Source organism: Ambystoma mexicanum, chromosome 4q, assembly GCF_040938575.1.
Source record: "Ambystoma mexicanum isolate Mex_15411 chromosome 4q, UKY_AmexF1_1, whole genome shotgun sequence".
Lineage (NCBI taxonomy): Eukaryota > Metazoa > Chordata > Amphibia > Caudata > Ambystomatidae > Ambystoma > Ambystoma mexicanum.
In genome coordinates, this window is record NC_090928.1 from 1,177,033,787 (window position 1) to 1,177,610,502 (window position 576,716).

The window sequence follows — 576,716 nt, forward strand, 5'->3', positions numbered from 1 at the left end:
ATTGTAGAGCTGGCAAGGGCTTGAAGAGCACGCGTTCACGGGAGTCATGGAATTTGGAAGTATTGACATTGATAGGTTATTTATAACGCGCTTAATTCCCAGAGGTTTCTAAGCCCAGACCTGGGGATCGAACCTGTGTTGCTCTATGTCGTCTTGCTTCCAAGGCGAGCACGTTGCCCCAGAGCTATCCTCCCGAGTATGGTGTTCAACATGAGATGGGTACCGAGTCGTTGATCAAGGATCTGCTCTGCCAATTGGTAGTATCCTGGCTACGGTAAGTGGAGAGCAAGAACCATTCCATGGTAAGACAGTGCACCAGTGGTTCGTTCTAGTGAAAGTGTTGGTGCACATCTCTTTTACACCAGAGAACATATCAGAAGAAAGCCAAAGTCTTCAATTTGGTGGGATTGGGGACTGTGAATACAGGTGCAGATTGCATCTATCAAGACCTGGGAGCTTGAAATGTTGCATTATCTTAAGAATGTGTTTTCAACCAACTTTATTGAGCTATGGATAAGAAGGAAGGGAAAAACAAAAACAATTATGCAGGGCTGGTGCAGGCGATCTCACCTGGAGAGGGTTGATCACGCCCTCCGGCTGGCCCGTAAACCATGCTATTAGAAATTCAATAACCATGTTGCCGCCGTTGAGTCCACAATTGTTGCTGAGAAGTTACAATATATTGACTTCTGGACAGTACATGAAATTATATATTGACAATTTTAAAGTAAGAAAAGACGTCCAGATAATGTGTAGTGTAGGGTGGCAATGCTTTCATGCCAGGCAATGCGAAGAAACGTGCAGTAATCTTATTCTTGAGTTCCCTCTGGAAATGTGCAGAAGATGATTCTGTATCAGGAAGTAGTGGGTGATGCCGTAGCTAAGGTTGGCACTGTTGTGGGAACTCCTGTGGTCCTCCAGGCTTTCTCTTGGGCTTGTGCCCGTCCATCCGGTGAACTCCTCGGTGCAGAAACAGTCCACGACACCATCACTGGAAGCAGTATTGTTTCATAACCCCATTGATTAGTTGCATCCAGAGTTTCAGTCCTTGAGTGCTAAGGGTGAAGTGACACACGTCGTGTCTTGAAGCTTGGCCTGCACAGCATGCCACACTCTCAGAACCATTCTTTGGAGGCTTCCCCTGGGCGGTGTGATGCTTGTGGGCGTTCTAGAGGTCATTCCCAGGCAGATGCACTTGGTTGTGTAGGATTTTGAAAATTGAATTGAAGAAGGCATTCCGCAAACTCAACTGGCTCCTGTCACATGAGTCTCCATTTTGAGTTCTTTTTGAAAAGCTCTACCTATTATCTCTATGTATTTTTCGACGGAGCGGTCTACAGGACCTTTACTGTTTCTTAGGTTCCCGTTTCCATCCTTTTTCTGTTGCAGACAGAGGACCAGGTCAACTCCATGAGCAAGTGGATAACCTTTGTGTCCCCTAGAGGTCATGCAGTGGATGGCGAGTCTACGCACACTGGTAGACTCTCTCTCTCTCTCTCTCTCTCCCTCTCTCTCTCTCTCTCTCTCTATCTTCATATATCGTGCATGTTTTATGTCTACTTCATGCAGATGTAGTGCTTGTATAATTTAAATATTGGAAAAAGTGGGGGCGTAATCACTGGAATATTTCGAGCACCTTCAAATGTCGGCTCTTAACCATTGCCTGCCTGTGAATATGCAATTGTCATCTTTCCTAAGAGCCTTTGAAGCCTTTCTATATTCCAGGAATTATTCGATACCGACCCCAAAGGGCCTTCTTGACCACAGAATATGCCTGGGTTCAGCCAGGCAGGAATCCCGGATGCGGGCCCCTGCTCTAGTCGTGAAAGACGCTTTCCGGCACTGGAGAGGTCTTACAGGCCTTTCCCATGCATGCACCAGGGGAGAGAGGCTTCAGGGGCTGCCTATGACAGAGCACACCACTGAAAAGCTGGATCAATTCTTCTCACGGAAAATATCCCTTATCAGAGGACGTATCCCTTCTTCGTCTGGGACACGTCATTGCCCTAAGGCTGAGGTGAGTCTTTTCTGGTGTGAGTCTAAAGAGGGTGGGCTCATGGATCTCCTGCAAAGAGCCAAGGGCGAAGGACACTTAGGGCCTCATTACATGGTAGGCGGAGGACCAAGGTGCTATTAGCACCTTGGTCTATGCCGGTAAAATACCGGCACCGCCTTGGTGGAAAGGGGAATTACCGCCCTATTCCAAGGTTGGCAGGGCGGTAATTCCCCCTTCCCCCATTGCCCTTCCCCATTCCCATTTTTGCCCCATAGGGCTCTATGGGAATGGGGAAGGCGCTAATTACGGTGCCGCAAATTGCGGTACCGTAATTAGCACCCTGGTCCCTTTGCGGGTTGGTTTCTAACGCCTGCTAAACAGCAGGCGTTAAAGTACCTAGCCGCAAAGGGACCTCGTAGTAAGGCGGTAAGGGTTAACGGTCACCGGTACCCTTACCGCCTTCCGTGTAATGAGGCCCTTAATCTCACTGCCCAAAAAAATGTCATTTTGATCTGTATGACTTCAATAACTATAGTCCAGTGACATTGTTCATTTTCTGCATCTCTGACCACCTGAACATCGTTTTGCAAGTACAAGGTTCAGACTGTCAATCTATCTGGTCTTTGGCTCAGCTGCAACCTCTCGCAGCTGTGACCATTCAGATCCTCTGGGCTGCTCATGTGTGCTATGGAAAGGTATGCCTGTGGTCTGGTGTTGCTGATTATCTGATGGATTTCAGCACAATGTACCAGGGAGATCAGATAGATTGAGTGAGGGCTTGACTCAAATGGGGTCCCAGGTTCCCTCCTGGTTCATGTCCTTTCATATTGGTTGTTAACTGCTAGAGTGAATGGCGAACGGTGAGTTTGCCTGTCGGTGTACCCCAGGGGTCTGTTCTGTTGTCCACTTTGTTCAATCTTCACATAGAGATGTGAGGATGGCGCAATGGATGTGCATCACATTCATCTACTATGAGAATACCTCCATTGGATGGAAGGATAGAGGGCTTCTCACTTTGAGAAACGCAACCCTTCCAAAATATAGTTGGCCACATTAAGGGTTCGGTGGCAAGGGGACAAATGGCACGAGTAATCTGCGCACTAACTGCTGCAGAATTACCACTCATGGTAAATGTCCCAAATTCCCCATTACATCCTACGTGCTTCACAAAGGAGGGCCAAGGCCACTGTTAACCCACTCATAATCCCAGGATTCATCCGCAGGACCGAGTGGTGGTAATGGTGAACAAGTTTGAAGGTAATTATGATGGAATAACCGCCAAACTAATAATGAGGCACAGTATCTTTTATTTGGTCTTTGGGCACAGGACCCACCATATTCCCTTGGTAGAATGAGCTGCTCCCTTTGGAAATTTGCTTTTACCTTGTATCTTTCCATTTCCCTCACATTGCACACCAAAGCTCTATTAAAATCTTCATACTTTCAACTGTCTGCTCACAAATCCTTAAAACATTTTGTTTCTTCTGCTGATTTATTTTTAATTAGATCAGTCTTTGGTCCTCTCTAGGACCCATGACACTAGAAATGTTCTTCTTTCTGGTCTCCTGAGACCTCACCCACTCCTATGTGTGCCACGACGTAGCTAGATTGCTTCCAGGCACATCCCTCCTCTCTGAAGCAGTGGCTGCAGGGCTTACCATACTGATCATAGGAGCCTTTAAAAGTGATTGTGCAGGTCTTGAAGTTACTATATCTACGGTAACCCCCTTTTTCATGAATGTCATATACAGGCCTGGTTATCTCATTGATCACCATAATCCTCATTCATTCTATCAAAGCTCACCGCGGGCAGATTTTAATCCTAATCTCATTTCAAATTTCTTTTTTATTCACATTGTTTCACATCTTTTCTGGGACAGGAAATAGGAGTTGGACACCTAACCAATTGTTTGACATTAGCACATTTACTCAATTTGGATTCGGCATGCCACTCTAACTCATTCCCTCTTTTGCATTTAGCTTATTGTGTGTGACACTGATCGGTTAATTAATAGGGAACTCATTCTTGAGTTTTTGTGGTGGTTGTCCATTTAAATCACAGCACTATGTGTTACCGTTACCGTTTTTTGACTGCTAATCTCTCTTTTCCCCATTTCCCCTCTCCTGTCCTTTTTCGGGACGCTTGGTTCCACAATATTCTGTTCTGGATATGATACTCACCATCACCATTGGTAATGCATTTTTACATTTGTTATTAATTACTATTTTTTGTTCTCTTGTGTTTCTTCTGTTGTATTTGGCCCTTTATCCATGATTTGGGTGTGATGTAAACATGTGTTTTCCATTCCAATTTGTTGGGTGGACGGCTTTTGTACCTAATTTATGGGGAATATTTGATTTGCTTTCCATCCATGTTTTCTGTTTTCCTTTTATGTTATGCTTTAGGTGTTTCTGATCAACCAATACACAGTTTTGCCTTGAAAAGGACCCGATGTTGGGTCGAAACACGTGTCGGCAGACCTGCTCAAAATGTACAGAGTTTTTTGTGGGGATCTGTCTTGGTACAACCGCTTCTGTTGGCGACCTTAGATTAAAAAACGAAGGCTTTTCAGCCGTGTCGCATCTGTGTGGCAATTGTTGGAGGAACCAATCCCCTACCTCCTTGGTTAAATAACAGATCAGAATGGTCTTCCACTCAAAGATTGCGCCACACGTAAATTCTTTCAAAAACACCAGGAATAAAGGGCTTTTGTGTTTTTGAAAGAATTTACGTGTGGCGCAATCTTTGAGTGGCAGACCATTCTGATCTGTTCAAAATGTACTTTACCATAAATAATGTTTTTTTAAACCAATGTCTTTGTGGCTTTGACATTCTGTCTGAAAAATACCTATTGCAAAATCACTTCAACCATACTTAGGTTTGCAATATTTGTTTCCCTTTCAAACCACGCCAAAAGCAGCGCACCTAGAATGAGGAGTCACTCCCCCCTTCTTAATATCATATAAAATAGATATTACGAGACCGAATGACTGAAGAGCCACTCAGAAACAATACAGAGTGTGTTAAACTACGTGAGAATATATGGAGATACCTCGTCCATCATCTTAATGCTGTGGAAAGCTAAATCTGGTTCACCCATAAATGGGAAGGCAATGTACCATCCAGGTTCAACCCCTGTTTCTTTATGTATAACGTTATATGTCAAAAGGAGAAAAAGCCATAATGAGATCAAAGTTGGTTGGTATCTAAAAACCACTGGGGAGGTCATTATCTGCTACAGAATGACTCATCGCAAAAATGATATCTAATGGTATATGGTACCCCAGTTGGACAAATGCGGGTACCATATGAGTTAACATAGATACATTGGTATCTATGTTAAATCAGGTTCTGTGAGAAATTACCTCTTATATGAGAGCGAAGTAGAAGTACAGATGGTGCTCGCAATTCTGATCCCGGCATAAACTTGTGGTACTGTCATAGTTCCTGGAACCTGTTTAAAAGTGACAAACTAATCAGGAACAAGTAGAGAAAACAAGGACGAATTAGTGCTGGGAAAGCGATGACTACGAAGGATCATCATGTGAGTATTCCTTCTGTAATTGGTCATTTCCCATGGTTAACGGATCGACACAAGTAATTAAACAAGCTCGGGGCTCAAAAAGTACCTCATGTTAACGAATCCCAGGGATACAGCAGTGGTACCTTCAGCGGGTGTCTGGCGGCATCAAAAAGCGCTTCAAGTGTAGATAACGAGAGGCTCACAGGACAGGTGGAATCTATAATAAAATTCGAATAGTGGAGATTGTATTTAATAGAGAAGAATAGATATCGGCTCAAGTAAGATGGCGTTTGCAATTATCTTACCTTCTTGGTAGATTCAAGATGTTTACCCTCTAGCACTGCATTCTGAGTAAGAGTCACCTAGGAGACAGTGGACGCGCCGAATGCATGGCTCCATTTTAGTAAGGTGTTCAAATAGTTGAAACAGAAAGGGGACTACGCTGTATTGAGAACAGCAGAAACAGAAAGGGGACTACGCTGTGTTGAGAACAGCGTAGCTCCATCTTGAAAGGGTATGTCATCTAAATATGGTTAGCTGAAATTCTCACAAGCCATTAAGTCCCTGATAAATATAGTGTTGCATGATGATAGGTGCTCGGGGAGTGACTCGCTGGGGACGCTGACATGATGCCTATATTCTAAGGGATTCTTGGGCGCTATGGCGAACATGGGTATCCAATGGTAATGGTGATGAACCATACGGGTATCACCATAAAAGGACACTTGATTATAAAAGGAAGATGCAAAATTGAAAACAGCGGCCCTTAATGTGTTCAAGGACACAACTCAAACAAATTGTTGGGAAATGGAAATGGACTCAATGGCTAGTGTCCAAACTACATGACATGCTGCATGTGCTCCAAGATCAATGTAAATTATACTTCACAAACAATACATAATTATACTCAAATGGTGTTGCTATCCTTTATACATTCAACATCGGCATGGGTACATATCTATACAATTGTAATGTAAGCACATTTTGCAGCATGATGTCATTCCAACCTCATTGTTTTGCTGTCGTTAGGGCATTAATTGTAAGTATACATGCTCAATTGTTCCAACAGAATTATTCTGATGTCGTAAGGGCATTGATTGTCAACATAAATATCCAATCATAGTCGAAAGATACCTAATAATGGAGATACACATCACAAAGATGGCAATGTCATCAGAAAGTAGAGGCTATTTAAGCAGCACAAAAACAATTGTTAATGTCTATATACAGGAGTGCATTACATCAACAATTTCCATAGAAATTAGATATGCCTCCCAAGAATTACATTACATTGTCAAGGTGTATATTCTGTAATGGGGCTCAAAATTGAACAGAAGGTAGGTCGAGATAATTTGTATTCATTGTGATCGAAAATAGAGGCAACTCTCATATTAAACAAAGGATAAGATTGTAATGAGCATGTAAGTAGTTCTTAACTCAATGTGAATAACATCATCACAAATTACAGATTCCAAGTTACCTCTTATAGGAAACAATTCAGAGAGAATTCCTCATTTAAACCATGTGGTTGAAGTGTGTCAAGGGTATGTATCCAGTATTTTTCACGTTGTGGTAGGAGTGCTTGATAATTGTCACCTCTCTGTAGCTGTTTAACCACTTCCACCACTTGGAATTTAATTTGCGCGATGGTACGTTGCTGTTCGATAAAGTGTCTGGCTACCGGAGATCGCATGTTCTTATATCAGATTGTGGATTTGTGTTCTGACCATCTGTCTTTCACTGGTCTTGTGGTTTGGCCAATGTATAGTTTACCACTGTCATGATCTCTGCTTCCAAAAGGTCAGGGTTTTCCCAACTCCCTTGGAAGCAGATCCATAACCCAGGTTCCGAGTGCCAACCAGTCCCAATTGGGACCTTTTGGACCCAGTCCTGGCGCCAGTGGCACCAGGCTCATAAATATGCCCAGTCCCAGCGCTGGAAGCGCCGGGCTCATAATGCTTGGGTGGACTTACCTGCAGCAGACCATGCTGCTTACTTGCCTGCCAGTTGAGCCTCTGATCCTCTTCTGTTTGGAACTACTTTTCCTGTTGGGTGGGGCAGGAGCCACTCCCTAGATTCAGAACACTGGAACTCTTCTGGAAAGCAGGAACTCTTTTCTTACCTAGGCGTGGCTGTGGAAGGAGACACCTAAGCACTACAGGAGGCTATTTAAACCACACCCGATGGATGAATCTTGCTTTGCGTTATTCTGCATCCTCTGCAGCAGAACGCTCATCGTGTCTTCTGCATCTGATCCTGGGCCTAAGGAAAAAGGCTTACCATCCTGAATCCAGTCTTCAGCAACACCTATAAAGACAAGAAAGAACAGGTTAGCATTACGGTCTTCAGTGACAGCTCTTCACTTACCTGGTCCATCGTCTGTCACCAACGCCTCGCCTGCTTTCCGGCATCTGAAAGACAAAGGCTTACCTACTCTTCGTGTGCTCCGGAGGTCTTCACACTGCATTCCGGCATCTGAAAGACAAAAGCATACCAACTCTTCGCACGCTCCGGAGGCCTTCGGCGCTGCATCCCGCATCTGAAAGACAAAACAAGGTGCGTTTAAAGACATTGGGGAACTTTAATACTCACGTGCCATTACTCCTTTCCACATCTAACCCAGTGGGTATTCCGGCACCCTGCAGCCTCTCCGAACTTGTACCTGCAAAATAAAAAGACAGTTAGAGCGCATCGTGAAGCAGGCAACAAGCGCTTACTTACGTGCTTCCAGGCGCTTCTATTCATCACACGGGCTCCATCTTCAACTCACTTCAGCCCGTCATCCGCCATCGCCGGAACCCTGCAAAACAAGAAACATCATTACTAAAGACTTTAAAGACATTAGAATTACTCGAAACTTACCGTTCGTGCAGTAAACGACGGACAGCAGTCCTCTGAAGTCAAGAGGCCTGCTCCCCTTATCCAGTGAAGAAACTGGTTACAGCACCCTGCCCCGAGGCAGATGGAGAGCACGGCGTTCACTTACCTAAGGTGAGAGCGTTAACCTTTGGGGTTCTACAGGAGAAGAGAAAGGGAAGAAGAGAGAGACATTCAATAACCCAGTTCCTTAATCCCATATTTTCTATCTGCAGACATCTTACCCTTCGAGTCAGACATACAGTGCACAGAGGTCCAGCCCAAAGAGCCAGCCGTGTGTTACACATCACCTTTGAAGATACGGTATACGCCCAGTCAAGACCGGCGCCTCTACCGGAATCAGGTGAGCATTACAACCACATGGACATTTTATCGGATATATTACGACGGCAAAGAGGCAGATGGCAAAATCCTTGATCTTATATTTCTTATACAAGATATATTTTCTACAGTTTTTGGAAGATATACTGTATCTCCCTTGATTATGTTAGTGCAATTAATGCAATTCAAACAAGGTAAAGTTCCCTTTTTTCTTGTTCTCAAGAGGAGTTGTTTGTCCTTTGCTGGTCGTTCTGCCCATACGAGTTTGTCCTTCAAATTGCCTCCCGTCTTGAAGGCCATCATGGGCCCCTTGGGGAATAATCGCAAGAGATTAGTGTCATTGTGCAATATGGTCCAATGTTTTCTCATTGTTCTGCTAATTTGAAAACTCTGTCTAGAGTACTTAGAGATGTATAGTAATGGTATACTCTTCTCCTTCTTTTTTGGAGTATGAAGTTGTTCCCTCATAAATGTAGCAGATCTTTCAAGGGCTTCACCTGTAACTGCTTCTGGGTAACCTCTAAAACCAAAACGTTCAACCAGAGTGGAACATTCTGAGTCAAGGCCCGTTGGGTCCGAGATAATTCTTCTGAGCCTCAACATTTGGCTAAATGGAAGACTCTTCAGCACTGATTTCGGATGGAAACTGGAGAAGTGTAATACGTTGTTCACAACTTTTGGTTTATGGTAAACCGTTGTGGCAATGTTTCCATTTTTGATTTCTAGACTCACGTCTAAAAAGTGTAGAAATGGTTCTCCTATCTCCATGGGGAATTTGGTTGTGCTGTGCACTGAATTTAGATATTCCAGGAAAAGGTCTAGTTCATCTCTTGTACCGCACCAGATGCCAAAGATGTCATCTATAAACCGTTTCCAAATTAGAATTCTCGATGACCAGAATGGGTTGTCAAGTACATAATCCTTTTCAAATTTGTACATGTAGGTGTTAGCATATACAGGGGCCATGGCTGACCCCATTGATGTTCCAGATGACTGCACGTAGTACTTGCACAAAAAACGGAAGTAGCTGTTATACAGTATTATTTCCAATAATTCGATAACAAATTCCTTTTTACGTCTTATGTCCGAATGTTTCAAAACAACCAGAGCATGGCACATATACCTTCAGTGTGTGGGATGGAAGTGTACAAACTGCACACATACATACTGAAGAGAAGACAGCTTGTATCTAAGGCAGTAATCTCCTGAAGGCAGGTCAAAAATCGGTGGTGTTCTTTAAGTATGTAGAGATTTTCTGAATTAAAGGTTGTAGTAACCGATCCACATAAATAGCAAGAGGGTCGAACACACTGTCCGTGCCTGCTACCTTTGTTCTTAAAGGAGGATTCTTGTTATCCTTGTGGACCTTTGGCAGGCCATAAAAGATGGGTGTGAGTGGGTGTTTGTTACTAAGGAACTGACTGGTTTTTTCACTAATCCAGTCATTTTCAAATGCATGTTCAACAGCTTTGTCGATCATTGTTTTGATTCTTGGTAATGGATCATTATCCAATTTGGTGTAGGTGACAGAATCGTTCAGCAATTCTAGACATTTCTGTGTACAATATGCTGTATCCATGACCACAATGGTACTGCCCTTGTTGGCCGGTTTAATTGTGTGTTCCTCATCCTTTGCCAATGACTTCACATGTTCCAGCTGGCTGTTTTTGATGTTAACAGGAGAGGATCTCCAGTAGTCTATTCTTTGAAATTTTGAAAATAGTGTTGATGAAATTGAGCCTTTTCAGTACAATTTTAGGAGGAAATTGAAGAAAGGGTATTTGTGGCGCACTGCGAAATCTGGAGAAATTACCAACAAACCCGTCTACCCTATCACCACTCAGTCAGGTGGAATTATTGCCAGGTTATGAGAGGGGTAGTGGCAGTATTTTAGAGAATTGACCACATTTGGTAATTCCACCTGCTATGGGAAATCCGCTGTGGTGGAGGATTTATTGGAGGCAACTGCTTTGCTTCATCGTCAATCTTGGAATTTGGAAGTGTGCTGAAAGTGGCAGTAAATTTGGTACCACCAAAAAAAAGTTGCAGTAATGGATTTACTGGCATGTCTGAAATTCACAAACAAAGTCGTAATAAAGCCCATTTCATTTTATAACAGTTCTGATGGGAAACACAAGTTCCGGTAGTCTTGGCCCAACCCATTCAGCCAGGCACACCTTGTATGCGCTCATCTCAGCTGACATCTCCCTCTCTAACCCTCTCATTACTTCTCTCTCCTGGTCATGCCATGCTCTCCTCTCCTCCTATATGGAGCTCTTGGAATCTTGGACTACGCGTCTGCCTGCGCTGAGACTCTCCTTCTCTGTCATTTGACTGATGAAACGAGTGTCAGTAGCTGCTTTTGCTGCCTCCTTCACCCCCCTCCCCAATCCTGCTATTGACTCTCACACTGACTCAGCCCTTTCTAACATTCACCTCTCCATCTCCTACACCCTTGACATCCTTGCCCCTGCCATGAGGATCTGCATGAAGCCTACTTCTAAGTGCAAAAGTTGGGATGATTCCGATCAAGCCACACTGAAACGCAAGTGCAGGGTTGTGGAACGGAAGTGATTGGCTTCTAGCCCATCCTCTGACAAACTGGACTGTTGCCTGCTACAAAGGCAATTAAGACTTTCCATCCATTCCAAGAAGCGTGTTCACAACCAAGCCTGCATCTCTAGGGCCACAAACAACACGGCTGAACTTTTCAAAATCTGTAAGGAACTTGACAATCCTACTGTAGTCTCCACTTCTCCTCTTCCTTCCCAGGCCCTCTGAACATCTTTGGCCTCCAACTTCACAACCAAAACTCAGAACATCTTTTCCTCTCTCTCTTCCACTCCACTGCCCGCTCCAACTGCTCGCAGGCCTCCCTTGGCCCCTCTCTCTCTCCTCCCCATACTCACCTCCTTCTCACCCATAGCACCAGATGAGGTCACCAAGTTTGCTCTATGAAAGTCTCCACCAAACAGGTGCTTCCCTGCTCCTTTAGAACCATAAAGGACAACATTGCCTCTCTCGCTCCTTCCTTGGTTGAGTTCTGTAACCTCTCCTTTGCCACTGGGACCTTCCCATCACCCCTCAAGCACTCCCTTGTGCACCCCCTCCTAATAAAACTAATCTGCGGAACCCTCCAGACCAGCTAACTTGGGTAAACCCTTGGAGAAGTTGGTAATTTCCCAACTAATTTATCACACTGATCCATGACCAACAGTCTGGCTTCAGAGCTACGAGAGGCATGGACACTGCTCTGTTACGCTCACCTGGTATCCACAGGGATGCCACCCAGCCGGGTTACTCGCTGGTATGCTCACAGCTTTGCCCTGATGTGGTCTGCGGGTAAGGTTCTGCCTGAAAATACAGGAGGACTGTGTTCAAGACTGACCGACTGGGGTAAGTATCCTCCCTCAACCCCCATACGATTTCAGTCTCTCTGGTGCCCTCTCCTCACCTTGTGGTAGAATTAGGCGTGCTCTCTATCCTGCCTTCTTTGCAGGGGCGCGTTGTCTTTCATGGGCGCGTGCGGTCCAGTTACTTCACTGGCGCCAGCCCGTTTGATATTGTTCAGGTAGGTCTTATTGCTGTTCTTTAGTTTTGTTGCTATCCTGCATGCCTTTCTTTGTTTAAAATGTCTTTTTTCGCCCTTCGGTATGTGGAGCTTCAGCGCTGTGAACTGGCTTTGTTGAGCCCTGCTGGTAAATGATGGTGCATTAAGAGTGCTATGATGCGGTAATTAAGCCCTATGCGCAGCGCTGCAAAGTCTTTCCTTTGCTAACCTGTGTTTTCCTTCCTTGTAGGTCGCAGTGTTCTTCAGCGTGAGTGGAATGTCCGGAGTGTAGATTAGGTGGTAAATCTAGTTTCACGGCTGCTGGGTTGATAATTCCCTTAATGGTATAGGGTCCTAAGAATCTGGGATGAAAGGTCCGGGTTCCCTTGATGGGTACGAATTTAGCGGCTAACCAAACTTTGTCTCCTACTTGATAATCAGGGGCCTTTTTCCGGTGTTGGTCGGCGAATCTCTTTTGTTTTTCTTTGGCATGCATAAGGTGTTCCTTTGCCCCTTTGAAAGCCTGAGTAATGGTTGTGTGTAGAGTCTTTACCGCTGGCATTTCCAAGCTCGCTGGAAGGTCTAGTTCAGAGGTACGTGGATGTCTGCCATAAAGGGTACAGAAGGGCGTTTGTCCCGTGCTTGAATGCAAATAATTATTATATGCATATTTGGCTATCCATAGTAGGTCTTTCCAATTCCTTTGTTCGTGGTGCATCATGCACCGTAAATATTGCTTGAGTGTCTGATTGGTTCTCTCGGTTTGACCGTCCGTTTGGGGATGGTGACTGGTAGATAGCTGAACGTCGATCTGCACCATTGCACAACATTTTTTCCAGAAGTTTGAAACAAACTGGCTGCCTCGATCAGAGACCAGAACCGAAGGGAAGCCATGTAGCTTAACCACGCCCTCCAGGAACACTTTTGCTAAAGTGGCTGTGTCGGGGAGGTTGTTGAGAGGAATAAAATGGGCCATCTTCGATAATAAGTCCACAACTACAAGGATGGTGTTGAACCCTTGGCCTGGAGGTAGATCAGTGATGAAGTCAAGGGAAAGAGTGTGCCATGGAACTGGAGGAATGTCCAATAGTTGTAGGAGACCAGATGGTTTTTGTTTCTGTGATTTATTTTGTGCGCAGACACCGCAGGACTGAATATACTGAATGATGTCCTTACGCCAGGTAGGCCACCAAAAGTTCTCTTTCACCTTAGCTAGGGTTTTGGCGATCGCAGGATGCCCTTCGATCAGTGAATCACGATAGTATGAAATAATATGCTGTTGTAATTCCTTCTTGGGTACATATAGGCGATCCCTAAAAAAGGGTAGATGGTCCTTGATGGTATATTGTTCTCCTTGAGTTTGCCATGCGAGGTAGACATCAGGATTCATTGTCCTTTGGATTTCTTTTCGTAGTTCTGCTTGTGTTAAGGCTGTCGTGATACCCAAGAGTTTGTCTTCAGGTATAAAAGGTACTGGGTCTGGAGTTGTATATACTATTTCATCTATGGCCATGCGAGATAAGGCATCCGCCTTTCCGTTTCTGACTCCTGGTCAAAATATGATTACATATTCATATTTGGTGAAGAAAAGGGCCCACCGTAATTGGCATGAGGACTGGGCCTTGGCTGTTTTGAGATATTGCAGGTTTTGGTGGTCTGTGATGACTGTAATGGTGTGCCTGGCCCCCAAAAGGTAGTGCCTCCAGGCTTTAAAGGCGTATTTGATAGCCAGGAGTTCCATGTCTGTGATGGCATAATTAATCTCTGGAGGTGAGAACTTTTTCGACCAGAAGGCCACAGGATGTAGCTGGCCGGTTTCCGGGTCTCTCTGTGAAAGGACAGCCCTCATTGCGAGACTGGACGCATCAGTTCCAACGACATAAGGGATGTCTGGAGGAGGCTGTTGCATGATTGGAGCGGAGGTAAACCTGTGTTAAAGTTCCTGAAAGGCTTCTTCTGCTTCTTCGGTCCAAGCAAACTTTTTATTGTTTTTTCGTAATAGTACTGTGATTGGGTGCACAAAGTCTGGGATGAACTGGCGGTAGAAGTTCACAAAGCCCAGCATGCTTTGTACCCCTTTCAGAGAGGTCGGTGAAGGCCATTTCAGAATGGCATCTACCTTGTGCTCGTCCATTCTGATGCCTCCTGGAGTAAGGATAAAACCAAGAAATTTTACTTCGGTGATGTGAAAAAAACATTTTTCAAGCTTTGCAAACAAGCGATGTTGATAGAGCTTGGTGAGGACTGAACGAACATGCCTGACATGATCTTGCTCCGAGGCTGAGTATACTAAGATGTCGTCTATGTACACTAACGCGCACACATCAATTAACTCCCTTAAGACGTCATTCATGAAATATTGGAATGCCGCAGGAGCGTTGCATAACCCGAAGGGCATGACTTGATATTCAAACAAGCCGTACTTAGTACGGAAGGTGGTTTTCCATTCATCTCCTTTTCTGACTCGGACCAGATGGTACGCTCCTCGAAGGTCCAATTTGGTATAAATCTGGGCATCTTTAACTTGGTGTAGAATCTCAGGGATAAGTGGCAAGGGGTAGCGATTCTTCACGGTGATCTGGTTCAATGCGCAGTAGTCAATACAGGTTCTCAAGTGTCATTCCTTTTTCGGTACGAAGAACAAAGGACTGACTGCGGGGGACTTCGAAGGACGGATAAATCTGTTTGCAAGGTACTGGTCTAAATAGGATTTCAAATGAAGGTTTTCTGGTTCTGTGAGAGTGTAGATCCTACCGCAAGGGATTTGTGCACCAGGAACAAGGTCGATCTGACAGTAATAGGGCCTGTGCAGCGGCAATGTATTAGCTTGGTCCTTTCAGAAAACATCCTGGAAATCATGGTATTCACTTGGCAAGGTATTAGTTGCTCCCAGGGTTAATACTGTCACTCCGGGAGTCATGGGGATACAACAGACGTCAGGTTTCTCCACTTGGTAATAGCAGGAAGAGGAGCAGTCACCGGGGAAGGTTAATTTTCGTGCCCGCCAGTCTATCAAAGGGTTGTGAGCAACCAACCATGGCATCCCTAGTATTAGCCTGAAGTGAGGTGCCTTGATGAGATCGAATGAAATAGACTCCCGATGTCCATCCTGGCACAGCAAGGTTACCCTGGCTGTGCACTGGGTTACTGGTCCGGAAGCGATTTCTGTCCCATCCACGGTGGTTACCTTGGGCCTCATTACAACTCAGGCGGTAAGGGTTTTACGGCGGCGTAAACAGCGCCGACCCTTACCGCCTGAGTACGAGGTCCCTTAGCGCCATGGAGGTTTTAACACCTGCTTTTAGCAGGTGTTAAAATCCATGGCGCTAAGGGACCATGGAGTTAATTACGCCACCGTAATTTACGGTGGTGTAATTAACGCCTTCCCCACTCCCATTATGCCCTATGGGGCAAAATGGGAATGGGGAAGGGTAAATGGGAAAATGGGGATTTACCGCCCCGCCAAGGTCGGAATGGGGCGGTAAATCCGCCAACCACCATGGCGTAAACGTAGTTTACGCCATGATGGTAAAGTCACGGCCCAGGCGGTAATTTACCGCCTGGGTCGTAATGAGGCCCCTTGTCCTTAGTTGGCTTAGAACACAAAGGAAGCCCCATCTCTGCTGCCAGTTCTTGATCAATATAATTTCCAACTGCTCCGCTATCGATGTATGCTTCAACGGCATGCATTCTTGACAACTGTTGGTGGTTAATTAAGATCAGTGGTATTGCAAAGTGCAAGGTCAGTAACTCTTTCTTCTCACTCGACAAACTGACCTCTACGTTTTTCGAGCTTGGTAGTTTTCCGATTCCTTAGCTTCATCCTTCTCTGTGGCCCCGACTGTTCTTCTTGGGGGTTTTACTGGACAGTCCTTCAGGAAATGTCCTGGTTTCCCACAATATAAACAAAGCTGTTGTCTTCTTTTGTCCCGCTCTTGTTTTGTTAATGGAGGCTGCATCCCTCCATGCATGGGTTCTACAGAGTTTTCAGTACACGCACTGTCCGAGGGTCTGACTTAGACCGGTCTGCCTTTCGGTCCTGCAACCGGTGGTCTAGCTGCACGACCAGATTTATGAATTCTGCACAGTCTCTGGGTGGATCAACCACCTGGGCTAAGACATCCTTTAATTCGCCTCGTAAGCCTCGATGGAATAACCTGGCTCTTTTGTTTTCTGGCCACCTAGCTTCGGCAACCAGTCTGTTTAAGGTAGCAATGTACGTTGACAAGTCCTGATTCTCCTATCAGAGGGACAAGAGTTCATTGTCTACTGCTTGTTCCTGGGTATGGCGAGCAAAACGTATTTCCATTTCTCTCTGGAACCCCCCAAAGTCATGTAATAGAGGATCGTCATGGGTTACCAACGGCACCGACCAATCTGCTGCACTACTACTCAGGTATGATAAAACAAAAGCTACCCAAGCTTGGCCGTTTGGAAATGCTCCAGGCCTACAAAGAAAATGAAGGCTGCACTGATTGATGAATGCCGCATACTTCCGTGGGTCGCCTGAGAACCTTTCTGGTGGTGCCAGGGGCACTGTTCCAGGTAACGTGATCTGTACCGGAGTGGGTGGTATGGCGGGGTTTTGCATCATTGGATGCTTCCAGGTAGAGGCGCCTGTCCTGCCTGTGATTCCAAGTATTGCCTGCTAATCTCTTCAGTGCGTTCTTTGGTCACTATTAGGTCTCTCCGGAGGGCATTAGTCTCTTGTCGGGCAGAATGAACATCAGCACGAAGCTCACCTAGTAATTGGGCCAATTGGTCCATTTCTGATGTCTCCATGGTGCCCAGGTGGATTTGTTATGGTAGGCTTTGCGTTCTGTTACGCTCGCCTGGTATCCACAGGGACGCCACCCAGCCGGGTTACTCGCTGGTATGCTTCTCAGCTTTGCCCTGATGTGGTCTGCAGGGAAGGTTCTGTCTGAAAATACAGGAGGACTGTGTTCAAGACAGACCGACTGAGGTAAGTATCCTCCCTCCACCCCTGTATGATTTCAGTGTTTCTGGCGCCCTCTACTTACCTTGTGGTAGAATTAGGCGTGATTTCCATCCTGCCTTCTTTGCAGGGGCGCATTGTCGTTCATGGGCGAGTGCGGTCCAGTTACTTCACTGATGCCGGCCCGTTTGATATTGTTCAGGTAGGTCTTATTGCTGTTCTTTAGTTTTGTTGCTATCCTGCATGCAATTCTTGCTTTAAAATGTCTCTTTTTTCTCCCTTAGGTATACGGAGCTTCAGCGCGGCGAACTGGCTTGGTTGTGCCCCGCTGGTAAATTATGGCGCATTAAGAGCACTATGATGCGGTAATTAAGCGCTATGCGCAGCACTGTGAAGTCGTGCCTTTGCTAACCTGTGTTTTCCTTTCTTGTAGGTCACGGTGTTCTTCAGCTTGAGTGGAATGTCCGGAGTGGTGCCAGCCGAGAGGCAACCGGCCAGGTAAGCCTTTTGATCAGTTCGTAATTTGTAAATGTCTCTACTGCTTTCTTTAATGTTGCCTCCTCTTCTTCCTCTTTGAGGTCGTTCTGTCCGGGAGGCGTGCAGATTTGAGGAAGCTGTTCTCAGTAGCTGCGAGTGTTTAAAGATGAAGACTGCTGGTAAGATGCTGCTGCTAATGATGTTCCTTTTGTCTCCTTACAGGTTCTGCTTCTCTGAGGTTCGAGGGAATAGCTGGACACAGTGAGCATCACGTTGCAAGCTGCAAAGTAACACGAAGCGTGTTGTCTTGCTCGGGTGTGCTTTAAATAGCCCCAACAAAATAGTCCAGGTAAAGTAGTCCCTAGGCTACCACACCCAAAGCACTAGACCGCATAGCTTGGTTCCTAGGAACCAAGCTATGTGGATGCCTCCATGTTGGCTGACAATACAATAAAGTAGTTCCCAAGCACATTGTTTTTCATGGTGTATGAGCCTGGTGCCATAGGCGCCAGGACTGGCCCCATGAGGGCTTTTGAAGAGGATGCCAGGCTCTAGAGGCCTGAGTCCTTACTCCACCTGGCCAATGGGTTTGCCAGAGGGGGTTTTGGGCGAGGGTCGTGACATGCTCTCCTGACTACCTGTGATGGCGTGCTCTCAAATCTCAACTCCAACTCTCCTTCAATTCTCATCCTTCTCATCCTTCTCCATCTATCCTTTGCATTTGACATGGTCAATCATTCCACCCTCATTAATCGGCTCTGTGATACCTTGGGCATCATGGACTGGGTACTGTATTGGTTGAGCTCCTTCCTTTTGAAATGGCACTCTGAAGTACAACTGGGCCCTTTTCTCTCCTCTACCTCACTCCCCACCTGCGGAGTCCCTCAGGGCTTTATCCTTTCACCGTGACTTTTCAACATTTATCTTGCCCACTTGATCTCCACCTTCTTTCCTCATTTCCAATGTCATGCTGATGACACACAGCTCTCATTTAAGTTTTCCTCCTCTACCTCCTGTCCTTCCTCTCTCATTCCTGATTGTCTGAATGCTATTCATGCTTGGTGTGCTGCTAATGATCTCTGTCTTAATGCCAGAGATCCTTATTATTGGGACTCATGTCCCCTTCTTCCCTTTTACTATCGGGCCACCCTCCTTGGCACCCCTGTCTTCTCCCTGTTGTGTGGCAAAACACTTGGGTGTCATCTTTGACTCCTCTCTTTCCTTCTTACCGCATATCGCCAGCCTTGCCAAGAAGGCCCACTTCAACTTCACCTCATCAGAGGCATTCTCCCTTTCCTCACGTTCCCCCAGAAACTCAATCTCTCCAGAACTCTGGTTCTCTCCAGGCTGCGACAGTCTCTTCCTCAATCTCCCTCCTTACACCCTCTGCTCTCTTCAACCAATCCAGAATAGCACTGCAAGACTTATCCTTGGCCTCATGCCCAGGCTCTGCATCTCTCCAGCCCTAAAATGTCTCCACTGGCTCCCAGCGGCTGCAAGAATCAAATCCAAGACCCTCTGCATCATCCACAAGGCTTTCTGGGGCCTGGGACCTTGCTACTTTCTCTCCCTTAATACCTCTCTGCTACAGTTCTTCGTTCTTCTACCTCTAACTATCTGCAGATCAGACATTTCTCCAAGCAGAGAGTGGCAGTAGATCTCTTTCTACTGCAGGAGCCGCCCTCTGGAATGGCCCCTATTCCCCTCCCCATCTTTAGCCGGTTGTCCTTAAATCCAGGAAGCTTCTCAAGACATATCTTTTCTCCTTCGCCTTCCCTCTCCCTTGCTAACTCCACCTACCGCTGTGACTGGTTCCTGTGTCCCTTATGATTTTTACTGTGGCCAGGCCCTCCTTCAACAAGTCTTCCCCTGCACCCTTTACCAGCACTTGCCTTGGGCTCCCTTCCCTGACAAGCCTACTGAGTCTGGTCCACCCCCGTTATCGCACTAGTCACCCCCCCACCCATGATTCCCATGGCACTTGCCCTCCTGGACTCCCATTAGCACTTGCGCAGCCCTAGGCCCTCTCCTTCCTGCACTTGTCCCTGTCCCCCTTTTCCATCCCTTTGCCCTGATCTCCCCCTTCCCCCTGCACTTCTTGCTACTGCACTTGTATGATCTGAATTTCACAAGGCTTAGCAGAACCGTTATTGTTGATTAATCCTCTGTCCCCTTCCCCCTTATTTGTCTTGTGGTGCCTGGAAACACTTTGCTGTATAGGCGTCTTAGAAGTGTTCAATAAATAAGTTCAGTATTCCAATACTTTAGATTCCAGGATTGCCAGTGTAAAGCCCTCAGGACATTGTGTGCCCTATGCAATCACTAGATGCATGTGCCACACCACTGAAACAGTGAGACTTTCAACTCTTGAATCAATATTGTGGCAGGAGACCATGACACCAGTTTTTAAATAGAGATGTAATGCACTAATTGTTCCTGTGCTAGTTGATGGAAAAACAGCCAGAGTTCCCAGAAAATAAAATACAATAGGAATTGACAATGTATGCAGGATGCTCCCACCTCTTTCTAGGTGACTGCAGATGTGTGTATGAGCGCTGCTGAAATATACCAGGATGCTGTCCTTATGCAAGAGTATTGCTTAAATATTTAAGGGGCATAAGGTGTCAGCCGGGCAGCGGTGATGGTAGAATACCCTATGTTACATACCACTTACTATTTATCTTGTCCTCTCTTATGTTCTGCACTTTCCAATTTCTCCCCCTTCCCATGCACTTTCCCTATGCACTGGGCCTAGTAAGATTGTTGTTTGTTCTCTCCACTGTTCCCCTCCCCTTGCCTGGTCGCGCTCTGAAACACCTGTTTATGAGCGGGATATAAATAAAATATCATATCATAACAAATATTACAGATTGAAACTGAATGTGAAGGTCTGCCAGTATAAACATTGCCATGGCATTTTCAAGGTTGGCAAGCCAGTTTCGATTTGCTCCAATTGATCACATATGTTCAAGTGATTTTCAAAAGTTACATTAATATGATTAACCAAATAAGCACATTGACATTTTAGTTGTTACATTGCCCCAGTAAATTGGCATGCCAGCTCAAAGGTGCTTGTTCCTTCTTTGGCCCACATAAGCATACTGCTATGCTCAATTCTACATGCCATGCCAGTTTCACATTTCCCCAGACATTTCTCATGCCAGTTTGAACAGTGCCATTCCAGTTTTACCCCAGTTAATCACACTGCCATACACATGTCTATACTTTCTCTAGGAAATCGTCCCATATTACTTTCCTATTGCCCCAGAAATGTGCCCATGCAGCTTTCCCCTTGCTCCCAAACAACATCACGTACTAGTTTCGGATGGTACGCTTTATAGTCCTGCCGATTCATTACCTCCAGTACTGCCCTAAGCTACATTGGCCTCAGAATCTTCCCATGCCAGTTTCAAACACCCTTCAGGAAAGCCCCATTCCACAATGCCCCAGAATTGTCCCTTTTATATGGCCCCACTATTGCTCAATGTTTTATTTCCCCAGAACTGCCTGTATAATATTCATGTAATAGTCCACATCATACATGTCCCATGCCACTTTCAAATGACCTCAGTTTTGTCCCATACCAAGTTCGTTGACCACACACCAGCCCAATGCCACATTAACCTCACAATAAGTCACTACTACTTTCATATAGCCCTAAGTGTTGGCCCATGCTCTAGAAACAACACTTACCTTCGTAGGGGATGAATGAACCCCAGTGGCCGATTTAAGGAAGAGTACCATGTAGTCAAGAGTAACAGAGAGAGCCCTATTATTAAATGGGTAAAGCGCTTTTGCCAAAGCACTGCACAAACAAGGAGGTACAAAAATTTAATTCAAAGAAAATAATCATACAGACATGGTAAAGGTATAAGAGGGAGTTAAGGGTCAGAACTAAAGGTCAGAGCTAAGCACAAAGGATTTCAGATGGGAACGGAAAAGATGTAGTGATGGGAAAAGATGTAATTATAATTATAATTCGTTATTTATAATGCACTTAATAGCCAGAGATTTCTAAGAGGACCGAACCTGTGTTGCTCCGCATTGTCTTCTTCCAAGAGGAGCATGTTGCCCCTGAGCTATGCACCAAGTCATGTAAAAAGTAAGGACATTCCAAGCGTAGGGCCCAACAAAGGAAAAGAGGAGACATGAGATTGTGCTCAGGGGGGTTATAATCAAATAGTAGGAACTGGTTGGCAGAATGAAGAGAATTACAGGGCACATGGAATGATAGTAAAGATGTGAGATGGGAGGGGGAGGGGCGGCAGGACCCTGAGTTCTTTTACTAACTATGGCCAGAAAGTGGAGGAGTATGCTATTGGAAAAGAAAAAGCAAGCCACCTATGATTACTAGCTCCAGAGCAAGAGAGGTAGGGAAAGGACGTCCTACACATCCAGAGTAAGGACACTGTCTATTATTTTTCTTTCCGCACACTGACAGCATTCATCGTGAAAGGGCCACTGTTATTATTGCATTGTCCCATGCTTCCTCTTGATCCTCATCCCAAAATCTTCCAAGGCCAATTTGTCAGGAGATCCAACCGCAGTAGAAGACGCCATCCTAATGTGTTTTTCTGTGTTTTTATAGCTTATTTGGCCTAAGTATGCCCAGACATAGAGATAGGACACCCTTCTGTGCTTGCAGTACTTCGTAATCCTAGAATACGTGCAATTTGTGAACAACTATTCCTTCTTGCAATTACCCAACACCAAGGGCCTCATTACACGCATGGCATTAAGGATTTACCAGTACCGGTAAAATACCGGTACTGGTAAATCCTTACCGCCTTACTACGAGGTCCCTTTGCGGGGTGGGGGATTCAACGCCTGCTTTTTGCAGGCGTTAAAATCCAACCCGCAAAGGGACCTCGGAGCTAATTACGGCACCGCAAAATTGCGGTGCCGTGATTAGCGCCTTCCCCATTCCCATAGAGCCCTATGGGGCAGAAATGGGAATGGGGAAGGGCAATGGTGGAAGGGGGATTTACAGCCCCTCCAACCTTGGAATGGGGCGGTAAATCCCCTTTCCACCAAGGCGGTGCCGGTATTTTACCGGCATGAGCCATGGCGCTAATAGCGCCATGGCTCACCGCCTACCGTGTAATGAGGCCCCAAGTTTGCGCTACTTGAATTAATAAAATACTAACACAATAATGCCTTTTCTAGTGCATTTCAGACAGTCACCAAGCATTGTCAAGACTACACAACAGTAAGTGATGGGGAACAGTATTCAAATAATGCTTTTTGTGTCCTGTGTCTTATTTTCATGCAGTACTGTCACCCTCATCTTTGGAGAATGCCATACATTACAAGTGACAGAGCTGTAACCTCTTCTACCACAACCTCAATGGCAGCAGGTGGAAGGACCATTTCATGTGGAAAGGTAAGCACTGTAAGTACAGTAAGGAGAGGTAAATGCATTGCTGATGTAGACATGGGAGGGGTGGATCTCTATCTCAATGATACTGCTCGAGTATCTAATAACATGTGGTACAAGCACATGACTAAAGTGGTAAACAAACCACTGGGGAGAGCTGCTATGTCTGCTCACTAATCCCCTATGCCATGAGTGCTTCCAGAACATTTGTAGCAACTGAAATACCAGCAGCAAGAGCACAATGCCTTATGGAACTGTCAATCTTTACAACCCGAGGACGATTCCAAGGGAGAATGGCAACGTTGAGATGGATGTCTAAGGCAACATTGCCCTATGAATATAGCTATATAAAAACAGTTGACAAGATGGACAATTACTGGAAACAAGACCAGGCTATGCAAAACATAACTGATGGCCTGCAGAGAGGAGCGACAAAATCAATAACACTGAAAGAATTACTATGCTCTAAGAATGGAGCCAAGGAAACAGGAGGAGAACCAGGATGCTGGGAACGACCACAGATGCTTGTTTATGGCCAAGTGTACAAAGCTGAAGGATTGAAGGAGGGAGTCTTGGGTAGCAAGGCACACACACTCCTATGAGTTCCTGTAAACACAGTACAAGAAGAAAATGACAAATGCCTGAAGGAATGGGACTTGAGTGCAAAGTTACTGACTTGGGTGGAGAATGAAGCTGGGCCAATGCCCATAATACCACTGAAAAAGCAGCATTATGTTCCCAGAATGATGATGCAGTAAAGGATGGAAAGGGTGCACGCACACAGAAAAGCATCCAAGCATGAAGGTTGGGATGGCAGTGTTAATGGATCACTATTGGGCGTGTGGGTCTAAGGCATATGAGAAACTGCTCCCCAACTGTGGAGGAGTATGCTCACCAGTACAAATCAACACACCAGCACTAGTAGTGCCTCAAAAAGACATCAAAACAGAAGACTTCCCTAAAATGGACAATGCCAGAAGAAGGAAGAGGTCAGTTGGAGTGAGTAGAGTGAAAAGGGGAGAACTACTTCTCACCAGCATCGGAAGCATTTCTGGACGAAGTGCCACCAGAATGCTGAAATGTTCTTTACGCCAGTAGGCCTAGCTGTACAGACATACACAAATGCAAAATGGCTCCAGATTATGAGATGGGAGCTGATGCAGACAATAACGTGAACTGGAAATGGCTTCAACGTGATAAAAGAAGAGCTCTGAGCAGTAAGGTTGATGGCCCTCCAGAACAGATATATTCTAGACCTTCTCAAAGCAATGGAAGGAGGAGTTTGTGCCAAGATCGGGTCTTCTTGCTGTACATTCATGTCCGCAAACGATGAAGCAAATGTCAAACTCACAGAAGCAGTTACCAGATTGTCGAAAATGCATGCCAAAATGGAGGAGGAAGCAAAAGGTACAGGAAAAGATCAAAGTTGGCTGCCGTACATATTTTCATGTATGCCAACATGGATGGAAGACGGACTAAATGTATTGCTAGGAGCTCTAATATTGGTACTGGTAGCACTATGTGTGATTAAGATCTGCATCACTCAATGCCACAGGACGAAAATGCTTTTTGCTGCAAAGTGAAAACCCAAAACTTGCAACAATAAAATGCAAGCAGGGACTGCTAGTTGAAAAGGAAGGGAAACACCTGCTCGATTTTGGCAGCCACTCAGCAGATTTAGAGACGGCTATACAGTGTACACACCATGCCAGCATCAGACTACGTGGGGGAGGAGAACACCCGAGGAGTAGAGATGAGGTTCGGAAGAGCCAACCAGCTCCTGATGGTCACACGTGCCTGTGCACGTGATACAACTTGTGAACATAAATATAAATAAGATTATATGACTCTGATACTTTATTCAGCTCACAATAGTGATACAAACACCACAATGGCAATGGAAGGTGGGACTCAAGAGAACACATCTGGGGAATTAAAACTGCACCACAAAGACAGCAAAAATAAGAAACGAAGATCAGAAAAATATAATAATGGCAGAGTCACAAGAACATAGGAAAATTGTGCAGTATCATCACTGTGGGGTGCCTCCTTTAGGATTACAATTCATGAATATGTCATGACGTGCCCCCAATAAAGGGAGGCTCTTTTCTGGCATGTGCAGCAGTATGGCGGCAGACTCCATGACCAGCAACTCTGCGTCTGACTCAGTGAGTGTGTGTAAAGTCATAAACTCACGGGCTGGTGTGTCAGGTCTGCGTGAGCATGGATCGCTGTGCTGCGCCTGGGTGATCCTAGGCAACCAGATAAGCCTGTGTGACTGTGGCACTCTCATTTGCTGCATGCCCGAATCCCTGGTCCATCTGGCCTGTGTGATCACAGGTTCACCCTTAAGAAAAATGGGGACAAGATTGCAGTAGCCGGAGCTACTCCATCCCAGAGTGTTTTTTTGCTGTCCTTGCTGGGCACTATCAGCATGGTTTCCCGTGCTACTGGTGCAGCGTCCCTGTGTTTGCAGCACTCGCCTGCAATCCCGCTCACTCTGCCGTTAGCAAGGCTGTGTGCTCTGTGGATGGAGCTGAATGTTTTGCGGAGTGAGGGCGCTCCTCCAGGGATCGTCCCAGGCCAAGCAGACAGTGAATTGTGTATGCTCCATGGTCAGAGCAGGAAAAGGTTTCTGTTCGCTCTGTGATCACAGCTAGTAAAAGCTCCTGGGCCATGGGGCGGCGATTTCGCTGTGCTCTTTGATCAAAGCTGAACAGATGAAACTCCTGCCTACTCAAGGGCTTAGGGAAGGTGAAGTCTGTGTGCTTCCAGTACGGAACTGCACCAAAAAAAACTAAAAAACAAAGGTGCCTTTGGTGTGCTCCGTGACCAGAGCTGGTAAAAGGAAAGAAAAGTGCATGTCATGCCCTTTGTGAACAGAGCAGTATAAAAAGAAAAAAAATGGGAATTGAATGTGCTCTGTGATTAGAGTAAGCTGAAAAAAAGAGAATCTGAGAAGGTGATTCCTGCGCACTCAGGGATCAGAGTTGAAAAGAGGACGGCAGACACTCGGAGCCTGCCAGACCCTTCTGTGTCAGTATATACAGGCACTAGTGGACCTGGGAGGATTGCAGCTCTGCAGTGGAGTGCTTGTGTGCCCTGGGTCCTTGCTGGGTGTTGTCTCCAGTAGGAGGGCTGTGCCAGAACACTCTCCAGGAGGTGCTCCTCATTTACCAAGCCCCAATAGTGAAGAGTGTGTGAAAGGTGTGGTAAAACACACAAGGGCCACAGAATCTGAGGCACGCACCACAACTGCCCCTGTACAGGCATTGACAGCCCTATGTGGTACCTGTACAAGGCAGAGATGCTAGTGGGCGGTTTCTTTCAAGTGGCGCCGCCTAACATACACCCATACAATGCAAGGGAGACGCCCTCACCTGCTTGTTGCTATGGGAGATGCAGACGATGGTGCCCCTGAGGCTGGCAGAGAGCCCCGTCAACTGGGACAACTGGCACCATTAAATGACTTAGATATATCAGGGGCCCATGCAGCCTTGAGCCTCGGTGGACTTCATGGGTCAAAAAACTTGAAATGTATTTTGAGGCTCTCAAAGTCAATGATTATGCAAAACGACATACCATGCTGTACTCTGCAGGCCCAGAGGTCCAAAAGCTGTTTGTGACACTTTGGGCCAGAGATCTCTACTATGCAGCTGCCATTGAGGTACTAAATGAATACTTTATGCCAATGGTCAACCTCGATAATCAGCGTTTCAGGCTGAGGTCGGAAAGACAGAATGAGGGTGAGAGTCTGGATGCATTACATGGGAGGTTGAGGTATCTTGCATTGTCCTGTGCATTGGGAAACATTGAGGAAACTGAAATCAGTAAGCAGGTCATCTTCGCCATTAGCTCCACAGGATTGAGGATACAGGTCCTCAGGGAGCCAGGCATAACGCTGGCTAGAATCCTGGAGATGGGGCGATCTCATGAACGAAGAGGGGGACTTTTGAGCACCGGGAAGGTGTGGCTACGGCACTGGAGCTTACTTCTTTGAGGTTAATGCGTACTAGCAACCCGTTGTAAGAACCCAGTGGGGCAGTGCTCGAATCCCCTGGTGAAACGTTGCAGAGGGCTTGGAGATTCTTACAGAGTTGGCGCTGTACACACCGGCCAGAGAATCAGAAGCTAATCGAAGCATCCACTGCAAAAAGAAGCAGTAACCAGTGCCCCAAGACGCCAAGCATTATGGCCACCCCAGATCAGTGTATATGAAAATAATCAATCCGCCTTTATAAGGACCCCCAAGTGGTTGAAACATGTGTGGGCACCGTAGTAACATTAAATAACAACGGCACAATGCAAGATACAAGTTCTCATGATTTTTTTAAAAATAGAAACATGACAAATGCAATTGAAGCCTTCTATAATATGTGAACCTTGTGTACAGTGTCAACTCCGTAAGAATCTCCAACTTCTCTGATCTCATGAACTGGTAGTGGGGAGAGCATCTGCCATGGACGTGTCCATGCCAGACCGAGAGCACAAGGACCACGGCCCAAACAGTCGGTTGAACAGCTCACGCCAACAGAAGAAGGAGCACCTAAATGGGAAGAAGACGATGAGGATGTTTGGTTCCAGTTCAGTGCCCAGGAGGATGAGCAGGAATTTAACCATCTACCCAGGGGCGAAAACATCCAGCAGAGAACTGGTCACCCAGCCTGGACCACCGGTTAGCTTTACCATAAGTAAAAGAAAAGGGGTAGGGAGAATGTCAATGGGGACGGCATCCCCAAACCTCAAACCGGGTTTGCTCAGGTCCTCAATGTGAGGGGACTTGCCATAACAATGGAGGAAAATGGAGAACAGAACCACCATGACCTGGGTAATGAGAAGATGGAACATTCGGTGGGCAAAGCTCCATCTGGAGGTTGGGTCAAGACTCCACGGGGTGAATCGAGTGATGATCCAGGGATCTTGGATCACCATTTAATTAGAGGACTGTTGTCCCAGATAGTTAGCAGAATGGGTGCTAGGATTTTAATGCATCCTCTGCTGTGATGTTAGTTCACATGTTTTATCTATATGGTTACTGGTCATTTGTTTGTTATGAAAAAGGAGGAGTGTGGTGATGTCCCATTTAAGATTACAGGTTATGACTATGTCATGACGTGCTCCCAATAAAGATAGCCTCTTGCTGGCACGTGCAGCAGTACGGCGGCAGACTCTGTGACCGGCAACTCTGAGTCCGACTCAATGGTTGTATGTAAAGCCCTGTGCTCACGGCTGGTGTGTCCAGTCCATGTGAGCATGGATCACTGTGGTGTGCCTGGGTGATCCAAGGCCACCAGCTAAGCCCTTGAGATCAGAGCACTCTCATTTGCTGTGTGCCCAAAGCCCTGGTTCGGCTGGCCTGTGTGTTCACAGGTCCAGCCACACAACAATCACTACCATTTTCTATCAAATCCAGATATGCCAATGCTCCCCTGACATCAGTGGCTGCACAGTTTCTCTGCATTTATGGAGGCATCAGGCCTACAAGAATGCAGTGAGCAACTGACAGCAGCAATGCTAATACATGCATTGGGAATAGAGAACAAATGTACATGAAGGAGCTCTCAGAAGAGTAAAATAGGATGTGATGGCAAAGGGAACGGACTTAGGATGCATTACACTAATAGGAAAGAGGGAACCCATTGATGACTATATTACGTCATGAAAGAAACTGGCAACACATTGCCACTTTGGAGAGACGCTATTTGTCATGCTGAGAGAATTACTTGTAGTAGGACGTAAAAGTGCAAAAATGCAAAAAAGGATGCTGCACTACAAACATCCTTTTCACATTGTTTCTGTATGTTCTGTCGGTGTTGCACGCTCTCTTCAAGGCTTCTTCTAACAATGGATGTTAGTAGCAACATCCATTGTTAGAAGAAGCCTTGATAGAGACACACAGCGTAGAAGAGAGCGTGCAACACAGACAGAACAAACAGAAACAAAACACAGAGAGAGACATCTTCTGAGGGAACGAAATCAAATGGAAAGCAGGAAAAACCGATAGATCCACCAAAAGTGCAGACATTCACGAAAAGGGAAAGTACAAATACAATCAGAATTCCAGATAGAGGAGGGAATGCTCCATTTGTGGAACGATCAGGTATGCTTCAGATGACAGAGACTGTCCAGAGACAGGTAAGAGGTGGAATGTCGGTAAACTGGACATTTTGTAAGTGTGTTTGGAAGCACCAGAGTAAAACAAATAGAAGTAGAAGACAGCGGGAGCAAAGAGTTGGAAGACGATGAAAAATAGATGCCAATTAGAGTGTGGAGTTTGCAGAGTTTGCAGATGCAGGAAAGGACCAAAGTGAAAGCAAAAAGCAAAACCCCACTGTGAGGTAATGATAGAGGAGACTCTGATGCGCATAATGGCTGACTCAGGGTCAGATATCACCCTGTGAGGTGTTAGTAGACGCGAAGCTGATGTGCATAATGGCTGTTTCACGGTCAGACTTCACCCTGTGAGGTGTTAGTAGACGAGAAGCTGACACGCACAATATGAGGTGTTGGTAGACGAGAAGCTGATGCGCATAATGGCTGACTCGGGGTCAGACATCACCCTGTGCGGTGTTAGTAGACGAGAAGCTTATGCGCATAATAGCTGACTCTGGGAAACACATCATCCTATGAGGTGTTAGTAGACGAGAAGCTGATGCGCATAATGGCTGACTTGTGGTCAGACATCACCCTGTGCGGTGTTAGTAGACGAGAAGCTGATACGCACAATGGCTGACACAGACTCAGGCATGAACCTTATGTAGAAAGATGAAAATAACAAACTAAAAAGAACCAAAGAGAACCCTGGTGGGTACAGAGTTAAGGAAGTAAAGTTCAGAGGACACATCAAAATAGACATTTAGTTGAAGGACAGAAGAATAAAGGATATAGTGCACGTTACAGACAAAAGAGATGCTTTATTTGGATGGTCATACCATGATGAACTGGAAATCAAATTCGACCCTTGGGCGACGGAGCAAGTGATGGCCGTGATAGAGGAAAAAAAGCAAGAACGTATTAGAAAAACAAGCAGAAGCGCGCACAACCTCGATAGGCATGCTTAAGGGGATGTGCAGGACATTCAACTTGGAGTAGGGACTATGCCAGCAAGCATAGAGTTAGACTTGGTCCAGTGACTGCTCGAGAGGAGGAGCAAACCCTGATTGGCAGTCTGCTGGACGGAAAGGGAATTGAAAGCGTGGAAGCCACGTAGCGGCACAGCCCCGCTGTGCTCACAAGAAGCCATTTGTCTACAATTCAGACTAGGGAACTAAACCTAGAAGTTGTAAAGGACCAGAGAGAGCAAGAATGTTCTCGAAAACTAGACATTGTGAGTGACTACCACTAGTTAAAGCTACATCAAAGCTACATCGAAACAGCTGATCTGACAGTTGTCTCATTACGAATATGGCGATGTGGGAAAAAAGTGGCGGTAACGGAATTATAGCCAATTGTCCCGCTCCGCCATTTTACAAGTTTGGCCCTGGAATTACTGCTGCAGTAATTCTGCCGAAATCCCCCATGGAGTTCTATTGAGACTAAACACCACCACCCCCACTTGGAATCCAGTGGTAAATCCACCGGACCAAGTGGCAGTAACGGTAGTTCCATTGGGCAGTATTCAAGCAGATTTACCCCCAGAATACCACACAACTCATAATAAGGCCCCTTGTGACAACCTTCAGCATGTAATCAGTATACAAGGATGCCGTGCCGGCTTTCCTCAGCAGCCTATGTGCTTCAAAGCGTGATGGCACAGACACGTTAAGGTATTAACAAAGTGAATTATTACCAAGATGGCCTACTGCTCACAGAAGAAAAACATGCCGGTGCTCTTGATGAGGCACTGAAGAAGTTAAGGAATATAGATTCTATCTGAAGAAGGAAAGATGTGAAACAGGGAAAAGGGGCTGCTGGAGTTACAGTCTCGGAGGGAGGGATGCAACCCAAGGAGAGCCCCATTCATCCATTGAGCAAGTGCAAGAGCGAAAAAGCAAGGAAAATATCATATGAGTGGAATGGCAGAGCATTATATCAAGTTCCTAATTAAATTCCCTACCAAAACAGCAGGTGTCATGAGTTTGGCAGTAAATTGGAGGTACATCTGCCAAATGACTGCCATATTTGTTTACCATTACGTGTTCTGTGGCGTTACTACTGGATTAAGACTGGTGGTATGGTGGTGTAAATCCCCACAGCTCTATTTTTGGAATCTGCAGGACTCCACAGGGGTCTTTAGTGTATTCACTGTGAGCCTTATTTGCTTGTGGTGAATCTGCGGAGTTTTGGACTTAAAGGTGAGTCCTCCAGTTCAAGGGCAAACTCCGAATTCAGTGGTGCGGTAAAAGCAGCCCTACTGCCAAACAATCTGTGGTAACAAAATGACTGCCACTTTGTTACTGCATTGCTGTACTCATAATGAGGCCCGCTAGGCTTAAGGGGGATGCTAAGAAAAGTAATGGACATCGCTAATCAAAAAGAACCTGCGTTGCACTTGGAGTGTGGCAAGAAGAGCTAAAAACAGACAACACTCTCCAAAGACCAATGGAATTCTCAAAAAAGGGATTGTCAGGAAAAGATCACTCTGTCAAGATCTACAAAACTCCTGGAAGAGATGATCAGAAATACACGTGTAGGAAGGAGTTATCACGACAGGGGAAGTACTGATTCCCCAGCAAGTCTCCGGACAGGGGCTTGAAGGACCTACAGGAATGACTGTAATGAAGAGAAGGATACAAAAAACAGAACTGGTGGCCACACATGGACGCAGATATTGAGAGACAGTTAAGCAATTGTCTGGAGTATAACAAAGAGGATGATTGACTGACGACCAGGCCACCTCCACTTATGAACATGGAGTGGCGGAGCAAATTATCATCTCAAGTCGAAATCAACTTCAGAAGAACTGTGGGTCATATGCTAGAGGATCAATAACACGCTTGGATGATGACACGTCCAATTAAATGGAGCCACACTCGATGAACAAAATCATGATGAAATGACAATTAGGTTTTTTGAAGAAATATTCAGAAGGGAAGGCAGCCCATAATACATATTCATTCAAAAGAAGTTAGGATATTCCTCGGGAAGAATGACATTTAACACCCTCATTGCATCATGGTGAGGGATGTCATTTCACCAAAATACCAAGGGTACTGGAAGTGACATCACATGCCCCTTGACATCTGATGACATCACATTGAGTGATGTCATTTGACCCCATCAGTAATTGACATCACAGAAAGTGAAGGAACACGCCCTTTCACCCCTTGATAAAACAGGAAGTGCCATGACATAGCATTGTTCAAAAGTACACTACTAAAAATATGGTTACGATATCACTATAATGTGATATACGTTTCATACAAGAATGACTCACCATATGTATCATTAATATCAGTGTGTATAGGCCAATATTACCAAATTACTGGGAATGCAAGCAGATGTCCAAGCCAAATGACAATGATGTGTTATTATATAGCACTTACATTTAAGAGCTTTATTTAGAACAAACATACATACAATATCAGCCAACCTGTGTTGGTAACCATTTATCGACCTGAGAAGGTTGAAAGGCTGAGTTGAGCTGTTTAGGAACAGACTAAATCAGTGACTCACCCCCTGAAGTGTGCCTGAAATAAGCCTTTAATGATGCTAGCAATTATTGTATAGAATTCCAGAAAGACAAATTATTTCTTATTCCTATTCTTTCTTATTTAAGGTCACAGCTCAAAGTGTTACACTTGTGGAACACCCTGTTTTTCTGGTAGACCTGAACAAGAAAGCAGCCACTCCAGAAGCAAAGAGCCACATGGCGCTGGCCACAGCACAGGAGCCTACATTTAAAAAAAATGAAAATTCAAACATCTTCTATTTTTTTAGGGATAGCTAGAGAGACATCAGGGGTCGCAGCTGCGATCCCTAATGACCCCCAAATGACATCTGTGATCATGGCCCCAGGCAAAAGTACAGCCAAGAGAACGAACATCATCTGAAGGGCATCATGCAAGCAGTCTTTCGCAGGGAGATAGATTGTGAAGACGTTCACAGTGCAGCACACAGAACCACCCTGAATAGTGCAACAAGGACATCCCAGTTTTTCATGATGCCGAGAAGACATGCAAACACTCGATTATCACCACAACTGTCACCACAATGGAGAGCATCCAAGAACAAAAGACCAGTGTAGAGGAAGAACCAAATACCACTACCAGAAGCTCCGCCCCATGTTGCCTATATGTTGGAACCGGAAATTGCGACACATACAGTACCAGTGAGGATGCCTATACCACAATGAATTCTTGAGACAAGGTATCCATTGAGATGAGAAAATCTTATATGCATTCAAAAAGAAACAAAGTCCCCGAAGAAGTATAATGAATGAGAAAGAGGACTGGTGATGTCACGTGCAACGGAACTGACGCACCCAGAAAAGACAAAATGAAGAAGGGACATAAGCATTCTATAAGATCTGAAGAGAAGGTGTCAAAGATAAGTAACATTTTGGGATCAAAATGGAGATGCTAGTGTGAAGAAACACTGATGAAAATACAAAGTAATTTTACACTTGTACAGATGCTATAACGCAAGTAGACGGAGTAATCCTGAGGCTGGCTATGTAGCGAATAGATTGTGGCGATGTGCCAATGTACATACATAGGAATGTATAGAATGTGAATGTTCCACAATGCACTTCAGCAAGACTTGAACCCTGTGAATGGAAAGGGCTTGAGTGTGGCACAGTTGGAAAATAGCTGATGGGGAAGGAGAATTCAAGAAAGGCATGCTGGCCCAGCACCAGGAGTCGAGGCTACCGTGAGCCTGGTTGTCTGTCAAGAAGCTACATGAATGAGAGAAAGAAACACACTTCTGTTTGAGGTTGAATGGAAAAACACTGAAGGAATCGAGAGTTCATCATTTAATAGTATCATATGTAACAAAGATCTTGAAAACCTGGTCTCCAGTCACATGGTCAGATCAAAATAGACATTGGATCGAGCTACACTGAAACCAGAAGAGAAAAACATGCCACACTCCCTTTTATTCTCAGGTACAGTGAGTGTCTGCAAGGCCAAGTTAAAAGCCTAACTGAATGACAGAACGTAGGAGTGATGATAGATGTTGGGCTAATTGGATGGGGAGGAATGATCAGGCCAACCCTCCCAGCATCTGGGGTAACCAGCTTGCATGCTGCTAGCAAGTGGAATATTCCAGAAGGGTACAAGCGCACCAACCAATTATAGAGGGCCACGTATCAAAGAGCCCTATAGTTTGTGTAACCAATAGAGTGTCGAATATTAGTATGACATGGAAGATGACTTGCACTTGGGATGGGCTTAGTTGTCCACCTGATTTTAGAGACCCAATCACAACCCCTGTCAGTATGGAACATATACTTAGATGTTCCCCTTAAGCCTATCACATCCCCTAGTAGGTTTTCTTAGTTTGCAACGTAGTATGACGTCAATGATGACACGTTTTTAGAATAAGAATGATGTTTTTTATGAAATGCATTGAGATCGTACTGTGCGTCTGTTGATGTCCGTTGTAACTTCCTGTTTCAGATAATTGCGAATAAAGCAGACCCAAGTTTTGCCAACTTCCTGAGTCGGTTTGATGATAGATGTATGAGTAAGTTCTGCAATGCCCATCAATCTTTAAGTATTGCTACCTCATCTTAAAGGGCCCCAGGTCCCAGGGTTCACGTGTAGCAGATGATGGTAAAGATCTGTCGACCCAGTAGGCTTTTAAGTGTCTCGGAATATCGGATGTCCTCGGCCGTTCAGCTGGAGGACTGCAAGGCTTCCTGTGGATAGCAGCCAAAAAGAAGTTCTTGCAAAACATAAAGAGATAGGTGATACGGGACCCTCCTTCACGAAATCCCCTCCTGGTTTGTAGAAGGAGCTGAGCGGACCGAAATGGTGGTCGCTTGAGGAGGAGCTGATCTTGAGGGTCAGGAGCTGAATAGCGAATGGTGAGTAGATTGAGAAAGGTGGCAAAAAATGAATGAGCATTTAGTCGGAAAGTGATAGTGGTAAGAAAGTAATGAAGGGTTGGTGTGGTATTTAGTTAATGACGAAGAACATCACATAGAGGTATATATGACGATGAACATCACAGATTAAGACCATAATCCTACGTTCAAGTAATGGTTAGAAGAAGTTATTTCAAAATCCAATTGGATAAATAGGTGACAAGCGAACACGGTTTGTGTTATGTTGTGACTTTATGTGTGTGTTGTGGGTCTGGTAAAGGAAGGAGATGTGTTATGTAGTGACTGTTTGTGTGATACTGTGAGTCTGTGATGTCACATGGGGTGTTGCTGTGTGAATGATGGAATGTTGATCTGAGGGTTCCATACTGAGCCAGTTTGAGTTCCCCAGCCTGGGTGATGGGGCCAGTGCTGATTATAGGCCATACTCTCATGTATTTATCTTAGTGTAACTGTAACCTAAGTGCTTGGAATAAATCTAAGTTGTATCCCAAGAAATCTTGCAAGTCACACTACAACATTGGCAATGATTTGGTCTTTAAAGAAGAATCTGCTCACAAGAAGAAGCTGAAGTTTGAAGGAGCCTGCTGTGGGGGGTGCAGGAGAGAGGAGGACAAGGCAGAGATCAGCATTGCCCCCACATGACAAGTAAGACCCACCACCCAGGGCTAAGGAAGAGGGAAGGAGGAAGAAAGCCCCATATCCTGAGGGATCAGCCGTCCACTAGCCGGAGGAAGAGCTGGGTCAAGGGGGGCTGAAGAAAGAAGAATGGCCATTGAGGGAAGCTCAGGATGGGAACTAGGCCCTTAAGGTGAAGAGGTCCACAAAACAAAGGGGTCCCTTGAAGTGAGAAGCCAGTTGGAGAAGGGAGTCAGAAGGCTGTTGGAGAAGATGGGGACTGCCATCTCACACGCTGCTCCCTAACTGAAGGGAAACCCCATGGGCAGATTAAATATTGAAGTGTATAAAGGGAACTTTGCCAGTCAGTTTGAGAACATGGCACTGTCATTCCGTTTGCTTAAGTTTCCAAAATGAAAGAAAACACTATGGACTTAACATATGGAAGAGTGACATATGGAAAGGGAAGTTGTCCAAGAGGAGAAATGCGCAGTGTGTTTACATGGGGTAAATGCTCATATCAAGTGCGAGATGTCCCATGGCAGTGTCTCACATAATGGGAAAAATGCAGCTGTGTTGTCTTTAGATCTGCAGTTTTTGCGTATTGTAAAATATAGAACGGGACCAGATTTGCCCTGGAAAAAAAAAGGGCAGAGGTGTTCCCATAAAAATACAGAGATAAAACGAATTGGACATAGTAATGTCGAGAAGTAACGGTCTCTCTCACCGTGTATTTGTGGCAGTTGGAAACAGAGAGCTCCGTTAGGTGCCTGGCTCTGTGCGGCAATTATGACGTCATTGATAGCCTTGGTGTGTTGGCGATCAGGTGAAACCTGAGTGTAGCGTTCGAATGAAGAACTGTTTAGTGGTGAACTCTATGATTGGATGATAATGTGGCGCAGCGCATACGACATAAATTCAGAAGAAAGCACCTGCAGTAACGTCGCAACATGATGCAGAGGTGAATCCAATGAATCATAGGCAGTATCATACGTTTACTGCAGAATGCGACGGCGGCTGTCTGCGGTTACACTGGAAAAATTATACGAGATGCAGGCAGTTGACAAGGTGCAGAACAGGAGGTGTCGTCTACGAGCTGGTATTCTGAAGTCGAAACATAAACAATGGAGTGGAGTACAAGTGCCTGCTTTGCTGATACAAGTGCCTGCTTGGCTGACATTTGGATTTAAAAGTCTCGGAGTTCCTATTCATGAAGAAGGAAGGAAAGTGCTTTAAAGTCAGGAGGCACGGTGTGAAAGCAATGCAGATTCGGCATCAATGAGGATCAGAGACATGGAAGGGAAATTTGGGTAATGTCTCTGAACTTTGGTGTTTCTTCAATCACAGTGAAAAAATTAAATGGTGCAGTTGAAGTTGCATAACGGAAGTGAGGTGAATATGCACAGTATCCCTTCTATGAAGTAAATGCAGGCTAAGGGTGCACATCACCCAGGGACTTTTAGAAAATTAGGAGTTCTGTGACGGCTGTCTGCGGTTACACTGGCAAAATAAGCAGGCAGTTGACAAGGTGCAGAACAGGAGCTGTCGTCTACGAGCTGGTATTCAGAAGTCGAAACATAGACAATGGAGTGGCGTACAAGTGCCTGCTTTGCTGATACAAGTGCCTGCTCGGCTAACATTTGGATTTAAAAGTCTCGGAGTTCCTAGTCATGAAGAAGGAAAGTGTTTTAAAGTCAGGAGGCACGGTGTGAAAGCAATGCAGAGTCTGCATCAATGAGGAGCAGAGACATGGAAGGGAAATGTGGGTAATGTCTCGGAACTTTGGTGTTTCTTCAATCACAGCGAAAAAATTAAATGGTGCAGTTGAAGTTGCATAACGGAAGTGAGGTGAATATGCACAGTATCCTTTCTATGAAGTAAATGCAGGCTAAGGGTTTACATCACCCAGGGACTTTCAGATAATTAGGAGTTCTGTGACGACCTATTTGGTAAAATATTCATGTTTAGCTAAAAGTCACAAGTGTGTGAAGTGCGCCTGCAATGTCTTGAAGGAAGTAGCCTATGTAAGAACGAGCTAGCATAATCACTTTGAGGATTTTCAAGAGTTTAGTTGTTATTGCAACAGGGACTTTACGAGTAAAGTTATGTCAGGGTCAAAAGATGGCCATGGACTTTTAGGACAAACGTATTTGATTTGTGTGTATACTGCAGCCATAACATTGCTTTTAGGAATGTGAAAAGCTAATATGTAATGTGCCTGACTCAATTGAGGTTGGATGTGAATCGGTTGCACAAGGATTGGCATGAGATGTAGTATGAGTCAGGTTGTCACTGCTGAGGTTGTGCCTCTGGTGTGAGTGACACTAAGTAGTAGTGAGAGGTAGTGCCTCTGTTTTGGGTCGCACTAGTTAGCCTCTGATAAGTGTGTCATTAGTGTATTCTGGTTTGGGTTGCACTAGTGGTATTTTAGAGAGGTAGCGCCTCTGATAATTGTGTCATTAGTGTATATTGTGGGAGGTAGTGCCTCCGATGTATGCGTCATGGTAGAAAGAGGTAGCACCTCTGATGAGTATGATGCAAGGGCAGTTGAGGGAGGTAGTGCCTCCAGTATGTGTGGTCAAATTGGTATTTGAGAGAGGTAGCGCCTCTTATGGGCATGTAATTAGTGTATTTGAGGGAGGTAGCACCTTCGATGTTTGTGTCACGATTGAGAGAATTAGAGCCTCTGGTGAGTTTGACGCAAAAGCAGTTGGGGGAGATAGCGCCTCCAGTTTTGTGCAGCACAATTGGGATTCAAGAGAGGTAGCACCTCTAATTAGTGTGTTGGTAGTGGTCCTGAGGGAGGAAGCGACTCCTGTTTGTGAAATACTGTAATGTGGGAAAGGTAGCGCCTTCCCCAGTATGAAATAGAGCTGGATGTTTAGTGGTTGTGTCCCACGTTAGATTAGTGCATGTTTAAAGGAGGTAGCGCCTTCGTTGTTCAGATTTTCTTATATGTTGATGTGCTGAAGCTTGCACTTTTTCAAGAGTGTGGGGTTTGGCATGGCAGACTCTTGTGATACTAAAATCGGGTCATTAGTGGTCAAGTGTCAGGTACGCAGATGGATTAGGGGATGCCTGGCCAGTGTCTCAGAATTCTCTGGAGTATTTGTATATATTGGCTAGTCTGGTTGCACCTGATAGGCTGAGTCAATGGAGTGTCTGAGTGGGTCTGCAGTGTTTGCCATTGTCTTTGGTAATGAGTGAGATGCGTGTTGAGTATGTGTAGTATTGAGTCTGGTCTGGTAAAGGAAGCAGATGTGTTTTGTGGTGACTGTTTATGAGTGTGGGTCTGGTAAAGGAAGGAGATGTGTTATGTTGTGACTTTCTGTGTGTGTTGTGGGTCTGGTATGGGAAGGAGATGTGTTATGTAGTGACTGTCTGTGTGATGCTGTGAGTCTGTGATGTCAAATGGAGTGTTGCTGTGATTGAAGAAACACCAAAGTTCCGAGACATTACCCAAATTTCCCTTCCATGTCTCTGAGGGTTCCATACTGAGGCATTTTGAGCTCCCCTGCCTGGGTGATGGGGCCAGTGCTGATTATAGTCCATACTCTCATGTATTTATCTTAGTGTAACTGTAACTTAAGTGCTTGGAATAAATCTAAGTTGTAACACAAGAAAGCCTGCAAGTCACTTTACATCAGTTTTGCTAATGGAAATAACTTGCACTCCGATTGGGGTATTTTATAGGGGCAAGAATAGCAGCGAGGAGCGCTGAGAAGAGATATATGTTGGGGCCGGCCAGTTTGTTCGTTTGTGTATTGTGTGTATTTTATGTTTTGAGGAAACAATGAGATGTAGAAGAGCGACAAATGATAGATTGTGTTAAGAGGTTGAGAGTAAATTATTTATTTATTTAGTCATTGATGGTATCGACTGAATAGGTAGATTGAAGTAAAGTGAGAAATAGAAGTTTGGAGCGGCAACGATTGGTGCACGCTCATATTTTTCTGAAAAGTATCTCTGTGTAAATAACTAAGTATCGACAGTCGATTGAAACTTGTCACAATGGAGGATGTTACTCACTCATGCTCCTATGCAAACAGCTGCCAAAACACGCACCCAAGCTTAAGCAATATAGTGCAGGTTGGGTTAAGGGCACGGCAGATAAAATGATAATGCCATGGCCACAAGGGGGATCACTAACAAAAGAAGTTTTGCAACATATGACCACATACTTGCACGCTGCATACACGGTAAAGCAATTGTAGAAAAGGTTAGCTAGCCTCAAGCTTTGGAAGATGTATCAGGAGGAACGGGAAGACCCACCTCCTGAAGGCTGGATGATTAACCAGTGTAAAGAGGGGGTTTCAGTGCCTTCTGCTCCCCATACCGCACATGAAGTAAATGGCGATAGTACAAAAGATGAAGGATTGTATCCATTAAAGGAGCTTAATGCAGCGACAGTATACAGTAATCCAATACATGAGCTGTCTCCGTATAGCAATGATGAGAGCCCAGAAAGAACTCCAGAAAAACGTGAATGGCCAAATGTGACCCTAGAAATAGAATGGGAAATTAAGAGATGGAAAGGAGAAAAAGAAAAATCTGACGAGATTGCGCGCATACAGAACGAATGTACGGGAGGTCAGGTACTGCTTAAATTTGATGGGAAGAGCATTGAGTAAGTAAGGCAAGGGGAAGATCAAGACGAGCAAGATAAAAAAGACAGAGAACGACAGAAGCGATTGAAAGAAGACAAATGTAAAAGAAAGAGTAGATAAAACCGAGAAGAGATGTATCAGGAAGAACAGTTAAGAAAGGAAAAAAGAGCAGAAGATATGACAATAGACAAAGAGCAATCGAAGAACAAGATAGGCTAGAAAAGAAGAGAGACGAGGAGGAAGAACAGAAATTAAGGGATAAAAGAATGCAAAAACAAAGGGACAAAGAGGTGTGTACGGCAAATGAAAGGAGAGATGTTCTAAAAACAAGAAGAAAAAGGGTTAGAGAGAAAGCAAGGAAGCAAAGGGTATTTGATGAAAAAATAGAATGAAAGAGAAGACAGTGGGCAAGCAACATTGATCACATTGAAAAAGAGCTAATGGAATCGAATCAAGTCCAGTAGTAGTATGGGAGGACATAAGGTAAACCTAGAGGAGAATTTTCAAGATAGGAAGCATCAGAGACAGAATTGAGAAGGCTTATCAGGAGATGAGGACAAAAAGTTTATCGAGAAACAAAGGGAAATACGATCGATCTGAAAATTGCCCAGTCACGAGGCAAGGAGGGAAGCTTGTTTAGTCTCTATCACAGAGCCTTGTCTTTGGACAGGCTGACTCTAAACAGAGACGAGAATGATGACAGCTATACTAGTTGGGGACAAGATGTGTCAGACGAAGACAGGGAAGCCGTCCACGAGGAGGAGTCTAGTGCATGTGGTTGTGAGGGATGTTTCAAGTCAGATAAGGAAGTAAGGTGGTCAGACTTAGACCAACCTAAAGAAAGGACGCCAGAGTTTATGGCATACCCAGAGTGACCTAAAAGGCAATCTCATAGTGAGAGGGGGGAATCGCAACCATGTGTGAGCAGATTAAGGTCATTACCAGGAAGAAGGCAATCAGGAACCATTGTCCCTACTATGGATAGGCAGACGATGGGAGCAGATTGTGATTTTGAGATTTCACAATTCCCCTTGTTAGAAAAAAGAGGAGCCAGACAGCAGTATATCCCATGGCGCCAGTTGGATAAAGACATTTTAAGATGCAAATTGCCCAGTTTAACGGCAGAGGCGGGGAAAGGGATCTATGAATTGGAAAAAAATGACAGGAGGAAATACTTTAGCTATAGGGGACATTAAGGTTCTTCTAGCAGCTATCCTTGGGGAAAGGGGTGACAACATTTCGACAAGAGCAGGATACTCAGGTGTCACAGCACAGAACACAGTGCATGATGGAACGCCATTTAATAATTGCAGAGCGGCAGTCAGGAAAGCCCTGACAATACAATATCCTGATACGTCAGATATGGGTGCAATTATGGCATGCAAGATGCAGGAAGGCAAAGAACCTCTTTCTTACATTCAGACCGTTTTCAGGAACAATGGTCTTTGGAAACTCGAGAGCCTTGGGGGAAATCAATACCTATATTCTATGAAATTTTGTGTCAGGGATTGCCATAACAGGTACAGATACAGCTCAAGAAGCTGGTGGGTATGGAAGCAAAGCCATGGGCAGAAATACAGCTTACCACTGCGCACCATTTCCAATTGTTGCAGGAGAAAAACCGAAAAAGGGAAGATGCTAGGAAGCTCAAGGAAGCTAAGCTAGTACAGAAAAAACTGTCAACATATGCTATTGACCAGTGGAGAGGGGCAGGGGACACAGCAAGCAGCGGTGGTGCAGAAGGCAAATAATCAATGACAGTCGGCTCAAGGAGGCAACTGATTCATGCAAAGAGACAGGGGAACATGTTTTAGTGGAAGAGGAGGCTTTCAGAATAATCAGAGAATCTTCTAGAATAACCAAGGTAGTTTTTAGTATGTGCAGAATGATAATCAAGGCATCCAGGGAGGGCATATTAGAAGACTTCCTCCTGTGTCTTGGACATGTGGAATGACAGGACATATTGTGCAAACATGTGGGAGCCAAGGGTATGTATAGAATAGGCAATTCTCAAGAGTGGGGACAGCTTATCCTCCAGCATATAGCCCACAAAGTAGGGATGGGCTCGCCCAAGATCAGACAGTGTATCAAGCACAAGTGCCACAAACACAACAGGCTTTGCAACCAGAGCAAGCAACATTGAAACAGCCACAGGGGCAGTCACAGCACGCACCCATGCAGATACAACAGAGTGCAAATACAGGACAGTTATTGACTCCTATAGTAGGGAGTGTCACTGTCGCGGGAGGGAATTCTTTTACAGATACAGGAATAAGCATGTACCCACAATAAGACAGCTCACAGGGTGACTTGATGTCCTCAGTACTATCAGTGACACCGAATCCTCAAGAGGAACCAAGGGTTGATGTTAACATAGAAGGCAAATCTTTTTCTTTTTTAGTAGACACTGGGGCAACTCGCTTATGTATACGAGAGGGAACATGTTTGTTATCAGGAAATGCCATGAGTGCTGAAGGGTTCTCTGGAGCTACATGTAGAGTTCCTTTTTCTGAGAAATTACCAGTCTCTGTAGGAGAGTGTGATATATCTGTTCCATTGTTGTATTCAAAACAGACACCAGTTAATATTCTGGGCCGAGATTTAATGACAAAGCTAAATATGACGATTTCCTTCACTGATGAAGGCATAGTGTGTTCCACGCCAGGAATACATTATTTAAATGTGGGCAAATTTATCATGGCATTTACAAGGCAAATAGCTCTGCGAGGAATGCGGTTAGAGCCAGAAGTTTTTCACTATGGGGTATGCATTTTGTTAACGTGGTTACCCGGTTTAGTGGGCAAGATTATGAGAATCCCTGATGAATTTTTGTCCAGGCCACAGATACCTATGGACGAAGAGGGGGGACAGGTTTTTCACCTGGAATTACAGGCAACCATAGTGTGAGGGGAATTGGCCATGCTCGAAGGATTTGATGACGAGAGCAGGACATGGAGAACATAGGTTGCCATTGGGGAAGGGTACAGATTGACTGATGTCACTGACTAGGATATGTTTAAAGACGACCCGTAAAACGACGAAGTGGTGTTCAAAATGAGCATTACTTATTGGATCAGGATAGAAAAACGAGAGGTCCCACAGTGGATGATGATAGTGCTGCAGCGTGCAGCACATTTTGATGAGGACATGGAAAAAGTGCCAACCTCTTTATGGACTACGGGCCCCTATGATGAAGGCTTGTTGAAGGGGCTGTGAGAAGTCAAGATTAAGTTGAAACCAGGAGCAATTTTACCTCAAGCAAGACAGTATCCTGTGTCTCAAGAGGCAGATGAGGGCATTTTTAGACTATGGGCCTCATTACACGGTAGGCGGTAAGGGTTGACCGGTAGCGGTATTTTACCGGTACCGGTAAACCCTTACCGCCTTACGACAAGGTCCCTTTGCGGGTTGGAGAATTTAACGCCTGCTTTTTGCAGGCGTTAAAAACCAACCCGCAAAGGGACCAGGGAGCTAATTACGGTGCCGCAATTTGCGGTGCCGTAATTAGCACCTTCCCCATTCCCATTATGCCCTATGGGGCAAACATGAGAATGTGGAAGGGCAATGGGGGAAGAGGGAATTACCGCCCCACCAACCTTGGAATAGGGCGGTAATTCCCCTTTCCACCAAGGCGGTGCCGGTATTTTACCAGCATAGACCAAAGTGCTAATAGCACCTTGGTCCACCGCCGTCCGTGTAATGAGGCCCTATATCAGCCATGATGAAACAAGGCATCTATTTGACGTCAGAGTCACCATGTAATACCGCATTGTTTTCAATAAAAAAATCAAAGGGTTGGTCATGGCATTTAATCCAGGACATGAGACCGATTAACCAAATTGTGGAGGCAGAGTTTCCTCTAGTTCCAAATCCTGGAACGATTTTATGCAGTATTCCCCCAGAAGCATGATCTGTCATGGTGATTGACTTGAAAAATGAGCTTTACTCAATCCTGTTGCATAAAGATTCCCAAGATCTTACGTCATTTACGTTCCATCAGACTAAGCTGAAAAGCACACGTTTGTCCCAGGGGTACTGTGAGTCTCCATCGATCTTTAATAGGGTCCTGCAGATGGACCTAAGCAATATTGATTTGCAAAGTGTTGTGCTGTAATATGTAGACAATATTTTAGTGTGTATCACCACAAAGGAAGAGTTCAGACGAGACTCTATTCAGCTAATGTTTATTTTGGCAGACAAAGGATATTAAGTGGATAAGGAAAAATTGCAGTTTTGTTAGGAAGAGGTGTTGTACATAGGTCAGTTGATTTCGCATGAAGGAAAGAAAGTTACACCTGAAAGAGCTGAGGCAATCATTAAAACGTCAAAACCGCACACAATAAAGCAAATGCAGCAGTTTTTGGGACTGTGTAATTATGTCAGAGCATGGATATTTGATTATAGTTCATACACGAGACCCCTTTTGCAGGCTCTGAAGACAGCACAGGTGAATAAGGAAAACATTGATTGGACTGAGGAGATGGAGGAAGGGTTTGATGAACTAACAAAGGCAATTTATACTGCTCCAGTTTTAGGAATTCCCAATTATTCTGAGGAGTTCTTTTTATTTTTGCACAAAAATGGAACAGTCATAATGGAAGTACTCACACAGAGAACCACATTGGGGTAAACATCCTTGGCATATTATAGTGGGATTTTAGACATAGTTATGAGGGGTCACTTTCCTTGCAAACTATTTCTGACAGCAGCTGTGTTCGCTATCGAGAAGTCTGCAAGCAATGTGATGAGCTGTTCCATTACTTTATTTGTTGATCATAATGTGGTTCCTGTTTTGTAGAAACCTAAGGGTACACTTACGTCTCAAAGAGCTTCTGCTTATGAAGTGGTTATATCGAATCCTGTGATCACAATAGTCAGATATAAAATGGTGAATCCTGCCATGTTTGTAGCTGAGCCACTGGTAGCAGATGAGCAAGTGCATGATTTCTCAAACTATGAGGTGTTCTATGACAGGATTCCGAGGGTAAAGGATAATGTTTTAGCAGCTGGGGAGGTTCTCTTTATTGATGGGTCTTTGAAGATTTATCAAACTGATGGAGAAAGGCATTCAGGTTCAGCTGTGGTAAGGCATAGAGCGAACAGGGAATTCGAAGTAGTAGCAAATGCAGGACTTCCATTTAGTTTTTCAGCACAAGCTGCAGAATTGATGGCGCTTATTGTCACGCTCAAAATCACACAGGGGAGGAAGTGACGGCGTACAGTAAGTTTATCTACTCGTTATATGCCGGTTCTATGTCATTTCATCGCGGGATATTTTTTCAGGGGATTTTAGACTGGAGATTTTTCCCCAGAAAATCAGCGAATTTTTAGTTTTTAGGGGTCCCACCTCCAAACCCCCAATCCCTTTTATTTTTTATATGTTCCGAACACCCACAATCCAAATTTGAGTTTTTTTTCATTGAAAAACCTGCAGTAAAAAAAAACACGAAAAAACATACCGCGATGAAAGGACATTTTACCATATGGAACATAAGAATTCCTCCACCTGGTTAGTCTGTGCCATGTGCCTTATTTCAAAAAAAGAGTTTTCAACAATTGTGGTCCAGGTCTATTAATTGTCACAGTGCCCTTCTTACAAAGGAATTAAAGTATCACTATGCCAGTTAATCTATATCAATTAACTTTCCATTGTTCTCTTCAGTAAGGGATTCTTTTCATGCTTGCCTATTTCAAGCTTTCTCCTCAGTAACATTGAGATTTCTTTCTCATGACCAATTCCATCCTTTAAAAACAGGTGTAAACCCCATTGTGTTTTAAAATTTCAGAGCATTATGCTGAATACTCATGAGTAATCAGGATTAATAATGATAGACTTATGCCTTAGTGGATATCTTTTCTAAATCCAGCCATAGAGATGCCATCACCCTGTTAATTAAGCCTGTGGGGTTTGTAGGGATATGAAGACCTCTTTGTCTGTGATCTACTGAGAGATCACAAAGTAAGTGATAGAAAATATATCAGCCTACTCCCTCCCTTTATTAGTCTGTATCTAGTCACAAGAACAGTGACTTACCTATAGGTAGTCATGCACTGTGTCAGATGTTCGTTCCTCACTTGTAAAGATTTTCACAGTCCAAAATGACTGCTTTTTAAAGGTCATCACATTTGTGGGGTGATGACGTGATGACAGTATCACGTTTGTTTACATAGCTATGTCACGCACCCTATTTTAGTACCATGAATACACTGGACTTTTCCTAGGGGTTCTTTCATGGTTGCTCATTGTTGTATCATTAGCTACATATGTTTCAAAAAATTCCAATTAGTTAATTTCTGGTATTTGCAATACTTAACACACTTTTGTAGAACATGGTAGAGTAAACGTGATACAAACTATCAAATAGTTTTAATGATTTCTGTGCTCATGCCTTGGCATCATGGCATTTGCCTGCACAAGTTTCCAAAATTCCAATTTATTCCATATTCACAATCAACAATGAACCTTAGTGGTCATAATCTTAATTGACAAAGATAATTAAAGATTAAATAATTCAATTGCCTTATTCCCTCTGTCTTGATAATATTGCCGTAGCCTATTACAATCTAGTTGTCAGACAAGATCATGGCAACAATCAATGTAGGCCAATGTATTGCCTGTATGCAGACCATCCAGTGTGTTCCCTATTTGCAGTCTACAATGATAGATATTGATATCCTCCATCTCGATTTACACAAAGTAGTATGAAAAATAATCACTCTGTTTATTTCTTACCCAACTTTTCATTGAGTTGTCATATCCCATTAATCACTAGCTTATGGACAATATGCTAGCTGCAATGTATATGCCATATTGGATTAGGTATGGTTAACAATTTCATAAAGACTTCAAACTTTTGTATTGCAGTAATACCAAGTCTCCATCTTACAAAAACGGTGCAAGTTTAAATTCTTCATTCATCCCTTTTGGATCCATTGTGTGTAGTTTGTGGATACAGAACATCTCTCTTTTCGACATAAAATTTAGCAAGTGGTGTTCTAATAGTTTCCAGAATCACAAATTGTAGTTGTGCAATGGCATGTTTCATTGTTGTAAAACGTCTAGCCACTGGGTATTTTCCTTTCTTGTTCGAATGTTGGCTTTATGTTTAGTTATTCATTTTTTTATTTTCTGTGAGGTTTGACCTAGGTTTAATTTCCCACATGGGCAAACAAGTGCATGAATCCAACTCTTTAAATCACATGCCACATAGTCTCTTTTATCTAGATTTAGGTGTCTAATATGATCACCTTTCTGCATGTTGTTACAATGTCCACATGTAGACAGGGGAATGTCCCTTGCTTTGTTTTTGATAAAAATGGTTGGTTGGATTTTTCAGTTTTTGCTGCTTTCACTAGGCTGTATTTTAAATTCCTGACTCTTGTGTAAGCTACCATCGGTGGATTCGGAAAGAGTTTATTGAGTTGAGAATCCAGTTTCGCAATTTTCCAGTTCTTTATTATTAGTCATTTGATTTGATTGCTCTGTCTCAAATATTTCATTGTATGAATCAATTCTGGTGCCTGAGTCTGACTCTTAGGTGCTAGCAGTGTCTCTTTATCCTGAGATTGGCATCTCGTATTAGCTTTGATCAAATTTTCATCTGGGTAACCCCTGTTCTTGAATCTATTTGTTATCTCTTCTAGTTACAAATTCTATGAAAATAAACTGTGTGCATCTGCTCTTCCTTTTGGTAGTGCACTGCAACGTTTTATCCCTGCTGCTGTCTATCCTCTGCACTTGCCTCAGCTCACCCTCCACCACTGGAGGTTGCACTTACCCCTCTTCATAGCACTTCACCTGCTGCTCTCCATGAGCACCACAGCACCTATCCCATACCCCTCTCACTTCTGCACTTGCACATTCTGAACACTCACAAGGCATAGTAGGTTTGTCTTCCTCTCTCCATTGTCTCATCTTATATTGTTGTATTTAATTATTTAACTTTGTATTTCATTGTCCATCATCCTCTTTCCCTTACCTGTTGCCCTGTGGGCACTTTATTTGCTTCCTGTATAAGCACCCAATAAGTGAACAATAAATAAATAAATACATTGAAAAGAGAGGTGGGCGGCTACACACAGAGTAATGCAGATTTAAATATAACACCAATTCTGTTTCTCCGAGTCTGGCTGATCCACAACACTGCAAGCAACTTTGAGCTGTTAGCAATCATTCCACTCTGACAGCTAAAGTGTTTGATGGCCAAACTTGTGTATATGCTTGATATTTACAAAAACTTTATTGTTCAGGTGACTTTTGTTTATATAAAGAAAGATTTAAACAAGGAAACATCTACCAAACCCAGAGTGCTTTAGGTATTTAGTGAGTCAGCCATACAACTTTCATAGACATATATAACAGATATAAAGCTCTCTGGTCATTCTCATCTTCCCAAAATGCTCTTTAATTTGCAAAACAGCCAAAACCTCATTGGTTTTATTGGTGCCACTTCATATTATCTTTGGAGTTCTTTCTAATCAATACACACATACACTGTGTTACTATGTTAAGCAATCAATTTTATATTCAAATACATGACATGCAATTTTTAAATGTTCCAAAAAGTTGGGTTTTTCCTTCCGAAATGCAAAGGTTAAAAATGATGCATCATTTTACAATATAAAACGCACGCCTATGCTTAGGTCAAGCACAGAGGTTCCACAGGTGGCACTAAAATGATGTTCAGAAGCAAGCACTAATTTCCCTCCCCTCCCCCACATTTCAAAGGTCTGTGGCCTCCCAAAATGTGCAAGCATGAAATAGATCATCGAGAAGTTAAAATGGTAACGAGTAAATCTGAATAGACGAGTGCATCAAGAAACCTGTGAAAGGATACCCAAAGTCATAGAAGGGTGAGAACAAAAACTATGTGACAAAGGTACATGCTGTTTCACAGCTGTAAAGGTGTCCCGTAAAGATATCCATTCAGCCATCTTTACAGAAGCTGCACAGTGCTAAGCAAGCAAATGGCATCCCTGCTGGGTTTATCATGTGTCTTTGATGACATTCTGCTGCACGCTCGGCATTACCAGGAAAACCAACTGCAAAGTATGTCGCACAACACATAATTGTGAGCAATCTTTACATGAATTATATTTTAAATACAAGGTAGGACTTTTACTGTGAAACAATCCTTCAAACGACAGCAGGATATCTATGAAAATACACCCAACGATACACCCAAATCTCAAAATGTTCCAATATATTGTACAGTCCAACCAACTTTACAGAGTTAACGCTTTTAAATGACCTTAAACGCAAGCTGGCATGACCCATAGCCTAAACTACACTCACAAAGGTAATTTTGTTCTGGAACGCCTGATCCAAGTTTCAATGTTACTCTTAGAGTGTTGGAGTGTTGGATTGTTTGAACAATTGAACAATTGCACAAACAGCATTGATGTAAACAGTATGTACCACTTGCTACTACGGGGAATGCTGTTGCTTCCCACACATGAATGTTCAGGGTCGCCCTTATCCATTACTCAATCATGAGAATGCACAGCCAAGGATTCCAAGAACCTTCTCCAACTGTCTTTACTCTACTGAGGTATCTATGCCCAGGCTGAGTTTATAAACTTTTCTTGTGATTTTGCTGTATTTTAAAGGTGTTCCAGCCCGAGGGATTGGAGAGACATCAGCTGCAGCAGGTAATTTGCCTTATTTCCATTTTGCCCCCTGGTAAAACCAGAGCTGTAACCATGAGAAGGGGTTGAGTTCATTTTATTTAATTTTTTTTATAAGATGTGTCTGTGCCACTTTAATCTTTTTCAAATATAAACTTTACTATTTGCCAAGACCGGATGTAGAAATGTAGCTATGTTACATTAGTATTACAGACCAGCAAAGGTGCTTCTCATAGTGACATTCAGGCAATTTCTGAGAGAAAATAGATATATGAATTGAAACCAAAATATCTTGTTTCAACATTTACTGACTTGTGTCCAGTTGGCAGACAGCGCATGTTCTTACAACTTCCTCTAAAAGATTGTTTTCAGACTTAACCGATATTCGATGATCAGTCGTACCAATTACCTCTAGTGTACTCAACTGTAGAACACACTGCTTCTCCAAATCTTGGGCAGCAGAGATCTGAAAACAATCTTTCAACTAACTTAACACAGAAGATGACATGCTTGAATTAATAGAGGGGAAGAAATAACTTTCTAATCCCTGCACCTTAAAAACGTCCTTATAATATTATGAAGATAAAATGAGGGATAACGTGGACAGAGTTTGTTGAAATGGTGTAATCTGGTGATGGTGTAGAGTCGGACAGAGGTTGAGTAAAGTAGGGGGGCATGCACTTATTTGGGCTTACGGCAGCAGAAAGTCTAAATATGCCACTGCCCATGTGCTTTTAAGCAGCACTCCTTTTCTGTGAATATGTGTCTATCAGGTGCCCTTAGTTTTAATTCAGCGAAAAAAGAAAAATTACTTTTGCTGTTAACAGCATGATAAATCCCTGGGCACAACAGTTAGACACATTCCACATCTTTCTATATTTATAAAAGTGAACACTTGTGGATTTGTTTCTGGGCTTGTGGCTTGGCAAAGCCTTGTTCCTTTTCCACACTGTTTCACCAACCTGCACCAAATATTGCATAGTTACCTGTTAGAACCCTCCGGACATTACTGGCTACTTAACATTTGGACACCCCAGCCCGGTCCCTTTATTTCAGCAAAAGTCCAAATTTGTGGCTTGGCGAAGCATTGTTCCTTATACAATTCACACTGTTTCACCAATCTGCACCAAATATTGCATAGTTACCTCTTAAGAGGTACTGGTTACATGACATTCAGACACCCCACTCCTTGCCCCGGATTTCAGCAGCTTCACACGAGACGGTTACCTGAAATCGACGAAACATCAATGCAGTCGTAGAAGGACCAGTCCTCAACCTTAGAATGCACATTTTCTGGGACATTTGCACTGCTATGTACCACAACAAACTGCACCACTCCAGGGTGAGGAAACAGGTGGGGAGAGAGCACAGTAGGTCCCAGTCTGCAACACTACACCAACTCTCGCTCCCGCCTGCTGTGGGTATGTCAGCCAGCCACACAGGCCATTTCTCACTGCACATAAGCGAACCAGAAAAGCAACCTATAGGATCATTGATTTTCAAGAATTGATGAGAGTGTTGCCATGTTTGTTCACAGAACCCATTCGGAGAACGTGTACTTTTTGATAGTCCTTTATAAATATCCAATAGCAGGGTATCTGGGGGATGACCCCCCTTAAGTTATGTTATGTTACTTGGCATTTATATAGCACTCTTTATATCATTGGTAGGACATCAAAGCGCTGGTAGGTTGAACGCCCTCGGGAACCGCAGTTCTGGTTAGTAGAGAGAGGTTAGTAGAGAGAGATAGTGTTGAAGGGTGCGGGAGTGCCCCAGATATGTGTGCAGCTGATGTAATTGCCGGATGGTAGCTGCATCCTAGCATTAGGTGTGGTGTTGAAAATATCAGTTGGATGTGTGCAGTCTGGTGGGTGGACACCCAGACTGGGCTTTGACTGTGTTACGCCTGTGCTCGGCTAGCTGCATTTTATTAGGGTGATGAGGTGTTCATGGGGTCGTATTCGTATGTGAACAGCTAGGCCGAATTAATCAGGGGTGTAGCTGTGTTCTAGTTGTATGATGGTGTATAGTAGAGAGTAAGCGTAGAGATGTGATCTGATGGTTATCTTTAAAGTGCCCGGGACCAGGCACGAGAACAGGATGGCAGGGGACACACAAACACAGAGAGAGTGGCTGGGTTTACAGCGACAGGAGGGGGAGATACGGATATTTAGCAACAGCATGGGAAACAGGAAGACAGGGTGCACAGTCATGCACATGTTAACATTTACATTTGCATTTCTGTCTAGATGCAATTCAGGTGAATGTTCACAACTCCAACCAATTGTCGGATAAGCTAACATGTGCATTTCTATCTAGAAGTGAATCAGGCTAATGTTCGCGATTTCATCTAAGTGAGGCACCTGCTTCCATCCAGTCCATCGAGTGTGGGACATACCAACATTCACAGGTCCGTCTAGCTGTGGGACATGCTGGGACATGCTAACATTTGTCTTTCTATCGAGATGCGACTCAGGCCAATGTTCACGATTTCATCCAGGTGTGGCACATGCTACCATTCACAATTCCATATAATTGTGGGACATGTTAACATTCACAATTCTGTCTCGGTGTTGGGACATGCTGGGGCATGCCAACATTCGTAACCCCAGCCAGATGCGACTCAGGCCAACACCCATGATTTCATCAAAGTGTGGGGTATGCTACCATTCACGATTCCATCTAGGTGTGGGACATGCTGGGACATGCCGATATTCGCATTTATATCCAGATGCGACTCAGGGAAATGTACGCAATTTCATCAGTGTGGCCCATGCTAAAATTCACTATTCCATATAGGTGTGGGACATGGTAACAATCATATTTCTATGTAGATGCGACTCAGGGCAATTCTTGTCTGTTTCGGGGACATCTCAATTCAAGTGGCCCCTGCTTGGCCTTAGACCACTGAATGCCTCTGGTTGGCAGGGTTTTACGGGGCCACAAACCAAACTTTGCAAGGATCCTGCATTATGTATGCAATAAATACAGAGGAGCGGGCACTGCAAGCTGGTAATGGCCTTTGGGTCCAAGTTGGAGGTCTGATTAACCCCGGGCAAGAAGCCCCCCTGTGCTCAGGCCATCCATCTTCAGGACCCATAACCATGATGACACCCTTGGAACCGGACTATGAGGCTTTCTTAGAACTCTAGCTGGAACAGTGGAATCCTGGGACCCAGTGAGAAGTCCAGGGTTTCCGGGTAATAATCACCATAGTAACCATGGATCCTGAGGGCAAGACGCTGCCACTCACCCTGGCCCTTCCTCCGATGTTCCGACGTCTTCCCTCTATTCCCCTCCTTACTTGTCGCGGCCCTTTCCTTGTGCCACTTCTTTCTGTTTGTGCCCTCCAACGATGTGCCTCGCCTTGGCACACACCGCTACACAGGAACAAGCAAAAGACTCCTACCCATGCACGGTGGCCATGTTGAAGTGACACTTCGACCCAATGTTTTTCAGGGCCATACTGTGGGCTTCCAGGCTCTTAAACACGTGTATTGCCTAGAGTACCAGGCACTATTGCTTAAATAAAAGTGGCAGCTGGCCAGAGCAGGACACGGTCCCTCTCATTCTCATCCCTGATTAAGGTGTGCCCTGCAGCCCTGAGTTGTGATATAATGTTTTCAAATTAAAAGACTGTGTGGAAAGGTATGACACGAGGGGTGCCGTTTTCTTTAGACATCTTGTGATCGCTCTGTCCAGGGCTAGTTCGCCATAATTTGGCCAACATGTCAGGGATGCTTCAGCCCCCACCAGTCCCCAGCTTAAAGTCTGTGCTGCCCCTGTCTAGGCCACTGCAGAGAATGAGCACACATCCAGCCCTCCTGTGGTTTCTGCAGAATCCGCCCTCAATAACACCACGGGGTGGGAGCGCGCGTGCAATCTTTGTTTACGCTCAGTTATTCTGGTTAGACCGGCAAAAGTATGACAAATATTTCTGGGAAGCTCCTTGAAAGAGAACAAGGCATGCATGGGCTTCCACGAACCACGCTGCCTGAATCCACAGCGGAGCGAGCGATGCCGCTGGCACTCTTCTTATTATGAGAAGGGATCACGCACAGAGCAAAAAACTTCCACTCAATATGGGAATGTGTGCGCTCTGCTCGTGGGCACTGTGGTGGCACAAATCGGATGGAGATAGTGCAGGATACCTCTCGATGCAGGTTGCTGATACATAGGGCCGGTGTGCAAGATTTGCACTGCAGCAAATCAGGAGATGCCCTGAGCATTTGCTCCGGCGAAGGTCCATCTGATGCCCAAAGCTGGGGCAAATCTAGGGCATCTCGGAGATGCTCGTGTGCAAATGCGATTCACAAAGATGTGCTCAAGTGTATCTCAGAGAAGATCCAGGCACTGCCAGATTTGCTCCACTTGCGGGCTTTGGGAATCAGGCATAACGAAGGAGCAAATCCTTTTCTTTTCTTTTTTTATTCAGAATTTTTGGTCTTAATACAATAACATCATTAACAATTCCACCTAACAGCATAAGTGAGAAAGAAGAAGAAAAGACAGAAAAGAAAAGGAAAAAAGAAGAAGGAAGAACAAATCAAAGAAGGAGCAAATCTGAACTGCTCTGGGCATCCCCTGATTTGCTCCAATGCAACTCTTCGAGAATGGAGCCCATTGATTATCTGATGTCAGGTATTGTGTCACCCTCAGGTTCTGTGCGGTTCCAGCTGGGTGTGATTAGGTGGTTGGCAAGAAGCGGCTAGAACTATAGCCATTTTTACAGAGGCACTTTATTAGCAGATACTTTAAGGTAGGTAACAAAGTCTTATTATGTAGTTATTTGCTTACTTTAGTTGCTTATATAATGTTCCCATGCCCTTAAATGGCTACTTTCCGAATGCTGATAGGAGGAAAGGGGAGGGAGGAGGCGTCATGATTGTTACACTAGAATCTTCCATGCCCTTTGGCCTATAGGCACCGGGCAACCAGTGGGCCTCCGGGACACTTCTGAGCTTCAATTCGTCAGGATACAAGTGGTGGGCGAAAGGGAGGGAGTTTTTGGTAGAAATTAGTGGCTTTTACCCCAAACTTTAATATTTTGCATAGTCATACAGTTGTCCAAGGATGACACAGCCATTTCACTAGAGTCTAACAAGACCAATAGTGTTTTCACTGTGCACTTTAAAAAGAACGCAATCCAGCCTTATGAAACATATTTACTGGGTATCAAATAAAGAAGACCTAAAGATTGCATATATGTATAAAATTATTTTAGGATGTTTATGCAATGCAAACGGAGCATGTACACAGTCATTCCTACCCTGAGACCGGTCTAAAAATACATATAGGGAGGAATGGCTAACTATCGACCGATCACCATCACTCCTTTCCTGGGCAAACTCTTGGAAAAGCTATCCATCTCCCAGCTTAATCTACACACTGAATTGGTTGGTTGCCTCCATGACAACCACCCTGGCCTCAGAGCTACCAGAAGCACAGAAACTGCTCTCCTGAAAACTTTGAAGACTTGCTCTCCAATCTTGACTCTAATCTCCCATCTGTCCTCATTCTCCATGATCAATCCTCTGCTTTTGACATGGTCAACCACGCCATCCTGCTCAATCATCTCTGGGACAGCCTCGGTATTACTGATCAGGCCCTGGCCTCCTTTCTCACTGACGACCCTCTCAGGTCCAACTGGTGTCTTTCCTCTCTTTTATCTTTCTCTCTGCTTGTGGTTTTCCCCAGGGGTCTAACCTCTCGCCCTGGCTCTTCAACCACTGCCTGGCACCTCTTGCCCACTGCATCGCTACTTTCTGCTCCCATTTTCAATGTTATGCAGATGACACTCAGCTCTCTTTCAGGCTCCCCTCGGCCACCTCTACTTCTTCTCTCAGACCAGACTGTCTGACCGCAATCCAGAAATGGTGTGCCGCCAATGATCTCTGCCTTAATGCCAGTAAGACTGAGGTTCTCTTCATCGGGAAACCCGCTCACTCCTTTCCGCTCTCTCTCGCTAACCACTGTAGACCCTCTTCCTGCTCCTTCCTATGAGGCTAAGAACCTTGGTATCATCCTCAACTCCACCCACTCCTCGTCTCACATCTCTGACATCTCTAAGAAGTCAAACTATCACCTGGGCCTCCTCAGAGGTATTCTTCCTTTTCTCATTTCCCCCCCAGAAGCTCACTGTCTCCAGAGATCTGGTCCTCTTTTGGCTGGACTATTTCAACAGCCTCTTTCTAAATCTTCCTGCCTCTACTCTTTGACCTTTACAACTTATCCAGAACAGGACTCCAAGACTTTTCCTTGACCTGAAGCCTAGAGATCACATCTCTCCAGCTCTGAAATCTCTTCACCTTGGCTGCAAGGATCAACTTCAGGAACCTCTGCATTGTCCACCAGGCTTTCTGGGGCCTGGGACTGATCTACCTCCAACGTTCTCTTCCAAAACTTCTCCTTCTCGAGCTCTTCGCTCATCCACCTCCAACTCTCTGAGACTCTGGTGCTTCTCCAAGCAGAGAGTTTGGTGCAGATCTATCTCATTGGGTGGGGCCACCTTCTGGAACAGCCTCCCTGCCTCTCTCAAACTTGAGCAGAACCACCTCTGATCCAGAAGCAACTCAAGACCTTCCTTTTTGCTTCCGCTTTCTCTCTTTTTCACGCCTGCAGATGCACCTGACTGCTCTGTGCACTGGTCACCAGGTCACCCTCTGTACTCGGGCCCAGTTGCTCTTGGACTGCCACCAGGCTCCCTGCACTTCAGGGTCTGTATCTGCAACCCTACATTCCCTTCTCTCTGCATTTATGAGCCACCCGCTGGCTGCACTTGTGAGTTAACTGCACTTCCCCCGTCTCCTCCCCTCTGGCAATGACACAAGGCCTAGTAAGATCGTTTTTTGTACTCCATTGTTTCCCCTTCCTCGTCTTGTCATGCCTAGAAACACTTGTGCACAAGTGTGTTATAAATGCCACATCATATCATACCATATAGAATTATATAGAATCTCGGGGTCATCTTTGGCTCTCCAGTTTCCTTCTCTGCACATATCTCTGACGTCTCTAAAAAGTCAAACATCTTACTGCACCTCCTTAGAGGTACTCTGCCTTTCCTCTCCTTCCCTCAGAAGCTCACTGTCTGCCAAGCTCGGGTTCTCTCTAGGTTGGACTGCTGTAACAGCCTCTTTACAAATCTACCTGCCTCCACTCTACACCCTTTACAACTAATCCAGAACAGGACAGCAAGACTTGTCCTTAGCCTCAAACTCTGGGATCGTACCTCTCCAGCTCTGAAATCCATTCATTGGCTCCCTGTGGATGCAATGATTACATTTAAAACCCTCTGCATTGTCCACAAGGCTTTCTGGGGCCTGCGTCCAAAATACCTTCAACTATCCCTCCGTAAATACCTCCCCTCTCGAGCCCTTCTCTCCTCTACTTCTATCTCCCTCAGGGTCAGTCGTTTTTCAAAGAAATGAGCTGGGGGCAGATTTCTGTCTTCTGCTGAGGCCTCCCTCTGGATCAGCCTCCCAGCCACCCTGGAACTTCAGGAGAACCATCTCTGGAAGCACCTCAAGACCTTCCTCTTCACTTCTGCCTTGGCCCCTCTTCTCCCCTGCTGATCTGTTTTTCTCTCTCGGCACCGTGCACCTGGCCACCCTCTGTCCTTCGGACCCAGGTACCTGCTTCACCCTGCCTCCCTCCTGCACTGCCTCCGGGCCAACCCTTACACTGGGATCTGTATCTGTATCCATACAGTCCCCCATTCCTCTTCTGCTCTTATCAGATATACCCTCTCTGACTAATCTTCACTTGCCACTTGCTGGCTACACTACCACTATTCAGTGCCTTTATTTATTTTTTTATTGCACTTTCCACTTCTCCCCCTAACATGCACTTTCCCCCTTTTCCCTTTTCCATGCACTTGCATGTTCTAAATGTCACTGGGCCTAGTAAGATCGTTGTTTTTGTTCTCCCATGTTCCCCTCCCTTTGCTTGGTCGCACTCTGTGTATGAGCGCGATATAAATAAAATATATCATATCCTATCATATCATGGCATATGAGGAGGGATACATAGCCTGTATGTGTTTGGGTATGAGCTCACCCATTGCTGCCCATGGCCTGGTTAATCCCTATTGCCGTTACAACCCATTCCTGCCTCTTCCCGAACCAAAACTCTTCCTCATGGAAACTCTTTGATCTCTCCTTAATGAATCCTTATCATACTTTGCACTCGAAGTACCTGCCAGGTTTTTTTTCAAAGCTGTCTTCTGAGAGTTAATGATTTAATTGGGGTTGTAAACACACTGCAACGTTTTAACAGGCCTGTCTTCAGCCACTCGATTTATAAGCAGTCTTTCTTTTAAGGGCCATTCTTACACACTGGGCATGGGTAGTAGTGGGGTATCTGCAAATAATGCCTGGGGGCCCTCCTACCCACAGCTGTGATAACTTGCCTATAGAAGTTTATAATAAAAAGACACCTGATGTAGTCTTAGGATTTACAATGCAAAAGGGCAGTTGAAAAATTGTAAACATGTTTTTTGGGGCAGAGTTTTTTTTTTAAATCCAAGGACCGCATATCTGATCACAAAATCCAAGTATAATAAGGAAGGGGAAGAGTGAATGAATTCAGTGCAACCTAGGTAAAGGACTTCTGTTAGGGGAAGCCGCTGTGGGGTGCATAAATTGTAATAGGAAAATACATTACCTAATGCAAATTGAATGAGCAATTTCCCTGGTTTTAGTTTTAAGGTTGGTCAGCTTAATGAGTTCCACTGTCTAATTTTATTAATGTCCCAGCATATTAGTAACCCCACTCAAAAGAGGTAAAAGAATGGTGAACCATGTCTGATAATTAAATAGTTTTTTTTTTAAAGGTCTGTTTTTGGGCAACAGTGCACAATTAAAGTGCACCAGCCTTCAATTAGTGAGTGCTAATGATTCTTTATAGCATATGTTGGATACCTTCCGCTCCACCCTGTGACCTCATCCTGTGGCAAACCCTCGATTTAGCAATAGAGAGGATGGTAAAACTACAGATTATCACCAGATAGGTTTACTGGCCTCTACATAGCAAAGCAAAACATGAATTGGCAAAGCCAACAGTTTTGGCTTGCTATGCATACATTGACACATTTCTAGTAGTAAAGCATTATTCAGCTCAGGCCAAATAATTAGACCAACTATTCAGTATTCGGCCTAATAGTAAAAGTATTATTCGGTACACCCCTAATCATATTACATATAAAACATACTTATAATTCTGATTAAGCTGGAAAGGGTTTCCAGAGCCTGCCATCGCAGCGACAGAGAACAAAATAGAAAATGGTGCAGAAGGTGGGGCACACTTACAAGTCACATGGAAAAGAAAACATAGGCGAGAGAATCAGACAGGATTTGAGAATCTTTCCTCTCTAAGCTTTTGGAAAGGGTAGCAGGGAGAGGCTGTCCTGGGAGAGTGCGCCTCATGGACAAAAGAACTATGACAATGAAGATATATGTATGTGAAATGATGTTATACATGTGCCTTGCAAGCTGCACCAAGAATGGAGAATCTTAAGGACCACATGCTCAAGAATAACGCATCACACAAATGCATAGTAAGAGTATTGCAAACCCCAATATAAAGGTAGGTTTACACACTCCTTCTGGGGGTAATGCATCATATGGACATTGTCAACTGCAACACTAAAGTATGTCATGGGCATTACCAGCTGCTGTAATAGTACGCAGCACAGGCAATGCCCACTTTGGCGATTAAGTATCACACGGTTATTGCCAGTTACAACAATATTGTAATGCACAGATATTGCCATCCACAGAACTAGTGCATGGTCACATATTGTTAACTGAAGCAAGAGCTTATTGTCCAGACATGCCAGATACAGTGATACTAATAAATAGCAGAGGCTTTACCAGATGCAAGGACAATACTTTGCAACTGCACTGGAAACTGCATACATAGTGCAATGAACACATATGTAAGATGCATAAAGGATGTATCATCACAGACATTACCAACTGCATCCCTATCCCAGTACATTGGTATTACCAGCTGCAGCAATAATAGCGTTATTTGGTCACTGCCAGATCGTGCAATTATGAAACATCTGTATATATCCATGCCACTTGTGAATCATTCACCCACTCTAGTCAATATACACTGTATGTGAAAAGCAAAATTAAGAATAGCAGAATGCAACAAAAGAAAACACTTGGTGAGGTATGCACGGCTGATATGGAATAACATGAAATCTATGCGCACTGGTGTTGCCAAAAGTGGCAGCATTAAAAACTATAAAAAGCTAGTTTTATTGCAAAAAACGTTTCCCTGAATGCTTCATTTGGTACCTTCAGCAAGATTTGTGCTGCAAACTGCTCCTCTCTTAGAGCTGCCATATCCACCCTGTCATGAGACTACTCCATCGGTGAAGTGACTGGCTGTCACGTGATGGTAACTATGTGTAATGGGAGCTGTGTTTTCTCACTGGTCACTGAGTTTATCTACTGCTCTATGCAGCTTCCAGAGGTCACAACAATGTACATTAGTGATTGAAAATGTCAGTTATTTTTTTTATCAAGGATCGCATTTTGATCTGCAGGCCTCTTATCTCTCTTCCAATGCAGAAATAAAAAGACCACCTTGCTGAAAAAAATCACATACTCCAGTACCAATCACATCCTACTGAAATCACTACCATACAGATTATCCAATCAGGTACTACTTACAGCAGAAAACACTAGACACCCACACCCACAAGCAAGACCATGGATATTTTGAGAGACATTTTAGATCAAAATGAAACTATAGCATGAACTTAGTTATTTCTATTAAAACATTCTTTAAAATATGTAACATAACTTAAAAGCTGTAGTCAATATTTGTAAAAACATCAATCAAGTCAAGTAGCTTTTTAATAACTTGAATTTATGGCGGCTGCCACAATCTCTAAGGATCTCCGAGTTAAATCAATGTAATGGAAAGCTCCAGTTTAACCAGATCTAAAGGGAAAATACCCATGGTGGATACATAATCACCTTATAGCTTACCAAATAATCAGTTCCTCTAAGGAGGCTGATTCGCTAGCTATACAGAAAAAGACACTAATAAAGTTAGAGGACAGCCCAGCTGCATACACTAACAAATGATATCTAAGAGATGGCTTCTAATCAGTATTGGCAGGTAGATCCTCCTTACATTCTAGAGACCTGTCAAAAGATCATCATGAAGTTATGTTGAGTATTATAAAATCAACAAAACTCTCTCAGGAGGACTCGGCTCACAATATATGTTAGATTGCTGCTCATCAATGGAATGGTCAACATAACAATATTTTATGTTTTGTGAGGTCAATCGAACTCTCAGGGGGACCCTGCTCACAATCTGTATAGAGTAGTCGCTCACCATCGGACCTTGTAGCATGGCCCCAATAGAGTCATGTATCTGAAATTGCTTTGAAGAGTGTATACATATGTTAATCAGGGCTAAAGTCGAGGGTACACAAAGGTGGACAGAGTCCACCAACTTTCATGAGAGGGTGGACTCAGCCCCCCCAGCTAAAATGAGAAACATTGAAAGTCTTCCTTGAATTTATGAATTTAAGCCGACCTCAGGAACTGAACGGCAATTGCCAGGTTTGCAGGCACGAACACTTCACCACTGCACTATATAACCTGATGTACAATAACAAACAACTAAAGGTAAAATGTCCCATTTCCGTATTGAATGTTCCAGGGAAACCATTTTTATTGGTTCTTGGAGTTTAAAACATGCACACCTTTTAATGTTTTCAAAAACACCATTAGAAGAAAATATCCTCTCTTGGTTTTGTGTGTGTGTTGATTTTATGAAAGGCAAATGCAATTTGTCCTGTGCAATATGGGTGGTTTTACAAAGCCAATTTAATGAAATGTCCATATTTTACCTTGATATGCTAATTTCTGGCGACATCAGAACCCATGGCATTTGTTGGTGTGTCCCGCCACTTTTATTTTTAGGACTTGACCCCTGATGTTAATGATTTTCTATAAAGTATTACGTCCGACAGGAGTGCAAGTGGGTTACCTGTTGGAAACAACAGGCTTTTTCTATTGTTCATGAATGAATGTCTCCTTAGGCCCTGGGACACCCACCTGCACCTGAAACCTATAGTAGGAATTTGTTTTATTTTAAGGTTTTTTTTTGTCCTTCTTGCAACTGTCACCCTTGTCCCCAGCAATCAACCCCATCAATTTCTGAACATTTTAATAAAAGACGCTTTGATGGAACCTCACTCCCTTCCTCCACTCATGAGTATTGTACAAAATGTCCTAATTTTCCCATTTATGTGTCTCATTCCGATACCCCATCCCTTTCTTGAATAAATATATTGTTTATACTATAAATATTTTCTATACAGTTGTGTGATATATATATATATATATTGATATATATATATATATATATATTACACAGCCACGGTAGTGGCTGTGTAGTTATGGTTAAGTTGCTGTTTCCATAGGAAGAGCGCTTTTTGGGTGGCTTATAACTTCGCTCTTCGAATATATATATATATATATATATATATATATATATATATATATATTCACTGAAAAAACTTGGTCAAAGGGATGTTATGGTTAAGTTGCACTAATAAAAACCTATGAAATTCAATGAAAAAACTTTGTTAAGGGGACGTTATGGTTAAGTTGCACTAATAAAAACCTATAAAATTCAATGAAAACACTTTGTTAAGGGGACGTTATGGTTAAGTTGCACTAATAAAAACCTATGAAATTCACTGAAAAAACTTTGTTAAAGGGACGTTATGGTTAAGTTTCACTAATAATAACCTATGAAATTCAGTAAAAAAACGTTGTTAAAAGGACGTTATGGTCACAATTAAAATTGAAAAACCCCTGAAATTCACCAGTTATGGTAAGCTAAGCAACCATAACTCACGCCACCGCAGTGCACTGCTAAGACTAACACCCAGGACATCAAAGATGACATCACAAATATCATTGATGACATCTATGAACATTTGACTTCATTGCGGACCTTCCGGACACTGCCACATGACCATACGCTGGCGCGCGGCATGATGGCGTGTCCGAGTACCCGTCCGCACTGCACGATAAGATCCATCTTTCGTGGACAGTTCGGAACTGCATTTTCTACTGATCTAGGAACTTTCAACTTCAAAAATTCCCTAGCACACCCCCTACACCTTTTCGTACTCATTATACATTACCAATCTAGTACACATTACATACTTTATCAAAACTGCTTTTATTCTACAAATGGCATCAGTTATTACAATCCCTCCTCCCCAAGAGCCACCACCACCACCAGCTGGAGCAACTTCACAACAAAAATAGCGCAGTACTTTCAAAGACAATGAAGAGGACCAAGAAGATGAGGTAGAGGAAGTGCCTACTTCTACCACCAAGATCGAATCATGGGTGTGCCAGTTTGTTGCTACTGGTGGGAGTGTACCAAAGGCTAAAGCTACCAAAGTGAAACGCACTGAGTGCAATTTTGTACTCAGTCGCAGACTACCTGGGCAGTACTCCTACGGGACCACCTCCATGCGCTGCCACACCAAATCCAATGACCGCAATGTTCTCAGAAAGGTTATTCCTTTCTCAGCAATTTATTTTAAGGTTTTTTAACTCTCAGCAGTAACGTTAGCCATTAATTAGGTTGTGCTCCTCTCTTCTAACTTGTTTAGAGAATAAGTCTGTGCGCCCCATCCCACAGGCAGTCAGCATCAGTGACGGGGTCCTGGTGTACCTTAAAATGGTTATGGGGTCACCAGTCTCATTCTAGGGCTCCCCTGCATGGAGCATTGATTAGCGTTGATGCTCTGAATGCCCCAGTGTGGTGGGGACTGGCGATGGGCCTGTGGCTCTCTTACGGTGCTGTAGTCACCGATTTCGGGTCCTGAGATGTGCTGCCAGCAGCATTGGCATTTGCAGGGATCTTGCACCCAGAGGGGTGTTAGGGCAGGCTCCATGTAGTCCCCTGCGGGTGCACTGGCCTGCGGCGTCCCGCTATAGGAAGAAAAATCCTTTTCCAAGACAGCCAACATGGAAAGAGAAGGCAGGACTCCATACACAGCCCCTCTTCCCTTGCAATGGCAGCCCGCAAAATCCTATGAACATATTACCACAAGCACTTTTTTTCGCTTTCAAACCTATCCTACCTTCGAATAACTTTACCACATAGCCGGTCCCAGGTAGACATAGCCACTTTAACACCATTTTCCGTCCCTAGCGGTCATGGCCAGTAGCCAGATTGTCCGTGTCATAACCTTATGCCATGACCCAGACAATCTGGCTACTGCCCACGGACACAGGCTATACCTCAGTCACCAAAGGTATATGACTATTTTTTGTAACTACATTATTACACTTGTCAAAATATAAAACACGGGCACATTTGCAAAACCATGCTTTAATGTCCTTGCCAGTGCTCCTCACGAGTTTGCTCGAAATCCACCCATGTTTTATTTTTTAAAAAGTGTCAAAATATATGTACATAAAATAGTCATATAACTTAGCCCCCACTCGACAAAATCTATTCAGTCTTTACACGAACATTGAAGGTTTGGTCTATGATCTTTCTCAAAACTTTTGTCCACATTCGTCAAATAGCAAGAAAGTTATAAGCCATCAAAAAATGGTGAGAACCCCCCTCTAATTTAGCCCCCTCTTGAGAAAATACCACCAAACTTTAGAAAACCATTTATATCTAGATCCAAAATCGTTTTGCCGAATGCTGTGCAGATTCGTCAATTGACACCACATTTATATGCCTTTAAAATATTTTGGGACACCCCCTCTAATTTTACCTCCTCTTGACAGAATCCCCAAAACGAAATTGCAAAACCATTCAGGATTAGTTCTAGAATAAAATTGCAAAATTACATGTAGTTTCATTGAGTGGCGCAAAAGTTATAAGCCATCCAAAAACTGCTTTTCCCCAACCCTGTAATGCAGAAATAGGTACAGATGTCCTAGAACATCTGAAGTGTCCGCGAACACCACAGGACTGTCCCAGGACATCCAGAGTGTTCGCGGACTTTCGGGGGGTGAAACAACCTGTTTTTTCGCTTCTTATGGCCATATCCAATCCAATCCTTACCCCCTACACATCCCCAGCGATTGTTTGTCGAGTTTGACAAGTGAAATTCTGTTTTTTAAAAAAAGGTTTTCACTGCGCTGTTCTGGAACCCAAAAAAGACGATTCCCAGATGGCGGGCGTTTCAGGAAAACAGACACATTTCACGTTTTCTCACCGTCCAATCAGTGGCCGCGTCCCGGAGTCCGCGGACCACGCAAAAGTCTGTGAATTTTTCTGGCCAATCGGTGGCCAGTCTGCGGACAGTGTAGCCTATCAGAGGACCGAACAGGGAAGTGAGTCCGCGGACAGGACATAGATATCACTAATTTTTTTGCTTTACGTTTTGGTCATTAGAAAACAAACTACTGGACGGATTTACACCAAATTAACGCTTTCGGGGCCAAGCCGCCGCTCCTGCCGCAAATTTGGTGTAAATCCGTCCAGCGGTTTGGGCTGTAGGTGTGAGCAAAGTTTTTTCCCATTATGTCTATGGGAAAAAAAGACATTTTGGGACCCCCCTGTAACTTTGCCCCCCCTGGACCAAACCTCACCAAACTTTGCAAAATTCAGAGTGGGCTATATACTTTTTTTGCAAAGTTTGGTGAGGATTCGTCCAGGGAGAGCGAAGTTATAAGCCACCCAAAAAGCGCTCTTCCTATGGAAACAGCAACTTAACCATAACTACACAGCCACTACCGTGGCTGTGTAATATATATATATATATATATATCACACAACTGTATACAAAATATTTATAGCATAAACAATATATTTATTCAAGAAAGGGATGGGGTATCGGAATGAGACACATAAATGGGAAAATTAGGACATTTTGTACAATACTCATGAGTGGAGGAAGGGATATATATATATATACACTACAAAAAAAACTTTGTTGAGTGGACGTTATGGTTAAGTTGCCGTACCAAATACCTGTGCACTTCACTACAAAAAAATGTTTGCCCTACCCTTTATGCTTCACATTAAAAACAAAAAAACCCTGACATTCGCCAGTTATGGCAGACTGAGCCCCCTTACTTGCCATCACCACTGTGCACTGCTAACACTAACACCCAGAACATGAAATATGTCATCTCAAATGTCACTGATGACAGGACTGACGGCATTACATGTTTAGCCCCTTTGCTTTTTTTCCCTTCCATATTACATGGACGCGGTAGCGTCCATGTAGTTATGGTTAAGTTGGTATTTCCATAGGAAGAGCACTTTTGGGCGGCTTATAACTTCGCTCCCCCTAGACGAATCCTCACCAAACTTTGCAAAACAAGTATATCTCTGAATTCTTGTGCAAAGTTTGGTGAGGATTCGTCCAGGGGGGGCAAAGTTATAGGGGGGGGGGTCCCAAAACTTTTTTTTCCCCATAGACATAATGGGGAAAAAACCTTGCGCACGCCTACAGCCCAAACTGCTGGACGGATTTACACCAAATTTGCGGCAGGAGCGGGGGCTTGGTCCCGAAAGCGTGCTTTTGCAAATTCGGTGTAAATCCGTCTAGTAGTTTTTTTTTAAATTACCAAAATGTAAGGCAAAAAAATGTGTGATATCTGCGTTCGCTCCACGGACGGACTTCCAGGTTCACTCCGCGGACAGTGCCCTGATTGGCCGAGCGGCTTGTGTGATGTCAGCGGACATGCCACTTGTTCGCTGATTGGACGGCGTGGTGCGTGAAGCGCATCAGATTTTCTGTGGAGCCCGCCATCTTGCATTCGGTGAAACTTGGATTAAAAATTGTATTTAGTGGAGTGTGTTGGTGTGTAAGAGTGTTTGGGGAGGGTGGGGGAGTATGAGATAGGTTCAATGTACTGTTATTTTTATATGCTAGACATTTTTGTTGTGTTCGATTTGTCTGCGGACAACACGGCTGTTCTGAAATGTTCTATATAAACTAAATGGTGGGGTGTTCTGAGGACGGAGTATGTGTCTGTTTTGTTCGCAAGCAAGCTAAAATTGAGCTAAGAACACTTGCAGTGTCCTTAAATGTTCGTACATAAACAAAATGGGGGTGTCCTGAGGACGCTGTCCGTATTGTACTCTGGCAAGTTGAATGTGTTCTAAGAACACCCGCGGTGTCCTGAAATGCTCTGATTACTTACCGGTAGTCTTCATTACTCCTAGTCCTACTCTTCCTCGTCACAGTACTGACGACCCTCCTCACCCTCCCTTCGGGGAAGGTCCCATGCTCCGGCTTGGTAATATGAAACTGAGTGATGTGGGGGAGGAGTTATAGGAATTTAAAGAAATAGAAGAAGGTCCTGTGTCGGAGGCAGGGGCCTCATGAAGTAAGTACTGGGACGAGGAAGAGTGGACGTGGAGGTAATGTTTGCAATTAAACAAAATGGGGGTGTTCTGAGAACGCTGTTCGTATTGTTCGTTGTCAGGTTGAAAGTGTTCTAAGAACCCTCCTTATGTCCGTTGACATTACAATTTCATATTGTCCTTACCCGACTTTTTGTCCACTAAACAAACGATAAATCAGGCTGCTGTGCGTCGACATTATGTGATAATCCTATCACTTGCCCCATCGACCTGGCTGACCTGCTTTTGCGACACTAAATCATATCTCCCGCCCCTAAGCATGACATTATCAAAGCATTCATATTCCCCGTCTCTCTCTGTGACGGTACAGGGTGCATTGCCTAACGCGCCCAGTCGTCTCCAGTCCTACACGACTTTACACAGAACCCGGAAAACAACACAGATCATCTCACAACACAGCGCGCAACAATTCGGAATATGAAACTGTGATTTAAAAGCAAACAGCAAGATTGTACATTTCTTTATTTGACATCAAATGTTTAGAGAATATTCAGCGATTTGCATTTGTCTTTGCTGTCGATCCGCAAAAGTTCATCTTGAGTCACGCGCTGTTCCTTTGCGGTACACAGGGTGTTGGTTTATGATAAAAGAAGCACTATGGTCGCACTAATAATCGGAAGGCTGTTCCAACAACGAGGCATTAGACCACCATAATGGTTGGTATGTTGGTTCTAGTCGCTAGTACCGCGTAAGGCCCAGTCGTCTCCAGTCCTACGCGACTTTACACAGAACCCGGAAAACAACACAGATCATCTCACAACACAGCGCGCCACAATTCTGAATATGAAACTGTGATTTAAAAGCAAACAGCAAGATTGTACATTTCGTAAAGTACTTTTATTTGACATCAAATGTTTAGAGAATATTCAGCGATATGCATTTGTCTTTGCTGTCGATCCGCAAAAGTTCATCTTGAGTCACGCGCTGTTCCTTTGCGGTACACAGGGTGTTTGTTTATGATAAAAGAAGCACTATGGTCGCACTTATAATCGGAAGGCTGTTCCAACGATGAGGCATTAGACCACCATAATGGTTGGTATGTTGCTTCTAGCTGCTAGTACCGCGTAAGGGCATATTGGTCCTTGGCGATTGTCCCATAAAATGGTGAGGGTCATGAAGTTGTTTAGAAGTAGCTGCACCTGGCAGTTAAAAAATCCGTCGGCCGGGGTCTGAAAATCGTGGCATTGACAGTACGGAAGGACATACCTGTTTTAAAAAACATAAATTAGTCTCACCAGCCGATCTTCATTAAAAATATTCATTTTATTTATTAGGACGTGAAACTATTTGCTAGCGAGGATAGTGCAACGGAGTATGTTAACTTATTCCCATTAACCCACCCTCTGTCCTCTGCCTTTTTCAGAGCCCTCCAAGCGACAGGGGACCAATTCGGCGGTGATAGTGCATGGTTGAAAACACTATGCCACATTAAACGAACAAGTACAATTTAACCGGGCTTTAACGCCACGCTATTGTTATTATATTCCGGTAGAAAATAATCTAAAGGGTTACTTACATTATATTGGCATTTTCCATTGTCTAAGTGTAGTGCAGTCCCAAAATACGACTCCGTCTGTGCCAACGATCTTTCTCATAGTGATATAATATATAAAAGTGGTTTCGTTTCAGAAATTTCATCCTTATCGTGTCTTAGGTTTTTGCAACACTCCTTCAAAAGAAGTCTTTCAGCATGATCCCTGTCTGTCAAGGTAAAAAAACAATAGAACCTTATAGTGCGAGTCGTGGGCCTCTCCGGCATGCGAGCTAAAAATGGAAGCAGCTGACCTTCACTGTAAACGACCATAAATTCTTAGTTTGCAACATTCTGTGTACAGCCATCTCTGAGAAATTGCTTTTTACACTCCATCTTTGTATATTGTTTGCGTGCTAATAAAAAAACTTTGTTAAAGGGACGTTATGGTTCCAAGTAAAACCGAAAAACCTCTGAAATTCGCCAGTTATGGTAAGCTAAGCAACCATAACTCGGGCCACCACCGTGCACTGCTAAGACTAACACCCAGGACATCAAAGAAGTCATCACAAATGTCACTGATGACATCACTGATGACATCACATGTGTATGTACTTTTCATGAAATATGTGTACAAGGGATTCTTAGTATAATGTTGCAAAAAAAGTGTCAAGGATCATTGCAATAAATATCATACCCTAATTAGTGCTTTGAACGATGCATTGATATAAATAGCATTCTATTATGGGGTTCTATCTAGTATACTAAGCTACTAATGCAGAAACATAGCATTGTGTGCAGCGTACAAGATGAAGGTATAATATTCATAATGTTAATATGTTGAATAATGAAATGATAATTGTTTTCTTAATAGATTTGTGTGTACTGTGAAATATGTAATAAGTAGCTAATAAAACCCATGTATTACATAATTGCATTACTATAGAGAGAACAGAAAGAGACAAGAACACATACCAATATACATAGGGTAAATAGCAGCTTTGAAACAGAGAAATCATCATTTATTTGCTTGAAAATATTGCTGTCTTTAAAGCTTGTGTCTTCCCCTATGTATATGTTTCATATGATGTGACTGGACTCTAAGGGAATTACTATAAGAACCTACTTGTAGGATACGTCTACAAATAAAATACAATTTTTAGTTTCTGACTGCTACTGAAGAAAACCATGTGGCCTAGATATGTCAGCAAAAGAAAAAAGTGTGAGCAAGAAGAACACTCGCAGTGTCCTGAAATGTTCGAAAATAAACAAAATGGGGGTGTTCTGAGGACGTTCTCTGTATTGTGTGACTGCTTAGCTGTATGCAATGAGGGAATGGCACAGAGAGTGAAGTGGAAATGGTAGAAGGGCTGTCCAAGAGTTACGCGGTCCGCGACACCGCGGCTATCCATGGACAGGGGGTGTGCTACATCCGGGGTTTTCCAGCAAATCCAGCATGGAAAGAAGACTGTAGGGATCAGCCAATCGGATGTTGAGGTTGTGGATTTGTGTTGAAAGAGACTGTGTGTAGTGAAGATGGCAGAAGTGGAGAAAGTCAGGGTGTTGGTGCTCGGAGATATGGTTGTGCATGGTTTACAACAGTATGCTCAATGCAGGCATGTTGCAAAGAATGTTGATGTTAAAGGAGTGGAGGTCGTGTGGATCACTGTGCCTGATTGCAATGTACAGGGAATTGTACAAGTTTGTGAAGATATGGGCAGGATCAACAGTCCCCATGTGGTAGTTTTGCAGTATGGTGCTTTCCGTTTGTCAGTGCCCCTACTTTGTTGGCAGATTTGGAACACTTGGTTCAAGCAGTAATGAACATCCTTCCAAATGCCAAAGTATTTTTTTCTGGATTACTACCTAGGGCAGTATGGGACAATATTTCAGTTTTTTGTCCTCAGCAAAACAATGCTAGGTGTGTAATCAACCGAGGCATGTGTGCCTTCATGCTTAGAGCTGGTATGTTCTTCTGTAATAATGATAATATTGATTCCAGTAATGCTGTTTATTTTAAAGAAGATGGCATTTCCTTATCTTTTATGGGAAATGCCATGCTGTTTTGGAATGTAAGGGTTGCTTTGGAGAAGGTTATGTGAAGATTTTAGGAGTAAAGTAAGAAAAAAAGAAGAAAAAAAATACAAAATAACAGGTGTCTGTCAAGCATCTGCAAAAAACCCAAAAAATACGTCTCTTTTCAGAGCCAACCTCAAAGGAGAAATGGGGCACACTATTTAAATTTACATTCACCACACTCAGATTTTCGATATAGCCACGGACATGGCGGTAGTCCACGGACATCGAAATCACTAGCTAGGGGTTCAGTATGTTCTATGTTACAACCGGCCCGTTGTTAGCTCCCTGGTCCCCTCGCGGGACCCAGTAACAACGCCTGGTTTTACCAGGCGTCCTTACCGGGTCCCGCGAGGGGACCTCGTAATCAGGCGGAATGGGTTTAACGGGTCTGCATCCATTAGCGGCACCCGTTAACCCATTCCGCCAAGATTGTAATGAGGCCCTAAGTCTAGTGGCACTTGCTCTGATTCGTTAATATTGAACTAGGGTTTTTTTGAAAACAAACACATATATATATATATATTCAGTGAAAAACCTTTGTTAAAGGGACGTTATGGTTAAGTTGTGCTACTAAAAACCTATGAAATTCAGTAAAAAAACTTTGTTAAAGGGGCGTTATGGTTAAGTTTCGCTACTAAAAACCTATGAAATTCAGTAAAAAAACTTTGTTAAAGGGACATTATGGTTCAAAGTAAAACTGAAAAACCCCTGAAATTCGGCAGTTATGGTAAGATAAGCAACCATAACTCGCACCACCGTGCACTGCGAAAAACTAACACCCAGGACATCAAAGATGACATCACAAATGTCATTGATGACATCACTGATGACATCACATGTGCATTTACTTTTCATTAAAACACGGGATTCTTATAATGCTGACCAAAACTATCAAGGATCATTGGGATAAATATCATGAGCTAATTAGTGCATTAAGCAATGCATTGATATAAATAGCATTCTATTATGAAGTTCTATCCAGTATACTAAGCTACTCATGCAGAAACATAGGCAGTGTGTGCAGCATACATGATGAAGGTGCCATATTCATAATCTTGCCATGTTGAATAGTGAAATGATAACTGCTTTCTTATTAGAGTTTTGCGTACTGTGAAACATGTAATAAGTAGATAATAAAACCCACTTAATACATAATTATTACAGACAAAACACAAAGAGACAACAACACATACAAATATGAGTATATATAGGGACAACAAAAAAGCAGAAGTAGTAGCAGAAAGAGTTCATAACCTAACTGATTGTCTTTATGCAGAGAGACTATTGCTCTGTTTCAAAGCTGCTACTTACCATATGTATGTGTATCACATGATGTGACTGCACCCAAAGGAAAGGAGAGTGAGTATAATGTATACAAATATGAGCATATACAGGGAAGGTAGAGTAATACAAATACAACTATGAGAAAGTGCTGATAACCCTAATGATTATCTTCATGCACAGAAAGGATTGCTCTCTTTCAAGCCTGTGTCTTCCGCTATGTATATGTTTCATATGATGTGACTTGACCCTAAGTCTACAAATATAGTACATTTTCAATGTTTACTTCCTGACTGTTACTGAAGAAAACTATGTGGCCTAGATATGTCAGTAAAGGGGAAAAAAGGGAGAGCCAGACATGTGATGTCATCAGTGATGTCATCAATGACATTTGTGATGTCATCTTTGATGTCCTGTGTGTTAGTGTTAGCAGTGCACGGTGGCGCGAGTTATGGTTGCTTATCTTACCATAACTGCCGAATTTCAGGGGTTTTTCGGTTTTCCTTTGAACCATAACATCCCTTTAACAAAGTTTTTTCACTGAATTTCATAGGTTTTTAGTAGCGCAACTTAACCATAACGTCCCTTTAACAAAGTTTTTTTACTGATATAAATATGTACATTTGGTAAAAAACTTTGTTAAAGGGACGTTATACTTCACAGTGACACCAAACAACACTGCACATTCCCCCATTATGTTAAGCCTAGCAACCATAACTCGCACCATCTACGTGCATTGCTAAGACTAACACCCAGGACATCAAACATGACTTCACAAATATGAAGAAAAGAAATCCTTTGTCAATATGGCCACCATAGAAAGGGAAAACGGGTGTAGGTTAGAAAGCCTTCTTCGCTTTCCATTGCAGGCTGCAGGAAGCAAAAATGAAATGGTGTGCCCATAATGGGAGCACCACATTTGTGTTCCATGACAAATTTGTGGTTATGAGCAAGATCTTCCCTTCCAGTAAAGACCAGTAGCCACATCCCCGACATTGTGGCCATTTACCATACATAGAAGCTCCCCCTCAGAGACGGAAGCTGTACCGTTGATTTGTTATGTACATGATGACACTTGTTTAAAAAGAGAACACAATCACATGCACAACACAAAGCTTTTCGGTCGTTGTGAATGACCTTTACATACATGTTTTGTACATGTAGTAATTTTTTTTTTTTATAAAAAGGAGTGTAAAAAAAGCAAAGGAGTACTGTACTTAAATTAACATAAAATCCCAAAGAAACTGTGTGATGTGAAGGATAATGATGTCAGAAATACTGGCAGCACCACCATTACCACTCACCTTTCCACATATAATGTCTTAAGTGGAACAAGTTAAAAGGTGTGCAGATATGTGTATTTGGAGGGTGTAGCCATGTATTATTTCACAAACATTTCTGGCCATAGGGCATTTGCGCGACAGAAATTGGCCTGATGGTGACAGAAAATGGCCGGACGGCACTAAAGCATACGAGATGGGCCTGACCCTCCCGCACCCAATGCAAGTGGTGTGCAGTACCTTTCTCAATAATGTTCCTTGACTGCTTAAACAAATGCATCCATATGGATGTACGTGTCGTGATGGAGCAACTATAAAAGAACACATTACGTCCTGCAATGTAGCATATCACATTGTAAAAACAGAGTGTACATTTGTAAAGAAAACACGAACATATAAGAATTAGTACATACGTTTTATTTCACAATAAACTGAGCAAAATCATTGCCCTATGCAATTAGTAAAAATGTTTGGTTTCACAAAGACCTGTGCGAAATCATCGCCCTATTCACATCTCCATAGATGTGGAAAGGTTGTCTCTTTGGGCGACAATGAAAATTTGAAAGGCCACGTTGTTTATTCACACACAGAAAGTAAGCAGTGCTGCCAAAGTAGTCGTTTTCCTCTCACATTGATGTGCAAGACGACGTCAACCGTTCTGATCTACACCAACGGAAAGGATGGAATGTTACTTCTTATGACGACTGAAGCGTTCGGACACAGAGGGCCGGCACGATTATCCCAGTGAATGATGACATTCAGACAACCGGAGATAAACAATTGGAGTTGACGATTGCAAAATGCGTCACTGGGTAGCTGTAATCCGTGACAATGACAATAGGGAAGGAAATATCTGACGGTGAAAATGGGGAAAAAAAGATGTATGAATACGCAAACTTTGGATAAACCAAAGTTATGACACATAATATTTTTATAGAAAATTTAATTCAATAGGACCAAATGCAGTGGGACCCTATGTAAGGCGACAATGTGCAATGTCCATATTAGGGTTAGAAAATGGAACGGCACTGAAAGCTGGAATGTCGTTATTAATAATAAACTTTTGGTTTGGAGGTAGTAGCGCGGTAGAATAGCAAACAAAACGTGTATCACCATGCAGCCTTTCTACAAAACAAAATTTGAAGACATACTTTTTTAATTAAATATTATTATAATTTTGGAAAATGTAGTGGTATCTTACAAACGGCGACAATGTGCAATGTCCATAATGGGCAAAAACATGGCACCGGAACATTACTCTTGTAAAGCATTAGGGAAAAAAAAATGTTTATGTGGGCAAAGTGAAGAAATAACATCAATGTGCCATATAGTTGGCAGACATAGACATACATGATTTGGACGGCCTCCATTGCGTGCGCTGCAGGCAGACAGTAGTGTTTGTGGATCAGTGGCTCTTCGGGAACTAATTTTGCATGGTTGGAGCGAATGTTCCCTCTAATTTTTTTGGGCCGTGTGCGCTAAAGAATAGTTGTGTGCGGGCTGTTTTTCAGTCATGTGCACAACTGAGTGATGCACTGCCAGACCGGGGGTGGTCGGAGGCGGCGTGGAAGCGTGGTGCGGTGCCCCACCAGTGAGCAAGGCTTAGTGATCAGATTCCACAGTGTGCAAGCGGGGAATGCGAATTTGCGGCACAACAAGCTCTACTTCAAGGGACATTTGGGTGCTCTATTCTCCTCCCAAGACTTAAGCTCATCTCAAATTGTGTCCTTATCCACAGTCGTTAAGCATCCTGCCCTGCCATGCCCAGCCAGTATAAAATGTCAGTATATCTTCTGGCGTTTCTCCAAGGACAACTTAAAATAATTCTTCTTTTATACAAATCATTTCTGTCGCTATTGCCACTTTGGGGATGACATCATGGGCTGTAGCTAGGTGGCGCATTGTACAAGAGGGCAGGTTGAGATTCAGCCCTCCCTCACCCCCCGAAATGTTGGGTTATGTTGATGACATTACCTGCCTGACAAACACTACAGACCCTTCGTTCGGCAGGTGGGGCACAGACGAAAAACGGTGCTCGCCGCAGCTGCACAGTTATCAAAGGCTCTGCAAGTACTAATGTAAAGGGTTTCATTGTTAACTTAGCAACCCCATTCGTATGCATACGTTTTTAGGCAATTGATGGGGTTAGTACTTGCATGTCAGGGAAGGGACTGGGAGTGATTAGAAGGGTACTAAGGGGCAGGAGACAGCTCATTCTCACACAGCACTCCTTTACTGTGTGGTTTCAGATGTGTAGGAGAGAGTTAACTGCTAGTAACATTGAAGCTGCACTAGAATAGTCTCTCTCATTAGAATGTGTGAAGAAGTTAGAGGACTCTGGTCCCCAAGTAAGTCTGCTCTCTGACCCCACAATCTATGAAGTTGGCACCTGACCTCTCCCACATTTAAAGGGTTAGACCTCCTCCCACCAACATTTTGACTTAGGTGCACCCCTGCCTCCTTGTAGATCACTATATGCAATAACAGCAGGCCCAGATCCATATTGTCAAATAACTGTGAATGCAAGCAGACGTCCAAGGCCAAATGATAATATGTTATTATATAGCACTTAGGCTTAAGCTCTTTTTTATAGAACAAATATGCATACAATATCACCCAACCTGTGTTGGTAATCATTTATTGACCTCAGAAGGATGAAAGGCTGAGATGGCCTTACTGGGATTCGGACCTTCAGGTCACACACACATCACAGTAGCGAGCGCTCAACCCACTGGCCACTGAGTTATCATATCAGCTGAAGTAAAATGAGCAATTAGTGGACTGGATACCATTAAACTGGTAACTGAGATTTAACAGCAGACCAGTTAAGTTAAACTGGGCTTAGTGCGCTTTACAAATGTCACCCTCACAATAAATAAATAAACCCTGTAATGGGCGCTAGGTTGCACTAGTTGCAAGTCAGCCCACCACCAGCAGGCCAATCCTATGCGCCACCTCAGGGGATTAATTTGGGACATCCGCACAAGTCTGGGGTTAGGCGCCTGTGCACTTGACTTGACCCCTCCAGTGAATGCTGGCCCACGTGAGTGACTTTTTCCTTTTTTCACCAATGCATTAGGGTTGGACCCCTGAGCTGCTCGGGGCTGGCCCTCTTGACTACAGCAAAAGAAACTCTGCTGCAAGACCAGAGGCTCTCTGTGTAAACTAGCTGACTCGCACACTAAACTTTTTCTTTCTTTTACCAATAAATCAGGGGATAGCGCGAACGCAGTCCCCCACTACCAGAAATAATGCAGTTGAGTATCCCGCATTTGGGGCCATCGCAGGGGTCAGCAAATCCGGTGTGCAATGGATAAGCCTGCCTCACCCTGGGACTCGAGATCTGCCTTGGTGATCACAGATGCTCCCCTGCCAGGTAAGTATGAGTTGCGAGCAAGAGGGCAGGGGTTGGGCGGCGGGCCTGTTCTGGAAGCCCCGCTAAGCGATGGTGAGAAGGCCGGACCTGATCCAGCCCCAGCCCTCCCAGAAGCCCTGAGCGTCTGCAGAGCTGCCTGTCCCAGCAGGCAGAGCCCAGCAGAAGAGGGACATTGTAGCACAGTTCATTTCTCCCATCAGACCCTGCTCGGCCCGAGATTTGCATAAATTCGGGCCTGGCTGCCAGCCAGCGGGCCCAGTCGGATAGCGAGCAGGCCCGATGCAGTGGGCCCACTGGCCAGTCGGCCCCAGGCGGTCCATGGCCCTCCTGAGCCGACGGGTCACCCCGCTTAACAAGAGCGTCTCGGGTGGGGTGCCCCCCAGCAGGACACGGCAACGCCGTGAAGTCAAGGCCCGATCATGCCCGATCGGTGTTCGGACAGGGCCGACGGCAGCGGCAGCCGGTAGCCAGTCTCAGCTCCTCCAATCCCCAAGAGCTGGCTGGGCCTTCTTAAGGTTGGAGGGCCTGGGCGCGAAAACAGAGCTCGGGCAGGGCAGGGAGGCTTCAAGATACCGGGGCACCTGATATCATGGGGCGCACATTGGGGGGGGCCGGCCGGGTGATATCCATGGGAAACACACCATAGCGGTTTTTGCCAAACCCATTATACGATGTGACGAGAGTCCTCCTTACCTTGCAGCACAGTGGCAGGCTGGCTGTTGGCTGCTGACTGTGGCCTGGGTCGTCGTCGCCTCGCCTGGTGGTCCTCCTCAGTGTGGCTGTCCTGTGTGTGGGCACTGGGCTGGCGGACTCCAAGTTATCTGGCGGTGACTGGTGACTGCGGTCCACTGGTGCACCCCAATAAATCATGTCCAGCCAGAGCCAGGGCCAGGGTGGGTCAGAGGCCCAATAGCATAGTCAGTCACGTGCATCACGCCTTGATGGACCTGGGCGGGCACAAATTTTCATTGGCTTGTTCTTCTGCGGCGGCACCTCATCCCCCCAGGCACAAGTGGAAGTTGTTTCAACTTTATAAATAAGTGCAAGAACAAATTTGTTGTTACTTCCTTCAAAGTTGAAGCAACTAGTGTGCAATGTCACTGGGCCCCAGCTCAGCCCTGCAGGCAGGCTGCCCCCCCAGGGTTAGGACTCGGAGGGAGGCGGCAGGTGTTACAATTGTTTTAGTGTGTGCAATTGCTTCAGCCTCCTCCCTCCACAGATCAACGTAACCGTTCAACTCGGCTGCCGCCGGCCCGAGCAGAGCACGAGCCGAGCACCACACGGCACCGGCCCCCTGCAGTGGCGGCATGGCCGCCGCTGGCCCGCCCACCATTGTCAATGATGCTGCTTGCTGCACATGCCTCTGCATGCATCATACATTATGATTCTTTTTGAAAACACTTATATGGAGTGCGCTTCTGGCACAAACAGTATTATCACACCAACAAAATAACTTTTTCAGTAGTATTTATTTTTTGCATTGAGATCATGCGATTTCCTTCTTTATGCATTGATACACATCCTTATAATTATTTCCTCTCAGTACATATCCTTATAATTCTTTCCTCTCATTTCCTCTCAGTACACATCCTTATAATTCTTTCCTCTAAAAAAGTGTTTTCCCACGTGAAATACACGTGGTTCATCAGGAGAGATTCTAATTAAGAGAAGAAAATTATACAAAAAGTAAGACAAGATTAACTCTCATAAGAAAGTTACCTTTTCTTGCCTCCGGTCTGCCTCGATCCGCACTGCTTAACTACACAATTTTCTCTTTCTTTTGTACAAACCGCGATCTCGTGATGTATGACGCTGTGACATCAGACGCCACACAGAGACGTCTGGCGGCCATTTTAATTCCATAATTTTACCGGGAGACCTTGATAATTTTTAAGCTTTCCTATTTTTAATTAGTCTTACTTATGAGACCTATATTTTAATGATACCCAGCGTCAAAGGATATATAAAGAGTACGAATAAACAAAGGACTACAGAAAACGAACGAAATCCTAAAGGATAGAGAATCACCTCTTAACAAACAGCTTGACTTTTCTTTGCTCCTCCTTGATACATTCCATATTTTAACCCTGAAACAATACTTAACTTTGGCATACAACTTGTAAGGTCTATGCTACCTCTTCATACATTGCATAATTTAACCATAAAACAATACATGTCTAGACCTAACGAAAGAAGAAAGAAACAAAAATTGAGTGAATATGCTTTAAACTTGGTGCTTTTTCAAAGTCTTATACTTTTCTTTCCAGAATTTGAGTGTAATAGTACATTATAACCAATAAGCCATCTCACTTTCTGAGTTCAAACCAGAATAGCAGCTGTCCAAAGTACATATCCATTTAGCTTCTCTTTTCCTTAATTGTAGCTCTCTATTACCTCCTCTTTCCATTGTGTAAACTCTTTCAATACCTAGAAACGTATTTTCTTTGATGTCAGTTATTTTATGTTCTTGATTGAAGAGTACTGCCATTGGGTATCTCTGGTCCTTATTTTTGATTGCTCTTATATGTTCTTGTAATCTAACCTTTAGTGTTCTGATTGCGCTTCCCACATATCTTTTTTGCATATGCATGTTATTATGTAAATCACATATTTTGTATTGCAATTAATATATTGTTTTATCTTTTGGCATCTTCCATTTGGTAGTCTTATTTCTTTGATTCCATTCTCCATTTGATCGCAAATACCACAATTCCCACAGCTGTGGGTTCATATTGGTGCCGGCACTTTTAGGAATTGACTGAGAACCTCAGGTTTATCTTCTTTGAGATGACTTGGTCTAATTTTTTGCTTTAATGTTGGAGCTCTTCGGTAGATTATCCTTGGTTTGACTTCTATATTCTGTTTGATCGTATCATCACTTTGAAGAATATTCCAATGTTTAGTCAAAAATTTCTTTAGAATGTATGCTTCGCTGTTGTAAGTGGTGATAAAATCTACCTTTGTTTCTTTATTCTTTAACTTTGGTTTATCTTTCAGAAGTTCAGTTCTGGGTATTTTTTCAGCTCTTCTTATAGCTTTTTCTACTTCTTGAGGTTTATTCTTACCACCACACTGAACCGTACAGTTCTTTCTTAGCAAAAATTAAACCAGTAATCACGTGACGCGTGAATAGCAATTGGGAGGAGCCTCAGCCTGCGAGGCTATTTAAAAACGAGAATACACTAGTTGGAAACAACTACAAGCCTGAGGAAGCTTGCGAGTCGAGCGGAACAAGTGGCGTTTTTCCACCCATTGGGGTGAGTGCTGCTTCATGCCTGGTCTGACCAGACATTGTTATGTATGCTTTTTAATGAATATTTCCCCTACTTTTGATAAATAAAGGAACTTTTAAACTCAGTAAATGGTCGTGAGTGCTTGGGCAAAGTTTTGGCTAAAGTTGGAGGTATTGTGTATCCGCCATCCTGCATCCTTTCCTGACATTCTTTTGAATATATATATATATATATATATATATATATATATATATATTTTTTTTTTTTTTTTAAACTCCAATTTTGAGTGCGCAGACAATATGACTCTCCGAGGTGTCCTCTCTCAAAATTGATGTGCCCCCCGACAGGCACGATGTCTGGACATGTTTGGTTTCACATGATGCACTTTTAATTAGTGCACGGACAATGCACCTGTTCTACGCACACCCAGGGCATACACACTGCGATTCCCTCTGATAGGTGTCCAGGGACGGCCACCAGGGTCGCGAACTGCCGCAGATGTCATCATGTGATGCACCAGTGCAGCGTGACGGTGGTGTCTGCGAACAGTGTTTGTGACCACAAACTTTTTAAAACTGCATTTTCTGCCAAAATATGGTGTTAGAAGCTGAAACCTTACCTTTCCACAGCTCCCAGTGCCATTCTTGGTTGATCTGGCATTTCCTTTACAACATTCTAAGGCCTTTTTGCAACTCGATAGTCAGTGGACAGCATGACTGTCCATGGACGGTTCCTCTAAAAGGACCCACCCATTACTTCTCCTCATTCTCAATCTAGCTATCCAGGAGCGAGGACCTGTTATACTGCATTACTGCTTTGCGAATCTGTGGAGACATCATGTCATCTGCAATGACCACTTTTGCTACCCAACCACCCCCACCACCTCAAAAATCTGGAGGGCCTGGACAGGGAATGGGCGTGGAGATACAGATGAGGAAGAAGAGGATGAGGTGAAGGAAGTCCCTATCGCCAATACTCGGACTGAATCCTGGGTGTGGCAATTTTTTACTACCGTTGGCAATGTCCTGAAGGCTTGTGCAAGCAAGGTTCGATGCACTGAGTGGTACTCAGTCACAGGAAACCTGGCTTGTATTGCTACGGGACAACTTCCATGAGGCACCACACCAAATCTAACCACCCGACTGCTCTGAGAAAGGCGATACCTTTCTCAGGTAGGAGTAGGTTCCCTTCTGACAACTCATCATCTTCATCTGTTCCTGTTACCACAAAGGACACTCCTTTGGGACAGAGTATCCCAGCAGCAGCTTCACAGGCCATACAGAAGTCTGTTGACTCTTAGATTTCGAGGGTCAAAGTGCAATATTTGTACTGTGGAGCACCAATCTGTAGGGGGGAGCAGTTTCGGAATGCTTTCAAGGCTGCGGTCATGGAACACAAGAAACACTGCCCCCCACTTTAAATGTAAGGCCCGCCCAACATCTTCCTCTGTCCACCTGCCCCTTCATCCCTGTGGTTGGTGCCCCTTCCTGCCCTTCCCTCCCATACCTTGCCTCACCTGAAAAAAAAGTTAAAATAATTTCAAAACAAAAGAAAACACAAAAAAGGTTTCTTTAGGAGCCACCTTTCACCGTTAAAAAATAGATGTGAGAAAAAAAGTCAAAGGCCCCTATGGAGCCTGCATAGTCCGTGTACAGCATGGTAGTCCATGAACATTAGAAAAATTCCAGGCGTGGGGTGGGAGAGTTGAAATCATAATTGTTCCACGTTCAAAAATGGTGGCTCTTAAAATACTTCTTTTTGTGAATTTGGCTTTAGTTTTTTCTTTTTTCTTTCTGGTTTTACAAACTGAAGTAAGAAACATTTTACTGAATTTAATTATTCCCTCTTATTTTCCCAAAACTGCTTCAATGCATTTTGAATGTTTTCCACACAAATCTGATTATTCACATCAGTTAGATGGACTTCATCTCTCTGAGAAATATTGAAAATATCAAATGTAATGTTCTCATTATGAAACAGTGTCATGCCAACATCTTGCAGAAAAGTACACACAGCTTTATTGACATTGCGCCTCGCCTTTTCCATTTGTGGACCAAACAAACTCGAAAGCGTCCACATCTGTCTCTGGGCAATGCTTGAAAAATTCCTTCAATTTTCCCAATGTCTCCTTCATTGTTAACTGCAATGAAATTCCAGTCACGCACCCCACAATGAACAATAATAATGGCCGGATGTTTGAATTCAATCATATTTGCACAAAATGGGAGCAAGACCACCCACTTCATGCCTCGCACTCCCTACCAGAACACTTCCAATTCAGGGAATCCCAGATTTTCGGCTATTCCACAGTGCTCAGCATACACCTTCAACCAATGGACCTAAGAGTCCCCCAAATCCACACACTCTGCCTTCTGAAAGATATTGCCATGGCCATTTTCAGTCCTCTCACAACTCCTACTATCAAAACTCCTGCTACCCTCTCTTCCTCTACACCACACACAGGAAACCTAAATGGCTGATTCTCCGATGTCCACAGACACCAACGACTGTCTGCGGTCACCGCAGTTCCCTTTCCATGCCAGGCAACCTCAAAAGACCCAAATGTGGCACGTGCCTTCAGTGGACTATCACAGGGTTCACGAACATCGCAGCCACTCAAAGGGGCAAGGGGGACATTAAACACAATTTAAGTTATTTAATCTTTAGTGGTGGCTCTGAAAAGAACATTTTTTTGGTGAGAGGTGGGTCGTTAACAAACACCGTTTTTCCTTTTTTTTCCTTTTATGTACAGTAGTATTGTACACTCTACAATTTTCTTACAGGAACCTTTTCAAAGCATTCGTAAACGGGATAATTGCATTTTGGACATATATGAAATGAAATCCATCTTGACAAAAAAAATTCAGACCTTATATTGTCATCCTCAAAAGCTAACATTCCTGCAGCATATAAAAAAGCAGATACAGCTTTATTGACAAGCTGCCTTGATTCGTGCATTTGTGGACTGAAAAAGGGTGTTGGACATCTCCATGTTTACCTCTGATTTATTGCTGAAAAATAAAATCTTGGCAGCAGGAAACAGTTCCAAAAAACTTGTAAAGATATCCATCAGGACAACTTGCAAATACACTGGCATCACAAACCCCAAACTGACCCCTCCACAATGCACAATTACAATGTCTGGACATTTAAAGTGAACTCTAACAAAATGAAAACAGGCTTGCCCAGTTTAAGCCACAAACGACATGCGACAAAACATTCACTTCTGCCAATCCAATACTTCTAAAGATGCCGTGATTTTCAGCAAACACCTTCAATGACTGAATTGAAGAGTCCCCCAAAATCCACACAGTCTGCATTATCAGTACTCTCACAACTCCTGCAAACAAAACGCTTGCTGCCCCCTCTTACTGAACACCACAACCAGCAAATGTGATTGGCTAATCCCCACGGTCCAATGTTCATGTCAGGCATCCTCAAAACACCTGGTTGTGGCATGTGCTGTTTGTGGATGACCGCAGTGTCCACGGACCCCATAACACAGGTGCAGCCCTTCTACCCTTTTCACTTTCATATTCTCAACACTCCCTCATTGGCTGCTTTCAGAGAGTCACCCATCCATCCACCAATCACATCCAAAACGTCTACACCTAACCCCACCATCTCAGTTCAATAGTTCAGATGTGCACTTGAAATCTCAGAGTACATATCTCCTGTTAATAAACGGCATCTGCATCAAAAACTTGCAACTATCCCCGATTTATATTTCCAGATTCAACAAGATCTGCATCTAACAAAACATAATACAGGCATGCTTATATTTAACAAATAAAACCTTCACTGTTTCCTGTTTCTCAAATAAATATATATATAATTCAGTAAAAATAAATTGTTAAAAGGATGTTATGGTTAAGTTGCGCTACAAAAAACCTTTGAAATTCAGTGAAAAAAACTTTGTTACAGGGACGTTATGGTTCCAAGTAAAACCGAAAAACCCCTGAAATTCATCAGTTATGGTAAGCTAAGCAACCATAACTTGCATCACCAATGTGCACTGCTAAGACTAACACCAGAGGACATCAAAGATGACATCACATGTGCATTAACCTTTTATGATAAGTCTGTACAAGGAATTCTTATTGTAATGTTGATAAAAAAGTGTCAAGGATCATTGGAAAAAATATCATGAGGCACGTAGTGCATTAAGCAATGCATTGATACAAATAGCATTCTATTCTGAAGTTCTTTCCAGTATACGAAGCTACTCATGTAGAAACATAGGCATTGTGTGCAGCATACATGATGGAGGTGCAACATTAATAATCTTGCCATGTCAAATACTAAAATTATAAATGCTTTCTTATCACCGTTTTGCCTACTGTGAAACATTTAATAAGTAGCTAATGAAACCCACTTACTACATAATTGCATTATTGCAAACAAAACACAAGCAGACAACAACACATACAGATATGAGTATATATAAGGAAAATGAAATAAACAAAAAAAACTGCAGTACTACCAGATAATCTTCATAACCTAACTGATTATCTTCATGCACAGAAATGATTGTTCTGTTTCAAAGCTACTACTTCCCTATGTATAACTATCACATAATGTGACTGGACCCTAAGGAAAGTAGTGTGAGTATAATGTATACAAATATGAGCATATCCAGGGAAAGTACAGTAATAAAAAAACAACAGAACTATAAGAAAGTGTTGATAACCTTACTGATCATCTTCATACAAAGAAAGCATTGCTGTCTTCCAAGTCTGTGTTTTCCCCTATGTTTATATGTATTCCCCTACACCCTCAGTGGGCGATCATCCTGAGGCCAATATCCAGCCCCTGATTCCCACAGCATCTCTCAAGGCTGCTCTGATCAACACCAGATCACTCACAGCACACGCACTTGATGTGGCCGACCTCATCACCACTCACAACCTTGACTTCATAGTCGTTACCGAAACCTGGCTCCATGCAGCTTCAGGCCCTCTCCTATCACTAGCGATCCCTGAAGGCTACACTATCATAAGATGTGACGCAATTCCGGCCAATCCAAAGGAGGTGGTGTTGCCTTTATACACAAAAATACCATCAAACTTCGCCTTTCCCCTGCTCTCCAAATCAGTTCAGCTGAATTGCTCACAGGGAAGCTAGCCATCACTCCCAATCAGACTATTACTCTCCACCTCATCTACATACCCCCTGGCCCTCTATCCACATTCGCTGAAGATCTCTCCCACATCCTGGCTGATAATATCAAAACGAAGTCCCAAATTATCGTACTTGGCGACCTCAACGTAGGTTACCAAGACCCTAATGATGCCCCCGTGCACAACATCAACAACCTACTACTTAACTTAGGCTTCACTTATGCCAACACACTCCAAGGGCAGGACTCTCGACTGGATAGCCACCCTAAATTGTGACACCAACATTGTATCCAACCAACCATGTGCATGGACCGACCATCACCTCATCACCTTCAGCATCCCTACTAAAATCATCCATACCACTTCTGATATCGCACCTGCCACTGCCACAAGAAATAAGATCAACATAACCTGCGCCAAATTACTACCACTTATCCTCCCTACCCTTAATGATATCTCCCGTTCATGCTCTGTGCCTACTGTCCTGGTAGACACGTACAATCAGACCATGCTGAAGGCCCTCGACCGCATTGCACCTACCAAACTTTGAAAACCTAAACCACACGCCCACCTCAACTTGTGGTTCATACCACAGTTGAGAACCCTTTGCAAAGAAAAAAGGTGCCTCGAATCACGCTGGAAAAGCAATCAAACTGAAACAAACAAAGCTAGCGTGACTCTAAATTATAAAGAGGCCATATTCCAGGCCAAAAAAAATGAGTATAACAAACATATTGAACAAGCTCAATCAAACACCAAGGAGTTATTTAGAATCTTAAAGGAACTGGAGTCTCCTGCCACTCACCCTGACACTTTCTCCAAAGACAGTACCTGGTGTACTAACATTCAAAAGTCTCTCCTCGGCAAAATCACCACTCTCCTAACTAAAATCAATGACAAAACAAACAGCCTACAGACCAGTCTGCAGCAAATAACCCAGCAGGTCAACACTATCACTAATCTCGATACCCTAAAACCATTCTGCTTCTCACCTTTATCCACTACTGAAGTTGAGCATATCATTAATCAGCTTAAACCCTCTAACTGTCAGGGCGACCTATGTCCTGGCCCTATTATTAAGGAGGCCTCGCATAACCTAGCCCCTTCCATTACCACGCTCATAAATTCATCATTCAGTTCTGGGATTGTCCCTGACAACCTAAAGGATGCCTGGGTCATTCTTCTCCTCAAAAAACCCACCCTGGATGCCAACATACCCACTAACTACAGGCCCATCACCACGGTCTCCTTCCTCCTAAAAATTCTTGATCGCGCAGCATACCTGCAGATCCAAGACTATCTGGAAACCAATAATCTCCTGGGACTGAGACAATCAGGTTTCCGCCCACGGGTTGGTACGGAAACTGCCCTCTTAGATCTTAAAACACAGATCGAAGATTTAAAAGACAAGGGCAAGCTTGCCCTCTTACTTCTTTTAGATCTCTCGGCAGCCTTCGATCTAGTTAATCACCAAATCCTCTGCCGCCACCTTAAAACTGGTGCCCACTTCTCGGATAAAGCCACCGCCTGGATCACCTCCTTCTTGGAAAATAGATCCATGAGAGTCTTTTCCCCTTCTGCCACCGCCGATCCCGCGCTGGTCACCTGCGGGGTTCCACAAGGATTGTGTGTTTCCCCTACACTTTATTATGTGTTTACGAAACCACTCTTTGACATTTTGGACTATCTGGGTGTCACATATACCAACTATGCCGATGACACCCAGATACTCATCCCCATCACAGGTAATCACAAAATTGACACTTTACCTATCAACGCCATTTACCAAGTCATCCAGGCTTGGATGGCGCAGCACAAACTATGTTTGAACGATGAAAAGACGGAGATTCTCATTTTAGGCTCTCACCAACGACTTAGTAAGTTAGATCCGTCTTTCAAATCCTTCACAATTGATGGCAATACCATCAAGGTGGCCAAAGATACAAAAACGCTTGGCATCTATATCAACGCCACCCTATCAATTTCTAGACAAATCAACGCTGTCTCCTCTGCTGCATCTTATACATGCAAGCTTATTACTGCATGTCGCCCATTCCTACCACCAGCCAATTGCACTACATTAGCCAGGGCTCTAGTCTTGTCCTAGATTGACTGTTGCAACACCCTATATCTCGGCACCAACCAATGCAACATCAACAAAGTACAGATTATACAAAACAATGCCATCAGAGCGGCACTAAACATCCCCAGGAACCTCCACATCTCAGACTCCAGTCGGAGCCTCCGTTGGTTATCTACGAAACATAATGTTTTCATTGTGAAAAGAGGACATACCAACATCTCTCAAAAAGGCACAGACAGCCTTGTTAACATTGTGCCTTGCTTTCTCCATTTGTGGACCAAAGAAGAAGAACGCATCCACATTTGTCTCTGAGCAATACGGGGAAAAATTACTCTGGAGTTTGGATACATGTCCATGACTTTCCCAAGTCCTTATTTCATTGAAAATAGCAAAGGGGTTCCAGACACATGTCCTAAACTGTTCCCTCCACAATGAATAATAATAATGTCTGGATGACACTGTGTCACCAAAGTAGCACAAAGAGGTACCAAATCCAGCCACTTCATTCCACGCACTCCATGCCAGTGCACTTCCACATGAGGCAATCCAAGGTGTACAGCCACTCTGCAGCGATCTGCATGCACCTACAACCAATTTATCCACAAATCTCCCAAAATCCAGACAATATGCTTTCTGAAATACATAGCCATAGCTATCTCCTCTCCTCTCAGGGAAAATACTTTTTCTGATAAACTCTCTGCTCACACATCACTCCCAGTAAACCCTATTGACCAATCCCTTGTTGTGCTACTTCTCATTTGCATCCCTCCCAACCTTAAAATCCCTGTATGTAATACTCGCTGTCCGCGGGCAACCACGCTGTCTGCGGACAAATCGAAACATCTGAGGGTGGGGAATGAAAATGTAAATAGTGTGCCCCACGTCCCCTTTGAGGTTGGCTCTGAAAAGAGCCATTTTTTATTTTTGCAGATTTTTTCCGGCTTCTTATTAGGCTTTTTTCAGATTTTATCTGTTACATGACTTCACAACAACTTCCTGATTGAGGTCTGCATATTACCAAGAAATATTGCATGACCAAAATCTGTGAAAGTCAATCCATTACAAGAAAACATTGCACCATCTTCCAAGAGGTTCTCATTTTGGAATGATGACATGCCCACAGAATACATAAAACAAGATATTCCTTCATTAACAAGACATCTTGCTATGTCTTGTTGAGGATTAAATACATTACAAGGCATCCATGCAGTCCAAGGTGGTATATGTGAAAATATTATTTTAGCAGATGGGAACAGGTGCATCAGTTCCTTTAGCAACTACTTCAGTGCACCCAGCAAACTTAAATACATTGCTCCACAATTTTAACACCAGAATATCAGAAGTGTTAAAATAAGCCATATTTCTACAAAGTGTATAAACACCTTGCACCTTTTTCCCTGGCACATCACACCAGGTAGCCTCCACTCCCTGCATTCCAACATTGTCTGAAATGCCACACATGTTTGCATATCACTGCAGATTAGTAATGTAATGATCTCCCACTATCCACACTCTAACTCTGTCCATCTCAGCAACCACAGCCATCTTCACAGCATACAGCAATGAAAAAATGATTACCCTATCTCCCTATGAATGACAACCTCAGACCTGATTGGCTAATTCCCCTAGTCCTATTTCCATGCCAGATATGCAGAGATGCCCTGGATTTGGCACGCCCTGTCTGCGAACAGCCGCAGTGTCCACGGAGTGCGTAACTCTGGGGCAGCCCTTCTACCCTTTCCACTTCACTCTCTGCACCATTCCCTCATTGGTTACTGTTAAGCAGTCACACAACCATCTACCAATCACATCCAAGAACTCTACATCTAACTCCATCATCACAGTTCAGCACTTTAGATGTACTGTGGATCACTCTGAGTACAATTGTGCTGTGATTGCAAAACACCTACAGCAACAACTACTATAAAACTCTCCAAGACTTCAGCTTGCAGATTCATGCACATCCACATACATGAACACAAACTACGGGTATGAATATTTTCTGCACAGTACATGTACAGCTCTTGTATAAATGCATAGAAACAGGGTAACTGCCACTTACCCTGTATAACCTGTAAAAAAGCTTACTGTCATTTCTCCCATCTGCTATGATCAAGTGTCACTTGCAAAGCTGTCTGCTTTCCAAATGTGTGTTTACCCATATTACTAACTGTAATGTGCAAACTGTTATTCTCTTCATTAATTCTGTCATTTGTGTAACCACTGCCACCTATTTATCCACATTTGAACCATAATATTATTTAATGCATTATAGTGCATAGGATGTACATACAATTTCCTTTCTATACATTCTGGATATTTTACATACAATCTATCATTGGAACTTCCTTTAGGAATGATTATAATAGTAATCATACACAACATACACAGCTTTCTAACAAAGTGTCATTTCATGTTAAAAGATGGGAGAAATAACAGTATAATTATGGAAAAAGGCATTCTAGTGTGTTATAAAATTACACGCAGCCAAGATGAGTACATGCATCTTTATGTATGCACACAGATATCCAATATCATTTGAAAGGCTCCCAGCTGACACAACGACACAACACCACTGCCTCTACAACTGTTCTTCCAATCTACACAGCTCTCTCATTCCAGCTGGTTGCCCATTCCATTCTAGATTTCACAACAGCATTCAACAATGCACAGGTGCAGTCATATCTATCACATCATCTACAACTATGTACAGTGTTGTAAAGCAAGATATACAACATCTCCCCCCTTCCCTTCAGTCTGCAACACAAGCACCAGGTCCTTCCTTGCAATCCTTACTTTATTTCAGACTCTCCCATCGCCAAGCACCGCAGAATCACCCAGTACTTTAGTAATCACCTACTGAGTAATAAGGTGCTGACCCCATCAACTCCTTCTGATTTATTTCCGACACCTTCACAAATACATACATTGCATACTTTTCCATACAGTTCCTGCCATTTACACTGTAAAAATAGCAAACAAAGCATACAATTATTTCTTCTATCTCCTAACATCCAATAACACCGCCTTAAGAAGCCAAGTGTGCTCTGAGCGATTACTATTGTACTCATTTCTAAAGCACATTCAACTAACAGATTCTAAATAAAATATACAGAATGCACATAGGCAAAGGAAAGTGCATGTACATGCTATGCAAAGTTATCAGAAAACACTACTACTGCCAAAACAAAGAAATCCATGTTTACTTTAACAACAGTGCTATTAACACACATATTTACTAACTTCTTTCTTTCACAATTGCAGTGAACACCACTCTCCTGAAAAGCAGCAGCGTCTGAAGTACGAATGAGAAATCAAAAGAAACCTACTTTTTCCATCCAAAAAAGTAAGTGCAATACTTCCATAATGTTTTGTTACTCAAACACTGTAGAATTCTAGTATTCTAGAACAAACAATTGTATTTACCCTGCACCATTAGATTCAGTATTAGTGCTTCTCCTCACCAGATCCATACTTTCATGGGTATCTTATGCTGCAGCGTTTGTTGCCAAACACCACAATCTTGACTGCATGGCCTGGCCAAAGCTCTTCATACAGCCTCAACAAAGGAAACAATAAGTACATAATAATTAAACTCACAAACACCGCAACATAACACAGACATGCAAACAAACACCTCACCAATAAATACAGCCCACAATGCCTAGAGTCTTCAATACCAACAATCTGAACACAATCCAACAAACAAACTAACACACATCATCTCACTATCCTATAAACACTATTATACTACTACCAATCAGTACTCACATTTTTGAAAACATATCCCCTAAGCAACCCACATACCACAATCAAAGTGTTTGGTAGCGTTGTAGAGTTATGCTGCAGTGGTTGTGGCCAGGGCCTAGAGTCTTGGGTGCATGGCCTAAGTCCTATGGCCTTCGCCATGCACCCAAGACTCTAGGCCGCGGCCACAACTGCTGCAGCATAACACACCCATAGAAACAAACTCCTACCAAATGACCACAACCCAAAAACATAATACATCCACCTCAAAACTATTCACTTCAATTAACATTCTAAAAAATAATTCCAACCAACGTAGAAACTCTTCAATACATACCCTCTTCCCCCAATACTCTTCTAACGACCCAAAACCAACATCATACTTAAGTAAAATAGCCAGTAGTGCGCCCAGCATGGTGACCGCAGACACCGCGAACACATCACGGCCTTCTCCCACCTAAACAAATACAGCATTTGACCCATCTCTTACTCACCTACCCTCTCAAAGCACTCATACACACCAACACACTCCCAAAATTGGATTTATGCTCACTTCCAGCGCATGTCTGTGCATCCAATATGGCGGGCGCATTGAAACAATTTGACGCACCTCACGCCTCATCCCAGCCAATCAGAGAACACATTGCATGTCCGCGGACATGATTCAAGCCGATAATCTAATCATTGTCCTGTCCGCGGAGCGAACAGAGAAGTGTGTCCGCGGAGCGGACATAGATATCACACATTTTTTTGCCTTACGTTTTGGTCGTTTAAATAAACATTACTGGACGGATTTACACCAAATTAACAAAAGCACTCTTTTGGGACCAAGCCACCGCTCCTGCCGCAAATATGCTGAAAATCCATCCAGCGGTTTGGGCTACAGGCGCAACAGAAATATTTTTGGGTGGCTTATAACTCCTCTCCCCCTGGACTAATCCTCACCAAACTTTGCAAAAAAAGTATATGGGCCACTCTGAATTGTTTTGCATTTTTGCAAAGTTTGGTGATGTTTGGTCCAGGAGGGGAAAAGTTATAGGGGGGGGGGTTCCAAAACGTCATTTTTCCCATAGACTGAATGGGGGAAAACTTTGCGCACGGCTACAGGCCAAACCGCTGGACAGATTTGCACCAAATTTGTGCCAGTGGCAGGGGCTTGGGCGCGAAAGTGTGCTTTTGTAAATTTTGTGACAATCCATTCAGTAGTTCCCTGAAAAACGATCAAAAAGTATGTCTCTAAAAATTAGTGATATCTATGTACGCTCCGTGGTCACACTTCCCTGTTCGCTCCGTGGACAAGATTGCAATTGGCTATTCCATGGCGTGCTGCCCGCGACCATGTTGCGCTTGCACCGATTGGTTGTGGCACAGCGTGAAGTGCATCGTAATCTTTCGATACGGCCACCATGTTTACTTCGTTTTCTGTTGAACGCAAACATCGCCGCTAACATACCTAAACCAAGAAGACACCAATGCACTTGTTGCACTTATGGAACACAGTGATGTCATCAATGATATTTGTGATGTCATCTTTGATGTCCTTGGTGTTAGTCTTAGCAATGCACGTAGATGGTGCGAGTTATGGTTGCTAAGCTTACCATAATGGGGGAATGTGCAGTGTTGTTTGGTGTCACTGTGAAGTATAACATCCCTTTAACAAAGTTTTTTTACCGAATGTACATATATATATATATATATATATGGCAGGGAACAAAAACAAAGGGGCTAAACATGTGATGTCGTCAGTGATGTCATGAGTGACATTTGAGATGACATCTTTCATGTTCTGGGTGTTAGTGTTAGGGTGTTAGCAGTGCACAGTGGTGATGGCAAGTAAGGGGGCTCAGTCTGCCATAACTGGTGAATTTCAGGGATTTTTAGTTTTTAATGTGACGCATAATGGGGAGGGCGAACAGTTTTTTGTAGTGAAGTGCACAGGTTTTTGTTAGGGCAACTTAACCATAACGTACCCTCAACAAAGTTTTTTTTGTAGTGATATATATATAAATATATAGATGTATGTATACACTACATGGCCCGAGGGTAGCGGCCGTGTAGTTATGGTTAGGTTGCTAAACTCATAGGAAGAGCAGGTTTCCGGTGGCTTATAACTTTGCTCCCCTGGAGGGATCCTCATCAAACTTTGCAAAGAAAGTATATGGCCACCTCTGAATTCTTCTGCCAAGTTGGGTAAGGTTTCGTGCAGAGGGAACAAAGTTATAGGGGGGGGACCAACATGTTTTTCTTTCAATAGACTGAATGGGCAGAAACTTTGCGCATGGCTACAGACCGAACGGCTGGACAGATTTGCGCCAAATTTGCGGCAGGAGCGGGGGCTTGGGTCAGAAAGTGTGCTTTTGTGTGATTGGTGGAAATCGGACCAGTACTTTTGGTGCAAAGGACTGAAATGTATATCTCTAAAAATGTGTGATATCTGGGTCCACTCGACAGACCCATTTCCCAATTCACTCCGCGGACCAAAATCTCATGGCCTGCGGTACGCTGTGCTGTCGGCGTACATTGGATGTGGCCGGTGGTTGGCTGGAGGGAAGCGTGCTGTGCGTTAAAGGTTTTGGGATACGCCGCCATGCTGTATTGGAGGAGATTGCGCCGGTGGAAGGTCTGGAAAATATACCGTACGCCAGTGTGCTGGCAGCAAGAAGTTAGGGAAATGGTGGGGGAGTGAGAAGTGGTTCATGTGAGATATGTGAATAGGTGTTAGAACACAGAGGAGTGGCTGCAGTATTTGTGCGTATTGCGCCAAATCGCGGGTACCTAGACAGGCGACTACTTTGTGGGGTGACTGGAGGCAGCTGTCAAACGGCCCAATAGTGTGCGCCGTGACCTGTTTGCACCTACCTCTTTCCGTGGGGAGTGGTGGCAGGTGATTTTCGGAAGATGAGTGATTTGCACATGACATAGGTTGGGTGGGAGCGCGGGTGGCTGTGCTGTGCAGATGGATTGCAGTAGTTGGGTACATGGCAGCATGCATGGGTGCGTGAAGTTGCTGTGTATCTGTTGAAGGGTTAGACTATTGTGTGTATGGCCCAAGGCCGTAGGCCGTAAGGCATGCAGTCAATAGCCTAGGCCTTCAGCACATCCACCGCAGCAATGCATGTCTGACTCTGCATTCGGTAGAGGGTGGTGCTTCCATAGTGTAGGGTGGTGTGTGCAGATAGGTTGTAGCAGGGCCAATGTTGCAAACAGTATGTGGGTAGGTTGGCAGTGACAGAATACTTTGTGAATTGAAGTGGGTACGGCCATAGTATGTGAATGAAAGTGCACAGGGGTGCAGGAGAGAGTAGTTTCTTTCTACATTATGGTTACGGTTCCACTTTTTGGCTGCATACCTCCATGGCGGTGCACAGGTTGGGTAGGAGAGATGGTGGCAGTGGTGTGTATTTGGATTGTCGTACTTGGTGACATGGTGACATGCATGGTGGCATTACGTTGCGGTGGGTGTGTTCAAGTCCTAGACTCTTAGGTGCATGGCCGAAGGCCATAGGCCATAGGCCATGCACTGAAGAGCCTAGGGCTTGAGCACACTCATGGCAGTAATGAATTTGTGACTCTGCAATAGAAGGCCGTAGGCCATGGACTCAAGAGCCTATGGCTTGAGAACACTCACGGCAGTAATGCATTTGTGACTCTGCATCAGTTAGAGGGTGGTGACTTGTACAGAATCGGTGTGGAGCACATTTCAGACACAATAGAGCAGCAGAAGTGAGCTGGCATGTGTGTACATTTGGTTGCGCAGGTGAGGTCACTGTTAGAACATGGTAAAGATTTTCATGTGTGGTTGGAGATGGTGCAGTGAAAAGTCATGCAGTGTGGGCAATGGGTGCAGTGTTTGCATACTGTCAGATGGAAGAGGGTTTGGTTGAAGCGCAGCTTATATGTGCTTGGAAAATGTGCTGTGTGCAGATGGCTTGGAGAAGGGGCAATGTTGTGAACATTTTGTGGTTAGGTTGGCAGTGACGCAATAATTTCGGGGTGCAACTATTAGATGGAGATGAACATGAATGTAGACAGGACAACTGTATTCAGTGGGGGAGCTGCCTAATTCCAGATTACTTAAAAAGCAGGGTCTTTAATGTTCTGCAGGAAGTCAGTGAGTTTTTCTCTAATCTCAGAGCCATGGGAGGTGAGTTCCATAGATTTGCAGCTCTTACTGGGAAGGATCCACCCAGCCCCTTAGATCGTTTGAAGTTTAAACAGTTAATCTGTTCTGTTTCTCCCAAACACAGGGATCTGCGGGGTACATACTGTCAAATGAATAGCTTCAAGTAGAAGTGCGCTATTCAAAAGAGACAACGATGTACGATGGTGCTGGATTTGAAGGCGATGAGCTCCATCACTGCCAACCAATGTAGGTCCCCCCTGTCCGAGGATTTGTGCTTGCCTCTTGGTTTATTCTTAATGATACATACTGTGTGGTTCTGTATTGTATGATATCTAGCAAGGCAGGAGCTGTTTGCCCCTACCAGTTTGCTCTACAAGTCTTTAGAGTTGGGAAAGCCCTCAGTATCTTTAGTTAAGGCTATTAGGTGGCGCTGAAAGTGCTACCTTTAAGCTAAAACTATTGTCATTAAAATAAGAGCTTTGATATAAGAGCTTCAAATAGGGTCTCTAATGCTTTTCAACGTTGATGACATATGAGGATGGATGTGTGTTGTTTGGCTCTGTGTCCACCCATTTAACTCCCATCTCTAAGTCAAATCTTTATGATTTTCCACCCATTCCCACCCAAAACCACACCACGTTTGCACTCTTTCACTGCATTTGAATTGTTTGCTGAATTTGTCAGCAATTTTTACTTCCAACATGGCGGCCGCCATATGTTAATGTTGATAAACATTTATTTGACTTGTTTAATGCTTTAAATAATATTTACTACAGCTTTTAAGTAATGCCAGCAGCTATCTCTGGGTCAGAGTTGGGGGCTATGTTGAGAACAGGTTTATGAAAAAATGACTTTCTTTGCCACAAAAAGCCCCTACTTTGCTGGTTCTAAGTTTCTTTCCTGAAGCCGACCAGATTGACCTTAAACCCATGCTTTGCTGGGTTAGAATCTGGACCTCTCTAAGGTTAGCATTTAGACATTTTTTGCATCTGGAAGGGGCTAAAGGTTGTGTCTGGATGGTTCACGTAAAGCAATTGTTGTATATGTTGGACACTGGATATCTTTGAGATAATACTTTGGATTGTAAGAAGACCTCAAAGGTAGATCTCAAAGCAAACACCAAGATAAAATCTATGGAAAAGCTGAAGATCAAAATGGCTTTACTGAAGAATGCCCCAGATATTTTGCCTGGTAATATGATGGGAAATCTAAAGAGCTGTTTGGAGGAAATTCACCCACCCTATGAACGTTCATTGTTTGTCCGATTGATACTAGGGATATTACACACTTCATGGTATACTCATTCATGGTCATCCTCGAGGTCTGCTCAATGTCCATTTTGTAGATTTGCTGATGAAACATTGATGCATTATATGTAAATTTCTCCTATTTCTTTGGAAGTAAGGCGTTTGTATTGGAAAACGTTATTGATCGACCAACGGGTACAAAGTACTCATGAAGCTATGCAGTTTTGGTGTGGGACCAAGCCTGATTTGCATATGGTCTTTATTCTTTTGTAATGGCTTGGCAGGCAAACAACAATATTATAGAGTGTTGCCCGGAGCAATGGCAGAGGTTAAGATTAATTCTAAACCTTACAGCCATCACCTATTTTGTTTTGCTTTTGTCACCCCGGGTGGGTCCCGTGCCTGCTGGGCCTAGAGACCCAAGCTACTCCTCACTGATGAGGCCCAATGAGGCTGAAACATGTTTGGGGGTGCTTGTGGTATCATGCACAAGGGATGTGACCGAGCAGTTCAGGCTGGACTGCCCCTTTTTGCTGTGAGACCAAGCCTGATTTGCATATGGTCTTTCCTCTTTTGTAATGGCTTGGCAGGCAAAGAATGAGGGTATGGAGGGTTGCCCAGAGCAATGCCAGAGGATAAGATTAATTCTAAACCTTCCAGCCATCAACTCTTTTGTTTTGCTTTAGTCACCCCGAGTGGGACAAGTATGCCCAGATGTGGGTCCTGTGCCTGCTGGGCCTAGAGACCCAAGCTACTACTCACTGAGGAGGCCCAACGAGGCTGAAACATGGTTGGGGATGCTTGTGATCTTGTGCAGAAGTGATGTGACGAAGTAGCTGAGGCTGGACTGCCCCTTTTTGGGGTGGGACCAAGCCTGAATTGCATAAGGTCTTTCCTCTTTTACAATTGCTTGGCAGGCGATGAACAATGGTCTGGAGGGTTGCTCACCTCTTTGTTTTGCTTTAGCCACCCTGAGTGGGACGGATACGCAGTTTTTAATACATTCACTTGATATGAAAGTTTATTTTGCATCTGCAAGGTATGTGCACAAGGCTTGGCTATTAAGGCAGTGGTGCATATGAATTGAGTCAATCTAATAATTAATAATGAACTCATAAAGAGGCTGCAAGCGTGCTCTCCTCAAAAGATGTGACAATATTATATGGTATGATAGTTAATTTATATAGCGCCTTTACACAATGTGTTTCAATAGATAATAATGATATAATTTGTATGTAGCTGTGCTTTTTTATGATGATTCTGTTTTTATTGTAATTAATGAATCTGTTTTTAATCAATATATTTAATTTTATTGTTTTTTTATATAGAGATTGTTAAAATGATTTGTGCTAAAGGTTTTAAACCGAATAAAGGTTTGAAAGTAAAAGGTAATGCCATATATTTTAATGTATTTTGCATTAAAAATAAACAACTTACTGTTATACATCCGTTTTACTGAAAATGTCGCAGAAAATGTCCATGTACTGATGTGTGCATGTAGCTTGGATGTGCAGTTAGTGATGCCATTGGGTCAGCAGTATGTACTTTTTTTGGCAAGGAAGCCATTTTGTTTCCACAATACTTACCATGGCACCTATCATCATATGCTCCAAAATGCTGTGCCCCAAAATGCTCCTGAATATATTCCACAGCGAGTGGTCTGTGTTTCAAAGAGGCTGCAACAAGCGTGAGGGGAGGCTTCTGGTGAAAGCTAATAAGGAGTTGTGTGCGCCATAGGTACAGGGGAGCTGGGGCGCCTTGATGTTTGACCCACCAGCTGAAAATCATGCCTCGTGTCTAACAAAATGAATGTGTGGTTTAAAATGTGTATAGTTATGCTGATGGCTGTGCAGCCAGGTTCGTATTGTCGTGTCAATTCTATATTAACATGGCTGTCCCTCTGACAGGATCATCGCCTTGTTTAGCCCACTTGTCATTTGGACAGACTGCCCATCACTAACACCTTCACCTCCTTGCAGTCACGCACGCACATATGCAGGTGCAGTGAATAGAATTGCCTACCCATTTACTCCCAGTAAACCCCAATCACAGTATCTCCTTTGAGGCTGCCTTGGTGATCTGTGGCTGCTTTGCATTGTCTTCGTTCTTTCCATCCTTTATTGCATGCAGGCGGTACAATGTGCGTTGCATGGCCCATGACACAGATGAGTCTGTGGTTGTGTAATGTTCTGCTGGGTGCCTCTATACAAGGTGAGCTATCTGAGAAGAAGCAGAAAAAGAAGGTTTTACGAGCAGGATAGCTCATTGCAAACATCTCTCTATCTGGAGCTCAAAAGCAAACATCATGCGCTCTAAATAGGAGGGACTTCCGCCTCAATGACAGCCACCACAAAGCCAATGGAATTAAACTTTTAACAAGCACCACCACTATATTCCACGAGGACCTGGCCAAATCCGTCCTACACCTGTTTTCCTTGTTTCTTGCCAGGATGGCGGGGCCATAGCTATACATACAAGCAGTTGCAAAGCCAACAGTTATGGGTTTGTTTGGGTTTGTGTGTTTAGAGGATAGGCATTTGCGGGGCACTGCCATAATGGTACCAACCGCGACATTAGATAGCAACCGCTGGAAAAGGGTGTGAGAACCTGGACATATAATAGCAGTGCCTGGAAAATGACCATCTAATACACACCCAGAAGCCAAAACTATTGGCTTTGTCAATGTTTGTCTGTCTTTGGTATGGACTTGCAGTCCTGAGGGCTGACTAAGAGGGCACTGTCCTCTGTCTCCAGAGGTCTGTGGTCTGGCGTTTTCTTTTTCAAATGGCATTTACAAATATATTGCAGGCTGACATGTATTTTAACAATTGCATTATGTGGTTACCTATGCATCAACAGACATTGCAGGAAAAATTGCACAACATACCAAAGGACTAAAGGACTACGCCTGGAACAGGGTCTGCCAACACAGTAATGCTGCAGTTTGCAACGTGCATGCCTGCAGGGTGGTTAGAAGTCTGTTATTTCATTTGATAGCACTGGAACAAAAGTGCAGCTGGGTTGTCCCCTAGCACCGTAGGAGACTTGCATGACACTGAGGTTTAAAGTATCGACGTGCATTGTGGGTGATGGAGGTCCTAGGCTAATTTTGTGAAAATGTGTGCCATGCAGCTGTCTGCACAGATATATCTACTACCTTTGGAACTACTGCCGGCACATGGATAGATAGGTAGATAGACCTAAACAGCTCCCCCGCGACCACTTCAAACTCCTCCCAGTGTCCTTTGCTGATAGCTCCATTCTTGCAATATCGCTCTCTCCTTCTCTCCCTCTTTCTCTCTCTCTCTCTAAAATGGATGCTTTATACACTGAGCGACAAGGGTCAGAGAATTGCAGGTAAGAGGACGCATTACCTTGTAAATCCAATAATTTACCTAAGTACAATGCTATGAGCTCTGGGTAGCATGGAAAAGAGTTGCCTGGGATATGGGAAATGCAATCCGCTATCTATCCTTTTTAGTTTTGGCTGGTGCTAAAGCGACGCCGAAACAATTGCATGTGAGAAGTGGCAAAAGGATTGTAGGTGTTCTTTGGTTATTTACCCACCCATTGACTGTCCATAGCCATGCTAATCCCCATTGCCATTTCACCCACTTCCTGCCTCTCCCAGCCCATAGCACATCCTCCTGGCTTCTCTTTCACCTGTCTTTATCAAGCCTTCCCATCAAACGTTGAGCTCAAAATGCCTGGCACTGTTTTTTCAAAGCAGTCTTTAATGATTAATTGGAGCTGTAAAAATACTACAGGTGTTATTAAAATGTCTTAACCAGGTTTGCCACCAACCACTCGTTGTATAAGCACTATGTGTGTCCTTCACCAAAGTCTTATTCAAAACAAGCATTGGCAAAGCCAACAGTTTTGACTTCTGTATTAGTATTAGGCACTCGCCAGGCACTGCTATTATATAGACAGGTAACTGCAACATTTTACAGCTGCTACCATCGATGGCCAGTTGCTACCATTACAGCAGTGTCTGGCAAATCCCTTTCCCATGCTGACTCAAAAGCCAAAACTGATGGCACTGCCAATGTTTGTTTTCCTATTGGAGTAGCATTAGCCCAAAACCATTTTCATTGCCGTTAAGGAACATTTGAGAACAAAGTAGATTCGTCCTTAGCTGGAATAGCTACTTAGGTTTATTGTCATTTGTCTCATTGCAGAAATCCTCAATGCGGATTGTTGCATTCCATAAACAACTCAATAGATTCAGATTAAAACATCCTTCAACTTATAGCTCTTTATCGTGCACTCTATTATCAAGCCACGGAACACTCCCCTTCGCCCTCACCCCACACTTCCTCCCTAGCCAACCTATACGTTAACTTCTGTAAGCAGTCAACTCCCATATCGTTGTCTCACGCCCACAAAATGCGTTGTCTTCCATACTTGTCGAAGAAAGGAAGCCATTGTCCCTCTATATTCGATTTTGATCCATCTAGGAGGTGTGTCACAAACTCCATGTCATGAATGGCTCAGATCTTTTGGACCCGTTCCTTCTGCGTTGGGGCCCTCTTTCGTTTCCACAACTGTCCAGACAGCTCAGGGCTACCACCAAGAGGATTCTCACCATGTTTTCCCCTCCCTGCGCCTCCTCTTTCACCTTAAAAGGCATCAACAGGTGGGAGTGTCCTATTGATCTCGTCCATCCCTTTAAAGATAAGAATTCTAGAATTTCTTGGCATTCTTGCAGCTCCACCACATATGTAAAGAATCCCTGTTCGGCCGTCTAAACCACCAACCCCAAGAATCCACCCCTGGGAACATTCTAGCCAATTTAGCTGGCAGGTATTCACACCTATGGAGCGATTTCAGAGCTTGCCTCCTGCATATCGTGTACCACAGCCCCTCTGAGAGGTCTCTCTCGACATCCATTGTCCATTTGTCCTTGGCAACCAACTGGTCTATGGGGTCTGCCAGGAGCAATTCTTTATATAGCCCTGCTATTAGGCCCCTTGTACCTGTGTTCTGAAGCAACCTCTTCTCAAACGCAGTCAGCTCGCTCTGCAAATATTCTCCCCATCTGCTATCCGTGAGAACTCCTTTAAATAAATCAAAACACTGAGAGCCGACCTATCTGCAGGCAGTCCTGCAGTCTTTCCAAGGACATAAATCTTCGTCCCTCACAAAATTTCCCGCTCTACTGAGACCGGCTTCATACCAGAGCTGGAATTGGAGAGGTTCTGCCATCCAGTTTCTTAGTGGGGGGCCATATACAACTAAGGGGAGAGACGGGGGCAACCATGTTGTGAGCCACTGCATACCTCCACACTCTCTCCATATTGACCAGAACACTGCCAGGACTCGGTGTAGTGCCACTCTTTTGGGAATTCCACTTTGGGGGACCCAGAACCACTTCGCCAACATGACCGGGTCCATCACCACATTGTCCATGTCTACCCCTTGCTTTCTGGAGGTAAGGCTGAGGTGTTCTACCATCATCCGTAATTGTGCTGACTTGTAGTACAGCTCCAAGTCTGGGAATCTGATCCCTCCCTCTCCACTTGGCCTAACCAAGATGTTATAGGCTAACCAGGGTCTAGCGCCGCCCCCACAGAAACTTTACCAGGGCACTTTTAACTTCGATGAGTCCACCAGTGGTAGCATTTGAAACAGGAAGATAAATATTGGAAGGATCCTCATTTTTATACAGTTGAGTCTCTCTATCCACAAGAGAGTCAGCCTTTCCCACCACTGTAAATCCAACTTTATTCTTTCCCACAGTGGCAGAAAGTTGATATTAAACATCCTGGAGAAATCTCTCGAGATCCAGCCCCCCAGGTATTTAAACCCCTCATCCTGCAACTGGAATGGAAAACTGTCAACATATTCCCTGACCTCCGGCTCCACGTTATCCACCGGGAATGTCAATGACTTTCCATTATCTATCCTGAACCCTGACAGATCTACATACCGAGATAACCCCTGTAGCAGTCGCAACATGGCTTCCCTAGGGCCTGTTACATACAGCAACAAAGCAAATAGGCTCAATGTGTACTCCTGACCTCCCATTCTATCTCCTCTAATCCCCTGTTCTGCCCTCACCCCCGCTGCCCAAGACTCCATGACCAATACATACAAGAGTGGCAAGAGGGGGCACCCTTGGTGTGTACCTTCTTGTAGCTGAAACCTCAGAGACTCCCCCTCATTTACCACCACCCTAGCCTCTGGCATGGAGTAGAGAGCTGCAAACCATCCCATACTTGGGCCCCCTGCCAATTGTCCGGAGAACCTTTCTCATAATGGTCTAGATCACCCTGTTGAAAGCATTTTCAGTGTCCCTCCTCTCTCACCATGGCCGGCGCGGTCAGTATATGTATTATTTCCATAAATTGTCTGAGGCCTGCCTATTGCAAATGAACTCAGTCTGGTCTTGGTGAATCAAACCTGGGAGGAAATGTTCGAGCCTGGAGGCTAGCACTTATGCAAACAACTTGGCTTCTACATTAAGCAGTGAATGGGCCTGGAGGCCGAGCTCTGAGTATGGTTGCTTCCTTCCCTGGGTATTACCACAGTGAGTGCCTCTATGAAGATTGCTGGTATATCATTCAAGCCACAAATCGCATTATATACTTGAGCCAGGGGTCCCGCCAATACATCCTGGAACTGCTTATAAAAGCCTGAGGTGTAGCCATCTTCCCCTGGGGCTTTCCTGGGGTTTAGGTGTCCTATAGCCCTTATAACTTCCACTCCTTTTATTTCAGCTTCGAGCACACTTCTCTCTAATACCGTCAATTTGGAAAGGGGCAGCCCCTCCAAGTAGTTCCTAATTGTGGCCTTGTCCGCTACTGTCTTCTGATCATACAGGTCAGCATAATAATCTGCAAAGCAGTTCGGCATTCCCGCCCCAACTAGGTTCTTGCGGGCATCTCTGACCTGTTCCGCCCTCTTTTCCATCTTGCCTTGCCTTGTTAGCCAACATCGTCCCCACTCGATCCCCCGTTTTATAGTATCTCTGCTTTGTATACTTCAATTTGTTTACCTTCTCAACTATCAACAGCAAATGTAGTTCCTGACTCTTATCCCTTATTATGGCTATTATATCATCTCCTCCCCTTCTTTACTAGCCAATCGTGCTCTCAGTCCCTTAATATCGTCCCTTAATCAGGCTTCTATCTGTCCTTGCTCTCTTGTCTTTCACGCCCCCTTCGCAATGAGAAGTCTCCTCGCCATAGTTTGGCTGCCTCTTACACTTGTTTCTGGTGAACCTCCCCTGTGTCATTAATTTCAAAGCAAGGGAGGAGCTCTTTACCCATAAACTCTTTAAAAACTGGTTCACTAAGGAGGACATTATACCTCCATCTCAGAGAGCCTTTCCTGTGCGTCTCTAGAAGCCATCTTACCGTGACCATTTTATGGTCCGACCAGGTAACAGTTTCTGCCACTGAGTCTGTGGTCATCTGGGCTTGTTCCCTGGGGGCCAACAGGAGGTGTATTTTCTAGGTGCCATGTTGCGGGGAGAATAATGTATACCCTCCAGGCCCGGGAATGTAACACTTCAGACATCGATCTAGAAATGGTCCCGTTGCAGGCTAGCAAATGACCTATTTTCTTTCATGCTCTTCTTTTGCGGCTCTTCTTTCACTGACCATCAGTCTTCCTCTGGGTTTGCGATCATGTTAAAATCCCCTCCCAATAACTAGGACCCTCCCCCCACTGCTCCAATGAGTGGAATGCCTCCCTCAGAAACTCCAGCTGACCCTAATTGGGCGCATATAAAATGGCCATGATAATCTTCAAACCATTCACCCTACCTTTGGCTTTCAGGAATCTACCCCCGTACCCCCTTTTCACATGAACATCTCTTAGTAGGAAGGATTTCGCCAATGGTACCCCCACCTCTTCTTATGTGCGATCCTTACGTGAGGCCCAGAACATTTGCCCTATCCCTTCCCCTTTCATCCTCAGTTCCCTGACTTGCTTAAAATAAGTTTGCTTTCAACAAACGAACCGAGAAGTAAGATTTCCTGAACATCGTGTGCAACGGGGACCTCTTGTTGGGTGGAGTTCAGTCCTTTTATATTCAGGGGTGCAACCTTAATAGTAACCATTCTCCTTCTCCCTATACCTCCCTGTAAGCTCCCATCTAGATGAGTACCGGATTATTCTCTCAAACATTCAAAATACATGTGCAAATCAACCCTCCCTTTCCCCAGGCCCCTACCCGATGCCTCCCAATGGCCATTCCCCTATCCTCCCCTCCTCCCAGCTTACATTAACCAACTGCACCCGCCGCTCTCTCGTTCGTCTTGTCCCTTCTTGTCTCTCCAAACACAGTTCTGAGGGGTGCTACCCACCACACTGCTTGCACAGCTACCATGTCTTTCTTATGATGCTGCACCTCCTCAGCCTTGGGGCACGCAACTGCTCCCAGGCCAATGCTGGCAGGGATCCTTGCAGGATCTTTCGGTTGCCTTGCACTATCCTGGCTTCCTCTGTCACTTGCAGTTGCCACCGGCCTTGCCCCTGTGCCCCTGCGGCCACTTCCTACAGGCTGTATCCTCAGTTTAGGTTGTGTTGTGGGATGGCTGGCTCCCCTGTGCATCACGCCTCACCGTTGCAGGCTTTTCCAGCCCGAGGCAGCCGTGCAGCTTCCTTGACCCCTAAAACAGAGTCACCATCAGACTCTCTGCCTCTCTGGCTTCGTTAGCCATTCAGGGGTCCACGAGCTTCTCTTCCCCTCTCCACTGACTGCCAGTGCTGCAGCCACCGAGCAGCTCCTCCACCTTTGTCTCCTAGCAGGCAATGGCCCACCTACCAGGTCCCTGTCGGCCTATCCTCCACTGTCGTGCTGGCTTCCTGTGCTCCACGTGGCAGTTCAATGGGCGCCGCCACAGTACCCTGTGGTGCCTTCGCAAGCTTTCACCCTCGTCCTGCAATGCTCCCGCCGCCCGCAGTAGGGTGGCCAACTGTCCCGTAATTTGCGGGATTGGCCCGTAATTGGGGCTTGTGTCCCGCAGTTTGCCGAGGGGCTCTGCAGGACGCGGGTTGTCCCGACTTGCTCTGTTCGAGCACAATTTGTTCTCGAACAGAGCAAGTCAGTAGTCACAATTAGGCATGCTGGGGGCAGGGGCTGGCCGCTGCAGGGTGCTGTCTCACAGACTAGCTGGCACTTGCCAGCCACTGTTATTCCCATTCGTGGGAAATGTATGTATATGACCCCCTCCCCGTTTCTATAACAGGAGTCACGGCGTCATTCACCAGGCAAAATCAATGCATTGCACCGCAACTGCTGACGTGACAGGCCTTTAGCAGCTGCGGGTGTAATGCAATAGGACTCTTATTCACAGATTAGCTGCCACTTGCCAGCCACTGTTATTCCCATTTGTGGGAAATGTATGTATATTACCTCCTCCCCGCTCCTATTGAATTACATCCGCAGGCCTGTCAGGCCTGTCACGTCAGCAGCTGCGGTGCAATGCATTGATTCTGCCCGGTGAATGACGTTGTGATGTCATCACCACCTTGTGTCCCGCAAAAGGATCTCACAAAGTTGGCCACCCTAGCCTGCGGTTCCACCGGGCACGCCACCATCGTGCTCTGTGCTGTCTGCTGACTACGGGACAGACAACGTGGCTTTCAGTGGATCCGCACTTCATGGCCTGCTTTTCCACGAGTTTCAAGGCCTTGCCAGGCATCCCAGAAGCACACATCTCTTCAGGCACCCTGCACACAGGAGGCTCATAAAACCGACCCCACTTGCCCCCAGACGTTCCGGTGTCCATCTCTTGCCTCAGCGAAGCCACCTAAGCGTGTGTAGGGGTGGACTGGCCTATAGGGAACTCTGGAGATTTCCTGGTGGGCCTCTGCACCCTGGGCCTCTTTTCTGTGGTATTTCCAAATTTTCTCATAGGAAAAGCATTGGGCTTGCTGAAAATGTGTCATATGGGGCCACTTTGAACTTTATTTCCAGGGCCTCTTTTGGACCGCAGTAATTATTTCCAGGGCCTCTTTTAGTTCCCAGTCCAGCCCTGAGCGTGGGTAGGGGCTGGTGCGGCCATTATCGTGCCCTCAGTTGCTGGAGCTTCGTTGTTAGGCAGCCATGATATTTGGCGCCCCCAAGTGGTCATCTGGAATAGCTATTTTTATTTCACAGGAGGGCAGGAAGCAGGCTGGTGTCACCAGCTCCCCTTTATTGGCCAGGAAATAATTTTGGCGCTTTTCCCCCAGATATGTTTCACCTCTTTTATCTGCAGATAGACACCATTGGGTACCCCCACAGTAGTGGGTATTTCACCCTCTGTCGCCCTAGCACCCCCAACTAGGAGCTACTTTAGAGATCTGCAGACATTCCTGCTGTTTTTGACCTACATACAATTGCACTTTCTTGGACGCCTGCGGCATTCCCTGATATTCACTCCATAGTGTCCTAAACAATGACTAATATCAGCAGTGAGGCTGCTTCGTTGGCTGCCACATTATATTAATATAATCATATCTTGCTTCGCGGTTGATTGATTTGTTTACAAGCTAGGGATGGGCAAACTATTTGATTGAGGAACCTTGTTCCTGGCAGAATGTAATATATTGCTTAACCTTACTCCAGGGAGCTGGGATGCCTTACAACTATTCTGTAGACTCGTCCAGTAGGAAACAAAAGAAAGCATCTCTATTTTGCCAGGGCCTTTGTGACATTGAATTTAAAGATTATTTTGCCACAATTGATGCACAACCTGAAAAATGTGAGGATCCTATTGATCTGGTTTTAAGATCATCGATTAGGTGAGAACGCTTTCCATCGAAAAGACCGGAAAAAAACAATGAATTGACACTAAAGCCGAATTCGGCATTGGAAAATTACTGAAGTACCATAATGACGATCAAGGGGAGGGAGGATGCAGGGGTATCCCCTACTCCCCTTGATTGTCATTATGGGAGGTCAGGGGTTTTGGGGTGTCCACCGCTTCCATAATAAGGAATGCGGGGGACGGACAAAGTTTAAAGAAAAAGGAAAAAGTAAAGGACCCTGCACCTTTCCACATAAGAGAAGGGAACCGGCCTCGCAGAGTGGTGCACCAGTGTGGGAACATAAGTAGGGCGGTAGGTGGATGGTGGGATGAAGATTTGAACGAGCAGCCGATTTCGAATTCTGTATTGCCGCATTTGGCGATTTTGAAATGTTGTATTCCAAGTTTTATTGTCCTAAAGAAGCAATAATGGAAGGAACTTAACTCTGGATGGGACCTAGTCAGTGTGAGAGAGTATGAAGCTGGTTGAATCATGAAGAATCGGGAAAGAGGAGCAGGAACAAGCAATGTTTTTTTTGTAGAAAAACAGGACATTTCTTGCACCCAACTAACTCCTTGGTTGGATCGCGGCTCAGATCGACCTCCGTAAGGGCTGTTCCACTGCTTATAGATGAAGCAGCAACTCCACAGGTGATCACTGCCACTTTACTGATTGCTGTTCATCATTAGCTCTCCCAGCAACTTCTCAAATTCAGATTTACATAGCAGTGACTTGAGATATCTTGTTAGACTCGGAAACCGAATGTTCAACAAGCTCAGTGTTTACTATTATTCCAAAGAAATAAACTTAATATTACCATGTGGGATGTATTTACCCATGCATCCGAGCCCTACCTCAAAACTGTGCAGTACTGACATGAAAACATCATGATGGCCAGAGCTTCCCAGAAAATGCACAGGGAAATGCATGAAGAATAGGCTGCCACTCATTTTTGCCGATGTTATGGGCACAGAAGGACACTGCCTAAAACCACCATTGGACTACCCACACAGTAGTCTGAAACCATTGGGAATGGCAATGCTGATTGCCAAAAGCAAACCCATAACTGTTGGGAATTCATTTTCTTAAATCCCAAAAAGGGGTGCAGTACCAGTACTCACCACTATCCAAAAGCCGGCGTTTTAAAACCACCAGATTTTGTAGAAAACTGAATAAATGAACCCAAAACATGCCAAAGAAAGACATTTTAAGAGGTGGATCCAATGTAAAGTTATATTCTGAAGTGACTTGAAGGTTTATAACAAGACTGGCTGAGCTGTGGATTTCAGCAGTTTAAGTAAATTTGGACTGAAAGACACTACAAATCTAAATGTTTAAAAGAAATGAGTGACCTACTTTGAGTGTCACATAGGTTGCAATTGTTTAAATGTCATAGTTTTAAACTTAGAATCAGCAACCTAGCTGCATATGTAAAAAAAATGTCTTGACTTAAACTGGGTAACAGAAATGACATGTAGCTAAAAACTGGCTTAAAGAGATTCCAATTCTGCCTGACAACTACCCCCATCAGGAGTGAAACTTGAGTCACAGCTGTGTTCCCAGGCCTATCTGCCTTTTGCTGGCCACACTAAGGATATGCCATCTCTCTGATAATTGAATTAAGGGGAGCCCCACAGAATACAGGAGCTCTGAACAAAGCCCTGTCCTGACCCAGGCAGATGGTTTATTGCAGATGTCGTAAATGTAGCTTCCTCCTGGAAGGACAAAGGGGAGGGGCACTGCCTGTGAGAGCAAGCTGGCTTGGCAGAACTGGAAAAACCAGAAATTCAACCTTGTGCTGAAGGAAAACCACACCCCTTTGGGGCCAGAACATAACTCTAAAAAGATGAATAACTCGTAGTACGGACTTGTGAAAATTATTTAAATGACACCATAATTCTTGTGATTTTTCTGCCCACATTTTAAGAGGTTTTTAGAACCGGTGGCATGTTCAGGGGGGTTTTAGCGGAAAAGGGGATATTACTCAAAATGTGTGCATGTGAAAAATCTGACACTTCATCAACTAATGTCCATACTCCTTGCGCACATGTGTGTAAATTTGGGGTAATGTCCGGTATTGCAAATCAGTTAAAAAGTGCAAAATATTGCCATTTCTGAATGCAAGCTCCCAGGAAGAGCAGAGTTTGAACAGGAGATACCCCTGTGATATGTGAGGGGTGCAGATGATTTTAAAACAATATGTACCTCTGCAAATATGTATTTGGTTCAAATCTAGATTTGTGTGTAAGTTGACAGGAGGAGTGGACTTTCTGCAGGCTGTAAAATGACATCACTCTGACACAACCTAGCTCCCCCAATCAGGGGAGAAATGAAAGCTTGGCCAATGATAAGTGGAGAGGGGCTGGCTAGTGATGCTGCTCACACACACCCATTTTCAAAACACATAAAAGCAGAGAGACAGGACAGATAGGGGTTTTTCAAATCCATTTGCAGCTGGAAGCTCTGCCGGGAAAATCCATACTTTACCTCCATCAATCTCCAGAGAAAGCTGTGCAGAAAGATCCAGACTTTAAATCCCTCAATCTTCAGAATCCAGAGAGAGAGCAGACCCAGATCACTGTGAAGTGCAGAGACCAGAGTCCCGTCTAAAACCTGACCAGATCCGTGGCAAGGCATATTTCTAAAGATATTGTGAGTACCCAGCAAAACTGTGCAGAACCAATCTCTTAGTTAAAATAATATAATTCAATCTATTTTAATCTAAGTAGAACTGTCTCCTAACTGTCTCCTGTCATTTGTAGAGCTGTCACCTGTCATTTTCTAGTTGCAAGCTGCACTTGTCTTTTGAACTTTAAAATTTCAAATCTGAAAAACGACCTTTATTTAATCGCTCATATCTCCGCGACCGTTTGGCTAGAGACTTGCAGTAACTTTCCTCTGGAAGCTGAGATCCTAGGCTTTCCTAGGACCCCGAAACGATAGTGATAGTCCTTGTAGTTCCTCTGTAATCGCGCTCGGCGCATTCGCAAATTTTGCCGCGATTTGACATTTTGCCGCGATTTGAAAATTTCTCCACTTGCAAAAAGATAGCTGCTTTTGCCTTCCGTTAAAGAAAAATCGTTTGCCTCATAAAAACTATCCCTGAATCATTGCTAGTGTGAGCCTGGAATAATATTAACTAGATACCACTCACCCTGAACCTCCTAGAGGGAATTAAAAGCAATTTAGCATATTTTATTTCTACATTGCCAGCACATTTAAAAGCATTTGGGCCTGTGTTTTCAACTTCTGTAGTCTAAGTTGCTGGGGTGAACTGAATCACATTTGATTGCATTTCTGACAATTGTGTGCCTTCCTTCCATTTCCTTGCATCGCATAAAAGGGGGGGTGAATTGTACAAGAAAGTGATTACATTGTCTTTTGCTGAAATCCTATCAAGTTATTTTTTTGTACTGCATTTCATTCCACATTGCATCCATTGGAAACCATAAAAGTATTGTTGCTATCTTATCCATTTCATGTCAACTCCTTAGTGATTATAAAGAAGTGTGCTAGTGCCAGATTCTCCGTTGTTAATCTTTATCATATCAGATTAAGTGTGCTATTCAATTATTAATTTATTATAAAGCGTGATATATATATATATTGTTTAAATTATCAATTAAACCTTTTAACTTGCAAAACAGAACTACTTCTTGGCTCAGTGGGGTCAGGGGGATTCCAACAGAGGGGTGTTATATAAGGGTAGTCATCCAGAACGCATGAACTGGACATAAAGATATATCAATAAGGGTTTTCATTCAGTATTCTAGACTAGGCGTTGACTTAGCTGTAGTGCTGAATTGAATCCTCTTACAAATTGGGGGCTCGTGCCGGACGTTTGGGTTAGATCTACCATTTGTGCAGATTAATACAGCGTGCCAGCTGACCAGATACACATATCCGGTCGGATCACCACGCTGTGTTACGCTGTAAAGCACTTCTCAAAGGAACGCTCTAAGAAAAAGGTCTGTTTTGCAAAAATAAAATACAAACTTCTGTAAGTCAGGACAGAGACCAATCTCTAGAATGACGACCTTAGTAGACATGAAAATAGCCAGAGAGCACTTCTTACATAAGTTATTTGTGAGAGGTGAGTGGACTCACCAGGACCAAACAGTCTGGTTGCAGGCCATCACACCCCAAATAACGGAAACAGGGTCAGATAGATGGAGAGACCAGGGTCCCTTACATGTGGCCCTGAGTGAACTATATATGTCCTCTAAGGCCAAGGATGAGCACAACAAGATTGCCAGGGTAGCGGCATATTTATATTTACATATGGGAGCCATGCAGGACAAATGTGCTGAAGGCCAAGATCTGGCGAGTAGGCAACTGCTGGCATTACAGAAGGCCCAATCTGAGCTGGACTCTTCTGAGCAGAGGCTGCTCAGGAGCCAGGAGTCAGAAAATGACAGTAGGCAGTATATCATTAAAATAAAAGAGGACATGGATATACTGCAACAGGAAAAGGCTGACCAGGATACTAGATTTCTGGCCCTGCAGAAGGAGCACCGAGACAGTTTGGACTCCTTACTGCAGAGCCAGAAAAAGCTGGAGCAACAATTAGACTTTAATAGGGCATGCACGGAGCAGGTAGCCACCCTGCAAAGTCATCTAGATAGAGTGAAGGTAGAGAGCAACAAGCTGATTTCGAAAGACCTGGATACCCAGGCAGAGTTTGATGAAGAACGCCAGAAAGCTGGTGCCTTTCAAAGGCAGAGGTACGACCTGGCGGCACAGATGCAGGCTCTTAGTCAGGAAAGAGACGCCTTAGGCCAGGAAGTCTGCCATTTAAAAAGAAAAATGGAAGAAAATCACCTGGCCCATCAGGGACTGGGTGACCTCCAAAAAGAACACCAGAACTTGTTAGAGCACACCAGGAGGGTGGTGGATGCTCTAGCAAGAAAGGAGCAGGCCAATAGGGACACAGCTCAGGAGGTAACCCTCCTGCAGCAAAGACTGGCCCAGTGCTCCAGGACCAATCAGGAAACACAGAGAGAGAATGAGGCTCTCTGCCAGCGCAATGATAGACTCCAACAACAGGTAGCGATGCAGGAGAGACTGATAGAGTCTAGTAAGGCCTTAACTGAGGAACTGAAGGCGCAGGCTCTTGCATTGCAACAGGGAGCAGGGGCGGATAGAGATGAGGTTCGCTGGGAAAGAGAAACTCCTGAGCATAACCCCAGGAGCCCTAGTACCAGAGGCCTTTATCTCTCTCGGTCCCTGGACTCTGCCACCCCCATGTCCCCTGGCGCACATGAGCACAGGGCCACAGGGATGGAAGATTACTATCCAGCCAGAAGTATGGGGCTCATAGGCCATTACCACCCAGGTATGGAGGGGCGGGCATCCGGGTATGGGCACCCAAGCGCAGTGCAATTTACTGGGGAACCCCAGGAGAGTAGGCCCATTAAGGGCATCCTGAAAACCTCTGCCCAGTTAGGTCAGTGGGGGGGGTACCCATCAAATCCTGGCAGCAAGGAGGAATCTGAAGACTCCTCTGAACTGCGCAGGACACAGGAGACCAGGTCCCCACATTCTGCCAGCCATTCCCATGCTCGCAGAATCCGGGAAAACCTGGAAGAACAGACAGGAACCTCTGGGAGCAGTGCCTCTGAGTCAGAGGATGAATGGACAAGGGTTACCCGAACCAAAAAGGCCAATAAGGCAAAAAGGGCCTTGCTTAAGGACCCCTTAAAGCAGATTAAGGCGATCAGGAGCGTCATCACGCCTTACCATAAGAACGCTAAGTATTCTGTTTGGGAGCACTTAGAGTTGTTTGAGCAAATGATGGAGACTTTCCATTTGAAGGACAGCCAAAGCTGTATTCAATATGTAAAGTGGACCTTCTCCCCGGAATACTCCAGTTTCTTTGCGGGGCTGGAGGACCAAAATCATTTAAGATGGTCCACCTATAAGGCGGCCATCTTGAAACACTTTTCTGTTCACAGAAATCCTCAAGAGGCTCGCAAGGCAGCCTACAATTTGCAATGTGGGGAGGATCAGGCCCCACAAGAATTTGTGCAAGAACTGAAACGTGCTTTTGCGCAGACCACCAGAAGGGTGCGCACAGACAGTAGAGAATTCATCAATACATTTTTTCATGCCTTGCCCAAATACATAATGACCCAGCTCCTGAGGGATTTTCACAAGAAAAGATCTTTAGACTGGGTCATTGAACAGGCTACCCGGATCTATGAGGTGCAGAAACCGGTAGATAGCAAAAGTAATGCCCAGAAAAACCCCAAAGCCAACAGCACCCCTGCTGCTGCCAAGGTGGCAGAGGTAAAGGTCACCCCCGTTTTGGATTTGGAGATGGGGGGGCCTAAAAACCTACCTGCACCTAATAATGCTAGGCCCAGAAGGTCCTCGGGCCAGTCACAGACAGGGAGCCAGGGAGGCAGCCCCACAAATGGGGTCCCTCGCTCTCCTGATTATGTAAGCCCCCGTTACAAGGGAAACAGACCCATCCTGGGTTATGTGTGGACTCCTCCAGCCCAAGGGGGGAGATCCAGCCAAGAACCTAACCCAGGGAACTTCCCTCCCAACTTCTCACAGGAGGGCAGAAACTCACCAAACCCTGGGCAGAACTTCTTCCCCAGGCATCCACCCAACTTCCAGCCCCAAAATCCTCCATCCTTCTTTCCCCAATTTCCTGAGCCCAGACAACCTAATCCGGGAGAGGGGAGGCCAAGGGTGGAGGGGTACCCAAATCTTCCCAACCCGGGGTACTACCAGAGAAGGGATAGCTACCCTTCCCGGGATCAGCCCAGGGGAGAAAACAGGGCCCCGTATCAGCCTGAGCGGGTTTCCCAGTTAGAGCGCCAGGTTCAAAACATGGCACGGGATCTGGGTCACATACTGAGGGCTCAGCAGAACCCTCAGATCGGCATGCCGGCGCAGAACGCACCCAACTCTGGACCTGGTGCTCCAGAACAATGACTGGGGCAGCACCCCGATAACTCACCGGTTCCCAGGGAGGAGGCACAAAGGGAACGGGGGGTGTAAAGCCTTGGAGGAAGCTTCCTTCCTCACTTGTAAACAGCCCCTGGAAACCCAGGAACCGGAAACAAAATCTCTTGCCCCTGAAAGTCTGCCTCCTAAGGAGCAGAGGGGTGGTAGGAGAAACAAAAGACCCAAACAGACTCAGTTTGAGGAGGAGGTACAGATCTTCCAATTTGAGGGAGAGGGATCCTCAGAGGATCCTGGGAAAAGGATCTTCTCCTTCAGAGAGGGGGGAACTCCTCCCAAAGAAAAATGGGTCCCTAGGGATGCAAATCCAGACTGGGGAGATGTGGAGACTGAGCTACTGCCGCCCACCATCTCATCCCAGAACCAACAGCAAGAAACTCCCCTGGTTCAAACCCATCCTGGTGACTGCCCCCAAAAAGGGGGGGGCGGCCCGGAACCGGAGCCAGGGGAACCCACAATGGCTCTGATCTCCAGTTGCCAACTTTTTCTTTCAGATTCCCAAGGCTCTCCACAGAATTCTGCCCAAATCTCTTCGCTAGCGATGTCCAAAACCAGAAAGTTAGCCCGCCAGTTGTCCAAAAATGTGCATTATCTGTGCCCCCTTGAGGAAAAGGAGGGAAGATACTATGCCCCGGTACAAGTACAGGGACAGGGTACGATTTTGGCACTGGTGGACACTGGATCTCAAGCTACCCTTCTGTCCAGAAGGGCCTTTGACGAACTGAATGCAGGAAGGAGAGAGAATTACCAAATTCCTCTCACCTCCCTTCCTGGACAACTCCAGAACTTTGACGGGAAGGAAATTCCCGTCGAGGGGACGGCAGATTTGGACATTAAAATTGGGCGACACAAGTTGAAACACCCAGTCATAGTTGTGACTCCAGAGGGCACCCCTTGTTTACTGGGGAATGACCTCCTGAGAAGATTGTCACCCCTAATAGATTGTGTAAACAAGGTCCTCTGGACCCAGACTAGCCGACCAATAAAATTAAAACAGAGTGTCAACCATGTTAGTTTAAACGGCACCTGCCACATGGTTGAACGAAAATCTGACCAAGTAGAATTTCACTTCCAGAATAACCAAATTCCAGACGTGACAGTAATAGCAGTAGGACAACAGACTGGTGATGGAGGGTCCTCTCTATTTCTGAAAATCAACCTTCCTTCCAGTCTAAAGTGGTACTCCACGCTGGAAGGAAACACTCTGAAATTCTTTACAAATCCACAATCAGATATTACCACTCCTATAGTCCAGAAAGATGTGAAATCAGCTCAGAGCCTGGCTGATACTCAGCAAATTGGAGAGCAGTTGTTCATCCCTGTTCAGTTAAATGATGGGAAGGACTCTGTTCTCGCTCGAGTGTGCGTGAACAATGGTAAGAGCTTCATCAGCGAAGCCATGTTCCGCCAACTCCCAAAAGATCCAGCCATTCCCACATTCAAACTGATAGACAAATGGGAAATGGACCTGGAAGCGCCTAATTCCAAACATCTCCTGCCAAGCAGGTGTATGCTCAAAATCTCCATTGGCAACAAGAGCATAGTCCATAATTGTTGGGTCGTGCGAGACGTCCCTGCCGCCTTTTTACTTAGGCAGTGACATTCTCAATCGCTTTGCCATTAGTTTGGACCTAATAAACTTCAAAGCTTGGTCCCGATTAGCGGATAATCCCATGGGCTTTGATGATCCAGAAAAAGCATTTAGGTCAGCTCAATTGCTACCTTATGCAGTTGAAATTCAGATTAAAGAGGAAGTCACCATCCCAGAAAGGACCCGACAATTCTCCCTGGAAGTGAAAGTTAAAAGAGGACAATATTTGCAAAACCCTGATGCTTACATACATCTAAATGCTTATCTCCAACAGCAAGGGTTGGGGGTAAACCCAACTCCATTAGTCAACATAGAACATGACACCATTCCAATAGAGGTGGATAACAGCGACTTAAAGAGTATTACTCTAGCCGCAGGCACCATTATTGGAATGGCGGTTGATGACCGACATTTTTCCATCGACTTAGTAAATGAACTGTTAGGACCAATCCCCAAGGACTGTTTTGACAGTGACAGTGAGGACAATACAACACCAGACAGGATTTTTACCCGGCATGGGGGGAACTTCCTGGTGTACACTTCCTGCCCCTATGGTAAGGAAGATGTGACTTGTGACTTCAGGAGGGATGAGGTGATTTTCCAGGTCCATGAGGGCTGCCTTTCCCACCTGAAGCCTCCGGTCCAAATCAGCACTCTGACCAGGGACTTCTCCACCCAGCTGGAGGAGGCCGCGGAGATAGCCAAACCAGAAGTCTTTCCAGGTTTCAGGCAGATGGTGGAAGAGAGAGTCAACCTAGCTGATGCCTGTGTGACTCTGGAACAGAAGCAAAAGTTGAAACAAGTTTTCTTGGATTTCCAAGATCTCTTTGCGGTAGACTCATATGACTGTGGTCGCACCGACATCCACACAACAACAATCCCCACGGACCCTGGCATGACTCCAGTGTTTGTGAAGCAATATCGTTTGCCTCTCGCATCAATGGAGTCCCTTACTGAAATAATTAAGAACCTTGAGTCCCGGGGAATAATCTGTCCAGTCCACAGCACTTTCAATAATCCGGTGCTGGGAATATTGAAGCCAAACGGCCAGTGGAGACTCTGTGCTGACCTTAGGGAGCTCAACAAACGGGTCCATACTTCCCGATGGCCTCTGCCCTACATTGACCAAGGGCTGGCCCAGATCCAGGGGTCACAGGTATTCACTGCAATAGACCTGACCAATGGATACTGGACCGTGCCTGTCAGTAGGGAGGACCAATACAAGCTGGCTTTTACCTTTGGGGGCCAGCAGTACACATGGACCCGGACTCCCTTCGGATACCTTAACTCCGGTAATGAGTTCAATATTTTCCTACATAAGGCCATGCCCGACCTGGGTGCGAGGGGTAACCTGGCTTATGTAGATGATGTCCTCATCAAAAGTTCATCTGTGGAGGAACACATAGCGGAGATCCGTTATGTTCTGACGCAGTTGAGGGCCGCCGGAGCAAAACTTTCCTTTCAGAAAGCACAGTGGTGTAGAACCCGTGTTAATTTCTTGGGGCATGAGATTACTCCTCAGGGTCTCTGTCCCCAGGAAAAGAAAGTGGAAGCACTTCAGAAACTGAAAGACCCCACAACTCTGCGGGAACTAAGGAGCCTCCTTGGACTGACTAATTACAGCAGAAAGTTCATTGAGGGCTACGCAGAGATCACCAGACCCCTGATTCATCTCCTGAAGGGGGGGTCAAGTGGGAATGGGGTCCAGAACAATCCGAGGCAGTAAGACAACTCAAGAGAAGCCTCTCACAAGCGCCTTGCCTAGCTTACCCTGTCAGAAACAAGGAGTTCTTCCTGGAGACAGGGTTCTCTAATACGTGCTTGACGGCAGTATTATACCAAAAGCATGACAAGGTCAATAAAGTAATCTCCTATGCGAGCAAAACTTTATCCTCTGTGGAGGAAAAATTCAACGATTGTGAGAAGGCACTCCTGGCGACGGTGTGGGCATTGAAGAATTACCGCCCGTTTATCCATGGGGAACACATCATAGTGGAGACTCCACATCAGCCTCTGCAATATCTCCAAAGTGATAGAATCCGGACCGGAAATGTGAGTAATTCCCGAATTACTTCCTGGATTCTGTCAATGCAAGGCTTTCCTGTGGAGGTCAAATATGGCCAAAACAAGAAGAGTCCCCTCGCGCAAGGTCTGGCTGACTTGCATGATTGTGCCAGAGAAAACTGTCTCGAGGACGAAAGTCTAAAAATCAAGGACAACACGGAGGCATACCTTAATTCCCCACACAAAGTCTTTGAAGAGGACAAGTGTGAGGGAATGCCCACTGTCTATGTGGATGGATGCTCTTACCATGTTGACAACAACGGGGAGAAAGAACTGGTGGCCGGCGTAGGGAATGCATGGGTGAATGAGTCCCCAGAACCCTCCGCGGGATACAAAATTGGTCCCCGAAGTAGTCAGGTGGCAGAATTGATGGCTGTGCATCAGGCCATCCTCACTGCTGTCCAGCATCAACTCCGCGAACTGGTCATAATCACAGATTCGGATTATGTACGGAACGGGTTCGTGGAGCACCTGGTTAATTGGAAAACCAGAGGCATGTTATGTGCTAACAACAAACCCTTGAAACATGGGAAGTTGATCCAAAACATTGATGATCTGGTCACCTCGAATGAGATGACCATCTATTGGAAAAAGATCAAGGGTCATTCCAAAGTAGAGGGACCAGACAAAACTGGAAATGACTTAGCTGATCAGCTGGCCAAAACCGGGGCCATCCAAGGGGATCTAATTGAGATTGAGTCCCTGTTGGGGGTAATCCAGGTCACTGCTATCACTAGGTCCCAGACAAATGCTCACAACGACCTTTCAATTGCACAATGGAGTAAGGAGACCCCTGATGCTGATTTGATTACCGCTCAGAAGGGGGATCCAATTATTGGTAAATTTTACCAGCACCTTGAGGACCCTGAGAACTTTCCCCTGACGGATACCGATTACATTGGGAAAGAGGACCTAAGAGTGTTGATGAAATGTCCAAAAATGTTCCGAATCCAAGACGGTTTGCTGGTAAGGAAATCCAAAGCTGGCCACGATCAGTGGGTGGTTCCTACCTCATTCCGAAGCCAGATGTTAAGTCACGCCCATGATGCGGCCACCGCCGGTCATAGGGGGTTTCACACAACATTGGAAATCTTAAGAGAGGTTGCATACTGGCCACACATGGGGCAGGACCTCGACCAATACTTGAAGGGGTGTCTTGTGTGTGCACAATTTCAGCCATCATCCCTCACGCACCGCGCGCCTCTCCAAAAGTGGGGGATGACACTGCCATGGTCAGATTTACAAATCGACTTTGTAGGCCCCGTGATTCGCTCTGCTAGGGGGAATAAGTACATGTTGACGGTGACATGCTTGTTTACCAAGTGGGTGGAATGTCTCCCAGCCCCAAATTGCAAGGCAGAAACGGCAGCTGCCTTGATGATTAACCACATCTTTTCCCGTTTTGGTCTACCTCAAAGGATTGAGTCAGACAGAGGTAGCCACTTCACCAGTGAAGTAATGACAAAGATGTGGGAGATACTGGGGGTCAAGAGAAAGCTACACATTGCTTACCGGCCAGCTTCTTCTGGAGCAGTGGAACGCTACAACCGAACCATTGTGAGCATCTTAAAAAAGTGTGTGGCAGATTCTGGGCCAAGTTGGGATATCCGATTACCTCTAGTCCTAATGGCCATCAGATCTACCCCTTCATCTGCAACCAAAATGTCACCATTTGAGTTGATGACTGGGCGCAAGATGGTACTTCCTCAGCATTTGCTCTACAGGACCCAAGAGCAGACACTGATAAATGCCTCCACTACTCATGAGTATGTGGAGAAATTAAGGAAACACCTTCAACATGCTTTTGCTTATGCTCAGCGGAATCTAGAAAGATCGGCTGATAGCATGAAGACCCATTATGACCTGAAAACTTCCAGGAAGGAATATCAGGTGGGAGACCGGGTCTATCTATACAACTTCCAAAGAAACCAGGCAAAACAGCGGAAATTTTTGCCTACATGGAAGGGACCCTCTGAGATCATCGACAAGATCTCTCGTGTGGCCTACAAAATCCACAATCCCAAAGGTCCTTTGGCAGCGGGGGAAGATAAGTGGGTCCACATAAACCAGTTGAAATGTTGCCATCCCAGGCACACTCTGCAACAACTGGAGGAATCCTCTGGAATCCTAGCGGGTACTGTCTCAGACTAATTCAGTTCCAACCATAAAACATACCACATCTAGTCTCTAAAATATTGTGATTTGCATGAAACTGTCTCTTAGTTATACTGTTTTTTTTTCAAAATAAGAATGTAATGTTTTGTTATGATGAAATGCATATGCTGCCCCACTATCTCAACAGTGGTGGAAAAACGTCTATGAATGTCATGATCCCTGCTTCCAAAAGGTCAGGGTTTTCCCAACTCCCTTGGAAGCAGATCCATAACCCAGGTTCCGAGTGCCAACCAGTCCCAATTGGGACCTTTTGGACCCAGTCCTGGCGCCAGTGGCACCAGGCTCATAAATATGCCCAGTCCCAGCGCTGGAAGCGCCGGGCTCATAATGCTTGGGTGGACTTACCTTCAGCAGACCATGCTGCTTACTTGCCTGCCAGTTGAGCCTCTGATCCTCTTCTGTTTGGAACTACTTTTCCTGTTGGGTGGGGCTGGAGCCACTCCCTAGATTCAGAACACTGGAACTCTTCTGGAAGGCAGGAACTCTTTTCTTACCAGGAACTCTTTTCTTACTTAGGCGTGGCTGTGGAAGGAGACACCTAAGCACTACAAGAGGCTATTTAAACCACACCCGGTGGATGAATCTTGCTTTGCGTTATTCTGCAACCTCTGCAGCAGAACGCTCATCGTGTCTTCTGCATCCGGTCCTGGGCCTAAGGAAAAAGGCTTACCATCCTGAATCCAGTCTTCAGCAACACCTATAAAGACAAGAAAGAACAGGTTAGCATTCCGGCATCTGAAAGGCAAAGGCTTACCATCCTGAATCCAGTCTTCAGCAACACCTATAAAGACAAGAAAGAACAGGTTAGCATTCCGGCATCTGAAAGGCAAAGGCTTACCTACTCTTCATGCGCTCCGGAGGTCTTCACACTGCATTCCGGCATCTGAAAGACAAAAGTTTACCAACTCTTCGCACGCTCCGGAGGCCTTCGGCGCTGCATCCCGCATCTGAAAGACAAAACAAGGTGCGTTTAAAGACATTGGGGAACTTTAATACTCACGTGCCATTACTCCTTTCCACATCTAATCCAGTGGGTATTCCGGCACCCTGCAGCCGCTCCGAACTCGTACCTGCAAAATAAAAAGACAGTTAGAGCGCATAGTGAAGCAGGCAACAAGCGCTTACTTACGTGCTTCCAGGCGCTTCTATTCATCACACGGGCTCCATCTTCAACTCACTTCAGCCCCTCATCCGCCATCGCCGGAACCCTGCAAAACAAGAGACATCATTACTAAAGACTTTAAAGACATTTGAATGACTCGAAACTTACCGTTCGTGCAGTAAACGACGGACAGCAGTCCTCTGAAGTCAAGAGGCCTGCACTACCTATCCAGTGAAGAAACTGGTTACAGCACCCTGCCCCGAGGCAGATGGAGAGCTCGGCATTCACTTACCTAAGGTGAGAGCGTTAACCTTTGGGGGTCTTTAGGAGAGGAGAAGAGGAAAGAGATAGGGACACCCCAATAACCCCAGTTCATTAACCCCATATTTTCTATCTGCAGACATCTTACTCTACACGTCAGGCATACAGTGCACAGAGGTCCAGCCCAAAGAGCCAACCGGGTGCTACACATCACCTTTGAAGATACGGTAGTCGCCCAGTCAAGACCGGCGCCTCTGCGAGAATCAGGTGAGCGTTACAGAACGCAAAGCCTACCGCAAAACTCTCGCCCAGGCGCTATGGAAACCTCGGATACTGACCCCCTAGCCCGGTTACTTGGGGAACTAAGGGCAGAAGTGCATGCAGCTCGTCAGGAAACGAATGCTCTAAGAAGGGAACTAATTATTTCCAAGGAGAGAACAGACAATCTTGCTAGACAAGTGCTACAGTCACAAGCCGGACAGACCCCGTTACCCGCATCAGGGGCAAATCTTCCTTCAACATCCTCTATGAATCCAGTGCAGATCAACCTACCTGGGAATGTACCTCTGGCTCCGCCCGAACGATTTTCTGGTGACCCAAAGAGGTTTGCAGTATTTATCAATCAGTGCCGGTTGCACTTCTTATGCCGGCCAGCAGCCTTTCCAACTGATCAAGCAAAAGTAGCTTTTGTACTTTCGTACCTTAGTGGCAATGCGGCAGACTGGTCGATCCCTCTAGTTAATCAAGATGATCCGCTTCTCCATGATTTTCAAGCCTTTCAGCTTAGTATGGAAAAACTGTTCGCAAGACATTCACAGGGGCAGGCCTTGGACAATGAGCTTCTTTCGTTGCGACAGGGTAATCAAGACCTTTTGGCTTATATTGCATCTTTCAATAGACTAATAGTGGAAACTCAATGGCCTGAGGACAAAAGGATTACGCTGTTTTATAGAGGTCTACGTGGAGAGCTCAAAGACGTTTTAGCCCAAGTAGTGAATCCCCCACAAGACTGTTCGGATTATATAGACTTGGTCGTTCAAATAGATCACAGGCTGCAGAACAGGAAGGCCGATCGTTCCAAGTTTGATGCTCGAGTATTTTCCAAACCGCCAACTCCTTCCAAAGGAGTAGACTCCGGGGAACCCATGCAAATAGGGGGTCTGAAAGGTCCTCTAACACAAAGGGAGCGGGAAAGGAGGAAACAGTTGCAATTATGCCTATATTGCGGAAACTCAGGGCACTTTCTTCGAGACTGTCCGGTGAAACCTGCCAAGAAGGCAGTAGGAGCTGCAGTTACCAAAGTTACAAACTCTGAGCAGGGAAACGACCTCGCCCGACAAGAATAGAGGTCCTCTTGCCGAGCGTGAAAAGCAGTTCCGTGACCTCGCATTTCGTGATACCTATGGTCCTCATTAGCCCTGATAATCCGGATCGATTACATGCAATTGAAGCTTACGTCGACAGCGGTGCCATCGGCAATTATGTGGATCATGAAATGGTTTTGAGGATGAATCTAACTCTTTGTCCCAAGGCTGTAAAGGACGTCATTACTACGGTGGATGGTACGGAGATAGCCTCCGGGCCAGTAACGCATACCACTCAAGAGGTGACGCTAGTAAGTCAAGATGGACACCATGAGAAGATCGTGTTCGATGTGATCAAGGCCCCTCAGTTTCAGATTATTCTAGGAATACCTTGGTTAGAGAAACACAATCCTCTGATCGATTGGCGAGCAAGAACGGTCCAGTTTCCAGAATGTGTCTCTACTTGTCACCCTCCACCTGGTGTTGCACTGGCCGCAATTTCTTCAGAGACTCCCCAGTTACCTCCCGAATACCTACAATACCAAGATGTTTTCCGGAAGGATCAGGCTAACTCTCTACCTCCTCATAGGTCTTATGACTGCCAGATAGACCTGATACCTGGATCTACTCCTCCTTGTAGTAGAATTTATGCCCTCACCGAGCCTGAGAACCTTCACCTTCGACAATACCTGGATCAATACCTGGCAAATGGGTTTATTCGTCCTTCCAAGTCCCCTGCTTCTTCAGCTTTGTTCTTCGTTCCAAAAAAGGAAGGAGACCTTAGAACTTGTATCGATTATCGCTCCCTGAACCAGATCACCGTTAAGAATAGATATCCGTTACCTTTGATCCCTGAACTCCTGGACCAAGTCAGAAAAGCATGCATATATACAAAGCTGGATCTTAGAGGAGCTTACCACTTGGTGCGAGTAAAAGAGGGCGATGAATGGAAGACGGCCTTCCGCACCAAGTATGGGCTATTTGAATATCAGGTCATGCCCTTCGGACTTTGCAATGCCCCGGCCGCCTTTCAATATTTTATGAACGATGTCCTCAGAGAGCTCATAGATGTATGTGTTGTTGTTTACATTGACGACATCCTCGTTTATTCTTCATCGGAATCTGAACATCGGAAACACGTGAAAATGGTCCTTGAAAGATTGCGTCAACACAAACTTTTCGCTAAGTTGGAAAAATGTGTTTTCAACGTGACTGAAGTTGAATTCTTGGGATTCATATTATCACCTGGCGGAGTGCGTATGGATTCAAAGAAGGTCGATGCAGTTCTCAAATGGCCATCACCATCCTCCGTAAAAGGTGTGCAAAGCATGTTAGGCTTCGCTAACTTTTACCGCAGGTTTATCCCCGAATTCTCTCGAATAGTCCAGCCCATCACTGCCTTGTTAAAGAAAAACAAACGTTTTGAATGGTCTACCGAGGCGGAACAAGCTTTCCAGGATTTGAAGACTAAATTTATCTCTGCACCAATCTTAAAACACCCTCGCCCCGAACTCGCCTACATCGTGGAAACTGATGCTTCAAGCCTTGCCATGGGGGCAGTTCTATCACAAAAGGACCCGGTAACCAATCAGTTGCATCCCGTGGCATTTTGGTCCCGCAAATTCTCGCCTCCTGAAATCAATTACACGATTACTGACAAGGAACTTCTGGCTATCAAGTCTGCCTTTAAGGCTTGGCGGCATTATCTGCTGGGGGCCCGACACACCGTTACTGTGATTACGGATCACCGAAACCTGCAATATTTGAAGACCGCAAAAGCCCAATCCTCTAGACAACTCCGTTGGGCATTATTCTTTGCCGAGTTTGACTTCATAATTACCTATCGACCTGGTACAAAGAACGGTAAAGCCGATGCCCTTTCTCGGATGGGAGTGGAAGAACACTTGGTCAACCCTAAACCTGCACCAATCATTCCCGAACAAAGAATTCTGGGTGTAATCGCCACAGAATCCATAGAGGAAGTTAAGGATAAAGCCAGGCAACTTGTAACTCCAGCAGACATACAGAATTGGCATCTGCAGGGAAAGGACTTTGCAGTAAAGGACAACTTATTGTATTTCCAAGAACGATTATACCTACCCAGCACAGATTTACAGAAAAAAGTAATCTCTTGTTATCACGACTCTTTAATGGAAGGTCATCCCGGTATAGCCAAGACCTCAGAAAAGATCAAGCGCTACTTCTGGTGGCCGTCTTGGAAAAAAGATATCAGAGACTTTATAATGTCCTGTGGAGTATGCGCCCAAAATAAGAGTCAAAAGGAAAGACCAGCAGACCTCTTACGCCCTATTGACATCCCACCTCGCCCTTGGCATACGCTTTCTATGGACTTCATCACCGATCTACCTCCATGCTCCGGATACAATACGATTCTAGTAATCGTGGACTTATTCTCCAAGATGGCGCATTTCATTCCGCTCAAAGGCTTGCCAACAGCAGCAACTCTGGCCCGAGAATTTCTCGAAAACATCGTCCGACTGCACGGTTTTCCTTCGGTTCTAATTTCGGATCGAGGTAGTCAATTTATTTCTCATTTTTGGCGAAGTTGCTGTCGGTCGGCTCAAATTGATGTGAGACTATCGACCAGTCACCACCCTCAGACCGACGGACAAACCGAGAGGACCAATCAAACTCTGGAACAGTATTTACGCTGCATGCTGCAACAAACTGAAAAAACTTGGAAAGATATCCTTTGGATAGCCGAGTATGCCTACAATAACTCTGTCCATTCGGGAACTGGGAAAACCCAGTTTTTTCTTTTGTACGGCAGTCACCCTCGAACCTCGGAGTTGGATCCCCTCCAAGATCTTGAAACACCAGCAGTAGACTACCTGCATTCTACAATCACCCAAGCCTTTAAGGAAGCTGTTTCTCACCTTCAAAGGGCTAAAGAACAATACAAGAAAGGAGCAGATCAACATCGGAAGGAAGCCCCTCACTATCAAGTAGGGGATCAAGTCTGGTTATCCACCAAATATGTATCTCTAAAAGGGCCACGCACATTCAACCCAAGATACCTTGGTCCCTATTCCATCACTACCATAGTAAACCCAGTAGCGGTCAAGTTGGACTTGCCCCCGCACATGAAGATACATCCGGTCTTCCACGTCTCTCTATTAAAACCCGTGCAACCTCAAACCCGACTAACCAAATCTCCAAAACCTATCCTAGTGGATGGAGAACTCGAGTTTGAAGTCAAAAGCATTCTGGACTCCAAGATCTCCAAATCTAAACTATTCTACCTAATTGACTGGAAAGGCTACGGCCCCCAAGAGAGATCCTGGGAACCTGCTGAATATGTCCACGCTCCTCGTCTAATCAAAAGATTTCACCGAACATTTCCTGACAAGCCAAAACCCCCGGAGAAGCCCGGTTTGGGAGGGGCCTTGAGGGGGGGTACTGTCATGATCTCTGCTTCCAAAAGGTCAGGGTTTTCCCAACTCCCTTGGAAGCAGATCCATAACCCAGGTTCCGAGTGCCAACCAGTCCAATTGGGACCTTTTGGACCCAGTCCTGGCGCCAGTGGCACCAGGCTCATAAATATGCCCAGTCCCAGCGCTGGAAGCGCCGGGCTCATAATGCTTGGGTGGACTTACCTTCAGCAGACCATGCTGCTTACTTGCCTGCCAGTTGAGCCTCTGATCCTCTTCTGTTTGGAACTACTTTTCCTGTTGGGTGGGGCTGGAGCCACTCCCTAGATTCAGAACACTGGAACTCTTCTGGAAGGCAGGAACTCTTTTCTTACCAGGAACTCTTTTCTTACTTAGGCGTGGCTGTGGAAGGAGACACCTAAGCACTACAAGAGGCTATTTAAACCACACCTGGTGGATGAATCTTGCTTTGCGTTATTCTGCAACCTCTGCAGCAGAACGCTCATCGTGTCTTCTGCATCCGGTCCTGGGCCTAAGGAAAAAGGCTTACCATCCTGAATCCAGTCTTCAGCAACACCTATAAAGACAAGAAAGAACAGGTTAGCATTCCGGCATCTGAAAGGCAAAGGCTTACCATCCTGAATCCAGTCTTCAGCAACACCTATAAAGACAAGAAAGAACAGGTTAGCATTCCGGCATCTGAAAGGCAAAGGCTTACCTACTCTTCGTGCGCTCCGGAGGTCTTCACACTGCATTCCGGCATCTGAAAGACAAAAGTTTACCAACTCTTCGCACGCTCCGGAGGCCTTCGGCGCTGCATCCCGCATCTGAAAGACAAAACAAGGTGCGTTTAAAGACATTGGGGAACTTTAATACTCACGTGCCATTACTCCTTTCCACATCTAATCCAGTGGGTATTCCGGCACCCTGCAGCCGCTCCGAACTCGTACCTGCAAAATAAAAAGACAGTTAGAGCGCATAGTGAAGCAGGCAACAAGCGCTTACTTACGTGCTTCCAGGCGCTTCTATTCATCACACGGGCTCCATCTTCAACTCACTTCAGCCCGTCATCCGCCATCGCCGGAACCCTGCAAAACAAGAGACATCATTACTAAAGACTTTAAAGACATTTGAATGACTCGAAACTTACCGTTCGTGCAGTAAACGACGGACAGCAGTCCTCTGAAGTCAAGAGGCCTGCGCTACCTATCCAGTGAAGAAACTGGTTACAGCACCCTGCCCCGAGGCAGATGGAGAGCTCGGCATTCACTTACCTAAGGTGAGAGCGTTAACCTTTGGGGGTCTTTAGGAGAGGAGAAGAGGAAAGAGATAGGGACACCCCAATAACCCCAGTTCATTAACCCCATATTTTCTATCTGCAGACATCTTACTCTACACGTCAGGCATACAGTGCACAGAGGTCCAGCCCAAAGAGCCAACCGGGTGCTACACATCACCTTTGAAGATACGGTAGTCGCCCAGTCAAGACCGGCGCCTCTGCGAGAATCAGGTGAGCGTTACAATGAATAGGTATTGCCGCTCTTCCTTTGTCGTCCTAGTAGAAAGAAAACCGGGAGACGGGCCAAGGACGACGATCCGGAGACCGGGAGCAGAGACGCAACGGGCCCGGCGTACCGCCCAATATTCCCATCAGGACCGGCGAGCAGAACCGATCGACCAGTACCGGATGGAGGAAAAGATGCTGAACTGTGCCATCTATTGGAAGAAGATGAAGAAACATCCCAGATCTTGCGAGTCCCATCAGTGAAACCGAATGGCCATCGCAAGAGGGGGGCTTGTGGGATGTATTTACCCATGCATCCGAGCCCTACCTCAAAACTGTGCAGTACTGACATGAAAACATCATGATGGCCAGAGCTTCCCAGAAAATGCACAGGGAAATGCATGAAGAATAGGCTGCCACTCATTTTTGCCGATGTTATGGGCACAGAAGGACACTGCCTAAAACCACCATTGGACTACCCACACAGTAGTCTGAAACCATTGGGAATGGCAATGCTGATTGCCAAAGGCAAACCCATAACTGTTGGGAATTCATTTTCTTAAATCCCAAAAAGGGGTGCAGTACCAGTACTCACCACTATCCAAAAGCCGGCGTTTTAAAACCACCAGATTTTGTAGAAAACTGAATAAATGAACCCAAAACATGCCAAAGAAAGACATTTTAAGAGGTGGATCCAATGTAAAGTTATATTCTGAAGTGACTTGAAGGTTTATAACAAGACTGGCTGAGCTGTGGATTTCAGCAGTTTAAGTAAATTTGGACTGAAAGACACTACAAATCTAAATGTTTAAAAGAAATGAGTGACCTACTTTGAGTGTCACATAGGTTGCAATTGTTTAAATGTCATAGTTTTAAACTTAGAATCAGCAACCTAGCTGCATATGTAAAAAAAATGTCTTGACTTAAACTGGGGAACAGAAATGACATGTAGCTAAAAACTGGCTTAAAGAGATTCCAATTCTGCCTGACAACTACCCCCATCAGGAGTGAAACTTGAGTCACAGCTGTGTTCCCAGGCCTATCTGCCTTTTGCTGGCCACACTAAGGATATGCCATCTATCTGATAATTGAATTAAGGGGAGCCCCACAGAATACAGGAGCTCTGAACAAAGCCCTGTCCTGACCCAGGCAGATGGTTTATTGCAGATGTCGTAAATGTAGCTTCCTCCTGGAAGGACAAAGGGGAGGGGCACTGCCTGTGAGAGCAAGCTGGCTTGGCAGAACTGGAAAAACCAGAAATTCAACCTTGTGCTGAAGGAAAACCACACCCCTTTGGGGCCAGAACATAACTCTAAAAAGATGAATAACTCGTAGTACGGACTTGTGAAAATTATTTAAATGACACCATAATTCTTGTGATTTTTCTGCCCACATTTTAAGAGGTTTTTAGAACCGGTGGCATGTTCAGGGGGGTTTTAGCGGAAAAGAGGATATTACTCAAAATGTGTGCATGTGAAAAATCTGACACTTCATCAACTAATGTCCATACTCCTTGCGCACATGTGTGTAAATTTGGGGTAATGTCCGGTATTGCAAATCAGTTAAAAAGTGCAAAATATTGCCATTTCTGAATGCAAGCTCCCAGGAAGAGCAGAGTTTGAACAGGATATACCTCCTGTGATATGTGAGGGGCGCAGATGATTTTAAAACAATATGTACCTCTGCAAATATGTATTTGGTTCAAATCTAGATTTGTGTGTAAGTTGACAGGAGGAGTGGACTTTCTACAGGCTGTAAAATGACATCACTCTGACACAACCTAGCTCCCCCAATCAGGGGAGAAATGAAAGCTTGGCCAATGATAAGTGGAGAGGGGCTGGCTAGTGATGCTGCTCACACACACCCATTTTCAAAACACATAAAAGCAGAGAGACAGGACAGATAGGGGTTTTTCAAATCCATTTGCAGCTGGAAGCTCTGCCGGGAAAATCCATACTTTACCTCCATCAATCTCCAGAGAAAGCTGTGCAGAAAGATCCAGACTTTAAATCCCTCAATCTTCAGAATCCAGAGAGAGAGCAGACCCAGATCACTGTGAAGTGCAGAGACTAGAGTCCCGTCTAAAACCTGACCAGATCCGTGGCAAGGCATATTTCTAAAGATATTGTGAGTACCCAGCAAAACTGTGCAGAACCAATCTCTTAGTTAAAATAATATAATTCAATCTATTTTAATCTAAGTAGAACTGTCTCCTAACTGTCTCCTGTCATTTGTAGAGCTGTCACCTGTCATTTTCTAGTTGCAAGCTGCACTTGTCTTTTGAACTTTAAAATTTCAAATCTGAAAAACGACCTTTATTTAATCGCTCATATCTCCGCGACCTTTTGTGCTTGTGACTTGCAGTAACTTTCCTCTGGAAGCTGAGATCCTAGGCTTTCCTAGGACCCCAAAACAATAGTGATAGTGCTTGTAGTTCCTCTGTAATCGCGCTCGGCGCATTCGCAAATTTTGCCGCGATTTGACATTTTGCCGCGATTTGAAAATTTCTCCACTTGCAAAAAGATAGCTGCTTTTGCCTTCCGTTAAAGAAAAATTGTTTGCCTCATAAAAACTATCCCTGAATCATTGCTAGTGTGAGCCTGGAATAATATTAACTAGATACCACTCACCCTGAACCTCCTAGAGGGAATTAAAAGCAATTTAGCATATTTTCTTTCTACATTGCCAGCACATTTAAAAGCATTTGGGCCTGTGTTTTCAACTTCTGTAGTCTAAGTTGCTGGGGTGAACTGAATCACATTTGATTGCATTTCTGAGAATTGTGTGCCTTCCTTCCATTTCCTTGCATCGCATAAAAGGGGGGGTGAATTGTACAAGAAAGTGATTACATTGTCTTTTGCTGAAATCCTATCAAGTTATTTTTTTGTACTGCATTTCATTCCACATTGCATCCATTGGAAACCATAAAAGTATTGTTGCTATCTTATCCATTTCATGTCAACTCCTTAGTGATTATAAAGAAGTGTGCTAGTGCCAGATTCTCCGTTGTTAATCTTTATCATATCAGATTAAGTGTGCTATTCAATTATTAATTTATTATAAAGCGTGATATATATATATATATATATATTGTTTAAATTATCAATTAAACCTTTTAACTTGCAAAACAGAACTACTTCTTGGCTCAGTGGGGTCAGGAGGATTCCAAGAGAGGGGTGTTATATAGGGGTAGTCATCCAGAACGCATGAACTGGACATAAAGATATATCAATAAGGGTTTTCATTCAGTATTCTAGACTAGGCGTTGACTTAGCTGTAGTGCTGAATTGAATCCTCTTACAACCACGACACTCAGGAGAAGGTGGAGTTTGGAATGAACATTTTCCTTGAGCAACGGCTTGCAGAGTGGCCAGGGACGTCATTTCACCAAAATGCCAGGGGTAGAGGAAGTGACATCACACAGCCCTTGACCTCTGATGACATCACAGTAAGTGATGTCATTTGACCCACCCCAAAATGATATCACGGGAAGCGATGGAACACAACATTTCACCCCTTGACATCGCATAGCATTGTTCCTAAGTACACTAAGAAAAATATGGTTACGATATCACTATAATGCGATATACATTTCATACAAGAATGGATCACCATATGTATCGTTAAGATCAGTGTGTGTGGTCCTATCTTACCAAATTACTGTGAATGCAAGCAGAGGTCCATGGCCACATTATAATGATGTGTTATTATATAGCACTTACGCTTGAGTGCTTTATATAGAACAAATATACACCAAATATCACACAACCTGTGCTGGTACTCATTTATCTACCTCAGAAAGATGAAAGGCTGAGTTGAGGTATTTATGAACAGACTAAATCTGTGACTCACCCCCAGAAGTGTGCCTGAAATAAAACTTTAATGAGTCTAGCAATTATAGTACAGAATTCCAGAAAGACAAATTATTTGGTATTCGTATTTTTTCTTATTTAGTGTCACTGCTGAAAGTGTTAGACTTGTGGACCCCATGTAATTTTTTTTTTTATATATAATTTGTTTTAAAGAGGCCTGAACAAGAAAGCCAGCCACTCCAGAAGCAAAGAGCCACATGGCGCTGTCCACAGCCCAAGAGCTAGCATTAAAAACAAATTAAAAAAATGTATATATTTTCTTTTTTTTAGGGGTAGCAAGGGAGACCAAAGGGGTAGCAAGGGAGACATCAGGGGTCGCAGTTGCGACCCCTAAATGACATCCCTGAGAGTGGCCCCTCAGAAGGAAAACTGGCACCAATGGAATGTTTCCTGGACTCTTGGGACTTAGACAGGGAAGACCTGTGTTCTGGTTCTTTACTTCTGATTCTGGTAAATTGACTCAAGGGGGCAGGGATGTTTTCTCATACAGCCAAATGTATCTTGTTCCAGGTGAGGCCAGACATTGTAGTTGCATTTGCACATTGCCAGAGAATGCTCATTTGAAGGATTGTAATGACATGCATCTTGTAATGATTTGTTTGCTGACTCAGTCTTTCTCAACGTTCTTATTGTTGATTGCGTAGGTCCATTATTGGGCTCCAGATTTGCATAGTTTTCAGGGTTTTAAATTATATCACAGTGGTCCCGTCAACCGTTAGCTTTTGTGTTATTGTATCAAATACATAAAGCTACAGCTTTAAAGCAAGTGAGACTCGGAGTGCTAAAGTTCTTACGAGCTTTTGTAGTGCTTAAGAGCAAAAGGCAGATTTTCGCACCTGATCTGGAAAGAATGTGGATGTCAGATCATGCCTTTTCATACTTTCAAGGTGCCAGCAGCATTGCAATATTTTGTGATTGAACTGTGTAGGGAATACCTTGATGTATTTGCAGTGGTAGACATCCAAAATATTAAAGGATTAGTGTCCACACATGGTCGAATTCCTGGGCTTTAGGGGACCTGAAAGCCATGCCTAGTGAAGCAAGGGCTGTGAAGGATGTCTGTGGTGCCCCAACACAGGTACCAAACCCTGTAGCTGTCGCGGGGAAAGGAAGGGGGCGGTGAGAGCCCCATATACCTTGATTATCAGACCCTGCAGCTTCCCGACAGTCCCGCATTGCAAAGGTGACAGGAGTGGGTGACAGAAGCCGCAGTGGGAAAACATGTCATGTGACGCCATGGTTAAGACATCTTATAGCGAGAGTGATTGGCAAATGGGAGGCTGGGGCCATCGAGCCAAGCCACCTGTACCCCAGCCCTGTGAATAACGTGAGCTGGAGGAAGCCAGGAAAGTTGGTGCAAGGAGAGTGGTGTGTAGAGCATTCTGCTTGGCCCATCCATCCAGAATGAGAAGTCCAAGCATCTACTGGCTAACAGTGCTGGATCGGAATCCTTGTTCCTGATTTGTTGAGCCAAGCAGAATGTTCTACAGAGGGAGCTAATTAGGCAATACACCCTGACATGTGGGGTGCCCTACCAGATCAGGTAATGTCCCATGGCCAATGTATAGGCCTGATGTAAAGCCTGCATTCTGAGCTTCCGGATTGGCTAGAAGGAAATGTGAATCCCCCCGCCCCCCTCTTTCCCAACTCATCTGGGTGGTGATTTTGTTTATTACCTACTTGAAGTGAATCCCTAAAAACTATAATTCTATTGCACATACCATTATGCTGATACCAGTAACATACTTAACTCAGTCAATACAAACTCCAGGGGAATTTCTAGCTAAAATCAAGAATAGAAACTCCGTTTTTTTCTAATGCTTTGCAATTTAAATTGTATGGGAACTACTGTGACTACAGACGCTTCAAACACCCTTCAGTTTGGATCAACAGCCAAAGTGCATGGCTGTGCACCGTACCAATTCATCATGGCCGTCAGATTCCATGAATGAAGCAATTCATATGACAGTCATGTCGTCTCCACTATAAACTCAAATATCTAAAAATGAAACCCTCTTCTCTTCCTTAGACACCTCTGGGCCTTATTTTCCTTCTCAAAGTATCTCAGTTTGGACGCTGTTCTAAGCTTATGCATAGTACTGCCAGTGGGTTCGCACCCACAACGCATGCCACCCGAACGCCACTCAGTCCTGCACACACTGCTGACCAGTGGAGGTACCATGCCATTACACCACATCTTAGAGTTACAACCCCATGGCGGTGAACTCCCTTCAGCCTCCTCCCTTGAAAATGATGAACCAATCTTGTGTAAGGATATTTAGAACCCCCACTCTGGCATCAAACACAGGCACCAGCCACAAAGTCCTCTGGACAGGTAAGCGGTGCCCTCTGTCAACTGCCAGAAACACAGGTGCCACGCTTGCATCGACTACTCAACTTTCAGGGCTGTTCACACAAAGACACAGCCTGAGCTTGTTTTAATGGCCTATTAATGGCTCCCCATTCACTGTTAGTCATCTGCCAATTTCAGTAGAAACTGAAATGGCTTAAATAAATACGGTCAAGAAAATTGGTCATATGCATACAAGCCTTTCTACGCCTGGATTCGCTTAATTTCCTTAAAGGACGAATGGAGAGTGATTATTATTCACCTGGCAGACAAAGATACCACATGGTTTTCATGCATTTTACCCCAAGAGAGAGTGCAATAAAAATATCGCGATATTTACTATTCCACTCTATTTGTTCAATATTATTCACTCACTCAACTTCGGCCTGACAACAGGAACTTCCCAAAAAGCACACATATACAAATTAAGTGCTTGCTGCTCAGATGTGAGTGTGATCTGCAGGTTGCAGGTTCGAATACCAGCGGGGCTGACTTAGCCTTCAATACATTAGAGGTCGATAACACGGCTGCTAATTTCGGCTAGGTAATAAACCTTGAATACAAAAAGGGTTATTTGTAAAAGTACTATATACATAGAAGATTATTATAAGAAACGCCCTGCTTATTTAAGCATGTGTTCCTCTATATAATAACCCAAATATGTACTTGGTTGATTGACAGTGGGTGTATAAATGAATGTGGGCCTTTTGGAGAGGACACAATCCAACCTAGCGGTCATTAAGCATTGTACGTAATTAAAGCACTAATCAGAGATTATAATATTAAGCCGTCTCGATCAGTATCTTTCAGCGCAGAGAGCTAAACACTGCCATTCTCTCTCTAAAGGTCTTGTGTAAAATTTTATATCAATGTAGGCCTTGCCATTATACATATGCAAAGTCTTTTCACCCAAAACCAACTTTCTTTTGTATTAGTATATTTGGTTATTGAGAATATTGTGAGCACTGCCAACATTTTAATATACATGATACAGGTCTGATAGCAAATAGCAATGTAGATGATAAAAGTGCAACTGTGCAACAAAGATAAAACATCCCCTGATTAACTAGTAAACTGATTCTACGTATCTTCTATATTCTGTGCAATTATAATCCAAAACCTCAGGCGTCAAAGACAGCTTCATGTTCATCGCCTCTCATGGCCCCTGGCCACATATTCTCTTGGTCGTCTGTTCCCTAAGAAAGGATGTCTAAAGTTTCACAACACCGTGCATTCCCCCCCCCCCACCCCAGACTGCAGATTCTTTTTAAGCCTGGAATTCCCCTCCAAGCCGCAGTGATTTCTGAAGTGGGTAACGAATTGAATCATAGTTCCATGTAATCGTGTCTCAATCTGGAGTAGGGAGAAGTGTTCAACATACTGTGGTAAAGGGTCACCCACGCACTGATGTTTTATGCACTCTTTAGAATTTAGTTTTACTTTTCAATGGTGTGTAATGTATTAAACTATCAAGGTTAACCATTCTCTCCGTAAGCACTTCCTCTAGTTCTGTACATGTTATGTCGAAAGCCTTCATGATGCTGGAGCCTGCTTTTCAACAGAACCTCCTACATATTAGCATGAAGAGTGAAGACGGGGTGAGATGGCTTTAAGCATATTACTGTATCATTTTAATGCACTGCCATTGGACAATCTTTCAGCTGAGGTTAAATCTAATTGGGAGCAAATAAGCTCCACTGGGGAGCCTTAAGATCGCTTCAAAAGATGTTTCCAGCACTCTACCTCTGTTTTCTTAATTTGATAAGTCCATTTATGAACCCAGATTTCAGATGCATATAGGATTGTTAGTTCAAATTTTGACATGTTGGCCATGATCAAGGCTTTCAGACTATAACCAATATGAGCTATGGGCAACTTCAGAGCATTTTAATTCCTGCGTGTGTTGGCTGATTTTGTCAGGTATGTGTTTGCGATACTCCTTCCAACACAGACCTTTGTTTATTATAATTCCCAGCGATTTATGTTGTAACACAACTTTATTCGGCATAAAAGCATAAAAGCAGTACAATGGATTAAGAAGAAAATCAGGTAAAACCATTTTTAGAGAATATTCCCCATCCAAATGCATTAAAAAATAAAATGAACAGGTTTCACGTCATTGTTAAAATACACTGTCTTCTCAACCAGGCTCTAAAAACATGTTTAGATACATAAAAAAAACGTATTTTAGTCATCAGTGCATTTTCAGAAAGTCACAGCTTGTACGGTCCACCTAATGTTCTTGATTCTAAAATGCAGGAATAGATACTGCTTTCGCAGGTCCATGTAGCCTGAACAAAAAAGGAGAACATGAGCAACTGACTCCTCAGGTGCCCCACAAACCCTGCATGATGTAACATTCTGTGTGGTCCACTTAGCTGTATAATGTTCCAGTTTAAGCGTATTGGTGCGAAGCTTAGAAAATAGCGCACAAACATAACTGGGGGCCACCAAGTCCAAGTAGTCCTCAAACCCCTGGACTTGTTTTATACCATAATAACGAGCCCCAGTGCTCAGTAGTTGGCCCGCTCATCTCATCCCTGCAGATGTGGACTCCTTGCATGCATTTCTGACCACTATTTTAGCGCCTGCTGTTAGCTCCATGGGATTTAACCAAAAGGCCTCCAAGCCAATGCCGGCAAGGCTAACGCGCATGTATGTAAACCAAGGCAGAGCCCCGGAGCCAGGTAGTTTCAGGTTACCCAGAGCTTCCCTATATTGTGTGCCACAGTGAGCCACTTTATGGGCAGCCCCTGCTCAGTCACTCAGCTGTGCATTGAAGGGTCAAGCCAAGTGACACCTAACACAGGAAATGTACGGTCATGGCAAGATTGCAGCACTGCATCCCTAGGGTGACCAGACGTCCCGGGACATCACCCTCCGACCTAGTAGTTTTTAAATTTTATGAAGCCTTTGCCGGGATTGGAAGGATGGGTGGCTACGGTCCTTGTTTTTGCCGGGACCCGATTTTGAAAAACAAAAATCGTGCCTGGCACGGATCTTCCTGCTCGAATAGGGGCGTGCATGCTTTTCTTCCCCGGCCGCACTCCAATTAGAGGAGTGTGGCTGTGAGCACACCCCCGCTCTGTCCCCTGCAACAGGCCAGCCACATAGAAGTAGGACTGTAGTTTTATTTGTGTTTAATATAGTCCTACTTCTATGTCTATGGCCTGTCCCAGTTTTTTCAATTGTTCTATTCTGGTCACCCTAAGCATCCCTCCCATTAACTGCAGGCATGCATCTTGTGACAGTTACCACTATTGCACACCCGGGTACTACCTTAATTTCCTCTGTTACACAAATCATATTCAAAAGGCAGGTTATATTGGCTGCTGTTATCAAATCTAACCACCATTGGTAGGCATTGCCACCAACTGCTCAGGTACTCCTGCCATTTGGCAGGTGTTGTGCACCCAGGGTGGAAACTGAAGAAATCCTGTTTGTATGCGATCATTGCGAAAAGATCCTTTCCACAACTCCCACTGTGCTTTGGTTTTCACGCAACGCAAGGTGCGAAAAGGACCCGTGAGATTCCAGCCCATATTCCATCTCCTCCCACCTCCCGCATCTCCTCCCAGCTCCATGCCGTCCTTAGAAAACACTTGTGTAGAGGTGCGTTATAATGACATATCATATCATATCCTGTGGACACGGACACTCCACTTCCACCGCTTCCCCATCGCCCCCTTCCACGCCGCACTCTATTTCTCCCGACCTAGCCCACTGCTCCCTCATCCTCTCCTACTGCTCCACTTCTGCAGGTGCTTTCCGGTTCCTGGTATTGCGCAATAGACGCTGCCCACTTGTCACATGCATACTATTCATTGCACAATATAGGATGCGCGCCAAAATTCTATTCCAGCTTCCGTGTCCCCCAACCACGCCCCCCCCACCCAGCATACTGCAGCGGTGCACATACATTTTCCCTGTAGGGGCGAGGCGATACACATTACAATATGCCCCCAATAATGATAACAATAATATTATAATAATGAGGATTAATGATCTTAATAATAATATCACATTTTATGCAGCTCCTAATGCTGGATTGCCCCTACTTCTAAGCACTGTAATATTAGGTGGTAATCAGCATAATGTGAACCATCAGAATCAGAGGAGACATATTGCAAATTCAATGCAGTGCGGGGAGGTGAGCGACATATAGTCACCTGGCCTGATCTTCTCGATTTCGAGTGGAAAAGGTCTGGAATCTTAATGCTGGCTCTCATGCACATAGTGGGAGTTGACTGTGATCTTTGAGCCCTAGTGATCTGGGGAGCACTGATTACCTGGGGTCTTCTTGCTCGTACGTGGTCTTGGCGGCAGCAATCTGTTGAAATAGCATGAATAGGGCAGGTGGCCCGATGCAGAGTCTCTTGCGGAGGTTGGGGGGCATTTACGTACAGTGAGTACTCCTATTCCTCTCCGGTTGGTAACACATTGCCCGGCTGCTGGTACCATATGCTGGCATAGGGCGTGTCTCACTCGATACACAGTATGCGTGATGAAAAATAAACTCTGGCCTCATTCACAAAGAATAGTCTTTATTTGGGCCGGCGTAAATATATGAATTTCCACAAGAGAGAAATTGTGCAACTTGAGTAGGATGCTTATTGTCCTGGGAGGATTGCTCAGGGGCAATGTTCTCCCCTTAGAAGCAAGACGACACATCCCCGGGTCTGCGCTTAGAATATATATCATTCACATAACGCAACAAGAGTTTTGGTTCTCATCAGCCAATCCTGGGCCCCGGTACAATGAAGGCATAGGAAACAGCCCTGAAGGTGCGGGCTCGCTGGTGCTTTCAACGGGTATGGTTCCCTTTCATGTCGGATTAATGCGGAGGTAAATTATTTAGCTGCTTTGACACCATCAGTCCTTGCAGAATCTTCGATACCTGCAAGCCTGCTATCTTTTCGAGACATGCTCTGGTTGGGGGCGGGGGGATTCTACACTATGGTAATATCCATTGATTTGCAGGATGATGAAAGGTATCAGGTTATCTCAACCATCCCATCCCACTTCCTCCAAGTATTCTTGTTTGAGGAAAGTTAACCAGGTATTGTCCATGTTCCGGTGTTGATCAGTTAACTGAAAGTTGTCTCCCGGTCCTGTCGGCTAACTAGTGATATTGAAGTGCCTCGTTTCTTTCAGGAGGGTAGCAGAGGTCTGGATTTTGGACTTCTTGAGGAGATGTTTTTCACTAGAAGGGATGAGCTTCAATGTCCACTGCAGAACTAATCTAGGTCTAACGGTATTTCTTTTCTGTACTTCCCAGTTTTTACACAACATTGTGTGCTCCAGTGTCTCGGAGGATATGAAGACAGGACAGTCAGGCTTAGATGATCCTCAGATCAACTATTTGTTTCCTTTGGCAAACCTTTCCTTCTGGTGTCTTCCCCTTCTTTGACCAGGTGGGTGTGTTGGGTTATGACCCTGTGGGTATTGATGTCTCCTCATTTGGGTCTCATTTGGCCGGGGAGGCCATATCAATATCGAGGACTTTCTTCCATCGGCCGACTGTCAAATGCATTTCACTGGTTTTATTTGATTGATTTATTTCTCTATATATAAATCAGAAAAATGAAAAACAGATTGACTACCCCTCTCTTTTAGTCTTGTATGGATCTTAAGTGAGAGTTAAAGGTCTCCTAACTGTGTCATTGGTTAGGAAGTCGCCGGTGGAGAAAAATTGCACTGAACGCTGCAACTTGTAACAAAAGTTCTATCTCTTTAATGATTATAAAACATCTTAAAAAACATTTCTAAATTGAGACTCAATCATATCACTCATTCTACATTCATCTCATCTAACAGGGGAGTTCTAAAGTGAATATAAATCTTTGTTTGCATAACATTTCAGTCTGAGTATGCATTTTTGACATGGGAAAAAAACATTGGATTTTCCTTAAACAGTCGACATATGTTTCGGCCCGTTATAATATACCACTTTTGTCAGCAGTGGTCACTAGAATAAGTATAAGGCCATCTTCAGGACACCAATTGCTTTGTGGTTGATCAATCTTGTTCCCCTTTTAGTACACACACACATCTGCAAAAAAATACATACATAAGTGTACGTGTATTAATCTCATATAAAACTCTACTATAAAGCATTTGTTTTAAAAAAAGACAGAACAAATTGTGTATCTCAACTTTAACTGAATTTAAGAGCGATGGCTAGTTTTATGTTATTCTAAACCTGCCTTCACCCCACTAAGTCCATGTTATACAGTTTAGACTATTGAGAATGATCAGACATTGGGTGTCACTAACTGTGCAACTACCCTAGTCTCAGGTTTTCGTCACTAATGGGAAACCCTATAAACTAACTTTTTTGAACATTGTTCAAAATGACTACATATATTAAATGCACTTACATGTCCACATCTTGTGTTTGTGTGACTAGGATTCTTTCTTGAATGAACTGCGATTGTCTCGCTGTCTGGGCTTGTTATACTCAAAACTCCTCTCAAAGGTAACTTGAGTTAACCTACAGAACAATTGCCACAACGATGATGACCTACCACAGGTGGCAAGCCCCACAATTGGGTTTGGGTGGTGATTGCCCTTGAAGGTCTCGGGTATGTATGGACTAAAAAGTCTTTTATATTGCGTTGCCTTTTGAATGCAAAACGGGGCATAGAAGGATTAAAGTCTTCCGTTTTGATCATAGGCCAGTGTCTTTTGATGATTTTCCTGAGATGGCTGCTGATAGGGCTGTATGTACTTACACATGTTATTTTGTCTTCTTTATTCCATTGGATCGGTTCTAGGCATGTGGTTCTATTCATGTGTAGTGCTCTTTTATATGCCTGATGAACAGTTTTTTTGGGATATCCTCTATCTTGTAGCCTTCTTTTTAAGGATTTTCCATGCTGTTTGTACATCTCTACTTGTGTACAGTTCCTGCGAACGCGAAGAAATTGCCCATATGGCAAGCCTTCTTTCAGGCCCAAGGGGTGAAAGCTGTGATAATTAAGCAACGTGTTTTTATCTGTCGGTTTTCTGTAAAGGCTAGTTGCTATGTCTCCTGTATTTGTTTTTTGTATTTGGAGGTCCAGAAATGGAATGGTATGTAGATCTGTATGAATGGTGAACTGTGTGTTAGGGTTTTGAGTATTCAACCATTTATGAAAAAGTGCCAAATTGTCTGGTGTGTCTCTCCATATCATATAGACATCATCTATATATCGTAGCCATGTTATGATTGATTTGGAGAAAGGATTTGATGGATCAAAAATGGAATGTTGTTCCAGGTCGTCCATATATAAGTTAGCCAAATCTGGGGCAAAAGTTGCTCCCATGCTTGTGCCTTTAAGTTGATTGTAGTACCGACCGTTATATAGAAAGAAATTTTCTGTGAGGGCTAGTCTAATGCATTCTAAAATAAATGCCGTAGGGACGCTATAAAGTGTTCTAGTGCGTCTGTCTAAATACTTCGCCATCACTCTTAAACAGTCGTTTTGTGGGATACTAGTATACAGAGTAACCACATCCAAGGTAACCAAGATGTCTGATTGATTTAAATGAAACGTTTCTAATGTCTTAAGCATGCTGGTGGTGTCTTATACATACAATGTCATTTGAGACACAAAGGGTCTGAGAAACCAATCAGAATGATTAGAAAGTGGCTCAAGGATTGAATTAATGGCCGCTACGATTGGTCTACCCGGAGGTGTTTTGTCATTTTTGTCAATTTTAGGTATGATATAGAAAGCCGGGGTGGTGGGATGTGTATTGACTAAAAAGTATTTCTCCTCCGGATCTATCCAACCCTCTTCCATCGCATGTTTCATAAGACTAGCTATTTCATCTTGGAGCCTTGGTGTGGGGTCCTGTACCAGTTCCCTATATGAAGTATTGTCATTCAGATGTTTCATGACTTCTGTTTCATATGCGTCTTTTCCCCATAGGACTATGCCTCCCCCCTTATCAGCTGGCTTGATTATAAATGAGTCATTTAGCGGTAGGGATTTAAGTGCCTCTCTTTCCGGTCTTGTGAGATTGTCTCTGGAATTGTTTTTAGTGTTAATTGTTCCTTGGATTTCGTGAGAAATCCTTTGTTCGAACGCGACGATTGCTGGGCTGACCATTGCATTAGTGTGGGTAAATTTGGAAGGAGGTTTCAGACCTGTAGTTGTTGATTCTTTTCTAGTAGACGTAGGATTCCTGAAAAAATACTTAAGATGTATTTTTCTATAAAATTGTTGAAGTTCCATTTCGGTCTCAAAAGATTTTGCTCTTGTTGTGGGCACGAAGGACAGCCCTTTGGATAGGACACTTATTTCCATGGCAGAAAGTTCATGAGAACTAAGATTGAATATGGGGACTACCAAGTCGGTGGAGGCCCCTGCCAGTTCCTGGTGTTCATTCTGGGTGGTCCTTGGTTCTTGTTGCGGCCCCATTGTCCTCGTCCCCGAAATAATTTGGGTGGTGGTCCAGCTTGGTCATTGTCTGAGCCGCTACTTGTGGACGCATTAGAGGAATTGGAGAAGTTTACATAAGGTTTCTACCTGTTTCCTACGTTATAACCTCTACCTTGATTGGCTTTCGTTTGCATTCAAAAGGCAACGCAATATAAAAGACTTTTTAGTCCATACATACCCAAGACCTACCCGAGACCTTCAAGGGCAATCACCACCCAAACCCAATTGTGGGGCTTACCACCGGTGGTAGGTCATCATCGTTGTGGCAATTGTTCTGTATGCGCACAAACTATGACAATGAAAAGTATTCAATTATGTAACACCACAATACAGTTGAAGACTTTTACTAACTGCCTCACCAAATGGGCGGTATACGCCATTAAATGCCCATGTGATTTAGTTTATATAGGTAAAACCAAACGACAGGTACGCACACAAATCCTGCATTCGAAATAAAATGGACAACAAACCCCTGGTGGATCATTATATTCGTAAACAACACAAATATACAGAATTACTTTGGTGTGTGATCCAAGTGATCCAACCATCCCCCAGGGGCGGCAACATGGACCTCAATCTGACCAGATGTGAGCAGAAATGGATATACAACTTTGACACTGTGAAACATGGCCTCAGTATCGCCATAGAATGGAACACACTTCTTTAAGAATGAGCGTAGATATGCTGTTCGTTTGAACTAACAGATATGGAAACAGCACTCCACAGTATCATCACACCACACCAACAGTGCCGAGGGTGAGATACTTAACAGAAACAGGTAATAAGCACAATTTAGATCACTAACAAGCACGATTTAAGAGTGTGCTTTTTTGCTGTGCCAGTATAGAAAACAAAACCGACCAATTAGCCCCCGAGGTTGAGGATGTATCACCATAGCTATACACAGTGATAGTCATAAATGGGTTCGCGTAACTCACATTAGCGCACATTCTTAAATAAGGCACATTCAAGCAAAGCCAGTTTCGCAAAACACACACAAGTGTAATAAGAGAACAAAAATAAACGAATTCAGGTCATCTTTCGTTTTAAACTACCAGTCCCAACATCCTTAGGGCTTGCAATAATACACCGGTGATCACGTGATGGCAAACATGAATCATGTGACTCTATGTAAATAAGACTTAGCTTCACTTTTTGGACTTGCTGCCCGTTGCCGGAGACAAGTCCTCTTCCCAGCGCATGTTTTGCGGACTAAAAGGTAAATAAGGCTTACGCCTCTAGTAACTTCCGCATGAAAATGTTATTCGTTTAGTTTCTTGTCTTTTGACCTTGCACGAGGAAAGACAGTCTGGGGGTGTAATCAGTTTAAAGGTTACAAAAGGTTTAGATAACCTAGCAGGGGTGTCCTTCCCTTTTTAAGACTGCAGTTCACAGCATCTCGGCTAGCGCAGAAGCGAACAAGGTTCAATAAAACATGACGAGATTGCAAATAGCTTAATGGTGTATTTAAAACTAACGGCAAAAAAAAACGAAGTGCTGTGGTCTTTTAACAATGAGGCTTAAAACAGTAACAGTGAAACGTGATAAAATAGCGTGTTTCACAGCTCGATCAGAACTCAAATTTATGAGCATTTTTCTAACTGGCACATCACGCATTTATGTGCTCCCAGGCCCATTATGTGTTGTTTCCATTGCCACAGGAAATAAACCCATTCACAGCCTTTTGGTTCATTCTAATCCATCAGAAGGAACCTGGCAGTATTCAACAAAGGCATTAAAGACCTTTCATGCACAAACAGCTGATGCCAAACTGTAAGTTATTATTTTTCCACCTATCATCTAAGAGTCATGAGATAAACATTGTTATATCTAAACAGCGGTTTTGAATCAAGTACAGGTGCCATATCTAAACAGATGTTTTAATTAACTGCAGGTGCCAACACCGCAGAGGTTAACTCAAGTTACCTTTGAGAGGAGTTTTGAGTATAACAAGCCCAGACAGCGAGACAATCGCAGTTCATTCTAGAAAGAATCCTAGTCACACAAATACGAGATGTGGACATGTAAGTGCATTTAATATATGTAGTCATTTTGAACAATGTTCAAAAAAGTTAGATTATAGGGTTTCCCATTAGTGACGAAAACCTGAGACTAGGGTAGTTGCACAGTTAGTGACACCCAATTTCTGATCATTCTCAATAGTCTAAACTGTATAACATGGACTTAGTGGGGTGAAGGCAAGTTTAGAATAACATAAAACTAGCCATCGCTCTTAAATTCAGTTAAAGTTGAGATACACAATTTGTTCTGTCTTTTTTTAAAACAAATGTTTTATAGTAGAGTTTTATATGAGATTAATACACGTACACTTATGTATGTATTTTTTTGCAGATGTGTGTGTGCACTAAAAGGGGAACAAGATTGATCAACCACAAAGCAATTGGTGTCCTGAAGATGGCCTTATACTTATTCTAGTGACCACTGCTGACAAAAGTGGTATATTATAACGGGCCGAAACATATGTCGACTGTTTAAGGAAAATCCAATGTTTTTTTCCCATGTCAAAAATGCATACTCAGACTGAAATGTTATGCAAACAAAGATTTATATTCACTTTAGAACTCCCCTGTTAGATGAGATGAATGTAGAATGAGTGATATGATTGAGTATCAATTTAGAAATGTTTTTTAAGATGTTTTATAATCATTAAAGAGATAGAACTTTTGTTACAAGTTGCAGCGTTCAGTGCAATTTTTCTCCACCGGCGACTTCCTAACCAATGACACAGTTAGGAGACCTTTAACTCTCACTTAAGATCCATACAAGACTAAAAGAGAGGGGTAGTCAATCTGTTTTTCATTTTTCTCCTTTATAGATTGTCCCTTCCTTCAGATTAGACCCCCCGTCAACAAAAATAGGGATTACCCATAACTTAAAACCTCCTCTATTTATAATGCGCCAGAGCCCGCTGGCATCAGGGCACAAAAGAGGAGGCAGAAAAAGTTACTAGAACAAAAGAGACAGTCCAATGTCGGGGCAAGCGATTACTCAAACAGAGCTGCTGCCTTTTCCTAAATCTCAGTACGTTTATCTCTGCATGCAGATCTTTCGGAAGTTTATTCCAGGCCAGAGCTGCTTGTACTGGGAAAGATCTGCCATTTCCTCTAGTCCTCTTGCTTCTGGGAACCGCCATTTATATCCCATCACTCGACCTATTATTTCTCGCGGGATTATGTATCATAATAAAATCTTTCAGATATCCAGGTGCTTGTCCATGGAAACATTTGTAAACAATGGTAATGCCCTTAAAGCGGATTCTGGCCTCAACTGAAAGCCAATGTAAATTTCTCCTATGGACCGAAATTGGTTTTTGCCTAGGTACACTTTTCACAATGCGAACCATCGTTTTGCAAAACCTGTAACCGCCCTAAACTGCCCTTACTTGCAACGATCAGCAACACATTACAGTAATCAATCCTCGGCCTGATCAGTGCTTGGACCAACGTAGTGCAATTAGCTTCTGAAACATAGGGTTTCACAAGACGCAGTAATCTGACGTGGTATTGTGTATTGCTGATGACATTTTGTATATGAGCATCCGATAATGGTCTTAATGGTCTTAACCTTAGCGACTGTACTAATAAGGTGCTTATCAATGGTAAAGCCAGAATACTGGCTATCAAGTTTCACGCGAGCCTGAGAGAAGCCAAAAAGCAGAAGCTGAGTTTTGGATGCATTTAAGCACATCCCGTTAGTCGCCATCAAATTTTGGTTTGATGCATAGATTAGGGATACCCACTAAGTGTCTTTTTCGTACTCTCCACTTAACTTTATGATCAACTGAGTGTCATCAGCGTAGTTGGTAAAACACACTACTAGCTTATCAAGTAAGTAATACAGCAAGCAGCATTAGACATTAAATAAGGATGGCGAGAAACAATTGCCATGTGGCACACCATATTCTGGTACTTCTGGGAGAGAGCAAGCATCATCCCATACAATTTTGGAACTTCTATTATGCAAATAGGACTTAATCCAGGTGACAACTTCACCAGGGCAATTGTCAGCGTTCTTCAACCTGACCAGAAACTGCTTATGGTCCACAAGATTCAAGGCTGCTGATACATCAGCAGCCCTGCCTTACTTTTTTCCATAATTTGTAGCATTTCAGTTTGCAGGTTCACCAAAGTACTTTCCGTACCATGGAAAGCCCTGAAGCTGGATTGCCTCGGTTGAAATGTCCCAGAGTGTTCCAGATGTTCCTGTATTTGCAGCCTCGCCAATTTATCAATTATTCTCAACAGAAAGGGTGCCTTGGAAATGAGTAGACATTGTGATCCAACCCAGGTTTCTTTATCAAGGGGATCACCAACATTTTTTTTAGTAAATCAGGTACTTGACTTTCCCTATAAGTCGCATTGGTAAATTGAACAAGAAAAGGGAGAAAGAGCTCATTATTTTCCAAAATTATTTTGGACAGAAGTACCTCACCAGCACAGGTGGTAGGTCTACTTTTCCTTAGAACTTTAACCGAAGTTTCTTTGGAAATAGGTTTAAAGGCAAAGGTGGTTTCTCCGGTTTACATACTTCCCCAAAATTCTGTGACAGAGCTTCCTGGTCCATCTTCCCTAAATTATTCTCAATATGAGTATGAGCTGCTGCAATCTTCTCTTTAACTGCCTTCTGAATTGCTCCACGGTCAGCATTAGAAGGATTGAACTGATATGAGTTTCTTCGACTTGTTCTTTGATTCTCAAAATAACTTTTCTTGGCCGGCAGAATCTAAGCACTGTACAATTTTTCCAAGGAGTTCCACATATCCTTGTTTAACTGCGACTGGTCTTTTTTCCCAGATTCTTTCAACTCTTCCCTTTTCTTTTTTCAGTCTATCAAAGCCTGTTGGCTGTTGGTTTCTTCTCTAATAGTTTTTGACATGATAGGCTCCACCCGGTCCAGAAGGCAAGTTAAAACCCTATCATATTTGAATATCAAGGAATGCGGAGAGTCAGAAGCAGAGCGAGAATTCATAAGCCCAATCAGGCCGTGTTCCAAGTCATCTTGACGAACCTTATTATACTTCCTATTGATGACTTTTTAAAATATATAATTTGTATTAGCTGTAAAGATCGGAAGCAAGAAATTAAATGTCACAAAGAAATGATCTGTCCCGGTGCAAGATACAGTGTGCAAAGGGCCTAAAACCAAGTTCCTACAGAAACCCAGTCGGACACATTACCCAATTTGTGTGTTGGTTCTTTACTGCAAACAACACATTCATTTATCTTAAAAAGTTGTTCAAGACAAGTAGCTTCCATGTCCTGAGAATTGCCATACCATCTATTAAAATACCCTAGCACTACAGTAGCGTTCTTAGGTTTGTTCATGGATGATATAATATGATGGGTTATTTATAAGGTGCTTAAAACCCAGAGAAACCCAAGTGCGGACCCGGGGATCGAACCTGTGTTGCTCTACATCATCTTGTTTCCAAGGCAAGGATATCAGGAAAATCGTTGATAAACCATGGCATATCGTTCGCGGCCGGTAGATAAGGATGATGTCTAGACAGTTGTTGTGGGTCAGGGAAGTCTTGAGCAAGATAATTGTGCAGCCTATACAGGCGATGGGTGCTTGAAAGAGATTCGGCTCTATTTTGTCCAAAGAAAAGAACATATAGTCTGGTGGCATAGCCAAGTGTATGTTAGTGCCACTGAAATCCCGCAGACACGTTTCCGTGAGACACATAATATCATTTTGATGGCCCACTACGCACTCCCCAACATTCATGTCATGCTTGTCTAATGATCTGGTGTTCAGGAAAGACATCTTAATGGGGCTAGTAGCAGCCCCACTTTGCAATTCCCACCTCCTCTCAGGGAGCTTCGCAGGTACGCCTACTGATACCGTAAGTGAACTAGAAGTGTCTGCTGGCAAGGACTCAGAGGCAGTGTTTCCTTGGCAGACATCAATGTCTTCTTCAGAAGTAAACACATAGGATAAAAGCTGCAGTGTGGACGTCCGTTTGCCTGCTATCCGAACATGGTACTTATTTATTGCAAGCCTACTCTGCACGCTTCTTGCTTTGCTTTAAATCAAGATTAAATGTGCATAAAAGGAAGCTTTCGTGCTATGCCATCGGATGTCCTAGCTTGTGATGGAGAGTCGGGATTCTATTAAAGGCCTGGAGCTGAGTATTATATATTTTTTCTAACCCTCCCACCTAATTATTACTCTTTCATGTGCCCAGGCAAATGGCTTCTACTGAGGGGTGATCTAGAGTCTCAGAAAGGTCTCGATGGATATGGCCATGACTCGTAGTGGTACTGTCCTTTGCTCAAGGGGCAAAGAACGACTTCAGAAGGGTTTGCAAAAGAGAAGAGGATGCACTTATAAAGGACATTTTGAACTGGGGTGGGCTAACAGGATCATGTGCTGAAAAGGAGCAGTATGCACCAACATACCTCACCCAGAAACTTCAAAGACAACCCCTCCAGGTGTCAGCGTAATGCCTGCAAACATTGCCTGTCTATGCCAAGATTCACTCACCAAAGAGCAGGAGGCTCCAGCTTCCCAGTCCCTGCGTCTAGCCTCTGGAACTTTTACATTTCGTGAAATATTTAAAAAAAACATCTATTTAGACCTTATCGTCGAAATCTCCCAACCTTGTTCAGACCGTATTGTCAAGAAACTATTCTACTTGGTTCAGAGCTATCAAATAGCGCCTTGGTGCCCCTGTGGGTGTTTATTTGTGCTTTATGGATCAAGATAAATACCTAAATATGTGGATATGAACACTAGTGCTAGTGTGCCAAAATGGGCCTGATTCAGGCTCTGACTTAGTGAGATGATTGCGTTTTAGGGAGCTGGGGTTTCTGGCCCCCACCATGTGAGTATGTCCCGTCGTGCGGGGCAGCCTGATGGGCCCACTGTCTGGGTGTCGCTCGTGGCGGCAAAGACCACACAGATACGGTGGACGACTGCAACTGCCGAGCGGAAGCACGCCCGGCCCCTTTATTTACCTGGGTCACATGCAACTCAGCACGAGCCCTATGGCTTGTTGCTGACGTCATAACACTGACACTTCAAGAGTGCCCTATACATGTGCAGCCATTGGCTTCCTGGACTGCAGTGCTCTAACCCATCCTACCAGGAAGCCCAGGTAGATACCGAGCATGAGGCGGCCTCCATTGGAAGCATGTATTAAAGTCTTCTCAGGGCGTTATGTCGCACGGTCTAGCTGGGAAACAACGGAGCAGTGTACAACAACGAGGTGCAGTCATAGGGCGCCGTAATAAGAACGCCACTCGAAGGACTGCAAATCAAGGGTGTGGAGAAAAGCAGGTGGAAGGTGGAACAGAGAATTGTTGGCATGGACCGCAGGTTGCGGATCCAGTCTGGGTGGGGAGGTTACCCAGATGTGCTCTCACTGAAGCTATATTCCTGTGAGTTTCCAATGACCCGCACCTTTAACCCCTTAACTACCAGGCTATCATGCAAGTCTATGCAAAAAGTACGAGCATACTCGTCGTTGGCACTTTGCACGATGAACTCCCTAGATCTGCTTCAAGGATTCCTGGCCTGCCTTCTAGGACTATGGGACTGGACGCAAAGGTGATCATTTTAATCCCACAGGCTGACAATAAAGCTACCAAGGACAGTCTTATAGAAACTTTGAACTGGTGCAAGTGCAACTAGCAAACATTGCACTAATGCAAATGAAGTATTTTCTTTTAATACATGATTGCACCTGGGTAATGTTTGCCCTAGCCCCAGACCTTTACCCAAGTGCAAAATGCAATGAAAGAATTGTTTGCCTGCACCAGAGTATTTATTTATGTTGCATTAAAGCGCTCACACATTTATTTTGGTCGTGTATTTGTTTTGGTTGTTTATTTATAACGCGCTTAAACGCCTAGAGGTTTCTAAGCACGGACCCGGCGATCGAACCTGTGTTGCTTCGTGTCGTCTTTTTTCCAAGGCGTGCGCGTTGCCGCTGAGCTATCCTCCAGGGACATTTTGCTCCTAGTGCTAATTCACATGGGCAACATTCTAGTGATAAGGTCCCACATTGTCCCACCTTTTTCTTTTCCAATCTTTGCAAGATTTAGAAAAGCAGCACTAACATTCTTTGTTGCTTTTCTCTGGCCAAGGATAATAATCACTTACTTTGGTTCTCAATCCTTGCTAGTTTGACGTAATTCAGCAGATACCACCCTTGGGCCCCACTGCTTAAATAAGTCCCCTTTTGACTGCTTCAATGTTGCACTAAAAACCTGGCAGGCCTAGATGGGAGGGCTTAACATCAAAGAAAGGTTATCACAGGTGTGGAAACGGTTATATAGCAATACAACGATTTCCCACAGCCTGGTTGGAGGTCTGTTGGAGTTCCCCACATGCACAGGAAACGGATCAGGACAGACCCCAACCCAAAAGCTGCATCACTGGCCTCATGGGTGTGTTTATATGAAGCCAACACAGCTGTAAAGAATTGAAAACAAGGGCATAGTTACTCACTTAAAAATGGGTGGGGGTTGCACCCGCCCCATTCTTACTCTGTATAAATCCTGCTCCTCAGGCTTTATAGGGCACCTGCCCAATGGATTACTGGCCTGGTCCTCGGTCACATGACCCGTGCATGGGTCCAATGACCAATGATTCGGCATGAATGGTACCTGCATATTCAATAAACGGCAGACCGAACAGCATTACATTCAGGACCGGCCTTAGAGCCGGGCCAGCTGGGCGACCACCTGGGGTGCCATTAGCCCCCTGCCACACCAGCTCGGGGGAGTCTTTCAAGGGCTCCGCCGAGCTGGTGTGGTGGGAGAAATTCGCCCCACTCTTTTCAGCGTGGGAGCGAGGTGCAAGTAATAACAATAGGTTGCTGATGCTTTCGCATCCGCACCCTTTAGAGGTGATTACCTCCACGCTCCCGCGCAGGAGTGCAGCAGTTTTCATTAGAATAGGCTGCTGATGCTTTCCGATCTGCACCCTATTCCAGTGAGTATCCCCCCACACATTGACCACGGGAGCGTTGGGGGGGGGGCACTACATTTTTCTTTCACTTATCAGGGCGCTGGGGCCGCTAATGCAAGCATTGAATGCATTACCCTACGTCCCCCTTTTTTATTTTTTTATTTTTTATTTACATGTTTATTAAAAATGTATATACATACCACACACATTCACACACTATTAATACACAATGCACAACTGTCCATTTTGATTCAGTGACTTGTACAATTGGGGCAGCTGAGATCTGCAAGAAAGTGCATACATACCCTATACACAATGCAGGAAAACAGCATTCACAACATTACAGAGTCCGTTTTTTTAACTTGCAAACATTTTCGGCACAATCGACTTTTCTCAAGGCACACTCTCTTCCCAAATGGAAAGTGTGATGCTTTTGTGGTAAGTGTGATTCACAGAGTAGCACTGTAATCAAAGGGGAAATGAGGCTTCGAATGCATGGAAACACGCGGTATGGCGTTATTCTTAGGAGTTCAAAGAGCCCAAACCGCGCACTGGAAGCGTCTGCCAGCAAACGCTGTGTCCCGTTGATATTCCTAGCATTTCGGGAATTCGCAGCCTCCGGATGAGCGGCGCTGGCAAAGGGAAGAGGAATGCGGTGGATGACAACACTGAGCCGTCGCACGGCAGGCTGCACACACAGAGGCAACACTGTGTTACGGGCGCCACGTGTTTCCACGTCATTCTCCCTGCGTAGCCCAGCCTCCTTCAGGCAATGTGATGTCAATCAGTGCTTTAAGTGGGATGAAACATCGGGAGGGTCTCAAAACAATATTTAAGGGCAGACCCTGAGAAATGCTTAAGAATCGCAGGCACTAAGGAGCCTTTAAAAGACTTTTGGCATATGACAGAATATTTTTAACAGCCCTTAGTATCCAGTGGTTTCTAAGCGCGGACATGGGGATCGAACATGTGTTGCTCTGTTTTGTCTTGGTTCCAACGCGAGTACGTTGCTCCTGAGCTATCCTCCCGCGACAACCTCGTAATAAAAGGAGCAGCTATCCATTTTTGTACTGGGCTTTGAAGAGAGAAGAATCCATTTTAAAATGTGTTTTAAATAAAGCAATCAGCAGTCAAACAATCAACTAAACTAAACATATTCAAATATGAAAAATGAAAGCAAAACAGACCAACTTTTAAATGTATACTTATTGGAGTTTTGTAAGGTGCCAACCCTGAGCACAGTTCACTTAGTAGCGCCTCGAAATCAAAGGGTGGGGGAGGGGAGAATAATCAATCATAAGCATTGGAGACATTCAGGTCAGTAGTGGGCAAGGAAACGGGCGAGGGAGGAGAGCAGAGCATAGAGTGAAAGGGAAGAGGGCGCCGAATAAGTGCCCGACCGGCAGGAGGCAGTAAGTGCTAAGTAATAAGCAAACCATATGACACTAGGAAGCGCATACGGTTTAACAGAGAGCCCACAGGCACAAGCCGGAGGTCTAAACAGACCAATCAGAATCAGACCCACATTGGGTTCATACAATTTTCAGGACAAAACAGAACACATAGTCAGTAATAAGGTCACTGTCCAAGGTTAAATTCTTCCTTGAGTTTTTTCTGGAAGCTGTGATGGCTTTCCAGAGATGTGATGGAGACAGGGAAATTGTTCTAGAGGCATGAGCCAGCAGCATCCAGTGTTCGACCAGTCATAATCAGCCGGGAGAAATAAGATCTCAAAGGCATTGATGCTAAGTATCTCATTACCTCCTGTCTGGTACATGATGCAGCGGACTTTCAAAATGATGCATGATGAAAGTGGAAGCCAGTGCGGGGAAACGAGCGCACGGGTGATATTATCCTTGGGTTTGAGAGCAAGGGTTGGTCAGGCAGCATCACTGATTAGTCTGCTGCTGCGGAATCAGGTTCTTAGTTAGGCCAAGCCAAAGGCTGACACGTCCGTGAAAGACCAACTATGGTGCACGAACATCCAAGATGCCCTTGCAAATAAAATCACTGGCCTGCAAATGAAAATTAAAAACAAAAGACTACAACTCTCCAGTAGTAACCCCCCTACCCCTAGCTTACCCACCACCTCTAACACTAACCACGGCTTCACCTTCAAAAAGGTAACCATACCAGAAGTGCAAAAAATCATAACCTCGCTCAAACTGTCAAACTGCAAAGGGGACAGCTGCCCCGCACAAATTATAAAAGATGCAGCAAGAGACCTCTCCCCATTCATCTCCAAGCTAATAAACCTATCATTCTCCACTAACTCAGTACCTAACAATTTGAAACAGTCATGGGTCCTCCCTCTTCTAAAAAAAAAAGACCCTGGACCCAGCCATTCCTACTAATTACAGGCCTATCACCACCGTTCCCTTCCTGTTAAAAATCCTTGACAGAGTTGCTTACCTGCAAATACAGAATTACTTAGAGTCCAACCAACTACTTGGATTGAGTCAATCTGGCTTTCGACCTCAACATGGAACAGAAACTGCCCTTGTTGATCTCAAAAGTCAGATTGATGACATTAAAGGTAAGGGTAAGGCTGCCATTCTACTCCTTCTAGATCTCTCAGCAGCCTTCGACCTGGTCGACCATAAAATACTCTGTAACCACCTCTCCTCTGTTGCCCATTTCTCCTCCTCTGCTGTCACATGGATACAGTCCTTCTTGGCCAACAGAACCATGAGGGTCTTTTCTCCTGTGGCAGCAGCAGACCCCACCCCTATCACTTGTGGTGTCCCACAAGGTTCATGTGTTTCCCCCGCCCTATACAATATCTTTGCAAAGCCTCTCTTTGATAAACTGGATTGTCTGGGTGTCACCTACACAAACTACGCGGATGACACCCAGATACTCCTCACCATCTCCAGCAATTATAATGCTGATGTCACTAGGATCAATGAAATCTTCTCCGTCATTCAGGCCTGGATGGCCACACATGGCCTCTGCCTGAATGACGAGAAAACTGAACTGCTCCTTGTCGGTTCACCCAACAACTTACAAAAACTGAGCCCGGACTACTCCAATATCATCATCGATGGCAACACCCTCACTGTCGCCAAAAATGTGAAAACACTCGGCTTCTATCTTGATGCCAATATTAACTTCACTAAACAAGTCAACTCGACCGCCTCAGCTACCGCCTATACAGGGAAACTAATTAGAGCATACAGACACTTTCTTTCCACTAATAGCTTCCTTACGCTAGCTAGAGCTCTCATACAATCTAAGCTAGACTATTGTAACAAGCCTCTACCTAGGTGCCAACCAATCTATAATCAGTAAACTCCAGGTCCTTCAAAACAATGCGCTACGAGCAGCACTAAACATTCCTAGGCGGGAGCATGTTTCGGCCACCAGAATCACATGCAAATGGCTCTCCATTCAACAAAAAATTGATTTAAAGACTCTCTGCCTCACTTACAAAGCCCTCAACCACCTAGCCCCTCCATATCCTTACTAACAAATTTACCATGAAATGTCCATCAGAACCACTAGATCCTCCAACACTTTATGCCTCACAGTGCCCGGATTTATCTCTAAAAGAGCCGGAGGCTCGAGCTTTACAGTCCTCGCCTCCCAACTCTGGAACACCCTGCCCCTGAACATCAAATCGTCCAAATCCTTCCAGTCTTTCAGGAAACTTGCCATTGGGTGGCTACTGACAAAAAGTCAACCTTAAGCTAGACCTAGCTATAATCTGTATATATTGTACATGCCTTACCTATGTCCTTACTGTATGCATTTACTATCATTGTCTGTATATACTGCATATAAACTTTGCTAATGTAGCACTGCTAATTACCATGTACCGTGCTTTGTAACCTGTCCTAAGCGCCCTTTTACTCCTGGGTCCGGAGCGCTATACAAATAAAATAAACAAACAAGCATGATAGAACTATTGCAGATGAGAGTCAACATTTCTGGGCTGTGCTGAGGAATGGGTAGAAACATTGAAGAGGGTGGAGCTGAAAATGGGACTTCTTTGCAAGATCTTGGATATATGAGACAAAATGGATGAAATTGTCAACACCACATGAAGATTGTAAGCTGTAGGTGAGAGAGCTACCACCCTCCTGCTGTGCGGGCCAGCCGCCACACTCCGCCTACCCTCACAACTCCCTAGAAGCACGCAACGCTGTGCTTTAGTGCGTTGGGTGTAGAGACGGCAATCGGCCAATCTCTCAAATTCTTTGGTAGGAAATCCATTAGTGTTATGTATTCATTGTATTAAATATCCATATCTATTAAATGACATGAATTCAAAACAATAACCTGTTTTAAAATTTCAAACAATGTATTCTCTATATTATATCATCCCTACAGAGTATTACAAATTAAATATTGTAACTCCAAATGTCAGAAAGGGATAACGTGAGTGTACTTATCCGTGGAAGAGCAATGTTTTCACTCGTCATCTTTTCACTAGCTTTCAGCATGGGGAAATGGGGTGGGACAGCACTGTCAGAGTTCCAGCTCAGGGGCACTTTTTTAACCCTTCAAGGGCAAAGCCCTGACCCACTTAAAGTTCTGAATGTAAAAAAACAAAGACTGAGGTTTCAAGCTCAGCACTTCATGGGACCTATTCTTGAGGATGGGAGCCATTTACAGGAAACCTCTGGTGTCAAGATTGCCTTCACCTTTTGCACCATTATAGGGGTTGATAGATATCTGTGCCTGTTGCCTATCACTGTTTAATAACATGCTTCAGCCTCATGTGTTAAATAAAGATTGTGTAAGAAAATTGCAGTGGTCCTTGATTTGGTTCAAATATCATCTGATGTAACCTCTTGTCATATCATTGAAGGGTCAAAGGCTGTGGGATGTCACTTTCACTACACCTGTGATTTGAGTGGATTGGCACCACCGTGCTGGAGCCTAATAAAGCAGAATGAGAGAAGACAGCCCTTACCAGGTGCCGGCAAACTCAGTGCGTGGTTCGAGGGTAGCGGTTAGACACAAATCCATGTTAACATTATTTGGCAAGAAGATGACACCTGTGGCCAAAGATATTGGGGTTGACGTGGGGCATCGCCCTGACAGGTGCTTTTTTCAAATGTGTATAGATCAATTAGGATTCCCACTGCACCGGTTTCAATTGCTGCTTATTTCCTCTCAGAAAGGCTACACTTCCCTATTATTGGAAACTCTGTCCTAAGAAAGCGGCGGTGTACTGCCTATCTAAAAGGGATAGTGAGACAGTCTGCAAAGTAAATTACTGTCTGACCCAAACACTAATATAAACATTTTTCATATTTAAAAATATATGGGATCTAAACACTTCTGTATAGGCGCGTTATAAATGCCATATCATATCATTAAACTTCCCCCAACTGAGCTTCATTCATTGTATTATTTTTAATAAAAATACTCTTATTGTTACTGAGCATCTCAATACTATGCTCGACCGGTTTCTGCAACTTTGTTTCTGTGTTCCTTTCTTTAGGACATTAAATCCCAAAGGTCAGACAGTAGAGTACTTTGTAGACTATTTCACTATGCCTTTTGGATAGTCTGTACACCACTGTTTAGTAAGGACAGATCTTGTAATATTAGGGAGCGCATACCCTTTCTGAATTGGGAGCAAGCAGTGAGTCATACAGTTCTTGGAATGTAAAGATGTTTCTCCTCCTTTTGTGTAATAGGCAATACATTTGAGATAGGGGGTGTACTCAGCAATCAACATGTCCCATTTTGTAAAAAACAGGTTCAACTGCCCACTGATCCAAATTGAGTTGGATAGGGGAGGGTAGATACAGTGGTGCCTTAGTGTGCATAGATTTGTGAACCAGGACAAGGCATTTAAACTCGGCTCTGTTTTGCATCATCAGCGATCCAGCCTGGTGACAGTTCCAGGAAGTAGGTGTGAAGTGAGGGAGTTCAAAGAGACCTGGTAGTGAAGTTAATGATCTTGTCGAGAGGACAGAAAGCATAGTTGGGAGACCAAAGAGGATGCTGGCACAATAGTCCAGTTTGGAAATACAAGAGTAGTTAAGAGATGCTTGGTGGTGTTGAAAGGAAGGAGGTGTCCGATTTTCTTAATATTTAGGAGGTTAGGGTGAGCTGCTGTTGCAGTTTTGGAGAGGAAGGTAGAGAAGGTGTGAGAAGAGTCATAGATGCTGCTGAGGTTTCTTGCTGAAGGAGAGAAGGGGAGAGTGTCAGTTGGGCACTGTATAGGCAGAGGAAGAGATGAGAGAGATATTTTGGCAAGGAAGGAGAGTACCTCTGTTTTGGCAGAGCTTAACATCAGAGAGTGTAAAGCCATCCAATATTTACTGGCAGAGAGACAGTTGGAAATGTTGATAGAGAGATCATAGGATAGTTCAGGAAAAGAGACGAAGATTTGGGCGATGTCCAAGAGTTGGTACAAGAATCCATTTGAGGAGATTAGTGCCCCGAGAGCAGAAATGTAGAGTGTACAGAGGAGCGTACCCATGATAGAGCCTTGTGGAACACCAACAGTTAGAGGAGTGAGACGAGAGGTGTTGTTGCTCCAGGAGACAGCAAATTGGTGCGGTTTAAGGTAGGATTCAATCCACGCAAGGGCTTGATCATGAATCTCAAGAGGAAAACATGAGATTTCTTTATGTAAAATTACCAAAATATGGTCAAGGATTGAACAAGAACTACGTCCCATTTATTTGAGTGCATTCACATTCTGAGGAATACAGAAACCCACAGAAAGTGCACTAGAAATGTATTTCGAATTCAATGACCATCTTTAATATGTGTTTTGGAGTACACAGATTAATATTGATAAAGCCTACCTCAGCTGTGTATGATTTCCCGAGCCTAGAATTCTGAGCACAGGAAATCGAAATTACAATTGTTTAATATCAAAAACTCCAGTTGTAAAGGACTGTCTTTATTATGTACTTTGAGAACAAAATAAAATTGTAAGAAATAGCTAGGCCTAATGCAGCTTTAAGTAAAGAAAACTTCATATTTTCTATAAATGTATGAGTTCATTTTTACCTGAAATAATATAATGAAAATTAAGACTGGACTCAACATTACAGTTCCATTTTGTTCTAACATTTATGTTTTTACTTAGATTCCTGACATTTTAGATCTAAAGTGACCTGCTTGAGTCTGGAGTTCTGAGGGGGTGTGGGGGGGTCTTGCATGTTGAACAGGGAACTAGAAACACTCTGGGGCTCATTTTGAAAGTGTCTGTGTGTGACTGGAGGTGCTAAAGACAGGCCTAGCAAAGTTGCACCTGTCTTATTGCCTCCATTCCCACTAAGGGGAAAGGGGAATTTTAATTGTTTTTGAAGGCAGAGGGTGCTGCTGTAACAGAATTACGTTTCTGTCTTGCGTTTGCTATCTGCCTTGAAAAACTAATTAGCTTCATGCCAGCATGAGATTTTCATGCTGGTGTGAAACCAATGATTTCCTATGGATTATCGCCTACTTTTTGCACCAGTAAAACGTAGGTGGTTTACATAGGAAGCCTTGTAAATGCTGCCTGTCAAAAGGCTTCCTGTCATGCTCATATGGCAAGCAGTGTTTTCAATCACAAATAAATGCTGTCCCCCATGCTGGCATGTTGGACAGCATTTAATTGTAATTGTGAACACTGCTTACTAAGTTCATATGGCAAGCAGTGTTCACAATGAACATTAAACCCTGTCGGACATGCCAGCATGTAGGTCAGTGCTTAATTGTAATTGTGAGCGCTGCTTCCCATGCAAGCATGGCAAAGCAGTGCTCACAATTAAAAGTAAACACTGCCTGGCAGGCAGGCATACCTGGCAGCGTTTACCTCATTTGCACTGCAGAGTGCAAATGGCAAATATTTGGTGGTGGGAACCTGGATACACCTGAGTGAAAATGTACCAATTGCCTAGGAATGTGCAACAATAACACATGGAGAAACACACACAAACGGCATTGAAAACCTGCATGTGCTAGTTTTGAAGATCATATCTATAATGATCAAGCCAAAGGCCCGTAATGGGTCAAAGTCCTCAGCTTCAAAGGGGGTTCATCATTCATCAAAAGTGAAAGTACATCATAAAAACTGCATTAGCTCAAGAGGTTAAGGGAAAGGTATCTGAACTCCCTATGTGCACATCACATAGACAGCTGCTCAAAATAGACTTAAAGGGAAGTGTACACATTTGTTATCTGCAGGCAAATCCACCTGCATTTGGATATACATAGGCACCATACGAAAAGCAGTATTTAGGCAACAACCGCCACTGCCACCTGATGGAAAATATCTGCAAAGCATAACAGAAAATCGAATTAATTTGCATGAAGAAATATCACATTAAAATGTCTAATTACTAATTTGTAATAAAAAAATGCCGTTTTTAAGTGTCCAAAAATGTCAAAAACATGTAAAACTGTGATATTTCATTGTACAATGCTCATCGACATTTCTAAATTTGTGTACTTACTTGCAGAGGAGACTGAGAGCCGTGACCACAGAGCACTGCAGATGAGAGAAGAGGTGCAGAAGAGAGCTCCAGACCAGCCCTGTAGTGATGAGGTACCGGGTGACAGCGAAATTGCCAGACAAAGAAGAAGAAGGAAGTCGCAGCGGGAACTGGAGGCCAGGGTGGGTTTCGTTCTGACCCAAGGAGCGAGGAGGCTGACTGGGCAAAGCCACTCGATTCCAGCAAATACTGAGTCGATTACCCAAAATATGTAGGAGTGGAGTGAAAGAACGAATATGTTGTTGGTGAACCCAGAGGGAATAATGGGACACCGAAACTGAGGCAAAGAGACCCTGAAAGAGTGAAAGAAACTTGCACTGATTGAGAAAGACAGATTGAAATCTAATGTCCTGGCAGGAGAGCATATCAGGTAAACTGTGAATCTGGGGTTCACACCCATAAGGAATTGTACAAGAGAACCTGGCAGGAGTGTATACCAGGTGCTTTGCAAGTCTAGAAAACACACCCAAGTTGGAAAGAGAATCCCAAGGAAGACCCATGCATTTAGGGTCCGAATTGTATTGGATGTGGTAAAAGGCCTGGGGAAGGGAGTCATTTCCCCTGCAGTGGATTGCAATGCCAAGAGGAGGGAGTCATCATCGTAGGATATAAAGAACTTGGTTATTCTTTTGAACGTTTGCTTTTCTGGAATGAAACCTGGGGAAGGAAATAATTCCCCCGAACTGTGAACATTATTTATTTTGAACTTTTGTTGGGGTTATACCTTTTGCAGAACTTGAACATTTGTGCACTCTCAAAGCCCGAGAAAATACCCTTAACACTTTAGAGCTCGTTTTTAGAATGAGAGGGCTAGGATAGGGTTTTGTACACTGAACATTTTGCTTTGGACATCATGATACCTGACAAACCTTTAGTTTTGTTTGAGGAAGGGAAATACTGCTTGGATCAGAGATAGTGAGGCATTTTCCAACCCCTTTAGCATGCGGTTTCCATTATGAGTCAGGAATAAATTAATTATTGTCCCCACTGGCATGATCTTGTTGTGCAATATACAGAAGCAGCCGTAAATAATAGAAAACCGACTGTAATTTAGCTCCCACATAACCGTCACAAACTAGCTTGAATTGCTAAATGCAGATTTAGTTCTTAATCTTAGCAGCATAGTTCATTTTTGACCCCATAAAACACAAATGGGGGCATTTTGATTCTTCAGACAACAAATGTTTAAGGCTGAACAATACCACTTACGTCTTGCCTGAATTTGCCTGAATTTAGCTGTAGCCAAATCTGAGCCAAATCTGAGACATCTAAAGTCTCACTTCATCCAAACACTGACCCGCTCTTCGGAACGATTCTTCACATTTACCTAGTTTCAAGTACATTTGAATATTATCATCATATGATTGAAAGCCAACACTATATCTTTTCAGTATGTCCATTACTGATTGATTGTAAAAATTAAACAGAAGCAGTGAAAGTGATGAACCTTGCAGGCTGCCACAAATCTGAGGTAAGGTATCAGAGAGAAACTCTCCAAATTTCACTTGTTGAAACCTGTCCAATAAAAATGAATTAAATAAATCAATCAATGTCTCCGCCTGAAACTCCCCCGACTGTTTTCGGGTGTGATAATAGAATGATGTGATCCACAGTATTAAATGCTGCCGATAGATCTAGCATCACCAATATAGATAGTTCTTCTGCATCTGATAGTGTTAATAATTCATCCCAAACTTCTGTAAAGGCTGTCTCTGTTCCATGTCTGGGTCGAAACCCTTATTGGTGGGAATCCAATAATGCATATTTTTCAATGTGTTCTTGTAATTAAAAGTGACCACCTTTTCCTGGATTTGTAGGGAATAGGGGCTACAACAGACCCTTTCAATTCAGATAGTACATTTGCCTGTGTTAAAGAAGAATTCATGAATGTAGTCATAACTGCGCAATATCTACAGCATTGGACTGGGCTATAGAAGCAGTTAGTACAAATAGTATATTGTTTCCAGGTTTCAATTTCCATATCAAATTAACGGTAATGCCAAAAGACACTGGGCCTCATTACGAGTTTGGTGGTACCGCCCATTTGCGGGTGGTGGTAATGCCGGGATCCTGAACCCATTCTGCCCCATAGGGTGGGGAGCATGGCTGCACCATTGATAAGGTTGCCAGTGCAATCACAAGTTCTGATCATGGGTACAGCACAACCCACCTGGTAAGAACTGGTGGGCTGTCAGGTAACCGCAAGTACAACTCGTAATGCAGCGGCCCGGTATGAACGTTGCCGGTGCCTTACCGGCACCATTCATACCATGGCCACCACCCTTATAATGAGGCCCACTGGGTTAAAATCAAACTGTCAAACCTCTGTTTCAGGCAAAGTGCGCTCTCTTGCATTACTCTCCCGACGTTAAGAGTCTCTTGAGCTAATTTTATCTTGAATACATGTAATCTTAGTAATAGAAAAGTATTCAAAACATTAGCTTGTGTTTTTGACAACTCCATAGCTGTAGAAAAACAGCTAGGCTGGACAAAATTAGCAATGGAGGAAAACAGTTATCTCTGACTATTAGTAGTAGTTTGGATTTTCTTCTGCAAGAATTCCGACTTTGCCCTATTGCTAGCATCGATATTTTGCTTCCCACTACTCTGTCTACCCAGCCATTCTTCGTATACACCTTGCCATAGATAAGCATCAGTGGTCTTTCCCAGCACCCAGGTTCACCTCCTATTTCTCTTGCACTCCATTTCATTGGCAGGTAGTCCAGTGTCTCTTCTTTTGTTTCTCCTTTATCTGGCCCGTCTGTCACGTACTGTAGTCCTTCAGTGAGTTGGCAATAATTGTCAAACATAGGTAGTGTTTTGATGACATTATCTTCGTATGAGTATGTGGCACTCTGCTGTGGACACTGGTACCTCAGTGGCCACAAATTTTCTGGAAGCACTCATGGCATACGAGATCAATGAGCAAACCTAACAGTTGTCCTTTGTCGTATGCTTACCAATTTTGAACATGTGTTTGTACCACATGTTGTTAGAGATATGTGCAGACTCTGTAAGGTATGTGTCAAACCCATGTACATCAAAGGAAACACTATGTTTACCTCTTCTTATTTCTTGCCCCGTGCTACTCGTACCACCTGACACAGTGCTCCTTGCAGCTGGGTGGGGGGGGGAATGTTAGTTTTGGGTGTTGCGCGTGCATGCGAAGCATAGTAGGCCTGCCAGACAGCAGCAGTTATCAGCCCGGTGGTAAAAAATACCCCCAACATTTTAATTACAATTGAGACCACTTGCATGTTACTCTTACCTATGCTGCCGTCCTGCAGCTATTGCGTCGAGATGATATAGGTGCCGGCCTGAATATTCTTCAAAAATCTTTGCTTTATTACTGTTAGTATTTGTTACTTAAGCCCTGCGGATCAAATAGTCATTCCATGTCCATGCAAAAAGCTCCTCCCACATCCGCTTAACCGCCCTGTCTCTTAGAGTGGGTAAGGCCGTATGGAGGTGTGGCTCTGATCGTACTATGAATTGAATAAAAGCGTTGTAATAAACACGTGGTCTCCTGGGCCTAAAATGTGTTGGCCTCCTAAATCCGTGTATGAAAAGGTGTGATAGTGCTTCTGGGTGGTCGATGGGAGGCAGCATTTAAGCCTGGACAGTGATCGATGTGTGTTTTATCAAATATTTACATATAAATAGTACAGTACGAAAGATCTGCATGTGCGAGACAAGAAGAGAAGAGAACATGCACGTGTTTACATAGTGTTGTGTGTATTGGCGATACCCCGGTTGCTGTCAGTTATTCATTAGCTTTTCTTGATACTTTAATTTATTTTCTACTTCATCATTCTAATACCATCATCACAGTCAGAGATGTATTAGTAGTGCAGTGGGGATGTTTTGTGTCTGTGATCTAATCATAGGGTGGGCTGGGGGCTGCAACTCGTTTATGTCCTTAGGGGTATCTGGTGCTTGTGATGTGTCTTTCCCGCCATCTGTTGTTGTTGTGGCTGATGTGTTGGCCCTGTCGCAACTGTGATGGGGCACGGTCAGTGCTTTGTAGGGCTTCATGTCGTGGATATGTGACCAAACGTCCTTATTCAACAGTTACACGGCCCTAGGTGCCACCTTTTCTATTGTGTGGGGGCCCGTGAATCTAGGAGCATTGCACTTGCGCCTAAAGTTCCTAAGGAGCACTGTGTCTCTTTCTTTTACTTGCGACTGTCCAGTTTGGTCTTTATTGGTCGTTTCCTGTTAATCGTTCTTTGACCCGCCCTGTGTCCGCCGAATCTGTTGAGAGATAAAGGCGGCACTAGTAACCAAGGAAGTGACATAATTGTACATTTCTTTCCAAACACGTCATCCGTTCCTTCACAATCGTACATTGCTCTTGTGGGTGGTGCCAAGGGGAGGTGCATTTGGCATCCAGTCACCACCTCATGGGGCGTGAGGTGGTGGTCCGAACCAGGTTTATTTCGCAACTCAAACAGAGCCAGAGGAAGGCAGTAAAGCCATTTTTCCTTAGTGGCCTGCTGAGTTTTTGCGATGGATTGCTGCAGAAGGCTGTTGAGCGTTCACGAACGCCATTGGCCTGTGGGTGGTACACACAGGCAAACTTGTGGTTGATCCAAAGTAAGGCAGTGATATGCTGAAATAGTTAGTTTGCGAAATGGGGACCGTTGTCTGACCTTAATACTTTGCGAACGCTCCACCTTGGGAATACCTCCCTCACCAGAAATTTGGCTGCCCGCAGAGCATCAGCATAGGCGCACAGCCATCCTCGATCCACCTTGAGAAGGGGCACACCACCACAATCATATATCTGTAGCCTTGGCATACGTTGATCATATCAAAGTAATCAATGTGTAGGTGTAGGAAGGGTCCCTCAGGCCTTGGTATAGTACCTTTGATCACTTGCAGCGTGTGACCGGCCATAAATTGTTGGCAGGTGAGACAATTACTGATGAAGTTCGCCACATGTGCATTTAATTCGGGACAGAACCATGACTCTTTTATTTGTGTTGCAATGACCTCTTTTCCTGTATGAGTGGGGTGGTGCAGTTCGGCTAGCACTGTTTTTAGTGGGGCCGGGGGCATGACTATTTCTCCTGTGTTATTTTGTCTCCATAGTGCATCTGTTGGAGACATTGTGCATCCTCTTTATAGCCACAATTCCTTTTCTGCCATTGGGGCTGCCGCCTGGAGTTCCATAATCTGTGTTTCCGGAAGGTGTGTGTAGCCTTATTTCATTATCATCTGCCTTGCCCTCCCCCTTTCTTTTTGTTTTTCTTTAAGGTCCCACATCTCGCCGAAGTATGCAGCTTGTTTTGCCTGGGATTCTGCTGCTTCATTACTTCTAGATATTGGGTCTTCACCATTAGTGCGTGCGTGACATTTCACCAGCGCTAGCTCATGTGGGTATGTTATTTCTTCTATTAGTTCACTCAGGAGGATAGCATGTTGTACCGGGGTACCATCTGCTCTCCTAAATCCCCTTCTGGGCCATTGTATTAACCCTGAGTTCAGTATAGACATGTATAGTGAAAAGTGTGATTGGTAGAGTAGAGGTAAGGTGGTACGCTTGGGTCATCCCTAAAAGTCGCTACTTCTAAAAGGTTACATGGAGAGAATTAGTGATTGGTTGTGTGGTAATGTCATCAGTGGTTAGCCCCCCGTGTCCTGATTGGTCTATCAGCGAGCCCTCAAGCCTGGGACCATCGTCGTTCCCAGCTCGCGATGTACCTAGTGTTAGCAACAATGTGTGACTATGTGTCAGTGGACGACAATGGATAGGTCCTGCTATTTGCCATTAAAGCACTCTTTTCCCATCGCTGCCGGTGTCTGAGTTGTTACAACTTTGTTGCGAGATGTGTCCCAGCCATGGGACACTAGTGTTTCCTCAGTCCTCGGGAGTTGGTGTCGTATCAGGTCGGCCTGGTCACGTGTTGAGAGACCATAGCTGAGGCAGAATTATGAGGATTTGATTTGTATTTTGCTCCGGGCAGTCCAAGCAGTGTCAGGTGTCACCATGGCTTGGGGAACGCGGAATGTGGGTTGTAACATCACAACCTTAGCTGCGGGGCTACGATCAGGGCGGTTTCTGCACGGTCAGCCCCTTGTAGCTCTGCATGGCCTGCTCTGGGTCTGTCGATTCTGGTTTGCGGTCTACTCCGGCTTGGTTGCATGTTGTGGCATAAGTAATGGGTGTCACTGTATTGGTTTTATGGCGGTATGATAACCTTCTTGCCAAATGACAGTATATCATTGTTATCACGGTGTAGCAGGTGGAGTTAACTCATCTTAACAAATATTTTCTTAAAGGTCATAAATTGACAGCATTTTTAAACTTGTCTCTGCACATTTTTAGCTGATCCTCCAGGAATCTAAGGCGGCTGCAGAATTGGTCTTCATGGCGCTCACTCTTTGATCGCCTTGAATGAAAGAGCGACTAGTGGAAGTGTTAAAATGCACATTATGAGCAATGGGCTTGCTGCTCAGTCACAGGTAATCTCTTAGAAAATCGGCCTCGACCTGCATTATTTTGGAACTACATGGCATGAGCATCATGACCCCTTGCTGCGATCAGTCATTAAAGTTTCTTTTGATAACACTTTATCCCATTAAAGGGAGCAAAGTCACTCATATGAGGTATGAAAGCCCATGTCACTGTGTTTCTTTTGTCAAAATGTCATAGCCAACACACACTCACCGAAAGGTTGCATATTGATCAAATCACTATAGCTTGTTTACCATCTGCCTGGTGTATTATAAAGGTCCAATGTTGGAGTCACCACTGACCATGTAATCCCAACAGGACAGCGTTCAGTGGGTGCTGTTGATTTCTTTCAATGCATCTTCATTTACCTTTAAAGATAGTAGCACAAAACGTTTTGAGAATGACAAAGTTAAAATGCATATCGGCACAAATATGGCCTAGACCCACCACAGCCCCATCATTACCATTTTCCCCAGGTCTGGGCGCATTAGGACCCTTGTCATGTGAGTTGAGATGGAGGAATGCTTTCATGGATGGTGTAAAAAAATCGAGGATAGACCTGAGAAATATCTCACCCTCATTGCCCTGGACAAATTGAATGTAGAATCTGTCCTGCCTGCTTGAGTCCAGTGCCATATGCAGAAGGCAGGTGAAGGATCAAGCGAAGCAACAACTCTAGTGCCAATGTTCAAATCTACAGGGAGGACAGTGAGGGCGGGGGGCAGTTATATACTTACACAAAGCACTGATAGGTCCAGTGTTCATACAGTCTACAGAGCTAACGCTTTTTGTGGACATGTATCAGAAGGGCATCCAGTTCATTCCCCCCATTGGATTCTGGGATGTGTAGTTCCACATCTTTCAAATAGGTGCCAAAACTACAAATCAGCTGTTCTTTAACCCAACTCTACTGATCACAGAGAAAGAGCGGTCACAGCATCAAAGCTGCATTTACTAATGTGGCCTCACTTTCCCTATGTTCTTGTCTGCCAAACAAGTCCCCCTTGGCAGACGCCACATCCCACAGTGGAAGATTCAGACTGCACAGCACTTGCTTACTGCAGCCTTTCCAAATCAGATTGAAAAGCTCACTTAATAGCTCCAGGCCCTAAAATGGTATACCGGTATAAACAATGTGATGGTTATCATAGTTCAATTAAGCTGTTTGTGGTATCTATAACGGTATACCGTTATACCGTTACAACCCTAGGCATAAGGTCCATAAGGATGGGGGTGCAGGGATGCAGTGTGGTTCTTTGTGAATAGGTCCACTTAGGGTCTTGTCTCCAGGGTTATTAGCATACCATCTCTGCAAGCATATACACAAACTCTTCTGGCGTATTGTGTTTCTGCGAAGCGATTGCTGGCCTATGTGAAAAATAATAACGATGTACATCTGTGAGTGTACGCAGTCCGCTATGTCATAGCACTGAGCGTGTACTTTGTGTGGCTTGGTGTGTGTCTGATCCAGGTGCATGGTGGCACATGTGTTTCTGTCCGTTGCAGGAATGTCGTTGTGTCACCTCGAAGGATGGCAGCTTAGGTTGCGGGATGGTTTAGTCAAGCTGGTCCATGCAAACGGCCTCAGCTACGTCTTGTTTCCCACCTCGTGCTCTGGGTGGGATAAGGCCAGGTTTCGCAGGTGAGGCATAGTCACGGTGAATGTTGACATCCGCGGTATTGGGCAGAGGTGCAAACTCCTCCCATTGAGGGTACTTGAGTTGTGACATCATTGGCCATAGTTTGTACATTGGCCGGGGGAAGGGACCATCCCATTTTCCCTCTTCATCACATGTTCTTAGTTTCCTCTGGCGTTATTTTTTTCTCAGCGTACCTAACATTGGGGAGTACCAAGGTTTGGAAAGAACCCGTTGCAAAAGAGGCGCATGGTCTGTGCAAATGGAAATCATAACTGCGACTCCAAGGAGAAAAGAATCTCTGCAAACTAGTGATGTGTCAATGGAACCCAAGGCTTCCTTAATTTTGGAACCAGGAATAATCAAGATATCTTCGAGCCTTCGGTAGGTAGATAGCAACTTCACACATTGTGTGTGTTGTAATTTTATACTTTGCGCAAGTGTAAAAATTCTAACATAATAATCTGACCAAGACACCGTTTGGTGTTAATCATGGTCACCCCTGATCCACGGACAAGAATAAGACAGTGATGAGACGGGGACACATTCAGTGGACTCAAATCATGGCAGTTTATTATCTAACAAAACTCCCTAGGTGCAGTTGGGTCCTGCAGCCAAATATTTAAGTCACCCATAGAAACCAGCGCCTGATATCTATTTCCGGATTATTAGGCAGAATTACATTCAGTACCCTTTGGGAACACTACCCACAATTAAGACTACAGGTGTAAGCACAATCTCAGCTTTGGTACAAGCCTGTACTAGACAGTTATGTGGTAGCAGTGGCTGAGCAGCCAGACCTATATCAAGAGGGATGTGAGCAGTGCAAGATGTTACACAAAGGACTTGCATTCACAAACACTTACTCAAGGTTTCCTGGTAAAAGAATATACATTTATTTACACGTTTAGTTAGAAAATATTCCACTAGCAAGAAGCAGCTCAATATTGCAATATAATACACTACAGTACCCAACCAATACGCTTCTCAACAAGTTAGGCTCCCCTGAAGTGGGAGCAAAATGGCACTTCAGTAATTTTCTAAAGGGGTAGAAAGACAAAGGTTATAAGAATCAAAACACAATTGCTTTCAGAGGCAGGGCAAATAGTTTCAATTCAGTACAAGAGGCAATTCAATTCAATAGGCCTGGGCCAAAGTCAATGGTTCAGTGTCTTGGATAGGATAGTATAGTTCTGGTTGTAAACAGTTAAGTCTTTGCCAATGTTCTTAGAAGTAGTTTGCCAGAAAAAGAGTTATATGTCGGATTAGGAGCGAACAAGATTCCAAAGTTGGGAAAATTTCACAAACTTTCACTGCAGCAGAAAGGATTTCCACACCACGTTTGCACAGTACCTTATGGATGAAGAAAAGCTGTAACTAAAGCAGTTATTCCTGGCAGTTCCTGCAGATCTCGCTGTTCCTGAACTTCAGTCGTGGGGACAAGAAGGAGGATATCGGGAGGTTCCTGCACTGCCCAGGGAAGAGGCCACGAGCTTGGCTAAACATCACTTTTAAGGTGTGAGCACCTTAAAGTCCACAAACTGGTATCCTTCTCACTAGTTATCCGGTTTTCAACAGCGCTCTGAAGAAAATTCGATCAGTATGGAGACGGTGTCCTGATGGCTTGTGAGTTGGTTGTTCCCACCAGCTCAAGGGAAGAAGTCGTCCTTGAAGGGCTTCTCTGTTGAGGGTTTTTCAGGCAATTTGGACCTGCAGCAGGGCTTCACCGGGAAAACCAACGGTCCAGGAGTTGCATCAGTCGTCTTCCTTCAGCTCGTCTTCAGTTCTTTTGTTCTAGTGGTCTACTCTGCCTTCCAAGTCCCAGAGACCTGCTATTTAAACAGTTTCCTCCCATTCATTCCAGCCTAGCTGCCACTCACCCAGCAGTGTGGCTGTCCTTGCCAGACAGTCGGCCAGCCAATCATGCCAGAGTGCATTCAGGTCTTCTAGGAGACTAAGCACAGGGAGTTTCGGGCACCTCCCTCACATCTTGTCCAACCTAGACACTCAGGCACCAGAGGAGGGCTTCAGCACTGAAGCCCGCCAAAGCCGATCGAACAAAGGGACCAAACCTGGTTTGGCATGCAGAGACAAATCCTAGAAGGACCTTTCCTAAAAGAAATGGCAAAAAAAGATGACCAGAGTCTGTTTTTACAGAGGGGTCTTGGGCACCATATTGAAAAACATGGCTGACCGCACTTTGAGCTACCGGTGTTCGCGGTCGGGAAAAATCATAGTAGTTCATTCTAAAACCACTGCCAACAGCCATTTCAAGAGAAAAGGGTAACATTTGACTGTTACATGAGTGTGTAGGCATATCGGATGCTAGGCAACCCCTCCAACACTCTATAGGAAGATAGTGTGTGCTGGGTCTATAAATTTAAAAAGATTAGCAAAGTGAATTTAACTTTACATGTCCTGGGAGATGGTAGTCAGTCCCAGAGAAGGTATTTAAACCTTGGGATGTCTAAAAGACATCCCTGGCCACTGCACTGAAGGTGCTGTGTGACTAACAAGAAAATGATGATGCCTGTGGACTTTGTCTAAAAACTCCATAGCCAAAGAACACAAAAGTAAGACACACATCAAAATACATGAAAGAGTGCGAAAAAAAGGCTCACATTCTTTCCAGGTAAAAATTAAAATCCTAGAAATCCAGCAAAGATGCTCGGGGTCTCAAAAGGTAAGGGAAATTAGCACATTCTTGAGAATTCTCCCAACACAGATGATGAAGGAAATATATCAAGATTATGCAAGAACGCTTTTGCTGGCCCTCGGGGTCTATAGTTGAGTATAATTTTGAAGGGGGAGGTGGGTGAAAGCCACACATTCATATGTCCAACCTGGGACACATAATCCCACCATATGGGTTCCAAATGTGATACCTTTAAGCCTGATTTGTAGATAAATGCCACCCCTGCTTCCTCTATTCTTGATACTATTAATAGCTTTGATTAAGTACCCAGAAGGGACTAACAAATGGAACATTGTGGGAGACACTTCATTAAACTGTGTTTCTGTGATACTTAAGATGTCTAATCCATGGTCTTGAATGGTCAAAAGAATGCATGACTGCTGACATTGCGTTCACCAGAGCAGCCTTGGCCATGGGAGAGATAGAGGCACCGATGTTGTGAAGCACCTTTCCTCATTCCCATGCTCTCTGATTTTATTCAGTGTTCTCAAGGTTAAATGTCCCGGTATGTCTGAGCTCCAATACTATGTCCCTGGAGTAGTTAACTCTCACAATGAAATTGACGTGTCGTTCTGATAACCCAAAGAAACTCACCCAGGTGCAGCAAGACGAGTACAATACTGACAGTTCTCCATCTGGAATAGCAGCGTTCCCCGCCGAACATCTGTATCGGCCAAAACAGGGCAAAACAGGCTTTTTTTCAGCTCGAAGCCTATGTTTACTTACATTGGGCCTCATTATGAGTCCGCTAGTAGCCGTGCCGGTAAATACCGGAGTGATTTTCTTCCGGCACATGGCATTGGGGACCTACCGGGGCATTACAGCCCCGGTGGTCCTGGTAATTCCCTAATAGTGCCAGTGCATCTGTCAATGTCTGTGCGTGGGTGCCGTTCCGGCCACTAGGACAGAGCTGGCGGGCGGAAAGGCACCCGCTCGCAGACCTCAGAGGGTGCCGGTCTGGTAACAACAGTGCCGGAAAGCTATCGGCACCGTTGTTACAGGACCGGCACACTCGTAATGTGGCCCAATGAAGTCATACAAGGGGCGCAATGCCAAGTCCGTCAGGACTTGAAGTGAAAAGCTGGGGAGAGATGAGCTGAACTATGCAGTGACATTCACATCTGTTAAGCAATTAGAGAATCCAAGCAGCAGTTTAGCTCAACAACTCATTAAAATATAAGTTTTCCCTTCAATAAAAATGGTTTGCAGAGAAAAAGATTTGATTCATAAACAAGATTAAAAACACTTTGAATATGAGAAAATTTACTAAAACTATTTAGGTAGTTTCTCGGAATTGTAGCATGCGAGTATGAGCAGAAATCCAACAGCATGTCTCACAAGGACCAACACTGTGGGCTGAATCTCATGCAGACGCGAGCCAGCTAAAGCCCACCGAAAATGACGTTGCCCAAGGTGCACCGCGCTCTGACAGTTGGGACTTCAATTGTAAAGCTCGGCAGAGATGAGCTGAATTACATAATGGTATTCACACCTGCATGCATCTAGACTGAGAGGAACACATATATTTTTAATGAAAGTCACATATTCATGACGGTATCGTGTTGCTTGGCTGACAAGAGATTTTTCGATGGAATATTTGCATAATAAATTCCATCAAAAAAATTCAGTGAAAAATATAAGGGTGGAGCGGGGGGTTAAAAGAGGTGGGGATGGGTGGGGGAAGGGGAAATTGCACAGGGAAAGGGAATCTTGGGGGGACCCCCCAAAAAAAACATTAGATGAGTTCTTTCAATGGAATTGTTTCAGCAGAAATTTCAATTGAAAAAACTCCTGTCAGCGAAATAACATAGAACCATTCATGACTATAGAAAGTTGCAACCACGCATTCTAAGAACATAGTATACATGGGGGTTCAGAACAGGGTAAATAAATCTGATCACTGTCCACAGTCAAGTGGCCTATACATAGCTAAATACATAGCTGACTGGTTGCCTGGCTACCCTCTGAATTTCCCTGAGTACCAGGCTCCTCCATGACCAGGCACCCCTGCACTGCCTTCGGGCCTACTGCACACTTAGTGGCAGTAACTGTAACTCTATATTCTCCAGCCCCCTTGCACTTACCCAGAGCCACTGCCCTGGTTGTACGTACTCAGAGCAATGCTGCCCTGATTGTACTTCCCCCTTCTTTCTCCCTGGCACGTTCTCCCCCCGCGCCACAAACTTCCATGAATCATGCCCAAAGCCTAGTAAGATTGGTTCTTTTGTCCTCCCTCTGTCTTCCCACCATTGTCTTGTCGTGCCTAGAAACACTCGTGTACAGGCGTGTTATAAATGACTCATCATATCATACCAATGGAGCCATTACCTTACAGCTGCATAAGGGAGTTGATCAATTATGTATGTATTCTAAATAAATTGTTAAAATAACGATCTCCAATATCATACTTGTCTTCATACTGGAGAAATTCAAATATTTTAAAGACACTTGTGTCAACTGGTAGGTGCACCACTAAGTTAAAACTATTTGTCTACAGAGGCCAATGCAGAAGAGAAATGTTTAGAATGTCTTGTATCTTGTTCTCAGTGTATGCCCAGCAGTAAACTTTTGACACACAATGCAATTCACCATAAACAGTGCAACGTGTTCCAACAAATTAGGAATGAACCAGCCTTCTGCAATATTCACAGCAAGTCTTTCTCTAGTTACATGCGCTGGGTAATGCAACTGTTCAGGTGCAATCCTTGATAAAGTTACTGGCATCACTGGCTTTCCAGTGCTGTCCTGTCGCCATAATACTTCCATGGGGGATAAATAACACCCCCTTGGTTTTCATAGCTCTTGCTCTTCCTGTGGAGCACTTCCCTGAATCTCTATTAATTGGGTTATCGACATCATATTAAACCCCTCCTCTAGTAACATGGTTGTAGCCGAATTCTCTCTAATATTCTCAGTATCAAAACTCAACATTTCTGAAGAATATGCAACCTTTCCAGCTTCTAGGTCTGCAGTTTCGTTCTAGCAAAAGATGAAATCTATTCATTTAGGGCCTGATTCATGGAACATTTTTCTATGGGATTGCGCCATAAAACACTTCCATGAATCAGGACCTTAGTGTGTGCTGTGCATTTTACGACCGCTGTAGCTACTGGGAGTTGTAGTGCTTTAATGAGCCTATCAAAAAAGCAAGCATGTTGCACTGGAGTGCCATCTGTGCTGAAGTAGCCCCTCCTCTTCCAACGTGCAAAACCTGCATGCACGGTTGACGTCCCATAGGCAGAGTCACTTTACACCATCACTTCCTGTCCTTCATGTTTTTCAAGTGCGACAATAAGCGCTATTAATTCTGCTGCCTGAGCTGAAATATGAGATGGTAGACTGGCACTCGCCGCTAACTCGAATTCTCCATTTAATCTGTGTTTTAGGACTGCAGCGCCTGAATGCCTTTCCCCACTAGTCTGAACAATTTTCGAAGAACCATCAATAAAAAGAATCTCCCCTCCCGCTAAAGCATTCACCTTCACACGGGGTATATCATCATAAAATTCAACACAATTGGCACAGGCATGCTCATGATCACCTCATGTACGGGCTCAGCTATAAACGTGGCTGGGTTCACTATTTTACATCTTACAATCTTAATTGCTGGGTTTATAAATCAGTACCTCATACGTTGAACCTCTTTGGGATGTCAATGTGCCCTTGGGTTTCTCTAGAATGGAAAATAGAGCATACTCCACGTAAAGGGTCATAGAGCAGCCCATGACAATACTTGTGGACTTTTCAATTGCAAATGTGGTGGCTGCCAAAGATTGTTCGCAAGGGAAGTGTCCTCTCATAACTGGGTCTAGAATCCCACTCTAATATGCCAAAGGTTTGTACCCCAATGTGTTTTTTTTGTGTTAGCACTGCTGTCATTACTGACCCATTTGTGTGTGAAAACAAATAAAATTCCTCGCCATAATGGGGAAGAGTCATGCTGTAGTAGCAGTCAGGCAACTAAGTCTGATAGTCCCCACTTGAGGGAAGCTGAGAGGCTTAAAAGCCCTCCTCAGTTTCAGGCAATAAGAAGGAGCTGGAACTGCGGTTGGAGTGTATGCAGCAGTAACAGAAGCAGAAGGAGAAGGAAGAAGGTATGATGTTGGCAATCAAGGCATAAATTGGAGAACCAAACGGATGCCTGGACTCTGATGTCGCAGATTTCACCTGCTTGTCCGGAGTGGGTCAAGTTTCCCAAACTCTGATATGCAGAGGCTGCACAGCAGAAGGCGTGCAGTAAGGTTGCCTTTCCCCATGTGAGCCTAATTGCAGAGATTGTGCAGCAGGAAGCGTGTCGGAGACCATGGCGAAAAGTTGTCATGAAGCTGTGAGTCTCAGGAGTGAGAGGGGCCATAATTAAGTGGCCAGACTAGAGACGCCTCGAGCGATTAAAGGTTATGGGTCCCAAGTGAAGCCAGAAGTCGTCGAAGTTGTGCTGCACACAGAGAAAGGAACACAGAAGCCAGTGAGTTGAACCAAGCATTCAGATTCCTAGCGCAAACACTGCCAGTAACAGTGTCCAGCTAAATAAATCACTCATGAATAGGTAGAAGTTTATTGTTAAGTATTTGGCATTGGACGCTTGAATTGTAGCACTCACATGTGACCAAGCATTCTCCCTTTCACTTTCATGAAGAGAAAACGCTATGAAAATGCATTGTTGAATTTAAAACATTGCAAAGAACACAAAGAAGTGGTCGCACATGGCTAATTAAAGGTTCTAAGAGGAAGAGTGGCCTCTGAATCTGTATTGAAGCAGTTAACTATTTCGAGCAAGCAAAGTGTTTAAACATTGTTATTCCAAGTGGGTGAAAGCAAGCATTGTCCAAGCCAAGAGCAAACAAGGTATCTCCCCATTTAAGACTGAAACCAGCCTTTACCAGTGCCAAAGAACAGTCTAACCCTTACTGTGAGACAAACATAATATTCACAAAACATGCATGAAAGCTTTACCTGAAGCCAATAGAGTCACAACAAAGCTTCTGGGTAATTATTCTGGCTAACAGCAGTTAGGGGGATTAAGTCAATGTTGGGGAAGGGAAATTTGCTACCATTCATTGTTCTTCGAAGTGGATGCAACCTACATTGCCAAAGCCAATAGGGAGAAGAGGGAAGTGTGTCATAAAGGCAAGTCTAGGTTGTTGTGTTAAAAAAAAAGCTATTCAGAGGAAGAGTGTCTTGCCTACTCAAAGTTGTTGAAGTACCCAAATGTGAATCTTGTTATTATTGAAAACTATTAGAATCACAAAGTACTGAAGCTGTGGTGGTAATTTTGGTTGTCAGTAGATTTGAAACTTCAGTAGCACAATTGGAGGTGGAATACCATGAGGCCAAGGAGTAGACCTTCATGGCGATCTCTTGTAGAAGTTGTCTAAAATTAGAAGTTGTTTAAGTGGAAGTAGAATTGCTGTGAAGCTATCCTGGCAAAGATACCCACTGTGACTTTTAATCCTGTAGTGCTAATCAAGAACTGTGCTTCATTAACATTTGCAGAAGTTATATTTACTTTAATCTAACAATTGTGGTATTTCTTTTTGAACACCTGGAAGTTGTGACAAAAGTATTGCGGCTGGGAATAACATTGATGCTATTTGCTGAAGTGGAAAGTCTTTTTTTCACCAAGAAGAAAAGTGTGTCTGTTGTTTGAACTTTGGTTAACAGAACTTTACTATGACATTGAAGGAGTCAAGAACTGAACTGAGACTGTCTTACAAATATTAATGTCCTTTTTCCCTTTTTTGTTGAACATTGAACTGAATAGCCATGAAACCTGGGGAAGGGGAGTTCACCCAGGTTACCAAGAGAGACTGTGATTATCGTTACTGATGTTACTATGAATTGCCAAATATCTATTTATGTATTTATGTCTTTGTTGTTTAAATGTGAGGGGAGGATATCCTATGTTAGAGTGTTCCCTTTAGTTTTGATAGGCAGGGACATCCTTGTTAGAGTAGGCAGAGTGAGACCTTTTGATAACCTTTATGATTTAATAAAATGACATATTGTGATAAATCTTCCAAAAGTTGTCCGCTTCACATTTCTGACCCCTCACAATTTCCTCCAACAGGCCATTGACTATTGGGGGCCAACTCTGGGGTTGGCTAAATGATTCTGCACAGTGCAACCTACCTTCCATGTGGCTGCATTGTGTGGTCGACTTGTGTTGCCAACATTTCACAGACTTTCACGGAAGCACCGGCACCATTATTAACAGTGCCGGTGCTACTGTGGTCCCCACTCCCATAGAGTCCTATCAGGCTCTATAGGAATGGGGATCAACATTTTAACGGCGCCTGATTTACCGGACCACCAGGGATGTAATGCCCCAGTGTTTCCGGCAAGCCAGGCGCAGGAAAATCGTTACGGGTCCAGTGGCTACCTGACGGTTTTACTGGCATGGTTACCACCAGACCCATAATGAGGGTCTCTGTCACTTACATTGTCGTTGACTTCCAACTTTTTTTTGGTGCTGCTTTTCAGGTATGGCTGCCATTTATGGACATATTAAACTTCTTTCATTTTAGCTACCATCAAAATGACTCCAAGCAGGTAGACAATATCTGTATATGTGCAATCCTTCCAGATAACAATCTGGTCCAGTTATTTTTAATGCTCAATCTAGTGTATGACTTGGTTGTCCTGTCCAGTTATTGCTTATTTTTCTGTCTTTTAACAATGACCGTATTTACTTTCATAGTTCTTTATTTTAATAGTTGCTCTTTCCAGATAGCTTTATCATATCATGTCTCTTGTATATTCTCTTCGCCCAAAGATACACTTCCTGGACCCATATTGTGCTCTTTGCAAAATCAAATCAAAGCACGTAGCTGCAGCTAGGGGTTATTTGTCTATTGACCCCATTGTTTTCCATCATCAAAGGCCGACCCCCGAAACACCAACACAGAATATACAGGTGAAAGAGTAACCCAGGAAGTAGAAGTTCCCCATCAGGCTGGGGCATGCCACCCATCTGCTAAGTGGGCTTCAGGGCATGATGTGCACTACAAAGAAACTATAAACATTTACAAAATATGATGACCTAGTGTTCTGGACAGGACAGCTGCCATCAACCTTTGGCAAGGCCTTATCGTCGCTAGCAATATCTCGTCCTTAGGCCAATACAGGCGTCGTGCATGGTTCTCATAGGAAAGAATTCAGCAACTGCTTCCCTTTTCTGACTGCTGTATCCACCTGCTGTGCATTATGGAATGCATATTAAACTGCCATGACATCACAGCATGGGAGACTTTCAATCCATGTGTATTAGTTTCCTTTTTGGGGTGCTATAGGGTTAGGGAAAAGGGAACCTATTTTTTATGTTGCATATAGCTTCCTCATGACTCACTGCTACAGCCGCAGAAAGGTTGGTCCATGGGGACACAAAAATGAAAATGTACATGAGAAGCTTTCAACAATGGGGTGTATTCCACCTCGGCATTCCAAGGAACATCCTAGACAACTAGTGAGTCCAGTCAGTGAAAGACATCCTTTAGTTCAGAGCTACCCATCTATAACTCTATATGCCGTATCACTAAGGTTGATGTTATAACCTTTACTTAAATGTCTCATTAGAGCTGCTGACTATAGCCAGTCGGCTTCGCAGTCTCCAAGATGCGGACTCATGCCACTATGAGACCAGACCTGTCTAGTCTCTGGGTTTTTACGCTCTTCTCCGTGTCTCGGGGGAACAGCATGGTCTCTAGGATTTCCAGCCCTCTGAGTAACTCCACCCGCCCCTCGATGTGATTGGCTACAAACAGATTGCTAGTGCCTAATGACATGGAGGCATGTGCAGAGACAGAATATTGAGCCCAGATCAGATCAGAATGTCGTCATTTGGCTCAGGTTTGGTTTAACAACAAAATAAGTGGGCAGGGTCTCTGAGAAAAGGGGTGGGGCATCTTATGACAAGATTCTCTGGGTTTGTCCTTTGCAAATGTGGGCAGGACTGTATAAGACTCAAGCACCAGACCGCCTGTCTCGGACACTCCGTAGATCTGAATGAGGGAAGAACATGATACTCTGGAGAATTTATGGCATGTGAATCAGATAGAGGCAGATGTTTCCCACTATAAGAGCAATTGTAATAATAGTAATAGCTTGTTTTTATATAGTGCTTGATATTGCAGTTTTTGCCATTAATGGGGGCGGGTACTGTCAGCTTCCTTGGAATACTCCCCAGAATCAGTTATCACCTCTTCCTGCTCACCCGAAGTGATTGTATCAAGGTGCGTCTTCGTAGAGTGTCTTCTTGAACGATAGTCCTTTTTTTATGTAGGTCGGGTCTTCCCCGAGAGGAAGACACAGTGGCTGCTTGTCAGGTTGCAGACCTGTGACCCTTCTCACGAGCTAACCAGAAATGGGTAAAAAGCCACAATTGACATTAAAAACCCCAGCAGACAGGAAGTGTTTTAGAGTAGGGCTGTCTCAAATGAAGTCCAGAAGAGGTGTGTGATTGAGAGGTGGTTCCCAACAGGAAGGTAGGCTCAGATCCGTAAAGAAGGAGGGGACGACATAACTGCCCAGCGAGTCGGTGGAGCATTCCCACACAGAGCCAGAAAAGGAGACAAGGAGACGGGACTCCCAGAAGAAGGTAAGGCGGGTTGCCAAGATGACCAGATAAACAGCCGAGAGGCCAGATTGGGGCGAGCGAGCTGCACAGAAAGTACAGCACACAGCGGGGGAAGGGAAGAGAGAAAGAGAAAAGAAAAGGCAGGAAGGAGGAAAGCGAGCGGAAAGCCTGCAACAAAAGGAAAGGAAAGGAGGAAGACAAACCCAGAGATGGAGGCAGGCTGAGTGGGAGAGAGCCGTGCCGAGAGGGGGTGAGGGCAGCCGCCAGAGGGGTGAAAGCAAAAGAAAAATCAAAGAAAAGGCGTTCTGGGAAGGACGAAGAGAAAGGTACTTGCGTCTGACCCACAGCAAAGTAAATCGCACTGATGACGCAATGCGCCGACCGCCGGGAGAGGAGAGATTATGAACCTCCCTGCGGCGGCCATGATGGATAACAACTAGACTGCTCACGCAGTGAGCTTGGGAACCTGACGGAGCAGATCAATGGCGGCAAGTCCTCCATTGATTCCACAGGGGCCACCGATCCTGGCGCATGACAGTATACCCTCTCCTACCTCGGGGGCTCCCTGGCTTCCCCGGATGGGCCTTATGGAATTTACTGACCAGGGCCGGGGCATGAACAAATGAGACCAGCTCCCAGGAGTTCTCTGAACTGGGGTAACCATTCCAACTCACCAGATACTCAAGGCAACACCAGCGGTAACATGAATCGCATATTTGCGGCTCCTCATATTCCGCAGAAGGGTCTCTTCTGTCAAGTTTCTGGCAGGGTATGGGATGGTTAGTCTTGTCTGGGATCGCTGGTCTCAAGAGAGAAGGATGAAAAACAGGTGTATACGGCTCAAGCGCAGGGGTAGCTTGAGTTGGTAAGCAACTGGGTTGATCTTGGACAATATGGTGTAAGTACCCAGATAGCAAGGTGACAATTTGGAGAGTCTGTCCCAGCGGGGCAGGAATCTAGGAGACAGCCAGACCTGAGAGCCCACTTTCCAGTCAGGACACTCCCTATGATTCTGGTCTGCTTGAGACATGTACATCTTTTGGATTTCTTCCAAGCTGAGTTTAACAGTCTTGTGAGCCTCAGTGATCCTGACAAGGTGACGTCTAGGGCTGGTAAGTTCGAAGGTCCGGTACATAACAGAAAGATGCTATGGGGATGTTGAACGTAATTACAGTAGAACGGGGTGATTCCTGTGGTGGAATGCCAAGAATTGTTATATGTGAATTCCATAGATGGCAATAATGACATCCAGTTGTCCTGTTGTTGATTGATATAACATCTTAGATATTTTCGAGGGTGCTGTTGAGCCGCTCCGTCTGCCCGTTGGTTTGGGGATGGAATCCAGATGAAAGGGCTCTCTCTATTCCTAACAGAACTTCCAGAACTTTGAGGTATACTGACTCCCTCTATCCGATATAATTTTGTCTAGTAATCCGTTTAGGTGGAACACATCCTAGATGAATACTTCAGCCATGATCGAAGTAGATGGAATCCCCAGCAAAGGGGAGAAGTTAGCTAACTTGGATAGCAAGTCCACCCTGACCATAATACAAGTACAGGACTGTGACTCTGGGAGGTCTACGATAAAGTTGGTCGTAACCAGACTCCAGGGACGAAGTAGCAGAGGTTCTTGTTCTAACCGGCTGATAAGTTTGAGTGTGCTATGCTTGCTTCTAGCACAGATGGGAAAAGACTGTGTGTATTCCTCTACGTCTCTCCTCATGTTAGGCCAATAGAAAGAGCGCCGTACTAGTTCTGGAGTACCAGCCTGGCCGCGGTGGCCCGCATTCCTGTTGTCATGGAACCAGGCAAAGACCGCCTGACGCAGGGGTGCCGTTGGAATAAATAGCCGCTGGTTGAGGAAAAGGAGACCCTCCTTGTTTTCCATGTGAGAGGCGGAACCCTGCGGGATGGTTGTTCGTTCCAGGACCGTGGCTTCTTTGACCTTGTGCAGAAAGGAGGTCATCTGTGCTACAATCCGGTTTCTAGGAAAGAAACATTCTGGTTTGTGAGCCACCGTGGGATCAGGGGTGTCTGCAAGAGAGGGCTTCAGCCAGGGTGTTCTGACTGCCGGGTAGGTAGGTTACCTGAAAATTGTATTGCACAAAGAAGTGCGCCCACCTTGCCTGACGAGAGTTGACACACTCCATGGATTGGAGGACTTTCAGGTTCTTGTTGTCATTTCGGATGAGGAATGGATGTGATCCCCCTTGCAGGAGATGACCCCACTCCTCGCAGGCCTGTTTAATGGCAAGGAGCTCCTTTTCAATAACCAAATAGTTACATTGACTGGCTTTTAGGGTCCTGGAGAGATACACTATCGGGTGTTCTTTGCCATCGTCCTCCTGTAGTAAGACTGCACCCACTGCTGCGGCAGGTGCGTCAGATTCCACAATGAAGGGCAGATCTTGATTAGGTTGGCGCAGTATGCGAGCCATGCAGAATAATTATTTCAGGTGTCTGAAGCTAGCACCGGCCTGTACAGTCCATTGAAACAGGGTTGATGACTTCCTAAGAAGACTCGTAATAGGTAAGACCACCTCTGAAAACCCTGGGATGAAATGCTGATAAAGGTTTGCTAGGACTAGGAACCTTTGGACCTCTTTCACTGTGGTCAGAGCGAGCCAGTCGAGGATGGCAGACAGCTTCCTTTCATCCAGCTTGATACCTTGATCCGAAAGGATGAACCCAAGGTAGGGGATTGAGTGGACCCTGAAACAAACACTTCTCAGGTTTGGCGAGCAGATGATGGTCTTGAAGACCCCATAAGGATTCCTGAAAATGGGAACAGTGTTTCTGGAGAGTGGGTGAGAAACCCAATATGTTATCTAAATAGATGATTACAGACAGGTACATGAGATCAGAGAACAGTCTGTCCATAAATCCCAACCTGAATGGCATCAATTTGTATTCAAAGTGCCCGTATGATGTTTGGAAGGCTGTCTTCCATTCATCCCCTGTGTGGATCCTCAAGAGGTGGTACGCGCTTCTGAGATCCAACTTGGAGAACACTTTGGCAGCTTGGACTGCCTCAAGGATGTCGGTGATGAGCGGCATGGGGTATCGGTCTCTGACTGTAACCTTGTTGGTTCCTTTATAGTCTATACAGGGCATCAGCTCAGTCAAATCTCGTTTGGGTATGAAGAAAGGAGAGGCACCCACCTAGAGAGTTGGATTAGGCCATTCTGGAGGTTGGCGTCCAGGTATTCTGTGAGTGCCTTCTTTTCGGATTGTGAGAGCGAAAACATCCGTCCAAACAGAACCAAGGCGTCTGGAACTAGATCAATAGCACAATCTTCAGTACTGTGGGGTGGATATTCCAGCGGTATTTTTTCAGCAAAGACTTTGTCATATGGAGACAGGTGTATGGGTATACTGTGTACCCCGATGGAGCTATCCTTAGCTGTTGGGACTGTGCAAATGGTTCTGTAGGTGACCTCTGAGAAGCAGTGTTGCTTGCAGAAAAAGGAGTCAAACTCCAACTGGTTCCTGGCCCAGTCTATCTTCGGGTTGTGCTTCCGTAACCATGTTATCCACAGGATGACCAGAAAGTGGGCTGCACGAATTATGTCGAACTTGAGGACCTCAGAATGTTGCATGAGCGTGATGTGTAGGTCTTCTGTTGTGTGGGTGATGGGACCTGAACTAAGAGGGCCGCCGTACTACTACTTCCACCGTCTGACCTTCCTTACTTTAAAGTCATCTGAGGCCAACCTTGTCTGCCCATATATTGGCCACAAAGTTCCCCGCAGCCCCACAATCAAAGAGAGCAAGGGAATCGATCTTATGTTGGTTTATGCTCAGTTGATTGGCCACAACCATAAAATGGGAGTACTGAGGGGCATTTGAAGAAGAAAAAAAGAGAGAAAAATAGGGACTGAGAGTGACACCTCAGTAGCCCATCCCTTGTAGGACCGAGGTCGCCCGTTTCCCGGACGTCGAGGGAGAACTTCGGGACACTCCCGGAGCAGGTGTCTATCTGATCCGCTGTAGGCGCATAGCCCATTTTCCCTTCTGAGCTTCTGTCCTTCAGGCGGAAGTGGTGACCAAGCTGTGCCTATCTTCATGGGTTCCTCTCGGGCCGTTCGCTGAGGCAGAGAAGAAGCTGGAGGTGACAAGTCTGAGGAGAAAAAAGTGCCACAAAGACGTCTTCTTTCGGTCCTCCTTTCCTGCATGCAGTATTCGATCTACAGCATGGTGGAAAGCAGGTCAGAAAAAGTGGGGGGTCGCGGAGACAGAGCCAACTCATCTTTTATCTCTTCCCTAAATCCACACTGAAAGATAATGTATTGTGCTTGTTCAGGCCAGCCGGCGTCCGTTGCCAGCCTTTTGAAAGTAGTGATGTATGATAGCAGATCCATCGTACCTTGGCGGACGTCTAACAGGTCCTCACACGCAGTGTAGGTAGTTTCTGGCCGTTGGAACGCAAGCTTTAGCTGTGCCAAAAAACCTCTGAAGTTGTGAAGAATGGGATTGGCGCTGGTGACCAATGGCGTAGCCCAGGCTAGTGCGCTGCCGGTCATATTCGATATCATAAACCCAACTCGGGCGTATTCAGAAATATAAGTGTTATACCGAAAGGTGAAATGGACCATGCAGGCATCACGGAATTACTTCAGTTTCTTAGGTGCCCAGTCGTACTTTCAAGATGGCAGAGCCATGGGTGATAATTCCGCTGGGTGGTGTTTGCCGGCGGTAACCAGTTGGTGCAAAACCGTGTTCTCGGTCTTGAGGTTTTGCACTTCTAGAGACCTTGGACTGCTTCTACGAGTTCCTGGACCTGCTCTGCTGTGGCCATGTTTCCCTTTTGGCATTGCAATCTGTCAACTTCCTTGGAATCCTCCCCAGAATCAGTTATAACATCTTCCTCTTCACCTCAAGTGCTGGTGTCAAGGTGCGTCTTCGTCGAGTGTCTTCTTGAACGATAGTCCTTTTTTATGTAGGTAGGGTCTACCCCGAGAGGAAGCCACAGTGGCTGCTTGTTAGGTTGCAAACCTGTGACCCCTCTCCCGAGATAACCATAAATGGGTAAAAAGCCACACTTGGCATAAAAAATCCCAGTAGACAGGAAGTGTGGTAGAGAAGCGCTGTCTCAAATGAAGCCCAGAAGAGGTTTGTGAGCGAGAGGTGGTTCCCAACAGGAAGTTAGGCTCAGATCCGTAAAGAAGGAGCGGGACGAGATAACTGCCCAGTGAGTCGGTGGAGCGCTCCCACACGGAGCCAGAAAAGGAGGCGAGGAGACGGGACTCCCAGAAGAAGGAAAGGCGGGTTGCCAAGGAGACCAGATAAACAGCTGAGAGGCCAGGAAGGGACGAGCAAGGTACACAGAAAGTACACTGCACAGCGGGGAAGGGAAGAGAGAAAGGGAAAAGAAAAGCCAGAAAGGAGGAAAGCGAGCGGAAACCCGCAACAACAGAAAATGAAAGGAGAAAGAGAAACCCAGCGATGGAGGCAGGCCTGTGGGAGAGAGCCGTGCCGAGAGAGGGTGAGGCCAGCCGCCAGAGGGGTGAAAGTGAAAGAAAAATCAAAGAAAAGGCGTTCCGGTGCAGTGAAAGGTACTTGCGCCTGACCCACAGCAAAGTAAATCACACTGAGGTTGCGACGCGCCGACCACCGGGAGAGGAGAGATTATGAACCTCCCGGTGGCGGCCATGATGGATATCAATTAGACCTCTCACAGAGTGAGCGTGGGAACATGATGGAGCAGATCAATGGCGGCATGTCCGCCATTGATTCCACAGGCACTGGCGCATGACAGGTACAAATAACTGATGCTAGTATCATCCAATTTAACAGGACGCTATTGGTCTACTTTGAGTGGATGAAGGGCTGAGTCATCAATGAGCATTCAAACCCCAGCCCTTTAGACTCAAAACAGATGACAGCGGTAAGGGCTCAACTTGCTGAGCCTATCTGATCAGTTTATGACATATGTAAACCATTTCAAACCAAACTATGCCTTCACGGGGACGGGGGAGGGTATATGGCGCCCCCTCCTGGCATCACATCAAGGAAGCATGAAAGATGTAAAGGCAGGCTTGCGAGATGTGGAGCGGATAACAGCCTCAAGACTCTGTAACCTTGGCTGAGTTAAGAAGTAGGCACTTGAGGGCTGTTGGACAAATAAACAGGCCAAGCCCTTTTCAGTGCACAATGGATCAAGAGCCATTGGGAAAAAAAACAACTGGTGACCTTTTCAGTGTTTCCAATGACTGCCTGCAGCATAATGTATTTCTCTTGGCGTGACATTGCTTATTCAATTGGACTAAGTTAGCGTAAAACATTCGCCGAGATGTGCTTTGATTGGCTAGACAGGAGTAGTTAAGTCGTACTGCCATTCTGCGGATCGGTGTATGATGACATTGCGACCAACTACAAAATGCCTGAACATGTTGACTTTGGCACGCTCTCCCACTGATCCTTTACAAAACACAACGCACGCTCCAGCAGCATTTTGTTGACCCGGCTTCCTTGTGCTTTGTCAAGTGTGATTCGCATTTCTCAAACAACAGGTAGAACCCAAGGGTCCCCTGAGCTCTCTTCCTTTGGTCAGAAATAGCCTGTTCCTGCAGCTGCGGCGGACTCGGTGGGAAACACGAGCTGAGCTCCAGGTTCCATGACACGCTGGGGACCCGACTCAAGAGCACGCTGCCTGGCCACAGCCAGGGCGTCACATGCAAGCAGATTACATGAGCGGGCCCGCTCCGAGGGCACACCAGGTGCACCCTGGGGGATTAAATTGCTTCCTTATTGCTTCCGGGCATTGTGTCCGGTGTCCGACATCCGCTCTTGAACACTGGCTTCCTTTGTTTATCTAACAATAGGCACATTCAGCAAGCAGGCCATTGTGTGTCTCTTCGGCCGGCATTACAGAAACTAATCGGGGTGGGGCAAATGAAGACTATATGAAATCGCGTTACTGTGTTATTTTGTTTAAGTGATCAAAACATTGTACAGGGAATGTGACGTCTCACCGACTTTGAGTTTTCCAATAACATCCAGACAGTGCTGGCAGGAGACTAAAGGCACCTGAATGGGTCAGCATTGTGTTTCTGGTGTAAATAAATGAGCATCCCCTCCCCGCCTGCCCCCTAAATTATGGATAGATTTTGCTTCTAGTACAGCAGGCAAATGTTTCTTAAGTTCATTTTTGTGGAAGACAGCAATGTTTTTACAAATGTGGGTGGCTCAGGTGTATGGAATCACAGAGAAAAGGGGACGGGATGTCCAATGGTGTTTCTTTCACAAATGTAGGCAGGTATGCGATGGTGGTGATACAATTATGCCAGCGACATACACATTTTGATGTATTTTAAGTTTGTTTATAGGTCTTCCTATAAAAATTCTTATAAAAAGCTTTAGTTGAGCTTTACTTGTGTTGCAGACCGATTTGTATTGCATACCAAACTTAAATCGAGACCCTTGTCATTCAGCTGGTACATGAAGCATCGGATACTACTCATTGGTCCACCAACCTGCTTCTTGGCCCACCATTTTGGTTCCCCCTCGATTTCGGTTTTCCCAATACTTGCAACTTTTCCGGCCTTTTTGATAACCTTCAACTGCAACAACTCATCACTACCACCACCTCTGTTGCTCCTATTAACCTTCTCAAAATGCAAAATAAATAATTAATTGCGTACCACTGTACATAAAGTCTAATCTCCACCCTGGTGCTCAGAAAACTGGACTACTGCTCATGCCTGCTCCTCAACTTTGCTACCTGCACTTCCTGCAACCTGTCCAGATCCTCCCATACTTCTATCTACCAACACCATGTTGGCTGGCTCTCCATGCACACACAACCACTCCCTTTTCAAGTTCTTTCACAGTCTACAAAGCTATCAATGGTGTGGCTTCTCAGTCTACTCACCATCTTGTTCCCTCTAATCCTGCTCTGTAGTCAATCTAATCATCCCTTACCCTCCCTGTGCCTCCTCTCGCTTCTGCTCTTTCTGCTTACTTGCCCTGCTCCACTGGAACCCACTTCCCATAACAATCAAAACTAGCCGGCTGTGTATTCCTTCAAAGCTTGGCTTAAACTTCACCTACTCGCATAAGAGAGAGCTCACCTCTTCCTGTTCCTTTTTAAATGACCCCCTCACTCCCTCCAGTGCATCTAATAAAGTCATTTTGTACTTGTATACAATAGCCTTTAGTTTGAAGCAGTTGCCTCTCTAAGTGAATCTTACCTTTGTAAGTTAACTGTTATATTTTTAGTGTGGGCTATTATGTGTCGTTTGCGACACCTAGAATCCCAATGTATTGCATTAGAGTACAGGTAGGGAGGAATGGCATATTATGAAGGATATAGAGGAATGACATATGAGGAGGAACACACAGTCTATAGGTGTTGTTTGGTTATGAGCCCCTCCATTGACAGACCATGGCCATGCTAATCGCTATGGCCAGTCTCACTCATTCCTGCCACTCCCCACCTAAAACGCCTCCTCACGGGAACTCTTTGGGCTTGCTTTAATCAAGCCTTTCGATTCGTTCATAGTTGTTCGTTCAGTGTGCTGACGTAAGGTGCAGGCTGCCATGAAGTTCACTGTTTTGTTCAGTGTCAGTGGGACCGTGCGAGACGAGTTGTCCTTGTCAGTGTTGATAGGTCTGCTTATTATACGAGACTTTGGGCTTGTTATAGCCCAAAGTCGCTTATAACATTTGAAGATTGCTTGTTGCGTTTGTTTCTCCATTTGCTTAACCGGATATACGTGATTATTTAAATAACAACATTTTCGTAAAGGAAATAATCACGTACATTACCACTGCCCGCCAACCCCCCTCCCTCCACCTCCCTAACCTTTAATACAACCATACTTACCTCTGGCGCCCAACTTACCTGTATTACTTCACTGTTACGCTCACCCGGCAACGTGAGTTCCGCCTCACCATTGAGAGGCGGAACGTCTTCTGCAGGGTGCTTTTCTTTTTAAACTTTTTTTAAAACACTCTTTGTCCCCCCGTTACCTTTTAATGGAAGCGGGGGACACCCCTGCAACCCCGAAATACCTTATTGTTGATCAAGGGAAGCATGGGACACCCTCCTAACCCCTACTCCCTTTGATTGACAATATGGTTATACCTAGTTTTTTCTAATGCCGAATTTGGCATTTTTGTCTCTTCGATCTTTTTAAACAATTTTTTCTATGGATACCTGCTTAATCATATGTGTGCATGTAATTGGGCTTGTTTAAATTGCAGCCATTGCGCATCACCGTCTCCACTGAGCATCCTGCACTGGGCTGCTGTCAGCCCTTTATGTCCTGCAGTTTCTACTTTATGTCCAGCAGTTTCTACTTTGTCTTTCTCCCAGGTGCTCAGTCCTTTGGCATATGCATTTGGCAATGATGGGACATTCGCATCTGAAAGGCCGTTCACAGATCGTCACCTAGCCTATAAGTGCCCCAAGAATGTCAAATGCCTACACATATGCAGAAGAGAAAGCTCCTTTTGAAAGGTTAGCCATGATGTCCGCTACACGGACATGCAAAACATGGATTGTACTGCACAATAGCAAGCCAGAAGTTATGTTGCTACACAACTTTTATTAGCCATTCTCAAAGTGAATAAAATACAGTAGTGTAAAAAGAAAATGTATTTCAGGTCTGCATTATTTTGCATTCTGGGACTTCTAGTTTTACATTCATTAAGTGAAAAATATAGTTATACCAATCATCTTTTGTCTGAGCGCGTTTCTCTACGAATTGACGTATTGCAAGGTTAATCTAATATGCCTTTTGCTAATAAAATTATTAGAGCACTCAAGTTACCATGCTATGCATGAGAAGACCATCCTTTCCTGTTTTTTCACTTTTGGATTCTGAGATCTAAGAACAGGATTGGATGGCTTTCTCGCACATGGCCTTCGGGAACGTTAGAGCTCTGATCTGTAATGCAGTATTAATATGGCCCTGGAAAATATCTGCACCAAGTGCATCATGACATGTATGTGTTCAAGTGCCTAAACTGAACAGTGGGTTAAAATGACAGCTTCACTGTTTAACCAAAGTGTGTGATCCTGGGCAAATAATTGAATCTCTTCTAGCAAAGAGCAATGGCCTCAGCAGAAGCAACATTCATTTCTGCCCCATTTTCTGCCAGGCACCAGAGTACATGAGCTGTCCAGAGTACTGCCCCACATGATAATGAGTTAACCTATATGCTATGCTCTGTTATGCTAAGTCTTGTATAGCAGACAGTCTACCATTTTCACTGTTTCTTGGAATTTCAGGATCTGCAGGAGTATGGAGCTACCTTAGGAGCAGGACAAGGTTGCTTTGTAGCAATGTTGATGTGTGCAGACATGAGAAGATGGGCCTCTCTGTGGTGTGTAGATTTTCTTTATTTTGTGAGATGTTTGCAGCAGTAGATAATGTGCGTTCCAGGTTAATAACGTAATTGTGAATGTTGGGTGTGTTAGAGCCATCATTAACAAATCCCATAGACTACCCCATAATCGGACCGGGGCACAATAAGATTTTTTGTCTGGCATGTTGCAGTCGGAGCGCTGTCTGGCATGTGCCCCCACTGTGGCAACATTCCTCTGAGTCTGGCATTCCACACATGGACCCATTCTGGTAGGAGCTCCTTGTGCAGCACCAGTCCCCTGTGCTTGGCATGCTATTAAATGGGGCACTGTGTCCATGTGTATGGCATGTCATAAAGCAGGCACGCTGTGGTATCTCCTCCCTCAGTGGCACCATTCTACTTTTTCTGGCTTGCCAATTTGCAGGTCACATGCAGTGGAATGTGTAAAGCAGACATGGCCCTTTCTTCTCAGACTCTCACCTGCATTGCAGAGCTGGGAATAAAACCACTCACACATAGCATGCATTTCTTTCTGCATTTCCATGCCCTGATATTCGAATGTAAAATTGGCATTACAGTTGACAGGCTATTTCCTGCTGCGCGTCAAGCAAGAATGCCCCTATTGACTCACGCTAAAATCCACACACCACACACAGGTCCTCCGCAGGCATTTATGAAGTGTTTCCGTTCATTCCCAAGGCCATGCGATGGCTCTGACATTTTCACTGAAAAACCTCGACTTTGAGTTTAAATCAATCTAAATAAAGAATCCAAAGATAATGTAATCTTCTAAAGACATTCAGCCTGATCACGAGATTGGTGGTGAGGTAAAAACATGTCAGGAATGAAATTACCACCACTTTTACCACACCACCAAATTCCGCCATTGGAATAAAATGCACTTGACTGGAGGTAATTCTGCCAGTTTACCTCCAAAACATTGAGGAATTACCAACGGGGGAATTACCACTGGCAGCGATTTCTCCAAGCCCCAATGGAGTCCTATGGAACTTCAAAATGGCCAATAACACCACCTCGGAATATGGAGGATTTATCTCCAGATCTGAGGTGGTAACATGGCGGTAACAGTGAAATTTTCAGAAACAGACTGGCATCTCTCAAAGGAGTTCAATAATCACAAGCAGTGATGTAGATATGATATGATATGATATTTTCTTTATATGATATTTAATTTATATCGTGTCCATACACAAGTGTTTCAAGGCGCGACGAGGCAACGGAGGGGTACATGGGAGAAAAAAACAGCAATCGTACTAGGCCCAGTGACATTGAGAACATGCAAGTACAGGGGAGAGGGAAGGGGGAAAGTGCAAGGGGCAGGGGATGAGTCGAAAGTGCTGACACGTGATCCCAACAACACCAGGTAGTGCAGCCAACAGGTGGCAAGTGCAACAATTAAGTGCAGACAACGGGTGTCTAAGAAGTGCAGGTAAGGAGATTGTAGGGTTGCAGATACAGACCCAAGTGCAAGGGTTGCCAGGAGGCAGTGCAGGTATGCAGCTGGGTGGGCAGGGATCTGGGCCCGAATTCAGTGGGTAGGCAGGTGCCCAGTGCAGAAAAAGACAGAAATCAGCAGGGGAGATGGCATGCTTTCAGGTTGAGGATTCTAGAGAAGTTGGGGATTCTCTCTGTTACTATTACAGAGTAGGGGGAATAAGAGCATACAGCTGTTGTATTGACTGACAGTGCACTACCAATTGATCATAGTATAATGTGCAAATCTTTTAATAAATAATTAGTGAACAGATTAATTCATGATGACGAAGCATAGCGATTTGTATCCAGGTATCATTTTGGCTGGACTCCCTTAATGGTGATAATTATAGCATACTCTTAAGACACCATTATTCTCATTATTAGCAACCAACAGTAGAGATGTTGTCAGTTTATGTATTCGTAGGTACTTATTTATGCCCAAAGACTTGGAAAATCTAGTCTCAGAGTGATGCGTCCCGAGCCTCATCACGCTGCTCGCCCTTACGTTCTAAGAGGATATAGGATATGTGAAGTGCCTTTCAGTCTGAATCACGCAAGCAGGGCGTCTCCAGTAGCATGGAACCGGCCCTACACAATACTTAGGGATATTTTGGGCCCCCTTTCCGCAGCATATCTCCCCACGATGCTGCATCGATTGTGGCGTGGGATGGTGTCTTCTGGCTCCGCGTCCCAGCTCGCCAATGCTGAGCTGAGGGAAGATGTGTCTTCCCTGTATCTGGCGTCAGTCCACACAGCCATGCTTCAATGGCTGCACTAATCAGTGGCGATGTCATCAACCACCCACAGACTCTTTTGTGGGGAAGGATGGCCTCCTCCTGGTGCTAAAAGGCTTAGATCCCAGTGGGTAATGGAATTCCTACGTATTCGGTGTCAGAGCCCTCCTTAACACCTTCACTATGCTTTCAAAATAAATATTGACTTCCGGGCACCTAATCTTGGCAGTTGCTTTTTCAGACAAGGCAGTGGCAGAGGGCAATAAGGGCTGGTACAAGTCATCTGGACCACTATTCAATTTTTGTTCTGTCTTCCCTTGTTTTCAACAGAACAATTTTATCCCATTGGATGGAATGTTCTAATTGCAATAATGCCCTCCTGCTCAGGCCATTACCAGGTGGCGCTGTCCCTTGGCCCCCGGTACAGGCCCAAGAGACATGGGCAGAGGGGGAGTTCCAACTGGTAATGGCCCTCAAAATGCCGCATTATTGCTCAATTACTGTTGGAGTGAAGCAATGGGCAAAGAGAGTTCAGTTTTTTCTTTTCACTGAATGCCGCCTTTAAATAACGGTGGGCAACTTTGGTGTTCAGCGCAGATCAAACATTCATAAATGAAAACTATTATTTCACTGCCCAGAGTTGCTAAAAACACTTCAGTGGATATCATCAGTTGCAGATCACCAAGGTGTCCACATGTGTGCATTTGAGGGTGTCATATTATTGGACTGTACTTTGAGGAGACCTTCATGCTGCACCTAGTCTAGCCCTCTGATAAAGTGAAGGGAGGTGTTTGACCAATTCTTTGTAAAGGGAAATCCTAGTTCTGCGTTGGTTGTATAATGACCTATGCCTACACAAAAACTCAAACTATTGGCATTGCCATTGCTCGTTTTTTGGCCCCTTCTACATGCTCCATTATATTCACCCCCTCATAAATTGGCTCACCACTTGCTCTCTTTTACCCTCTGTAAATGTGCTACTGTAAGTCAATTCTATTTGAAATTGACATCTCTTTTCTTGAAAGAAATACAATACAATTTTAGCATATGTGCTTTTGGGATGTTGCAGCGCTGCAGCCATCCTGCTGGTGGTGGCATATTGGGGAGGGAGGCCAATAATTGCAGTCAGGGTTTTGTTCCTTGCTATGTAGGCGAGGGGCACAGACAGAGACCGAGGGATTCTTCTGTATGCATGCTTTTGCATCCTTAATATTGCCACCATAAAACAACTCTCACTGAAATATGAGCAAACTGTTTCATGGCAGCCACCTTAGAGCATTAAGACATGAACCACCACTGCCACCGTGGGTGACCCTCCGCCATCACATAGAGTGGAGACGCAGAGGGCATGCTTCTATTTACCCCACACATTTTAATTCCCAACTCCTATGCTCCTTAGCCCTCAGCCTTGCTCCTTCCTTCCCATGTGAGCTTGTTCCTGTGTTCTCCTTTATTCTTTTCTCCTCTTACTAAGTCCATTCCCCTAGCCATACTTGATGCTCCATCCTCCACACCGGAACATTCCCTGGGTGCTTTGTAGGTGCAGGACACTGATGCATACAAATGGAAAAACTGATTACCCCTCTCTGTGTCCATATTATGTGAACTGATTAGCCAAACAAACCTCTTCCACATTTCTCCACCATGAAGCAAAAGAGAGACTAAATTACATATTCAAAAACATATGTATTTTATTTTTCACCTAAAACAATTTTTTCATTTTTCAAAACAAACAGCAGTGTAATTTTAAGATCAAAAATAGTTAACACGCTGATATAAGAAAAATTAAATTGAGACAAGCAATCAAAAGATCAAAAAGCGAGTCATTCCATGGGGTAGGGAGGGAGAGAGCACAAAAAGGAGAGAGAAAAGAAGAGCAGGGAAAAGAAAACGTCCCTTGTGTTCTCACAAATCAACAAGGCATGAATGTCTGTTATTTTGGTCTACTGCCTGTTACAAAAATTCTTCTTTCTCCTAATTTCAACATTAGTTTCTATTTCATCACAGATAAAACATAAGACATATTGTTATTCCAGTCTTCTAAGATCGTCGACATGTTTCGGCCCCATTGCTTAATTAGACACCATATCTGGTGTCATTTCCCACTTCTTGTACTGGTGAAGTATTTTCTTGTTTTAATGAAATTAATCTTCTATACCCCCATGGTATTCAAATGATTGCACTTATCCGTTGTCATCTTGCATAATAAATATATTTCCAATATTATTGGTGTCATGCACTCACCTGTGAGGCATGGTAGCAGCAAGAATCCTTACGCCTTTAGAACGGCAGCCAAACCATTCTATACTAAATGGAGACTGTTCTCCAAGCTTCCTGCCAAACGATATTGAAATCTGAATTGGTTCACATGATCAGTCACGTTTCTAGGGCACGTATTTAGGTCCTTTCCTCAGAACACTCTATGCTTCTAATTGAAGTTTTAGCTCGCGGACCCTTCGTTTACTCCCGAACTGCTTTCCTTCATCTTCCCGGAGTATTCTGTTTCAGCTATTTCGGACGCTTCATTCCGGAGGCTTTCATCTGCTACTCCACCATTTCCATACGGCGGTTTCCCTGCCGGCCACGCCAGTTTCCATCGGCAACAACTCGTGTTCACCTTTTACATGCGAAGGATTCTACCGGCTGTGTGCATTTACCAAGCACGTTCATTGAAGAGGCGGCTTCCCTGCCGGCCCCATAATTTTTCCCTGTCAGCGGCTTTATACGCGGGACGATTCCAGCTTCCCTCCTTGAACTACCATCTGCAGAGCATTCTACGCGGCGGTCTTGCCAGGGGCTGTTTCAACCGCGGAGGCTGGTTATGTTTATTAAAGGTATGAGACTTTGTCATTACTAACTTCCTTATAGAATCCTCCAACTTACTTCCGGAAGAACGGAAGTGCTATTTTTTGCTCCATTGGGTGAAACTGCCTTACAACCCAGTGGGGTTTTTGAGTTCCTATTTTATACTGTTTTCATCATTGGAGTATATTAGTTTGGACTCATTAAATCTTCAAGGGTGATTAATGTACTGCACTTAAGTGAGAACCTAACAGCTTACCATGTTGCAAAATTAAGGATTTTGTTTTGTGCATTGAACAATGAACGCTATCTAGACTGCACCATCCCAACTCTAGTTCGGCCCTCGTTCCGTTCGGGAATAGCTTCCTACTAACTGTAAGCGATATTCAATCAACACTACAGCTAAGTCAATGCCTAGTCTGGGATGCTGAGGAAAACCCTATAACACCCCCCTCTTAGAATCCCTCTGACCCCACTGAGCCAAGAAGTAGGTTTGTTTTGCAAATTGAAAGGTTTATTTGGACAATTCAACAATATATATCTATTACACTTTTATAATATATTAATATCTGATAGTACACTGAGTCATATGATGTGGATCCACAATGGGTAATGTTACAGTGGTACACTTGATTACTTAGGAGTAGTATAGAGGATGAGGTAGCTGAAAATGCTTTATGGTTTCAAGGAAATGCAATGAGGAATAAAATGCAGTACAGAAATACTTGATATGATTTTAGCAAAAGATAAGACAATCACTTTTTCTCTGGCAATTCAGCCCCCTCCCCTATGCAATGTAAGAAATGGAAGGAGATGGAAAGAGGAGCACACAGTTCTCAGGAATGCATTCAAATACAATACGAAATTCAGTTTCCCCCCAGCAAGCTTAGAGGAAACAGGTAGGAGTTTGAAACACAGGCCCAAAATGCTTTTTAAATGTGATGGCAATGGATGGGAAAATGTGCCAACTGATTTTAATTCCCTCTAGCGATTCAGGGTGAGTGGGAGATGCCTGTTGGTATTAGTTCAGGCTAACTTTAACAATACTCTATGAATGATTAGCAGATTGCAAACGAATTTTAGCAAAGAGAAGCAAAAAGCTGCTGATTTCTACAGATGAAGATCGGGCCAAATCGCAAATCGCTGTAAATTTCGTGATTGCGTGTCTCGCAATTACGAACAAGTATAGGGAGTAGGAAGGTTCGTTGGAAAGCCTAGTTTCTAAGCTTTCAGATGAAAGTTAAATTTTGTTTCTAGCCCAAACGGTTCAAGAGATACAGACGATTTAATAAAGGTAGATTTTCGGATTTAAAGTAAAACTCAAAATGACAGGTGACAGCTTGCAGCTGCAGAATTGACAGGTGACAGTTGTGCAGCTTTAAAAATGACAGATGACACGATTTCTAGGAGGCAGTTCTACTTAGGTTAAAATAGTTTGGATTAGATTATTTTAACTAAGATATTGGGTTCTGCCCAGTTCTGGTGGTACTCACAATATATTTTGGGCAGGAATGGGTCTCGCCACAGATCTGGTCAGGTTTTGGACTGGACTCCGGTTCTGGTCTCGGCACTTCACAGCGATCTGGGTCAGCTCTGCTCTCTGGGTCTGTCAAGCACCGGATCTGCTCACAACGGTCTGGTTTGTGGTTCTCTCGGGTTCCGGATACAGCACTGCTTTCTGGCTACTGCTACAGGTTCTTGCAAAAATTCTTGGCAAAATTCAAACAGCTCGCCCGGCTGTTGAATAGTTTGGTTGGTTTTGAGGCCTGCTGAAGAGGATTCAGCTGGTGGATTCAGGTCTCTCTGCTACAAATTCTGGAGTTAATTTCTGCTACAGGTTCTGGAGATTGATGGATTTGAAGTCTGGATCTCTCGATGTGAAGTCGTCGGTCAGCATGCTCTGCAGCAAATGGAATTGAATGTCCCTACCTGTCCCAGCAGTCTCTTTTTATGTGTTTTAAAAAGTGGGTGGAGAGGCTAGCATCCCTAAGTCTGCCCCTCTCTTGATTTGATAGGTCAATAGATTCTTTGGTCCCTGATTTGGGAAGGGATAGTGTGTCAGAGTGATGTCATTTTTATGACCTGCAGAAATGACACTCCCCTGGTCAATGTGCACACACATCTATTCCTGATCCAAATACATATTTCCCAGGTACACAGTTGTTTGACATCACATACACACATCATATATTACTAAAGATAGTCCCTGTCCCGACTCTGGCGTTTCTAGGAGCTTGCATTCAAAAATGGCAACTTATTTTCGATTTTAGTGGGTTTTGCAACATTGGTTTTTCATCAAAAATTATACAAAGGTACATTTCCCTTCCCCATATATCCCAGTAACTTTCCATGTCTCTAGCTTAAACACATTGTCTACAATAATCATAATTAGCGGGGTTTTGCCCCAGAACATGGTACAAATTGGAGTTTGGACTCAAATCGTGAAGGCATTTTTCAAACTAAGACTCTCAAAGTTGTACATTCCTGTCATTTGGTTACAATAAATTATCACTATTTCTATAAAATATATATTTGTTGCAATTCAACTCCCCCAAAGTGTTTGGGTCCGCCTCCAGGAGTCTGGGTGGGTCAGTGATCACATGTCTCTCCTTGCTGACAGAGGGCTGTTGACAGGAAACACTCAAAATTAACATACCCCATTCAACAGAAAGAGCCTTTTGTGTGGGCTCCAGCAGGCTGCCTGGAAGTCTCTCCTCAATCAATCAACAGGGTCATGTGATATCCTGCCTACTAGTGTGGAATCTCTGAGGTGTTAAGGTTTCCCAGCCTCTTGGCCTCTGGGAACAGCAGGTGGCTAACATTTCCAATTAACTAACAAGCTTTGAAGTCCCTGTCCCTCTTGCAACTCCTAAATACAGTTTCCCTGTCAGAGTTTAGACCACCAGCACCACCTTGGGGAATTTGTCGGTACTGCATCCATTTTTTAGTTGTCTTGAATTACTGCATTTCAATAGAGTGGTCTTTTGCTTGATAGTATAGGACCCTTGCTTAACATTGTTTTGATGGCATCCTTACAGTAGAGTGGTGATGTGGAGCCCCGCACAAGAAGGTTGTATCTTTGGAGTGGTCTCGTACCAACTGCGCAGTTCTCCTATTCTGGCGTGAATGTGGGCGGCGATAGCTCATCCCCACATCCACCCAGTCTATTGATTTAGTTTGTTCTGGGATAGAATAATGGGCGGCGACAGCTCTTCCCCACATCTACCCAGTCTATTGATTCAACATGGGTCAAAAACCTTGACAAAACATTCCCTTCCTTGTCGTTATTTTTTCTTTATCTTGAATTCATCTGGAGCATCACAGTTCTTCATCATCAAGTCATCTTATCAATTAAGCTTAGTGCAGAACTTAGTGGTGAATTAGGATATCCCAGTGCAAGTGCTGTTATTTACCAATTGTTTTCTTGTAACATATTGGAGGCTGTGCATAGTTATTCATCCTTTCAATTGATTCTTCACTCTGGCTGTGTCGGGGGGTAAATTCTCCCGGGGCCGGCTGGGCCGTCCACGGACCTCCGGGCAGGGAGGCCCCAACTCCTCCCGTATATCCCAAAGAGATAGAGTATGAGACACACGCAAGAAGCAAGGTGATTCTGCTGTTTATTAAACAAAACGGCAGGGATGGCCAAGGATCGTACGCGTCCGTCCTGACACTCACTCAGCAGCGTGGGGCTCGCAGGCCCTTTTTACCTTAGCATGACGCGCTACTTGCGTCACCTTAGCAAAATTAGCAAAAAACCTATCGCCACTCTGGATTGGTTCCCCGAGTGGTAGGGTTAGTATAGCATACATATAGAGGACGTGGTTATTGGTTAAGGGTCAGTCAGGTGGTATACTTGGGTTGTCCCTTCAGTTTGATACATAAAAATTGTTACATGAAGACCCCTGAGGATTGGTCAATGTTAATGGCGTCAGTGATAAGGGTCCCATGTTCTGATTGGTTCACCCGCGAGCCCCCCAGTCTGGGACCATCGCTGTTCCCAGCTCGCGGTGCACCTGTCATTTGCAACAATGTTTCACTATGGGTATGTGCAGACAATGTGAGGATTTATTCATAAGCAGGAAGGCCGACTACTCCCACCGCCGCAGATGTCCATTGAGTCGCTTAATTGTATCTGCCTGTGTCTTGAGACGGGGGATCCAGATGCCTTCTTCCTCCTGGGCTTGGCACCCTATCAAGTTTTGCTTGGTCACGTGAGGTGGGGACCGTGGTTGAGGCAGAATTCTGCACAATTATTATTGCATTTCTCACTGTGTGCCTGGCTTATCTTGCAGGTGCGACCTTGGCGTCGGCTTGCGGAATGAGAGTTTGCAACGTTGTGCCCTTGACTGTCTGCTTTCACTGGGCTCATTCTGCAGGGTCAGCAACCGAACCCTTGCTCATTTAATGTTCATGGAAGCTTTTGCTTGCGGCCTACTTGGGCCTGGTGCATGGGTGGAACCATTTGATGCAGAGCGCTTTAGGTTACGGTATCATATTGCTCTATCCCCAGTATCGTGTCTCTGTTATATCCCTCATTATGGTACATGGTTTTAGAAGAAGCGTGAGCAAGCCTTTTTAGATAAGTTCATTATGCGTCTTGCGTTTCTGCATTTGAAAAGCCTATGTTAAAAATAATAAAGATGCACGTCCGTGGGTGTGTCCGTCGCCTACGTCATAGCACTGAGTATGTTCTTCGTGTGGATTGGTGTGGGAGTGTCCGGTGTGTATGTTGCACGAGTGTGCTGACCGTTAGCTAGGTCGTCATGGCATCTCTAACGATGTGTTGATTTGGCGCTGGATGGTTTAGTCGAGTTCATCCATGCCGCAGGTGTCGGCATGTGCAGGGCAGGCAGGTGGGCATGCGGGTGGGCATGCGAGTGGGCACATCCGTATGTTCTTATACCAGGGTATTTGGTTGTCTGGGAGATGGGCAAATTCCTCTCGTGGCGGGTGTCTTGGCCGTGATCCTCTAGGCCATGGTTGAGAGGGGATTGGTGGGAGCCTTTTGTTCACTTTTCCCACTTCAGTCCCCCCTCTGGTCGACTTGTCGACCACAAACATATCCTTTTCCTTATCTCCTCTCACTCTCCATATTTTAGTTACTCCTCCCAAATGTCCATAGTGGTTGACATGGTCCTCAAACGACCAGTACATATATACACAGGTTCCTCCAGGTGTGCAGTATACCCATTTCCCTATGTAGCTCCTTGGGTTTCTTGGGTTTTCGAGCTTCACAGATGGTGGGTCCAGGTGGTTAGTGATGATCTGGTTGCGCAACCTCTCTCTCTCTTTTATTATTGTGCCTGCGTGTTGGCCGTCATCTGCTGGCATCAAGGGGTGCATACCGACCATTTCGATCATCTCGTCTGTGGTGCGTGCCTTCCGGGCCTTCCAAAATCTTATTATGATAAGTGCAGCTCCAGCCAAAATAATGCATCCAACTATGATCTTCAGTCCATCTGACAGCCAAGATGGCATCCATGACCATAGCGTCGAAAACCAGCTCTCATCCTTTTTTACACCTTTACTTTCATCCTTCATTTTGGAGTGCATCTGGGCCAATTGTGATACTGCTTCTGTCAGTGTACCATTGTCAGCATCGTTAGCAGGAATGAATGTGCAGCATGATTGTCCTATCTTGGCGCAAACTCCTCCTTCCATTGCTGTGAGGAGGTCCAGTACATATCTGTTCTGTAGTGCTACCATCCTCACTGCTCGCAATTCCTCTTTTATTGCGTTGAATCCATTTACTGTAGAGTTAATTGTCATCATTAGTTCCCACCTAGTTATCTGGAGCCATTTTGCGTTTGTGTAGGCCTGTAGTCCAGGATGTATTATTGAGGAGAAGAACATAGCTGCTCTGCTGAATAGTCTGTGTTCTGGCGGGATTGAAGTGAGTGCTGTTTCCGACCTTCCCCACAGGTAATTTCCTGTCAGAGGTTCTCCTTGTCTTTTCCTTCTGTTCAGGACGGTGTTGTTGCCATTGTTTCGGTTCTCTGGCCCTTTCTGAAGCTGTGCAGATCTCTTCTTCCTTTTGTTTCCTTCATCCATTTTGGGGAAGTTCGCCACATTCACATGTTTCTGGGGCACCACTAGTGATGGTACATTAACGTGTACTATTGTGCATACACCATTCCACAGAGGGGGCAGTGTGTGGTATGCCTTGTCTCCACAGGCCCAGTAATGGTCCATTACTACTGCTGTTCCTGCTCCCCCCTCAGGTAGCTCTGTCACGCTTGCACAGTTGGTGTTGTATCCTACGTCCACTTCTCCTTTGTGTTGGTAGCATACCTTAGGTGAAGTCATCGGCAGTATTGTTATTGGGTCTTCATCCTTCTCTATCCACGTTAGCATGGGTACGTACTTGACCCAAGTCATCCAACATCTGTTGTTGTGCTCTGCAATAGTTGTAGTATCTTCTCTCGTTATCATGTTGCTGCCAACCACTCCTGTGTCCCATTTGTCACCCAGGTACACCTTCCCTGTTATTATTATCAGTGGTCTTTCCCAACATCCTTGTTTACCAGGAGCTTCAGTGGCGTACCAATCACATGGTAGGTACTGTAGTGTAACTTTCTTCGTTTCTCCTTTTTCAGGGCCACTTGTTATGTATCTGAATGCTTCGGCATGTAAACTGGCCTTGTGGTAGCTCAAATAACTCTTAAGGAAGTTATTTTCGTATGGGTATGTGTCTTGTGATTTCCATACCAGGTGCACCGTGTTCCCTTGAAATCTCCCTTTTGTTTGGAACAGTGCCAGGTATATTATACACCGTGCTGTTTTTTTCATCTATTTCCGTGGCAACAAAAGTTCGGGAAGCACTCATGGCGTATGGGATCAATGAGCAGACGTAGCAGCTGTCTTCTCTTGTTTGTTTGCCTATTTTGGTCATGTGTTGGTACCACATGTTGTTAGAGACGTGTGCTGAATTTTGTTTGTAGTTGTCAATATCTTTATTCTCTGAGCATGTGCTGCGTTTAACTCTATTTCCCTTGTGTGGAATTTTGCTAGTACCACCTGACGTAACACCTGTTGCAGCTGGGGGTGGGGGTATATTAGGTTTGGGTACAGCAAAAATATTGATAGCATAACTGTTCCGCCATACAGAGGCAGCCACAAACCCGGTGATCATCAAAATCCCTATCATCTTTATTACAGAGGCTAGTTTCAGCAGCATTTTGCTCTTACCTTGCTGCAGTCCGGCAGCTAATTCTTGCGACGTTAAAGTTGCCCGTCTGAAAATTCTCAATATGCTTGTTATTAGTGTTAGTTGTTGTTTTCAAGCTCTCCCTATCAAGTAGTCGTTCAGTGCCCAGGCGAAGAGCTGTTCCCACGCCAATCTAAGCGATCTATCTCTTAGGACAGGCAAGTATGGTTGGATGTGGGGCATTGATTGTTCTATGGCCAAGAGAAGTGCTGTGTAGTAGACACGTACCCTCCTCCTTTTCAGGTGCTTTGGCCTTTTTATGTAATAGACAAATTGGTGCGATAATTCTTCAGGGTAGTTATTGTCTGAGGATATCATCTACTCCTCCTGGGCAGTGAACTTTGTTAGTTATCTGTTTTCTTAACAGTGCAATAATACACCGTACCTGCATGTGCGAGAGAAAAAAAAAGAGAACATTCAAGTGTTTACATGTGTATGTGCAAAACAATGTCCTTCAGTTGGGTTATTATTGCAGTGGGTAGGGGGTCAATGGGCAGAAGGTTTGGGGTTCAACTGGTAGTGGTTCCTTTACTCTTTGAACGTGTGACCATGGGGTGGGCGGTATGGTAATTACCCCTCTTTATTTCGGTAGTTGTCTCTGGGGAATCAGGGGGGTGGCAGGGTATGGGGACACTTTGGGCGTCAGTTGCAATAGTGGTTCCAAGCACGTTTGTCCTGTAGCTTTACTGCTCTCGTTGATACCTCCTCTACCAGGTGGGGGCCAGTGAAGCGTGGGCTGTTCCACTTTCTGTTGAAATTGTGGAGTAGTACGTGGTCACCTTTGGCAATTTTGCACAGTTTTCCCTTTTCCAATTCTTCATCCGCGTCTTCTTGTTGATCACTCTTAGACCCGCCCCGCGTGCGCTCGAGCTGTTGAGACACAAACACTACACTAGTAATCAAAGAAGACACATATTGGTACATTTCATCACCAAGGACACTTGCAGTACTCTCATGGTCGGTAAATGCTCTTGATGTTGGCGTCAGAGGAAGGCGCATTTGGCGTCCGGTCACCACCTCGTGAGGGGTGAGGTGGTGGTCGGAGCCTGGTCTATTCCTTAACTCAAATAGGGCTAGCGGAAGGCAATACAGCCATCTCTTCTTTGTTGTTTGCTGTATTTTTGCAATTGCCTCTTTTAATAGGCCATTCAGGCGTTCGCATACACCGTTGGCCTGCGGGTGATATGCACATGCAAATTTATGCTTGATGCTCAGTAAGGACGTGATATGCTGGAACATTTCATTGGCGAAATGCGGCCCATTGTCTGACCGCAGTATTTCGCACACTCCCCACCTGGGGAAGACCTCCCTCACTAGGAATTTAGCTGCTCGGAATGCATCTGGGTGTGAGCATGGCCCTGCCTCGATCCACCTCGAGAATGGGCACACAACTACAATCATATACCTATTTCCTTGACATACGTTGATCATATCAACATAGTCAATATGGATGTGTCGGAAGGGTCCCTCTGGCCGGGGTATAGTACCTTTTATCACTTTCAGCGTGTGACCTGCCGTGAACTGCTGACATGTGAGACAATTGCTGACAAAATTTGACACATGGGAATTTAACTCGGGGCAGAACCAATCTTCCCTAATTCGTGCTGCGATGACTTCCTTGCCTGTGTGGGCTGGGTGGTGTAGTTGGCTCAGGGCGATGTTCAATAGTGCCAGTGGCATTACCATCTTTCCAGTGCTACCCTGGCGCCATAGTGCGTCAGTTGGCGACATTGTACATCCTCTTTTTACCCATATTTCTTTTTCTGTCATTGGTGCAGCCGCTTGTAGCTCCATAATCTGTGTGGCTGGGAGATGGGTGTACCCTTCTCTTATTAACAGCTCCTTAGCTATTCCCCTCCCTCTCCCTCTCTCTGACTCTGGGGGGTTCCATAGCTCGCCAAAATATGCAGCATACTTCGCGTGTGAGTCTGCTGCTGCATTCCCTTTTGAAATATGATCTTCTCCATTAGTGTGTGCGGTGCATTTGACCAAGGCTAATTCTTGGGGGTCATTTATTACTTCAATTAGTTCAGCTAATAAGAGGGCATGTTGCACTGGGGTGCCGTCAGCTCTCCTAAACCCTCTTCTCCTCCACTTGGACAACCCGGAATGGACAGTAGATGTGACATATGCACTGTCGGAATATATGGTCAGTCGCTTGTCAAAGCTTTCCTTCAACACCAAGATCACTGCGACCAATTCCGCTGCTTGGGCAGAGTAATGCTGTGGTAATTGTATGCATTTCATCGCCACACACACCGGTACCTCTGTCATTTTTACCACTGCTGCCCCAGTTCTCCTAATCCCGTCACTTTGGTCAATTGTTGATGACCCATCAATGAACAAGAGATCACCTCCGTCTAGTGCATTCTCTTCAACCCTTCTAGTGCATGAATACATTTCAGTAACCTTTGTACAATCGTGTGCATAGTCTCCTTCCTCAATTGCTTCTGCTATAAACCTTGCAGGGTTGACCGTGCTGCATCTAACAATTGATAGTTCAGCTCTAGATAATATTATCTCATAACCTGACGCCCTCTGCGTTGTTAGTGTGGACTTAGGCTTGTTCAATATTGCAAATAGTGCATGTTCCACAAATAGTGTGGTTGGGCACCCCATGGTGATTGCTAATGCTTTCTCTACCGCAAAGGCAGCTGCGGCGAGACCTTGTTCGCAAGGGAAATGACCTAGCATCACGGGATCCAAGTGGCCGCTGTAAAACGCTACTGGTTTGTAGCCCATGCTTGTTTTTTTGAGCCAACACTGCTTTCATTACTGTTGAGTCGCAATGTGAAAATATAAAAAATTGTCGTTCATAATCTGGGGTGGCCAGTACTGGAGCGGTTGATATTGCATCTTTCAGTTCATCAAAAGCCTCTTTCATTTCCATTGTCCACCCCAACTTTTTCTCCCCTTTGTTAGCTTCTTTTAACCCCTCAAGTAGGGGTCCTATGTATGAGCTGTAATCAAATACCCATGCTCTGCAGTAGTTGCACAGGCCAAGGAACTGCTGTAATTCTCTCACTGTTTGTGGCAATGGTGTTTTTAAAATTGCCTGTGCTCTTTGTGGTGCAATCTGTCTTCCATATTGGAATATGAGATGTCCAATGTAAAGTACTTGTTCCTGACAGTATTGTAGCTTTTCCTTGTCCACCTTGTAACCTTTTTCAGCCAATATTGTCAGCATCTTTAATGAGTCCTCTCTGCATCTTTTTTCGTTTGTGCTGCAAATTATTATGTCGTCAACATACTGTAACACTGTGCTTTCTACCTCAATGTTACCCAAATCCATCTGTATTACTCTGTTGAATATTGAGGGTGACTCGCAGTACCCTTGTGGCAATCTGGTGTGTTTCCACTTTGTGTTTCTGTAAGTGAAGCTTGTCAGATCTTGTGAGTCTGGGTGCAGTGGTATTGAGAAAAAGGCATTTTTAAGGTCGATCACTGTAAACCGTGATGCCTCTGCCGGAATGCCGCACAATATTGTGGCCGGGTTTGCTGCTATGGGGTATTCTGCTTCCACTATGTTGTTCAAAGGCCTGAGGTCCTGTATGAAGCGCCAAGATCCACCTTTAGCCTTGCGCACTGGGTATACGGCTGTGTTGCTGTGAGAACCACCCACAATGAGCTTGGTGGTAACAGATTCAGTAGAATGCCACAAGTCGTAAAACTTCTAGACAATGCAACTTCCAAGAGAACAACGAACTATTGGAAGGGGAATCGCCTATAGTATTCAATACTTCAGAACTTAGTAAACGTGATATTTGAAGATAAATTAGATCCAAAACATGTACTCACGTAAAGCAAGCCAAGCAACGTGAAGGACCAGGAAAACCAGGAGAACTGATTCGATGTTGATTCAATGTTAGACGGTTGAATGCTGTCTTAATAGAAGTCCATCTGATGATGCCAGTTCCAGGGTAAGGACAATCCAAACCTAAACCTATACCCGACGGCACGAGGACGCCTAATAGAGGTCCAAAAATAATAATCCCAATTCCTTATGGCAAGTACCAAAGAAAAGTTCTCCGAGTAGAAAGTCCAAAGCAAAGTTCAAAGTGCAGAAAGAATCCAATACGCCAAATCCAGAAATGTTTAGACAAGAATCCAGGTCGTTCGTTCCGAGTTCAAGGGAATATGCAATAACAATCTGAGGGACAAAACAGGGTACAATATAGGTATACGAGGACAAGGTGGTGAGCTCCAGAAATCGTAAATTCAGAAGCAGCGTTCCGACTACCGGGTGGAGATTTAAAGCAATCACGTGACCCTGCGTGAAACGTAGTCACGCCGCAATCGTGCGCGAGCGTGCTCAGGCAACCAACGTCTCCATGGCAATCCCCAACGTTGTTTGATCCGCTGGAAGTGCTTCGGCTCCGTAAGTTTTGGGATTGTGGAACGTGTAGTTCTGCCACAACGCTGGAAGGGACGTGAAGCAGACGCTGATTTCTTGACAGTATCCTCCCCCAAAGATGTCTTCACCCCCTGAGAGGCCAGGAAACGAGCCAAGAGTATCGGAGCATGTACATTGGACTCAGGCTCCCAGGTACGATCCTCTGGACCATAACCCTTCCAGTCAATAAGGAAATACCGAACACCTCGGGAAACCTTAGAATCCAGAATCGCCTTCACCTCGTACTCCTCTTCCCCCTGTAACTTGACCGGAGGCGGACGAACGGGGAGCCTGGTTCCCTCCGAACAGGGTTTCAGAAGAGAAACGTGAAAAACTGGATGGATCCTCCAATTATACGGCAGTTCGAGTCTTACAGCAGACTGATTGATTATATTCTTGATAGGATACGGACCAACGTATCTAGGTTTTAAACAACTCCTCATGGGAATACGGAGATGTTTGGTGGAAAGCCAGACCAACATACCAGGACGGTAATCGGGCGCTGGAGACCTATGCCGATCGGCGTATTCCTTAATGCGGTCTTGAGCTTCCTTTAATCGGGAATGCACCTGTTGATGTAGAGAAGCAATATCTCTGAGACTGTTTTGTACCGCAGGATTGTCTGAGAAGACTGGAGGATCCAATGGCAAAGAACGGGGATGATAACCATACAAGGCAAAAAAAGGAGAAACACCAGTAGAAGTGTGGACTGAATTGTTATACGCAAATTCAGCAGTGGCTAACGCCGACAACCATGATTCTTGAAGCTGCATGGTAATGCAACGTAAATACTGCTCCAATGTAGCATTCAGACGTTCCGTCTGACCGTCCGTTTCCGGATGATAAGCAGAAGAATACCTTGCGTCCACACCCAGAGAAGTAGTAAGATGTTTCCAGAACCGCGAGGTAAACTGTGAGCCTCTGTCAGATATAACAATATCCGGAAGACCAAAACGACGGAAAACATGGCGAAGAAATAGATCCGCCAAAACCGGAGCCGTGGGCAAACCTTGACAAGGAACAAACACAGCCAGTTTGGAAAAGTAATCAATGACCACCCATATGGTGTCAAACCCCTGAACGGGCGGGAGTTCTGTGATGAAATCCATAGACACCATGGACCAAGGTTTGCTTGGAACCGGAAGAGGACACAATAAACCCACTGGTTTTGTGGTTGAGGACTTACACTGGGCACAAACGGCGCAGGTAGAGATATACTTCGAAACATCCTTCTGCATTGACGGCCACCAGCACCATCTCTTGAGTTGTTCCACAGTCTTGCGTACACCAGAATGAGCTGAAACCAATGAATCATGACTCCAATGTAAGGCAGTTTGTCTGGAATCAACATCTGGAAGATAAAGACGATCTTTGACATAAGGCAAAGAGTTGATTATTGTCATATTCAGTTTCTCAATCTGTGAAGGATTCTCCGAAACCCATTCTCTAATGGATTCCTGTAGTGATGGATTCAAGGTACAAGAACATATTACCTGATTAGGCAATAATAGACCACCAAATTCCCTGGAGGATGAGTCATTCCCATCCCTCCTTGAGAGAGCGTCTGCCTTAGAATGTAGAGCCCCAGGACGGAATGTGATCTGGAAATTGAATTGCGAAAAGAATTTGTGCCACCTGGCATGCCTGGCCGTGGTACATTTCACTGACTGCAAGGCCAGCAGATTACGATGATCAGTGTAGACCTGTACTGGAACAGCAGTACCCAGAAGATGATGTCGCCATACCTTAAAAGCGTCACGTATGGACAATAGTTCACGCTCGGTGATGGTATAGTTAACTTCATATTTGGTAAGTTTCCTGGAATGAAATGCCACAGGATGAAGGAAACCTGTATCTTTGCAAAACTGAGACAAAACTGCCCCAACCGCTTGATCAGAAGCATCAGCCTCCACATAGAATGGCAATAAAGGGTTAGGATGTTGGAGGACTGGTGCGGTGGTGAACGCTGTCTTGAGACTTTCAAAGGATACTTGTGCTTCAGCCGTCCACTTGAAACCATTCTTAGGACTAGTAAGGGCAGTCAAAGGAGCCACTATAGCAGAAAATGAGCGTATAAAACGTCTGTAAAAGTTCGCAAACCCTAAAAAGGACTGCAAGGATTTAACAGACGTAGGAGCTGGCCAGTCCAATACAGCCCTTACTTTGATATCACTCATGCCGACTCCCTGATTCGTGATGTCGTATCCTAGGAATTCCACACGTTGGGCATGGAAAATGCACTTTTCTAGTTTTGCATAGAGATGATGGTCTCTGAGCCTTTGTAATACCGTAGAAACATGTTGTACATGAGTCTCATAGTCTGGAGAGTAGATCAGGATATCATCGAGATATACGATGACATATTGGTCGAGTAAATCACTGAAGACATCATTAATAAAAAACTGGAATGTAGCTGGTGCATTGCACAACCCAAAGGGCATAACTAAGTACTCATACAGGCCATGTTTGGTCTTAAACGCCGTCTTCCACTCATCCCCCTTCCGTATTCTGACCAAATTATAAGCGCCCCGCAAATCCAGTTTGGTGAAGATGGTAGAAGAGCCCAACTGGTCCAGAAGAACCGAGATGAGTGGTATTGGATATTGGTTACAGATGGTGACAGCGTTCAATGCACGGTAGTCAATACATGGGCGCAACTCGCCTTCTTTCTTTGGAACAAAAAAAAGAGGCGATGCCGCTGGAGAACGTGATGGTCTGATGAAGCCTGAAGCCAGCGACTTGTCCAGATACTCCTTGAGCACTATATCCTCCTTGTGGGTCAACGAATAGATGCGACCAGATGGTATATCGGCATTTGGAACCAGATCAATAGGACAGTCATACTGACGATGTGGTGGGAGGATCTCTGCACCTCGCTTGTCAAATACATCTTTGAAGTCTCGGTACTCCCCAGGTAACACTGTATTCATGACTGCTCCAATAACCAGAGCGGAATCCAAGAGATGAGTACTGGGTCCCGAAGACAGGGATCCTGCTGTCCCACAAGAATTAGCACAGTATTGAGACCAAAAAGAAACCGTCCCTTTAGCCCAATCCACTAACGGATTATGCCTTCTTAGCAAGGGAAGTCCAAGGATTAACTTGAACTGAGGTGCTGAAATAACGTCGAAGGCTATGGTCTCAGTGTGCCCAGAAGAGGTGGTCATGATGAGATCTACCGTTTGTTCGGTGACCAGACCAGATAACAAGGTGGTGCCATCAACAGCATTGACCAGTTCCGGCGAAGACTTGGGAATAAGAGGAATACCAAGACTCTTAACAAACTGGCTGTCAGCATAATTCCCAGTAGCCCCTGAATCCAATATAGCATCCGCCATACAAGAAACCATGGAAGAGGCACAGACTTCAACAGAAATGGGAAACAAAACCATGGTATTAGAGCCCGTATTTGCGGGACTCGACAACGGGGCTCTCTCTATTGCCGAGCTTTGGAGTTTCCCTGTTTTCGTGGTTTTTTAGAACACTGTCCCAGGAAATGTTCCGAGGAGCCGCAGTAATAACACAATTTGTTCTTTCTACGATGCTCTCTTTCTTCAGACGAGAGTGGAGCTCTAAGAGTACCTATCTGCATAGGCTCGGGCGAAGTATGACTCTGCTCCGTGGCTACTGGTGTAGGATAGGGAACCAGTCTCCTTTCCCCTTTACGTTCTGCCCTCCGTGCGTCTATTTGCAGGACTAGATCTACCAATTCTGAGAACGCAGTGGGAATCACTGGGACAGAGGACAAAACATCCTTGAGAGAGTCTGAAAGCCCTTTGTAAAACAGAGCCCCTTTCTTTGCCTCAGGCCAATCCGTCTCTGCGACCAATTGGTTGAACTTGGCTAGATAGGACAGCAAGGGCAAATCCTTTTGTTGTAAAGAGAGCAGTTCCAAATCTGAAGCTTGGGATTTATACCGAGTGTCAAAGACACGAGACATAGCTGATATGAGAGCATCACAATCATACAAAAGATGACTCCCTTGTTCCAGTAATGGGTTAGCCCAGACCGCTGCGGTACCCCCAAGGTAGGACAAGACAAAAGCCGCCTTGGTAGTGGCATCAGGGAAAGATGTAGGACGGCACAAGAAATGCAGTCTACATTGATTGATGAAGGTGCGGAACGTCTTAGGATCCCCCACAAAACGTTCCGGAGGGGCCAATGGGAACTGGGCCGTCATGTACACGGGCGCATTCCCCTGTCGAGGAACGCCCGCTCCAAAGGCAGAACCAGAAGGAATAGCACCAGCACCATCACTCGCCTGCAACCCGGCCTGAAGGGCGTCGATCCGGCGCTGGGTGGCATCATGAGCCGCAGTCATGTCTGCGCGTAGACCGGCAACCAACTGAACCATAGCTGCCAACGGATCATCGGCAGTTTCCATATTATGGATATAAGGCTTCTGAATATGTGAGAACCACCCACAATGAGCTTGGTGGTAACAGATTCAGTAGAATGCCACAAGTCGTAAAACTTCTAGACAATGCAACTTCCAAGAGAACAACGAACTATTGGAAGGGGAATCGCCTATAGTATTCAATACTTCAGAACTTAGTAAACGTGATATTTGAAGATAAATTAGATCCAAAACATGTACTCACGTAAAGCAAGCCAAGCAACGTGAAGGACCAGGAAAACCAGGAGAACTGATTCGATGTTGATTCAATGTTAGACGGTTAAATGCTGTCTTAATAGAAGTCCATCTGATGATGCCAGTTCCAGGGTAAGGACAATCCAAACCTAAACCTATACCCGACGGCACGAGGACGCCTAATAGAGGTCCAAAAATAATAATCCCAATTCCTTATGGCAAGTACCAAAGAAAAGTTCTCCGAGTAGAAAGTCCAAAGCAAAGTTCAAAGTGCAGAAAGAATCCAATACGCCAAATCCAGAAATGTTTAGACAAGAATCCAGGTCGTTCGTTCCGAGTTCAAGGGAATATGCAATAACAATCCGAGGGACAAAACAGGGTACAATATAGGTATACGAGGACAAGGTGGTGAGCTCCAGAAATCGTAAATTCAGAAGCAGCGTTCCGACTACCGGGTGGAGATTTAAAGCAATCACGTGACCCTGCGTGAAACGTAGTCACGCCGCAATCGTGCGCGAGTGTGCTCAGGCAACCAACGTCTCCATGGCAATCCCCAACGTTGTTTGATCCGCTGGAAGTGCTTCGGCTCCGTAAGTTTTGGGATTGTGGAACGTGTAGTTCTGCCACAACGCTGGAAGGGACGTGAAGCAGACGCTGATTTCTTGACAGTTGCATGGAGATTCTGATGGGACCAATATGCCATTATTTATAAGGGCCGTTATTGTTTCATATATGCCCTCATCTGCCTCTTTTGATAGTGGGTACTGTTTTACTCTGGGGAGTATTGCACCCTTTTTTAATTTTATTCTTACCCCCCCTATGCTTTTTATGCACCCCACGTCATAGGGGCTACTAGTCCATAATGATGTGGGTACTTTTGCCATGTCTTCCTCAAAAAAGGGAACTGGGGTGGACGTGGGTGCCTCAAGTGCCATTGCAATTTTCTGTGCCACTTGTTTGTATGTCACCCTTAGCCATATTTCCACACTCATCATAAATACCATTTCACCTTCTTCCTTTTCTCCTGAGAAGAGCTCCTCATCTGACACCTGGGTGAGTCTACATCCCTCTGCTAGTGCTATCACTGCCCTCCACGCTCTTCCTTCTCTGTCTTGGGCATGCACTGCAATGTAATCAGCGGTTGCTATAATGCTCTCTATGTCCACTGAAATCACCTTTCCTTCTGGTTCGTTGGCTGGCGTTTCTGGTCTAAACAAGTAGGCTGCTGGCCTCCTCCAGATCTTTCCCTCTATCCCTGGCATCCATGCAAATGCCATGTCCGTCCCGTACTGGAACAGTTCACCATCTACTGGCTCAGCCCTAATCACTGTCTGTCCACAGTATGCCTGCATGATCTGTCGCGCAGTGAGCATGTTAATTCCTGGAGTGGAGCAAATTATGCCGTCCTCCATAAAGGAGATCGTCATATTCAACCTGCTCATTATGTCTCTCCCCATTATATTTACTGGTGAGGCCCTAGAATATAAAAGTGGGACTGACATGTCATAATCCCCTATTGATAAGGGAATGTTATCAGTAAAGGGAATCAATCCCCTAGCCCCAGAGAATCCTTGGGTGTTTATGGCTTCACCTGACATCTTAAATTTACCTTCCCTTATGCAAGACCGGGTCGCCCCGGTATCAACAAGGAATGATAATTTTTTGTCACCTATCGTTACCTCTATGCGTGGTTCCTCCGCACTATTAGGTGTTACCGACAAGATGGGACACACCAAGGTCGTCTCTGGGCTGTCCTATTGGGGGTATAATGATTGACCACTTCCCGTGTAAGGGTTGTGTCCCAGCACTGTCACCCTACCCAGTTGTGTTTGCTGTAGTTGGGTATTGGTTGAGGTTATGTTATGGTCTTGGAAGTGTGCAGGTGGCTGTACTTGCTGTGCTAGGGGTTGTTGTGTAATCGCTACCTGTTGTTGAGGCGGTGGGTATGTCCGTGGCTGTTGTTGTGTTACTAGTTGTTGCTGTCCATTTCCCTGTTGCAATGTCTGCTGTTGCTGGATGCCCTGCTGTTCCTGTGGGAGCTCTTGTTGTCCCTGTTCATTCCACAACGGTGTGCCTGGTCTCACTCTACACGTACGTGACATGTGGCCCACCAATCCACAAATCCAACACACCTGTGGTTCCCTGTTCTGCCATGGAAAGCTTCCTGTGTTGTCCTGATATACTGGGTGCCCGGTGGGGTAGGAATTTCTAAGTCCCCCCACCTGTTGTTGTGTGTTATATCCGTATCCTCTCCCTCTCATTACTCCTCCCCTTCCCCTGTTGTAATTATAATACCCAGCTCCTTGCGTTGAGTATCCTCCTCCCATGTTAGTCGTGTATGGTTGGAGTGGCGGCATCTGTTGTGTTACAGTCTGCGATGATTGTATTTGGGAGTGGTCTTGTGCAGCCACTACTTGTGTGGGGCTTTGAGTTATTGTGGCAGGTGTAGTTATTAGTGCGCCTTCCATCGTGTATTTAGTGAGTTTCTTCTGTACTAGTTTAGCCTCTTCCGTTTTCCTATCCTCTTCCTTTTCTTTCATTTTTTCTTGCCATGTCCTGCAATGATGCACTATAGTCAGTTGTATTTCTGGCCAGGCTTTTGCTTCCATCCCCACTACTTTCTTCAGTTGTTTCTGGACTGCTTCTGGGAGCCCCTGTACTAGTATATGATAGAATATTGGTGGTGTTTTGTCCCATTGTTCTCTAGTTTCCATACGCCACTTCTCTTGAATTTCCTGGATATAATCAACAGGATCTTCGTTCTCACGCATCTTGCGCGAGGTAATAGCTCCTATGTCCGATGTGTCCGGATACTGTGCCCTCAGTGCCTGCCATAATGCATGTCTGCAGTTTGCGAATGGTGCCCCATCGTGAGATGTGTTTGTTATTGTTACCCCAGGGAAGCCCGCTCTCTTCCAGATGTCATCCGCAGCATCACCTAATATTGATATGAGAAGGCCCTTTACATCTCCCACTGCCAACTTCTGTCCTGCGGTGTGTTTTTCCATTTCATATATCCATTTACCCGCACCTCCACTTAATGATGGGAGTCTGCATTTTATATTTTCCTTGTCTGCATGCTTCCAAGGGACGTATTGTGGTCTAACCCCTCCCCTCTCTAGAAGAGGCATTAAGTTGTGTCCCGTTTTACCCCCTGGGTTCCACAAAATCGAGTCCTCACACCCCTCCTCTTCTTCCGTCTCTTCTACATCGTCAGCTTCGTCCATATTTCTCCTGGTCTTTACTCTTTCTCCTCCACCACTACCCCTTCTTTCATTATTTCCTTTATTTATTGTGGGCGTGTGTATTCGTTCTCCCTGCCTGCGTCCAGGGAGGTCTCTAAGCCTTCCTGCATAGGGTGTCAGTTCGTTTGTGAAGGGCGCGAGTTTAGATGGGCATGTTGCACGCAATGGGCGTGGGGTGGTGGAGCATGCATGACGGGACGGTGACGGCGTGGCTTCACGTGTCTGCCCCTCCGCCATTCCATGCTCCTCCTCCTCACTTCTCTGCAGTTCTTCCTTTCTCCTGCAGATCCATGGTGAGTCTTTATTTGTTCGGGTGGTGTATAGTTTATCTAGGCTTTCCCTTTCACTGTTTCTTCCTTCCTTCTCCATTCCTTCCTCTTCCTCACTACAAAAGTCATTCATAAATGGCAACCCCCAAACTGTCTTTTTCCCCCCAATCGTTACTGTTCTTAAGTCTATTAGGTCCGTTCCTCCCTTTTCTTCTTTGCTAATCGCTCCCCTTTGTGCCGATGTTGTTGCTACTTCTGTGCCTCTATATACATTCCTCCTTACTTCACTCTCCCCCCTCCTATCTTCTCTTTCCCCTTCGTTTCTCTCCGCTATTCCTCTACCAATTTCCTCTCTTTTCTTTTTTAATTCTTCCATTACTTCACAACTCATTTTTTCCAATATCTTTTCATCTTCTTTCTTCCTTTCCCATCTCTCCCTCTCCCTTTCTAATATACTCTCTATCATCCTCCCTTCTTCGTATTTCCTTGTCGTTTCTGACAGTAATCTCCTCTTCCATATTGCCATTTCTTTTTCTTTCTCCTCTTCCTCTTTTTTCCTCTCGCGCAGTGCTGCTCTTGATACCCTTTCTGCCGCTGCCTTTAACCTTTCGGCTTCTCTCCTTTGCTCCTCAGTTCGTTCTCTCATTTTTCCCAACTCATTCTTCTTTCCTTTCCCGTGCTCTCTCTCTTTCCCCCCTCTCGAGCTGCTTGATCAGTGCATTCTGTTCATCCCTTAATTCTGCTAATCGTTCCTCCAAGGTCTCTTCCTTTTGTCTTAACGGCTCTTCCCCCTTTCCTTTCCCCTCTTCCCCTTCAATTTCACTCTCCCTGGCATTATCCTCCTCCATTTTCCTCACCACCTCCTTCTCTTCTCCTGTTAATGAACCTCGTAATTTTAATAGTATCTGCGCAGCTACCCACTCATCATTTCCTATGTCCGTAGTCTGCTCTTCTTCAGTCCTCCCCTCCCCTACTAGCATCTTCCCATGGGCTGATCCCGTTGTACTAGTCCGCTCCCCTCCCGTGTGGCCACCTGTAACTGTATATGGAGGCGGGCTGTATGCCGGGTTCGAGTACCCCTCAGCCGCCCTTAATTGTTCTCTTGCTATTTCCCCTAGTTCTCTTAAAGGATACAACCCCCCTCCCTCTGTTTTCACTACCTTCGCTAGAGGTATATCGTCGCTCTGTTCCTTTTTTATTTCATTTTCGGTTGAGTTGTCACTCTTTTCTCCTCCCTCTTGTCCTTTCCCCGTGTTCTGTGTTCCTTCACTTTCCTTTTCCCCATTCTCTCCCTCCTCCTTAATCTCCTTATCTCCCGTTATTTCCCCTACAATGAACATTCCGTTCGGTCCTGGTCGGGACCCTTGGAACATCCTCCATAAGTTGAGCACCTCCACGTGGTGCGTTAACTTCTTCCCCTTGTATGTATTGTGCAGATGGTTTAATAGTGAGTGTTGGGTATATGGATCGAAGCTACCATTAGGCGGGCATGGTGTCGTCATTTTGTTGTCCGTCCCCTGTGTCCATTCTATGCTGTACTTGATCAATTTCTCCCTATGGGGTGATAGTGTTTTACATATGTGTTGCAGCGGGGTAGTGAGGGTGTTCCCCCATCCCCTCGATCCTGTCCCGTATGACATAGTAGTGCTCCACTTGTTACCCTTCCCCTATTTGGTAGCGGTTATCTCACTAGCAGTTTACAATATACAGCCTTGTATCTTTACCTGGCCCCGTAAGTTTGGGGACTTGTGATAGTCCGCTAAGGAAAAATTAGTAAAATATAGTATTTACATTTGTATATTCTTTTCTTTCGTTTCTTCCTGCGTGCCCCTTGTTACGTTCTTATACCGCCGTCCTACTTCCACTCGCTCCTCCTCCCTCCTCTGCACTTGCCGTGGCCGGCATTCTCCGTGCGCAGCCACGTACCTCCTTTCGCCTTCCCCCGATCAACTCATTACCGTCTACCTCCGTTTCCACGCCCTTAACACAGCTCTCCTCCCCGCCACTCAAAAATAAAAGATGCCTGGTTCTCGAGATGTCCTATGTAAGCCCTGCTGGTGACGTCACCGATCCCTTCAGACTACTGGTAAGTTCTTCATATATTCCATAATATATAAGTCCAAAATACACTTGCAATCTACCCCCGTTATCCCACAGCTGTCTTCCTGTCACTCCTGGAACAAGGTAATCAATAATATAATCGGACTGCGTACACTGCGTCGCCTCGCGTGTGATACGCCCCTCAACAGGAGGGCTTAACCAGCCAATTATCTTCCGTATTGGGCAACTAGCTAGCTACCACCTACAGTGAAACGTCATGTATCTATCGAGTTTCCTGCTCGAACAATAGGGATCCTCATCTACTCATTGATCAATAATTGCCAAATCGTAGGAAACCGCACACACACACCCTTACACGTGGTCGCGACCTAGGCCAATCAGTGTCTATGAGCGGCCGCACGTGATGTTTTCGTGCTCCGCCCCCTTCTCTCCCGTAACGTAGCGGACTGCTCTCGCACTCGTCCGGCTACCATTCATTTCATTGCCAACACTAAATTATCAAACCTTCGCCGCGCACCTGTGCAACACCTCCCACCTCCCATATTCAATTCCTCCCCCCTCCCTCACAATTTCACATTGCTTGTTGGGCATGGCATACTCACCAAGTTCTCTTGATGCGGGGCCGCTCGACTGCGTGCACCCCTCCAAGCGGCTCGCCACCTCCCCTCATCTGGACTACGTCTGGACACTCGCCAACCGCGGGCGGGATACTTCTCAACCGGCTCCCGAGGGCCAATATCCGGATTGCGCTGTCCGGTCTTCTCGCAGTTCCGCGATGGTCCTGTAGTCCTCAAAAGGGGGCAGCGGCAGAGGGGGCCGCGCCGCCGGGCCTCCTCGCAACGGGAGTACTTGGAAAAATAAAAATAAAAGCGGACCTTAAACAGATCTCAGCAGTGCCTCCAACTTGTCGGGGGGTAAATTCTCCCGGGGCCGGCTGGGCCGTCCGCGGACCTCCGGGCAGGGAGGCCCCAACTCCTCCTGTATATCCCAAAGAGATAGAGTATGAGACACACGCAAGAAGCAAGGTGATTCTGCTGTTTATTAAACAAAACGGCAGGGATGGCCAAGGATCGTACGCGTCCGTCCTGACACTCACTCAGCAGCGTGGGGCTCGCAGGCCCTTTTTACCTTAGCATGACGCGCTACTTGCGTCACCTTAGCAAAATTAGCAAAAAACCTATCGCCACTCTGGATTGGTTCCTCGAGTGGTAGGGTTAGTATAGCATACATATAGAGGACGTGGTTATTGGTTAAGGGTGAGTCAGGTGGTATACTTGGGTTGTCCCTTCAGTTTGATACATAAAAATTGTTACATGAAGACCCCTGAGGATTGGTCAATGTTAATGGCGTCAGTGATAAGGGTCCCATGTTCTGATTGGTTCACCCGCGAGCCCCCCAGTCTGGGACCGTCGCTGTTCCCAGCTCATGGTGCACCTGTCATTTGCAACAATGTTTCACTATGGGTATGTGCAGACAATGTGAGGATTTATTCATAAGCAGGAAGGCCGACTACTCCCACCGCCGCAGATGTCCATTGAGTCGCTTAATTGTATCTGCCTGTGTCTTGAGACGGGGGGATCCAGACGCCTTCTTCCTCCTGGGCTTGGCACCCTATCAAGTTCGGCTTGGTCATGTGAGGTGGGGACCGTGGTTGAGGCAGAGTTCTGCACAATTAATATTGCATTTCTCACTGTGTGCCTGGCTTATCTTGCAGGTGCGACCTTGGCGTCGGCTTGCGGAATGAGAGTTTGCAACGTTGTGCCCTTGACTGTCTGCTTTCACTGGGCTCATTCTGCAGGGTCAGCAACCGAACCCTTGCTCATTTAATGTTCATGGAAGCTTTTGCTTGCGGCCTACTTGGGCCTGGTGCATGGGTGGAACCATTTGATGCAGAGCGCTTTAGGTTACGGTATCATATTGCTCTATCCCCAGTATCGTTTCTCCGTTATATTCCTCATTATGGTACATGGTTTTAGAAGAAGCGTGAGCAAGCCTTTTTAGATAAGTTCATTATGCGTCTTGCGTTTCTGCATTTGAAAAGCCTATGTTAAAAATAATAAAGATGCACGTCCGTGGGTGTGTCCGTCGCCTACGTCATAGCACTGAGTATGTTCTTCGTGTGGATTGGTGTGGGAGTGTCCGGTGTGTATGTTGCACGAGTGTGCTGACCGTTAGCTAGGTCGTCATGGCATCTCTAACGATGTGTTGATTTGGTGCTGGATGGTTTAGTCGAGTTCATCCATGCCGCAGGTGTCGGCATGTGCAGGGCAGGCAGGTGGGCATGCGGGTGGGCATGCGAGTGGGCACATCCGTATGTTCTTGTACCAGGGTATTTGGTCGTCTGGGAGATGGGCAAACTCCTCTCGTAGCGGGTGTCTGGGCCGTGATCCTCTAGGCCATGGTTGAGAGGGGATTGGTGGGAGCCTTTTGTTCACTTTTCCCACTTCAGTTGTATATTACTTCAGGCAGTGAGGGAAATCAGTGGAAAGGATTCTTCCTTAAGGATTCGTCACTGAAGGTTGAAAAGAAAGACCCGGATCCTTCGTGTATCCTTTTCTTAACATACACGTATCCTTTTTGTGGTTGTAGTTATCAAGGAAATATTGGGTGGCATGAAAGAATCAGAAGCCATAGCAATGGAGGTAGTAGATCCTCTGGAAGCCTTAACTAGGCTGATTGAAGATCTACGGAATGAGATGATAACTGCCCAGGATACGTTGTGTCATCGCATAGATGTCCTTCAGGATTCAATGCGTGCATCTCTGCAACAAGGTAGTGGGATTCACGCAGCCGGCGCTTCGGCTTCAGGCTCATCTATACCTCCAAGGGAATCACTACAATTGCTGATGCTTCTCAATTTCCTCTCGCTCCTCCAGAGAGGTTAACTGAAGATCCCAAAACATATTGCACGTTTGTTAACCACTGCCAGTTGCATTTTCTGTGTCGGCCAAGTTCATTTCCAGATTTAACCACCAAGGTGGCATTTGTGTTGTCCTATTTGGGTGTCACAGCAGCAGCATGGGCCAATCCGTTGCTTGAAAACAACAGTCCATTGTTATATGACTGTGACGCTTTATTAGAAGCAATAAGTAAGGTATTCGACATGCGATATGCCACTCAATCTAATGATTTGGAGTTATTGAACCTTCAACAGGGGACTCAACCCTTATTGTCCTATCTAGCCAGATTCAATCAGTTAACTGCCGAAACAAGTTGGCCTGAGGAGAAGAAGGCAGCCATTTTTTACAAAGGGCAGTCGGAGGATCTTAAAGACGCAATATCCACTGTACCGGTGGTACCTGCGGGGTTTAATGAGCTTCTTGACCCCATTCTACAAATAGACACTTGCAGAAACGCTCGTAAGGGAGAAAAGAAGCCATTTTTGCCCTCAGTGGCACGGTCTGATCCTCCAGTTGTGGCTCCCAGGGACCCAGAGCCCATGCAGATAGGGGCCATACGTGGGCGTCTTTCGAATGCTGAAAGGGAGAACAGACGAAAGAACAATCTGTGCATGTATTGTGGTTCTGCAGATCATTTGTCGGTCACATACCCAAAGAAACCAAATCGGCGTCCGGGAAACGCTAAGACGCAGCCTCAGTAGGGGTACCTGTACCGAGTTTTAAAATGGACTCCAGTAAGACTGCTCCCATTGCAATCACAGTGGAATTACGATTCCACAGTGGTAAGATACAAACTCAGGCAATGATTGATTCGGGGGCTACTAACAATTATATTGATCAGTCTTTTCTGAAACAGGCTGCCATACCTACAGTGACTAAGAAGGTACCTGAAACCGCTAACACTGTTGACGGTTCTATTCTTACTTCTGGGTTGGTTACTAAAGAAACTATTCCTATTGTGGTGACTCAATGCAATGGACATACTGAGGAAGTAGTATTCAATGTCATTGCAGCACCTCAGTATAAACTAATTCTTGGTATCACTTGGTTGAGCCTCCATTATCCCTTCATTGATTCGAAGACAGGTCAAATACAGTATGCTTCCTCATATTGCAATGAGTATTACTTCAAAGACAAGGAATTGGTCAGAGATTTGTCTGTTGCTTCCCTATTAGACACAGCGTTTACTATCGGAGCAGTGTCTTCACCTGATATTCAAGTTCCACAAGAATTCCACACCTTTTGTGATGTTTTTGACAAAGGCAGGGCTGAACATCTACCACCCCATCGTCCTTACGACTGTCCAATAGAATTGCTTCCAGGTTCTAAGGTTCCAACAGGAAGAGTATATTCTTTAACTCAGAAGGAAGATGCAGTTCTCAAGGAATACATCGATAAGGCACTCAAGATGGGTTTCATTCGTCCATCACAGTCACCTGCAGCCTCTCCATTGTTTTTGTCCCAAAAAAAGAGGGAGATCTTAGACCTTGTATTGACTACAGAGCCATCAACAAGATAACTGTAAAACACCAATATCCATTACCATTAATCAGTGTCTTGTTAGACCAATTGAGCTCATCGGTTATTTTCACAAAGCTAGATCTTCGAGGGGCATACAATGTGGTACGCATTTGTGAGGGTGACAAATGGATAACTGCTTTCAAAACTCGATATGGACTCTATGAGTGTCATGTTATTCCTTTCGAACTATGCAATGCCACTGCTACTTTTCAATTTTTCATGAATGACATTTTTAGATATATTCTAGATCAGTTTGTGGTCATCTATTTAGATGATATCCTCATTTACTCTTCATCACTCCAAGAACATATACGTCATGTCACTCAAGTTTTAAGCAGACTACTAGAGCACAAATTGTTTGTGAAGGGTGAAAAGTGCGTATTTCATACTCATTAGGTAGAATTCTTAGGTTATGACATTACCAGTACAGGAGTACGTATGAGTAATTCTAAGGTTAAGGCCATTTTGAACTGGCCAACACCCAAAAATACGAAAGCTTTGCAGTCCTTTTTAGGATTCACCAATTTTTACCGGCGCTTTATCAAGTCCTTCTCACAGACGGTAGCGCCGTTAACAGCCCTCACCAGTTCAAAATTGTCTTTTGTCTGGAACAAAGAAGCACATAAGTCATTTGAAACCTTGTAGGAGGCCTTTACCACTGCACCTGTTTTACAACATCCTGATATCAATCTACCATTTTTTGTAGAGGCGGACGCTTCTAACATTGCAGTATGGGCCATCCTTTCTCAAATATGTCCAGACAGCAATGAAGAGCACCCTGTGGCTTTTTTCTAATGTAATCTTAATCCATATAGAGTGACAAAACAAGAACTCCTAGCAATCAAAAACGCATTACATCATTGAAGAGGTGGCTTCCCTGCCAGCCCCATCATTTTTCCCTGTCAGCGGCTTTATACACGGGACAATTCCAGCTTCCCTCCTTGAACTACCAGCTGCAGAGCATTCTACGCGGCGGTCTTGCCAGGGGCTGTTTCAACCGCGGAGGCTGGTTATTTTCATTAAAGGTATGAGACTTTGTCATTACTAACTTCCTTATAGAATCCTCCAACCTACTTCTGGAAGTACGGAAGTGCTATTATTTGCTCCATTGGGTGAAACTGCCTTACAACCCAGTGGGGTTTTTGAGTTCCTATTTTATACTGTTTTCATAATTGGAGTATATTAGTTTGGATTCATTAAATCTTCAAGGGTTATTAATGTACTGCACTTAAGTGAGAACCTAACAGCTTACCATGTTGGATAATTAAGGATTTTGTTTTGTGCATTGAACAATGAACGCTATCCAGACTGCACCATCCCGGCTCTAGTTCGGCCCTCGTTCCGTTTGGGATTAGCTTCCTACTAACATTCCCTTCCTTGTTGTTTTTTCTTTATCTTGGATTCATCTGGAGCATCACGGTTCTTCATCATCAAGTCTTCTAATCAACTAAGGTTAGTGCAGAATTTAGTGGCGAATTAGGATATCCCAGTCCAAGTGCTGTTATTTACCAATTGTTTTCTTGTAACAGATTGGAGGCTGTGCATAGTTATTCATCCTTTCAATTGATTCTTCACCCTGGCTGTATATTACTTCAGGCAGTGAGGGAAATCAGTTGAAAGGATTCTTCATTGAGGATTCTTCACTGAAGGTTGAGAAGAAAGACCCGGATCCTTCGTGTATCCTTTTCTTAACATACACGTATCCTTTTTGTGGTTGTAGTTATCACGGAAATATTGGGTGGCATGACAATTGGTCACAAGTTATACTTCTTATTGCCATTTTTTCATACGGTGCTCTCATTCCCCAAACTGTGAATACATTTTGATACTTTCCACAAAGAACGCAGATGTTCGTTCATCTGATCTTTAACAGAGATATTCCTTCTCCTATTACTTGAGGGACCAGGCTAGGAAAAGCACAACCCTGTGAGTCTTGCACTTTTTCATGGTTTTTTAATTCAGCCACGAAGTATCCGCCCAACGTCCGCGACGGTATAACGTCCGCGACCTGTTGACTTCACTCTCCACCACATACACTGAATTGTCCATTTTTGGCTCAGCCAATATTTCATTATCTATTGTACTGGAATGCAGAGCACCCTAACCTTCTGTGCTCCTTTCCCTACCCAGAGCCAGTCTTAGGGCAGGGCTGCCTGGGCGACTGCCTGGGCACCCTTAGCCCAACCACCATGCTAACTTGTAGGAGTCTTTGACAGTCTCCCCCGAGCTGGAATGGTGAGAGAAGGTACGGCAGGTGCCCCATTGAAATCAAATGCGCCTCACTTGGGGGGCATTTAATAAAAATAGGTCGCTGATACTTTTGAGTCGACGACTATTGAAAAATTGTGCCGGGGGAGTGGGGAGGCGTAAAACACTTTTGTTTTGCTGCCCGGGGCGCTTCTGCTGCTAATGCCGGCCCTGCTCCTATCATTCACCCTTGCTTTTTTCCAGACAGTGCCCTATGTGCCCCACAGTACTCCCATGTGATTTCCCTGTGTGCCTTGAATTTTCCAGTGCTCCAGGATGCTCCTAATACCCCCAGTTGTCTATGAGCCAACCAGGGACCCTTTTCTCCCCCATGCATTTTAACCCTACCTCTAGCTCCTAGAGGGCCACCCAGTGTTCATTGCACCCCCGTGCTTCTTGTGACCTGCCTGTTTCTTCCCTGAAAATGCATATTGCATCCTCCAGTGCACCTTACCCCCTATTGCTCTCTGCACCCCCATGCTACTCCATGTTCCCCATCAGTGATCCCTGAGGTATCCAGTGCCTCTTCTACCCATAGTAATTTGCAGTTCTCCTTTCCCCCCTCCCCACCCAAGGTGTTCACACCTCAGTGAGCTGTAACCCATTCCTCCATGCCTCCCGTTGCATAGCCATGTACTCCTGGTGCCACCCTGTGTTCCTTCACCCCAGGCTATGTATCCACTCGATTATTCTTCCTCTTTGTTCCTTCTCCACTCCTTTCTCCTCTTCCCCTCATGATACTTCCCCAGTGCATCTTTTCCACTTCATTTTCCCCAGCAATCCTTCTGCTTTTGCTTCTTCCTCTGACCCTTTCAACATGTGCATCCACTATTGCAAATTCAGACCTGTTGACCTAGTTTTTCAAATGTCAAGTCAATGTGGGCACCATGCGGAAGTAAGAAATAGGGACACTGAACATAGCTAATGGAAATTGGAAGCACCCTGCAGAGCAAGTTTAGGGGTTGCAGTCATTATATCAAACACTTCAAACATTGGACAGAATGAACAATAAATACTGCAAGACAGGTGTCCCCTAAGCAGAGGCGTAGATGGGGTAGAGCCTGAGCGGGCACCACCCACCCAAAATCTGTAAATGCCCACTCAGCAGTTCTGTGTGGGCATTGTCAGATGTTAATGGCACTGCGTTGGGCCCAACTACATCAGCTTCAATCCCCGCTACGCCTCTGCCCCTAAGTCAAGAGAAGAGAGACACACATTAAGAAGGGTCAAAGAGAGCAACAACATGCAACACTGGCACAGCACTCACCATCGGTTTTTAGCATCACCCAACAATTGCAATCAACTTAATGAATGATCTTGCTCCCATGTGTTGTTGTATTTGAATGTCCACACACCCAACCATACTAAGCAGACCTCTCGGCGATTAGCCTTTCTAATGTACGTGTCATTGTTTGTTCACTGTTTTCTTTTATTACATGTATTAATTTTAATATGTGCTGCTGTACACATTTGAAACAGAGTCATATAATACTCATATATACAGTTCTCCAAAGAACCCTGTGTTTTGGGGAGTGGGCATGTTCACACTGAGATCCAGCCTCTACTCTTCTTTACATCTCCAAGAATCAAGACAGCCCTAGGACCCCAATGGAGTGGCACATGTAGCAGCCATTTTAACCCCACATCCAAAGCCTTAAATGCTTTAAATCAGTGTATATAGCTCATGGTTACTAACCATGTGATGCTAGGAGCAGCCTTGTGAAATATGAAATGAGCACTAAGTCCAGTTTGCATCATGCACAGAACTCTTTTATTACAGACATATTTGTCAAATATAAAGATATGTGGTCATTCCTATGTTCCAAAATGCTCTTTTATTCTGAACACAGGAGCCAGGGGTCCTCATTGGCTCTATTTGTTTAATAGCTTCTTTTGCAAAAGAAACACATACCTGTTTTTAGAGTCTGGAGTGGATATAGCAAACACATACCTGACAATGTGACTCCCGCCTTCAGACCGACACTGAGTGAGAGAGTGACAGAGCTGGAGAGAGAGGAAGACACATAGAGGGAGAGGGGGAAGATTTTGAAAACCTTTTTTAAAATACTGATGAGATGTGCTAGCTAGCGCATACCTTCAATTGCGGCAAAAAGACGCGCCCAATTCATAAAGAGTTTTTTAATGTGCTCATCCTGGATGCATACATACATTCACTCTGTATGAAAATTTAAGCCAATCAAGAAGGGGTTCTTGGCATTTTAGAGTGGATCCCATATTCTGAAGCGGAAGGGGTTTCCATATGTGCAGAAAACACACAGACATTCCCCTGCACCTGTTTGCAACAATTGCAGGGAGGTTTGTAATGCTTGAATGTGTTACTCTTGACTGTGTCTTGCAATACATTTGTGATGAGGAACAGCTGTGGTATGCACTCCTGCTGTCCCATTTCAATTTCTATCCCTCAAACAGGAATAGAATTGCTTTCGTTTTCTCTGCCGAGCATTTGACAGGAACTCAAGTGCTTTTTTTCTCTGCAGAGCGAATAGAAATGCTTTTTCTCTCTGCAGAGCATTTCACAATGTTGTTCCGTTGAATGGGTTCCATGTGTTAATTTCCCCGGAAAAATATTGCGATACAAAAATATCACCATATTTTTGGGGCGATATTGAGGCATGGACCCTGCCGAGGACACCCCCACAACCCCTGCATTATTTTTAAATGTGCGGGGGACACCCCCGCAACCTCGACTCTGACAAATTATCCCCCCAAAAATATCGCCTATGGCTTTCCCGATGACCATATATACGGCGATATTATTGGTGGGGATAATATTACCTGATACTGTTGAATGTCCAGCCATCATGAAATGTTCACCCAGTGTCGGGCACCTGAAAAACCCTTAATGCCGGCAAGGGGCCTGGCCAGCACAGCACCCAAAGAATGCGCACATGATCTGCACATTTATTAATGTGAAACATATAAGAAAAACACATCTTCAGTGCTCTTTTTACGTGTGCCACTATTTGGAATGTGCCCCAGGGAGCGCAGTGAGAGAGAGACGTACAGGGGAAGAGATAGAGGAAGAATGAGAGAGAGAAAGTGAAAGAGGAGGAGAAAGAGAAATAAAGAGAGGCAGAGCTAGATCGGTGTATGATACACCGGGTACAACTATTTGTCCTTATTTCACCTGCAGCTGTACAGCCCCCTGCCCGCCATAGTCATAGTAAATGTTTATTAAGAAATGAACGCAAGCCCCTGCACGCTCACACCAGAAAGAAAATACAACCCGCTAGGGAAAAAGGCACAAGACACTGCATGCAAGGATAACACGTTTTGTTCCCTAGAAAATAGGAGTGCACCACCAATGAGATCTTCTGCAGCCGAACGTCCTGTCAATTTGGGGGTGTGCAGTAAGCCAAAAGGACACTTGGCGTCATTTATGTCGTCATTACATACAGTGAAAACCCGCAAGGCTGGTTAGCACGACCCTATACGTGGGCGGCCCACTCTTTAGGGGATGCTAGGCCATTGGTCCAAGCCTACTCGTCCATCTCCGTCCATGTGAGTGCTGCCTTGCTCGTCATCCACAATAGAACAGGGACTAATAAGCAATTAGTTACTTTCGAAAGGCTACTCTATTATTGGAACAGTGCACCTAGCAGACACAGATTTGGGCCCAGGGGTAGAGCTGAGGTCATACCAACTTGCATACTTCAATCATTCCCAGATGCACCAACAACCTCCCAAGGTCTCCCACCCTCGCTTTGAGCTATAATGCCATCCCTCCCTGCCACCTTGCAGTACAAATCACGTGACCCAAAGGTGAAGGCACAATAGCCTTGCTTTCTGATCTTTTTGATCGATCAGGGGTATAACAGCTTTATGGTCGGTGGTCTGAGCCTGGCTGACACAGTGGTATGTGGGGGTCTTGGGATCAAAGCATGGGAGGGATGCAGCTCTGATGTGGGGTCTTAGGGCCAAGGGACCATGCTTTCTGTATTGCGGGATTGTAACTGCCAAGAGGCGCTATGCTCCCTTCTCGTGGCCTTGCAGAGCACATAATTCCCAGCTCGTCTCTGATACAATGGAAGGTTTGTAACTCCCTGAAACTAACTCGTGCTGTGGATTATGTCTGTGCTCCAGACCGAAACACGTGTCTGGGGTTGCTGTTGGTGCTGTTGTTCAGAGGAGAATTGCCTAGCATTTCGGTGCTGGACTGCCCCAGGGCAGGACAAAGAATGATATTTTTTGGATATTTCTCCTGTGTGAAAGATAGTGAACTAAAGAATCTAGATAAGGCTCTTGTAACCGGGATTAATGTGGCAGAGGGACTCCCAGGACGCTCCTTGTTTTTTTGCAAAGTATTTTAATTAACAGGTCCATTATTTCAGGACAGTTTTAGGTATGAATGAGCAGAGGACCACTGTTAGACCAAAAACCTGGTAGGTCTCTTTTCTTTGTTATGTTGTTACATGATTTGTTTCCAAGGAAGTAGGAAAGATTCTGTATCCGTGCCTAATCCCTGGGTTTGCTGTTAGATAGTGTCTAGGAAATCTTATACACATATGCCATTCTCTCTCCTCATCGCCATTTTATGTTGGCATTAGCTGAAGAGGAAGAATTTTGCAGGGGGTTTATAAGTGTCTTTCTTCTACCTCCCCCAGTCCCTTCGCCTCCTCCTATCTTAGATCAGGATTGGGTGGAGTAGGAGACCTCGGGAGAGGGTTTATATGTCTCTTACTTCTCGCTCATGTAGTCACCGCCCCTCCTAGTCCCCATTTCTAGGCTGGGATTGGCTGGTGTAGGACACACAAGGCCTTCTCTCATGGCACACTTTATGACTCAAAGTGATGTATAGTGGTTGGTGCATACCATTTCCATCCCTGTTCAAGGCACTGCCACTATAGGGCCAGATCAAGGCTTCATTTCACTCTTTGGGTCTCATCACAAGTTGGGCGGCATCCCAAATGGGATATCGCCCAACTGTAATTGCGTTACCGCCCAATCCTCCGGCGGTATTACCACCGTATCACATGTTGGGTGGTAACGGTAATTCCCCATTGGGTCCATTGGACTCAATGAGGCAATTTCGGTGCAATTACTGTTGGCGGTATTACCATGCGGTAATTGCACCGAAAATCAGAATTTTCCCGGCGCATTTAAATGCAGCCAGACTGGGCATACCCTTAAATGTGTGATGAGGCCCAGTCACTTACATAGCAAATTGCGCTTTAGTTTTACTTGGTTAATATGAGCCAAGATTGTTCTTGAGTGTTCTACATTGCAAAGCTCAAGCATTATTGTAAAATATTATGTAGTGCTGAAAGCGCAGATTTGAAACAAACGTCTGGATGATGTACACATTACATAGTTAGCACACACACACCCATACAGTCTCACTCAACACATTTGAAAGAGAAACTTAAGTGCTGTCATCTGAGATTGGAAGCAAAGATACTGTACGAAACTAAGAAACTCAGTAAGTGCCAGTGTTCCTTTACTAATATTGTCAGTCAGTGTAGCCATGAAGTTGGGGTGCCCAGAAGTGTATGTTGATTTCTCCAAGAGATGAGCAGAACATCCACGTCTAGCCTGGTTGCAGGAACCAATTGTCTACCTGACCCTCATGAGCCAATTCAGGCGAGACACGCTTGATTATAAACTTGATATTGTCTATACTTGGCAAGATTATTACGGACATCGCTCGAGTAATCCATACCAAGGTCAAGCATCGAAACCAGGAACACCGCATGCTGGAACTATATCTTCAGACGCTTCTAGTACAGAACTAGATCCAATAACAGATCATCCAACCTACCAGCTCACGAGATAATATACCAACATGTGGTGACATGTGTTTTTTAGAAAAGGACCCACCCGATGCGGACAAAAAAAAAAATCCACAGAGAAAGAAGGCACAGAAGAAGACCTAGTGGTCAACATATCCTCATATCCTCAAATACGCTTTCACGTTTGGAACTGCAAGTCCTTAGGAAAGGACTACCCTTTGTCCCACAGAACAACAACACACTCCTGAAGGAGAAAATTGACTTTTTTAGATTACTGAGGAAGATGAAGCTGAAGCTGTTTTTCGAGGGCCTTGAAGAAGATCAGGTTTGGATGGAACAGTCAGAATTCCTAGAGATTAGCCCAAAGAGCTCCTTTAATCCACCAATTCAAAACCACGTCCTATCAACATTTGAGAAAGCTATACTTTTAGATTTGAAAAAGTTACAGTTTAAAAGCAAAGGATTTGACAATTTCTCAGTACATGAATCGCAAACACTTAAAAATCTGTTGGATAATGATGTGATTATTTTCAAACCTACAGACAAAGGGGGTGCCCTTGTCCTAATGGACAAACAGGATTACCTGGAAGAAATAGAGTGACAACTGTCTGACAAAGAGACATATCAAGAAATATTGTTTAATCCAACAACACAAATGATGACTCTGATTCAGGAGACTCTTGATGATGCTAAAAGGAGGAATGTTATATCCGAGAAAACCCACAGATATTTGGAAAATAGACATCCCATAGCACCAGTTCTATATATACTTCTGAAAATCCATAAAAGACTCTTCAAACCTCCTGGACGCCCAATTATTGCTGCTACTCAGAGCCTTCTCGAGCCTCTGGCAGAATACTTGGATAAAATTTTGCAACCCCTAATACAGAATACGTCAACATACCTAGAAGACATGATGGAATTTTTGAAAACACTTCAAGATGTACGATTTGTGGCTGAACGTGACATACTGTTTACGATGGACGTTACTTCACTCTACACTAATATAGCCCACAAAACAGTTGAATGGCTGCTGTTGACGTCAGGAGACTGCCAAGGTAACCGTGTATTTGTACTAACCTTACTTAAATTAGTTTTAATGAATAACTTTTTCAGAGAGATTTTTCTTGCGGATTCCAGGAACTAGCATGGGGGCAGCAATGGCCCCTTGCTATGCGAACATATACATGTACTTTCCCGAGTACGAACATGTGATATCCTCACCCAGGTGGTCCAGACATCTGGCCCTATACACACATTACATTGACGACATATTTGGGATTTGGAGTGGTCCAGAGGAAGAGCTCAAAGATTTCTTTAAGATGATGGACCAGATGCATCCAAGGATTAAATTCACCACAGTTACCAGCTGGTTGAACATTCACTTCCTAGATGTTGAAGTCTATGTGAAGCAACAGAAATTGGAAACTCATATCTTTACAAAAACTACAGACACAAATAGTCTGCTCCTTGCTGCAAGCTTCCATCCTCAGAGAACTTTGGCTAGTGTTCCAATTAGTCAGTTTATTCGATATAGACGAAACATCTCGGAACCCACTGAATAAAAACGGCAATCTGCTTTACTCCAAACCAAATTCAAGCAAAGGGGCTATGACAGCAATCTCATTGCTGGTGTAAAAGAAAGATTTAGCAAATAACAAAGAGATGTCTTACTAACACCTAAACCACCAAAAATCAGTGAAACACTTGTGTATGTGACTACGCACTCTACACAAAGCCAAAGGATAAAGAAGATAATCCAGAAACATTGGCCGATGCTTGAAATGGACCCCAAATTGCAACAGCTTTTTCCCCAAACACCACCTTTTGCATATAGCAACCACAAAGCCCTACGTAGTAGCCTCATTAAAGCTGAGATACTGACTCCGAGAACGGACAAGAAAACATTCAAGGGCACGACACCTTGTCTGAATTGTCAGCATTGTGCAAATATAACAAAGGGCAACAGCATTAGACACCCCCATTCTGGAAAACCTATATGGCTAAAGCGCTCATGTACCTGTGATGCCACAAATGTTATATATGCCTAAAATGTCCATGCGGTTTCTACTACGTGGGTATGACTACAAGAAAGGTAAAAACACGTTGGACGGAACACAAATCTAACATTTGCACTAATAGCCAGAGATCACCAGTAGTGATGCATTTCTCAGAAGCACGACATACAGTAGCACAACTGAAATGTGTAGTTCTTGAACAAGTTAAATTGGGTTCTCGTGGTGGTGACATAGTAAGGAAATTACAGCAAAGAGACATTTTATGGATTGAATTATTGTATTGCCTTAGCCCTATGGCATGAACTCTGAGTTCGATTTGATGTGTTTTGTGTAAAAGCCATTTGGCGACACAGGTCATAGAATGTGAGCAGAATTGATCTCTGCAAGAACACTGGATAAGTGGAGTCTGATGTGCCCCTCGAACCCCCGTAGAGTGTGAACGGCTTGGAACTCCCTTCTGGGAGCTCCAACTATGGCAGAGTGATGGTGTTCTTTACCAGTTTATGGTTATATGAGCAGGATTCAAACTGTATCTGAGCCCTGATAATATCACGAAAGTGCCCTAGGCTGACGTACTGGATTATCCTTATATGAGCGGTACGGATCATGTGGTGGATATGACCCATATGTCTTCAAAATGCTGACTGATGTTAATGGTTACTAAATACCGGGGGATCACCTTGCTACAAGTGTGTCAGATGAACTGTGAGGCACTTGTCCTCCAATGCCTCAGGAGTGATTAGGGCTTTCAACATCCTACATTATGCACTTGCATAGCGATAGTTTCACACATATCATGACTGGCTTAGCCAACATCCACTAGGTGGCCATGGGGGCAAGAGCAGGTTTTTCTCTGCGCTTCCCTCGTGCCCGCCGTTTCTTATCCACTGTAGGACTGAACTAAATGTGATATTCCCTCCGTGTGAACCTTTTTACTCACCCTGACAGTATCCTGTATGTATCATTAACTCGGTGGTCATGAGGCCTGAGCAGGTTCTGATCTGCTCGTCCCCCATGCCCACCGTTATTTAACTCTGGAAGACTAGTCTTGTGCATCCCCTGTGTGATACGCTTGCAACCCCTATATAGTGTCACGTAAACTTCTCTAGTGACTATGATTTACTTGATGAGCATGGGGGCCAGAGCAGATTTTTGTCTGCACTTGCCCCATGCCCACAACATCATAGCCCTTTGATGATTTTGCTCTGTTTTTTTACGTTACCTTTCTATCAGCATTCTACACATACGAGGTGGATAGAAGAGCAGCTGATTCTGCTCTCCCCGATAGCGCTCGGTCGCTTAGGGGATCCTTTTTAATACATGAGTATTCATCATGCGCGATGTGGCTTACTGATAGGTATTTCAAATTGGATATATCTGCATCATGGTCTGAGCGGGGTTAGGCGCTGACGCTCATGTGCACCTTTTCCGATGCACATGAGCGTTACTGTCCCCAAGCAGTCCCACAACAAGATTCACGGGGTTGTCATGGAGACCAACATAAACTCACAGAACCCGCACCGCACGTGTACGTCGGGCGGTTTTTCCCTGTTCCCTTTCTACTAGGTGAGCGCAACATTATTCACGTTTTAATTTTATAAGAGAGGTTGGTGCACCTGTCACGGATCGCAAACTCGAATTCGAATATTTTGTAAATGGGCCGCAGCGCGTTGGTCGCGAGTGCACCCCGGCCCTTGTTTCCCACTAGGAGGTGCACATTTCGCTGTTGCTCTACACTCGCAAGGTGCCTTCCCCACTTAATGTTATGCATCTCTCCTGACCGTACTTATGATCGTCGGCTCGAGGGTTTCAATGGTGACCATTAGGGTCTCATGTTTAATTCTGCTGAATCACTCCTCCATGTAACTTAGCAGATTTTTAGCTTTACATGCTATATATGATCTGGATTCTTTGCTCCAGTATGGGTTAGTTAACACTGAGCATTCTTTTCCCCTTTAGGGACCACAGTCTCTGGCCATCTGACTTTTATGAGTAGCCTGCAGTATTGTGTGACTGCACCCCAGCTTGGTTGGACTCCCCGATAAGTTATCTTTGAGGATCATAAGGTTGGTGGTGTTAGCCTACTATTTAAGGTATTCTGTTGAGATTACAGTCTGAGCCCTTGGTAATTATTCCTCCTATTAATTCTTTAGGTATCCATACTCTGAGAAATGTGTTCATTTGGAACCAATAGCAATCCTAGCCCTGAAGATGGATTCTTTGTAAATCCGAAACGCATTTGCAACAGATTAGAGCCAATGATGTTATTTGGGATTGTTTACTTTGACTAATAAGGTTTTCCTTATATGACTTAGTGTGGATGTTGTAAACACTATTTTACACATTGGATGATGTACCTATACACCTATTTTGAAAATCATGTTAAACTGATTTCTGCTCTTCTGCTCAACAAGAAGAATTTTATTTGAATTGGATTTATGTGTTGATGTGCACTTTAAGCATCTGACAAGTATTGTTTGTGTTAGAATCAAATACAATTTGTCGAAAAAGTTGGTTCAGTTTATTTTACATTTTCTCTTATATTCAAAATATTTTACATGAATACTAGTTTTTTTAAATTTGAACAGCTGAATCGGTAGGTACAAGTGGCCCTCCACACATTATCAAAAATTGTTCACTCGCCTTTGGTGGGTCACTACTGTTTTAATTTCAGTGTATTGAATTGTATTGAACTTGCTTATACTTCTGACACAGTCTATACTCTTGTACATTGCCCTTACTTTGGGGTGTTAGGATCATAGACCTAAGCTTTACCTGGGACTCTGTCCCAATAGGAGTGTATATGGGGCTACCGTGTGGCAACACACAGTTTCGTTCCTCATGAGCCAAGGTCAGGCTCATTCACTAGAATGGGGTGAGTGTGAGGGACGCATACCTTGAGTGTGGCAACTGGCCAATGGTTGAGGATTGCAAACGTACGTGGATTATGCATGGTCTGTGGGCAAGAAGTGTGGTGAATATATTGCATTGTTTTGGCACTCACCACTGGTCAGCCAGCCAGCCAGCGTACCTACTATACTCGTATAAAGAGTCTACACCACCAATTCTCTGCTCTTGAGAAAGTTGCCCATACAATGTACTCCATTGCTCTAAAGTTAGGATTGTTCTATAGAAAATTCCTCCATGCATCCATGCTGGCGTAAGAAGCATCGTCTGGTGGCTTTACACAGGTGCCTGTTTATCCTTGATGGATTCTTAAAATCAAACTGAGGCCAAGAGCCACGTCTATTTTGACTAGTCATGTTTGCTTATGGCTATCATGTAAAAGTGAAAAGGCACTGCAGCTGAGTATTTAGTTTTTGTGTAATCTGCAGAGCTAATTACTACACCGTGACTCTTAGTTATGCATTCTCACACACACACGTATTTTGTCTCTGAGATTAATTAGTCATCATTTTTTGATGGGCGTTAAATTGCATTCTTTCATATATACATTCACCAAGGTTTGTGGTAGGGTTGCGATTAGCATGACATTGGGCCTCATTACGAGCATGGTGGTAGCCGTGCCTGTATGGCAGGCACAGTTACCGCCATGCTCGCTACCTGCACCGCCTCCCGCGATTACGAGATGAATGGGCTGGTAATTGTCCATTCACAGGTGCCGGTATTGCCGGGCTCCCGATCCCCATTCTGCCCCACAGGGCAGAACAGGGCAGAATGGGGATGGGAAGCGTGGATGCACCAGCACCGTTGATAACGGTGCCGGCGGCATTACGAGTTATGCTCGCGGGTGCCACACAGCCCGCCAGGTAATACCTGTTGGGCTGTCAGGAACCCGCGGGCAGAACACATAATGCATGGGACGTTTTGAACTGTGTTGTTGCCTTACCGGCACCATTCATACCGCCACCGTCAGGGTCCTAATGAGGCCCATTGTCTCGTTACGTTTCTTGTGTAACCTGCCCTGTTTGAATGAAATGGCTTCCCAAGTCCCATTGAGTCCTCATTCTGCAGGACCTCCTATGATAACAGGCAAATGAATGCAAGTGCTCAATATTGTCCTGGCCAGTTGGCATGTTATATATTCCCTTCTTTTCCTTTTGCCAAATAGAATTATGGGACATACTATCACAGGAAGTGACGTCAATGGAAGGGGCATCAGTTGGCAGACCTAAAATAAACACACAAGGATTGAAAATGACTTCCGAGCCTCTCCAAAGTCTTAAAGACCTCTTTACTCAATACACATTAATTTATATCACACCGAATAGATACAATAACCCACAAACCTCATCAAATAATATTATTAAATCAATCTGATTAAATTGTTCCCAGTCAATATAATTAAAGTAATTTCACTGAATTCTTCCCATGTAGATGGCAAACATAAAAGATTAACATCCACAGATACAGTGCTCAGATAATATAGGCTTATAGATGAAGGGAGGGGGTCATTATCATTGGATAATGGCCCGCCAGCAATTTATGGCCAGAGGTGAAGCCGAGGGCCATTCAATGGGGAAGGGTCATTATCGCAAGTGATGATGACCCCTTCCAAGAGCAATAAGGCTATTAGCACGTAGTTGTGGTAGCAATACATGTTTGTAAATGTTGGTGTCAAAATAAACAATGTTGCATTAATAGTAAGCAAAGTAAATAGTCAAACTGAGCTAGTAAATTAAATGTGGTTTAAATGGCAAGGGCGTGTTTATAGTTTAAGCAATTGAATTGCAAACCTGGTATAACCGGAGCAGGTTTACTGTGAGCATTCATTAGATGTCATGTAAAAGTAAACAGTTTCTCTATAAGAAAGGGACAGTATTTTCCCGTACTTCCGCTCTCTCTGTTCTGTGTGAAACAGGATGCTGCAGCAAAAAAAGTACTGCTAAAAAAGGAAGGGCCTTGAGGAAAGAAACATTTTCTGGAAATTGCATTGTTGTTTCCCTTTCTGTTTTTGAAGACAGAATGTTCAGAATGAAGTCAATACTAGTCGTTATTGACTGCATTCTGAACGTTCTGATTATTTGTGAAGTCAATAACATTCTGGAGACTCCCCTTTGCACCTATCAGAATGATATCCGAATACATTTCCAATGTCTCCATATCCACTTTACTCTTCGAATTCAAACTAGTGGCAATCGCGAGGAAAGAGTTATGACAGCCTAAATTCATGTTGATACTAAAAATCGAAGAAGACAGAGTCCCAGTTCTCCCATGACTACCCAATGCGGCTGGGCCATGTAAGTGCCCCCATTGCAATGATGAATCAGGAACACCTGATTAAAAAATATTGCAATGATTCCCCACATCTGCCCTTCGCACACCCCCACTATCTCAGGTTGTAAATGTCAGATGAGGATCATAGTTGAGTGAGGAGATAAGCAGAATGGGCAGGAGGCTTCAGGTGGCAATGATGCACCCATCCACACTGTGCTCCCCTCTACCATCTCTGGTTGTAAATGTCAGATGAGGATCAAAGCTGAGTGAGGAGGTGGGCTTAATGGGCAGGGGGCTTCAGATGGCAATGATGCCCCCATCCACACTGTGCTCTCTGCTACCACCTCTGGTTGTAAATGTCAGATGAGGATCGTAGTGAGTGAGGAGGTAAGCAGAATGGGCAGGAGGCTTCAGATGGCAATGATGCCCCCATCCACATTGTGCTCTCTGCTACCACCTCTGGTTGTAAATGTCAGATGAGGATCGTAGTGAGTGAGGAGGTAAGCAGAATGGGCAGGAGGCTTCAGATGGCAATGATGCCCCCATCCACACTGTGCTCTCCGCTACCACCTCTGGTTGGAAATGTCAGAAGAGGATCATAGTTGAGTGAGGAGGTAAGCAGAATGGGCAGGAGGCTTCAGATCGCTACCACCTCTGGTTGTAAATGTCAGATGAGGATCGTAGTTGACTGAGGAGGTGGGCAGAAAGGGTAGGGGGCTTCAGATGGAAACGATGCCCCCATCTACACTGTGCTCCCCTCTACTACCTGTGATTGCAAATGTCAGATGAGGGTCATACTTGAGTGTGGGGGTAAGCAGAATGAGCAGGAGGCTTTTATTTTGGTATATAAATACACTTGGGAATTAAACACGTATTGCCACTTTGCTCAGGATTGCAAACAACTTGCAATGGATATATGTGAAATTAATAGGCTGGATGCCATGCAACTGGGATTCTACCCACAGGCAGAAATGACTGAACATTTACTGAACTAGGTTCCAATAAACCTAAGAACACCAGCCATCCATTCCCCACAGAGTGTAGGGGGTTGCTAAGATTAGACCTGGTGATGTTGCGTCCCTGATGGATGTCTCGTCCTTCACTAACCCCCCTAATGACGTGGTTGTGTGTGTTGTTTGCTACATGACTGTGCTCTGTGTCATGTGCCCCCGCATTACACACTGTGCCTTTCACTGAATCCGGTGTCACAGGCTCATGAATGATATTTCGATTATGGATTGCATCATGTGATTCTTTGCTCATTGATATCTGGCTTCTGGACCACTGCCACTAATGCTTTGCACCTAATTGAGGTATTGCTCCATGATTGCACCATGTGTTGCTCTGCTTCTCCCATTTAACCGCGGCCTGGGATTGTATGCTTGATCTCTGGTAGCGGAACTGCACCATACTAACATTTATCGGTCTCCCACCATAACTGACATCACAACTCACCACACAACACAAATCCATGGGCCTCATTATGAGTCTGGCGGTAACCCTGCCGGTGCTTCCTGCGGGTTGCTGCCAGACTCGCAACACTTTACTGGCGCCTGACAAGCCGGTGCATCCGGGACATTACAAGTCCCGCCGATTGGGAGGTCAGGCACTGGTAAATGTTAATCCCCATTCCCATGGAGCGCCATTGGACTCCATGGGAGTGAGGAGATGGAAGCACCGGCACCATTGCCAACGGTTCCTGTGCTTTCATGGAAATGCAGCGGCCGCGTGCTGCGGTGGCCGGCAAGTCTGACCTGCGTGCAAAACAGCCTCAGCTGTATGGTTGTAGTGTGGCAGTCTGAAAATCTCCAAGATCTTCAAGAGATCATGAAAATGGCAGTAGTCACTCTCCATAAAACCCAATATCATAGCATAACGTGACATAAGAAACAGATATTCTGAATACATTGCGGGATGTGTTAGATCAAGCAGACCAGGAGAACATGTCCATTGTTATCGTAGACTTGTCCAATATTTTCAGGAGAGTTAGCAAAGCAGTGGTTACTTTCTCTGTCAGGCCATCAGTAACAATCTGTAGGGTTAAAGAAGTGTGAGTCACTTTTGGAGTTCCTCATGGACAGTTATCCCTATCGCTGTCCCCATCCACTACCATGCCCCCCACTGGAATGGGGTCTCAAAATCACTACTTGACTCCTGGGTCTCCTCCACCAGCCTTGCTTCCTCACAAGCTCGGAGGCTTTTCAGCATTTCATTTTGAGTTTGATAACATTACTGCCATAGGAGAGTTCCCTTCCCAGACAAACCATGAAGAGTGTTGGATTGCGGGCCCTTCACACAATCCATGTTTAATTTTATTGTGCAATGAAAAGGACCTAATAGTGTTTTCTAATGTTGGCTGTACAGTCTTTTATTTTGGCTGACTAGGAGTAGTCTGTACTAGATCTAACTGCTGGCCACCAGTGTTATGTTATATGTCACCTGTGTAGCGCTGGTGTGGCCTGGAAGCGCTGTGGGGTTGAATGCCCCTTGGATGACCATACTCATAGATGTAAGAGTTGAAGAAATTATTTCTAAAATGCCTGTGTGCATTTTTAGCCAGCACAATGGTGGGCAGGGCGTGACGAGATCCCTAACAGCAACTCATAGTTATCAGGTGAAAGAATGTGTGCCGCGACAAATTATCAGGGGAGTGGGATAGTCAGAAGGGTCGGATTATGTGAACAGCTGGTCCGAATTTTATGCAGATCTGAACTGCATTCTATTGGATGAGGTGATGCATTTTTTGGGTGTTTGTCATTGAGTAGTGTTTATTGAGAGGTATGCAAGTGAGTGTGCAGTGCCAGTGTTTCAAAGCACTCAAGGAGGGTGGGAACACAGGGAAAAAAACAACAGTCACTCACAGCCCTTGAATTTCTGAGACGATAACAGTCTGCACAGGCAGACGGAGGATGGCAGGGAGGCTGTTCCAGAGGGAGGTGCCTGCTGAGGAAAGGGATCTACCTCCAAATCTCTGCTCGGAGAACCGGCTCACTTGAAGAAGTTTGGAGGTAGATGAGTGGAGGGCTCAAGAGGGACAGTATTTAGGTAGGCAACGTTGAAGGTAAGTAGGTCCCAGGCCCCAGAAAGCCTTGTGGACAATGCAGAGGGTCTTGAATTTGATCCTTGAAGCCACAGGGATTTCAGCACCGGAGAGATGCAGTCCCTGGGCTTGAGGCGAAGGATAAATCCTGTGTTTCTGAATGAGTTGCAGAGGGCGCACGGCGGAAGCAGGGAGGTTGAGGAAGAGGCTGTTGCAGTAGTCCAGCCTAGAGAGAAACAGGGCTCTGGAGACAATGAGATGCTGGGGGAAAGTGAGAAAAGATAGAGTGCCTCTGAGAAGGTATAGTTGATAGTTAGCCCTTTTTGAGATGTCAGAAATGTGAGAGGAGAGAGTGGAGTCGAAGATGATCCCAAGGTTTTTGACCTCACAGGTGGGCGTGGGTGCGGGGCCAAGGGAGGCCGGCCAAAGTGATAGCAGGAAAGCGGGAGCAGGGGTCCAAATGCAAACAATCTCAGTGTTACTGGCATTGAGACAGTAGGAAAATACAGTTGGGTAAACCACACACTGGACCCTAAGGGAAGAAAGGCAGTTATGGCAGTGGAGGACAGTAGCAAAACACAGATGGAAACTCACTCCCTAGACCCTAAAGGAAGAAAGACAAGTACGGCTGTGGAGAACAATAGCAAAATACAATTGGGAAACCCACACCCTGGACCCTAAGGGAAAGAAGGCATGTATGGCACTGGAGAACAGTAGCAAAACACAGTTGGGATGCTCTATGGGAAGACAATGCAATGCAGCAGAGCACAAAAACAGCAAGACTCAAAATGCAGATCCAACCCAGAAGCACTGTGGGAAGAAAATACTATGTTGTGGAATGCAACAATAGCAAGACTCAAAAATGCAAACACAACTAGAAGCACTGTGGGAAGAAAATGCAATGTGGTGGAAAAAACGACAGTGAGATTAAAAAGGCAGACCCAACCCAGAAACACTCTGGAAAGAAATACAATGTGGTGGAACAAAACAACAGACAGATTCAAATATACAGCAGTACAGCAATGGAGTAGCCTCCTACCTGGTTATAGCTGCAGACTATGAGGGCAAACAGGGATGTAAGGTGTCCACAGTAGGTGCCATTTGTCTGCGTCCTTAGCTGACAGTTTGGGCAGGGCTGCACTGTTGGAGCTGTTAAGACGGAGTTGTCTAGGGTCAGCTGACCCATTCCATGGGCCAATAATGGTGGCTGGGGTGCATGGGGTGGGATGAAGCAGGGCAAGGGGGAGGTGAGAGAAGGAGCTCGGAAGTGAACGCAGGAGCGTTCGGGACTAATGGGCTTGCAAAAGAGAACACTTCTCCAATAACTCACTGCTAGGTTCTTCCGAGTGATGATGGGTCCTGAACAGAGCAAATGCCTGGTGGAAAAGGGGTATGATTAAATGACTATTGCATTGCAGGAGTAGAGGGCTGAGCAATGGGTAAAACTCCTACTCAGACTCACGCTACTACTGAACCAGAGAGGCCAATCACACAGGTGTAACAGATACAGCCCAACAGGTATACCTTCTTTGCCTCTTGGCCAGGGCAGGCAATACTTTTCAGAAGGGATGTGAGCTAGCACAGAAGCAGACCAAACAACAGTAGAATTATGGTCCAAAATAAAAGAAGCAAGGTTCTACAAAATAGGATATTTTAATTAAACAACAAATACAAACACACTAATCAAAAACACTATAACCCACTAGTATAAGGGAAGACACAGACCATTCAGACTTTATAATAAAAGTGGGCACTCTGGGTCTGACAAAAGGCGTAGCCTGCTCCTGCTCAAGGTATTGGGCCTCATTACAACGCTGACGATAGCCGTGCCGGTAAAAACAAATATCCAGGATCATTTTTTTCCGCCACCCGTCAATGGGGACTCACCGGGGCTTTACAGCCCCGGCAATCCCGGTAATTCCTCATTGCCGGGTGCCAGAAATAATTACTCCCCATTCCCATTTGAGTCCCATTGGACTCAATGGGAATGGGGAGGACGGATGCACTGGCAACATTCATGAATGGTGCTGGTGCATCCGTCAAGGTCTGCGAGCGGGTGCCTTTCTGACCGCCAGGTCAGACCTGGCGGGCGGAAGGGCACCCGCTCACAGACTTGTAGTTTACTGGAACCGTTGTTACCACACCGGCAAACTTGTGATGAGGCCCACTGTTTTAAAGATCAGTAGTGGGATCTTAAATACGACTATGGGAATTTAAAACAGCGTAGGAGGACAAAACCACAATCAGTACGTTTATTCTTGCTTTGCAGGCTTTTGGATTTGAACTGCGATTCCGCAGGGTTGAGTAGCAGGGTGGCATCACTGGGATCCAATGACATAGCATAGCTAGGCAGCCATGACATGATCCAATGACATAGGGCCTCATTACAAATCAGGTGGTCCGAAATAACGGTGGCGGTAAACCCGCCGCCACCGTTGTTTCCGCACCGACTGATCCCGACTCCTGCAGGCAGGAGGTGATGTTCCCACCAGGTCTGACCTGGCGGGTTTAACACCGCCCGCCTGCAGACGGACGAGGAAACACCGGCAGCATTACGAGATGCTGCCGGAGTTTCCATGATCCCCATTCCCATTGAGTCCCATAGGACTCAATGGGAATGGGGATTAACACCATTCCGCCTCCGTAATTCCCGGAAAACCGGGGTTTTAATGCCACGGTAATTCCGGGAATCACGGAGGCGGAATGGTAATAAGAGTCCGGCGGTAACCAGGCCGTTTTACCACCTCGGTTACCGTTGGACTCGTAATGAGGCCCATAGTGTGATTGGGAAATGTCAGGCAGTGTTGGTCGAACGGGCTCAACACATCATTTGGTACTGGAGTGACAATGGCTTGAGGCCCAAAGAATCTGGCAACCAGGCAGACGGTGTCATGTTGGGAATGCTAGAAGACTCAGCAGGTCTCAGATGTAGAGACAGTGGAGTTTCAGCATTGTTGTCGAGTGAAACTCATAGATGTGTGAGGCACTCGAGCATCTCAGTAGAAAATGATACCAGCTGTTCCCTTACATCAGCTTGGTTGGCATAGATAGTATCCTAGCAAGTGTCAAAGCAGTTCAGAGATCCAGGGACAGCCAGCAGTCACATTGTTGGTTATTTGGTTGTTGGGAGACTCTGTTCCAGATCCTCATTTGATGGACTTTCCAGCAAGTGTGCTAGAGAGCTTGTGCATGGGGCTGTTACATTTACTGATCAGGTTATTGGTTACATGTGGTCTCAGCTTCCAGTAGACATTGTTCAGCCAGCCGTCCTATGAGATGGTTGATGGAAAAGGGTTGCCCTTTTCTGGAAAGTCTTTGTCTTCACCTCTATTGAAGAGGACTGTGGAGCAGACTGCTGCCCCAACACAGTAGTCCAAAGATAATTAAACAAGGGACGCTTGTACTCACTCCCTTAAACAAGCAACCTTTTACAGCATATTTGCTACCTTTCAGTGTTGGTTAAGTTGGCCAATACTTGCTGCTGTTTCAGAGTCTTCTAACTGGCGATTTAATACACAGAATACTTTCTCCTCAAGGAGTGACACGAGGGTACATGACGTTTGGGGATACAATTTTCAAAGATGGTGGGACCCTTTTCTGGCCTGGTGCTTCTCTACTGAAGTCTGACAAACCTTTCCCATTAAAAACAAAGGCTTTTGCTGAGGCAGAGCCCAAAGGGTCTATTTTGGGCGAAACTCATTCCCAAACAGTGCACACATATAGGCCCTGACTGGAAGGTCAATGGAAACCAAGCTGACAATACAATGACACCAAAAGGCGTTGTCCAGTATAATTGTGGATTTCCAAAGACCACCAAGCTGTAACCAGGCATGACTCATATTTAATTATTAATCAACTGCTACCAAGTTCTGGAAGCACACAATGATATGATTTAATTGGGAGCAAGATTTCTCATGTCACTTTGCACTGCCACGTTACCACTGAAATGGAGTTGCTGAGAATTGTCAGTAGGTAGGCCCAGCAAATTCATATACCTTCAATATGTTTTTCAGCGTGGAGTATTATAAAAGCAATGCCTGGCTAGGAGATATCACTTTCAGAGACAGATCTATCTACGTCCATTGTTTTATTAGTAAATTAGGCTATTCCTCCCGATCTATGCCGCTTCTTCACAGCAATTTGCTCAAGGCCCATTTGGGTGAATTTCTTATTTACCAAATTTTACTGCAAATGATACAGGGGCAGACCCTGGCACCACCCACACACCCATGCACACCCCCACCTTTCTAAATACCTAAACCCTACCCCATCTACATTTAGTGGTAAAATGTGGTAAAAAATGTACAACCAAATGGTCCTCAAGCCAAATGCTCTGCAAGTGAATGGGGGTAGTTCCTATTCCTCCCTCAAAGATGTCCTTCTGTCACAGTAGTGTAAACATTTTGTGCTATATTAATACACTTCACCCTCTCAGTGGTTACAGAAATAAAAACTGACAACAGGCTTGAAGCTTTTCTTATAAATGATAGAAGACGGTTGGATGAAGTAACACGAGCCACTGTGCACAGCTAAAGAAACTGCTAATTGTTTGGCTATAAAACCCATTCCATTCTGTTTCACAACAATCAAATTATATTAAATGAACAAATGGTGGATGCTGATGTTTGGGTAAGGAAGCAATTAATAATAAGACTTGTAAAACATGTTCAGCAGATCAGGTTGTCTCTATGTGCGGCTAAGGGCTGATCTCAGAAATTACTTTGTGAAATTCACCTGGAAAAAGAATTTGCAGTCTCTTGTTTGCAAAGGACTTATATATATAGAGGAAAATGATGCCAAGTCACTTTTACTGTTTGCGACCTTGTTTACTTTCTGTAGCTCATTGTACCCTTGAGACAGTCCTTGTTTTGGAGACCAGGTCCTCAAATGTCTATGGTTCCACCAATAACTCCCTGCAAGGCATTCTACTAGATCAGGAGTCTTCAAACTGTGGGGGCTAGTCCCCTTTGGCGGGCCCAGAAGGCTGTCGGGTGGTGGCATGGCAGACACCTTAAAAGGGATTAAGGACTGTTTTTAATATAAAGAAGAAGTAAGGTGACTGCTTGTAATAGAAAATATGGTTGTGTGTAATTTACCTTTAAAAGAGGTGTCTGCGTGTAGACCTAGATAGAGAATATTTGTATTTGTTAAAATGTTATACAACACTCAAATATAGTCAAAGGAAACCAAATCAGACGCTTATATAGGTTTTTAAAGGTGAATGTATTGAGAGTTTTGTTTACAGCACTATGCACTTTATAATCTTGAACCTGAAAAAAGATCAAAGGATCGGAATGCTATGTTTCCTCACACATATACATTTGGCAAATAGGAAATTAATTGTTGACAGTGTGAAATCATTTTTATCATTTTATGATGCCAGTATTGAATTGTAAATTCAGGCTTTGTTTGCGAGAAAAAAATGCGGGACTGCTTATTTAAGTGCACAGTGAGCAGGCTTTGACTCTAATCAACAAACATTAGAGTGACTATAAAACTTAAAATATTGCGTAAATACTAATAAAAAGAATAAGAAAAACCTGTCACTGCGTACTGAGCGGCTCCACAAGATTAATGTGACATCTCTAAATACGTAAAGGACTAGCTTAAACGCATTATGAGTGTGAGTAAACACACTCCAAAAGGGCCGCATGCATTTAACATAGAATGTCTATGGGACATTGCACGAGTTGAAAGAAAAAAGGGACAAAATGTGCTGGGCAGAACCATAGAGATTGAGCCCTTCTGTATATAAAAGCATGGTGCAGTTCTCTGTTATTTTATATGTGAACAAGCAACAGGAGTGTTGCGAAACACGTCGTAGGTTGCAATGCCTTCAATAAAGCTGGATATGGCACAAGAACTTTGGCGAATGATGGATTGATTTATTTTCTGGAGATTTATGCTGGCGTCCTGACCGCTTTGAGTGCTGTCACTGTGTGGAAAAGTGCATTTACTTTTCCTTGTTCTTCAAAATATCTATGCGCCTAGTGACAGGTGCTGGACGTGCACCATCCGGTTTTGTTAGAAGCAAAGAAGGAGCACCGAGTCACGTACGGGCTACCCGCCTTTGCTCCAGACCAGGAATCGCACCAGAGGAGGAAAAGCATGTGTGAATACTGCCGGGAGGGGCTCGAGTGACCGGAGGAGAACCCGGTTTCATCGGAGGGTGAACGGAGATGCCAACGTTCGGTGAGTGAACTCCTGGTAAACTACACACAATATATTCCTGTCCCCATTGGTCTGCGAAGCAAATTAAATGATAGATCTCTTTCGTGCACATCACCGCGGCGAGGCTATAACGTCAGCTTCTCCCCACTTAACGAATTCCAACCGAGGGTGTTCGAATTCCCTCCATCTAAACGCCATTTCCCTCCAGTACATAAACTGATAATACCCTTTGAAGAAATATGGCATCGCAACTTGATAAAGAAAACACACACCGTGAAGAGGCACAGACTTTATTCAGTGAAGCTCAACAAATTAAAACTCCAAGCACAATTTGTAACAGAAAAAAGTATTGTAGATAAAAATGAAATCAGTTTACTGAAAGAACTGGAAAGACTACAGAAAAAAGAGGTCAGCAAATGGTGGGAGGAGCATTCACTCCAGAATTATGTCGATGTCGGAAGGATTCCATGTGGGCTCACAATTTTAACATCACCTTCGTTCGAGGAACAAGGTCCGGAAATGCTCAAAGAGCGGGGCGATTCCACGAACATGTGCTCAGGACAGTTTCTGAATATTCTGATCAAATATGCCCGAACTGACAGACAAAAAGTATTAACCAAAATTGAAGAAATCAACGAACAGTTGTCCGCTGTTTCACCCAGTGAAGAAGGAAACAAACTTAGAAAAAGCATGGAAGTGACGCTAATAGTTTACGAGGAAGATATCAAATTACGTAAGCAAATAAAATTCCTTCGTGACAAGCAGGACTACGAAAGAGGAAGAGTATATACCTTTGCACGTCGATTTGATAACCTGAGAAAAAACATTGAGAATAAGGAAACAACTCCCGCATCGAGCCAAGCTATAACCTCGGATTCTGAAGCCTCCACTAACGAAAATCCCCCCAAGAAAACCAATTTTTTAGAGTAGATGAGGATGCTCGGACTAGACGGCAGAAATAAACCCACAAAAAACATGGGCAGAGGACGGGGCAAACACCAAGGCTCAGGAGGAAGAAAAAAACAAGGAGGGGACAAGGGCACAAGCAGCTCAGAGTCAGATCAAGGTACAAAAACACGCTCTCGGATGAATAAGGTACAATAGAGCCAGACGAACCGGATAAAAGCATTATCAACCTCTCAAATTATGCACTCTACCAGGAACAAGTTAAAGTTCTCCAGTACAGATTTAATTTCTGCCCTACAGCAGGTTATGATTACATGGAAACCAGAATAGATTTTTTTCAAATACATGAGGAATATCCGGCTAAACAAATTCTTCATCTTGAATCCACCCAAAGAAAAATCTAAACCAAGTTCATCAGGGCAAACAGCAGTAGCCATCGAAGATCTGGAAACACTAATTGGCCTGGCCGAATTAGAATCTATAAATCAACCACCAGATATTGCCTCTGACATCACCCCTGAAATGTTGGACATAGAAACTGATTGGCCTATCAAGAGCACACTAAAAGCCAAATCCCGATTTAATCCTATGTTCCAGTCAGGAGGCAAAGTTGAAGCCTTTCAGGACTTGGTCATTCAGGATCTAAAGAAAGCCAGATCATGTAGGAATACAACGAAGCCCAACTTTTCATTCAAGGAAAGGAAAATCCTAAAAGAACTGCAACCATGTGATCATAAAAGCTTCAGATAAAGGAAGCAACATAGTAATTCTTAATAGAGAAGACTATGTAAAGGAAGCACAACGACAACATAGTGACAACTACTGCTATGAAAAACTTGAAGAAAACCCATTGGAATCCATAAAAAGGAAAGTTGAGTGCTTCCTACAGAAGTGGGAGGAATTGAATATCCTGGATGAGGATGACTCGAAATACCTTTTCAACCAAACTCCTCTTATACCTACAATTTACTTCCTACTGAAAATCCACAAAAACCCCACCTGTCCCCCGGGAAGGCCCATAGTTACTCTAAATGGTGCATCACTGGAAAACATGTCGAAGTATGTTGATCAAACACTATTGTCCTTGGTATTCACGCTACCTTCATATTTACGCGATACCAAAGACTTTCTTAGTAAAATTGAAGGAATTACCTGGGAAAAAGATTTCATGTTTGCAACAATGGACGTAGTATCGCTCTACACCTCCATCCAACATAACGACAGAATAAAAGCATGCAAATACTTCCTTGACAGTAGGTTGTTAAACTATTTAAGTCATGGACAAATGATTATGGAGATGATAGACCTATGTCTAACTAATAATGTCTTTCTCTTCGACAATACCTACTATAACCAATTGCGTGGAACAGCTATGGGAACAAGCTTTGCACCGCTTACGTGAATTTGACAATGGGATGGTGCGAAAAATGTGCTGTCTGGACCGATGCTAATACTAAGTACACTAACCAAGTAGTCCTCTGGCTACGGTTTATTGATGACTTATTCATCCTATGGAATGGAAAGGAAAAGGATTGGCTTGAATTAACTATGTTAAATGTCAACAATTTGACAGGGTAATTCATAGAATTTCGTACAGAAGTGGCGCACGTGGCTGGCGCACAGTGTGCGCGTGCGAATGTCTGCGGCAGCTGCATGCGCTAAAATCGATGTCCGTGCACAGCGTATTTAGGGATTTTAGCCTCCAAAACCAGCCGTGGCACAGAGTGGCGCAGCGACCCTGCAGCAGCGCCAGTTACGCCCCCAAGAACGCCCTTGCAAGGAAAAGCCATCAAAATTCCCAATTCAGCGCAAAGGGCTGCGCTAACCCTGGACCAGTTTACAGGGCTGCCAAACAGCAAACGCCAAGCGGAGAATGTGAAGTTTCACACGCGAAAGGGCCTGTGCGAGTAGGGTACGTGCATTGCTGGGGTTTGCGGGAAGTTTCACACGCGATTTCAGCAGGGTACATGTATTACGGGGTTCGCGGGAACTTTCACATGCGAAAGGGCCTGTGCGAGTGTGGTACGTGTGTTACGGGTGTGCGCGGGAAGTTTCACATGCGATTGGGCTGGGTACGTGTATTTCAGGGGTGCACGTGAAGTTTCACACGTGAATGGCCTGGGTACGTGTATTTCAGGGGTGCGCGGGAAGTTTCACACGTGATTGGCCTGTGTACGTGTATTTCAGGGGTGCGCGGGAAGTTTCACACGCGATTGGGCCTGGGTACGTGTATTTCAGGGGTGCGTGGAAAGTTTCACACGCGATTGGGCTTGGTACGTGTATTTCAGGGGTGCGCTGGAAGTTTCACACGCGATTGGACTGGGTACGTGTATTTCAGGGGTGCGTGGGAAGTTTCACATGCGATTGGCCTGGGTACGTGTATTTCAGGGGTGCGCGGGAAGTTTCACACGCGATTGGCCTGGGTATGTGTATTTCAGGGGTGCGCGGGAAGTTTCACACGCGATTGGCCTGGGTACGTGTATTTCAGGGGTGCGCGGGAAGTTTCACACGCGATTGGCCTGGATACGTGTATTTCAGGGGTGTGTGGGAAGTTTCACACGCGATTGGAGTAGGGTACGTGTATTACCCGGCTGCGCATGAAGTTTCACACGTGATTTTGCTGTCAGAGCGGGGAACACGTATTTCAGGGGTGCGCGGGGAGTCCTACACGTGAATTGGCAGTGTGGGTCCTCCCAGGTGTCCCCTCTACCCCCTCCACGGCCCCTGCAGGCAGCCCACACCACAGGGGACTACTCCGCACCCCTGGTCATGTCCCGCAGGCAGCACATCCACCATGGGCATGCACCCCAGCCAAGCCACGTGTCACGTTGCAATATGATCACAAACTCATGTCTCTCAGCACCCCCACCCCCCAGCAGTGCAGGGCACCTGCCAGCTGGCACCCACACCTGTCCCCCAGCACCCCCACCCCCCAGCAGTCAGGGGCACCTGCCAGCAGGCCCTCACACATGTCCCCAGCACCCCCACCCCCCAGCAGTCAGGGGCACCTGCCAGCAGGCCCCCACACATGTCCCACACATGTCCCCCTGCACCCCCACCCCCCAGCAGTCAGGAGCACCTGCCAGCAGGCCCCCACACATGTCCCCCAGCACCCCCACCCCGCAGCAGTCAGGGGCACCTGCCAGCAGGCCCCACACATATCCCCCTGCACCCCCACCGCCCAGCAGTCAGGGGCACCTGCCAGCAGGCCCCCACTCATGTCTCACACATGTCCCCCTGCACCCCCACCCCCCAGCAGTCAGGGGCACCTGCCAGCAGGCCCCCACACATGTCCCCCAGCACCCCCACCCCCAGCAGTCAGGGGCACCTGCCAGCAGGCCCCCACACATGTCCCCCTGCACCCCCAACCCCCAGCAGTCAGGGGCACCTGCCAGCAGGCCCCCACACATGTCCCCCAGCACCCCCACCCCCCAGCAGTCAGGGGCACCTGCCAGCAGGCCCCCACACATGTCCCCCAGCACCCCCACCCCCCAACAGTGCAAGGCACCTGCCAACAGGCCCCCACTCATGTCCCCCAGCACCCCCATCCCCCAGCAGTCAGGGGCACCTGCCAGCAGGCCCCCACACATGTCCCAGTCATGTCCCCTTGCACCCCCAGCCTCCAGCAGTGCAGGGCACCTGCCAGCAGGCCCCCACTCATGTCCCACCCATGTCCCCTTGCACTCCCACCTCCCAGCAGTGCAGGGCACCTGCCAGCAGGCCCCCACTCATGTCCCACCCATGTCCCCTTGCACTCCCACCTCCCAGCAGTGCAGGGCACCTGCCAGCAGGCCCCCACTCATGTCCCCTTGCACCCCCACCCCCCCAGCAGTGCGGGGCACCTGCCAGCAGGCCCCAACTCATGTCCCCTTGCACCCCCACCCCCCAGCACTGAGGGCACCTGCCAGCAGGCCCCCACACATGTCCCCCAGCACCCCCACCCCCCAGTAGTGCAGGGCACCTGCCAGCAGGCCCCCACACATGTCCCACTCATATCTCCTTGCACCCCCACCCCCCAGCAGTGTAGGTACCTGCCAGCAGGCCCCCACTCATGTCCCACTCATATCCCCTTGCCCCCCACCCCCCAGCAGTGCAGGGCACCTGCCAGCAGGCCCCCACTCATGTCCCACTCATGTCTCCCAGCACCCCCACCCCCCAGCAGTCAGGGGCACCTGCCAGCAGGCCCCCACACATGTCCCCCAGCACCCCCAACCCCCAGCAGTCAGGGGAACCTGGCAGCAGGCCACCACACATGTCCCACACATGTTCCCCTGCACCCCCACCCTCCCATCATTGACAGGCACCTGCCAGCAGGCCTTGACACATGTCCCCCAGCCAACACGTCATCACAATCCAGATCCCTGGCTCTTATGGCCACACAAATCCCACCCCACAGCACCCCAGACCAAACAACCAACCAAGCTTTACATCCACTCCAAATAGAAATCCCCATTATATGATAGATCACAAATAAGCAGTATGCGCATGAGTACAAGTCTGTCCGACCCACACATGACCCACAATGGCAACACATGACTGAGAAAACCCACATTGTGACATGCAAGACCACACATTGAAGGAAGTAAGAAACAAAAATGTAATCAAGTCAAAATGAAGGGAATGAAATAAAAACACACAATAATGCCAATAATAATGAAAATGCGGCATGTCCCAAAAAATGATAAATAAAAAAAAAGAGAATCCAAATTAATCCAAATGAATATGTGTCCAAAGTCACCGTCCAACAAAGCAAATCCAAAGGGAAAGAAAAGCCTAACATCCATTGCTCCATGGTGAAGAAAAATAAACATGAAGGAGAAAAATCCACTGTAAAACTATGTACAAATAGCAAATCCAGGGTCCATGAGCCCAACGACATAAATGAAACCTACAATGAATCCTACCAATATACAAAAATGTGGGGCATAGTCCATGCGCCCCAAATAAATAAAAAATAAATGAAACTTAACACTAATGAACTATATACAATGGCAGTGGGCAAGTCCAACAGATCACTTGTTGATGTAATGGGCCTGTTCTCTGGCCCGAGGTCTCGCAGGGATAACGCCATGTACACCTCCAACTCCCTGCGAATTCCCTCGAGGCTCTCAGCCCGCCTCAGCGCCCTGCGCATGGAGTTCTCCGCCCTGACCATCGTGAGCCGTGCCTCCTCCGCCCGCCGCCGCTCAGCACCTATCTGCTGGCCCAACCGCTGCCACACGGAAGACACTCCCATTCCAGGGTCCTCCTGCCCTCCGGCCGATGCCTGCCCCTCTGATGTAGATTGCACCGAGCCATGATGCCGCCCACGTTCAGCCTGCCGCTGCCTCCGGCGCAACTGCCTCTGCCAGCACAACGGCATCCAGGCTGATGGAATCCACCAACGCCGTCATGCACGTGCCCTGCTCGATGATGCCGGCACATCCTCCATCTGCTGGGGTCCAGTTGCTGTGGTGTCCACCCCTGCTGGACCTCCGACTCTCGACTGTGGCAGGGATGGGATCCCCACCGAGCTGGCTGCATTGGTCTGGGCAGGTCCACAGGGGCCCCTGGTGGCATCTGGGCCGGAAGATGGCATGGAGAGCGACTGGCGCATAGTCTCCACAGAGGAGGAGAGGGCCGCCAGAGTGGCCGACACATGTAAAAAAACCTGACCATGGACACTCCCAACTGGGCCACGTTGGCACGCTGCTCTACGTGATGACGTGAGTGCTCCCCTCGGGAAGTATGCACGTCATCACGAATGTCACGCGTGCGCAATGCAACACCAATCAGGACCTTCTCCATATGGCCAGGGGTCCCCTCGTCCGCAGATATAGGAGTGTCAGATGACATGGACATCCCCCCTACATGCGGACGGGCCTGGGATGGGGCATCCCTGCTGGTGCATGGTGGTGCAGTCACAGGGTCAGGGACAGCGACATGCACAGGCCCCTCAGCGGGGACCTGTGCTGCCTCCTGCCCCTGGTCCTGGACTGCACCACTTGCACCAGTGGTACCACCCCCACCAGGCCCCATGTGCGGCTCAGTAGCGGCCTCCTCCTCCTCTGTGGAAAACACCAACCTGGATGGCTCCACACTGTCTTCCGCCGTTGCAATCCCCTGTGGGGGCTCACCCACCCCTTCCGCTGCAGCCGTAGAGGCAGACGCAGCACCAGTCCCCTCACTCCCGGACGATGGTAAATTCTGGGAGGGTGACTGGGCCTTGCGTCGCCAGCCGGTGGAGGCATCTCCGCCGCTTCGCTCCACAGCGCCGTCTCCGCCCTCTACATCACTTGCCGCTGTGTAGAGGGAGACATAGAACACAAGCATCAGGGTGCTGTACATTGGTCCCCTAGACAGGAAGCAATAGCAGATGAGTGGCACTGTCAAACATCACTTCCATCATGTCCCTCCACAACACATGGGTCAGTGCAGGCAAAACACATGCAGTAACAGGCATGGTGCATGCTATGAACATTAGCATACATGTCCAAGGGACTCTTCAAACATACAATGCTGGTTTGAAACTCACATGCATCATGGGTCATGCCCATCACATGCACACACTTCACCCTAGTTTCATCCATCTGGCCTCGTACATCCCAGACACAGTGGATATAAGGATGAGTAGGCTGCATCAGTGAATCTGAACATTGTCACAGACATGTGTCATGCATCCATGGCATTTCCAAGTCACAGACACGCAAGTCAGACACACAGACATGGACACCATACATGTCCATGACAGCAGTACCTATCTCTCACACCCCATCCATGTCCAATAACAGAGACAGGCATGCATTAATGTGTGCATTCCCCATGCTGCTCTGCATGTTGCATTGTAACACATGCATCAACCATGTGGTTCACACATTACTGGTCTCACATCCATGACTGTGATGTCCCTGCAAACACACATACGTACCTGGCCTATGTCACACATACAGGCAAGTATCAGACAACCAACACCCTGCAACATGCCTGTCTCACACAGCAATGCTTGGCCACTTACCGCTCAACTCCGTACGGGTCTGCCTCCGAAGGATCTGGGCGTGGAGCGCTGGGCCAACGCATTCCAGGACCCTCATCTGGATGGTACTCATGCTGCTCCGGCCCCCCTGGACGAGGCGCCGGGCTTTGTTGAGGGTCCTGGACCTGAAGTCCTCCCAGCGCTTCTTGACATGATGCAATTCGCGGACTGCCACCCCCTCCGCGTTGATGGCAGTCACGATGTCCGTCCAGATCCAGGTCCGTCCTTCCTTGTCAGCGCGCGACCTTCCGAAGAGGGCATCATAATGCCGCAGGACATGCTCCACCAGGACACCAACTTCGGTGGCAGTGAAGCTGGTGGCCCTCTGCCTCTCTGGCTGGGGGTTGCCAGTGGTGCCAGATGGCGATGTGCCCGACATGGCAACCCCAGAGGCAGGAGTGGATGGGCAACTGGGTCCTGGGGCTGGGCTGTGGAGCGATGGAATCCCAGTCGGGAGTCTTCGGTCCCAGCAGGGGTGGTCACAGCAACAGCACCCCTGTCTGACATGCAGGCAGCAAATGGCAAGGCACGTGGGCAGCAGGCAGTCAGGCAGCAGCAGATGGCAGGTGGGAGCGTGCTCGGGGCTCTGGGGGGCAGTAATTCGGTCTTCTGGGCAGGAGCGTGGTCTTCCGTGTGCTTACGTGTGGCCAGCTTATTACGGAGTGATTTGGCACGTGAAAATCTTGCACGTCAGCGTGTAATTCGAGGAAAGGCCCTTAGCGTGTAAGGACGTCAGCACACGTAGTGCATGATTTCATTGGACCAAAGGCCCTTAGCGCGTAAGCGCGTCTTTGATGTGCGCACACGGGCATTTCCCTGAACACAGGTGCATGTTACACGTCCAAGAACTGCACGTCCGAGTGTCAGCTCGTGTAATTTGAGGATAGGGCCTTAGCGTGTATACGTGGAAGTGACGTTGGACGTGTGGGCCGGTTTAAAAGGTACGTGTAGGATGTCATTTCCTTGTATGTGCTTTTCGTGGAGAGCGAGTGGTTGAATTCTGTACTTCTTGTCGGTTCACACGCGATTTACTTCACAGCGTTTCTAGTTCGTACTCCCTGTTACCTCTGACTGCTTTTTTCTGATTTTCTGTTGGGCCTGTTTCCTCAAACAGCGCTCACTTCTTCTTCTGTCCTGTCTCCTCAGACAGCGTACAATTCTTCTTTTGGCGGGGGTGTTGCCAATGCCCACACACGCGTCTTTTTCACGCTCTTTTTCCAGGCAGACGGTGAGTCACGCACGTATTTACCAGCTGTGCTTGCCCCGTGTGTCGCGTACCCCTTCAGAGGTCATTGTAGGCTGCGTGTAACAAGCGTACGCTTTTTTTGTGTTTCTGGGTGCCACAGCGTAGTGCGGGTTCATTTTTCCATGCACGTGGTCTACGAGGGGTTGCGTGCACAATATTTTCTGTTTTTGGGGTGCCTGTGCGTTGCATGACCCGTCATCTTCCCCCAGGGGTCACATACAGCCTTGCTAGTGCACTAGGGTACGAATTCCATCTAGTACCCTACCCCTTCGACCCCCAATTGCCCAGGACAATAGTTTACTGCAACTCCCATACGCACAACAACATCAGTGCCATGGCTGGGAGGCGAGCAAGCGGTAAGGGAGGCAAAGGTGGCTGAGCTTCAACAGGTGGGCGTGGTGGGCGCGGTAGGGGACGTGGCCGGGATTTGCAGAGTGACTCTATCCCCCCATGTGTGGAGGACCAATCAGGGACACCCATGCCCCCCCCATGGTTGAGGGAAACGTGGCTGACACCATCCCAGCTCAGCCCTTGTTGGTCGGGCCCATTGTGGCACCTGACCTGGCACAGGAAGACTCCCAGGCTGACTTCCAGGTCAGCAAGTCTAGGCCACGTGTGGCGGTGCAAGTTGGTGTCACCAGGCCACGTGGATGTGGGGCAGCTATGTCATCTGCTGCCCCGAGTAGCCGGGGTGGGGAGGCTGCAGGGGCAGCTGCAGCTCCATCCACCCCAGCTCTGACTCTCCCAGCCAGGACAGTGTCGATCCCGGTCCATCATACTGACGTTCCCCCTGCCAACATCACACTCCAGCCAATGCTTGAACCAAGTCCTATGGTCAGTGTGCATTCGCACACTCCTACTACCCAGTCCACCGGTGCTCCTGCCCCTAGTGACCGGAGCGGCGTAAGCCACTCAGGATCCCCACCACCTTCCAAAAGAAAGAGGAAGAGTGCTCGTCCACTACAGGCTGATACCCCAGACACGGCTACGCAGTCCGGCACGCCAAGGAAGCCTAGCTTCAATGATGCCGAACGTGATGCACTTGTGCAGTATGTGTCCGCACATGACCGTGAAATGTTGATAACTGCAGGGTGCAAAACCACACTTGCTCAATGTCAGGCACACTGGCAGACCGTCGCGGAGATCATAAGTGGCCTTGGATTTGTGAGGCGCACAGCTGGTGATTGCTACAAGCGCTGGAATGACCTTAAACGCAGGGCAAAGAAAAAGCTGGCCTCAAATCATGCCGCTACTCTGGTAACTGGAGGTGGGTCTCCACAAGAGGACATTGAACTCACTGTATATGAGTATGTTGCTGGGACCTACGTCACAGAGGAACAGATCCAAGGTGTGGGAGAACTGCCAGATTACGAAGCATTGTCCGGTGAGTGCACATGCATGTGTGTGTGATCCATGTGTATGTTGTGTGTGTGAGGGGTTCGGATTGAGTGCCAGGTGAGGGTGTGTGTGCCTGAGTGGTTTGGGTCACCCATGTGCTTCATCCAAAACATTCTGCGCCCCTGGATTTGGGTATTACAGTATCCCTTCTGCCCAAAGTAGACATTTTGCGCAACATCACGCCAGTTGCCCTTGAAGTGGCATCTTGCAACAACATTGTTCCGTATTTTTCAGTGTTCATTCAGGCTGATTGTTTCAATTCCCCCACTTTTACTACGCATTTCTCAGCCCTATTGTCAAACAATATGTGACATGCCTATGGTACATGCCATCTGTGTGATGGCATGTGTCATGTGTGTGGATTGGACATGCCACTCACAGGCCAATGTGTGATGGCACTGCTAGCCAGCATGCAGCTAATGTGTTGCTCTTCCATCTTGATGTCATCAGTGTCTGCCATTTGCCTCCCCTTCATACTCAGTGACAGTGCATGCATGAGAGGGTTATAGTCATGTGGGACATGTGTCAATCAAGTACTGGTTCTGTAGCTTGTCAGGCCTAATTGTGTGCCATGGTGCTAATGCCTGTGTCCATTTTTTGTCTTTCATGTTTTTGCAGGGGATGACGCACTTGATGCTGTTGAGGTTGAGGAGATGGTGCAAACCCAGGAGGGATCTCAGGGACGACCGGGCACCAGTGTGGGACGTGGTGTGGTGGTGGGTGAGAACCCACTCTTGCTGCACACTTTTCTCTCCAGGGGTGTTTCTGGGTGCACCTCCCCAGACCTCTATGCAGGGGTTGATTCGGATGATGAGACCTATGTGGCATCACAGGTAAGTGTTTCTGGCAGGGATTCTGTTATGTCCAACCCACCTGCACCAGGGGTAGAACCCTCTATGGGGATGTCAGTGTCGGTAGGTCCGCCTGGTGGTTACGGATGCAGGGTCACACTCCGCAACATCTGATCCTGTTCCTGGGCCAGCAGATCAGAGGGGGAATGCAGTCCTGCAGCCTCAGGCAGTGCCGGCACAGCAAGGCACAGTTCGCCTTGCCCCAGACAGGTGTGGTGCCCGCCAACGCAGTGGCCGTACGCCACCAGGCAATACCGCATGGGAGCAATCCATATACGGTATGGCAAAACAACAGGCAGCATCATCTGAGATGATGGCTTAAGCAATGGAGAGGGTGGCCACTTCCATTGTCCCCCCTGAAAGGCAGATGGAGCAACTACAGCAGGCAACAGACTCCATTTGCCAATCACTCAGGGAGGACATGTTGGTGTTCAACACGGACAAACCGGCGGCACTGGAGACTCTGCGGGAAGCCATTTCTATAGAGTCCCAGGACCACAGGGAAGCCCTGGGGGTAGAACTCCATCACCTCAGAGAGACTCTTGTTGACCTTGAGGCTTCCACTAACTTGAGGACTGAACAGCAGCTGGACCGGGTCACACGTACGCGATACATACATACACCCGAAGTGGTTTGTTTTGAAGATTTGGCTTGCACAGTACACAGGAAATGATATTGAGATCAGCGGACCATGGTTTTTGTTACCCCCAATACACTCCTATTCTACTTATTCACTCCTTTCCTGATTTTCTGTACCTCACAGGGTTGACAACATAGTTCTATTTTACCAGTCACGTCCGTAGACTACACGTTGACTACACGTTCATTCTGGTCTCACTACTCTGGACATAGCTGCATTTGGGCACTATTGGCTTATATCCACATATTAGAAGAACATTGGATTTTTTTTTACATGAAGGAGTTACCGCATTACGTAGATACCATTTATGCGGTCACGTCACAACACGACGAGCATTTGCAGCTGAGATGCAGGCAACTCGGGAGGAGGTCCGGGCATCACGTCAGGTGATGCATGGGGATCTCCACACTATAATCCTCCAGAACGAGACCTTCCACACCTGCATGCTTGCTGCCATGGAGGACCAGACTAGGGCTTTGCATGGGCTGCCTCCCATAGCACCACCACCTCCTGTGGTGGCAGCAGCACAGGGTGATGAGAGCGACCACAGCAATTCTGATTCTCTCACGATAGCGTAGCCGTGCAGGCCATGAGCCCATGGAGGTGTTTATTTTCCCAAAATCCACACAGGTGGCTGTTGGTGTGCACCATGTCCTCGGACCTCCTGGGTGGCCTCCCCCACCCCCCTGCCCCCACATGGCCATTTTTTATTTTTTATTTTTGATTTTTTGTTACAGTGTGTTGCCTTGTGTGGCTCCCGTGGGCATCCACTGTATTCAGGCTGGGCACATGCAGGCTTGTCCTGAGTTTGGGTAAGATGCTTGGATTCGTGAGACACACACCCCTCCTGCTTCCCGTTTCCATGAGCTTGCAAAGGGTGTGCCCAAGTGACAGTGACTTACACAGTGACGTTGGACTCCCATGAGCTGTGTGGGCAGTCTGTAGTCAATACTGTGTAGACATTCCTTGTGTATATTTTTGTTGTATTGTACACTGCATGTTGTAATTATGTATGCTTCTGCTTCCATGTCTCCCTCTAAATTTGCAGGTTCATTCCTCATGTCTTCACAAGGCCATCTACTTTGGAGATGGAGTTCATGTTGTATGCAGTACACAGACAAGTTTTGAAGCCTGCAAGACTACAGTTGGAAGGGGGCGATGACTACTTTAACTTAGTACTGTCATGTTTTAGTTATGTTTGAGCTTGTATAGTTGCATTGAATTGTTGGTAAGTAGTTGGTCATGTGTGTTGTTAGTTCAACATTACTGGGAGCATATTGTGTGTGGCCAGTTTCCATTAGGGACACTGTACTTTGTGACACTTGTGTCAGGTTTTCGGGATCGCTTTGTTTGCTCTCACATAGCATGACATGCCATGGTGTGTTGGGTGGTGGTGCTGGGGAGGGGTTGGGTGACTAGGCACTGTTCTCATGTTGTATTTTGCAAGGGGGTAATGCATTTATCAGCATATGTATCTTTTGATGACACAGCATTGGTGGTGTTTATGTAGGTAGGGATGCACACATTGTGACACTTCCAGGTGACCAATCTCAGGCTGGTATGGTTGTGACAGTTGACTGTCCCTAGTGTCATCATCGATTGTCAGCTGGTATGTGGCAGGGCTGTGTGCACTCCACAGGGGTGTGATTCAAAGTGAAGTAATTAGCCACCAGCTGCGTTTGGGCTGCCTCACCCCGTGCCCTTTCCCCTCCCATGCGCAGCAGGCGTGAATGTGGTTGGGGATGTGGGGGCTCCACCATGTCCACCGGCAGGCCCCGGCATGTTGCAACGTTGTGCAGGACACATGCTGCCATTATGATCCTGCACACTACTGGGGGATCGTATAACAGCTGCCCGCCAGAATGGTCAAGGGAGCGAAAGAGTGACTTGAGCACTCCGAATGTGCGCTCCACTATGCCCCGGGTTGCAATATGGGCTGTGTTGTATCTTACATCGGGTGGCGTGGTGGGGTTCCGAATTGGCGTCATCATGTGGGTGCTCAGAGGGTAGGCACTGTCCCCTGGGGAGGTGGTGATGGGTATCATTAGTAGGGTTGTGACATTACTCAGTATCTGGCATGCATGCATGTGCTGCGGCATTTATACTCACCAAGCAGCCATGTATTGCCATGCCGCCCAGCTTCTAGGTCCCGGTTTAGGGTTGACATTCTGTAAATGAAACTGTCTTGGGTGGACCCTGGATAGTTGGCATATACTGAGGTGATGATTCCCTTAGCATCACATACTACCTGCACGTTGATGGAATGCCAGTGCTTGCGGTTTCTATAGATGTGCTCTGGTGCCCTGGGGGGACGTAGAGCCACATGGGTGCAATCAATGGACTTTGGGGAATTGTGCCACCCCATAGAAATCCTGGACGGCAGCCTGCCTTTCTGCAGGTGTTCTGGGCAGGTATATGTGCCTGCGGACTGATGGGCGTGTAGTCATGATGGTCAAGACCTTGTGTAGGCAGCGTGACTGCGTGGCCTGTGACACCCCTCCACTATGGCACTTGTCCGCTGAAATGATCTGGTGGCCAAAAAGTGCAGTACATTGAGGACCTTCTCTAGGGGGCTGAGTGCTTGGGAGCAGAGGGTGGGTGATGTGAGGTCATCCTCCCACTCACTGACCAGGTCGAGTATTATGTGAGGTGGAAACCTGTACCTCCCATACACCCGGTTATCAGGCATCCCAAAAAGGCTGGTTCTGGGTGTGAAAATTCTGGGCCTGACTATCCTCCTCCTCCTCCTGCGGTATCCCACGACCACTGATGCTAGGAACGGTATGTTCATCCTGGCGTCTGAGCTTGTTTGTTGTTTGCACGCACTTTTATGCTGCGCGGGTCCACATACGCCTGCTTCCTGCTGGCGTACGTGTTTCCGGATTAGCGCGTCTTTTTTGGCGCGTGCGTGTGGGCGTTCCGCACATTTGCCTCCTGTACTTCCCCGCCCACCCCAGTAATATACGTACCCCGCTCGCCCAGGCCCAATCGTGTGTAAAACTTCCCGCGAGCCCCTGAAATACACATACCCCGCTGGCCCAGGCCCAATCGAGTGTGAAACTTCCCACGCACCCCCGAAATACACGCTATTTTTGACACAGCAGGTGTCCGTGACTGTCGCGTACCCCTTTGCACGTTATTTGTCCTAGAGCCCCACAGTATGGGACATTCATCAGAGCTGTATATACATGCTTTTTGTTAGCACACATTTTTTTTAATGCGCAGGTATGCTACCGCCTGCCTTCGTGTGGCGGACATGTGTTGATGTACATAGTTGACGTTTGGTTTGTGTCATGAGATCGCCATTTCACTGCTGGGGGGTGGGGTGCAAGGGGACATGAGTGGGACATGAGTGGGGGCCTGCTGGCAGGTGCCCCTGACTGCTGGGGGGTGGGGGTGCTGGGGGACATGAGTGGGGGCCTGCTGGCAGGTGCCCTGCACTGCTGGGGGGTGGGGGTGCTGGGGGACATGAGTGGGGGCCTGTTGGCAGGTGCCCTGCACTGCTGGGGGGTGGGGGTGCTGGGGGACATGAGTGGGGGCCTGCTGGCAGGTGCCCCTCAGTGCTGGAGGGTGGGGGTGCTGGGGGACATGAGTGGGACATGAGTGGGGGCCTGCTGGCAGGTGCCCTGCACTGCTGGGGGGTGGGGGTGCTGGGAGACATGAGTGGGGGCCTGCTGGCAGGTGCCCCTCAGTGCTGGGGGGTGGGGGTGCTGGGGGACATGAGTGGGGGCCTGCTGGCAGGTGCCCCTCACTGCTGGGGGCTGGGGGTGCTGGGGGACATGAGTGGGGGCCTGTTGGCAGGTGCCCCTCAGTGCTGGGGGTGGAGGTGCAAGGGGACATGAGTGGGACATGAGTGGGGGCCTGCTGGCAGGTGCCCTGCACTGCTGGGGGTGGGGGTGCTGGGGGACATGAGTGGGGGCATGCTGGCAGGTGCCCTGCACTGCTGGGGGGTGAGGGTGCTGGGGGACATGAGTGGGACATGAGTGGGGGCCTGCTGGCAGGTGCCCCTCAGTGCTGGGGGGTGGGGTGCTGGGGGACATGAGTGGGGGCCTGCTGGCAGGTGCCCTGCACTGCTGGGGGGTGGGGGTGCTGGGGGGCATGAGTGGGGGCCTGCTGGCAGGTGCCCTGCACTGCTGGGGTGTGGGGGTGCTGTCAGGTGCCCCTGACTGCTGGGCGGTGTTGGGGGACATGAGTGGGGGCCTGCTGGCAGGTGCCCTGCACTGCTGGGGGGTGGAGGTGCTGCCGGACATGAGTGGGGGCCTGCTGGCAGGTGCCCTGCACTGCTGGGGGGTTGGGGTGCTGGGGGACATGTGTGGGACATGAGTGGGGGCCTGCTGGCAGGTGCCCTGCACTGCCGGGGGGTAGGGGTGCTGGGGGACATGAGTGTGGGCCTGCTGGCAGGTGCCTCTCAGTGCTGGGGGGTGGGGGTGCTGGGGGACATGAGTGGGGGCCTGCTGGCAGGTGCCCCTCAGTACTGGGGGGTGGGGGTGCTGGGGGACATGAGTGGGGGCCTGCTGGCAGGTGCCCTGCACTGCTGGGGGGTGGGGGTGCTGGGGGACATGAGTGGGGGCCTGCTGGCAGGTGCCCTGCACTGCTGGGGGGTGGGGGTACTGGGGGACATGAGTGGGGGCCTGCTGGCAGGTGCCCTGCGCTGCTGGGGGGTGGGGGTGCCTGGGGACATGAGTGGGACATGAGTGGGGGCCTGCTGGCAGGTGCCCCTCAGTGCTGGTGGGTGGGGGTGCTGGGGGACATGAGTGGGGGCCTGCTGGCAGGTGCCCTGCACTGCTGGGGGGTGGGGGTGCTGGGGGACATGAGTGGGGGCCTGCTGGCAGTTGCCCCTCACTGCTGGGGGGTAGGCGTGCTGGGGGACATGAGTGGGGGCCTGCTGGCAGGTGCCCTGCACTGCTGGGGGGTGGGGGTGCTGGGGGACATGAGTGGGGGACTGCTGGCACGTGCCCCTCACTGCTGGGGGGAGGGGGTGCTGGGGGACATGAGTGGGGGCCTGTTGGCAGGTGCCCTGCACTGCTGGGGGGTGGGGGTGCTGGGGGACATGAGTGGGGGCCTACTGGCAGGTGCCCCTCAGTGCTGGGGGGTGGGGGTGCTGGGGGACATGAGTGGGGGCCTGCTGGCAGGTGTCCTGCACTGCTGGGGGGTGGGGGTGCTGGGGGACATGAGTGGGGGCCTGCTGGCAGGTGCCCTGCACTTCTGGGGGGTGGGGGTGTTGGGGGACATGAGTGGGACATGAATGGGGACCTTCTGGCAGGTGCCCCTCAGTGCTGGGGGTGGGGGTGCTGGGGGACATGAGTGGGGGCCTGCTGGCAGGTGCCCCTCAGTGCTGGGGGGTGGGGGTGCTGGGGGACATGAGTGGGGGCCTGCTGGCAGGTGCCCTGCACTGCTGGGGGGTGGGGGTGCTGGAGGACATGAGTGGGGGCCTGCTGGCAGGTGCCCCTGACTGCTGGGGTGGGGGTGCTGGGGGACATGAGTGGGGGCCTGCAGGGGCCGTGGAGGGTGTAGAGCGAACACCTGGGAGGAGTCACACTGCCAAATGACGTGTAGGACTCCACGGCACCCCCGAAATACATGTACCCTGCTGAAATCGCGTGTGAGACTTCCCGCGAACCCCAGATTTACTTGTACCCAGGCCAATCGTGTGTGAAACTTCAAGCAAACCCCAGAAATACACACACCCCACTCGCACAGGGCCTATCGCGTGTGAAACTTCCCACGAACCACAGATTTACACGTACCCAGACCAATGAGTGTGAAACTTCACGCGAACCCCAGAAATACACACACCCACTCGCATAGGGCCTATCGCGTGTGAAACTTCCCACGAACCCCAGATTTACATGTACCCAGGCCAATCGCATGTGAAACTTCACGCGAACCCCAGATTTACACGTACCCCGCTCACCCAAAGCCAATCGCATGTGAAACTTCCCGTGCACCCCCAAAATACACGCACACGCTATTTTTGACACAGCGGGTATCAGTGTTTGTCGCGTACCCCTTTGCACGTCATTTGTCCTAGAGGGCTACAGTATGGGACATTCATCAGAGCTGTATATACGTGCTTTTTGTTAGCACACATTTTGGCGCACATTTTTTTCATTGCGCAGGGACGCTACCGCCTGCCTTCGTGTGAATGACGTGTTTAGGCCTGTGCGTGTCTTTGTCCATGCGCTGTTTTTCCCTATTCGATTCCATGATTCACACGAGTTGTTCCCCATTCCGCGTGTCACGCCCCGTGTTACGCCTACTTTTGTTATGTGCGCCGCACTATGTGCGCTTTCACTGTGGCCGTAGCGCACGCCGTTAGATGACCTGTGCGCCGGCATGCGCCACGCAGATTTTCAGCGCATATCCCAGATTTTACTTGCGCATGGACTTCCATGAATCGATGTGCGTGGGTTTTGCAGCGATTTTTGCACTTGCACTGCGATTTTCGCACTTGCACTGCGATTCGCACGGTTTTGCATGCTTGCGAGGGAATTTTCAGCGCACATTAATTCCATGAATCAGCCTCTGAATCTCAAATTCACCGAGACTCATGGTCACAAATCCTTCATTTTTCTCAATGTACTGGTGAAAACTGACTGCAAAGAAATCAGTACGGAAATTCATCGAAAACCAACGAGCTCTGACATGCCATTATTCGCGAGCAGCTATCACCCTACTCCATTAAAATGGAGTATACCATATGGAGAGTTTGTCAGGATTCGCCGCAATTGCAGCAAATTAGATTGTTTTGACAGAGAATGCAAGATCACAGCTCGCAATTTTACCAAACAAAGATACCCTAAAGCAATCATCAAGAGAGCCTATACCAAAGCACGAAACCTAGATCGAACAGCATTGCTCTCCACCAATCGAATATCTGAAAAGACTCTGGAACCTGACAATGTAAGATTAATACTCACATATGGCTCACACACTAAGACAATAAGGAGAATATTACAAAAACATTGGCATGTCTTAAAGACAGATGAAGTCCTATTTCCATTCATGGGGGAACAAGTCAACATAACGTATAGAAAATCTATCTCCATTAAAGACACATTAGTGAACAGCTTTATGTCCCCAAAGACAGAAACCAATGCTACATCCACGTGGCTGAATAAAAAGAACACTGGCTTCTCCAAATGCACTAAGTGCAAAGCATGCCAATTTGCTCTGAATAAAACAAACTTTGTACATCCAATATTAGGCCATAATATTGAGGTGAAAACCAAAATAACATGTAATACAGAATTTGTTGTATATGTACTGCTTTGTTCATGCAATTTGTGGTATGTGGGAAGTACCATTGGCAAACTGAAATTGAGAATACTGCAGCATATGCTGGCATAAAAACATAGATGCTTCCTACCCCATGGCAGTACACTTTAGAGATCAACATCAGAGCAAATTGGACAGTTTTAGATTTTTTGGAATATGCCACATTAAGCTTAATCCACGTGGAGGTAACCGTGAGCTGGAATTACATCAGATGGAGACACGAATTATCTTAGATTTCCAACAAAAAACCAGGAAGACATAACTTGGATGAAGAATTGTATACATTCCTTGGAACATAAATTTCGTCCTCTGCCTTAGTCTTGACAGTCTCTTGAAGTTAGCAATATAAGAAAATACTCTTTGCTGAAATTTGATAGTTGAGCTTGTTTTAAATTTTAACTTTTTCTATTTTTTATGTAACAGCGAGAACTGCACAGCTTTTAGCCCTGATCCAAACCACCTTTTTCCCTTTTCTTCTATGTGCTCTAGTTTAGATTGCCCAAACCCTGGTTTTATTGTATAGTTTACACTGACCGAAAGTACTACTGGATGTTTACAGCACTTAGCACTGTAGTATCTATTCTACATCGCTACTACAGAAGACAATTGTAATTTCCAAGTAAACATCTACAAAATCCAATTAATAATTTGTGAGGAACAAAGCTCCAAATATCAACAAAGCAGTTTGCACTATGCACTTTAGGTTTTTAAAGGTGAATTGATTGAGAGTCATGTTTACAGCACTATGCACTTTATAATCTCGAACCTGAAAAAAGATCAAAGGATCGGAATGCTATGTTTCCTCACACATATACATTTGGAAAATAGGAAATTAATTGTTGACAGTGTGAAATCATTTTTATCATTTTATGATGCCAGTATTGAATTGTAAATTCAGGCTTTGTTTGGGAGAAAAAAATGTGGGACTGCTTATTTAAGTGCACAGTGAGCAGGCTTTGACTCTAATGAACAAACATTAGAGTGACTATAAAACTTAAATTATTGTGTAAATACTAATAAAAATAAAAAGAAAAACCTGTCACTGCGCACTGAGCAGCTCCACAAGATTAATGTGACATCTCTAAATACGTAAAGGACTAGCTTAAACGCATTAAGAGTGTGAGTAAACACACTCCAAAATGGCTGCATGCATTTAACATAGAATGTCTATGGGACATTGCAAGTGTTGAAAGAGAAAAGGGACAAAATGTGCTGGGCAGAAACATAGAGATTGAGCCCTTCTGTATATAAAAGCATGATGCAGTTCTCTGTTATTTTATATGTGAACAAGAAACGGGAGTGTTGTGAAACGTGTCGTAGGTTGCAAAGCCTTCAATAAAGCTGGATATGGCACAAGAACTTTGGCGAATGATGGATTGATTTATTTTCTGGAGATTTATGCTGGCGTCCTGACCGCTTTGAGTGCTGTCCCTGTGTGGAAAAGTGCATTTAATTTTTCTTGTTCTTCAAAAAAATAAATAAATAAATAAATAAATAAATAAATAAATATATATATATATATGATATGGCATCTGTAACACACCTATACACAAGTATATATATGTCTTTTGGACCCCAAAGAAGTGAGTGAGTGATGTTGCAACCATTTTATCCTCATGAAAGGAAGTAACTCAAACTTTCCAATGCTAAAGAACGGCTTCCATGAAGAAACAAATGCATTTTATCAGAAAAGCAAGTTTATTTCATGCTAACAACTAGGAGGCGCTAGTCAGTTCCTTGGATCTGAAATCTAACCCGATTCTCTGAAAATAGCATCTTATATACAGTTTAAACAATTTACATAATCACACATATTTTGTTTACAAAGTCATCCCACAACCCTACTTTGGCTAACACTAATACAAAGTAACTCAATCCCCCTAGTTATAAAATTACCATTGGATACTTTCATAAGGTACATTCATTTTGACATGTGATCTTCCATTGTCAGACATAACGTATTTCCACATGATACATATATTGTTAATAAATAACCAAGTTATTATTATTCAAACCATGTGACTGAAACCCATTAACTTCAGGTGGTGATTATACAGGGCAATTATTTCTTATCGAACAACAATAAAATTCAAACCCGCTGGCGTCTTTGTATTATTTTTCCATCATAACCTCACAAAGCCTTACTTGCCATCTAAAACCACATAATCTTTAATCCACAACCTGCTTATCTCCTTTAAAGCCCATAAAAACCATAAAACCCCAGGCCTGCACGTGGTTTATTAACTACACCTTGCCATGCAAGAACCTATGTACCCCAAAAAAAATTGCCTTTTGTGTCTACAATTCAATCTGACCATAAAAACTCTGAAAAAATGTTTTTGCACCCTGCTCTTCTCTGCGATATTAAAACAACCGGCCATATGCAGCTCGAAAACCATCCCCCATCGCGACCTGGGTCATCCAGCTTTGCAAACTAGGCAAAAAACCCATACCTGTAAATCCAGGATTTATGTGGCCCATTAAAACTACAAGCAGATAATACCCCTTGAGATGTCTCCATGTATCCACAACAAACCCAATATTTCCCAATTCCCTAAATGTGTCTGCAATCTAAACCATTGTTGAATTCCTACATGTTAATTTCCTCTATCGCATGCATAAAGCTCCCCACTACATACTTCTCAGCGCTACAGATTGTACATGGCACAATACATTGTATCCATGCCACTGCTAATCATGTTGATGTCTACTATGACTCTAAAAATGTACCCAAGTAAAACACAAAGTAACACTAATTTTAATTCTTCTAACTATATTGAACACATATTTAGTTGCAACATCGCATCCATCCAATCAAACCACAGCCCCTTACAATCCACGCAGTGTGAACCTCTCACCCATGTTGGGACCCAAAACATCCACCCCAACATTCCTTCCTTTAGTTAATCCATTTCTCGATCCTTGACAGAACCATCTCCGGGGACCCAAACCTTACAGACATCCTGCATGCTCTTTCCACTTTGGGCATATTTGTCTAGTATAAAAGACCAAAACAACCACCCACCATTTTTCCCACAATCTACCCAACATTCAACATAACTATCTGGATCACAAACAAACACACTCACATACACACAGCAATCACCCGCTGTCCCATTCACACGAGCACCCATAATGCATTCCCTCATTACAGAAGCATACATTCATCCATGCACGTATTTAAATAATAAATACATGAGCACACAAACACACACATTTACACAACATACAGCAAGCAGTCTCTGGTTCATTCATACAAACATCCATCATGCACTCACTCATAACACAAGCATGCACTTGTCCATACACATATTTAAATAATACATGCATGAACATACTAAAACACATGTGCAAAACTTGCACAAAGCAAACATGCTCTCATTCACACCAGCATCCATCATCATACATTCATTCACCTAACAACACAAGCATGCATGCTTGCATACACATAATTTACATTTAAAAAAAGCATGAACATAAACAAACTAACCTTCTGCCGCAGGTCTTTCCGTCCCAGTGCTCAGGCCCATGCTAGCATGAACACGAATCAGAAAGCTACCTGGTTTCTGCATATGCATGCAGGGGCCTGAGCAGGGGTGATGAGACACTCCACTCCAGCCTGCTCTCTCCGTATGTGCGAGGAGGTGCATGAGCGCCCCCTCAAACATGTAGACATGCAGTTCCCCAGCCAGCATTTCCAATGAGCCATGTAAGGCTGGGAAAGCAAAACGCCTCCTGCCTTTCATGGCTCATTGAGCTTGCACGGCTAGGGAACTGTAACTGTCAAAGTGAAACAGTGTTTCCCTTTGACAGTTAAGGGCACTCCCTCAGCTGAAAAAAACAGCTGAGGGAGTGCTTGCATTTCACTGGGCTGGCTCCTCCATAATGTGTGAGAAGTGGCCAAGACTTGGTGTGTCGATTCCCCCTCGCCCATTCTGAACGAGCCACCACTGGTGGTAGGCGTAGGCAGAATCCCTTTTCCAGCAGGGTGGTGCACGCAACACACGCGGATTGTGCCCGCCAGTGGCTACATTTTTATTTTCTGCACTAAAGTACAAATTTTGATGGGATTATTGACCTTTTTCCTGGTGTGCATCCCCAAATTCCTGGCTGAGTTGCGTTGATGTAAGTGGTGTGGTTACAGTAGTACCCACCTCCCTCGTCTCCCACAATGCGCTTGTCCAATCACCACATGCGGGAGCTGAAAATGCGATAACACTGGCGACATGGTTTCTCCCGTCCCCGCCTCCCTCGTTTATAATACCGAGGACCAGAGTGTTGTTATAGACAAGTAATATCCTTGCAAAGCACACAATGTCACTCAACCTATGCGCAAATGCCTGGATATGTCGGTTAATGGCTGCAAATGTCCGCAAATGCCCACGTGAAGCAAAGAGTTTGTGTATTCAGTTACGTTAGACAATGAGTTTAAATGCAATGGCCACAGAGATGCTTGAACGTCTGGAATAAAACATTCCTGTGGGAAATTGGGCAATGAGATGACGAAAAGGCACACGCAAATTATGAAAATCTGCAACAGCACAACATGTACGGAAGTTACAGTTTTCCAAAGATGGCACGGAAGTGCAAATAATGTTGGAAATTCTGGGTTTTTGAGTCAGTTTATGGGAAATCTGCACACCCCTAGCGAGTAGAATCAGAATGCTACTGCTGTTCCCCCCACCCCCCTCCAGGCCTTTGACATCAGTCAATCCATCCTGTCTTCTTACACTTCTGCCTTTTCCCTCTGCCTGGAAGGCAAATCATATTGATACATTTTGGAGACACAACCAAAACATCTGCAGAACATTTTCAAAATGTCATATCTCTTTTTATTATGTATACAACGGATGGTCCTTTCCAAAATCTCTGAGTAATATCTAGTGTCTATGATTTTTATGAACATCTCTACATTGGACATTTGGGCTTTACCTTATGATATATTCCCTCCTGTGCAGAGTAGAGCTGTGACAGGTTGATGTTCAGGAGGAAAATGCAAATCCCAGGCAGTAGTACATGCCAGAAGTCCCTCTAGGCTACGAGCCTTCTCGTCATCCTGCAAGTGGCAGGTTCACATCCTAGCTGGGCCGACTCCGCCTTTCATCCTGCTATGGTGGGTGAAAGGAGCACTGTGTTATGACTAGCTTTGCCTGCACCTGCTTTATATGTATGGAATGATGATAGTGACTGGCATGGAATGCAGAGTGAGAGAATGGTGTGTTATGAGTGGGCCCCATGAATGTCAGTTGAGAGGATGTGGCTACTGAGGGAGGATGCCGGTGGATGTTCCTGTCCCTATGACTTACCTGACATGATGTCCAAGGAGCACAGTAAAGAAGGTGTTTGCTCATGCAAAGATGTCAGAGTCATTATTGGCCAGGGACCCAACTTAACACACTGCTCAGTGATATTTAATGGTTTTATGGGTATTATAGAAAGAGATGTTAGTATAGGAAAGAAGGTGAAGTTACCATGACTTATATTTCCCCCCAGGTGTATCTATGTACGTGGCCTGCCATCATATGTATCAGCTCACTGCACCCTCCACTAACACCCTGTTTATGGCTTTTATTTAATGGGCCATTGAGATACACCCTAAGCAAGACTTTTGCACAGTTTCTTTATATGTACCTCTGTGTTATCCTTTGATATTGGTGCAGATTTGGAAAACCCGTCAATAAGTCGCCTGCTACTCCCCATGGAGCACAACTTTGTGGGCTGAAACGAGTCTGGGCACAAACAGTGGCACACAACGTTTATCAACGAGACATGTGACTCTGTTTCAATGGATTGAGATGACCCTTCCCAAGAGAACTGTGCTGTCACTGACATCACGTGACCCCTGCTGGTCACCTTGTACCCCAGGAACAACCTGATAGCAAAAAACTCGTCACCATGATTGCTTGACCCCAAGATAATATCCAGATGCCCCCTACCTCTTCTCATGGAGATTGGGGATACAACATGGTCTCATCATCGACAAATGTTTCCTCTATCCTTGACAAGTGTCAAGTGTATTATCTTCCAGAAAATTCCATAATGATTGCACCTGCACGCCCTACATGCAGATCGCAAAGGAAATGTCTGATCCTCTGGTCATTTTCAAAATCGCATATTCCCAATAATTTAGTTTTCCCAGGGAAAATGTAGCAAGGGGCTTTAGCAGGAGCGAGCCGTGTAGATTTTCTTAGCATCATACAGCCTTGTGCCCTGAAGGTAGGCTCAATCTTTAAAAGGTATCCAGGGCAAAGAAGTAGACAATATTGTCACATGACCTTCCAGAACGCTGCTTACATCGACCATATGGCCTCTAGGCAGGTCCCTGCGCGCTTATTTTAGAGAACGGAAAGGGGATTCCTGTCTCCAAAGATCAAAGATGTTCTCTCTTCTCTCGATGAGAAGTTGCATCCTGATATCCACAGGCAAAGAGCGGAGGAAACACACATGGAGACTTCAGGGAGAAACATAACAGGACAAAGGCCCAAGGAAAAACAGATGGGGAAGCAGAGGAAGGGGCGGCAGCGTCAAACAGGAAGTCGCAGTGTCCCAAGGCGTAAGGCAAGGCGTCTCAACTCGTGTGAACCCGGCAGCACTTGGCAAACTGGCAGAGGAGCACAAGTCGGCAGGTGTCCTTTCCCAGCTTCAAACGAAGTTTTTGCATGACACATTTGCTAAACCTGGGAAAACTCATTTGAATAAAACCTAACTAAATTGATTTCCCACTGGTTCAGTCAGAGCAAACTTTTTCAAACTTCAGTGAGGTTCTGGTGGACTGCTTCAGGCGTCTTGAGCCTTACACGTCTCATAAGGCATGCAAGGTTAGAGAGCATCATCAGTCTTGCAGGCAGAGGCTGGAGATGGCTACAGTCTTTGAGGGTAAGTAGACTATTGAAATAGGTTTTTGTTAAGGGAGATGTAGACATGTTTAAAAAGGAGCTTATATCTACCACAGAACACAAGCAGGGTGTGCCGAGTACGCGGGTACTCCGGGGCCTGCCATCCCTGCCCCCTCCCAGAAAAGCCCATCTGCGTAAGAGTCCCTATAATTTCAAGGGGACTTTTTTGGGGGGGTTATAAGCATCCACCGGGAACATTTGTATGAAGCAGCATGCGTCCCAATGCATTCCAAATACAAGCTAAGGACTGCAAGAGATCAGGCACTCTTGAAAGTGGGAACCCCATACGTTCAAAACCAAAATCTGTACTTTTACATTGAATAGGAGTCTAAGCAACCGACGCTCCTGAAGTGCCCACTTTTTTGAAATCCAACATCTGTATGTTACATAAGATGCAGCGTCATACCCAGCACCTTGCACTGCAACCGCTTGATCAATACCAAGGTCTCCTAAACTGAAATTAAAGTATGTGCCTATTAGCTCCTCTTAAAACATTATGCATAATTTTCCTGCAGACCCTAACCAAATGTTTTTCTGCAACATGTTTGAAGTTGCAGCCCACAGACTTTAAGCCTGTGCCAAATATTGGGGTCATTACGAGTTGGGCTGTATCCTAGTGGTAAATCTGCTGGAATACCACCCAATGCAATTACTGTTACCGCCACTTGGTCCGGCGGTTTTACTGCTGAATTACAATTGGCAGTGGCGGGGTAAGTCCCTATTTTTCTGGAGTCCTTTGTACTCAATGGGATATTTTTGGCGCAATTACAGCAGTGGTAATTCTGCTGTGGTAATTGAACCAAAATGGGTGCAAAGACGGCGGATTTACCACCCAACTCACAGTTGGGAGATGCATTAATGCAGCGGTAATCATATTACCACCACATTTGTACTGCACTGCCCAACTCGTGATCAGGCAGTATAAATGACCAGCACATTTGTCACGAGTATTATACCTTTTTATGTACAAAAGATAAAAATGGGCACGTTCTGCTTTTCAGTTCAGTGTTGTGTGCTGGAATGCTGCATGGCTAAAACACAGATTTCTGTATTTGTGTTTTATAAAGCGCTTTAAGCCAAAGCGCTGAACATTATAAAACAGGGTATGGTACAATAAAAAATGGCTAAGCAGTTGAACAATCAAATCCAGGTAGTAATCATTCACTAATGTTTTTCAAGATGATTAATAAATGCTTTATTACACAGGCCCGACTAATAGTTGCAGACAACACATTAACTTTCAGAAAGCTGATTATGTGGGCAAAATGGCTGTTCTAAATTAGTTTAATGTGAAAAGAAGTTAGATAACACAGACAATGTGCCGTTGATTATGCTACTGGCATATTTGTATCCCTCAGGCAACGCCAATAAAAGTGCAAAGTGCACATATATATACAACAGTAGTTTTATTCTTGAATGTGCCCCTGTGTGAACCAAAACTGAAAGTCATTTTCGATGACTCATGTTTACCGCATGCAAAATCCTTGACAATTTTCACCAGTTAATTTATGAAAGCATTTATTTATTTATTGTGTTACGGTTTCACATAAAAACCTTTCACAAATGCATAACATTTTATATTAAGACAAGGAAAAAAGAAAAAGAATAGAAAAGAGGGGAAGAAAAAAAAACACGTTCAAGGAGCAACCGTTTACTAATAAAATGATCACTCCCCTGTGCTCAAAGGTGCTTTTGTCAGTGCAGGTTCATTACCTAAAATTACCAGTTTATGATGTAGCTGGTCAGTGGCAGTATTCAGTATGCTGTTTATATTTGAAAGATTCAAATGTATGACAACATAGAAATAATTAGCATTGCTGTACCATAATGGCCTTAACCTAAGACATTACCCCTAAAGGGTGTATTACATTGTGATTATTTTATGACATTGCATCCAGTATCATGTCATTTTTCCAGTGTCAGTTAAATTGGAAATAGTAGTAACTGGCTGTACCCTGCTTATCATGTTTCCCCCTATCTTCCTCTGTGCAATCTCTCTCTCTCAGTCCCCCCGTCCCTCTCTGTCTCACTCTATGTATCTGTCTCTTTCTATGTGACCAAGAGTTGTGCAATCAGGTGTGCGTTTTGTAGAGCCACCAAAGCTGTTGCTGTCATCTGGGTGAATATCTTCGGGGATAGCGGGTGGGGGTGGGGGTGGGGGTATTTTCTTGCTAAAGCAGCTATTAAAAAAAGGGAACATGTTTAATTTTACTGGCATTGTAAACTGGCTCTTTTTACTACATTATACAATATTTATCACTAATGATCTGTTCCAGTATACATTTTATTAATAAGAATGTCCCACTTGTCTTATTGAGCAAAACACATAATCAAAACCTAGAACAACCACAAACTTCTGCTTTCTCTCCTCCTCTCCCCTGCTGAATTTCTGGCTGTAACTGAAACTGCACTGGTCACCTGGCCACCCTCTGATCTCGAGCCCAGGTCACCTCCCCCGCCAGTTACACACCTGCACTGCCTCCCTGGCAAACCCCGCACTCAGGGACTGCTTTCTGTATCCCTGCAGCCCCCTACCAGCACTTATACTTGATGTCTGTACTTACCCTTTGCACCTGACACCTTCGAACTGCATCACATTGGCCAGAGCCCTGATTCTGTCAAGAATCGATTAATGTAATGTATTACTTCTAGGCATCGCCACCACCAACCTCAACAAATTGCAGCTGATGCAAAATAAAGCTTTGAGGGCTGCCATGGGAATAAGAAAATCGGATCATATATCTAAAACCAGAAGAGAGCACCATTGGTTGCTTATCAAAGCTAGAGTTATCTTTAAATCATTCTGCATTACGTTCAAATGCCTCCATGAAAAAGCTCCCATCCATCTAAATCAGACAATTTCCAGACAAATGAATACCAGATCCTTAAGATCTAACAAGCAGTCACTACTTTCATTACCATGATTCAAGAGGTTTAGAGCAGGGGCACTAGCTTCTAACACCTACCCCCTAAACATTGCAACTCTCTTGCACTCACCATCAAAAATCAGGAAACCCTCTCGGGGTTCAAAAAGATGCTGAAAACGTTGTTATTTAACCAATACTAAAACCGAGCCTCCTCTACACTGGGCACACCTGGCTTCTGACCTTCGTCTACTGTACACACTGCTATGATTTCTCTTTGTTCTCTTGCTTTTCTGCCATATTATGTACTGTACTGCAAATTTAACTATGCCATATCATTGCATGCCTTTTTTTGTAAGCTGTCTGTAACATCGCCGTGATACCCAAGGGTCCATGCGAGTAACAAATGTAATAAATAAATAAATAAAAATAAAATAAATAAATAAGCAGGTTGTATTTTTTATTTATTGTTTTACTTATCCTATGTATCCCATTTACTGCACTTCCCCCCATTCCCCCTGCACTTTTTCCCCTTCCCTCTTCTCATGCACTTGCGCAATCTGAATGACACCTGGCCTAGTAAGATTATTGTCTCTGTCTCCCTCTGTTCTCCTTCCCTTGCCTCATCGCGCCTTGAAACACATATGTATTGGCGTGTTATAAATGCTATATCATATCATACATTATGCAAAACACAAAAATAAAGATCCAGGATTCTGCGCCCAGTAGTGTCGGTACGTGTTTTATTGAAGTGCCCTTTAGATAACACGTGTTTCGGCCTTCCTTGGCCTTGATCAATTCTTAGCCTTATTGCTCGCGCTTTCAAATTACGGGTACAATCCCATGCTCATATTTTGTTGCTCTGGTCGTCTGCGTTGGCTGCTTGCTGTTGAGTCACCTATCAGACATTATTTTGAGATAGAAGGTTATCATTCCAAGATAGACAGCCTGGTACACAACTATTGTAATCTTTCAACGTACCCCTACAGAAAGGGTGAAGGGGACAAATAGAACCACTGAGGTTTCTAGCCTGCTTTGCATACGATCTAAGAGCATTTTGGGAGCATTAGCATGACCACAGATCTTTACAACTGATAAATATACATTGTGTAAATGAAATGTATGCATGAATCACTATGTAAATCATGCACAGTGATTGTTTGGTGGTCATTTACTTTTCCCAATACTTACCCTAACCTTAACATGTTTGTAATATTTAGGCATACATACTGATTCAGAAAGCCTCAGGTTTTGATTGTAAGTGGTGGGGTGGACGTGTTGGGTCCCGACATAGAGGAGAGGTTCTCACTGCATGGATTGTAAGGGGCTGTGGTTGGTTGGGTTAGTTGTGATGTTGCAACTAAATATGTGTTCAATATAGTAAGAAGAATTGAAATGAGTGTTACTTTGCATTTTGGTTGGATACATGTTTAGAGTCACAGTAGCCAGCAACATGTGTAGCAGTGGCATGGATACAATGTATTGTGCAATGTACAATCTGTAAAGCTGAGAAGTATGTAGTGGGGAGCTCTATGCATGCGATAGAGGAGATCATTGTAGGGGAATCTAACATGTGGGAATTCAACAATGGTTTAGATTGCAGACACATTTAGGGCATTGGGAAATATGGGGTGTGTTGTGGATACATGGAGACATCACAGAGGGTTTTATCTGCTTGGAGTTGTAATAGGCCACAAAGTTCATGGATTTGCAGGAATGTTTTCTTTGCCTGGTTTGGAGAGCTGGATGACCTACGATAGGGGGATGGGTTTGAACTGCACATGGCCGGCTGTGATAATATCGCAGAGAAGAGCAGAGTGCAAAAACATTTTTTCAGAGTTTTTATGGTCGGATTGAATTGTAGACACAAAAGGCAATTTTCTTTGGGGTACACAGGTTATTGCATGGCAATGTGTAGTTAATAAACCACATGCAGCACCAGTGCCATGGATAAAATGTTTTATTGGCTTTGAAGGAGATAAGCAGATTATGGTCTGAGATTGCAATGCCAAGTAAGGTGCATGAGGTGATGATGGAAAAATAATACAAAGATGCCAGCGGGTTTGAATTTTTGTTGTTCCAAAGGAATAATAGCCCTGTACAATCCTGAATTTAATGGGTTTCTGTCATATGGTATGAATAATAAACTTGGTTATGAACAATATGTGTATCATGTGGAAATACATCATGTATGACGATGGAAGAAGATCACAGGTCAATAGGGGTATACCTTATGAAGGTATCCAATGAGAATTTTAGAGTTAGGGGAATCAAGTTACTTTGTATTAGTGTTAGCCAATGGAGGGTTGGGGATGACTTTGTATACAAAACAAGTGTGATTATATAAATTGTTTAAACTGTATATAAGCTGCTATTTTTTATTGCTTGGAGAATCGGGTTACTTTTCACATCCAAGGAACTGACTCGCCCCTCCCGGTCGTTTGCATGCAATAAACTTGCTTTCCAGACAAAATGCATGTGTTTCTTCGCGGAAGCTATTCTTTTGCATTGGACTGTTTGAGTTACTTCATTTAATTTGGTGACTGTGATGTGATGCCCAGTCTTTCTGCTGTTCACTGGACTGCGGCTCTTATCTGCATAGGGATCACGTTTTCTGTGCACAGTAAAAGAAATGGCCTGCAGGCACCAATTTAACTGAAGACCTGTTTGCTCATTTGACTGACTGGGAATGTCGAAGTCCAGTCGGGCAGGTTTTGAAAAGGCACTGTGGTGGGAAGCTTCAGAGAACATCTATTTTATTACATCAGTGCATTCTGCCAGAAAATCAAGGGGGAAGAGGGAAAACAAGTTATTTTTTAGGATTGTACAAAGGGGGTGTGAAGTCAGAGAGGTATGGAATTGGGGTATTTTTGGATTCAGAAAGTTAACTTAAATTTTATGAAAGTGAATGAGTTGGTTTATGGGTATGATGCTAGTGTTAATTGTAATATGTTGTTAGCCCTTCTGTAATTTCTATTTAGTCAAAGTAGTGAGAGGAGATCTTCCTGTAGGCAGGAAAAGACAAAAGCATGGTCGAAGTTGTATTAGAGAAAAAAAGGAAGTTGTGTGTAGGAAAACATCACCCTTCTACAGTGCTCGGGTGGAGGAGATGGTATTATTTTTTTATTATTGATGATATGCTGTGTTTTGTGTGGGAGTGATCAATGCAAGTTTGTAGTGAATTTTATTGTAGTGTGAGTGAGGAAGTGGTAAACCATTTTTTGGAGGGGGTTTTGAAGAATTTAGAAGACATTTCTTTTGTTTGAGAATTGCTTGCAGTTTGTGGTGTGCCGCAGGATCAGCTTTTGTGAACGTTTTTAATAAAATAGTGATTTCACAGGAGTATGGAAACTCTGCTAGTGCATATGGGCCAGTCATTTCAGAGAGGTAAAGAGAACATTCTGAAGTGGGCGCCTTGTGGTCTCTGGTTGTGTGGCACTTTCATATAAGTATTAAGATAAATAAATAAGTAAATAAATAAGTACTACAGAGAATAGGTATAGGGAACTGGAAGGCAGGATATTTTAACCTTGGCCCAAAGAGGGCATGCAGGATAGGGGCATTTTGGGGAATGTGTAAAACTATTTTGATTGTAAAATCAAAGGGGGCGGAATTGGAAAACATGGGTCATGTTTCAGTGGCTATTTTCTAAATGATTACAAACTGTTAGCATAAGTACCCTAACCATTTATCACCAGTCTTATTAATAGCTCGTTTGCCTCTCACTCAGTACCTAGTGATTTAAAAACATCCTGGAGATTCTACCCTTACTTAAGAAACCCACATTAGACCCCAGTATTCCTACTAACTTCCGTCCTATCATTACTGTACCATTCATACTTAAAATACTTGACCGCACAGCCTATCTGCAAATCCAAAAACATCTAGAAGATTGGGCCTGAGACAATCAGGCTTCAGGGAGGTCATGGCACTGAGACTACCTTATTAGACTTGAAAACACAAATGGATCAATACAAAGATAAAGGAGAACTATGCATCCTCGTTCTCCTAGATCTCTCTGCAGCTTTCGATTTAGTCAATCACGATATTCTCTGCCAACATCTAGAGAACGCCTTCCAATTTTCAACTGACTCAATCAAATGGATCAAATCATTCCTTACCAACCGAACCATGAGGGTTTTCTCAGACAAATCGGCTGCCCCTCCAGTTCCCGTAATGTGTGATGTACCGCAAGGTTCTTGTGTGTCACCAATGCTTTATAATGCCTTCACCAAGCTATTGTTAGATAAATTAGACAATATCGGCATCACCTATACTAATTACGTGGACGATACGCAAATATTAATACCCATTACTGGATGCCACAATACTGACTCTAAAAACCTTAACAAGATCTATCTAGCCATCCAAGCATGGATGACTCTCAATGAATTAAGTCTTAACGATGATAAGACCGAGTTAATACTCATTAGCAATAATACCAAACTCAATAACCTCCCTCAGACATACAAATCTTTCGACATCGACGGCAATACCATCTCAGTCGCCAAAGAAATCAAAACTCTGTTAGTGTATATCGACTCCTTGCTGACGTTAAACAGACAGATTAATGCGGTTGTCTCATCAGCCGCTTACACTTCTAAATTTATAAGAGCTAGTAAACCATACCTCTCTGCTGACAGCTCCATCACATTGGCCAGAGCTCTAATATTATCGAGGATAGATTACTGCAACTCACTATTTGCAGGTATGAGCTCAAGAAATATAGAAAAACTCTAGGTTGTTCAGAATAATACCATCCGAGCCACCTTAAACATCCCCAAACATGATCATATCTCCACCATCAGGAGAAAACTCTACTGGCTCCCTGGCCAGGACAGAATTAATTTCAAAATATTGACACTCACTCACAAATATATCTCTAACAAGGCACCCCCTTACCGTAGCAACCTCATTTGCAACACTCAATCCATCAGTCAAACCAAATCCCAGTACACCAATCTTCTCATCACAGTTAAATTCAATAGACTGAAAGCAGGAGGAGCAAACTTCCCCTCACTACCTCCCCAATTGTGGATTGCCCTCCCAACTCATCTCAGAAACGACACTTCCTTCTGGTCTTTTAGAAAAAACCTAAAAACACTACTCCCCAGAACAAGGTAGTCCAACACCTACATGACCACCCATTCATCCTGCATTTAAATTCTATATAACTGTATTATTGTATTGTGTGCAAATATGTATTTTGTACCTTTTGTAACCATGAAGCCTTGTAACCAATATGCAACCTCCTTCTTAAGTATGTAACTATGCCTTGTTGCCTTTGGGCTATGAGCGCAATACAAGTAAACAAATAAATAAAATGAATGGCGGATAAAAGGATTGTCTGAAGATAGGCCATTGTTCCAACCGGTTACTCATGTGTGTATCGGCATACCAGAGGGGCATAGGATTAAACAAACATGCACAGGAGCGCGCACTCACACATACACACTCACACACGCATACATGCCTACACAAAGATCTACTCATAGCACACTTACGCAGACATATTGGACATTACATCAGTGGTTTTGTGGGAATACAGGGAATACATTTTATTTAGAATGTCATAGTGTAAAATTAGGGTGGTGTAGTGACATTGTTTCTGTGCGTTTTGGACAAACGAGCCAAGATTACATTGAGAGAATTGAAAGTAAGCCAAGATTGGGTTGAAGTTTGAGTTGAATTGTTTCGCATGTAGTGTATATATTGACTAACCCTGGAATATAATGGCAAGTGGGTGAAGGTAACATTGAGATCACTCAGGAAGGGAACAGTTCTGGCTTTTCTCAGGAGTCCAGTGTTTCAATGGCCCTATCACTCAGACATGCAGCACTCAGTAATGTTGTATGCCCCAGGAGACCCACAAACATGTGCCCAAAGACTCATACAACTGGTATAGACACAGCCGTTTCAGTAGCCAGTACAAGGGCACATATAGATCTATGCACAAAAATAGTCTATGGCTAAAAAAGCCTATGTACTGCTCCCCGGGGTAAAATTGCCATGCCACAAGAATCAATGATACATTGTACGGTCAGGGGTCAGTGTTTGGGGGTGATCCCTTTCTTTTCGTATGAACAGACACATGAGGAAAAGATGTCTCATCATCTATAGATATTGGTTGTTAAAATTGGATATAGGAAAAGTAAGGTATTAGAGTTTCAGTTTAGTAGTTTAGGAACAGGTAAATATCTGCATGTTTAAATGAGGATTAATGGTGTGAGCATGTAAGAGAGCATTTGAAATGAAGTGAGTAATGGGGTAGACAGCCACCAGCGTGGGTATAAGTGGTTATAACATGTACACCCTGGGCACACATTGTTTTACAATGAGGGAAGGGAATACATGTTTATTTGTTGGATAAGAGGTGATCATTTTATACATTGGGGAAGATGGAAGAGAAAGGAGAAGAGAACTATGAGGAAAGCGGGTCACATACAGTGGATCCTTTTTTCCCATGATTGTTGTGATCTTGGGCACATAATGTGTTTAGGGGAGAGATTGATTTGGGAGATGTTCTTTTTGTGTTGGAGTGGAGGTGGCATTTTATGTGCCTTTGGCAGTTGGGAAACAGGGCCCATAGCCATCTGGTTTTGTGAAGAAGTTGCAGCAGGGGTGCATGCGGGAGGAGAGTTGAATGGCAGCGGGAATTGGCTGTGGCTTGTGGGGGTGGCGTTGGAGGAAATGTGGAGAAGTGGCAGTGAGGTAGAGTCAGGGTTTTTGTTTAGATGTATTTTGAGGTGTTAGTATATTGAAGAAATAAGAGCTAAATGAGACAATACCTTTTCAGACGCCTTGTGAGTTAATCCTTTTTTTATGTTGTTTTCAAGAATGTAGAAGCTGAAATGAGGAGCCAGTTTGTTAACACCATGGATATTGACAATGTTTGGCTTACCTCCGGTCAGTGTAACTCTTTAGAATTATAGATTCAAGGTTCTAGATCTTGTAGAATTAGAGAGAGGATTTAAAGGGGAGTTTTCATGAATTGTTTATTTTTATTTGGATTGTTTGTATTGCGCAGCTTAGACAAATATACTAGGGGACTATAGTGTGGCCCTATGTAAAATAGGTGATTTATACCGGTATTGTAGGATACATTGGGGGCACAACCTTATTATGGGTATAAAGCATTATTATGGATTTAACACTCTATGAGGGCTGAAGGTTCAAGCATGTGTTTTGCCAGAGCACGGGCAGCGATTGAACACATTGAGGGCAGACACTACAGCAAAGCTCACCTTTCCACTTATGTTTAGCTTGTTACTGAGCAAACATTTTAGTAAAGAGGATGGCAGGAATTACACATTTAAAAAATCATGTATTCCAGCAGAGTCGTTTTATCACTTTTTGGTGTTATTCAGTACAAAAAGGGTTTATAAATAAGGAGGGCCTACTCTATGTAGTAGTTATTTCCCAAGCAACGTTTTCTCAGCCAACATGTGTTTTGTTTTAGGAGTCTTTTGGATCAGTTGGCAGAATATTGAATTCTTCATTCAGGGCTCTATTGTAACATATTTCCATTAACCTGTACCAGGGCTTTCACTATCAGATACCTTAAAAAGATCAGAGGGCTTGTAGTCGAAAATGTAGCCATCTTGCCTTAAACATTGGAATATGGCAGCTAGTCACAAGGAGCCTGAACTTTTTTCTTTGAGGTTTTTGTAAATTCTTTAGTGTGTAGTATTTCTGAGCACATATGTACTCAGAACATTTTGGTTGTTAGTATTTATTATTAGCTGGGAGAATTGCAATACATATGGCAACTCTCTTGTTCTAGAATAGTAAGTGAAACGTGTTTGATATTATTAGTCGATTTTATTAAATCATGTATTTAATCATTTAATTAAGTTATTTGCAGCAGTCACAGTGGAATAGTCGTATGTTAACATTTGTTTTTAAACTAACAGTAGATATGAAACTTATGACCATGGTTCCCTACCACTGTATATCTCAACTAGGCAGGCTGTCATTTTGCATATTACGTTATTTACTTATTGGACATTTGCATGGTGCTTATACACTAGTGTTTCCAGGTGTGGTTCAATACTGTTTGGGGTCTTTTATTGAGACTCAGCAGTTTGTTTTGCAAAACAGTGACCTCCTTTTGTATGTATTATTATTCAGAAATGAGCACATGGTTTTCATAAGGGATCCATAGTAACTTTAATAACATCAAATCAATCAGAAGAGGTAGGATGAATGTTTTCTATACTCCAGGGACAGAGTGGGACATCAGTGTTGGACAAAGGCGCAGGTGTCCGGTGATGTAGCCCAGAGCCTAAGAGTGTCTCTGCTTGCTCACAGAAGTATTTCCAACCAGGGTGATAGAATGGAGTTTCAGATTTAGACTCCTCCCAGGTGCAAGGACACAATGGAGTGATTTTTTAAATCGCAGACATGGATACTTGGGATCAACAGTTTAGGAAGACACAACACACCCCCACACACAAACAACCGACTCCCCACACCCCAACATACACCCCTACTCCGTGAGGCATCCTCGTGCACTGCATTATTTCAGGAAGCTGTTGGTCCTTGAGTGGGGCGCGCACGGGTGCTTCAGAATGGAAGTAATAACGTCCTTGAGAGATCGGCATCGCTAGTCTGCCACTACTCCAGCTGGCACACAATATGGCGGTCCTCAGTATACTTCTAGGGAAGTAGTTGAGCATCTTCCTCCTGGTGAGGGGGCCATGTGAACGGTGTGGCACCGGGCGGCTGCATACTACAAAGAGACAATGGCCTCCTCCCGGCGTGGAGTAGGGACATTGCAAATGTTTCAGATTTAACACTATTGAACATCAGGCAGTACTGTCTCATACCAAGGTTTTGTTTATCACAAACAATGACACAGCAATAGCAGGAAGGCCTCTTGGAAGTGTCAGCACACTTGTGGATAAATAATCTGCACAATGCAGGACTTTTAAAAAGAAGTGAAGATTAAATTGAATACAGGTGTGATTATATCAAGAGTAAGGAAGTATCATAGGTCAAAGGAAACAAATGGTGGGATATGGCAGACCATTATGTTGCTATGAGAACTGGTGAACACAGCGGCATTTTGTGCAAAATACATGGGTTGACACGCACAGATCTTGCATATGACACACACACACAGTGCATTCAGGGCTTTAAGAAAATATGTAATGTCTCCTATGAGCTTTTCTTCAGAAAACCAAAAAGAAAAAAGAAGAAAAGGGAAGCGCAGGCACAGTACTCACTCCTAGAATTTTATATAGGGCGGCATTAGATCCATTATATCTTTCAGCACGTACACGTGGATGAGACATTACCTTTTCAGACGCCATGTGAGTGAGTCTTTTTGTTGTTGTTTTCAAGAATGTAGAAGCTGAAATGAGGAGTCCGTTTGTTAACCCCAAGGATATTGAGAATGTTTGGCTTACCTCCAGTCAGTGTAACACTTTAGAATGATAGATTTCAGGTTCCTAGATCTTGTAGAATTATAGAGAGGATTTAAAGGGGAGTTTCATGTTTTGTTGATTTTCATTTGAATTATGTTTGTATTGTGCAGCTTAAAAAAATATATTAGAGGACTATAGTGTGGTCCTATGTACAATAGGTGATTTATACCGGTATTGTAGGATACATTGGGGACACAACCTTATTATGGATGTAAAGCATTATTATGGATTTAACACTCTATGGGGGCTCAAGCATGTGTTTTGTCAGAGCACGGGCAGTGATTGAAACACATTGAGGGCAGACACTACAGGGATGCTCACCTTTCAACTTATGTTTATCTTGTTACTGAGCAACCATTTTAGTAAAGGCGATGCCAGACATTACAAATAAAACAAATCGTGTATTCCAGCAGAGTCGTTTTATCACTTTTTGGTGTCATTCAGCACAAAAGGGTTTATAAATAAGGTGGCCCTACTTGATGTAGTAGGGTTTTCCCAAACAACGTTTTCTCAGCCCAACATGTGTTTTTTTAGGAGTCTTTTAGATCAGTTGGCAAAATATTAACTGTTTCATTCGGGGCTGCATTGTAACATATTTCCATTAAACTGTATCAGGGATTCCTCCATCAGATACCTTAACAAGACCAGAGGCTTTGTAGTGGGAAATGTAGCCTACTTGCCTTAAACATTGGAATTTGGCAGCTAATTACAAGGAGCCTGAACTTTTTTCTTTGAGATTGTTGTACATTCTTTAGTGTGTAGTATTTCTGAGTATGTTTGCACTCAGAACATTTTGGTTGTTGTTAGTATTTTTTATTATCTGTTAGAATTACAATACATATGGTACCTCTTTTGTCCTAGAATAGTACGTGAAACGTGTTCGATATTATAAGTCGAATTTATTATTGCTGCAGCAATCAAAGTGGCATAGTATTATGTTTAAAGCGTTTGTTAAACTAACAGTAGATATGAAACTTATGACCCTGGTTCCTTTCCACTGTGTTTCTCAACTAGACATGCTGTCATTTTATATATCAAGTTATTTATTTATTGGACATTTGCATGGTGCCTATACACAAGTGTTTGCAGGTGCGGCGCAATACTGTTTTGGGGTGTTTTATTGAGACTCAGCAGTTGTTTTTGCAAAACAGTGACCTCCTTTTGTATGTATTGTTATTCAGAAATGAGCACATGGTTTTTATAAGGGATGCATAGTAGAATTAATAATATCAAATCAATCAGGAGAGGTAGGATTACTGTTTTCTATACTCCAGGGACAGAGTGGGAAATCAGTGTTGGACAAAGGCTCAGGTGTCCAGTGATGTAGCAAAGAGCTTGCTGAAAGCAGTATTTCCAACCACGGTGAATGATGGGAGTTTCAGATTTAACACTATTGAACATCAGGCAGTACATCTCATACCAAAGTTTTTTTTTTTTTTAATCACAAGCAATTATATGGCAATAGCAGGAAATCCTCTTGGAAGTATCAGCACACAAATAATCCACACAATGCAGGACTTTTTAAAAGAAGTGAAGATTAAATTGAATACAGGTGTGATTATATCAAGAGGAAGGTAGTATCATAGGTCAAAGGAAACAGATGGTGGGATATGGCAGACCATAATGTTGCTATGAGAACAGGGGAACACAGTGGCATTTCGTGCAAAATGCATGGGCTGGCACGTACACATCTTGCATATGACACACACACTGTGCATTCAGCGTTTTAAGAAAAGATGTAATGTCTCCTAAGTGTTTCCCTAAAAAAAAAGACGAAAAGGGAAGAGCAAGTACAGTACGCACTCCTAGAATTTTATGTAGGCCAGCATTAAATACATTAATACATTCAGCACATATACGCGAAGGGGGGCATAGAAGAAGTATTACATTAAGCACCTTGAAACAGTTGCTTCTTTATAGGTGTGTTGTAAATGCCATATCATATCACATTAGGCATAGTGCTTTTAAAAAAACTAAAAAACACATACCAGAACTATTATTTTGGTTAAACTTTTAGAACACACAGGGAGACTTATGGATAACAGGTACAGTAATTTTGTTATTACATCATGAGTTTATATTGTGTTTCTGTTGAGCATTATTGAAGGTAATTCTTGTGTGTATTGTTTGTATTATTATTGTACATTGTTGTAATAAATGGTAGGCAGAAGCATACAAACATCTCTCATACCTGCAAGCAGAATCACAGCTGCGTAATTCAGCTCAAGTATTAGTGGAGGAGGTCTACGGACATTTAAGAGATCTAACGAAATATATCAAGTTCAACTCCCGACAGTTAACCACATCTGCCACAGCTGGCTGCACCAGTGATCAACAGCTTAGCGTCTACGCGGCAACTTCCACTTTTTCTTTGGATCCATCGCTTAAATAATCAACAAGACACTAGCACTAATCTTCATCTGCAAAAACAAGCACCTATTGGAGACCAACCCCAGGCTCAAAAGATGGGTACACCTATGGGACTTATAACATTATATAGAGTAGGGAATCCATATGGACAAATGGACAGCTTTTTCTTTCTTTAGTTGCCCAAGAAGCGTTTGGCAGGAATAAGCATGTTGTGTTGTATATGTGTCTGTTGTTTTCCTTTTTGTCTCTGTTTTTGTTTAGGGGTAATGAAGATTGTAGTGGTTGAAGAGGGTAGGAATATAAACATTTATCATGTATTTGTTACTGTTATAGGATCTTATGAAATGTCGAAACCCCGAATCAAAAGAGGTTCAGGCCCAGAGGGATTTGAAGATGAGGAGCTGGGTTTTGACCAGATGGTGAATGGACATGGCTTTTCTCCTGATAATGTCTGGTGTAAGGGTGGGGAGGGATAAGACGGCAGACCCATGCCATGTTTGTTTGCTCATTCCCCTTTCTTCTTGCATCCCACAATTGTTTATTCCTGATGAATATTCACCACAAATAGTACAATGCGTGGTGCACCTGTTTCTGTGCAGAGTGAGGGGCTTATTTCAGGGATAAGCAGTTCAGGCTACTATCATAACAATCGAGCAACATGAATGTGTGGAAAAAGAGAAAAAGGAGCAGAAAGATATAAGATGTAGCCTGCGACCAGAGTTCGAAATAAATGGTTTTGTTTTTTATGCAACGGATGGGAGCCGGGGGCAAGGAGCTGTAAAGTGAAGGAATGAGAAAGTTTACTGAACAGCAAGTGGAGAAGATTTAATGAGGAATGTTCAGAGATATGGAATGCATATTTAAAAAAACCACAACAAAAACCTGTTAAGATCCAGTTACACATTTTTCCTTGTGTTTAAGGGGCAATGTCTTTGTGCACAATCCCCCTCACCACCGGCCAAAATCAGCTCTCTGTCTGAGGTGCTGGACATCTATGATAGATGTCTGGTAAAAAAATACCATACCTGCCCTGCTGTTCCCCCTAGCGCCTTTCATACACACATAATCACTTTCATTGTGTGTGGGTGCCTGGCGCTGTGGGGCGCAGTGACCAGGTATGGCATTTTTGTAATGGACATCTATCATAGATGTGTAGTCAAAAATACCATGCCTGCCCACTGGACCTCGTATACACACAAAAACATGATGATTGTGTGTGTGTGTTTGGTGCTGTGCAGCCCAGTGGACAGACATAGTATTTCTTTTAATGGACATCTTTGATAGATGTCCAGTAAAAGAAAATGCATGACCCAAGTGTCCTCCATCACCTTGCATTCACACAATCACATTCATCGTGTGCATGTTAATCACTGGGGCCAATGGGGAAGACATGGCATTTTTTAATGAGTATGCCTAGTAAAGACTGCCAGCCCAGTCTGCTGGGATTCCTAGCACCTCATATGCAATGTCAAGCCTGACCCCTAAGCCCCCCAGAGCCTTGCATGTGCACACAACTGATTATATGTGCATGTGGGGCACCGGAGGGAAATGAGTGAATGTATGTCATTTATTAATGGCCATCTGATAGATGGGCAGTAAATATTACCATTACTAGGCCCCCCCACCTCACACACACACAATTAATATGTGCCTCTGAGGCGCTCGGGGCCTCAGGGGGTAGCCTTGCCAGTTTTGCCATGGCTGTACCCTGGGACCACAGCCCCTGACACACATCTGCCATCTGGGTCCCCCATCATTAATGGGATTATGTCTGAGTGTACGGCTCTGGTGCACCATGGAACGGGCATGGCCTTTTCATTACTGGGCATGGTTGATAAAGTAAGCATGATAAGTGTTATTATATAGCGAGACTTGCATTTTAATGCAGCCAGTCAAGCCATTTCTTATTGTGGCATGGCATTTTATATTGAGCTTCTTTGATAAAGCAAGCATGATGTAAGAGTTAATATGCAGCTAGACTGGAATTTCAATGCATCCAGTCTAGTCATTTCTTATTGTGGCATGGCATTTTGTATTGGCATCTTTGGTAAAGCAAGCACGATAAGCGTTATGAAGCAAGACCGTCACTTTTATGCAACCAAGTGGCGCGTTTCATTTTGTGGTATTATATTTTGGATTGGGCATCTTTGATAAAGCAAGCATGAAAAGTGTTATAGTGTAGCTCGACTGGCATTTTAGTACAGCCAGTTTGGACATGTTTTCATACTTTGGCATGCATTTGTAATGTAAAGCCAACTGGACTATGATCTTACATGGGGATACTGCCATATATTACCAGTACAAACATGGACATGTTTTCTTATAGTATCATTATTGCCTTTATGTGCAAAGGAAACTTTAGCATGGTCTTATATGGGAATACTGGGGTATAATGGTGCAGTCCGCATGGAAATGTATGGGCACAGCCAGTGTGATTATGTTTTATACTGGCACATATTGTGCACAAAATGTGTTGAAGAAATGCTCCTGTGCACTGTTGGTGACTTGCATCTAGTGGATTGATTCATAATTTACCCGACAAAACCAATTGCAAATTGTTTGGCTTTTTACCCAATTTTTCTAAAAAGTGTTCTCTAAAATCCACCATTTTAATCCATTATTTTAAAATAGTTCTCGGGGGAGAACTCGCCCTCCCTGAACCCTCCTTTATTGATTCAGCCTACGCTCGGTCTCTGTGGCATATCTGGGGCATATATTTACGCCCCCCCCCCCAGTTAGAAAATTCACCAGCCGCTACTGCCTACCACTGCCTGGCAATTGAGTTTAGAACAATGGTAGCTCAGCTCTTACAGGGAAGGCGCCTAGCCCAAGTCAGGCACCCTGCAACTCTAATTTAAAAACAAGTATTGACAAAGTTTTCCCTATGTTGGATGTGTATAGGTTGTTGGGAGTATTAGGTATATATAGGTGGTTGGTTAAGTGGTTGTTTGTGTCATAATCTGGACACCTTCTTCACAGATTCATCCCTTTCCTGTTGTCCCTGGCAGACTCTGGTGCTCATCAGTTTTGTTTATTAGGTGATTCTGAAGCACCACATTAAGTTTAAACTATTACATTGGAGTACAGTTAGGGTGTAGATGGGCTAGAAGGGGGCACACAGCTTGTGGCTGTTGCTTGGTTTTTTACCCATCCATGCGCTGCTCATGGCCTGCTAATCCCTATGGCAATGTCCACCCACTACCTGCCCTCCCCCACCCAAAACACATCCTCCTGGAGTCTCTTTGGGTTAGTCTTATTGAGCTAGCTCTTTCAAACAGTGCCACCACACTTTGTCCTTTGAGTGCCTGCGAGTGTTATTTCAAAGCAGAGTTCAAATGCTAATCTGCCGCTATAAAAGCACTAGTGATGTAATCAAAATGTCTTAACCAAGTGTGCCTTCAGCCACTTGATTCATAAGAATAATGGATGTCCTTACTCTGACGTTCTGTTAACAACAAGCCATGGCAAAGCAAACAGTTTTGGTTTGTGTATTGGTATTAGTTAGGCATGTGCCAGGCACTGCTTTCCTATGCCCAGGTGCTCAAACATATTCAGCTGTTGCCATTTTATGGCCAGGTAGTACCATTATGGCAGTGCCTGGCAAGTGCCAATCTCAAACCTACACAAAATCCAAAACTGTTGTCTGTGCTCTGCTGCCCACACACTGTCAGCCCAATTGCAAAATTGTGAGCAGCCTCCCACTGCACCTTCTTTTCAACTGGGGCCGGTGGTGTTCTTGTGCTAGCGCAAGCAATGAGTAATGATCCTAAGAAAAGTGGTAGTCCTCCACCTTGTAGGTACTGCAGTAATTGAGTTCTTGGAGTGGGACGTGTTTTGTCATTCTCCCTTTGCCCTTTTTGGGGTTTGAGAGCAGAGAAACAGATTAACGAGAAAGCTCCTTTCAAAAGATGAAGGTGCTTTTCTCTGAAGTGCAAGTGACTTTTGAATTTAATGCAAGTAATCTCACTGGACTGATAGCACACTGTCTCTGCATTGCATGGTGTACTCAATTGTGCGCATTTGACCACATGGTGTCGGTCACCATGGCGCTTGCAAAGCACAGTACGACCAGCACTTTCTGCAGCGTGACTAGCTTTGGGGGAACGAGCAGGAAGGAGCGCCAGTCAGGCTATAATCGAAAATATGGTTTGCTGCACAGCCAGATCCGATGCTAGAAGCACATGGCATGGCAGCAAAGGGGCTCGAGGCGCCAAGACGTAACAGAGCAGAGGTGCCAAGTCCCACGCCCCGCCTGCTGCCTAAGTAAGTAGGCACAGGCAGGAACAGGAAGTGGGGCCATATAGTATGGCCTCTTTAAGTTGTAACTGCGCAGGGGGAGTCGTCTCTTTGCATGTCCGCTCCCCCTGCAGCAGGGTCATTCTTGACTTTGGTTCAGTGAAAGACGTACTTGTGCATAGGGCTGTGTGAAGGCAGTGGGTGCACATTACACAAAGCAGCAAGCTGAGCCGGTCCAGCTGTCAGGTGCAGGAGTCTAGGATGGAGCGGGAAATAAACCAGAAAGCAGTATGGTGCGGGCAGGAGCTCATTCAGCAGCTCAGAGCTGGGGGTAATGCTGCCAGACTTGTGATAGGGCCAGGCCTTAACTGCAGTGGTAATGCCATTACCGCTTCATTTAAGGGCTACCGCCCAACTCGTGATGAGGCCCTATGTCCCAGACACCCCCCCAGAGAGTGGATGGCCAGAGAGCAAGGAGAAGAAGAACGAGGCAGCGAGGGAATCCTCAGAAGAGCCAGAGAGAATTGAGGCTGCCCTAAAAAGAAAAAAGCACGGAATAAGAGACCGACCCACCGGCAGCCAAGAGACCTCAAAGAGCCGGGAAGGCATCAGTGAAGGCGGCGGAAGACAATGGTGACAGGGAATCACTGGCAAATGCCAGAACAAAGAAGCGGCTATGGGCATTAACGGCGGCGGCGGCAGAACAGGACGCATTGAGTGAGAAAATTGCAAAGATGGTAGAAATATATGTAGAAAGAGCACTGAAAGGGTTGCATGAGAACTGGTGGCTTGATAATGTAAATTCCAGCAGGGACAACTATGGGTTGCAAGCGGGGACAAGTGTGGAAGGGTGCACGAACATAGGGGGAAATGATGTAGCCGTTTCAGGCTGGGGAGTGCAGGCGAAGGGCGCAGCGGCACCTAGTCAGTTGCTGCAGGGGAGGTTAGGTATCTTAAAACCTTCTGAGAAACCCCTTAAAAGTATATCAGCTGATAGGAATTCCTATCATGACAAAGTAGCAGCCGAGATACTTTTAAGGGGTTTGTCAGAGGGTTTTAAGATACCTAGCCACAATGTGTTCAGTGGGGTGGTCCCAAAAAACTTTAAGTCAGCAGCCATCAAACCGGAGATAGTGGACTTGAAACTGAAAAAGGAGATACAAATAGGTAGGATAGAGGGGCCATTAATGGTGCACCTGTTCGAAGAATGTGTGGTTTCCCCCCTAGGCGTGGTCGAAAAGAAGGAACAGGGGCAATTCAAGTTCATCCGCCATCTCTCTTATCCTAAGGGCACGTCTGTAAACAGTGGGCTAGATTCGGACCAGTGTTCAGTGGGGTACATTTCCTTGCACGAGGCACTAGACTTGGTGAAGGAAGCAGACAGAGGATTTCAGTTGGCAAAGGCAGACTTTGAGTCAGCATTCTGACTGTTGCCAGTACACTCTGAGAGCTTTAGGTTGCTGGGGCTCCAGTTCCAAGACAAACTCTATTTCGACAAGTGCACGCCTAGGGCTGCGCTATCTCGTGTCACTACTTTGAGCTGTTCAGCACCTTCCTGGAGTGGGCAGTGAGAGGGGCTAAAGTGGCACACTACCTGGATGATTTTCTATTTGTAAGGCAGAATGGCAAAGAATGTTTTGAGGTGGCGCTAAGTGCTTCCGAACAACTGCCAAAGCATTTCGGCATCCCAATGGCCGGTGAAAGATGGTTAGGCCAAACACTAACCTGATTTTTCTGGGTATCAAGATTGACACCATCGAGGGGCTCTGCAGGCTTCCACCAATGAAAGTAGAGCTTTTTAGGAAGCCTGTGCAAGAGTTGGGGAGGAAAGAGAAAGCAACCCTAGCAGAGTTTCAGAGTTGCAGAAGCTGGTGGGGAATCTCAACTTTGCAGGCAGATCTCAGCTGGCAGGGTTTTTGCAAGAAGGCTTGCCCAAAAAACTGTGGGGCTGGCGCAGGCACATCATCACGTGTGGCTGGGGATGGGAGTGAAGAGAGAACTCCAAGTATGGGAGCGCTTCCTGGAATCCTACAATGGGTTGTCGGTATGGAGCAAGTCATGGCAGTCTAGTGAGGAGATTGAGCTGTTCACAGATGCTTCAGTAGGTGTGGGATTCGGAGCATTTTTGGCAGTTAGCTGGTGCACGAGCGTGTGGCCAGGAGTATGGATTGAGGAGAGGCTGACGGGGAACATAACATTCCTGTAGCTGTTCCCTATCACAGTCAGCTTCTACATATGGCAGGAGAGGTTGTTCAGTAAGAAAATCACACTGTGGTGCGACAACCAAGCGGTAGTGCAGGTAGTGAACAGCAGCGCAGCAAACTGCCCATTAGTGCTTGCCCTGCTAAGGTTCCTAACACTCACATGGCTGAGATTCAATACGAAGGTGAGTGTGAGGCATATTATAGGCATGCAGAACAGCACAGCTGACGCAATTGTCTTGTTTACAGTGGCAGAAATTCAGGCAGCTCAGACCAGGGGCAGAAGAGATGTCAGACATGCTGGAGTGGCTCTGGACGTTCTAAGGAACCTCGTGGACACATATGTGGCTCCAGATGTGTGGCTGCAGTACAAGGGGCATTGGAGGAGATTTCAGGCAATAACAAAGCCCAGTGGGTTAATTGGAGAGCAGGACCTGTTGAGGTTCATAATAGGGGCCTGCAGGGCCCAGAGAAGTAGGGCATGGGCAGCTACCATCTTAGCAGCAGTGCTTTCTTCAGCAGAACCAGAGGCATAACCTAAAAGTGAGGTTATAAGGGCAGCCATGAAGGGCTGTGGGCGGTTGGAAGGAAGGAGCCAGATCACATGTGTCCCATCACCTTCCAGGATCTGGCAAGTGTAATGAGCAGGGCCACAGTTGTAGGCAAAGGGCCTTATGAGACCAACCTCTTTAGAGCGGCTTTCAGTATAGCATTTTCTGGGGCCTTCGGGGTTAGCGAGCTGGCTGAGGCTAACAAGGCAGGTGAGGGCCAGGGCAGCCGCTGGGAGGTGGGTGGGGTGCTGCTGGGGCAGGAAGTGGCCATTTTTCTGAGGAGGTCAAAGACAGATCAGGCTGGGAAAGGGCAATGGGTCTGGCTGTGCTGCGTAACAGAAGGCAGGTGCTGCACAGTGTGTCTGTTTAGGATTTTCCTAGCTTGAAGACCCAGGGGTGCAAGGAATCTGTTGGTACACACAGACCGGCTTCCTCTGAAAGTGTTTCAGTTCAGGGCAGTGTTGGGCATGGTTTTGAGAAGAATGGACCGGGACCCAAAGCAGTACGGCATTCTCTCATTTAGAACAGGAGCATCCTCCATTGCAGCAGGGGCACGGGCAAGCACCCAGAGGATTATGGATATCGGGCACTGGAAACCGGGGGCCTATAACAAGTACATCAGGACCGACAGAATGTAGAACGCTCCAATGATGGTTGTATATATTTTGCTCCCCCTCATGCTAGAGCATGCCATGCATGAGAGAAACGTAGCATGGATGATTGGCTACTCGTTCGACGAGAGAGCAGTGGAATGGGAGAATGTCAGAAGGAGTGGAAGAAAGAGGGCCTTGAGTAATAGTGACATCCTTTGGTTTTGTAAGGAAGGAATGAGATGGGATGGACTGGAGGAAACAGTGGCAGCATTGATGGAAGAGGAGGCTCCTCCTGACACAGTAAAAATCCACCTAGGAGGGAATGACCTGGCCCAATTGGGCAGAGTTGTCTTGCTGCTTGAAATGTGTCGCACAATGTGGGCTTTGAACAAGGACTTGGGGGCATGCAAATTGTTGTGGTCGGATATGATTCCTAGGTTTGTGTGGAGAGATGGCAAGTCAAACTCAGTTGTTGAAAAGTCTAGAAAAAAGCTGAACATGGCGATGGCAACATTTTGCAGGGATGCTGGTTTCTCAACAATCAGGCATGGGCTCATAAACCTAGGAGTGCCTGGGTATTACGAGGAGGACGGGATCCACCTTTACGAGATGGGCTGGTGGGCTGGTACCTCTTTTTGCTGAACTTAGAGGACCCCCTAGTAAGGTTGAGGTGTGAATAGGAGGCCCGCTTTTGCAATAATGGGGATGGCAAAGGTGCGAAAACCCCTTTTTGCTGTGGCGGTACCTCAAGCGATGGAGCAGTGCCTAAACTAACCTCCTGATGGAGTGTGATGAGGACCATGGATAAATGGCTCCCTGTCAGCATAGCACGGAGGGGGGCGGCATGGTAAAAAGAGGAGGGGCACCGACCCCCCCATGTGGTCATCAGCTTCTAGCTTGGGCTGGTGGAAAAAGGAAAGCATAATGGCAGTCCCTGCAGGCCATGAGCAGCAGCTGCCAATGTGTTTCGCTGAGAGCGGGGGGCTCTGGGAGGTTCGGGGAGTGGGACATAAGTATGCTGGAAATGAGAATAAGGGAAAAGAGAGCTGACTGTAAATAAAGAACAGAGGAAGGAAAAGTGGGGTGCCAAGGAATAAGAATATTGAACAGAGAGGTGCTGCCAATCGTCTGGGTTTGAAAAAAGTATTGAAGATGTTATTGTTTGGTTTGAAGTGATAGTGTGAAATGTGTAAGAATAAAACTGCGTCCTTGTTGGGCCACAAATGAGAAAAACTGGTCTGACCTCAGTTATTTAGACAAGGTGGGCTACAGTGGGATGGTATGTGTCTTGCTGGGTGGGGGGGAGAGAAGTACCCGACTGCCCATGTAGTAGAAAATGGACCCACATTCTACATCAGGACATCTGGCTCTAACAGAGAGGAGCAAGAAGCTGTCTGCGCATGCTCGCCAATGGGTGACAGCCCAAAGGGCCAAACTAGAGTTTGGTAAGAATATAGAGGCCCAGAGATCAGGAATTAATTATCAACATCATGAGTAGAAGAGCCCTCCACCCCATCACTGTGACACCCAGTCCCATCTGCGAATACGCCAACCAATATGGTGATAACACTCGATGACACATTGCTGGTCCTGACATCTCACAGAGTACTGCTAGATCCAGTGATCCTCATCACCACACTGAGGGCCCAATTCTCATCCAGGTGTTAAGTACCGAAAAGGACGTTAAAAGGCTTAACAACCTTTTCGGTACTTAAGACTTATTCTGAAGGTGGCGCATTCCTCCGAAGTCAGAAGGAATGCGCCACTTTCGAATACATGTGGCGGTTGCTGGGATGGGTTGGAAACCAACCTAGCGACCGCCACATTCGTAAACTGGCTTTTTGGAAGCCTATTCTTGTGGTACTCCGCCAGTTTAATATGTGCGCTAAACTAGCGCACATATACGGTACCCTTTTGGTGCCGTTAAACTGGAGGAGTGTCACAAGAAGCCTTGTGTGGTGTAAATGAAAGTGTTCATATACACCCGTGTGTTGTTTATAGACACCTTCATGTACACCAAAGCAAGCAGCTTCAACGTTGTAGGATGCAACGCTGAAGCTGCTTGCTTTGGTGTACATGAAAGTGTTCATATACACCGCACGGGTGTATATGAACACTTTCATGTACACCAAAGCAAGCAGCTTCAACGTTGCATCCTAATGGATTGTGCTCATTAGAACTAAAAACAGGCGCAATCCTCACAGATCACTGTCGTGCTCTGCGAGGACGCCCAGGCCCACTTTAGAATAGTAGCGGAGCCTGGGCGTCCTCTTTTGGCGCAGTGAATCGTGCTGTTTAGCACCTTCACTGTGCCAAGTTGAGACTAGGGCCCTGAAAGTGACATCCTTGAATGTCAAGCTGACCTCAATGCACCCAAGCACAGTGTTATTCCCACTGCCCAAGACAGCCTGATGGTACTGACACCCAGAATGCCAGTGTATATTAGCATATTGGCGAATGCAAATCCATATGTCCTTGTCCAAGATCCCCAGAGGAGGCGCCCAGCTACATCTTAAACAACATGGCAGAGGGAAGGCATTCCTGAGGGACATGCTATGTCACTTTCAGAGTGCCATATACCGACCACATTCTCATTCCTGAGGAATTGCTCTTTGTTGTTCAAGGAGGATGCAGACCATTTAAGTATCTTTTAATTATGGCCCATGCATGCATCTTGGGTTCAGATGAAGGCCCCATTGACAGTTGTTTCAAAGGCCACTGAAAGATCAAGATGACTGAGAAGGTAACATTCCTATTGACCAGAATGCAGTGGTCATCATCCAAGGTTAACCAGCCTGGGGAATCCTATGATGTATTTGGACAAAAGGCTGTATTTTGATTAGGCTTGTGAGAGATAAACAGCTCCAAATGTTTCTAAATTGCTTCCTTGGGGTGAAGGTTTGAGATTGGTTAAAAGTTAGAAGGGGACTTGCGGTCGAGATGTGCTTTCTAGAGGTAATGATTGATTGGCCAATGTTTTATCCAACATGGTGGGAAAACGGCCATGATTACAAATTCTTTTAAGCTGCTAAGTTGGATGCTGTATAGGATATCAGCACACTTGTAAAACAGCATCTGGTAAATTGTCAGTAACAAAGGTGGCTGCTCTCAGGGATCCAATAAGATAGCTCTTTGTACCTGATGGAAAACCAGGTGGTTTTTGTTTCTTGTGTATACCAATAAGAAATAAAACTCAATAACTTCAAGTGCACGAAGAAACCCAGCTTTATTCGAAAACAGAGAGCTGCTGGGAGAACGTACAAAAGACAATCTCAAAATGGCATTAGAAACAACAAGGTTTTAAACAATGAATTTGTCATCACTGACATAATGTTAGTACTGATTTTTGGTAGAGTATAGAACATATAGTTATCTATAAACAAAACCTTTTCTATTGGTTCTTTCACAACTACTAACTCCTCCTAGGTACATCCTTTTACAAATAATACATTTCAATCTAGTTTTCTATTGGTAAATACTCTATTACAATAGTTGATAGAGGAACATCATTTGATTGGCCAGCTGTTTATACATCTGGCTTTGGACACTTTCATGTGGTGGCATGGCACATGGTGGGGAAGGAGAAGTGGGCAAACTGCCATGATCTAGTTAAATTTATGCTCCCATCTGGTTCTCATGCTTAAGGTCCATCTACCAGCATGTCCGTGGTCTCGGGCATGTAGTCCCAGTGTCTGGACATACTAGGAAATTGGCAGGTGCCCAATCTTTTTCGGTCTTGAAAAAATTGCCATTGTTTCCATCATGGGGTGAAGGACCGCTGTGCTTAAATTATTTCGACCATTTATTTGGATTTCCTCCTGGTCTACGTGTGTGTGCTTTCTTTCGTAGCCTCACTGCTACCAAGTTAAATTTATTAACCGTATGATTGTATGCTATATGCCGTGTGCTCTGGGAAGCGTTTTCTTGTGGTTTCAGCTTCTCGGGTAATCCTCCCTTCGATGCACTGACCTTGGTGTTGTGCTACTATCTGGGCTTTATGAGGCCTGGAAACCTGTGCACTAAGCAATTTATGCTTGGATGTAGTATTTCAGAATTGAGTCCTTGATAGTTTTGGTCTGCATAATGGTGCCACTTTGGTTTTCTCTCCATCATGTTAGTGTTCTTCGTGTCTGGTGTATGTTCTTCATGTCTATTGCATGTGTATCCTTTCTACATGTCCTGGAACCTCCTATTTCTTCAAGTATAAACTACTTTGTGCCGTACTTGTGTCGCACAGCATCTCTACTCTTAAAGGTGGTTTATGATTCATAGTGTTTCACTGATAGTACACTGAACATTTCTTAGTTTTTATCTTTGTTCATAATTGTGAACGGTCGTGGGCACGCTTGACCTGGTACAACTCTCATCGCTATTACCACAATCCCCCATCTGGTCAGTTTATTCACCGCACCTTCAATATCCTACATCCAATCACATCCATATGTGAGTATCCATATTTTATGTACCCCCTCAAGCTGCCTCCTTGTTTGCATATATTTCTGTCCCACATGCCATTGAGCAACAATCCCCATCTCCTTCAAATTCAACCTAGTGCTTAGTATAGTTCTTGGGGTCAAACGGGGACTTGAACACAGTGCCTGGGGACCTATTTGTCTATCGATGATGTGCATTTGATGTGGCTCATCTGTTTGGGTGTGGATATCGACCATGTTGTCTTTACCCAATGTAACTGTCATCATGTGTTGCTCTACAAGCTTTTTGCCAGTTTTCTTGTGCTGTGATAATATCTGCAGAACACAAAATCATGTTAGTAAAAAAACCAGGACTGCCAGTAATATTTGAAATGTGTTACCTAGACAGGAAGGCATCCATGAGAACAGAGCCGTAAACCAGTCCTCATCTTCAGCTTCGCTAGTTTCATGGACCGTTTTAGTGTGCCAATTTTGCAGAGACGTTATTGCGTCAGTCAAGCTCCCATTCTGCTTATCATGTGCAGGTTTACATGTGCAGCAACTTGAGCCAATTTGTGTGCACATGCCTCCCTTCATACCAGTGAGGAGGTCGAGGACATACCTGTTCTGGAGAGTCATCAATCTAATAGCTCTCAGCTCTTCCTTAATCTCATTGAGCCCCTCCTCGTGGCTTTAATGGCCTGTAGTAACTCCCATCTAGTTATCTGCAACCACTTTACATTTACCTTGTTATTTCAAGCTGGGTGCAAAAAGCCATGAAAAGAACAAAGATGCTTTGGTAAACAGCCTGTGTTTTGGGTGGGATATTATCGATTGCGCTGACAGATTCCTTAAAGAAATAATTGTCTTTCTTGGCATGTTCTCTTCTCTCCATGTGATTACTTTTTACCAAAGGGTAGTCTACAATTGCACCCCATCACTTTGAGGCACCACCAGTGCTTGTGCATGTAAAACCACTATTTATCAGATGCCACCCCAATTTGGCAGGAGCTGCATATAGGCCCATCAACCAAAGGCCTAATAGTGGTACATTAGCTTTGCTGTGCCTACATTCATACCTTGCAGGTCCATCATGTATTTGCAGCCTTCATTGTTCCCTATCTGCACTGTGCTATTTTCTTCTGAGGCACAGTTATGGGTTTTCTTTCCAATGTGTACTGGCCCTTCTTCGTCCTCCACCCATGTCAACAGTCTGGCAAATTGGCTCCATTCTTCCAGGCACTCTTTATTAGCATTTTCATCAGGGTACCACGAGAATCCTTCAAGTGTCTGTGTTCTACACCCCATTACCCTTTCTACCCAACCTCGATGGGTGAACACTTCTCCTGCTATGTGCAACTGAGGTCTGTTCCAGCATAACGGGACCTCTAATGTCAGTACATTTCACCAACGGTTGGTCTCTCACTGTCAATTCACCCCTTTGTGGCCCTGATAATATATATTTTATCACTTTGTTGACCATTATGTTTTTCTTGATGAATTCATCTCAATAAGGGGAATATTCTTTTGTCATCAATTTTATGAAAGCTGATCTTTCCTGGAATTGTCCCGTTGTTTTGCATAGTGCAATGGGAGTAAGGCGGTGTGCCCTCTTTATTGGGATTCCTCAACCAAGAATAATCTGGAAGCACTCAAAGCATCTGGAATGAGCGAGCCCACGCAGCAGTTTTCATCCAATTTCTCGCTTCTTACCTTAGTCATATGACAGTACCACAGGTTTTTATTCATATGTCATCCATCACTTCTCTCCTAACCCTAGTTATTTCTTAAGAGCTACCTAAAAATATTACTACCATTGTAAAGGACATCCAGAAAAAACAAAGCGAAAAGAAAAAGGCACCAATCATAATACTGATCACGTCCATCTTCTCCAAATATATCCTGCTCCTCACATGTTGAGATAAGGGTTCTCTCCCTCTCGCTCAGGAAAAGTCCTTATTTCCTTTGTATAATGTCATGTTTCACGCTGCTGGTCAGCACTCTTCCTCTCTCTCGTCTGTGGTCTGGTCACTTCTTCTTCACCTTCTTCTTGCTCACCTTCATCCAACAGGGAGGCCGTGCTTTAGCGTCGTTTGACCTCACCTATGCATCCATGTTTTTCTGCTGTGTACATTTACTGCAGTGGGAATTGCATACTGGACAGGAAATGAGTCCTCAAACTGTGGCTGTGCCACTTGCAGATAAAGTTCAGCGCATAAACCAAATCACGTGCAAACAATAAAAAGGGGGGTATCGCAGTATTTAAAACTATGACTTCTTTTCTGTTGTGGATGGTTGTTTATTTGCCCCTTCTGCCGTGGATTTATCTGTTGAGAAATACATTTCAAACATTTAGTCATGGCGGACAAATAATCGTGCATTTCTTCTCCAAGCACATTTGCAGCATTTCCTGCATCTGATCGGGCACGCATGGGAGGAGCAATGAGAACATGCATACATTGTCCCGTTACTATTTCATGGGGCATGAGATGGTGCTCTGAGCCTGGCTGACTGCGTAAGGAAATAAAAGCCAGGGGAAAGCAGTGCAGCCAATTGTTCTTTAACTTATCTTTCAATTTAGCAATGCGTTCCTTCAAGAGGCTGTTGAGGGGTTCTACAATGCCATTGGCCTATGGATGATAAGCAGAACAGAGCTTGTGCTTGATGCCAAGCAATGATATTACTGCAGAAAATAGTTCATTTACAAAGTGTGGACCATTATCTGACCATTACACTTTACACACTCCCCATCGGGGAAACACCTAACACACGAGGAACTTAGCAGCCGGATTTGCATCTGCATGGGTACATGGCCTGATTCTATCCATTGTGAAAAGGGACACACCACCACTATCATGAATTTGCATCCATTACAAGTTTGGAGCATGTCAACATAGTCAATGTGTAAATGCCGAAATGGGCCGGTAGGGCAGCTATTGATCCTCTCACTGCTCTCAAGGCATGTCCAGCAGTATATTACAGAGTCTGAAAGAGTGCAAATTGCCTTATACCAACTGTTGCGTGTTGCTGTAAAAGCAATACTCAGAGTAAGTGGGGAATAGATTGATTAACACACTCTTTTATGATTAATTCTGTATCTTTTAAGTGTCATTAATTTATTCACAGCTATCCCATGCCAGTACTATTAATTATTAGTACCCGGCGAGAGTCAACCAGAATGCAACACGCATTCTGATTGGCTCTTGCCGGGTCCTTACCCGGCCGAGAATCCTTCGATTCTCGGCTGGGATTCCAGCAGCCTTGTCCTCGGCGGGGGGGCGTGACAGCTCCTCAGCCAATTAGGAGGCTCGAAGTGGGGCCATCCCCTCTCCAAGCCTCCCCATGGCTGAGAGGCTGCCTTCGCCCCCGCCCCCCGCTGGGACTCCGGTAAGCTTTTTTCTTTTTTTCCCTTCCCTTTCTCCTCCCTACCCCACCCACTTACCTTCTTGCTCCTGCGTCCATGGTGGGGGACGAAGGCAGCCTCCAGCAGTGTGGAGACTCCACGCATCCACACAGCTGGAGGCTTCCATTGTCCCCTGCTGGGGACGCAGGTAAATATTTTTTTTCTTTTTTTTCTCTCCCTCCTTCCCCTCCCTCCCGCCCTCTCAACCCCACTTACATTCTGCTTCTTTTTTTTTTCGGGAGCGGACGGGCTGGGAACATTTATGTTCCCAGCGCGTCCGCTCACGAAGGCCGCCATGGAAAAGAGAAAACGGACTCCAGTTTTTCCTTTCCCGGCGGCCATTTTCTTGGATGTCTTTTGTTTTTTTTTCTCTGTCCCGAAACGCTGCGGCTTTTCGGGACAGAATAAAAATGCTTTTAGTGTCCCGGTCACGCATATATTGCAGGCCGGGGTACTAATAGCAATATGACCCTCGCGGCGGGGTATTACCGACTCAGGTAATGCCCTGGGGCCTATAACTATGGGCCCCCGGGCATTACCTGAGTCGGTAATGCCCCCACCACTCGGGTCATATTGCTTAATTGTTGTCTAGTTAAACCCTGTACTATACTTTATGAATTTTATGAATTATATGTTGGGATTTTACTACTTTTTTTTGTATGAATTATTAAATTTAATAGTGTGTTTGAAGTATGTATATGAATGAATTTTAAGGTTTTTTTTAAAGGGTTTTAACGAATTCTGGGTAAATTAAATTATCAGTGAATTTGTATAATGCAATTTTGAAACAGGATTTAATTACTTATATGGTACTGGGTGTGAAATATGATAGATGGTATGAAAGCTGAATGTTTAGTACTGCGGTCGTATAATAAGAATAATAAGTTGATGTGTTTTAATGCAAATTCTTCTTAAAAGTTATTTGAAGTAAATGCGAATAAAGAATAATAATAATAAAAAGTAAATTGCTGGCACATGACACAGTTGACAATAAAATGAACAATGTGTTTATGCAAATTTGGCACACACCAATCCTAGGAAACATCTGCTGCCACATAGGGGCTGAATCATGGAATTATTAGCGCCAAAAAACGGGGATTTGTGCGCCATTCTGCCAGCAAATCCCCCATTGTTAAACAGGGATTCGCATGTAGAATGGCGCACAAATCGCAGTTTTTCGGCGCAAATAATTCCATGAATCAGCCCCTTACTCTCTTGTGGTGTATGCTGGGTAGTGAAGCTGTTCTAATGCTACTGTCAGCAACTCAAGTGACATTACAGACATTTTGTCTGCTATTCTGCCGCCACACAAGATCAGTGGGGGATAATAAGCATCCCTGCTTTGTCCACAGCTCCTGTTCCATCTGTGGTACTCGTCCCCTGTAATTCCACTATTTGTGTTAATGGCAGTGAATTATATCGCTCTGTTATCTTCCTGTTGAGCATAATTGGGTGTGGTCCTATTGCAATATCTGCTATTTGTGGAAAATATGCTGCCCTTTTTGCTTCTGCATCTGCTTCTTCGTTACCAGGGACACCAAACCAGTGCCCTTCGTATGGGCTGTGTTCTTCACCAGGCAGCCGCAATGGGATATGCCAGTGCATCTAATAATCTTACTAGCAACAAGGCATTTTTGGTGTGCCATCTGCGCAATGGAAGCCCCTTCTTCTCCCCGTGACAGTCCTGAGTGTACTGTAAATTTCACGTTGGCGGAGTCAGAGTATATCGTCACTACCTGTCATCGTGCTATTGAAATGCAAACATCATTGCCACTAAAATGTGCAGGTAATCGTATACTTGACAGAGGGCCTCATTACAAGGAAGGCGGTAGCCATGGCGCTATTAGCGCCATGGCTACCCCCTTACTGGCGTCGGAGGCTGGGTTCCTGGAATAGGGACTTACCGGCTACTCCGACCTTTGCGGGACCGGTAAATCCCCATTCCGGGAACATTTGCCATTCCCATTCGAGCCCCCATAGGGCTCAATGGGAATGGGGAAGGAGCAAATAACGGTACCGCAATTTGCAGTACCATTATTTCTGACCACACGTTAAGGACGGGACCCGCTTATCGGTGCCGGTAACCCCCTACCGCCTTCCGTGTAATGAGGACCACAATCTCAAAATCATCGCCCTTACTGCTTATCACTGTAGCCCTTGAATTTCGCAATCCAGTGTTCTGATCTATCGCAGAGGAACCATCAACAAAGACCACCTCTCCTCCTTCCAGCCTTATTTCTCTTACTGGGGGTACATCGTCATGTATTTCTGTATATGTTGAAATGTCATCAACCCATTCTCCTCCCGCCACTGGTTCAACAATAAATCCTGCAGGGCTCACCAAGCAACATCTTACCATTTTTATTGAGGGATTGGACAATATAACCTTGCATCCTTATGTTCGCTGTATAGTGAGCATTGACTTTGTTTTTTCTAAAACGGCAACCTGGGCGTGCTCCACATAGAATGTTATTGCAGAGCCCATCGTTATTCTGTGCATTCAAAGATGGCTAATTCCAATCCTTACCACCGAAAAATAGTGCATCTGAAGGAGGCAATTTCCATTCCGACCACTGCAAACAGAGCATACTCAGGCTCTCGAGGAAGCCAGGCAGACCAGCCCTGGAGAAATGGGCACGAGCCGAAATAGCCTCCCATGAGCAGCTGATCTTTCATTTGGCCAATGCGGAACCAACATTCTCGAAACACTGGGAACACTCCTGGAAGTGAGAAGGCGGGAGAAAAAAGGACAGGCTGGAGCCCCACACCAAGAAAGGTACTTCCTGCAAAGTGATGATAAGAACAACAAAAACGCTCCCACATCCCTTTCAACCTTCGTCTAGAACCTCCCACCCATAAGTACTATCAGTAATGTAGTAATGTGCAACCGTCCCCGTATCACAAAGAGGAGGCGCATAAGCGCGATAGTCTCCTTGGGACATTGATCAGGCAGGCAAGCGGTCCCTTGTATGTTACCATGGTTATAGTTTGTTACAGTTTGTAGTTACTAGCAGTGATCGAAGTGTACAAAAAGAAGTAGTGGAACTTTGTTCCCTGCTGAACTGACCCCCACCAGCTACCCACAAACCCCATTGCCATGCCCCTCCCACACACAATCCAAACACACCTGTGGTTTAAGGGAATGTTCCAGCAGTGCACCAAAGTGCAAGGTTCAACTTTTTTCTACACTTTTATTTGAAAACTAAACCATTCTGAACGGGTAAGTAGATGAGAACCGCTCCCAAGCGCTCCCGCCCACTTCGACCCATGGATATTAGTCGTTCTAGACCCCCATCCACATTCTCCCCTTTCTCTTTCTTCCTCCCTAAGTACCCTTTATCTATGACAGCCCATGTACCACTGGCTTACAAAATGGACAACAGAACAGCACAAGATCGGTATAGAGGCGAGTGCACTGTGGGACAGTGAGCAAATGTCACAACATTCTCAAATGTGTCAAAACGAAAATTCATATTTGAGTTTTACATGAATTGTAAGGTTGAAAATGCATGAGAAAAACAATTAAAAAAACGTGTTAGTGAGATGGCCGTTTCAGCCGATAAATAAGAGCGATATGTACACACATTGCTCTCAAGGACACTGATCTGCTGTCGATTAAAAATGATGTCACCTTTATAGTGCCCGCCCTGATCCTGGGGGGTCTAGAGTGCCAGGGCAAAAGCATGGCCTACTACCCCCTACCACCAATTAGGAGGTATAGATGCCTGCTTTGTAGACAATAACACTACTGTTTAAGGGCGTGTACATGTGTATGTCCTACGGGCTCACAAAGGGTTAATGAACGCAGTGCCAAGTGAGAAAGGAAGCATGGAATATGAGTCATAGTGAAGACAAGGAACATGTTCCGCCAGGCACTTTCACAGCCTCATTGGGCGCGCTACAGTTCCTGTATTTTAGGCTACAGTTCATGTGGGGGGTGGTCTTACCTCTCCCGTGTGGGCAACAAGGTGTATAGCGTTATGCCAGTTCAGGAAGTTCCCAGATTGCTTCCGCTGCAGTGTGGGAGGAATTTTAGGTGCCCACGCTTAGCTTTCAGTTCCTTCTGCAGCGTGCTACTGATCGCGGGTTCTGCGCTAGCTTGTGTTGAGGAACCCGTTGGCTCTACAGCTGAGACCCGATCGGAAGTGCTTGGTGGGTGGGGTGCTCCTTTAAAGAGGAGTATCTGCAATGCAATGGAAGTGGTGTGCATCGCTGCCTTCTACCACCATTGCTGTCCACACTGCATGTGGCTCTGTAAGGGTTCATAAATGGGACAGTGGGGGAGGCAGATGGGAAATCTGTGGTGTTGATGGGCACAGGTTAGAAGCACCTGGTTCCTGCAAGCCAGTCTTTTTTCTATGGTCTTGGTGGAGAAACTTGGGAGTATGTTATCCATAGGGAAGCGCCCAAGATCTGAGAGACTACAGCACTTTGAGTCTGGGGAGCCACTGATGTGGGAGTGTGAGACAGGGCTATAGAGGGGAGGTTAATCATGGTTGGGTAGGTGTCGATGTGCTAATGGCTAGGCCTGTGGAGGCCCACTATGGGGGGTTTGTATGAGGTGGTAGGAGTTCTTAGAGGGGAGTCAGTTATTCAGGGGAACAGTGAAGTAGGTCTTACAAGGCAAAACAACCTGCAACCCCTGCACCAAACACTGCCCTTTTACAGACAGGTCCCATTTCACTAGCTCACATTGCCACCGTCAATCCCTCGCTCTCTTTCTTCAATCAGTACGTTGTACCCCACTGGGCAACGAAACAAGCATGTGTGAGCTGGCAGATGAGGGGGAAGGGGCAAGGTGGAAAAGTCACTGGGTGCCAGTGCAAGGATCGCAGCATGCAGGGGGCATGCAGACCATGTACGCATGCTCACATAACTCTATCCACATCCATGGTCGGAGCAGTGACGTTTTTTTTTTATTTTTCCTGCATTGGACAGCAAAAGGGCAGGTGGCAGGACCCTTGACTTACTTGGAGTGTTTAATCAACGAAGCAGGCAACATAATCACAAAAAACTGACAATCCGGAGGGTAAACTTTAATCTGATTAAAAAGCGATTGCAGCACAATCTCACACTCATATAAGGGTAACTAGAAGTCATTGATTGCTCGGCACCAAACATGTGTAAAATGTTCTTTTGCAGTGAGCGGCGAATGTTCTCTCGTTAACAGTGCACGACCAGAGGTATTGGGCGTGTTTCTAAGGGTGTAGACAGATTCTGTGATTGCCAGAAACCAGACTGACTTTAATGCTGCGCCCAGATAAGCATGACTGACAGTTTTAGTATTTGTTTGCGTCTCAAAAAGATTTCCAGCATGTGCCTCTCCTCCTTAGACAAGGGGGCCGAAACATTCCATGGAACATTCAAGAAGATAAAACCATGCACACTTTCAATAGCACAAAATGTTCTGAAAAGCTGTTTTGACGTTTTCTCGTGCCATGCAGTTCTCCAGCGCAGCACATTACAGTTAACAGTGCGTGAGTTCTATGGCACGTTTTCGCACTTGGTTCATTCAGGCTAGGGAACGACCCAGAAAGGCCCCCCTAGAATCAGAAGTACTGACCCAGGAGACAATTTATATATATTCAGAGTTGTTCATAGTTAGCTAGCGTTAAAGGCAGGGTAGGACCGGCAACATTTGGCCTTGTGGGCAAGTTCACTTTTCTGGCCCATAGTGCAATGGCCCCAACTTGCAGAACAAGTAAACTCAATACCATGCCCCCCCCCCCACACACATTCTCAAGTCTATATAATAGACATTATTATTGACATTACTTTCCTTTTATGAAACATGTTTTTCAGTTATGTATGTGGTTTCTAAGAGATCCAGACCCCTGAAATTCTCCCACTTTCTAAACAGTAAAATTATTTCACCAGGATATTATAATTGGTGAAACGGGAAAGCTGGAATTTGAGCCCAGTTTTCATTGTGTTGTGGTTTGTAATTCGAATAGCAGGCTGCATCTCCACCCTTCCCAACCCATTTTTTGGTTTTAGAACAATGTAAAGAGGTGACAAAGAGCAGAGTCATTGCTGAGTCAGGGGTTCTGGGTTTGCTCAACCAGTCAAAAATGAGCTGGCATGGCACACTACCTATACCTGGCTTCCTGCCTCCCGAGCCCACAACCCAAAACTCATATCTGTACTCTGTGCAGCCCCCACAATATAAGACCCACACTCGTCATCCTAACAAGAATGTTTATAAACCCATATGAGTGAAGCTTTTTTTACGGATAGTTAAGGAAAATAAGGCAGGGTGATGAAAAGTGATTTGCTCAGGATCACAAAATGTATGAGGTGTAGAAGGTGGGGATTTGAGCCGGTTTTCCTGGTGGCGTAGCTTTCAATTCTTGGTGGCACAGCTTCCAATTCAGGAAGCAACAGCAACTTCATCTTTTCCTATTCCATCTTTAATGTTAGAAGGCTTTCTGCAAAGTTATTTCATGGCTAAACTAGTGTGCTGTTCAATAAATATGGTTTTCAAAGCGCCAATTTACCTACAAGAGGGAAGCCCATTCATCGACTGTAGCCTGAGGCAACAAAATCTGAGAAACAGACTAAGATTATTTGTATCATTAAAATATATATTTATAAAAGTACAAATGTTCAAGTTTGTGGCTTGGCGAAGCAGTGTTCCGTATACAATTCCACACTGTTTCACCAATCTGCACAACATTTTTCCTAGTTACCTGTTAGGACCCTCTGGACATTACTGGCTACATGACATTTGGACACCCCACCCCTTTCTCTGGATTCTAGCAAAACTCTGAATTTATTTGTGAGTTTGTGGCTTTGCAAAGCGTTGTTCCTTATACAATTCCACACCTCCGCACAATATGCACCACATTTTCTATAGTTACCTGTTAGGACATGCGGGACAATACTGGCTACATGACATTTGGGCACCCCTTCCCTTTTCCTGGATTCAAGCAAAACTTTACATTTGTTTGTGGGTTTGTGGCTTGGCGAAGCATTGTTCCCTATGCAATTCCACACCTTCGCCCCAATTTGCACCACATTTTGCATAGTTACCTCTTAAGACCCTCTGGACATTGCTGGCTACATGGCATGTGGCCACCCCACCCTTTTCCACAGATTTCAGCACAAGTCAAAATTTGTTTATGGGATTGTGGCTTGGCGAAGTGTTGTTCCTTATACAATTCCGCACCATTTCACAAATATGCACCAAAATGTGTATAGTTACCTGTTAGGAACCTCCAGACATTTCTGGCTATATGTCATTTGGCACCCAACCCCTTTCCCTGTATTCTAGCAAAACTCTAAATTTGTTTTGGGAGTTTGTGGCTGGGTAAAGCATTGTTTCTTATACAATTCCACACCGTTTCACCACTCGGTACAAAATGTTGCATAGCTACCTGTTAGGACCTCCTGGACATTAAATGCTACATAACATTTGGACACCCCACCTCCTTTCCCAGATTTCAGCACCTTCACACATGAAACGGTTGCCGAAACCAACAAAACATCAATGTGGTCGTAGAAGTACTGGACCTCAACCCTAGAATGCACGGTTTCAGGAACATTTGCACATCAGTGCACTGGAACTAACAGCACCATGCCAGGGTGAGGCAACAGGTGGGGGGAGAGCACAGTAGGTCCCAAAAGGCAGCAGCACACCAACGTTCACCTTCCGCTACATGTGCTCTGTGGTATGTTAGCCGGACACACATGCCCATTCTCAGAGCAGTTTACTTCAGAGTGCAAAGCACATCAAGTGATAAGCGAATCGGAACAGCGACCTACAGGATCATTACTTTTCACCAATTGATGAGAATGGTGTCATGTCTGTCCACAGAACCCATTCTGAGACAGGTATTATTTGCTAGCTTACCATAATTATAATCTTAGTCTGTGCAATTGTGTGGACTTTCAAATGACCAAGTCAATTGATAAAGTAACCTCAAAAAATATAGGGCAAGTACTTATTGAAACATATGTTCATAGCAAAGGGGTCAAGCTAGTCCAACATTGGGGTGCAATGGCATGCATGTCATATCTCGCAGCAAATGATCTACGTTCCGGATGTATACCTCCATTTCATTTACCCTATTTTCCTGACCCATCATCCTCTTGTGTTCTTTCCTTGCACCACATTCTCAATAGTCCTGTTTCTTACAATTCACTTTCAGACCTCCATTCCTCTTTTGCTACATCTTTTAACAATTAATTCAATCCCCATTCCTTACCTTGCACAGTCCTCCTTCCCTTGCCCTCATTTCTCAGTCACCAATTCCTTGCCACTCATGTTCTTTAATTGACCATCACACCAAGCCCATTCCTTTCCCCTCACCACCTTCCGTTGCCGTGGCTTACAGTTAGACAGTAGACCACCTTGATTTGCAAGCTACAACAAGAAGCTGTGGTCAGGGTTGTGGTGATAAGTCTGGCAATGGGGTCTGCACTTGGACTATGCAGAGAGAAAAACGACAAGGGTGTGTGTTTTTGTTCTGCCAAGTTACACTTTCTTGGAAAGTCAGCTGCCTAGTTCAACTTATGGAAACAGAGAGAACTGCAAGGGGATTACACCTTGGACCTGGTGATGGAGAGGGAGCAAGAGTGGTGGCTTATTATGTTTATGTGTGTTTTCAAATAAGGAGGAGTGTGTTTACGTTTTTGTGTTTGAGTGTATTTGTGACAGTGTAAAGTATAGGTGGAAAGATGTATCCATGTTCATGTGACTCTGTAGCTATAAATTCGAAGCTGGTGTTCATTTGTGTGTCTTTTGTTGGTCAGGTAGGAGATGTTTTTTGGACAAGACATGAAAAATTATCACAGACTTAGTGGGTCATTCAGCATTGGGTAGTAGCAGTAATATTGTCAGAATTTGGCAAGTACATTGGTTTTACTATCCACCCAGTTCAGAGTTCGACCAAATACCCTTGTTGGTGTCCCAATGGGAATACTGGTGGTGTTATGTCAGGTATACCTCTTGCAGAAAATTCACCTATTTTTACATCCACCTTGAAGGGGGCGGTAAGAAATCCAAACTGGCCCCAAATTATTGAAATCTTTCTTTTTATTGTACAGGACAGAAGCAAAAGTGCTTCCCTTCAATAGAGTGAAACATGTTTTTACCAAGCGACATGTTGAGGGAGTAAAAAGGTGTGATTCTCTCATTGCCTCCACTAACCACCTTACCCATACAATGCATGAAAGCGCCAGAATCAACCATTTTGTTCATAAAGAAAATCAACAGTAGTCTTCTGAGCAACTACTGTACATAATCAATTTCTCCGTTCACATTGATGCTGAAAATGGCTGAAAACAATATTACAAATTACCTTTTTACATTGAAGCCATTGGTGGTGGTGTTTCTGAAAGAGCACTGGAGGTGTTCCAGAAAAACCACCTCTGCTGGTGGTAAACTTTGAGTAGGGTGAACTTTCAGAACTACCACCGGCAGACCTGGTAATTTTATTCAGTGTTATTAAAAAATCTGCCCAACTCTGAATGTTAGTCTTTAGTCTACTAATAATTCAAACCTGAATATTACATCTTTCGATGTGTATTTCCCAACTTTGTCCAAAGGTAAGTACAACAAATAGTCCAACAGCCATTTCTATAACCACTACATAAGTAACATCCATAGGTGCTATGCAGTGTGCTATTAGACTCTTTTTGTATGAACACACTGGTGATCAAGAAATTCACTAAAATATAGGGGCAGCTTTCATACAGAATCAAACCAAGGACCCATTTTTATAATATATGGACCCTTACTTTGTTGGCAAGTAGGTGTTGTGAAAGGCTGCTGTGGATTACAACAGACCAATGGTGCCAACATTACCATCTAGGGTCACAAAATATGTTATTTAAACACATGCATGGTCACCTGGTGGTATTAACATGCCCCTGCAGCCTAGACGCCTCTCCCTCTCACTAACTGTGGAGGCCTGTGTGTGGAGGCCAGCCAGGCACATCTACAACATCACTGATATCAAAAAAATGCTTTGCAGTACTCGGTTCCTTTGTGGCAGGCTAGATTCTGAAGGATGTTGTCTTATTCAATAATTGTTTGGCATTCTTGATTATAAAAAGGGATGTCATCTGTGATGTCATCAGTGTGCTCCTGGGCTATGCATCTGGGTCTCACAGACTTAAGGTGGTGCGGCTTCCCAACATTTGCAAATCCAAATTGCATGGGTTTTCTGCATTAAACCATTACCTTAATGTCACTTCAAATTCTGTTTTTTCATTGAGTTTTATATATGTGTGTATACTTAAAAGAAGCTACATAAGGCTGGTATACCAATTTACATTATATACTATAAGTTGCCTCATCCTGACATGTTCAATGAGGCAGTCCGTGATAATTTAATTAAAATATTTTTTTTACAACCAAACAAGATTAAAAAAGCAGCTCAGAAACAGAAACCTTATCGGACAAAACACATATGTTATTGAATTTATGAACAAAGCCAGGTCAGTGTTTATGGGCCTGGGAATCCGGTCAAAGTCTCCTTCTAAAGAACAGATGTCTATATAAAACATCAACCCTTAAACATAGCAGATAAATAAGCTGTCATCCATTGTCTATCTGATTCCTGGAAGTGACCGTTAAGTGACTATTTGATCAGCAAATGTTTCTGGTAATAAACCACTCTAACAAGACATTTAATACACAGCCTTGGCATACATGCATTTAAAGACACCACGTGATGAAAACACATTATCAGCTTTAATGTTTGACCCCTTTGTTTGATTAAAAAAAACCAGGATGGATTTGATTTCAGCAAAGTGACACCATCAGATGACTATAAATACAAAGAGCCTCATTCCGAGATTGGAGGTAGTCATGGCGATATTTGCGCCATGACTGCCTCCAATAACAGTACCGGCACCGGTCTCGTTCAATGGTGTCTTACTGGTGTAGTCCGACCTTTGCGGGACTGGTAAGTCCCCATTGAAAAAAACCATTCCCCATTCCCACTTGAGCCCCCATAGGGCTCAATGGGAATGGGGAAGTAGCTAATAACGGTACCGCAAAGGGACCGTTATTAGCTCTGAAGTCCCGTAGCGGGTTCCGTCCATACCAGATATTGAAGGAGGGACCCGCTAAGGGAACTCGTAGTAGGGCCTTAAGGAATTACCAGCACCGGTCTCCTTAACGGTTCCCGGTATCCCTTACCACCCTACTCATAATGAGGCCCAATATGTTGATATGTGTGAATTATTAACAAATAAACATATTTCAATCAGGTTGTGCGCAAGGTAAGCTTGTGGCTTCTTGGTTGCTTGACCACCTTTGAACTATATGTTGTGCTTTTTCAGGGCCTTTTTTTTACCTTCCAGCTCTCTGTGCACCTTGCGTGATTCCCCCAACCCCTGTTTCCTGCTTCGTACACTCCTCCCGCCTTCCATCGCTCCCCTGTATTCTGATTGCCCTCCAGAACTAACCCACAACAACAAGGTCTAGGCCCCACATTCATCCCTTCCTTCGCCACTTTAGCTCCTGCATGAGGTAAGCTGATGGCTTCCGAGTTGCCCAACTACCTTTGAACTATATTTTGTGCCTTTTCAGTGCCTTTTTCACTTTATAGCTCTCTGTGCACCTTGCATGATTCCCCCAACCCCTGTTTCCTGCTTCGTGCACTCCTCCTGCCTCCTGTCCCTCCCATGTACTCAGATTGGCCTCCAGAACTAACTCCCAACAACGAGGTCTAGGACCTGTGTTTGTCCCTTCCTTTGCGACTTTAGCTCATGCGTGAGGTAAGCTTGTGGCTTTCAATTTGCCCAACCACCTTTGAACTATATTTTGTGACTTTTCTGTACCTTTTTCATCTTCTAGTGCTCTGTGCACTTTTGTGCTCCCCCCGACCTCTGTTGCCTGTTTTGTGCACCCCTCCTGCCCCTCGCCTATACTCTGATTGGCCCACAGAACTAACCCACATCAACAAGGCCTAGGCCAGCGTTTGTCACTTCCTCTGCCACGCTAGCTCATGTAGAAGGAACGCTGGCGGCTTCTGGGTTGCCCAAAAACCATTGAATTATATTTTGTGCCTTTTCTCTGCCCTTTTCACCTTTAGCACTCTATAAGCCGTGCATGCTTCCCCGACCCCTGTTTCTTGCTTCATGCACTCCTCCCTCCTCCTGTCCCTCCCCTGTACTCTGATTGGCCTTCAGACCTAACCCACAACAACAAGGTCTATGACCCAAGAGACTCACTAAAGACCATCTATCCAGGGCAGCCCCCCTGACCTGACAGTCACTCTGGCTAAGGGCCCTGGGGCAAAGGGCATTCTCCTACAGAAGCAGCTCCAGACCATGTTTGCCAGTGTTTACAAGTGGAGCCTGCAGCGCAGACATCAACCAACAGTGACTGACAAAGTAAGCGAGGTCCGGCCAGGGGGAACAGCCATTACTGCTCCCCATTAAACTGTCTGACCACTCTTATTGCCTAAAAGCTTCTAGTCTACTGAACATAGCCCATGGTTGTATGTTAGCCATATCTGGAATTTAGGCCAATCTGTGTTAGTCAGCCATATCTGGGCTTTTCTCCCACCTGCCAGGTATCCCAAAGCATGGTGTTCGCGTTTTTTTCTGTTTTCTCCTCAATTCACCCACTTGCTGGGTAACCCAAACCTTGGTGCTACCGTTATTACTGTTGTGTCCCTCAATATAGGCCTCTCTCCTATTTGCCAGGTACCCCAAATTTGGGTGTTAATGCTTTTACTGTTGTGTCCTCAATATAGGCTTTTCTCCCACTTTGCCAGGTATCCCACATCTAGAAGTTACCATCCTACTGTTGTGTCCTCAATATAGACCTCGCTCCCACTTGCCAGGTGTTCAAAATATAGGTGTTACCACACAACTCTCAACACGAAGGCAGAGAAACAATAGATGTGCCTCACTTTTAGGCTCATCACGACAATCATCAATGTATCGAAGATGTGAGAGGTGTTATCCGCTCAGACAGCCGTTTAGACCATACCCAATTGATGCGTTGAACGACAAGTCAACTGAATGCAAAACCAGAAACCAATGATGTCATCACTGACATCACAACATAAAGGCATTATATATGAATTACATATTCATTAAGTTACATGAAAATTGACTAGTTTATTGCATGCAGGCATGAAGCACCTGCTTATGACCCACATAGTTAGAGGATGGACACACATACATATCTCTTTATATTAATATTGTTCACCGAAGCGGAAACCACAAGATGCAGAGTATTCATATATGAAGCTTGCACTGCAGGGGGGAGGGCGCAGTATACTGGGACAACGAAGCAGAAGCCGCAGAATCAAAGCATGCAGCATGTTTTTCAGTAAAAACAGACATTGATACCCCATCACACACCTGTATACTTGTGCACAATATGATTTTAAGGGAAGGCTATAATATGTTAGTGGAAACACAGATAATGTACTTTCAGGGAAGGGCTTCAATAGAGGAGAACGTTTTATGCGTGAGAAGGGGATGTTTAATATAGCCTACGAATGCTCTGTGGTGACAGGAAATGACAGGCAAGCTAGTACTCCGAATAGCACTATTCCAGATTGCACTCAAACAACTGCATCACTCATATGGGTAGAGAGGTACTTGCTGCTCACATTGGGAAAGGTTGATTCTGTCCTAATATGTCGGAGCATGTAGCAGTATTTATGGAAAGCTGTGTTACTTATAAGAAGTTCACGGCAGGACATACTTTAGATGTAGTGAGGGGAGCCATACCTCACCCATTCAGCCCTTTCCCACATTTCCACATCGTCTATGTCAATATGATCATGGTGTGCCAGTGCTACCGCTGCATGATAATGGTTGTGTGCCAATTCTCCTGATGGATCGAAGTTGGTCCCTGTTTGCACCCGATGCCCTCAGGGTAGCAAAATTCCTCGATAGAGAGGTATTCCCACCATGGGGTGTGGGTGTGAGATCCTGAGGTCAGACAAATGGCCTCATTTCTCGAATTAGACTTTTGAGCACATCACAACCCTACTGGGTATACAGCACAAATTTTGCTGTACCAACAACCCTCAAGCGAACACGGTGTGTGTGGGTCTCAACAGCCATCTCAAAGAAAGAAATTGAAAAAATCAAAGCCACCTTGGAGAAAGAGGTGGCTTCATTGTTTGCCCTTAGCTCTGTTCACTTTGCAAAATCAGCCTGGATCTGACCACCACTTAATGCCCCATGAGGTGGTAACAGGACAGTTCATGCAACTACCCCTGACTCCTCCCACTAGAGGATTGACAAATGCAAATGCAACCTCTGATCTGTTTGGAAATAAAATGTGATAAGTTGTGGCTTCTTTGATGGCTAGTGCATTTTTTATTTCTCTTCAACTGCAGGCGCAGTGGGAGAGGATAAAGAACAGTGAGGAAGATACCATCCCTGCCGCAGGTGAAAGACTCAATCAACCACTACTTTATCCAGGGGATACAGTCCTACTCCAGAACTTTGTAATGCCCTGGTTTAAATCCAGATTCGAGGTCCCCTATACTATAGAGCAAGCCATGGAGCATGCAGTGAAACTGAATGGGAAGAAATCTTGGAGCTACATTGGAGACGTTAAGCCCTTCCGAGGTGAGACCTCTTCCCATCTAAGAGAAGACGACTTTATACAAGAAAACGACAAACAAAAAGAAGAACAGCAACAACTCTGGATAACATGGTCCAGAGCAGGGGAGTTAGGGAAGGACAATACGCACACCTAGAATAGGCACACAACATTTTTCTTACAATACATATTCGTCGAGAAAGTAAGGACATTCCAAACGCTATGGTGCTTAGTAGACGTAACCCATTTCAGGAATGCTTTATCCACTTTGTAATACAGACAGAAACTGAACAAATGATTCCTCCACAATAGTTTGTTCATGCTTTTCTGTTATATATTACCCACATCTACTCACAGTTGACCTGTGGAAACCCGACTATTGTTACTCTGCTTGGTGATTTGCGAATCTGTATAGTGTGGGATCGATTGTTCTTCGCAGCACTTGCCCAATACTATAGGCGTAGAGCTGAATCTAACATACACTAACACAACAATAATGCATTTCTCAGTATAACAATCGAGAATAACAACATAGGAAATATAATTTGTATTATTGTGAAAATGTTTTGTGTCTTCTGCTGTCTCTACCTCTTTACGAGGGCTGATGTTACCCCAAGCACAAGCGTTGACACTTACTAACTAACGTAACCTGGATCCATGCTATTATGGAAGCCATATCTAGGCAAGCAACAGGCACTGCTAAAGAAGTAAAGAGATTTATGTGCAGTGCTGAAGTAGATTTTAACCAGGTACATTCCTACATAGCTGATTCGGCCCGTATATCAAATATCTGGTGGTATAGCCACATGGCCAAAGTGGGGAAACAAATGACAAAAGAGAGCTGTTCTGTTTGCTCCATCATCCCCCATGCCATACGTGCATCCAGAACGTTTGTGGCAACTGAATTCCAATGGCAAGAGCACAATGCCTCATGCATTTATCACTATGCACCACAAGAGGATGATTTCAAGGGAAGGTGGATGTCCAAGAAGACGTTCCTGTATGAAGATAACTGCATAAACACTCAGGATATGTTGGGCGATTAATGGAACACAGATAAAAGTATAGAGTATATCACAGAGGGTCCGTGTAAAATGGAAGAACAGGCAGTGACACAGAAGAAGTTAAAGTGTCCCAAGAAATGACCCCTAGAAATAGGAGGAATGCTAGGATGATAGGAAAGACAGCAGAAGCTGGTGTATGGACAGTTATACACAACTGATGGATGAAATAAGGAGTGGTTGGGAGCACAGCACATAACGGTTCCAGTGGAAGTATTACAGCAAGAAAGTGACAAGTGCCTCAAAAGGACTGTTAGGCGGAAACCTGTGCAGTTCCCTCTGGGACCACTGCAAAAGATTTAGGACTACAGGTGTTGGCGGTGAACCCACTTGGTAGCAGTCTGTACCACACAGATTCACTTGGTAGCTGTGGCTGAGCAGTCAGACTTCTCTCAAGAAAAGTTGAGCAGTATGTGGAGTATACAAAATAGGGCAATTCTTCACAGCAAGACAAGCAAACACGCAACGAGGCTTAGTGTAAAGATATCAAGGTATTTATTTATAACACAACATCTAGGGAAAACACTATAGCAAATCACGGCAAACAAATCAAACACAATTACTCTACGAAGTAGAAAACGATCAATCCCCCTAGCAAAATATTGACAACTCTAGGTTCTAACGGTACCACTTATTTTCAGACAGAGGTGTATACCTCAACCGAGATGACACTCGAATATTAGTTAAAAAGGGAGAGAAAAAGATAGGCAGGTCATGAAATCAACACAGTTCAATCCTACGCGGATAAAATGTAAGGCAGGAAGGCAAGAATCACAATAGATCATAAAGTTCAGAGGCCAGGCCCACTCGAAGAAATTGTTATCGGCAGATTGAGCCAGTTCAGAACAAAGAATGAGCAAAGCTTGGAGGCGACTCAGCGGAACGGAGAGGATTAAGACACCTCACTCGAACCGATCGAAAGGGAAGCCAGGCGGACACGGTACCTTGTTGTGGAGGGCAGCTCCGGCGGGGGCAGTTGTTCCTGGTGGTGGATGCACGTCGGGTCTTTGCCAAGAGTAGAGATGATCTCGTTGTCGAAGGAAAGTGAAGTCCGGTGCACCACCAGGGAAGAGACCAGCCGCGGAGTGCTCCGTCGCAAGGCACCACCTGTTGGTTGCGGTACAGGGGTAGTGGCTATCCGGTTGCCGAGGTGCTCTGCACGGGCAATTCGACCACTGCGTCCTGAGGCGAATAAAAAGTAAAGGGGACTGGTTGTTCCCACCAGTCAGGGGAAGAGACTCTCCGGCAGGGAGATCTCCCCTGTCGTCGGGAAGTGGTGAGTCGGCTCAGCAGGGCTCCACCGGAGGTGTCGTCGTTGCAGGTCGGCTCAGCGTTACCCTTGTCGGATTCTTAGGTCCTGTGGTGACTTCTGAAGATCCAGTCCCAAAAGCCCTGCTTGTATGCAGAAGACCCCATTCATTCAGCCTAGCTGTCAATAAACATATGCTAAGTGGTGAGCAGGAAGGCTCACCACCTGGGCCAATCACTCCAGAGTGCGACCGGAGTTGGCAAGGAAACTCGGTCCAGGGTGCCTAAACCCACTCCCACACCCCTGTGGTAACCCAGACAGAATGGCACCACTTTGGAGGGTCTCTGTACAGAGCCCGCCAAAAGTGGAACAAAGGGCTCGACCTTTGGTTTAGGAGTCACAGAGACGAACACAGACGCTATTTTACAAACCGAGTTCTGGCAGAAAATACCACTCGATAAACTTATTTACGATAAGTAGATCGGTGGTACGTCAGAGATTAATGAGAAAAAGTATCAATCTCCAACAATGGGACGAATCCCATAGGGTTATGTTCGGGGTCTAACATAACAAGTAGTTTCCACTGCCACCAGCCAAAACTCGACGAGGGGGGACGGGACAGTGCCCCCTCGAGCAACAGATCCAGGAGTAATCGAATTACCCCTACTAGTACATCCACAATAAGATGGTTGGTACTAGTTCTGTTAGTAAATTTAGGTCTAGTAAAGCCAATGGTGACTTTACATGCCCGGGGAGACAGTAGTCAGTCCCCGGGTATGGAGTCTATGGTGGGGGACCCGCTAGGGTGCCCCCGTGTTACGGCACGTAGGGTGCGGTGTAACACACATAGAAAAACATATGAGACCCTATGGAGTAAAAGACCCCATAGCCCATCGAACACATGGACATTTCAAAGGAATTACACACATACATGTCCAAGAGTGGGAGAAAAGAGTCTCACTCTTGGCAGGACGAAAAAAAACAAACTCCAGAAATCCAGCAAAGCTGCTGGGGGACTCACTAGGTTAGGAAATTCAGCCTAAACAGAGAATTCTCCCTAACAAGGACATACACATTGAAGGGTTCCCTAAAATGGATACCAGCAAAAGGAAGAAGAGTTCACTAGGGTTGACCAGAGTGAAAAGGGGGAACTATGCCTCATCAGACATGGAAAAGGCATTAGATGCGCGCATTCGAGGAAGTGCATTTGTGCAAGTGCTGATCGCTGACTGGAGCTGACTGGAGGTGCTTTTGCCCTGGAGTCCGATTTTCTGCTTGCAAAAGGAGTGAACAGGCATTACAGGTCCTTTCAATTTTTTGGCTCCACCTCCCTCTTCCCAGCAGTACCTTCAAAAGTTGGGCATGTGCGCATTCTTGTGCGCGCATTCGAGGAAGTACATTTGTGGAAGTGCTGATCGCGTGTCGCGTTCAGCTAGCTGCTTGGCGTGCCGCATTTCAGGTTACATAAACTTTACATTGTGCATGTATGTATATTAGTGCAGCGTTACATACTGACCATGTTACCAACGCACCTTAGTGGCAACATTACTTCATATTGATTTCCCAGCATTCTGAACATTGTGAACATAGCGAAGGAATAAGGAAAGTTGCAAGCGGCATATGAGATTTTGAATTTTGTTTCGGGCGTTCTCTGTGTGTAACGTGTGCCACAGCACTCAAACGCTTGATCATTTGTTCTGTGTTGTTCGGTAGCTTTATTATGTACAGATGATCTTAATACTACGGCGTGGCATTGCTCGGCTAATGGTGTATGTTTAAAGCAGCATAAAGTGCAGTCGAGGTAATAGGCTTGGTTAATAGCTGCACGCTTGTTATTTGTAACAGCATAGCATTTTCCTTGTCGAATCGAATGGTTTGAGGACTCATAAGATAACAAAATGACACTCCTTATTCTATTGCGAATATGTCAACTATTTAGAGGCCGATTCATGGAATTAATGTGCACTGAAAAAATACCCGCGCAAGCGTGCGAATCGCAGCGCAAGTGCGAAAATCACAGCGAAACCCGCACACAGCGATTCATGGAAGTCGGTGTGCGTGTAAATCCATGGATGTGTGCTAAAATCCTGCTTGGCGCACGCTGGCGCACACGTCTTCAAACAGCGTGCGCTACACTCACAGCGAAAGCGCAAATAGCGAAGCGCACACAACTAAAGTTGGCGTAACACGGGGCGTAACATGCGGAATGGGAAACAACGCGTGAAAATGTGGGCGTCACGGGGGAAGTACAGGAGGCAAATGCGCGGAACGCCCACACGCGTGCTTACAACACGTATTCATGGAATCTCACGGGGCTAACACGTGCGCCAAAAAAGACGCGCTAATCCCGAAACACGTACACCAGCTCGAAGCAGGCGTACATGGACCCGCGCAGCATAAAAGTGCACGCAAACAACAAACAAGCTCAGACGCCAAGATGAATATGCCGTTCATCGCAGCAGTGGTCGTGGGATACCGTAGGAGGAGGAGGAGGATAGTCAGGCCCAGAATTTTTACAGCCAGAACCAGCCTTTTTGGGATGCCTGATGACCAGGTGTATGGGAGGTACAGGTTTCCACCTCACATACTACTCGACATGGTGAGTGAGTGGGAGGATGACCTCACATCACCCACCCTGTGCTCACAAGCACTGAGCCCCTTGGAAAAGTTGCTCAATGTACTGCACTTCTTGGCCACTGGTTCATTTCAGCGGACTACTGCCATAGTGGGGGGGGGGGGTCTCACAGGCCACGCAGTCATGCTGCCTGCACCAGGTGTTGGCCATCATTACTGCACACCCATCAGTCCGCAGGCACATATACCTGCCCAGAACACCTGCAGAAAGGCAGGCTGCCGTCCAAGATTTTTACGGGGTGGTACACTTCCCCAAAGTGCTAGGTGCCATTGACTGCACCCATGTGGCTCTACGTCCTCCAAGGGCAACTGAGCACATCTACAGAAAACACAAGCACTGGCATTCCATCAATGTGCAGGTAGTATGTGATGCCAAGGGAATCAGCACCTCAGTATATGCCAACTATCCAGGGTCCACCCATGACAGTTTCATTTACAGAATGTCAACCTTAAACCGGGACCTAGAAGCTGGGCGGCATGGCGATACATGGCTGCTTGGTGAGTATAAATGCCCCTGCACATGCATGCATGTCAGATACTGAGTAATGTCACAACCCCACTAATGATATCCATCATCATCTCCCCGGGGGACAGAGCACCCACATGATGACGCCAATTCAGAACCCCGCCACACCACCCGAGGTAAGATACAACACAGCCCATATTGCAACCCGGGGCATAGTGGAGCGCACATTCGGAGTGCTCAAGTCACGCTTTCGCTCCCTTGACCGTTCTGGTGGGCAGCTGCTATACGCGCCCCCAGTAGTGTGCAGGATCATAGTGGCAGCATGTGTCCTGCACAATGTTGCAACATGCCGGGGCCTGCCCGTGGACATGGTGGTGCCCCCACATCCCCAACCACAAGCATGGCCACTGCGCATGAGAGGGGAAAGGGCACGTGGTGAGGCAGCCCGTACGCAGCTGGTGGCTAATTACTTCACCTAAAATCACACCCCTGTGGAGTGCACACAGCCCTGGCACATACCAGCTGACAATCAATGATGATGACATAAGGGTCAGTCAACTGTCACAACCATACCAGCCTGAGATTGGTCACCTGGAATTGTTACATTGTGTGCATCGTTAGCTGCTGAAAGACAAGCAATGCTGTGTCACAAAAAAAACACACATTTATGCTGCATGAATGACTACCCCCTTGCAAAATACAACATGAAAATAGCGCCATGTCACCCAACTCCTCCCCAGCTCCGCCACCCAACACACCATGGCATGTCATGCAATGTGAAAGCAAACAAAGCAATGCACAAGACCTGACACAAGTGTCACAAAGTGCACTGTCCCAAATGGAAAATGCCCACAGACAATATGCTCCCAGTAATTAATAACAAACAGCACACATGAACAAATACTTACCACCAACACAATACAGCAACACACCATGAAACATTGCATAAACATGACAGTACTAATCAAAGTAGTGGTAGTCTTACAATGTGAATAAGCCAGCACATCAACCCCTTCCAACTGTAGAGTGTTGCTGCCACGCATATGTGTCAGTGTACTGCATACAACATGAACTCCATCTGCAAAGGAGACGGCCTTGTGAAGACATGAGGAAGGAACCTGCAAATTAGGAGGAAGACATGGATGCACAAGCGCATATCAATACACCATGCAGTGTACAATAAAACAACAATACCCACTAGGGATGGACACACAGTATTGACTACAGACTGCCCACACAGCTCATGGGAGCCCAATGTCACTGTGTAAGTCACTGTCACACCCTTTGCAAGCCCATGGAAACGGGAAGCAGGAGGGGTGTGTGTCACGAACCCAATCATCTAACTCAAACTCAGGACAAGCCTGCATGTGCCCAGCCGGAATACAGTGGATGCCCACGGGAGCCACACAAGGCAACACACTGTAAAAATAAATGGCCATGTGGGGGCCGGGGGGGAGGTCATCCTGCGTGGATGTTGCAGAAAAAAAATACCTCCATGGGCTCATGGCCTGCACGGCTATGCCATTATGGGAGAACTGCTGTCGCTCTCTTCACCCTCTGCTGCTGCATCAGGAGGTGGTGGCACTATGGGAGGCAGCCCACGCAAAGCCCTGGTATGGTCCTCCATGGCAGCAAGTGTGCAGGTCTGGAAGGTCTGATTCTGGAGGATTAAAGTGCAGAGATCCCCATGCAGCATGTCACGGGTTGCCTGCACTTCTGCACGCATGGCCTTGCGGGATCCCCGGATCTCCTCACGTGTTGCCTGCAGCTCAGATGAGAGCGAACGTGTGAGCTGCTCCAGCTGCTGTTCTGCCCTAACATTTCGGGAAGCCTCAAGTTCAAGCAGCCTCTGCCTGAGGTTATGGAGTTGCACCCTCAGGGCTTCCCTGTGACCCTGTGAGTCTATTGATATGGATTCGTGCAGAGCCTCCAGTGCCGCCCGTCAGTCCCTGTTGGATGCCAACATGTCTTCCCTGTGTGATTGGCAAATGGAGTCTGTTGCCTGCTGTTGTTGCTCCATCTGCCTTTCAGGGGGGATAATGGAAGTGCCCACCCTCTCCATTGCCTGAGCCATCATTTCTACTGATGCTCCTGTTGGGTTGCCATACCCTACATGGAGTTTTCTCATACAGTATTGCCTGTTGGCGCACGGCCACCGCGTCGGCGGGCACCACACCTGTTTGGGGCAAGGCGATCTGCACCTTGCTGTGCTGGCACTGCCTGAGGCTGCAGGACTGCATTCCCCCTCTGATCTGCTGGCCCAGGAACAGGATCAGATGCTGTGGAGTATGACCCTGCATCCGTAACCGCCAAAGACGGACCTACCAACACTGACATCCCCATAGAGGGTTCTACCCCTGGTCCAGGTGGGTTGGACAGAACAGAATCCCTGCCAGAAGCACTGACCTGCGACAGCTCATAAGTCTCATCATCCGACTCAGCACCTGAATAGAGGTCTGGGGAGCTGCACCCAGAGGCACCCCTCAACAGTATGGTCTGCAGTATCAAAGTGTTTTCACCCACCACCACACCACGTCCCCCACTGGTGCCTGGTCGTGGCTGAGAATCCTCCTGGGTCTGCACCATCTCCTGAACCTCACCAGCATCAAGTGCGTCGTCACCTGCAAAAAACATGAAGCACAAGAAATGGAAGCAGGCATGAGCACCATAGCACACACAGAGGCCTGACAAGACAGAGATCCTGTACATGGTTAACAAATGTACCACATGACTATAACCCTGACATGCATGCACTGTCAATGATTCTGAAGGGGAGTCAAAAAGGCAGACAATGAGGACACCAAGATGGAAAAGCAACACATTCGCAGCATGTCGTGTAGCACTGGCATCACACATCAGCCTGTGAGTGGCATGTCCAATACACATACATGACACATGCCAGCACACAGATGTCATGTAGCATAGCCATGGTAAATTAGACAACTACAGCGATATGTCAGTGAATGAGTACTGCCACACATCCATGTCACATGGACATGATGAGAAGATTAATGCAGAATAGTGTTGCAAAATATGCATGTGCCGCACACTGCAACACATCCATTGTACAATTAGACAGTGATTGTAGGCAGATGTACACATCAATGGTTGGTCACTTCAACATGACAGGAAACAACTATCATGTTCCACATGCAAACAGGCCCTAAAAATAAATTTCAGCAGGCCAATACTCCCGCGCCCTGAATGGTTTAAACATTCACATAACCAGGTAACTAAAGTGGCACAATGTGGGGTGTAAACAGTGACAGAAGCATGTCACATATGTGGCATTAGGGATGAATAAAGCATATGAAAAATGGGATAATCTAAACAATCAGCCAGAATGAACACAGAAGAAATCAGAATAATGTTGTTGTAAGATGATAGTTCAAGTGCAACAGCAGTAATGTGGGGCTAATTGGCTACTGTGTGCAGTAGGGATACTGTCATACCCAAATCAAAGGCACCTGAATGTATTGGAGGAAGCACATGGGTGACCCATAACACTCAGGAGTACACACCCTCACCTGGCACTCAATCAGAACCTGTCACTCAAACAACATAGACATGGATCACACACACATGCATGGGCACTCACCGGACAATGCCTCGTAATCAGGTAGCTTCCCATGCCTTGGATCTGTTCCTTTGTGACGAAGGTCCCAGCAACAGACTCATGTTCAGTGAGTTTGTTGTCCTCTGGTGGAGACCCACCGCCAGTCACCAGAGTAGTGGCGTGATTTGAGGCCAGCTTGTTCTTTGCTCTGCGTTTCAGGTCATTCTACCGCTTGAAGCAATCATCAGCTGTGCGCCTCACAAATCCAAGGGCACTTATGCTGTCCGCGATGGTCTGCCAGTGTGCCCTACGTTGACCAGGTGTGGTCTTGCACCCTGCAGTCACCACCATTTTGTGGCTATGTGCCGACACATAGGTCACAAGTGCATCAAGTTCGGGGTCATTAAAGCTAGGCTTCCTTGACGTGCCGGACTGTGTAGCCGTGTCTGGGGTCTCAGCCTGTAGTGACGGGTCAGGTGCCACTATGGGCTGGTCCAACAAGGGCTGAGCTGGGATGGTGTCAGCCAAGTTTCCCTCAACCATGGGGGGGGCATGTGTGTCCCTGATTGGTCCTCCACACATGGGGGTCTAGGGGCACCCTGCAAATCCTGACCACGTCCCCTACCACGCCCACCATGCCCACCACGCCCACCATGCCCACCTTTTGGAGGTCGGCCACCTTTGCCTCCATTACCGCTTGGTCACCTCCCAACCATGGCACTGATGTTGTTGTGCGTATGGGAGTTGCAGTAAACAATTGTCCTGGGCAATTGGGGGTGAAAGGGGTAGGATACTAGATGGAATTCGTACCCTAGTGCTCTAGCAAGGCTGTCTGTGACCCCTGCGGGAAGATGACGGGTCACGCAACGAACAGGCACCCCGAAAACAAAAAGTAATGTGCACGCAACCCCTCGTAGACCACGTGCGTGGAAAAATGAACCCGCACTACGCTATGGCAACCAGAAACACAAAAATAAGCGTACGCGTGTTACACGCAGCCTACAATGACCTCTGAAGGGGTATGCAACACACGGGGCAAGCACAGTTGGTAAATGCGTGCGTGACTCACCGTCTGCCTGGAAAAAGAACGTAAAAGAACGCACATGTGCGCGTTGGCAACACCCATGCCAAAAGAAGAATTGTACGCTGTCTGAGGAGACAGGACAAAAGAAGAAGTGAACGCTGTTTGAGGAAACAGGCCCCCCAAAAAAATGAACGCTGTCAGAGGTAACAGGGAGTACGAACTTGAAACGCTGTGAAGTAATCGCATGTGAACCGACAAGAAGTACAGAATTCACTGTTAAGCGGAAACCTGTGCAGTTCCCTCTGGGACCACTGCAAAAGATTTAGGCCTACAGGTGTTTGGCAGGAAACCCACTTGGTAACAGTCTGTACCACACAGATTCACTTGGTAGCTGTGGCTGAGCAGTCAGACTTCCCTCAAGAAAAGTTAGGCAGTATGTGGAGTATACAAAATAGGGCAATTTACACAGTAGAACAAGCAGACACGGAAAGAGCTTGGATGTTAAGATATATAGTTATTTATTTATAAAAACACATCTATGAAAAACACACTGGCACTAATACGGCAAACAACTTCAATTACAATTACTATAAGTATCAATCCCCTAAGAATATTTCGACAAGTCTAGGTTCAACGGCAACACTTATTTGCAGACAGAGGTGAATGCTTTAACCCAGATGGCACTCTAATATACGTTAGAACGGGAGAGAAAACGCAGGGTCTGAAATCAACTCGGTACCAACACTTTTACGAAGCAAATGCAAGGCAAGTAAGGCAGGGTCTACTGTGGATCACAAAGTTCAGAGGCCAGGCCCACTCGGAGAGAGGCAAGGCGATATGTCCCAAAAAGTATCACAGTAGAAATGCACTTCGAGTCTTTGTAGCAAATTGTCACAGAAAGGTTGGACCAGTTTAGAACAAAAAGTTAAGAAGGTCTGGAGGCGACCCAATGGTAAGGCAAGGATTAAGACACCTCGCGCTAACCGTCACAAGGGAAGCCAGGCGGACACGGTACCTTGTATGTGGAGAGACAGCTCCGGCGGGGGCAGTTGTTCCTGGTGGTGGATGCAAGTCAGGGCTTTGCCAAGAGATGAGATGATCTCGTCATCGGAGGAAAGTTGAAGATCGTTGCACCACCAGGGAAGAGAACAGCCGCGGAGTGCTCCATCACAAGGCACCACCTTTTGGTCGCGGTACGGGCTAGTGGCTATCCGGTTGCCGGGGTGCTCAGGACGGGCAATTCGACCACTACGCCCTGGAAGCGAAGAAAAAGTAAAGGCACTGGTTGTTCCCACCAGTCAGGGGAAGAAGACTCTCCAGCCGGGAGATCTCCTCTGTTGTTGGGAAGTGGTGAGACGGTCCAGCAGGGCTCCACCGGAGGTGTCATCGTTGCAGGTCGGCTCAGCTTTACCCTCGTCGGATTCTTAGGTCCTGTGGTGACTTCTGAAGATCCAGTCCCAAAAGCCCTGCTTGTATGCAGAAGACCCCATTCATTCAGCCTAGCTGTCAATAAACATATGCTAAGTGGTGAGCAGGAAGGCTCACCACCTGGGCCAATCACTCCAGAGTGCGACCGGAGTTGGCAAGGAAACTCGGTCCAGGGTGCCTAAACCCACTCCCACACCCCTGTGGTAACCCAGACAGAATGGCACCACTTTGGAGGGTCTCTGTACAGAGCCCGCCAAAAGTGGAACAAAGGGCTCGACCTTTGGTTTAGGAGTCACAGAGACGAACACAGACGCTATTTTACAAACCGAGTTCTGGCAGAAAATACCACTCGATAAACTTATTTACGATAAGTAGATCGGTGGTACGTCAGAGATTAATGAGAAAAAGTATCAATCTCCAACAATGGGACGAATCCCATAGGGTTATGTTCGGGGTCTAACATAACAAGTAGTTTCCACTGCCACCAGCCAAAACTCGACGAGGGGGGACGGGACAGTGCCCCCTCGAGCAACAGATCCAGGAGTAATCGAATTACCCCTACTAGTACATCCACAATAAGATGGTTGGTACTAGTTCTGTTAGTAAATTTAGGTCTAGTAAAGCCAATGGTGACTTTACATGCCCGGGGAGACAGTAGTCAGTCCCCGGGTATGGAGTCTATGGTGGGGGACCCGCTAGGGTGCCCCCGTGTTACGGCACGTAGGGTGCGGTGTAACACACATAGAAAAACATATGAGACCCTATGGAGTAAAAGACCCCATAGCCCATCGAACACATGGACATTTCAAAGGAATTACACACATACATGTCCAAGAGTGGGAGAAAAGAGTCTCACTCTTGGCAGGACGAAAAAAAACAAACTCCAGAAATCCAGCAAAGCTGCTGGGGGACTCACTAGGTTAGGAAATTCAGCCTAAACAGAGAATTCTCCCTAACAAGGACATACACATTGAAGGGTTCCCTAAAATGGATACCAGCAAAAGGAAGAAGAGTTCACTAGGGTTGACCAGAGTGAAAAGGGGGAACTATGCCTCATCAGACATGGAAAAGGCATTAGATGCGCGCATTCGAGGAAGTGCATTTGTGCAAGTGCTGATCGCTGACTGGAGCTGACTGGAGGTGCTTTTGCCCTGGAGTCCGATTTTCTGCTTGCAAAAGGAGTGAACAGGCATTACAGGTCCTTTCAATTTTTTGGCTCCACCTCCCTCTTCCCAGCAGTACCTTCAAAAGTTGGGCATGTGCGCATTCTTGTGCGCGCATTCGAGGAAGTACATTTGTGGAAGTGCTGATCGCGTGTCGCGTTCAGCTAGCTGCTTGGCGTGCCGCATTTCAGGTTACATAAACTTTACATTGTGCATGTATGTATATTAGTGCAGCGTTACATACTGACCATGTTACCAACGCACCTTAGTGGCAACATTACTTCATATTGATTTCCCAGCATTCTGAACATTGTGAACATAGCGAAGGAATAAGGAAAGTTGCAAGCGGCATATGAGATTTTGAATTTTGTTTCGGGCGTTCTCTGTGTGTAACGTGTGCCACAGCACTCAAACGCTTGATCATTTGTTCTGTGTTGTTCGGTAGCTTTATTATGTACAGATGATCTTAATACTACGGCGTGGCATTGCTCGGCTAATGGTGTATGTTTAAAGCAGCATAAAGTGCAGTCGAGGTAATAGGCTTGGTTAATAGCTGCACGCTTGTTATTTGTAACAGCATAGCATTTTCCTTGTCGAATCGAATGGTTTGAGGACTCATAAGATAACAAAATGACACTCCTTATTCTATTGCGAATATGTCAACTATTTAGAGGCCGATTCATGGAATTAATGTGCACTGAAAAAATACCCGCGCAAGCGTGCGAATCGCAGCGCAAGTGCGAAAATCACAGCGAAACCCGCACACAGCGATTCATGGAAGTCGGTGTGCGTGTAAATCCATGGATGTGTGCTAAAATCCTGCTTGGCGCACGCTGGCGCACACGTCTTCAAACAGCGTGCGCTACACTCACAGCGAAAGCGCACATAGCGAAGCGCACACAACTAAAGTTGGCGTAACACGGGGCGTAACATGCGGAATGGGAAACAACGCGTGAAAATGTGGGCGTCACGGGGGAAGTACAGGAGGCAAATGCGCGGAACGCCCACACGCGTGCTTACAACACGTATTCATGGAATCTCACGGGGCTAACACGTGCGCCAAAAAAGACGCGCTAATCCCGAAACACGTACACCAGCTCGAAGCAGGCGTACATGGACCCGCGCAGCATAAAAGTGCACGCAAACAACAAACAAGCTCAGACGCCAAGATGAATATGCCGTTCATCGCAGCAGTGGTCGTGGGATACCGTAGGAGGAGGAGGAGGATAGTCAGGCCCAGAATTTTTACAGCCAGAACCAGCCTTTTTGGGATGCCTGATGACCAGGTGTATGGGAGGTACAGGTTTCCACCTCACATACTACTCGACATGGTGAGTGAGTGGGAGGATGACCTCACATCACCCACCCTGTGCTCACAAGCACTGAGCCCCTTGGAAAAGTTGCTCAATGTACTGCACTTCTTGGCCACTGGTTCATTTCAGCGGACTACTGCCATAGTGGGGGGGGGGGTCTCACAGGCCACGCAGTCATGCTGCCTGCACCAGGTGTTGGCCATCATTACTGCACACCCATCAGTCCGCAGGCACATATACCTGCCCAGAACACCTGCAGAAAGGCAGGCTGCCGTCCAAGATTTTTACGGGGTGGTACACTTCCCCAAAGTGCTAGGTGCCATTGACTGCACCCATGTGGCTCTACGTCCTCCCAGGGCAACTGAGCACATCTACAGAAAACACAAGCACTGGCATTCCATCAATGTGCAGGTAGTATGTGATGCCAAGGGAATCAGCACCTCAGTATATGCCAACTATCCAGGGTCCACCCATGACAGTTTCATTTACAGAATGTCAACCTTAAACCGGGACCTAGAAGCTGGGCGGCATGGCGATACATGGCTGCTTGGTGAGTATAAATGCCCCTGCACATGCATGCATGTCAGATACTGAGTAATGTCACAACCCCACTAATGATATCCATCATCATCTCCCCGGGGGACAGAGCACCCACATGATGACGCCAATTCAGAACCCCGCCACACCACCCGAGGTAAGATACAACACAGCCCATATTGCAACCCGGGGCATAGTGGAGCGCACATTCGGAGTGCTCAAGTCACGCTTTCGCTCCCTTGACCGTTCTGGTGGGCAGCTGCTATACGCGCCCCCAGTAGTGTGCAGGATCATAGTGGCAGCATGTGTCCTGCACAATGTTGCAACATGCCGGGGCCTGCCCGTGGACATGGTGGTGCCCCCACATCCCCAACCACAAGCATGGCCACTGCGCATGAGAGGGGAAAGGGCACGTGGTGAGGCAGCCCGTACGCAGCTGGTGGCTAATTACTTCACCTAAAATCACACCCCTGTGGAGTGCACACAGCCCTGGCACATACCAGCTGACAATCAATGATGATGACATAAGGGTCAGTCAACTGTCACAACCATACCAGCCTGAGATTGGTCACCTGGAATTGTTACATTGTGTGCATCGTTAGCTGCTGAAAGACAAGCAATGCTGTGTCACAAAAAAAACACACATTTATGCTGCATGAATGACTACCCCCTTGCAAAATACAACATGAAAATAGCGCCATGTCACCCAACTCCTCCCCAGCTCCGCCACCCAACACACCATGGCATGTCATGCAATGTGAAAGCAAACAAAGCAATGCACAAGACCTGACACAAGTGTCACAAAGTGCACTGTCCCAAATGGAAAATGCCCACAGACAATATGCTCCCAGTAATTAATAACAAACAGCACACATGAACAAATACTTACCACCAACACAATACAGCAACACACCATGAAACATTGCATAAACATGACAGTACTAATCAAAGTAGTGGTAGTCTTACAATGTGAATAAGCCAGCACATCAACCCCTTCCAACTGTAGAGTGTTGCTGCCACGCATATGTGTCAGTGTACTGCATACAACATGAACTCCATCTGCAAAGGAGACGGCCTTGTGAAGACATGAGGAAGGAACCTGCAAATTAGGAGGAAGACATGGATGCACAAGCGCATATCAATACACCATGCAGTGTACAATAAAACAACAATACCCACTAGGGATGTACACACAGTATTGACTACAGACTGCCCACACAGCTCATGGGAGCCCAATGTCACTGTGTAAGTCACTGTCACACCCTTTGCAAGCCCATGGAAACGGGAAGCAGGAGGGGTGTGTGTCACGAACCCAATCATCTAACTCAAACTCAGGACAAGCCTGCATGTGCCCAGACGGAATACAGTGGATGCCCACGGGAGCCACACAAGGCAACACACTGTAAAAATAAATGGCCATGTGGGGGCCGGGGGGGAGGTCATCCTGCGTGGATGTTGCAGAAAAAAAATACCTCCATGGGCTCATGGCCTGCACGGCTATGCCATTATGGGAGAACTGCTGTCGCTCTCTTCACCCTCTGCTGCTGCATCAGGAGGTGGTGGCACTATGGGAGGCAGCCCACGCAAAGCCCTGGTATGGTCCTCCATGGCAGCAAGTGTGCAGGTCTGGAAGGTCTGATTCTGGAGGATTAAAGTGCAGAGATCCCCATGCAGCATGTCACGGGTTGCCTGCACTTCTGCACGCATGGCCTTGCGGGATCCCCGGATCTCCTCACGTGTTGCCTGCAGCTCAGATGAGAGCGAACGTGTGAGCTGCTCCAGCTGCTGTTCTGCCCTAACATTTCGGGAAGCCTCAAGTTCAAGCAGCCTCTGCCTGAGGTTATGGAGTTGCACCCTCAGGGCTTCCCTGTGGCCCTGTGAGTCTATTGATATGGATTCGTGCAGAGCCTCCAGTGCCGCCCGTCAGTCCCTGTTGGATGCCAACATGTCTTCCCTGTGTGATTGGCAAATGGAGTCTGTTGCCTGCTGTTGTTGCTCCATCTGCCTTTCAGGGGGGATAATGGAAGTGCCCACCCTCTCCATTGCCTGAGCCATCATTTCTACTGATGCTCCTGTTGGGTTGCCATACCATACATGGAGTTTTCTCATACAGTATTGCCTGTTGGCGCACGGCCACCGCGTCGGCGGGCACCACACCTGTTTGGGGAAAGGCGATCTGCACCTTGCTGTGCTGGCACTGCCTGAGGCTGCAGGACTGCATTCCCCCTCTGATCTGCTGGCCCAGGAACAGGATCAGATGCTGTGGAGTATGACCCTGCATCCGTAACCGCCAAAGACGGACCTACCAACACTGACATCCCCATAGAGGGTTCTACCCCTGGTCCAGGTGGGTTGGACAGAACAGAATCCCTGCCAGAAGCACTGACCTGCGACAGCTCATAAGTCTCATCATCCGACTCAGCACCTGAATAGAGGTCTGGGGAGCTGCACCCAGAGGCACCCCTCAACAGTATGGTCTGCAGTATCAAAGTGTTTTCACCCACCACCACACCACGTCCCCCACTGGTGCCTGGTCGTGGCTGAGAATCCTCCTGGGTCTGCACCATCTCCTGAACCTCACCAGCATCAAGTGCGTCGTCACCTGCAAAAAACATGAAGCACAAGAAATGGAAGCAGGCATGAGCACCATAGCACACACAGAGGCCTGACAAGACAGAGATCCTGTACATGGTTAACAAATGTACCACATGACTATAACCCTGACATGCATGCACTGTCAATGATTCTGAAGGGGAGTCAAAAAGGCAGACAATGAGGACACCAAGATGGAAAAGCAACACATTCGCAGCATGTCGTGTAGCACTGGCATCACACATCAGCCTGTGAGTGGCATGTCCAATACACATACATGACACATGCCAGCACACAGATGTCATGTAGCATAGCCATGGTAAATTAGACAACTACAGCGATATGTCAGTGAATGAGTACTGCCACACATCCATGTCACATGGACATGATGAGAAGATTAATGCAGAATAGTGTTGCAAAATATGCATGTGCCGCACACTGCAACACATCCATTGTACAATTAGACAGTGATTGTAGGCAGATGTACACATCAATGGTTGGTCACTTCAACATGACAGGAAACAACTATCATGTTCCACATGCAAACAGGCCCTAAAAATAAATTTCAGCAGGCCAATACTCCCGCGCCCTGAATGGTTTAAACATTCACATAACCAGGTAACTAAAGTGGCACAATGTGGGGTGTAAACAGTGACAGAAGCATGTCACATATGTGGCATTAGGGATGAATAAAGCATATGAAAAATGGGATAATCTAAACAATCAGCCAGAATGAACACAGAAGAAATCAGAATAATGTTGTTGTAAGATGATAGTTCAAGTGCAACAGCAGTAATGTGGGGCTAATTGGCTACTGTGTGCAGTAGGGATACTGTCATACCCAAATCAAAGGCACCTGAATGTATTGGAGGAAGCACATGGGTGACCCATAACACTCAGGAGTACACACCCTCACCTGGCACTCAATCAGAACCTGTCACTCAAACAACATAGACATGGATCACACACACATGCATGGGCACTCACCGGACAATGCCTCGTAATCAGGTAGCTTCCCATGCCTTGGATCTGTTCCTTTGTGACGAAGGTCCCAGCAACAGACTCATGTTCAGTGAGTTTGTTGTCCTCTGGTGGAGACCCACCGCCAGTCACCAGAGTAGTGGCGTGATTTGAGGCCAGCTTGTTCTTTGCTCTGCGTTTCAGGTCATTCTACCGCTTGAAGCAATCATCAGCTGTGCGCCTCACAAATCCAAGGGCACTTATGCTGTCCGCGATGGTCTGCCAGTGTGCCCTACGTTGACCAGGTGTGGTCTTGCACCCTGCAGTCACCACCATTTTGTGGCTATGTGCCGACACATAGGTCACAAGTGCATCAAGTTCGGGGTCATTAAAGCTAGGCTTCCTTGACGTGCCGGACTGTGTAGCCGTGTCTGGGGTCTCAGCCTGTAGTGACGGGTCAGGTGCCACTATGGGCTGGTCCAACAAGGGCTGAGCTGGGATGGTGTCAGCCAAGTTTCCCTCAACCATGGGGGGGGCATGTGTGTCCCTGATTGGTCCTCCACACATGGGGGTCTAGGGGCACCCTGCAAATCCTGACCACGTCCCCTACCACGCCCACCATGCCCACCACGCCCACCATGCCCACCTTTTGGAGGTCGGCCACCTTTGCCTCCATTACCGCTTGGTCACCTCCCAACCATGGCACTGATGTTGTTGTGCGTATGGGAGTTGCAGTAAACAATTGTCCTGGGCAATTGGGGGTGAAAGGGGTAGGATACTAGATGGAATTCGTACCCTAGTGCTCTAGCAAGGCTGTCTGTGACCCCTGCGGGAAGATGACGGGTCACGCAACGAACAGGCACCCCGAAAACAAAAAGTAATGTGCACGCAACCCCTCGTAGACCACGTGCGTGGAAAAATGAACCCGCACTACGCTATGGCACCCAGAAACACAAAAATAAGCGTACGCGTGTTACACGCAGCCTACAATGACCTCTGAAGGGGTATGCAACACACGGGGCAAGCACAGTTGGTAAATGCGTGCGTGACTCACCGTCTGCCTGGAAAAAGAACGTAAAAGAACGCACATGTGCGCGTTGGCAACACCCATGCCAAAAGAAGAATTGTACGCTGTCTGAGGAGACAGGACAAAAGAAGAAGTGAACGCTGTTTGAGGAAACAGGCCCCCCAAAAAAATGAACGCTGTCAGAGGTAACAGGGAGTACGAACTTGAAACGCTGTGAAGTAATCGCATGTGAACCGACAAGAAGTACAGAATTCACTGTTAAGCGGAAACCTGTGCAGTTCCCTCTGGGACCACTGCAAAAGATTTAGGCCTACAGGTGTTTGGCAGGAAACCCACTTGGTAACAGTCTGTACCACACAGATTCACTTGGTAGCTGTGGCTGAGCAGTCAGACTTCCCTCAAGAAAAGTTAGGCAGTATGTGGAGTATACAAAATAGGGCAATTTACACAGTAGAACAAGCAGACACGGAAAGAGCTTGGATGTTAAGATATATAGTTATTTATTTATAAAAACACATCTATGAAAAACACACTGGCACTAATACGGCAAACAACTTCAATTACAATTACTATAAGTATCAATCCCCTAAGAATATTTCGACAAGTCTAGGTTCAACGGCAACACTTATTTGCAGACAGAGGTGAATGCTTTAACCCAGATGGCACTCTAATATACGTTAGAACGGGAGAGAAAACGCAGGGTCTGAAATCAACTCGGTACCAACACTTTTACGAAGCAAATGCAAGGCAAGTAAGGCAGGGTCTACTGTGGATCACAAAGTTCAGAGGCCAGGCCCACTCGGAGAGAGGCAAGGCGATATGTCCCAAAAAGTATCACAGTAGAAATGCACTTCGAGTCTTTGTAGCAAATTGTCACAGAAAGGTTGGACCAGTTTAGAACAAAAAGTTAAGAAGGTCTGGAGGCGACCCAATGGTAAGGCAAGGATTAAGACACCTCGCGCTAACCGTCACAAGGGAAGCCAGGCGGACACGGTACCTTGTATGTGGAGAGACAGCTCCGGCGGGGGCAGTTGTTCCTGGTGGTGGATGCAAGTCAGGGCTTTGCCAAGAGATGAGATGATCTCGTCATCGGAGGAAAGTTGAAGATCGTTGCACCACCAGGGAAGAGAACAGCCGCGGAGTGCTCCATCACAAGGCACCACCTTTTGGTCGCGGTACGGGCTAGTGGCTATCCGGTTGCCGGGGTGCTCAGGACGGGCAATTCGACCACTACGCCCTGGAAGCGAAGAAAAAGTAAAGGGACTGGTTGTTCCCACCAGTCAGGGGAAGAAGACTCTCCAGCCGGGAGATCTCCTCTGTCGTTGGGAAGTGGTGAGACGGTTCAGCAGGGCTCCACCGGAGGTGTCATCGTTGCAGGTCGGCTCAGCTTTACCCTTGTCGGATTCTTAGGTCCTGTGGTGACTTCTGAAGATCCAGTCCCAAAAGCCCTGCTTGTATGCAGAAGACCCCATTCATTCAGCCTAGCTGTCAATAAACATATGCTAAGTGGTGAGCAGGAAGGCTCACCACCTGGGCCAATCACTCCAGAGTGCGACCGGAGTTGGCAAGGAAACTCGGTCCAGGGTGCCTAAACCCACTCCCACACCCCTGTGGTAACCCAGACAGAATGGCACCACTTTGGAGGGTCTCTGTACAGAGCCCGCCAAAAGTGGAACAAAGGGCTCGACCTTTGGTTTAGGAGTCACAGAGACGAACACAGACGCTATTTTACAAACCGAGTTCTGGCAGAAAATACCACTCGATAAACTTATTTACGATAAGTAGATCGGTGGTACGTCAGAGATTAATGAGAAAAAGTATCAATCTCCAACAATGGGACGAATCCCATAGGGTTATGTTCGGGGTCTAACATAACAAGTAGTTTCCACTGCCACCAGCCAAAACTCGACGAGGGGGGACGGGACAGTGCCCCCTCGAGCAACAGATCCAGGAGTAATCGAATTACCCCTACTAGTACATCCACAATAAGATGGTTGGTACTAGTTCTGTTAGTAAATTTAGGTCTAGTAAAGCCAATGGTGACTTTACATGCCTGGGGAGACAGTAGTCAGTCCCCGGGTATGGAGTCTATGGTGGGGGACCCGCTAGGGTGCCCCCGTGTTACGGCACGTAGGGTGCGGTGTAACACACATAGAAAAACATATGAGACCCTATGGAGTAAAAGACCCCATAGCCCATCGAACACATGGACATTTCAAAGGAATTACACACATACATGTCCAAGAGTGGGAGAAAAGAGTCTCACTCTTGGCAGGACGAAAAAAAACAAACTCCAGAAATCCAGCAAAGCTGCTGGGGGACTCACTAGGTTAGGAAATTCAGCCTAAACAGAGAATTCTCCCTAACAAGGACATACACATTGAAGGGTTCCCTAAAATGGATACCAGCAAAAGGAAGAAGAGTTCACTAGGGTTGACCAGAGTGAAAAGGGGGAACTATGCCTCATCAGACATGGAAAAGGCATTAGATGCGCGCATTCGAGGAAGTGCATTTGTGCAAGTGCTGATCGCTGACTGGAGCTGACTGGAGGTGCTTTTGCCCTGGAGTCCGATTTTCTGCTTGCAAAAGGAGTGAACAGGCATTACAGGTCCTTTCAATTTTTTGGCTCCACCTCCCTCTTCCCAGCAGTACCTTCAAAAGTTGGGCATGTGCGCATTCTTGTGCGCGCATTCGAGGAAGTACATTTGTGGAAGTGCTGATCGCGTGTCGCGTTCAGCTAGCTGCTTGGCGTGCCGCATTTCAGGTTACATAAACTTTACATTGTGCATGTATGTATATTAGTGCAGCGTTACATACTGACCATGTTACCAACGCACCTTAGTGGCAACATTACTTCATATTGATTTCCCAGCATTCTGAACATTGTGAACATAGCGAAGGAATAAGGAAAGTTGCAAGCGGCATATGAGATTTTGAATTTTGTTTCGGGCGTTCTCTGTGTGTAACGTGTGCCACAGCACTCAAACGCTTGATCATTTGTTCTGTGTTGTTCGGTAGCTTTATTATGTACAGATGATCTTAATACTACGGCGTGGCATTGCTCGGCTAATGGTGTATGTTTAAAGCAGCATAAAGTGCAGTCGAGGTAATAGGCTTGGTTAATAGCTGCACGCTTGTTATTTGTAACAGCATAGCATTTTCCTTGTCGAATCGAATGGTTTGAGGACTCATAAGATAACAAAATGACACTCCTTATTCTATTGCGAATATGTCAACTATTTAGAGGCCGATTCATGGAATTAATGTGCACTGAAAAAATACCCGCGCAAGCGTGCGAATCGCAGCGCAAGTGCGAAAATCACAGCGAAACCCGCACACAGCGATTCATGGAAGTCGGTGTGCGTGTAAATCCATGGATGTGTGCTAAAATCCTGCTTGGCGCACGCTGGCGCACACGTCTTCAAACAGCGTGCGCTACACTCACAGCGAAAGCGCACATAGCGAAGCGCACACAACTAAAGTTGGCGTAACACGGGGCGTAACATGCGGAATGGGAAACAACGCGTGAAAATGTGGGCGTCACGGGGGAAGTACAGGAGGCAAATGCGCGGAACGCCCACACGCGTGCTTACAACACGTATTCATGGAATCGAACGGGGCTAACACGTGCGCCAAAAAAGACGCGCTCATCCCGAAACACGTACACCAGCTCGAAGCAGGCGTACATGGACCCGCGCAGCATAAAAGTGCACGCAAACAACAAACAAGCTCAGACGCCAAGATGAATATGCCGTTCATCGCAGCAGTGGTCGTGGGATACCGTAGGAGGAGGAGGAGGATAGTCAGGCCCAGAATTTTTACAGCCAAAACCAGCCTTTTTGGGATGCCTGATGACCAGGTGTATGGGAGGTACAGGTTTCCACCTCACATACTACTCGACATGGTGAGTGAGTGGGAGGATGACCTCACATCACCCACCCTGTGCTCACAAGCACTGAGCCCCTTGGAAAAGTTGCTCAATGTACTGCACTTCTTGGCCACTGGTTCATTTCAGCGGACTACTGCCATAGTGGGGGGGGGTCTCACAGGCCACGCAGTCATGCTGCCTGCACCAGGTGTTGGCCATCATTACTGCACACCCATCAGTCCGCAGGCACATATACCTGCCCAGAACACCTGCAGAAAGGCAGGCTGCCGTCCAAGATTTTTACGGGGTGGTACACTTCCCCAAAGTGCTAGGTGCCATTGACTGCACCCATGTGGCTCTACGTCCCCCCAGGGCAACTGAGCACATCTACAGAAAACACAAGCACTGGCATTCCATCAATGTGCAGGTAGTATGTGATGCCAAGGGAATCAGCACCTCAGTATATGCCAACTATCCAGGGTCCACCCATGACAGTTTCATTTACAGAATGTCAACCTTAAACCGGGACCTAGAATCTGGGCGGCATGGCGATACATGGCTGCTTGGTGAGTATAAATGCCCCTGCACATGCATGCATGTCAGATACTGAGTAATGTCACAACCCCACTAATGATATCCATCATCATCTCCCCGGGGGACAGAGCACCCACATGATGACGCCAATTCAGAACCCCGCCACACCACCCGAGGTAAGATACAACACAGCCCATATTGCAACCCGGGGCATAGTGGAGCGCACATTCGGAGTGCTCAAGTCACGCTTTCGCTCCCTTGACCGTTCTGGTGGGCAGCTGCTATACGCGCCCCCAGTAGTGTGCAGGATCATAGTGGCAGCATGTGTCCTGCACAATGTTGCAACATGCCGGGGCCTGCCCGTGGACATGGTGGTGCCCCCACATCCCCAACCACAAGCATGGCCACTGCGCATGAGAGGGGAAAGGGCACGTGGTGAGGCAGCCCGTACGCAGCTGGTGGCTAATTACTTCACCTAAAATCACACCCCTGTGGAGTGCACACAGCCCTGGCACATACCAGCTGACAATCAATGATGATGACATAAGGGTCAGTCAACTGTCACAACCATACCAGCCTGAGATTGGTCACCTGGAATTGTTACATTGTGTGCATCGTTAGCTGCTGAAAGACAAGCAATGCTGTGTCACAAAAAAAACACACATTTATGCTGCATGAATGACTACCCCCTTGCAAAATACAACATGAAAATAGCGCCATGTCACCCAACTCCTCCCCAGCTCCGCCACCCAACACACCATGGCATGTCATGCAATGTGAAAGCAAACAAAGCAATGCACAAGACCTGACACAAGTGTCACAAAGTGCACTGTCCCAAATGGAAAATGCCCACAGACAATATGCTCCCAGTAATTAATAACAAACAGCACACATGAACAAATACTTACCACCAACACAATACAGCAACACACCATGAAACATTGCATAAACATGACAGTACTAATCAAAGTAGTGGTAGTCTTACAATGTGAATAAGCCAGCACATCAACCCCTTCCAACTGTAGAGTGTTGCTGCCACGCATATGTGTCAGTGTACTGCATACAACATGAACTCCATCTGCAAAGGAGACGGCCTTGTGAAGACATGAGGAAGGAACCTGCAAATTAGGAGGAAGACATGGATGCACAAGCGCATATCAATACACCATGCAGTGTACAATAAAACAACAATACCCACTAGGGATGTACACACAGTATTGACTACAGACTGCCCACACAGCTCATGGGAGCCCAATGTCACTGTGTAAGTCACTGTCACACCCTTTGCAAGCCCATGGAAACGGGAAGCAGGAGGGGTGTGTGTCACGAACCCAATCATCTAACTCAAACTCAGGACAAGCCTGCATGTGCCCAGCCGGAATACAGTGCATGCCCACGGGAGCCACACAAGGCAACACACTGTAAAAATAAATGGCCATGTGGGGGCCGGGGGGGAGGTCATCCTGCGTGGATGTTGCAGAAAAAAAATACCTCCATGGGCTCATGGCCTGCACGGCTATGCCATTATGGGAGAACTGCTGTCGCTCTCTTCACCCTCTGCTGCTGCATCAGGAGGTGGTGGCACTATGGGAGGCAGCCCACGCAAAGCCCTGGTATGGTCCTCCATGGCAGCAAGTGTGCAGGTCTGGAAGGTCTGATTCTGGAGGATTAAAGTGCAGAGATCCCCATGCAGCATGTCACGGGTTGCCTGCACTTCTGCACGCATGGCCTTGCGGGATCCCCGGATCTTCTCACGTGTTGCCTGCAGCTCAGATGAGAGCGAACGTGTGAGCTGCTCCAGCTGCTGTTCTGCCCTAACATTTCGGGAAGCCTCAAGTTCAAGCAGCCTCTGCCTGAGGTTATGGAGTTGCACCCTCAGGGCTTCCCTGTGGCCCTGTGAGTCTATTGATATGGATTCGTGCAGAGCCTCCAGTGCCGCCCGTCAGTCCCTGTTGGATGCCAACATGTCTTCCCTGTGTGATTGGCAAATGGAGTCTGTTGCCTGCTGTTGTTGCTCCATCTGCCTTTCAGGGGGGATAATGGAAGTGCCCACCCTCTCCATTGCCTGAGCCATCATTTCTACTGATGCTCCTGTTGGGTTGCCATACCATACATGGAGTTTTCTCATACAGTATTGCCTGTTGGCGCACGGCCACCGCGTCGGCGGGCACCACACCTGTTTGGGGCAAGGCGATCTGCACCTTGCTGTGCTGGCACTGCCTGAGGCTGCAGGACTGCATTCCCCCTCTGATCTGCTGGCCCAGGAACAGGATCAGATGCTGTGGAGTATGACCCTGCATCCGTAACCGCCAAAGACGGACCTACCAACACTGACATCCCCATAGAGGGTTCTACCCCTGGTCCAGGTGGGTTGGACAGAACAGAATCCCTGCCAGAAGCACTGACCTGCGACAGCTCATAAGTCTCATCATCCGACTCAGCACCTGAATAGAGGTCTGGGGAGCTGCACCCAGAGGCACCCCTCAACAGTATGGTCTGCAGTATCAAAGTGTTTTCACCCACCACCACACCACGTCCCCCACTGGTGCCTGGTCGTGGCTGAGAATCCTCCTGGGTCTGCACCATCTCCTGAACCTCACCAGCATCAAGTGCGTCGTCACCTGCAAAAAACATGAAGCACAAGAAATGGAAGCAGGCATGAGCACCATAGCACACACAGAGGCCTGACAAGACAGAGATCCTGTACATGGTTAACAAATGTACCACATGACTATAACCCTGACATGCATGCACTGTCAATGATTCTGAAGGGGAGTCAAAAAGGCAGACAATGAGGACACCAAGATGGAAAAGCAACACATTCGCAGCATGTCGTGTAGCACTGGCATCACACATCAGCCTGTGAGTGGCATGTCCAATACACATACATGACACATGCCAGCACACAGATGTCATGTAGCATAGCCATGGTAAATTAGACAACTACAGCGATATGTCAGTGAATGAGTACTGCCACACATCCATGTCACATGGACATGATGAGACGATTAATGCAGAATAGTGTTGCAAAATATGCATGTGCCGCACACTGCAACACATCCATTGTACAATTAGACAGTGATTGTAGGCAGATGTACACATCAATGGTTGGTCACTTCAACATGACAGGAAACAACTATCATGTTCCACATGCAAACAGGCCCTAAAAATAAATTTCAGCAGGCCAATACTCCCGCGCCCTGAATGGTTTAAACATTCACATAACCAGGTAACTAAAGTGGCACAATGTGGGGTGTAAACAGTGACAGAAGCATGTCACATATGTGGCATTAGGGATGAATAAAGCATATGAAAAATGGGATAATCTAAACAATCAGCCAGAATGAACACAGAAGAAATCAGAATAATGTTGTTGCAAGATGATAGTTCAAGTGCAACAGCAGTAATGTGGGGCTAATTGGCTACTGTGTGCAGTAGGGATACTGTCATACCCAAATCAAAGGCAACTGAATGTATTGGAGGAAGCACATGGGTGACCCATAACACTCAGGAGTACACACCCTCACCTGGCACTCAATCAGAACCTGTCACTCAAACAACATAGACATGGATCACACACACATGCATGTGCACTCACCGGACAATGCCTCGTAATCAGGTAGCTCTCCCATGCCTTGGATCTGTTCCTTTGTGACGAAGGTCCCAGCAACAGACTCATGTTCAGTGAGTTTGTTGTCCTCTGGTGGAGACCCACCGCCAGTCACCAGAGTAGTGGCGTGATTTGAGGCCAGCTTGTTCTTTGCTCTGCGTTTCAGGTCATTCTACCGCTTGAAGCAATCATCAGCTGTGCGCCTCACAAATCCAAGGGCACTTATGCTGTCCGCGATGGTCTGCCAGTGTGCCCTACGTTGACCAGGTGTGGTCTTGCACCCTGCAGTCACCACCATTTTGTGGCTATGTGCCGACACATAGGTCACAAGTGCATCAAGTTCGGGGTCATTAAAGCTAGGCTTCCTTGACGTGCCGGACTGTGTAGCCGTGTCTGGGGTCTCAGCCTGTAGTGACGGGTCAGGTGCCACTTTGGGCTGGTCCAACAAGGGCTGAGCTGGGATGGTGTCAGCCAAGTTTCCCTCAACCAAGGGGGGGGCATGTGTGTCCCTGATTGGTCCTCCACACATGGGGGTCTAGGGGCACCCTGCAAATCCTGACCACGTCCCCTACCACGCCCACCATGCCCACCACGCCCACCATGCCCACCTTTTGGAGGTCGGCCACCTTTGCCTCCATTACCGCTTGGTCACCTCCCAACCATGGCACTGATGTTGTTGTGCGTATGGGAGTTGCAGTAAACAATTGTCCTGGGCAATTGGGGGTGAAAGGGGTAGGATACTAGATGGAATTCGTACCCTAGTGCTCTAGCAAGGCTGTCTGTGACCCCTGCGGGAAGATGACGGGTCACGCAACGAACAGGCACCCCGAAAACAAAAAGTAATGTGCACGCAACCCCTCGTAGACCACGTGCGTGGAAAAATGAACCCGCACTACGCTATGGCACCCAGAAACACAAAAATAAGCGTACGCGTGTTACACGCAGCCTACAATGACCTCTGAAGGGGTATGCAACACACGGGGCAAGCACAGTTGGTAAATGCGTGCGTGACTCACCGTCTGCCTGGAAAAAGAACGTAAAAGAACGCACATGTGCGCGTTGGCAACACCCATGCCAAAAGAAGAATTGTACGCTGTCTGAGGAGACAGGACAAAAGAAGAAGTGAACGCTGTTTGAGGAAACAGGCCCCCCAAAAAAATGAACGCTGTCAGAGGTAACAGGGAGTACGAACTTGAAACGCTGTGAAGTAATCGCATGTGAACCGACAAGAAGTACAGAATTCACTGTTAAGCGGAAACCTGTGCAGTTCCCTCTGGGACCACTGCAAAAGATTTAGGCCTACAGGTGTTTGGCAGGAAACCCACTTGGTAACAGTCTGTACCACACAGATTCACTTGGTAGCTGTGGCTGAGCAGTCAGACTTCCCTCAAGAAAAGTTAGGCAGTATGTGGAGTATACAAAATAGGGCAATTTACACAGTAGAACAAGCAGACACGGAAAGAGCTTGGATGTTAAGATATATAGTTATTTATTTATAAAAACACATCTATGAAAAACACACTGGCACTAATACGGCAAACAACTTCAATTACAATTACTATAAGTATCAATCCCCTAAGAATATTTCGACAAGTCTAGGTTCAACGGCAACACTTATTTGCAGACAGAGGTGAATGCTTTAACCCAGATGGCACTCTAATATACGTTAGAACGGGAGAGAAAACGCAGGGTCTGAAATCAACTCGGTACCAACACTTTTACGAAGCAAATGCAAGGCAAGTAAGGCAGGGTCTACTGTGGATCACAAAGTTCAGAGGCCAGGCCCACTCGGAGAGAGGCAAGGCGATATGTCCCAAAAAGTATCACAGTAGAAATGCACTTCGAGTCTTTGTAGCAAATTGTCACAGAAAGGTTGGACCAGTTTAGAACAAAAAGTTAAGAAGGTCTGGAGGCGACCCAATGGTAAGGCAAGGATTAAGACACCTCGCGCTAACCGTCACAAGGGAAGCCAGGCGGACACGGTACCTTGTATGTGGAGAGACAGCTCCGGCGGGGGCAGTTGTTCCTGGTGGTGGATGCAAGTCGGGGCTTTGCCAAGAGATGAGATGATCTCGTCATCGGAGGAAAGTTGAAGATCGTTGCACCACCAGGGAAGAGAACAGCCGCGGAGTGCTCCATCACAAGGCACCACCTTTTGGTCGCGGTACGGGCTAGTGGCTATCCGGTTGCCGGGGTGCTCAGGACGGGCAATTCGACCACTACGCCCTGGAAGCGAAGAAAAAGTAAAGGGACTGGTTGTTCCCACCAGTCAGGGGAAGAAGACTCTCCAGCCGGGAGATCTCCTCTGTCGTTGGGAAGTGGTGAGACGGTTCAGCAGGGCTCCACCGGAGGTGTCATCGTTGCAGGTCGGCTCAGCTTTACCCTCGTCGGATTCTTAGGTCCTGTGGTGACTTCTGAAGATCCAGTCCCAAAAGCCCTGCTTTCTTCAGAAAACCCCCATTCATTCAGCCTAGCTGTCAATCAAAACACGCTAAGTGGTGAGCGGGGTGGCTCACCACTTGGGCCAATCACACCAGAGTGCAACTTGAGTTGGCAAGGCAACTCAGTCCAGGGTGCCTAAACCCCCTCCCATACCCCCTGTGGTACCCAGACAGAATGGCACCACTCTGGAGGGCTTCTGTGTAGAAGCCTGCCAAAAGTGGAACAAAGGGCTCAACCTTTGGTTCGGATTCACAGAGGTGAACACAGACGCCATTTTAAAAACCGAGTTCTGGCAGAAAATACCGACCAGTAGATTTATTTAAGACAAATAAACCGGCGGTATGTTAGAGACTAACGGGAAAAAGAATTAGCCTCCAACAATGGGAAGAATCCCATAGAGTTATATTCGGGGTCATATATAACAAGTAGTTTCCACTGCCACCAGCCAAAACTCGACGAGGTGGGACGGGACAGTGCCCCCTCGAATAACAGACCCAGGGGTAATCGAATTACCCGTACTAGTACGTCCACAATAGGATGGTTTGTACTAGTTCTGTTAGTACATTTAGGTCTAGTAAAGCCAATGCTGACTTTACATGCCTTGGGAGACAGTAGTCAGTCCCAGGGTATGGAGTCTATGGTGGGGATCCTCTAGGACGCCCCAGTGTTACGGCACAGAGGGTGCGGTGTTACACACATAGTAAAACACATGAGACCCTATGGAGTAAAAGACCCCATAGCCCAAAGAACACATTGACATTCACAGGAATTAACCACGTTCATGTCCAAGAGTGGGAGAAAAGAGTCTCACTCTTGGCAGGATGGAAAAAAAAAAAAACTCCAGAAATCCAGCAAAGCTGCTGGGGGACTCACTAGGTTAGGAAATTCAGCCTAAACAGAGAATTCTCCCTAACACTCACCCCCCCAGACTAAGGGACAGGAGGATTTAATCCACTCCTGGATGAATCTCATACCTCTAGTCGATGACATACATCCTAGAGAGACCATCAGCATTTTGGTTGTGACACCCTGACCTGTGCTCAATGGTGAAATCAAACCCTTGCAGGCAGATTGACCATCTCAGTAGTTTTGGGTTTTCCCCTTTCATTTTCATTAACCACCTCAAGGTGGTCAGTCTGAATGACAAAAGTAGAACCATACAAGTATGGCCTAAACTTCTTCAGAGCCCACACGATAGCAAAGCATTCTCTTTCGATTGTTGCCCACCTTGTTTCAGGATCCTTCAGCTTGCGGCTGATGAAGCAAACGGGGTGCTCCTTACCTTTCCCATCCAGTTGATTGAGTACTGCACCTATCCCTACCTTTGAAGCATCTGTCTGCACAATGAAAGTTTGTGGTAATCAGGAGCTCTGAGCCTTTTTCAGGTTTTCAAAAGCCTGATTGCACTCTTCGTTCCATCTAACCTTTTTATGGAATTTCGGAGAGGTGATGACATTCAGAGGAGAAGCTATGGTCCCATAGTTCTCAATGAAATTCCTCTAATACCCAGTGAGACCTAAGAAGGCTCTCACCTGGGTCTGAGTAGTAGGTGTTGTCCAATTTTGCACAGCTTCAATCTTACTGAGCAAAGGCCTTATTTCTCCACCTCCTACCTCATGTTCAAGATAGACTACCTTACTCTGTCCACTTTGGCATTTACTCGCCTTTATGGTCAGATTGGCTCGTCCAAGAACCTGCAAAACATCTCTTAGGTGGGTTACATGTTCTTCCCAGGAATTGCTGAACACTGCTATGTCATCCAAGTATGCCATGCAGAAGTCCTCCATCCCATTCAGAACCTGGTTTACTATCCGTTGAAATGTAGCAGGTGCATTTTTCAATCCGAAAGGCATCACCTTAAACTGGTTTAAGCCAACAGGGGTAGAAAATGCAGTTTTCTCCTTGGCATGGTCTGTCAGGGTTATTTGCCAATAGCCTGACGTCAAGTCAAATGTGCTGAGGAACTTGGCTGAACCAAGTTTATCCACCAACTCATCTGTTCTTGGCAAAGGGTGGGCATCAGTCTTGGTGACTGCATTAAGAGCTCTATAATCCACGCAGAATCTAAGTTCTTTAGATCCTGCCTTTGGTACTAACACAACTGGGCTAGACCATGGACTATTAGAGGGCTCTATTACCCCGAGATTAAGCATCTTGCTGACCTCACCTTTGATGTGGGTTCGTACATTTTCTGACATTCTGTATCCTCTGCTTTTGACTGGCAGACAGTCACCAGTGAGTATGTCATGCTGGCCCCACGGGGTCAAGCCTGGTGAAAGTGAGAACAGAGAGGCAAACTGATTCAACATAGATTTGCACTCTCCTTGTTGCTCAGGTGTCAGATTTGAAGAGAGATTCACTCCTTCAATTTTTTCGTCCAAAGGTAAGCCTCTGAGGAGATCAGGAAGAGCTTCACTCTCTTCTTCTTCCTCTGATGATGCTAGAAGCAACGCTCCTACATCAGGTCTCGAGACATACGCTTTGAGTCGGTTGGTGTGGAAGACTGTCGGAGCCTCCTTGGGATTGCCCAAGTCCACCAGATAGTTGACCTCTCCGAGTTTACCCACAACTCTGAAGGGTCCCATCCATTTGTCTTGCAAGGCCCTCTGCCTTGTTGGGATCATAACGAGAACTAGCTGGTCTTGAGTGAACTCAACCATGTTAGCCTTTTGATCATGCTAGTGCTTGACCAATGCTTGTCCAGCTTTCAAGTTATCACTTGCTACTGTCATCATGTGTGACATTCTCCTCCAGAGACCTATCACGTAGTCAGTCACTCTGACTGGCTTGGGGGAAGGAGCACTCTCCAACCCCTCCTTAATCAGGGCCAATGGACCTCTGACGGGATGACCATAGAGAAGCTCAAAGGGAGAATAACCTACTCCCTCCTGAGGGACTTCTCTATAAACTAAGAGAAGGCATGGCAGTAGAAGGTCCCACTTTCGTTTAAGGGGTTCTTCTAAAGCACCTATCATGCCCTTCATGGTTCGGATAAACCTTTCTACTAACTCATTGGTTTGTGGGTGGTAAGCTGTTGAGAACTTGTAAGTAACTCCACAGGTTTTCCACATGGCTTTCATGTAGTGGGACATAAGGTTTGACCCCCTGTCAGAGATTTCTTCCTTAGGAAACCCGACCCTGGTAAAAATACCAAGGAGGGCCTTAGCCACAGACGGAGCTGTAACAGTCCTCATAGGAATTGCCTCAGGATACCTAGTAGCATGGTCTACTACAACAAGTATAAACCTGTTGCCTAAGGAGGTTGGAGGATCAAGGGGACCAACAATGTCAATCCCTACTCTCTCAAATGGGACTCCCACAACTGGGAGAGGCACTAAAGGTGCCACATTCTTGCCCCCCACCTTACCAGAGGTCTGGCAGGTGTGGCAGCTCCTGCAGTGTTTTTCTACTTCGGCCCCCATCTTTGGCCAATAAAAGTAGAGAGAGAGCCTTTCCTTGGTCTTCTTGAAACTCAAGTGACCAGCCAAAGGAATCTCGTGGGCTAACTGCAAGAACTGTGGTCTGTTCTCTTGGGGTACTACAAGTCGTTTGTATTCTCCAGGTGCAGACTCGGTCGGTTCACTGTAGAAGTGGCCATTTTCCCAGTGCAACCTGTATTTCCCAGGCTCTTGCCCTTCAGCCTGAGCTTCTGCCTGGTGGCGAAGACCTTCCAGAGTTGGACATTCTCTCTGTCCCTTACTGAAGTCTGCCCTGCTGGGTCCACCTTCTGCCAGTAAAGACTGCAGCTCAGGATGGTCAACAGGATCCAGATCTCCAATGAGTTCCTGGCCTTCCATTAGCTCTTCTTCAGAGTCTAATTCTACCACACAGAGTTGTACCACCCTCTCAGCCTCAGCTGGAGGGGGAGTTACGGGTGTAACTTTGGACAACCGCGGGGAAGTCCTTGTTGGCTGCACTGGAATGCTGGCTGCTGGTTTCGGTATAGAAGTCTTAGGTTTCCCTTTCGCTTCTGATTTTTTTGAGACAGCAGCTGACAATTCCAGTGGAGCAGGAGTGATATCTTTCTTCATCATCTCCTCGGGAGTACCTCTCATGGTTCTATTCCCTTGCAGGTCTGGTTAGCTCCTGTAACCATTTACTAGGAGGTCTGGGGGTATGAGACACAACTCCGAGAGTTTTTAAATCGTTACCCAACAGAACTCGTCCTGGTACCTCACTCTGTATGATGACAGGTATCTTCACAGTCATGTCATTACACTGGATGAGAACTGGTAATTGGGGAAGCATCTGCACAGGCCCTCCAGCTAACTTGGTGAGGCATTTGGGTGCCTTAGCAACATCCTCAGCCTGAAAAAAAGATTTATCCACCACAGTTATGCTGGCCCCAGTGTCCCTAATGGCAGGAGTCTCCTGACCATTCACCTGGACACTGTCCTTATAATACTCTTTAGTATTATCTGGGATAGAATTATAGACATCTAAATTCTGTTGTTCCCACAAACCCAGAGACACTAAAGAAACACTGGCTGAGACTCCAGTGGGTTCATCAGCCAGTAGTAGAAAGGTTCCACTTGCCATTTGGACTTCCTCCTCTGGAGCGAAGGCTAAGGAGACAAGCTGGACCCCTGAAGGTTTACCCTTGCATCTGGGATCTCCTTTCACATGGTCAGTCGAGCCACAAACAAAGCATTTACCGAATGCTTTCTGGAATGGTGGCTTGTTCTGGCCTCCTTCCGGTTTGGCACCAGAAGGTACACTATTCTGTTGCGGCTTTCCGTGTGGCTTACCCTTATGGTTTTGTTTGGGGCCCTATTTGGAATTTGAGTTATTAGAATTCTCTTTTGAGTCTTTTTTAGGCTGTTTTCCCTCATCCTTTTTCTGAGTTGCCCCAGAATCCTTATGAGTAGCCCTGTTGGCGACCCATAAGTCAGCAGCCTTAGCTAGCTTCCTGGAATCCATTTCCTTCGAGTCAGTCAAGTGCTGTCTGAGCTCAGGAGAACAGGCATCATAAATAGACTCCAACATAAAAAGATTCTTCATACCCTCATAAGTGTTCACTTTGTAACCCTTAATCCATCCCTCTAAGTCTTTCAACCCTTCACTCACCCAGGTAGCCCAAGGGGTACCATCATGCTTTTTGAGGGTTCCAAACCTCTTAAGATACTGGGAAGGGGTCTTCCCAAATCTAGCTATCAAAGCTAGTTTCACACTTTTGTACTCTTTCCTATCCTCCTCCCCCAACTCCATTACCACATCAGTTGCAACAGGGGGGAGCCTAGAGAACAACCAGGTAAGTAGCTCATTACCTGTGATGTTCTGGAGTCCATGATTGTACTCAAACAAACTCAGCCAATCCAACACATCCAACTTTGGTTCATACATACCAATTAATTCTTTAGGCATCCGGGGTCTTTTGGGACTGGAACTTCTAGAGGAGCCAGAGACAGAAACAGTTTCGACAGACAACTTTTTCATTTCTAACTCATGCTTGAGCTCCATTTTTCTGAGCCTAAGAATGTGTTGCATTTCTTGGTGTTTCTGTTCAGTTTGAGCAGTAATCCTTCTGAATTCCAAGTCTATTTTCATTTTTTCTAGTTCAAGGACTTGAGGACTTAGTGTGGGACCTGTTATAGGCCCTGTAGGTACAGCTGGTAAGGCAGACAGGAGAGCAGGGGAGACAGTTTTGTTAGCCTCTCCTTCCTCTTCAGCCTCTTCATCACTATCTTCAGAACTTTGATTTAGATCAACACCATTACTGTTATCTAATTTGCTGGAGAAGTTGGTTCCTATGAACCATTACCCAGACTTTGGTTTTCCAGCAATCTCGCTATCAGTTCTACTTTCTTGCCTCTTACAGAAAGATTCTCTTGTCTACAGAGAGCTCTAAAAACTCTCAGTATTTTCACCTGACAAGGACTCTTGACTGTAAACTTCCATAGTAGACATGTTTTTTGAAAGTTGCTTTTTAGTGCTGAGCTTTGTGGTTAGTTATCCTAAAGTGTTGAAAAGCACTCTAAACTGTATACTCGATACAAATCCCACCGCTGTACACCAGTGTTAAGCGGAAACCTGTGCAGTTCCCTCTGGGACCACTGCAAAAGATTTAGGCCTACAGGTGTTTGGCAGTAAACCCACTTGGTAGCAGTCTGTACCACACAGATTCAATTGGTAGCTGTGGCTGAGCAGTCAGACTTCCCTCAAGAAAAGTTAGGCAGTATGTGGAGTATACAAAATAGGGCAATTTACACAGTAGAACAAGCAGACACGGACAGAGCTTGGGTGTAAAGATATATAGTTATTTATTTATAAAAACACATCCATGAATAACACACTGGCACTAATATGGCAAACAACTTCAATTACAATTACTATAGGTATCAATCCCCTAACAATATTTCGACAAGTCTAGGTTCAACGGCAACACTTATTTGCAGACAGAGGTGAATGCTTTAACCCAGATGGCACTCTAATATTCGTTAGAACGGGAGAGAAAAGGCAGGGTATGAAATCAACTCGGTACCAACACTTTTACGAAGCAAATGCAAGGCAAGTAAGGCAGGGTCTACTGTGGATCACAAAGTTCAGAGGCCAGGCCCACTCGGAGAGAGGCAAGGCAATGGGCCTCATTACGACCCAGGCGGTAAGTTACCGCCTGGGTCGTACCTTTACCACCATGGCGTAAACTACGTTTACGCCATGGTGGTTGGCGGACTTACCGCCCCATTCCGAGGTTGGCAGGGCGGTAAGTCCCCAATCCCCATTTACCCTTCCCCATTCCCATTTTTGCCCCATAGGGCATAATGGGAGTGGGGAAGGCGTTAATTACGCCACCGTAAATTACGGTGGCGTAATTAACATCAAGGTCCCTTAGCGCCATGGATTTTAACACCTGCTAAAAGCAGGTGTTAAAACCTCCATGGCGCTAAGGGACCTCGGAATCAGGCGGTAAGGGTCGACGCTGTTTACGCCGCCGTAAACCCCTTACGGCCTGAGTCGTAATGAGGCCCAATATGTCCCAAAAAGTATCACAGTGGAAATGCACTTCGAGTCTTTGTAGCAAATTGTCACAGAAAGGTTGGACCAGTTTAGAACAAAAAGTTAAGAAGGTCTGGAAGCGACCCAATGGTAAGGCAAGGATTAAGACACCTCGCGCTAACCGTCACAAGGGAAGCCAGGCGGACACAGTACCTTGTATGTGGAGAGACAGCTCCGGCGGGGGCAGTTGTTCCTGGTGGTGGATGCAAGTCGGGGCTTTGCCAAGAGATGAGATGATCTCGTCGTCGGAGGAAAGTTGAAGATCGTTGCACCACCAGGGAAAAGACCAGCCGCAGAGTGCTCTGTCACAAGGCACCACCTTTTGGTCGTGGTACGGGCTAGTGGCTATCCGGTTGCCGGGGTGCTCAGCACGGGCAATTCGACCACTACGCCCTGGAAGCGAAGAAAAAGTAAAGGGACTGGTTGTTCCCACCAGTCAGGGGAAGAAGACTCTCCAGCCGGGAGATCTCCTCTGTCGTTGGGAAGTGGTGAGACGGTTCAGCAGGGCTCCACCGGATGTGTCGTCGTTGCAGGTTGGCTCAGCTTTACCCTCGTCGGATTCTTAGGTCATGTGGCAACTTCTGAAGATCCAGTCCCAAAAGCCCTGCTTTTATGCAGAAAACCCCCATTCATTCAGCCTAGCTGTCAATCAAAACACGCTAAGTGGTGAGCGGGGTGGCTCACCACTTGGGCCAATCACACCAGAGTGCGACTTGAGTTGGCAAGGCAACTCAGTCCAGGGTGCCTAAACCCCCTCCCACACCCCCTGTGGTACCCAGACAGAATGGCACCACTCTGGAGGGCTTCTGTGTAGAAGCCCGCCAAAAGTGGAACAAAGGGCTCAACCTTTGGTTCGGAGTTACAGAGGTGAACACAGACGCCATTTTAAAAACCGAGTTCTGGCAGAAAATACCGATCAGTAGATTTATTTAAGACAAATAAACCGGCGGTATGTTAGAGACTAACAGGAAAAAGTATTAGCCTCCAACAATGGGAAGATTCCCATAGAGTTATATTCGGGGTCGAATATAACAAGTTGTTTCCACTGCCACCAGCCAAAACTCAACGAGGGGGGACGGGACAGTGCCCCCTCGATTAACAGACCCAGGGGTAATCGAATTACCCCTACTAGTACGTCCACAATAGGATGGGTTGTACTAGTTCTGTTAGTAAATTTAGGTCTAGTAAAGCCAATGGTGACTTTACATGCCCTGGAAGACAGTAGTCAGTCCCAGGGTATGGAGTCTATGGTGGGGATCCTCTAGGACGCCCCAGTGTTACGGAACGGAGGGTGCGGTGTAACACACATAGTAAAACACATGAGAACCTATGGAGTAAAAGACCCCATAGCCCATAGAACACATTGACATTTACAGGAATTAACCACGTTCATGTCCAAGAGTGGGAGAAAAGAGTCTCACTCTTGGCAGGATGGAAAAAAACAAACTCCAGAAATCCAGCAAAGCTGCTGGGGGACTCACTAGGTTAGGAAATTCAGCCTAAACAGAGAATTCTCCCTAACATTCACCCACTCGCTCTCCCCGAACAGCACGTACAAGGAAATGGGGTCCTACACGTACCTTTTAAAGCGGCCCATATGTACAGCGTCACTTACGCGTGTACACACTAAGGCCCTTTCCTCCAATTACACGAGCTGACATTCGGATGTGCAGTTTTTGGACGTGTACGATGAACATGCACCCGTGTTAATGGAAACGCCCGCGCGCATCACGTCACTTACGCGCGTAGGCCCTTTCCTCGGATTACACGCATTCACACGCGGACGTGCAGTTTTTCACGCGCGCTGAACCACTATGCCCACACCACGAGGGAAACGCCCGCGCGAGTCACATCTCAGAAGCGCTTACGCGCTAAGGGCCTTTGGTCCAATGAAACCGTGTACGTGTGCTGACGCGCTTAGGCGCGAAGGGCCTTTCCTCGAATTACATGCTGACGTGCAATATTTTCACGTGCCAAATCACTCCGTATCAAGCTGGCCACGCAACAACACACGGAAGACCACGCTCCTGCCCAGAAGGCCGAATTACTGCCCATCAGAGCCCCGAGCACGCTCTCACCTGCCATCTGCTGCTGCCTGCCTGCCTGCTGCCCACGTGCCCTGGTATTTGGTGCCTGTACATCAGCCAGGGTTCCAGTTGCTGTGTCCCCCCCCTGCTGGAACAGAAGACTCCTGACTGGGATACCATCGCTCCACAGCCCAGCCCCAGGACCCAGTTGCCCACCCACCCTGCCTCGGGGGTCGCCATTTCGGGGCAAACACTATCTGAGACCACTGGCGACCCCCAGCCAGAGAGGCAGAGGGCCACCAGCTTCAGCGTGAAGGAAGTTGGTGTCCTGGTGGAGCATGTCCTGAGGCAGTATGATGCCCTCTTCGGAACATCACACACCAACAAGGAAGGACGGGAGAGGATCTGGGAAGACGAAGTGGTTGCCATCAACACGGAGGGGGTGGCAACCCGCGACATCAAGCACGTCAAGAAGCGCTAGGAGGACTTGAGGTCCAGGACCCTCTACAAGGCCTGGCGCCTCTCGGAGGGGGGCCGAGTCAGCATGAGCGACATCCAGATGAGGGTCCTGGAATGCGTAGGCCCAGCGCTCCACACCCAGATCCTGCAGAGGAATACCTGTCTGGAGTTGAGCGGTAAGTGGCCAAGCATTGGTGTGTGAGACAGGGCATATTGCAGTGTGCTGGTAGTCTGATACTTTTCTGTATGTGTGACATAGGCCATGTATGGATGTGTGTGTGCAGGGACATCATGGTCATGCATGTGAGACCAGTAATGTGTGAACCACATGGTTGGTGCATGAGTTACAATGCAACATGGGTAGCTGTATGGCAAATGCACACATGAAAGCATGCCAGTGTCTGTTCTTGCAAATGGTGGGAGTGTGAGGGATGGGTGCTGCTGTCATGTACATGTATGGTGCACATGTGTGTGTCTGAGAAGTGTGTGTGTGACTTAGGTACGCCATGGATTCATGACACATGTCTGTGATGATGTGTACATTCACTCATGCAGTGCGGTCACCGCTGCATGCACTGTATCTATCCACTGTGTCTGTGGTGTGCAAGGCATGATACATGACCCTCCGGTGATGTGTGTGCATGGGATCAGTGTGAGCCATGATGCATGTGAGTTTGAAACAAGATTTTGGTTAATAGAGGCCCTTGTACATGGATGCTGATGTTGATTGCATGTGCTGTGTCTGTTCATGCATGTGTGTTGCATGCATTCACCCATGTGTTGTGGAGGGACAGGATGGAAGTGACGTTAGACACTGCAACTCATGTGTTATTGCTTCCTGTCTAGGGGAATGTTGTACTGTACCCTGATCCTTGTGTTCTATGTCTCCCTCTATGCAGCGTCAAGTGAAGAAGAGGGCGGAGACGGCGCTGTGGAGCCAAGCGGTGGGGATGCCTCCCCCGGGCGGCGACCCAAGGCCCAGCCACCCTCCCAGGACTTGCCATCATCCGGCAGCAAGGGGGCTGGTGCTGCGTCTGTCACTACGGCTGTGGCGGAAGGGCCGGGTGAGCCCCCACAGGGGCTTGCAATGGCGGAAGATGGTACAGAGACATCCAGGTTGGTGGTCTCCACAGAGGAGGAGGAGCCCGCTACTGAGCTGCACATGGGGCCTGGTGGGGGTAGAACCACTGGTGCAAGTGGTGCAGTCCAGGGCCAGGGTCAGGAGGCAGCACAGGTCACCGCAGAGGGGCCTGTGCATGTCCCTGTCCTTGACTCTGTGACTGCACCTCCATGCACCAGCAGGGATGCCTCGTCCCAGGCCCATCCGCAGGTAGGGGAGAGTGCCATGTCATCTGCCTCTCCACTACCTGCGGACGAGGGTTCCCATGACCATATGGGCTCCGTCCTGATTGGTGTCGCGTTCCGCACGCGTGACATTCGTGATGACGTGCGTTCTTCCTGGGCGCCGAACGCACGCCTTCACGAACAGAAGCGTTGCGACGTGGCACTGTTGGGAGGGGCCCTGGTCGGTGGGTTCCTACATGTGTTGCACACTCTGGTGGACCTCTCCTCCTCTGTGGAGACTATGCGCCAGTCATTCTCCCTGCCGTCTTCCAGCCCAGATTCCACCAGGGCCCCCTGTGGACCTGTCCCGACCAACACAGCCAGCTTGGTGGAGCTCACATCCCTGCCACAGTCGGGAGTCGGCGGTCCAGCAGGGGTGGACACCACAACTGGAGACCAGCTGATGGAGGATGTGCAGGCACCATCAGACAGGGCACATGGACAGCAGCAGCAGCAGGAGCAGGCTGTAGGTGGAAGCAATGATGGCTCGGGGCCATCAACATCGGAGGGGCAGGCATCGGCCAGAGGGCAGGAGAACCCAGGAATGGGAGTGTCTTCCATATGGCAGATGTTGGGCCAGCGGATAGATGCGGAGTGGCGGCAGGCAGAAGAGGCCGGGCTCACCATGGTCAGGGCGGAGTTCTCCAAGCGTCGGGCATTGAGGCGGGCAGAGTGCCTCGAGGCAACTCGCAGGGAGTTGGAACAGGCCATGAGTGCTTCCCTGCGAGACCTCAGGGCCAGGGCAGAGGCCCGCCTCCGGGACATCGACATGGAGTTCGATGATGCCCTGGCCTGGGACAGCACAGAGTGAGCCGCAGGACTTGCCTGCTGCCATTGTATATAGTTAGATAGTGTTAGGTTTCCTTTCCGTTTTTTTTTATTTTGGGGCGCTTGGACAATGCACCACGTTTTTGTATATAGTTCTTTATTAGGTAGTCTTTTTTGTAGGTTTCATTTCATTTGTTGGGCTCATGGACCCTGTATTGGTGATTTGTATATAGTTGAACAGTGGATTTGCCTTTTTTTCTTTTCATTTCACCATGGAGCAATGGATTTCACTTATTTTTTTTCCCTTGGATTTGCTTTGTTGGACTGAGACTATGGACACATTTTCATTTGGATTTCTTTGGATTCTGATTTCATATTTTTGATTATTTTCCGGACATGCTGCATTTTATTTCTTCTTCACATTATTGTGTGTTTTCTTTTCATTACATTCATTTTGGGTTCAATACATTTTTGTTTCATACTTCGATGTGTGGTATTCTCTCATTGATTTCATGCATGTCATGATGTGGGTTTTCACATTCACTTGCACCCATTGTGTGTGACGGACATGTGTTCATTTACATACTTGCCATTCGGGTTGTATCATGTAATGGGCATTTCTATGTGGGTGGATGCAATACTTGGTTGGGTCTTTGGGCTGGGGTGGCGTGGGGTGTGATGTGGCTGGCCATAAGGCCCATGATTGAGGATGACATGGGGGCAGGGGGACATGTGTGGGGGCCTGCTGGCAGGTGTCCCTGAATGCTGGGGGGTGGGGCTGCTGGGGGACATGTGTGGGGTCCTGCTGGCAGGTGCTCTGAATGCTGGGGGGTGAGGGTGCTGGGGGACATATGTGGGGGCCTGCTGGCAGGTGCCCCTGAATGCTGGGGGGTGGGGGTGCTGGGGGACATGTGTGGGGGCCTGCTGGCAGGTACCCCTGACTGCTGGGGGGTAGGGGTGCTGGGGACATGAGTTGGTGATCACTAGTGCAAGTTGACATGTGGCATGGCTGGGGGGCATGCCCATGGTGGATGGACTGCCTGCAGCACATGACCAGGGGTGCAGGGTAGTCCCCTGTGGTGTGGGCTGCCTGCAGGGGCCATGGAGGGGGTAGAGGGGACACCTGGGAGGACCTACAGTGGTAATTCACATGTGGGACTCCATACGCACCCCACTGGATACACGTACCCCGCTCTGACAGCGAAATTGCGTGTGAAACTTCCCGCGCACCCCCGGAATACACGTACCCCACTGCACAGGGCCTATCGCTTGGGAAACTTTCTGCGAACCCCCGAAATACATGTACCCCACTCGCACAGGGCCTATCGTGTGTGAAACATCCCGCGCACCCCCGAAATACACGTACCCCACTGCACAGGGCCTATCGCGTGTGAAACTTCCCGCGAACCCCCGAAATACACATACCCCACTCGCACAGGGCCTATCGCGTGTGAAACTTCCCTCAAACCCACAAAATACACGTACCCCACTCGCACAGGGCCTATCGCGTGTCAAACTTCCCGCGAACCCCCGAAATACACGTACCCTGCTCCAATCGCGTGTGAAACTTCCCGCGAACCCCCGAAATATATGTACCCCACTGCACAGGGCCTATCGCGTGTGAAATTTCCTGCGAACCCCCAAAATACACGTACCCCACTCGCACTGGGCATATCACGTTTGAAACTTCCCGCGAACCCCAGTAATACACGTACCCTGCTCCAATCGCGTGTGAAACGTCCCGCGAACCCCCAAAATACACGTAACACACTCGCACAGGGCCTATCGCATGTGAAACATCCCGCGAAACCCCCGAAATACAAGTACCCCACTCTCACAGGACCTATCGCGTGTGAAACTTCCTGCGAACCCCAGAAATACACGTACCCTGCTCCAATCGCATGTGAAACTTCCTGCGAACCCCCGAAATACACATACCCCACTGCACAGGGCCTTTCACGTGTGAAACTTCCCGCGCACCCCCGAAATACACGTACTCCACTCGCACAGGGCCTATCGCGTGTGAAACTTCCCGCGCACCCCCGAAATACACGTACCCCACAGCACAGGGCCTATCGCGTGTGAAACTTCCCGCGAACCCCCGAAATACACGTACCCCACTCGCACAGGGCCTATCACGTGTGAAACATCCCGCAAACCCACAAAATACACGTACCCCACTCGCAGAGGGGCTATCGCGTGTGAAACTTCCCGCAAACCCCCGAAATACACGTACCCTGCTCCAATCGTGTGTGAAACTTCCCGCGAACCCCCGAAATACACGTACCCCACTCGCACTGGGCATATCGCGTGTGAAACTTCTCGCGAACCCCAGTAATACACGTACCCTGCTCCAATCACGTGTGAAACTTCCCGCGTACCCCCGAAATACACGTACCCCACTGCACAGGGCCTATCACTTGTGAAAATTCCTGAGCACCCCCGAAATACACGTACCCCACTCGCACAGGGCCTATCGCTTGTTAAACTTCCTGCGAACCCCCGAAATACACGTACCCTGGTACAATCGTGTGTGAAACTTCCCGCGTACCCCCAAAATACACGTATCCCACTCGCACAGGGCCTATCACGTGTGAAACTTCCTGCGCAACCCCGAAATACACGTACCCCACTGCACAGGGCCTATCGCGTGTGAAACTTCCCGCTATCCCCCGAAATACACGTACCCCACTCGCACTGGCCTATCGCGTGTGAAACTTCCCACGCACCCCCGAAATACACGTACCCCACTGCACAGGGCCTATCGCATGTGAAACTTCCCGCGAACCCCCGAAATACACATACCCCACTCGCACAGGGCCTATCGCGTGTGAAACTTCCTGCAAACCCCCAAAATACACGAACCCTGCTCCAATTGCGTGTGAAACTTCCCGCGTACCCCCAAAATACACATACCCCTCTCGCACAGGGCCTATCGCGTGTGAAACTTCCCGCGCACCCCAGAAATACACATACCCTACTGCACAGGGCCTATAGCGTGTGAAACTTCCTGCTATCCCCCGAAATACACGTACCCCACTCGCACTGGCCTATCGCGTGTGAAACTTCTCACGCACCCCTGAAATACACGTACCCCACTGCACAGGGTCTATCGCGTGTGAAACTTTCAGAGAACCCCAGTAATACACGTACCCTGCTCCAATCGCGTGTGAAACTTCCTGCGTACCCCCGAAATAGACATACCCCACTGCACAGGGCCTTTCGCGTGTGAAACTTCCTGCACACCCCTGAAAAACACGTACCCCACTCGCACAGGGCCTATAGCGTGTGAAACTTCCTGCTATCCCCCGAAATACACGTACCCCACTCGCACTGGCCTATCGCGTGTGAAACTTCTCACGCACCCCTGAAATACACGTACCCCACTGCACAGGGTCTATCGCGTGTGAAACTTCCCGCGAACCCCAGTAATACACGTACCCTGCTCCAATCGCGTGTGAAACTTCCTGCGTACCCCCGAAATACACATACCCCACTGCACAGGGCCTTTCGCGTGTGAAACTTCCCACACACCCCCGAAATACACGTACCTCACTCGCACAGGGCCTATCGCGTGTGAAACTTCCCACGAACCCCTGAAATACACGTACCCTGCTCCAATCGCGTGTGAAATTTCCCGTGTACCCTCGAAATACACGTACCCCACTGCACAGGGCCTATCGCTTGTGAAAATTCCCACACACCCCCGAAATACACGTACCCCACTAGCACAGGGCCTATCGCGTGTGAAACTTCCTGTGAACCCCCAAAATACACGTACCCTGCTACAATCGCTTGTGAAACTTCCCGCATACCCCCAAAATACACGTACCCCACTCGCGCAGGGCCTATCGGGTGTGAAACTTCCCGCGCGCCCCCGAAATACACGTACCCACTGTACAGGGCCTATCTCGTGTGAAACTTCCCGCGAACCCCCGAAATACACGTACCCCACTCGCACAGGGCCTGTAGCATGTGAAACTTCCCGCGCACCCCTGAAATACACGTACCCCACTGCACAGGGCCTATAGCGTGTGAAACTTCCTGCTATCCCCCGAAATACACGTACCCCACTCGCACTGGCCTATCGTGTGTGAAACTTCTCACGCACACCCGAAATACACGTACCCCACTGCACAGGGTCTATCGCGTGTGAAACTTCTGCGAACCCCCGAAATACACGTACCCCACTCGCACAGGGCCTATTGCGTGTGAAACTTCCTGCGAACCCCCAAAATACACGTATTCTGCTCCAATCGCGTGTGAAACTTCCCGTGTACCCCCAAAATACACATTCCCCACTCGCACAGGGTCTATCGCATGTGAAACTTCCCGCTAACCCCGGAAATACACGTATCCCACTCGCACTGGGCCTATCGCATGTGAAACTTCCCGCGCACCCCCGAAATACACGTACCCTGCTACAATCGCTTGTGAAACTTCCCGCGTACCCCCAAAATACACGTACCCCACTCGCGCAGGGCCTATCGGGTGTGAAACATCCCGCGCACCCCCGAAATACACGTACCCACTGTACAGGGCCTATCTTGTGTGAAACTTCCCGCGAACCCCCGAAATACACATACCCCACTCGCACAGGGCCTATCGCGTGTGAAACTTCCCGCGCACCTCCGAAATACACGTACCCCACTGCACAGGGCCTATCGCGTGTGAACCTTCCCGCTATCCCCCGAAATACACGTACCCCACTCGCACTGGCCTATCGCGTGTGAAACTTCTCACACACCCCGAAATACACGTACCCCACTGCACAGGGTCTATCGCGTGTGAAACTTCCCGCGAACCCCCAAAATACACATACCCTGCTCCAATCGCGTGTGAAATTTCCTGCGTACCCCCAAAATACACGTACCCCACTCGCACAGGGCATATCGCATGTGAAACTTCCCGCGAACCCCAGTAATACACGTACCCTGCTCCAATCGCGTGTGAAACTTCCCGCGTACCCCCAAAATACACGTACCCCACTGCACAGGGCCTCTCACTTGTGAAAATTCCCACGCACCCTCGAAATACACATACCCCACTCGCACAGGGCCTATCGCGTGTGAAACTTCCTGCGAACCCCCAAAATACATGTACCCTGCTACAATCGCGTGTGAAACTTCCTGCGTACCCCCAAAATACACATACCCCACTCGCACAGGGCCTATCGCATGTGAAACTTCCCGCGCACCCCCGAAATACACATACCGCGCTGCACAGGGCCTATCGCATGTGAAACTTCCCACTAACCCCCGAAATACACGTACCCCACTCGCACTGGGCCTATCGCGTGTGAAACTTCCCGCGCACCCCCAAAATACACGTAACCCACTGCACAGGGCCTATCGTGTGTGAAACTTCCCGCGAACACCCGAAATTCACGTACCCCACTCGCACAGGGCCTATCGCGTGTGAAACTTCCCGCGAACCCTCAAAATACACGTACCCTGCTCCAATCGCGTGTGAAACTTCCCACGTACCCCCAAAATACACTTACCCCACTCGCACAGGGCCTATCGCGTGTGAAACTTCCCGCGAAACCCCAGAAATACACGTACCCCACTGCACCGGGCCTATTGCGTGTGAAACTTCCAGCGAACCCCCGAAATACACGTACCACACTCGCACAGGGCCTATCACATGTGAAACTTCCCGCGAACCCCCGCAATACACGTACCCCACTCGCACAGGGCCTATCGCGTGTGAAACTTCCCAAGAACCCCCGAAATACACGTACCCTGATCCAATTGCATGTGAAACTTCCCACGTACCCCCGAAATACACGTACCCCACTGCACAGGGCCTATCGCTTGTGAAAATTCCCGCGCACCCCCGAAATACACGTACCCCACTCGCACAGGGCCTATCGCATGTGAAACTTCCCAAGAACCCCCGAAAATACACGTACTCTGCTACAATCGCGTGTGAAACTTCCCGCGTACCCCCAAAATACACGTACCCCACTGCACAGGGCCTATCGCATGTGAAACTTCCCACTAACCCCCGAAATACACGTACCCCACTTGCACTGGCCTATCGCGTGTGAAACTTCCCGCGCACCCCCGAAATACACGTACCCCACTGCACAGGGCCTATCGCGTGTGAAACTTCCCGCGAACCCCCGAAATACACATACCCCACTCGCACAGGACCTATCGCGTGTGAAACTTCCCGCGCACCCCAGAAATACATGTACCCCACTGCACAGGGCCTATCGCGTGTGAAACTTCCCGCGAACCCCCGAAATACACATACCACACTCGCACAGGGCCTATCGCATGTGAAACTTCCCGCTAAACCCCAAAATACACGTACCCCACTGGCACAGGGCCTATCGCGTTTGAAACTTCCCGCGAACCCCAGAAATACACATACCCTGCTCCAATCGTGTGTGAAACTTCCCGCGTACTCCCGAAATACACGTACCCCACTGCACAGGGCCTATCGCGTGTGAAACTTCCCGCGCACCACCGAAATACACGTACCCCACTCGCACAGGGCCTATCACATGTGAAACTTCCCACGAACCCCCGAAATACACGTACCCTGCTCTAATCGCGTGTGAAACTTCCCGCGAACCCCCAAAATACACGTACCCCACTGCACAGGGCCTATTGCGTGTAAAACTTCCTGCGCACCCCCGAAATACATGTACCCCACTCGCACAGGACCGATCGCGTGTGAAACTTCCCGCGAACTCCGAAAATACACGTACCCTGTTCCAATCAAGTGTGAAACTTCCCGCGTACCCCCAAAATACACGTACCCCACTCACACAGGGCCTATTGCATGTGAAACTTCCCGCGAAACCCCAAAATACACGTACCTGCTCCAATCGCGTGTGAGACTTCCCGCGTAGCCCCAAAATACACGTGCCCCACTCGCACAGGGCCTATCGCATGTGAAACTTCCCGCGCACCCACGAAATACACATACCTTGCTCCAATCACGTGTGAAACTTCCCGCAAACCCCAGTTATACACGTATCCCGCTCCAATCGCGTGTGAGACTCCCCGTGCAGCGGGGTACGTGTATTCGGGGGATGCGCGGGGAGCTTAACAGGCGTTTTCGTGGTTGGGGGCCTGTGCACCATGTACGGGATTTGTGCGCTGTGCATGGCGCATGGGGAGGGGTTGGGGGCGTAACTGGCGCTGCTGCAGGGTCGCTGCGCCACTCTGCGCCACGGCTGGTTTTGGAAGCTAAAATCCATGAATACGCTGTGCGCAGGAATGGATTTTAGCGCACGCGGCTGGCGCAGAAAGTCACACGCGCACACTGTGCGCCAGCCGCGTGCCCCACTTGTGCGCTGAATTCTATGAATTACCCCGTTAGTTGTTTGAATTTGATGTTGTTTTCTAAAGGCATATTTAAGTATTTTTAAGCCACTCCCTTTCTTAGTGAATCTACTCTGTTCATTGTTGTTTTTACGGTGCATTGCAAATTGTGTAATTGTGTAACTTTATATATGGATTATGCAAAGTTTTAGCTTTTAACCTTAGCTGTGTTCATTCTCATTTTCGTTTTTATGGTGCGTTGCGAATTGTGTAATTGTGTGACTTTATATATGGATTATGCAAAGTTTTAGTTTTTTACGTTAGTATATATTTAAGAAAAAAAATACTCATTTAACTAGTTTATTGACCACGAAATCTAGAAATTGGCCCATAATACAAATATATCCCCATAGGTGTATTATCTGTCGCCTCGAATTCGGATGTTATAGGCCCGACAAGGTGTTCACGCCGTATATCTATGCCAAAAGTAATTTCTGGGGCAAAAAAAGCAGCACAATTTAAAAAAAAGACAGCTTTCTTCCCAAAGAGAGATAGACTGAGTGTCATTGATGAAGAAATCGCTGCACAAGAAATTGTAAGCGAGTTACATTTATCCTTAAACTGTCTGGGAACAAAGCTGATAGGTGGAATATTACAGAAACACCAGTCTGACTTACTGTCAGATCTGCCTGATGGTCCCAGAGGCCATACTAAAACTGATAATGACTGCCCCACTATAGATATACCTGGCATAGTAGTAATGACTCCACCTTCTGATATTATGGCGGCACCTACACCACCTATTGTGGCCACAAACATCTGTGCTGAGACGGTGATACATAATGCTTCAGACTCTACCTTAATAGATCTTCAAGAAAATATTGATCTATTGCCCTTGAATAATAATATTGAATATATGGTGGATTTATTCGATATCAATTTAGAGTCAAGAGTTATGACGATTGACCCTATCTCCCTTTTCGATCAACCTTACACAGAATCTTCTATGCCTGATAAATTTGAAAAGGCGAGCAATAGTGAAATTAATATTAGTCCTAACTCACAAACACAAGAGGGTATACCCGCTATTTTTGCAGCTAATGCATGTGACGCCTCATCTAACTTGTTTCCACTTGACTCTAGCCAAGTGAGTATGAATTCCGATTAAATGTTCCAGGCCTTTGAGTGTTTACTTACCACACTAGTAACTACGTGCAGAAAATTGGAAAATAAACTTGATATTCAGTCCCTGTTGCTTCATAAATGCATTAATAAAGACAGGAAAATAACATGATCAGGGAACTTCCCGCGAACCCCCAAAATACACGTACCCCACTGCACAGGGCCTATTGCGTGTAAAACTTCCTGCGCACCCCCGAAATACATGTACCCCACTCGCACAGGACCGATCGCGTGTGAAACTTCCCGCGAACCCCGAAAATACACGTACCCTGTTCCAATCAAGTGTGAAACTTCCCGCGTACCCCCAAAATACACGTACCCCACTCACACAGGGCCTATTGCATGTGAAACTACCCGCGAAACCCCAAAATACACGTACCTGCTCCAATCGCGTGTGAGACTTCCCGCGTAGCCCCAAAATACACGTGCCCCACTCGCACAGGGCCTATCGCATGTGAAACTACCCGCGCACCCACGAAATACACATACCTTGCTCCAATCACGTGTGAAACTTCCCGCAAACCCCAGTTATACACGTATCCCGCTCCAATCGCGTGTGAGACTCCCCGTGCAGCGGGGTACGTGTATTCGGGGGATGCGCGGGGAGCTTAACAGGCGTTTTCGTGGTTGGGGGCCTGTGCACCATGGACGGGATTTGTGCGCTGTGCATGGCGCATGGGGAGGGGTTGGGGGCGTAACTGGCGCTGCTGCAGGGTCGCTGCGCCACTCTGCGCCACGGCTGGTTTTGGAAGCTAAAATCCATGAATACGCTGTGCGCAGGAATGGATTTTAGCGCACGCGGCTGGCGCAGAAAGTCACACGCGCACACTGTGCGCCAGCCGCGTGCGCCACTTGTGCGCTGAATTCTATGAATTACCCCGTTAGTTGTTTGAATTTGATGTTGTTTTTTAAAGGCATATTTAAGTATTTTTAAGCCACTCCCTTTCTTAGTGAATCTACTCTGTTCATTGTTGTTTTTACGGTGCATTGCAAATTGTGTAATTGTGTAACTTTATATATGGATTATGCAAAGTTTTAGCTTTTAACCTTAGCTGTGTTCATTCTCATTTTCGTTTTTATGGTGCGTTGCGAATTGTGTAATTGTGTGACTTTATATATGGATTATGCAAAGTTTTAGTTTTTTACGTTAGTATATATTTAAGAAAAAAAATACTCATTTAACTAGTTTATTGACCACGAAATCTAGAAATTGGCCCATAATACAAATATATCCCCATAGGTGTATTATCTGTCGCCTCGAATTCGGATGTTATAGGCCCGACAAGGTGTTCACGCCGTATATCTATGCCAAAAGTAATTTCTGGGGCAAAAAAAGCAGCACAATTTAAAAAAAAGACAGCTTTCTTCCCAAAGAGAGATAGACTGAGTGTCATTGATGAAGAAATCGCTGCACAAGAAATTGTAAGAGAGTTACATTTATCCTTAAACTGTCTGGGAACAAAGCTGATAGGTGGAATATTACAGAAACACCAGTCTGACTTACTGTCAGATCTGCCTGATGGTCCCAGAGGCCATACTAAAACTGATAATGACTGCCCCACTATAGATATACCTGGCATAGTAGTAATGACTCCACCTTCTGATATTATGGCGGCACCTACACCACCTATTGTGGCCACAAACATCTGTGCTGAGACGGTGATACATAATGCTTCAGACTCTACCTTAATAGATCTTCAAGAAAATATTGATCTATTGCCCTTGAATAATAATATTGAATATATGGTGGATTTATTCGATATCAATTTAGAGTCAAGAGTTATGACGATTGACCCTATCTCCCTTTTCGATCAACCTTACACAGAATCTTCTATGCCTGATAAATTTGAAAAGGCGAGCAATAGTGAAATTAATATTAGTCCTAACTCACAAACACAAGAGGGTATACCCGCTATTTTTGCAGCTAATGCATGTGACGCCTCATCTAACTTGTTTCCACTTGACTCTAGCCAAGTGAGTATGAATTCCGATGAAATGTTCCAGGCCTTTGAGTGTTTACTTACCACACTAGTAACTACGTGCAGAAAATTGGAAAATAAACTTGATATTCAGTCCCTGTTGCTTCATAAATGCATTAATAAAGACAGGAAAATAACATGATCAGGGAACTTCCCGCGAACCCCCAAAATACACGTACCCCACTGCACAGGGCCTATTGCGTGTAAAACTTCCTGCGCACCCCCGAAATACATGTACCCCACTCGCACAGGACCGATCGCGTGTGAAACTTCCCGCGAACCCCGAAAATACACGTACCCTGTTCCAATCAAGTGTGAAACTTCCCGCGTACCCCCAAAATACACGTACCCCACTCACACAGGGCCTATTGCATGTGAAACTACCCGCGAAACCCCAAAATACACGTACCTGCTCCAATCGCGTGTGAGACTTCCCGCGTAGCCCCAAAATACACGTGCCCCACTCGCACAGGGCCTATCGCATGTGAAACTACCCGCGCACCCACGAAATACACATACCTTGCTCCAATCACGTGTGAAACTTCCCGCAAACCCCAGTTATACACGTATCCCGCTCCAATCGCGTGTGAGACTCCCCGTGCAGCGGGGTACGTGTATTCGGGGGATGCGCGGGGAGCTTAACAGGCGTTTTCGTGGTTGGGGGCCTGTGCACCATGGACGGGATTTGTGCGCTGTGCATGGCGCATGGGGAGGGGTTGGGGGCGTAACTGGCGCTGCTGCAGGGTCGCTGCGCCACTCTGCGCCACGGCTGGTTTTGGAAGCTAAAATCCATGAATACGCTGTGCGCAGGAATGGATTTTAGCGCACGCGGCTGGCGCAGAAAGTCACACGCGCACATTGTGCGCCAGCCGCGTGCGCCACTTGTGCGCTGAATTCTATGAATTACCCCGTTAGTTGTTTGAATTTGATGTTGTTTTTTAAAGGCATATTTAAGTATTTTTAAGCCACTCCCTTTCTTAGTGAATCTACTCTGTTCATTGTTGTTTTTACGGTGCATTGCAAATTGTGTAATTGTGTAACTTTATATATGGATTATGCAAAGTTTTAGCTTTTAACCTTAGCTGTGTTCATTCTCATTTTCGTTTTTATGGTGCGTTGCGAATTGTGTAATTGTGTGACTTTATATATGGATTATGCAAAGTTTTAGTTTTTTACGTTAGTATATATTTAAGAAAAAAAATACTCATTTAACTAGTTTATTGACCACGAAATCTAGAAATTGGCCCATAATACAAATATATCCCCATAGGTGTATTATCTGTCGCCTCGAATTCGGATGTTATAGGCCCGACAAGGTGTTCACGCCGTATATCTATGCCAAAAGTAATTTCTGGGGCAAAAAAAGCAGCACAATTTAAAAAAAAGACAGCTTTCTTCCCAAAGAGAGATAGACTGAGTGTCATTGATGAAGAAATCGCTGCACAAGAAATTGTAAGCGAGTTACATTTATCCTTAAACTGTCTGGGAACAAAGCTGATAGGTGGAATATTACAGAAACACCAGTCTGACTTACTGTCAGATCTGCCTGATGGTCCCAGAGGCCATACTAAAACTGATAATGACTGCCCCACTATAGATATACCTGGCATAGTAGTAATGACTCCACCTTCTGATATTATGGCGGCACCTACACCACCTATTGTGGCCACAAACATCTGTGCTGAGACGGTGATACATAATGCTTCAGACTCTACCTTAATAGATCTTCAAGAAAATATTGATCTATTGCCCTTGAATAATAATATTGAATATATGGTGGATTTATTCGATATCAATTTAGAGTCAAGAGTTATGACGATTGACCCTATCTCCCTTTTCGATCAACCTTACACAGAATCTTCTATGCCTGATAAATTTGAAAAGGCGAGCAATAGTGAAATTAATATTAGTCCTAACTCACAAACACAAGAGGGTATACCCGCTATTTTTGCAGCTAATGCATGTGACGCCTCATCTAACTTGTTTCCACTTGACTCTAGCCAAGTGAGTATGAATTCCGATGAAATGTTCCAGGCCTTTGAGTGTTTACTTACCACACTAGTAACTACGTGCAGAAAATTGGAAAATAAACTTGATATTCAGTCCCTGTTGCTTCATAAATGCATTAATAAAGACAGGAAAATAACATGATCAGGGAACTAATACTGATAGTGCAGGAGCCCAGTAATCTCTTTACATTTAAGGCTAATATACCTGTCATCAGTATTTCGAAAAACTATGTTGGCAAGAAACTACCTACGATATCCAAAAATATATCGAAAAATATGAACTGTGGTAAACCAGTATCTCAGGCATTCATGTACGCAAGACGCCTGAAGCCAAAAGATAATTCCTGTTCTGTGTCTATGAAAAATGGCCCTGGAAATAAAATGTAACAACTAGATACAGCACCTAATACTAATGAGTTATTAAACTCTGCTGTGCATCACAGTGATCTACCCGGGGCTGTTGCGCCCCAGAATGCGACTCATGCTGAACCTACTACTAATCTAATTTCTGCTCTCCGAATTACATTACCAATAGATCCAGGGCAGCTAAATACTGGGGCTGTTGCTTCCAATTGCTCCAAAACAACAGGAAGTGTCGTACCTCCCATTAAAGAAATTGGAGACCCTTAGGGGCCAAACTAAAAGGAAGGTCGACTCCACTGAGTAAGGAAATTGAAGCCCATAAAGGGCAAACGCGACTTCCTGACTCATGGTCTAATAGTCGGTCTAAATCAGGTTGTAAACAAGCTCGGCAGTTAAGTCCCCTCTCGGCCGATATAAATTATCTGCCACTTAATAGAGCTGCTGTACTTCAAATCTTTCATTCTATTGTTGGCCTACGTGTAATAGGCTCTGACCAAGTCGATCATAGTAAAAAAACTATTGCAAATATTTGGTTTACGTCTGATGCAATTTTAGAATACATCTTAACTATGAAACTGAATTATTTACAGTGGTTTCTCATGTGATATTGTTGATATCTATCCTGTGAAAATGAGAGCACCCAATTCAAATGTCTTGAATAGTGTCAGGAATCAGTCCCGTTCCACTCATATACAAAGAAAGCAAAGTACTAGGCATCCCAGCTGTAAGTACCCTTGCTCTGCATTTACTCGCCGGTCTCCATTCCTGCTTAGATACAGGTTACCATGGCAATGGTTTGTGCCTCCTTGTGCAAGATGATCACCCGGAAGTGATTTCACAGCTGTTCGCCGTAGCGTTCGGAGGCGTACTCGCAGAAGTTGTTAAAACACGCCTTTTTTCTGTATTCGGCACTTCTGATTGAAGTTGTTTCTCCGCTTTGTCTGCCTTGCATTGTGCATTTAGATTTACAGGGTAATTCATAGAATTTCGCACAAAAGTGGCGCACGCGGCTGGCGCACAGTGTGCGAGTGCGAATGTCTGCGCCAGCCGCGTGCGCTAAAATCGATTTCCGCGCACAGCGTATTCATGGATTTTAGCCTCCAAAACCAGCCGTGGCGCAGAGTGGCGCAGCGACCCTGCAGCAGCGCCAGTTACGCCCCCAAGAACGCTCTCGCGCAAGGAAAAGCCATCAAAATTCCCAATTCAGCGCAAAGGGCTGCGCTAACCCTGGACCAGTATACAGGGCTGCCAAACAGCAAACGCCGAGCGGGAAACATGTATTACTGGGGTGCGCGGGAAGTTCCACACGCGATTTCAGCAGGGTACATGTATTTCTGGGGTGCGGGGAAGTTTAACACGCAATTTCAGCAGGGTACGTGTATTACTGGGGTGCGCGGAAAGTCCCACACGCAATTTCAGGAGGGTACGTGTATTACTGGGGTGCGCGGGAAGTCCCACACGCGATTTCAGCAGGGTACGTGTATTTCTGGGGTGCAGGGAAGTTTAACATGCAATTTCAGCAGGGTACGTGTATTACTGGGGTGCGCGGGAAGTCCCACACGTGATTTCAGCAAGGTATGTGTATTTCTGGGGTGCGGGGAAGTTTAACACGCAATTTCAGCAGGGTATGTGTATTACTGGGGTGCACGGGAAGTTCCACACGCAATTTCAGCAGTGTACGTGTATTTCAGGAGTGCGGGGAAGTTTAACACGCAATTTCAGCAGGGTACGTGTATTACTGGGGTGCGCGGGAAGTCCCACACGCGATTTCAGCAGGGTACGTGTATTTCTGGGGTGCGTGGAAGTTTAGCACGTGATTTCAGCAGGGTACGTTTATTACTGGGGTGCGCGGGAAGTTCCACACGCGATTTCAGCAGGGTATGTGTATTTCTGGGGTGCGGGGTAGTTTAACACGCAATTTCAGCAGGGTACGTGTATTACTGGGGTGCGCGGGAAGTCCCACACGTGATTTCAGCAAGGTATGTGTATTTCTGGGGTGCGGGGAAGTTTAACACGCAATTTCAGCAGGGTATGTGTATTACTGGGGTGCACGGGAAGTCCCACACGCGATTTCAGCAGGGTACGTGTATTTCTGGGGTGCGTGGAAGTTTAACACGTGATTTCAGCAGGGTACGTGTATTACTGGGGTGCGCGGGAAGTTCCACATGCGATTTCAGCAGGGTATGTGTATTTCTGGGGTGCGGGGTAGTTTAACACGCAATTTCAGCAGGGTACGTGTATTACTGGGGTGCGCGGGAAGTCCCACACGCAATTTCAGCAGGGTATGTGTATTTCTGGGGTGCGGGGAAGTTCAACACACAATTTCAGCAGGGTACGTGTATTTCTGGGGTGCGCGGGAAGTCCAACACGTGATTTCAGCAAGGTATGTGTATTTCTGGGGTGCGGGGAAGTTTAACACGCAATTTCAGCAGGGTATGTGTATTACTGGGGTGCACGGGAAGTTCCACACGCAATTTCAGCAGGGTACGTGTATTTCAGGAGTGCGGGGAAGTTTAACACGCAATTTCAGCAGGGTAGGTGTATTACTGGGTGCGCAGGAAGTCCCACACGCGATTTCAGCAGGGTACGTGTATTTCTGGGGTGCGCGGGAAGTTCCACACGCAATTTCAGCAGGGTATGTGTATTTCTGGGGTGCGGGGTAGTTTAACACGCAATTTCAGCAGGGTACGTGTATTACTGGGGTGCGCGGGAAGTCCCACACGCGATTTCAGCAGGGTATGTGTATTTCTGGGGTGCGGGGAAGTTTAACACACAATTTCAGCAGAGTACGTGTATTACTGGGGTGCGCGGGAAGTTCCACACGCGATTTGAGCAGGGTAGGTGTATTTCTGGGGTGCGGGGAAGTTTAGCCTACGTGTATTACTGGGTTGAGCGGGAAGTCCAACACGCGATTTAAGCAGGGTACGTGTATTTCTGGGGTGCGGGGAAGTTTAACACGCGATTTCAGCAGGGTACGTGTATTACCGGTGTGAGCAGAAAGTTCCACACGCGATAGGCCCTGTGCGAGTGGGGTACGTGTATTTCGGGGGTGCAGGGGAGTCCTACACGTGAATTGGCAGTGTGGGTCCTCCCGGGTGTTCCCTCTGCACCTTCCAAGGCCCCTGCAGGCAGACCCACCACAGAGGACTACCCTGCACCCCTGGTCATGTCCCGCAGGCAGCCCATCCACCATGGGCATGACCCCCCAGCCAAGCCACATGTCACCTTGCACTAGTGATCACCAACACATTACCCCCTTGCACCCCCCACAGCAGTGCAGGGCACCTGCCAGCAGGCCCCCACTCATGTCCCCCAGCACCCCCACCCCCCAAACAGTGCAGGGCACCTGCCAGCAGGCCCCCACTCATGTCCCCTTGCACCCCCAGCCCCCAGCAGTGCGGGGCACCTGCCAGCAGGCCCCCACTCATGTCCCCTTGCACACCCACCCCCCCAGCAGTGTGGGGCACCTGCCAGCAGGCCCCCACTCATGTCCCCTTTCACACCCACCCGCCAGAAGTGTGGGGCACCTGTCAGCAGGCCCACACTCATGTCCCACTCATGTCCCCTTGCACACCCACCCCCCAGCAGTGCGGGGCGCTGCCAGCAGGCCCCCACTCATGTCCCACCCATGTCCCCTTGCACCCCCACCCCCCAGCAGTGCAGGGCACCTGCCAGCAGGCCCCCACTCATGTCCCCTTGAACACCCACCCCCCAGCAGTGCGGGGCGCTGCCAGCAGGCCCCCACTCATGTCCCACTCATGTCCCGTTGCACACCCACCTCCCAGCAGTGTGGGGCACCTGCCAGCAGGCCCCCACTCATGTCCCCTTGCACCCCCACCCCCCAGCAGTGCAGGGCACCTGCCAGCAGGCCCCCACTCATGTCCCCTTGCACACCCACCCCCCAAGCAGTGCAGGGCACCTGCCAGCAGGCCCCGACACATGTCCCCCAGCCAACACGTCATCACAATCTAGATCCCTGGCCCTTATGGCCAGCCTCCACATGCCAAAGACCCACCCAAGTATTGCATCTACCCACATAGAAATGCCAATTACATGATACAACCCCAATGGCAAGTATATAAATGAACACATGTCCGTCACACACACACAATGGGTGCAAGTGAATGTCAAAACCCATATCATGACATGCATGAAACCAATGAGATAATACCACACATCGAAGTATGAAGAAAAAAATGTATTAAAAGCAACATGAATGGAATTAAAATCAAACAAACAACAATGGGAATAAAAAAAGAAAAGCTGCATGTCCGTAAAATAATGAAAAACAAGAAATCATAATCCAAAGGTAAGGTGTCCGAAGTCACAGTCCAACAAAGCGAATCCAAGGGAAAAACAAAAGTGAAAACCATTGCTCCATGGGGAAATCCAAAAAAGAGATGAATCCAATAGTGAACTATATACAGATGAACAATCCAGGGTCCATGATCCCAACTGAAGAAATCAAACCTATCAAAAATACTACATAATGAAAAACTATATACAGAAACGTGGTGCATTGTCCAAGCGCAACCAATATAAAGAAAAAACCAAAGGAAACCTAACACTATCTAACTATTTACAAGGGCAGCGGGCAAGTCCAACAGCTAACATGTTGATGTCCCGGGCCAGGGCATTATCGAACTCCTGCTCGAAGTCCCGGAGGCGGTCCTCTTCCATGGCCCCGAGGGTTCGCAGGGGCGATGACATCTGGAACTCCAGGTCCCTGCGAATGGCCTCGAGGCACTCGGCCTGCCTCAGGGCCCTACGCATGGAGTTCTCCGCCCTGACCATCATGAGCCGTGCCTCTTCCGCCCGCTGCCGCTCCGCATCTATCGCATGGCCCAACCGCTGCCACACGGAAGACACTTCCCGTCCAGGGTCCTCCTGCCCCGCGGCCGATGCCTGCCCCTCCGATGATGAAGGCCCCGAGCCATCATGGCTCCCACCTTGTTGCTGCTGCTGCTGTGCCGCTGCTTGTGCCCTGGCTCCTGCTGCCTGCACATCCTCCTCCACCAGCTGGGGTGCAGTTGTTGAGGTGCCCACCCCTGCTGGACGTCCGACTCCCAACTGTGGCAGGGATGTGTCCTCCACCAGCCAGGCCGCAGGGTCAGAGGCAGCTCCACAGGGCACCCAGGTGACACATGGGTGGGAAGATGGCACAGAGGACGACTGGCGCATAGGGGGTTCAATTGAGGAGGGGGTCGGAACAAGGTCCAGAAAACGGAGGAATCCGGCCTGGTGAGCTGTCCCAGTGGGTCAACGTGGTCAACGAGCCATGCGAGAAGACGTGCAGTCTCCTCATGAAAAGACTGCAGGTCAGCTCACATGGCACATTGACGCAACGCCACCCCACCCAGGACAGGCTCAACCCGGTGCCGGATAGCCACATCCGCAGGGAGAGGAAGGCCAGTTGGTGTAAGCCAATCCCCTCCCTGAGAACGGGTCTGGACGTAGGTATCCCTGCTGGTGCAAGATGATGCAGTCACAGGATCGGGGACAGGATTACACACAGGCACCTCTGCGGCGGCCTGTGCTGCCTCCTGTCCCTGCCCCTGCACTGCACCACTAGCACCAGTGGAATCCCCACCTCCAGACCCTGTCTCTGTCCCTTGCACGGCCTCCTCCTCCACCAAACCCCCCACCAACCTGGATGACTCCGTGCCATCTTCCTCCGTCAGGCCCTGTGGGGTTTCAGCTGCCCCTTCGGCTGCCGAGGAGTCCAACTCCAACCTCCGCCTCTTGGACCTCCCCTCGGCAGCTGCGACCTGGGACGCGGCACCGGACTCCTTACTCCCCGACGAGATGACAACCTGGGAGGGGAGCCGGGCCTTGCGTCTCCGGCTGGCGGTGCGATCCCTGCCGCTGTGCTCCACAGCACCTTCTCCGCCCTCTTCATCAGTTGACGCTGCAGACAGGGAGAGATAGGAGACAGGCATCAGGGCACTGTACAATGGACTCATACACACATGACAGTTGTACATGAGTGGCATTGTCAAACTTCAGACATGGCATCACAATCCCCAACACACATGTCATTGCAACTCACACACATGAGCTATTCCACAGACAGATTGCAACAGCCAGCACCATCCATACACATACAACAGCATGAGCAGGCAAAGGTGTGCCAGACATCACATGAAACACAGGGAGTGCACTAGACATGCACACACGCCACCACACTTACATGCATGTGTGAACCTCCGCCAACTGTTGCAATGATGAGATTGGCATCCATGTCACATCTGGCAATCAGTCTTCTACATATCAGTCTCACATGCATCCATGTTGCATCACTGTTGCACCCATGTCAAATACACACACATGCACATGTACACAGTGCTGATACATGCAGCTGGAACCAACATCCATGTGTGACACCACAACCATGCCAACTTACATACACAGTAATCCAAACATGTGTGCTCACACATCTGCATTTGGCCTGCATGCTTACCCACACATACTCCATCCATGTGTCTCACACGTGAAAGGACTTGTATTTGTCATCCTCACAGCCCTGTACATACACATCCATACATGGCCCTACAAAACCACATGTACAACCTGCACACTACTGGCACACCACCACACGCACAGCTTCCAATCAGTATGCATGTACACTTACCACTCGACTCCAGACGGGTCTGCCTCTCAAGGACCTGGATGTGGAGCGCTGGGCATATGCGTTCCAGGACCCTCATCTGATGCTCCGACAGGTGGCCCCAGCCCCCCTTAGCATCTGCGGCCTTCAAGAGGCGCCGGGCCTTGTTGAGGGTCCTGGACCTGAAGTCCTCCCAGCGCTTCTTGACATGTTGGAAGTCGTGGACTGCCACCCCCTCCACGTTGATGGCAGTCAGCATGTCCATCCAGATCCGAGTCCGTCCCTCCTTGTTGGCGCGCAAACTTCCGAAGAGGGCATCATACTGCCCCAGGACTTGCTCCACCAGTACACCAACTTCGGTGGCAGTGAAGCTGGTGCCCCTCTGCCTCTCTGGCTGGGGGTTGCCAGTGGTGCCAGATGGTGTAGTGCCCGACATGGCAACCCCAGAGGTAGGTGTGGGTGGGCAACTGGGTCCTGGGGCTGGGCTGTGGAGCGATGGAATAGCAGTCGGGAGTGTTCGGTTCCAGCAGGGGTGGTCACAGCAACAGCACCCCTGGATGACGTGCAGGCAGCGAATGGCAGGGCACGTGGGCAGCAGGCAATCAGGCAGCAGCAGATGGCAGGTGGGAGTGTGCTCTGGGGTCTGGGGGGCAGTAATTCGGCCTTCTGGGCAGGATCGTGGTCTTCCGTGTGTGAACGCGTGGCCAGCTTGATACGGAGTGATTTGGCATGTGAAAATCTTGCATGTCAGCGTGTAATTCGAGGAAAAGCCCTTAGCGCGTAAGCGCGTCAGCGCACGTATGCGATTTCATTGGACCAAAGGCCCTTAGCGCGTAAGCGTGTCTGTGACGTGACACGCACAGGTGTTTCCCTCATAGCACGTGATGACAGAGCACACGTAGAAAAGCTGCATGTCCGAGTGTTAGCACGTGTAATTGGAGGAAAGGACACGTACACGCGTAAGTGACGTGTACGTGTGGGCCGGTTTAAAAGGTACGTGTAGAATGCCATTTTCTTGTACGTGCTTTTCGTGGAGAGCGAGTGGGTGAATTCTGTACTTCTTGTCGGTTCACACGCGATTACTTCACAGCGTTTCAAGTTCATACTCCCTGTTACCTCTGACAGCTTTCATTTTTCTACTTTTTTTGGGCCTGTTTCCTAAAACAGTGTTCACTTCTCCTTTTGTTCTGTCTCCTCAGACAGCGTACAATTCTCCTTTTGGCGGGGGGTGTTGCCAACGCGTACACACGCGTATTTTTCACATTCTTATTCCAGGCAGATGGTGAGTTCCGCATGTACTTAGCAACTGTGCTTGCCCCGTGTGTCGCACTCCCCTTCAGAGGTCATTGTAGGCTGTGTGTATTACGTGTCGCTTATTTTTGTGTTTCTGGGTGCCACAGCGTAGTGCGGGTTCATTTTTCCACGCACGTGGTCTACGAGGGGTTGCGTGCACAAATTCCATCGAGTACCCTACCCCTTTGACCCCCAATTGCCCAGGACAATAGTTTACTGCTCCTCCCATACGCACAACAACATCAGTGCCATGGTTGGGAGGTGACCAAGCGGTAAGGGAGGCAAAGGTGGCCGACCTTCAAAAGGTGGACATGGTGGGCACGGTAGGAGACGTGGCCAGGATTTGCAGGGTGCCCCTAGACCCCCATGTGTGGAGGACCAATCAGGGACACCCATGCTCCCCCCCATGGTTGAGGGAAACGTGGCTGAGACCATCCCAGCTCAGCCCCTTTTGGACCAGCCCATTGTGGCACCTGACCTGGCACAGGATGACTCCCTGGCTGACTTCCAGGTCAGCAAGTCTAGGTCACGTGTGGCGGTGCAAGTTGTCACCAAGGCACGTGGATCTGGGGCAGCTATGTCATCTGCTGCCCCAAGTATGCAGGGTGGTGAGGCTGCAGGGGCAGCTGCAGCTCCATCCACCCCAGCTCTGACTCTCCCAGCCAGGACAGTGTCGGTCCTCATACTGATGTTCCCCCTGCCAACATCACACTTCAGACAATGCCTGCACCAAGTCCTATGGTCAATGTGCATTCGCACACTCCAACAACCGAGCCCACCGGTGATTCTGCCCCTACTGACCAGAGCGGCATTAGTCACTCTGGCTCTTCTCCACCTTCTAAAAAGAGGAAGAAGGGTGCTCTGGCACGAAAGGCTGAGACCCCAGGCACGGCTACACATTCCGGCACGTCAAGGAAGCCTTGCTTTAATGACAGGGAGCTTAATGCACTTGTGAGCTATGTGTCGCAACATAGCCACGAAATGGTGGTGACTGCAGGGTCCAAGACCAGACCTTGTCAACGTAAGGCACACTGGCAGACCATCGCCAACCACATAAGTGCGCTCAGCTGATGATTGCTACAAGCGGTGGAACGACCTGAAACGCAGAGCAAAGAACAAGCTGGCCTCAAATCATGCTGCTACTCTGGTGACTGGCGGTAGGTCTCCACAAGAGGACAACAAACTCACTGAACATGAGTCTGTTGCTGGGACCTTCGTCACAGAGGAACAGATCCAAGGTGTGGGAGAACTACCTGATTACAAAGCATTGTCCGGTGAGTGCCCATGCGTGTGTGTGTAGTGCATGTGTATGTATTTTGGGTGACGGGTTCTGATTGAGTGCCAGGTGAGGGTGTGTACTCCAGAGTGTTATGGGTCACCCATTTCCTTCCTCACATGGGATCACGTGCCTTGTATTTGGATATGACTGCATCCCTTCTGCCCACAGTATCCTATTAGGTCCATAATTGTGCAGTTGACCTTGTACTGCCATCTTGCAACTACATTGGTCAGAATTTGTAAGTGTGCCTTCAGGATAATATTTTCCACTCTCCCCTTTTTTGCTAGACATTTATCAACCATATTGTGACATATGTGATATGCTTCTGTCATTGTTTACTGGCCACACTGGGGCAATGCTTTACCTGGTTATGTACACAATGAGACCATTCAGGCTGATGGAGTATTGGCCAGCACAAATGTTTAGATGAGTGCCTGTTTGCATGTGGAAAATGACAGATGTTTCCTGCGATGTCAATGTGACGAAAAATAGATCATCCAACTATTACTGTATTCTTGTACCTTGCATGTGTTGCAGTGAGTGGCACATGTGTACCTAGTCACAGTATGCAGCTCTTTTCATGTCATCATGTCCATCTCACATGGATGGGTGACAGTACTCAATCACTGACATATGGCTGTACTTGTCAAATGTACCATGGCTATGCTACATGCCATCCGTGTGCTGCCATGTGTCATGTATGTGTATTGGACATGCCACTCACAGGCCAATGTGTGATGGCAGTGCTACCCAGCATGCAGCAAATGTGTTGCTCTCCCATATTGGTGTCATCACTGTCTGCCTTTTGCCTCCCCTTACTACTCAGTGACAGTGCAGGCATGGGAGGGTTATAGTCATGTGGGACATGTGTGAATCATGTACTGGTTCTGTAGCTTGACAGGCTTATTTGTGTGCTATGGTGCTAATGCCTGTTTCCATTTTTTCTCTTCCATGTTTTTGCAGGGGATGACGCACTTGATGCTGTTGAGGTTGAGGAGATGGTGCAGACCCAAGAGGAATCCCAGGCACGACCGGGCACCAGCGGATGACGTGGTGTGGTGGTGGGTGAGAACCCAATCCTCCTGCAGACCATACTTTCCAGGGGTGTCTCTGGGTGCACCTCCCCAGACCTCTATTCAGGTGCTGATTCGGATGATGAGACCTATGTGCCGTCACAGGTAAGTGTTTCTGGCAGGGATTCTGTTCTGGCCAACCCACCTGCATCAGGGGTAGATCCCTCTATGGGGATGTGAGTGTTGGTAGAGGCGCCTTTGGCGGTAACGGATGCAGGGTCACACTCCACAGCATCTGATCCTATTCCTGGGCCAGCAGATCAGAGGGGGGAATGCAGTCCTGCAGCCTCAGGCGGTGCCAGCACAGCAAGGTGCACATCGCCTTGCCCCAAACAGGTGTGGTGCCCGTCGACGCGATAGCCGTACGCCACCAGGTAATATCATATGGGAGGACTCCATGTACGCTATGGCAACCCAACAGTCAGCATCAGTTGAAATGACGGCTCAGGCAATAGAGAGGGTGGCCACTTCCATTATCCCCCCTGAAAGGCAGATGGAGCAACTGCAGCAGGCAACAGATTCCATTTGCCAATCACATAGGGAAGACATGTTGGCGTCCAACAGGGACCGACGGGCGGCACTGGAGACTCTGCGCCAATCCATCTCAATAGAGTCCCAGGCCCACAGGGAAGCCCTGAGTGAAGAACTCCATAACCTCAGGCAGACTCTTCTTGAGCTTGAGACTTCCGCTAATTTTAGGGCAGAACAGCGGCTGGAGCACCTCACAAGTACGCTCTCAGCTGAGATGCGGGCAACTCAGGAGGAGATCCGGGCATCGCGTCAGGTGTTGCCTGGGGATCTCCGCACTATAATCCTACAGAACGAGAACTTCCACACCCGCCAGCTTGCTGCCATGGAGGACCATACCAGGGCTTTGCGTGGGCTGCCTCCCATAGCACCACCACCTCCTGATGCAGCAACAGAGGGTCATGAGAGCGACGGCAGCAGTTCGCCCACATTGTCATAGCCGTGCAGGCCATGAGCCCATGGAAGTGTTTTTTTTCCTACACAGGTGGCTGTTGGTGCGCACCCTGTCCTCGGACCTCCTGGGTGGCCTCCCCCCGTCCCCCACATGGCCATTTTTGATTTTTGATTTTTTTAAAAAATAATTTCACAGTGTGTTGCCTTGTGTGGCTCCCGTGGGCATCCACTGTATTCCGGCTGGGCACATGCAGGCTTGTCCTGAGTTTGGGTTAGATGCTTGGGTTCATGAGACACACACCCCTCCGGCTTCCCATTTCCATGGGCTTGCAAAGGGTGTGACCAAGTGACAGTGATGTACACAGTGACATTGGGCTCCCACAAGCTGTGTGGGCAGTCTGTAGTCAATACTGTGTAGACATTCATTGTGTATATTGTTGTATTGTACACTGCATGGTGTATTAATGTATGATTTTGCTTCCATGTCTCCCTCTGAATTTGCAGGTTCATTCCTCATGTCTTCACAAGGCCGTCTACTTTGGAGATGGAGTTCATGTTGTATGCAGTACACAGACCAATTTTGAAGGCTGCAAGACTACAGTTTGAAGGGGGCGATGTGGTGGCATATTCAGGTTGTATGACTGCGACTACATTAACTTAGTACTGTCATGTTTTAGAAATGTTTGAACTTGTCTAGATGCATTGTTTAGTTGGTAAGTATTTGGTCATGTGTGTTGTTAGTTCAACATTACTAGGAGCATATTGTGTGTGGCCAGTTTCCATTAGGGACACTGTACTTTGTGACACTTGTGTCAGGTTTTTGGGATTTCTTTGTTTGCTCTCACATAGCATGACATGCCATGGTGTGTTGGGTGGTGGTTCTGGGGAGGGGTTGGGTGACTTGGCACTGTTCTCATGTTGTATTTTGCAAGGGGGTCATGCATTTAGCAGCATATGTGTCTTTTGATGACACAGCATTGGTGGTGTTTCTAAAGGTAGGGATGCACACATTGTGACACTTCCAGGTGACCAATCTCAGGATGGTATGGTTGTGACAGTTGACTGTCCCTCATGTCATCATCATTGATTGTCAGCTGGTATGTGGCAGGGCTGTGTGCACTCCACAGGGGTGTGATTCTAAGTGAAGTAATTAGCCACCAGCTGTGTTCGGGCTGCCTCACCCCGTGCCCTTTTCCCTCCCATGCACAGCGGGCGTGCATGTGGTTGGTGATGTGGGGGCACCACCATGTCCACCGGCAGGCCCCGGCGTGTTACAACGTTGTGCAGGACACATGCTGCCACTATGATCCTGCACACTACTGGGGGAGCATATAACAGCTGCCCACCAGAACGGTCAAGGGAGCGAAAGCGTGATTTGAGCACCCCGAATGTGAGCTCCACTATGCCCCGGGTTGCAATATGGGCTGTGTTGTATCTTACCTCGGGTGGCGTGGTGGGGTTCCGAATTGGCGTCATCATGTGGGTGCTCAGAGGGTAGGCACTGTCCCCTGGGGAGGTGGTGATGGGTATCATTAGTGGGGTTGTGAATTTACTCAGTATATGGCATGCATGCATGTGCTGTGGCATTTATACTCACCAAGCATCCATGTATCGCCATGCCGCCTAGCTTCTAGGTCCCGGTTTAGGGTTGACATTTTGTAAATGAAACTGTCGTGGGTGGACCCTGGATAGTTGGCATATACTGAGGTGATGATTCCCTTGGCATCACATACTACCTGCACGTTGATGGAATGCCAGTGCTTGCGGTTTCTATAGATGTGCTCTGATGCCCTGGGGGGACGTAGGGCCACATGGGTGCAATCAATGGCACCTAGGACTTTGGGGAATTGTACCACCCCGTAGAAATCCTGGACGACAGCCTGCCTTTCTGCAGGTGTTCTGGGCAGTTATATGTGCCTGCGCACTGATGGGCGTGCAGTCATGATGGCCAAGACCTGGTGTAGGCAGTGTGACTGTGTGGCCTGTGACACCCCCCTAACTATGGCACTTGTCCGCTGAAATGATCCGGTGGCCAAAAAATGCAGTACATTGAGGACCTTCTCCAGGGGGCTGAGTGCTTGGGAGCAGAGGGTGGGTGATGTGAGGTCATCCTCTCACTCACTGACCAGGTCGAGTAGTATGTGAGGTGGAAACCTGTACCTCCCATACACCTGGTCATCAGGCATCCCAAAAAGGCTGGTTCTGGGTGTGAAAATTCTGGGCCTGCCTATCCTCCTCCTCGTCCTGCGGTATCCCACGACCACTGCTGCTAGGAACGGTATGTTCATCCTGGCGTCTGAGCTTGCTTGTTGTTTGCGCGTACTTTTATGCTGCGCGGGTACACGTACGCCTGCTTCCTGCTGGCGTATGTGTTTCCGGATTAGCGCGTCTTTTTTGGTGTGGGCGTGTGGGCGTTCCGCACATTTGCCTCCTGTACTTCCCCGCCCACCCCAGATTTACACGTACTCCGCTCGCACAGGCCCAATCACGTGTAAAACTTCACGCGAGCCTAACTTCCCGCGAGCCCCTGAAGTACACGTACCCTGCTCGCCCAGGCACCATCGTGTGTGAAACTTCCCACGCACCCACGAAATACACGCTATTGTTGACACAGCGGGTGTCCGTGTTTGTCGCGTACCCCTTTGCACGTCATTTGTCCTGGAGGGCCACACTATGGGAAATTCATCAGAGCTGTATATACGTGCTTTTTGATAGCGCACATTTTTTTAATGCGCAGGGACGCTACCGCCTGCCTTCGTGTGGGGACATTTGTTGATGTACATAGTAGACTTTTGGTTTTTGTCATGGAATCGCCATTTTAGTGCTGGGGGGTGGGGCTGCAGGGGGACATGAGTGGGACATGAGTGGGGCCTGCTGGCAGGGGCCCCTGACTGCTGGGGGGAGGGAGTGCAGGGGGACATGAGTGGGGGCCTGCTGCCAGGTGCCCCTGACTGATGGGGGGTGGAGGTGCAGGGGGACATGAGTGGGACATGAGTGGGGGCCTGCTGGCAGGGGCCCCTGACTGCTGGAGGTTGGGGGTGCAAGGGGACATGAGTGGGGGCCTGCTGGCAGGGGCCCCTGACTGCTGGCGGAGGGGGTGCAAGGGGACATGAGTGAGGGCCTGCTGGCAGGTGCCCCTGACTGCTGGGGGTGGGGGTGCAGGGGGAAATGAGTGGTACATGAGTGGGGGCCTGCTGGCAGGTGCCCCTGACTGCTGGGGGGTGGGGGTGTAGGGGGACATGAGTGGGGGCCTGCTGCCAGGTGCGCCTGACTGCTGGGGGGTGGGGGTGCAGGGGGACATGAGTGGGACATGAGTGGGGGCCTGCTGGCAGGGGCCCCTGACTGCTGGGGGTGCAAGGGGACATGAGTGGGGGGCCTGCTGGCAGGGGCCCCTGACTGCTGGGGAGCGGGGGTGCAAGGGGACATGAGTGGGGGCCTGCTGGCAGGTGCCCCTGACTTCTGGTGGGTGGGGGTGCAGGGGGACATGAGTGGGGGCCTGCTGGCAGGTGCCCCTGACTGCTGGGGAGTGGGGGTGCAGGGGGACATGACTGGGACATGAGTGGGGGCCTGCTAGCAGGGTCCCCTGACTGCTGGGGGGTGGGGTGCAAGGGGACATGAGTGGGGGCCTACTGGCAGGGGCCCCTGACTGCTGAGGGGTGGGGGTGCAAGGGGACATGAGTGGGGGCCTGCTGACAGGTGCCCCTGACTGCTGGGGGTGGGGGTGCCGGGGGACATGAGTGGGACATGAGTGGGGGCCTGCTGGCAGGTGCCCCTGACTGCTGGGGGGTGGGAGTGCAGGGGGACATGAGTGGGGGCCTGCTGCCAGGTGCCCCTGACTGCTGGGGGTGGGGGTGCTGGGGGACATGAGTGGGACATGAGTGTGGGCCTGCTGGCAGGAGCCCCTGACTGCTGGGGGTGGGGGTGCAAGGGGACATGAGTGGGGGCCTGCTGGCAGGGGCCCCTGACTGCTGGGGGGTGGGGGTGTAAGGGGACATGAGTGGGGGCCTGCTGGCAGGTGCCCCTGACTGCTGGGGGTGGGGGTGCAGGGGGACATGAGTGGGGGCCTGCTGCCAGGTGCCCCTGACTGCTGGGGGTAGGGGTGCAGGGGGACATGAGTGGGGGCCTGCTGGCAGGTGCCCCTGACTGCTGGGGGGTGGGGGTGCAGGGGGACATCAGTGGGGGCCTGCTGCCAGGTGCCCCTGACTGCTGGCGGGTGGGATTGCAAGGGGACATGAGTGGGGGCCTGCTGGCAGGGCCCCTGACTGCTGTGGGGTGGGGGTGCAGGGGGACATGCGTGGGGGCCTGCTGGCAGGTGCCCCTGACTGCTGGGGGGTGGGGGTGCAGGGGGACATGAGTGGGACATGAGTGGGGGCCTGCTGCCAGGTGCCCCTGACTGCTGGGGGGTGGGCGTGCAGGGGGACATGAGTGGGGGCCTGCTGGCAGGTGCCCATGACTGCTGGGGGGTGGGGGTGCAGGGGGACATGAGTGGGGGCCTCCTGCCAGGTGCCCCTGACTGCTGGGGGGTGGGGGTGCAGGTGGACATGAGTGGGGGCCTGCTGGCAGGGGCCCCTGACTGCTGGAAGGTGGGGGTGAAAGGGGACATGAGTGGGGGCCTGCTGGCAGGGGCCCCTGACTGCTGGGGGGTGGGGGTGCAAGGGGACATGAGTGGGGGCCTGCTGGCAGGTGCCCCTGACTGCTGGGGTGCAGGGGGACATGAGTGGGGGCCTGCTGCCAGGTGCCCCTGACTGCTGGGGGGTGGGGGTGCAGGGGGACATGAGTGGGGGCCTGCTGGCAGGGGCCCCTGATTTCTGGGGAGTGGGGGTGCAAGGGGACATGAGGGGGGGCCTGCTGGCAGGTGCCCCTGACTGCTGGAGGGTGTGGGTGCAGGGGGACATTAGTGGGGGCCTGCTGGCAGATGCCCCTGACTGCTGGGGGGTGGGGGTGCAAGGGGACATGAGTGGGGGCCTGCTGCCAGGTGCCCCTGACTGCTGGGGGTTGAGGGTGCAGGGGGACATGAGTGGGACATGAGTGGGGGCCTGCTGGCAGGGGCCCCTGACTGCTGGGCGGTGGGGATGCAGGGGGACATGAGTTGTTGATCATATTGCAAGGTGACATGTGCCTTGGCTGGGGGGCATGCCCATGGTGGATGGGCTGCCTGTGGGACATGACCAGGGGTGCAGGGTAGTCCTGTGTGGTGTGGGCTGCCTGCAGGGGTCGCGGAGGGGGTAGAGGGGACACCTGGGGGGACCCACACTGCCAATTCACGTGTAGGACTCCCCGTGCACCCCCGAAATACACGTTCCCCGCTCTGACAGAAAAATCGTGTGTGAAACTTCCCGCGCACCCCTGAAATACACGTACCCAGGCCAATCGTGTGTGAAACTTCCCGCGCACCCCAGATTTACACGTACCCCGCTCGCCCAAGGCCAATCGAGTGTGAAAGTTCACGCGAACCCCTGAAATACACGTACCCCGCTCGCCCAAGGCCTATCGCGTGTGAAACTTCCCGCGCTCCCCCGAAATACACGCACACGCTATTGTTGACACAGCGGGTGTCAGTGTTTGTCGCGTACCCCTTTGCACGTCATTTGTCCTGGAGGGCCACAGTATGGGAAATTCATCAGATCTGTATATACGTGCTTTTTGATAGCGCACATTTTTTTTAATGCACAGGGACGCTACCGCCTGTCTTCGTGTGGGGACATGTGTTGATGTACATAGTAGACTTTTGGTTTGTGTCATGGAATCGCCATTTCATTGCTGAGGGGTGGGGTGCAGGGGGACATGAGTGGGACATGAGTGGGGGCCTGCTGGCAGGGGCCCCTGACTGCTGGGGGGTGGGAGTGCAGGGGGACATGAGTGGGGGCCTGCTGCCAGGTGCCCCTGACTGCTGGGGGGTGGGGGTGCAGGGGGACATGAGTGGGACATGAGTGGGGGCCTGCTGGCAGGTGCCCCTGACTGCTGGGGGGTGGGGGTGCAGGGGGACATGAGTGGGACATGAGTGGGGGCCTGCTGGCAGGGGCCCCTGACTGATGGGGGGTGGGGGTGCAGGGGGACATGAGTGGGGCATGAGTGGGGGCCTGCTGCCAGGTGCCCCTGACTGCTGGGGGGTGGGGGTGCAGGGGGACATGAGTGGGGGCCTGCTGGCAGGGGCCCCTGACTACTGGGGGGTGGGGGTACAAGGGGACATGAGTGGGGGCCTGCTGGCAGGTGCCCCTGACTGCTGGGGGGTGTGGGTGCAAGGGGACATGAGTGGGGGCCTTCTGGCAGGGGCCCCTGACTGATGGGGGGTGGGGGTGCAGGGGGACATGAGTGGGACATGAGTGGGGGCCTGCTGGCAGGTGCCCCTGACTACTGGGGGGTGGGGGTGCAGGGGGACATGAGTGGGACATGAGTGGGGGCCTGCTGGCAGGGGCCCCTGACTGATGGGGGGTGGGGGTGCAGGGGGACATGAGTGGGGGCCTGCTGCCAGGTGCCCCTGACTGCTGGGGGGTGGGGGTGCAGGGGGACATGAGTGGGACATGAGTGGGGGCCTGCTGGCAGGTGCCCCTGACTACTGGGGGGTGGGGGTGCAGGGGGACATGAGTGGGAGCCTGCAGTCAGGTGCCCCTGACTGCTGGCGGGTGGGGGTGCAAGGGGACATGAGTGGGGGCCTGCTGGTAGGGGCCCCTGACTGATGGGGGATGGGGGTGCAGGGGGACATGAGTGTGGGCCTGCTGGCAGGTGCCCCTGACTGCTGGGGGGTGGGGGTGCATGGGGACATGAGTGGGACATGAGTGGGGGCCTGCTGGCAGGTGCCCCTGACTGCTGGGGGGTGGGGGTGCAGGGGGACATGAGTGGGACATGAGTGGGGGCCTGCTGGCAGGGGCCCCTGACTGCTGGGGGTGGGGGTACAAGGGGACATGAGTGGGGGCCTGCTGGCAGGTGCCGCTGACTGCTGGGGGGTGGGGGTGCAAGGGGACATGAGTGGGGGCCTGCTGGCAGGTGCACCTGGCTGCTGGGGGGTGGGGGCACAAGGGGTCATGAGTGGGACATGAGTGTGGCCTGCTGGCAGGTGCCCCTGACTGCTGGGGGGTGGGGGTGCAGGGGGACATGAGTGGGGGCCTGCTGGCAGGTGCCCCTGACTGCTGGGGGGTGGGGGTGCAGGGGGACATGAGTGGGACATGAGTGGGGGCCTGCTGGCAGGGGCCCTGACTGCTGGGGGGTGGGGGTGCAGGGGGACATGAGTGGGCGGCCTGCTGGCAGGGGCCCCTGACTCCTGGGGGGTGGGGGTGCAAGGGGACATGAGTGCGGGCCTGCTGGCAGGTGCCCCTGACTGCTGGAGGGTGGGGGTGCAGGGGGACATGAGTGGGACATAAGTGGGGGCCTGCTGGCAGTTGCCCATGAGTGCGACATGAGTGGGGGCCTGCTGGCAGGGGCCCCTAACTGCTGGGGGGTGGGAGTGCAGGGGGACATGAGTGGGGGCCTGCTGCCAGGTGCCCCTGACTGCTGGGGGGTGGGGGTGCAGGGGGACATGAGTGGGGGCCTGCTGGCAGGTGCCCCTGACTGCTGAGGGGTGGGGGTGCAGGGGGACATGACTGGGACATGAGTGGGGGCCTGCTGGCAGGGGCCCCTGACTGCTGGGGGGGTGGGGGTTCAAGGGGACATGAGTGGGGGTCTGCTGGCAGGGGCCCCTGACTGCTGGGGGGTGGGGGTGCAGGGGGACATGAGTGGGGGGCCTGCTGGCAGGGGCCCCTGACTGCTGGGGGGTGGGGGTGCAAGGGGACATGAGTGGGGGCCTGCTGGCAGGTGCCCCTGACTGCTGGGGGGTGGGGGTGCAGGGAGACATGAGTGGGACATGAGTGGGGGCCTGCTGGCAGGTGCCCATGAGTGGGACATGAGTGGGGGCCTGCTGGCAGGGGCCCCTAACTGCTGGGGGGTGGGAGTGCAGGGGTACATGAGTGGGGGCCTGCTGCCAGGTGCCCCTGACTGCTGGGGGGTGGAGGTGCAGGGGGACATGAGTGGGGGCCTGCTGGCAGGTGCCCCTGACTGCTGGGGGTGGGGGTGCAGGGGGACATGACTGGGACATGAGTGGGGGTCTGCTGGCAGGGGCCCCTGACTGCTGGGGGGTGGGGGTGCAAGGGGACATGAGTGGCAGCCTGCTGGCAGGGGCCCGTGACTGCTGGGGGGTGGGGGTGCAAGGGGACATGAGTGGGGGCCTGCTGGCACGTGCCCCTGACTGCTGGGGGGTGGGGGTGCAGGGGGACATGAGTGGGACATGAGTGAGGGCCTGCTGGCAGGTGCCCCTGACTGCTGGGTGGTGGGGGTGCAGGGGGACATGAGTGGGTGCCTGCTTACAGGTGCCCCTGACTGCTGGGGGTTGGGAGTGCAGGGGGACATGTGTGGGGGCCTGCTGCCAGGTGCCCCTGACTGCTGGGGGGTGGGGGTGCAGGGGGACATGAGTGGGACATGAGTGGGGCTCTTTTTGTAGGGGCCCCTGACTGCTGTGGGGGGGTGCAAGGGGACATGAGTGGGGTCCTGCTGGCAGGGGCCCTGACTGATGGGGGTGGGGGTACAAGGGGGACATGAGTGGGGGCCTGCTGGCTGGTGCCCCTGACTGCTGGGGGGTGGGGGTGCAGGGGGACATGAGTGGGGGCCTGCTGCAAGGTGCCCCTGACTGCTGGGGGGTGGGGGTGCAGGGGGACATGAGTGGGGGCCTGCTGGCAGGTGCCCCTGACTGCTGGGGGGTGGGGGTGCAGTGGGACATGACTGGAACATGAGTGGGGGCCTGCTGGCAGGGGCCCCTGACTGCTGAGGGGTGGGGGTGCAAGGGGACATGAGTGGGGGCCTGCTGGCAGGGGCCCCTGACTGCTGGGGGGTGGGGGTACAAGGGGACATGAGTGTGGGCCTGCTGGCAGGTGCCCCTGACTGCTGGGGGGTGGGGGTGCATGGGGACATGAGCGGGGGCCTGCTGCCAGGTGCCCCTGTCTCCTGGGGGGTGGGGGTGCAGGGGGACATGAGTGGGACATGAGTGGGGGCCTGCTGGCAGGGGCCCTTGACTTCTGGGGGGTGGGGGTGCAAGGGGACATGACTGGGGGCCTGCTGGCAGGTGCCCCTGACTGCTGGGGGGTGGGGGTGCAGGGTGACATGAGTGGGGGCCTGCTGCCAGGTTCCCCTGACTGCTGGGGGGTGGGGGTGCAGGGGGACATGAGTGGGACATGAGTGGGGGCCTGCTGGCAGGGGCCCTTGACTTCTGGGGGGTGGGGGTGCAGGGGGACATTAGTGGGGGCCTGCTGGCAGGTGCCCCTGACTGCTGGGGGGTGGGGGTGCAGGGTGACATGAGTGGGGGCCTGCTGCCAGGTTCCCCTGACTGCTGGGGGGTGGGGGTGCAGGGGGACATGAGTGGGACATGAGTGGGGGCTTGCTGGCAGGGGCCCCTGACTGCTGGTCGGGTGGGGTGCAGGGGGACATGAGTTGTTGATTATATTGCAAGGTGACATGTGCCTTGGCTGGGGGGCATGCCCATGGTGGATGGGCTGCCTGCGGGACATGACCAGGGGTGCAGGGTAGTCCCCTGTGGTGTGGGCTGCCTGCAGGGGTCGTGGAGGGGGTAGAGGGGACACCTGGGGGGACCCACACTGCCAATTCACGTGTAGGACTCCCTGCGCACCTCCGAAATACACGTTCCCCGCTCTGACAGCAAAATCGCGTGTGAAACTTCCAGTGCACCTCAGAAATACACGTACCCAGGCCAATCGCGTGTGAAACTTCCCACGCACCCCAGATTTACACGTACCCCGCTCGCCCAAGGCCAATCGCGTGTGAAACTTCCCGCGCACCCCCGAAATACACACACATGCTATTTTTCACACAGCGGGTGTCAGTGTTTGTCGCGTACCCCATTGCACGTCATTTGTCCTAGAGGGCCACAGTATGGGACATTCATCATGGATGTATATACGTCCTTTTTGTTAGCGCACATTTTGGCGCACATTTCTTTCATGCGTAGGGACGCTACCGCCTGCCTTCGTGTGGCGGACGTGTTTAGGCCTGTGCGCGGCTTTGCCCGTGCGCTGGTTTGCCCTATTCGATTCCATGAATACGTGTTGTAGGCGAGCGTGTGGGCGTTCCGCGCACTTGCCTCCTGTACTTCCCCCGTAACACCCTCATTTTCACACGTTGATCCCCATTCCGCGTGTCACGCCCTGTGTTACGCCTACTTTTGTTGTGTGCGCCGCGCTATGTGCGCTTTCGCTGTGCGCTTAGCGCACATGGTTTGAAGACGTGTGCCTCATCGTGCGCCACGCAGTATTTTGGCACACATCCTGGAATTTCCTTGCGCACGGACTTCCATGAATCGCTATGTGCGGGTTTCGCTGTGATTTTCGCACTGGCACTGCGATTCGCACGCTTTTGCACACTTGCGCCGAAACTTTCAGCGCACATTATTTCCATGAATCGACCTCATAGTTTCCTGCCCCTGCTTCTGTCCTCCTCTGTGTTTTTCTGCCTCGTTTCTACGTTAGCTGTCCTGCCTTTCCTTCGGCCCTTTCCTTGTGTTTCCGTTTGCTGCTGGATTCCCCGCTATCAGGACTCGGAACGCTACTGGTTTGTCTTTGTCTTCCGCCACCAAACCTGAAACTACCTGCACGTTACCTGACCTCGGTTTGTTTAAGGGACTCCTTCTTCTTATCGACTGCACTCAGTTATTGCCAGCACGTTACCTGACCTCGGGTTGTTCAACGGACTACTTCTTCTTCTCTCCTGCACTCCATTATTACCAGCACATTACCAGGACCCAGAGTCATTTAATTGGCATCTAGACGTGAGACGCTGTCGCTGCCAGTTGCTACCCCATGGATACGTTCTACAGTCAACAGGACTAGAGAAGCTCTGCTGCTAGGTGCTAACCTTAGGCGTCCTCGTGACAGCAGGGTAGGATTTGTGCCTTATTGGATTTAGGCGTACTCGTGTCATCAGGAATAGTTCCTTGAAAAGACTACCATCGATAAGAACTGTCTGCCTACAGAAATGCCCTCCTATCACAGATCAAGTATACTTCATTCCTCAGGTATTGTGAAACTTATTACTGACATTTACCCTGTTTAGTACTCTCTTGTCGTAATTGGGAACGTTTATCAGTTTGGTTACTTTCCTTAGATCTTGTACGGATACTGGGGATTTGGAATAGTCAATTCACCTTCCAGAGTGCATCTATCTTGGGAACATCTCCAGTCACAGAATCCTCAGCGTTTCTCCTCTTTCGACTTGCTTTATCTTTCCGTATGTCTATTTTAACAGCAGAGAGGTAAAACAGTAGCAAGAATTCTTCAGCTACTGCTACCACTTCTAGATCCCGTCTCCTACCACGTAATATTCTAGTATTGGTGGGTTGCGACAAATAGTAATACCTCTACCAACATAAGTGCAGCTGGCAAAAAATTACTGGAGCCTGGTCCTTGCTCTCAAGCAAGTAAGGGCTCCAAATTACCCCTGGGCCATCCAATACAGAGTTTTAATGGTGTTACCAATGGTGGCACTAATGTGGGATCGAATAATGAAAATATTACCACCAACAAAAATTATGATTTAGGTCACTGGCAGTGCTTACCTATAGCTTTTAAACCACATTTGATACAGCTGAGTCGATGACATTGATCTATTATACACATGGAACACAAGAGTGTTCTCCCATTTATTTAAAGAAACTGGGCTGTGGAGTATTATGCACCTCCTTAAGATTATTGCACTACAAGAAACCTGGCTGGCTGAGGAAGTATTGCTTGATGGAAGGCTGATGATACAAAAAGCTTCCCTGAAAGGTCGTCGAGGCAGACCAAAAGGTGGACTGATGATTAATGTTAGTCCACCCTGGTCTGTTGATGAGATTCTGTGTGATTCAATGTCTTTTCTAGCGGGGCTATTATTTAAACCTGGTACTACCATAGTCATTATTAATATATATGACCCACCGTCCAGGGTCATCACTAAAGCAATTTTGAAAGCAGTGAAAACTATTGTGACAAAGTATGTACATAGATACATCAGGAATAGTTCCTTGAAAAGACTACCATCGATAAGAACTGTCTGCCTACAGAAATGCCCTCCTATCACAGATCAAGTATACTTCATTCCTCAGGTATTGTGAAACTTATTACTGACATTTACCCTGTTTAGTACTCTCTTGTCGTAATTGGGAACGTTTATCAGTTTGGTTACTTTCCTTAGATCTTGTACGGATACTGGGGATTTGGAATAGTCAATTCACCTTCCAGAGTGCATCTATCTTGGGAACATCTCCAGTCACAGAATCCTCAGCGTTTCTCCTCTTTCGACTTGCTTTATCTTTCCGTATGTCTATTTTAACAGCAGAGAGGTAAAACAGTAGCAAGAATTCTTCAGCTACTGCTACCACTTCTAGATCCCGTCTCCTACCACGTAATATTCTAGTATTGGTGGGTTGCGACAAATAGTAATACCTCTACCAACATAAGTGCAGCTGGCAAAAAATTACTGGAGCCTGGTCCTTGCTCTCAAGCAAGTAAGGGCTCCAAATTACCCCTGGGCCATCCAATACAGCGTTTTAATGGTGTTACCAATGGTGGCACTAATGTGGGATCGAATAATGAAAATATTACCACCAACAAAAATTATGATTTAGGTCACTGGCAGTGCTTACCTATAGCTTTTAAACCACATTTGATACAGCTGAGTCGATGACATTGATCTATTATACACATGGAACACAAGAGTGTTCTCCCATTTATTTAAAGAAACTGGGCTGTGGAGTATTATGCACCTCCTTAAGATTATTGCACTACAAGAAACCTGGCTGGCTGAGGAAGTATTGCTTGATGGAAGGCTGATGATACAAAAAGCTTCCCTGAAAGGTCGTCGAGGCAGACCAAAAGGTGGACTGATGATTAATGTTAGTCCACCCTGGTCTGTTGATGAGATTCTGTGTGATTCAATGTCTTTTCTAGCGGGGCTATTATTTAAACCTGGTACTACCATAGTCATTATTAATATATATGACCCACCGTCCAGGGTCATCACTAAAGCAATTTTGAAAGCAGTGAAAACTATTGTGACAAAGTATGTACATAGATTTCCCCTATATATGCTGGGGGACTTCAATGCAATTATCATCTTGCCGGAGGAAGATTTTGAATTAAATCTGAGATCTAAGCCCAGTGGGGTGAGTAACCCTATGCCCCATTATAGTCCTTGGACCATCATGCTCATTGAATATCAAATGAGGAGCCTGAATAGCTTATGCCCTGATGATAAGCAATGTGGCTTTACGCGTGTTAGTGGAAGAAGTGCCTCCATGCTTGATTATGAGTTCACTAATGATAGTGGAATGGATAGGGTACTTGACATGAGGATCGGTTCACGCAACGAGAGTGACCACCTGCCTCTCTTTGTGTTGTTTATAACGTATTGTGTCAACAAGAGCGCATGGTCCCCACCCACAACCCGAAATTTTGTTTGAACATATGACACAACACCAGGTCCAAGGAACTATGACAAATGCGGTAACATATATGTTAACAACAGTGGTAACCGCATTCAATGACATCCCAACCATCTAGCTAAAGGGAAGTTGGTATGAGAACAAATGATCCTAATTTGTTTTTATTGAGGCCTGTTAAAGTAATGACTGCAGTAGGTGGCACACAAGTGTGATTTGTACCCAAAGCATTGAACACATAAAACATCAGGTGGCCTCTACCCGAGAGTATAAATTAGACCAGGAACGGACAAATAGGGATCCAACCAAAAAACGCAGCAATTTTGATCTGAAAATTAATTATGAAAAGAAACGGCTACGATCCACTACCTCTAAATTGCTTCTGTCTCCATTGTGGTAAATTGATGCAATAGCCATCAACATTAAAATAAAAAATACCAAAATGGAATATAGAAGATTGGTCAAATAACACAAGAGACAGTGTGAGAGTGAACAATGGCTTACTATAGCACACTTATCCACTAATAATAATTCAGTCTCAATTTGAGAGAATTAAGAGCAAAGAAAAAATGTGCTCTACCAATTAATAGTATTCCTGGAGCTGTTTGGGTTACTCACATCAACAAAACTTTGGGAACAGCCGATACAAGTAACACCAATATTCAGATTCCCGAGGTACCGAGTACTAGCTACTTGCTCAGATATTCAGGTTATTATAGAAAATATGAATGCCTCTCGTGCATGTGGCCCTGACGGGATTAATAATGGGCTTCTAAAAATGAACTCATCACTATGGGCTGAAGCCTTGTGGCACTTATTCTCTGACATTGAAAAGTCCGGCATCCTACCTGTATCTTGGACTGAAAGTCACATCCTCCCCATCTACAAGAAGGGGCAGCAAAGTGATCCTCGAAACTATCGACTTTTAGCTATGCTGGACATCCCAGCAAAGGTTTTTACAAGGCTTCTATTGGCTGACCTAAATGAGTGGATTAATAATCATGACATCCTAAGTAAATATCAGACTGGTTTCAGAGCAAAGTCATGTACTAGTCATAACATACTTGCTTTGATATCATCCATTGAATATTCCTGGACCCAGAGAAATACCAAAGTTTATGCTGTGTATATAGATTCTAGCGCTGCTTTTGATACGGTGCTCAGGAATAATCTATGGGGTAAACTTAAAGATTGGAATATTCCGAGTGGTCTACTAAGGATGATGACTCTTTCCATACCAACACCAGTGTTAGGGAGCATCTAAATGGCAAGCGCTTGTTATCAGTGTCTATTCCAACTGGAACAGGTGTTAAACAAGGTTGCACAGTAGTGGCAACCTTGATCAATTTATACTTGGACGACTTGGCTATGTCTTTTAACCTGCAATTGCTAAAACCAATCAAGCATCAGTTGGCTAGGTTATGCTGATGATGTGCTGTTACTTGATTATACCCCCAAAGGCCTGCAATAATTGCTTGGTCTAAGTAGTTTTGCTAATACTAATGGGCTACAGATAAACACAGAAAAAAGCAAAATAATCTTATTTGCAGGCAATCGGAAAAAGAAGGTTTCCTTGTCATGGACTCTTGATTCAAAGAAATTAGAATGTGTAACTACCTATACTTACCTGGGCTTGGTAATAGATGATAAACTGAATTGGAGATCTCACTTGGAAAGAACTAAAATGAAATGTTGGAAATTGGTGGGTATTGTGAGCGCTTTCATTGGTAGAAAAGGTGGATATTCTGTTAGTTAAAACTGTTCTACTATTCTACACAATGAAAATTGTACCGGTTTAACGTACGGAATAGAAATTTGGGGACAATCTCTAACTAAAGAACTGAGAGTGTTCAAAGCAAGGATGTTGAGGAAATTGTTCTGCATGCCTCAAGGCTTTCAGTCAAATATTTCTATCTAGAGTTTGGGATCACATGCATTGAGTCTATCATGATCAATAGATCCTTTATGTGTGCTGTCGATTTGATGATCCTATGCAATAATACCATCATTTGCGATTATGTAAAGGCTTTCCTTGCTCTTGATACATTTTACCTGATTGGAACCATGGGGAAGATATTTACCATATTTAATGAATGGAAAATTGGATGTGTGTTTCATTTACTCCCACACAATATCCTACGAATTAAGTATTGGATTAAAAAGAAGGTTAAGCAGTTTAACCATGAAAATAACATGGTCACTCTTTCTTGTAAGTCACACAGTGGTCTGTTTATCGAGTATGTAATGGAGAGAATAAGCCCATCTAAGTATATTGTAGTGTTTCCTAAAGCATGGGTGATTCGCCAATATTTATTCTTGAAATTTAATAAAGGGGATGTCTTAGAATATACTGGAGCAATGAAGGGTATACCTCGGGATAGGGCGAAATTGCAGGTTATGTGGAGAAATTACCCTGAAAACCCTTGAACATACATTGACTGTATGTACAAGTCTAAATGGAATTAGAAATCAATATATGAAATCTTACTCTAATTCCTTCCCTTGTGATGACTCTAAGATACTATGGCAAATGTTTATGGATGGGCATGATATACATTTTATTTACCTCATGGTTTGATTTTATAAGAAATGCACTGAAATATTTGCCATCCATGATACATGAGTTTCCAGTGGTTAATCAAGTTATGCAGAGTTGTATGTATTTTTAAAATTCTTAAGCATTTAGAACTTTTTAAATTTCCAATGTGAAAACACTTGATTGTATGTGGTTCATGTATGTATTCATGTTGTTTTTACTTTGTATGGTTTCTTTTTGTGTTGTATATACAAATCAAAGTTGCTGTATGTATATTAAATAAATGAAATGAAATTAGATGCAATACCACCAGAGCACAGGCTGTTCATCAGAACTGAGATGTTCTTTCTATCTATTGTTCCAGCAGTACAGACAAGCATGAATGCTAAATGGCTCCAGATAATGCGTTGGGAGCTGATGCAGAAAATAAACTCAACCCTGAAGTGATTCAACACCACCAAGGAAGAGCTGAGAGCAGTTAGACTAATGGCCCTCCTGAACAGATACGTTCTAGATTTCTAGATCTCCTCACAGCCATGGACATTTAGGGAGGCGTTTGCACCAAGGTCAGGTCTTCCTGCTGTACATTAATTCCTGCCAATGATGAAGGCAATTGGATGCTGACAGAGGCCATCACCCGACTCTCAGACCTGCCTACAAAGATGGAGGAAGAAATGTAAACAAACGAAAGGACGAAGGTTGGCAGTCTTATATATTCTCATGGATACCAACATGGATGGCCAATGGACTGAAAGTACAGGCAGCAGCTTTAATATTAGTTTTGCTGACATGTTGTGTCATCAGGATAATCATCACACAGTGAAGAGAGACAACTAAGAAGACTTTAGGGATGAAAGTGTGGATAGACGTAGAGACTAAAGGAGATGAAGATGATGTAACAAAAATACGAAATGCACTGAAATCTCAACTGACGCAGTGTACTCTGTTCATGACAGGAACGGTGTTCTGGCATCCAAACAACACCCATGACTATTGGGGAAAATGGGTTTGGTGCAACCCTAATGGGGACTGCAACTACGTGGCATAATGCCTGGATGACCATCCAAAATGCTATGGACATCCCAGAGGGATAACAAAGGTCTGGCTCCCGAAATTGCAGACACCCCAAGAGACTCATCGAAGTAATGTGGTCGACAGATCAACCAGAGGGGGGATTGTGGATGGGGTCCAAATCTGACCCTCATGCTCCCACATGACTCTTAACACGAAGGCAGAGAAACCATAGAAGTGCCTCACTTTTAGGGCCACCACCACAATCATCAATGTATCGCAGGTGTGAGAAGTATTATTCGCTCAGACAGCACTTTAGGCCATGCTCAATCGTTGACTTGGACAACATGAAAATGATATCGATCGAGCAAGTCGACTGATTGCAAAGACAGAAACCAATGACATTATCACTGAAATCACAATGTAGCCGCATTATAAATGAAGTACATATTCATCCATTCATGAAGTTACATGAACATGCACTAGTTTATTGCATATAGGCTCAAAGCACATGCTTATGACCTTATGACGTACATAGGTAGAGGACGGACACACATACATTTCTATTTATATACATATTCAGTAAAAAAAACTTTGTTAAAGGGACGTTATGGTTAAATTGCCCTACTAAAAACCTGTGCCATTCAGTAAAAAAAAAACTTTGTTAAAGCAACGTTATGGTTCCAAGTAAAACCGAAAACCCTTGAAATTTGCCCGTTATGGTAACCTAAGCAACCATAACTCGTGCCACCACCGTGCACTGCTAAGACTAACACCCAGGACATCAAAGATGACATCACAAATGTCATTGATGACATCACATATGTGGGCCACTTGTTTTTGTTCACTAACAATTATAGGCCAGGTGGTTTTCTTCACTGACAGTCAGAATATTAAAATTGAAAAGGTGCTATATATCTAGACGTTACCCTTGTCATATGTTCGTAAAGTACTTTTCTTAGGGTTTGGTCTCAGCTCCTGGTGCACATACATGGAGAAATGAGCAGGCCGCAAATACACAATTCATATGTATACATGAAGATGAAATGTAATGTTATTAACATGTTCTGATGATGCTGTTTCTTTCTTCCTTACTTTAGTTTCCCTTTATGTGCCTCTGATTAGTATGCATTGTTTTTCTTCAGATGTATTGTTTATACTAGCACAAGTGTTAGCTAGTTATTACATGTTTAACATTACGCAAAGCTCTGATAAGGTAGCATTCATTATTGTTCTATCCGAAAGTACTAGATTATAAATATTGTACTTCTAAGGTGCATGCTGCAGTCATTGCCTGTGTTTATATATGATTAGGTTTCTGTATTAACAACAACACTCAAATACAATGATTTTAGGTGAGTGCATTCTTTAATAGATTAAGTAGTTCATGATAGGTCTCCCGGTCACCCCTGACATCTTGTTACCAACAATATAAGCACAATCTCTTGTAGGGACTTTTCATCAAAATTAATTTCACATGTGATGTCATCAGTGATGTCATTAATGACATGTGTGATGTCATCTTTGATGTCAAGGGTGTTAGTCTTAGCAGTGTACGTTGGTGGCTTGAGTTAAGGTTTGCTAAGGTTACCATAACGGGCGGATTTCAAGGGTTTTTCGGTTTTACTTGGAACCATAACGTCCCTTTAACAATGTTTTCTTTTTACTAAACGGCACAGGTTTTTAGTAGGGCAACTTAACCACAATGTACCTTTAACAAAGTTTTTTTTACTGAATTGCACAGGTTTTTAGTAGGGCAACTTAACCATAACGTCCCTTTAACAAAGTTTTTTTTTACTGAATTTTATAGTTTTTGAGTAGGGCAACTTAATCATAACATCCAGTTAACAAAGTCTTTTTTACTGAGTATACACTTTCATCATCTGAAATCGGGAGAAATGTACCATAATCCCTTACTTTATATACATGTAACATAGACCATACCTCTCGCTATTGATATTTGAAAGGCACGGATAGAGCGCCTGTCGGCGGATGGCCGTGGGCGAGATGAACAATACCCAAACAGTCAGGGGGTATCTGAAATTGAACGATTGTGCCATATGAAAAATGCACAAGTTTAAAAATGAGCACATAAACACATTATAAGTACTAATAAGTAACCAATGGAACCTACACGTCTCACAAATTACCCATGCATTTAATTGCCATGTAGAATAAAATGGATTATACCATAACAGAAAGAGATATGCCTCCAACGTACTTACCTAACAGAAACTGTGCAGCCAGGAGCGACAGTAAACACACACAGCGCAACGAAGATAAATTAAAATAGTATGAACTTCATTTTTGTTAAATGTGTGTGTGTACTTTTTGTATGAGGTGCAGAACAAATAATGTATTTCTGTTGTTTTGGCAGTACTTGGAGTGAGAATTTTCCGCATGGTGAAATGTCGGAAGATAGCGCGAATAATGGTACACAGTGCTCTGCATTAGCAAATTAATAGTCAGTACTTTATGGGTACTTAACATATATATATATTTATTTTTAACAGACCAGGTAAAAAAAGAAGAAAGTCCACCAAAGGACACAGAGCAAGACAGGCTGAAACTGATAGAAAATGGACATACTAAATCAGAATTTTAACGGGATAAGGCAATTTGTGGAGGAATACGTGAAAGGAAAAATAAGATATCACTGTCCCACCTGTACCTGTTACCCTTCTCCATTTCCTAGTGAACCATCCCCGAACCCTCAAGAACAGCATAAACGTTTTGACCAAACGTCCATCCCTTCATCTCCTCACAACCAGCCTGTGGTAAACCCTAATTCCCCTATATTCGTTTCAGTGTCTGCTTTCCCCTCTCTCTCTTGATTGATGTGTTTGTGTGTAGTGTAAATATTTTTATGTTAGTTGTAGTGGAATGGTTTGGAACAACAATTTTTTAAAAAAAAAGAGTTAAAATGTCCGCGGACAGCGCGCCTGTTCGTGCTGGCCATAATCAATATAATATGGATGTTCCAAGGACAATACACCTACCCGTACCATTCGCAACTAAGTAGGAACAGATCGTAGAACACACAAGTTGTCCGTAAATGAACAAAATGGGGGTATCCTTAGAACATTATACCTCTCCGTACTGTTCACAACCAAGATAAAACTGTTCTTAGAACACACCAGGCATTCGGGATGTCTGTAAATGAACACAATGGGAGTGTCCTAAGGACACTATACCTGTCCGTACCGTCCGTAGCCAATATGGAACTGTCCGTAGAACAGGCGCGGTGGCTGGCATGTCCGTAGTCAAACAAAATGGAGGTGTCCTAAGGACACTGTACTTGACCGTAGAGTCAGCAGAACATCTACGCACATGCGGACCACAACCGTAAGTCTTGCGAACATCGCGCCTGGCCGTAACTGTCCGTCTCACTTGTGTCACACTTTTAATTAGTTTCAGGACCCGAACACTGTCTATAGAACACCCGCGTGCATGCGCACGACCATTACTGTGCATTTGGTGTCCAGCGGGCACCCATTTCCTTCGCGGATGTGTTCACAACGTCATCATGTGACCGCACCCATGCTGGCCGTGTGGACTAATTTGCGCAGTTTGTCCACTTCCGCAACATTTCAAAAGAACTTATCCAGACATGGGAAATTATTTTACATTACAAACTCACCATTTGACATGTCCCATACGATGGCCCTAGCTTTCAATGTAATGCTTAGAATTTTTTCAACGCTTTTGAATGATCGATATGGTCACGAGGCACACCTCTCCAGCCCTATGTAAGGCCACACCCCCGAGGTCATCTTCATGGTACTTATGGCTATAGCAGATTCAGTTTTTCTGCCTTTACTGCTGTAGCAAAGATTATCTGACCAGACCTAATGGCATCCATGGCTGCTGTTGCTGCATCAGCCTCAGCACCACCCCCACCGCCACCACCTCCCAAAGGGCCTACAGAGGGAAATACGCGTGAGGATGTAGAGAGTGAGGAAGAAGAGGATGAAGAGAATGAGGTGGAGTAACTCCGTACTACAAGCACTCGCCGGGAGTCGTGGGTGTGGCGGATGTTTACTGTTTGTGGAAATGTACTAAAAGCAAGTGCGAACCAGGTCATGTGTAACCAGTGTGAGGTGGTGCTGAGTTGCGGGAGACCTGGTGCATACAGCTTTGGTACGACAACCATGAAACGGCACCTAACTTCGTTCCACAGTGCGGACATTCGCAATGTGTTACCATGTGAAGAACGTAGTAGAATGAGTTCCTCTGCAGCATCCTCTGTGTCCGATCCTCTCACCACAAGAGACACTCCTGTGGGAGAGCGCATCCCTCCTGCTGCCTCACAGGCCATTTGCAATGCTGTTGACGCTTACCTTTCGAGGGTCACAATATTGTGTGTGTACTGCGACTCAGTACTCTGCAGGGGGGAGAGTCTTCAAACTGCTTTCGAGACTACGGTCACGGAACACCAGAAGAACTGCCCACTACCTAACTAAGGTCCACCCTACATCTTTCTCTCTCCACCTGCACTTTCTTATCCCCGTGATTGGTGTCCTTTCCTTACCCTCCTTTACCCTCCTCTCCTAGTGTGTCGTGTGTAAAAAAATAAAAAAATGAAAAACAACAAACATTAAATAAAGCCTCTTTTCAGAGCCGCCTTTCTCAGTTTAACAATACAACTATCAAGTGGCCGGTGTAGGACGCTGCACATTTTTGAAAAAGTCTGCGGACAGTCGTAGGACGCACAAAAAGGGAGGGTGCAAGCGTAGCAAAAACAATGCACTTTTCGCTGGGAGTAAGTGGTGGCTCTGAAAAGTGTTTTGTGTGTTTGAAAAACTGTGGATTCGAAAAAATGTAATGCAAAATAGGTGACTATGAATGCAAAAAAGGTCGCAAAGCATTTTGTACATTTCGAAAAAAAATCTGATTGCCTCATATGTGAGATGGACTCCATCTGTGCGAAAAATGAAAGTGCTGTGAAACAAAATGTTTTCATTGTGCAGAGAGAACATGCCAACATCTCTTAGAAAGGCACAAACAGCCTTATTGACATTGCGCCTTGCTTTCTCCATTTGTGGACCAAATGAAGAAGAACGCAGCCACATTTGTCTTTGTGCAATACGGGAAAAAAGTACTTGGCAATTTGGAAACATTTCCATGACCTTCGCAAGTCCTTCCTTCATTGCAAATTGAAAGAAATTCGAGAGACATGCCCTAAACTGTTTCCTCCACAATGAATTATAATTATATCAGGATGATGCTCTGTCTGTAAAGTAGCACAGAGAGGTACCAAGTCCAGCCACTTCATTCGACGCACTGCATGCCAGAGCACATCCACATGAGAAAATCCAAGATCTGTAGATATACAGCAACGTTCTGCATGCACCTTCAACCAATGTATCCATGAGTCTCCCAAAATCTAGATAATCTGTTTTCGAGCACACAGAGCCATAACTGTCTGGTCTCCTTTCTGGAAAAAGACGTTTGCACTAAATCTCTCCATTCTGAACACACCCACTGAACTTTAATGACCAATCCAAACCTTTGCTCATTCTCATTTGCATGCGTCTCCACCCCAGAATCCTCGTTGGTAATATGCGCTGCCTGCAGACCACCGCCATGTCCGTGGACACGTAGAGGATCTGAGCGTGACGGCTGTACATTTTAATAGTATTACCCTTTTCCCCTTTAAGGTAGGCTCTGAAAAGAGCCATTCTTTTTTATTTTTTTGGCAGATGCCTGACAGACACCTGTTATTTTGTTTTTTTTTACATTTTTTCTTCTAACTTTACTCCTACAAGCATCACAGAACCTTCTCCAAAGCTAGCCTTACATTCCAAAAGAGCATGGCATTTCCCAAAAAAGATAAAGAAACACCATCTGCTTCAAAATAAGCCATATTACTGCAAACAATGTTCTCTTGGCTGCAGAAAAACATACCAGCTCTTAACATGAAAGCACACATGTAGTGATTGATGTTACACCTCCCAATACTTTGATCAGGACAAAAAACAGAACTGTTGTCCCATTTTGTTCTAGGGAGTAAGCCAGAAAAAATGACTTTCGCAGTTGGAAAGATGTTAATGACTGCTTGCACCAACTGTTCCAAATCTTCCAACAAAGTAGGACAACTCACGTAGCCCAAATGGCAAGCACTATAGTGCAAAACTACCACATGGGGACTAGTCATCCTATGCATATCTCTGCAAACTTGGAGAATTGCCACTACAGTGCAATCAGTCGCAGCGCTCCACACCACCTCCACTCCTCTGACATCAAAATTGTTTGCCACATGCCTAATTTCGGAATAGTGCTGTAAACCATGGACAAAAATATCTCTGAGCACCAACACCCTGACTGTCTCCACCTAGGCCATCTTCACTACACACACTGTCTTTCGACACAAATGAACAGTGTGAAGATCTGATTGGCTCATGCCTACAGTCCCCAAACAATTGCTGGATTAGCTGTAGAACCCTGTATGTGGCACGCCCTACCCACGGATAAGCGCAGTGTCTATGCGGCACGTAACTCTTAGCCAGTCCTTCTACCCTTTCCACATCACTCGCAAATCCATTCCTTCATTGGACACAGCTAAGCAGTCACACAACCATCCACCAATCACATTCAAGACCTCTACATCTAACTCCGTCATCAGATTTCCGCTCTTCAAATGTAATGTTGATCACTCTGAATTCAAGTCGCATATCATTGCAAAGCACCTACGTCAAAAACTACTGTGCAAGTGTTGCAGATTTCTGCTTACAGCTCCATGCATACGCACATGCCTGAGTACAAAGTACAGGTATGCATATTTTATTCAGAGAACATGTGCAACTCATATGATTCCATTTAAACAAATTAATGCCACCAAATCTCCATAGCCAATACATACCAACGCTACCGCTTTAAGTGCAATACCTCCAATTTTTCATTGAGAAACCACACTACTTCTTACTGTCTTCCGCATAACCTATACAGACGTACCAACCCTGCCCATTTATGCGCGAAACTCGATTTTGCTTTAGAAAATGTCACAATTTTTTTACTGTCTTCCGGATAAATTGATGCTTCTTCCAATGTGATCGTATGAGAAAAAGAAACGTTCCAGATTGCTGTGGTGACATCTCCCTCTGAGGTGCTCCCTATTTTTCGCATTCGTACTTATAATATGAAAGTAGTCAAATTGTTCCCATCCACTTTAATGACCTTTTGCTTCCAAACCTCTCTGCTATGGACAACACAGCTTGAAAATAACAAGGGAATTTCATGTACTGAAAATTGTACTCATTTGCGAAGCAGTTTCAACTAACATACTGCAAATAACATATAAAGGCTGCACATAGTGAAGTGAAATGCACACATGCACTGTTTTCAGATATGAAACGAGAATACTCCAACGAAATATGCAAAATGAATGTGTACATTAACATCACTGCTTTAAGCACACAAAGTTAATAAGTTCTTCCTTTTACAATTGCAGTGAAGACTACTCTCCTAAAAATCAACAGCATCTACAGTGCAAACAACATATCCGAAGAAACCTGGTCATTCCACAAAAAGAAGTAAGTACAGTACTACCTTTATATTCTTATTGTTCCTCAAAGAGACTGTGTGGGTAATTTATCGAATTTGAGCACCAAAAAAAACATTAATTTCTGAACCATTCTGCCCACAAATCCCCATTTATTAAACAAAGAATAACAGGAAGAATGGCGCACAAATCCCTGTGTTTTTGGAACACAAATAACATACAGAAGCCTTAGAATGTTAGTAGTACTAAAAAAAATAGCTGTTTTAATGTGTTACCATTACATTTACTATTAATGCTTCTCCTCACCACTAGCTCACTTTCTACTCTCATCTGAAGCACAGTGTACTAATACACAAACAGAAAAATAGCCTTCCCAACTCATTTCAACTGCCCAATGCACATTAACACACCACCACAAACAGCTTCCCCATCAAACCCATACACGCATGCACGCAGCACACATACATTATAAAACAGACCAAAGCATGCCTTCTTTTTTTTCAACAGACCCCAAAGAATGCCTACCAAAACGCAAGTGCGTAGAAAGGAACACAGAAATAGAGCAAATGAAAATAAAAGTATCCAAAGCAAGCATCCATCTCTAGCAGAGTGTGTACAGAACGTTGAAAAAAACAACTAATACAGTCATAAAGGGAATCAAAGGAAACTTCAACTACACAAACTTTGGCTCCTCCATCAAAATGTGGCATGAAACACAAAACGCTTTACAAGAATTCGGCTACCAGTACTGCTAACAATGCTCCTATAAATCCTGCTATACTAACAAGAACCCATAGTAAAAAAAGTATTTTAGCAAAAATATTTTCCCACAGAGTCCTTCAGAATCTAATAATAAGAGGAACGGGATCATCCTCAACTCTTAAAACCTCCCGTAGAAAATTGATCCTACAAGCTCTCGTAGACAGTGCAATCCTTCTCAAAAGGAAGTTATTTATTTTAGTGTTAAAAAGGATGAAACCACTAACAAAACAAAGTACTAAATTACAAAAGAAACTTCTCAATAAACGGAATGTCAACAAAAATACCTTCTTCACTATTTGTGGAAGTGAATGGAGTCACACAACAACCACAGAACCATATTTTAATGAAGAAGCATACAAGCAACATCAAACAAACACAATTGCCATCAATAGGAGTGAACGAGGGTATGAAAAAGTCAATAATACCATCATAGAACAAGAAACACTGCTCACAAAAATAAGCCCTGAAAACTCAGAATTACCTCTCCATTCGACTGAACCAGACCGTCCAGTATACAAATGGCTGTGCACATCAATGTGTAACATTCCTAACAAATGTTCCAAATCTTTACATCAGTTCCTCAATCAGTATGTGAAAGGTAAAGACAAAATCAAAATGAAAGTGCTGCAAAATATGGATACCTGTCCAGTGCGCAAATACACAGGACTACAAGGACATTAATAAGGCTGCATTTCAGGAACTATTTGAAAATGCACCTTCCATGATATGAAAAGTATAGCAACACATCATTCAAATGTAAGAAATCTAATGTATAAACTGTACTATGCTAAAAGGCCAGCTTTAGAATTAGCCAATTTAAATAACACTCTTCTGCATGGTACACCCAAATACCTACAAAAAGAAATCAACCGTATCCAGAGAAAATATTTTGGAAGTGAAAGCCACTTACAAAATGCAATAGTTTCACAACAGAGTAGCAACAATTCTGCACATAGCAACCTTCTTTTGCACACATACAAAAAAGAAATACTAACATTTAAAAGTACATCGGCTGAAGTACCAAACCATGTGTGTGTGTGTGTTGCCACAGAATGTTTTAGAAAAGGAACACAAAAACTATAGACATAACATACAAAATGGAAGACATTAGCTCTCTACCTTTTAGCAGAAAACAAATACCAAATAAGTGAACCCCTAATATGTTGCAGTTACTGCACTACAAAACTGGACAACAATCAAAGTCCTTCACGTGCTATCACAAATAATTTTGAATTATTCCCACTACCAAAACCCCTGCAACAGCTCAATTTGTATGAGAGCATCATAATTCAAACAGTTCATCCATTTCAAGCAATAATACAACTTCAACCAAAAACAGCAAAATTATCTCCCTCTGAATTGGTGACCGGCATTTGTGGCAAAGTAGTTGATTTGCCATTTTATCTGACAGAAAATGTGCACATTCTAGGAGTGCAACGTCCAATATAGCATTCTTTAATTGTCTTAGTAAATGGAGAACAAACAAAATACAAAAAGACAAAAAAAAATTGGCAACAACTTGTGGACTTACATAAAGTTAGACAAGCCTTGCAATATCTGAAAGACAACAACGAATACTACAAAGAAATAAATATTGAAGAAAGCTTAAGGGAAGAAACTGAAATAATTCAAGAGTCATTAGAAACTGGTCAATTTGAACTTCTGGATCCTGCTGCAGTATGCACTCTTTTGGACCATTACACAATTCATCCATTGCACTCTAATGAGAGCATAGATGATGCACTAGAAACTTATCAAATGCGCCAAATCAAAGGGTCACCAATGAGCATATGGGAAAAAAGTATAGAAGTACATGCTTTTCCACTGCTATTTCCTACTGGCAAAAGAGGAAGATACAATGATAGACCCACTCAGATTACGGCATCAGAATACCGCTCATTACAAATGTATTCTTAAGATCCCAGATTTAGACAAAATGTGGAATATGTATTCCACATACTCTTTGAAAGTGAACTAGCAACCCTATGTTACGGAGTTGCACACATATTGAAATCTGGAGCCAACTTTCAAAATATGTCAGCTACACAATTAATACAAAAAGTGCAAGAAAAAGATGAGGTTTTACAATCAAGTATAACAAATCTGTTTGCAAACATGCGTGGTACAAAAGAATACTGGTTCCGACGGCGCAAAGATGTACGTTGTATGATCAGAAACCTTGGACCACCAACTTGGTTTGTTACATTAAGTTGTGCAGAGTATGCATGGGAAGATTTACATGATTTCCAACGCATATCAAACAACAACAAAAACAACATAGATATACTAACACCTGGAGAAATTCGCTCTCTAGATCCTGCTAATGTGTCAAGATATTTCCATCATCGTTTCATTGCTATGCTACGCTTTATTTGTAATAAAACTGTTCCTCTCCTCAGAGAAATGCAACACTTCTTTTGGAGAAAACAATACCAAGCCAGAGGAGCACCACATATTCACATGCTTTCATAGATCAAAGGTGCACCTAAATTTGGTCAGGGCAGTGATGCCACTGTTTTACAGTTCATCCAAAAATATGTCACTTGTGAAATCCCTTCACAAAGGACATATAGTGACCTTCATAGACAGATCTTACAATTTCAAATTAAAAAATGTGGCAAATATTGTCATTGCAAATACAAAAGCAAAGGGAAATACTACACCAAATGCCGCTTTGGTTTCCTTAGACCAGTTACAGAAACAGGTGAAGTGAACAACTTCATGTCTTCAGTTCGACATAGTGTTAAAGGTAAATCACCTAAGAACATGTATTACATCAAAAGAACAGAAGAATCAAAATATATCAAGGATTACAATGCAATCATTGCCCTCTTATGGAATGCAAACATAGATGTGCAATACATCGCAGACAATTCCACTGCAGTTGCACAATATGTTACAGCCTACTTAACAAAAGCAGAAAAAACAGAGCTACAAGACCTCTGGAATGACCTATCATCAGACAAAACACTATCTCAGAAATTGTACAGCCTAGGCGCCTATGAAGCTGCAGGTCGTTTAACCGGTACTGATATGTATGGAAAATCAGAAAACATAGTATGGCTAAGTCTTGGTCCTGCTAACTCTAGAAAAAGAGTTCTCAAATCATATGAGGACATAGAAACAATTGCCAAAAATGATCCCAACAGCCAATTTACTGGACACATACTACCCGAACAGGAGTACCACTTTTGGAAACCATGTGTCTATACCACATAGCGCAAAACTTTGCATACAAAAATAATGTGAAACCCAATGAAAACAAAGGTAGATATAGAGTGACAGATTGCTAAGGCAGCTTAGTGAAACTTACCAAACGAAGCTTAATTAATCACGTCAAATTGTCATTGAAAACTCCTCAACAGAAAGAACTATATTCCAGGTCCCTGCTACAACTTTTTAAACCATGTAGATACTAGATAATTATGACTGCTATGAAGATGCTTTCACAGCAAATGAAAGCACTAACACCGTTGTGAACTTTACGCTGTACAAAACAATGTTGCACAATGAACAGCAACACAAAGAAGAACTTCAGGCCCAACTAGATAAGGACACTTCCAACAGTAGTCAACCTTCTGTAACAGGGAGTCAAGAACGACTAGGACAGCCACTAATAGCAAATGAGGCAGAATTAGCAATGAAAGAAGTGGAAAACACCATGTGTCACTATGAAGAAGATATAGAAGACTTAACTGTACTACAATCAAAACTTAACAAAGATCAATCAGCACACCATTCTTGAAGAAGTAACGAAAGAAATTGCACATGGTGTACAACACGAAAATAAAGAATGTACCCGCCAAAATTACAAACCTATACTGCTGTACGTCAGTGGTGAAGCTGGGTCAGGAAAAACATTTTTAATCAAAATCATCAGCAAATTCCTTCAACAATTGACAAACAACAAACTGTCAGCTGTTGTAACTGCCTCCACAGGTTTAGCTGCCTACAATATAGGCGGTGTTCCTTTACACCGATTACTACTCTATCCAGTTGAACACCAAAACAAATTAGACTATTACAAACTTTCTGCAGAAGCTGCAATGGAACTACGCATAGTATTAAGACAAATGAAAATGCTACTAACAGATGAAGTGAGCATGGTGTCCAACCTAATGTTGGATTTGATTCACCTCAGATTGCAAGAAGTACAGAGAAAGGTGAACCTATTTTTAAAACCTTAGGACACAAACTCTGCCGCAAAACTGTTGGCAGCACAGGAAATGTCAACCTTTTGGCAACATTTCCAATACAGAGAATTAACTGAAAACATGCATCAATCTGCAGATCTCAGTTACGCCAACATTTTAAAAAGTATCAGAGTTGGTATACTATCTCAAGAAGTAGAAGCAATATTGGAAAACCGACACATTCATGCACTTCATGGTGATAATGCATGTGCTACTGATATTATGGAACAATTAGTGCACAAAAATGTCAATTGTATGGCCTTAATGCCAACCCTTGCAAGCTGTTTAGAATTCAATGAAACAATGTTAAAAAAAGAAATGCAACCAATAATTGAAATTTGCTCCACAGAAAAACTGGACGTACATGATATGACAGTACCCATGTGTCAGCAAGCCATAACAAGACTAAATACCTTAGAAAATTCAATCTCCAAAACAGCTGGGTTGGAAAAAATATTAACATTATCCTCAAATTGTAGAGTAATGCTTAAACGTAACCTTGACGTAGAGCAAGGGCTAGTTAATGGGGCACTGGGTACAGTTGTTGGTTTTCAAACATACACACATGATAACAACATTCAGTTTGTCAATATTTGCTTTGACAAACATTCAGAAGTGAAAAGGATAGGGCGCTCAACAGCTCGATTCCTACTCTTCAAAGACATGTATATAGGTAGAGAACAATTTTCTCTAACTCTTGCATATGCAGTCACCATTCATAAATCCCAAGGTCTTACCCTAGACAAAGCATTGATAGATATAGGAAACAGATTCTTTAAGGAAGGCATGAGCTATGTAGCACTATCACGCTTACGTACACTTGACAGTCTATTTCTAATCAACTTCGATGCAAGTAAAGTGAATGCTGATATTCCTTGCATTTTAGAATACAATAGACTGCGTTCACTGTACACCCCCCATCTGAACTCATATCCTGTTCCATAAAAAGGAAAATGTGGTAAAAGAAAACTATTTCAAACACAAATGCAACAGAATTTGACAGCAAATCCTGCAAAGAAAACAAAATAAGCTAAAACTTCATCAATTACCACAAGCACAGAAGAACCTATTAGGGAAAGTAAATCAAGTACTTCTTCAAAGAAGGAACAGAAACTTCAAAAAAATCACTCAGAGACAGAACTATCTGGTCCATTCAAATTTTCAAAAGAAAGTGGTTTAAGTTGCTATGTAAATGTAGCAATGAATATTCTATTTAAATTACCACCAATTGTTGACATTTACTTACACAGTACAGACCAATTGTGTTTGAAAATGTTAGTCCTTCATAGAAACGCAAAAAACAATCCTTACAACACGTATAGTGTTCACGGAATAAGACAAGAATTGGACTACTGTGCTGGAATGGTGAGATTCACTATAAACTCACAAGAAGATCCACAAGAATTACTAATGTACTTACTACAAATACTAGAAAACACAAACATACCTATAAATGAAATTTTCCAGATTTCATACATGTGGAAGCATACATGCACTCTCTGTAACAATGCGACACAGGAACAAATCCCAAGTGAGCGATTTGTGTATGTATCCATACCTAATTGTGAATCCATTCCATTTCAGCTACTTCTCCAGAATGCAAACCATGGCAGATTATGTACTATCGGCAATTCAAATAATTGCTCCACCTTACTGATACAAACACATAGTAACTACATAATATTAATGCTTCTATGTTACAATGCAGATGGTACCAAAAACAACTGCAAGCTGACTGGATTCACACACGGTCAAGTGTCACATGGTAAGAAAACCTTCACAACAATAGGTATAATCTACCACGCAGGAACCACAACCAATGCAGGTCACTACACTGCATATATTAAAAAGAAATGTGGATGGTTCGAATGTAATGATAGTACCATTACTCTAAAGCAGAGATTAACAGCAAATCTTACAAACACGTATTTAATTTTCTTAAAGCCAAAATTTAATAACTAATGTGTACTTCAACATTAACAAAAAATCAAGTATACGACTATAAACAGTTAGAATATGCCAACAGGTATCTAACTTCCCAAGAGTGTTTAACAACCACACAGATAAATGAATACCACAGATCCGTAACAAAAAATACACAGTTAGAATACACAAACAGGTATCTAACTGTTTAATAAATCTGCAACAAGCCAACATACATAACATTAATCAGAAACAACAAGTGAACACTCAATGGAAACAAAGAAATAGTTTGTAGCATAGCAAAGAAAGGTTTTTTTTTAATCCGACGGAGATGTTTTTCCCCAGACCCAAGGATTTGAAAAACAAATAGAAACTGAGCAAAATGCACAGTACACTGGTTTGTAAAATAAATATGAGGGTTAAAAAAAAGCTTGGATGCATAAAACTCTAGGCCCTGGCCACAACCACCGCAGCATATCACACACATGGTGGCTTATAAATCAATAGCACACCCATAGAATGACACATTTTAACTGCAGCATACACTCAATTTACACCCAGGACTGTAGGCCTTGCCCAAACCTACCAGATAGATATTCGATTGTATGGGTGTGATGTGTGAATGTGATATGCTACGGTAGTTGTGGGCAGGGCCTATATTCTTGGGTGTATGGCCTACAGCCTATGGCCTGCGGCCATGCAACCAAAACTCTATGTCCTGCCCACAACCACAGCACTATATAAAACCCATGGCGCCTTATAACTGCAGTGCTTATAACTTTGTTCTTGGGTGCCTTTGGCCATGCACCCAAGTCTCTAGGTCCTGGCCACAACCACCACAGCATATCACACTCATCGTGGCTTGTACCTTCAGTACGTATACATTTGGTCTTGGGTGTATGGCCTTCGGCCATGCACTCAAGACTCTAGGCCCTCCCCACAACCACCTGATTGATGTTTGATCGTACGGGTGTATCTATAGCTGTGATATGCTGCCGTGGTTCTGGCCAAAGCCTAGAGTCTTGGGTGTAAGGCCATAGATATTTGAAGGTATGGGTGTGCAGTATATAAAACCCATGGTGGCTTATAACTCCAGTGCTTATAACTTTGTTCTTGGGTGCATGGCCTTGGCCACAACCACCACAGCATATCACACCCATTGTGATTTATAACTTCACTACATATAAATTTGGTCTTTGGTGCATGGCCTTTGGCCATGCACCCAAGACTCTAGGCCCTCCCCACAACCACCTGATTGATGTTTGATACTACAGGTGTATCTATAGCTGTGATATGCTGCAGTGGTTCTGGCCAGAGCCTAGAGCCTTGGGTGTAAGGCCATAGATATTGGAATGTATGGGTGTGCAGTACATAAAACCCATAGTGGCTTATAACTCCAATGCTTATAACTTTCGAAGGCCATGCACCCACGTTTGTAGACCCTCCCCTGATCGATAAGTACTACTACAGCTGTATCCATTGCTGTGATATGCTGCGGTGGTTGTGGCCAGGGCCTAGAGTCTTGGGAGTATGGCCTACGGCCTACGGCCATGCACCCAAGACTATTGGCCCTGGCCACAAGCACCGCAGCATATTCCACCCATGGTCCCTTATAAATCATTAGCACATTCATAGAATGAAACATTTTAACTTTAGCATGTACTCAATTTGCACCCAGGACTCTAGGCGCTGCCCACACCTACCAGAGAATATCGGACCGATTGAGGATTATAAATTTGATCTTGGGTGCATGGCCTCCCCTCAACCACCTGATCGATATGCAATACTACTGATGTATCTATAGCTGCGATATGCTGCGGTGGTTACCTACGCCATGCACCCAAAACTCTAGGGCCTGGCCACAACCACCGCAGCATATCACACCCATGGCGGCGTATAAATCAGGAGCACACCCATACAAGGAACATTTTTAACTACGGCATGTACTCAATTTTAGTATTCGCTAACACCACGCCTGTCCTTAGACAGTTACAAGTTGCCTGCGCACAGTACAGACCGAAGTACTATCCTTATGCGACCCCTCATTTACAGTACTTACAAACATCCCGGACAGGGTGGGCATAGGGAATACATCATTAGCACCTGCCGCCTAAACAAATACCATATTTCACCCATCTCTTACTCTCTGAACCTTCCCAAGCACTCTGATACACCAAAACAGTTTCCGAAACAGCATTTTGCCTCTGTTCGCCGGCGCGCTGAGCATTTCGCCTCTGGACGCCGGCGTGCTGTCGGCGGATTCAAGATTTCGGGCGCATCCAAATAATCAGACGCACAGCACAGCTCACTGCAGCCAATCGGCGGACATGTCGTGTGTCCGTGGTCATGACGCCAGGCCCTTAGCCAATTGGCATCTTGTCCGCGGAGCGAACAGGGAAGTGTGACCGCGGAGCGGACATAGATATCACTAATTTTTTTTGCCATACTTTTTGGTCGTTTTAAAGGAAACTACTGGACGGACTGTCACCAAATTTACAAAAGCACGCTTTCGGGTGCAAGCCTTTGCCCCTGGCTCAAATTTGGTGAAAATCCGTCCACCGGCTTGGCCTGTAGGCATGCGCAAAGTTTTTCCTCCATTCAGTCTATGGGAAAAAAAGACGTTTTGGGATCTCCCCTATAACTTTTCCCCCCCTGGATCAAACATCATGCAAAAAAGATTAAGATTCAGAGTGGCCCATATACTTTTTTTGCAAAGTTTGGTGAGAATTCGTCCAGTGGGAGCAGAGTTATAAGCCGCCCAAAAAGTGCTCTTCCTATGGAAAGACCAACATGACCATAACTACATGGCCACTACCGTGGCCGTGTAATAATTTGCTGAAGCGGAAAACGCAGGATGCAAAGTATTCATTTATTTAGCTTGCACATGCTTGACTGCCACTAACATGGATAAGCCATAGGGAATTATATAGAAGCTATAGGTCTCTGAAATGGATGATAAAGGAGAGACAAGCTTTAAGTACATGGAAAAGCTGACATGGTCGCCACAGTCAGAGGGGAGCAGAAATGAGGCACTCAGTCAAGGCAAATGGAGACGGAAAGTTCCAGTTACCAAGACAATAACCCACCTGCAGAACATCAGTCTACAATCCTCATAATTACAAGCAGGACAGCTTCATTTCATGGTTTCCACACACGTGACACAGCCGAACAGGACAATGCCCATTCAACTAAGGTAGAGGAAGAGGACTGTTCCCATTGAACCAGAAGGGAAAAAACCTACACGTTTTGCCCACAAGCTGCTAACTTAATGCACTCTCCTGGGCTTAGGTGATCATATATGGCAACACCATAGAACATTTCACACCTACATGTTAATTCCCATTGCCTTGAAAGTTACACTCAGTCTGGTAACTTTCAAGGGTCCCATGGATGGGAGAAACCATTCTGACCAATCCAGATTCACCTTTCGCATGGGGATATCCTTTGTTGCAAGGGCCAATGGTCTCTCTGCAACCCTGCAACATTGTAGATCGATACTAGTAGAGGTGGTCCTAGGAGGAGCCCCTAGACATGGCTATCCAATTACAGAAGTAACCTGTTTATCTTCTATATGTATCCTACCCAAATTGACCAATTCAAATGTGTGATATGTTTCTGGGATGGAACATGGATTTGTGACTTCACATCACGATAAAACCAGGTGACACATGCTTAGAAGATGAGAGCTCCGGAGGATACTTGTTTTTCTGGTGTAATCATGTCATTTTGTTTGCTAAATAAAAGTCTGTAATTTTGCCCCATGGCTGAGTCTTCCGTTTTTCTGGCGGGGAGTCTTTGATGGGTCCAATTGTTCTTTGCTGATAATTCACACTTACATGTTCATTCCCATTGCCTTGAAAGTTACACTCAGTCTGGTAACTTTCAAGGGTCCCATGGATGGGAGAACACATTCTGACCAATCCAGATTCACCTTTCGCATGGGGATATCCTTTGTTGCAAGGGCCAGTGGTCTCTCTGCAACCCTGCAACATTGTAGATCGATACTAGTAGAGGTGGTCCTAGGAGGAGAACCTAGACATGGCTATCCTATTACAGAAGTAACCTGTTTATCTTCTATATGTATCCTACCCAAATTGATCAATTAAAATGTGTGATATGTCTCTGGGATGGAACATGGATTTGTGACTTCACATCACGATAAAACCAGGTGACACATGCTTAGAAGATGAGATCTCCGGAGGATACTTGTTTTTCTGGTGTAATCCTGTCATTTTGTTTGCTAAATAAAAGTCAGTAATTTTGCCCCATGGCTGAGTCTTCCATTTTTCTGGCGGGGAGTCTTTGATGGGTCCAATTGTTCTCTGCTGATAATTCGGGTGATGGCTAGAGGACACTGGCCACACCTCTGCACCACTTTTACTGCTGTGTCCTCAATTCACCCACTTGCCGGGTAACTCAAACCTTGGGCTACCATTATTACTGTTGTGTCCCTCAATTTAGGCCTCTCACAAATTTGTCAGGTATCCAAAATCTAGGTGTTAACGCTTTTACTGCTGTGTGTTCAATATGAGCTTTTCTCCCACTTGCCATGTACGCCAAATCTAGTTGTTACAGTTGTACTTTTGTATCCTGAATAAAGGCCCCTCTCCCACTTGCCAGGTATCCAAAAACAAGGTGTTACCCCTTTTACTGTTGTGTCCTCAATTCACCACCTTGCCAGGTAATCCAAACCTGGTGCTACCGTTATTACTGTTGTGTCCCTCCATATAGGCCTCTCTCCCATTTGCCAGGTATCCCAAATCTAGGAGTTAACCCATTTATGGTTCTTTCCTCAATCAAGGCCTTTGCCCCAATTGCCAGATATCCCAAAACCAGGTGTTATTACTTTACTGCTGTGCCCCCAATTTTAGGCTTTGCTCCCTCAGGCCTCTCCCCAATCCCTTGGTATCTAAGGTACAGGTGCCCTTTGAGTGATTGCTGTGTCTCCAACCCAGATACTTCCACCCACTGCGGGTTCCCCGTACCCCAGCTTTCCCCACTTAGCACGTTGCTCCAACCCTATATGACCCCCCCTCATTCCCGTGTCCCCAGCCCAGGGGCAATCCATCTGACCGGCTGTTCAACCCTTAGGGGACATCTCTCTTCCACTGCACGCAAACCACAAGATCTCTACCACTTTACCAGTTAGCTAGTCGCATAACCTGTCCTCTTTCTCAGCCACAACCTATATTTTAACAACCCAACCACATCCCATAGCTAATCTAATACCCACCACCCTAGCTAGCCCATTAGAAGGTGGTGAACAGCTTTTCGCTTGAGAATACACAAAAACCCAACCACCTAGATTAGCAGAAACTATACTGGGCGAGTAACCAACTTCAAACCCTCGGAACAAGACAGAGTTGACCCTACAACATCAACCAAAGTTCACCCAAGAGAAACACCAAAAACCAAAAACTACATCAGAGCCACAAAGTAAATACCAGAAAACAACTGAACTACAAGGGTTTAGAACCCCATGTTCAACAACCACAACCTCACCAACTTCAAGTAACGACTAACCACAAACAGCGAAGACCAAACCCCAAGGACCAGGAATCGAGGACACCAACCTTGCAGGATCCCCAAAGAACCACTGACATCTTCAAAGGAATTCTCAACCACAGAACTCTGGCAACACACTTCCGGAACCTAATTAACCTATCACTGAAAAGAGGAATCATACCATCCATCTTCAAATCAGCATAAATCAAACCATGGATAAAAAGGAATCAGAAAGCGCAGAAGACATGAGCAACTACACACCGATATCCAACCTGCCCTACCCAGCAAAGATCTTGGAGAACTTTGTATACAAGATCGTACTTAAATACGTTGAAACAAATGGAATGAACGACTGGTCACAAGTTGGCTTCAGACCAACGAGAGATACAGAATCAGCACTCCTATTGATATGGGATGACTTGAAAATAAACACAGACGATGCCCAATCGGCACTCATACTATTGGACATATTAGCATCTTTTGACACAATAAGCAATGCAACACTAATAAAAAGACTACTGGAATGTGGCATACAAGAATCTGCACTAAATTGGCTTACCTCATTCCTAACAAACTGAACCGGACGAACATACCTACCACCTTTCACCTCAAACACCAAAAATATATCCTGTGGAGTCCCATCGGGATCCAGCCTTAGTCCTCTGCTTTTCAACATCTATATGTGCCTGCTGATGAAAATCATTCAAACCCAGAGACTAACCGCCTGCTACTGCGCCGACTACACACAACTGATTGTGAAAACAAACAGAACCGAGGAACAAAATAACTGCCTCAACAACTGCATCACAGACATCTACAATTGAATGACTACAAACAACCTTAAACTGAACCTGGCCAAAATTGAAGTAATGCTCTCACCCGCAGAATTGATGCAGGCGACCCACAAATGGACTGGCTCGCATGGGAATGCACTTGGAGACTATCGACGTAGTAAATTATATGATATGATGTGGCATTTATAACACGCCTGTAACACGCATTTTTAGACATGCCAATACAAGGAGGGGCAAACAAAGGGAGAACAAAATAACGATCTTATTAGGCCTTGTGTCATTCAGATGGCACAAGTGCAGGGAAGAGGGAAGGGGAGACGTGCCAGGGGGGAGCAGAAGGAGGGAAGTGCAGTTAACTCACAAGTGCAGCCAGCGGGTGGCTCATAAGTGCAGAGAGACAGGACTTTAGGGTTGCAGATTGTATTGTTTTGTATTGTTTATTTATATAGGGCCTACACACAGTACAGTGTTTCAAAGCGCTCAATGAGGGTGGGAAGAAGGGGAAAAACAACAGTCGCCCTTGAAATTCTGAGAGGATAATAGTCTGCACAGGCAGAGTAAGTGCGAAAAGGAAGGTCTTGAGTTGCTTCTGGTACCGGAGGTGGTTGCGCTCAAGTTTGAGAGAGGCAGGGAGGCTGTTCCAGAGGGAGGCCCCAGCCGAGGAGATAGATCTGCCCCAACTCTCTGCTTGGAGAAGCATCTGACCCTCAGAGAGTTGGAGGTGGATGAGCGGAGAGATCAAGAAGGAAGATGTTTTGGAAGAGAACGTTGAGGTAGAGTGGTCACATGCCCCAGAAAGCCATGTGAGTGAAGCACAGGGTCTTGAACTTAATCCTTGCAGCCACAGGGAGCCAGTGGAGAGATTGCAGGGCTGGATAGATAAGATCGCTGGGCTTGAGGCCAAGGACAATTCTCGCAGTTTTGTTATGGATAAGTTGTAATGGTCAAAGAGTAGAGGCAGGAAGACTTAGAAAGAGGCTGTTTCAATAGTCCAGCCTAGAGAGCACCAGAGCTCTGGAGACAGTGAGCTTCTGGTGGAAAGTGAGAAAAGGAAGAATACTCGGCGGAGGTGCAGCTCTGAAAGTCATCAGAGATGTGAAATAACCTAGCAATACTCATAGACAATGGACTATCCCTGGAACCGCAAGTCAACAAAATCACCAAAAAATGCTTCTTCCTCATGAGATACTCAGAGGATTACTCACATACTTCTACTTCCCTCACTGAACCCTCACAATTATATCCCTGATACTCACAAGAATTAACTATGCAAACAGCCTCTAGCAGGGAATGCCAGAAAGACTCAGCAAGAAACTCCAAAGGGTGCAAAACACAGCAGCCAGGATTCTAGTAAGACTACACAGTAGTGACCACATCACTCCAGCACTGAAAGACTTACTCTGGTTACCAGTAAAGAAACACATCAGATTCAAAGCACTCAGCATCACCGACAAAGCCTTGCACAGACAAGGAGCTGAATTCCTCCAAGACAAGATCAGCCAGTACCATCCAAGAAGGGAGTTAAGATCCAGCAACGACCTACAAATAGAGACAAAACATTATGAAAAAAGGAAATTCGGCGGAACAGCGTTTTCATGTCTAATTGCAAACCTCTGGAATAGCATGCCCAAAGAAATTAGAACCACAGAAGACCACATCACCTCTCAGGAAACGACTCAAAACCTGGTTATCCAACAGACAATGACAACTGCAATGCGACACCAGCACCAACATCAAAGGCCAAAAAGAAATGCCCTAGGTACATGGTTTCACAGATAAAAGCACCAATGGGTAAGAGAACCAGAACACGGCACCCCTCCAGCTCCTGCCCGCACCCCAGCCACATCCCAACACCAAACAGAGGTATGAAAGACTGTAGACCAACCGAAGGAAAGATTTTCGGGGTTGAAGCCCAATTATACACCAATGAAATTCAGACGGGTAAATCACGAAATCATAGCACCCCATCAACCGGCCCATCCACAACCAGGGCAACTGTAACCTATAACCATGAGCCACCTGACAGATCACATCCCCACTATACCTAGAACCCCTACTGTGCACCCCTCCTGGAAGCGACCAGACATCAGTTCCGCACCCTACGACCACAACTAACAGGGATGATCAACAAGGAACATACTAGGTTTCAACCACCAACCTGCGACCACAAGGGCAGTCAGTCCATACATGGAGAGCAGGCAATATGGGTTGATGCACCACAACGAAGATTGTAGGTAGACACCATCAAGTGACAACCAAAGAGTCACACCAGAGGTTCCACCAAACCGATTGACTTACTAACCCACTTTCCCTGCCTGCTCCTCCAACATAACCAATGCCACTGCACTAGACCTTGGGCTAGCCACACTACACACTAAGAATCAATTCAATGTTCACACCATACCATCTCCCTGAGATTCTGGAAGCACACGTAGAGTGAACCACCTGCCACATAATCTATCAAACTGTCATAGACACAAGTACACACCAAGGCACCAGATAGTCATTCAGCAACAAGCGCCCATGACTCTGGATCCCTTATGGATACAATCTAACCAGTGGGCACAACCACATCCAAACACAACATCACATCACACGACACAATAACACCAACACAAACACTGGCACACACCTGAGGCACTGTGTCTTACCCATATGGTTATAACACACAGAGTCCTCCCGTACCAACTCCCACATGCAAAACAACACTCACAGGTGCCAGTTTCTCCTGGTTCTGAACCTATCCTCTCATCCTATCCTCTCTAACCCCTCAGACCGCTCGCTGCTGAGCCACACAAGTGCATGGAGACTGCCAGTGGGTGGTAGCGGTATAAAACAACATAATATAACATAAAAACTCTATTATGCTTGCTGTTACAAAAACCTGAAGCATGTCTGAAAATTGATTATTTTTTTGTGTGATTATAAATGTATAGTCCTCAATAATGATACAGGGCCATGCAAAAAATGATAAGGGAGGGTCAGAGGTCAGTTCATTTTTACCATAATTTCAGCAGGGAGGAGTGAAATACTTCCCCTTGTGATAAGACAACATACATCGGGCCAATCAAAGTAAAGGGGAGGATGGTTTGCAACGTCTCTGTGTGAAGGAACCTATCACAGCCCCTGCCCAATAAGACATTTCCACATCAAATGATGTTGCATGCCTGGAGTTTGTGGAGTATAGACATTTAAACACATATGAAGTTGGGGAGTTCTTTGGAAGTTTCAGTGGAAGTGGGTCTGACAGTTAGGAGAAGAGCTGATGGGGTTCCACTTGGACATTGCTGATAGAGATCCTCCTTAAGTAGGCCTGTTTCAGAGGGGACCAATTGCGGAAGCCTTTCTCAAGTCTTTCTCAAGACACAACTAAACTGCTTTGAGGGATTTGGGAGTAGATCCCAAAGGAAAAGCTCATCTGGAGGAGTAGCCTGGAGTTGTTGATGTCCTAACCTGTCCTGGGCCTTTACAAGACAAACTAAAAGGGAGTACAAAAACCCTCAGATAGCAGTTGAAAGTATTTTACAGAAGCCTGTTTGCAAGCTAGGTCACTAAATTGAGTCTGGTCCTGTAAAAGGAAATTCGTCCAAGTATATTTAAAATAGAATACCCAAGCATCTATAATAACACAGAGCATATCATGTTCCAACACAATAAGAGTAGTCATTAATTCTGGGCTTGTGACAATGGTCTACAACATGATTCAGAGATTTACAGGGATTCATAGAACTCTTGACAGGCGTACACCCAATTTATATTAAACAAATCCTGAATAGAGTTTTCTTTACTTTAAAGTGCAATAGGAAAGGGGTTATTTTCTATTCTTTTTTCCCACATAAAATAATGACAATTTAAAAAAAAAAAAACAACATCTTTCCAAAGAAGTAGGAGGATTCTGCATTAAGTGGGCTCCCAATGTCAATTGAAATGAAATGCTGTTCCGGTTCTTTTCAATGTCATATTGCCATGCGTATGTGATATTTTAAATCTATCAAGATATTGTATTGTCCAAAATAAAAGCCTGTAGATAGAAATAGCCAAATGCTCAGCATTCCTGTATCTATGCACAAACTAGAAGCCAATAATGCCCGCCAATTGGAGTTGAATTAGTCCCTGAGTGAAAAATGTATAGCTGGTTGAATGTTGTTCTACGATGCCGACACTTGTCTATGATGTCAGAGAAAATGTAATGAATTATATAGGTTATTCTAATATATCTTGAAATGCAATACCAGTAATAATTCTATGTTCATTTTGGATTAGATTGCAAATTTTTCCTAGAATAGTTATTCAGATTTGCTTTTAGAAAATGGATGTCTGAGTGCATTTTGAATGTAAACATCAGCAAGATATTGGCAGGCAGGTTGCATTTCTTTATTGTAGATAAACTGCAAGTATTTTGTAAACATTTGGCGGTTATTTACCCAGCACTGAAATATTAGTGGACCAGCTTTAATTTCCTGATTCATTCTTTTTTAAATAAAACAGAATATTCAGATGAGCAAACCCCTGTTTATTGTCCCAGAATGGGGGCTGGGACTTTTGTTCAGGGGAAATTTCTTTGCAATAGAACCTAAAACAGAAATTGAAATATATCCAACAGATTGAAGTCATTACAGCATGAATTCTCTTATTACATCTGCTTTCTTTGTTGCTAGATTTGTACAGTCTCAATAATGTGCAGATTTTGACCACACCACTGTTTATGCACTTCCATTAATAGCAACTACAGTTTGTGAATGAAGATCAAGAAGCTAAACATATGCACCTTTGTCCACCCTACCATCAATCCAGCATCAGCCACCATCCTAATATAGCTGACACCATCCATGGAGGCCATTCGGTTAATCAAAATGGACAAAGGACTGCCTGTGGTGCGTGTTAGAATTGATTATATTAGTTGGCTCTCGCAACACGTATATACCAGGTAAGGCATTGTTCTGGTGCAACACATTGAAATGTGCACTGGAACCCACTTAAGAGTTACACCATACTGAGGCAAGTCAATTATTCGCAGCACCACATGGAATCTTACTTTTTTCTTGTTTCACCTTTGTTTCCCTTTGTTCTTTTTTTCCTTGCTTTTTAATTCTCACGACTCTCTATCACCATTCTCTAGCAACGTAGACATTCATGCTCCATTATCTCTCTTTTAGCTCCTCTTTATTATTCCCTTTGTCTTATATTTGTTCTTGTATTGTCTTTGATTGTTGATCAAGGTGTGCGCATTGTAGATCTAAAGGTAGTGTTGTTTCTGTAATTTCTACTACGATGGTGCAACAGCAGTGGGGAGATTTCCTCAGTCTTGTTTGTGCTTCTGTACTAGCCACATTCATCCTAGCCACATTCCTCCGAGCCACATTCCTCCTGTTGCGTACAGCCTCCCCTTGGAAAGGAGGCAAGCCTTTCGGGATGTGCTTGTTTCACCTTTATGATGGGGGTCACTGCTAGTTTGGTAGTATTGTGGGGCCGAGTAGGAATTTTATTCAACGCTCATCCCTGTACTCCTGCAGAGCAGAAGCCATCTTGTTACAGTGCTTTTCAAAAATAATATGAGGGACGTCATTGTGTTAAAACGTAATCATAGAAATACCTCCTTATTATGAATATTGGCCTAAGCCCATTCACATTGCACAGAAAACCACGTCAGTAATGTTTCGATTTTGGTTAACTTCGCCGCCATTTTAGGAAACATCTTCCATTTTGATTTTGACTCGTGTTCCATGTTCTAAAATGGTGGGTTCTGTTTTCAACTTGCAATCGAGCCGAACGACCTTTGAGTTTCCATTAATGTTTAGTATGCCTGAGAGCAGACTGACTAATGTAAAGAAACCTTGTGCTTCATATGAACTGCCATTCAAGTGTTGTCTGCGCTCACAAGCCTCATCCTCCTATAAACACAGAGACAATGGAAAGCAAACTCTGGTCGTATGTTCTGGCTGAACTGCATTGTAGCGATTCGTGGAATAAGGCTTGTTTAATCCTTTGTATAATATTGTAACATCTGTCATATGAACTAGGCACAAACTCTAGCCAGTGAATTATTAGCTTGGAGAGAGCCTAGACAATATTGCAAAAACAGTATATGTCTGTGTTTGAGATGTCCAGCACTCTCACCCCTCGCTGTGTCTGCTGGTACACACTACGATGTGTTGGGAGCCAGATAGCTATCTGTCTTGCTTTGTAACTGTTCAGTAATAAAAGAAACTTTTATCTTTTCAACCCGTGATTTGCGCATTTCATTTCTGGTACAAAGCCTCAATATTTCTTTGGTCTTTCAATTGGACAGGATAATATAAAGCCTTCCAATGAAACATTGATGGGGATTGGGTGTTGCGTGAATAGATCCTAAGATTGTCTACAAAAAAAGGTTTGTTCGTTTGATCTCCAGGTGAAGATATATATTTGTATCCTGAAGGCAGCAGGACATGATCACAGTAAGATATGCTTGAAGCCATATAGGCCTGCTGAGGGATCTGTGTGTACCTCCATCATTGCAGGTTACAGTTCAGCAAGTTTGTCTAGAGTCTACATACAGGTTGTTGAATACAATACACATAGATGGGTTAGCGATGTGCGGGTTGCAGTCCCAGTAAGGTAAATTAGGGGAGTGAAAAGTCAGTTGTGAAGATCTGTGTCTAGGCTGCAAATAGCTGGCTCCAATCCCAATTAAATATCTCAACGGTCATTGGGCCTCATTACAAGTATGGTGGCCCGGAAATAAAGATGTTGGTAGCAACATACCTGTACCCTTTACAGACCATCATTCTACGACAATGCCGGTTGGAGCCACGGATCACTTGGCAGGCCTGACCTGACAGGTTTTCAGGAGCAGTCCAGTGAATGCCGCAGGCGACTGGGGTGCTGCAAGCTTCCCCGACCTCTGAAAGCTGAGAGGGACAGTTGTGTTTCTGCCCAAGTGCCAGGTGTGTCCTGGCATACTTGCATTAACTCATTGGCCGCCCTCCGTATCTCACAGTCCACCTCTAACATTCCTTCCTTAGCAGGTTGGCAGCCCTCATCTTTTTCTACAGAGCTCCAGGGACGGGTACATGTGGACCAAGACCTGACCCATGGACACAAAGGTAAGCTGCCAGTTCTCTTCCGTGTTCCTATGCCCGCACCTGCCCTACCTCTGGGATGGTACATATAACTGTCCGCCTGGGAGCAGTTAAGGAAGTGGGAGATGCACAGGGGCCAAGTGTGGTGTTTGTACATTTTTTAATTCTCCGCTTTTCACGGGCCACTCAGGTGTTATATTGAGATATCACCAGAATTAGTATATTGTACTTTTTTTTTACTTTTGCAATGCCACTTTCTGTGAGGCCACCAGGACTACAGGTCATATGACACCTCTTTGTGTGATGTTGATGCTGGGGTCAAAGGTCATGTGATGTCACTTCCCGTGATGCCATTGTGTAGGTGATGTCAATTCCTCTACCACTTGCATTTTGGTGACTTTACATCCTTGTTTACGATCCTACCAATCGTTGATAACAAATTCTCTTCCAGCCTTCGAAATATCACCTGATATAAATAAAATCATAATATCAATCCCAGTATGAATAACCATCCAGCTGAAATCTATGGTGCTGATTATGCTCTGAGAGCTTATCATACAATCCTCATAGAATATTAATACAAGTACTATCTTAATAGGAAAATGAAACTGAAATGTTAAAATAGAAGAACCATGTTGTTTCCAAGATGGCCCTGAATCAAAACCACTGCAAGCGCATGTGCACGAATAACACTAACAGTTTTTTTTTTTTCCGGGAGACCACAAAAGATAAATGCCCATGTGCATGAATAAACAGTAAGGATTCCATCACGTAACCCACAGCGCTGGCCGGTTCTCGCCCGAACCAGATGTGTAGACGGATCTCGGGATCCGGCCAGAGTCTTCTCTGAGGGAAGAAAAAAAAAAGAAAGTCCACCGAGAAAACTGTAACTTCCTCTGGTGACCCCATGCAAGGGGTCAGAAGAGGAAGTTACAGTCCTCAGCCACGACCCATCCTCAGTCACGACCCGGTTTATTAATTTATGCAATGTTTGTCGGTTACATGGACCAGGATTATTTATTTATTCATGCAATGTTTGTCGGATACCTTTTTCTGACAAACATTGCATAAATAAATAAATATACTGGTATCTGACAAACATTACATGGATAAATAAATACCCCTATTAACATTGAAACTATCACACATGATGCAGCCGCCCAAATGCTTTCACAGGGGGAGCTGCAGGAGCTGTGCTGGGTGTGGTTCAAGTAAAATAAAACGTTGCTTATGGCGAACAAAAATCACCCTATTTGGGGAGTTTTATTTTAAAAATGGGATGCAAATTGTGCATTTGAAAGAATATTTATTCACCAACACTGGTCATAACTATTATCCACATAGTGAAGTAACTCATCACCAGTGCCATGTAAGTGATTTAAAGTGTAATTGATACATACGGGGTAATTCATGGAAATTCGCACAAAAGTGGCGCAGGCGGCTGGCGCACAGTGTTCCCGTGCAATAGACTGCGCCAACCGTGTGCGATAAAATCCATTTCAGCGCACAGCGTATTCATGGATTTTATCCTCCAAAACCAGCCGTGGCGCAGAGTGGCGCTGCAACCCTGCAGCAGTGCCAGTTACGCCCCCAAGAACGCCCTTGCGCAAGGAAAAGGCATCAAAATCCCCAATCCAGCGCAAAGGTCTGCGACAAGCTAAAACCAGTTTACTGGACTGCCAAACAACAAACGCCAAGCGGGGAACGTGTATTACGGGTTTCGCGGAAACTACCACACGCGAAAGGGCCTGTGTGAGCGGGTACGTGTATAACTGGGGTTCGCGTGAAGTTACACACGCGATTGGCCTGGGTTTGTGTATTTCAGGGGTGCGCGGGAAGTGTTACACGCGATTGGGCTGGGTACGTGTATTTCAGGGGTGCGCGAGAAGTTTTACACGCAATTGGCCTGGGTACGTGTATTTCAGGGGTGCGCGAGAAGTAATACACGCGATCGGGCCTGGGGGAGTGTGTGCGTGTATTTCAGGGGTGCGCAAGAAGTTTTACACGCGAATGGCCTGGGTGCGTGTATTTCAGGGGTGCGCGAAAATATTTACACGTGATTGGCCTGTGTACGTGTATTTCAGGGGTGCGCAAGAAGTTTCACACGCGATCGGGCCTGGGGGAGCGTGTGCGTGTATTTCAGGGGTGCGCGAGAAGTTTTACACACAAATGGCCTGGGTGCGTGTATTTCAGGGGTGCGCAAGAAGTTTCACACGCGATTGGGCTGGGTACGTGTATTTCAGGGGTGCGCGAGAAGTTTCACACGCGATCGGGCCTGGTGGAGCGTGTGCATGTATTTCAGGGGTGCGCGAGAAGTTTCACACGCGATTGGGCTGGGTACGTGTATTTCAGGGGTGCGCGAGAAGTTTCACACGCGATAGGGCCTGGGGGAGCGTGTGCTTGTATTTCAGGGGTGCGCGGGTGTTTTCACATGCGATTGGCCTGGGTACGTGTATTTCAGGGGAGCGCGAGAAGTTTTACATGCGATTGGCCTGGGTACGTGTATTTCAGGGGTGCGCGAGAAGTTACACATGCGATCAGGCCTGGGGGAGCGTGTGCGTGTACTTCAGGGGTGCGCAAGAAGTTTTACATGCGAATAGCCTGGTTGCGTGTATTTAAGGGGTGCGCGAAAAGTTTTACACGTGATTGGCCTGTGTACGTGTATTTCAGGGGTGCGCAAGAAGTTTCACACGTGATCGGGCCTGGGGGAGCGTGTCCGTGTATTTCAGGGGTGCGCGAGAAGTTTTACACGCGAATGGCCTGGGTGCGTGTATTTCAGGGGTGCGCAAGAAGTTTCACACGCGATTGGGCTGGGTACGTGTATTTCAGGGGTGCGCAAGAAGTTTCACACGCGATCGGGCCTGGTGGAGCGTGTGCGTGTATTTCAGGGGTGCGCGAGAAGTTTTACACGCGATTGGGATGGGTCCGTGTATTTCAGGGGTGCGCATGTGTTTTCACACGAGACTGGCCTGGGTATGTGTATTTCATGGGGTGCGTGGGTGTTTTCACACGCGATTGGGCTGGGTACGTGTATTTCAGGGGTGCGTGAGAAGTTTCACATGCGATTGGGCTGGGTACGTGTATTTCAGGGGTGCACGAGAAGTTTCACATGCGATCGGGCCTGGGGGAGCGTGTGCGTGTATTTCAGGGGTGCGCGAGAAGTTTTACATGCGATTGGGCTGGGTGCGTGTATTTCAGGGGTGCGCATGTGTTTTCACACGAGACTGGCCTGGGTATGTGTATTTCATGGGGTGCGTGGGTGTTTTCACACGCGATTGGGCTGGGTACGTGTATTTCAGGGGTGCGCGAGAAGTTTCACACGCGAATGGCCTGGGTGCGTGTATTTCAGGGGTGCGCGAAAAGTTTTACACGCGAATGGCCTGTGTACATGTATTTCAGGGGTGCGCAAGAAGTTTCACACGCGATCGGGCCTGGGGGAGCATGTGCGTGTATTCCAGGGGTGTGTGAGAAGTTTTACACGCGAATGGCCTGGGTGCGTGTATTTCAGGTGTGCGCGAGAAGTTTCACATGCAATTGGGCTGGGTACGTGTATTTCAGGGGTGCGCGAGAAGTTTCACACGCGATCGGGCCTGGGGGAGCGTGTGTGTGTATTTCAGGGGTGCGCGAGAAGTTTCACACGCGATTGGGCTGGGTACGTGTATTTCAGGGGTGCGGGAGAAATTTCACACGCGATCGGGCCTGGGGGAGCGTGTGCGTGTATTTCAGGGGTGTGCAAGAAGTTTCACACTCGATTGGGCTGGGTACGTGTATTTCAGGGGTGCGCGAGAATTTTTACACGTGATTGGGCTGGGTACATGTATTTCAGGGGTGCGCATGTGTTTTCACACGTGACTGGCCAGGGTACATGTATTTCAGGGGTGCGCGGGTGTTTTCACATGCGATTGGGCTGGGTACGTGTATTTCAGGGGTGCGTGAGAAGTTTCACACGCGATCGGGCCTGGTGGAGCGTGTGCGTGTATTTCAGGGGTGCGCGAGAAGTTTCACACGCGATTGGGCTGGGTACGTGTATTTCAGGGGTGCGCGAGAAGTTTTACACGCGATTGGGCTGGGTACGTGTATTTCAGGGGTGCGCATGTGTTTTCACACGGGACTGGCCTGGGTATGTGTATTTCATGGGGTGCGTGGGTGTTTTCACACGTGATTGGGCTGGGTACGTGTATTTCAGGAGTGCGTGAGAAGTTTCACACGCGATTGGGCTGGGTACGTGTATTTCAGGGGTGCGCGAGAAGTTTCACACGTGATCGGGCCTGGGGGAGCGTGTGCGTGTATTTCAGGGGTGCGCGAGAAGTTTCACATGCGATTGGGCTGGGTAAGTGTAGTTCAGGGGTGCGCAAGATGTTTCACACGCGATCGGGCCTGGGGGAGCGTGTGCGTGTATTTCAGGGGTGCGCGAGAAGTTTCAAACGCGATTGGGCTGGGTACGTTTATTTCAGGGGTGCGCGAGAAGTTTCACACGCGGTCCGGCCTGGGGGAGCGTGTGCGTGTATTTCAGGGGTGCGCGAGAAGTTTCACACACGATTGGGCTGGGTACGTGTATTTCAGGGGTGCGTGAGAAGTTCCACACGCGATCGGGCCTGGGGGAGCGTGTGCGTGTATTTCAGGGGTGCGCGAGAAGTTTCACACGCGATCGGACCTGGGGGAGCGTGTGCGTGTATTTCAGGGGTGCGCGAGATGTTTTACACGCGAATGGCCTGGGTGCGTGTATTTCAGGGGTGCGCGGGAAGTTTTACACGTGATCAGGCTGGGTACGTGTATTTCAGGGGTGCGCGAGAAGTTTCACACGCGATCAGGCCTGGGGGAGCGTGTGCGTGTATTTCAGGGGTGCGCGAGAAGTTTCACATGCGACTGGCCTGGGTACGTGTATTTCAGGGGTGCGCGGGTGCTTTCACATGCGATTGGCCTGGGTACATGTATTTCAGGGGTGCGCGAGAAGTTTTACACGCGATTGGCCTGGGTACGTGTATTTCAGGGGTGCGCGAGATGTTTCACACGTGATCGGGCCTGGGGGAGCGTGTGCGTGTATTTCAGGGGTGCGCGAGAAGTTTTACACGCGAATGGCCTGGGTGCGTGTATTTCAGGGGTGCGCGAAAAGTTTTACACGCGAATGGCCTGTGTACGTGTATTTCAGAGGTGTGCAAGAAGTTTCACACGCGATCGGGCCTGGGGGAGCGTGTGCGTGTATTCCAGGGGTGTGTGAGAAGTTTTACACGCGAATGGCCTGGGTGCGTGTATTTCAGGGGTGCGCGAGAAGTTTCACATGCAATTGGGCTGGGTACATGTATTTCAGGGGTGCGCGAGAAGTTTCACACGCGATTGGGCTGGGTACGTGTATTTCAGGGGTGCGGGAGAAATTTCACACGCGATTGGGCCTGGGGGAGCGTGTGCGTGTATTTCAGGGGTGTGCAAGAAGTTTCACACTCGATTGGGCTGGGTATGTGTATTTCAGGGGTGCGCGAGAATTTTTACACATGATTGGGCTGGGTACATGTATTTCAGGGGTGCGCATGTGTTTTCACACGTGACTGGCCAGGGTACATGTATTTCAGGGGTGCGCGGGTGTTTTCACATGCGATTGGGCTGGGTACGTGTATTTCAGGGGTGCGTGAGAAGTTTCACACGCGATTTTGCTGGGTACGTGTATTTCAGGGGTGCGCAAGAAGTTTCACACGTGATCGGGCCTGGGGGAGCGTGTGCGTGTATTTAAGGGGTGTGCGAGAAGTTTCACACGCGATTGGGCTGGGTACATGTATTTCACGGGTGCGCAAGAAGTTTCACACGCGATCGGGCCTGGGGGAGCGTGTGCGTGTATTTCAGGGGTGCGCGAGAAGTTTCACATGCGATCCGACCTGGGGGAGCGTGTGCGTGTATTTCAGGGGTGCGTGAGAAGTTTCACATGGGATTGGGCTGGGTACGTGTATTTCAGGGGTGCGTGAGAAGTTTCACATGCGATCGGGCCTGGGGGAGCATGTGCGTGTATTTCAGGGGTGCGCGAGAAGTTTCACACGCGATTGGGCTGTGTATGTGTATTTCAGGGGTGCGCGAGAAGTTTCGCACGCGATTGGGCTGGGTACGTGTATTTCTGGGGTGCGTGAGAAGTTTTACACGCGATTGGGCTGGGTACGTGTATTTCAGGGGTGCGCGGGAAGTTTCACATGCGATTGGGCTGGGTACATGTATTTCATGGGTGCGCGGGAAGTTTTACACGCGATCGATCGGGCTGGATACGTGTATTTCAGGGGTGCGCGAGAAGTTTCACACGCGATCGGGCCTGGGGGAGCGTGTGCGTGTATTTCAGGGGTGCGTGAGAAGTTTCACACGCGATTGGGCTGGGTACGTGTATTTCAGGGGTGCGCAAGAAGTTTCACATGCGATTGGGCTGGGTACGTGTATTTCAGGGGTGCGCGAGAAGTTTTACATGCGATTGGGCTGGGTAGGTGTATTTCAGGGGTGCGAGGGAAGTTTCACACGCGATTGGCCTGGGTACGTGTATTTCAGGGGTGCGCGAGAAGTTATACACGCGATCGGGCCTGGGGGAGTGTGTGCGTGTATTTCAGGGGTGCGCAAGAAGTTTTACACGCGAATGGCCTGGGTGCGTGTATTTCAGGGGTGCGCGAAAATATTTACACGTGATTGGCCTGTGTACGTGTATTTCAGGGGTGCGCAAGAAGTTTCACACGCGATCGGGCCTGGGGGAGCGTGTGCGTGTATTTCAGGGGTGCGCGAGAAGTTTTACACACGAATGGCCTGGGTGCGTGTATTTCAGGGGTGCGCAAGAAGTTTCACACGCGATTGGGCTGGGTACGTGTATTTCAGGGGTGCGCGAGAAGTTTCACACGCGATCGGGCCTGGTGGAGCGTGTGCATGTATTTCAGGGGTGCGCGAGAAGTTTCACACGCGATTGGGCTGGGTACGTGTATTTCAGGGGTGCGCGAGAAGTTTCACACGCGATAGGGCCTGGGGGAGCGTGTGCTTGTATTTCAGGGGTGCGCGGGTGTTTTCACATGCGATTGGCCTGGGTACGTGTATTTCAGGGGAGCGCGAGAAGTTTTACATGCGATTGGCCTGGGTACGTGTATTTCAGGGGTGCGCGAGAAGTTACACATGCGATCAGGCCTGGGGGAGAGTGTGCGTGTACTTCAGGGGTGCGCAAGAAGTTTTACATGCGAATAGCCTGGTTGCGTGTATTTAAGGGGTGCGCGAAAAGTTTTACACGTGATTGGCCTGTGTACGTGTATTTCAGGGGTGCGCAAGAAGTTTCACACGTGATCGGGCCTGGGGGAGCGTGTGCGTGTATTTCAGGGGTGCGCGAGAAGTTTTACACGCGAATGGCCTGGGTGCGTGTATTTCAGGGGTGCGCAAGAAGTTTCACACGCGATTGGGCTGGGTACGTGTATTTCAGGGGTGCGCAAGAAGTTTCACACGCGATCGGGCCTGGTGGAGCGTGTGCGTGTATTTCAGGGGTGCGCAAGAAGTTTTACACGCGATTGGGCTGGGTGCGTGTATTTCAGGGGTGCGCATGTGTTTTCACACGAGACTGGCCTGGGTATGTGTATTTCATGGGGTGCGTGGGTGTTTTCACACGCGATTGGGCTGGGTACGTGTATTTCAGGGGTGCGTGAGAAGTTTCACATGCGATTGGGCTGGGTACGTGTATTTCAGGGGTGCACGAGAAGTTTCACACGCGATCGGGCCTGGGGGAGCGTGTGCGTGTATTTCAGGGGTGCGCGAGAAGTTTTACATGCGATTGGGCTGGGTGCGTGTATTTCAGGGGTGCGCATGTGTTTTCACACGAGACTGGCCTGGGTATGTGTATTTCATGGGGTGCGTGGGTGTTTTCACACGCGATTGGGCTGGGTACGTGTATTTCAGGGGTGCGCGAGAAGTTTCACACGCGAATGGCCTGGGTGCGTGTATTTCAGGGGTGCGCGAAAAGTTTTACACGCGAATGGCCTGTGTACTTGTATTTCAGGGATGCGCAAGAAGTTTCACACGCGATCGGGCCTGGGGGAGCATGTGCGTGTATTCCAGGGGTGTGTGAGAAGGTTTACACGCGAATGGCCTGGGTGCGTGTATTTCAGGTGTGCGCGAGAAGTTTCACATGCAATTGGGCTGGGTACGTGTATTTCAGGGGTGCGCGAGAAGTTTCACACGCGATCGGGCCTGGGGGAGCGTGTGTGTGTATTTCAGGGGTGCGCGAGAAGTTTCACACGCGATTGGGCTGGGTACGTGTATTTCAGGGGTGCGGGAGAAATTTCACACGCGATCGGGCCTGGGGGAGCGTGTGCGTGTATTTCAGGGGTGTGCAAGAAGTTTCACACTCGATTGGGCTGGGTACGTGTATTTCAGGGGTGCGCGAGAATTTTTACACGTGATTGGGCTGGGTACATGTATTTCAGGGGTGCGCATGTGTTTTCACACGTGACTGGCCAGGGTACATGTATTTCAGGGGTGCGCGGGTGTTTTCACATGCGATTGGGCTGGGTACGTGTATTTCAGGGGTGCGTGAGAAGTTTCACACACGATCGGGCCTGGTGGAGCGTGTGCGTGTATTTCAGGGGTGCGCGAGAAGTTTCACACGCGATTGGGCTGGGTACGTGTATTTCAGGGGTGCGCAAGAAGTTTTACACGCGATTGGGCTGGGTACGTGTATTTCAGGGGTGCGCATGTGTTTTCACACGGGACTGGCCTGGGTATGTGTATTTCATGGGGTGCGTGGGTGTTTTCACACGCGATTGGGCTGGGTACGTGTATTTCAGGGGTGCGTGAGAAGTTTCACACGCGATTGGGCTGGGTACGTGTATTTCAGGGGTGCGTGAGAAGTTTCACACGCGATCGGGCCTGGGGGAGCGTGTGCGTGTATTTCAGGGGTGCGCGAGAAGTTTCACATGCGATTGGGCTGGGTAAGTGTAGTTCAGGGGTGCGCAAGATGTTTCACACGCGATCGGGCCTGGGGGAGCGTGTGCGTGTATTTCAGGGGTGCGCGAGAAGTTTCAAACGCGATTGGGCTGGGTACGTTTATTTCAGGGGTGCGCGAGAAGTTTCACACGCGGTCCGGCCTGGGGGAGCGTGTGCGTGTATTTCAGGGGTGCGCGAGAAGTTTCACACACGATTGGGCTGGGTACGTGTATTTCAGGGGTGCGTGAGAAGTTCCACACGCGATCGGGCCTGGGGGAGCGTGTGCGTGTATTTCAGGGGTGCGCGAGAAGTTTCACACGCGATTGGGCTGGGTACGTGTATTTCAGGGGTGCGCGAGAAGTTTCACACGCGATCGGACCTGGGGGAGCGTGTGCGTGTATTTCAGGGGTGCGCGAGATGTTTTACACGCGAATGGCCTGGGTGCGTGTATTTCAGGGGTGCGCGGGAAGTTTTACACGTGATCGGGCTGGGTACGTGTATTTCAGGGGTGCGCGAGAAGTTTCACACGCGATCAGGCCTGGGGGAGCGTGTGCGTGTATTTCAGGGGTGCGCGAGAAGTTTCACATGCGACTGGCCTGGGTACGTGTATTTCAGGGGTGCGCGGGTGCTTTCACATGCGATTGGCCTGGGTACATGTATTTCAGGGGTGCGCGAGAAGTTTTACACGCGATTGGCCTGGGTACGTGTATTTCAGGGGTGCGCGAGAAGTTTCACACGCGATCGGGCCTGGGGGAGCGTGTGCGTGTATTTCAGGGGTGCGCGAGAAGTTTTACACGCGAATGGCCTGGGTGCGTGTATTTCAGGGGTGCGCGAAAAGTTTTACACGCGAATGGCCTGTGTACGTGTATTTCAGAGGTGTGCAAGAAGTTTCACACGCGATCGGGCCTGGGGGAGCGTGTGCGTGTATTCCAGGGGTGTGTGAGAAGTTTTACACTCGATTGGGCTGGGTATGTGTATTTCAGGGGTGCGCGAGAAGTTTCACATGCAATTGGGCTGGGTACATGTATTTCAGGGGTGCGCGAGAAGTTTCACACGCGATTGGGCTGGGTACGTGTATTTCAGGGGTGCGGGAGAAATTTCACACGCGATTGGGCCTGGGGGAGCGTGTGCGTGTATTTCAGGGGTGTGCAAGAAGTTTCACACTCGATTGGGCTGGGTATGTGTATTTCAGGGGTGCGCGAGAATTTTTACACATGATTGGGCTGGGTACATGTATTTCAGGGGTGCGCATGTGTTTTCACACGTGACTGGCCAGGGTACATGTATTTCAGGGGTGCGCGGGTGTTTTCACATGCGATTGGGCTGGGTACGTGTATTTCAGGGGTGCGTGAGAAGTTTCACACGCGATTTTGCTGGGTACGTGTATTTCAGGGGTGCGCAAGAAGTTTCACACGTGATCGGGCCTGGGGGAGCGTGTGCGTGTATTTAAGGGGTGTGCGAGAAGTTTCACACGCGATTGGGCTGGGTACATGTATTTCACGGGTGCGCAAGAAGTTTCACACGCGATCGGGCCTGGGGGAGCGTGTGCGTGTATTTCAGGGGTGCGCGAGAAGTTTCACATGCGATCCGACCTGGGGGAGCGTGTGCGTGTATTTCAGGGGTGCGTGAGAAGTTTCACATGGGATTGGGCTGGGTACGTGTATTTCAGGGGTGCGTGAGAAGTTTCACATGCGATCGGGCCTGGGGGAGCATGTGCGTGTATTTCAGGGGTGCGCGAGAAGTTTCACACGCGATTGGGCTGTGTATGTGTATTTCAGGGGTGCGCGAGAAGTTTCGCACGCGATTGGGCTGGGTACGTGTATTTCTGGGGTGCGTGAGAAGTTTTACACGCGATTGGGCTGGGTACGTGTATTTCAGGGGTGCGCGGGAAGTTTCACATGCGATTGGGCTGGGTACATGTATTTCATGGGTGCGCGGGAAGTTTTACACGCGATCGATCGGGCTGGATACGTGTATTTCAGGGGTGCGCGAGAAGTTTCACACGCGATCGGGCCTGGGGGAGCGTGTGCGTGTATTTCAGGGGTGCGTGAGAAGTTTCACACGCGATTGGGCTGGGTACGTGTATTTCAGGGGTGCGCAAGAAGTTTCACATGCGATTGGGCTGGGTACGTGTATTTCAGGGGTGCGCGAGAAGCTTTACATGCGATTGGGCTGGGTAGGTGTATTTCAGGGGTGCGAGGGAAGTTTCACACGCGATTGGGCTGGGTACGTGAATTTCATGGGTGCGTGGGAAGTTTTACACGCGATCGGGCTGGGTACATGTATTTCAGGGGTGCGCGGGAAGTATTACATGCGATCGGGCTAGGTACGTGTATTTCAGGGGTGCCCGGGAAGTATTACACGCTCGCCTACAACACATATTCATGGAATCGAACGTGGCCACTCCGGAAACACGTACGCCAGCAGGAAGCAGGTGTACGTCGACCCGCACAGCATAAAAGTATGCGCAAACAACAAACAAGCTCAGACGCCAGGATGAATATACCGTTCCTAGCAGCAGTGGCCGTGGGATACCGCAGGAGGAGGAGGAGGATAGTCAGGGCCAGAATTTTTACACCCAGATCAAGCCTTTTTGGGATGCCTGATGACCATGTGTATGGGAGGTACAGGTTTCCACCTCACATAATACTCGACCTGGTCAGTGAGTGGGAGGATGACCTCACATCAACCACCCTGTGCTCCCAAGCACTCAGGCCCCTGGAGAAGGTCCTTAATGTACTGCACTTCTTGGCCACTGGATCATTTCAGCGGACAAGTGCCATAGTGGGGGGGTGTCACAGGCCACGCAGTCACGCTGCCTACACCAGGTCTTGGCCATCATCACTGCACGCCCATCAGTCCGCAGGCACAAATACCTGCCCAGAACACCTGCAGAAAGGCAGGCTGTCACCCAGGATTTCTACGGGGTGGCACAATTCCCCAAAGTGCTAGGTGCCATTGATTGCACCCATGTGGCTCTACGTCCCCCCAGGGCAACTGAGCACATCTATAGAAACCGCAAGCACTGGCATTCCATCAATGTCCAGGTAGTATATGATGCCAAGGGAATCATCACCTCAGTATATGCCAACTATCCTGGCTCCACCCACGACAGTTTCATTTACAGAATGTCTACACTAAACCGGGACATATAAGCTGGGCAGCATGGTGATACATTGCTGCTCGGTGAGTATGAATGCCACTGCGCATGCATGCATGTCAGATACTGAGTAATGTCACAACCCCACTAATGATACCCATCACGACCTCCCCAGGGGACAGTGCCTACCCTCTCAGCACCCACATGATGACGCCAATTCGGAACCCCACCACGCCACCCCAGGTAAGATACAACACAGCCCACATTGCAACCCGGGGCATCGTGGAGCGCACTTTCGGAGTGCTCAAGTCACGCTTTCGCTCCCTTGACCGTTCTGGTGGGCAGCTGTTATACGCTCCCCCAGTAGTGTGCAGGATCATAGTGGCAGCATGTGTCCTGCACAACGTTGCAACATGCCGGGCCTGGCCGTGGACATGGTGGTGCCCCCACATCCGCAACTACATGCATGCCCGCTGTGCATGGGAGGGGAAAGGGCACGGGTGAGCAGCCCGTACGCAGCTGGTGGCTAATTACTTCACATAAAATCACACCCCTGTGGAATGCACACAGCCCTGGCACATACCAGCTGACAATCAATGATGAATCAATCTGACAATGATGATGCCTCAATGGACAGTCAACTGTCACAACCATACCAGCCTGAGATTGTACATCTGGAAGTGTTCCATTGTGTGCTTCCCTACCTACACAAACACCACCAATGCTGTGTCATCAAAAGACACACTTCTATGCTGCTAAAATCATTACCCCCTTGCAAGATACAACATGACAACAGTGCCATGTCACCCAACCCCTCCCCAGCACCGCCACCCAATACACCATGGCATGACATGCCATGTGAGAGCAAACAAAGCCATCCCCCAAACATGACACAAGTGTCACAAAGTACAGTGTCCCTAATGGAAACTGGCCACACACAATATGCCCACATAAATGTAGAAATAACAACACACATGACCAAATACTTACCACAATACAATCCACATAGCATAAACATGACAGTACTAAGGTAAAGGATACGTAATCTTACAACATGAGAATTCCAGCACATCCACCACCTCCAACTGTACAGTGTTGTTGCCACGCACATCTGGAAGTCCACTGCTCACAACATGAACTCCATCTCAAAAGTGGACGGCCTTGTGAAGACATGAGGAATGAACCTGCAAATTAGGAGGGAGACATGGATGCACAAGCACACATCAATACACCATGCAGTGCACAATACAACAACAATATGCACTAGGAATGTATACACAGCATTGACTACAGACTGCCCACACATGTCGTGGGAGTCCAACGTCACTGTGTAAGTCACTGTCACTTGGGCACACCCTTTGCAAGCCCATGGAAACGGGAAGCAGGAGGGGTGTGTGTCTCACGAACCCAAGCATCTAACCCAATCTCAGGACAAGCCTGCATGTGCCCAGCCGGAATACAGTGGATGCCCACGGGAGTCACACAAGGCAACACACTGCAACAAAAAATCAAAAATCAAAAATGGCCATGTGTGGGCCAGGGGGGTGTGGGAGACCACCCAGGAGGTCTGAGGACAGGGTGCTCACCAACAGCCACCTGTGTGGATGTTGCGAAAAAAAAACACCTCCATGGGCTCATGGCCTGCACGGCTACGACATCGTGGGAGATTCATCGCTGGATTAGCTCTCCTCAACCTCTGCTGCTGCTGCCACAGGAGGTGGTGGTGCTATGGGAGGCAGCCCACGCAAAGCCCTAGTTTGGTCCTCTATGACAGCAAGCATGCGGGTGTGGAAGGTCTCGTTCTGGAGGTATATGGTGTGGAGATCCCCATGCACCACCCGACGTGATGCCCGGACCTGGCTGAGAGCGTACGGGAGCGTACGGGTGACGCGCTCCAGCAGCTGTTCCGTCCTCGTGACAGTGGAAGCCTCAAGGTCCACGAGAGTCTGCCTGAGGTGCCAGACTTCTCCCCTCAGGGCTTCCCTCTGGCCCAGGGCCTCTAAAGGAATGGATTCCCTCAGTTTGTCCAGGGCCACCCGTCTGTCCCTGTTGGACGCCAACATCCTCCCTGAGTGATTGGCAAATGGAGTCTGTTGCCTGCTGTAGTTGCTCCATCTGCCTTTCTGGGGGGACAATGGAAGTGGCCACCCTCTCCATGGCTTGAGCCATCATCTCAGATGATGCTGCCTGTTGGTTTGCCATACCGTATATGGATTGCTCCCATGCAGTATTGCCTGGTGGCTGACGGCCACCGTGTTGGCGGGCACCGCAACTGTCTGGGGCAAGGCGAACTGCGCCTTGCTGTGTCGGCACTGCCTGAGGCTGCAGGACTGCATTCCCCCTTTGATCTGCTGGCCCAGGAACAGGATCAGATGTTGCGGAGTGTGGCCCTGCATCCGTAACCACCAAAGGCGCACCTTCCAACACTGACATCCCCATAGTGGGCTCTACCCCTGGTGCAGGTGGGTCGGACAGAACAGTATCCCTTCCATGAACACATACCTGCGAATCCACATAGGTCTCATCCGAATCAACACCTGAAAAGAGGTCTGGGGAGGTGCAGCCAGAGACACCCCTGGACACTATGGCCTGCAGCAAGAGAGGGTTCTCCCCCACCACCAAACCATGTCCCCACTGGTGCCCGGTCGTGCTTGAGATCCCTCCTGGGTCTGCACCATCTCCTCACCCTCAACAGCATCAAATGCGTCATCCTCTGGAAAAACATGAAAGACAAAAAATGGAAACAGGCATTAGCACCATGGCACACAATTAGGCCAGACAAGCTACAGAACCAGTACTTGATTGACACATGTCCCACATGACTATAACCCTCCCATGCATGCACTGTCACTGAGTTGGAAGGGGAGGAAAATGTCAGAGACTGATGACACCAAGATGGAAGGGCAACACATTAGCTGCATGCTGGCTAGCAGTGCCATCACACATTGGCCTGTGAGTGGCATGTCCAATCCACATACATGACACATGCCATCACACAGATGGCATGTACCATAGGCATGTCATATATGTGACAATAGGGCAGAGAAATGCGTAGTAAAGGTGGGGGAATTCAAACAATCAGCCTGAATGAACACAGCAAAATACGGAACAATGTTGTTGCAGGATGCCACTTCAAGGGCAACTGGCGTGATGTAGTGCAAAATGTCTACCCAAATCCAGGGCCGCAGAATGTATTGGATGAAGCACATGGGTGACCCGAACCACTCAGGCACACACACCCTCACCTGGCACTCAACCAGACCCCCTCCCACAAACAACATACACATGGATCACACACACATGCATGTGCATTCACCGGACAATGCCTCGTAATCTGGCAGTTCTCCCACACCTTGGATCTGCTCCTCTGTGATGTAGGTCCCAGCAACATGCTCATGTAGAGTGTGTTCAATGTCCTCTTGTGGAGACCCACCTCCAGTCACCAGAGTTGCGGCATGACTTGAGGCCAGCTTTTTCTTTGCCCTGCGCTTAAGGTCGTTCCAGCGCTTGTAGCACTCACTAGCTGTGCGCCTCACAAACCCAAGGGCACTTATGCTGTCCGCGATGGACTGCCAGTGTGCCTGATGTCGAGCAGGTGTGATCTTACACCCTGAAGTGATCAACATTTCGCCGTTATGTGCGGACACATACTGCACAAGTGCATCCAGTTCGACATCATTGAAGCTAGGCTTCCTTGGCGTGCCGGACTGTGTAGCCGTGTCTGGGGCATCAGCCTGTACTGGACGAGCACTCTTCCTCTTTCTTTGTGAAGGTGGTGGGGATCCTGAGTGGCCTACGCCGCTCTGGCCACTAGGGGCAGGAGCACTGGTGGACTGTGTAATAGTATTGTGCGATGGCACACTGACCATATGAATTTCGGCAGGCATTAGCTGAAGTGTGATGTTGGCAGGGGGAACCTCAGTCTGATGGACGGGGACCAACACTGTCCTGGCTGGGAGAGTCAGAGCTGGGGTGGACGGAGCTGCAGCTGCCCCTGCAGCCTCTCCACCCCGCCTACTCGGGGCAGCAGATGACATGGCTGCCACTGATCCACGTGACCTGGTGACACTGACTTGCATCGCCACCCGTGGCCTAGACTTGGCAACCTGGAAGTCAGCCTGGGAGTCACCCTGTGCCAGGTCAGGTGCCACAATGGGCCGGTCCGACAAGGGCTGAGCAGAGATGGTGTCAGCCACGTTTCCCTCAACCATGGGGGAGGGGGACATGGGTGTCCCTGATTGGTCCTCGACACGTGGGGGGCTAGGGGTAGCCAGCAAATCCCGGCCACGTCCCCTACCGCGCCCACCATGCCCACCTCTTGAGGCTCGGCCACCTTTGCCACCCTTACCGCTTGCTCGCCTCCCAGCCATGGCACTGATGTGGTTGTACGTATGGGAGTTGCAGTAAACTATTGTCCTGGGCAATTGGGGTCAAAGGGGTAGGGTACTAGATGGAATTCGTACCATAGTGCTCTAGCAAGGCTGTATGGAACCCCTGGGGAAAGATGACGGGTCACGCAACGCACAGGCACCCCAAAAACAGAAAATGACGTGCACGCGTCCCCTCGTAGACCACGTGTGTGGAAAAATGAACCCGCACTACGCTGTGGCACCCAGAAACACAATAATGAACGTACACGTGTCACACGCGGCCTACAATGACCTCTGAAGGGGTACGTGACACACGGGGCAAGCACAGTTGGTAAATACGTGCGCGACTCACCATCTGCCTGGGAAAAGAGCGTGAAAAATATGCGTGTGTGCGCATTGGCAACAGCCCAGCAAAAAGAAGAATTGTACGCTGTCTGAGGAGACAGGACAAAAGAAGAAGTGAACGCTGTTTGAGGAAACAGGTCCAAGAAAAAATCAGAAAAAACTGACAGAGGTAACAGGGTGTACGAACTAGAAACGCTGTGAAGTAAATCGCGTGTGAACCGACAAGAAGTACAGTATTCACCCACTCGCTCTCCACAAAAAGCACGTACAAGGAAATGACGTCCTACACATACCTTTTAAACCGGACCAAATGTCCAACGTCACTTCCCGTATACACACTGAGGCCCTATCCTCCAATTACACGAGATGACACTGGGACGTGCAGTTCTCGGACGTGTAACATGCACCCGGGTTCATGGAAACGCCCGCGCGTGTCACGTCACAGACGCGCCTCCAATGAAATCGCGTACCCAGACCAATCGCGCGTGTAAAACTTCAGGGGCACCCCTGGAATACACATACCCAGGCCAATCGCGTGTAAAACTTCTCGCGCACCCCTGAAATACACGTACCCGCTCCCCCAGGCCTGATCGCGTGTGAAAACACCCGCGCACCCCTGAAATACACGTACCCAGGCCAATCGCGTCTAAAACTTCTTGCGCACCCCTGAAATACACGTACCCGCTCCCCCAGGCCCGATCGCGTGTGAAAACACCCGCGCACCCCTGAAATACACATACCCAGGCCAACCGCGTGTAAAACTTCTTGCGCACCCCTAAAATACACGTACCCGCTCCCCCAGGCCCGATCAAGTGTGAAAACACCCGCGCACCCCTGAAATACACATACCCGCTCCCCCAGGCCCGATCGTGTGTGGAAACACCCACGCACCCCTGAAATACACGTACGCAGGCCAATCGTGTGTAAAACTTCTCACACACCCCTGAAATACACGTACCCGCTCCCCCAGGCACGATCGCGTGTGAAAACACCCGCGCATCCCTGAAATACACGTACCCAGGTCAATCGCGTGTAAAATTTCTCACGCACCCCTGAAATACACGTACCCACTCCCCCAGGCCCGATCGCATGATTAAACACCCACGCACCCCTGAAATACACGTACACAGGCCAATCGCATGTAGAACTTCTCGCGCACCCCTGAAATACACGTACCCGCTCCCCCAGGCCCGATCGCGTGTAATACTTCCCGCGAACGCCAGGAATACACGCATATGCTATTTTTGACACAGCTGGTGTCCGTGTTTGTCGCGTACCCCTTTGCACGTCATTTGTCCTAGAGGGCCGCAGTATGGGACATTCATCATAGCTGTATATACGTGCTTTTCGTTAGCACACATTTTGGCGCACATTTTTTTCCTGCGCAGGGACGCTACTGCCTGCTTTCGTGTGGCGGACGTGTATGGCCCTGTGCGCGTCTTTGCCCGTGCGCTGGTTTGCCCTATTCGATTCCATGAATACGTGTTGTAGGCGAGAGTGTGGGCGTTCCGCGCACTTGCCTCCTGTACTTCCCCCGTGACGCCCACATTTTCACAAGTTGTTCCCCATTCTGCATGTAACGTCCCTTGTTCCGCCTACTTTTGTTATGTGCGCTGCGCTATGTGCGATTTCGCTGTGGCCTTAGCGCACGCCGTTAGATGACCTGTGCGCCGGCGTGCACCGCGCACTTTTTCAGCGCACATCCCACATTTTACTCGCGCATGGACTTCCATGAATCGATGTGCGCTGGTTTCCCTGCGATTTTCGCACTTGCACTGCGATTTTCGCTCTTTCACAACGAAAACTTTCACGCACATTAATTCCATGAATCGGCCTGTATGTTTGGAAAATAAGCAGCATGAAAGAAATAGAGCTGTTTTAAACTATTATTTTGGACATTTCCTTTGATCGGAGGTCAGCTACCAGCTCCTCCCCCCTAAACCTGCCTCCTCGGGCACCATAACCCCACCCCCAAACTCCCCAAACTCCGCCCCCACCCCAGCCCTTGTGGGATCCCCCACATTTATTTTTCCATTTCCACCACTGGTAACACACTACTCAGAGTCACACACCTGATGGTCATTCTGCAGTGAGAGCCCTGCAGCACATGTCGTCCAAAAAACCCAGGGAGGCATTCGAGCAGAACATCGGTCTTTGCCCACCAATTTCAAGGTTATCTGTGCTCTTTGCTCGTGCTCACACCAGGACTCTTTCAAGGAGAATACCTGACACATGCTCCATGCCTTCCTCTCCTCTTTCTCCACTTCTCTCTCAGCCTGCTGTCTATCACACACTGGTTAAAACAAACTGCAGTAGCAAAAAACAATGGAAGCGTTCTTCACTACTTGGAATTAACCCCTTAACTGCTGGGAGATTATGCATGTCTACGCAAATAGGGCGAGCATACTCGACCTCAGCACTTAGATGTGGAACCCCACCAGAACCTGTGCACGAATAAATAATGTAATGCTATTAAATTCTAATGTTCTCAGATTATTCACATTATTGAAACACAAAGACGGATTTTTTTCTGTTTTCTCCTTCAAAATGTACCAGTTGTTATTTAAGACACATATATATCTCGTGATATTGCAAAAGCATGATGGTGCATAAATCACATGTTGACTTGATCCTGTTAAACAATATGAAAAACACATGCTTTCGAAATGCTTAAATAAGCAGCATTAAAAACGAATACTCTTAGAATTTGCTTAAGGAAATTGAGCATGATCTATCTAGGGTCTGTGAGACACACTAGTAAGGAAAGCACCACACAGGCAATTTTGTTTAAGCTCAGCCCCAGTAGTATCTGAATATTACCCTTGAACTGGGCGCATAGACCTACATAGGTGCAGGGCCCAAGTCAAGGGTACACGCGGGGGGATGGAGTCCGCCCACTTTATTCAGAGGGGGACTCAGGCCCCCCACCAAAAATGAGAAAAATTGAATTCCTCTTTGAATTTATGAATCAAAGCCGACCTCGGGGATGGAACCCTCAGTCGTGAGGTTTGCCGGGCAGACACTTTACCACTGCACTATATAGCCGATGAAAAATGATAAACAACCAAATGTCCCATTTTGGTACTGCAAGATCCAGGGAAAACATCAGTATTGGTTCTTGGAGTTTAAAACATGCATACCTTTTAACGTTTGTTTTTAAAAACACTATCAGAAGAAAATATCCTGTCTTGGTTTTGTGTGTGTGTTGATTTTATGAAAGGCAAATGCCATTCGTCCTGTGCAATTTGGGTGGTTATGCAAAGCCAATTTAATGAAATGTGCATATTTCACATTGATATGCTAATTTCTGGCGATGTCACATCCCATTCAGTTTGTTGATGAGTCCCCCCACTTTAATTTTTAGGACTTGACCCCTGCATAGGTGGTGTCAAAGAGGGGCAATTGCCCCCATAATTTCTGCTTTGATCCACTATTTGGTGCTCGCCCCTTGCCCTCTAGCAAAAAAACACTTTGAGGAGTCTTAAATACTGTGTTTTGTGTGCCTTTTCCTTTGAGATTTATAAAAGGGTATACTACTAAAGATTTTCTTTATGGGGGCAGAACTTCACCCACTACCACCCTGAATATGTGTAAACATCCAGCATAGCCCATCCTCTGACCCAACAGTGCATTTAAATGGCACCAATTTTTTGAAGGAATTGCAAAAAGCCATAATATTTACAGCCTGCTTTAAACACTCAGTCTCCCGAACCACCTTGGAAGCACTCTACTTTAGGACGTGCCACTCTACCTTCAAATAATTCAACATTAGAGATGTATTCCGTGTTGTGCTCGGAATCACTGCATTACCAACCGTGCAGTTCATGCACATGACCTTAAAGCCAATAGAGTATCATCAAATGCCACACTGTTACTTCTAGAGCTTTTCATGTTTCATTTCTCAGCACAGTTTAGAAACAGCGACCAGGAAAAAGCCACAGGGGGAGGACTGGCTAGCTGGGTTATAGGTTCTCTGTAGTTATGAGGAAGGTCTGTTATTGAAACCAGTTGGGGAGGATCTTTATTTGGAATTGTGGGCGCCTTTCAATGACTTGTATGGTTAGTATTAAAGTCTTGTGCTGTGCTGTGTATGTTGATTGGGAAAGGGTTACGATGTATGTAGCTCAGATTTGTGTTTCATGTATGTGTGTGTGTATGTAAATATCTATGGGACTCATCAGAGGTTGGGCAGAGCAGTAAAAATGTGGTGTTAATTCTATTACCGCCGCATTACCGCTTTGCCTAACTATGAGTTTGGGGACGGAAAGTCACCCAGCTTTATCACCAGCTTTGAGCATGGCAGTAAATCTTCTGAGTTTTCACCCATTTGTGGCCGCCGTGGTAATAGCACCCAGAATGTCACATAGAATCCTGTGGACTCTTAAAACAATGGGGACATTGGGACTTACAGCCTTAGGACAACTCGGGATCTAGTGTTAATAGCGCCAGACTGAGTTGTGGTAACGCTGTTTGCGTTGGCAGTATCCCGGTGGATTTGCCACCGGGATACCACCAAGCTTCTGATGAGGCCCTATGTCTGTTCTGTATCTTGTTCTCATTGATTACAGGATTGTATTCTGATGTGTTTGCTGATTGTGTTTTCAAAATGTCATGAAGTACTACTAAACTATTTACTGACAGATCAGGGTTTGCTTCCATTCTTAAACTATGTATTGTTTTTTTTCTTTTAATCTTGCTTTATAAAGTTATATTGTCTCATTTAATTTAAATGCGAAAATAAACAGTAAAAAAAGACATTTTAAAAAATAAAAAGTCACACTGCGTAAAGTCTCATTTAGTATGTACGCCGAGAAACTGAAAACTGTAAACATCTCTATGAGCAAAGAGAGGTTCCTGCCCCCATTGCTAAAGAACTAGGGGCTCAGTTGACCCATTTCCCCCTTTACGTGACGCCTAAGGGTGTTATCTCACCTGTTCAACAGACTGCCTTTGACTACATCGTCTCAGAAGGATAGCTCAGGGGCAACGTGTTCGCCTTGGAAGCAAGACAACCAGAGCACCACAGTTTCGATCCCTGGGTCCCCGCTTAGAAACCTCTGGGTATTAAGCGCGTTATAAATAACCTATCATATCATATAATTTGAAATTGAGCTATGAGTGATATCTCTTCTGTTAAACTGTTTGATGGTAACGTATTTGAAGCTGAGTTGGGATTGATATCTATTCTGTTAAACACAATCTATAACTATATATTATTTGAAACTGAGCTGGGAGTGAGGTCTGTTTTAGTTAAAAAGCATTCCATTTCTGAGTTGATACTTTTAGGTGGCTGAACTAGGAGTGATATCTTCTGGTTAAAGCTATCCTGTCTCTTGCTTGTATGCACATAATTCATAACAACACACTGCATGTCTTCATCAAATACCAACTAAGAGCAGGTGACTGTCGAACGTATATACCAGTAGTAAGATTAAAGACATCTCAAATTAGTGCATGTCAGGTGTGAGATGCTAAACCAGTTGTCATCATCTCAGTGCATTCTGCTACTTATAAACCTGGCTTTATCTGAAACTAAAATTGCAATCGCTGGCCAAGAATAGCGAATGAAGTGTGCTGAAAACAAGGACTAAACATCTCAGCCCTTATGGGGATGCACAACACAAGATATGTCTTTCTGCATATTATTCATCATGTAAAGAAGCAGCTGTGGGTAGTCATGTGCACCCACAGCCATTCCTCCAAACTGTTGGGATATTTCCAGGACTAAAAGGTTGCTGTAGGAAAGGTGTCTCAGTGACATGTAGTTATGTCATCAATCAAGTCAACCGCACTCCCCACGACACACAACCACACACCTTTAATTGTAATCTAGGAGTAGAAGGGCCCAGCTAACAAAAGATAATATTCATTGCTCCACAGGCAGGATTATTGCAAGTACACCACCACCACCATGCAACAGAAAAAAATTAGATTTAGTGCATCACACTTGAACACACAATGAGTGAATTGTCAGTAGAAGTGAATGTTTCTCTCATGCAGAAGATGTACAAAGGTCGCAAGCTACACCTAAACATAGCCCTCTCACTCTACTCCCGCTGACCTCAATCACCTCTCCCATCTTTATAATCATTTGAATATTTCAATTTTTTTTACCATGCAGCTAAACCACCTGCACCCACGTCTGGGCCTTGTAACTGTGTATGCTTGAATGACATTCCCAGTGAGTTAGTCAAGCCCAAAGTTTGAAAGCTGACCCATCACTGTTTATTGGAAGCCAGCGTAGGGATTGAAGTCCAGTAAACATGTGTCTCCAACATCTGTGTACAACTTAAAGTCACGCCTTTGAATTCTGGTAGTGCTGACTTCATCCTTCAGAAGTTGACAAACTGAGTACCTTCAACATCCGCCTTCTCTTTCCTATAAAGCAATCTGTAGAATTCAATGCCAGCACCCAGGCAACTTCACACAGATGACAAAGACCTAATCTTCTGAAAATTCTCAATACCTGGCTGTTCACTAGATTGTAACAGACAAACTAGCATGACGCTTTCTACAGGGCAGACTGGGCAGAACTTCTAACCTTCATCCATGCCAGTCTGAGGTCATAAGACAAACTAGAACCATGCACACAAACTACCATGGCCCTGCAACTGCCCAGGGATGGACCACTCAGATTTTAACAACATAAAAGCCATCACAAATCTGGACACAAAGTCTAATAAGAACACGACCCTCCATAGCACAGCGAAATAGCGACATGCCTGTACAAAACACTTAAATCAAGAGCAACTTGGTGATCAGAAACCTGGTACGTATACCCAGCATGTATTCCCCATCATGTGTGAGAAAATTACACTGACACATCCCCACAGCCATCATAAAATGGAATCAAGAACGGTAAAAACACCTCATCCAGCTTGAACTCTAAGGGTTGAGTATAACCCTACCATTCCGGTAGGACTTATCTGGAGTCCCAGATCACCTTCATCTTCCTCAAACTTTTAATCAACAAGCACCTCAGGGGTCTGACCTCTCACCCTGGCTTTTCAACCAATACCTGGCAACTCTTGCTCACTGCATTGCCATTTTCTGCTCAAATTTCCAGTGCTACGCTGATGACACTCAACTCATTTTCCGGCTGCCCTCGGCCACCTCCTCTCCCTCTCTCATCTCTGACTCCCTAACTGCCATTCAAAATTGGTGTGCCGCCAATGGTCTTTGTTTGAATGCCAGCAAGCCGGAGATCCTCCTCATCGGCACACCATCTCCATCCTTTTCCCTCACTCTCTGTTCGGCCTCCCTTGGCCCTCCTCCTACCCCTACCTGTGAGGCTAAGAACCTTGGCGTCATCTTTGACTCCACACTTTCCTTCTCGGCCCATATCTCTGATGTCTCTAAAAAGTCAAACTTCCGACTGCACCTCCTCAGAGATATTCTCCCTTTCCTCTCCTTCTCCCAGAAGCTCATGGTATCCCAAGCTCTGGTTCTCTCTAGCCTGGACTATTGTAACATCCTCTTTCTAAATCTACCTGTCTCTACTCTCCACCCTCTACAACTTATCCAGAACAGGACTGCGAGACTTGTCCTTGGCCTCAAGCCCTGGGATCGTATCTCTCCAGCTCTGAAATCTCTCCATTGGCTCCCAGTGGATGCAAGGATTAAATTCAAAACCCTCTGCATTGTTCACAAGGCTTTCTGGGGCCTGGGTCCAAAATACCTTCAGCTATCCCTCCGCAAATACCTCCCCTCCCGAGCTCTCAGCTCCTCTACCTCTAACTCCCTCAGGGTCAGTCGTTTTTCAAAGAAACGAGCTGGGGGTAGATCTTTATCTTCGGCTGGGGCCTCCCTCTGGAACAGACTCCCTGCCACTCTAAAACTTGAGGAGAACCGGAAGCACCTCAAAACCTTCCTCTTTGCTTCTGCCTCCGCTCCCCTTCTCCCCTGCTGATCTGCTCTCTTGGTACTGTGCACCTGGCCACCCTCTGTCCCCTGGGCCCATGTACCTGCTCACCCTGCCACCTTCCTGCACTGCCTCCTGGCCACCCCTTGCACTGGGGACTGTATCTGTACCCATACAGCCCCCCCCCATTTTTCTTCTTTTTCTGCACATATTCAGACTTACCCAGTCTGCTGCCTTAAACACAGCACTTGCCACTTGCTGGCTGCACTACCACAGTTTGCCTCAATTTTCTATTTATTTTATTTATCTGTGCTCCTCGGCTTCTGCACTTTCCACTCTCCCCCTTCCATGCACTTTTTCCCTTTTCCCTTTCCAATGCACTTGCGCGTTCTCAATGTCCCTGGGACTAGTAAGATCGTTTTTATGTTGTGCTGTGTTCTCCCTTGTTCCCCTCCCTTGCCTAGTCGCGCTCTGAAACACTTGTGTACGAGCGCGATACAAATAAAATATCATATCATATCATACCTTTACACTACAGACAAGGAAGATAACACACAGAGAAGATGTATGGCAGTTAGTACCATCCCAACCACAGGAACCTTGTGGAGCAGCTTAGAGCTCATCGCACAGCCTTTTGGATCTTAAGGTCTGTTACATACTGTCCTCTGCTAGGGGCTCTCCCAGTGTCCCAGAGCAATCATACAATAGATATTGAACTTTTCCTTCTAGATAGAACACATACCCAAGTGTCAATGCCACAACCAAAATAGAGCCATAGCAAGACACACGACTTCGGTACTTCCAGCCCAAACTCATCAACGCCCCATTGTTGGTATCTGCCTCTTCTTTATAACCACCCCATCATTTGTTTTGGTAAATCCACATGTCACAAGGGCACAACAAATGTCAGAGATGCGCTATACAAGACAACTAATGCATTACCATTAATTTAGGTAATAACAACACTTATTACAGCACTTAGAGGGTGGTATCTGAAATAGTTACATGTCTTATTAACAAATTAATTAATAATGAATTAAAGTATAACAAAACAAAAATAACGACAACCAAATGACAATTTTTGTTTCTTTTTTTGGGTGGTGTCCCCCTCAAACCCACATTTCCTCAGCTAAAAACCCACCCCAACCACTTCCCCACAAGATGTAACCCTTTACCCCACCCCCAAATATATTTTCATTATTTTTTCATTATTTATTTTTCGTTATAAAGACTGTATACCATCTGCAATGTACACTAGCTAAAAACGTGATATCGTTATTATTGTTAAACTTGAAATAATGGAACAGAATTGGCTGGAAAATTGTTGTGAATTATTTGTTTAAAATATTGAGTGGGGACCTAAAGGAAAACAGTTGAACAGTTGGCATGTGTGAGTAATATGCCATATTTCCTAGGATATCATAGGCTGGACTTTGAATGTAACATCAGGAAGGGGAATAGTGGGGTGTATTTGCAGACTTTTAATTTCCTTTGTTATGCAATTTTTCATTAATTGTTTTAAAGTTAAAGGAATAAATGATGAATTTTAATCAATGAAAAACACACAGTAAAACACTTGCAACACTATATCCTCTGGAATTGTTTTTTTGTCTTAAATCTAATCTGAATTTGCAGAATGTCACTTTTTTAACCAGCTTGATTAAATATTTGTTTTCATAAACGAGTTGGGCTTATTGGCACTTATTTGATTTGCCACTGCCCATGTATTTGTGCCCCCTGATTTGCCCCCCTAACATGGATTTCTAGAGATGCCACTAAACCGGGTTTCTCCCAAGGCTCCCCAAATTGATTTCCCGACCTGAGTTCGTCTCGCTGTAATGTACATAAAAAAGACAAGTGACAACATTGCTCTTTGCCAGAAGATTTCACTATCAGCCGTTTTTTGAATCACAACATCAGTTAGTGACTTAGTGCAAGATTCTCAAAGTGTTTTTTTGTTGTTGGTGCAAGTGATGAATTGTGCTAGCGCATCTGATCACTTGCACACCAAAAGGAGCAGCCCAATTTACAAAGGGCATCTGAATGAGTGAATGTATTTGTGCAAATAAGTAGGCATTTTGGGGATATTGAAAGTGAATCCCAAATTCCCCATCATGATTTTTTGTTTTGGCTATTAGGTGGCGCTAAAAGCATTACATATAAAGCCCAAACTATTATTAAAATAAGAGCTTTAACATGAGAGCTTGAAATAGAGGCGTTGAATGCAGGTTTGTAATGCTTGTCAATGCAGGTTGACATATGAGGATGGTTATATGTAGTTTGGCTATGTGTCCCACCCATGTAATGCCCATTTGTAAGTGAAATCTATAGCATTTGCCTCCCATTCTCACCTGTCTCTACCCACAACACACCTCTATTGGCACTCTTTGGCTGATTACTACTTTGTGATGAATTTGTCAGCCATTATTCCTTCTAAAATGGTGGCACCCATGTTTTAATATTATTAAAAGGTAATTTTACTTAATTAATGCTTTAAAATATATTTACTGCAGCTTTAAAGTTATGGTACACATTGTACTGTATTTTGTATTTAAAATAAACAAGGTACTTTACTAGTTATGTTTTGGTTTTAAATAGTTCTGAAGATGCCCATTCAAATGCCCATTCATGATTTTTGGGGAATAATCTAGTGCTTTCATATGTAAGCAGTATTTGATGAGCTGTCCAGTTTGTTAGTTATGTCACTGTTATGTGATAGGCTCTCGAGTACCTGCTTTTATTCCAAACAGCAGCCATTTTCTTTCACTGAATACGAAATGCATTCAGGCCCCGCAGCTAACAGCCATACACAAAACTACAAATCCCAGAATGCACTGGGTTGTATTGCCAACCTCCCTGTTGGTAAACATGGGGCACCAAAAGCAAGTTAATGCTCGGGCCCTGATAAATCCTAAAGATTGAAAATGCAGAACAGAATCATCCTAAAAGGTATTTCTCATTCGGAACCATACAGTAAGGAAATAAGCACCTTGGCCTATTACCCCAGCAGGTTCAGACCTGCCATTCAAACATGCCATAAATTTCACAGCAAACCATAAACCCTTGCATATCTGGACATACATGAACTTCGATGCCCCAAAGGTATTGCTTCGAAATTCTGTTAAATGACCTGCTGCAACTTCCTCACACTTTGCTCGCAGGGGACTGATGTTATGTTATCTGAATGTATAGTGCGCACTTCCGCACGATGGCATCTTGAATGGAATGATGAATGGAAAGGCTGCAGTCTCTGCCTTAGCTGTCCTTTTATAACTTCCACAGCTCATCTTAAGCCCCAGTCATTGCAAGCCTGAAAGGACTGAGTATTAGCCTATCTACCATTTATACCCTTCACTTAAAATGTTAATTAGGGAACTGCCACTCAGCAGTTCATAATTTCCTCTACATTCATGACCTAATTATTAGCCATGACCTCCAACTGTTCCCCCTAACAACCTGGCTCACTGACCACACCCTGACGGCTCTCAATTAAATCTTGTAGCTAACTGCTCTGTCTTGTAGGAGAAGAGGTTGGAGGAAAGGAGAGGTGGTGTAACCTTAATTCACCACAATCGCAGTTAGGGGTGGGCGACCCAGGCAGTGCCTGGGCTGCTCCAAGATAAATGGCTAGGCTCAGGCTTAACTCGAGCACTGCTCAGCTACAGGTGGGCTCTGCCTGCTCACCCTACAGTCCTGACATATTTGAACGGTATCCAGTGATTCCCTCGAATACATAGCATGGAATGCAAAAGCCTCGAAAACAAATGCATATTTTTTGTAGGTAAAGTTTATTTTTTTATCAAAATGGGTTTTAAGGGGTACGAAAACGGGAGTTGGGGGGACACCCTCATTAACCCCCCCAATAAAAAAATGAAAAATAAACGCATTTTTTCAATGCTTTTTTTTCGAGGCTTTTGCATTCGATGCTTTGGATGTCGAGGCTATCACTAGGAACAATTTAAACAAGCAGTGGCAATGCCAACAGTTTGGGCTTTTATGTAGGCATGGGAAACACACTTCTGTTTTAACTGCCCATTGATGGTAACAAGTGCAACATGGTGCAAGTACCTGGTTTTAGTTAGGACAGCTGTGGTTTAAACTGCAGCTGTCACGTTTGCATTTCCATCCTCCAGACATGGATGGAAATCACGCTTTCCCTAGAGCATTTCACAGACCCTGACACTTGAACAGCCCTGGTCCTGTCATGCATTATTTTCGGGATCTGTCCAGCCCCTCCTGAAATGCGTAGGGTACCTTAGAGACAAAGGTGACCAGTGCATTTCAGCAATGAGGGCAAATGAAAAAGCACAACCACTGCGTTATTTTTCATTTGCTCTCATTTTCGAAAATCTGGCTCTTTGAATTGAGTAGTTTTGTAACATGGAATTATGTAGGGAATACATGGTTTGAATTTTGCAACACATCACATTAAATAATTGTAATGAATTAAATGAATACATAAAAATCATGGATTTCTTTATAAAGAACTGTCAGATTGCATAGTGTATTGACTTATTTTGATTTGATTTTGGATTTTATATTTGAATAGCTACATCTGAGTGCCTTTTTTGTAGCACATCAATTATATTTTTATTCACCTTTGAAAATTTAGTCTACACCGTTTCATTCCAGTCCGAAATCTTGAATGGGTCTGTTTGGTCACTCTTTTAATTTCAAGAGGCTCACCTCGATTTCATATACCTCTTAAAGCAATGTGTTAGGAGACACGTGGCCAAGCGTCCCCTACTTATTGAACACATGTTGCATCTTTGAAAGACTTTTGTCTCACAGAAATAAATAAAAACAAGCTAAAAATCACAAATCCCACCCCTTTCTCCAATCCCTATATTTTCTCGGCCTCACCTTTAACTTTGCTCTTCAGCAGCTTTCATATTTATTTAATTATGTTATTTATTTATTTATTTATTCTGATTTATTTAAAGCGCACGTCAGCCCGGGGGCATCGTGGCGCTGTTACATGAAGACATACATAATCTGGTTACAGTGGAAGGAAGATGGTTACAAAGCAATTTTCATTAAAGGACACATTTCGTATCAGACGTATGCGAGCTAGTGTAGGTGAAGGAGGGAAGAAGTTAGTTGAATAGAGTGGTTTTGAAGGATTTGCGAAAGGAGTACAGCAATGGTTCTGCTCTGAGTGAGTTGGGGAGGGCATTCCAGAGCTTAGGTGCTATGTGTGGGAAGCCAATGCCGCCAGCTTTGGCTCTTCTTACAGTGGGTACTCGGAGTTGGTTGGCGTGATGGCTTCTTCTGGGACGGATGGAGGAGTTCTTCGTTATAGTTTCAGATACGTAGGGGGCAGGGTCGGATTGGCCCCTCGGCCTTTCGGCCTGTGGCCGGGCCGAAATCGTCCCTGGGGAGTGGTGGCCGGTTTCTGGCTATGCCTGGGCCGATTTGGAAAAAAAATGTGGAATTTATTTTTTTTCCTATTTTTTTTTTTTTCAAAAAGCCTTTCATCCTTTTAGGTCCATAAATGAGTACCAACACAGGTTGGGTGATATTGTATGCATATTTGTTCTATAAAAAAAAGCTTAAGCGTAAGTGCTATACAATAACATATCATTTGGCCTTGGACGTCTGCTTGGATTCACAGTAATTTAGTGTACTTAGAAACCATGCTATTTGATGCCACTTCCTGTTTTGTCAAGGGGTAAAAGGTTGCGTTTCATCACTTCCCGGGATATCATTTTGGGGTGGGGTCTAATGCATCAATTCCGGTGATGTCATCAGAGGTCAAGGGTCGTTGGGCGGGGGGTGGTCCACTTTATTTAGGCGTGGGGTGGGCCACTTATTTTTGGGTGACCGGGCCTATTTCTTGTCCCAGTCCGACCCTGGTAGGGGGGTGCTGTGTGATTGATGCACTTGTGTGTAAGAGTGAGGATTTTAAAGTTGATTCTTTTCTTGACTGGGAGCCAATGGACGAGTCTTCTGGCCTGTGAAATATGGTCAGTTTTGGGGATGTGTAGTGCAGCACGGAGGGCATTAATTTACACTATTTGGAGCCTGCTTAGGTTTTTTGTCGATGTGCCTGCCAGAAGGGCATTGCAGTAGTCCCGTCTGACTCCTATAGTAGCTCTGTCTATGGAAAGGCAGTTGGGCATGGTAAGGTAGGGTTTTATGGCATAAATGATTTGGTGGTCAGAGCAGAAGCTGAGGCAATGGCGCTGGTTTGTCTGGTCATAGAGAGTGTGGCGTCAATGTAGACTCATTTTTTCCCTTTTTTTTCTTCTAGAGGGGCAATGAGTTTGATGGCTTGAGTGAGTGTGCTGGAGCAGATGTTGGCTAGAGAGGTAGGGTCATGGGTAAATGGAGGCTTGAGTTCAGGGATATTGGGGAGAGGGGCGAGGTTGGAAGCAGTGAGTTTTTTGGAGCTTCTTACTTTTGCGGGGGGGCATGAGTTAAGGTTTTATGGGTGGGCATGGTAGGAATGGAGAATTGAATGAAATAATGATCCGTCCATGGGAGGGCCGAGATGGAGGTAATTCCAGGAGGGAAAATCCCCCTGCAGTATGTTTCAGAAATTGAGAAAACCCTGCCTACGTATTATGCATAATCCATGCACAGGTCTCAGGGGTTCGATCCCACGGAACCCCAAAAACAAGATCTGCTGGCCAGAGCAATTTCTTTTTTGAATTTTTTAAAATGCTGACCTAGTTCGAGAATAGTGGAGCGCTGTTTAGTTTGTGGATTGCCAGAGTTTGGCTAGCATTTTTTAACAGTAGCACAGTACTGTGAGTTGCAGACTGTGTGTCCATTGGGATTAGTCCTTGGTCAGGAGTTGTTGAAAAAGCCACATTTTGAGAAATTTGCGAAACTGGAGAATCGTGGAGGCATCCTCAGCCTATACCGGGATTGAGCTCTGGAGGTTGGGATCGTGACAAGAGAAGGATTGTTTGCGTGTTGATTTGCTGCACGATGAGTGTGTGCCACCAGATATCTTGAGCTTAGCGGCCAGGTACACTGGTATGGTACTCGTGATTGCTTTGTAGATGATACTTGCAGTCTTGAACAGTATCCTGGACTGGAGAGGAGCCAATGTAGTTTGCGTAGGATGGGGGTGATTTGGACACATGTTCACACGCATGTAATAATACGTGCTGCGGCATGGAGAGCAAGAAATAAGACATGCCATATGCCAGGGTTCTCCTATTTGCCCTGTGTCTTCTCTCGCGTTTATCTACGCTTGGTCTCAACTGCTTATGTCTATGGTGGTAAATGTAAAAACAGGAAGTATTTCAGATCCTGTACACATTATGAGTATTGAAGTATTTACCCCTGGCTTAATTTATGAAATATTATACAGCCAATAGCTCTGATGATGGTTTGAAATAACTCTTAAAACCATATGTACTTCTCTATAATTTAACCATCATCCAAAAGCTGTAGGCAAAAATATATGTTTCTCTCTGTGCAGCATTTAAACGCATGCTCCTGCACTTCACTTCTAGAACTATATATTTGTTGTGGTTAATTACACAGTCACATCCAAGTCAGAGAGCTCCTTCCCCACAATGAGTGTGGAGCACAATGAAAATGCTTTTATTGAGATCATTCAGATACTTTTTTGATAAGGCCTCCACCTGTCTCGCACACAACCCCAATGAATACCCACTGACCCAATGGACAAGGAAACTATCCGGTGTGTATTAAGAAGATATTTATTAATTAATATATTTAAGTCAAATTAGAACACACAGATTACATTGGCCACCAATGCTGTGGCAACACAAAAACAAAATAACCTTTTGTATAGTATCAACACAGAGATAACACTAGAATATGCAGTTACCAGAGTTTCCCTTTATTGCCCCCTCAACCCCCAATACAGGCAAAGAACAGTTCAAAGCTCAAATAAATGCACAGAGTTATAAGTTTATCCCAGCAACCCTCACCCTCCAAACATCCACTAGGCTTGACTCTTTTGAATAGAAGGCAGTAGCAGGGAGTGGGAACATAATGGGAAAATCTGATTTGAGGTATGGTTCACAGAAACAATAATACAGGAAGAAAGGTAAGGGAAAATGTGTTTTGCAGAGCACAATGGTAAAATCAGTTGTTAATTATTTAGCACCACTGCTATGGGAAATAATAGAAAGGAATGGGGAATTCGTTTTACACAGAGGGCTTTAGGACTATGGTCAGAACATAATGGGAAAATTGGTTTTAAATTACCTAGCACAGTTGCAATGGGAAATCAGAGAAAGAAATGGGAAATTTGTTTTTGTTACGCCAAAAAGGACAGGCAGGGCTTTGGGGAGTATAAGTCAGCACACAATCGGTTTTGGGTTGGGGTGACATATGCACTGTGAGAAGGAAAATGCAAATGGAAATTCGTTCTTCAGAGCACAATGGGGACACAGGGACAATTTTGTTTATACACCCTGCGCACACACGTAGAAGCAGGGCTTGGGGTTTAACTCTTTTGGCAAATCTTTATGACTATACCGGCTCACAGCACACTGGGAAAAGATTGTTGGTTTCGAATGCCAACAATATAAGGATCCATGAATTCAATGGAGGAATTAATTGATTTACTTTGAGCAATATGCTAAGGATTTACACCAGCAAACAGGGGATGTTTCAATGGGGAAATAACTAAAACAATTATGAAAGAATTATAAAAGAATACAGGGCATACACAATCTATGGCTTGGGGTATTTCTACTTACAGGAGAGGTCTGGACTGGGCATCATAGAGCGTCAGGACACACTACTGGGACAGCCAAGGGGTGTCAGTCAAAGGTCTCCTCTCCTTCCTCCAAGATTCCCAATCAGTCTATATGTCTCCTGGCTCGACTGCAAGTTTAGGCCTCTCTCTGCTGGGATGTTCATACCAGGTTTCGGCAGCACTTCACCTCTTCGAATTAGTGGGAAAAAGGTCCAGCTCTAAGGCAAGCTTGCTTAGTTATAGTGCAAATGACATCACAAACTTGTCACTCCTGCAAAAGGGACTGGTTAATGCTCACTACTCCACTCCCACCTGTGTGCTGATAGGACAAGGGGATGGAGGAGTGCTTTGGGAAAAGTAGGGGAGGAGAGAGCTTCATCATTTCACTTCGGCAGTTGGGCTCCATCTGCATTAGACTTGAAAATCTCACCACATAAGTACCTTCAATCTCCCATTTTTGACATATATGAATATATTTTTGAAAACTATATTTTACAGTGAATCACATGAGACAAGCCAGGTGTCTGTATGTCATTCCTGTGGAGAGATACTGTTTTTCTTTATTTACTCTGGAACTATATCAGTTAGAATCATGGCACTTTATGAGCAGCATACTAATCATACATGACATGCTTTAATTAACTTTTTATATCTCTGGAATTAACAAGGAGGGCCACATCACATTTTAATGAATAACTTTGGTTGTGTTCATCCCACAAAAATCGTTTTAGCATGTTTAGAAGAGTTTCATTTCCACCTTTACTAAAATCCTTGAATGACTGTTGTGTGATGTATATTGGCAATGTTACACAATAAAAAGCATAACTCCCATTTTAAGCAATGGGCAGCCTCATTACTCATTTGCTTAGACCCCCACCTGTTTTAAGTATTACTCTTCTGTTCCAGCATATGACGGACACAGACAGGTCTGTGTTTAGATTAGCCTGCCACTTCCATGGGCTAGTGACTAGGTTCATGCATTTTTTTATGAGGCTTGTGAACTAGGGATCATAAGGGCTACAGAACAGATCTGTCTTTATCTGGTCTTCCCGGATTTCAGATCTCAAAAGTAATTATTTTCTTGTATTTTTAAGAAAGGCACTGACAATGAAGGCAGCCTGGGCTGAATCTCCAGGGCAACCAAGGGAAGCCCTGAAGTTTAATGGCACATCTGAAGGAATAGTAAGCAGCTCAGGGCCATCCAGCAAACAGCCTGTAAGCTTGCACATACATTTATTTTAAATGATATTAAGGTGCACAATTTACAATATATGCATGCAAGTTTCTTTAACATTGTCCATGGGGATGAGCTTATGATAGGCAGAAACCAAGTTCATATTTTGACAGCCTGGAGAATATTTCGTGGCATATATTATTAGTTAGAGGGAAAAATGAAATGACATGCATTTTTTTATTTCACAGTAAAATGCTTTGTTTCACTGCGACAGCTTGAAAAACAATCTTGGCATTTTCATTTAAGATTCTGTGCACTACTGCACCTGGAAATATCAGTGCAGCTCTCCATAGATTTGTTAACACATTATGTCCACATGTGTTTTTGTTCCTTCATGAAAGGCAGTTTGCACATTTTAGTGTCTGGATGTTTTTAGGCCCCCTTTCTTTCCTTTTTACTTGGGTTTCATAGGCCTTATGTCCCACATCATTTCAGGGCAAGCCTCTCATTTTGGGGCATGCACACCAATGACTCTGACCTCTTGATTTCTGGCATCCAGGGTCTATTTCAACACCTATAAGCCCCCCTCCTTGCTCTTTGATTACTTTCACAGAGAGAAGAGCAAGGAGAGAGTTGGGTGTCCATTTTATGTTGCCTGGGTTCATCCCGGAGATCTCCTTTAGAGCACATCTGCTCTTTTCCTGGTCCTGATGGAGTGGTGCTCTGGTCTGCCCTCCACTCTTTTTGGATTCTAATATTTTGGTCCCGGACCTCTCCATTTTCCAGCATCTCCACCTCTGATCTGTTGAGGCAAGGAGTTATTTAATCTACCAAGAAGAAAGGAGAGATTAAGTATTTCATACAATACTATTTTCCTTGGTAGGGACATGGAAATTGACAACAAAAGAACAAGAGACACATCATGGTTTATAACATTATCATTATTTACATGATTATTGTTTATAATAATTTTCAAATTAGTATAAGTTGTTCTACTCCCTCTAAATGTAATATTTTCTTCATCTGGTTTGCCATTCTGGACCTTTACTCCTCAGATGGTTCCTGGGCTCTACCCTCACTGGGTTCTTCGATCAGTCGCAAGTTCTGTCTGGGATGGCAGCTTTTCAACTGATTGATGTGAACACATTTCTCTTCCACCTGTTCACCTCTAGAAATGTGGATCTCACAGGTGACAGGTGAGATTGTATCTACAATTTCAAAGGCACCATGTCAGGAGGGGAGGAACTTCTGCTCTTTGTTCTTTGGTCTGGTTCCTTTGAAAATTGCACAAGTAGACCCTGTCTCCTACTTGGTACTTTTTCTTGGTAGTCTTTAAGTTGTAGTGGGTGTTTATCCCTTCAGCTGCATTAATCAGGGTCTGCTCTTGAGTTATGTTGAGCAGATGCTGAGGTAGCACCATTTTTTGTCCAGTCATGAGCTCGAATTGTGACATTTTTGTTGCAGAAGATGGTGTAGACCTGATAGCCATCAGGACAAGTGGTAGTCAGATGTCCCAACTAGGCCCATAGTCCACCACACATGTCTTCAGGATGGCCACAATAATGTTGTTGTACCTCTCAACTCCCTCACTTGAGGCTGGGGGATAGGCAATGTGGAGGTTTCGCTTTACCCCGAGTTTCTCCCACATCTTTGTCATCAGTTTCCTGGTATTAGTCGCCAAATGGTGGAACTCCCTCCCCACACAACTGAGAAATGACACTTCCCTCTGGTCATTTAGAAAAAAAACTAAAGACCCAGCTATTCAATCTAGACTTCAAACATGAGACCCAGTGCCCTACAACACTCTTTCAATTAACTGACATCCCAGAGACTGCCAAGTCCTACATTACGCATACTCTGCCTTGATTCTGACTATGCCACTAACAATTTACAGTCTCCAGTTAACACTAAAACATGGAAATGCAATGTACCTATGTGAACTTACTCTGTCAAGTATTACCATGTAATGTAATGTATTTAAGTGAACCTATTTGTAACCAACCTGTAACCAATCTCTTAAGAATTAGCGCCTAGATGCCTTTGAGTTACGTGCACTTCATAAGTGCTCAAATAAGTAAATAAATAAATAAATCACCTCATTGGTAAAATGACTTCCTTGGTCCGACTCCATCCTTTGGGGAAGGCCGAAATACGAGAAGATGTGATTGATCATCAGGGGAGCAGCTGTTTCTGCCTTGCAATTTTGGGCCCGGAGACATTCCACCCACTTGGTAAACAAGCATGTCACGGTTAATATGTACTTGTTTCCCGTAGAGGAGCGAATCACAGGCCCGATGAAATCTACTTGCAAATCTGACCAAGTCAGTGTCATACCCCTTTTCTGTAGGGGAGCTCGGTGTGTGAGGGAACTTGGCTGAAACTGAGCAGACACAAGACACCCCTTCAAGTATTGGTCGAGGTCCTGGCCCATATGTGGCCAATATGTGACCTCTCACAAGATTTCCAAAGTGGATGAAACCCCCTAAGACCGGCTGCGGCCATGTCATGGGCGTGACTTAATATAAGGCTTTGGAATGAGGTAGGTACCACCCACTGGTCACATAGAGAGATGGATATCCGTACCAACAAACCGTCTTGGATTTGGAACATTTGGGAAAACTTCATCAACACCCAGAGATCCACTTTCCCTGTATAATCGGATCCGGGCAGAGGTAAATTCATGGGGTCTTGAATATATTGATAACATTTTCCAATAATCGGGTCCCCTTTTTGTGCCGTAATCAAATCAGCATCAGGGGTTTCCTTACTCCACTGGGCAGTTGAGAGTTCATTTTGGGCGTGTGTTTGGGACCTGGTGACAGCAGTGACCTGGATATCCACCAACAGGGATTCAGGTTCTATGAGACCCCTCTGGATGGCTCCGGTTTGGGCCAACTGGTCAGCCACGTAATTTCCAGTTTTGTCTGGTCCCTCTATTTTGTAGGGACCTTTGATCTTTTTCCAGTAAATTGTCATCTCATTAGAGTTGACCAGATCATCAATGGATTGTATTAATTTCCCATGCTTGAGCAGTTTGTTATTTGCACACAGCATGCCTCGATTTTTCCAATTAATCCGTCTGGTGTTCCACAAACCCATTCCTGACATAATCTAAATCAGCAATTATGACCAGTTATTGGACTTGGTGTTGCATGGCAGTGAGGATGGCTTGATGTAGCACCATCAACTCTGCCACCTGACTACTTCGGGGACCGATCTTGTACCCAGCAGAGGACTCTGGGGAATCATTCACCCAGGCATTCCCAACACCAGCCATAGTTCCTTTTCCCCATGATATCAACATGGTAGGAGCAACCATCCATATAAACTGTGGGTATCCCCTGGCACGTGTCTTCCTCATAGACTTTGTGCAGGGAAATAAGGTACGCCTCCATGTTTCTTTGGTTTTAGACTTTTGTACTCCAGACAGTTTTCTTGAGCACAGTCATGCAAGTCAGCCAAAACTTGCGCAAGGGGACTCTTCTTGTTTTGTCCATATCTGACTTCCACAGGAAAGCCTTGCATGGACAGAATCCAGGAGGTAATTCTGGAATTACTCACATTCCCTGTTCAGATTCCGTCACTTTGGAGGTATTGCAAGGGCTGTTGAGGACTCTTGACAATGAGGTGCTCTCCTTGGATGAACGGACGGAAATTCTTCAATGCCCACACCTTTGCCAGGAGTGTCTTTTCACATTCATTGAATTTTTCCTTCACAGAGGACAATGTCTTGCTCGCATACGAGATGACTTTGTTGACCTTCTCATGCTTTTGGTATAATACTGCAGTTAAGCAAATATTTGAGAACTCTGTCTCCAAGAAGAACTCCTTGTTTTTTTATGGGGTAAGCCAAACAAGGCACTTGGTAAAGGCTTCTCTTGAGTTGTTTCACTGCCTCGGCTTGCTCTGGTCCCCACGCCCACTTGACCCCGTCCTTTAGTAAATGGACCAAGGGTTGTGTGACCTCTGAGTAGTCCTCTATGAACTTCCTACTATAATTAGTAAGTTCAGGAGGTTTCTTAGTTCATGCAGAGTCATAGGGTCTTTCAATATCAATAAGGCTTCCACCTTTTTCACCTGTGGACTGAGACTCTCAGGGGTGATTTCATGCCCTAGGAAGTTCACGCGGGTCCTACACCACTGTGCCTTCTCAAGGGACAGTTTTGCTCGGCTTTCTGCAACTGGGTCAGAACATAGCGTATTTCAGCTATGTGTTCCTCCACAGTTGAGCTTTTGATTAGAACATCATCTACTTAGGCCATGTTTCCCCTTTTGCCCAAGTCAGGCATAGCCTTATGGAGGAAGATGTTACATTTGTTGCCAGAGTTTATGTATCCAGAGGGGGTTCGGTCCACGTGTATTAGTGCCCCTCAAAGGTAAAGGCAAGCTTGTACTGGTCTTCCCTATTCATGGGTTCTGTCCAATAACCGTTGGTCATGTAAATGGCGGTATACACCTTTGATCCTTGGATCTGGGCCAGAGCCTGATAAATGTAGGGAAGGGGCCATCTTGACATGTGGACCCATTTATTTAACTTCCTATGGTCTGCGCAAAGTTTGCATTGGCCATTGAGTTTGAGTATCCCCAGTACCGGGTTATTAAAGTTACTGTGGACTGGACAAATTATCCCACAGGAGTCTAAGTTTTTTATAATCTCCGTGAGTGACTCCATAGACACGAGAGGCAATCGGTACTGCTTAACAAATATGGGGGACATCCGCAGGTCTGTTGGTATGGAGGTTTAATGTATCTCGGTGCGACCACAGTCATACGAGTTCACAGCAAAGATCTCCTGAAAATCCCAAAACTCCTGTTTCAGCTTTTGCTTTTGCTCCTCGGTTAGAACTTCGCCCGACATACGGCAGCAATTGAGCTGACCGAAATGCTTTCTCAGGATTATCAAAGCCCATGGGGTTACCCCCCAGTCGGGACCAGGCTTTGTAATAAATTAGGTCCAAAATAATTGTCAATTGATTGAGAATGTCACTGCCTAAGTACAAGTCGGAGGGGACATCTCTCACAACCCAACAATTATGTTCTATGCTTTTGTCACCAATGGAAATTTCTGGAATGGACCTGCTAGGCAGGGGTTGTTTTGTATTTGGAGTTTCCAGGCCCATTTCCCACTTATCAATCAACTTGAATGTGGGGATGGTCTGATCTTTTGGGAGTTTCCTGAATAATGCTTTGCTGATGAAGCTTTTTCTGTCATTCAGGCATACTCTGGCGAGAACAGGCTCCCCCCCACTCCTTTTCCTGGATGGGGAGAATCTACTCTTCACCCTTTTTCTGGATATCAGCCAAACTGTAAGCTCGTTTTTCATCATTTTTTGTCATGCGATGTGGATTGGTATACAATTTCTGGGTATTTAATTCTAGTGTGGAATGCCACTTAAAATGTGAGGAATTTTGATTTTCAAAAATGGAGAATGGTTCCCAACACCAGCTTGCTCTCCTACAGAGATGACAGTGATGTCAGGGACTTGATTGTTCCTAAAGGGAAATTCGATTTGGTCAGACCGATGTTCAGTCATGTGGCATGTGCTATTTAAACTCACATAATTAGTGCTTTGTTTTAATTTGATTGGCTGGTTAGTCTGAGTCCAGAGGACCTTGTTCACACAGTCAGTCAGGGGGTGATAACCTCCGAAGGAGGCCATTCCCCAGAAAACTAAGAGTGCCCTCAGGAGTAACGACTCTCACTGGGTGTTTCACCCTATGTCGCCCAATTTTGATCTCCAGATCCGCAGTCCCCTCGACAGAAATGTAATTTCCATTGAAGTTTTGAAGTTGTCCAGGAAGAGGTGTGAGGGGAATTTGGTGACTCTGCCTGAAATCATTTGGTTAAAGGCCTTTTTGTACAGAAGGGTGGCTTGTGATCCAGTATCCCCCAGCATTGAAAATGCCCACTGACCCTGTACCTTGACGGAGGCATAGAATCTCCCTTCCTCAAGGGGGCAAAGAAAATGTGCATTTTGTGCCAATCTGGCAGTTAATTTCTTTATTTTGAACTCTGACACTGTGTGATCTTGGACAGTTTTCTGTGTTGGAGCCCGGGTATCTGTAAAGAAAACTTGGCACCCAGATATCTGTGGTATTGTGAAATCCCCCTTTTCCCCTGATTCTCTGCTGTCCACCTTTTCCTGGAGACAGTCACTTGAACTGGGTTGGGGGGGATCCCTCATTACTTTCAGAGTTCTTGGGAGACATTGTTGTGGTTTGCAAATTGGTGGTTCTTGGTCAGTCTCCATACTTACCCAGTCTATGTTAGGGTCTTTTGGGACCCATTTTTCCATCGAAGGATCCCTCCATCCCTGAAAGAGAAGATTTTCTTCCCTGAATCCTCCAGCGATTCTTTCCCTTCAAACGGGATGACGCGGACCTCCTCCACGAAATGGGTTTTCTCTGTCCCTTGGTTTCTCCAACTTACCCTCTGTTCCTTAGGTTCCAGATTTTTGGGGGTAGGAGATTTGGATTCAGATTCAGAGGTTTCTAGGGGTTTTCTTGGGTGAGAAAGGAAGTTTCCTCTAAGGCTTTGAATCTCCCTTCCTCTGGTCTTCCTACTCTGGAACCTGTTTGTTGTCAGGGTTTTCTCCCCGTCATTGCACCGGCACTCCAGACCCAGGTGTTGAGCCCTTTTTGGCAGCCATGTTCATTTGAAGGCTCTACTGAGCCCTCCACATGCGACCCAGGTCTTGTGTCAAACTTTGGATCTGGCGCTCCAGTTGCAGCATCCTTTCGAGTTGAGTCATACCTTTGCTGCTCTCGGGAAGGGTAGCTGTCCCTTCTCCAAGAGCAGCTCGGGTATTGAGGGTTTCCCTGATAACCCTCCATCCTTGGTCTCCCATCTCCCTGATTTGGGACTCTATTGTCCTGAAAGCCAGGAGAGAGTGGAGGATTTTTCTGATAGTTGGCGTTTGGAGGGTATCTGTGAAAGAAACTTAAGTTGGAGGTTAGAGAATTTCTTCCCTCCTGGGGAATTTTTGAGGGAAGTTTTGAGGGAGGGGTCCTGGGGTGGTACTTGCCTGATTGGACGCCCCTCTTGTGCCAGGGAAGTCCATACATACCCCAAGATAGGTCTGTTACCCTTGTATCTTGGGCTAATATAGGTGGCAGGGTCAGGTGAAGAGTTGGTGGGATACCCTGCCTGGCTCCCGCCTGATTGGGACTGATCAAAGGGTCTCCTCTACCTCTCCTTCTGCTTATTAGAGGGAGGCGTATTCTTAGGCCCCCCCATTTCCAAGTCCAAAATTGTGGTATTTTTCACCTCCACCACCTTGGCAGAAGCGGTGGTGTTTGAGGGTTTGGAATTTTTGAGATTATTTTTGTTCTCAACTAGCTTTTGGACTTCATAAATCCAGATAGACCTGCACTATTACCCAATAGAGGTTCCTTTGCTCATGCGAAATCACTAACCAGTAGGGCCATTATGTACTTAGGGAGGGCATGGAAATAAGTATTAATGAACTCCCTGCTATTGGTGCGCACCCATTTAGAGGTCTGGGAAAATGCCTGCTTCAGTTCTTGCACAAACTCTCTAGGTGTCTGGTCTTCTCCGCACTGCAGGTTGTAGTCACCTTGCTGACCTCATGAGGGTTCCTCTGCACAGAAAAGTGCTTTAAGATGGCCGCCTTGTAGGTCACCATCTTTGGTGGTCTTGACCCTCCAGCCCAACAGAAAAGCTGGAGTATTCCAGGGAGAATGTCCATTTGACAAACTCCATGGAATTATGATAATGTTTGATGCAAAATTACATTATCATCTGGCCATACAGCTCCAGATGCTCCCATACTGAGTATTTGGCATCATTTTTTGTGATAGGGTGTCATAAAGCTTCTGATGGCTTTTATTTGCCGGATTGGGTCTTTTACAAGAGCTCTCTTCTGTTTGGCAGCCCTCTTTTTCCGCTGCACCTGAGTCCACTCAAACTTTGACTCAGAGCTGCTATTATTGGTGGTCCACTCCAGGTCCTCTAGGTGCTCCCTGGCTCCCTGAGACTGGGAATCCCACCCAGATGACAGGTTCTGGTCTCTTCTCCCTTGTGTTATCATGGGCTCCCTGGGTCACTTCCCTTGGGCTACCCCTTGCACACAGGGGAGTACTCATCTTCATCATCCTTTCTTGCTTGTGAGGTGGAGAACTCCCCCCACCTTTCTGAATGGGTGTAGGTTTTCAAGATGCTCTTTTGAGGCCTGGACTCTAATTCTACTCTGACTGCAAAGCGGACTACGTGGTCCCTTTGTAAATTGTCTTTCTGCCAGTCTAACTCCCTGATCCTCTCATCATAGGAGCGGTCCTGGTCAGAAGTATCTGCTAGTGTATTTTAAAATCTGGATAAAGATGAATATCCATCAATATCTGATAGGGACTGGCCTTCTGGCTCAGTTATACTACGCCGTATTGAGTCCAGCTGCCTCATGTTTCCCTGTTCTTGCAAATTAGTAGGCATGAAGTTAGCAGCGCTCTGTGCAATAAATGTGGTGATTTGGCTTGAGGTACCTGGTAAGGGGGTCATCACACCGTGATCGGAGTGTCCCCTCCCATACTCTAACTGTTCAGGATGCATCAAAGCCTGTTTGTATCTAGCCATTTCCTTCTCCAATCACTAGATTTATCTTTCTCAGCCCCTATCTCTTGTTGATATCTAGAGGCCTGAGCTTGAGTAGATTCTATTACTGTGTTTTGTTACACCACTTGGTCACTGAGTCCCTTGTTCTTCTCACCAAGGGACTTGTTTTCCTTCTTACTTTGTAGGAGACTAATCTCCTCACTTTGTGCCTTTTGTGCCCCAGTTGCCTGCTCTAGATCAATTTCTGCTTGCCTCACATGTCCCATTAATTTTTCATGTTCTATCCTCATGTCAGTCAGTTCCTGAGAAAAGGATTTGCTTTTCTCCATGTCCTTCCTTAACTGGTCCACTTCCTGACACAGGTCACTTTTCTCCTAACACAATTTACTATTCTCCTCACTGAGGTGGTCTCTCTGTCATTTCGGAGTGTTCAAATGTGGGTGCTTCTGATAGAATTCCGCCTGGTAATCAACCTCCTTTATGATCCACTGGCTATTCTCATCTCATCCTTTAGTTGTTTAACTTGCTTCTGAAGTGCACAAATGTCCACTAAGCAGGCTCTATTATGCACTACCTGATCACTTAATTTTTGTTGACTCTCTCTCAGGTTTTCTTGATGTTCCTCTCTCAGTGCTGAAAATTGGGACTCTGGCTCTAAATTTGTTTGCTACATTACCACTAACTCATCTTTTAGCTGCTGAATCAGGTTTTCTAATTTTAACTCTGTTGCACTTTTTCTTCTGCTTGCCTCAACTCTCCCTGTGCTTGATCCAACAGCTCAGATTGGGTTTGGGCAGAGGCTACACTTGCCTAGTATCTTTCTTCCTTGATCACCATATGGAAGTACATATATGCTGTGAGCTGAGCCATTTTAATTTGCTCATCCCTGGTGGTCTGTGTCATATAAAAGTGTGTCATGGCCTGATGTAACAGGCCATTATCCTGTCACCAATCCACATTTATTGAGGTAACCTCCTGCATCATTCTAGATTACTACATTTCATTCTCCTGTTCTACCCATTCACCATTAATAAACAATTTGGATAGAAGGTGCTTCCTGGCCAGATTCATTTTTACGGTGCTCATTATGAAATGTGTTCTGCACCTACAATGCTCTCTATGCAAGGGTAAAACCTCAACCCGGCTCCTGCTCTGTTTGTATTCACAATGAGAACACAATCATTATTTGTATATATACACACAGTCACGAAACCCAGGGTTCAGGTTTGGATGGCACCTTCACAATGCAACACAGCTTTCTATCCACTAAATATAAAAATACCTTCAATGAATAGTCTGCTCTGCTGCACTGTCACGAATGAAAACTCTCTAACGATAATAGCACGTGCCTCCAGTTTTGTCACGGTTAATTACACGGTCACAACCAAGTCAGAGAGCTCCTTCCCCACAATGAGTGAGGCGCACAATGAAAACACTTTTATTTAGATAATTCATGTCATTTTTGATAAGGCCTCCACCCGTCTCGCACACAACCCCAACGAATACCCACTGTCCCAATGGATGAGGAATCAGGCCAGTGTGCATTAAGAAGATATTTATTAATTAATATATTAAAGTCAAATTAGAACAAACAAATGACATCAGCCTCCAATGTTGTGCAAAACAAAATAACCTTTTGTAAAGTATCAACACAGAGATAATGCTAGAATATGCAGTTACCAGAGTTTCCCTTTACATCCCCCCTCCCAATACAGGCAAAGAAAAGTTGAAAGCGCACAATGAAAATGAATGCAAATAGGGTTATACTTTTATCCCAGCAACCCTCACCCTCCGAACATCCACTAGGCTTGACTCTTTTGAATGGAAGGCAGTGGCAGGGAGTGGGTTCACAATGAGAAAATCGGATTTGAGGTATGGTTCACAGAAACAATATGACAGGAAGAAAGGTAAGAGGAAAATGTGTTTTGCAGAGCACAATGGTAAACATTGTTGTTAATTGTTTAGCACCACTGCTATGGGAAAGAATAGAAAAGAATGGGGATTTTGTCTTTCTTACCCCTAAAAGGACACAGAGGGCTTTAGGATTATGGTCAGAACAGAATGGGAAAATTGGTTCTAAATTACCTAGCACAATTGCAATGGAAAAGCATAGAAATAAATGGGAAATTTGTTTTTGTTACGCCAAAAAGGACAGGCAGGGCTTTGGGGAATATTAGTCAGCATTTCATGGAAAAATTGGTTTTGGGTTGGGATGACAGATGTACTGTGAGAAGGAAAATGCAAATGGAAATTTGTTTTTTCAGAGCACAATGGGAACACAGGGACAATTTTGTTTTTTACGGCTGCGCATACATGTGGAAGCAGGGCTTGGGGTTTAATTCTTTTGGAAAATCTTTATGACTATAACGGCTCACAGCACACTGGGAAAAGATTGTTGGTTTTGAATGCCAACAATACAGATCTTGTGAATTCAATGGGGGAATTAATTGATTTACTTTGATCAATATGCTAAGGATCTACATGGCAAACTGGGGATTTTTCAATGGGGAAATAACTAAAATACACTGACAAACAGGGATTTTTCAATGGGGAAATACCCAAAACAATGCTGAAAGAATACAGGACATACACAATATATGGCTTGGGGTATTTCTACTTACAGACGAGGTCTGGGTAGGGCATCAGAGATTGTCAGGACACACCAATGGGACAAACAAAGGGGATCAGTCAAATGTCTCATCTCCTTCCTCGAAGGGTCCCAATCAGTCTTTATGTCTCCCGGCTCCCCTGCAAGGTTAGACCTCTCTCTGCTGGGATGTTCACGCCATGTTTCGGCAGGAGGCCACTTCTTGTGGGGAAAAGGTCCAGCTCTGAGGCAAGCTGGCTTAGTTATAGTGCAAATGACATCACAAACTTGTCATAATTCACGCAAAGGGGATTGATTAATGCTCACTACTCCACTTCCACCTTTGTGCTGATAGGAAAAGGGGATGGAGGAGTGCTTTGGGACAACTAGGGGAGGAGAGAGCTTCATCATCTCACTTCGACAGGTGGGCTCGGTCTGCATTAGGGCTTGAAAATCTCACCACATGATAAGTACCATTAATCTCCAAATGTTGACATATATGAATACATTTTGTAAAACTATATTTTACAGCGAATCACATGAGACTAGTCAGGTGTCTGTACGTCAATCCTGTACAGAGATAGAGTTTTTCTCCATTTATTCCATAACTATATTGGTGAGAATCATGGCACTTTATGGGCCTCATACTTATCATACTTGACATGCTTTAATCAACTTTTTAATCTCTGGAATTCACAAGGAGGGCCACATCACATTTTCATGAATAACTTTAGTTGTGGTCATCCCAAAAAAATCGTTTTAGCATGGTTAGAAGTGTTTCATTTTCACCTTCACTAAAACGCTTTAGTGATTGTTGTGTGATGTATATTGTCAATTTTACACGATAAAAAAACATTTCTCCCATTTTAAGCAATGGGCAGTCTCACTACACATTTGCTTAAACCCCCACCTTTTTTTAAGTATCACTTCTCTGTTCCAGCATATGACGCATGCAGAGGGCTCTGCATTTAGATGAGCCTACCCCTTCCAAAGGCTAATGGCTAAGTTAATGCATTATGAGGCTTGTGACCTAGAGGTCACAAGGGCTACAGAACAGATCTGTCTTTATCTGCTCTTCCTGCATTTCAGATCTCAAAAATAATTATTTTCTTGTATTTTTAAGAAAGGCACTGACAATGAAGGCAGCCAGGGCTGAATCTCCAGGGTAGCCAAGCAAGGCCCTGAAGTTTAATTGCACATCTGAAGGAATAGCCAGCAGCTCAGGCCTGTCCAGCAAACAGCCTGTAAGCGTGCACATAAATGTATTTTAAATGACATTAAGGCACACAATTTACAATGTTTGCATGCACGTTTCTTTAACATTGTCCATGGGGATGAGCTTATGGTAGGCAGAAACTTAGTTCACATTTTGACAGTCTGGTGAACATTTTGCTGCACATATTATTAGTTCAGAGGGAAAAAACGAAATTACATGCATTTGTTTATTTCACAGTAAAATGCTTTGTTTCACTGCGAAGTCTTGAAACACAATCTATGAATATTCATGTAATATTCTGTGCACTACTGTTCATGGAAACATCAGTGCAACTCTCCATAGCATTGTTAACACATTATGTCCATGTTTGTTTTTGTTCCTTCATTAAAGGCCGTTTGCATATTTAGATTTGTTAACACATTATGTTTCATGTGTTTTTGTTTCTTCATGAAAGGCAGTTCGCATATTTTAGCATTTAGATATTTTTAGGCCCCCTTTCTTTCCTTTTTACTGGGTTTTGTAGGCCTTACGTCCCAAATCATTTCAGCGCAGGTCTCTCATTTCGGGGCATGCACACCAATGACTCTGGCCTCTTGATTTCTGGCATCCAGGGGCTATTTCACCCCACATGTTGCAGAGGAACAGCAAAGGGCTTGAGAACGTGAGCAGCCCTGATGCTCATATTGTCACCCTTTTTATGTGTTGCGATGCTCAGTGTTGAAAGGGTCATTGAAGACCCTTCTGTGCATTTTGTCATCATCGGACACTGCCATTAGTGAAACAGAGAAGGAACTGTCTTTTACAAATGTTATAATCTCAGACAAGGGGCATATCTGAAAACACTGCATGCAATTCTTCTGAAATAGCACATTTTTCAGGCATGACTTTACTGCTATAGCTTTGGTAAAGTCATAATCGCTGCCTTCAACTGAGACTACCACAGGTGGAAACACTAATAACAGCAGGCAGTATTCCTAGCAGAAATTAAAGTAAGGTTCAGCTCTCAGAGCTCATGTGCCCACAAGGCATCACTGGACATCATAGGGAATCTGGGAAACACCTGAGGAGCCGCTACTCCAATAAGGAAAGGCCAGTGAGAGACTCACAGCAGTCGTTCCCCACCCCCGACGGCACTCAATGCCAAAGTCCAATACAAGGCCAGCCCGCTTTCATGGGAAAAAACATGCCATCAACGTGATAATGTCATTCAAGACAGCGCCACTTATAGTGTCCATTGTACACTCACCTTGTGTCCCTTTTTAGGTTGGGCTATTAGGTGTCACTTGCTAGTGTAATCGAGTACAGGTTCATAGAGATAGGGAGGAAGGGCATATTGCGAGGACACCTAGGAATGACATATGAGGAGGTACACAGGGCCTGATTCATAAGTGACTTTGCACTGCCAACTAACAACCTGATTCATGAAACAGTGCAAAGTCACTTTTCAGCAGTAATAGGTCACTTTGCACCATGCATAAAATTACCATGAATCAAGGCCCACAGTGTACAGGTGTTGTTTGGTTATAAGCCTGCCCATTGCCATTGCTACCCATTCCTGCCTCTGTCCGCCCACAACTCCTCCTCATGGGAACTCTTTATGCTCTGAGCTCACTTTGGTTGTTCATGCAGCATGTGACGTTATGACGTAAGGCAATGCTGCCTAGTTTACAGTACAGGGCGATTCTGATTTAGGAATTTACACAATAAAGGGGCTCACCGCACATTTCCTACTTTAGCTGAATTTGAGGCCAAGTGTCCTTTTTTGTGCCCCTGACTATAATTTGTGTGTTTGAATGGGTCCTGTCCTAATGTAATGTGTCCGGTGAAAAGTCGTGCATTTAGATCAGCATTGTGAAAGAACGATTTATTTTCACCCCCCCCACCCCCTTTTGCTGATTTGGTGCGGGGAGAGGCGCTGGGACCTGACTGGGTCCTGTCAGTGCATTTGGGGATCTTGTTTCCTCCACTGGTCCCCACTGACTTCTCTTGAAGGGATGGGAGACAAGTGATTTTATTTTTAACACAAATAAGGATGTTGCAAGACAACATAGGGCCTGATTCACAGAAGTGTTTTATAATGGTGTAATACAATAGGAAAAGGCTCTGGCCCATAATGTATATCCTTAATAACCTAGGCATTTGTCCATCCTTGTACCAACACGCTTAATCATTCTATTCGCCCCTTTCGATATCCCCCCAGGAAAGGTGCAGAATGAGACATGCTTTCTTTGTTGGAATAAAAAGGCAGCAGATTTATTTTTACAACATAATCAACTCAAAACACTGCAAACAAACTTTGTGAAAATAGCTCTGAAGGTACGGTGACCCACCGACTGCTCCATTGTTCAAATCCTGCTTCCCCCTTCCCCAACCAAGTCCACTGTAGGCAAAAGCCCCCACAGCCCGTTCATTGCTACCTCCAGCGCCCCTGCCGCTTAGGCCCCCAAGGAGTGCTGGTTCCCGAGAAGAGTGAAAACTCTTCCCATTTCCCATGGCTCATTAGCAGTCTGTATCTTGCCACTGGTTGCCAAAACACTGCCACGCCAAAGGTTGGTCCACGCCCACCGTGGCTCCCCCTTTCCTTCTCTTCCAATTCCTGCAGCTTCCAACCTCTTTGTACTAAGACCTTTACTCCAAATTGCGCTTTGTCTACCTTATTACTCCTTGGCTCCAACTTCCAAATGCGATACAACCCCTCTCCTCCACATGCTCCTCTTCAGCTTTTAATAGGCACAACTCCCCCGCCACCATTCTCAACGTTCTGCCTGCCCTTGTAGGAGGCACCAGGCTGGGGGAGCGCTGTTCCTGGCAGGGGAAACTGAGCTTTTTGTTCCTTTTGCTCCTGATGTGCTACAACTGCTCACTTTAAGAGGTGACCCGCCACCTTATTCACAGTGGTTAATACCTCCTACACCTGCTCCTCTTCCACTTTTAATAGGCACAACTCCCCCACAACCATTCTCGAAGCTCGCCTACCCTTGCAGGAGTTACCCGGCTGGTGGAGCGCTGTTCCTGACAGAGGAAGCTGAGCTTTTATTCCATTGTTAGACTTTAAAACAATATTACCTTTGTACCCACTTGCATTGATCCCCTCCATAATTTATGAAGCAAACTCTAACCACATGAATGTCATTATTTTATTAGGCCAAACTCTCCAACCCCCAGAATCCTCAGTCTGCCTGCCCCTAATATCTTTATCTACATGCTGACCCCTTCCCTCTAGGGTCCCTTGTTTGAAACCTGAGCCTGCAGCCCCCCCTTTAAACCCATAAAACAATAACCCCGCACCAATATTAAATTTGTTCCTCACCGACCTCTGAGTTAACCTCCTGCATTCTCACCCCTGATTTTAACTTTGTCGGATTCCCTGCTCCCCACAGCCCTGTCTTAAGTCCCTCAGGAGCACGGGCGTGGGCCAGTAAGTTTCACCTATGTTTTGCCTTCTCTTTTGGTTTTGCACTACCCCTCTGCTTTCCTTCCCCTGAAGACATGCTGTGCTTCCCTGCAGAATTCCCACCTGTATGTTTAAATCTGCAGATTCTGCGAAAAGGGCAATTCCCTTCCTCAAATTTCCAACAGACAGCCTGCTCCCCCTGCTGATAGCTGGGTCGACTATTCAAGGAAGAGCGCCCGCCGAAGGACCCCCTCCGCCTGTCACCCTCAGACCATCTCCCCCTCTCATAATGCGACTTCTCGTCCAGCGCTTTGTCTCACGTTTCCCTTGCTGGCACCATTTTCTCAACGTACCCCCCAACGTCCACCTCATCCCAGGAAATAGCAGGCCAAACCTGCATTGTTAGCCTAAAACCCCGGCCATATCTCAACCAAGCATCTCCCCCATAAATCAGGTATAGGGTATGGATGTACTGCTTGTATGCAAACAATGCATACCATCATGATGGATGCCAGCATCCTGAAAGCTGCCAACCAATTGTGGATGTTCTCTTGGTCCTCTCCCTGTCCTTCTTCTCCCTCTCATCCTCTGATAATTCACACAAGCCCATCCTCACAGGCTCCATATCTAACAGGGAAAATATCTAAAAAAAAAAACTCCTTCTGCCAGTTCCTCTCCTTGTATGCCACAGAATGTGCCAAACCAAAGAGTTCCCTGCTGCCTGTAAAGGGGCAAAGCCTGGCATCGCCCTCCCATACTGAGTGGCATCAACCCACACAATCCCCTGCCCTTGGCTAGCCGCCCGCCTCTGGCTGCTGCGGCTGGCTGACCCCCCCCAGGAGTCTCCCTGGGCAGTGCGAGGGCCTGATTACCCCAAACCATCCCCTGTCCCTAGCTGCCTACCAGTGTAGCTGCCCTCTGCTGTATCTTACACCCCCCCGCCCCTCCAGGCGGGGTTCCCCTGGGTACTGAGGAGGCTTGACCCATGACCGTGGGGTTCACTCCCCCCCCCCCCAAGGCTCCCAGCCTCTGACTCTCAACCGGCTGATGGACTGCCTCAGCATTCCTCCCCACATGATTAAATTCATTGGGGAATGCTCGAGGTACTTGTCTGGGCAGCAGAACCCATGCGTGCCCTGCTCGTGCGTGGACATCTTTGCTTGCAGTGGCCTCCTAGCACACACACTGCGCTGGAGTGAATAAATGCAGCGGCCTCCTGGCGCACGCACTGCAAGGGCGATGCTCCGCGTACACTGACTTGCTCTATCCTTGTGTTGGGGACAATGCTTGCCTACAGGGGCTCCTGTCTTGAAGCAGCGGCACAGTGCTGAGCCCCCCGGTTGCAGCGGCCTCCTGGCACACGCACTGCAAAGTCATGCACTGTACAGAAAGGACCGTTTCAAGCTCCAACCTCAAGGCACATGTACTGAAACCCCAAGTTGCAGCGACCCCCAGGCATATGCACTGCACAGTTGTGTCTGGCAACCTGAAAACACGTGTACTCCTTCTCTGCCAGTGACCAATGAATGTCGCTTAAAAAGTTATCAAAGTTCGTACCGCTACTGCCACTCGATGTGAGTAGACTGCAGCGCCTAATAAGTGATTCTCGTGAGCACAGTGGCTGTTTGTAACGTTTGTTCGAGGGTAGCGGCATCTAGTAGGGCATGGGTTAGTTAGCCTAGACATCCTCGCTGTTGCCATATTTCACTGCAAGTAGATATGATATTTCATAATGTTATTGCCGAAAGTGATTTCAGCTCATCTGTGACATAAGCCAGTAGGGATAGCTTGGTGGGCTCATGTGCCTGCTGCAGGCAGATGTGAGTAGCTTGAAGTCAGCAGGTTCGGATAACCGGACAGTGGGCATCCTTCTTTCTTGGGTAAATCGAAGCGTCTCTCTTCTTGTAGCTATAGCGGCTATAGCGCCGTGAAGCCTCAAAACCGAAAACGGAGGCTACGTAATCTTTACTTTGTTATTACTATATTCTCTAGTCTGTTGAACAGCGCTCTCGTTGGCTGAGTTTGAGTGAGTGATAGCATTGCATAAAGTGCTCTCTTGGAAGGACATCACGGTGCGACTAGTGTGATTCTGTAATCTGTAGTCCCCATTACGCAGCATGGGAAATGACCTGTGACATGTACTCTGCACTCCTACGACTTATTGATCTGTTGAATGTAGCAGAGGACACAAGCAGCACTTGGAAACAATGTTAACGTGGTCTAAATGGCCAGCAGTGCCCAGTACACGAACGCACTTTAAAAAAGTTAAAATAGGCTTGAACGTCAGTGGCTGTCTCTGTTACCTAAACGCTTGTCTCATTTGGCTGATTTCAAACCGTCACGTGTGCTTAAATTCGGTATGAAAGGTAATATGGTATTTGCAGCTTTCCTGCTGTTTATATTTAATAAACATTTCTTAACCACGTGTGCCTCCGCCCACTTGATTAATAAGCTCTCTGCCTATCTTTCACTGAAGTCCTGTTTAAAACAATCATTGGCAAAGCCAACATGTTTGTTTTGTGCATACGTTTTAAGCTTTTGCCAGCACTGCTATTAGATGCCCAGGTACTTGCACCCTTGTGCACCTGCTACCAACAATGGGTAGTTAATACCACTATGGCGGTGCCTGGAAAGTGCCTTTCCCATTCCTACGCAAAAGCCCAAACTGTTGGAATTGCCAATGCTTGTTTACAGTGGTTGTCGTTACTTGAGCCTCATCGCCAAACCTCTCTCATCATCAGGGTGCATCAGAGGTCTACTGCGTAGGCAGCTTTGAGCTCTGCCTGCGCAGAGGCAGTTCCATCCAAGTAATTAACGTACTCCTTCTGATCCAAATCTGGGCCCTGCCCAGGCCTGCCGCCAATGAATGCCACAGGCTTGGACAGGGCCATATAGAACATTCCACTGGGAGAATTTCTGAGGGCAAAAGGAAAAGGCAGCCAACCAGCAGCCCTTCAAAAGGAAATTACAGCTATCCAGTACCAGCACCAGCACCAATCCGGACCGCCAGACTACAAGTAAGCCTCCAGGGACTGTTACTCCCAGCAGGTCTGACCTGCCGGGAGCACCGGCCCCTGTAGGTATGGTTTTCACGGAAGTACTGGCACCCTTAGCAATAGCGCCGGTGCGTCCCTGTCCACATTCCTGTAGAGTCAACTCCACGGGAATGGGGACGTACACTTTCCGCCGCCTGACAGCCCAGTGGCACCAGGATATTAGGCTACGGTACAGTGTTACGAGTTTGCCGGCAACCCGCCGTTAGCACCGGCGGTTGACCGCCAAACTCGTAATGAGGCCCAGTATCTTCACTCACCGGTGAACCCACCAACAGTGTGTCATTGACTAATTCTGTTCACCTGAAAGCAGAAACAGAAGGAGCTCTGCACCCCGGTCTCAAGTTTAGGGACACAGCAGGGGTAGCAGGGAAGAATGGAGGAGTTGCTTCTGCGACCCCTAGCGACCCCCAAATTACGTCCCGGAAGACCTGGTGGTAATGCGTCTCCTACGTCAGTGAGGGCCGGATTCTGTGCTCCATGTATAATAAGAACACCGTCATTCGGTGATGGGCAGACACTATTCCATTCTATCTACACACCCACAAAAAACGAAGGGGAAACATCAGTGCCTTTCAATTGTTTCATTTGAAATGGGCCCCGAGGCACAGTGGGGCCTGAGCAGCTACCCCAATTTTGACAGTTTTACTACAGAGCAACATATTTCTTTACATCCAGTAAATGAAATGTGCACTTCGCCGCGCACACGTTACGGGCTGTCTTTGCCGGCTGCCCACACGTTACGGGCTGTCTTTGCCGGCTGCCCACACATTACGGGCTGTCTTTGCCGGCTGCCGTCATCTTAATTTAAGACTTTAAATGTGCATTTAGGGGAGTGCATGCTACAGGCTGCCTTTGTGGGCATCCAGCAGTGTTTTTATCATCTCGCTGCCTTTTACTTCCGTGTTCTCTGCATTTCCCCTTTCCTGGCATACAGCAGTTACTAGCTTTTCAATAGACATTTAGGGCCCATTTACAAAGCGTTTTTCAATGGTAAAATCTCATGAAAAATGCTTTGTAAATCAGACCCTTACTTTTTCGGTTCCTCTCTGGCTGCTGGGCCCGTGATAATCTGCAGCGATTAACATCCTCGCTGCATTCCTTTGTATCATTTATTGTTTAAGCACACCCCCCCATGGGTGTCACAGAGTGGGCGGCCCAAATATATTGAAATGGGCACCCATGACCCCTCCCAAATGTTTGCCGGACCCGTATTTATAGGCACATAATCTCTAGACTCTAGCGAATAGGGAAAGTGTCAGCTCCATCCTGGAATGAAGGTGACAAGGGGAGAGCACGGCGAATGGAGGAGGCACCCCGATAACCGGGGCAGGGGCCTTCCTCCTTTACGCTCTCTTGCCCCTCCCCCACAGGGGCAGGGGAGAGGGCGGCAAAGGAGCCAGAGAAAAGGGCGCCAAGAGCCCAGGAAAGCCCGCGAAGGGCAACAAAGGAAGGGGGCGGGGCTTGGGGCATAAAGGCGGCGGGCGCCCGGCACAGGAGCACTTGCAGCTCTTCCAGCAGCCGGGCGCCCGTCAAGAGTGGAGGACTTCTTTTGGACTTCTTTTCGACTTTCCTTGGACGGCGGAGCAGTTGCCTGGACTTCGTTCTACTGGAGGGGAAACCTTTGCGAGGAAGCGGCGGCTCTTGCGGCGTGGCGAGCCGTCGGCATCCGGAGGCGCCGGCGATGGGGAAGGAAGGTCGTGAAGCAGGCGAGGCCGTCTAGCAGAGCGTCGAGGCAGCCGGGAGCTACACGCTCGCAGCCAACAGGGGCGAAGGCAAGGTTTCCCTCAAAGGAGGCGCCAGTCAGCTGGTCGGCGAGGCGGCAGGGACCTGCACGCTCGCGGCGGTGCCTCCCAACAAGGGAAGCTTAGGTGAGAGGCGGCCACTACCTCAGGTTGGGAGCAGCCCGAAATAGCTCAGTTGGGAGAGCGTTAGACTGAAGATCTAAAGGTCCCTGGTTCGATCCCGGGTTTCGGCAGGGGATATTTTTCGAAAGTGAAACGCACGGTGCGACGGAACAGCTGCGGGCGCAAAGGACAGATAAAGCTGGCTGTTTAGCTCAGTTGTTTAGAGCGTGGTGCTTATAATACCAAGGTCACGGGTTCAATCCCCGTATTGAGCTCTTTGTCATTTGGGCATTTGGGCGGTCCTAAGGCTGAAGCCTGCAGAGAGCGGCTCAATTGGAGGGGTGGACGAAAAAGTGCTGGGCGTGACTACAAAACTATTGCAAGGCTACAGCTAAAGAAAGGACAACATTTTAAAGAGTTTTCTTTTGGGCTGCGTGTGCTGTACAGGAAAGTAAGAGACACATAAGACATTGATTTGGGAAAACATTGCCTAAAGAGAATCATGCAGATGCAAGGAAAAAACCAGGAGGATCAGCAGAAGGATGACCTGGAGGCATTTTTGATGATGGCAAGAAGGGCTGGGGACAAATATGGCACCAGCTGGATGCAGTTGATGGCAGCACAGGTGGGAGCTGAGGTTGTGGGGCGCAACCAGAGGTCCGAGTCACCGCTCTTGTTTCCACCTACACCCATCGAGGAGGCATGGGTGGAAGTGCACTCGCAGGAAGGGAAAGAGCTGGACATCGAGGAGCTCGAGGAGGAGGAGGAGCCAGTCGCCAAAAGAAAAAGAGTGATGACCAAGAAAGCGAGGGACAGCCAGCAGCAAGCGGCGGCAGCACAGAAGCGGAAAGCCAACCCCAAGGGAAGGGGGAGGGCGCAGGAGGTTGAGGCCATTCCGGCACCTGTCCCTGCTGAGGCTCCAAGACCAGTGGGAGGTCCTCGCAGCACACCTGTAGCCACACGGCGGTAGCAGCTGAGGTGCCAACCACCTTGGAGATGGTGAAAGGTATGTTCAGGGAATGTATGGAAGCTTGGGTGACGGGTGCAAATTGTCAGTTGCCTGTTAATAATAATGCTTTGAACATGGTGGGTAAAGGAACGCAAGGGGGTAGTGGGGCCACGGAGCAGCTTGGCTCGGGGGCGAGTCAGCCCGTGGTAGGCGTAGTTCAGCCAGTAACGGGAGTGAACGCGGGGCAGATGGCGACGCAAGGGGCAAATACCACCTACACGCCGCAAATTGGGGGGACACCTTGGTGGGGGACACAGGCTCCTTCACAGGTACACGGGCAGGAGCTGGCCAGCAATAACACAATATACGGGAGGCCAATGCCGGGGTTTGCACCGGCCAGAGTGGCGATTAATGCATTGGCATGGCACATCCCGCTGGCATACAAAGAACGGGTATGGAGGAAGGAGTTCATGGATATTATGGAGTTGTTGGGGATGGTCCCCTCGGGACAAGGCTTCAGCGAGCCCACTGAGAGGGAAAGGGAGAAGAAGGAGAGGGAGAGGCCAAAAATAGAGCTCAATATACATACCTGGTTAAGGGCGTTCAGGATTTATGCCACTATTATGTTAGAAAAATTCCCACAAGATGGCGTGGCATTGATGGCGTATGAGCAGTATATTCACGAGCAATACCTGAAGCATGGGGGGGATACATGGAGCAACTACGATAAAGGTTTTAGACTCAAAATGCAGGTATGGCCAGCAATGACCTGGGATGAAGTGGATGTGGGGGGGCGCATAGACACGAAAACGGTCCCAGCCAGGCCGGTAGATGAGAGCGTGGCAAGCGAAAGACCAGCCCAGGGCAGGGGCAGGGGGTCCTACTCAAAGGGGAGGGGGTCCTTTCGTGGGAACTCCTCTTGGAACAGCCGGCCCAATTACCAAGGGGAGTTGCCAGAATGTTGGTTGTTTGCAGAAGGGAGGTGCTCCTATGGTAATGCGTGCAGGTTCAAACACTCAAAGGCTGCAAGCACAGGGAGGCACAGCCCCGCCAGCCGAGAGGGTAAGGCAAGGGGCAACGCAAAAGGCAAGGAGAAAAGCAAGCATGATTAAAACACAGCTGCCAACGCCAATACGTTTACAGGCCATGATGCCTTTCCTGAATACATATAGTGACAAGGGTGATGCAAAATTGTTATGGGAGGGTTTCAGGTGGGGTTTTAAGATTCCTTTCCAGGGGCAGATAGGACTTAAGGAGGCGTGTAATTTGAAGTCTGCGCTAGCAATGCCTGAAGTCTTGACACAGAAAGTGGGGAAAGAGGTACAGTTGGGGAGGGTGGCTGGCCCCTTTCGCACACCTCCACTGGAAAACCTGGTAGTGTCCCCGTTGGCCTTGGTACCTAAAAAGGAGAAAGGGCAGTACAGACTTATACAGCACTTGTCCTTCCCCGAAGGGGAGTCAGTGAACGATGGCATTTCGGGAGAGGAATGCAGGGTTCACTACGCAGCATTTGAAGATGCAGTGGATTTGGTAAAGGCGGCGGGGGTGGGGGCCCTCATGGGGAAGGCGGACATTGAGTCAGCTTTCCGGTTGCTACCAATTCACAAGGACAGCCACCATTTGCTGGGGTTCAAGGTGTTACAGGATTACTTCTACGACAAATGTTTGCCGATGGGGTGTGCAATTGCATGTGCGTATTTTGAGAGGTTTAGCAGATTCCCCGAGTTTGCAGTAAGGCAAAGAAGCAAGGTCGGGGGGATGGTGCATTACCTCGATGATTTCATCTTTATTGGGAGCAAAGCAGCCTGAATTTTGCAGGCAAAGTGATCCCTTCAGGTAAAGCATTCGCTAGAAGCATAGAGTTGAAAACAGTGGGCTTGAAGCACGCGGGTCAACGCGTGCGCCTAGGAAAGGAGGTTAAGAAGGACCTGGAAATGTGGAATACCTTTTTAGACCATTTTAACGGGGTATTGGTGTGGAAGGAACCCCTGGGGAAGGGAGATGGACCCAATCTGGTTACCGACTCGTCAGGGGCCCTAGGTTTTGGGGCCATCCTGGGCAAGAGGTGGTGCGGGCAGGCCTGGCCGGCCGAATGGCGGTCCGAGGGGATCTCCAGGGACATTACGGTGCTGGAGTTGTTCCCGATAGTGGTGGCATTCAAGCTCTGGCCGGAACAGATGCAAGACAAAAAAGTGCTAGTTTGGTCGGACAACCTAGCGGTGGTGCAGATTATCAATCAGGGAACTAGCAAGAATGGTAGGGCATTGGGGCTGCTCAGGGAACTGACAAAGTGCTTGCTGCAGCTGAATGCAGAGGTCAGGGTACGTCATATACCTGGGGTTAAGAATGTGGCCGCTGATTCTCTTTCTCGTTTGCAGTGGGGAAGGTTCGGGAAAACCATCCAGAGGTGAGCGCAAGGATGACACCCTTCCAGACACAGTGGTGGGGATTGGTTGGGGAGATCTGAGCGCATTGATCGACACGGCTCTCGCACCAGGCACTATGCGAAGATACAAGGTGTGCTGGGAACGATTCGTGGCCTTTCAAAACAATATCCTGCCCGAGAGCGAAAAGGGCAGGCCTGTGCGTGCCTTTGTGGGATGGTCTTGGAGCCAAGGAAGGTCCAGGGCGTGGGTGGCTTACCACCTGGCGGCGATTGCGCAATTCTACAAATTAGGGGGCATGCCTGACCCCACTAGGGAGCATTACATTGTCATGGCTATGAAGGGTTGGGCCAAGCAGGTGATGGCGAAACCCGACGAGAGACGGCCCATAGATGTGGGGAAGTTGCACAAATTGATCAGGAGCTTGGGGGTGGTGTGCAGGGACGAGTACGAAAAAGGATTGTTCGCAGCAGCCTTCTCTCTGGCATTTTTTGGGGCTTTAAGGGTAAGCGAGCTGGTGCCAGCCAACAAGAAGGGTAAAGGTTTGAGTTTCCTGAGGAGCTGTGACATAAGGGTACAAGGGGAGCGGTTATGCATATTTCTGAGGAGGTCCAAGACCGATCAGACAGGGAAAGGCAGAATGATCACGTTAGGGAGTATCCAAGACAGTCCGGTCTGTCCAGTAGGATGCGTGAGCAGGTATGTGAGTCATAGGTGCCACACAGGAGACGAGGCCCCTTTTCTGGTACACAACGACGGGTCAGCACTAAGCCTGTTTCAGTTTAAAAGGGTGTTGGACAGGACACTGGGGGAGGCGGGGTTCTCAATAGGGGTTTTTGGGACACATTCCTTCAGGATAGGGGCCGCCACAACTGCGGCTGGGATGGGCCTGGGAGTGGAGACAATCAAACCGATTGGGGGCTGGAGGTCCGGTTGTTTTAAGCGGTATGTCAGGCCTGATAAAATGTAAGACTAACAATTCCTCCCTCCTGTTTCCTCGCAGTAGCACCAAGGCGGGGAAGGCGGCGATCTGCCTGGGTGGTGGGCCATTCATTTGTGTCAAGGGCCAAGGGAAGCTGGTCAGCCAAGCAGGAGGTGCTGACCGCCGGGGAATATCGGGTGCAGTGGCACGGAGTGCCGGGCATGAAATGGGCACAGTTACAAGGGCACATACGCAGTCTCCTGAGGGGCCATCGGAGGCCCGATGTATTGGTGGTTCATCTCGGCGGCAATGATTTGGCTGAGTTGGGGAGGGGGATCTTACTCAGGGAAATGATGTCTTCATTGCAGGATCTAGCGGCTGAATTGGGGGACACGGAAATCGTGTGGTCTGAAATCATCTCGAGGTGCGAATGGAGGGGCGCCGAGAGTCAGGCAGCCGTTGAAAACTCAAGGAGGAAGTTGAACTGGGCCATGGCTAAGTTTTGCAAAGGGAGAGGCCTTCAACATATCAGACATGATTTGATCAATCTGAAAAACAAGGAGTACTACTTGAAGGACGGGGTGCATTTGTCGGAGCAGGGAATGGATCTGTTTTTCTGGAACATCTGCACGAAACTACTGGAGTTATAAGCTAGGAAAGGGGGGAGCCACGGTGGGCGGTAACCCACCTTTGGCGTGGCGGGTTGTGGCAACCTAATATAAGACAAAGACTCCGAATGAGCCATTGCTAAACCGGAAGGGGCTTCGCCCATTCTAGACAGCGCCTCCTGGGAGCCTAAACGGCGGGGGTGTCTGGCGGTAGCAATTGGGGCTCAACTTACCCCCAACAAACGGCGCTCCCCCAGTCCGCAAAGACCTGCATGGGCAGGCGGTTTCTCAGACTCGAGGGCCTTGGGGGAGTTGTGCCTGCAATCAATATGGAGGAAAAAGGGGGAAGCAGGACGAGGAGCAGTCGCCACACCTGTTGGAACTAATTTTTACCTGTTTGCAGTGGTCATGTATATGTAAAAAATAAATCTGCGGCCTTGTTATGCCAAACCAAAGGAAATGTCTCATGCAGCACCTTACTGGAGGGGAAACGAAGGGGCTGACAGAATGAGTGAGGTTGGATACAAATGGCATAGCTATTGGACAAATGCCCAGGTTATGATCCTGTCCATATTTTACATGGAGCTCAGAATCTGGCCCTGAGTTGCTCGGTTTTATCACCAGTGGACACTTTCCATGAATCCCAGCCGTATCCCCCGAGTGTCTTAGGCTCCTACCTCACAGACACATGTTCTCTGCGTCGGGTGTCAGTCTCTTTGCTAGGTGCTTTTATTAGTCCAACAAAATGAACTCAATACTGGAATTTGTGTTCGCCGTCTTTGCAGTTTAATATATAACCGTATTTTTAACAGGGTCACCTGCTTTCCCGCGCTGTAGCATTCGGGAGCGTGTGATATATATGATTTGGGGTGGTCTGGTCTATATGGCCTCCTGGGCCTCTGTATCCGGACCTCTTTTGTGTGGTATTTCCAAATGTTGCCATTGGAAAAGAGTTGGGCTTGCTGACAATGTTTCACATGGGGCCACTTTGAGCGTTATTTCCAGGACCTCTTTTGGTTCCCAGTGCCCCCCTGTACATTTACAGCAGCCCGTGCCATCCTTTCACTATTATTGTTTCGGTACACACGAAATGTATAACCGGCTTCATTCCAGTATCAAGTGCAGCCTGTGATGTGTTCCTACCACAATGATGGAGGGAGAGATTACGAACGAAGACAGCATCTCCTACACAAATGTTATAATGCCTAAATAACCCTAGAAGGCAAGCAAGAGCCCTCAGCGATCTTTCCACTGGCACAAAGCTTCCTCCGCACACATGATTTTCTGATATTGTGTAACTTCCTGTTGACATCATTCCTTAATCTCGTGATCTGGTTATCAGTTTTAAGTTTCTGTTTTGCTGCATTTGATTTTTTAGAGAAAATTTCGTCGACATTGCACACAAACCCACACCCACACCCGTCATTGAAGAAGCATTGCCAACGTCAACAGGCCTGGCCTTGTCTTAGTGAACACACACCTAGATACATCGCCACACTCACACACAACCCAAATGCACACTACGTGTACAGGCAAAACACACACATGATAAATACAGAGAGATACCTTTTGGAAGGTATGCCATGGCATGCCCAAATACTCTTGCCAGATACTGTTATTATTATAATATTAATACATGTTTTATAACACACTACCGAAGACGTTTCTGAGCACAGACCCGGGATTCAAACCTGTGTTGCTCTGCCTCCAAGACAAGTGCGTTGCCACTGAGCTATACTACCTGTGCGAAGAGATAAATTGATGCATTGGTACACAGTGAGCCCGCACAGTCCCGCTCTCTTATAGAGCCTAGCTAGGAAACCATCCACCCTAGGAAAACGCTCTCTTTCAGAAGGCTCATGGAGCCAAGAATTGTGCTTACCTTCCTTTACAGAGATCTCCGACCTGATGATCCTCCCAGATTCCCTGATAGCACAAGCAGATGGATCTGCCACCACACCTCTAAACTGACAAAGGTCAAATCCGAGGCCAGTCCGTGGAATGGAGAGATTGTATTCATGAACACCACCGATACGTCCAACTTCAATGTCTGCCATAGAGAACACAAACACAGTGCAGCCAACTGTAACACATCCACCCTATGTCAGCACACAATCAATTGCCAAAAACATGTTCCCTCCAGTACATCACTTCCAAATGCTTCCAATATCATCCCACCATCTTCATCAACAGCCTAATCAACAGACCACCAAAGATGTTACCCACTGTAAGGCAAGACCTCCAGATAACCAGACAATAGAATACACTACTCTAAGGAAAAAGGCTCAGTGCACCTCTTTCCAAGGAAAACTAAGTTTATCTTGTATACAAAAAAGAAAAACGTGACAGAAGGTCTTGTAGAACCAAACTGCCCCAGATCTCTCTGTTAGTTTAAAGCAGTCACAAGGTTTTAAGGACAGAAAGCGTAACTTGTGACATAAATAATATACAGCGTTACCACCCCACCCTCATTGACTACCACCTATATATATGCTACCAGTCCCCTATAGTCCCTTGACTGATTGGACACATCCTAGTCTACCCCTGCCCTCAAACACATGGTTCCTTGTTCCCGGATGGGCAGGCCACCTGGGATGTTAGCCTCCCCATGGGCTTAGTCACATGGTGTGCACCTGGTCCTTAATATGAGTGTAGTGGATACCTTTGTGATCAAATTGGCCCTGTAGAATAATGGTGTGCTTCTCTTACATGCAGGTGCCCCATCACACATCACTGTTGCATCACTGCCTTTGTTGGCATCACCTCTTATTCCTAGTATCACAAATCACTGGATGTTTCACTCCTTGCTCCTCTCTTAACAGCTGCCCCGCCCAGGAGCTTCTTATGGGCCTCTAGAGGACCACACTTATCAACCAGGTTCTGATGGATTTAGGTATTTTTTTTATGGTCGTCGGGCAGTTCAAATGGGATGACCATTATTCTGGGGGACGCATGTGTCCTAAATCTAGCCCAAGCATTTTGGTAGCTCAAGACCTCTACCCCGGATCCCATGAGTTTGTCCTTCGGGATGGGTGCAGTCCTGCCCGTGCTTGGACATTTCACATTCCTATCTGGTTTCACAGACCTACTTCTCGATACAGTTACATGTTTATGTCATCTGCCCGAATGCCTTTGGTCTCGGTTCCACTGCTGGAGCTTGAGAAAGGAAGAATAATGCAGGCTTTTCATTGCTATGCTGCAACACCTTCATTGCAGAATGCACAGTGTTAGGACTTACTTATAAAATGGTGGTGCATCAGTATCTCCCACAGCCAGGCCTTATGTCTGTATTGTCATTGTTACACATCATATTATATTATTGCTATATATAATCACCCGTGCCCTATACGTGGGACTACCTCTGCTTCTATAACTACTACAAAATGAAAGCATTTGTCATCCCCACTTATGATTCTCAACCCCCTGCAGACATGCATGTTCATTTTCCTGTGCACCAATATATTTCCTGCAGCCTAAATCATTTGGGAGGGCATGGGAGCTGGACGTGCATCACAGCACCACCTTTTGCAGTCTATCGGCTGCCTAATACAAACAAATATCCTCTCTGCCCGCTGTTAAGTTCCAACAAAAGAAGTGTGTGCCTCACAAATGACTGACGCTGGGCCTCAGTGATGACTAGCAAATCCCCATTGCTTCTATACAGTTTGGCGTCTTCCGCTATCTCTCATTCGCCACCTTGTCCCAAAATCCGACAAGTTCCCCCTTGACAATTTTTAACAGTCTCATTCCTGAGGGAGCCTTTCTTCCTCCTCTTCTCCTCTCTGATCCCCTTTCCTATACTGCCTTTTCTATCTCCTAATTTCTTTCTAAAGCGTCTAGAGACACAGTGCACTTAACCTACTTTTTGAGTTTGTCTTTAGTTTCATTCTTAAAGTTTCCTACAACCCCATTTGTTGTTCTCCGTTCCACCTTTCTGCCCTTATTCTACCCTTCTCCGTCCTTGGTTGCCTCTTCTCTTTCCACCTCACAACCCCTAGCAACCTCCTTTCCACAATTCTGATAAATCACTCCATGGTGTTCTAACCACCATGTGGGATGCATTGACCCACTAGGCTCTGCCCTGCGACATCACTGTGTGCTGGTGGCACCAGAACCAGCGAAATGGCCGCAAAAAGCCCTATGCGCGCTAAACCCATGAAAATTGCGCTGTGAAACCAGAAAGTTGGCTGCCAATCCACATTGCCTGTGTCAGTGGTGGAACAGGAGACCACACTGCTAAAACCCGTCATTGGGCTGCCCACAGAGGGAAAATGGAAACTACATGAAAGGCAGTGCTTCATTGCAAGGAAACCCAGAAGTGCTCTGAAATCCGTTTTTCCTTGGTTACTGAAATTGCAAAATAATGGTTCAAAACATCAGGAAATATCCAACATCCTTGCTGGGTGTTAACCATCACCTTATGTAAGGAATCCCCATAAGCACACAATGTCAGGAGAAGCAGAATCCATCATAAGAATATCCACATTAAAAGGTGTGCTTGTCTGTGAAAATCTGTAAAATATGGGTGCAGTACCGTCGGCCGCCTGTATGAAAGCTGTCATTTAATTACACTGGAAGCTTAAACTTGTGCAGTTCAAATCAAATGGTTGAAATTAAGTAACTTGCCATCAAAAGCAATATAGGTTGCCACTATTTAATCTCTATGTTTGAAAAAGATTGGAATTAGAGATCTGTTTGCCTATTTTGAAAATGTAAGTTTATTTTATCAAACACAAATTTAAACAAGTTGGGTTTTAAAGTAATCTAATGCAAGCCAAAGAACTTCAAAGTGAATTCCACAGTTTGCTCCAACAAAAGGCATCTCTCCTGCTTCTCATCAAAGGCCAGGAACTTTCAGTCAGGTGTTAATGACGAGGGGAGGGGATTTTGCTCTGCTGCTCCTGCAAGAGACAAAGGACTCCCTTGGCTGAAAAGAATATGCAGATGCAAGTGTCAACAGGAACCCCTGCTAGAGGAAAGGGGCGGGGATTGCTCTTGACCCACCAAAACTTTGGGGCGGGACAGACAGTTATGTGTATTCCTAAAGCACAAGAAAAATATATTTTTGAAAAGGACTGACAGAGGAATGTGCAAACTTGTAAAAATGTGTAAAATACAGTATTGTTAATATGAAAATGCTGGTCATGTTTTAAAACTACTCAGAACTCTGTGATATGTTCAGGGACATGACTACATAATTTGTGGTTTTGTAGCAATTGTGGTGATGCCAGAAACATCTTCACATGATTATTCCCAGATATCATGTGCACATATGTGTAAAAATGTGGACAAATCTGACATTGGGTACAGACCAAAAGTGCACAAAATTGCCAAATCTAGACCCAAGCTCTCACCGAGACAGGGCTGGGATGAATACTTGCTCCACCAAATCTGTGAAATTAATATGCTATTGCTAGCCAGTTTGTAAAATTGTAAATATGTCTTGTATGAAAAAAAGATTGCATGTGCAGAAACCAGGGGGAGGTTCCCCCTGGATCATAAATACAGCGTCATCATGACAATCTGTTTTCTTCTCAAATCAGGGGAGAGGACATACCCTAACCAATAGAATCCCTAGGGGTGTGCCTAGAATAATTCAGCATACCCGTCCTTTTAGAAAATACATAAATAGAGACAGTTTAGGACCTAGAGACACACCTTCACCCACCATCCGATTGCTGGCGGAGCACTTTGCAAGAGAAATCCATATCCAAGACTCCAGACTCCAGACTCCAGAATTTTGAAAGCAGAAAGGCCCCTTTCAAAGCTAAACCATTCTCAGCTTGGCCTTTAATAAATCCTGATACCAGATTTTACCCCAGACCTCCTAGGGGCACCAAAAAAAACACCCTGGCAGTGCTGTTGCTACTTTCTTGCTAAGTATTCTTGCCAGAATCCAGAGATCCAACCCAGTAGAGCAGAGCTGTGACCAGATAGCTGCGAACCAGAACCAACCCGTCAGATCCAGTCCAGTCCCGCCGTGCAGTGGCCAGAGTGCCGTGCTGAGTGCAGAACCAGAGCGCCTTGAGTCCAGTCCTGTGTGCTAGCCGAATTCCTGTCCAGAAAGTCTCCCTGACCAGATCCCTGACGGGTCCATTCCAAACAGTGGTAGTGAGTATCCATAGCATAGAATTGTCACTAGCAAATATGTTATCCATAAGTAATCCTATACAAACCCATTCTATCATATCCAGAACTACATTGTTAGAACATCTTTTGTCTTACCTGAATCTTTCTCTCATCCCTATAGTCCTTCGGTAATAGTAGTGTTAAAATCATCTTTGCACTAATATATTTTCTAAAGAAAGGCAAGCATCTCAGGGGCAAAAACAATCCAGAGATGTCGCTGGGCTGGTGGCTGCGCTGTCGTGTAGTTTGTAGCTTCATAGTCTCCCTAGTGTAAAGAAATCTTGTTTGTAATTTTAAAAAGCGCATCTTTCTTTTGCAAATTTTGACTCTTTCTGAAAAAACTGACCTCTTCAAACACCTTCATAACTTCGCCACCGTGTATGCTAGAAATGGAATTTAAGTGTCTACTTGAAGCTAACATCCCCACCTTTCCAGCGAATCCAAGCACGCATCGCAACTCCTTATCATTTTTCTGCAATGCACAGAAAAGTTTGCCGCAATTTTTTCATTTGTCTCAAATCTATCATGTGTGAAATTGCTGTTCATTGCATCTGACCTCAAAATTAATTATTCAACCTGCTAGTTACTCAATAATCATTGCTAGTGTTTGTTTGATACCATACCAAGCGGCTCCCACTAATATTAAAACCATTTTAGTGAATTAAATCAATTTTCAGTGTTTTTACCATTCCATTCAAAGCCAAATTCAAAACCATTTTGACAAGCTTGCAATCATTCCTGTTTTTCTCTGTGTTTGCTGGGGGGAAATTGGGATTGATACTGTAGTTGTTGAGTGTGTATTCCTGAAACCTGTTTTTTCTCCTTCAATCTCTTTATACCGCATATTGGGGGGATTGAGTAGTGTGCAGGGGGAAAGAGTGACCTGCATTTGACTGAACCTACACAAAGTATTATTCTATGCTGCATTATTTTTCCTATTATTGCTCCGTGTGATTAAAGAGATGTCAGGCTTCCTTCTTCTCAACGCAGAGGCAGCACAAACGCGGCTAGAACGCCTCCCTCCCCGTCGGGTCTTGGTACCTGGGAGCAAGCAACACAGGCCGCCTTGACCCTTGGGGGAAAGAGGGTTAGGGTCCGATGGTTGGATGGGTAGAGGTTGTTTGGGAACACCGGAAAAAGGGAAAGGGAGAGGTTATGGATGGGGATGGGGAAGAACAGGGTAACATGCTCCTCAGCTCCGGCTCCTGTATCTGGAGTTCTCCGCCCTGGCGCTTTTGCATTCACTAGCAATCTTGCTAATGCCAGATGAAATGGGCCTTTGTACTGGAGCCCCAGACCAGTTACTATGTTCAATTCACATTCAACAATGCACACGTGTGCCAGATGAAGTTAGTCCTTTGTACTGGAGCCCTCAACCAGTTACTGGACTTAATGTTCTACCTCTATCCACCCATTACTTCATGGAGGAAAGCTGTGTCTGCATTATCACCATACAGAATGAAAACACCGTCTGCATTTACATCATACAGAATGAAACATTCAATACCCATTTTCTAAACGTGCCCTACATTAACAATGGAAATTGCACTTAGCTTCGGCACTGCTGTGTAGTCTTCTGGTCTCTTCGTGCTGCTAGATCCCTATGACGTTCTGTACCTCACATGCACTGCAAGAGGCAAGAATAAAGTCAGAATGAAAGCGTATATATAAGCGGAGTCGCTGTTTAGGGATTAATAGTTCTGAATTAGCAATTCTGCTCTGCAGTCTTCCTCTAAATAAACTGTCTCAAGAATGCTGCCGGAACGTGCGCGCTTTGCTCTGCACTTATCTTATCAGTCACGCGGGGCCTGGGGTGGCTAACAGGTGGCGGGGTGCCCCGCGTTGGCTTGCCGTCAGGAGCTCTGGCTCTACACGTCCTTCCTCTCTGCTGGCCGGAATCGCAAGCGTGGGGCTTCGGGCGCGGCTCGCGCAAGCGCATTCGCGCGGGCGTGGCTGACTCCATCCCAGCAGGCCTGTGCCACGCTCGGCCTGCTGGGAAACGTAGTTCCTGGGCTGTCCTTCGTCCCGGAAGCCGTTTCCTGAAAAAGGGATGAAGGACACGCCTGGGGAATAATGTAGGATGAATCCTATGCCCCATTAGGGCACCTGCACACTGCTAGAGCCCACACCAGCCTCAATCCTGACAGTACTCCCCCTCCCTCCGGCAGGCCCAGGCTTAGATGGATTTGACAGATGAAAAAGGCAAAGGAGCCGAGGAGCATGGATGTTTTCAGCAGGCTCCCAGGACCTATCCTCCGAGCCATACCCCTTCCAATCTACTAAGTAAAAGAGTTTATGCCGGGTGTAACGGGAATTAAGGATTTTGCGGACCTCAACCTCGGGTTGACCATCGACTAGAATAGGAGGAGGTTTCTTGGTTTTGGAAGTGGCCGGGGCTGGTTTGAGTAGAGCTATGTGGAACACTGGATGTATTTTCATGTGTGCCGGTAAAATCAACCGTACAGCCACTGGTCCCACCAAAGCTTGTACAGGGAACGGGCCGATAAACCGGGGCATGAACTTTCGTGATCTCTGTAGTCGGAGATGACGAGTGGATAGCCACACCCTATCCCCTACCTGGTATTGTGGACCTGGTCACCTTCCTTTATCTGCTTGGTGTTTATAAGCCTTTTTCGCTGCTCTCAAGTTATCCTGTACCGAATGCCATATTTCTTCAAGATGTTTTTCTTCTCGGCTGCCGCTGGTACTTCAGGTATGTGTCCTAAAAGGGCTGGTTGAAAACGGGGATGATACCCATAGTTACTGTAGAAAGGAGTTGTCTTGGTTGAAGTATGTATTGCATTATTATATGCTATTTCAGCTAACCAAATAACGTCTGCCCAATTATCTTCTTTACCAAGAGTAAGGCACCGGAGGTATTGTTCGAGAGTTTGATGCAGCCTCTCCGTTTGCCCGTCAGTTTCTGGGTGATAAGCGGTGGAGAGTCGTATGTCCATACCCACAGATCTACAGAAGGCCTGCCAAAACCTCGACGTGAATTGTGGTCCACGATCAGAGATGACAATGGCCCTCATTACGACCCTGGCGGAAAGCGACTGACCGGAGCGCCACAGCGGAAATAGCGTTTCCGCCATTGCACGAAGGAGCAAAGTGCGGCCCATTCCGACCCATCGGGCACGAGCACCACGGCATGGCGGAAGTGCAAAGTCCGCGATGGCGGAAATGACCCCAAAACGGCCCACACCGCCGCCGTACGGCGCCCTAGGTGCAATACCGCCACCCCTCTTAGCGGTCACCGCAGTGTGCGCCTCCCGGAAAGTACGGTGGCCGGAAATATACGGAAACGGAAGTAAAAACATGGGCCCGGAACGGGAAACATCCCGGCGCACACCTATAAATACACTAAAACCACACAACCACTAAAATCACTACCCTGAAACACACCCCAACCCGTCAACCACCCTAGCGAAACCAAGAATAATGGGAAAAGCAGCGAAGAAAGCGTGCGACCGCAAGCGGCAAGTCCACTTCTCCCGCGAGGAACTCACCGTGCTAACAGAGACCCTCCAGGAGAATGCTGCCGTCGTCTTCTGCACGCAAATGACCAGGACGGCACTCGCAAACAAGAAGGCCATATGGGCTCTGGTGGCACAGCGGGTAAGTGCGGTGGGGACCGCACCCCGCACCCCACAGCAATGCCGCAAGCGATGGGACGACCTGCGGATACGCGTCCGCAGCATACTCTCTGCCAACCGCAACATTGCCACAGCCACCGGGGGAGGTCCTGAATCACCCATCAAGTTGACCCCCTGGGAAGAAATCTGTGCCTCCACCATCGGAATGGAGAGCATAGAGGGAGTCGGAGGGATGGAGAAAGGAGTGCAGACATCCGAAGATTCAGGTAGGTGGGCCAGATAAAACAATGCCAAATCCACACAGTCCATCCATGTGAAGTACCATGCGTCCACATAGTGCAACAGAAACACATGTCCAGGAGAACGTCCACACACATCGGCCTGCAAGCGCACGTTAAAACCCACAATAAATACATAAATAATTAAAAACCCCTAATACACGCACTACACGTGCAGCAGGCACACCCTAACTGCAGGCTGCCAGACAACTGCACCCTCACTCCACACACAAATCAAAGCACCTCCAAGGCCCCGACCCAAATCACCCTCAGGTACCACCCCAATGCATGTGATACAATGCCATTCCAATTCCCACAGACCCATCAATAACCCTCGCCCTCCTTTACTCCACCACAGGGTCCGATCCAAACGACGAGCTACAGGACACCCCTACCAGCACACCTGCAAAGAGGGCCAAGACCAACGGCCAGAGACCCTCCACCTCAGCTGCACGCATCAAGACACGGCAGCAGCACAAATCAGGTGGCAGCACAGAGGAGGGAACATCAACAGGCACCCCAGCAGCCAGCATGCCCACAACACCACCACCACAGGTCCCCCCAATGGATGCCACAGAAGGCACTGCCTCTGGTGGCAGCAGCACCATAGGTGACACCCCATTGATGGCAGCATGCTCGGACACAGAAAACGGGGATGCCGAAGTCAGATCCATCCATGACCTGTCCCAATCCCCCTGTCTGTTCCATCCCGTACAACATGAGGATACCACGCAGGGGCACCCACCAGACGACGACTGGCCATCCCCCACAAGCCCTGTGGCAAGGCAACATGAGGACAACAGCCCCTCTGTGACACCCCCGCAAATGGCCATGGGCCAGCAGAGGCAACAGTCCCTGGACAAGTTAATCGAAAAACAGCAGCAACTGGCCACACTCCTCAAGGACCATGCCGATGAATGTGGGGGCACTAAGGCAGACATAGAAACATCAACTGAGACACTTAGGGCAGAAATAGAGAGAGGTACAGAGACGCTAAGGGCACAAATGGAGAGAAGCACCGAGAGCCTGAGGGGGGAACTGCATGCGACGTCCAAAGACGTATGTGCCGAACTTGCCGCAGTGCGCCGTGTGCTCACTGAGCTCTCGCAAACCCTTAGGGACATGCATGGACGTGAGCAGGCAGACACATCATCCGTTGCAAGTTCCGTCCAGGGCAGCCCCCAACGTAGATCTGGAAGGAACCTGCGCTCCACAGGCAGGGGTGCCCCTGATACCCGCAGAGGGGGCTTGCAATAGCGACAGCCCACCGACAATGAGCATCTCTGGACACTGGTGTTCGGGGGGGAGGTAGGAGGGTGGAGGGGGTGTGTTGGGCTCACTTGGGTGGCGGGTCGATAGGGTGTTCAACATGATATCACATATGCCATAAAAAGTGCACGATCAACCAATGAGAAGTGTGGACATTGATCTTTGTGTACTAGGCCATCATAGGCGCACAGTCCATATTGTGCATGTCACAGACACACGCAGTGCCACGAGTCCCGTGTCCATGTATCAGCCACCAGGCGTGAGTGCTAGAAGCATGCATCTATGAGATGCTGACGAATGTCACGGGCCTCCGGTGCCTCGCAGACTCCATGAGGTGCTGCCACATCCCCACCCTCATCATGACCATCATCAGGTGCTTGCAGTTCTGCGTCAGGGGGCATGGGCACATTTCTACGTACGCACATGTTGTGGAGCATGACACATGCCATCACCATCTTTGCAACCTTCTCATGGCGGTACAGGAGTGCCCCGCCAGACCTGCTGAGGCAGCGGAAACGAGTCTTCAGTAGGCCGAATGCCTGTTCAATGACTACACGGGTACGTGAGTGGGCATGGTTGTAGTCCTCCTCATGCTGGTCCCGTGGGTTCCGGACTGGTGTGAGGAGCCATCTCTTCAGTGGATATCCAGCATCACCTGTATGTGGACGAGAAACGTATGATGTGGAATGCCATTGATACGTACGCACACCCCCCCCCCTTCCTGGCAGGTCAATGCCAATTCACATACCCCACATCATCATGCATGTAATGAGACTCACCGAGTAGCCAGGATCTGTTCCCTGCGTGTCGCTCCATGTAGCGTGGTATTGTAGAGTTCCTCAAGACCATAGAATCATGGGTTGATCCAGGGAATCGGGCACAACAATGTGTAATGATCCTGTTGGAGTCACACACCATCTGTACATTCAGGGAATGAAATTGTTTTCGGTTGCGGTACTGGGCCTCCATGGCATGTGGGACGACCAATTCAACATGGGTGCAGTCGATGGCACCAATGCAACCCGGTATGCCGGCAAGTGCATGGAATCCCACTTTTGTGTTGGTAATTTCCTGCTCCGAGCGTGGTAGAGAGATGTAGTCGTCTGCGTGCTGCAGGAGGGCATCGAGCACTTGCAATAGTGTCCGTGAGAACAGTGGCTGAGAAATGCCATGCAACTGTCCGACTGTGTGCTGGTAGGTGCCTGTGGCCAGGAAGTGGAGTACAGACACCACCTTCAGTAGGGGTGGGATGGCGGTTGGGCTATCTATCATGCTGACAAGGACAGCCTGTGTCATGTCCACAATGGCGGCTATGGTGTCCCGGTCCAAACGGTAGAGGGTGTGGATCTGCTCATCAGTGAGGTTGAACGGATGTGCTCGGAGGCGTGGGATTGCGGGCTGCCTGCGTGGTGGTAGTGGCTGTGCTGGTGGGCCTTGCTGGCCCTGCCTTGGCCTCCTCCTCCTCCTGCGTCTCCTCCGTGCGGCCGGTTGTAGTTGGTGTTCGTCTTCTTCTTGGAGTTGGAGCACTTGCAGTGCTATCAGGTCCCCCAGGGCCAACATCGCGAGTCCTGCCGGTAGCATTTCGGTGTGGTTGTGGGAGGAGACTGGCTGTGCAATTTATGTGTTTTCAGGCTGTATGGCCTCCACCTGTGGTGATTGATTCCACCTGTGCAAACTGCTCTCCCCTTTGGCCGAGCACGTCCCGCGCACAACGCTGCAATTCGGGGAATTGTATCTTGCTATTACGATCATGTATTAGTACCCGATGGCCGTGTAAGATTGGTTGATATGTTCATTCTGCTGTGGTCCCATTGTTTCACATACTATCTGTGCAGTCGCGATCTGACTTGTGAGGGGTCAGTGGAACGTAGTACTCGAGTAACGGTGGGCCCTCATGCATCACTGTACCGAGTTGCAACGACGGGCGGGGCGTCCCATTCGTGGGTGAAGGCAGTTGCCATTTTCACACACAGCCGCACTCGATGGAATAATTAGTGATTTCAAACGGCCACAGATGCCTTTTCGACGTGATGTTGCAAATGAGGAATTCGAGGGGCGGCGCTTTCGGTTTCCAGCTAGCGCCGAGGAGATGCCCACAGGTCTGACTGCAAATGTAACGTTCTATTGTTCTATGTCCTTGGGACAGGGGCCATGGCGAGGGAGCAATGATTGATATGAATAGTTGGGGATGCGCAATAGCTACGTGGGCGATGAGGCCGTCCGTTCCCAAATACATGTTACTTCACAACACTGGATTTACGGGCTGGGGCACTGTGGATTTAGCAGGCTGCATAACGCACAGACTCAATGGATGTTTCTAATGTTATGTGAGTAATTATTCAGGCATTTTGATCCCGGGATGAGGGAATGATGGATGGATGCATGGGCAGGTGATTTGATACAGAGTTTGCCATGTACAGGGCTTCTTGGGATCTATCCGCCTCCCCTACGCTATGTGATGCAGGGCTGCCATAGTGGGACCATCGTCCATCTGGCCTTGTTGAGCCCTCCCTGTCTCGAGGCGCCCTCAGACACTTGTGTCCATGCACGTTAACATTCCCATCTGATGGAATCTGTTTTGACAGACGCATGCACAGGTACACTCGTTTGTGATGGTGTTTGCACCTCGATATAGATGGTTATGAGTCGCAAGTGGTTTTGGGGTGGTGATGATCCTTTTGGTTGGGCTAGCATGCATATGGCTGTGGATTTCGTGTGATCATTGAAGTGAGTAGTTGGAATGTAGTTCTGATGGCCATTCTGTTCTTTTTCTTTTCTTTTGGTTGACAGGTATCTCCTCCCCTTTTGCCACTGCCATCTGTATGCCACTCCTGCAGATGGCTTTTACTCCCGACACCTGCTGCTTCGTGTGAATCAGTGGAGCAGCATTATGATCTTATGGGACGATCGCCAATGGGCCACATGCCCTTACGCAGTACTGGTGGCTCGGTGCAACATTTCGGCCTTTCAGCTGGACTAGTGCCTCCCCATTGGGACGGCCCTGCGGTTCTGTGCGCTTCCATGTAGCCTTTTCGTACGTGAATGTGGCTCTGTGTACCATGGGGGTACAGGGCGACACACAGGTAGTGGCTGGTCATTTCTTGCGGAAGCAGCCCACAATGGTGAATGGTGTTTTGGAGTTCATGGCCTGATGGCTGTATGGGCTTGGTGATTTTGATGTGCATTAAATTTCTATTCTGATTTGGCCCGTGTAGCGTTCTTCTTTGCAAGTGATGTGGCATATGCCTATTTGGGGGGCGATGTATTGTGAGGAGATCTGCACTGGGTTCCAGCTTCGGAGTTTGGTTGCGTGGTACTGTACTGGGCGCGTTTGCCTACGGAGCCCGTGAGGTCAGGGATGGGGGCTGCCAATATGACAGTTTGAATGTTGTCATGCTCAGGGGCGGGGGATTGGGTTTTGTGTAACAGATGCCGGTCGGCCAGGTGGACTGGTGGAATGATGTGATTTTCGGAATGTTGGTGGTCACTGGTGCCTGTGTTTGCGTGCGTTTCTTGGTGGGGGACTGTGGTCATGTCCATTGGGATGGCTTCTGTATTCGTGCCATCTGTGCCCTGCAGCTCCCATTGGCCCCTCTTGTGTTTCTTTTGTTCGTTGGCATGCATGGGTGACTTGTACATTTCACTGGTTGCATTGTGGCTTCATTGCACCTACGGGGAGTTGTACTTTGTGGGCAGGGAGCGGTGTACAGGCACTCAGTGGGGCCGTTTACGGTTGATTCGCGATGCCGTACTTCTCGCCATGGCGGAATGGTACATTGCGCCATGCCTGATGGCGTTAGGTACATGTCCGCTTGGGTCGGAATTGGCGTACCGTTGCACCATGGTGGTGTTTGCGGTTTGGCATGGCGCGCGCGCGCGTGCTTGGTGCAGTTAGCGTTGGCGTTCACTTCGGTGTCGCTAATGGCTTCGTACTTTGCGGTGACGGGTCATAATCGCACCGAGCGCTATTCGATGGCGGTATTGCATTTCCGCCATCGTTTTTCGATTTCCGCCAGGGTCGTAATGAGGGCCAATGTGTGGTAAGCCATGCTGGCGGACGACATGCTGCAAAAACAAGTCTGCCAGAGTACTGGCTGATGGGGTACCAGTGCATGGTATAAAGTGAGCCATTTTGGTGAGATAATCCACTATTACATAAATTGTGTTAAACCCTCGGCTTAGCGGTAGATCCACAATTAGGTCCATAGACACGGAGTGCCAAGGAGCAGGAGGCGTTGGTAAGGGTTGTAGGGTTCCTGATGGTCGTTGATGATCTGATTTGTTTCTGAGACAAGTTTTGCACTGGGTCACATATATATGAACATCCTTAGGTATGGATGGCCACCAAAAGTGGCGTTTTATTAATTCAATTGTTTTAGCTTTTCCGGGGTGACCTACGAATTTTAAGTCATGACACCATTTAATGGCTTGTTGTTGCAGGGGTGTTGTGGGTAAATACAAGGCTGATTTAAAAAAGGGTTATCCTTCCTTGATAGTTTGGTTTTTGTTCTGGCTAGCCCATTGGACTAATTGCTGTGCTGACATCGCCTTTCTCACAGTATCGAAGACTGCATCCGCAGCTACACTCCCGATTACACGACTGGGATCAACCATTGGCTTGGGCTCTTCTACTCTTGTGGTGGATTGATCGGGATCCGGTTCCGGATACCTCGATAGAATGTCTGCTTTTCGATTTTCAACTCCTGGGCGATAAGTGACTACAAAATCGTATTCGGAGAACTGCATGGCCCATCTGAGCTGCCTGGGACTGAGAGCCTTTGCTGATTTCAAGAACTGCAAGTTTCGGTGGTCAGTAAAAATGGTTACAGTATGTCGAGCCCCCATTAGATAATGTCGCCATTCGTCGAATGCTGTCTTTATCGCCAACAGTTCCTTGTCAGCTATGGCGTCGTTTTGTTCTGCGGGTAATAACATCCGGGAGTAGTAGGCAACTGGGTGTAATTGTCCATTTTCAGTTCGTTGTGAAAGAATGGCCCCCACAGCATAACTGGAGGCGTCCGTCTCGACAATGTATGGTTTGGTTGGATCAGGATGCATTAGCACCGGGGCAGTAACGAAAGCCTTTTTTAGAGCCTGAAAGCCTGCCTCAGCCGCTTCGTCCCAGGAAAAGGTTACCCCCTTCCGTAACAGTCTAGTCATGGGCTGTACCTTCTTGGAGAATCCTTCTATGAAGCGACGATAAAAATTGGCAAAGCCAAGGACTGTTTGAATGTCTTTTACTGATTTCGGTGAGGGCCAATCCAGGATGGATTGTACTTTTTTCTTGTCCATGGTGACTCCTTGAGGTGACAGAATGAACCCTAGAAACTCCACAGTGGATTGATGGAACTCACACTTCTCGAGTTTTGCATATAGTTGATGTTCCCGAAGCCTCTGTAGGACTGCCCGGACGTGTTTTTGGTGATCCTCCAAGTTCTGGGAATAAATCAAGATGTCATCGATGTAGACCACCGCGAACATGTCCAGGTACCCGCGGAGCACTTCATCCAGAAAATGCTGGAAAGCTGCTGGGGCATTGTATAGGCCGAACGGCATAACCTGATACTCATACAGGCCAAATTTCGTCCGGAATGCCGTTTTCCACTCATCACCGTTGCGTACCCTTAGCAGATGATAGGCCCCACGAAGGTCCAATTTGGTGTAAATTGTCGACCCACGCACCTGATCCAACAACACCGGTATCAAAGGCAAAGGATAGCAGTTCTTGATGGTAATTTTGTTGATCGCCCTGTAGTCTATACATGTTCTGAGGTCTCCAGTCTTTTTGGGCACGAAGAATAAGGGGGAGGAGACGGGTGACGTAGAGTGTCGGATAAACCCGTTTGCCAGATTTGTTTTTATGTAATCTTTCAGATACTGGTTTTCTGCTTCTGTGAGAGCATATATCCTACTACAAGGAAGTACTGCCCCTGCTTCCAAATCAATCTGGCAGTCAAACGGCCGATGTGGTGGTAGGGTTTCGGCGGCGGCCTTGCTGAAAACATCCCGAAAATCTTGATATGACTGAGGTAGTTCTGGGAGTGCACTTCCTGCGACGGACTGCGGGACGGATACTGAACAATGTTCTTGACAGAAGACGGAATTAAAAGTAACTGAACCGGCCTTCCAGTCCACCTGTGGATTGTGAAGTCGCAGCCAAGTCAGTCCCAGGATAAACCCGAATTGAGGGGCCGCTATGACATCAAAGGCAATTATTTCCTGGTGTGTGGTACCTATTTTCAGATGCAACGGTTCTGTTTGCTGAGTCACTGGCCCTGAGACTAATGGGGACCCGTCTACGGACTTCACTTCTTCTGGTAGAGTCTTAGCACGTAACGGAAGACCCATTTTCCGAGCTAATTGGACATCCACAAAGTTACCTGTGGTGCCCGAATCCACCATCAGAGTAACGGGTACCCATTCCTCTTGCCAGTGCAAATTCCCGATCACTGTGATATGGGCTTCCTGGGTAGTGTGCACATTAGCCAAAATCGGTGGGGTGTTTTCTGCTCCGCTCGCTCCTACCACCCTCATGGGCGAGCTTTCTCGTTTCCCGATGGCCCTCCTTTTACGGGCTTGGTAGGACATTCCGGCACAAAGTGCCCTGCTTTTCCACAATATAGACATAACTTGTCTCTGCGCCTCTTTTCTTTCTCCTCCTTGCTCAGTGGACCCCGCACCGAGCCGATTTGCATGGGTTCCTCAGTTCCCTTCTCCACTGCTCTGGTTAGTTTTTGCTGGTCCAACCTCACTATTGGCTTATTGTCCCATTTTCGCCTGTCCTGCCGCCGCTCACTCTGTCTTTGATCCAGCCTGAGTGCTAGGTCGATCATAGTGGAACATTCATCTTGCTGGGGATCTACTTGAGTCACGAGACCCTTTAAGTCCTCACGTGGACCCTGATAGAACAGAGCCATTCTTTTTTCCTGTGGCCAGTCGGTTTCCATTGCCAACCGGTTAAACGCTGTTACATATGAAACCAAATCTCTGCTCCCTTGTCTTAGAGTCAATAGTTCCCTATCCTTAATTAAGGTTGCAGCTCGTCTGTTAAAGATTTTGCCGAACTCCTCTAGGAAGGTATCCCAACTATAAAGCAGAGCGTCATCTTTTCGAACTAAGGGTGTGGCCCAAGAAGCTGCATCTCCACTCAAATATGAAATCACGAAGGCTGTACGGGACTGTGCTCTACGAAACACTGCCGGCTTGGTCAGAAAATGCAATTGACATTGCATAATGAATTGGTTAAAGGTTTGAGGGTCTCCATGATACCTTTCGGGCGCTGCTAGAGGCAGTTGGGGTTCAGTAGCGACCTGCACCTGAACCGGGGTTGGCAGAGGTGCCCTTGGCAGTGGCGTGGCTTGGGCTTGTTGCTGGATAGTAAGGGTGTGCACCTGACCCGCCAGATTCTGATAATCCTGCCTAGTTGCTATCAACTCAGTCTTGAGTTCATGGAGTAATGCTACTACGTCTGCCATGGTTGTGCTGCCCAGGCGTCTGATGAATACTTGGGTTTGTGATTCTGTCAGGCTTCCTTCTTCTCAACGCAGAGGCAGCACAAACGCGGCTAGAACGCCTCCCTCCCCGTCGGGTCTTGGTACTTGGGAGCAAGTAACACAGGCCGCCTTGACCCTTGGGGGAAAGAGGGTTAGGGTCCGATGGTTGGATCGGTAGAGGTTGTTTGGGAACACCAGAAAAAGGGAAAGGGAGAGGTTATGGATGGGGATGGGGAAGAACAGGGTAACATGCTCCTCAGCTCCGGCTCCTGTATCTGGAGTTCTCCGCCCTGGCGCTTTTGCCTTCACTAGCAATCTTGCTAATGCCAGATGAAATGGGCCTTTGTACTGGAGCCCCAGACCAGTTACTATGTTCAATTCACATTCAACAATGCACACGTATGCCAGATGAAGTTAGGCCTTTGTACTGGAGCCCTCAACCAGTTACTGGACTTAATGTTCTACCTCTATCCACCCATTACTTCATGGAGGAAAGCTGTGTCTGCATTATCACCATACAGAATGAAAACACCGTCTGCATTTACATTATACAGATTGAAACATTCAATACCCAGTTTCTAAACGTGCCCTACATTAACAATGGAAATTGCACTTAGCTTCGGCACTGCTGTGTAGTCTTCTGGTCTCTTAGTGCTGCTAGACCCCTACGACGTTCTGTACCTCACATGCACTGCAAGAGGCAAGAATAAAGTCAGAATGAAAGCGTATATATAAGCGGAGTCGCTGTTTAGGGATTAATAGTTCTGAATTAGCAATTCTGCTCTGCAGTCTTTCCGGTCTAAACACATATAGGAAGCATGCTTCGTCTAGGAACACAATCGCGTGTTATTGGTGTCTCATGCTGGGTTATTGGATGGAGCGCCATGCATTCCTAAACCGCTTCGGGCGCAGTTCCAGTTCGGAAATCCAAGCGCCACTTCCTCTAAATAAACTGTCTCAAGAATGCTGCCGGAACGTGCGCGCTTTGCTCTGCACTTATCTTATCAGTCACGCGGGGCCTGGGGTGGCTAACAGGCGGCGGGGTGCCCCGCGTAGGCTTGCCGTCAGGAGCTCTGGCTCTACACGTCCTTCCTCTCTGCTGGCCGGAATTGCAAGCGTGGGGCTTCGGGCGCGGCTCGCGCATGCGCATTCGCGCGGGCGTGGCTGACTCCATCCCAGCAGGCCTGTGCCACGCTCGGCCTGCTGGGAAACGTAGTTCCTGGGCTGTCCTTCGTCCCGGAAGCCGTTTCCTGAAAAAGAGATGAAGGACACGCCTGGGGAATAATGTAGGATGAATCCTACGCCCCATTAGGGCACCTGCCACACTGCTAGAGCCCCCACCAGCCTCAATCCTGACAAGAGATTTGTTGTGACATCACCCCATTGGTGATCCTTGTAAAAATATTAAATAGTGTGATAAATATATTGTGAAATACATAAAATAAATCCTTTTAACTTTGCAAAACAGCCTGCTTCCTGGTTCAGTGTGATTGGGGGGGGGATTCAAAGAGAGGGGCGTGATATGGGGTATATCATTCAGAAATAAAAGAACTTATAGACATAAATATATAATTAAGGGTTCCAGCTATGCATCACACGCTAGGCATTGACTTAGGTGGAGTGCCGGGTTGAAATCATTTACAACCAGTTTCTTGGTGGCTTCTACTAACCTAATTTTCCTCACAACTCCTCTGTTACCCCTGCATTACACCTGTAACCCCCCTAGGTGTTTCTCTAACTTTTCAACTAGGTTTGAGATGTATAAGTCTCATCTATCCATCCTACTGTAGTCAACCTCTTCTCCAATGTTCACTACACCAACTACCCTTCTGATAATTTCTTCCAACCTCGACCTCACCACTCTGTCCTCCTTTGTCTGTGATGTTCTCTCCAACCCTCCCCTGTGTGTTCACTCTTGCTCTGGCTCCCTGCCTCCAACACATTCTACTTCCTCGTATTCCTTCCGCCTCCATCCTTCTCTCTGCTGCAGCATTCTCCCTCTCACAGTATCTGTGACTTACTCGCCAACTCCTAGTACCCTCCCTGAAGTTGCGGGAATTAGGGCTTTTATGGAACCTTAGCCGCTGCCCAATGCTAACCATAAGTGAGGCCACCTGTTGGAAATAATGGTGTTGGGTCTGTGATTGTTTTTTTTTTACTTTACTGCTTTAGGCACCTGGTAATAGTGTGACTGTGCTTGTACACAGACCAGCTCTCAAAGTGCTCATCCGCCAACTTGGAATGGACATGTACAGTTGGTGCATTGCTGACCGACAGCTCTCGCAGCATTCCAACACTCTGCTGTTGAGTTATTTATGCCATGAAGCATGCTGCCAAACTGTTCTCTCATTTTAAGCCAGTTTCATATCTCACTATGCCCGTGGGCTAATCAGAAGAGGCAACACTGACACAGCAAATTTCACAGCAGTCACATATATTTTCTCTTGAGGCATCACTTAATGTGACTAGCGCAACATGAGTGTGTTCATCTGATAGTCCTCTGCTGCAGAACTGGGGCATTGTGGAGTGGTCCAGGGTATCATGCATATATAACCTAGGGTGGATGCATCCAGCCACGGGTTGTGGTACCCGGCCCCAAGGGCCAACCCAACTAACACCGCCAGAGACAGGCAGGGGACCTCATCACATATCTCCCCCCTTTGTTAGGAGCCCCCCAAAGTAGTATCAGTGAGGTTCCAGTTGATGAAGTCTACATTAGCTTTCCCAAGAGGACCAGAAATGGTATTGGCTGGAAGAAGTCTACGTTAGTCTGAAATAAATCCCCCGAATGTGGAAACAGATGAGGCCAAGAAACTATCTGTATGCGTGTGCTTGCCAATGAGAGCAGAAGGTGAATCAAAGCACATATCGCAACCAACTGCTTCTGCTGGTGCAAGTAAGACTACAAAATACCACAATGTGAGGAAATAAGTACAGGAGTGTTAAGTGTAAATCATTCTGCCAATCGAATTACCTGGTCGGTAAAGTATATTGAAAAAGTGACATAGGCAGCGGGTGAATGGAATCTGAATGATGCCTGCAAGTTTGGATCTATGACATCTGAGGAAATTGAAAAATGGATCTACAGTTTCTCGGGCAATCATGCCACTTGTAGAATTCCTTTAGTGTCCAAGCAAATAGCATCAGAAGCCCCTTCCGATAAAGAGATATGAGATGCCAAGCGAATATTAAGAAGAGAAATACGTAAGGTTAGGGGCTTTAGATATCCTTTACTCTTAACGCAGAATAACATCAGAAAATTAAAGAATTCATATTGTATCTGGTCAAAAGATGGAAAAAAGGGAAAAAACTTGAATGTTGGCAATGTACAGTTAAGATCCTTTGTACTAGAAATTCGGGCAATATATGGACACTCTTGGGGGAGGCAAAGGGAAATAAGAAGGCTCTTATGATTAACCCCATAGGTGCCCAGGTATGGATAAGTTTCCTTGAGAAACATAATGGCATAGATACAATACAACACCCTGTGAAGAAGGTTCCTAACCTTATTACCCCCCCATTTGTAACCTCCATAGAAGATCTTCTGGGGAAAATTTGGTAAATTAAAGGCATCTCGAGCTCCGGGTCCCAATGGCCTGTCTAACGCAGTCCTTAAATCTAATCCTCTGTTTTGGGCAAATCTTATGGAAATCTTGTTCGAAAGGGTGTTGATTGAAGGAAGAATCCCTGAATCTTGGCTAAAGGCTTTACTTATACCAGTCTTCAAAAAGGGTCATAGGTCAGACCCCGGTAATTATCGCTTACTCTCTATGCTTGATAGTACCGGTAAAATCTTTTCTTCGCTACTATTAAGAGAATTACAAATGTGGGCAGATAAAAAAAGAATTTTAGATCGTTTCCAGGGTGGCTTTTGACCTGGTTATTCTAGATCTTATAACCTGTTGATAATGGATACATTAAGGAACAAAGCAAAGTCACCAAATTGCCCTCCTTTATACGCTCTATATATTGACTTTAGGGCGGCTTTTGACTCTGTTAACAGAGAGAAATTATGGCAAAAATTAAAACATGTGTCATGTTCAGAGAGTCTGATTTATTACCTGAAATTACTACACACCAACAGCACAGTCCAGTTGAGATTGGACAACCAGGGTCAGATGACGAATTCAATCTTACAGACAAGAGGGGTAAAGCAGGGGTGTACAACCCATGGCTCTACAATTTCTTTGTCTCTGATAGCCCTAAATATCTGCAGGGAGTACATAACTGCCCTCCAAAGATTGGCTCGTCCCACTGTGTGATTCTGGCCTATGCCGATGATCTGGTGTTGCTTGGCATACATTCAGTGGAATACTCAGATCAGCTCAGAGGCCATGGCAATATGCAGAAGCTAATGAACTGGTTATCAACCATAACAAGACTGAGCTGATTCTCTATACAGCTTGTAAGGTTGCACGTCTGAGTATGCATATGGGCATGGTTGAGATATCTGGGTGTGGAGTTTGACAGTAAAGGCAACTATTTCCACTGCAGCCAGGCTCGCAAAACCAGGGCAGCACAACTAACAACTATGATTCATAAGTTCACACAAGATCAAAGTGGGTTTTCCATCTGGGGAGCACGTCAACTTTACATTCAATGTTTTGTGCCCATGGTAATTTATGGATTAGAATCCTTGGTGAACATGAATCTCGATTGGTTACAGGTACTGGAGGGAAGATTTTGGGGGCGTATTTTAGGTCTTGCGCAATGTATTCCTATGGCTATATCAGGATTAGAACTGGGAATCTCCTCATTGTATTTTTTTTTTTTTGGAGGCAACAGTGCTCCAGAAACTAGCGGAACTGTACATTAAAATCAAAAAGAATCCTACCAATCGCCTACTAATGTCCGTAAAGGAAGACGTGGGGAAAATTAGCCAGTCCAAGCTCGAGAGAGACATTAAATCACTGTTTGAACAGATCTGTTGGTCTCCCGAATGGGGACAAGACAGTAAATGTATGTTCTATCATCTACATACACGCCTATTTCTATGAGATTGGCAGAACAACTTTACACATCTAGCAACATTAAAAACCTATAAGTTTGTCACATGTGTACTTTACACCTATAAAAAGGCTCAAATGTACCTGGATCTTTGCCAAGGCCCTGCTCTTAGGCGTTTTGTATTGCTGATGCGTATAAATCAGTTGCCAACATTGAGAACACTGAATTGGGGCAAACTGTGACCAAAGCAGAGACATTTTGTAGGGTTTGTGAAAACCGCTCTGAGCTGGAAACAGTTAGACACATCCTCACTCAGTGCCCGAAGATGAGCATTAGTTATGGTAAAAATCTTGGAAAATGTGTTGTTGTCTTGAACATTTAAAAATGTATGAGTTTTGGTATCAGTGCCTGAACATGCTGAACTCTGGTCTGCATTTAGCTCTTTTTAGAGTTTGGAGGGAAGCTGAAACATTTTTTGCCATCAAAGGGCAAGTTGAAATAACTCTTGTGCAGTCGATGAGCCAAAACTGTTGACCGTTTATGTAGATACATAGCTGAGGAATGAGCCTTTTGGCCTCAGAGAGGCCCCAGAGAGGTAACACTGTAGTGACTGGATCAACTCAGCCCCCTTAATGACGTGCCATTTATTATCTATTCACAATTGCAATTTTGGTTGCCCCTTGTGTTGATTTGATGATTTGATGAATTCATGAATTGATTCATTGAATTGAATCAATGAATTGATTTCTGATATAGTTCTGAGAGTATATTTGTGTTTTTCTAAAATTTGCTTGATTGATTGATATGATTGTTATATTGAATGTGTAAAGTTTTGATTTGTTTATAAAAACGGTATCACATTAAATAAATAAATAAAATAAAATACCACAATGTTATCACTACAGTGCAACCTGCACCCAAATCTAATGACCCATCCTGGGTCCGACATTGCCTTACCTGTGAAAGCAGTGGAGAGGGGTGTTCCTCCGACTTGCCTAGAGGTAAGTGTCTCACCTGTAATGGGCTTTAATGTGCTTCAAGTCTAGTGTGTGCCTAATCACTTATCATGAGGATGACTCAGTACTGGCTGCGAGGCCCCTGTGATGCTGGAAATACATTGGAGGGAAAGGGCCTCCATTTCCTTGTCCTGTTCTCCTTTTTATCATGTGTGTTCTGTGTTATTTTCTGCACGGGAATCCATGTGGGACTCCTGGCAGTGCAGCTCTTCCTCTTTTTGGTTTGGTGAACAGACCCTTGGGATAACCTTATGGCACCCATGGGTGGGGGTACAACCCTATACCCCTAGTGCAGTTTTTTGGGCACCTGTTTGTAGCCCACAGAGCAGGGTATGGGCTGGTGGCAGCTCCATGCTGAATTTGACAGGTGCTCTGAGTATCCTCCATTTTGGGATACCCAGGCCCTGCCATTGGAATTAGTTGATTCCTGATAGGAGACAAGATTGCCCCCATGGCCACTTGCTTTCTATTGCCTGTTACCTTGTTTTCCCAAAGTCCTGGGAAGCCATGACTCTGTCCCTTCCCCTGACTGTCTGTACAGTGGAAGTTCCATATATGGTATTGTGGGGAAGTCCAGACCAGACTGGCTGGAGCCTTCCCAGTGACTGGATGTTGTGGGTACTTCCTTGGGGTGGAACCTGGGTGAATGGATTGTGTGACCAATATGCACTTCATGTTATGGGTGTCTGGTTTCTGGTACGTGACACACAGATTGAGACAGCCCAGCCTGAAACTGTTATGAATGCAATGTGGAGGGCTGGATGGCTGGGTACCTGTCCCAATACACATTCCTTGTGTGATTGTCTGGAGGGAGGAGAATGGCCTGATTGGCTGCCTGTCTGCATGAATGCCCTTCTGAATTATTGGTTGCCTGAGTGTGACCCAGACAGAGTGAATGAGAGACCAAACAGTATATCTGGGAGCTCCTACTGATGGAAATTGTTCAGAAGCTGAAGTTGAAACTTGATGCTTACTCTTGAAGCCGAGCCGGAAGAAGAAGGTAAACCGCTGTTCCCTTTGATGCAATCTGAAAGCTGTTGTGCCTTCAAGAACCTGATCCAAGAGAGTACCTGGCTAGGAGACCTCTTCCTGAGCTACAAGGGACCATTGTGCACCAGCTACACTTCACCAAGGCTCCCTGGAAGTCAGTTTTCAAAAGACTGTCGACCGGAGACGGGGACCACCGAGGAAACTGAATAGAAGTGCCCGAATGTCTGTCCACCATCATTGACCAGGGTTCGGAGGTCCGCCGTAACCTCTAGAGGCCCGTTGAAGCTGTGTTGCCCAAAAGTGGGGACAGTTTGACGCTGTGCCGCTGGTGACTGGAGCCGCACCGCCTCATTGCCTAAGAAACCTTTGAAACAAGGACTCCCTTGCTCATCACCGTCGACCGCTTTGTCCCGCCGGAGAAAGTCAAGGTCGCCGATGACCCGACACCCTTGCTGGGCCAAAGTTCTTCAGTGACTCTTTGCAGCAAACATCTATCATCGTCGAGGTGCACCGCACGCCTCAGTTTTGCAGGACGTCCACGACCGATCGTCGACGAGCACCACCAGGACCGAAGCTGCTGCCTCTACATCTTTGTTCACCTTTTCGTCGAGGGATCTTGACGATCTGTGGCTCCTGCCTTAAAGGGAGTCACTCAAGAAGGATCCGTCGATGACCCGACATCGAACTCTTCTAAACCAGGTACATTGGGGGTAGTAGAACCTTTTTAGAGGGAACCAAGACTATATTGAGCAATACATGGACTGGGCTTTTTTTATATCTTTATTTACAGGTTGCCCAGGTGGGGGGATCCTCACACAGAATTTAATTACTAACATAAGCTCACATCCGCTCTCCTCGGCCGAAACGGCTGTTCTCAACAAGGGTCTTTTGTTTGTGCCATTAGCTACCAACAAGTTTGTGGACATCCACATTGATCTTTTTAAGTTTACACGTAAACTCAAGCTTAAAAATATTTTTGCAACGCAAGTTCGCAATTAGAAACCTTTACCTCCCACTCCTATTCCGTCTCACATCTCTATGCAAACATTCCTTACTACTCATGACTTATGACCCTAGATGATGTTGCACCATAAACACAAACGAGCATTTCAGAAGTTCTTAAAGAATTAGATGTTGTTCAACAAAATGTTTCCATCAAGGAATTAACCAGGAAATCCAAGTTTACTCCTACATTCCCTTCTGTTAACGTCATAGATACTTTCTATCAGGCAGTCATTAAGGATATCCATTCATTGGAAGATTTCGGTGCAACTCGCAAGCCGTGTTATAAGCACAATCTTAATAAAGATGAGTTTCAAGCAATGGTACCTCTGTCTGGCAATTCTGAATTGATTATTAAGGAGGCCGACAAGGGCGGGAACTTTGTTGTCATGGATCGTGCTGATTATATAGCTATGGGCATGCAGCACTTGAATTCCGCCGGATGTTATTTGATTCTTTCTAATAATACTTTGAAGACTATTCATGCGACAGCCAATGATCTGATTACCAAATGGCATAAAATAGGCCTTCTTACGGATGTGGAAAGGCAATTTCTCACCGTAGACCAGAGGTCTTCAAACTGTGGGGCACGCCCCCCACGGGGGCACGGCCGCCTCCTAGGGGGGGCGCCAGAGCCCAGCATGAAATGTAAAAAAAAAAAAAAAACACATTTTTTTTTTTTTTTAGATTGGAGGAAATGGGAGGGGGCAGCTCACATGCTCAGACTGACCATAAAACGGTCGTAGGCACCAATGAAAACATGGGCAGCAGTTGCAAATGGATATTCAGTCCTTTAGTCACAGACTGTTTGAATAGTACCCAAGGGGTGGTTTTCTATTCAAATGTAAACAAATTGTGATATTTAAAGAATATGTATTCAGCAACAATGGTCAAAACTACTAGTTGCATAGTGAAGCAACTCCTCAAACTGGCCCACATTGGCCAAAAAAGTGGCCCATTTTGATTGGCCTACACTAGCATTTTGCATTTTTGGTACAGCCATCGCCCTATAGGCCAGCCCAAGCCTGCCGACTCATCCATAATGGGTGAGGGGCGTCCACCCACTGGCCACCTCACCCATTATGGAGGAGCCGAGGAGCCAGCCCAGTGAAACACTGAGCACTCCCTCAGCTGCTTTTTCCAGCTGAGGGAGTGCTCCCTGGCTGGCTGAACTGTCAAAGGGAAACACTGTTTGCCTTTGACAGTTCATTTCCCCAGCCGCACATGATCACTGAGCCATGCAATGTTGGGGGTGTTTTGCTTCGCCAGCCTTGCATAGCTCATTGGAAATGCTGGCTGGGGCACTGCATGTATGTATGTTCGAGGGGGTGCTCCTGCGCCTCCTCGCACATACGGGCAGAGCAACCTGGAGCGGGGCATTTTAGCAACCATGCGCAGGCCCCTGCAGAAGGTAAGTTCATGGCGATTTATTTTTTATTTAAATGTGTATGGATGTGTGGATGCTTGTGTTATGGGACTCTGGTTGGAGCAGGATGGGCGGCAGCACTGGGAAAGTGGTGGGGGTATGGTGGGGGAGAGCCCAGGGTCTGTATTGGAAGTAGGGTGCGGTGACGGCACGCAAAAGTTCATAGCGATTTCTACATACTGTCCATCCGGCACTTTTAGGGGGGCCCGGCCTGCCCAAACTTGGCTCAGGGGGGGCCCGAGCCAAAAAGGTTTGAAGACCACTGCCGTAGATGGACCTATTATGCCCACCATTTATTTCCTCCCAAAAATTCATAAACAATTCATCAATATGCCAGAAGGGAGACCAATATTGAGTGGGAGCGGTGGTACATTGGAACCTATCTCTGGCTATATCAATGAATTTCTGTTACCAGTGGTGCTTAACACTCCTACATACATTAGAGATACCATGCACACTTTACAAATTCTTGACAGTTTAGATTGTCAAAATAACAGCTGTCTTGTTACTCTGGATGTAAAAGCAATATATACCTCTATTGATCATCACAAAGCATTAGCAAGTGTGGACTTTCTTTTCTGTGAATTTTCTGCATCATTTTTCGAACACATTTTGACGGTTAAAGAATTTTTGATGTTTACTTTACAGAATAATGTTTTTGTTTTCAATAACATGTACTTTAAGCAAATAATTGGAGTGGCCATGGGTGCTAGCTTCGCACCAGCCTTGTGTATTTGGAAATCAAGCTTTTTTACCTTACATGAAACTGTGGAAACTTTGTATTGATGATGTTTTGTTAATTTGGACTGGTACACAAGAACTCTTGCTTAAATTTGTGGCCTATCTCAACAATAATGATTGGGGTATACAATTTACTGTGACCTACAGTCAGACTCATATAGATTTTTTGGACCTTTCAATTGATGTTACTCCAAATGGGTTGGTGACAAAAACTTTTCGCAAATCCACTTCTGTCAATTCAATATTACATGCAGACAGCTGTCATAAAAATCATGTCATAGCGAATATTCCTATAGGAGAGTATATTCGCGGTAAGAGAAACTGTTCCGAACCCTTGTACTTTGATCAAGAAAGTATCGCTATCAAATCCAGGTTCTTGGAGAGGGGCTATCAACATAGCTTCCTCGACAAGGCCCTCATGTCAGTACGTCAGCTGAAAAGAGCGGATCTGCTAACTCCTAAAACTCGCGAGAAATCGCCTCTGCCTCAAAAAATCAGGTTTATTACTAGATACAATTCAGATAGTCACAAGATCCACAGAATTCTGGAGAAACATTGGTACCCGCTCCATTTAGATTCTGACATTGCCAACTGGCTTGATCCCTCTGTTAATATAACATTTAGCAAAGGGAAATCTCTTAAAAATAAACTCTGCCCTTCATTTATGTGTCCACTGACTCCTAAATATACGTGGTTACACTCTGCCCATGCTGCTTTTTTTCACAAATGTGGATTCTGCAACATGTGCAAGTACACTCTGGAAACTTCAAAGGTCTCCTTTGGAGATAGGGGAGACCACACTATTAAAACATTCCTCAATTGCAATTCAAAGTTTGTGGTTTACTGTATTATTTGTACATGTGGATTGCAATATATAGGCAGCACCATCAGGCCCCTTAAGACTCGTATTTGGGAACATCTCACCACAATTGGCAGCCAGGAATCCAAATACCCACTGGCCAATCACTGGCAAAAACTGTATCAATTAGATAGTAAGGATGACATTCGATTTGTGGGCCTTTGCAAAGTGTCATTGCCGCCTAGAAGGGGCAATCTCATGCTCAAATTACGCCAGTTAGAAGCGAGATTCATCTGTAAATATCGTACTGTGTTTAGAGGTCTAAATTCAGACCATGAATTTGCAACCTTTTTGTGAAAACCTACTGTTGTTCTCTTCTTTATTTTACACAGGTATCATGTTTTCCCTCCCTTTTTTTGTGGACATGAGTACTTTATTCACACCCAAGTGGTCATTTATAATCGTGTGGGGTCTAGTGATCCCTTTACAAAGACTGTTTGCAGTACCGTTACATCAAATTTTTCTATAGCAGCGCATTCACAGATGGCAGATGAACAATTTATTTAACATCTTTCCCCAATTTGGTTCCTACTAGCATGCGCTAGTAGTCGCAATTCTCTGCGGTTTAATCCCCTTCATCTATATGAACCCGTGTTTCCTTTTGGTTATTCAGCTCAACAGCAATTGGTGCACGCGGCGCAAATTTCCTTTCGTTCTCAGGCCTTACTGGTATATATTTATCTTGGCGCCCTCAGGGGCTCCATTTTTTGCAATTAGTACATTGTCTGCTGTGCAAGGCACTTTATATAAATTTTTGTGGAATTCCAGCCCTGCTAATTTTTAAATTCAGAACAGTTTAATCTCTGCCTTTTAGCGGCGGTTGGTAAGCTCCTTACTTTTTGGGGCAAATTCACTCCTGAGGTATTCATTTCATTTCCATCATTCCAACATGGTGGGTTTCTTTCCTGACCTAATCGGCCATGTTCTAAAATACCTTGTGTATTTAAATAGTCCTGTTTCTATCTCTATGGTCTGGGCTTACTTTCATTTCATTCAGTTCAGCAGCATTGCACAGGTAAAATGGTTTTTCACGGCCCCCTGGGCGCTATGATACTTCTAATTAGTGCATCAGCACGTCTCAATTAAGTTTAGAGAAAGTCAATTTTTAGCTTTCGCCCATTCTTATTTGCGCACGCACGCCTTGCTTTTGCGTTTTGGGTTTCCTCTGGCACTCCGGGTAGCTGCATTTTAGCAATCACAGTTGTTACGTTAATTTGTCCATGTTTAAGTGATGCTGAGGGAATTTCTTTTCCCTTACAGAGTTCCGCAATTGCGAAGCAGTGAGGTATGATTTGTCATTTAATCTCACACTCTCTTGTTCTTCCTTAATTTCACATTTGTGCTTGAACAGCGTATTTAAACGCTTCATGTAAAATAAAAATCTTGTCTTCTCTCTTCCTTTTTAGAGAGTGCATCTGGCACTGGCCACGATATACTTAATTGGTTAGGCTAGCTCTTGAAACTTTCAGGTACCTTTTATTTATGATTCCAATTTTGGTTTTTTTTGACGGCTTTTGCCTCTTTGACTGCGCTGCTATAGCTGTTCCGTGGATGCATTATAACTAACTCCTTGCAACTTGTTTGTTTCTTTACCCCTGTTTCTTACATGCATCCCGTAACCTATGGATTCTCCATTCAATTCAATCCCCTCCTACTATGGTACTGTGCCAATCTTATTTATCTATTATTTTTTATTATTTTTGTTTGTTGCTATTTGATTTTATCTTAATATATATGCTGTAACTGCTGTTCTTTTTGGCCTACCTGCACTTGTGTTTGCCCTTTTGGTTGAATGCCCTTACTAATGTCCTTATCAAATTTGTATTGATTTTTTTCACAATGGACGACTTTCATTCAAACTGTTTATGTTGTGCTGTACTATTTGTGTTCATCATTATGTTGTGCATTATGTTTAGCCTCAGATGAAGAGTCGGTGATGACTCGAAACACATGTCAGGCTACTTCGTTCTTAAACTCATTGGACTCATGAGAAATCCCTCCTTCTTTGAATTACTTGGAACACCTGTCACTATTGCACTGTTCAGCGCAGTGAGACTGATAACTGTCTGTGTTCATACATATAACCACTCCTGCAGTCTTTACAGCCCCCTTGAGGGTGTCCTCAAGGGTGCCTATCCCCTGTGCACACTTAATCATAAAGATGACTCAGTACTTGCTGTAAGGCCCCCAAGAGGGCTCTTCAATGACCGTTTTTTTTTTAATAAGTTAGCACGGAAGGTAGAGTTGTCACATCGTTTTAACTCCCTCCTCAATTTAAATTGATTTATTGCATTCTAAGGGGCAGCAGAAGTGAGGAAATACAGTGTTACCTTTTAAGGTTTACTTTGCTGGATCGTCCAGTAGCTCCTAGAAATAATATTTCACACAATAACATTAAAAGCACCCCTTACTTATTGCTGGAAAATAAAATCCAAAATCTCATACAGTAGATGGTTTACCCTAATTTATTTTGCAATGTGCACAGCTCCAGAGTATTAAATGATTGATATGGTGAGTCGGCACCACTAGTTGGTTTGTTGTTTCTTGACTTTGATGATCAAAGATAGAGTATAAATTAGTTTCAATAAAATTACGAGTGGGGTGCAACCCACGGTGTAGTGCGTCTGTGCCGGGCACGCAAAATAACAATGATGAGCAAGTGACCTAGGCTAATAAGCCTTCGGTGTGGGCTACACACCCTTGTAACCACTCTTTTGGCTATGTCAATTTGATTCAGTAAGTAGCGTATTGAGATACCTTTGAAACAATAATTTGTGCTAATAAGTAGATGCTTCTAAAACCCAATACTCAAATGACTTTGGGCTTCATTACACGTAGTGCGGTAAACCATGGTGCAATTAGCACCATGGTTCATGCCGGTAATTTACCGGTACCGCCTTGGAGGAAAGGGGAATTACCGCCCTATTCCAAGGTTGGGAAGGTGGTAATTCCGCCTTCCTCCATTGCCCTTCCCCATTCCCATTTTTGCCCCATAGGGCTCTATGGGAATGGGGAAGGCTCTAATTACGGTATCGCAAATTGCGGTACCGTAATTAGCACCCTGGTCCCTTTGCGGGTTGGTTTTTAACGCCTGCTAAAAAGCAGGCGTTAAAGTACCAACCCGCAAAGGGACCTCGTAGTAAGGCGGTAAGGGTTTACCGGTACCGGTGCCCTTACCGGTACCGGTAAACCCTTACCGCACTACGTGTAATGAGGCCCTTTGTGTTTTTAATCACATAAAGTAATTGCTGATGCAAGTGGTTGCCAATGCATTTTGGACTGTAATTAGTCCTTCATCAGGGCGTCTATACCTCATCTGATCAGTATGCTATTATTACACATATACACACACATCAGCAACATTCACAAATGTAGATCGATGAGACCCATGTTATCCCAAAATACCCTGCAAACTTACCCTACATGGTGGCAACCGGTATGCAGTGAAGTTCATAGCATACAGGTCTGAGGTATTAACCAGATTAACACAGTCCATAAAAGAAAAAAAAGGAAGAAAAATGAAAAAAGAAAAAAAGAAAAAGATTCATATATTCATGGCATTTCAAACATGATTCATGCACATTTAGACATAAACAGACCCATATTAAATTCGATTTATACATTTATGTTGGGCCACAGGATAAAAATACAGAAAACAGCAGTGAACAACATATAAAGAGATAGAAATTAAAATAAAGATTCATAAGCAACTGCACATAATGGCCATGTCATGTACATGCCACTTTACTCAGCAATAGTGGCACTGTGTGAAGTGAGGAACAATATTAAGCCTAAATAGCCTAGTGGTACTAGTAACAGTAGTCATGAATAAGTGTGACAGTCTGCAGAATTTGGCCTGTAATTTCCCCGACACGATATGTGTGATCTCATGGAATAACCACCTGAACCGTGTGGGTAGCATCAGAGTAACAGTAACAGATGTAGAAGTGAGCTATCTAGGGAATATGGGTGAAACCACCTCAACAGTGTTGACAGCGAATAAGTCCCGGTGACACCGGTGCAAGTGAACCGCCTGTACAGTACTAACCTCAAATGAAAAAATAGCCCTCTTCAATTCGGGAAACCCCAATACATGAGGATATTCCTCATCTCGTAGAAAGAAACACATTGTTGTCTAAAAATGTATCCATCTGTCATGTAATAGTCTACACAGCACAAGAGTCATAATTTGGTGCTCAAATCGTGTCTCACCTGGTCTCAGAAAAAATACAGATGTGCTGCACCGTGCGAGGGACCGAACGGCGTGTGTGTGCAAATCGTGTGGTGAAAGCCGCTTGTTCGTATAAACATTTCCCTGTTGTAGCTACCGTGCAAGAAACAGAAGATGTCCAGCGCGGCATCTGTTGTACACAGGGTCGGCCATTATGGAAAGGCAACGTGGCTATACTAAAGCTAACACGACAGAACGTGACAGAGGGTAGAAGGTAAACATATGTGCAGGAAGCAATCCTGTTTGTAAAAAGCTGATGCATCCGGTCAAACAGCCTAAATCATATCAAATACTGGAAACTATTAAAAAAGGAGCTGTTTTTACTGCCTGAGTGGCCATGATGTATTTGGAAATCCCAATGCTTTTCGACAAGATTGCGGCTATCCAATTTCAGCAATATATTGAGAGATGTAATATCATTCATCAACATCAGTCCGCTTTAGATCCATCCATGGGATCTCCAGACAGAAATGTTACAGATAGTGGACGATGGTAAAGCTGGCTTGTTGATGCTTTTGGACCTTTCGGCAGCGTTCAACCTTGTTGACCACTCCAAATTGTTAAACTGCATTTAGAAAAGTGGGAATTGCTCCCCTAACTCTGCCAAGTGGTTTCAATCATTCCTAAGTAATAGGAAATCGAAAATGATCTGGCAAAATGCATCTTCTGAACCAGAGCCGACCACTTGCGGTGTGCCGCAAGGAGCATGCTTGTCGCCAGCACTTTTTAATGTATTCTGTATATCCTTATGTGACCTTCTTGAGTCACTGGGACTACATTTTACAAATTATGCTGACAATACTCAGCTCTTATTCAGAATAAGTGGAGATCATGAAAAGGACTCAGATTTGATTATGTCCACCTATCAAAAAATATACACTTGAATGATGGAGAATTGCCTCTGTTTAAATGGCCAAAAGACAGAACTCCTGATCTTTGGCTCTGATATAGCAGGAAATTTACTTGGAGAGGCCTATATTAAGTGGTGTATTGATCAACATGTAATCCACACATCTAATAGTGTCAAAACGCTAGGGGTTACCATTGAGACAACTGGTAAAGCAGATGCTCAAGTTGCTAATGTAACAAGAGTATTCACTATTATCACAGGCTTATTTGCAAATAAAGCCATACATTTCCATGACCAATTGTATCACACTGATTAGAGCCTTGGTCTTATCAAGGTTAGATTACTGCAATGCATTGCTGTGCGGAGCGTGTAAGCACTGTATCAAGAAATTGCAGATTTTGCAAAATTATGCCGTGCGGATGGTAAGAGGTATAGCCAAACATGAGCATATTTCACAACACAGGAGAGCTCTAAACTGGCTTCCCACCCTAGCCCGAATTCAGTATAAAATCAATGTTCTAACGCATAAATGTTTGTTTGGGGATGCTCCCAGCTACTTCAAATCACACATCTCCGTACAATCCTAAATCAGAAAAACTAGGTCCAGAAATACCATGCGCTTGCAAAGACCAAGAGCATTACGTGTAAAGGGGAAAGAAAGTTCTCACCCAGTTAAAGCTGCTATAGCTTAGAACAAATTGCCTACAGATCTTAGATGTGAGAGAAATTTATTGGCCTTTAAAAAAGCTATGAAAAGTAATCGCTTTTATTAACTTAGCACATCCTGTTCCCTTCCGGATTTGAGTACTGATTTGAAGCTCTCTGCGCCCTGATTCCTACGGGCTTTGGCACGTTACAATCAAATAAATACAAAACAAATAAATAATATTAGATAAAGGATATGAACCCTAACGGTAATACAAAAGTATTAAAATAATTCAAAAGAAAATAAATACAAAATAATAAAAGTGTTAGTAACTTCTTTGGATAACCAGATAACGTGAAATAGATGTTAGTTGACAGTTATTAAAGATAACAGTTGAGGTCCAAATCTTTGATCGTCCCAGTAGGACTTAATGCATTACAATGATCAATCCAGTAGTCTTCTCTCTGTGCCCTCAGTCCCTTAAGGTCTTTTCTCTGATCTTTAATGTCAATAACTTCAAGTACTTGACATTTCAATTGGGTAATGATGTGCCCCTTGTCCTGAAAATGTCTCTCGACTGAAGATGTCATATTCCTGTTCTGTATACATGATTTGTGTTCATTCATCCCCACACATATCTTTCTTCCTGTTTCTCCAACCTAGTAAATGCCACATGGGCATCTTATGCAATATATCACATTTCCTGTAAGGCAGGTAGCATAGACTGTGAGCTTGATTTTCTCTCCAATGTTATGATGGAACTCTACTGCCCCTTTGTTCACTTTATTACAATTACCAAAGTTAAAGCATGGAAAGGTACCTTGTATTCTTACATTTGGCATGTTTTTGTGCTGGTCCCCCTGTTAACGAGTAGGTCCCTGAGGTTATTGATTCTTTGGTAGGTGAACGTAGGAGGATTGCCATATGAGTCTTTGGTCCTTTCATCACTCGTGAGTATGTTTCAATGCTTTCTGATGCATCGCTTGATTTGTTGGCTTTGTGTTAAAAACTTGGAAACAAACAATATCAAGAGTGTTTCTTTTGCCATCTAGTTTTGTAAAAGGTAATACCATATATGAGTCCTTATTTTGGAGGTTGCTGTCTTCAAGTCTTCATTAAGATACCATCTTTCCTTGAGTTTGGTACACAGTCTGGATAGTTGTTTTTCACATTCGGTCGGATCGCTCACCATCCTCTTAATTCTGAGCATTTGAACATAAGGTAGGTTTTTCAGTGTGTTCTGTGGACGAAAGCCCAACCTGTGCAAAATATTATTCCTGTCAGTGGGTTTGGTGAACAATGTGGTGGAAACCTTGCACTCCTGAACCTCGATGTGTACATCCAAGTAGTGTATGCCTGGGTTGCCAATCTCGTCAGTAAATTATATCATAGAATCTACTGTATTCATGTCTCCAAATAACTCATTAAATGAATCAAGGCTCCCAAGCCATACTCCGAAAATGTTCGAATGCCCTTATGCCAATACGATTCGACCTTTATCAAACATATTTTTCCTGCCTTAGAGTATGATTATGTTTTATCTGTTATTTTTATCTCTTCTTTATATTCTGGTTACTTTCTGGCAGGCATTTAAAGCTGCCACTATTATGCTCTTCTCAAAGACATCTTTCTTGGATACCACGGAACCTTCTCATTTCCACCCTAGATCTCTCCTTCCTTACCTTTCTAAACGACTTGAGTGACTCGTTCATACTCAACTTAGTTCTCATCTTAACTTTTTTACACTGTGAGCTTATTTACATGGTTTAATCTGTCACTTATTATTGTACCATTTGTTTTTTGTTCAGCACATTGGATAATAGTGCTATATTAACTTGTTCTTTATATAGAACTTTAATTCAAAGCGCTTTGCATAGCACATATTTACATACATTATTATTAGCCAAACAAATTTGGTACTCATTTGATCAACTTTGGATGGATGAAAGGCTGAGTTGGCTTTGCCGGGATGTGAACCTGCGACCTGCAGATCAAACACAGATCACAGCAATTAGCGCTTTACCGGCTCTGTACGTTGGTAATAAATAGAAAAGTTAATTCAATGCTGATATAAGCAACAACTACACATCCCTCTGTACTGGTAGGAAAGGGACACTGTCCTGATCTTTTGTAAAATGGCCGAAGCGTAAATTTGCCTGAAGATTTCATTTTCACTAACCCAAACATGAAAATAAAGGAAATAAGGGGCATACACACTCAAATATCAGAGGAGTCATTCATAATGAAAAATGCCCAAATGCTTGGGCACAAACAATTACTGCACCTAGGAAAACTTGTTTTTCTTGTAATAATGGAAACAATTTTATCTACTATCAGACTGTTGTGGGAGAAAGGAAAATGCGATGTCCATTCATGGACATGCCAGTTTACTTTTGGTTTAATGAGAGCCAGCACCATTCCAAGATGGATGCTATGTTTTCCTTACCATCTGTTAGTGTATCTACTTTCGCAAACTCAGGTGCCCATTAGTATCATTACACTATGCAGAGGATGCATTAACTAGAGCATGCAAACATGTATATTCATTTCCATTCAAACATATATTTTTTGATGTGTACTTTTGCTTAAAACAAATGTCTATTATTTTAGTTCAACCCTTTGTCTGCTAGCTTCTCCCAGGGCCCAGAGTAACTCAGTGGAGAGCAGATCCCCTCATCCCTTAATTTAGGATTTCTTTACCGCATACAGCAAAACTGAACCACCTTTTTACATCCTAAAGATAGTTAAAAAGTTAATATGCAGGTAATGTATGCCAGCAAGCTAATAAACTATGTTTCAAGTGTGTTTCATTGCTTGTTCTAGGGGCCTCATTACGGCTTTGGCGGTAGCCATGTCGCTATTGGCGGCAATGCTGCCTCCAAAACTGGGTTCGGGTCCGGGTCCGAGTTCCCTGAATGGGGAATTACCGGGCCATTCCGAGTTTGGAGGGCCCGGTAATTCCTCCCTCAGGGAACCCGGGCCCAGACCTTCCCCATTCCCATTCGAGCCCCCATGTCAACGTCTTTACTAGTGCAGTGTGGCCTACCTGCCCCACGGTCCCTGCCGAGTGTGATCACGGTCCCCCCAACAAATGGCGATGAGGCGGTTCTGAGCGCCGCCCCACTGAACCGACTGTCAACAGGTGGGCCCCCGGTAGCAGAACACTCACGCTCATGCAACATCACTGAGCATGGAGATACCATCGCTGATCGCGGCATCCCACCAGTAAGAGCCCTGGGCCATCTCTTGTCACCATGACTACACACACTCCATAGAGCCACCCCACCTCAATTTTATGAATGCCTGAGCTGTTCACAGAATTTACAGCCAGTATTGGCCCATATGGGCATCACTCTCCAATGAGGCAGGGCGAGAGGACACACCATCCGCCCCACACTGCACCACCTTTGGGTGCGGCTGTCCCAGGAGAGTGCTTGTTCACCCATCCCCCAGAGTGGTCTCACCTGGGGAACCCCCCTGGGCAATCTCAACTGGCATTAGAGGGTTGCGGCTCAGTTGAAGTGCTTGTGCGACTACCAAGGCAGGAGGGTTGAGAGTCCAGCTATGACCAGGGGGCCCTGAAAGAGTGTCACTATGTCCGGATAGGATAATGGAGCTCCCGCACCACCCCCACATGGGAGGACATTCTGCCAGCAAGGCTCCCTAGCCCCATGCTAGCAACTTTGGCGTGAACGCCTAGATATGCATTCCATTGCTGCATGACTCATATAGTGCAGTGGTTGCAGACCTGTCAGAGTACTTTGCACCAATGGTCAACACTGACTACAAAAAGTTCGTAATGAGAACAGCGATGCAAAAGAGTGATGAAAGCCTGGGTGCATACCTCAGCTGCCTGCGCCCGAACAAATGAAGAAGAAGAAATAAGACTGCAAATAATAACAGGTTGTTATTCTGTAAGGGTGCATCGAGAGATTCTCTATAGGCCTGGAATCACGTTACCCAGGTTCCTAGAGCTAAGACTCTCTCACGAATTGGCTGATGTCAGAGCCTCCAAAATGGAGTTGGGATTGAAATCTGTTAAGTTGGAGGAAGTGTGTGCAGTAGAAAAACGCCTGACAAAGAACACAGGTGGTAGAGACGCTTGGTGACAGAGAAAACAGCAGGCTAGCTCCACCCCAACTCTGTGCCCGAATTGCGGTTATGACCTTCCTCATGACAAAGACTGTCCTGTGAAGGGGTACACATGCACCAGGTGTGGCAATCAAAATCACTTTGCACGAGTGTGCAGAGCACCAACATCGGCCGCAGTGCCCTGAGAGAAAGAACGCCCAAGAGGGCCGGCACAAGGCAAGCCATCGCAAAACGCAAACGCACCATCAACAGAGGAAGTGAAAGAACTGCAACAGGGTGACGAGGAAGACAAAGACGTATTTTTCATTTCGGCAGTACTGAGCATCGGTGGAAAAAGCAAGCACCAGTCCAAGTGTGTGGTGACCATAGTGAACACCACCATCCCAGTACTCTTGGACACGGGTGCATTGATAAATGTGATGGCCGAAGCCTATTACTGAAAACTGCACAACCCACCACCACTCCAGGAAACAAAAGTACGAATATTCACATTCGGAAGCAAGACCGCATTGCCTCTAGAGGGAGGTTCATAACCCAGGTGAAATATGAGGAGAGGTCTATCAGAGCACGGTTCTGTGTGTCCAAAGTAGGTGACCTGACCCAATTAGGATGTGCCACTGCAGAGACCCTCAAGCAGATTCAGTTTGCACACAGAGTCTTTGTGGAACATGTGGAAGCATTGGTGAAATGGTTGAAGGATCAGTCTGCAGGCATCGGATGTATGTCAGGTGTGACTGTGTGCCTCCACATAGATGAGACCATGCAACCGCTAAAACACATGTGAGTACTGTTCCATCTACGTGAATGGGCTGAAAAAGAAATCCAATATTTCATCAATCTAGACATCATTGAACGAGAAGAAGGACCAACACCTTGGGTATCCCCAATAGTCACCGCTCAGAAGCCAAATCAACCTGACAGTGGGAGAATCTGTGTTGACATGAGACTCCCAAACAAGGGTATTAAGAGAGAGTGCCACATAATGCTGATGATCGATGAAATGGTGGCAAATCTGGAAGGTGCTACTTTCTTCGCCAAATTAGATCAAGGATTTCGAGATCACCAACGTGTGCTCCACCAAGACTGAAGATACATAACCACATTCACGACTCACTCCGTCCTATACCGATACAAAAGGCTTAATTTTGGGATTGTGTTGCTGCTAAAGTGTTCCAGAAGACCATCCAAGGAGCCCTAGTAGGACTACAAGGGACATTAAATGTGAGTGACGACTTCCTGGTCTCAAGGTCTGAAAGCGAACATCTAGAATACCTAAGAGCAGTGTTGGAAAGGATACAATCACTGGGGTTGACGCTCCACTATGAAAAATGTTAATTTCTGAAGAGGAAAATAGACCTTTTCAGATTCATATTCCAAGAAGGAGGAATATCAGCTGACTCTGCCAGAGTAAGAGACTTACACAAGGCCAAGGCACCAGAAACCGTCTCAGAGGTAAGAAGCTTCCTGGCATGGTCACTTACTGTGGCGGATTCATAAAGGATCTGTCGACCCTCTTAGAACCCCTGAAAAACCTCACAAAACAGTCCACACCGTGGCAATGGACACCATGAAAACAGAAATCCAAGTAGCTCCATCTGACGACTGCACATTGGCTTTCTTCGACCCTGGCAGAAGCACTAAAATTGTCATTGACGCCAGCCCATTTGGACTGAAAGCAGTGGTCACCCAGGTCGGCCAAGATGGAGCCCCAAGGACTGATGCCTATGCAAGTTGTGACCTATCTCCAATGGAGCAGAGATATTCTCAGATAGAGAGGGAAGACTTGGCAGTGCTCTGCGGATGCCGCAATTTTCATATATAAATATATGGGAAGCTGGTCCAAGTCATGACGGACCATAAACCACTAATTCCCAACATGACAGGTGGATCAGCAAACCCGCACCACGTATCGATAAATGGCTGCTGGCACTGCAAGAGTATGGTGTGAATCTGATATACTGACCGGGGGAGAATGATGCAGCTGACTACCTGCCCAGACATCCACAGGGGGGTGGTAGCACTGCACGAGAGAGCATTGCAGAGACTGAATAATTTGTAAGGATGTTTACCATCAGAACCATTCCCAAATCCATGGAAGTGGACGAGCTGAGAGAAGCGTTGATGAGCGACGGCTGCTTCCAACTCCTGAAAGAAGCCATAGTGTCTGGGCAGTGGAAGACAGCCCTAGAAAACCTTGGAAATAAGACTCAAGAAGCTAAATCCATGCTAGAACAACTCTGGAAAATAAAACATGAGCTAACATTCACTGAAGATGGCCTCCTTCTGAGGGGTTCCTGTAAAGGAGAGTTCTCAAAATATGCCAATTCCTCCCATCTTAGAGCCCTCCAGCTCTTTTGCTGAACTTTGGGACTTTGAACTTTTCAATTCAATGTGTTTTCTGTGTTTTTTCTTTTTGAATTATGGAGTCTAACCAGCTCCATGGGCATCATCTTTTCATTTGTGTCACACTGCGCCCTCAGTGCAGTGGCACAGGGAAACCTTTTCAGGCTTTCCCAAGGTTTAAATATCTTCTCTGGGAAGAACTACTGTTTCCCGGAGTAAGTAAAGTGAAATTGACTTTACTAGTCTTTTTAAATTCCAGACCCAGCACACCCTATCTTATAATAGAGCGCTGGATGGGTTACATAGAATCGCCTGTGTCTAGATACTCATGTAGCAGTCAAATGCTACCCTTTCCTCTCGAAATGGCTGGTGGCAGTGGTTTTACAATGAACTACCATGATTTTTCCAGACCGCGAACACCGGTAGCGTTAAATTGCGGGCGCCATGTTTTTCACAATGGCATCTGAGCCCCCTCTGTAAAAATGGGTCCCGGTCTTCTTTTTTTGCCATTTCTTTGTAGAAAGGTCCTTCTAGAGTTTTGCTCTGCGCGCCAAGCCAGGTTTGGTTCCTTTTTTCATTCGCTTTTGGCGGGCTTCCAGGATTGAAGACCACCTCTGGCACCTGAGTGTCTGGGGTGGGCAGCAAGTGAGGGAGGTGCCCGAAACTCCCTGTGCTTTGTCCCCTAGGAGACCCAAATTCACTCTGTGGTGATTGGCTGGCCGACTGTCCATCAAGGACAGCCACCCTTCTGGGTGGGTGACTGTTAGGCTGGATTGAATGGGAGATAACTGAATAAAAGGTGGATCTCTTGGCTTTGGACGGCAGAGTCGACCACTGGAACGAAAGAACCGAATACTAGCTTGAAGAGGACGGCTGCTGCATATCCTTTACCATTGGTTTGCCCGGTGAAGCCCTGCTGCAGGTTCGAATCGCTAACTTCATCTCAACAAAAAAGCCCTACAAGGACGACTTCTTCCTTTGAGTTGGTGGGACCAATGAACTCGACACTAAGTCCCCTGGATACCATTCTCGGAGCTGGTTGTATTTTCCTCACAGTGCTGCAGGAAACCGGATAACCAGGGAGAGGGACACCAGCTTGTGTGCTTGACTACAGCTACCAGAATTGAAGATTTGCCAGTTTCAAACTTTGTGACCATTCCCAGTGAAGTGCAGGAGTCCCCTGACGTCCTCCCTCTTGTCCCCACGACTGAGGCCCAGGAACAGCGAGATCTGCAGGAACTGCCAGGAACAGAGGTCACCAGCTTAATCTTTTTCATCATTTGTAAAGGTAAACCAGACTGAGAGTACTTACCTCTCGCGGTAAAAGTGCTTGAAACTTTCCCAACTCTCAGGCCTTATCAGCTTGTGACCCATTATATGATTCTTCTTTTTACAAACTATTCCTGAGAACTTTGGCAGAGACTTTTCCTTTCATCCACCATAACTGCTTTATCCTATCCAAGACTTTAGCCCTTTGACGTTGGCCTAGTCTATTGAATTGAATTGACTCTTCTGGTGAACTCAAAATATCTGCACGGCCTAAGAAATAATTGTAGTCTTTCTATGTTCTGATAACCTGTGCCTTTTTGCTCCTCCTTCAAAGTATTCTGAATGCCCCAGAAACTTAGATTGTACAGTACTGAAGTGTATTTGTGTGTGATCATATTGCCTCTTTCTTATGAATATTTTATGACTGACAGTTAAAGAAATTAATAAGTAACAAAGAAACATTGAGTATAAGAGTTTATTTGAACCACTGTGATTGTAGACCTCTGTGTAACATCATTACAGTTCACATTCCCTCTTGAGATAAGCCTGGCTGCTCAGCTCCACTACCAAAAACTGTGTATTACAGACGTATACCAAAGGTTGGTTTTGCTTACACCTGTAGTCATAGTTGTGTGTAGTGGTCCCAAAGGGTACTGCATACAAACTCTGCCTAACAGTTCCCACATGGTAGTGTCCAGCGCACTAATCGAGAGAGTAATCACCCTGGCCCACCATGAGCATCAAGGAGCAGCGAAGACGTAAGGTTGCCTTCGGCTGAAAATATGGTTCCCCTTTCAAAAGGTGGAGGAATTTATAAAAGCATGCATAAGGTGCCGGGCAATGGCCCTGGGACACAAGTAGCATGCCACGGAACTAAGAACCGTGGGACTGTGTGCATATGGACTAGGCTCCACCCACCACGACTTTCACTTCCTTGTGATGGTTGACCAATGGTCCCGGTACCTAGAGGTGGAGTTTGTGCCATCCATAGCCCTGCATAACATTGTGCTGGTGATGGAAAAAAATATTTTCCACGCATTGGTTTCCAAAGACAGTATGCTCTGACAATGGGCCACCGTTTTAGAGCAGGGTTCGAGGAGATCCTAACAGAATGTGGAATAAGACACCGAAATATCACCCCAGTATGACCACGAGCAAACGGAGAGGGTGAACATCTAATGCGCACTGTTAACAAAACATTCCGGATCGTTCATAGTCAAGGTCTATGGGAAGAAAGGGCCCTGTTTCATTTTCCACTTGAATACCCCACACTGTTCAACAGGAATGGCTCCTGCAGAGGTATTGTTCCAAAGATGTCCACATACCTTCATCCCCGAAGTGGAAGGGAGAACCACAGGCAACATAAGCAATGGCAGTGCGGGTGACTATGATTTGGCAGTGGGAAACGAATGCGGACCCGGAACCCTGGGGGTAAGATGTCCCTCAACCACAAACCTGCACTCGGATCCCAAGTCACAGCAGCCGACAGCCAAGGACAGGTCACCAGAAACTCCAGCTTCTCCCATTAACTGTCTGAGTCACCACACCTAGAAAGAGAATGGCACAGGAGAAGAGCAAGTGGCAACGACGCCCCTCACCTAGAGATGAGCAACGGTGACGATGGCAGCTATGAATGGGTGCCTCCAGCCAGAGTCGAAGAATTGGTGACCGAAACCCCCAGTGAGAGGGTAGGAAGTGGGCCTTATATGGTAAGGGAACGACGATAGTCCCTGCGTGAATACAGGTGTCAACCAGCATGACTGCAAGACTATGATATGAAAATGTGGGCTTTACATAGTCATGGGGCCAGAAAGATTTCCCAGTTGGCAACGACTGGCATACATTATGTTAAACACTGGCGGGAGGTTTGGTTACCTGCACATGTTATGTTGAACACTGTTGGAAGTTTTGTCTCTGTATGAAAAGGGAGGGGTGTTATGTGGCGTGAAGACACGCTGAGTTCCGTAATAACTCTGATGGGAGCATGAGGGTTGAAAACATTTAACACTGTCGGAAGCGGCTGCGGGACGTGTGTACGGGACGTGTTTGTCCGAAGAGCAGCGTCGGCTTGACGGTCACGGGGACGTAGGGTCCTTTACTCTAACCTAACCTGTGCAGCGCGGCCGCGGAAGGAGCTGCATTTGCTGAACGCTTCAGGAGGAGCGCTGAAAGTGCCGTGTGACGAGTGGGGGAGCCGTGAAGAAGTACAGACCCGTGAGCTTGGCACTGGACGGTTGGGGTGGACCCCTTGAGGTGCCGAGGCCTATTCCATATCGTGCGGTCCCTACTGACAGGTACCTGAGGTGCCTACCTCGGCGCCGTTTGCCGCCTGCCTGCCGCCTGCCTGCCCCGGTGCTGCCTGCATATGTACATACATTGCGACTGGGGAGGAAGTTGCAGACTGCGAGCAGGTCACGGTGGGCGGCAAAAAGGCGGCAAATAGGAGCCCAGAGAGGTGAGCGGGGAGCTACAACGAGGGGCTGGAGGGTGAGCGTACCACTGGACCTCTGTGGGGGGTCTTGGAATCCAACCCGTGCGGTGACCCATATCTCAGCCTGGGGTGTTTACCGCTAGCTACCTATTGATTCCACCACGGTCGCTCCTGCACTCTATGCACAATACGCAGATGTATTGAGTGAATACGTGGCTCCTATAACAGGGGAACTCAACATACTTACCCGGAGACTGTGGGCTTTTAGCTCTTGAGCCGGATTTGGCAGCCCCCTAGACTGCTGGATAAGGGGAAAGTACAGATTAAGGAGGTAATCTGTCTCTACTTGTCAGTGTAATTTCGGGGGAATTATTCCTCTTATTAATCTGCAGTCCCCTTGTATAAACACTAGTGGAGACTAATTGACATCCCTGGGACTCTGAAAATCTAGTGATCCGCTACATAGCTATGCAGCGGGGCAAAAGAGCCCCCTATTCGATTTACAATCTACGTAAATCTAAGTGCCCCCCTACTAAGGAAATTAAAGAATGCCTGAAAAAAGGGGATAAGATCAAGAAGAATGTCAAACTCACTTTACCAGTGACGCAAGGGGCCATCACTGAGTATTTTCTGAAGAATCCTTCCCCTCCCATCAATTCAACAGCAATTGAGGAAATGGTAACATCAAATCCTAGGGGTAATAACTCTTTAAATACCTCTAACTTCGATGACATTGACAACAATTCCCTTTTGGAATTATGCTTATCTATACAGAGAGGAATGCGGGCTCCAACTCCATCAAGACCTTCAAGTAATATAATGACCCCCAAAGACATCAGCATGACGGAGGTCATAGGGGAGTTAGACACTGTGGGAAGGAGTGAACGTCTGTCTGTCTCGCCTAATTTAGCAATGGCGTCGATGGAGGATGAACCTGACAACGAGATAGAAGACAGCATTGATGAGCACCCTAGCTCTTCTAAGATAATTGAGCTGCAATCTTCGGTGGCGGCTCTACAATTCGCCATCAAGATACTCTTACAGATGTCTGGACGCATCTTGGCTAATACGAATGCCATTACCATAGCGCTAGATCATAAAGATCTACCACGAGAAGAGGCAGAGATTAACCTATCGGCGGCATTATGTATAGGTAACGAGACTAATGATCAAGAAGTGGCGATGGAGGAAAATGAAGATCCGGAGGTATTTGATAATAATATGATACCTGAGTTACTCCAAGAAGAAGGGGACGAACAGGAGCGGGAGTACAGTCCCCGGTCTCCCCTCACTCGTAAACAACACAGATTGGCTAAAAAAGCACAGAAGAACAAAGTAGCTGCATTGGAAGTTCAGCATCCTCCATCTAGCCCTAAACCAGCGATTGAGCCACGATCAAAAAAAGCTAGAAAAAGAATGGTAAGAGCCGCCCAAAGGGCCGCTAGGACTAAGGGCCCCTTGACAGATTGGCTGATATCTGAGGAAAAGCCAATTGTAGTGGACGACAATGAAGCTTCCGTGACATATGAAGATCCTGACCTTGAATCCAGTATACAAACACATGGGGAAGACGTCCCTGAGATACAGGCGAAAGATCCCGATGAACTTAGCTTAATGGACCAGAAAAAAGTTGGGAACGAGAAAACTACCCAGCGTATATGCTTCATTAAGAACTTATACCCAAGTGGCAAAAACCCCTGGTTAGCACGCTCGGAGTTGCTAGCAAGATTGTATCATATACCTCAATTGCGCGTGTTAAAATCGGAGGATTTTTTGTTTATTGAACCACTGGGATGTCCGAATCCCAATGTATCAGCCATACACAGTGTTTTTCCAACCACGGCACAATTGATCAGGAAATATAAAGAAGAGTTGACAGTAGTGGACATTGAGATTGACGTGGACCCCCTGGAGAAGGATCTTGCACAGGAATCCGAGGATTCTACACCAGTAACTGTGGTAGACACTGTGCCTAAAATAAGGGGAGGGGAAAACCCGGCCCTGAAGGAAATACAGCAAGTTCTGAAGTCCCTACTAGAAGCAATCCCGCAATTGATTAAGAACCATTGATGCCTATCATTACTCTCCTGGAATTGCAGAGGTTTCTCTCACTTGTTGAGGTCGGAAGGCTCTGCACATATGATAGTAATAAATATGGCCCCATGCTCGCCAAATGGCAGTCACGAGAGGGGACCTGTAAAGGCACCACTGTGTCTGTGTCTTTTTTAGCACAGCTTACCTGTGCCACGGTCCATGCCGAGTGTGATCATGGTCACACCCAACACTGCCCACCCCCCTTACTGATTCCTTTAGTTGTGTCACATAGCAAGGCCATCATGAGTTTTGACTTCATCTAATAGTACTATTGCTCTGTCTACCATGATGTGTTGCTCACAGCTGCAAACTACTCTATCCGTCTTCTGTTTTTCTCCTCCCTTTTGTCAGTGCTCCGCGATTTGATTTCAGCTGCCATGGGATGCCTGATATTGCCTGGAATGCAGTGGCTGAACTGTTGATACCATCTTTGTGCAAAATGACCCAATGTGGAAGGCACCTACGTTTAAACGGTGCCTACAGACTTGTTGCCTGTGATCAGCAACCTACATTTTTGATTTCCACTTTATTACACAGCTGGTCTCGAAGGATGTTACTTGCGGGCTGACTGATACTCTCAACATGACAAAAGCTCAAGTGAATGAAGAGGTTTTCTTTTAAAGAGCTCTCTATCCCTCCAGGCTCTAGGGAGCTGCTCAAAGGGCACAATAATGGAGATTAAATGCTAACACCTCTTAATCCCAAATGGACATTCCCCAAACCAAACATTCATTAGGACTATGTGTGCTTGTTAAATCCCCTTCACTAATGTACCAAATATTCCCCTGGCCCCAAAGATGCCTTCACTTTAGATGGGTCACTTCACATAGCCTGGGAACCAGGCCCCAAGACACTGGGAATAGGGATTAAACAAAACAAAACATATTTTGAAAGTGCAGCTGCCTTTTTCCCTCTGCAGTCACTGATAAACTGGGAACATACTGGTCTCTGCAGCGTGACTTCAGACCTTATTTGTTGTTACGTTTCGCAGCACTGGGTCATCAGGGAGCTGCTACACGCTGTCCAGGGCCAATGTGCAGTATCCAGGGCAGCATTACAAGTCTCATGATGTACTGGGCTCTGGCAGTACTTTGTGGTGGCAGTGCTGGAAATAAAAATGTACTGGGGGATCCCTCTCATCCTTGGAGGCGTGGCTGTGGGGAAGAAGGGGCGGGGCCGATGGTCGTGGCCCCAGACCAGGTATTCCAATATAGTATCTCTTCATAGAACCCAATCCGGGGGATTTGCATAAAAGTAAAGAGCATTATGGGAACATAAGAATGTCCACAATTTTAAATTTTAAACATGTTTTATAGTGATTCAGTAAGAAACATTTTTGAGCGAATAATAAAAGTTGGGCTCTGCAGTTTTAATTGGTCATACTACTCACCCTAAGAAAAAAAAATGTCTGTACATTGCAGGTTGTATAGACCAGTTTGGAGAGCTGCAACAAGTAGGTTAGGCTTTGGCTGTTTCTGTAGCCCATACCGAGTCCAGTGGCAGAAGTGTACCAAAATAAGTAGTGGAACTGTGGCTTCAAGAGAGGGTAGGTGGAATCATAGTGCAAAATGTGACAAGGTGTTGCGGCCTGTGCATTGCAATAGTCTAAGTGACTAGTAACTAAGACTCCTATTACAACCCTACACTAGCACAGGGACCTGAATGGACACATCCTCTGTGTAGAATGGTGAATATGGTCGTAACAAGTAGAGGAATGGTAAACAGAAAAAGTTGTGGAACACTGTTCTTGGCTGAGTCTACTGAAATTGTCTGCTTGTTGAAACGTGGGTTGCTTGTGCATGTGATAACTCAGCTTCATGACAGATCTTGCTGGCAATATCTTGCTCTAAAGCTGAGTTATTGCAGGCTTCAACGAGCAAATCTCTTTCGTGGCTTCAGAGGACATCCGTGGGTGTCGTGGGAAAGCCAGGGCAGCGTTCCTTCGAGACAAGTCAAGTTCTGGACATTTTCCTGTGCTGTGTGGGAGGTGATACGCGAAAATATGAATATCTCTGCTACCCTCAGATAATGGAAGTGAAACTCACATGACAATAATGCAATTTCGGGGGCTAGATACTTGAAACTTGACAATTTAGGGCCAGATTTTCGAAAACGTTTTTGGCACAGTCTTTAGCGCATCTCCTCACTTGTGCAAAAAAAAAAAAAAAAAAACTGACATCCCAATTGACAAAGGGCATTTGAATGAGAGCACCTTATAATGCGCTCATTCAGATGCCCTTTTTTCTGATTTGCACATTTGCATATATAAGGGGATCGTTTCAGGGCATTGAAAAGCGCTTCCTGAATTCACAAACGGGATGTGCTTTTAAATTCCCTGAAAATTCGTACCTTGAAACACTTGTGTATAGGCGCGTTATTAATGCCATATCATATCAAAGGCACAAATCATGGCTGGGTCATGTCACAAGTGTGAGAGCCACGAGTTAAACCGGGCCTGGAAATGCTTTTCTTTTTGTCATTTCCGACAGGCGCCTTAACGCCCTGTCTCTGTGAAATGCGCTGCCACGTGGTTGCTGGGAGCTTGTCATGCGTTAGCATCGGGAGCGTTCTGCGTATGCCATGGGACTGGACAGTGCCTCTTTGCACCACTGTCCAACCCATCTTAAAATGTGAAAGTGACCATTGAGAATAAAGTGACCTGCACTTTTCTAAATAGTCGAAATGAAATGAGCGCAATATCTGCGCTCCTTTGAATTGGGCAATTTCTTGTGAATCTGCCCCACTGTGTAACACCCTTACAGGGCCCATTAGTGTTAATGGGTGTTAGTGAGTAACAACGTGTCATTCTAACAATTCCGATATCGGAGCTTTGGTAAACTGAAATGGGGGTATGTGCCGATTCGTATCTCAGAAAGAGAGAGAAAGAGAGATAGAGAGAGAGAGAGAGAGAGAGAGCGCAATGGTTGGATAGAATGATGAGAGGGGTGATCACTTGAGCAGTGTGTGAGGCAATGGATCTTTGGCCAGTGGAGACAGACGCACGAAAACAGCTAAGTATAAAGCCCAGAGTAGAGGCCGTTTTCGTGTTCCCTGCATGTGGCCCTTCCCTTTGTTGGAGGAAGGGATCCCATTTGTCTTCCTGAACCTACTCCATATGCAGCATACTTTTGAATATCTATAGAAATCTAGCTAAAAGGTTGACACGTACCTCGTAGGTAATTGTGCAGACAGAAGCACTTTGTGAGTGAGATTCTAAAGAAGAGACACCCTTCTCTAGAGGCACTAAAACCTGATTTCCTTTGGGGGCCTCAGCACCTCTGCTTCTCTAGAGGCACCAACATCTAAGCTTCTCTAAAGGCACCAGAACCTGATCTTCTCTAGTGACACCAATAACTGATCTGCCATGGAGGCTTCAAGCCATCAGCTTGGGTAGAGTCTTCAACTCCTGATCTCCTGTGGAGACGTCAACACCTGAGCTTCCTGACCTTTTTGATTGCTACCAACACCTGATCTTTTCTAGAAGCACCAACACCAGATCTTCTCGATAAGCAGTGACACCTGATCTCTATAGGCAAAGACACCTGACCTTCACGATAGGTACCGACACCTGATCTTCTCTAGAGGCATCAATGCCAAATCTTCTTTAGAGGCTTCAACACCTGATCTTCTCTAGAGGCACAAACACCTGATCTTCTCTTCTATAAGAGGCATCAGCATCTAATCTCCTCTAGAGGTCCGAACACCTGATCTTTCAACAGGCATCTTTTCAATAGGCATCAACACCTGATCTTCTCTAGAGGCACAAACACCTGATCTTCTCTTCTATAAGAGGCTTCAGCATCTAATCTCCTCTAGAGGTCCGAACACCTGATCTTTTCAACAGTCAACAACACCTGATCTTCTCAATAGGCATCAACACCTGATCTTCTCTAGAGGCCCCAACACCAGATCTTTTCGATAGGCACCAACACCTAATCTTCTCTAGAGGCCCCAAAACTTGATCTTCTCAATAGGCACCAACACCTAATATTCTCTAGAGGCACCGACATCGAATTCTCTCAGGAGGCAACAACATCTCCTTCCTTGACTCTCTTTGCCTTGCACAGGCGGGCCATTCACAATTGGAATATCTTCACCCCCCCAGCATCCCAAACCTAATCCTATTCTCTTCTGACCTAAGGAGAAACATATCTCTGTCAGCTCCAATCCCGTCCCTTGTAAAAAGAAATTGCTCGACACCCACCCCCACCACCGACCATCAATTTTGCTCACATCCAAATTCCAACATGCTACCTATTTTGAAAACACAATCATGTCTGTGTCACACAGCTGGAAGGAGACAAAATCAACTCTCGTTCTCAATCTTATAAGCAGGAGTTTGTGACACAATGCATGAGACAGCCCTGACGGAAACAGGAGTGAATGCAGTTTAGTATTCTGAAAAGCTGGGTGCTTACTCCAATCCACATTCGGTGGTATGGGTGCCTGGGTGGAGTGAGTGGCCTGAATCCCTGTGAGCCTGATTGGCTGCCTGCCTGCATGAATGCACTTGTGAATGATTGGCTGCTGAGGCTGGCTCAGCCTGAGTGAATGGGGACCAAATGTGTAGAACAGGGGACCTCTCAGTCTCCAATTTGTTTAGAAGCTGAAGTCAAAACGAATCAACATGAAGATGTTCCCTGGAGTCCAGCTAAAGGAAGAAGTCTGTTGCTGCATTTTCTTCTTCATTATTATTATTATTATTATTATTATTATTATTATTATTATTATTATAATTATTATTTAATTTTCATATGGCTCCACATTCCCATGGGCCCCAGAGCATACAAAAAACAAAACAAAACACACAAAAAAAACGGACAAACAAGGTTCATGATGTCACTGCCTAGGAACAAGGAATCTGCAGGATATATTAATTCAGTCTTGCTTGAGGTTGAACAAATTAGTTTTGACCCATTTTTTTAAATTCTACAATGGTGCCTGCTGTTCTTATTGGCAGCGGAAGAGCATTCCAGGCTTGGACCTAGGTTGGACCATTTCAAGGTTGTCATGAGAGCGCAGCATGCGTGAGGACTGGTTCACTTTTGTCCGGTCAGTAAGATATCTGGGACATTGTTCGTCCAGCATTTATAGGACAGACGCAAGATTTTTTGTGCTTTCCTATGTTTTATCGGGAGCCAGTGAAGATCATTTCTGACATCAGAAACAGGGTCCGTCTGGATAGGCCATGAATGGCACGGAGGGGCCTAATATAAATGTTAAATAGCATCGGGGCAATACATGACCCCTGTGGGACTCCACAGGTCAAAGCAACTGGGGTGAAACTGCAATCATCTATTGCCACTCCTACAGTGCGAGACCCCAGGAAAGACTCAATCCATTTGGCCGTCAAGTCGGAGAAACAGGCCTGGTCCTTTAATCTGGTTACCAACAGAGAGTGGTCAACCAGATCAAGGGCCGTGAAGAGATCTAACAGCATAAGCAAAGCATGGCACCTTTTGTCCACCAGGCTGAAGAAGGTGGACTTAACGCCCAGCATAGCAGTCTCAGTGCCATGCTAAGCTCTGAAGCCTGACTGACGTGCCCCCAATACACCATATTCTCACCATATTCTCAACAAAGTCCTGGAATTGCAAATAAGCAACTGGATCCATGACTTAGAAGGCACTTTTGTAATGGGCCGATAGTTCTTGGGTGCTGGAGGCTGAAGGTTATTCTTTTTTAAGGAGTGGCGTGCCCCATGCCTCCTTAAGAGAGTCTGCTACCTTACCTTCACTAAATTACAGATTCGTAGTTTGGTAATCCAAAGGACCAGTATTTCGAGTGAACCTTGAAAATACTTGCGGGGCAGCTGTCTCCCAGGCATGATGAAGATTTCCTGCCTTGGGTGATTTTATAACTTTCAGACTCTGAGCTAAAGTTAAAGACAGTGCTGTCAGTTTTAAGAACTTTGTCATTGAAGGCCTAATTTGGGTTCATCTTATGCCCTGAGGTAATCTCTTGTAAGTCCCTGAAGGTCTGTTGGTAGCATGCAATTTTGGAGTGAAATTCATCGTGGATTGCTTGACACCAAGCTACGTCTCAATTGAGAGTGGTATTCACAGGAGACTTGCCCTCAAATTTAGTGAGGATTTTAAACAGTTCACTAGAACTTGCCGAGTGTTGGCTATCCTAGCATTAAAGCTAGCTGTTTTAGCTTCCATGATGGCTGTTTCAAAGTCTCTCACAGCTTTCCTATAGAGGGCAAGAGATTTGGGACAAGGATTCTTGTGCTAGTCTCTTTCAAGAGATCTCTTCATGCGCCTTAGTAAAATAATATTGTCATAGTACCAGGTATTTTTGTAGGTTTCTGTTTTGATATTTTTTACTTTTATTGGGGCCAGAATTTGTATGGCTGAGCTAATAGTCATTATCAGATGAGTCACCAGCTCAGATGAGCTTGTCAGGGTGTTAATTGGGTATAGTCTAAGCACTAAAATGTCTGCTCATTCATATAATTTGAAAGCTGTTGTGTTCTTCCAAGGACTGATCGAAGAGAGGACCTGGATAGGAGACCTCTATCCAAGCTACAAGGGGCCATCGAGGACCTTCTTCCCCTCATCAGAAGTACCCTGGAAGCCAGCCATGTGTGCCTGCCATCCGGAGAAGGGGTCGTTGTGAGTCCAGAAGAGGAGTTCTTGGACACTTTCAGATAAATAAGTCCAGTTGTGTCACAGAGGGTCTTGAGGAGTGTTTGTGACTGTTGGAAGCCAGATTGCTGTCTACCGCCCAGAAGAGGGGGTACCCTGGCATAGTGCTTCTTGACACCCAGAGCTGTAAAAGTTCCAATCTCTTGTGAATCCTTCAGGGGACATCCTTGCCACAAGATCTGACCACTGTTTTCTGCCAAAGAAGATCCCAGTTTGCTGTGTGCAGAGGAAGGTGCGCCGGTGGGTTTCCCACCACCAAAATCCAAAGAGGACATCCCGAGGTTCCAGCTTTGGTGAAGATCCGTAGTCCAGTTCAGAGGTCGAGTTCAGGTCACCAGAAGTCATCCAGAGGTCTGTGCTGTGGCTGCAGCACCAAATATCCAAATGTCAATGGCAAAATCCTGAAACCTAATTCTGCCACTGCACCCGTCATCAGCAAAAGGCATCCAAGGTCCCCAGGGATCTTATCTTCTTCAGCCAGGCCTTTTTAGAGTCCACAGTAAGTTTTCCCTTCCTAGGACTTCCATGACGGGAGTAAACCCGTTCAACGGAGACCACTGTGAAGACTGAAACTGCTTCCTATCTGAAAGCCCTTGGTTCCTCCTTTTCTCTTGGCCTCAACATCCCACCAACTCCTTCTTGCAAAGGGACCCATCCTTCAGGGGTACCATCGAGTGAAGCCAAGAAACTCTGTCACATTGCCTGCCAAGGCACCAAAGGTACTGTGACTTGGAGGAGCATCTTCCAGCCACAGGAGTCATCCAGTGGTCCCAGAGTCATCTTGGATCCTGTTCTCCTGTGACATCTCAGGGACATTGGGGTGGTAGAACCTACAGAAAGAAAGCAGAACAGTATTGAACATTTTTTGACTGGGCTGTCAAAGACAAGATAAGGTAATCCCTAACCTTTCCATTACAGGTTGCCCAGGTGGGGGGATCCTCACACAGAATTACTATTTGAGTCTCAAGAAAGTATACTGGCCATGTTCTTAAACTAACCTGCCTTTCTTCCTTGCTCTATGAAAGTACACCTTACTGAAGAATGCAAATGGCTGTTTAAAACTGTCAACAGCTGGTGCATTATTACTGAATATAAGTCTAGTATGGCACCAGATAAGGCAGCTGTGTTAACACCTAACTTAGTGTGTGGACATTCCTTTGTGGGGGCTTGGGGACTCACTGTACTTATGAACCAGCCTGCATCACCTCCTGAGAGCTTAAACCGTGGTTGTTTATTTCAACCAATACTTGGCAACCCTTGCCTACTGCATTTCCATCTTCTGCTCCATCTTCCAATGCGATGCTGACGACAAACAAATCATTTTCAGGCTTCCTCTGCCACTTCCTCTCCCTCCCACATCTCTGACTGTCGAATCGCCGTTCAAGACTGGTGTGCCACCAACGATCTCTGTTTAAATGCAAATAAAACTGAGATTCTCCTCATTGGCACACCTTCTCCTTCCTTCCCCCTTACTCTCTGGTCTGCCTCCCTCGGCCCTCCTCCTGCCCCTACCTGCGAAGCAAAGAACCTCAGGGTCATCTTTGATTCCACACTATCCTTCTCCTCACACATCTCTGAAGTCTCAAAACAATCTAACTTCTTATTACACCTGCTCAGAGGTACCTTTCCCTTTCTCTCCTTCCCACAGAAATTCACTGTCTCCCAAGCTCTGATTCTCTCTAAACTGGACTACTGTAACAGCCTCTTTGTTTGTTTGTTTGTTTGTTTATTGCATTTATAAGGCGCACCAGAGCCAAGAGTAGCAGGGCACAGAAAGGATATGCGAAGCTTACACATGTTACATAATGTACAGGCATTAAATGAAAAGTCACATTACACAGGAAATAATACAATATACAAGACTTAAGTTATGCAGAGGGGCAGAGTTATTTACATCTTCGTAACTAGGGAAGTACACAATTTGCAAATTTACAATCTAGCAGCAGGTCGTGCTAACGTACCACAGTTTCAGAGGAGAATTAATTCTCAGTCAAGCTAAGGTGAGTGATGAGGTTCTTTCTGAAGAAAGAATAAGGGAGGTCGGCTCTCAACTGGTGTGGCAGGGAATTCCAGATTTTAGCGGCCTTCACAGGGAAACATTTGCTGACAATCTTAGAAGATTTGAATCTGGGTACTACCAGACAGTTTGTGTTAATGGTTCTAGTCTGTCTGCTGGAGGTTCTTCTAGATATTCTGTCAATTAGGTAACTCGGTGCGACATTGTGCAGTGCATTGTGTAGTGCTTTATGTGTCAAGGAGGTGATTTTTAGTTATATTTTGTTATGGGTAGATAACCATTTGTGATGACGTCTGATAGCAGAGATGTTCACTCTTTTGTTAATGCCTAATGCGGCTCTAATGGCATTGTTTTGTAGTATTTGGAGTTTTTGGATAATGGTTTTATTAGCACTACTGTAGAGGCCATTGCAGTAGTCTAGTCTTGATAGGATTAATGCTCTGGCCAGTATGCGGCAGCTATCATTAGACAGGAAGGGCCTACCTGCTCTGATCAGCTTGCAAGTGTAGGCTGTGGTGGATGCCAGAGAATTTAGTTGTTTAGTAAAGGACATTGTTGCATCAAGGTAGAAACCCAGAGTTTTTACCTCCTTGGAGACGATGGTGTTATTACCGTCAATGATGAAGGAGGCATATTCATGCCCTAATTTGGAAATGTTGGTGGGGGAGCCGAGGATTATCAACTCTGTCTTGTCATCATTCAGGCATAGATCGTGAGTGGCCATCCATGCCTGAATGATGAGATTCTATTCACTAACGCCAGGTCCCTATCATGAGCCCCAGAAAGAGGGAGGAGAATCTGAGTGTCATCCGCGTAGTTAGTGTAGGTGACACCCAGAAGGTCCAGATCATCGAACAGTGGCTTGGTGAATATATTGTAGAGGGTGGGGGACACACAGGAACCCTGAGGGACCCCACACATGATAGGGGTAGGACCCGCAGCTGCAGAGGGTGAGAATACTCTGCTAGTTCTGTCACTCAAGAATGATTCTATCCACTTAACAGCGCCTGTGGAGAAATGGGCTGCTGTATCTAGATGCCTACAGAGGACCTTGTGATCGACCAGGTCGAATGCAGCTGAGAGATTGAGTATCAGCAATAATGCTGTTTTCCCTTGATCACTCAGCTCATCGATCTGAGTCTTCAGGTCTAGCAGTGCAGTCTCCGTCCCATGTAGTGGTCGGAATCCTGACTGTTGGATCCCTAGGAGTTTGTGCTATTCGAGGTGTTTCTGGTTCTGTAAATATGCAATTTTATCTAAAACTTTGAGTAAAAATGGTACCGTTGTGATGGGGCGGTAGTTCGTAGCAATAAGTGGGTCTAATGTTGCTTCTTGAGTAGCGGGAGCACCCATGATTGTTTGAGATTGGCTGGGACGGTGCCGGAGGCAAAGGAGGCATTAATCAGTTTGGAGATGAAGGGGGAGAGGTCTCTGGCAGCCTCTTTTATGATGTGCGCTGGGCAGACATCTCCTTTGCAATTAGACGGTTTGAGAGAAAGGATGGTTTTTTCCACTTCGAGGATTGTTGTTTTGGTTAGGCAGAATGTGGTATTTGGGTCAGAGATATCTCCATTTGGTGGAGAGTGGTAGTTAGTTGGTTGAGGTAAGTTCAGAGAGTCTTTCTTGTTTTTATTTTGGTTTGGAGAGCGTTCTAAAGCTACCTGCCTCCACCCTCCGCCCTCTACAGCTAATCCAGAACAGAACTGCGAGACATGTCCTTGGACTCAAGCCCTGGGATTGTATCTCTCCAGCACTGAAATCCCTCCATTGGCTCCCAGTGGATGCAAGGATTACATTTAAAACCCTTTCCATTGCCCACAAGGCTTTCTGGGGCCTGGGTCCAAAATACCTTCAACTATCCATCCGTAAATACCTCCCTTCTCGAGCCCTTCACTCCTCTACCTCAAACTCCCTCGGGGTCAGCCGCTTTTCTAAGAAACGTACAGGGGGCAGATATCTGTCCTCTGCCGGAGCCACCCTTTGGAACGGCCTCCCTGCCACCCTGAAACTGGAGGAAAACCATCTACGATTCCGGAAGCTCCTTAAGACCTTCCTCTTCACATCTGCTTTTGCCACTCTCCTCCCCTGTTGATCTGCCTTCTCTTCTCAGCATTGCCTCACCTGCCAATGGGGCCCCCTTGACTCAGTTACCTGCCCTCCCGGACATCCTCCGGCACTGCCTCCCGGCCACCCTTGCACCGGGACCTGTTATCTGTACCCTTACAGGTCCCCCCACTCATCTCCTGCACTTATCAGATGTTACCCTATCTGACTTGCCCTGCACTGCTCCCTTCACTGGCTGCACCAATCACTGCTCTTATCACCTTATTTATTCACTTATTTTATCCACTAACTTATAGTTATCCTAAGCCTTGCACTTCTTTGCCCCCCTCCCTTTTTCTTTGCACTTTTCCCCCTTTCCCTTTCCCATGCACTTGCGCGTTCTCAATTTCATTGGGCCTAGTAAGATCGTTTTGTTTTTGTTTTTCTCCCGTGCTCCCCCTCCCTTTGCCTGGTCACGCTCTGAAACACCTGTGTATAGGCGCGATATAAATAAAATATCATATCATATCATAAGGTACCATAGTAGAGAACCTTGGCTGGAGTGCTCTGTGCCTCTCTACCAACCAAAGAAAGGGGCAGAAGTACAGATAGCTCCCTCCAGTTCTTTACACTGGTGGTACAGCAGTGGGATCACTAGTTTTAAGACTTAGTGTTTAACCTTGCTACTAAAAAATATCCACACTTGTGTTAATTATAGAGTTTAGAGGTGTATACTGGTATAACTACATTACAAACAATGGAAACTATTGCAAATGGTAAATTGACTAGGATGATCTTAGAAGCTCTCCAGAGTGCTTGTGAATTGGAGAGTAATACATTTTGAGGATATGTCTAGGGCAGAGCTTATAGCTTCCCTTGTGGATTTCCAGGCAGATTGTTATACTCATGATGACAGTGGGGAGGGCTCTGATAGGGACCTTGCCCCTGGTGAAGTCACAGTAGCGACCAATAGGAGTGCCACATCTCCTGTTACTTCCATTCAAAACCAGCATTGTTTCTCAGGGGGATTCTCTGGAACTTGTGTTATGAAGAATGAAACTAGCCTTTGAATACAAAAGTTTAGACACTGAAGCTGAGTTGATGAAGGAGGAGGTGGCAAAACAAGTTATACTCAAAAACAGAGATCTTGATCGCAAAGACAGAGACACTGAATGTCAAAGACTCCAACTAAAGAAAGCTAGGGTGGAGACTTCAGCCAAACCAGTTGAGGGTGTCAGGTGTCCTGCTACCACATTACGAAAGATTTGCTTAGTGTGTATGTGGAGGGTTTAGGGCGTCCTCCAATGGATAGAAGCATTTGAGATGGCTTGCGGTATCCATGATGTTGACCACAGAGATTGGGCTAAGTGTTGAATTAGAGTACCTCAGACTGGTTATGACCGTATTCTGAAACTGAGTGTTGAAGAAAGATTTCAGTATGAGTGCATGAAAGCTGCATTGATTGGCCAGTTTGGCGAGACATCTGCCCGGTACCTTAAGAGGTTCAGGGATTATAAGAAGAGAGAGAATGTGTCTTGGGTTGATTGCGTGGGTGCTGCACATATGAATATGATGGGATGGGTTCATTGTTACAAAGCAAAGTCTTTTGTTGAGTTGTCTCACCTCCTGTTTTTTGAACACCATAGCTGCGTTAGTACGTTGCTGACCAGAATATCTTGGACCCCTTTAATAGGGCCAAGTTGGCTGATAAATGGGTCTCCCACAGGGTGTCACCTAAGTAACTCAGTAGGAAGGACATTGAAAAAGAGACCCCTCAGAAGGCTGAGGAGTTCAAGAAGTAGCCACATCCAAATAATTCTAAACATTCTCCCTCTAAGGTCCAAACATCTAGTGGGGATAAGTCTCATGGGGGTGGGAGTAAGAGTAGTGGTGCTCGTGCTGCAGAGCAGGCTTCCACTGGATCCAACTCAGTTCCCGCATTCCTGGAACCTGTTGGGACTGTGGGGCTCTGGACCACAGAAAGGTTGACCCCAAGTGTAAAGGCAAGGCACTTGGTGTCCAGGCTGTCATCCTGACCTACCCTTATCCTGACCCAGCATTTGTTCAAGCCTTGCCTATTGGCTATAAAATAGTCAATTTTGACTGAGTATCATTACACCAGGTTTTGTGTGTCTGTGATCCCGCTCACCCACATGGTTGCTATGGAAGCGCTGCTGATGAGGATTATTATATCAGCCTCATGCTCTCTTCATTTTCTGGTCATCTATAGACCACCTGGACCCCATGTGGTTTCTTTTCTGGACCTGGTAGCTGAACTTCAGGTTACATTTGCTTATCTTCTTGTTCTTGATGATTTTAATATTAAATTCAATCTACCTTGGGCTCCTATCCATAGCCAAATTTGTGATGGTCTTTCTGACCTTGGTCTTCATCAAATTGTTATGGAGCCAACACCTGTAGTGTGGAATACGCCTGACCTGGTGTTTGCCAGGGATTCTCAGTTATGTGCGCTTCCAGTAGAACCAGTTTTGTGGTCTGATCACCACCTAGTGCCCTTTGTACTTAAACTCCCTGGCTCACAGCCCAGGACTGTCCCTCTGTCAGTTATGGGGAGCAACTGGTGCTCTGCAGATTTTGACTCCCTGACGGCCATAGTTAATATCAAGCATGGGTTAACGTCTGAAGTCGATTTGGCTTCCCTAACTCATTCCTTTAAGAAGGTGGCCGATTTAGTGGCCGCTCTTAAACTTACCAAACTGCAGATCTGGCCATCTGAGCTTTGGTTTTTTGCTGAGCTTAAGGCTGCTCGCCTCCTGCTCAGACAGGCTGTGCATAAGTGGCACCGCTCTTATGGGGCTGCGGAAAGAATAGCCTATAGGCAATGTGCTAGTCACTATTCTGCCAAAAATGAGGTGGCCAAACAGGTTTTTTTTAACCCAGAAAATGAACAAAGCTCTCCATCAACCTAGGGAACTATTCTCTGTAGTAAAAGTGCTCTCATCAGCATTCCACCCCAGTTATTCCGACTCAGGAACTTTGCCACTCTTTATCCAGGAACTTTGTGACAAAGATTGAGGCCGTCCAGTCTGACATTTGCTTCGCCACTCATGTGGCTTCATTTCCAGGTCAGTCTCTGCTCCTGTCGGGGCTGGTTATCATTTTAAGTGGTCTACTTTCCCCCTGTTCTCTGTGGAAGTTGTCAGCTTGGTCGCCTTAAATCTGCAGCCCCTTCTGATCCTATCCCGCTCTCGGTTCTGAAGGATGTGTCCCCAGGTTTTATGTCCTGGATTACTCAGGCCATTAACTTGTCCTGTCAGTCTGTCCATATTTCTAGAGAGTTAAAACAAGCTACCGCCATTCCTTTGCTAAATTAACCTCCTTGGATCCCTCACTCCCGGCTGGTTTTTGACCTATTTCTCTTTTGCCCTTCTTTATGACGCTGTTGGAAGCATTGGTCTCTCCTCCGCTATCCTCCTTTCTTGAAACCTCTGGATTCTTTTGCCCCTTTTATTCAGGATTTAGTACTTGCCGGGGCATAAAGAGTGTCCTAGTGTCAGTTATGGATGACATAGCCACGCTGGTTGACAATGTTGGGGTTGGTGCCCTGATTCTGTTAGAACTGTCAGCGGCATTCGACACCATTGACCACCTTACCTTGGTGTCCCGTCTGGTCGATGCTGATCTTTCTGGGTCTGTGTTGGCCTGGTTTACTTCTTTCCTGGCTGACATGGCCCAAAAACTCTCTCTTCCTCCTTTCTTTTCATCGTCCTGTTCACTTTCTTGTGGTGTTCCCCAGGGCTCCGCCTTGTCACCAATGTTATTAAATATCTACATCCAGCCTATTGTGTGTCTTGTCTGATCCTTCGGCCACTGTTGCTATTCTTATGCCGATGACACCCAGATCCGGATTTGTTTATAAATGCCATATCATATCATATCTTGACCAGGCTGAGGTGTTGGCATGCCTCTGTCGATGGCTGGCGGCTGTGGGGGAGAGGATGAACCAGGATGAACCACAACTGGCTGAAGGTTAATGGAGACAAGACGTAGGTTCTGGCAGTGGGTGCCTCTCCTATCCCTTCACTATCGGTGTCTTCTTTTTGCCCATCTACACTTGTGCTTCTTTCTGTTCCAGTGACGGTGGTAAAAAATCTTGGAAGGGCACTCTCCTCCACTCTTTCTATGGCCGCCCAGGTTACTGAAGTATGTAAAGGAGTACACTTCCACTTGAGGATTCTGCAGAAGGTGCTTCCTCTGATACTTCCTCATTTCCGCCCAGAGGTTGTGCCTGTGTTAGTCCTTAGTTGGATTGACTACTGCAACGATTTATATCTGGCCCAGCCAAAGTGATTAGTATATCGACTGCAGTTTCTGCAAAACCTCGCTGCACCACTACCTATAAACGCCCCTTACAGAGCTCATATTACTCCTAGCCTCTGCACTCTACACTGTCTTCCAGTGGCAAGACAGATTGACTTTAAGTCCCTCTGTCTGGTCCATCGTTCTCTTCATGGTCAAGGAGACAGTTATCTTCACTATACCCCTTGCCATGAACTTTGTTCACAGTCTGCCTTTTTAGTATTAGTCCCTAACACTCCGATAGCCAGGGTTGGTGATCGGGCCTTCTCAGTGGCTGCAGCGAAACTTTGGAATGCTTTGCCGCTGCCACTGAGGCGTGTTCCCAATCATCTTGAATTTAGACTTTTGTTCTAGGCCGTGGTTATGATTTATGCATGTGTTGTCCTAGCGCCAAGATAACATAGGGTGATAGGGCGCTTTAAAAGATTTGATAACATAACATAACCCTATGTCTGAGTTGGAGGCCACAGTCCTCCCCTCCTCTCCAGGAATCACTTTTGGTGCCCCTGTAGAGATTTCCTTAGTGTCCCTTTGGGCCTGGGACCAGTACCCAGAAATACTGGCTACTATTCCACAGAATGCATGTAGATGTTTTAGGAGTGTCCTCATAAAATGTCCAGCCTTCCACTGGTTTGAGAGGCACTGGGGCCTGTTCAGGCCTGAGGACTATATAAGTGCTCCTCTTAGAACTACTAGGTTAGCTGGTGGGCCTCCCAAACGTTCTCCTGCAGCCCTAGTCACCATTCACATTGATGAAAAGACAGCAAAGCTTCCTGTCCGTTTTCAGGACAATGTACCGGCCAACATCTTGTTGGGGAATGACTTAGCAGAGATTGGGTTAATATCTGTTACGCTCACCTGACTCCCACGGAGGCGCTGGCCTGGTTCGCGCTGCTGTGACCTCTTCTAAGGTGATGCACAGGGTTCGGAAGACGGACTGGACCGGGCCCCCAAATCTGGCTTGTCTGGTTCGCAGAAATATCCTTCTGTAGGCGAAAATAGGGGATTAACTGTCTGCGGGGTAATGCAATCGGCCTCCCACTTTCCCCTCTCACCCTCCTTGAAACCCTTCTGTGATTTCTCGTAGCGTCTCACCTTAGGGTCTGGAAGGACGAGCTCTCCATCCTGCTTCTGATGCAGGGGCGCGTTGGTATCCAGTTACTTCACTGGATTTTTGGATTGGTGAGAACCAAGCTTGCGTGGCTTCCAGGTAAGTTTTTTGATAAGAGGGTCCCCTTGTGTCCATGCATTAATGTACTAATGCTAGTGTCTTTTTCCCCATAGGGGCCGGGGTACGGAATGCCGGGGAACAGGCACCAACCCGAGATGAGCGGTGAAATCCTTGTAGAAATCAGGTAAGTCTTTAATGAGCGTTTTTTGGTAATGTCTTTTTATTCGCTCATTAACGCTGATGTCTCTTTTTCCCCTTAGGGGCCGGGGTCCGGAAATGCCAGGATACGGCACGGACTCGAAATGAAGAGGGAATGAATCAACAGGTAAGTCTTAACATGGAGATTTAGCTTTCCTTATTCCCTTCTCTCTCTCACCTTTTGTTCTGGTGTTTTTCTCCCTAGGCGCTGGGGCGTGACTGCGAATCCGGATGATCGCTACTGAACATGGAGGCACCCTGTAAAGGTGAGTGGAATGCGGCGCTGCAGCGATCGACGCGATGAGCTTTTAAATTAAAGTCTTCCTTTTCAGGATTGTCGGCGAGATGTCTCCGGGATGCGGATCTAGCAGGTAAGGACTTTTCCTTCTTCTGTTCTCTTCTTCTCTTCCTTTGCAGGTGATCCAGGATGCTGGCAGGCGTGGCAGAAGTCAGGATGCAGGAGCAGACACGGTGAGCGTCCAGCTGCTAGATGCAGAACAACGCGAAGCACGTGTGGCTGTTCGGGTGGGGTTTAAATAGCCTTGGAAGAAGTTCCAGGTATGTATCCTTCCTCCAATCAGGTATGTATCCTTCCCCGACCACGCCCGGATGGTAAATTAGTCCCACAGGTAAAGTAGTTCCTTTCAGGCCTCAAGGAGGCCGGGATCCTGCAGCATGGTCTGCATCAGGTAAGTGCACCCAAGCATTCCCATAATGAGCCTGGCGCCTATGGCGCCAGGACTGATGTCTTTTATGAGCCTGGCGCCATAGGCGCCAGGACACCGTCCAAAGGGCCCCTATATGGGGTTGCTGGGTCCTTCCTTGGGGACTGGATGTCTGCTTTCGGGGACGCCGGGCTTGAACCAGCTCCCCGGGAGCGGGCATTATGACAGCACTCACCCCCAAGGCCCCTCCCAAGGTTGTTCCCTCCGGGGGTTTTGGTTTGTCTGGGAAGAGTTGGTGGAATTTCCTGACTAATCGAGGTGCATGCACATGGTCGCTGGGTTCCCACGACCTCTCCTGAGGTCCGTACCCCTTCCAATCAATTAGGTAGAACAGTTTTGACCTAAACATTTTTGAGTCTAAAATGTTCTTCACTTCGAATTCGGGCTCCCCATCTATTAGAATAGGTTCTGGAGGTTTGAGTAGTCGGGTTCCGGGTACCACTGGTTTCAGAAGTGACACATGAAAAACAGGGTGAATTCGCATACTTGCTGGTAAATCAAGTTTAACAGCCACTGGGTTAATTATTGCCGTAATAGAATAAGGTCCCAGATATTTTGGGTTAAAAGTTCGAGGCCCTTTGAGTGGTAAATGTCTGGTAGCTAACCACACTTGATCCCCAATCTGATACAGAGGTGCTTCACTCCGATGTAGATCAGCATTCTCCTTGTATTTTCTCTTGGCTTGTTGTAAATGCGTAGTTGCCTCTTTGAAGGCTTGGGTAATTGTAGAATGCAGATGTTCTACTGCAGGCATTCCAAGGTTCTGAGATGAGTCAAGGTTTGAGGTTCGAGGGTGATGCCCAAACAAAGTATAAAAAGGACTGTGGCCAGTTCCAGAGTGTACCGAATTATTATATGCGTATTCTGCTATCCAAAGAATGTCTTTCCAGTTGCTTTCAGATTGCTGTAACATACACCGTAAGTACTGTTCAAGGGTATGATTTGTCCTCTCGGTCTGACCATCGGTCTGAGGGTGGTGACTGGTCGATAATCTTTCGTCGATCTGAGCTATTTGACAACATTTGCGCCAGAAGTGGGAAATGAATTGGCTTCCCCGGTCAGAGATTAGTATAGATGGGAATCCATGTAGCCGAACAATATTTTGGGGGAATTCTTTGGCTAGGACAGAAGCTGAAGGTAAACCTTTCAAAGGAATAAAGTGGGCCATTTTGGAAAACAAATCCACAATTACCAGAATAGTATTGTACCCCGAACAAGGAGGTAGGTCTGTAATAAAATCCATTGATAGGGTGTGCCAGGTTGCTGGTGGTATGTCTAGAGGTTGAAGGAGACCGGCCGGTCTTTTCTTTTTACTTTTATTTTGAGAGCAAACACCACAGGACATCACAAAAGATTTAACATCTTTTCGCCAAGAGGGCCACCAAAATTGTCGTTTCACCTTTTCCTCTGTCTTGGCAATACCGGGGTGTCCCTCTATTAATGTATCATGATAACGGGAAATAACTACTTCGTGTAATTCCTTATGTGGCAGGAATAAGCGTCCTTGGAAATAAGGTAAACCATTATCTATGGTAAAGTCTGATCCCTTTTGTATCCATTCCTGTAAGGTTGTAGGGTCCAGCAGTTGTTTCACTCTGGCTTGAATGTCTTCAAGCGTCTGTAACAAAGTCATGCCTAGAATCCTCTGTTCGGGAATTATTGGTACTGGTTCTGAGTTTGTATCAGATTCTCCCATTCCAATTCGGGATAAGGCATCTGCTTTGCCATTCTTGCAGCCAGATCGATAGGTAATCATGAAATCAAATTCAGCAAAAAACAAAGCCCATCGGAGCTGCCGTGATGACTGAGCCTTGGCGGTTTTCAAATACTGTAAATTCTGGTGATCAGTGATCACTGTGATGGTATGTCGAGCGCCAAGCAGATAATGCCGCCAAGCTTTAAAAGCGGACTTAATGGCTAACAGTTCTTTGTCCGTGATTGCATAATTAATCTCGGGTGCCGAGAATTTACTGGACCAAAATGCTACGGGATGCAGTTGGTTGGTTTCGGGATCTCTTTGGGACAGGACAGCTCCCATGGCTAGGCTGGATGCGTCAGTCTCGACGACATAAGGGAGATCTGGACGCGGGTGTTTCAATATAGGTGCGGAGGTAAACTTAGCTTTTAAATCCTGAAAGGCCTGCTCGGCTTCTTCAGACCATTCAAAACGTTTATTTTTCCTCAAGAGTGCAGTAATGGGTTGTACCACGCGTGAAAATTCCGGGATAAAACTGCGATAGAAATTGGCAAAGCCGAGCATGCTTTGAACCCCTTTTACAGAGCTAGGTGATGGCCATTTGAGGATGGCATCCACTTTTCTTGAGTCCATTCGGACTCCTTTGGGTGTCAGGATGAAACCTAGAAACTCGACTTCTGTGGTATGGAAAACACATTTCTCCAATTTAGCAAATAGTTTGTGTTGGCGCAGTTTTTCAAGTACTGCCCTGACGTGTTTTCTGTGATCAGATTCCGAAGAGGAGTACACCAGAATGTCATCGATATATACGACAACACAAACATCGATGAGTTCCCGAAGGACATCATTCATGAAGTATTGGAAGGCAGCCGGCGCGTTACACAATCCGAAAGGCATCACCTGGTACTCGAATAATCCGTGTTTAGTACGGAAGGCAGTTTTCCATTCGTCGCCTTCTTTAACTCGTACCAGATGATAAGCCCCCCGGAGATCTAACTTGGTGTATATGCAAGCGTCCTTCACCTGGTCAAGGAGTTCAGGGATCAGAGGCAGAGGATAACGGTTTTTAACCGTTATCTGGTTCAATGCGCGGTAACCGATACAAGTTCTAAGGTCGCCTTTTTTTTTGGGCACGAAGAACAAAGCCGAGGATGCCGGGGACTTTGACGGGCGAATAAAACCATTAGCTAGGTATTGATCTAAATATTGTCTCAAATGCAGATTCTCAGGTTCGGTAAGGGCATAAATCCTGCTACAAGGGGGTTGTGCACCAGGCACCAGATTGATTTGGCATTCGTACGATCTGTGAGGAGGTAACGTGTTGGCCTGTTCCTTTTGGAAGACGTCCTGAAAGTCTTGGTATTCCGGAGGTAGTTGCATGGAGGCAGAGGTTACAGATGCTAGATGAATCTTCAGGTTTTCTGGGTAGCAGGTTTGTGTACAATCCGGGAAGGTTATTCTCTTAGCTCGCCAATCAATTCGAGGATTATGTGTCTCTAACCAAGGGATTCCAAGAATAACCTGAAACTGTAGAGCCTTGATTACATCAAACACAACACCCTCCCGATGGCCGTCTGGACCAATAAGAGTCACCTCAGTAGTGGAATGTGTTACCGGTCCAGAGGCAATTTCAGTTCCATCGACTGTGGTGATGACATCTTTGCTGGTTTTAGGACGGAGAGGGAGGTTAATCCTAGAGACCAATTCACGATCCACATAGTTTCCAATAGCCCCACTATCGATGTATGCCTTTATTGCATGCAACCGCTTAGGTTGTTCTGGATCTACGAGAACCATTGGCACAATGAAATGCGAGGTCTGAGAGTTAGTTTTCAAGCTCGGCAAGCGGACCCCTACACTTGTCGGGCGGAGTCGTTTCCCGAAACAGAGTCTTCATGGTTTTTATCAGCGGCTCCTATCGCCTTTCGGGGCGGTTTTGCAGGGCAATCTCGTAGAAAGTGTCCAGAATTCCCACAATAAAGACATAATTTTAACTGCCGCCGTCTTTCACGTTCCTTTTGAGTTAAGGGTTCTTTTACCCCATCCAATTTGCATAGGCTCAGAGACATCAACTACCTTGGGATTAGCATGGGTCTTGACCAACACCTGGGTCTCAAACCTGGACCGATCTGCTTTTCTGTTTTGAAGTCTGTGATCCAATTGGACCACTAAGTCTATGTACTCTGTGCATTCTTGGGGCGGATTTACAACTTGGGCCAAGACATCTTTAAGTTCTCCGCGAAGGCCTCGATAAAACAACGTGACTCTTTTATCCTCTGGCCATCCCGTTTCCACAATTAGTCTATTAAAGGTTGCAATATAGGATAGGAGGTCCTGATTGCCCTGTCGCAGGGATAGAAGTTCGACATCCAGAGCCTGCCCCTGAGAGTGTCGAGCAAATAACCTTTCCATGCTTGCTTGAAACCTTTGAAAATCACGGAGAATCGGGTCATCTTGAGTAACCAGTGGAACTGACCAATCAGCAGCGCAGCCGCTGAGATATGACAATACAAAGGCTACCTTGGTCTGATCATTAGGGAAGGCCCCAGGTCTGCATAGGAAGTGCAAACAACACTGATTCATGAATACGGCGAATCGTTTGGGGTCTCCAGCAAAGCGTTCCGGTGGGGCCAGCGGCATGTTTCCAGGTAGATTAATCTTCACAGGGTTACTGGAAACCACAGGAGCGGGGTTCCCTCCGGAACCGGGTAGAGGAGATTGCCCAGCTTGACCTTGCAAAAGCTGTCTGGCCAGGTCATCAGTTCTTTCCTTTGATATTATTAATTCCCTCCTGAGGGCATTAGTCTCTTGACGAGCGGCATGTACTTCGGCCCGTAATTCCCCCAGTAATTGGGCCAACTGATCAGTCTCAGAACTTTCCATAGCGCCTGGGTGGGAATTTGTAGGAAGGCTTCGCGTTCTGTTACGCTCACTTGACTCCCACGGAGGCGCTGGCCTGGTTCGCGCTGCTGTGACCTCTTCTAAGGTGATGCACAGGGTTCGGAAGACGGACTGGACCGGGCCCCCAAATCTGGCTTGTCTGGCTCGCAGAAGTATCCTTCTGTAGGCGAAAATAGGGGATTAACTGTCTGCGGGGTAATGCAATCGGCCTCCCACTTTCCCCTCTCACCCTCCTTGATACCCTTCTGTGATTTCTCATAGCGTCTCACCTTAGGGTCTGGAAGGACGAGCTCTCCATCCTGCTTCAGTGGCTGCAGCGAAACTGTGGAATGCTCTGCCGCTGCCACTGAGGCGTTTTCCCAATCATCTTGAATTTAGACTTTTGTTCTAGGCCGTGGTTATGATTTATGCATGTGTTGTCCTAGCACCAAGATAACATGGGGTGATAGGGCGCTTTAAAAGGTTTGATAACATAACATAACATAACATAACCCTATGTCTGAGTTGGAGGCCACAGTCCTCCCCTCCTCTCCAGGAATCACTTTTGGTGCCCCTGTAGAGATTTCCTTAGTGTCCCTTTGGGCCTGGGACCAGTACCCAGAAATACTGGCTACTATCCCACAGAATGCATGTAGATGTTTTAGGAGTGTCCTCATAAAATGTCCAGCCTTCCACTGGTTTGAGAGACACTGGGGCCTGTTCAGGCCAGAGGACTATATAAGTGCTCCTCTTAGAACTACTAGGTTAGCTGGTGGGCCTCCCAAATGTTCTCCTGCAGCCCTAGTCACCATTCACATTAATGAAAAGACAGCAAAGCTTCCTGTCCGTGTTCAGGACAATGTACCGGCCAACATCTTGTTGGGGAATGACTTAGCAGAGATTGGGTTAATATCTGTTACGCTCACCTGACTCCCACGGAGGCGCTGGCCTGGTTCGCGCTGCTGTGACCTCTTCTAAGGTGATGCACAGGATTCAGAAGACGGACTGGACCGGGCCCCCAACTCTGGCTTGTCTGGCTCGCAGAAGTATCCTTCTGTAGGCGAAAATACGGGATTAACTGTCTGCGGGGTAATGCAATCGGCCTCCCACTTTCCCCTCTCACCCTCCTTGAAACCCTTCTGTGATTTCTCGTAGCGTCTCACCTTAGGGTCTGGAAGGACGAGCTCTCCATCCTGCTTCTGATGCAGGGGCGCGTTGGTATCCAGTTACTTCACTGGATTTTCGGATTGGTGAGAACCAAACTTGCTTGGCTTCCAGGTAAGTTTTTTGATAAGAGGGTCCCCTTGTGTCCATGCATTAATGCACTAATGCTAGTGTCTTTTTCCCCATAGGGGCCGGGGTACGGGATGCCGGGGAACAGGCACCAACCCGAGATGAGCGGTGAAATCCTTTTAGAAATCAGGTAAATCTTTAATGAGCGTTTTTTGGTAATGTCTTTTTATTCGCTCATTAACGCTGATGTCTCTTTTTCCCCTTAGGTGTCGGGGTCCGGAAATGCCAGGATACGGCGCGGACCCGAAATGAAGAGGGAATGAATCAACAGGTAAGTCTTAACATGGAGATTTAGCTTTCCTTATTCCCTTCTCTCTCTCACCTTTTGTTCTGGTGTTTTTCTCCCTAGGCGCTGGGGCGTGACTGCGAATCTGGGTGATCGCTGCTGAACATGGAGGCGCCCTGTAAAGGTGAGTGGAATGCGGCGCTGCAGCGATCGACGCGATGAGCTTTTAAATTAAAGTCTTCCTTTTCAGGATTGTCGGCGAGATGTCTCCGGGATGCGGATCTAGCAGGTAAGGACTTTTCCTTCTTCTGTTCTCTTCTTCTCTTCCTTTGCAGGTGATCCAGGATGCTGGCAGGCGTGGCAGAAGTCAGGATGCAGGAGCAGACACGGTGAGCGTCCAGCTGCTAGATGCAGAACAACGCGAAGCACGTGTGGCTGTTCGGGTGGGGTTTAAATAGCCTTGGAAGACGTTCCAGGTATGTATCCTTCCTCCAATCAGGTATGTATCCTTCCCCACCACGCCCGGATGGTAAATTAGTCCCACAGGTAAAGTAGTTCCTTTCAGGCCTCAAGGCGGCCGGGATCCTGCAGCATGGTCTGCATCAGGTAAGTGCACCCAAGCATTCCCATAATGAGCCTGGCGCCTATGGCGCCAGGACTGATGTCTTTTATGAGCCTGGCGCCATAGGCGCCAGGACACTGTCAAAAGGGCCCCTATATGGGGTTGCTGGGTCCTTCCTTGGGGACTGGATGTCCGCTTTCGGGGACGCCGGGCTTGAACCGGCTCCCCGGGAGCGGGCATCATGACAATATCTGAAGGGTTACCCATGACTGCTGCTGCCGTCACTAGGTCACAGGTAAAAGAGGGTCTGACTGATAGTTACCCAAGCCAAAGTGGAAACCCAAGGCAAGGAGAAAGAGTAAGAAGGCCACCTCTGTCAAGGGGGCTCCTTCTCTTCCTGCTGCTTCAGCAGTATCCACTGTGGTCCCAGCTCCTGAGGGACTAGGCTCAATGGTGACCCTATACTCAACTCATGAGGGAGAAGAGCCAGAGGACCCTCCTCAGTGAGAGGTACTCACCCCAGAGGATCACACAGTCCTCCAGCGTTTTTTGGGTAAAGGTGGGCCCTCTAAGGCAGATTTCTGTAAGGGTCAGAGAGAGTGCCACTCTCTTGAGGGTCTGACAAAGGCATGAGGTGAAGTGCCAAGGCCTTTTAATATTTATTGGGAGGGTGCACTCCTGCAGAGTGAGCCCACTCAGCCTGAACCTGGTGCAGTCACAAGGGTGGTTCTACCCCAGGTATGCAGGCCCTTCCTGTTGCAGTTGGAACATGAGGTACCCTTAGCTGGACATCTTGCACCCAAGAAGGCCAAGCAAAGGCTCTCAGCCCACTTCTATTGGCCCAGTATGGGAGTAGAAGTGGAAGCTCACTGCAAGACCTGTCCCACTTGTCAGTTGTCTAGTCAGACTGGGGGTAGTGTCATTGCCCCTCTACAGGCTTTGCCAGTGGTTGGCACACCATTTGAGAGGGTGGACATCGACAATGGTGGTCTCCTAGACCCTCCAACATCAGGTAGAGACAGGTTCATACTGGTACTGGTAGATCATGCCACCAGGTACCCTGAGGCTATACCCCTTCGGACCATGAGAACCAAGGTGGTTGCCAGGGCTCTCCTGGGCCTTTTTACCAGAGAAGACAAGTCTGTGCGGGGCACCCGTCTTGTGTCCCCCCGACTACAGCAAAGCTCTTTATTGTGCAAACGGATGCCCGTGACACTGGAACTGGAACTGTCTTGCCTCGGATGATAAATGGAGAGAACACCACTTCTCAGTAGGCAACTCAAGGGTAGGGAACCTAGGTGGGCCACTGCTGAAAAGTAGTGTTTTAGCATAATCTGGGCAATTAGTCATTTTAGACCTTACCTTACATGGTCTCCCTTTATGGTCCAAACTGACCATACACCCTTATAGTGACTTATGCAGATGAAATGTGAAAACCCCAAACTGCTCAGGTGGTCCATTAGCCTGCAAGGGCTAGATTTCACCATTGAGCATAGGGCAGGGAAGAGTCATGACAATGCAGATGGCCTTTCCAGAATGTATGTTGACCATCTGGATGCGGGTGACAATCTCGTGGGAGATCAGTCACCCTAACCTCAGTCTGCAGTGTGCGGGAGGCAAATGTGATACTTGAAATGCCTTTTGGAGGGATAGACCCTCCTAGTCCTTGTCCTACCACTTCTCTGTGTGTGTTTCCATTATGTTTCCTGCCACTGAAGTCCAGTCTGGACCTCTGGCAGTGCAGCTCTTCATTTTTCCTGTTGGTGAACAACACCCATGGGATACCCCCATGGCACCCACGGGGGGGGGTACGGCGTTGTTTATGTTATGTGTGTTTTTGGGCACCTGTGTGTTGCCCACAGAGCAGGGTATGGGCTGATGGCAGCAACATGCTGACTTGGCAGTGGCTCTGAGTGTCCTCCATTTTCGGGACGCCTGGCCCTGCCATAGGAATCAACGGGTTCCTGAACAAAGTCAAGATGGCCACTATAGCCCCTTGGTTTCTACTGCCTTTTACCTTGTTTCCCAAAGCCCTGCGAAGCCCTGACTCTGTCCCTTGCCTTGTGACTGGATGTTGGGTGGAAATACCATTCATGGTTCTGGGGCTGTCTTCTGTCAGACTGACTGGAGCCTTCCCAGGGACTGTGTGTTGTGGGTATACCCTAGGGGTTGGACCTGTATGAATGGCGTCTGAGGTGAACTCACATTCTGTGTTGTGGGTGTCTGGTTCCGATATGTATGGCACAATGCCTGATACAGCACTGACTGAAACTGGAGTGAATGCAGTAGTTATGGGTGTCTGGGTGGAGTAAGTGGCCTCAATGACTGAGAGCCGGATTGGCTGCCTGCCTGCATGAATGCACTTGTGAATCATTGGCTGCTGAGCATGGCTCCGCCTGAGTGAATGGGGACCATTTGTGTATAACAGGGGATCTCTCACTCACTAATTTGTTCTGAAGCTGAAGCCGAATCGAAGCAAGAAGAAGCTGTTCCCTGGAGCCCAGCTGGAGGAAGAAGTCTGCTACTGTATTTTCTTCATGTAATCCAAAAGCTGCTGTGTTCTTCCAAGGACTGATTCATGAGAGGACCTGGATAGGAATCCCCTGTTAGGAAAGATTTATCTTTACTGCACCTTTCCTTTCATCTTTATGGAACCCCCAAAAGTGTTTGCTTATATTTTTTAATCTGACCTGTACTTTATGGAGTACAGTGGGGCCTTATGCTTCACTGCACAGGCTTTTGCTCATGTGTCATGGGGGAACTGACATGTCCTTCAGGCAGTCAGTACTGGGACACCTTGTTTCCCTTAGTCGTGTTTCTGTGTTACTACCTTTGGTTACTTTTGCATCACTTGTGGTAACGTTTTATCATTGTACAATGCAGCTTACACTCCAGTATGATGGGGTACATTTTTGTTTTGCCCTAGACTAACACTTTAATTTTGGTTACTCTAAGTGTGCTAAAAAGAGAAGCTGGTAGCAGCAGTGATGTTTTCCCACTCTTGGGGACTTTTTGTTTTAGCCTTACTGCGTTTAGCACGTTTGTTTACTAACTGCGGCTACTTGCCATTTTGTTCTTTAGCCTTCTTCCTGGCCTGAGAGGCCATGAGAATCCTTACAAGGACTTCCAGTGCCTAGGAAAGCAGGACCTATTGGCGGGCTACTGGAGGGTTGTGTTTGTTTGCTGGTAGGATGTGAGCTGGGACTGTCTGGTCCCAATCCACAAACTGGCTTTAGTGTGTCTAAGTAGTATGCATGAATGGTCCCGCCAGTGGACCACTGCTGGGGTGTGTGTGTGTGGGCTAGTCCTCCTATTGGCTAGTGAAGGCAGCAGCTCTTACCTGGCTTTTAGGATAAGAAGAGGACCCCTGCACCAATTCTTCAGAGATCCTGGAGAAACCTGAAGGAGCCAAGAATCCTATCCAGCTGCGAGACCCGCAAAGAAACCTGAGACCGAACTGAAGGAGACCTGGTGAGAAACTTCTGCTGCTGTTCTGGAGGAGCCATGTCTTGCTTGTGATCTTTAAGGTAGCCAGGTATCCTGCTACCTTTGTCCCCATGAGCCACCAGGCTCTGTTGTGAACCGATTGGTCGTGCTCTTAAACCAATCCCTACTCGCCGGCAAGCGAGCGCCGGCCCTCAGAAGAAGGCTGAGGAAAAAGGCTGTTGACTGAGCTGACCGAGCGTGCCGTGCTGCAGGCTGCTCAAAGTCTTAGCTCTGTCGCTGCGCATTCCTGATCCTGCTCGCAAGACCTTTTGTTGCAACGGTGAGACTCTCTTTTTCACAAGCTATGCACTCAATCAAACCTTTACAATTTGTGCCGTGAGCACTACCGTGAGCAGGTACATCTTGCGCACCATCCCAGCCGCGTATGCATACACATGTACAATCTGCTACTCGCATGTTTGACCTGTCTCTCCCATCTGCTCATAATAACCGCGTGCGCAGCTTATTGCCCACTCGGCCACTCGCCCTCGAACTACATTTGCATAAGTCTCTTGCAATGGCTCACAACGTCTCATGCATCAACTGTCAACAGTTTCAATGCTCTGCTCCTGCCATTGTATAACGTATACTAGCACTATACGAACATTATAACCTTTGCTGTATGCACCTTCATGTTTGGTAATAACACTGTAGCCCATAACGTGCAAGTTATGAGTGCCTACCTCGTTTGCCCACACCTGTTATTGTAGTTAGTTAAATAGCATTCCAATGTTGAAACAACCTATTCCTGCAGTGTGATAATTTAGTTGATTTAGCCTAGTGTTGTACTGCCACAGCAATATAGAAACAGCCTATTCCTGCATTGTGATAATTTGTTAAACTAACCCACTTTCACTTTGCGCCAGCCACCTGCTTCTACATATTAGGCTTATTGTGTCTACTTGCCTGAACCTAGCCCACAACTTCCTAACCCTCTATAGTTTAATAGCCTGGACTACCTCTTGGTCGCCTACAGACCACTTCTGATTGTGTTGTGCCTTATGGTCGCTAATAGACCACATTTGATTGACTTGTGTTGTGCCTTTGGTTGCCTACAGACCACACTTGATTGTGTTGTGCCCTACGGTCGCTAATAGACCACATCTGATTGTCTTGTGCTGTGCCTTTTGGTCGCCTACAGACCACATTTGATTGTCTTGTGCCCTACGGTCGCTAATAGACCACACTTGCAACTCCTGCCTATTAGCAACGCTACCCACACCATGTATTGGTGCCTAACTACTCCCCTCCACATACTGTACATTTACACTAGACGCTGGACCAATCAAACTGACCCACATTCCAACCAAGACACATACACCAGCACACGCATGGTAACTATTACCCTCACTTCGTGGCCTAGCACCATGACACCTGCAAACCCGTACCTGGATGATCCAGCACTCTGGATACGCCACTTTGCCACCAGACTTACACCAAACCAACTGTGTACTACTGCTAATAGAAACCTTAGATTGAATTCTAGAACCAGCCCACCCACCCCTCCATGCTCTCACCACCCTAGCATTTTAACTAGAAATTCTAGATCAAGAGCCCGACTGTGGGCTAAAAAACACCAACTGTACACCTACAGTAATATTAAACACCTGCATATGGACCACAACCCCGCCAACTCGGCCATTGACTCAGACAAATCAGCCCATATCCTTTTACATGACCAACCCATACCACCAGAAAAAATCCCTGCAAAAGACAAACTCATTAAAGCAGCCTTGGTGAATGCTAGGTCTCTCCCTGCCCATGCTCTGGACATCGCTGACTTTATAACTCACGAAAAGCTTGATCTCCTTGCAGTCACGGAACCGTGGCTTAATGCTGCCTCCGGTCCATCTTTGGCCCTTGCTATACCTAATGATTATGCCATTATTAGATGCGACAGAAACACCACTCAGACGAAGGGAGGTGGACTTGCCCTCATATTCAGAAATACCTTTGACATTTAAGTCATTCAGGACGCTCAAATCCTTTCTGCTGAATCCCTGTCCATCAAACTACCTCTATCACCCAACCACACGGCAACAATGCACCTTATTTACCGACTACCAGGTCCCTTTTCTTCTTTTATAGAGGACATTGCATCACTCATAACCACAGACACTAAACCTAATTCACAAACCATCCTACTTGGGGACTTTAATCTTGGTTTTAACCACCCCAAGAATACTAACGCCCATGATCTAGCCAACACCTTATCTGACTTGGGTCACACCCACATTATTCATGAGCCGACTCATAGCAAAAGTAGAACACTGGACTGGCTCACTCACCTCAATTGCTCTATTGATCTCCTATCCAATGACCCATGCATTTGGTCGGATCATCATAAAATAACCTTTTCTATCAAAGCCAACACACCCCACCCGGCTCCCATCATTGCCCGAGCCACCAGCACGAGAAATAAGAAAGACATTACACCTGACAAACTCCTACCTATATTACTCCCCATCCTGAACAAAATTGACTCAGACGCTGACCCCACAGTTTTAGTGGATATCTATAACTAGGCTATTCTCAAACCACTGAACACCATCGCCCCCCTAAAATTGCGGAAACCTAAACCACAGCGTCACCTCAATACATGGTTCACGCCGCAGCTAAGAGAATTATGCAAAACTAAGAGAACTGCAGTGGCACACTGGAAAAAGTGCCCCACAGCAACCAATAAGACTGAGCTAACCCTAGCTTCCACCAGTTACAAAGAAGCCATCCTTCTTGCTAAAAAAAGACACCTATAATAAAAGGATTACGCAAGCGGAATCCAACACAAAAGAAATTTTTAAGATTCTAAAAGAATTAGAATCCCCTATTGGCCCTACTGACAAATGTGTTACTGACGCACTATGGTGTAGTAATATTCAGAAGGCCTTATTAGAGAAAATAGTTTGCCTATAATCTATAATCATCGCGAAAAAATCCCTGCTACTAGCTGACCCTGACTACAAGCAATTACCTAACAAATCACCTACCTCTAAGTCAACTTGTAAACCGTTCAGTTTCTCACCCCTCTCAATCTGGGAAGTAGAAAACATCATTAGGAAACTTAAACCATCAAACTGCCAAGGTGATGCCTACTCGGCCCCGATCATCAAAGCAGCCCCACACGATTTGGCACCATTTATTACCAACTTCATCAATGCCTCCTTCAAATCCGGAGTAGTACCTGACAACCTAAAAGACGCATGGGTCATTCCACTTCTCAAAAAACCTACTCTTGACCCAGCCAACCCGTCTAACTATAGGCCGATAACTACCGTACCTTTCTTATTAAAAATACTGGACAGAGCAGCCTATCTACAAATACAGGCCTACCTAGAATCAAACAATCTTCTGGGACTAAGGCAATCAGGCTTTCGACCCAGACACGGTACGGAAACTGCATTAATAGATCTCACCACCCAGATCCAAATCCTGAAAGACAATGGCAAACTTGCACTCCTCTTACTGCTTGATCTGTCAGCAGCTTTTGACTTGGTTAACCACCAAACACTTTGTCACCACTTGAAAACTGCAGCACACTTTTCAGACTCAGCCACTGCTTGGATCAGTTCCTTCTTGGCGAACAGAACCATGAGGGTCTTCTCTCCCTCTGATTCTGCTGAACCCTCACCAGTACCTTGCGGAGTCCCGCAAGGATCTTGTGTGTCCCCGACGCTCTGTAATGTATTCACAAAGCCCCTCTTTGATATCCTTGACTATCTGGGTGTCACGTATACTAATTACGCGGATGACACCCAGATACTCATTCCTATCTCGGGTAACTATGAAACAGATAGCAAAACCCTCAATGAAATATACTCAGTAATACAAGCATGGATGGCACATCATGGACTGTGTCTTAATGACAAAAAAACTGAGTTGATCATCCTTGGCACTACACTGGCTCCCAGTAGAGCACAGAATATCCCTCAAAACTCTGGCCCTCACACACAAAGCCAGAGCCAACCTTGCACCAGCCTACCTTATCAACCAACTTACACCTCACACATCATCAAGACCACTTAGACCACTTAGAGCAGCACAAGCTAAGACTATGTCCATACCGAGATTCAAACTCCATAACTCGGGTGGAGCTAGCTTCCCTGTACAAGCTTCTAAACTATGGAACACACTCCCCGCGCTCCTTAGGTCAGAACCTTCATTTAACCTATTCAAACGCAACATGGAGCGTTGGCTTCACAACATGGACTCTATGACAGCCTAACCTAACAGATCCCAGATCGACTGACTGCTGACGGCACATCTTGTAATTAATGTATTTATCTTAGACTATGGGCCTCATTACAACCCAGGCGGTAAATTCCCTACTTTACCACCATGGTGTAAACTCCATTTACACCATGGTGGATGGCGGATTTACCGCCCCATTCCAAGGTGAGTAGGGAGGTAAATCCCCATTCCCCATTTACCCTTCCCCATTCCCATTTTTGCCCCATAGGGCATAATGGGAATGGGGAAGGCGCTAATTACGGCACCGTAAATTACGGTGCTGTAATTAGCACCAAGGCGGGTTAGCGCCTTGCATTTTAACGCCTGCGAAAAGCAGGCGTAAAATGGTAATCAGGCGTTAAGGGTTAACGGCGCCGACGGCGCCGTTAAACCCTTAACGCCTGGGTTGTAATGAGGCCCTATGTATGTATGTATCTGTAATACTAAGTATGTACCTATCTGTAACTGTAACGTAACCCTTGTTTACTGCACTCAAATGTAACTGTAACCAGATCTAACTTACGCGCCCGTATGCCCCCGGGCCTGGCTGCGCTTTATAAATAAAATAAATACTAAATACTTTAGCAGTCCTGCAAAGGAGCATCAACCCTTGGAGTGGAAAGATTATCCATTCTTGATGTCTGCTCGGTGCCGTGCCAAAGAGAGACTTCGGAAGTGCCCCTTAACTGTTCTGTGGCTGACCAGCTATGAAATTTGGGCTACCATGCTGCCAGTGTCAGCCTTCCGAGTTGAGACCTGCAACTTGGGGGGATCCTCAGCTGGCCCTATGAGACTGACCTCTGTGAAATTCTGGCATCCTAGCATCGAGGGGACCCGAGATAGGAGAGAAAATTCGACCGTGACTGCTGAGACCGTTTGCGTCACCGTGCTTTGGTGTGCACTGTCCAAAATCACTTACCTGACCTGAGAGGGGTCCTGCATCAAGCTTTGCTGCATTCTTCGATCGAGAGTCCTTGCGACAGTGAAAGACACCAACTGGAGATCAGCTAAAACCTGCAACACCTGTAAATCGAGCACTGCAACTTTCGGCAGGAAAAGCAACATCAAACCCTCTTCCTTTGTCCTGCCAAGTCTGGGGAAGAATCGGAGTACGGGGGTAAGTCACAGAGCTTCTTACCTACTCCTATATTCCCATTATAAGTCAATAGGCTTATAATAAACCTTTATTCTAATACTTTTGGCTTTGCCATTGTTCGCTTGAGCAAGACTTCTGAAGGTTGGGGCTACTACTGTTAGTGAGTTTAACTTGTACTTTAACCCTGCAAACCCTTCACTGGACCCCGTAGACCCAACCTGCATTTTCTCCTGCTTCAAAGATTCTGTGGAACCTTTACCTGAACTATTGGGCAAAAGGCCCCAGACAATGTAGGGCTGGACAATTTTAGTTAGAGATCATTCTCTGTGGACCTTGAGTGCATAATACTAATTTTACTGTTCCGTTGCAGGAGTTTATGATATGTATTACACCCTATAATAAGTGAATGTATATATGTATCTATTTTATTCAGTGCTGTGTGATAATCATACTTGCTAGCAGTCATTTTTCTATAGAGTGTTTTGGCCAATAAATAATAACTGTATTTGTATACATCCTTTTTATACATCCTGCCTAGGTGTAATTTGTGATTCCCATTGTGTGACCTCATTGTGGACCCTTTACAAGCTCACCACCTTTGAAGAACTTAGCCTAGTCCGCCTGTCGCTGCTACCCAAACTGGTTTGGCTACAGCTACCCAGAGTTGTCCTTGTCACAATATAGCTTGTCCTTCTATGTATCTCTCCACCAGGCCAGAATATAGGAAATCAGTCCTAACAACCTCTCCCTGAGCTACGAGGGACCATCATGTACCTGTTACTCTTCATCAGAAGTACCCTGGAAGCCAGTGCTGTGTACCTGCTGTCCGGAAAAGGAGTCTTCATGAGTGCAGAAGAGGAGTGCTTGGACATCTTGAGTCAAAAATTTCCAGTTGTGTTTCCCAGGGACCGGATGAGTGTTTATGACCGCTGGAAGCCAGATTGCTGTCTACCACCCAGAAGAGGGGGTATCCTGGCATAGTGCTGTTTGACAAACGGATCTGTGAAAGTTCCAAATCTCATGCGAATACTTCAAGCAACATACTTGCTACAACAGCTGAACACTTTTTCCTGCCAAAGAAGATCCAAGGTTGCTGCACGCAGAGGAAGGTCTGCCGGTGGGCTTCCCGCCACCAATTTCCAAAGAAGACAAACCAGGGGTTCAGCCTTGGTCAGAGTCCGTAGTCCAGTCCAGCGGTCGAGACCAGGTTGACAGAAGACATCCAGACATCCATACTGCAGCTGCAGCACCAAAGATCCAAATGTCGGTGAACGGCGACCTCCTGAAACGTGACACCTAATTCTACCACTGCTCACATCATCACCGAAGGGCATTCAAGGCCACCAGGGGTCTTATCTTCTTCAGTCAGGCTTTTTTGGAGTCCACAGCAAATTTCACCTTCCTAGGAATTCCACGACCGGAGTAACACCGGTCCAACTGATAATATTGCGAGACCGAAACTGCTTCCTTTCCGTAAACCCTTGGTTCTTTCTTTTCTCTTGGCCTCGACATCCCAGCGAGCCCTTCGTGCAAAGGGGGTCCACCCTTCAGGGGTCCTTTCAAGTGAAGCCAACAAACTCTGCCACTTTGCCTGGCAAGGTGCCAAAGGAACTGTGACGGGGAAGAGCATCATCCAGCTTCAGGAGCCATCCAGGGGTCCCAGAGTCATCTTGGATTCTGTTCTCCCGTGGAATCTCAGGTACATTGGGGTGGTAGAACCTTCAGAAAGAAAGCAGAGCATGATTGAACATTGTTGGATTGGGCTGTAAAAGACAAGATAAGGTACTCCCTAACTTTTCAATTACAGGTTGCCCAGGTGGAGAGATCCTCATACAGTATTACTATTTGGGTCTCATGAATGTATACTGCCTATATTCTGAAACTAACCTGCCTTTCTCCCTTGCGCTATGGAAGTACACCTTACTTAAGAATTCACATGCCTTTTTAAAACTGTCAGCAGTTGGTGCATTATTACTGAATTTAAGTCTAGTGTGGTACCACATAGAAGGCCCCATCACGGGTTGGGAAGATCAGTAATAATGCGGCAGTAACGCTATCACTGCCGCATTACCGCTCTCTCCAATCCCGAGTTTGGGTGGAAGTTGGGAGATTCACCTCCAGCTTTGAGATGGAGGTAAATCTGCCGACTTTCCACCCATTTTCGGCAAATTTACTGTGGTGCAATTTGTGCCCTGGTAAATGCGCTGAAAAAGCCCCATAGAGTCTTATGGACTCTGAATAAAATGGGGATTTACAGCCGTGCCGCATATTGCAGTAACGCTATTTGTTTTGGGCAGCATCTCAGCGGATTTACTGCCGGGATACTGCCCAACCTGTGATGACCCCAGAGTGTGTGTATATTTGCCATTATTTTAAAAGAACTGCTCAAGTACAAAGTGTTATTATTTAAATGTATATATTTTATTGAACATTATTTTTTGTAAAGAAGCTGTGTTATCACCTAACATAGTGTATGAACATTCCTTTGTTGGAGCTTGGGGACTCACTGTACTTAAGAATCAGCCTGCATCACCTCCTGAGAGTGCAAGCCTTGGTTGCTCATCCAAGCTACCATAATAGAGAACCTTGGCTGGGCTGCTCTGTGCCCCCTCCAGTCTTTACACTCACTCAGAGCTCTGATGTCACTCACAACTGTGCTAATTATAATGTACCATATGACTAAGAACTCTGGTCCTGATAATCCTATAATTGTCAGACTCCCTCAAAACTCTGCTCCTTACAGGTTCACTTAGATTATTGCTTATATTGGTTCCTAGTGATTGCATCGAATGCAAAAGCATAAAATGCAAAAGCATTGAAAAAATGAATTTTAACCCCTTTTTTACCCCTTAAAACCCATTATAGTAAAAAAAAACGTTACCTACAAAAAATATTCATTTTTCCGATGCATTTTTTCCCATGCTTTTGCATTCAATACTATGGAGGTCATTACAACCCCGGCGTTAAGGGTTAACGACGGCGTTAACCCTTAACGCCGGATTCCCACTTTAACGCCTGCTTTTGGCAGGCGTTAAAGTCCATGGCGCTAACCCGCCATGGTGCTAATTACGCCACCGTAATTTACGGCGGCGTAATTAGCGCCTTCCCCACTCCCATTATGCCCTATGGGGCAAAAATGGGAATGGGGAAGGGAAAATGGGAAATGGGGATTTACCGCCCCACTCACCTTGGAATGGGGCAGTAAATTCGCCATCTACCATGGTGTAAACGTAGTATACACCATGGTGGTAAAGTTGGTGCACTTAGCACCAAGGTTGCAATGACCGCCAATGTATTCGATGCAGTGCCTGGATACCGCTGATATTATATGAAGACACACTGAGATTCCATATCATAAGCAGGCTAAGTACCAGATATACTCTTTTTATTACCCAGGCACGCCCATGATTAGGTCCCCGATCATTACACAGCACTCTGCTTAATGTATGGCCCACATCCAGTCACTCAGAGCGCTGTTTGTGAGAATATCCAGATTCACATTGAGCTCTTCGTAGTTCATGAAAGTAGTGAAAATCATCAATTGTGTAAGTGATTTTGGGGCATTGACTACTACATTGCATTTCATTGGAGGATCCCCTGTGTCCCTTCCATTATTAATAGCGGTCAGGGGTATGCTGAGTGTTGCTGAGTGTTGCTGAGTGTTGCAGGCATGGTATGTCTACTATGTCTACTGGAGGAAACTATTAGGCTGAGCGAGTCATATAGCACACGTCATTCTGCGTTTTAAGAGTCCAGGTTCATGATACGAAATATAACACCTTCACAGTACCCTATGCAGGATATTTCAAGCAATACTCTGTGGCTTCATGCAGGGTTGTTGCTAGGTCTAGAAAAGACCCGGGGCTACGCTAATGTTGGAACTGTCCGGACTTTGGGCTAGCTAGCCTTTTGCTGTAGCTCCTGAGATTCTATCCGGGGCTACAACCAAAAGACCAGGGGCTATAGCCCCCTTACGCCACCCTAGCAACGCCCTTCAGCAATGACAGTCAAATGTTCATCATGTGAGGAGAATATGAGAAATTAGCAGTGTGTACACCACATTGGTGGGCATCACGCCTTCTGAGCGAAGGAAATGGAAATTAACATTTTGATTCCATGTTCATTCACTCCTTGGTCTGTCTGTTGGGACAGGAACAAGTACTATGCAAATGAAACCTCATAGTTTACTCTTTATACATACTGGCCTGTTAAGAACTGTTGTAGTAAAGAACTGTTGTAATTGTTCCATTGGCTGAAGATTGGTGTATTGTTAAATTTAAGCAATAATACCCGATTGGGCAGGCCGGATCGGGTGCTATCTGCCCTGCGTCCAAGTTACAGGCTGATTACAGCCCAACGCGGGGTGCTAACAGCAATGTATTTTGTAACAAAGAAACAGGACGCCTCGTGGCGTCCAGTTCATTAATACAAAATACTTAAAATGGCCACCATGGCGCGGTAAAACGGGCTCCAAGCGGAACCCCTCTTTCATTTCCTTGGCCGCGCAGGAAGCTGGAGCTGTGGCGGCGACGGCTGCGCTGCTGCCAACAAATTAAGAGGAGTGGGGTAGGGATCAGAGGGGAGGCAACGGTGATCGAGAGAGGGGGAGCATGAGGGGAAGATAGTGGGATGAGGGAGCAGCCATCAGGCTGCCTGGAACTTGAGCTTAGATGGTGGGATTCAGCCGCTGATCCGAGCAACCTGATTGATTGGCTCACCCACCCTTGGTGCTAATAAAATATTAGAGTGGGGGCCTTGGGGTGGGTAACGTTTCAACACTGTTGGCAATTCTGTCTCTGCCTATAAGCAAAATATTTTCGGTAGAAACTCACAAAAACCTGCAGAAGTTTCACAAATTCATTGCATCTTAATCAATATGATTAGTTTGCAACCTTTTGCTCTCCAGATGTTTTGTTCTGCAATTCCCATGATTCCTTGCCATTGACTATGATGGCTAGGGATGATGGGAGTTATAGTCCAACATATCTGGAGAACCAAAGGTTGCCGACCCATGGCCTTGGATGAACAATCACATACATGGGTTGGAAAGTGGGCATTTTGGCTAGTCGGATTGCATATAACTCTCACAGCTCCTTGAAAGCCTGCTCCAGGAGGCAGAGAGATAGACAATGGAAGTGCTATACTTAGGCAATAAGCCCCGAGACTGGGGGCCATTACTGCATACGGTAATGCCCCCGGGGCTCATAGTTACAGGCCTGAGCATAGCGAGGGCCTTAACAACTTAACAAAGGCACCCGGGGCATTACCGTATGTGCTAAAGGCCCGCAGGCGACCTTCCTTAGTCATTCCCTTTCCGTGGGGCTGTTTTAATATGTAAAGAAAGATCTAGCCAACAGCAACCTGAATTCCCCCATAAAACGTCCACACCTCTGACAACTGAAGCCATTAATCCGATGTCCTTCCTGTTCAAACAAGGATGTAGTGCAATATGTTTAAATATCCTTGCAGAATCACTACTTAACCCAACATCTGCAAGAGAGTTTCACAATATTACAAAACAGTGGTCAGAAAATGCTGCTTTTGTTTTTATTGCTCTACTAAAATGACCGGTAGCAGTGCTGCTTTTCTATTACTAAGTTGTACCTTTCGTAAACCTTTCCCCTTGATATTATATGATAGGTTATTTATAACGCGCTTAATACCCAGAGGTTTCTAAGCGCGGACCCAGGGATCGAACCTGTGTTGCTCCGTGTTGTCTTGTTTCCAAGTTGAGCACCTGGCCTGTGAGCTATCCTCATGGGAATCTCACATCACGGTGAGCTATTTTAGAACTGTTATTATGCTGTCTTTTTTTGGGGACAAAGCCCATTGCCGAGCCCTATAATAGCCCTGCTCCGGCATAGTGACCAGATTTCCAGGACTACCCGACTCCCTTCACGCCCTGCCCGCTAACGCCAATTTAACGTGACCTACTTCACCCACATATTCCAAAGTAGCCTTCTAAAAATTGTGCTGTTTTTTTTATATGTATATAAGGTTATGACATTAAATGCCTTGCAATAGTTAGTGGATGCTCAGCCAGTGTCTATGGTTCAGGCAGTAAATGGCTGTTGATTGTACCTGGAAGGTTGATGGTTCAAGTCCGCCCTCAGATGGCAAAACTGTGAAAATATTATGAGGTCTCTTTAGGGGAGACCTTATTTTTCTATCGTGTTGCCTCAGGACACTAGGACGGAGGGTAAAATTCCAGGACAGTCCCGGGAAATCCGGGACGCTTGGTCACCCTACTCCTGCAGTAATCTGAATTTTTCTTTTGCATTTAAGCAACATAACGTGAAAATATTCCAGGCACAGCTGTACTTGCAGTTAGCGGGTAGGTGGGGTTAATCTTCAGGATACCCCTTAAGAGGTGGGAAAGGTGAGTGATTAGAAAGGGGTAGAGTGTGAAAAACTGCACGCTCTGGGGGACAATGAATAAAGGTAATGGGGGTCGATTAATAATGCATTTTGCATTTTCTTTCACCGTGTTTCTTTCAGCCTTTGCACAGAGGTGGGGGGGGGTGGCATGGAGGAAAGGCGGGGCCCAGACATGGGGCTTGTATTGCACGTGGGAGGTGACGTGGCAAGGGGGTTTGGTTTGTACACTTCGACCACTGTTCTATTGCAGACCAGGAGAAATATATATAAACAAATGCAGCCCAGGCCACATCGTAAAACACACGAGAATAACACGCTTCCACCAATAGGTGCCAGCCTGGCACTACACTGAAAGCCAGAAAGTATGAGAAGAATTGTTGGCGTGGAGTAAAACGAAACAGACTCGAGCTTCCAAGGACAGCACAGGCTCTCCCAGCCGTCGAGATGACTCGGCAATCTACACCACACGTGCTAAACCAGCAGTCATCAGCGCTATCAACAGCAGTGACAACTATCTGCTGCACTTGTCAAGTAAATAAACAAAGCCCTGACCCCTGTCATCTCCGCCATTCAAGAAACCTAATCTCTGGCTGCTGTGCTGATAAAAGATAATGAAAGCTAAGGAACTCTTTCTGATCGTGCTGTCAACTCCCCAAAAAATGTACTGTCGTGTTGCTATCCCCTCCACCCCCCCTAATTCCAGCGCCACTGGTTTTACCACTGTAAAATATGGAGTTTCTGGTGTGAAACTCTTCAAATCATCTTTCTTTTCTGTAGAAGTAATTACTCTTAAAGTTAAGACAGACCCCCTGCGTCACCCTCTCAATGAACTCCTTAGTTTCACTATCTTTAAACATTGGTTTAAAGCTCAGCCAGGATTGGAAGAGATTTTTCCTGGTACCACATTGCAATTGGTGGAACCCGGAAACTGGGTTCAAGTCCCAACAGGGGTGGACTGGCAACATTTGGCATGGGGGTAAGTTTACTTTTCTGGCCCATAGTGCAGTAACCCAAGCCCAGAGTGCAGCGGCCCCAACTTCATGAACAAGTAATCTCAATACCAACCTCTCCCAAACATTCTCAGTATATATAGTAGACATTATTGACATTACTTTCCCTTTATGCAACATATTTATCAGTCATGGTTGTGGTTTCTTAGAGACCCTGGAATTCCCCCACTTACCAAGCATAGTAAATTGTAAGTATTTAGTTATTTCACCAGGATAATATAATAATTGCAGGCATGGGAGAGCTGGGATTTGAGCCCAGCTTTCAATGTGCTACAGTTTATAAGTTGACAGCAGGCTGCATCGCCTCCCATCTTTCGATTTAGAATAATTAGGTAAATAATTCAGCGGTAGTGGTAGAAGAGCCACTGCTGAACCAGAGGGTCTGGGTTTGCTCTCAGAGTCAAACATGAGCTGTCATGACAAAAGACCCATACGTGTCTTCTTGCCTGCCCAGCCCACAACATAAAGCTCATGCCTGCACCCTATGTACCCACCCCCACAACCTAAGACCCTCACTGGTCATCCTGCCTCTTCACCAGCACGCTTAACATACATTGTTAAAATGATTTATAGAGTAACAATGTAGAGTATAAACCAATATGAGTGAGGCTTTGTTGCAGATAGTTAAATGAAATAGCGTGCAGTGATGAAAAGTGATTTTTTATTTTTTATTTAAATGTGATATAAGTTTATAAATAAACTTTACACATGAAATACACAAAAAATATACACATTAATCTCTTACATATTGCATACTTAACTATAATTTATTACTAATAACTCAACTATTCAGCACAAAAAGTATAAAACCTAATGATTAGCATAATTGATTAATATGCACAGAGATATAATAACAGAAACACAGATAAGTAACTATATTTTCGTATAACCATAGATCTGTTATATTGTAAGTGTCCACACTTAAGAGCAATAGATCGCAGATTGAGAATTACCCACAAACGGCAATACAGGAGAGAGTCATGGGCCTTCCTGCTGTCAGTAACTAGAGGGTTCCTGAGGGAGAGCACACAAGTAAATGTTGACATCTCAGGGGCAACATAGAATTATTTCAAATGGAAATTCCCAGCAGACTGTCAAATACTAACCAAACATTACACATTGCAATCAGGCGGCTCATGTTCAAAGAATTGATGCAACTCCACTAGAAGGCTAGTTCAGCAAAAGTGATTGGCTCAGGATGATGTGGAAGGTGTGGACTTGAGCCCTGTCTTCCTAGTTCCACAGTTTCCAATTCAGAAAGCAGGGGAGTGTTCATCTTCTCCTATTCCAATTTCAATATTAGAAAAAAAAAATGCTTTCTGCAAAGTTGTTAACCAAGGGCTAAACTAGTATACTGTTCAATAAATCTGGTTTTCAAAGCACTAATGCATCTACAAGGTGGAAGCCTATTAATCGTCTATATCCTTTGGCAAATACACTGAGAAACAGACTAAGATTATAACTATAATTAAAACTTACTTTAATTTTAATATGTACAACTGTTTGTACATTTAAAGCACCATGTCACATGACAAAGCAAACTGAAAAAAATATAATTGATTTTATTTTTTATTTTATTTTATTGTTCACCTTTTAGGTGCTTATACAGAAAGCAAATGCTGTTGCAAAGTGCCCACAGGGCAACAGTGAGGGGACAGGGTATGATAGACAATGTAATTACAATGATGTTAAATAATTAAATACAATATAAGAACAGACAATGGGGAGGGGAAGACAAACCTACTATGCCTTGTGAGTGTTCAGAATGTGCAAGTGCAGAGGGGAGAGGGGTGTGGAAGATGTGCTGTGGTGCTCATGGAGAGCAGAAGGTGAAGTGCTATGAAGATGATTAGATGTGGGAGGTCAGGGCCCCGGGAATGCATAAGGGCCCTGCACACCAATCACGCTGCTGTGCGATTAGCAACGAAAGAATGGACGGAAGGAAGAGGTAAAGAGGAAGGTCTTGAGGCTTTTCCGGATTTTAAGGAGGTCCTGCTCAAGACGAAGAGGGAAGGGGAGGCTGTTCCACAGAAGGGAGCCCGCTGAGGAAAGCGATCAACCACCTGCTCTCTGATTAGCAAACCGCTTTACACAAGGAGTTGGAGCCAGAGGAACGCAGGTGTCGAGAGGGGGAATATTTAGTCAGAAAGAGTTGTAGATAGAGTGGTCCCCAGCACCAGACAGCCTTGTGGATGATTCAGAGGGACTTGAATGTAATCCGTGCTGTGACCGGGAGCCAGTAAAGACTTTGTAGGGCAGGAAAGATGTACTCCCTGGGCTTGAGGCCATGGATAAATCTTGCTGCCCTATTCTGGATTAGCTGGAGGGGTCGCAGGGTGGACAAAGGTAGATTAAGGAGGAGGCTATTGCAGTAGACAAGCCGAGAAAAAACAAGAACACAGTTAACATTGAGTCTCTGGGGGAAGGTGAGAAAAGGTAGAATTCCTTTTAGAAGAAAAAGCTGAAAGTGGGACTTCTTGGCAATGTCCTGAATGTGAGGGAGGAAGGAGAGAGAGGAGTCAAATATGACTCAGAGGTTTCTCTCTTCCGAGGAGGGAGCAAGGTAGAGATCATGTAAGAAGGCCAGAGTGAAGGGAAGAAGTCGGGTGCCGGGCTCCCAACACAAAGGATCTCTGTTTTGCTGGCATTAAGGCAGAGATCATTAGATGTACACCAGGCCTGGATGGCTGAGAGGCAGTCAGGGATGATGGAGGGTCCAAGGGTGTCTGTAGGAAGTTTGAAGAGTTGTGTGCCGTCAGCATAGCACTGGAAGTTGGGGGAGAAGGAGGAAATGAGGCATGGCAGCAGAGTAAGGTAGATGTTATAGAGCCAAGGCAAAGGAATGGAGCAATGGGGGACGCCACAAGTGGAGAAGGACGTAGGGTAGGAGAAGGTGCCCAGTATGACTTTGGAAGAGCGGTCAGTTAGGAAAGAGGTCAGCCAGTCCAGTGCCCGCTCCGAGATACCAAGGTTGTCATGGAACCTTTTTATGAGGATGGAGTGGTTGACTGTGTCAAATGCAAAAGAGAGATGAAGGAGGATGCGGACAGCAGGGGAGTTGGAATCAAGGGATGCAAGCAGTTCTTCACTAGTGTTCAGAAGAGCAGTTTCCGTGCCTCTGGATGCTCGGAATCCAGATTGAAGGTCGTGGAGACCGCCAACAAGTTCAGTGTGAAAATTAAGTTGGGGCAGGGCCAACCTCTCAAGCAGTTTCCCCAGGAAAGGAGGTGATGGAAATGGAGTGATAGTTGTCTGGACAGGAAGGGTCTACTGACGGTTTTCTAAGCAGGGGGTGCACAAGGAAGTGCTTCAGGGAGGATGGAAAAGAACCAGTAGCAAAGGAGTGGTTGTCCTTGATGGTTCTGGATGAGCAAGGGGCAGCATGTTTGGAAGAGACCGTCATGGAGTTGATAACTCTGGTGACTTCATCCGGAGAGACAGAGACAAAGGAGGAAAAGGATGAAGGAGGAGGGTGAGTGGTTAGGGGAGGCAAGGGTGGGGTGGGTTGGAGGTGTGCATGACAAGGCTATTCAGGATGTCCTGGGTTTTGGGGGTGAAGTGAGTGGTGACTGCATTGCAAAGAGCCTGAGAAGGAGTAGGGGCAAAGGATACTGCTGACGGTTTGGCAAGTTCCCTGCAGATTATGAACAGTTCAGCCATG

General features: G+C 46.2%; 1 non-coding gene and 1 pseudogene across 1 annotated transcript; one reads left to right on the forward strand and one right to left on the reverse strand.

Moving 5' to 3' along the window:
• Positions 1-76,618: 76,618 nt before the first annotated feature.
• Positions 76,619-76,791, reverse strand: LOC138468561 (U1 spliceosomal RNA; annotated as a pseudogene).
• Positions 76,792-480,569: 403,778 nt separating this feature from the next.
• On the forward strand, positions 480,570-480,643 carry TRNAF-GAA (transfer RNA phenylalanine (anticodon GAA)). The gene has a single exon. It is a non-coding gene; the product is annotated as a tRNA-Phe (tRNA).
• The last annotated feature ends 96,073 nt before the right edge of the window (positions 480,644-576,716 follow it).